The sequence below is a fragment of the Ips typographus genome, linkage group LG4 (genome assembly GCF_016097725.1).
Source record: "Ips typographus isolate SLU linkage group LG4, UJ_Ityp_2.0, whole genome shotgun sequence".
Classification (NCBI taxonomy): Eukaryota; Metazoa; Arthropoda; class Insecta; order Coleoptera; family Curculionidae; genus Ips; species Ips typographus.
The window spans coordinates 1753485-2177057 of NC_138425.1; the positions used below are offsets into that span (position 1 = coordinate 1753485).

The window sequence follows — 423573 nt, forward strand, 5'->3', positions numbered from 1 at the left end:
ATCGTCCGCGTTTAAATTCTCATAAATAACGCGCTAACAATCTACTAGTGACAGCTTGTTAAGTCCTAACCACAGGTTAGGTTATAATTAATGGCTTACGTCACGGCGTAATTGTTGACTCGTCGCTATTATACCCACCTTTAAACGTGTACGGCCATTTGTTAACGATATTGGGGTATTTCAGGTGTTTATGTTGGCATCCCTTTTTACATGCACCGAGACGTGTCCGGCATGCAAGCGCGAGTTCCATGGAAATTAAGGCCGAAATGGCTCTATATTCGTTCGACGGTAATTACTCGGCGCATTCCTTTCGCCACTTTGCCCGAAATTAATTGGTACTTGTCCCGCGACCCGATAACGATTTTTGCGAATTTATTAAACCTCAATTTTAATAATCGTTTCGCCGAATTGATTTAATTTCAACTCGCTTTGGACTTAACTGTGTTCAATCCATTGTCGTCAACCTCCACTTCATTGACTGTTCCATGAAATGTCAGGCAATAGTTTGACATTAAACATCCCAGTCAAACAATAGATGGCTTTGCATTTAAAGCTGTCACCCATAATTCGATCTAAATTAGGCTGAAAATTCGTAGAATTAATCTGAAGGGTGGCGCATCAGCCTTTTGAGTATAGAGCACCCGAATAATTGTCCACCGTTCAACCTTAATAGCGTTTTAAAAGTAGAACGACACCAAAACCATTTAGAAGCCGAAACCAGAACGGTCACGAACATGGGGATGCTGCACAAAAGGCGTAACAAAAGCGTTACGGGGCAACAATACCCCCGACGACCGGCAACCCTAAAGTCATTATTTCGACAAAAGAGTGTCAATGGCTGCATAAAAACCTCATTAAATCTGCCTCGATCCGTTATGGCTAAACAACACGCAATCCACTCTGACTGCTCCCGAGGGAAATACCACCACCAAATCATATTATATACACACACACACCGCATGATAACGCTATTATTTACCACTAGACGATTTTTCGGATGAATAATGACGTCTTGTCGAAAAAGAAATCTCTAGAACGCCAATACGAATTTGCAGGATTAGAACAGTACATTAATAGCTTCATGGAACTAAACGTCAGATGTGACGTTTCTCAGCCGACTTGATTCGTTTTATCACCGCCCTCTATTCTAGAAATGTCACTTTCGTTTTATACACAAACGTATGCAGATGCAGTAAGAAATATGTTTTTTTTTATTATTTCGTGTAGTTGATTGCAAGTTGTGAGTGAAAAATCAAAGAAAGGTTTATTCCTGATCCAGACATGTATAGATAGAGCTTTTTTGTACACAATCAAGTCCAGCCTAAACAAATTTGTGCTGGAAAGTACAACACACAGCAAACTAGTTTAAACACTGTTCAATGTAAGAAAATCTGTAAATCCTTGAAACTAGGTAAGCAAAATTGGTAAATGGTTCTTATGTTATTACAAGTACATTCATTCAAAATTATTTTTGTATTTTTAAACCGTAAAAATTCATCTAATCCTCAAAAAACTCAATTTACACAATACAAAATGTCACCACTATTCCCGCCATATTGGAATGTCTAGTATAGTAGGCGGTGGTTTTATCTAACCAAATGTCAAAAAATTTCGTAACCTAACCTAACCAAATGTCAAAAAATTCGTTCGTGCATGTATGCATTCAAATTCTACTTAAAATCCCATATTCTAGAGCAAAAGGCCAAGATAGGACTGTAAGCAGTTTAAAAATCAACGTTTTCTTGTGTCACGTGCATATTTAGCACAATAATTAGGTTCTTCTTCTTTTTCAGTTTTACGTCTTTGAAGAACTGCCCCAATTGAGTGGATGGAATTTACTATTCTGTGCACAGACAATTTAGACAAATGTTTAAGGAAAAATTTGGTTTCTTACTAAACAAGTTGATTCTAGGATAATTATTGTGTCTAAGGTAAGTAATAAGTAAGTTTGTATACGGATTAAATGATTCTAGAGGCACCTGTCATTCGTAATAAATCTTTGACAGGTTTGAAAGATATTTATAAAACCTCTGGCATCTTGAAAATAATTTTAGATGCTTCTGGTAACTTTATGTATGAGTTGTGTTAGTATACAGGTGTGGTAAATCCAAAACCGACCATAGGAAAACCGTGTAACTAACAGAGAAACGTAGATAATTGCATGCGTGGGACAAAGACAGAAAACGAAAAAAATACCAAGTAGGCCATATTTTCAGCGCGCTGTTGCCAAAATCCACCCCGTCGACAAAATTAATTTTTTGGCCTACTTGATATTTTTTTCGTTTTCTGTCTTTGTCCCGCGCATGTAATTATCTACGTTTCTCTGTCAGTTTCACGGTTTTCCTATGGTCGGTTTTGGATTTACCACACCTGTATAGTCCTCGCTAGACAACGCAAACTTATATTTGACGCGATGATCACGTGACTTTTATTGTGTACGATTAACGCACGTCATGTGATAACTGTCAGATTGGTGAAAAGAGGAATAACCGAAGTTATTATTTGGCTGCTAAAGGGCGGCAAAAGTAAAGTATATTCAAAATCAAACCATTTTAACAGCGTTTGCTTTAACACTTTATAACTCTGTTATTGGAAGACTTGCGTCCAAATAACATTGAAGATACAAGATAGTCCAAACTCTCAGCTTTCCAAAAGTATAGAGAAGACAGACTCACTGTTCAGCTGCTAGAGGGCGTCGAAATCTATTGTGACAGCCCTCTAAATTTTGTCAATTTTGGCAGCATGAGACTGTCAAATGTCAATTAAATGTCTTAAATTCAATTTATTCACTGCTGTATGACATTATGAAGTTCAGAGTGTGATTTCCTTTAAGGTGCATACTATTAAACATTCACAGTCTAAATTTAAACTTTTAAAATTACTGGTGGAGCATACGGATATGTTTTACAGATTTTGCGAGTAGAATAAGACAGTAAATTGACATTTGACAGTTCAAACTCATCGAGCTGAAAAAAATGGTCATCTTATTGGTTGAAATGTCACGTGCCTGTCAAATTTATTTTTACACTGAAAGAGCATAATAAAATAAAAAGCAATATTTTTAGAAATCTTGTGGTGACGAGCGTTTTTATCCTAAGACATCTTCAGGCCTACAACATGGTACTTGCATTGCATCAATGCAATATTTGCAGTTGTCACGTCATCTCAATATTTATTTGACTTCCGGTATATGAAGATGAAATTAATTAGACTGTTGTTAATAAACATTGTAAGTTTACCAACAAATGTAATACACTTTTCAGGATGTTCGTTATTGTAATTCCAAGAGCATGGCTACCTGCAACAGAAATGGGAATGAGGTTAAAGTGACACGTATAAAGATGGTATCGGACATTAAAAATGATGAATACCGAGAAGGATAAAATAATCGTGGCAAATTATAACTAATAAATTAGTGGTCAGGAGAAAGAGACAAACGAACAAGGCCTATTAAACAAGCTAACATCTTGATAAAGTCCATAGTTCCGTGGAAAGATGGACTGCGATGTACGGGCATAACATTAATTTTAACCCAACGGCCTGTCTCAAAAAGATATCAGATTACGTGGTTCTCCTAAGAAAAACTCACCATTTAAAGCTGAGCCGTTCGCGTGATTAACAGGTCACAAACCGACGGAATTTTGTCCCTCTCTCCACGATTTTTCCCTTTTTTTATTACGTGTTTTATTCCGGTTAATTTAAACCAGTTAAATTAATCGCTTATAATTGAGTCATCGGACTCTTAAAGATCGGAGAATTGTTTTAATGACTCCGCTCAAATTTGTTTTTTCGTTAATTAATTGGACAGGAAAGAGAGAAGACGAACCAACCGGTCTGGTTTTTGAGCTAGGAATGTGTCCGTTTACGACCTGTTAGGTACAACACGATTTAATGATAAGCAATCCATCCTGAATATGTGTAACTTTCAACTTACACACATTCGGACAATTAAATTGGGTTCCAGTTTATGTTATAGTAGGTGGTTCCATTTGCTAGACATTTAGGCACCAGTGGATTATAAGCTCTATAGAGTGTCATGTAGATTTATTGTTTTTTGCTCTTATTAGAGCTGTTTAAGTCCCTTATACGATTTTGTTAAATCAGCGACCAAGATGGAGGAAAAGTTTAGTTAATACGGCGCCACTTAATGTTAGCAATATAGACAATTTTAGCTACTCATCCATTTCCAGTCTCCCTAAATAAACCATTAACAAAACATATAAAATATTTATGGAGTATTTGGGGTAAACTAATGCGCCGCGTATTTTAGTGGATTCCAAGATAAACCACTTACGCCAGGCGATGAGAGTTTTATCGATTCCCAAATTTACACGGTTTTAAACGTGTGCACTCGTCCTCCACATCCATTATTATAATATCTGGATGATATTTTTGGAACACTTAAGCTGGTATTAGTTTTAGAGAGAAACTAAAATTTTGTGGGAAAAGCGTTAATTTTCTGCCTTACAGTTTAGTGTTGAATGATTATTTGAGTACTTAGGTATTTAGAGAAAAGACTTGTTCCCTCTACTGGACAGTTTGTCAAGTCTGGATAGCAAATCATTACAGTTTTCTACTTGTAGAAGTGAATTTGTCGGATAGGTCTTACGGTGGCGCCAGCAACCAGAAAACAGAGGTTTTTGAACTTTACTTACTAATTTAAGTAATTTACTAAAGTTTAAGTTTGTTTACGATCTAACAAATACACATGGGACGTAATAAAATAATAAATAAGGCTTATAAGCTGGAAGCACTGTTTCTTAACTTTAATACTTTCTACATGAACTATTCCTTCACCTATTGTCAAGAACTCTTGTTCTGATCTGAAAATTGAACTTTGCTTACTAATTTGTTTAATAAATCTTTTATACTAGATAAAGTTTAAGTTTGTTCACGATATAACAAATACATATTGCACGTAATAAAATAATAAATAAGACTTATGAGCTGGATGCACTGTTTCTTAACTTTAATACTTTCTACATGAACTATTCCTTCACCTATTGTCAAGAACTCTTGTCCTGACCTGAAAATTGAACTTTGCTTACTAATTTGATTAATAAATCTTTTATACTAGATAAAGTTTAAGTTTGTTCACGATATAACAAATACATATTGCACGTAATAAAATAATAAATAAGACTTATGAGCTGGATGCACTGTTTCTTAACTTTAATACTTTCTACATGAACTATTCCTTCACCTATTGTCAAGAACTCTTGTCCTGACCTGAAAATTGAACTTTGCTTACTAATTTGATTAATAAATCTTTTATACTAGATAAAGTTTAAGTTTGTTCACGATATAACAAATACACATTGCACGTAATAAAATAATAAATAAGGCTTATGAGCTGGAAGCACTGTTTCTTAACTTTAATACTTTCTTCATGAACTATTCCTTCACCTATTGTCAAGAACTCTTGTCCTGATCTGAAAATTGAACTTTGCTTACTAATTTGATTAATAAATCTTTTATACTAGATAAAGTTTAAGTTTGTTCACGATATAACAAATACACATGGGACGTAATAAAATAATAAATAAGGCTTATGAGCTGGAAGCACTGTTTCTTAACTTTAATACTTTCTACATGAACTATTCCTTCACCTATTGTCAAGAACTCTTGTCCTGATTTGAAAATTGAACTTTGCCTACTAATTTGATTAATAAATCTTTTATACCAGATAAAGTTTAAGTTTGTTCACGATAAATACACATGGGACGTAATAAAATAATAAATAAGGCTTATGAGCTGGAAGCACTGTTTCTTAACTTTAATACTTTCTACATGAACTATTCCTTCACCTATTGTCAAGAAATCTTGTCCTGATCTGAAAATTGAACTTTGCTTACTAATTTGATTAATAAATCTTTTATACCAGATAAAGTTTAAGTTTGTTCACGATAAATACACATGGGACGTAATAAAATAATAAATAAGGCTTATGAGCTGGAAGCACTGTTTCTTAACTTTAATACTTTCTACATGAACTATTCCTTCACCTATTGTCAAGAAATCTTGTCCTGATCTGAAAATTGAACTTTGCTTACTAATTTGATTAATAAATCTTTTATACCAGATAAAGTTTAAGTTTGTTCACGATAAATACACATGGGACGTAATAAAATAATAAATAAGGCTTATGAGCTGGAAGCACTGTTTCTTAACTTTAATACTTTCTACATGAACTATTCCTTCACCTATTGTCAAGAAATCTTGTCCTGATCTGAAAATTGAACTTTGCTTACTAATTTGATTAATAAATCTTTTATACTAGATAAAGTTTAAGTTTGTTCACGATATAACAAATACACATGGGACGTAATAAAATAATAAATAAGGCTTATGAGCTGGAAGCACTGTTTCTTAACTTTAATACTTTCTACATGAACTATTCCTTCACCTATTGTCAAGAACTCTTGTCCTGATTTGAAAATTGAACTTTGCCTACTAATTTGATTAATAAATCTTTTATACCAGATAAAGTTTAAGTTTGTTCACGATAAATACACATGGGACGTAATAAAATAATAAATAAGGCTTATGAGCTGGAAGCACTGTTTCTTAACTTTAATACTTTCTACATGAACTATTCCTTCACCTATTGTCAAGAACTCTTGTCCTGATTTGAAAATTGAACTTTGCCTACTAATTTGATTAATAAATCTTTTATACCAGATAAAGTTTAAGTTTGTTCACGATAAATACACATGGGACGTAATAAAATAATAAATAAGGCTTATGAGCTGGAAGCACTGTTTCTTAACTTTAATACTTTCTACATGAACTATTCCTTCACCTATTGTCAAGAAATCTTGTCCTGATCTGAAAATTGAACTTTGCTTACTAATTTGATTAATAAATCTTTTATACCAGATAAAGTTTAAGTTTGTTCACGATAAATACACATGGGACGTAATAAAATAATAAATAAGGCTTATGAGCTGGAAGCACTGTTTCTTAACTTTAATACTTTCTACATGAACTATTCCTTCACCTATTGTCAAGAAATCTTGTCCTGATCTGAAAATTGAACTTTGCTTACTAATTTGATTAATAAATCTTTTATACCAGATAAAGTTTAAGTTTGTTCACGATAAATACACATGGGACGTAATAAAATAATAAATAAGGCTTATGAGCTGGAAGCACTGTTTCTTAACTTTAATACTTTCTACATGAACTATTCCTTCACCTATTGTCAAGAAATCTTGTCCTGATCTGAAAATTGAACTTTGCTTACTAATTTGATTAATAAATCTTTTATACTAGATAAAGTTTAAGTTTGTTCACGATATAACAAATACACATGGGACGTAATAAAATAATAAATAAGACTTATGAGCTGAATGCACTGTTTCTTAACTTTAATACTTTCTACATGAACTATTCCTTCACCTATTGTCAAGAAATGATGCCCTGATCTGAAAATTGAACTTTGCTTAATAATTTGATTAATAAATCTTTTATACTAGATAAAGTTTAAGTTTGTTCACGAAATAACAAAAACACATGGGACGTAATAAAATAATAAATAAGGCTTATGAGCTGGAAGCACTGTTTCTTAACTTTAATACTTTCTACATGAACTATTCCTTCACCTATTGTCAAGAACTCTTGTCCTGATCTGAAAATTTTGATTTGGTCTTATATTAACAATTATTAGTTCAAGTTAGCTACACTTTTAAATATTAATTACGGGACATTATAATGTAGTCTTTAAACACTTTTTAGTGTAAAGCAAACCAATATTTTTCTGGTATCAAGACGTTCCGAAAAACTGGGGTAATCCTCTATTTTCGAGTTTCCAAGAAACTTGTAATTTTCTTTCAACCGCAACGCAAACACACCGAACGACGACGCAACTCAGTTTATGTAGTTTCCGCGGCTCGTCTGGACGATCCAAAACCCAAAGTTTTGATGCGTTCTAAAAATAAAAACTTTTTATCAAACATTATCAGCGAAGACTTAAATGGCTACGAACACGGTGCCGGAAACTCCCCAAATTAGTGAAGGTGGTAGTCGTAGGGTGGCTTTTGCCTATCAGCCCCATAGCAACACAACCGGACGCGCTTTGGACACTGCGTCTAGCCAGTCTAGTGCCCAATCGCAAAAGTACAACAGATATGGACGGAAAGCGTCCGTTTTTCTCATCGAACATTTGTCCGATGTTAAAGACGCCGGACTGGGAATCGGTGAGAAATGCAATTATTGGTGCTACAGCAAGATCAGACTTTTGAACAAAAAGTGGTTCACTCATTGCTTTCTGATTATTGTGATGATCCTATACACTGTCGGCGGTGCTGTGATATTTTTAACCGTCGAAGGTAAATATTTATATACACACACAGAGAGAGACACGCATTTCCGCAAAATTAACCCAGTTTTTATTTCATTTTTATTAACTGGAATAAACTAATAATAATAGAGTGTTTTTTTTGGCGTGTTATTGGAAATGACGTCACATCAACCCACACACGTCATTTTTCCAGTCGCCTTGGCAACCGCGGTTTAATTTAATATTAAAAAAATTGGTGTAAATACGTCCAGATTGTATATAAATTAAGAAAGACGGGTTAATTTTAGCATAAGCAATTTCAATGACTCGAGTTTGTCAGTGTGGGTAGGATATTCGAGGCAGGGTTTTTGAATGAATAATGGTTTTTGTCGGGCATTCCTAAACATGTCCCAGCAAGTGTGTTTTTGACTGCTGGGACACGCTCACAACCGCCAAAAATTAATGAAATCATCGCAGGAATATGCCACGGCCATTTCACTTTGAAAATATGTAAATTATGTACGACATTTTACCACACAAGTGCAAACCAGCGCAAATGGTGATTACGTCATCATGAACATGTTAACGTCATAATAGTTACGTTCATCGTCTCTATACGACTGTGACATCTAACTTAAGTTTCCATGAAGTAAATCACCTCACTATACGTAGTTTGTGATTGGTCAAGAAAAACCAGCACGCTGAAAGCTGCTTTGTTTGACCATTCACAAATTACCCACTGTTGCTTAAAGTCTATGAAGTAAAACATAAATCAAAATGGCTCGTTTTATGCACGTTTGTGTATAGTACTGACTAGATTTTAATTATCATTTTGTAGGTCAAAACGAGACCAAACTAATCGAAAAAGACATCGAACTGCAAGTAAAACAATTGCTCAACGAGCTTAGACAGAAATCCCTTAGCGTTCCCGACCAATTTTCGGAGAAGGAATGGTCTGGAGAAGCCGCACGTAGACTAGTTAAATTCGAGAAAATCATCACCAAAGCGTTCGAACAACATCCTCTGGTGGTGTCCCACACCAGCGGCCGTGTATGGACGATCTGGAATGCGGTTGTCTATTGTTCTACCCTGTATACCACTATAGGTTTGTGTGCTACTTACTTACAAAATCAAATCTGACTAAATATAATTTATCAAAGGTTATGGACACCTTTATCCAACCACATTCACTGGACGCGTCCTCACTATAGCCTATTCCATTATTGGCATTCCACTATTTTTGATCGCCTTGACCGACTTGGGAAAACTCTTCACCAAAGGCATCAAATTCTTCTGGTCCTACATTAGACGGTTCTACTACACTAGGAGTTGCCGGAGAATGCGTAGAACCAGCCACGTTAAGGTAAATCATCAGTTAACCGTTGCTCTATCTACAGTGTGGTCCAAATTGGGGATATCCGTTACGTTTTCCGGGAAATGGGGAAAACGTGAAACACTGCATTTTTAACTTTGCCTTATAGGTCCTTAACGATAAGATAAACATGTTTTTGAAAATGTTACCTTATTAGGGCACTTTTTGACGTAGAATACGATGGTATACAATTAGAAATTAATAGGTACATCATTGAAAAGGCCTTTTAAAGCGCTTTCCGAAAATTTAAAAATCTAAGATATAAGATTTTCCAAAGTAGTCATGCATAACTTCGAAACAAGTATAAATATTCTACGTCAAAAAGTGCCCCAATAAGGTAACATTTTCAAAAACATTTTTATCTGCGGCAAATGATAATCTAATTTGGCATTGATTTCCCTAAAACTTTTCCCATTTAACCACACACTGTATACTAATATTAACACTGGATTTTTGTAGGAAATTATTAAAGGCGCTCAAGTGATGTACGAATACGCGACCTTTCGAAGAATGTCAGTATGGGGCGATCAACCTCAAGAAGATCCAACTACCCCCAGGTCTACTGTGATCTCAGAGCCTCAAACACCTGCCATATCGTCGTTCGAAATAGACGACGAGTTCAACTTACCCATCACTTTGGCTCTTACCATTCTGGTGGCGTACATGCTAATAGGCGCTGCCGTCTTCATGGTGTGGGAAAGCTGGGAGTTTTTCCCCGCTTTTTACTTTGTCTTCGTATCCATGTCTACCATTGGGTTTGGTGATATTGTTCCTGAAAAACCCATCTACATGATCCTGTCTATTGTTTATTTATGTTTCGGGCTGGCGTTGATGACGATGTGTATCAACGTGGTGCAGGATAAGTTGAGTGATACTTTCACGCACGCCTCCACTAAAATTGGGGAAACCATTGGGATTGATGTGGATGATGACGAAAATGGGGATAGTAAAAAGGAAGGGGAAGATGGTAAAGAGGAAGACAAAGATGGGAGCTGTGATGACGAGAAGAATTTGGTTAATGGTGACGTAGAAGGGCATAGAATTCAGGTTGAGGAGTCGCCTTTTACATGGGCCACTGCCACGGTAGTTCGATGAAATACACTTTGTTTTTTAAAAGCTATTTTGTAATGTCTTGCTACTAGTAAATTTGATTTTTATGATTTTTTTATTAAAATTGTTTTTGTATATTGAACAGTTAAAGGGGGACTTTTTCGGGGGTAATATCCCTAGTGCATTTAATTTTTCCGGAAAAATTCGGAAAAACGAGTTTCTAAGTAATTTGTTAAAACAAAAAACAAATTACTTAGAAACGAGTATTCCAATTTTTCCACAGGAAAAATTAGATGCACGAGGGATATTTGGTAAGATTATTTCCTGAGTTAAATAAACATTTTATTTTAATTAAAACAATAAGAACAATAACTTTAAAGCTAGAAAGGGTAACACTATTCTTTATGTTGCTGTGAGGAGTGTGCAATTTTTTCGAATTTTTTTCCGGAAAAACTGCTGACAGCTAAGTTGACAGTTGTTAAGTGATTTTTCCACTTAAAATTTACATTTGTTATACTAATTCTTGACTGCGATTGGTCAAAATTGATAGGAAGGAAATAATCGTGTAAATCCGGACTCTGAACGACTTGTGATAATTTTTCATCTCCTGGATTCTATAAACAAAATAAAACTAAACAAACAATTTATATAGAAATTTATTGATGAGTTTAGATAAAAGACAATGACAAAAAAACGAAGGAACTACACAAAATAAATCAAAAGCGGGTTTCCTGATAGATTACGCGACGAGAGGAGAATTTATGACACGGAGGAGAGCAGCGACGCATTTATGGGTACTGGCTGATTACGAGGAATTTGCTTTTTCTGTGAAATGAACTAAAATATTAGCAAATTGACTGAGCCGTGTTAAAAGTGACAAACCTTCCGACGAAAAGGAAAGCAATCTCCGCTTTTGGCTTGCGGAGCCGGTTCGAGTATTAGATCAGGTGATCTGGTGTTGTTCGGTCCGAATACGTTCAGTTGACGATAACTGTCAGTTTCGATAATCTCTGTTTGCCATGGAATCGACACGCATCCCGTGTTGAACTTTGAGTAGAACGTGGCGTCACTCTCGTCAATGTTGACGCCTTTGACGGTGGAGAATTGTTCAATGTCAAGCACGTCTTTGGCGTAGACGGCATGAGGCTATGAGGTCATTAATTCGCAAACATTAAACTAGAAAATAAAAGAAAGTGGGACAAACTTACGTCTGGTATAAATGGTGGGTCTATGACTCCCGCCTCCAATCGTCTCCAATTGATCGACTGGAAAAAGGGGTGTTGTTTTACCAGACGGGCTCCGCACCGATCAGATTTACCACCGAGTCGATCTGTGGGGCTTTTCGCTAGCAATTGTTCACAAAACGACTTTGAGTCCTCCCCAAATTTAGATGAGTATCTGTGTATGCGCCACAAATTTTAGTAAGACAATCACAAAAGTGTTAAATAAAACTCAACTGACCTTACAGGTTCCGTTTTCACTCTCCGGTCCACTTCCTCTCTTTTAACTTTTTCTCTACGCGCCCTAAACGGCGCTTGTCCTTCAATCATTTCATACACTAAACACCCGAAACTAAACCAATCTGGACTGAAGCTGTAACGCTCATTATCGATCACTTCTGGGGCTGCCATAACAGAAAAAAGTCACATTTACCACTCACTAAAAATTCTAAAACGGCCCATACACTATACAATTAGTTGTACGACAAGTTGTACAACTCAGGTAGATTCGACCGTCGAAACGATAATTGTGTGTGATGCTGTCGTCCAACAAGTCGTACGACCCGGTAGTTTGACTGGAGAAAAATCGGACATAAAAAAAGAACTTAAAACTCTCGCAAATATGGAGACAAAAGCTTGGTTCACATGAATCCGGAACATTCTGTCCGTCTATCCGGACCGGATTGCATATTTTGATATTTTTCGCGCGTAAACGTCGTAATCATGACAGGGACAGAAAACAAAACAGAAACAGCAAATATGTCCGTGGATATGAACGAAAACGATTTTAACACTACGCTAATTGATTTTGTCCAAAGTTACCCCATTTTGTGGGATTCTAAGCACCCTCAACGCAACGATAATAATGCCTTGAAGAAGGCTTGGCTTCAGATTGCCAATCGAATGAAAACAATAGGTATTCGGTACAGTCAGAGAGAAAAGCGCTGTCAAAGTTTGAACTGCCAGAAACACAGTTTGAAAAGACAGTCAGCGACAAAATCGTCTGTTAAACTCACTTGGAGTGAGAAAATGACAGTTTTAAGCACATTTTTGGAATCCTCATTAAATTTCTTATCCAATAACCTAAAAAAAATCACAAAATTCGGTACAGTCAGGGAGAAAAGTGCTGCCAAAGTTTGAACTGGCAGAAACACAGTTTGAAAAGACAGTCAGCGACAAAATCGTCTGTTAAACTCACTTGGAGTGAGAAAATGACAGTTTTAAGCACATTTTTAGAATCCTCATTAAGTTTCCTATCTACTAACCTAAAAAAACACTAAAAAATCGAGTATAGTCAGTTAGAAAAACAGTGTCAAAGTTTGAACTGCCAGAAACACAGTTTGAAAGGACAGTCAGAGACAAAATCGCCTGTAAAACCCACTTGGAATGAGAAAATGACAGTTTTAAGCACATTTCTAGAATCCTCATTAAGTTTCCTATCTACTAACCTAAAAAAAACACTAAAAAATCGAGTATAGTCAGTTAGAAAAACAGTGTCAAAGTTTGAACTGCCAGAAACACAGTTTGAAAGGACAGTCAGAGACAAAATCGCCTGTAAAACCCACTTGGAATGAGAAAATGACAGTTTTAAGCACATTTTTGGAATCCTCGTTAAATTTACTATTCAGTTACTTGAAAAAACCGTATAAAATGTGGTACAGTCTGGGAGAAAAGCAGTGTCAAATTTTGAACTAAAAGAAACACAGTTCGGAAGGACAGTCAGGGACAAAATCGCTGGTAAAACCCACTTCTAGTGAGAAAATGTTTGATTTAAGTACATTTTTGGAATCCTCATTAAATTTCCTATTCAATAGCCAAAAAAAAACAAACAACATATCGGTACAGTCATGGTGAAAAATGGTGTCAAAGTTTGAATTGTTAGAAACACAGTTTGAAAGGACAGTCAAGGACAAAATCGCCTGTAAAACCCACTTGGAATGAGAAAATGACAGTTTTAAGCACATTTTTGGAATCCTCATTAAATTTCCTATCCACTAACCTAAAAAAACACTACCAAATTGAGTACAGTCAGAGAGAAAAAAAATGTCAAAATTTGAACTAACAGAAACATAGTTTGAAAGAACAGTCAAGGACAAAATCGCCTGTAAAACCCACTTGTAGTGTAAAAATTACAGTTTTAAGCACATTTTTGGAATCCTTAATAAATTTCCTATCCAATAGCCTAAAAGAATATCATTAAATTTGGTACAGTCAGGGAGAAAACTGCTGCCAAAGTTTGAAAACACAGTCAGCGACAAAATCGTCTGTTATACTCACTTGGAGTGAGAAAATGACAGTTTTAAGTACATTTTTGAAATCCTCATTAAATTTCCTATCTACTACTCTAAAAAAACACTACCAAATTGAGTACAGTCAGAGAGAAAAACAGTGTCAAAGTTTGAACTAACAGAAACACAGTTTGAAAGGACAGTCAAGGACAAAATCGCCTGTAAAACCCACTGTATTATTAACACTTATTCCGTCAACCATTCCTTTTATTTTAATTAAAAATTTATTGATCTCTATCGTGAACAGGTTTGTTTGTGGGATGTGAAATTCAATGAATATCCCAATAAACATAAACTTTTTCCTTTTTCCTAACTTTTCTTTCATTATGAACTAAAGCAACCACTATTGCTGCTGTAGTTGTTTTTGACAAACAAACGCAGCATGATGCTCTGTGTGCTACAGAAATTTAAAACGTACTATCGTACAACTAATTGTATAATGTATGGGCCGTTTAAAGCAAAAAAACTAGCAAATTACCCATGTAGCCAACAGTGCCTACTCTGCCACGAACTGAATCTCCTTCTGGCAAGACTATGGCCAGTCCTAGGTCAGATATGCGCACGTGACCGTGATCGTCTAGCAGTATGTTTTCGGGCTTACAGTCACGATATACTATACCCTAAGAAGCATATACAAATATTTTGGGTTTCAGTGTCAGTTGATTTAAATTACCACACTGTTGGTAGTTTGTGGTTAGTCAAGAAAAGCTGCTTTTTTTGATCAATCACAAACTACCCACTGTGAGCCTAGTTTATAAAAGAAATTTTAACTTTAGCTGTAACTTTAGCATTAGTAATAAATTTAGTATTAACCCTAAAAAAAAGGGTGTTTATAAAACCCTTAATTTAACCATACAGTTTTCTGAAAGGTAACCTAACTTTAATGTTATTTTTTTCAAGTTTTGCTGCCTAATGCCACATTACTGCACTAAATCAATAGCAAAAGGATATTCTTTGAATTTCGGTTTTAAAAATTTCATAAATAAAGCAAAAATTCAATCTTAAGAAGAAGTTTAAATGTTGGAGATTTAGAATTTTATGTAAAACCAAGGTCAGAAGTTACAGCTAAATTTACAGTTAAAGTTAAATTTTGTTTATGAACATCACAATTTAAAACCACTACTTCTATTCTTAATGCTAATACTAAAATTAACGCTAAAGTTAAATTTTGTTTTATAAACCAGGCTTAAGTTTTGATGTGCATTTTTTCCAAAAAGATAATCTTCCATTTATAAATGCTACACATGTAAACTAACCTGTTTGTGCAAATGTTCCAGTCCGCATACAACTTCAGCAGAATAGAATCTAGTCCGATTAATATCTAAGCCAGGATCGCCGCCCATATTATAGATGTGAAACTTCAAATCGCCACCGCTCATTATCGTCAACACCAGACAGAGAGCGTCCTTCGTTTCGTAGGCGTAAGTTAAATTGACAACGAATCGAGAATTGATTTTTTCGAGTATTTGCTTTTCAATCAGTACCATCGCCTCCCCTTTACGTTTCTTGATGCGTTTCTTTTCCAGTTTTTTGCACGCGTACATTTTACCGGTGGCGCGCACCTGACACGCGCACACTTCCCCAAAACCACCTTTGCCCAACACTCGGTACATTCGGAACGTTTTGTGCGTCACCGGTTGAGATTCGAGCCATTTCCATTGCAGGTAACGGTGAAAGTACATCGATTTGGTGAATTCCGTGAACGGTTCACCCGACAAATATGTGCGCACTGATTGGACGAAACTATAAAACAGATCTTTGTTGGGACTGTTGTCCAGTTGCTCGCCCTCAGTGAACAGTTGTTCAGTTTCCGGGACTAGAAGGGTTTTTCTGTGTTCGGAATTTTCTAAAAACTGCCCCCCCCCTTATTTGTTGACTACCTCCTATTCATTGTGGAGGAACATAACAAAATAAGTTATAAGGTCACATTTTTTAAATCAACCAATAACTGAACACTTAAAACATATTTTTGGAATAATAAATCACTACTCAACAACAAGTAAGTTTATCTAGAGCAGTAAAACAAGAAAAAGTCTTTGTACCCCAATGAGAATACTTTACTTAACTCTCATCTAGTAATAACACATATCTAACAATAAAAATGCAATTCCTGATTACAAAAGCTTGATGCAGTTCAAGGTGAAATGGTGTTGATAAGCTGTGTTGACTTCCTTTTTCTTGTTCCACTCATCTAATATGATTTTACAACTATTTGACCAATACCTGCTTGATAATTGTAATCAGTTCGTGGCGTTGATCATCTGTCTCCACCTCATACTGTTTTGCCACATCAAGCAGTAAAAAACATCTATGATACTCTGACCCTTTCAGATCGCACCACTCTCCAAATAACGCTTTTCCTATTGGTTGTTGTTCCACTACATACTCATACCTCACGTCTGTAAAGTCTCAGTCATTGAAAATAATAACACTGTTGTTGTTTGAGCCATTTACCTAGTTTGTTAATCAGGTCCAGACAATGAGATATATGGGGGAACTGAAGGATTTTCTTCCATTTTTTACTTTTGCCCTTATTATTATCAGATCCACCTACAAAAGGTTTTCAGCTTTAAATTAGTAAAAAGCCCCCACTGGTCAGAAAAAAATACTCAAAGAGCTGACCTACCTTCCCTAGCCTTCAAATAGACGGTGTTGGCGACAATGTTTTCCAGTTCCATGAGTTCCAGCTTGATTGAGGATTGAAGAACGATCACAGTTTCAGAATTGAGCCTTAAATCTGGTCATCGCGCCCGCATCCAGCTGAACATAATCTCGGACCGTGGACAATGCGAGATCGGTGTGTTTTGGTCGACCTCAATCGACTGGATGAATTTTGAGGCGCAAATAATGCAAACTCGGTCCCAATAGACATTGAGCTACGTCCTGTTGGTAAAAATTTCGAATCTCGAATTACGTGGGAGCCCTTAAAGTGCGTTAAAGAAACCAGTCGTGTTTGTAAATAAAAGCTCATTAAAGGCGTGACTACCAGTTCCAATGTTCCAAAACGGCATTAGCAACTTTACAAGGCCATTCGTAGTTTTAACATTTTTCAGGTTATGTTTACGACGACAGCTGACGTTGTTACCTAACCTGCTACATCGTACAACACGTGACTGACTTTGCAAAAGTTATACACGATCACATGACTAACAACCAATCTTGACGTCACTAGTGTGCCAACCTACATTACTGTCAAATAAAACCAAAACAAAAAAATTGGACCAAGCATATAATTATCATTCATCCATACAGTCTTGTAAAAAATATACACATCTAAAAAAAAACACACTAATAGAACCGTTTCCGGCTCCTTTCATTTTGTTTCTGATAAAACATAATGCCTATAACAACGCAAGCCACCAATACTATGCTACCAAACAGCATCAACAGGAAAATTTTAATTCCTGACAATGATGATGGTTTTGGATCTTCCACATGATCTCTAGGAGGTTCAAAATAAGTGGCTGAGGGTAAAATGTGTGATCTGTCTTCTTTAGAACGAGGCTAAAAACATAAAAATTTGCTCGAATTCTTAAATAAGTGTGAAAGACTCACATCATCTGGTAAATCCAATTCAAACAGTCTTACTGAAATGATATCATGATTGTCAGACAGGTCTCCTGTAGTGGCTGATGCTCCTAAATAGTAACCTGTGGGGAGTTGCACTCCTTGCACTTTAAAGCACTCTTTCCATGCTTTTTTGTTTTCAATATCAGTGGAAACTGCAAGATAACTTTATCACCAAACAAGCTCTCAGCATTGATTTTGTTAACATACCAGTTAAAACATCATTTTCATATCTAATAGCCACATGAGTATCATAGTTCAAATTCCTGAACTTGGCTTCACATCCTGCTAACTGAGTATGGGTACCATCTCTGTCATGATCATAGTGCATTGTCCCATTATTGATCATGGCAGAAATGTATGGATGTTGGTGCTAAATCCATTAATTAAACAGTTCAAACAAAAATGCTACTAAAAAAGCACTTACATTATGTGGCCCATTATGATTACTGTAAGTATCCAAAATAATGGCCAATCCTTTAAAAAAGTCTACACTACCAAATACTGGCCCATCCAGCAGTCGATCTTTGGTATACCAAATGGCCATGCCATCTCCAAACAAATCTCTACCTTTACCATGCACTTTAAACTGGATTTGTAACTCCCAGTTTCGACTGCTAACAGGAACTGAATTCCAAATGGCCCCTTGTTTGCTTTGCAGGTCTGGGGTCAGTCTCACATAGTTGGGAGTCACTATAGTACTTCCAGTGAAGTGCCAGTTAGGAATATCAATTCCAGAACCTGTATTGAAATCTCTAGTTAAAATTTTTAGCCTTTCGTATACATACCGTAGTAAGGTTTAACGAGCGTGTGTTCTCTTTTCAGAAAGTCTTGAGTGTTCCATTCTGCCTTGGTTAGTTTACTAGCAATGCAAATTATTAGAAGACTGAAAATTGATTGCAATGCTACATTGTCGGCCATTTTACTATAAAATAACTGAAATTTTCTGGTGAATCGTATTTTATACAGACTACAGAGAGTACTTTGCAGCACTTTATATTATAAATGTGTACTTTAGTTGGAAATGTAAAACTTGGCTCTTTTAGAGTTTTTGTGTCTTTAAAAACCTTGGATTGACACTGACGCACATTTTTTAAGTGACACGTAGACGTCATTGTTTTCATTACAAATGTCAAATGTGACAGACAGGAAAACCACACTTTTAAGGTTATCTTTTCGTCTTTTTAGTTAATACTCGAGTAAATTTGTTTTATGCTTATATTTATGTAAATAAGTATAAACGAAAAATGGCTAAGAATTTATAATTTTAAACGTTTACAAATAAAATCAGCTTAGGCCGGAATTACCCAGTTTCTTCTGTTCCAACTGTCGTAAAGTGCATTTATATTGTGTGTTGCTTGCCTGGTTGCCTACCCTTGTATTTTTTTTTGATTATTTTTTTTTAGCAGAAGGCAGAAACTTGTTTTTTTTTTCACTTTTTTTCACGAAAAACATGTTGAATTAAAAATGTTTGTTTGGTTAAGGAAGTTTCTGTAGAATAATAAGTACAAAAAACACAGTTTTCTCTGACTAGAAGTGTGTATTTAATTAATATGTACAACATTATTTAGCGCTAAAAAAGTCGATTGTCTTAAACCTTAAGAAGTATAAAATCTTTTAAATATTTATAGGATTCACAGGTTTACAAAAAAATCAGTTTAGGAAATTACTTAGTCCACATGATTGATGCTAGATGCTCTTGTTAGAGAAACAACCTGTAACGATAAACAAGAAAAACATTTAACGTAACAAGTTATATTGGGTGGACGTACTTTTGTTGCAAAAGTCGATAATCACAAAAAAGATTCTCGAGCGGCCGTTTCCGTTTCAGAAGCTTTGACTTCTTCGCCTTCAGCCTCGATATACTCAACGCCCTCCTCGTAGTCCAGGTGGTACCTGGTGGGGTGTTGCTCCGGGTCACCGTACTGGCTGTGGTAGAAGTCTTCTCGCATCATGTGATTCAGGCTACCGCACCGGAAGTACAGAATGGCTTTAAACGGTTTCCGGAAGTCGCGATTTAAAGTTGCGTAAATTATTGGGTTGAACAGACTGTTTGCGTATCCCAACCAAAGGAAAATACTACCTGCAATTTTGTTGTAATTATTAACAATGTTTGTTGCAATGATTTACCATTACCTAAAGTATCCAAAGCACTGGTTTGATCCAGAAAAGGCCTAATCAGCGCCAGCACAAAGAACGGTAACCAACAAAAGGTGAAGGCGCTCATAATGATGCCTAGTGTGGTGCTGGCTTTGCGTTCTTTAGCCAGCTGGAAGCGCAGCTTCTTCTGGTTGGAGGTGGTGGACGGTGAGGCCTTCACCACCGCCGACAGGATGCTGGACTTGGGGTTCTTCAGTTTTGACGTTTGTTTGGAAATCGAAGACAACATCGGACACTGCGACTCATTACTGTGTCGAGTTTTGAAGCATCGGCCCATCGACGGATCCAAACTACACTGTAACAGAATTGTTGTTTTGTTTATTCGATTTAACGAGTTGAAATTACGTTTGAAAATGCCCTTTTTCACGCTAACAAATTTTAAAATTCCGGTGATCGGATTTCACGGATGTAATTTGACTGACAAATTCAAGTAATTATTCCTCATAATTTTACAAACTATGACACACGTTTATTTTTCTTTTACCAAATTTAGATAAACTTTCTTTACATTGTGATTATCGGGTCCCACACGAACGTTTCCCAATTCATTTGGGTTTTGATTACCCCCCACTAAACGACGCCTGGCTAAACTTGCCTGCTAAAGTTGTTAACGACTCCGATCCGTTATAGGACTTCAAGTTATATGAGCAAATTCCGTACAGATATATGTAGATTCGGGGGAGCCTGTAATAAAACTTTCATTTCCCCTTTGCAGCGCCTTTAAAATAAAACCCGATTTAAATTCCGAAACTCGTTACCAGCCGAAAGTGGACCCGCTACCTTCGTATTTCAAGGCGACGAGGAAGCTATTACCATCAAAGGGTGGATTTGACGACCTGCATCTTGTAATTTTTGCCCCGCCGTCCTTATACATTTGATAGTTGCAAACGAAACAAGTCACAGTTTTGGGGAAAATCTTATTTTCCCCCGGTTAAACAACGAAACTAACTAATACGCTAAAAGCCTAAAGTTTAGAGCGAGTTGGTAATGAACTTAGCCGAAAATTATTTTGTGATAAAATTAACTAACGAAATTTCAGCGGTTTTATGTGTGGTATTTCCGAGTTTGCAAATTTTATTAAGGTTAATCCAACTAGAGATTTAAAGTTCACCGTCCAGAGATACATTTAAAATTAGAGTGGAATTATTGGATTTTGTTGCTCAATTTTGGTTATTTACTAAACCAAAAAACTCTGAAAAATTTAGTTAAAACAAAAAGAAACTATTTAACTAATTTCATTTGAAAGTAATGTATGTTCTAGCATTTCCAGAATGATTCTATAGGCTTTTAGCACTTATAAATACATTTCTGAAAGGTTTAGGATACTCCTAGAAGTATCTGGCAATTTTCAGCAGATATCAGTAGTATTTAAAGGCCTAAAATTATTTTGGAGGTTACTGGCAATTTTAAAACATTCTTGGATGGTTCAGACCTCTGGCAATTTTCAGAAAAGTTTAGTAGTATTTAGCATTTCCAGAATGATTCTAGTGGCTTTTGGCATCATCCTTTTCAGGTCTCAATAATATTTAGTGGCAACTGGTATTTAAAAAAATGTTTCTAGAGACTTCTGGCAGTTTTAAATAAATGTTGGAAGGTTTTGAAATCCATTTTGAAAAAATTTACATTTTTGTCTGCACTCTGGCAACCCTGTCAATTATTTTGCCATTCTACAAATATACACACGTCGAGGATTACTTCAGAATGTGTTTTCTTTTATTTTATCAATTTATTCTCTTGATGACAGACAGAAGTTTGTGATTGGTCAAGAAAAAGCAGCAAGCTGAAAGCTTGATGGTACTCGTTTTCGACTAATTCGGTGACGGGGAATCCATCCAAGCTGTCAGATTTGACGTATCTGTCATCCCGTTCGAGAAACTTTGAAAAATTCAGGTTATTGCAACAGCTACAGAAAAATAAACGTCACCACTGAATTCCCCATCCTCGAATTAGTAGAAAACCAGCCCAAACTCGATTTTCAAAATGGCGCTGATAGGCGCCATTTGCAATTTCCGCCATTTTGGTTTAAGATAGAGGGGTCGTGTTTGTACTCGTTTTCGACTAATTCGGGGACGGGGAAGCCATCCCCGCTGTCAGATTTGACGTATCTGTCATCCAGTTCGAGAAACTTTGAAAAATTCAGGTTGGTGCAACAGCTACAGAAAAATAAACATCACCACTGAATTCCCCATCCTCGAATTAGTAGAAAACCAGTCCAAACTCGATTTTCAAAATGGCGCTGACAGGCGCCATTTGCAATTTCCGCCATTTTGGTTTAAGATAGAGGGGTCGTGTTTGTACTCGTTTTCGACTAATTCGGGGACGGGGAAGCCATCCCCGCTGTCAGATTTGACGTATCTGTCATCCAGTTCGAGAAACTTTGAAAAATTCAGGTTGGTGCAACAGCTACAGGAAAATAAACGTTACCATTGAATTCTTCATCCTCGAATTAGTAGAAAACCAGCCCAAACTCGATTTTTGTGGAAAATTTCAAAATGACGTTAACAGGCGCCATTTGCAATTTCCGCCATTTTGGTTTAAAATAGAGGGGTCGTGTTTGTACTCGTTTTCGACTAATTCGGGGACGAGGAATCCATCCCCGCTCTCGGAATTGACGTATCTGTCATCCAATTCGAGAAATTAAAAAAAAAATCAGGTTTGTACAACAGCTACAGGAAAATAAACGTCACCACCGAATTCCCCATCCTCGAATTAGTAGAAAACCAGCCCAAACTCGATTTTTGTGGAAAATTTCAAAATGACGTTAACAGGCACCATTTGCAATTTCCGCCATTTCGGTTTAAAATGGAGGGGTCGTGTTTGTACTCGTTTTCGACTAATTCGGGGACGGGGCATTCATTCCCGCTGTCAGATTTGACGTATCTATCATCCAGTTCGAGAAACTTTAAAAAAATCAGGTTTGTGCAACAGCTACCGGAAAATAAACGTCACCACCGAATTCCCCATCCTCGAATTAGTAGAAAACCAGCCCAAACTCGATTTTTGTGGAAAATTTCAAAATGACGTTAACAGGCGCCATTTGCAATTTCCGCCATTTTGGTTTAAAATAGAGGGGTCGTGTTTGTACTCGTTTTCGACTAATTCGGGGACGAGGAATCCATCCCCGCTGTCAGATTTGACGTATCTATCATCCAGTTCGAGAAACTTTAAAAAAATCAGGTTTGTGCAACAGCTACCGGAAAATAAACGTCACCACCGAATTCCCCATCCTCGAATTAGTAGAAAACCAGCCCAAACTCGATTTTTGTGGAAAATTTCAAAATGACGTTAACAGGCACCATTTGCAATTTCCGCCATATCGGTTTAAAATAGAGGGGTCGTGATGGAACTCGTTTTCGACTAATTCGGGGACGGGGCATTCATTCCCGCCGTCAGATTTGACGTATCTATCATCCAGTTCGAGAAATTTTAAAAAAATCAGGTTTGTGCAACAGCTACCGGAAAATAAACGTCACCACCGAATTCCCCATCCTCGAATTAGTAGAAAACCAGCCCAAACTCGATTTTTGTGGAAAATTTCAAAATGACGTTAACAGGCGCCATTTGCAATTTCCGCCATTTTGGTTTAAAATAGAGGGGTCGTGTTTGTACTCGTTTTCGACTAATTCGGTGACGGGGAATCCATCCCCGCTGTCAGATTTGACGTATCTGTCATCCAGTTCGAGAAACAATCACTGTGTTGAGATTTACGCAAATAGATTAATACAAATAGTATTTAACTGCGTTCTCTGAGCTATTAAAATGAGCAATTATAGCAAATAACTCTGTGGGAGTAAAAAAAGTTTTAATACAGTTTCGCAATAAAGTTGATCCCTGAAACAATCGAAACATCTCAGGAACGGAAACAATTTCGAAAGTACGGATTTGTATAATCCCAAAAAGCGCTGGATATAGTACATAAAAGGGCAATAGCCCATTCGAATTAGAGCTGGAAATATAGTGCAAGTTTCCCATCAGTCGACAAGAACAATACGCGCCCAGTTCCTGGACTGGAAGTTTCTGGAAAAGTTGGCTTATATAGCTTATCCCACTCCATATACCTATAGGTAAGAGCGTATAGTAGAATAGATTTAGGGCGGATTATGAAGTTTTGCAAATTAATAGTTTTAGGAGTCGCACGTGGAAAGTTTTTATTGCCCTTCAGCTCCGACATGAGGATTTTATTATACCGGCGTTATTATGAAACTTTCAGGTATATTCTAGTTAACTAGTAGTCGTTTCATAAACGGAATTGAATTAACTTACACATGTAGAAGAAGTAATTAGCGAATATAAGTAGCGTCATTAAAGCCCAAAGGAAAAACGACGATAACGGGGCGACCGTCTGGAATTTGGAAACTTTCTTAGCCCTCACCTGCTGCTAATCCCAACTTTGCAGCGGAGCTGAATTTCTAAGCTTTAATTGAATTGGAAAAGACTAATGAAGTACGAAACTCAAACCGGATTCCGACTTGCTTGTAAAATTATTATGGGTGAACGGTCACGCTCCGTTTCATTCAGCGGCTCGATACCAATTAAGGGCGTGTTTTCCCAAATTGCCGAGGCAAAAAAGCCCTGGAAAGGGCGGCAATCCGTTCAGTAAGTCGTCGAAAAGCTCTCGCTACAAAAGATTCAATTATTTTCCCCCGCAGAATACTGGTGTTCCAACAAATGCACGCGAAACATTAAAATTGCGTTCGCATTTTCCGGGAAACGGTTCTCTTTATGCCGAACGTATTATTAAACCGAAGAGGAAATTTAATTTTGAATTCCGGTGGATCGACTCTGTAAAGGAAACAAGCAGTGCGAGTTGTTTTTCACAATATTGTGTCGATAATTCTTTAAAGATTTACCAAAAGAATAACTAACGTCTGCTAATAGAGTGTTCAACGATTTAAAATACTACAAACAAATATTTAACTGAGTATTCAAGTTGACGTTTTATGAAGCGTGCAGAACGAAATTAACGTCATAATGACGTAATTTAACGAAACAAAAATTTGAACAACTGTCAAATTACGTCATCGTGACGTTTTGCGCGCTTGATTAAGCGTCAAACAAACGCGTTTCAATTTGAAAACGCAGCGCCCTCTGAATCTTACCTAACCTAACCTAAGATTTTGTTGACATTTTAAAAATGGTAAATACGAGAATATACTGTATTGAATCCAATAGTAGTTTGTGGTAGATATTTTAGTAATTTGGTTAAATATTTGAAATGCGTAGAGTAAAGCCTCTAGAATCATTTTGGAAATGCTAGAGGCCTCTAAATACTACTGAAAACCTTCTGAAAATTGTCAGTGTCCTAAATCTTCCAAAAATGTATTTAAAACTGCCAGAAGCCTCTAGAGTAGTTTTGGAAATACTAGAAACCTCTAAATTGTACTGAAATCCCGCTAAAAGTTGTCAGAGGCTTTTACAAGTGTCCTAAATCTTCCAAAAATGCATTTAAAATTGCTAGAAGCCTCTAGAGTAGCTTTGGAAATACTAGAAACCTCTAAATTCTACTGAAATCCTGCTAAAAGTTGTCAGAGGCTTCTACAAGTGTCCTAAATCTTCCAAAAATGCATTTAAAATTGCTAGAAGCCTCTAGAGTAGTTTTGGAAATACTAGAAACCTTTAAATACTACTAAAATCTTGCTAAAAGTTGTTAGAGGCTTCCACAAGTGTCCTAAATCTTCCAAAAATGTATTTAAAATTGCCAGAAGCCTCTAGAGTAGCTTTGGAAATACTAGAAACCTCTAAATTCTACTGAAATCCTGCTAAAAGTTGTCAGAGGCTTATACAAGTGTCCTAAATCTTCCAAAAATGCATTTAAAATTGCTAGAAGCCTCTAGAGTAGTTTTGGAAATACTAAAAACCTTTAAATACTACTAAAATCTTGCTAAAAGTTGTTAGAGGCTTATACAAGTGTCCTAAATCTTCCAAAAATGCATTTAAAATTGCTAGAAGCCTCTAGAGTAGTTTTGGAAATACTAGAAACCTTTAAATACTACTAAAATCTTGCTAAAAGTTGTTAGAGGCTTCCACAAGTGTCCTAAATCTTCTAAAAATTTATTTAAAATTGCCAGAAGCCTCTAGAGTAGCTTTGGAAATACTAGAAACCTCTAAATTCTACTGAAATCCTGCTAAAAGTTGTCAGAGGCTTATACAAGTGTCCTAAATCTTCCAAAAATGCATTTAAAATTGCTAGAAGCCTCTAGAGTAGTTTTGGAAATACTAGAAACCTTTAAATACTACTAAAATCTTGCTAAAAGTTGTTAGAGGCTTCCACAAGTGTCCTAAATCTTCCAAAAATGTATTTAAAATTGCCAGAAGCCTCTAGAGTAGCTTTGGAAATACTAGAAACCTCTAAATTCTACTGAAATCCTGCTAAAAGTTGTCAGAGGCTTCTACAAGTGTCCTAAACCTCCTAAAAATGTATTTAAAATTGTCATAAGTTTCTAAAATAACTTTTGTAAATGTTAGAGGCCTCTAAATACTACTAAAACCATTCTGAAAGTTGTCAGAGGCTTCTACAAGTGTTCTAAACTTCCCAAAAATATATTTAAAATTGCCAGAAACCTCTAGAGTAGCTTTGGAAATACTAGAAACCTCTAAATACTACTAAAATCTTGCTAAAAGTTGTCAGGCTTCTACAAGTGTCCTAAATCTTCCAAAAATGTATTTAAAATTGGCATAAGTCTGTAAAATCACTTTTGAAAATGTTAGAGGCCTCTAAATACTACTGAAACCTTTCTGAAAGTTGTCAGAGTCTCCTACAAGTGTCCTAAATCTCTCAAAAATGTATTTAAAATTGTCATAAGTCTCTAAAATAACTTTTGTTGTCAGAGGTTTTTAGAAGAAGTTTGGGAATTTTAAAAACCTATAAATACTATTGAAATCTTGCTGAAAGTTGTCCTACGCTCCTACAAATGTTTTAAACCTTCCATAAATGTATTTAGAAGTGCCAGAAGCGTGGAAATGCTAGAGGTCCCTAGATATTTCTGAAAACCGTTATAAAGTTGTAAAAAGCTTCTAAATGTATCATAAACCTTCTAAAAATGTATTTAAAACTAGTAGTAGCCGATAGAATCATTCTAGAAAAGTTAGACTCTAAATAGTCCTAAAATCTCCTAAAAGTTGTCAGATACTTCTACAAGTGTCAAATCTAAAAATGTATTTAAAATTGACAGAAATCTCTAAAATAAGTTTGGAAATGCTAGAAGCCTTTAAAATTAGTGTAAAGTCTGAAAGTCGTCAGAAACTTCTACGAGTGTCATAAACCTTCTAAAAATGTATTTATTTCTAGATTTATTCTAGAAGTGTTAGAGACCTCTAAATAGTACTAAAACTTCCTGAAATTTTCCAGAGAATAACTTTGAAAATGCCAGAAGACTCTAAACACTACTGACAACCTCCAGAAAATTGCCAGAAGCCTCTACAAGTGATTTTTTCAAAAAATAGCGATAGTAATTAAGGTAAAGTTTACCAATTTATCAACTTGGATACAAATTGTGCCACTCTCTGACAACTGTCAATATTGTGTTATATTAGAATAAAAACGTGTGTCATATCTTACCAGATTATGAACATTTTCCATGATTTTGGCTTTTTATGTATTTCTTGGGATCAATATGGTTTCCGTGCCATTAATAATAAACCGGTCATGTTTTTTTATATCCCAAACTGGAAAAATATCCATAAGCCTATACACGGCGTAATAAAATGCACACGTTAAAAATTCAAATGCGCCAAGAGGTTATTCATGTAAAACCGGATATATTTTTTGGTTGGAGGGACGGTTTAGCGGCCGCCATAAATATTTCGAGAGGTTTTTTTTTGCGCATTTCACCAGGAAATTGATATTTTTGCATTCGAACAATCACACTGGTCGAACTTTGATTGCGTGCATTGTTCCTATATTAACGCAATTTGCCCGCTTTTTTTTTTCAGTTGATGACCGCAATCATAAAACAATATGTTGCACGATTTTACGTCAAAATTGTGTCGGTAAGAAGCTTTTATAAATACGTACGTTAAAGCGGCTTATAATAGTGCTTTTAATTCCGTACCGTAAATTGATATTTTTCTTTGAAACGGTTGAGGAATTCTGCTTCGTGGTTAAACACCCTAGTGCACTTAACAACGTTATAATTCCGGCTTTTCAAAATTGAAAAAGCTAACAAAGTCCGGTTTGTTTTTAATTAGTTGGCGGCAACAGAATTTTTCCTCGCAACCAAAAAATGTTTTATTTTCAACCACCCGGTTGGAAAGTACTTTCCACGAAGAGCACAATAATGACGTTGTCAAGATTGTATACAAATCACCAGTCGTTTATTATGGTTGAAGTCATAACTACTCGTACCTATACTACCTTATTATTAGAGACTATTAGCAATCAATATTTCAACTGAATGATTCATTAAAAGTTCGATGAAGTTTTGATAAATGGTTGAAAATAAAATAGTATACAAACCACGGTAGAAAGTTTAATTTCTGTTCAGAAATCAAACACTTTCCACCTGAGTATGTAATATACTAATTTCATTTTTGTCTTGCTTTACTTCATATCTCGTCGATTTGAAATAATTACCGTCATTACTTTGAAGGATTAATAGAGCCGCCCTCAAATTGAGTCTTATTTAATGCAATCTCGTTTTATGGGAAATATTTAATTAACTGGGTTCTAGATTGCGACGGGCGAGGGGAGATTTAATGGATGGGACCAATCTGGAAGCTTAGGTAGAGTCGAATTCAACCCCTTTAATGACTCAATTTTTTTTTTGTTTTTCGTCATTAACCCAGATTTAGATGGATGATCTTCAGTTTAATGAATAACAATTTAAAAGAAGGATTTTTCATTAAAAGTGGTGCATTTTTGATTGTCACAAGTGACAAACTTTGCCGCTTCAAAACTTGCTAGGGGACCGGTTTTAATGGGATTGAATAATCAAACCGGCCTGATGCCCTTATTTGTTTGCCGCAAACCCGGAGATTACAGTTCGCCATTATCCCAAAGGACGAAATTTTGCGGACGACACGTAGGCAGATTCAGGTAGACAGAATTTCATTTAACTTATGGCCGGGATCTTTTGAATTCCTGGATACTTAGTTGAATCGGCTAATTTTAAGGGAACGTTAGGGCCCGAGGAAGGTTTTGATGGGAAAAAGTTTAAAATTCTCAGCAATTCTGAAATGTCCAGTTGAAACCCGCTTTCTAGGATTGGCATTTTAATCAATTTCTAAAAAGCACAAACACACTTATAGTCTCGTTGCATATTTATGAGAGAAACTAGTATAAACAACAACAAAGTTTCTGATTGTGAATTATGGGGAAAAAAAACTAAAACAAGGGAAAAGAGAGTGAAAACGTGTTTAAATTTTGATGAGAAAGCAATTGATTGCCAAATAAGTATTGGTTAGTTTTACTATACATAGATTTCAGATATTATTGAGCCTCTAAATAAGCTGAAAACGAAAATTTTTAAACTAACTGCCAAAGCATCATTCTTTACACTTTTTACTTACCAATTGCCTAAAGATAATAGTGTAAACCTTCTAAAACTGTCAGAGGTATCTGCAAGTGTTTCAAAACCACCAGAAATATTTTAAAATAGCCAGATGCTCTAAAATACTAGAGCAAACCTCCTAAAAATCCCCTAAAACTACCAGAGAATCTCCTCAAGTGTCTCACAACTTCCAAGATTTTTTTTAAATAGCCAGTTGCCTAAAAATAATAGTGTAAACCTTCTAAAACTGTCAGAGGTATCTGCAAGTGTTTCAAAACCACCAGAAATATTTTAAAATAGCCAGATGCTCTAAAATACTAGAGCAAACCTCCTAAAAATCCCCTAAAACTACCAGAGAATCTCCTCAAGTGTCTCACAACTTCCGAGATTTTTTTTAAATAGCCAGTTGCCTAAAAATAATAGTGTAAACCTTCTAAAACTGTCAGAGGTATCTGCAAGTGTTTCAAAACCACCAAAAACATTTTAAAATAGCCAGATGTTCTAAAATACTAAAACGAACCTCTTAAAAATCCTCTAAAATTGCCAGAGGTTTCTTCAAAAATTCTCAAAACGTCTAATAATGTTTTGAAATAGCCAGATGCTCTAAAATACTAGAGCAAACCCTCTAAAACTGACAGAGGCCATTTCAAGTGTCTCAAAACCTTTAAGACCCTTTTACAATAGACAGATGCCTAAAAACACTAGTGGAAACCTCCTAAAAGCACTCTAAAACTGCCAAAGGTATTTGCAAGTGTCTCAAAACCTCTAAAAATGTTTTAAAACTGCCAGATGCTCTAAAATACCAGTGCAAACCTCCTAGAAACCCTCTTAAACTGCCAGAGATTCCTTCAGGTGTCTCAAAACTTCCAAAACTGTTTTAAAACGGCCAGATGCTCTAAAATACTAATGGAAACCTGACTTGACTAAAAACTGAGAGAAACAAAAAAAACTCTCGTTTGTGTTTTAATGAAAAAACTAAACATCTGGCAACGAGGCGCGTTAAACGTCAATGACGTGCATAGGCCGATATATTGCCTTCTACTATAGAATACTATACTTTTTAATACAAGACTGTCAACGTCAAACCGACAATCAAATGTTATAAAAGCCAAAAATGCACTGATGAAAGTATAAAATGCATTCAACCAAAGTCAAACTGATTTTGTTACTTTTTCAGCATGTTTCGTTGTTTTGTACTTTTATTGGATTGAATTTGACAGTTTCCAGGTTTAGGACAGAACTGTAACTGACATTCAAATGTCACAATTGTCAAAATTCTACTGATAACGCATAACATATCTTTGGTACTGTTTATATTGATTTTACTGGATTTTAAAAGTGTGTTGTGGTTTTACAGCTTTATAAACAGTATTTTGACGGTTGCCATATTATATACAATACAATCAAAGAGGGAAACAAAAATGGGGGACAGTATGGCGGCTGTAAACTGTCAGAAAATCAGTGACGTTAATCAATCTGCTGTTGCCCACTATTCACAAATCCACTCGTCAATAATAATTCAACTAATTTAAGTTTGCAAAAATTAATATTTAACGAACCGAAAAGCAAAACAAACAAAAACAACAAATCTTTGCCGTTTTTAGCTAACTTCACATACCACCAAATATAAACAAAACTGTTTTACGACTAACTTCGGAAGTTTCATTCAATTGCGCAGTAGGCGAATGTGGGGGACACAGATGGCGACTTCCGTCCCGGGTCTCTTAATGCACAAATAAGGTTTACTAACTATGAACTTTAAATTTGACAAATGAAGAAGCAAACATTCACAAACGTTACATTCAAAACATTTATGTTTCTACTAACTCTTACGTCACTCTATTTTATTTTGACTCATTACTCACGGGTAGATAATGGGTGTTATTATTTATTTGTATGTAAAGTACAAATAAGAAAATTCTGAGATATTTACCATTTAGCAAATTTAAAGCAAGACACAAAAATCAAGACAAAGTAGCCGTAAACACCTCATTTTCCATCATCCCACGTCTAAATTAAGCAAAGAAACAAACGGGATAAACAGAAGAAGATAAAAAAATAGGATAAGGGCGCTGTTGGCGCGTTCTTTTCGTGATGTCCGTTAATTAAAAACCAAATTGACTTTGTCAGTGGCTCTAATTCGCTCTCTAATAGTTCACCTAATGAGAAGCTAAATTGCCTTCGAGGCCCTAAATGAAAAAAGAAACATTCCGCATAACTCGATTCGCCCACTTTGTTTAAACAGAACACCACTCTTTTGTTGTTTCGTGATTGCTGGACTCCCCGGGGGGTTTCCATCTACTCAAAGTGAGAAAATTGCAATTTTTAAGTTGGTGTAAACAAGTAAAAACACTGATTGGAACTAATTCCTAGTTGCCGGAACGTGCTCGATGCCGGAGCTGGTAATAAGGAAAAATTGAAAACTTGAGAGAGTTGGATGGAAACTTTAGTTCGACAGTCAACATCACTTATCTATTAATGCAGCAGCACGTTTCCGCTCATCGGAAAAATTACCACTTAGTCGCAGAAAATCCTCATCAATTCGGATGCTCTTTCTTCTAAAACCCCTTCTTTTTCCCACCTCTACAACTACGGAATAGGAATTACGAGTGCTTTTAACGTGGCCACGAACAAATGGATGCCTAAATTAAAACTTTTTCGTTTCATTTGCGGTTTTATTTCTACTGAAGCGTAATTAAATATGAATGCAACCTTTTAAGTTACGGGAGGAGATTAATTTCGACTGTGAAATGCAATTTTGATGGTTTAAATTTTAATTTTACAGGAGGAAAAACACGTTTTTTCCTTCATGACGACTGGAAAAGCCTATACATTTGGTTTTCCTGTGTAGATGCAAAAACGCGTCTAATATCTTTCCATTCTTGAAATTTTTTTGAAAATGAAAAAGTGCTTTTATTGTGCTTATTTCATCTTATTTAGGGTGTTTTACTTGGATTCCTATCATTTTTACTAATCCGTCATTAGAAAGAGCTTGAAAAAATACCTTGAAATTTGCCTTTAAAATACCTCACAATACTTTTATTATTGCTCAAAAGGCCTCATAGTTACAATGCCTTAAAATTGCCTAAAGTGTCTCAAACTGCCTTGAAATACATCAAAATGTTTTTAAATTATTTAAACTGCCTCAGGATACCTTCAAATGTTTACACATTTGGGTCAAAATGTCATAAGGATTAATGATTCAAGAAAAATGACTTCCTCAGGTTACGTGACTGTTTCTCCAAATTTTTTTTAAAGGTCCAGTCACAGTTTTTAGGTTAGGTTAGGTGACAACGTAAAGATTTTACCAAAAAAGGTTTTACTTCTAACTGTCATAGTAAGCAAGTTAGCACGTGTCAAACAAAGACACTTACCATTTACGAGAAACAGTTGAAAAATTGGTAATTTAAATGTAGACAGTAGTAAAATTGTAAGAACTACGTCACGTGACTTGATAATTCAATTTTTGAACTTGCAACACTGTAAAAAGCCAGTGGCCATTGTCAAAAAAGTCACGTGAACTTCAAAACGCAATTTAAACTTTAAAAACTAAATTTAGACAGTTGGAAAAACTTAAATTGCAAAATACGCGTTAGGTGACGTTGAAAATGCAATTCTGCAGGTGTTTGCAACACTGTAAAGGCCAGTTGACACCTGCCAAAATTAGTCACGTGATCTTTAATATTTAAAAATTTGGTAAATTAAATTTAGACTATTTTAGACAGTTGAAAAAGCTGAAATTATAAGAGACACATCACGTGACTCTGATTATGCCATTTTAGAGCTTGCAACACTGGCCAAGCCAACTGACACCTGTCAAAAACAGTCACGTGACTTTAAAATATAATTTAAATGTTGATCATTTGGTAAATTAAATTTAGATAGTTACCAAAGCTGAAATTGGAAAATACACGTTACGTGACGTTAATAATACAATTTTGAGCTTGCAACACTGTAAAAGCCAGTTGACATTGTCAAAAACAGTCACGTGAACTTCAAAACGTAGTTTAAACTTTGAAAAATAGTAAATTAAATTTAGATAGTTGTAAAAACTTTAATTGCAAAATACACGTTACGTGACTTTGAAAATGCAATTCTGCAGGTTCTTGCAACACTGTAAAGGCCAGTTGACAAATGTCAAAATTAGTCACGTGACCTTTAAAATTTAAAAATTTGGTAAATTAAATTTAGACTATTTTAGACAGTTGTAAAAGCTGAAATTACAAGAGACACATCACGTGACTTTGGTTATGCCATTTTAGAGCTTGCAACACTGGCCAAGCCAACTGATACCTGTCAAAAACCGTCACGTGACTTTAAAATGTACTTTAAGTGTTGATCATTTGGTAAATTAAATTAAGACAGTTGTAAAAGCTGAAATTGTAAAATACACTTTACGTGACGTTAATAATATAATTTTGAGCTTGCAACGCTGTAAAGGCCAGTTGACATCTGTGAAAAACAGTCACGTGACCTTAAAAATGTAGTTTAAATGTTGAAAAATTGGTAAATTATTATAATAATTTGTAATGAATATTGTTTCAACTCAATATCATGTACCAAAGATTTTACCATAATAATTACGTGTACCTATGCTGTTCTGTTCAATTTTCAGTCAATTTTTGTTATATTAATACACTACATTTTGAAATATACAAACAATTCCTCAAAATACTCTCAAATGCCTTATAAATATCTCAAAATGCCTCCTAATGCCTTGTAATACCTCACAATACTTCGTAATAATGGAAAAGTGCCTCATAATACCAAATTACCTCGGCGATCTACCTCTCGTTAAAAAATCTTTTACATTTATTTAAAAAAAAAGACAGACAGTTTTATGAATGATAGAAAGAGATGGGTATATACTATGCTAACATTGTAAAACATTAAGGGTCGCTACTTTCACCTCTGGATAAACTTATACTTAAGGTAATTTCCTCTTTGAGAGAAATAGATAGTTTATCTTGCGTCACCTGACATTTCCCACTGTAAAACACTTTTGGAAATTTTTATATTGTTTACAAGTTTAGACATTTTTCTCTTTTATGGCAACGATTAGTACCGCAAAAATCGTGAACGCCCGCAGGGTCAAATATCGCGGAACAGTGGGAAGCAATGTCAATAATGATCGGGAAAGAAACCAATTTTTCTAGCGGATTGGACGATACGTCACTCCCAAAATGCGGGGACAGACCGATTGATATCAATTCGGAAAAATGGCGATTTCGGTCGGGCTCAAATTACCCGCCAATTAATCTAAAAGAGTAAACACTTATGGAGGGAGGAGGAAAGCTGCCATTTACGCGGCGTTATTGTCGATACTTTTTGTGCCGTTTGATTGGCGAACCGATCGGACTTTTTGTTGATCCTCTGATGTATCGGTCTCCACTCACGGCATTTAATCAAACGGGATTTTTTTTAATTAGTGAAATTCGCTTTAGATTTTCATTAACGTCACTCGAAAATTGGCACCAAATTGAAACCGGTTTTGTCAAAATTGGTAAAATGTATTTAATTAAAAACCAACTTGACAGAGCAACTAATTGTAAGTTAAAAACGTCAGTATGACACACGGTATGATATTACATAAAAGTCATTTGAAGTTGCATTGCATTGAACCTCCAGTCTTGTGAAACATAAGAAGAATATCCTAAAAATAACGTAAATACGTAAAAATACCTGTAAAATTATAGAACTCCTCTCCCTCATCACTCTGTTATAACGATTTTTTATTAATTCAAAAATATTTTGTTCAAACAAAACTTTTTCAAATTACTGACTTTGTATTTGCGTTTTATTTTCATAACTGTCAAAAAATGCTACGGAAAAGAAGCTTGAGCTGGATTACACCATTGCCATGAATTATTCACCCTAATTACTGAACACGGCACCCGTCAAAAGCAATAGCCCTACCGCACTTTGGATGCCATTTTTCGCCCTTATCTCAAAATCAATCCGACTTAAAAAGGTGGGGGACACAAAGGACAGCCGCAGGGCCGGAAATCAGGCCTTTGTAGGTAACACAATAACCAAAAAAAAATTGGGGTTTATTTAGTAAGTAATTTCTAAATAAGGCTTAACGAAAAGCTACTAAACTGACCTTATTGAGAAATAATCCATTAGCCCCAGCTTAATGGGGTTACATTCTTTTGCTCTGGCGTTATGATTTATTTAATAATATACTAGAAGACAAGGTGGACGGTCTCGTAAAATGATTTATACGACCCGAACTGGCTTGCCACGTCTAAGGACAATAAATTAATTTAACGGGTAATAATCTGAGTTTATCAGAGTAGTTTTACGGTCGGAGGGTAATAAAGCGTTCTCGCGAAAAATCCGGACCGATATAAAATTAGATGTTCCAAAGTAGCCGAATGCTACGTAGATTAAAGTACGTTTACGTCCTGGAATTTTATGGTTTGTTTTGTTCTTTTTATACAGGGTGGTCCACATTTGATAGCCAATCAAAAAATAAGTTGACTTGCATTATGTCATTTTTCTGAAAAACGTTTCCTAAGGAAGATACAGTCCTCCAAATTTCAATTTAAAAAATCGTTTTATAGTTTAAAACTGAACATCCAAGACTTGTGAAAGTCCAAATTTGTGCTGAATAGTCTAAAAACTTTTTTACTACTAGGAATGGTCTTATGATGCGCTTTCTCAGACTGCCATCCTGGTTGAGTGTCTGAAACTGGCATTCAAGAACTAAAAAAAGTCCGGAAATCAAGACAAAGATTGTATTTTGCATGAAACTCATTTTTTTCTACTAAAAATAGTGTAAAAGTTGACTTTTAATGCTAGAACGGACCTTACTAGGACTAAAGAGAGTCCAAAAGTATATTTTCAAGACTTTAATTGGTGTACAACTGAATTTTCTGGACTGGACAACAAGTCTAGAAGTAAATTAAATTTTCGGACTATTTTATTTCTAAAAATTAGTTCTCAAGACTATTATTGTAGCATTTGGTACCAACATTTTTTACTTTTATTACTGAAGAAACTTGACTTTTGGAAATAGTCTTAAACTCGATTTTTCAGTCTTAAAAAGCACTAAAAACAGTCTGAATTTATTAGAGATGCTACAATTTATTGCACCTATTAGTGTAGAAGTCAATTTAATAGTGAAGAAGCTTGAAATAACATTTCCAACACTATGGTCAGTGGACACACTGGCTTTTAGGCCTGATAAGTCAAAAACTTTGTAAAGGTAGTCTTGAAACTCGATTTGATGCACTGAAAACAGCCTTAAAACACCAAAAACAGTCTAGTTTATTAAGAAATACCCGAATTTTTAGCACTGAGGTGTCTAGAAGTCGATTTAATAGTGACAAAGCTTGGAATGCCATTTTAAGTCTATGAAGAATGTAAAAATCGTTTTTTAAGTTTGCTATGTCAATAACTTGGTGAAGATAGTCTTGAAACTCGATTTTCCAAGCTGAAAGCAGTTTTGAAGCACTAAAAATAGTCCAGAATTCGAAGAAAATGAAAAGCAAAGTAAAAAGCACGAAAAGTACGTTTTCAAGACAATTTTCATGAATCTAACGTTAATGTCCTGCATCTAAGACTATTTTCATGACTAAAATATTGATATTTGTCTTCAAATTATGAAAACTTACTTCAAATGCAAATTTTAAGCTTCTGATGTCACTTTTCATTAGTTACATTTTGGGGTTCAAGTCAATTTTTAAGGTTTAAATGTATGAATTTGTAGTGACAAATTCTTGAAAAAGTAGTTTTTATGTCTACAAGTCAATTTATAGTATTAAAGTCTCTCGATTTGCATGAAAACTGGTTACAAACACAATTTTTAAGCTTCTGAAATTTTTATCTTTTCTAATTCAATTTTCAAAACTAAAGTCTTTTAGTTTGTCTGGAAACTATAAAAACTTGCTAGAATAATATTTTTTAAACTTCTTAAGTGAATTTCCATGTTTCCAAGACAATTTTTAAGTTGGGTTGGGTTAGTTTTGGGTCTTTGACCGTAATAACGTGTAATAAAGTGCTTGTTCCAAATTTGGTCAATATTGCTCCAACGGTCTGACAGTTATGACAAAAAAAAACGATTTTTTTGAAGGACTGTAATTTCCTAAGCACTTTTCAGGAAAATGACAAATGAATGTCAACTTATTTTTTAATTATTGACATTGAAAACTGGACCACCCTGTATAATTATATATAAAAATACTTACCACAGTATTGGTGCTAGCCGAACTAGACCGATGATTCACTTTTGACGAATTAGCTGGTGATTGACTGGAAATCTTGTTTTGTGGCGGTCCCTCCCCATTCTTAACACTAATCTCTAAGTAACAGTGAGGCTCCAAATGGGTCTGAGCGCGTCTCTCCTCGTTCACTATTCGTCGAGCGGCCCTGAAGATTTTGTAGTAGACGACGATCATCACCACGAGCGGTATGTAGAAACTGCACATGGTCGCGTACACTTGATACCCGATATTCTGCGACACTAAACACACCTCGCCCAGTATTTCACCGTTTTCGTTCTGTCTGGTGTGTTCGTTGCCGATGATAAATAGGGGCGGCAACGAGATCATCGCCGCCAAACACCACGCTAACACTATCCACACGATCATTCGACGTGGAGTCCGTTTTACACCGTACTCTAGCGGTTTGGTGATGGCGTAGTACCGATCCACCGAGATCATGCACAGGTTCAAGATTGATGAGGTGCAACTCAGAACGTCCAAACTCACCTAAAAATCAGTTTAATTTTACTCAAATATACACAACAAAGTACCGATACTATCGCTGTATCAACGACATCTATCGGTTATACATTTAAGTATTGTCAAATAACAGTATATTATTCAATATGACTTTTTTTAAAACAAAGAGCCTTTTTTTAGCTTTTTTGACTGGTCGTGGATAAACTAATTTGAACTTTTTAGTTTGAGTTAAAATATTTTTAAAAAATAATAAGATAAATGTGTAAAATTTTGTACACTAATTTCTTGTAATACCCACTAACTTTTTTAATTAAAAAATGTAAAAACAAGAAAATATGCGTGCCACGAATTAACCGGAATGGAATACCCTGTATATTTTTCCATTTTTGTATCCTACGTCAAATTCTAGACATATTTCTTGTAGTAATGTCATATACTCTATCCGTTTCTGACATATTTACCATTTTATGTGAAATTTCATATTTTCGGTATACAAAACATTTTTAATTTACCTAATTATCAGGAAAAGTTTTTTCTTGGTTTGTTATGTTAGACAAGGTTTGTTTTAGGAATGGGTGCAGAAAAACGTCAAAATATATAATACAGTGTGGTCAAAAAATCAATTCTAAAAAAGTACAGAAAGTCTAAATTTTCAAGCGGAACACTTCTTATAATTCTGTCTGATTCTCTGTTCAAAATTAAAAAAGTGTGTATTACGCTACTTATTTAAAAACAATCACTTTTTAAATTGACACATTGAACCACCCTGTAACTGTCAAAATAACCGAATTAATGAAGGTTAAAGTAGCAGTTGTCCAATTTAGTCAAAACTGTCTTTATTGTCACACACAACACTTTGTATAGACTTTTATATGTCAATGGATAGAAAATAAAAAAAATGTTTTCCTTGACTGTTACCGTTCTAATATCTTTAAAGGATTTTTTTCTAAAATCGGGCAGATACGGCCCTGATATTTGGCACAAACCTAGCACAATGATTGTCAAATCTAGAGTAGTAGCAATCATCATTAAGGTCGATTTTCGCTTGCACTAACTGGCCAACATAACGCACAAAACCCATTAGGATAGTGGCGGTGTTTCAGGCAAATTTGACCCTTACGAAAATTGTCATTTGAAAAAACAGTTTTTTAATGAATTTCCAAGCTAGATCTAGTAAGTCACGTGACTGACGTGTTTTCCTAATTTTTTTTAGTCAAATTAGCCTTTAACCAGTCAGAAAATGTTTGTGGTGGTCACCCTGTGTATTTGTAGCACTGTGTATATGGTATATCCAAAACCGACCATAGGAAAACCGTGTAACTGACAGAGAAACGTAGATAATTGCAGGCGTGGGACAAAGACAGTACACGAAAAAAATACCAAGTAGGCTATATTTTCAGTACGCTGTTGCCAAAATCCAATACCGAGCAATTCTCTCTCGACAAAATTAATTTTGTTCGGTATTGGATTTTGGCAACAGCGCACTGAAAATATGGCCTACTTGGTATTTTTTTCGTTTACTGTCTTTGTCCCACGCATGCAATTATCTACGTTTCTCTGTCAGTTACACGGTTTTCCTATGGTCGGTTTTGGATTTACCACACCTGTATACTTTTATACTAGAAAGCCTAAAATGTCACTTCGTTTTATTCACAAACGTATGCAGATTTTTTTTATTATTTCGTGTAGTTGATTGCAAGTTGTGAGTGAAAAATCAAAAAAAAGGTTCATTCCTGATCCAGATATGTATGGATAGAGCTTTTTTATACAGAATCAAGTCCAGCCTAAACAAATTGGTTAGAACATTTGTTCTGGAAAGTACAACACACAGCAAACTAGTTGAAACACTGTTCAATGTAAGAAAATCTGTAAATCATTGAAACTAGGTAAGCAAAACTGGTAAATGGTTCTTATGTTATTACCAAGAACATTCATTTAAAATTATTTTTGTTGCCCTCTTAATGAAGGATGCTTTAAAATGTAACTCACATACCTGTGCATGTAACAAGTACTTAATAAGTTTACTGTACTAGAAAGTACTTGTACTTACCATTGAGTATAAGTAAAATCATTCCACTTCAAAGTGTTCAAGCACTGTTGAGTTAGATCCGATAAAAAACTGACACGGTTGGGCTTTTTCCTGAATTGCTGTTACAATGCGGCTTGAAAAACTTATGAACGGCAGCAAACAAAAATACCGTACGCAAATAACCTCAAGTTTTGATTTTAAACCGTAAAAATTCATCTAATCCTCAAAAAACTCAATTTCCACAATACAAACAAACGCAAACTGTCACCGCCATATTGGAATTTTTGACAAGCACCTTCTAGTATAGTAGGCGGTGCACAACGTCATTGAACTGTCAAACGTCAGTTCTGGTTGCCATTCTGTTAAGCGTGTGATTGGTCAATAAAACAGCTTTTAGCTTTATTTTGACCAATCACAAACTATCCTTTGTTCTGTGATTAACAGAGCACTGGAATGTAAACTTTTTCTGAATGAAAATCAGTAAACTGACTTCGCCCTGATTAATTATTATGAACAAAACTGGATATAAATGCGTGCGTGAACAGGTGTTAACGATTTCTGGCCGCAGCCGTTGCATTTAATATTCACTGGAACGCATTAATCTTTTGGGTGGGCATCCAGAATCTGGAACGCGGCCAGATGTTTTAATTCTGAAATGGTTGTTGTTGACTGGCCGTAATGAACGGGTGTTTATAATCGAAAATGTAGCGGTAAATTGCTTTATTGGCTGTTTTTTCCCCGGAAACTTTTCCTGGTCCAGCACTGATAATAACCGGGTCTACCGCCTGTAGTTCTTAAGGGACTCAATTATTTTTCCTTTAAGGACCCCCCGTTGCATTCAAAGTTCTGGCGGGCGGAAACAAAGTTATGTAATTTTCTCACCCATAAATTCTCTTTTCTTTCGCTTAAGTGTCCGCTTTTTCGTTGTTTTAGGGGTCTAATTAAATATGGCCGCCTTTTAACGACCTGCATTATGATATTTTAAATATAATTTACTCAAACTTAACAAACAATAGTCATAGCATTAGATATAATAGAATCAATTTTGTATAAGAAAACTTGTTACTCCAGGGACTGTCAGGAGAAAGAGGAGGGTTAGAATTTTTCCTGCAGGATGAAATCGAGCCCTTAATAAATAAATCTAATAAAAAAAAAAAACATTTCAAAGACCGTGCATTATTTGAGGGGGTGACTAAGTAGTTTCCCGTTGATGGATGACGGTGATGAAATTGTCGGATCATTTTTTAGCACTTTATCAATCCAGGCTGATGTCGTTGATGACACAATGCGCTTCAGGGAAGAAAGTACGTGAAAGGGTGTAATGTCTCGTGAATAAATATAATATGTCCTTTCTCCAGCCTGGAAAATCCATATTTAGGGAAAGGGCGACGAGCCAAAGTGGCCGCCGGTGTTTTTCTTTCATTTCCGAAACGGTCTTATCTTTGGTACGGGCCTAATGGAAAGGAAACAACTTTTCCGATTAATTAAGCTGATCAGGCTACGAACCGAATTTTTAGGTGCTTGTTTTAATTTAATTTTCCCGGCAATAACCAGCCTAGCAAACTAGTTAGAATTTACTCTTTTTTGAAAAATAAACCTTCAAGCTGCAGCAAGAAAATGATTTTTGAGTGCTTTTCTAAGTTTGTACCAGGTGATCCAATAGATTTTGACGTAGATTCCAAAAATCGAATAAAAAATTATCTTAGCTTTATTTTGTTATACCAATGTGTTTATACAGGGAGTTTCAAATAAGCGAGTTACGGACGATTTTCTGGAAAAGTGCACAAAAATTTCGCTCAAATTGGGAATTTCTGCTTTCGAGGAGGGTGGTCAAAGTAGGCTGCTAGAGCAAAAACAATTGAACTCGATACAAACATTTTACATCAAGTAGGCCTAGAATTTGACGTAGATTCCAAAAATCAAATAAAAAATTGTAAGTTTGTTGCTCAAATTTGGGACACTCTGTATACTGACAGATGAATTATTTAGGAATAAAATATATGCAATTTTTTTTTTATAAAGAAAACTAAACAAAAATTTATTGAATCACCTTGTAAACTACTCCATTGTATTGTCAATAACTCGGTTATTTTGACAATTATAGGGTGGTTCAATATACCAATTTGTAGCCGTTGAAATTCTCTTTAAACCACCCTGTATAGTGTTTTTACCTAAAACGTCGAATAAGTGAGTTATTTCCTGTTAAAACTGAGTTGTTTGATTTTGACAATTTTTACTGTGACAGCCCGTAACTCTGTTATTTTGACAGTTACAGTGTGGTTCAATATACCAATTTGTAGCCCTTGAAATTCTCTTTAGACCACCCTGTATAGGGTTTTTACCTAAAACGTCGAATAAGTGAGTTATTTCCTGTTAAAACTGAGTTGTTTGATTTTGACAGTTTTTACTGTGACAGCCCGTAACTCTGTTATTTTGACAGTTACAAGGTGGTTCAATATACCAATTTATAGCCCTTGAAACTGTCTTTTGATCACCCTGTATACCGTATATAGTAGAAATGTCACGCTACCGCCAATTATACCGGGAATGTGTTGTCCAGAAGGGATAAATTTATAAATAATATTTTTTTTAGATAAATCGGAAATGAAGAATTGCTGGAAAATGTTTTCAAGTTCTAAAAATGACCACCAGAGGCCGTAACTGCCATTTTAAATTTTTAAATTGCATTTTCTATAAATTTTGCACAATAAACTAGAGTTTTTTTTCCTCATTTTTAAAGCGAACCAAGTTATCTATCATTTTCGTAAAAAACAAGTTATTTCAAAAACAAAGATGGCGTGAGGTGTTCAATTGTTTTTGCAATAACCTGCTTTAACTTCTTAACAGTTTGACCAATTTTAACAAATTCGGTATTGTTGTGTTGATAAAAGAGCATTTCTTGGGCAATAAGAATCAACCAAAATATAGTTAATTTAGTTGAATTTTTCTTTGCCAGGGGGCTACTTTTGACACAATGATGAAATTCCAGAAAAATAAATAAAAAAAAAGCAAATGATATGGCTTTTTCTTTGTGAAAAAGTAAGCAAATAACATCCAAATAGGCCAGTGAAAACCGTTTTTCGAATTCTCGTTCCTAACCTGAAATATAGAGAAAATGAGATTATGAGATATGGTCGACGAACAGTCTTATTGGGTCACCCGGTACATTATAATGGTAAGTCCAGTTGTGCAGTATTTATGTAAATTACAGAACTGGAGCTTGTGATTGGTCAAGAAATAGCAACAAGCTGAAAGCTGCGGTATAATTTACATTAATACTGCACCTGTGAAATTACTATTTGTTGTTCATTTTTTACTTTTTAAACCAATTTTCATGTTTTGATCAATTTTCAAAATTTTGCTTAAAATTTAGTTTTTAAACCAATTATCATGATTTTGTTCATCTTTTAGTTTATAAACCAATTTTCATGATTTTGTTCATTTTTTAGTTTTTAAACCAATTTTCATGTTTTGATCAATTTTCATGATTTTGCTCATTTTTTAGTTTATAAACCAATTTTCATGATTTTGTTCATCTTTTAGTTTATAAACCAATTTTCATGATTTTGTTCATCTTTTAGTTTTTAAACCAATTTTCATGTTTTGATCAATTTTCATAATTTTGCTCATTTTTTAGTTTTTGAACCAATTTTCATGTCATCATCATCAAGAGAAGATAACTGACTGTGACGTCAAAAGTATGATTAACATTAAGTTAAAATACTTATTGTACTTGACATACATTGAGAGCCAATGTAATTGAGACATTTCCTAAACAAACGAAAACAGTTTTTTGTTCTTTTTAGGTTTCAAAACAAACTTATCTAGGCAAAGAATAGCTTCTAAAAACATTTAAAAAATTTAAATTTTTTCCAAGTTTTTTGGTTTTATTTCCTTTATAATTTACCAGAATTTTGATCTTATATAAACATAAACGCCCTTTTCAAATGCTCTCACAACATTGGCAAGTTTTTGTCAAAAAACAGGACTAATTAAAATATTCAGTCAAAAAAGCAGAGAGAGACGGGGTTTTTTCCAAATGCGAACAGAGGGATACGAATATATGGCTTGAGGCCCTAATTTAATCAGCCTGGATAAATCACCCTTCGCTTTCAATTTATCCTAACAGGAGGACAAAATATCCTGGAGACGTGATAACCTTCATTCTGATATTCTGTTGATGGTTTGGTAATGTCACATTAGTCGAGTATGTTCGTAGTTTGTGATTGGTCAAAAAGCAGTTTTCAGATGTGCATACTTTTCTTTAACTTTAATTTTTGAATTATGTTTTATCAAACATTGCCGAGAAAAACAATCGGTAATAGAATAACTTCGTTGAGAGCTTTCTCGTTCCAGAAACACGAATTTCTATAATTCTACGTTTTCCTTGAACGAGATTATTTGCAATCGTAAACAATATCGTATATAAAGAGAGACGAGGAGGAATATCAATTTTACGAACGGTAATAATGCCGTTTGTTTATAGACTATATCCGAGGCGAGCCCGAAGCTGGAAATGTCACTTTTTGCGGCAAAAGCAATCAGAAAAGTTATTCTATTCAAACAAGCATTTCTAATAACTGGTAAATAGCGTCCTTACGTGACATAAAGAAATGGAAATGGAGTCAAAGCGGCATTTTCTAACATGACAAGTTTAACTGTCTGGCAGCGAAAAATGAAATGGGCTTCTTGAAAAGGATTTTAATAATTGATGTACACATTTTATTAAAGTTTTGTACAAAAGAGAGTGGAAACGAATTAAAATCCCCATAGAACGGCCGAGAAATGTCGTTTTTCTTACCCAAACAAATAAAAGACGATATTTATCACATTCTCTCCCAAAAAAACTTCTATTCCGTCCAAATTGCCCGGGCGGCTTTGGCATAATAAATTTCCCCCTTTCGGTCCTCCATCCGCCTGTTTATTTCCCCCACCCAGATCCACTACATTTATTTGCTACCTGTTTTCAAAACCGGGAAGGTTTTTATAAAAAGGTATTATGACTGAACGGGGAGGGAATGAGATCAAAAGGAAGGTAATATTGATTGATGCTTCTTGGTGAAGGAAAAACGCGCATAAAAGCATTCGCACTTTGCGTAATTTTAATATTTTTCCTCTCATATCACTGTCAACGTAGACAATTTCTGTTGGTTTCCATCAGTTTGTTAAAGTTAATTGCTTTAGGTTGGTACAAACAAAATTACAGAACGGACAGAAATTAGTCTGGTCTAGATTGTCTACTACAATTCCAAAAGCCAACTGCTTGATATAATCGAAATAACGTTATTTCCCAATACTCTAAGTTTCACTGCTTCTATACTAATAACAATAATAAGATTATGTTAAACTTACCCAAAGGTTGCAGGCAATTTCGCCGAATATCCACTTGCCTTTGATTTCGTAAATTAGTGCCATCGGCATAACTAAAATCGCTACGCAGAGATCGCTGACAGCTAAACTAACCAAAAGATAGTTGCAGGGACGACGTAGTTTTCGCACCAGAAATATACAGACGCAAACTAAAATGTTTCCTGCAAAAAAATGATGATTTGAGAGCGCATTTTGACACCAAATTTGGTGTCCAAATGTCAAATTTTTGACATATCCTGTGATTATTTTAAATTGGACACCCTATGTATTTTACATTTTCAATCAAAATATCTACTTTTTCTGATTTCAAATATGCATTCAGGTAATGTTGGTTATTTTTCGAAAAATATAGGGGGTTTCAAATAATAGTTAAAATAAATGTAGTAATAGCTACATTTTGATTATGTTATTGTAGTTGTCAAACGTAACAAAGTTTTGTTTCCATGATGATATATATGAAATATATTTTTGTTTCCTAAATTTAGAGTAAAGGAGACTTAAATTGGTATGTTCTGAGGCAGGAAACATTAATAATAATCTGTCAGTTTTCATAAAAAAAACAATTAAAATCAATGTTTGGGAAAACCAGGATTAGAACACTTGTAAAGGATTCTGCCACTTTTTAGAAGGTTTTCAATAGCATTTAGAGGTGTATGGAACTTTCAATGTGGTCCTAGAGGTTTTTGGCAATTTGTATGTGGTTCTGGCCCTTTTAAGAAGGTTATTTAGTAACATTTAAAAGTCTATGAAGCTTTCCAAATGATTTTAGAGGCCTTTGGAAATTTAAAACAGTTATGGGAAAGTTTAAGACACTTCAAGAGAACTGTGGCACTTTTTAGGGTTGTCAGTAACATTTAGAGGTCTATGGAACTTTCAAAATAGCCCTAGAGGTTTTTGGCAATTTGTATGGAGTTCTGGCACTTTTAAGAAGGTCAGCCAGTAACATTTAAAAGTCTATGGAACTTTCAAAATGATCCTAGAGTCTTCTAGAAATTTAAAACAGTTATGGGGAAGTTTAAGACTCTTCAAGAGGACTCTGGCACTTCTTAGGATTGTCAGTAACATTTAGAGGTCTATGGAACTTTCAAAATGGTCCTAGAAGTTTTTGGAAATTTGTCTAGTATTCTGGCACTTTTAAGAAGATCAGTCAGTAACATTTAAAAGTCTATGGAACTTTCAAAATGATCCTAGAGACCTGTGGAAATTTAAAACAGTTATGGGGAAGTTTAAGACACTTCAAGAGGACTCTGGCACTTCTTAGGGTTATCAGTAACATTTAGAGATCTATGGAACTTTCAAAATGGTCCTAGAGGTTTTTGGCAATTTGTATGGGGTTCTGGCACTTTTAAGAAGGTCAGTCAGTAACATTTAAAAGTCTATGGAACTTTCAAAATGATCCTAGAGACCTGTGGAAATTTAAAACAGTTATGGGGAAGTTTAAGACATTTCAAGAGGACTCTGGCACTTCTTAGGGTTGTCAGTAAAATTTAGAGGTCTATGGAACTTTCAAAATGGTCCTAGAGGTTTTTGGCAATTTGTATGGAGTTCTGGCACTTTTAAGAAGGTCAAACAGTAACATTGAAAAGTCCATGGAACTTTCGAAATGATTTTAGAGACCTCTGGAAATTTAAAACAGTTATGGGGAAGTTTAAGACACTTCAAGAGGACTCTGGCACTTCTTAGGGTTGTCAGTAAAATTTAGAGGTCTATGGAACTTTCAAAATGGTCCTAGAGGTTTTTGGCAATTTGTATGGAGTTCTGGCACTTTTAAGAAGGTCAGTCAGTAACATTTAAAAGTGTATGGAACTTTCAAAATGGTTCTAGAGGTTTTTGGCAATTTGTATGGGATTCTGCCACCTTTAAGAAGGTCAATCAGTAACATTTAATAGTCTATGGAACTTTCGAAACGATTTTAGAAGCCTATGAAAATTTAAAACAGTTATGGGAAAGTATAAAACACTTCAAGAGGACTCTGGCACTTCTTAGGGTTGTCAGTAACATTTAGAGATCTATGGAACTTTCAAAATGGTCCTAGAGGTTTTTGGCAATTTGTATGGGGTTCTGGCACTTTTAAGAAGGTCAGTCAGTAACATTTAAAAGTCTATGGAACTTTCAAAATGATCCTAGAGACCTGTGGAAATTTAAAACAGTTATGGGGAAGTTTAAGACATTTCAAGAGGACTCTGGCACTTCTTAGGGTTGTCAGTAAAATTTAGAGGTCTATGGAACTTTCAAAATGGTCCTAGAGGTTTTTGGCAATTTGTATGGAGTTCTGGCACTTTTAAGAAGGTCAAACAGTAACATTGAAAAGTCCATGGAACTTTCGAAATGATTTTAGAGACCTCTGGAAATTTAAAACAGTTATGGGGAAGTTTAAGACACTTCAAGAGGACTCTGGCACTTCTTAGGGTTGTCAGTAAAATTTAGAGGTCTATGGAACTTTCAAAATGGTCCTAGAGGTTTTTGGCAATTTGTATGGAGTTCTGGCACTTTTAAGAAGGTCAGTCAGTAACATTTAAAAGTGTATGGAACTTTCAAAATGGTTCTAGAGGTTTTTGGCAATTTGTATGGGATTCTGCCACCTTTAAGAAGGTCAATCAGTAACATTTAATAGTCTATGGAACTTTCGAAACGATTTTAGAAGCCTATGAAAATTTAAAACAGTTATGGGAAAGTATAAAACACTTCAAGAGGACTCTGGCACTTCTTAGGGTTGTCAGTAACATTTAGAGATCTATGGAACTTTCAAAATGGTCCTAGAGGTTTTTGGCAATTTGTATGGGGTTCTGGCACTTTTAAGAAGGTCAGTCAGTAACATTTAAAAGTCTATGGAACTTTCAAAATGATCCTAGAGACCTGTGGAAATTTAAAACAGTTATGGGGAAGTTTAAGACATTTCAAGAGGACTCTGGCACTTCTTAGGGTTGTCAGTAAAATTTAGAGGTCTATGGAACTTTCAAAATGGTCCTAGAGGTTTTTGGCAATTTGTATGGAGTTCTGGCACTTTTAAGAAGGTCAAACAGTAACATTGAAAAGTCCATGGAACTTTCGAAATGATTTTAGAGACCTCTGGAAATTTAAAACAGTTATGGGGAAGTTTAAGACACTTCAAGAGGACTCTGGCACTTCTTAGGGTTGTCAGTAAAATTTAGAGGTCTATGGAACTTTCAAAATGGTCCTAGAGGTTTTTGGCAATTTGTATGGAGTTCTGGCACTTTTAAGAAGGTCAGTCAGTAACATTTAAAAGTGTATGGAACTTTCAAAATGGTCCTAGAGGTTTTTGGCAATTTGTATGGGATTCTGCCACCTTTAAGAAGGTCAATCAGTAACATTTAATAGTCTATGGAACTTTCGAAACGATTTTAGAAGCCTATGAAAATTTAAAACAGTTATGGGAAAGTATAAAACACTTCAAGAGGACTCTGGCACTTCTTAGGGTTGTCAGTAACATTTAGAGATCTATGGAACTTTCAAAATGGTCCTAGAGGTTTTTGGCAATTTGTATGGGGTTCTGGCACTTTTAAGAAGGTCAGTCAGTAACATTTAAAAGTCTATGGAACTTTCAAAATGATCCTAGAGACCTGTGGAAATTTAAAACAGTTATGGGGAAGTTTAAGACATTTCAAGAGGACTCTGGCACTTCTTAGGGTTGTCAGTAATATTTAGAGGTCTATGGAACTTTCAAAATAGTTCTAGAGGTTTTTGGAAATTTGTATGGGGTTTTGACACCTTTAAGAAGGTCAGTCAAGTCAGTAACATTTAAAAGTCTATGAAACTTTCAAAATGATCTTAAAAGCCTCTGAAAATTTATAACAATTATGGGAAAGCTTAAGACATTTCAAGAGGACTCTGGCACTTCTTAGGGTTGTCAGTAACATATAGATGTCTATGGAACTTTCAAAATGGTCCTAGAGGCTTCTGGTAATTTAAAACAGTTCTGGGAAAGTGAAACACACTTGTAGAGGATTCCGGCAGTTTTAAGAAGGTTCTCAGTGGCATTTAGAGGTCTAAGGATGTTTCAAAATGGTCCTGGGCTCGAATTCTTGAAAGCAGGGAACAGGGTTGATAGAATGTTACAGGAGAAGCTGACAATAGCGGATTCCTGTCACATTCTACAGGTCTTTCTGTTAAAGTTCAAGAATACGCACCCAGAAATCACTGAACAGAGCCCTATGGTCGGTTTTTCTTCTGGTAAAATTTGAGGTTAGTGAATAATGATTTCCAATAAATAAAACCTCACACCATAAAAAATATGTTACTTAATTTATTACTTCCTAAAAGTCTCAGGTGGTTTTCTCTTCACCAAGTGACAGCAAATTAAACTTTGGTTAGGCTACTTCAGACCGAAAAAAAAAAACAACAAAAATTGATGAGAAAAGTTTCGTTTAAGGGACACTTTTATCTAAATTGGTCCTTAATAGCGATAGAATTATGCAAATGTTCTTGGGAACTTGAATAAACGTCCAATGGGCAAGATCAACAATTTAAACTTTCCACGCGAGGTTTGTAATCGTAGTGACGGATAATTGGTCCGGTTAATTAACAATGGGGGCGTTAAAGAGAGGGAGTAATGTGTCGATGGAGGGCCAATTACTCATTCGCTTTAATTAAATCTAGGTGTGCGTATAAATCAATCAATTCGCTGATATTATCTGCTTGTGGAAAACCACTTTTTATTATACTTAACAGAAAATACTACATTTTCAACTGTTTATAAAATACAGTAAATATGACATTTTCGGAACAGCGCACGGAAATTTTTTCCCGATCCCTCTTTCCGTGCGCTTAATAATAAACATAGATATCCATGATACTAGATATCCTATGGCAACCCGAAGAAAAAAAAGAAACGAGTAATGTGTCTATAGCAACGATTTATTTATTAATGACAAATTTTATTTTCTGTCAGTGAAAATTAAGTATTTATGTATTTATTACATTTTGCAAACATGAATTCAGATTGTGAAGAAAATCGGGATATTCCCGAAAATATCTTACAACGAGCGGCAGAAGTGGCGGACTCAGAAACGAATCAAAATTGTGAGTGACGATATTCTTTTAGTATACCTATTTTTCTGAAAAAGCCAACACTATGAAATCCTCCACTTTATGGAGTCGATTCTCTATGTTAAAGAGTTGTTTGGCAATAAAAGAAAATACTCACCATCAATATCCAAAAACGATTGCTTTTTTGAAACGACAAGCTGTAGGATATATACCAAAGAAATCCCAGATTCTTACAGCAGAACAAGTAACCAAATTTTTATGTGAAGCTTCAGATGGAGAATATCTACTAGCAAAAGTAATTTTAGTGTTTGGCATCTTCGGTGCATGCCGCAGAGATGATTTAATACGTTTGAGTTTAGATGATGTGGAAGATAATGGGCGTTTCCTTGTCGTGTTCTTACGAGATGGAAAAACTCACAGGTCAAGAAGTTTTACCATTACCAATGAAAATTGCAAATTCGATCCCTGTACAATTTACCGTAAATACGCAGATCTCCGCCCTAAACATATGGAGAGTAGAAGATTATTTGTTGCATACCGAAACCAAAGATGTTACGCTCAACATGTTGGGTGCCATACTATCAGTGGTATTCCAAAACTTGTTGCAAAATACCTAAAACTAAAAAATCCCGAAGAATATACTGGACATGGGCTAAGGCGCTCTTCGGCAAAAGACACGGAGGATGGCTTTCTTCCAATGTAATAGAAGGATATATAGAAGAGTCCATACAAAGAAAAATTGAAGTATCACGGAAGTTGTTTAGCCCTTGTAACTTGGAAACTACAACATCTGACAGTCAATCAAGAGAACCAAAGCACACACGAACACTCCGCTTCAACATCTTTAGCAGAGTCTTTAGTTCAACAAAAAGAAATGCAAAAGGGATTGAGCTTCAACAATAATACGAATTGTACAATAAATATTACTATTAATAATAACGGTTCTGTCCAAAATTAATTTTCTTAGAATTACCTACTTGTATTTTTTTTGTTAATTTGAGTTGTATGTACTTACATTTTTACTGTTTTAAAAATAAAAATAAATATTCCCGATTTTCTTAATAATTTTTTGCGATATTTTTTGTTTATGTTGATTTCAGGTACCTAAGTATAATAAAAAATATTGTTCATTACTCGTCCAGAAATGGATTTTCCGTTCTTGCATGACTTCCCAAAAGGAAAAATCCTCATTTCTGTACTGGTAATGAAATATACTATTTCCTGACCGTTTAACTTACCTATAATCGTTGTAATAATGATGCCGCCCAAAATAAGACACATAGCAATACTTTCAGCCAAATTATATCCATAGGAATCGCTGTGATTGTATCCATAAGTGACTATAGTAGCGTTATAAGAAGAATCATTGGTAAGCAGTATGCGCGATACGTGGGTCTCCATACGCGGCTGCAATGCTCTCAGGTGCTCTTGCTGCTCGACATGTCGCTCTATCTCACACGCACTTAAGTGTCTTGATGATGATGATGGAAGGCGAAACGTTCGAATTTTCTTCTATTCCAAGGCCAGTCTAAAACATAAAATATTTAAGTGGTGAATAGTGTATCTACTATTATTTTCATTGGGCAATAAAAGTAAGTTAACGATAATCCGGATCGGACTTTATGTTTATTTGACTTTTGCCCTTTTCTCTGCTCGAGAGAGTTTGTTCCCTTAACAAAGTTAAACGTACGTGTCCGAGAAAACAATTCGGTTTGTTCCTTTCATAGACAGTTATGACGGAACGTAGCCCGAAGGAAACATTGTGATTTCAAACTGAAGTTTGAGGATGAAGGGGGTGGAAATTCCGTGCATAAAACCACATACCTGATTGAAATCTGAAAGCAAGTGAAAACACTCTAAACTTGACAAAAATCACACGTCTACTACCGGACTAATCAAAATGAATTCGATATCAACCAAATATTATTATCTGAATGTTTATTTATCGCAATGATTTTGCACCAAATCAACTTTAAATTAGTTTCCTGAATTCATTGAAGTGATGCTCGAGATAATGACAAATCTGTTGAAATTCCGATAAGAATGGGTTTTTTATTATTAATTTGGTAGTCGATGAGGCCAATTTATTGCTTTCGATCAATCAACCACCTTTCATTATCCTACAAATCATTTTTATTTCAATAAACTTTCACGGTAGCGATGGTGTCAAGTGTTGTAAGGTGTAGTACTCTAATAGATGATAAAACTTACCACAAACATGGATTCGAGTACTAGTCAATGCATGTAAATCGGGAAACAGCGGGAAATGTCGGGATTTGTACTTTATTTACAAAAAAGAAGGTTTTTTGATAATTTACAGGACTTTTTTTTGCAAAAATTGACAAATTTGCCGCGTATATGACGTAGACGACTTTCAGCAGTCTTATTGGTGATGGTTGACAGCATCTGATTTATAATCTCAAAGTCACGTCACGAGTAAAGTCCGCAGAGTGCAATGTTGCCAAATAACACGTTTTTATTTCACTGGATAAAAAGTAATTTGATGTCAATTTGACAAACTGTAAATGACAGATGTTTATAGAAATAAAGATCGTCTTTTATCGTTTCTAATTTGTCGAGATTGAAAAATGTACAAACTGGCAACATGATAGAAGTGGCTTTTCGCACCTAATTGGTTGAAAACCGTCTACGTCATATCTGGCGGGCGTTTTAAATGTTACTACGAAATTTGAATCTTTTTATGTTACACTTTGTATTTGAAAAAAATAACAAAATATTTTGTCCACGACCAACCAATAATGTACTAATATTCAGCTTGTTGACAGAAGCTAAATGAGGGTCATATAACGTCAGAGTGATTAATGAGGGGGATTAATGAATCATTATTGACAGGAACTCGCCATTGTCAGCTTCTTCTGTCACATTCTATCAGCACTTTTCTTGAGAATTCCGTTCCTTGCTTTTAACGTGTGTAGCTGACAGAGAAACGTAGGTAATTGCATGCGCGGGAGAAAGACAGAAAACAAAAAAAATATCAAGTAGGCCATATTTTCAGCGCCTTGTTGCCAAACGCCAAGTTATTTTGTCGACGGTATTTGAGTGACACTTGGCGTTTGGCAACGGCGCGCTGAAAATATGGCCTACTTGATATTTTTTTCGTTTTCTGTCTTAGTCCCGCGCATGCAATAATGTACGTTTCTCTGTCCGTTACGCGGTTTTCCTATGGTCGGTTTTGGATTTACCACACCTGTATATTCCATGATTTATATGTGAAACATTATTGGTGTAAGGAGGTCTTTAGTTCTGTCGTTTGTCAAGTTGACATTGACAACGTCAGTGCCATCGTGATCGTAGGCGGCGACGCTGGAGTGCGTTCAGAATTATATACATCAATGCTAAGGAGTACGTTAGACATTTAACTTCACTTGGCATTAGTGGTAATGGACAAAGTATAGTATTATCCTCGTTTTTTATGGCCATTAATCCCACGGGAGATTTGGTGGTGATGGCTATCATAAAAAGCTCGTTGAATAATATACTATTTTACGTCCGTCCGTCATTAAAAGTACCTAAAAAATCAAATTTATTTCAAAAATGGTACTAGTTAGCGTCATTTTGATACCGGATGTAAGATTCTCCTAAGTCATAATTACTCTATAACAAGAATTTCATTGAGATTACAACGTTTTTTTAAAAACTTTATAAGTTGCTGTGGAAAAGTGTCATTAGTTTGGATCTAAGTCCAATATTAACGCCACAAAAAAATAAAATGTAAAATAAAAAAAATCACAAACTGAAACTTTTGACAACGAGTCATAAAATAAATAATAAACATTTTATAGTGACAAAAACAATTGCATTGCTTAATTTGGAATTTTCCCGCTCTTAAAACCTTAATTTCAAAATTATCCTCATCGTTATTATCTTTCGGAGGTCAAAAGCCAAGCAAGTGCAGATCAAAGCAACTTTTCCACTATAAATTTTCCTAATAAGCCGACCGTGTTTACGGGCCACGGAATTTTTAGTATAAACAATTTAGACCTTGGAGCAATTATTTCGCTTTCTAATTATCCGATTTGGGCGTCTGGATTTATTTTAAATTTGGTTTTAAACCATTTAATTTACATTTTAACGCCTGTTAACGAAATATTGATTGCCGATCGATTTGATTTTGGAATTTCTAGTATAAAGTTTTGAGCAAATCCGCTAGAATTTAAGGAGTGATTTGCTGCTGGAAAAAGACACTGAAAGCTTTCTGGAAATGTAAAGAAACGACTTCTTCGCTTTCGCATTTAGTTTCATTTCCTCTGGAACTAGCTGAAAACTGGGAATGACATTCCTTTATTTTAATAGAGAAATATCGGAACGAGTGAAACAAATATAAATCGAAAGTGTAATTTCCTGGCTTTTGGTGGCAAACTCGGTGTTGGTAATTTACATAGATTACCTAGAAAGGTCAAGACCGATTAAGTTTGGTCATGAATATTCATTGGTTTTATATGAAACGGATCTATGCATACATTTCCCTCAATTCGCCAGCTCTAAAAAGTTTGAAACTTTCTGGATATGGTGTGAAAAACCTCTGGTTGCTTCAATTGTACGACATTTTTTAATTTGCTTGTGCAAACAGTCCCGATTTTCCCTGAATTTGAAAACTAGATAGTTTCGTTAAATATTAATTTAGCAATAAACTGGGTCCTCGAAGAGAATTGCCAACGCTGGATGGATTAAATCGGGAAAAGAAGTCTGAAGTATGCAGTCTTTTCTATTATTAAATTTGCACCCATTGTCCGCCATTGTTGGCAAAAAGTAAATAAAGAGAAATTTTTTATTTTTGATGTAAATTTTACAATATTTTAAGGAGTATTTCGATTTAACTGCGATACTACGTGTGAGACTAGATAATGTGTGTGTGTTTTGGTAGTCAGTTTTGAAAATGCCACCTTCTTAATACACTTTACAACTAGCAAGGGGCACAGTGAAACATTCTGAAGAAACTAGAGTAGGTGGAACAGAAAAGGATGCCTTTTCTGATAGAAAACACTGTCACCAGGAAGCAGCCCATATATTTACTTACTCCCAAGAAGAGTTTTTATAAGAAAACTACAAAAACCAAGTTTATTCAAGCCAGTGGTTCTCGAAGAAACATGGATATAGAGTAAAGGTGTATTTAGCAGAAGCTGACAAGGTGATTTACCTAATATTATAAAAAGGACTCTGGTAAAAGTATTAATGAGCTGCTAATACTAAATAGCTTATGTTTCAGGTAATTTTATTTGCCTAATCTGGAGTTTGCTTATCATGCTTTGAAAGGGTCCAAATTTAAAAAGTCCCATTATCAATTGCTCTAAAAGACTCTGAAGAAAAGGTGTTTGAAGCAATGGTTATTATGGTGTTGTCAAAATGCATATGCAGAGTATTGAAAAAACAAATTTCTAGTAAGTTTCAGGTAATATTAGAAAGATATAAGTTACTTAATATGTAAATTTGATCAAATGCCATTATTTTGCAGAATTAGCCCTTATAAATTTTGCCATATCTTCTCTGAATATAAGGCTAGAAACAGATGGTGCTGCTGTTAAATACTTTTACATCAGATAGTAGGTTAAATTACTATTTTTATTGTATCATTATGAAATATACAAATAAAATATTTAAAAAGTACACTGGAGTTTCATTTTTTATCTAAGAAGAAGTCTAGTTTGAACTGAAATTTAAAAAACATGTTAAATAAATCACACAACAAAACCAAAATGATATGTATTTAATGCTGAGTAAATTTACAAAAGGAAATAAATAAGCAATCTAAATCAAAAAACCAAGAAGCAAGTTCTTAAAAGACCAACAATTCTGTTATAAGTTAAAACACTGCTTTAGGATTTAATAGTCCCCAGGATACACACATTGCCTTTCCTTTCTTGCAAATTTTATGGAATAATTCTTGAAACGTTGGTATTGGGCTGTTAATGACTCGTTTGAATGCACCTATTTGTGATGTTCTTTCCAGATAATTTAAATTGAATGTGGTTGTTGTTCCCAAGCCAAAGTTTGATTGGAACTTTCCGCCTTTGTCTACCACCAAATGTTGCAAGTTTTCCAGTTTGGTGAAGAAAAATCTTAAATTCTACGAAGGTCTCGGAATAACAAAACTAATTAATAAACTTAGACAACCCTAAGCTAAGTTTTTATTTCTTCTATTTGTAGTTTTTGGTGTTTTTCAACTTTTTAAAATTCCTAACCGACTATCAGTTGGGACTATGCTCTATGTTGCCACATCTTCCCCGAGCAGATGTGAACCTGGTGTATTGTTGGTTGCAGTAATAAACGGACCGATGAATTATACAGATTTCGAAAAATCGTTGTTCGTTGTTAAAAGCAATAGATGGCGCTTGAATAATGTGCTTGTCTGGATATGACGTTTTCGACAGTTGACAGATCACATGACTACTTCATTAGAACTATTAGAAAACTTTCATACTTTATATACAGTGGATGAACTTTAGGCGGGCGGTAAATTACACACGAGTGAAGGCAAAATGCACACTTTAATCAATTTCCATGTGCAGAGCAAAGTTAAGGCTGTTTAAGTTGGAAAATTGACATTTTAGCGTTATCTTTACTTTCCTAGTTTCGGTAAAACTTTAAATCGAATATACGAGAACCGTCTAGGCAGTAGCGCTCTTTAAATTTTGCCGAAAGCTCCGTAAATATCCTACGAAACCGTATTAAAGACTTATTTCTTTAAAAGCCGGTTTTATTTAAACTTTTCAGTTGAGAGCGGTAACATGCAACTACTTTTTTATAGTAGAGCTAAAAAGAGTGACTTACCTTTGTCCCAAAAATCCGGCCGCATTCTGTGATTCCTCGTGCGTTCCGTCCCTAGTCCATGCCCTCCAGGAAAAGTCTGCCAACCTGCGAGAAAACAGCAAAAAACCTCGTTACGACAACAATGTGGCCGGGAAATTGAATGAAAATGAAATCTGGCACCGTTTGCACGTATACAAACCCTCCCTCCCCCTCAGGACGTTTACTAGTGCACGGATTAATAATAAAATCCATTTAGAAAAGTTCTATTATCGATCGTTTTACGCATTTAATTCCCTTTCGGTTTTTGCTGGTCAGGAAGCCAAAAATAACCTGAAATATTAATAGCCAGTTACACGAAAGTCTCACAAAAAGATTGAGTATTTAAAAATCCATCAGTTATGTTTACACAAGATGATTATTTCCATTCTGTTTTGCTATATTGGAACAAAAATGGGTGGCTTTGTAAGCCAGCTCAATTATTTTTTAGGCAACTCTAACTAACGCGAGGATTAGACACTCCATTATCGAAGCCATCCAGCTTGCTTCTGCGAATTCGGGCGGCCATTGTGTGATATACAGTAATTATGGAAATCCTACCGTGAATCAGCAGGCTTAGAATCCATTCATTATATTTTATAACTAAGTTAACCGAAATCCGAATAGAGCAGATGCACCAAACTACTCTAATAAAGCTCTAACAAATCCATCGTGCTGTTGTGTAGTTTCTAAGAAGATGAAAAGATTCAAATTTTAGTATATTGTAGAGAGGAGATTTTGTTTGAATAGGTAATGTATGTATGTCCATTTGTGAAAAATAAAATACCGTAAGTTTACTGAAAAAGTGTGAAAAAGTACTATTTGTAGTGAATTTAGAAGTATAAAGGGTGTCCCTGTAGCAGAAACGCCTTTATAGTCAAAAGTGATTTACCGCTACCGAGAAAAAAAAAACAAAGCAGAAATTAAACAAATTGCTTGAACCGTATGTGGCGCCCTCTACGATCAATATAAAAATCGTTGAGAAGATAATAGATAATTCCCCATCTCGGAAAACCCCCTGATTCCTATATTTTTTTTGGTTTGTTTTGGTATAAAAATTGATTTTTAAATTTTAACTTTGCCGCTCTGTAGCTCTGTAATTATCAACTTTTGCACTTGTAGAGGCCTCTGCCAATTTTAGAAGATTCTGGGAAGATTTAAGACACTTATAAAACCTCTGGCAATTTTAGAAAATTCTGGGAAGGTTTAAGACATGTTTAGAAGATTCTGGGGAGATTTAAGACACTTGTAGGGGCCTCTGGCAATTTTATAAGATTCTGGGAAGGTTTAAGACACTTTTAGAAGATTCTGAGAAGATTTAAGAGACTTGTGGGGGCCTCTGGCAATTTTATAAGATTCTGGGAAGGTTTAAGATACTTAAAGATGCCTCTGGTAATTTTCGAAAATTCTAGAAGGGTTAAGAAACTTTTAGAAGATTCTGGGGAGGTTTAATACACTTGTAGGACCTTCTGGCAATTTTATAAGATTCTGGGAAGGTTTAAGACACTTTTAGAAGAGTCTGGAAAGATTTAAGAGACTTGTAGGGGCCTCTGGCAATTTTAGAAACTTCTGGGAAGGTTTAAGACACTTTTAAAAGATTCTGGGAAAATTTAAGACACTTGTAGGGGGCCTCTGGCAATTTTAAAAACTTCTGGGAAGGTTTAAGACACTTTTAGAAGATTCTGGGAAGATTTAAGAGACTTGTAGGGGCCTCTGGCAATTTTATAAGATTCTGGGAAGGTTTAAGACACTTTTAGAAGATTCTGGGAAGATTTAAGAGACTTGTAGGGGCCTCTGGCAATTTTATAAGATTCTGGGAAGGTTTAAGACACTTTTAGAAGATTCTGGGAAGATTTAAGAGACTTGTAGGGGCCTCTGGCAATTTTATAAGATTCTGGAAAGGTTTAAGACACTTTTAGAAGATTCTGGGAAGATTTAAGATACTTATAGATGCCTCTGGAAATTTTAGAAAATTCTAGAAGGGTTAAAACACTTTTAGAAGATTCTCGGGAGATTTAAGAGACTTGTAGGGGCCTCTGGCAATTTTATAAGATTCTGGGAAGGTTTGAGACACTTTTAGAAGACTCTGGGAAGATTTAAGAGACTTGTAGGGGCCTCTGGCAATTTTATAAGATTCTGGAAAGGTTTAAGACACTTTTAGAAGATTCTGGGAAGATTTAAGATACTTATAGATGCCTCTGGAAATTTTAGAAAATTCTAGAAGGGTTAAAACACTTTTAGAAGATTCTCGGGAGATTTAAGACACTTGTAGGGGCCTCTGGCAATTTTATAAGATTCTGGGAAGGTTTAAGACACTTTTAGAAGATTCTGGGGAGATTTGAGACACTTGTAGACGGTCTCTGGCAATTTTATAAGATTCTGGGAAGGTTTAAGACACTTTTAGAAGATTCTGGGAAGATTTAAGAGACTTGTAGGGGCCTCTGGCAATTTTATAAGATTCTGGAAAGGTTTAAGACACTTTTAGAAGATTCTGGGAAGATTTAAGAGACTTGTGGGGGCCTCTGGCAATTTTATAAGATTCTGGGAAGCTTTGAGACACTTTTAGAAGACTCTGGGAAGATTTAAGAGACTTGTAGGGGCCTCTGGCAATTTTATAAGATTCTGGAAAGGTTTAAGACACTTTTAGAAGATTCTGGGAAGATTTAAGATACTTATAGATGCCTCTGGAAATTTTAGAAAATTCTAGAAGGGTTAAAACACTTTTAGAAGATTCTCGGGAGATTTAAGACACTTGTAGGGGCCTCTGGCAATTTTATAAGATTCTGGGAAGTTTTACGACACTTTTAGAAGATTCTGGGGAGATTTGAGACACTTGTAGACGGCCTCTGGCAATTTTATAAGATTCTGGGAAGGTTTATTAGATAATAATCTAAAAAATGCTATCAGTACGTTGTTTTCAACAGTTTTTTATACATAAAAAACTGAAAAGTAAATAATTTAATTAATGAATCCCTGGAAACAATCCTCTATATGTGTGATTTACTCTTTGTAATGAAAAATTCTATTTTAAACCCGTACTTTTAAACATTTCAACCACACGTGCATACAGGGGGTTGTCATTTTAAGCCCATTATTAAGATATCGTGTAAACCGGGCTGCGATAATTCCTATTAAAGCTTGGAGCAATTTCCAAGTCAAATTCCATTGTCATCGAACCTGATATTGGATGGATTTGAATTGGAAACTGAGTGTCTCTGGATGGGCAACAAGTTGGATAACTCGATACCTACCTCTTATGGAACCACACTGCAAACAATAACCGAGTTTTCGGTTACGGTGTGTGTGGTTTTTCGATTATAAAGTGTGTAATTTACATAAACTACCAGTAAGTTTACACTGTTATTGTCACAGCCAGGGACTGTGTGTACTATAATGAAGGCCATTACTATACAAGCCAGAAAGTTGTTATAATGTAATATTGGATAAAAAAATTACATAAAAAGTGGGTTGCAAGTAATTAATTGAGACTAAATTTATCGGAAGGAAATTCTGAAACAAATGGTTGAGATATTTTTTTCTGAAAAACACTGAGCTCTATGATAAGGGTCTTAACGATTCAACAAAAGACCTTCGTCTTGGGGCCTCATCCAAGCTTATCTTGGAAGCCTTAAGGCTGACTTGACCCGAATAGTTACGGACAGATTAAGCTGATTAACACGTTACCATCTCGTGAGTAACACAAAATTAGGAAACATATTAAGACTGGAAAGCGGGCAAAATTAGCAAACAGCGGAACCCCTTTTGAAAATAATTGGAGAAGGGAGAAAATAGCGTCGGGGCGGGTTTTCCAGTTACCTTTAAATCTCTATTTAACGGATCTCGGCACGATTCTCCGCGTATAAATATAGAAACCGGTTTTATTTCTGTCATCAGTCGAAATGGGCCGCGATTTCAGTATTATGGTATCCATCACATGCATTCCCCGCTAATCGTAACGAAACCCGGTTACGTGGTTACGGTTTGTTCTGGAATTATGAACGTCACACGCACATTACGCTGACGTTCATAACTTATCATAGTGTACACGTAGATTTACGTTAAGTAGCCTGGATTTATATTCTGCGGGGTTCTGGTATACATTATTTAATACGTCAGTCATTTTCGTCATTGTTTCGTTACATTTCCGTATCAAATCCGGATTTACTCCACGTCTTAGTCATAGTCGTAAGCATAAATTCAATTTTTGTTTACTTTTTCTACTCAAAGTGCAATTTTGACAAATTTTTATTTGCCTCAGAAGGGTTCCAATGCCCAAAAAGATATATTTATACCAAAGGAGTTCAAATTAGGTAAAATAAGCACTTTAAACTTGGAAAAATTTAATTTTTTGTCAAAATTTTCAAATTTGATTTTTGCCCAAAATGGTTCCAATGCACGTCAAAGGGCATATTTATATCTAAAAACTTTAAATTAGGTGAAATAAAAGTACAGAAAAAGCAGTTTAAAATTTTACATTTTTACAAAAAAAATAAACACTTTTTGAAATTAAATATCTCGGTAACATGAAGAGCTAGAGAGGCCACTTTTGGCTCATTTTGTAGTATTTTTTATCCTTTTTCTAATAGTGTTTCAGTGAAACCTCTAAAACTTCAAATAAAAAAGTTACAATCAAAAATTGAAAAAGCGCCATTTTTGCAAAAAGTGCAATTTTGGCAATTTTTTATTTTGCTCCAGAAGGGTTCCAATGCACAGCAATGGGCATATTAATACCAAAGGACCTTAAATTAGGTAAAATAAGTACAAAAAAGCACTTTAAAATTTTTCATTTTTCAAAAAAATTGAAAGAATGGGGGGGTGTTAGGGGTCTTTTTTTACTATTTTGTGTAATTCAATATCTCGGTAACATGAAGAGCTAGAGAGGCCAGTTTTGGCCCATTTTGTAGTATTTTTTATCCTCTTTCTAATGGCGTTTTAGTGAAAACTATAAGAGTTTAAATAAAAAAGTTACAATAATTCAAAAATTGAAAAAATGCCATTTTTGCAAAAAGTGCAATTTTGGCAATTTTTTATTTTGCTCCGGGAGGGTTCCAATGCACAGCAATGGGCATATTAATACCAAACGACCCTAAATTAGGTAAAATAAGTACAAAAAAGCACTTTAAAATTTTTCATTTTTAAAAAAAAATTAAAGGAAGGGGGTGTGTTAGGAGTCTTTTTTTACCACTTTTTGAAATTCAATATCTCGGTAACATGAAGAGCTAGAGAGGCCAGTTTTGGCTCATTTTGTAGTACTTTTTATCCTGTTTCTAATGGCGTTTTAGTGAAACCTCTAAAACTTCAAATCAAAAAGTTACAATCATTCAAAAATTAAAAAAACGCCATTTCTGCAAAAAGTGCATTTTTGGGAATTTTTTATTTTGCTCCAGGAGGGTTCCAATGCTTAGCAAAGGGCATATTTATACCAAAGGACCTCAAATTAGGTAAAATATGCACTTTAAACTTTTCAAAAATTGGAAAAATGTAATTTTTTGTCAAAATTTTCAAATTTGATTTTCGCCACAAAATGGTTCCATGTAGTAAGTACAGAAAAAGCAGTTTAAAATTTTTCATTTTTAAAAAAAATTCAAAGAATGTGGGGGGGGCATTACAGGTCTTTTTTTACTATTTTTTGTAATTCAATATCTCGGTAACAGGAGAAGCTAGACAGACCAGTTTTGGTTCATTTTGTAGTATTTTTTTATTCTCTTTCTAATGGAATTTCAGTGAAATCTCTAAGAGTTCAATTAAAAAAGTTACAATCATTCAAAAATTGAAAAAATGCCATTTTTGCAAAAAGTGCAATTTTGGCAATTTTTTGGTTTACTCTAGGAGGGTTCTAATGCACAGAAAACGACATATTTATACCAAAGGATCTTAAATTAGGTAAAACAAGTAGAAAAAAAGCACTAATCATTTTTCAAAAACATTTTAAAGATTTGAGGGGTATTAGGAGGAGTATTTTTTACTACTTTTTGAAATACAATATCTCGGTGACATGAAGAGCTAGAGAGGCCAGTTTTGGCTCATTTTGTAGTATTATTTATCCTTTTTCTAATAGTGTTTCAGTGAAACCTCTAAAATTTCAAATAAAAAAGTTACAATAATTCAAAAATTGAAGAAACACCATTTTGGCAAAAAGTGCAATTTTGGCAATTTTTTATTTTACTCCAGGCGCCGTTTGGCTTATTTTCTAGTATTTTTTATCCCTTTTCTAATGACGATTTAATGAAAATTAAAATAAAACAAAATACTCAAAAATTATATAAATGAAATTTTTCAATTTTCAAAAAGTTCAACGAAAGAGCGTAAAAACAGCTTACCCCAAACTAAAATTACATAACACTACATAACATACCATAACATAACAATAACGTAACATAACATAACATTAGGTTAGGTTAATATGAAAAACGTCGAATAAAACTTGAACGAGTTATAACAATTGGAGGGTAAATTGTAGAAGATTTAGCTTCTCTTAAATATCGTAATCGAGATTGTAAAACCTAAATTGGTTAAATTTGTAACAAATTTTAATGGTAAACAAGCGCGGTTCTGGCGGTATACACAAGCGAGACAAATGGGAAGATTAATAATGAGGACTTAGACATAATCCATCTTGTAGGTTTCAGTTTGCCTGGCTAAGGCGGTAATTAAACGAAGCGTAAATTTATACCAGGAACAAATAAATAATAATATCCAAACTATGCTCCACTTTCGGATGGAAACGACTGAGAAAGGCCATTAAGGTTGTTTGTCAGTAATTCGGTAAACATAACGCTAACGTTATGGAAATTTAAGTGTCATAAACACTCGCGGAGTAATGTTTTTATTAGAGCTTCGCTGCTTTTGGCGAATCTCTCACTTGGAAAGTAACTTTATTGGATTTCTTGATGGAGTAATAGACTAGCTAAATGATTGCCGGTGCTAATGACAACGTTTTCGTGATTAAGTTTCTGCGATTTTCCGCCAATTCGGCTGAAATGATCAAAGACTCTGTTCTAGATAAATAATTACGTTTCCAAGATTACACTCCCACTCAATTTGTTTACTTTATAACATCTTCAAAGGAATTAAATCGCTCTAAATAAGGTGTAAGTCAAACTTCTCGACAATTTTTCAACTGTTGAATTCCGCCAATTTAGTCAAGATAAATAATTACATTTCAAAATATGCTCTCTCAATCGGTTTGCTTATTTTTAAATCTTCGTCCAGGTAGAAATCCATAATATGTTCATAAACGCGGAACGCACGAGTTTTTCCCCCATTACGTCGGTTATTTTTAAAATTGTGATTGACGGGCGCGCATAAATATTATTCCTGGGATTTAGACGAATTTCCAGGAAATTGCGAACGTCTGTCCGGATTACATGGATTCCTGAGGGATTCCTTCAATTCTTGCAGTCTGCTTAAAACGGCCTCGATAGAATGGTTTCTTATCGATTTCGGTTGCGGCCAAGTGGAGATGAAGACCCAGATCCTAAATCCTCCAAGTAGTTTTAGTGAAATTTCAAAAAAAATTGATTCCTCTGTTAGTAAAATTACTGTTTAGATTATTCATTGCGTTTCTGTTACTCTACTACCTAGCATTGATTATCGTTTCGAATAATATTATTTCAAAGTACAAAATGAAATTCCAATCCTCATTTTGCAAACGACCAAATCGAACATATCCGATGCCGGTGGTCAGAGATAAACGTTTCCGAACATTAATCTTTACGGACAATTGGGAAAATTGTTTCATTATGCCCGATGCTGAAACTGTGGGATTATCGCGGTAATAACAGTTGTCTATTATCGTCGTTTTACTCGTGAGAGATAAATTACTCCATATTCCAACCGTCGTTAATGTTTGTTATTTGAGTTTACACCGATATGGATTTCCTATGTTTCACATCATTAGGGATTTAAAGCTTGACTTTGTGACACTATAGCAACAACCTTGAAGTTGTGTTTGTGTTTTTTCTAGTTAATTTAAGAAAGTAGTCCCTAAAAGCTAAAATTTTATTATTCATTCCCTTCGATCGAAAGGAGGAAGTTTTAACTTTGTTACAACTACAATAATTATTGTTAATTTGATTTGGACCACTTCCAATCAGCCGATAAAGGGTGTTTTGTGCCTAACAAATTAAAGTCTGTGTTTTTAAATTAATTAACTAAAAAGAGCCAAACAACTCATTGTATAATATTTGTTTGGTCAACCTGGTATATTTCCATTCTGCATACTTTCATATTAATTTTCTTAGCATTGAAATAAACTTTTAAAGTTGATTTGAAGAGTTAAGTTTGGTCCTTTAGGATGGAAAAGGTTGCTGAGTTGAAAAGTTGACAAGACTTTAATTTCACTTACAATTAATTAAAAACGGTTTATATTATGGCATGATATACCAAAAATAAAACAAATTTAAGATGTTGCAAGTTGCTCAGAGCAACCAAAAAATAACATGGTTGCCAAAGTGCAGAATAACTTTTCAAAAATTGCCAGAAAACCTTAAAAGAAGAAAATTTTCAAATTGGCAGACATCCCTAACTACGATACAGACACATTCAAAAAATGTCCTGTAAAATTATAAACAGAAACACAGTAAAGGTAGCAACCAATCATCCAAGATGTCCATGTAAACGTGACAACATTGCTCATTGCTACCAACCTTTCACGGAAATGATGCTGTTTTATTGACGTTTATATTGACCAAAGTGTCTTAAACCTTTTCAGAATCTTATATAATTGCCAGAGTTTCCTACAAGTGTATTAAATCTCCCCAGAATCTTCTAAAAGTGTCTTAAACCTTCCCAGAATATTTTAAAATTGCCAGAGGCCCCTACAAGTCTCTTAAATCTTCCCAGAATCTTCTAAAAGTGTCTTGTGACGTTGCTTTGTGATCTTGGTATCATTTTGATGGCAATAAATTTATTATTATTATTATTATTATTATTATTATTATTATTATTAATACTCTAACTTTAGTCAGTTATAATACAATGTCATGTTGTTTGTGGTGGTTTTTCCTTCAATATTTTAATTTTAACACAAAAATGTCAGTTTACATTAAATATAATGAGATGTTTGAAAAAATGTTTATCTAGTTTTCGTGTAACAATCAAGACAGTATTTATAACAAGAAATTAATTAATTTATGATAGTGTGAAGAGCACTTAATGGTGTTTTATGGTCGTTCTGGTCAATAATTATTATCTTGACCAAAATTTTTGTTTAGCACACGTACAACGTTGCCAATATTATCAAAATGTTTCTACTGATCTGTTTCTTGACTTCTGAATTACCTTATCTTTCTTGAAGCTCAAATTTTACGATGAAGTGGTTTTTCCAACCTGAAAAAAACACACAAACTGAAATATATACCAAAATTCAAGCACAATAAGTATGACGACATAAATTAAATAGTTGAAGCGACGTTGTCAGATTGTATACAGGGCTAGCTGCCCAAAACTGTTCATTAAAAGTTTATTAAAATCCGATATTAAAAAAATTTAAATTGTGGAATTAAAAGAAATTTGATGAGTTTTAGAAATATTTTCATCTTTCTGTCACTTCCGGTTTAACCGGAACTTGCTTAGTTTAATTGGAACACCCGGTATTTTTGAATATTCCTATCGATTTCAAATATTTTTCATGTTTTACAACCTCTATCTGTCTACAACAGTTTTCGAGATATTGACGTTTGAAAAATGATCACTTTCAAGTTTTCAAATGTGTCTAATAATAATCAAGTTGACATCTACTTGCGATTAAACTGGAAGTGTTTGTCACGTGACCGTTAAACTAAATAGTGTTCTACAATCACGTGACAACTGTCACTAACGTTAAAACTGCCAATCCATGCTCAAAAGTTGCAAAAATCAGGATTTAGAAACGTTTTTTTGCAGTATTTGATATAAAACGTGTTTCTGAGAATTATGACAGTTATTTTGACAATTATCACGTGACTTCTCGCTAAATAGTGTTCTACAATCACGTGACAACTGTCACTAACGTTAAAACTGTCAAGCCATGCTCAAAAGTTGCAAAAATCAGGATTTAGAAACGTTTTTTTGCAGTAATTGATATAAAACGTGTTTCTGACAGTAATTTTGAGAAATATCACGTGACGTCTAGCTAAATATTGTTCTACAATCACGTGACAAATGTCACTAACGTCAAAACTGTCAAATCATGCTCAAAAGTTGCAAAAATTAGGATTTAAAAACGTTTTTATGCAGTATTTGATATAAAACGTGTTTCTGAGAATTATGACAGTAATTTTGAAAAATATCACGTGACGTCTAGTTAAATATTGTTCTACAATCACGTGACAACTGTCACTAACGTTAAAACTGTCAAGCCATGCTCAAAAGTTGCAAAAATCAGGATTTAGAAACGTTTTATTGCAGAATTTGATATAAAACGTGTTTCTGAGAATTATGACAATTATTTTGACAATTATCACGTGACTTTTCGCTAAATAGTATTCTACAATCACGTGACAACTGTCACTAACGTCAAAACTGTCAAATCATGCTCAAAAGTTGCAAAAATCAGGATTTAAAAACGTTTTTATGCAGTATTTGATATAAAACGTGTTTCTGAGAATTATGACAGTTATTTTGACAATTATCACGTGACTTCTCGCTAAATAGTATTCTACAATCACGTGACAACTGTCACTAACGTTAAAACTGTCAAGCCATGCTCAAAAGTTGCAAAAATCAGGATTTAGAAACGTTTTCTTGCAGTATTTGATATAAAACGTGTTTCTGAGATTTATGAATATAATTTTGCCAATTTTCACGTGCTAAAACTTGAGAACAGTCACGTGACTATAAAAATGTAATTTTAAATTTGAAAACTATGACCTGAAGTGAAAATCCAACCAAAAATTCCCTGGACCGACCAAGTCAAGCTGAAACCTACCAAAGTACAAACTTTTTGGAAAACCTTGTTTATCAATCAGGAAATCATAGGAATTATAAACAAATGATGATTAAGAAGAGAGGGTGATCAAAGAGTAAACGAGAAGAAAATTCAAAAACCACAGTTTTAAAGATTACAGTAACCATTTTAAATGAAGAAAATCACAGAAGAAGACATAGCAAAAGAACTGATTGATCAAGCATTCTCAACAAGAAACACAAATGATTATTAATAATTAAACTAATTAATTAGAGAATTTTGTAATTTTTGCAATGTTTTCAGTAGTTTCAACGATGTAATTCAAACCAATTCGACTAGATTCAAACTATATGGCACCGGGCAGTAAAATGCGAAGAAAAATTGAGCAAACTGAAAAGTTTTTAAATTAGTATTTCAGCTTTTGCAGTTCACTTTAAATCTCTCTCATTAAGTAAAACTGGCTACTAAAAAAAACTGAAGCAAAAATTAACCAGAAGCCTGAATCGGTCGTGCCTTTTGAAGGTTCAAAATTCCGAAACCTTCTAATCGAAACTTATTAAATTTCTTCGATGTTAATTCATCACAATGCACGTAGCCTCTCGAAATAAACGAAAACCTTGAGATGGAACTAATTTAATTATTCTAGCAATGTTTTGTAACCGATTATAATATTTTTAGCCGAATATGGAATGCAGACATGTTTTGACGAGGACACTCTCTCAAAACGATCTATTAACTATATAATAATGTAATCATTCGCTAATGGGGTATTTATGTTTTATAGCGATTAGTTTTGCATAAACAACACTATAATTATTAATGTTATATGGGCTTGTTTCCGGCAAATAAACCATTTACAAGTAAAGGTAAAAGATCACAAATGTATGAATGAAATTGGTTTGATAGTACGTCATTAATTCTTTTTTTACTTAACTTTAATAGGATTTTCCTTTAATTGCTTTGATCCAAACTGGAAAACACCAAAACGATGTCAAACAGTAATTTTAACAAAGCTTCTTAGTTTACAGAATAGCTCTAAAACTGCTTTTGCATAATGCCCAAAACAACTTTCCAGGCACAAAATTTGAGTCCCCTTAATTTACAGAATTGGCTCGTTGTGAACTCGTGCAACTAAAACATAACCCGACCTTCTTTTTCCATTTTTCACTTCCTCTCGCAATATCATTCCGTTTCCTCTCGTCTGAATAGATTTCCTAAACAAATAACACAGACACGGCAATATCCGGAATGGCATTGTTTTCCAGTTGTTTGATTGCTTTTCCAACTTTTCAATTTCGGCCCGAACCGACATTTTTTTCACTCCTCCCTGGTTTGGATTACTGTTTCGCGATTAAAGCGATCTTTTACTTTTGCGGCCAAACTTTGATTCTTTTTTTTGATGATTGAAAACGCCCTTTTAAAACTTTTTGAAAGCGGATTAGCGAGAGCCATTTGTAACTTAAACACGCAGTTTGGAGTCATCTTAAAACTTTCATTTTTCGAGTGTGAGTCGAGTTTTAGTTGCTTGAATTTGACGATCTCAAAGGGAATTGAAAATGTGCTCAAAATGGGTAAACTAGCTGAATGTATTCAAACTAAAGTTATATTCCTTCTAAAGCACACTTAAAGGGATTATGCAGGTTTCGTACGATAAGTTAAAATGTCTTAAAGTGTGGAAATTACAAAATGCCAGAAAAGAGAAAACCATTAAAACTCATTGCCACAAACAGAAACAGAAAAAAATTGTGGCATATAACAGAACCGTAAAAAAATATCTAGTAAAGATTGACAGATATTCTAATTCTCATTATTTTACTAGATATTAGAAAATTTAAAGTTTAATAGCAAAAAAGGGTGGATGAAGCTGGTTTTTGGGAAAAGAATCGTAAAACAAACGGTTACACCAAGTCTAGGCAGTGTTGCCAAGTCAAAATATTTAATGGCGGTAAAATAATCAGTTAAAAAACGGTAGATTTTAATCGGTAGATCAAAAATTTTAATTGCTATAAAAACCGTACTTCAAATTTTTTTTTCATTTTTTCATTAACAATTGTTTTATTTAGTTTTGACATTAGTGATAGGTATCACGTGGTTTTAAAAGATAATTGAGCTAGGCAGTCACGTGACCATTGTCAAAAATCATAAATCTCAAAAACACGCTTTATATCGAGTACTGCAACAAAAAAGTTTCTAAACCCTGATTTCACGTGATTGTAAAACAATATTTAGCTAGACGGTCACGTGATAATTGTCAAAATAACTGTCATAACTCTCAGAAACACGTTTTATATCAAATACTGCAAGAAAACGTTTCTAAATTCTGACTTTTGCAACTTTTGAGCATGATTTGACAGTTTTGATGTTAGTGACATTTGTCACGTGATTGTAGAACACTATTTAGTTAAACGGTCACGTGACAATTGGCAAAATAACATTCATAAATCTCAGAAACACGTTTTATATCAAATACTGTAAGAAAACGTTTCTAAATCCTGACTTTTGCAACTTTTGAAAATGGTTTGACAGTTTTGACGTTAGTGACATTTGTCACGTGATTGTAGAACAATGTTTAGTTAGACGTCACGTAATATTTTTCAAAATAACGGTCATAATTCTCAGTAACACGTTTTATATCAAATACTGCAAAAAAACGTTTCTAAGTCCTGATTTTTGCAACTTTTGAGCATGATTTGACAGTTTTGACGTTAGTGCCATTTGTCACGTGATTGTAGAACACTATTTACTTAGACGGTCACGTGAAAATTGGCAAAATAACATTCATAAATCTCAGAAACACGTTTAATATCAAATACTGCAAGAAAACGTTTCTAAATCCTGACTTTTGCAACTTTTGAGCATGATTTGAGCGTTTTGACGTAAGTGCCATTTGTCACCTGATTGTAGAACAATATTTAGTTAGATGTCACGTGATATTTCTCAAAATAACTGTCATAATTCTCAGAAACACGTTTTATATCAAATACTGCAAAAAAACGTTTCTAAATCCTGACTTTTGCAACTTTTGAGCATGATTTGAGAGTTTTGGCGTTAATGACATTTGTCACGTGATTGTAGAACAATATTTAGCTAGACGTCACGTGATATTTCTCAAAATAACTGTCATAATTCTCAGAAACACGTTTTACTGCAAAAAAAGTTTCTAAATCCTGATTTTTGCAACTTTTGAGCGTAGTTTGACCTTTGTCGTTAATGACAGTTGTCACATGATTGTAGAACACTATTTAGCTAGAAGTCACGTGATAATTGTCAAAATAACTGTCGTAATTCACAGAAACACGTTTCATATATCAAATACTGCAAGAAAACGTTTCTAAATCTTGATTTTTGCAACTTTTGAGCATGAATTGACAGTTTTAACGTTAGTGACAGTTGTCACGTGATTGTAGAACACTATTTACTTAGACGGTCACGTGAAAATTGGCAAAATAACGTTCATAAATCTCAGAAACACGTTTAATATCAAATACTGCAAGAAAACGTTTCTAAATCCTGATTTTTGCAACTTTTAAGCATGGCTTGACAGTTTTAACGTTAGTGACAGTTGTCACGTGATTGTAGAACACTATTTAGTTAAACGGTCACGTGACAATTGGCAAAATAACATTCATAAATCTCAGAAACACGTTTTATATCAAATACTGCAAGAAAACGTTTATAAACCCAGATTTGTGCAACTTTTGAGCATGGTTTGACAGTTTTGACGTTAATGACAGTTGTCACGTCATTGCAGCAGACTATTTAGCTATGCTATGAAGTGACAATTCTCAAAATAACTGTTAAATCTCAGAAAATTGTCTTGTTTCGAAAACTGTGTTAAAATGTAATTCTTGCAAATTCTAGTAATCTTTGACAGTTGTGACTGTACACTTTGACAGTTGTGACAATAGTGATAGACGTCACGTGGTTTTAGAGAATAATTTGGAGTAAGAAAATGACTGTTTTAAACGCATTTTTAGAATCCTTATTAAATTTCTTATTCAATAAATTGAAAAAGTATATACTACTTATCTACTAGAAGCATAAAAGAATTTGCCATTTGTAGCAAATTGACGCTTTTTTTTTAGTTATATACCAGGTGATGATAGTATTTTAGATGTTTCTAGAAATAAAAACGTAGTGTAGACATAGACGTATGACTGTCGATCTAAAATGTCTCCAAGTGAAAAAACACCTTGTATACTTTTGTTGAAATCTTAAACACTAAGGCTCAGAAAAGTTGAACAACCAAATCTCTGTTATACCAGGTATCACAAATTAGTAATGATTTGATTTTTTTGACAAAATGACAAAAAAAAAACAATTTTTTTGGGGTTATTTAACTTAATGTATCTGTTAAAGTTTTATGTAACAAATTTATATTAAAAACGTCACTGCATTCTTTCAACTTTAACTTGTTTTAAGTGCTTTTTCCATTTTTCCTCATTCCCACGTCTATTGTGTGTTTAATTTCAAATTTGATTTATTCATGCCTAATTTTTATTCTCGCATTAAATAGTTAGTTTATCGGTTGCACCGACCAAACAATAGTGTCAAACTAATCCATTCAAATTCAAATCGGGCAAAATGCGCGCTGAATTTGCATTATCCCGTTAAAATTAGTTCTTTAGTCGCAAATAGGCTCATATTGTTTTTCTAAAAAAAAAAGGGGGTGGTTGATGCGTTTAACCCTTTTTGCGGGCGGATCATAATGAATCAACAGAATTTCCCCCCTTAATCTCACCTACGCGCCCTCCAAATTGCATTACCCATTCTCCCAACAGAGGAGGAGCGAGCCTTCCTCAGTATGCCGCGCTCCAGGTCCCGGGGGCCTCAAAATCTCGGCTGTCTTTCGTATTTGAAGGGGGGCGGGGGTTTTAGGGGCTGATCCGGCCTGACAAGACAACGCCGCCGAGGTGGTGGAATATTGATTTTAGCACGAGGCTGGAGGCCCTAATGGGCTTCTTTTGCCCGACTTATGGGCGAATTAATGGGCCGAGATGACTGTTCTCCCTTGTTATCATATTTTTAGTGTCTCCTTTTGTCCCACTCCAGTGAGGACAAATCACTGCGCCATTAAGCTTTTTGTGGTAATTGGGGCGCCCCCAATTATTTAGAGAAACATACACGTGCGCTAATTTTCTGGCCTTGTCCAATTAAATGTGATTTTTGAGTTGTTTTTGGATATTGGTTACGTCGAATGCGGGTATCAAAAATAAAATAAAATGCATTTCGTTTGCATGTTTTCAGTTTGGGGCACGTGGGTGTTTATTAACCGAAACAACACAGTTTCAAAGACGTTAGTGTTTTGAAAACTCTATCTATTTCATTCACGTGGTTATTTTAATATTATTTTTGTAATTCAGTAGCAACTGACAGGCTATAACAACAAACGACAAACAATTATTATCGATTATAAAAGTTATTGTGCCGTTTATAATTGGAAGCGAATCTGTGCGGAAATTGCCTAATCTAATTTTGCTAAACTGGAAGGGTAGAAGGGAGTAAAATCGAAGTTTAACCGACCGAAGGTGGCGAAGAAGAGTTGTTTTTCGAGTGGACGGACGAATCTAGTAATTAATCACAAGACCCGAACAGTCTGCCAAATAACAGTTTTGTCAGTGTTGAGGCCTTCAGGAACACGCACAAAATGTAAATTAGGTTGGTCACTTTTTTGGGGGTCAAATTTGTCCTCAACTCGCTCGGACCAATTCACAAAAGGAAAAATGTTTATTGGATGTGTTAGTGTTACTTATTGCGTGTTTGCACCTACGTCACTTGTATTTAGCAGAAACGAAGCGTTAATGTAGTGAAAATTGGATGTCATCCATCATATCAATCAATTAGTGTACTACACGAGTAGTTTTTGTACAGATTGAAATTTTGTACAAATCTGGTGGTTGAATCAGAGGCCACAATCTATTAATAAATAGTAAAATAACGGAATTAAAATTAAGGTCCTTTGATACAAATACTCTGCATTGGAATACTTATGGAGCAAAATAAAAATTTGCCAAATTTGCACTTTTGAGAAAGTTGTAAATTTTTAATTTGAATTTTAATCAATTTTGATGAATCGCCATTAGAAAAAGGATAAAAAATACTACAAAATGTGCCAAACCACGCCTTTCTAAAAAAAAATAATTTAAAATAAAAAATGTCCAAAATTGCACTTTTTGCAAAAATTGCATTTTTGCAATTTTTGAATGATTGTAACTTTTTTATTTGAACTCTTTAAGATTTCCCGAAAACATCATTAGAAAGAGGATAAAAAATACTACAAAATGAGCCAAAACTGGGCTTTCCAGCTCTTCACGTTACCGAGATATTGAATTTCAAAAAGTAGTAAAAAAAGACCCGTAATACCCCCCCATTCTTTAATTTTTTTTGAAAAATGAAAAATTTTAAAGTGCTTTTTTTGTACTTATTTCACCTAATTTAAGGTCCTTTGATATAAATATGTCCTTTGCTGTGCATTAGAACCCTTATAAAGAAAAATAAAAAATGTCCAAAATTGCACTTTTTGCAAAAATTGCATTTTTGCAATTTTTGAATGATTGTAACTTTTTTATTTGAACTCTTTAAGATTTCCCGAAAACATCATTAGAAAGAGGATAAAAAATACTACAAAATGAGCCAAAACTGGGCTTTCCAGCTCTTCACGTTACCGAGATATTGAATTTCAAAAAGTAGTAAAAAAAGACCCATAATACCCCCCCATTCTTTCAATTTTTTTGAAAAATTAAAAATTTTAAAGTGCTTTTATTGTACTTATTTCACCTAATTTAAGGTCCTTTGATATAAATATGTCCTTTGCTGTGCATTGGAACCTTCCTGAAGCAAAATAAAAAATGTCCAAAATTGCACTTTTTGCAAAAATTGCATTTTTGCTATTTTTGAATGATTGTAACTTTTTTATTTGAACTCTTTAAGATTTCCCGAAAACAGCATTAGAAAGAGGATAAAAAATACTACAAAATGAGCTAAAACTGGGCTTTCTAGCTCTTCACGTTACCGAGATATTGAATTTCAAAAAGTAGTAAGAAAAGACCCATAATACCCCCCATTCTTTCAATTTTTTTGAAAAATGAAAAATTTTAAAGTGCTTTTTTTGTACTTATTTCACTTAATTTAAGGTTCTTTGGTATAAATATGTTTTTTGCTGTGCATTAGAACCCTCCTGGAGCAATATAAAAAATTGCCAAAATTGCACTTTTTGCAGAAATTACATTTTTGCAATTTTTGAATGATTGTAACTTTTTTATTTGAACTCTTTAAGATTTCCCGAAAACAGCATTAGAAAGAGGATAAAAAATACTACAAAATGAGCTAAAACTGGGCTTTCTAGCTCTTCACGTTACCGAGATATTGAATTTCAAAAAGTAGTAAGAAAAGACCCATAATACCCCCCATTCTTTCAATTTTTTTGAAAAATGAAAAATTTTAAAGTGCTTTTATTGTACTTATTTCACCTAATTTAAGGTTCTTTGGTATAAATATGTTTTTTGCTGTGCATTAGAACCCTCCTGGAGCAATATAAAAAATTGCCAAAATTGCACTTTTTGCAGAAATTACATTTTTGCAATTTTTGAATGATTGTAACTTTTTTATTTGAACTCTTTAAGATTTCCCGAAAACAGCATTAGAAAGAGGATAAAAAATACTACAAAATGAGCTAAAACTGGGCTTTCTAGCTCTTCACGTTACCGAGATATTGAATTTCAAAAAGTAGTAAAAAAAGACCCATAATACCCCCCCATTCTTTCAATTTTTTTGAAAAATTAAAAATTTTAAAGTGCTTTTATTGTACTTATTTCACCTAATTTAAGGTCCTTTGATATAAATATGTCCTTTGCTGTGCATTGGAACCCTTATAAAGCAAAATAAAAAAATGTTCAAAATTGCACTTTTTGCAAAAATTGCATTTTTGCAATTTTTGAATGATTGTAACTTTTTTATTTGAACTCTTTAAGATTTCCCGAAAACATCATTAGAAAGAGGATAAAAAATACTACAAAATGAGCCAAAACTGGGGTTTCTAGCTCTTCACGTTACCGAGATATTGAATTTCAAAAAGTAGTAAAAAAAGACCCGTAATACCCCCCCATTCTTTCAATTTTTTTGAAAAATTAAAAATTTTAAAGTGCTTTTTTTGTACTTATTTCACCTAATTTAAGGTCCTTTGATATAAATATGTCCTTTGCTGTGCATTAGAACCCTTATAAAGCAAAACAAAAAATGTCCAAAATTGCACTTTTTGCAAAAATTGCATTTTTGCAATTTTTGAATGATTGTAACTTTTTTATTTAAACTCTTTAAGATTTCCCGAAAACATCATTAGAAAGAGGATAAAAAATACTACAAAATGAGCCAAAACTGGGCTTTCTAGCTCTTCACGTTACCGAGATATTGAATTTCAAAAAGTAGTAAGAAAAGACCCATAATACCCCCCCATTCTTTCAATTTTTTTGAAAAATGAAAAATTTTAAAGTGCTTTTTTTGTTCTTATTTCACCTAATTTAAGGTCCTTTGATATAAATATGTCCTTTGCTGTGCATTAGAACCCTTATAAAGCAAAATAAAAAATGTCCAAAATTGCACTTTTTGCAAAAATTGCATTTTTGCATAATTGTAACTTTTTTATTTGAACTCTTTAAGATTTCCCGAAAACATCATTAGAATGAGGATAAAAAATACTACAAAATGAGCCAAAACTGGGGTTTCTAGCTCTTCACGTTACCGAGATATTGAATTTCAAAAAGTAGTAAGAAAAGACCCATAATACCCCCCCATTCTTTCAATTTTTTTGAAAAATGAAAAATTTTAAAGTGCTTTTTTTGTACTTATTTCACCTAATTTAAGGTCCTTTGATATAAATATGTCCTTTGCTGTGCATTAGAACCCTTATAAAGCAAAATAAAAAATGTCCAAAATTGCACTTTTTGCAAAAATTGCATTTTTGCATAATTGTAACTTTTTTATTTGAACTCTTTAAGATTTCCCGAAAACATCATTAGAATGAGGATAAAAAATACTACAAAATGAGCCAAAACTGGGGTTTCTAGCTCTTCACGTTACCGAGATATTGAATTTCAAAAAGTAGTAAGAAAAGACCCATAATACCCCCCCATTCTTTCAATTTTTTTGAAAAATTAAAAATTTTAAAGTGCTTTTTTTGTACTTATTTCACCTAATTTAAGGTCCTTTGGTATAAATATGTCCTTTGCTGTGCATTGGAACCCTTATAAAGCAAAATAAAAAAATGTTCAAAATTGCACTTTTTGCAAAAATTGCATTTTTGCAATTTTTGAATGATTGTAACTTTTTTATTTGAACTCTTTAAGATTTCCCGAAAACATCATTAGAAAGAGGATAAAAAATACTACAAAATGAGCTAAAACTGGGGTTTCTAGCTCTTCACGTTACCGAGATATTGAATTTCAAAAAGTAGTAAAAAAAGACCCATAATACCCCCCCATTCTTTCAATTTTTTTGAAAAGTGAAAAATTTTAAAGTGCTTTTTTTGTACTTATTTCACCTAATTTAAGGTCCTTCGGTATAAATATGTCCTTTGCTGTGCATTGGAACCTTCCTGAAGCAAAATAAAAAATGTCCAAAATTGCACTTTTTGCAAAAATTGCATTTTTGCAATTTTTGAATGATTGTAACTTTTTTATTTGAACTCTTTAAGATTTCCCGAAAACATCATTAGAAAGAGGATAAAAAATACTACAAAATGAGCTAAAACTGGGCTTTCTAGCTCTTCACGTTACCGAGATATTGAATTTCAAAAAGTGGTAAAAAAAGACCCATAATACCCCCCCCTTCTTTCAATTTTTTTGAAAAATGAAAAATTTTAAAGTGCTTTTATTGTACTTATTTCACCTAATTTAAGGTCCTTTGATCTAAATATGTCCTTTGCTGTGCATTAGAACCCTTATAAAGCAAAATAAAAAATGTCCAAAATTGCACTTTTTGCAAGAATTGCATTTATGCTATTTTTGAATGATTGTAACTTTTTTATTTGAACTCTTTAAGATTTCCCGAAAACAGCATTAGAAAGAGGATAAAAAATACTACAAAATGAGCTAAAACTGGGGTTTCTAGCTCTTCACGTTACCGAGATATTGAATTTCAAAAAGTAGTAAGAAAAGATCCCTAATACCACCCCATTCTTTAAATTTTTTTGAAAAATGAAAAATTTTAAAGTGTCTTTTTTGTACTTATTTCACCTAATTTAAGGTCCTTTGGTATAAATATGTCCTTTGCTGTGCATTGGAACCCTTATAAAGCAAAATAAAAAAATGTTCAAAATTGCACTTTTTGCAAAAATTGCATTTTTGCAATTTTTGAATGATTGTAACTTTTTTATTTGAACTCTTTAAGATTTCCCGAAAACAGCATTAGAAAGAGGATAAAAAATACTACAAAATGAGCTAAAACTGGGCTTTCTAGCTCTTCACGTTACCGAGATATTGAATTTCAAAAAGTAGTAAAAAAAGACCCATAATACCCCCCCATTCTTTCAATTTTTTTGAAAAATTAAAAATTTTAAAGTGCTTTTATTGTACTTATTTCACCTAATTTAAGGTCCTTTGATATAAATATGTCCTTTGCTGTGCATTGGAACCTTCCTGAAGCAAAATAAAAAATGTCCAAAATTGCACTTTTTGCAAAAATTGCATTTTTGCTATTTTTGAATGATTGTAACTTTTTTATTTGAACTCTTTAAGATTTCCCGAAAACAGCATTAGAAAGAGGATAAAAAATACTACAAAATGAGCTAAAACTGGGCTTTCTAGCTCTTCACGTTACCGAGATATTGAATTTCAAAAAGTAGTAAGAAAAGATCCCTAATACCACCCCATTCTTTAAATTTTTTTGAAAAATGAAAAATTTTAAAGTGTCTTTTTTGTACTTATTTCACCTAATTTAAGGTCCTTTGGTATAAATATGTCCTTTGCTGTGCATTGGAACCCTTATAAAGCAAAATAAAAAAATGTTCAAAATTGCACTTTTTGCAAAAATTGCATTTTTGCAATTTTTGAATGATTGTAACTTTTTTATTTGAACTCTTTAAGATTTCCCGAAAACATCATTAGAAAGAGGATAAAAAATACTACAAAATGAGCCAAAACTGGGGTTTCTAGCTCTTCACGTTACCGAGATATTGAATTTCAAAAAGTAGTAAAAAAAGACCCGTAATACCCCCCCATTCTTTCAATTTTTTTGAAAAATTAAAAATTTTAAAGTGCTTTTTTTGTACTTATTTCACCTAATTTAAGGTCCTTTGATATAAATATGTCCTTTGCTGTGCATTAGAACCCTTATAAAGCAAAACAAAAAATGTCCAAAATTGCACTTTTTGCAAAAATTGCATTTTTGCAATTTTTGAATGATTGTAACTTTTTTATTTGAACTCTTTAAGATTTCCCGAAAACATCATTAGAAAGAGGATAAAAAATACTACAAAATGAGCCAAAACTGGGCTTTCTAGCTCTTCACGTTACCGAGATATTGAATTTCAAAAAGTAGTAAAAAAAGACCCATAATACCCCCCCATTCTTTCAATTTTTTTGAAAAATGAAAAATTTTAAAGTGCTTTTTTTGTACTTATTTCACCTAATTTAAGGTCCTTCGGTATAAATATGTCCTTTGCTGTGCATTGGAACCTTCCTGAAGCAAAATAAAAAATGTCCAAAATTGCACTTTTTGCAAAAATTGCATTTTTGCAATTTTTGAATGATTGTAACTTTTTTATTTGAACTCTTTAAGATTTCCCGAAAACATCATTAGAAAGAGGATAAAAAATACTACAAAATGAGCTAAAACTGGGCTTTCTAGCTCTTCACGTTACCGAGATATTGAATTTCAAAAAGTGGTAAAAAAAGACCCATAATACCCCCCCCATTCTTTCAATTTTTGTGAAAAATGAAAAATTTTAAAGTGCTTTTTTTGTACTTATTTCACTTAATTTAAGGTTCTTTGGTATAAATATGTTTTTTGCTGTGCATTGGAACCCTTATAGAGCAAAATTAAAATTTGCACTTTTTACCAGAAATGTAATATTTTCAATTTTTGAAAGGGTTTGAACCTTTTTTATTTAACTTCAATCAATTTTGCTAAATTGCCATTAGAAAAGGGGTTAAAAAATACTACAAAAATAGATTTCCCCCCTTTTACCGTCTTTCTGCTATGATAAAGCCCGCAACAAACGTCAAATTAGAGACTGCCTATAATGGGGCAAACACACAGAACGCCGGTATATTAGACAGACAGGAATCTGAACATGGGGGAGAGACAATAAACGAGAAGTCATAATAGTTCGCTCCTAGTTTCGAATTATTCAAGATAACTCGGGCTCCTAAAACTATAGCAACGATCAAATTTTCCATTATGAAAACGCCCCGAAGATGGCAAATAATGAAGAAGGTTCATTATTTCCCCCCATTCCCCTGCCAGTGTCTCTCAGTTTCATTCCAGCTTTTCAATAAATCACAATCGTTCTATTGTACGTGTGTGTATCTACGAAACGACCAACTTTACCGCCGACTGGGGGATGATGTTTAGTTTGAGTTACTCCAGCGTATATGAGTCTGGTTAATTATTTAAAGTTCCCTTTTAAGTGGGGTTATAAATTCAATTTACCCTTCAGTCCAACTGCCGAGTTTACAACTACAAAACTGTGCCAACAATGTTGCCTAATTTGCTTTGGGAAAGCGTTGAATTAACTAAATCAAACAAGGTCTATGTTGATAACAATGAAAACATTCTTATGTACAATCGGCAACACTGTCATTGTTGACAGTTGTCAGTCAGTAAGTTGAACAATGTTAATAAGGAGATGAAAAAAGTACAATGAAAAAAATGTTCTAACCGGCATTTTTTGGGGCGGATTTTGGTAAAAAGTCAGGTGTACCAGGAAATACATAAAAATGGAGAATACCGGAGGTGTACAAACAGTGCGATTGACTTCGGAAAACTGGATCACCTGGAAATTCCAAACTTTGATTATGTTTAAGTCAAAAGAGTTGTATGATAACTACCATGGGGTTTACTCCAAAGCCGAACACTCCAAATAATGGTGAGATAAAGGAGAGGATATTGACATACATTTTGTTCTGCAATACAGCTGCACAAATGTGGAAGAAACTAACCTCAGTTTTTGAACAAAAGTCCTTTAAAAATGGTGGGATAGCTGAAATTAAATCCAATTTAAAACAGCTAGGAGAGGAGATTAGTGAGAAAATGGTCGTAACAAAGATATTAATGGCTTTACCAGATACTTTAAAACACTTTGTGATTGCTTGGGAGTCTTCACCACTAGAACAACAAACTTTAAAAGAGCTGACTGCTCGTTTGTTGATTGAGGAGGAAAGATTGAAGCAATCTGATTAAGCAGTGGCTTTGGCAGCTGGAAAAAGTGAGACTCAAGCAGGAAATCAAAGAAAGCCCAAGTGTTACCTATGTGGAAAGCTAGGTCATGTAAAGAAACAGTGTTTTAAAAACCAGGATGGTAGGAATACTAAAAAGTGTCAATTTCATCCACAGAGGCAGAATCTTGTTGGTTAAGGAAACTTCGGTTTGTTTTCTGGAAATATTCTAGTCAGTATTATGGAAGACAATCAGTCAGCGATTAAAATAGTTAATAGTCCAGAAAACAATCGAAAAAATAAAAAGTTGTTTTATTAAAGAACAAATTAATAATAACGTTGTTAAAATTACATGTTAGAAGTGAGGAACAAATATGAGATATTTTTACCAAAGGGTTACCTAAGTTAAAATTTGAAAATTTTGTATCTCAGCTAAATTTGTATTCATCTGTTAAAAGGGATGTTTAAGAACATAAGAAGGTTTTTCATTGAAGGGGCGTGTTGATAACAATGAAAACATTCTTATGTACAATCGGCCTATTACCCCTCTCATTGCCTTTCATCAGTCTATATTTGTAATAGGTAACTTCTATCCATTTTATAAGCTTGACAAGCAAATTGTTAATAATTAAAAAAAAAACGTTTTGTTATATTTTAAGTATTCTTCGTTCTTATAAAAGGCATTTCCGCACTAAAAGGTTCAAATATTAATAAGTCGACGTAGCGAAGCTTTAAACACCGACTTGGAAGCGGGTAAAAGCAAATAAAACGGTTTACCGTTTTGTTTATTAACTGAACAAAAGTAATTATGATTTCGGAGGATGAGCAATCGGCGAACTTTGCTTTTAACCATCCAGCCCCCTTAACAAGATCAACATGAGGGCTGAAATGTTTTGCCGGGCCCTTGCATAATTTAAATTAAGGCATTAGCGACTTTAAATATTTATAAACCGCGAGAGTGATGGAACACTCTTGAATACTTATTTCTTTTATGGTTTTATTTTGTTCAGAAGTTTTCCCTGTCTTGTCCGTTACATTTGACATTTAAACTATGGTCCATTTATTTTCCCATTTGCCTTTCCTGTCTATTATATGCGTTCCGAGCAAGATGGAATTTTGACGTCAACGTCGGCAATGAATCAGGACGACAAGGCTCGGAAAATCGGCCGCCATTGTTGACAAAAAGTAAACAAAAGGAAATTTTTTATTTTTGATGTAAATTTTACAATATTTTAACGAGTATTTTGATTTAACTGCGATACTACGTGTGAGACTAGATAATGTGTGTGTGTTTCGGTAGTCAGTTTTGAAAATGCCACTTTACAACTATCAAGGGGCCCAGTGAAACATTCTGAAGGAACTAGAGTTTGTGGAACAGAAAAGGATGCCTTTTCTAATAGAAAACACTGTCACAATGAAACAGCCCATATATTTACTTACTCCCAAGAAGAGTTTTTACAAGAACACTACAAAAACCAAGTTTATTCAAGCCAGTGGTTCTCGAAGAAACATGGATATAGAGTAAAGGTGTATTTAGCAGAAGCTGACAAGGTGATTTACCTAATACTACTAAAAGGACTCTGGTAGAGGTATTAATGAGCTGCTAATACTAAATAGCTTATGTTTCAGGTACCTTTATTTGCCTAATCTGGAGTTTGCTTATCATGCTTTGAAAGGGTCCAAATTTAAAAAGTCCCATTATCAATTGCTCTAAAAGACTCTAAACAAAAGGTGTTTGAAGCTATGGTTATAATGGTGTTGTCAAAATCCATATGCAGAGTGTTGAAAAATCAAATTTCTAATAAGTTTCAGGTAATATTAGAAAAATACAAGTTACTTAATACAAAAATTTGATCATTTGCAGAATTAGCCCTAGAATCTTCTCTGACTATAAGGCTAGAAACAGATGGTGCTACTGTTAAATACTTTTCCATCAGATAGTAGGTTAAATTACTATTTTAATTGTATTATTTACACATTATGAAATATACAAATAAAATCTTTAAAAAGTACACTCAAGTTTCTTTTGTATCTAAGAAGTCTAGTTTTCTTCATAAAATTACCTGCTCTTACAATAAATTGAACTGAAATTGAAAAAACATGTTATAAATCACACAACAAAACCAAATTGATATGTATTTAATGCTGGGTAAATTTACAAAAACCAATAAATAAGCAATCTATATCACAAAACCAAGAAGCAAGTTCTTAAAACACCAACAATTCTGTTATAAGTAGAGTCCGGATTTCTAGAAATTTTGCTTTTTGTAAATAATAAAAGCAACCAACCTTTGATATCTAATGTGAACGATTTATACAAAAACGCGTCATTTGACATATTTTGTTGATGCTTTTTTCTTCGCTTTGTGCTTATTTTAGTTTTTTGTGCTTATTTACTGCTATTTTTGGGGCCTTCTGAACGGCAAAAACATGTTGCAAAATGTCTGTATCAATTTACAAATTTAAACTGACCAAAAAATTTCCAAACACCTACACCTGAAGAGGTCTAAAAAAATGTAAAAACATTCCAAAACACTATAAAACTTCTAAAATGCCTTGCAAAGCTTACAAAGCAGCCTAGAAGCTTCTAAAAGCTTTTAGAAAAGCTTCCGTATGCTTCTAAAGCAGTTAACAGCTTCCAAACGTTTCTAAAACCGTCTACAAGGTTTCAAATGTCTTAAAGGCAGTCCAGAAACTCTTTAAACTGTCCAAACACCTTCCAAATGCATCTAAAGTAGTCTAAAAACGTTTTAAAACACTACAGAAACTCCAAAATATGTCTAAAGCCTTTCAAATTAGTCTAGAAGCTTCCAAAAGCTTTTAGAACACTCTAAAGGCTTCCAAATAATCATTAACTAGTCTAGAAGTTCTCAAAAAATTTCAAGGTAGTCTAAAAGCTTCCGTATGCTTCTAAAGCAGTTTAAAAGCTTCCAAAATTTCAAATTCACATGTCTTAAAAGAAGTCCAGAACCATCAATGCTCCTAAAGTAATCTAAAAAGATTTCAAAACACTACAGAAAATCCAAAATGCTTCTAAAGCAGTCGGAAGCCTTTCAAAACAGTCTTGAAGCTTCCAAAAGCTTTTAAAACTCGCTAAAGGCTTCCAAATAATTTTCAACTAGTCTAGAAGCTCTCAAAAAATTTCAAGGCAATCTAAAAACTTCTAAAGCAGTTTCAAAGCTTTCAAATTCACATGTCTTAAAAGCAGTCCAGAATCTTCAATGCTCCTAAAGTATTGTTATTAAATAATTAAATTAATGTTGTATAATGCCATTGCGGTTCCACATTTGCAATTCTGCTCAACATTGCTGTTCAATTTACCCCAATGCAAGATAAATCAATTGGAAATAATCCAAAACAGAGCAATGAGACTGATTTTAAAATGTAATCATTATACTCCTGTGAAGTCTATGTTGAGTGTCCTAAATATGCTGTCTGTCAACCAAAGAATTATGTTTAGTGTTCATTTGTTTATTTTTAAATTAAAGAAACGTTTTTTGCCTGACTATATCTGCGATAAGTTAACAGTTTTTGAAGATGTACACAATTATGGTACAAGAAATCGTACAGATTTTATACTGACAAACAGATGTAACACGAATCAGTTGCTCAACTCTGTGCTGTATAAAGGCTTAATAGAATTTAATAAACTACCTGTGATTATTAAAACCTGCGATAATTTGACACAGTTCAGGAGGCTTTTAAAAAAATTTATTATAGATAGGTTGTAGAATTTGTTCATTATATTTAGTTTTAATTTGTGAGTGTGTGTTTTATTTTATTTTTACATTGCTTGTTTAGTTTTAGACATTAGTGTTCCCATTTAGATAAGACTCAAAACTTTTAGTTTATTCTTATAGTTAAGTGACCTTTTTATAACATGTATCTTTTGTAGCATTGATGCTAAATAAATACTTACTTACTTACTTACTAAAGTAGTCTAAAAAGATTCCAAAACACGACAGAAACTCCAAAATGCTTCTAAAGCAGTCGGAAATCTTTCAAAACAGTCTAGAACCCTTCAAAATCATTTAGAACAGTCTAAAAGATTTGAAACGCTTTTCAACTAGTCTAGAAGCTCCCAGAAGATATTAAAGCAGTTTAGAAGCTTCCAAAAAATTTTGTGAACCGTGTAAGAGATTCCGAATGCCTCTAAAGCATTCCAGAACCTTCAATATGCTGTTTAAACAGTCTAAAATCCCATCTCCCAAATGCTCTCAATTAGTTCAGAAAACATTTTGGAAAGTTTTCAAAACAGTCTAAAATCTTCCGTATGCTTCTAAAGCAATTTGAAATCTTCAAAAAAGTTGAACTCCAACAAATTTTGTATCTCTGAAAGAGTATTGCGCTTTTTTAAAGCTTTTACAAATTTTTATGCTTTTTTGACGAAAATAATTTTGCTTTTTAAGCGCTTTTTTTCACGATTTTAGTGCTTTTTAATCCGAACTCTAGTTATAAGTTAAAACACTGCTTTAGGATTTAATAGTCCCCAGGATACACACATTGCCTTTCCTTTCTTGCAAATTTTATGGAATAATTCTTGAAACGTTGGTATTGGACTGTTAATGACTCGTTTGAATGCACCTATTTGTGATGTTCTTTCCAGATAATTTAAATTGAATGTGGTTGTTGTTCCCAAGCCAAATTTTGATTGGAACTTTCCGCCTTTGTTTACCACCAAATGTTGCAAGTTTTCCAGTTTGGTGAAGAAAAATCTTAAATTTTACGAAGGTCTCGCAATAACAACACTAATAAACTTAAACAACCCTAAATTAAGTTTTTATTTCTTCTGTTTGTAGTTTTTGGTGTTTTTCAACTTTTTAAAATTCCTAACCGACTGTCAGTTGGGACTATGATTTATGTTATAGTTCTGGAGTTAGTTTTTTTGTGTTTAGATGCTTTCCTAGGCATATTTCTTTAAGTCCAACCTTGTGAAAACTAGGGAAGGAGACAGGATAGGACAGTCAATTATGAATATATTGTTCCTTTTCATTTACACATTAAAGTCACTTCTGTCCTTCTCATAGTTTCAGAGATATTGAATTTTTTATGTTTGTGTGCGTTTTTTACCATTTCTTTAAGTCCAGCCCTGTAGAAACTAGGGAAGGAGACAGGACAGGACTGTCCCTGTCGGATATATTATTCCTGACAGTTTTAGTAACAAATTACACTAAAATTCTGCCCTGTAGCTCTTATAGTTCTGGAGATATTGATTTTTTTTGTTTTTAGATGCTTTCTTGAGCATTTCTTTAAGTTCAACTTTGTGAAAACTAGGGAAAGAGACAGGGTAGGACTGGCAATTTTGGATATATTATTCATGGCTGTTTTAGTAACAATTCACACTAAAATTTTGCCCTATAACTCTTATAGTTCTCTATTTTTTTTTGTGTTTGGATGCTTTGTTGAGCAATTTCTTTAAGTCCAACCCTGCATGTGTTTCTTAGAGAAACCACTCTGTAAGTACTTTCTGTCCCAGGAAAAGTGGCAGTGACGACATTAAATGACGTCGTATTGAAATTCACTTATGTCTTAGATTAGTTTTCAAGATTTTCTTTGATATTTGGTGGTTGATGGCTTTTGGAGTGTTTTTTCTCTGATTATTCAAAAAGCTTCGTTTGTGTAGTACTTCTCTAATTCATTCCGTTAAAATCTATTGCCAATTGTAAATAAATCGCATATTCCTTAGCAAGAAATTATTTTAATAGAACATCCTTCTTCCATCTTGAACCTGGTGTATTGTTGGTTGCAGTAATAAACGGACCGATAAAATATACAGATTTCGAAAAAAAAAGCATTTACTGCATGCAAAACATGTGAGATTCTTAGAATGTTTTTTTTTTAAACAATAACGTTTTCTCATTTTCTTATTTATAATTGCTTAATGAAAGATATTGTGAGGTTTAAAGGAGGAATTTGTCAATACGGCAACATCCAAACATGTGATTAAAAAGATGGATAGCCTAGCTTAGCCTAGTTTAGCTAGCTAAAAAATACGAACCATACTTGAATTAATGGAGATTTACTTACCCAGAAAACCAAACATTGAGTGGTGGATCGATTGCGATGAGGGTGTACGTTGAACCCATCCCTTAACAATACAAATAGTTGTTCATTATCGAACGAGACCATACATTGAACCCTCGAAATCGGGGCCGGGAACGATTATTTATTTTAATGGAAGCGGAAATCAAAACAAAACACAATTAGCCGACGTTACCATTTAGTTTCATTGTTAATGGAGCCGAAAATCGAATCTGGAATATAGCAGCGTGATCGGGCAACTTTTCGCGGCTGTAATTAAGCTTTTCTGTTATACCATCCAAAAAGAAAATAAATTTCCATGTACGAGGAGAACAATGGAAATTGCAATCAATACCTGGAACCCGCCGGGTTTCATTAGCATACTGTATCACACCTCTAAAGTCATCATCGAGATTAAAAAAGGGTTTCAACCGCGCTAGAGCGGCAAAATTTGCGGTTTTTATCGGATTTTCTCTCACTAGTCTATTTTTCTGGCACTAAATTTACGCTACAATAGCTGAAAGTGCCATTTTACGCCTCTAGACCAACAGAGATTTAAAAATAAATTCACTAAGGGAATAAAACTTGGACCATTTGCAGTTTAAATGACAACGACGCCGGAGCATTCGATTCCGCCAGCCAATAAACGAATTAAAACTACTCGAATCGAAAATCGAACAGTCTAGTAATTGTTTATAATGAACTTATCTAAACGAGGCTCAAAAACTTTTTTGTTTGTCAGGCCAAAATCAATTACGGGGGGAAAATGTAATAAAATAAACCTGAAAATCAATTTGTGCGTTGTTTATATTTTGTAAATTACTTTGTTGCTGTTTGTTAATTATTGTTGTTAAAAAAAAGTGGAATTTCATTTTATTCACCGGACAAAGAGTTGTGAAAGCTACGATTATTTTTAAAATGGAGTTTTTATAGATGTTAGTAATAGACAAGTAATAATTATTGATTATTGATTAGGTATGGTTAATTTTTTTCCCGTGGCGGTTACGTCATCAAGTGCTCCGCCATATTGAAATTTACGCACGTCTTTTCTTATAAGCTAGGCTATCCATCTTTTTAATCATTCATTCATCAAATGCATTTCTTTAGAATTCTCTGACTGTTGATCATTTTTATTGGTGCTAGAATCTTCTGCATTTAGTGACTTTGAGGTTTTTTCTAAATTTAGTTGATTTTCTGTATTCACTTGAGGAAGTTACTCCTTTTAACTCTGCACCATTTTCAGGTTGCATTTCTTCAGTCTCTTGTGTTTGATTATTATCTTGCTGGTTGCTAGAAGCTTTTTCTGGTGAAACTAAAGCATCTTCCATATTTTGTTGATTTTCTACGTTGATACTTGATGAACTGTCTGGCTCTTGCAATTGAAGATGTTCTTGTGAAGAATTCACTTTCTTTAACTCTTCACTATTTTCAGATTGCATTTTGTCAGTCTTCTGTGTTTGGTTATCGTTTTCCCTGTTGCTAGAAGCTTTTTCTGGTGAAACTAAGGTATTTTCCATATTTTGTTGATTTTCTACGTTGATACTTGATGAACCGTCTGGATCTTGCAATTAAAGATGTTCTTGTGAAGAAGTCACTTTCTTTAACTCTTCACTATTTTCAGATTGCATTTTGTCAGTCTTCTGTGTTTGTTTATCATTTTCCTTGTTGCTAGAAGCTTTTTCTGGTGAAACTAAAGCATCTTCCATATTTTGTTGATTTTCTACGTTGATACTTGATGAACCGTCTGGTTCTTGTAATTGATGTGGGTTTTGTGAGGTAGTCACCATCCTTGACTCTACAGCATTTTCTGCTTCCATTTCTTCACACTTCTGTGAGTGATTATCATTTTTATTGCTGGTGGAATCTTCTTCAAGTGGCTCTAAGGTTTCTTTCATATTTTGTTGATTTTCCTTATTGGCATTCATTAATTGTTCAAGGTTTTGCGGTTGAAAAGGTTCTTGTGAAAAGGTCACTTCCAGTGACTCTGTGGTACTTTCCTTTTGCATTTCTTTAGATTGTCATCCTCAATTTCCTGTAAAGTATCCATTTCATTTGCTTCAGCGTTACTAGCTGTTATTTCAATGTTTCTTCCAAAACTTGAGGAGATTCTTGTAAAGGAGTTGCGTTTGGTAATTCATCATTATAGCAAAACCCATTAAGGCAGTGATTTATTTCAAGTAAGTTTGACTCATAGTGATATTTGTTGTTTTTGCTGTAATTAATGTTTTTTGCTAGAAAAAACAAAATAATTGCTGGATTTTTTTGACATTAAACTGCGATGTAAAACCTTCTTTAAATATGTACTTATAATGATTGTGATATAAATAATTATTTTGCGTTTATTAGTAATGAACTTGCCAAATACCAGTTGTACTAACAATAATAATGCAATTATATAAGTGAAATAAATTAAATTAAGGGTATACCTATATACCTGAAATATTAATGGAGCTTTTGGTAATAAAACAAATTCCGGCGGTCGTAAAACAAATATCAAAATGTATGTTGTGTTTAATGTAAGCTCGTTATATGCTAATTAACCGAACCTCGATAATTAATAATTCAGATATCAATTAAATTAGCGAATATACACTATATTGATAATAATTAGCTGGTTTCATACTTGTGTAAGCTTCGTATACACTGTGGATGTTTGACAACGTTGTACAAAGTAAAGCTAACATGTTAAGGTTGGTCAACAGCGTTTGTAGCTAAATGTCTGAGGGTAATAGAGGAACTGAATTTTGATTCTTTCACTAATAATCTCCGAAGGTACAAAATGATCCCTTCGAGGCAACACGATCCTAATAACGGCTTACCTGATTTATAGCGGAGGAAACCGTTTTACGAATCTCTGGCAATCGAGCACCGGACTTTTCTCTAAATTGTTCCGGATTATTCCGGCACGAAACCTAATATCGGGAAGAGCGTCTTAAAATTCAGAACAACGGGCACCGTTAAATCAGAGATCTGTTTCGGGATCGCTTATAAATCCGGGCAGAAAACTGAAACCATATTGATTCCGTAGGACGTGGGGGGGCGGTAAATTACACTTTCGCATCACAGAGTAGGTAAATCGCGTTTTTCGGACGTCCACGTTTGCGGTTTGTCTTCGGTTCTCCCACGGGATAGTTGCCGGGAGATGTCTGGAATAAACAATGCATGTAATGAGAGCCATTCTTTATAGTAGGACCAATCACAGGGGAATTTTTTTATTGAGAACAAACTTTGCAGGTTTTTTTATTATTATGTTTAATGCGTTTTCTGTTGTCTGATTTTTGCATTCCTGTTGAATAATCTCAATATGTGTTGTAACTGTTTTAAGTTCTACACAAAATATCAAAGCAAATTCAGAAACTTTCCAGGTAAAGTAAAAACATACACTCTCCAACTACACAAATTAAATAACTTTAAAAGCCATAAAACCACTTTGTTCCTAGTGTGGTTTTTCTGTACTTTATACATTAAACGAATAACTTCTAAGTGGATTTCTTTCCGATTATCGTTCTATTATAACGCGATAAACCGATAAAATCCATTTGTTCAATTTCGTACGGGATACTTGAAAATAAACCGAACTCTCTCTGGATGATCGTGGAGTTTTTATCCCGAATTCGGAGATCCGCTTAATTGGATTTAGTTTCAAAACTAGACCGCTTCCACTTTTGTTAGCCGTCAATCCGAAACCAATTTTCAATTCAGCTCCGTGTTTTTCAGCCTCGTTATTCGCGCCCCCGTTTAAAAGGCCGGGGCAAACGGGTTTTTTTTCCTCACTGTTTACCCTTTTCCCCCCACGTCCACTTCGGACCTTAAACGTGGTACAATCAACGCGAGCACGCGAAATTCTCATTAATTTCAATTTTAAAATTTCCATACGTACACACTCACCTCCCTCAACCCTCGAAAGTTGCAGTTGAAAATTATAAATGTGGATAAAGTGGAGGGAGAATAATTTTGACGCCTCCCACCCCCGTGCCATTCAAATTTCCGTTGCCGTAATTAATATTTTGATATTCTCGTGTGTCATTAATCAAAATGTAATATAAAAAGCTTTTCGCGGTTTTGTAGAATAATTGAAATAAATCTGTCGACGCCCTCAGGTTCTATTTTCCAACGGTAAATTTATTTTCCACAAACCCAAAATACACAAAGGAAAACATATTAAATAACTTAAAACATATTCCACTACGTATGAAAATATGTCGACGTATTTGGTAATAATCAAATAAAGAATTGGGTTATTGTTTTCCATCCTAGAATTATTATGTTAGTTGCTGCATTGACCAAAAGACAATAAACAGTAAACTTGAAATTTTCTTTAAAATGAGGTGCAAGTCAATATTTTGACAGAAAATTCAAAATGGCGGCCTGCGACGCCATTTTGTCTGTCATTTCTTGATACTACGTGAAATTTCCTTTAAAATGAGGTGCAAGTCAATATTTTGACATACAATTCAAAATGGCGGCCTGGAACTGCATTTTGTCTGTCATTTCTTGAAACTACGCAATATTTCCTTTAAAATAAGGTGCAAGTCAATATTTTGACAGAAAATTCAAAATGGCGGCCTGCGACGCCATTTTGTCTGTCATTTCTTGAGACTACGTGAAATTTCCTTTAAAATGAGGTGCAAGTCAATATTATGGCAGGAAATTCAAAATGGCGGCCTGGAACGCCATTTTGTTTGTCATTTCTTGAAACTACGCAATATTTCCTTTAAAATAAGGTGCAAGTCAATATTTCGATAGAAAATTCAAAATGGCGGCCCGGAACGCCATTTTGTCTGTCATTTCTTAAAACTACGTGAAATTTCCTTTAAAATGAGGTGCAAGTCAATATTTTGACAGAAAATTCAAAATGGCGGCCTGCGACGCCATTTTGTCTGTCATTTCTTGAGACTACGTGAAATTTCCTTTAAAATGAGGTGCAAGTCAATATTATGGCAGGAAATTCAAAATGGCGGCCTGGAACGCCATTTTGTTTGTCATTTCTTGAAACTACGCAATATTTCCTTTAAAATAAGGTGCAAGTCAATATTTCGATAGAAAATTCAAAATGGCGGCCCGGAACGCCATTTTGTCTGTCATTTCTTAAAACTACGTGAAATTTCCTTTAAAATGAGGTGCAAGTCAATATTTTGACAGAAAATTCAAAATGGCGGCCTGGTACGCTATTTTATCTGTCATTTCTTGAAACTACGCAATTTTCCCTTTAAAATAAGGTGCAAGTCAATATTTTGACAGAAAATTCAAAATGGCGGCCTGGAACTGTCAAAAAATACAACTTTTTTATTTGTCAAGTTACAGTTGACGTCTCGGTGTCATTTTATGTTAAAATTTCCCGGAAAACACGCTGGTGCAGTCGGTTTTTTGATATCTCAAAAACTAACAGAGCTAGACCATTTAGACCTAAAATTGAACATTTTTACCATTTCTTTGCCAGGAACTCGGCCGGATTAAGATTTACATGAAATCTGACTAAAAAAAATTTACAATATAATATGTGATAAAGGGTAAAGGAAATTTGACGCCCTCTAGCGGCCAAACCGTGTTATCAATCAACTCATGTGGGGATATTTTTAGAAAGCTTGAAATCTGCTCTATCATTTGTTTTCTATGACATTTTGACGTAGCTTGTCAAGTAAGGGTGTAATTTAGGGTCAAAGCAACGTGTGTCAAAAAATATGCTATTTTTACAAAAAGTGCAATTTTGGCAATTTTTGTTTCTGCTCCAGGAGCAAAAGCACTTTAATTTTTTTAATTTTTCAAAAAAAATTAAAGAATGGTGAAGAAGAAGAAGAATTAAATAACACTCACGGATTCACCGTGTATCTGTCGCATTCGTGTGTAAAATGCTTCTTTCAACACCTATCATGAATCAATTCTATAAACTTCTCACTTTTACTACTCTATAAAGGCGCGAAGAAATTATCACTTTTACAACTAGATCTTAAAAAAAAAACATTTTAAATATAAAACAATCTAAAGCTCGTCTGTCTTATTCCTAACTCTACTTTAAACTGTCGCAGATAAAATTATAACCGCCAGCGTTTCAAGACAGTTATCAGTTAGAGGGTTGGAAAGCAAAGAGGGGGGGTGAACTTTAAGCGTGAAACATAAAAAGAATCTTAACCGGTAATCCCTAGAGGAATAATCAGTCAGTCTATCAAATTTTATTCTTTGCTATAAATATTTTATAGATAAAATTTCGCAGGTTGCATTTTATTGATACTAAAAAAAGCCCTCCCCACTTTTCTGCTCCAAAAAGGAAATGGGAAAGAAACACAGTCATTTGTTAGGTTGATCGATATTGGGGAATAGGGAAAAAGATCCGAATGTGTTACAGGTCGACTTTTTAAAGGAGGAACGTGGAAAAAATTCGATACCCGATGCGAATTTGTTCGTGTACTTGCACCTGTTTTACTCTCTTTTTATTTTATTTGATTGAAATAGAGTGTAGTTCTATTCAGTTTGTATTAACGGTAAAGAATTCTGTTGAATGAGTTAAATGTAATTTTTTTAAAGCTAAAAATATTTATTTCACTTTTGGTTTACGCGATAATTATAGATGCCACGTGTTGGCAAACGAAATCGTGGCATTATTAATAACGTACCCACACCTGCCCAACAAAAAAATTTGTGTGTGTCAGGAATAAATATTTGAGAAAAAAAAACTATAAACGGCGTAAAAATGGAGCAATTTCCTATATGATTTTAGTTTAGTCACCTCCTGTTTATTCTATGTGATTGTATTACGTTTTTTTTTTCGAAAATGCTGAAATTTTATTACTTTTTTCTTAAAAAAATTAAAAAACCTTTTTTGGAAAAAAAACATATTTGGAAAGACTAGTCATTACACTCGTTCTTATTTTAATATTATAGTTTTTTTCAAAATTCAAAAAGTCATAAAAAATTAAATAATTATTTTTTCGATTTTTTTTAAATGATTTTTTTGTATTTGATTTCAACTAAATTAAGGTTTTTTGATACAAGCATTTTGCTGTGCATTGGAACCTTTCTGGAGCAAAATGAAAAATTGCAGTTTTGACAAAATGTGCATTTTTTCACTTTTTGAATGGTTGTAGCTTCTTATCAATCAATTCTTCCGCTCTTCATTTTTGTCGTTAATTTTTTGGCAACAAGCAATCATTTCAACAGATTATCCCGTCTTTTCGAATTTTGAGAGAACTTTTTCTTCTGTAAAATACGAGGGGTAGATCGCCGAGGTAATTTGGTATTATAAGGCACTTTTCCATTATTACGAAGCATTGTGAAGTATTACAAGGCATTTTGAGATATTAATAAGGCATATGAGGGTATTTTGAAGAATTGTCTGTATTTTTCAAAATGTACTGTATTAATATAACAAGATTGACTGAAAATTGAACAGAACAGCATAGGCACATGTAATTATTATGGTAAAATCTTTGTTACATGATATTGAATTGAAAACAATATTCATTACAAATTATTATAATAATTTACCAATTTTTCAACGTTTAAACTACATTTTTAAGGTCACGTGACTGTTTTTGACAGGTGTCAGTTGGCTTTGCCAGTGTTGCAAGCTCTAAAATTGCATAATCAAAGTCACGTGATGTGTTTCTTGCAATTTCAGCTTTTACAACTGTCTAAGAGTCTAAATTTAGTTTACCAAAATTTTTTATTTTAAACCACACTTCGAAGGTCACGTGACTAATTCTGACAGATGTCAACTGGCCTTTACAGTGTTGCAAGAACATGCAGAATTATTTAATTTATTTTGCAATTTAAGTCTCAACAACTGTTTAAATTTAATTTACCATTTTTCTGCGTTTTAAACCTCACGTGGCTGTTTTTGATAATGTCAACTGGCCTTTACAATGTTGCAAGCTCAAATATTAAATTATCAAGTCACGTGATCTAGTTCTTACAATTTTACTACTGTCTAAATTTAAATTACTAATTTTTCAACTGTTTTGTTTTTAAATGATGTGTCTTTATTTGACACGTGCTAACTTGGTTACTATGACAGTTAGAAGATTAGTGCAAACGTCAAAATATAACCCGTAATTTTAGGCAACCGTACAAAAAATATTTTTTATTTGTCAGAATTTGGAAAAACAGTCCACTGACCTTAGAAAATCAATTTTAAGCTTTCGGCACAAGGTCAAATCAAGTGTCAAATATTTGGTAAAACGTTTACGTTTCACCTAACCTAACCTAGAAACTGTCACGTGACCATAAAAAAAATAATTTCCAGGGTGTATTTCATCAAGATTTATCATTATCTCAATAACAGGGGACTTAGAACTAAATTTAAAAATACCACAACTGTGTAAACATTTGAAGGTATCCTGAGGCAGTTTAAATAATTTAAAGGCATTTTGAGACATTTCAGGCAGTTTTAAGGCATACTATGAGGCATTTTGAGCAATAATAAAAGTATTGTGAGGTATTTTAAAGAAATTTTAAGGTATTTTGTTGGGGTATATGTTTGGCTTTAAAATCCAGAGAGTATTTTTTGAGCATCTCTCTATAAAGGTCAAAATGATTCTAAAAGCTTTTGGCATTTCCAAAATGACTTTAGAAGCTTCTGACAATTAAAAAAAAAAATCAGGTTTAGGCCCATTTTTCATAAATTTTGTGTTGGTTTATGAATTTTGTCTGCATTTCCGAAAGAAAACCAACTGAATAAGCTAGACGAACATAAATTAATATAAAAAATGAATTGTTATGGAAGTACAAAAAACATACATTCTGGAAAAACTTAAGTCGTTCCGGCTGCTATAAACTTGGCGTTAAATTGCCGTTAGACAGGCAGAAAAGGAGCTCTCGCATAACGAGCTATTAGGGCAAACTGCCCATTAGGGAAGGTTAGACAAGAAGAAAAGCTTGTTTTGCCCACTAACCGCATTACCATACACCCACGCTTTCCGCTTTCCATCGTTTAGAAATTCCGTGAATGATTAAAATTCACTCCGGCCGAGCTTTGCGTTAAGTTTTTTTCCGGTCTAATTTAAATAGGTCAAAACGCAAAGCTTAAGCTCCAATTAATCGCGCTTTTGAAAAGGACATCAACGCTTGAAACTGCCGAAACCAATGACTTTGTGCCTTTGAGTTTCCGCTCGGCTTTTCAATTTCACTCGATACAGATTACTCAATTTCCAAACGCCGCAGAACCCACCAAAGCATACGGAAAAATGCGTTCGTATACAAAAGTAGAAATTTTATATTCCCGATCGATTTTAGTTGATGCATGGTAGGCAAAAATGCGACAATTACGCCCATGCCTAGCTACTAACAAATTCAACGATCGAAAACATCAACATTCTCTATTAATTCTCGACTGACTGACAGAAATTAAACGACGCATCATCATTTATGCCCGGAATTTCATTAATTCGTCTTCGGTTTTATGCAAATCCGCTTCGATCGCTGCTCGAATAGTTTAGTATTAAAAAATGCTTCCTCGTGTCTTTAAAACATGTTTATTATTGCATCGATGAAGTAACAACAACAATGTAACCGAAAAAGCGGTAATTGTTTGTTAATTTACCTAAGATACAAAGTCAACAAGCCGCCACGATGTGCAAACAAGCCCGACGCTAGATTAATGATCCGGTCGAAGAGTGTAAAAATGGGCTTGGAAAAATATTTTTTGTGTGTTTACTGTCACACAATTTATTGCGTTTTTGTTCACAATTTTAACACTAAATCAATGTCAGACAGATTTTTATCAGAAAATCCCATTTTTTTGCGGTCCAAAGTTGCAGCGCACGCAATTTCCCAAAAATAAAATCTCTGACCCACACAACCAAATAAACTTCCTCCAGGTTCCTGCATTTTGTTTCTTTATTTGTCGGCTCCTTGGGGACGCTGCATATTCCTATTTGCTGCCGCAAAACGCGAAATAAAAATAATCCACGTTGCGGATTCGATAAGATGGGATGATTAAATTTGTACGTTTGTCGGAACCGGCAACGCGTGCTGGGAAATCAGTTTAACTTGGAAAGTAAATTTTACTCTCAGTTTATTTATTTAAAAACAGAAAATTGTAACTCAGGGTGATACAGGTTTTAATTTGCTGCCCCGGCAAAAATAGAGGAACAATCAAAATTTAGACTTTTTAGAGTTTAACATCAATTTCCTCTTCAATCCTTCGCTCGATGTTTATCATCTTTTTTATGAATTGTAGCTTGATTCTTCATGAATACATCTCAGTCTTATTACGATTTTTAAATGGTTTGTCTTTATGTCATATACAGGGACGAAAAGGAATTGAGAAATTTTCTGTGCTCTTTGAGACACCCTGTGGAGAGAACAACTGAGAATTGAAAACAGTTTAAAACATCAAATGGGCCTGTCCCACAATTTTTTTTTTATTTCATAAATACAAAGACGGATTGAAAATATTATACCCGTATTTTTTTGTTTTCAAAAATATTAAGTCTAAATAGAAAAAAAATGATGATAAAAACTACATTAATCTCATGTTTTAAACGCCCGCCGCCCGTGACGTACTACACTATCAACCAATCAGCGACAAGAAGTGAAACAGTTGGCGTGCAACAACCAATAAAATCGCCCAGAATTACGTACGTCACATGCGCGCCAAAACAGATCTTTTAAATTTAATGGACAAATTCAAACTAATGTAGGAACATTTACGACCATAATTTTTTCTTCAAGAATATGAAAAATTAGTTTTTTGATCCTATTCTTTCGATTCCAGTCATTAAAACAAAAATTTATGATATGTGGGATAAGCCCATTGTAGCTTGATTCTTCATGAATACATCTGTCTTATTACGATTTTTAAATGGTTTGTCTTTATATCATATACAGGGACGAAATTTTCTGTGCTCTTTGAGACCCTGTGGAGAGAACAACTGAGAATTGAAAACAGTTTAAAACATCAAATTGTAGCGCGTTATTTTCTGAACATTTCCCTTTTTTACTCCCTCAGATAAAAAAATGTATCTATTTTTGTACATAAAGTTATGAGAAAGGTCAAAACAAAAACAAAATTGCTAGTGTTAAAAAGCAATACCAATAGCAATCCGTTCAAAAATGCTGTCTCGCTTTGGGAAATATCCTCTCTGAACAATGGATGATTCCCTTGAAACATCCGGAATACAACTCCGAATTTGAATATAACCCGATCCGTATTAGCTCGGTTGGTGGAGCACCGAGTGTAAAGAAATACACTTCGAAGGCGTAGACAAAGTAATCCAGAAAAGCTTTTCATTTAAACTGGCCTGACGTGGAGGAATAAAAGCTCGACGACGACGACGGCCGCGATATGAGAAATTCGGGGACCGAAATCCTGGGTGAGTCTGTTATCCCGGATCCCTTTGTAAATCTCTCCAAGATCCGAACAGGCGACGCCATATTGATGCTACGCTCGTGATAAATTACGCCTTTCAAAATCGACATGGTATCGGCAAATGGGCCCGAATCAAAACAACAAACCTTTCTATTGTAGTTCTTTTGTAGCCCATTTTCTTCCAATCTGACAGTTCGTATAACAATCAAACGTCGTTTATCAAAATTGCTTTCTGGGTATTACCTTCCTTCATCAATAATTATCTTTTGGGAAAATTGAAGTGAGAGAAGGAAAAACAAAGTGATTAACTGATCGGTTTATCTACTGAAATGTTGGGCAATTTATTTTCGTAAATCTTACCAAGCTTGGTTCCTTTAATGAAAATGATAATGCTAATGCTGTTCATTGTGATTCTGTGGAAAAGGAGGACATGTTTTTGGATATGATTTGCTGCAATGCAAGGAAAATAGGAATAATAAGAAAAAGTTGGTTTCAAAATGTACTTATTAATGGATGTGTTATACCGTGCAAGATAGATACAGTTACAGCTCCAAGTGTTAAATTAACCAATTACAATGGATCTCTTATAACTGAATTATATGGTGAAGTTAAAGTCAAATAAAGTGAAGTAAATGGAATCGAAGATGTAGAAACATTTCAAATTGTTCAGTTAAATACACCATGTATAATTGAATGTATAATTGAAAAAAGTCTTTGGAGCATCTGGTTATGAAGTACAAAGATACGTTTGGTGGAGAAATAAAAAACTTGAAGCATCGAATCAAAATAAGAAGAAATGCAGAACCTATAGCTGAAGCACCAAGAAAAATACCTGTTGGCGTCCAAGAAGGCTTAAAAATTGAACTGGAGAAAATGGAACGGTTGGGAGTGATTAGAAAAGTATCAGAACCAACTGAATGGATGAGTTCCTTAGTAATTGTGAAAAAACCAGATAACTCTTTACGTATTTTGCCTTGATCCACAAAATAATCCATTATTAGAGAGAGTTACCAACAATTGAAGAAGTAGTATCTAAAATGGGAAAACCCACTATATTCTCAACACTTGAAGAAAGTCAATTGTTGACAACTTTTAATGCAGGAAAATAAGGTAGATGATGTTACAAGAGACTTCCTTTTGGTATTTGTTCTGCTCCAGAAGTGTTTCAGAAAAGTATATGTTAAGGATCTTGTACATAACCTGACTCCTGCAAAAGTATTTGGACCATCTCATAGACTTAGAAGTTATAGGGTAAGATTAGCAAATGGAAATGAAGTTGAACGTAATCGCGTGCAATTATACCAAGCTTTCTCAAGAACTAGATTTTGATGTAAACCATGTTCCAGATAATCAACCAGATTTTGGACCTTCAACTGAAAATAATCCTACAACTTCAAGGTATGGACGGTTGATTAAAAAGCCGGAGTATCTTAAAGATTATGTTCCATAAAATAACTAATTGTATTATATTTTTATTTTTTATAGGAAAAGAGGGGTCAGTCAATAAAGTTGATAGTTGAAAGCACAACATTATTAATAGTATTTAGAACATCATTACACAAGATACTTTAATTTTAAAATTTTTATATTTTAAGTAAGATTTGGGTGTTTATATGCTGGTTTTTGCTATTTTGGTTAGGTTGGGCTGTTTTAGGCTATGACAGATAATCTAATTAATTTCAATTACGTAATTGCACTTTATTATAAAAACGGCGTTGTTCCAATTTTTTGTGCAGACAAAAAATGTCATTTTTCCAAATTTTGAGAGTTGTAGTTTTTTGAGAGTTCAATTTTTTAATAAGCCAATCACAAACTACACAAACAGTATTCTGTAATTTTTATTTTGTTTACTAGTTACAGCACTTTGGTAGCTTACATTACCGTCTAACTTGATTGATTTAAGTAGTAACAAATTTACAAAATTGAATTTTCTGCGAAAAACACGTTGGTGCGGTCGATATTAAAATCTTAAGACTTCCGTTGAATAATTTGCCGGCATTTTGATGATGTGATAATTAAGTAGAAATAAATTAAAGGACGCTTTAAGACTGTAATTAATATTAAGAATGGAAGAGAGGCGAGTAAACAATCCGGAAAGTTGCAGACGGGCAAATAATTCGAGTTTTAATTGACTTTATTAGATAGGCCGGAAAAGTTGGAAAATTGGTCATCAGAAGCCATTTGGTTGATTTTCGGTTTTAGAGGAAAAATTATCCGCACCAATATTTATTCCCAGTTTCATCTAGTTTTAGTTTAAACGCTTTCATTTCTGCATTTACAACCATACAAACACCAGTCCATTGTTGTATGGCACTTAAATATTCATGAGTTAGCCAGAGGAATATTTTACGAATAATTCTTACGCTAATAACAATTCCTTTTGTACTTTCGACCATACGACGACAATAATAACACAACCCGGCTATTTTTAGCCAAAATCGTTACAATATTAATATCTAGCTTACTAAACCTTTTTGTTGTTGCCTTTTTAATATCAAATCCTCGTCAGAGGTCCTTTTATCGATGCGAGAAAGGGCGAAACCGCTTCAAGTCTATTTTTAGTTAAAAAAACATTACGTGCCGAGGAAATGGCAATTTTTCCGCTTTTTTCCATCAATTAACGATCTGATTCGTAAATCATGAATGACCGCCCTTTATGAGAAAAAAAAAGGTTGTCGCTATAAAATGTCATTCAATTTAATTAATTCTTTCCTTGTTCCAAGTACAGAACAATATCATTTAAATAGAAGCAGACGTTTGATACATTGTCTCTTTTTTGTCTGTTATTCAGATTTTTTTTGAATTACAATTGCCAAGGACATTTTTGTATTGTTTAATTTTTATTGCAGTCATTTTGTTTTTTAATGGAAATGAATGGTGGTTTTTGTAGATTTTTGTGATTAAGTTATAAATCTCTTTGGTTTTCCGCCACTTATTATAACTTAAAAGTGATTTTCAAATTTAGTGCTGATATGATCTTTAAATTGAAAGTTAGTTTTTTGGAGTCACGTGATTGTTTTTCTGGTCACGTGACCGGTTTAAATTTAACCTACAAATTTTTAGTCAGGTGACCGTCATTAAATTGAAATGTACCAAAGCTAGGTATATTTTGAGACACTTTTCAATTTTTTTGAAAAATGAAGTGCTTTTTTGTTTCCTTTGAGATTTAAGGTCCTTTGGTATTAATATGCCCATTGCTGTCCATTGAAACCCTCCTGGAGCAAAATAAAAAATTGCCAAAATTGCATTTTTTGCAAAAATGGCGTTTTTAAAATTTTTGAATGATTGTAACTTTTTTATTTGATGTTTTAGAGGTTTCACTGGAACACTATTAGAAAGAGGATAAAAAATACTACAAAATGAGTCAAAACTGGCCTCTCTAGCCCTTCATGTTACCGAGATATTGAATTTCAAAAAGTGGTAAAAAAATACCCTTAACACCCACCCATTCTTTCAATTTTTTTGAAAAATGAAAAATTTTAAAATGCTTTTTTTGTACTTATTTTACCTAATTTAAGGTCCTTTGGTATTAATATGCCCATTGCTGTCCATTGGAACCCTCCTGGAGCAAAATAAAAAATTGCCAAAATTGCACTTTTTGCAAAAATGGCATTTTTTCAGTTTTTGAATTATTGTAACTTTTTTATTTAAACTCTTATAGTTTTCACTAAAACGCCATTAGAAAGAGAATAAAAAATTCTACAAAATGAGCCAAAACTGGCCTCTCTAGCCCTTCATGTTACCGAGATATTGAATTTCAAAAAGTGGTAAAAAAATACCCCTAACACCCCCCCATTCTTTCAATTTTTTTGAAAAATGAAAAATTTTAAAGTGCTTTTTTTGTACTTATTTTACCTAATTTAAGGCCCTTTGGTATTAATATGCCCATTACTGTGCATTAGAACCTTCCTGGAGCAAAATAAAAAATTGCCAAAATTGCACTTTTTGCAAAAATGGCATTTTTTCAATTTTTGAATTATTGTAACTTTTTTATTTAAACTCTTATAGTTTTCACTAAAACGCCATTAGAAAGAGGATAAAAAATTCTACAAAATGAGCCAAAATTGGCCTCTCTAGCCCTTCATGTTATCGAGATATTGAATTTCAAAAAGTGGTAAAAAAATACCCCTAACACCCCCCCATTCTTTCAATTTTTTTGAAAAATGAAAAATTTTAAAGTGCTTTTTTGTACTTATTTTACCTAATTTAAGGTCCTTTGGTATTAATATGCCCATTCCTGTGCATTGTAACCTTCCTGGAGCAAAATAAAAAATTGCTAAAATGGCACTTTTTGCAAAAATGGCGTTTTTTTCAATTTTTGAATGATTGTAACTTTTTTATTTGAAGTTTTAGAGGTTTCACTGGAGCACTATTAGGAAAAGGATAAAAAACACTACAAAATGTGCCAAAACTGACCTGTCTAGCCCTTCATGTTACCGAGATATTGAATTTCAAAAAGTGGTAAAAAAATACCCCTAACACCCCCCCATTCTTTCAATTTTTTTGAAAAATGAAAAATTTTTAAAGTGCTGTTTTTGTACTTATTTTACCTAATTTAAGGTCCTTTGGTATTAATATGCCCATTGCTGTCCATTGGACCCCTCCTGGAGCAAAATAAAAAATTGCCAAAATTGCACTTTTTGCAAAAATGGCATTTTTTCAATTTTTGAATTATTGTAACTTTTTTATTTAAACTCTTATAGTTTTCACTAAAACGCCATTAGAAAGAGGATAAAAAATTCTACAAAATGAGCCAAAACTGGCCTCTCTAGCCCTTCATGTTACCGAGATATTGAATTTCAAAAAGTGGTAAAAAAATACCCCTAACACCCCCCCATTCTTTCAATTTTTTTGAAAAATAAAAAATTTTAAAATGCTTTTTTTGTACTTATTTTACCTAATTTAAGGTCCTTTGGTATTAATATGCCCATTCATGTGCATTGTAACCTTCCTAGAGCAAAATAAAAAATTGCCAAAATGGCACTTTTTGCAAAAATGGCGTTTTTTTCAATTTTTGAATGATTGTAACTTTGTTATTTGAAGTTTTAGATGTTTCACTGAAACACTATTAGAAAAAGGATAAAAAACACTACAAAATGAGCCAAAACTGACCTCTAGCCCTTCATGTTACCGAGATATTGAATTTCAAAAAGTGGTAAAAAAAAATACCCCTAACACCTAAATTTGCACTTTTTGCAAAAATTTAAAATAACTGACTGACTTCAAATCTGACTGATTTCAAATTTGAACTTGTTGTTGGCTTTTCTTTGACCTGATTTGATTTTAATTAATTAATACACCACACAATGTTATTAGTGATGCGGTGTTAACGCAGTTACCGGATAAAAGAAGTCTCGAAAACGCCACAAAGGAATTTTATTCTTTTTCGGGCTGCGAGAATAATCCCGGTCGTGTTTTATCTACCAGGAATACTTTGAAAACACCGGATATTCTTATGGAAGCAAGCGTCGCTTCTTTATGTAAATGGCGAGTTCAAAGGAGAAGCCTGGCCGAAGATTGAGCTTTCACTCCTTTTAGAGCATTTTAAAAATTCCTATAAAGCGCGATGTTGGAAAAAAAATTAGAGTAAACCAAAATCAATAAAAGAGTCTTGACAAATTACGGAAATTGATATCTTTTATAATAACATACTTAAGTTTATAGTTTGGCGTCTTAGAAACGCCTAAACAACGCTAATTTATGAATTTATAAAAATAATTAGGACTCGTGTGAAATGATGCAAACATCGAGAATGGTTAACTGATTTATGATCTGAAATTGTTTACCCAGTCATTAGATATGGCTGTTTTACTTTCTTCAATCAATTTAACGTTCACAATTTATGGGATCATCTTCTAATATCCGCGTTATGAATGTCACAACATGTTGTGCTTAATAACCTTCGCATTATTGTCTTTTTGGTCGTAGTTTGTGATTAGCCCAAAAATGCTGTCCTAATCCATCCTAATTTGCAGCATAAATAAACAAATTTAGGACTTATTATATACAAAACAAAATATCGAAGTTAATCAATCAGCATTAGAAAGTTAACAAAAAGTTGGCTTTTTCCTGATCAATCGGGTGATTCGTCAACCTGTCCGATTCCAGTAAACAATAAACCTGGCCTATATTATAACCAAACTTCACCAAACTCCACTTTTTTTCGAGACATAACCAAAAAATCGATCCTCGGTTAATAAATATAAGAAAAAGTTTCTTTGGCAGTTTAAACGTTAAGAAGTAAATGAAAAATGTGCGAGTGGCGGAAAGTTGTTGTTTATTAAATTGCCTGTCGAACTTGTAAAATACGAGTGTCGTTCTGAAAAGTTGACGGGCTTTTTTTTCTTGGTGGGAGACCCTTATCAGTAAACCGGGATGGCATTTCCATGATTTTAAAAGTCAATGAGATTATTGGTCGCCCTTTACTGCGATAAGCACGGACCTTTGTCCAACCTTTTTTTTGTTCTGGAAAAATCGCTTAACTGGAAAAATATTGTTGAAATGCAACAGATCGGGTTTATGGGCGGGGGAATTTTCAAAAAGCACTAAAATTGATTTATGCTCGCTTTATGAAGTTTCGGAAATATTAACCTTTTTTATTGGCCGTTTGTACAGTTTGAAATTGCGGCATGTTCATCTAAATGCGATTTAATGAAATTTTAGAAACCACCATTTCCTCGAATTTTGTTTCAATAAACAGTGTTTGTTTAAGTATCAATAAACTGTCACTCGTGAGTGTAATAATTAATGAAGTAAGTGAAAATTCACTCACTGTAACAATTCTTAGCAACTGTAAGCCACTTGCAGAGGTTTCTGACGATTTTTAGAAAGTTCCTTAGAGGTTTATGGCGGATTGCACCGATGTATGTCAGGTTTAAGCAAAATTATGCTTTGACTGTAACAGGTCATGTGCAAAATGTCACAGTCAAATGAAAACTTAGCCTAGGGTGTCTTTAAATATGTCGGTGGAAATGGTCTTTAGAACCCTACTTGTATAGGACTTTGGAAATTTCAGCATGATTCTAGAGCTTTTCAGAAGCATTTAGAGGACACTGCCATCTTCTTAATGGATCTAGAAGCTTTAGACAATTTAAAACAATTATTGGAAAATGTAAAACACTTGTAAAGACTTCTGGCACTTTTTAGAAGGTTGTCAGTAGCACTTGGAAGTCCCTGGAAGGTTCAAAATGGTCCTAGAGGTGTCAGTTACTTTTTAGAAAGTTCCTAATAGCATTTAGAAGCTTATGGAGTTCTGGGAAAATTTAAGACAATTGTAGAGGACTTTGGCACTTTTTAGAAGGTTCTCAATAGTATTTTATGGAAATTTTATGGAAAGAGGAAATTTCAAGGTTTGTGGAAATTTCAAAATGGTCTTAGAGGCCTCTGGCAATTTAAAACACTTCTAGAAAAATTTAAGACAGTTATAGAGGACTCTGGAACTTTTTAGAAGGTTCTCAATAGTATTTAGAGGTTTGGGGAAATTTCAATATGGTCTTAGGGGCCTCTGGCAATTTAAAACACTTTTGGGAAAATTTAAGACAGTTATAGAGGACTCTGGAACTTTTAAGAAGGTTCTCAATAGTATTTAGAGGTTTGTGGAAATTTCAAAATGGTCTTAGAGGCCTCTGGCAATTTAAAACACTTGGACTGGAAAAATTGAAGGGAGTTATAGAGGACTCTGGAACATTTTAGAAGGTTCTCAATAGTATTTAGAGGTTTATGGAAATGTCAAAATGGTCCTAGAGGCCTCTGGCAATTTAAAACACTTTTGGGAAAATTTAAGACAGTTATAGAGGACTCTGGAACTTTTAAGAAGGTTCTCAATAGTATTTAGAGGGTTGTGGAATCTTCAAAATGGTCTTAGAGGCCTCTGGCAATTTAAAACACTTCTGAGAAAATTTAAGACAGTTATAGAGGACTCTGGAACTTTTTAGGAGATTCTCAATAGTATTTAGAGGTTTGTGGAAATTTCAAAATGGTCTTAGAGGCCTCTGGCAATTTAAAACACTTTTGGGAAAATTTGAGACAGATGTAGAGGATTTTGGCACTTTTTAGAACGTTCTCAATAGTATTTAGAGGTTTGGGGAAATTTCAAAATGGTCCTAGAGACCTCTGGCAATTTAAAACACTTTTGGGAAAATTTAAGACAGTTGTAGAGGATTTTGGAACTTTTTAGAAGGTTCTCAAAAGTATTTAGAGGTTTATGGAAATTTCAAAATGGTCTTAGAGGCTTCTAGCAATATAAAACACTTCTAGAAAAATTTAAGATAGTTATAGAGGACTCTGGAACTTTTTAGAAGGTTCTCAATAGTATTTACAGGTTTGTGGAAATTTCAAAATGGTCTTAGAGGCCTCTGGCAATTTAAAACACTTCTAGGAAAATTTAAGACAGTTTTAGAGGATTTTGGAACTTTTTAGAAGGTTCTATATAGTATTTAGAGGTTTGTGGAAATTTCAAAATGGTCCTAGAGGCCTCTGGCAATTTAAAACTCTTCTGGGAAAATTTAAGACAGTTGTAGAGGATTTTGGCACTTTTTAGAAGGTTCTCCATAGTATTTAGAGGTTTATGGAAATTTCAAAATGGTCCTAGAGGCCTCTGGCAATTTAAAACACTTCTGGGAAAATTTAAGACAGTTGTAGAGGATTTTGGCACTTTTTAGAAGGTTCTCAATAGTATTTAGAGGTTTGGGGAAATTTCAAAATGGTCCTAGAGGCCTCTGGCAATTTAAAACACTTCTAGGAAAATTTAAGACAGTTGTAGAGGATTTTGGTGCTTTCTAGAAGGTTCTCAATAGTATTTAGAGGTTTGTGGAAATTTCAAAATGGTCTTAGAGGCTTCTGGCAATTTAAAACACTTCTAGAAAAATTTAAGATAGTTATAGAGGACTCTGGAACTTTTTAGAAGGTTCTCAATAGTATTTAGAGGTTTGTGGAAATTTCAAAATGGTCCTAGAGGCCTCTGGCAATTTAAAACACTTCTAGGAAAATTTAGGACAGTTATAGAGGACTCTGGAACTTTTTAGAAGGTTCTCAATAGTATTTAGAGGTTTGGGGAAATTTCAAACTGGTCCTAGAGGCCTCTGGCAATTTAAAACACTTCTAGGAAAATTTAAGACAGTTATAGAGGATTTTGGCACTTTTTAGAAGGTTCTCAATAGTATTTAGAGGTTTATGGAAATTTCAAAATGCTCTTAGAGACCTCTGGCAATTTAAAACACTTCTGAGAAAATTTAAGACAGTTATAGAGGACTCTGGAACTTTTTAGAAGATTCTCAATAGTATTTAGAGGTTTGGGGAAATTTCAAAATGATCCTAGAGGCCTTGGGCAATTTAAAACAACTCTGGGAAAGTTTAAGACACTTGTAGAAGCTTCTGGCATTTTTTAGAACGTTGTTTAAAAAACCTTAATAAACTAACTATAGCTGGTAGATAAAAGGACGTAATACAACAATCAGAAATTACTGAACAGAAAGTAAAGCTTTAAAAAAAAAGAGACAGACAAAACATTTTTAAGCACCCTCACCTACAGGACCTTTATTTTACCGTAACACTTTTGGTTCCATTATCCCATTTAACATATTTAATTGATCTCTTCAAAACGCAATTTAATTAAACATTCGCCTATATGGAAATCAGGTTATTAAACGCGTTCCGAAAGCAAATCGAGGAGGGACAATTGAATTAATCAAAATAACAACTGGAGAGAGAGAGATGGAGAGGATTAACAATTTCAAATCAATTTGCTTTATCGGATATCGGCAAATTGCAGACGCACAGATAGTTGTGATAATCCGATGCGAATGTGACCATTCCCACCAATTAGCCGGGACCGGGCAAACAAGCACATTCTCGCGTTCAAATTTCAAATTAGAGACTGATTGTGACCAAATTTAGGAAAAAGCGAAAACTTTCTCTTCTTTTGGTGGCCAAGTTTTCCATCGTTTTCCATTAGGCGAAGTTTCGGATAATTTGTCAGGCCCGTTCGGTGTTATATATTTACCTATTCGGTTGCGAAGATCGATAATGGCCGAAGCTCTAATTTCCGAATAGAGCGAGAGTTATAGAGTGACGTGGATAAATCTTGTTATTGGTCTCCATTAGTTTCTAAACCGGTGTTGGTTTTAATTTGCGGAATCGCTTCTTTGTAGGCGGCAATACTTGATTGATTGCCTTGTTTAACCCTCCTAACGTTTTCAAACCTCACACATAAAGAGCTATTCAGTTTCCGCTAAACTCGGGAAATAGTTACTCCGACCCTAATTAAATCATGTGTTGAGTAATGATCGCTTGAAATTTGTCAAAGTTGTGAGTGGAATTAGTTATAATTGACAGTGCTAAATCAACGAAATGTACATACAATTGGCTCAATTATTGACCAAAACGTGCTCAAGACGCCTTAATCATCCAATCAATCTTTCCAAGTTGGTGGCGTCGAGTAGGCCGTCGTCGATATTACTTCCCCTCTCCCCTGTCAAGGACTCAACCCCCCAAATAACAACACTCCCTTTTCGTCCATCGAAAACCTTTTTACTTTTGCTTGTTTTCCGCTCTTTCCATCATCCTCCATTAACGGTAGCGGTAATTCGATAGAGTTCTGATTTTTCTTATGTTTACCCTTTGGGATGACGAATCGATTTCGCAAACTACCCGAAATCGTTTTATCATTTTCCTCTCGATTTCTGCGGTGCCTCTTCCACCCCGTCAAGGGCAAAAAAAAAGGAAAGTCGAGAATAAATGCATGTTTAAAAATTACTTTCGTAAAACCGTTTGTTTTTTGATTAACGACCGTTGCGTGATTGATGCTTATGCCCGTTTTATTTGATCGTTCAAAGGACGGTAAAAAAAGTCGGAAAGCTAACTGCGACTTGGGTCTTTGAAAAAACGCCACGTGGCTTTTCCAGAATATTTTATTACCGCAATATAATTTCCGTAATTTCCAAACAAATCAGACAATCGCTTGAATCACTAAAAACAAGAGATATCACTATAATTCTTGGAGACTTTAATGCGAAAGTCGGAAAAGGGAAGAGTGAAAGGTACATAGGTGAATATGGATTGGGGACAAGAAATGAAAGAGGCGATAGATTGGTACTATTCTGTCAGGAGGAGATGATAGTAACCAATACCTTGTACAAACTTCCAAGCCGACGTCTCTACACATGGAAGTCCCCGCAGGACAAGGAACAAAACACGATAAGAAATCAAATAGACTATATCTTGATAAGCGCAAGATGTAGAAACAATATTAAGGCAGTTAAGACTTACCCGGGTGCTGATGTCTCCTCGGACCATAATCCCCTAGTCGCTCGAATGCACGTTAAACTCAAAAGAATCATAAAGAAGAAAGAAACCCGGTTAAATATAGAACACTTAAAGAACCAGGAAATACGAAATGAGCTACAAACAAGAATAAACAAAAATCTGGAAACACTCGAAAGTAAGGAAGAATACCGGAACTGCAGAAACATAAATGAAAAATGGTGTAGACAATAGACATGTTAAAGAAAGAGAAGCCCGCAGGAAGGAAAGAATGTATAACTGGCGAAATCCTTGATCTCATGTATAAGAGGAGAAGCTATAAAGGAAAAAATGAACAACGATATAAAGAAACACAACGAATACTCCGCTCAAAAATCAGGAAAGCAAAAGAAGACTACTATAAACAAAAATGCGAAGAAATTGAGAAATTACAAGCCAAACATGATAGCTTCAACATACACAAAAAGATCAAAGAACTCGCCGGCACCAATAAACAAAAGCAACTCAATATATTATACAACAACAACGGAAAAATAGTCACAGAAACAGTACAAAAACTAGAAATATGGAAAGACTACATTACACAACTATTCGAAGATGAAGTGACATATGCACTGGAGATGCTGAAGAACGGAAAAGCTGCAGGTCCGGACCAACTGCCAGTGGAGATTCTTAAGCTGATAGAGGAAGACCGTATTCATATTTTGGTAGAATTAATCAATACCATATATAGACCAAGAATAATACCAAATGACTGGTTGCTGTCAACTTTTATAACTCTTCGAAAAAAGAAAAATGCCAAGCAGTGCTCTGACTACCGTACCATTAGCTTGATGGCTCACATATTGAAAGTCCTGCTGAAGGTGGTCCGTGGTAGAGTATTCAGGAAAATAGACATAGACATCGGCGATACACAATTTGGATTCCGTAAAGGCCTGGGAATAAGGGAAGCGCTAGTTTCACTCAATGTCCTGTCACATAGATGTCTAGATATAAATCAAGACATATATACATGCTTTATAGACTACAATAAAGCTTTCGATAAAGTAAGGCATGACTTGCTCATAGAAACATTAATAAAGAGAAGAATAGAGACATAAGAATAATATCAAACTTATACTATGGTCAAAAAGCAGTAGTACGAATAGAAGACATGACATCAGAAGAAATAGAAATACAGAGAGGTGTTCGTCAAGGGGGTATACTATCACCAATCCTCATTAATCTGTACTCGGAGGACATAATAAATAGGGCACTTGATGATCAGAACATAGGCATTAAGATCAACGGCATGACAATAAATAATCTGAGGTATGCTGACGATACAGTTATTCTGGCTGGAACATACGAAGATCTGCAGACGCTAATTAATAGAATGGTGACGGTAAGCGAAGAATATGGACTATCACTGAACATAAACAAAACAAAATATATGTTGATGACAAAAACAACTCAGGACATTCGTAGGATATACGTAAACAATCAACCTATTGAGAGAGTAAGAGAATACAAATACCTAGGCACGACCATTAATGTAAACAACGACAGCTCACAAGAAATACGAATCAGAATCGAACAGGCCAGAAGCACATTTATAAAAATGAAAAGGCTTTTCTGCTGTCGGGATCTAAACCTGGAACTGAAAATACGACTAATGAGATGCTATGTGCTGTCCGTACTGTATTATGGGATGGAAGCCTGGACGCTGAAGGTAACCGAAATGAGGAGACTGGAAGCGTTTGAGATGTGGGTATACCGAAGAATACTGAGGATTTCATGGGTAGACAGAATAACCAACGTGGAAGTGATTAACTGATTAACAATTAAGGTCAGAAAATTGCAATATATGGGACATGTCATGAGGGGGGAAAAGTATCGAATATTGCAACTTATTATGCAAGGAAAAATCGAGATCTGTGGTGAGAAGACGTAATTCATGGCTGAAGAACCTTAGAGAATGGTTTGGTTGCAATAACAACGAACTATTTAGAGCTGCGGTCACAAGAATAAGAATCGCCCTGATGATTGCCAACCTTCGAAACGGAGACGGCACCTGAAGAAGAAGATTGGTCAATCACCCACTGTACTGCCACACATGTGAACTTATTTTATTAGATATTGGGGTTATTTTGCCACCAAACCTAAAACCTGTGAAGATAACTCACATAAATTTTGTGTCCCAAAAATGAAACTCACTCTGAAATTCTTACATCAGTTTGCAATTATTCTCAATCATTCAATTTATTCTCCCATTACACTCATTTTTACAAGTTTTATAAAAAGTGGGCCTTAATAATGGTAATTTCTTTAATCATCTTTAATTCCTGACTTTGTCACCAAAAATAAAATTTACAATCTCATTATATGGTGCAATACCTTATCAGTTACACTATATCAGGCGGATATTTTGAACCCGAATCGAAATTTCTTGACAAAAAGCATTGAAGTGAATCTTGTCTGATTAATTCGATTGATCTTTGGTCGTTACCTAAGGTCAACAGTTAACCTCTAGGAAATTGGTGTGTGAGAATTAAAGGCCAAATTACTACGGGATGTTAGGTTTAATGACTAAAAAATGTAGTAGGTACCGGCCTGGTGACCCCGTTGTCGCTTATCTCATTGCTCGTTCAATGTCAAGTTAATATAATTCCTCTGCGTGTGGCACATTACAAACAAATTAAAAGTTGTAGAAGTTTACTCTATTAGAGCTAATTTAAGGTCCATTCACACTGTTCCAGTTCTATTTTTTTCCAGGAATAAATGGAATTGGATCACTCTGGACACGCTTGTTTGGTGTGTTTAAATGGCCATTTGGGAATATTACTGGAAAATTTTGACCGTTTCCTCTGTCATGGAATATGATGTATTATTTCTCGTTTACATTGATTTGTGGATGACGAATGATTTATGTGTAGCTGCCCACTATAGTATTTAGACATTCAGTTTTCATAATATATTTCTCGAAATAGTTTGATTAGTCTTAAATTCTTACCATACACGTTCAGTATGATCTCAAGGTCTGGACTGTACAGTCCTGGACTGAGTCTGTATCTAATTTTGTACTGTTTCTTTTATGTTATTAGATAGGAAATTTAATGAGGATTCCAAAAAAGTGCTTAAAACAGTCATTTTCCCACTTCAAGTGGGCTTTACAGGCGATTTTGTTTTTGACTTTCGAATTGTGTTTCTGGCACATCAAACTTTGACACCACTTTTCTCTCCGACTTTACATGATTTCGTTGTGGTTTTTATGTCGTTGGATAGGAAATTTAATGGGGATTCCAAAAATGTGCTTAAAACTGTAATTTTCCCAGTCCAAGTGGGTTTTATAAGCGATTTTGTTCTTGACTGTCCTTTCAAACTGTCTCTCTGACAGTTCAAACTTTGACACCACTTTTCTCCCTGACTGTACCAAATTTTAAAGTGTTTTTTGAGGTTATTGGATAGGAAATTTAATGAGGATTCCAAAAATGTGCTTAAAACTGTCATTTTCCTACTACAAGTGGGTTTTACAGGCGATTTTGTACTTGACTGTCCTTTCAAACTGTCTTTCTGGCAGTTCAAATTTTGACACCACTTTTCTCCCTGACTGTACCAAATTTTAAAGTGTTTTTTGAGGTTATTGGATAGGAAATTTAATGAGGATTCCCAAAATGTGCTTAAAACTGTCATTTTCCCACTACAAGTGGGTTTTACAGGCGATTTTGTACTTGACTGTCTTTCTGGCAGTTCAAATTTTGACGTCACTTTTCTCCCTGACTGTACTAAATTTTAAAGTGTTTTTTGAGGTTGTTGGATAGGAAATTTAGTGAAGATTCCAAAAATGTGCTTAAAACTGTCATTTTCCCATTCCAAGTGGGTTTTACAGGCGATTTTGTACTTGACTGTCCTTTCAAACTGTCTTTCTGGCAGTTCAAATTTTGACGTCACTTTTCTCCCTGACTGTACTAAATTTTAAAGTGTTTTTTGAGGTTGTTGGATAGGAAATTTAGTGAAGATTCCAAAAATGTGCTTAAAACTGTCATTTTCCGATTTCAAGTGGGTTTTACAGACGATTTTGTCCTTGACTGTCCTTTCAAACTGTGTTTCTGGCAATTCAAACTTTGACACCACTTTTCTCCCTGACTGTACCAAATTTTAAAGTGTTTTTTGAGGTTATTGGATAGGAAATTTAATGAGGATTCCAAAAATGTGCTTAAAACTGTCATTTTCCTACTACAAGTGGGTTTTACAGGCGATTTTGTACTTGACTGTCCTTTCAAACTGTCTTTCTGGCAGTTCAAATTTTGACACCACTTTTCTCCCTGACTGTACCAAATTTTAAATTTTTTTTTGAGGTTATTGGATAGGGAATTTAATGAAGATTCCAAAAATGTGCTTAAAACTGTCATTTTCCTACTACAAGTGGGTTTTACAGGCGATTTTGTACTTGACTGTCCTTTCAAACTGTCTTTCTGGCAGTTCAAATTTTGACGTCAGTTTTCTCCCTGACTGTACTAAATTTTAAAGTGTTTTTTGAGGTTGTTGGATAGGAAATTTAGTGAAGATTCCAAAAATGTGCTTAAAACTGTCATTTTCCGATTCCAAGTGGGTTTTACAGGCGATTTTGTCCTTGACTGTCCTTTCAAACTGTGTTTCTGGCAATTCAAACTTTGACACCACTTTTCTTCCTGACTGTACCAAATTTTAAAGTGTTTTTTGAGGTTATTGGATAGGGAATTTAATGAGGATTCCAAAAATGTGCTTAAAACTGTCATTTTCCTACTACAAGTGGGTTTTACAGGCGATTTTGTACTTGACTGTCCTTTCAAACTGTCTTTCTGGCAGTTCAAATTTTGACGTCACTTTTCTCCCTGACTGTACTAAATTTTAAAGTGTTTTTTGAGGTTATTGGATATGAAATTTAATGAGGATTCCAAAAATGTGCTTAAAACTGTCATTTTCGCACTCCAAGTAGGTTTTACAGGCAATTTTGTACTTGACTGTCCTATCAAACTGTCTTTCTGGCAGTTCAAATTTTGACGTCACTTTTCTCCCTGACTGTACCAAATTTTAAAGTGTTTTTTGAGGTTATTGGATAGGAAATTTAATGAGGATTCCAAAAATGTGCTTAAAACTGTCATTTTCCCACTCCAAGTGAGTTTTACAGGCGATTTTGTTCTTGACTGTCGAATTGTGTTTCTGTTTCGTGACACGTGAGTGTGGGGGGAAAACACGACTCCGGCCAAACTGCGCAGTTCTGGAAATGTGTATGGTAGGCCTTAAGATTTCAAAGATTAATTTTAAGATAAATTCTTAGATTACGACCTCTAACGACCTAGGGGACGGTTTAGGGCAAATTTTAAATTTAAAACGTCCGACCCTGGTCAGACACTGTTATGGTGTTGGGTGTTGCGCACCCGGAAAAGAATTGTTGTGGTGGTCTCTGATGATGACCTAAAAGGCCGAAACCGGTTCACAAAGGATCAAGAAACAATTTTCACGTAGTATACACTTTTTTCTGATCTAGAAACTCTGTTTCAAAAGAACGTTACTATATGTATAGCATTACTGTTACTATTTCCTTTCTGCTGATTGAGGAAACAAAAGGCACAGACGCAAACTCTCCCAAAGACCCGAAGCAAATCGACCTGCGGACATAAACCGGCTGGGCAAACATAATGAAATTTGATCGTTGATAGCTCGAATACTCGATACACACTGAATTCCCTTCGGTTAATGGAAACCATAATGGAAACAGTGGCCGAGCAAATTCCATTGCGTAAACGAAAACGCAACCGACCTGGAAGGGCCACAATGCATATACGACTTACGCCAATTTGTCACTCAATTTCGGCGGTTATTCCCGTCGAACGTAGGAAGCTGGAGGAGGAACGGGTTTTAGTTTAGTGAGCCATCACCGGGGGCAATTTAGAATAGTAATGTTAATTGGGGTTGCGTTATGAAAACTATTAAGAGTAAAGAGCAATTTTTCTAGAAAAAAAAAGAATGTCTGTTTTTTTGCCCTTAAGCCCTAAATATGTCTTAATCGATTTTTGTCGTAAATTAGCGTCTTACTTAAATGATAACAAAATAAGATAAATCCTACGTAACAACGCTAATAATAAACCGAGTCAATAAGGTACTGTGTACATTGGAGTAAATTTTCGATTCGATGACATTCTGATGTGTTCAAATTGTTTACATGATCAATTTACTAAGGATCTAATAACTGTAAAAACTTTAAAGGAATTTGATGATTATGGCTCTGATTCTTTTCTACAACAATTAAACGTTTCATTTACTTAAATGACAAATAAAGCTCCGGTTCAGAAAAAGAGTTGGCAAAAATCATAGGAAATTTAATGAGGATTCCAAAAATGTGCTTAAAACTGTCATTTTCCCACTCCAAGTGGATTTTACAGGCGATTTTGTACTTGACTGTCCTTTCAAACTGTGTTTCTGACAGTTCAAATTTTGACACCACTTTTCTACCAGACTGTACTTAATTTTCTAGTGTTTTTTGAGGTTATTGGATAGGAAATTTAATGAGGATTCCAAAAATGTGCTTAAAACTGTAATTTTCCCACTCCAAGTGGATTTTACAGGCGATTTTGTACTTGACTGTCCTTTCAAACTGTGTTTCTGTTAGTTCAAACTTTGACACCACTTTTCTACCAGACTGTACTTAATTTTCTAGTGTTTTTTGAGGTTATTGGATAGGAAATTTAATGAGGATTCCAAAAATGTGCTTAAAACTGTCACTTTCCCACTCCAAGTGGATTTTACAGGCAATTTTGTCCTTGACTGTCCTTTCAAACTGTCTTTCTGGCAGTTCAAATTTTGACACCACTTTTCTCCCTGACTGTACCAAATTTTAAAGTGTTTCTTGAGGTTATTGGATAGGAAATTTAATGAGGATTCCAAAAATGTGCTTAAAACTGTCATTTTCCCACTCCAAGTGGGTTTTACAGGCAATTTTGTCCTTGACTGTCCTTTCAAACTGTGTTTCTGGCAGTTCAAATTTTGACGTCACTTTTCTCCCTGACTGTACCAAATTTTCTAGTGTTTTTTGAGGTTATTGGATAGGAAATTAATGAGGATTCCAAAAATGTGCTTAAAACTGTCATTTTCCCACTCCAAGTGGGTTTTACAGGCGATTTTGTACTTGAGTCCTTTCAAACTGTGTTTCTGAGAGTTCAAATTTTGACACCACTTTTCTACCAGACTGTACTTAATTTTAAAGTGTTTCTTGAGGTTATTGGATAGGAAATTTAATGAGGATTCCAAAAATGTGCTTAAAACTGTCATTTTCCCACTCCAAGTGGGTTTTACAGGCAATTTTGTTCTTGACTGTTCTTTCAAACTGTGTTTCTGGCAGTTCAAATTTTGACGTCACTTTTCTCCCTGACTGTACCAAATTTTAAAGTGTTTTTTGAGGTTATTGGCTAGGAAATTTAATGAGGATTCCAAAAATGTGCTTAAAACTGTCATTTTCCCACTCCAAGTGGGTTTTACAAGCGATTTTGTTCTTGACTGTCCTTTCAAACTGTGTTTCTGACAGTTCAAATTTTGACACCACTTTTCTACCAGACTGTACTTAATTTTCTAGTGTTTTTTGAGGTTATTGGATAGGAAATTTAATGAGGATTCCAAAAATGTGCTTAAAACTGTCATTTTCCCACTCCAAGTGGGTTTTACAGGCGATTTTGTCCTTGACTGTCCTTTCAAACTGTGTTTCTGACAGTTCAAATTTTGACACCACTTTTCTACCAGACTGTACTTAATTTTAAAGTGTTTTTTGAGGTTATTGGATAGGAAATTTAGTGAAGATTCCAAAAATGTGCTTTAAACTGTCATTTTCCCACTCCAAGTGAGTTTTACAGGCGATTTTGTTCTTGACTGTCCTTTCAAACTGTTTTTCTGACAATTCAAATTTTGACACCACTTTTCTACCAGACTGTACTTAATTTTCTAGTGTTTTTTGAAGTTATTGGATAGGAAATTTAATGAGGATTCCAAAAATGTGCTTAAAACTGTCATTTTCCCACTCCAAGTGGATTTTACAGGCGATTTTGTACTTGACTGTCCTTTCAAACTGTCTTCCTTTCAGAAAAAGAGTTGGCAAAAATCATCACCCACTGTCTTTGACGTGGCCTAAATCTTTTCTCCCGCGAGGGAAATTGATTCTAAAACGCATTAAAATTCCCGTTTTATCTCTCGAACACCCGGAATTATCTCTTTATATCGAAAGACAATCCATCCTTTGACAAACCGGCACGTCTCGAACAGAACAGAGCATCTTCGGCGACAAAGTGCCCGATTTAATTAAGTTCTCGGCATCCTTAACCGAGTCGATTGTTAAGTTGGGAGATTCGACTTGAAACCGCTAGAATTCTATCAAACTTTTGGAAAACCTGTTCATGAGCAACATGATTTTCTGCCTGAAAACCACTACACCAGAATCGTTATCTTTTCCCCGTTTTTTCGCTTTCACACAAATACTTTAATTCAACGTCGAGAGCTTTTTAAGGGCGAAACCCTAAAAAGTCCTGCACGTTCAATTTGAAATTTTCGTCTTGAGACATCGCGCTTTTATATGGTATGCCAGTAAAGGCGTCTTTTATGGGACTCCCTTCCTAATATATTCTCGTCCAGTGAAAGGTGAGGGCGTATTAAGAAATGCTTCCCATAATATTTTACGATTTATCGTTGAGAGTGGCGTTACAAATTTTAGATCCCGAACGATGTTCCTGTTTAGCCTTTATAGACATTTTTAAAACGGGCATTTTACGATCCTTTTTAAGGAATAATTTCCAACTAACGTAAATGACATTGCTTGGCCTTAGCAATGAATATCCATAAAATGTTCAGCCTGATTTGCTAATAATAGACATCCTAATAGTAATATTGCATGTTACTATGAGAAAAAGTTTGATATGAAAATGTTGTGCTTGACAAAGGAATTAGTAAAATGGAGATTTTTTCTTTAGGAATGATTAGAAAAAAAACACCCAAATAGATGGGGTAGGTATAATCAAGAAAATTGACTTTTTCAGAATTAATTCATCATTATGTTATTCTAGGACTGAATACTCTGTATTTCATTATACAGAATGCCACAAATTCGTGTCTAAGTATAGGGATCACGAAAAGGGTAAGAAATTGCAGAATTTGGAGTTACATAACATTTAAATGATCATCATTTTAGCTTCGAAAGCTTATTAAAAACGAATTCACCCATTATCCAATAATCAATATAACAATAATATTCGAACCGCTACGATTTCGATTAGATTAACTATATTATGTAGGTACATGTATCATTTTAATTCAATTGTTTATTTATTATAAACATAATTATGCCATGAATAGTGAGGTCGTTTAACCAGTCAAAGACGTCATTATGGTGCGTTCAGTAAATATTTTTGGACAGGAATAATACCAAACTGTGCCGTTATTAGATTATTTGTTTAATAACAGCAAACGTTTGCACTAATAAGATTAAAAAATACACTGCAGTTAATTATTAACGTATAAACTGATAAATCTAATACCGTTATTCTTATTGATATGGATGAATGATAAAAATTTTAATATCGCCAATGTCGTCCCCAATTTCGTACAAAACACAATCGAACCGAAAAGCGAAAATAAAAGTCTTTTGGAATCGATATGGCTGGCTTTTCGACAGGTCCTGAGGGAATAACGAACTAATTTTAAATTAAACAAGAATAAGGGCGGTATAAGCCCTTTGGTGGATTTAGTTAAATCTTGTCTGATATTGGTATTGATTATACTTTGTACCAAATAAATGTAATTACGTGGTGGTGCTTCTAAGAAATTAAAATGAGAGCACTACCGTGTATCCGCTATTATAAAAAACACTGAATATCGATTTAGGTATGGGCAGTTGCAAAAACAAATTTTCCATTTAAATTGAATTAATATAATATTAATCAAACTGTAACTGACGTCTAATATAGCAGGAATATAATTTTTTAGCAACCACGTTGCTGATTTTTGGTTTTGGCTCCCTTCACAGCCATCATGTCTAAAACGACGTTTAAACCAGGACAAGAACCCTTTTCTACTTTTAATTGTCTTTTCGTATTAAATCTTTTACAGGCGGCCACGCCTCTAATTTAATTAGAGAGGATCTCTCTAGCCCAAGGCTATTTTTACACGGGAAAGGTGCGGGTTTTTCAATATAAAAATACCGATGGAAATTTTTACGGCCGATCTAAAAGAAATAAAGTGCCGGACGCGTCTTTATCGGTCTTGTTATTGAACGTTGAAAAATTGGACCGAAAATGCAAAAATACTTTTATTGGTTGACCGGTCCGGCATATCTGGATGAATATTCGAAATCGGTACAGTTTAATGTCCACAAAGATTCTTTCGAAGAATGGCAGAAAGTCATTTTAAAAAAGTTTCCGTAACTCTAACAGTTTCTGAGATATTCGACCTTTTTTTTGAAAATTGCAAAATTTGGAAAATTTTGTGATTTCAGGGACCGTAAAAAGCTCAAAATGTTCATCTTGAAGTGCACTTTCATGTCGTACTAATTGAAACACGATTGAACATATACAGAGAGTTCAAAAAAACAAAAAGGGGCACAGTTAACTTTGAAACTAACGCTTTACCAGTGGTGACCGCGTTTACCCGGTTCTAAGTAGTGTAAACGTAGTTCGCTGGGTGAAAGCCATTCTGAACATTTTTGGCCTCTTGCAAAATTCCTGTAACTCTACCCATTTCCGAGATACTCATCTTGTTTAATTATATTTCTTTCTTTAAACTCTAATCAAGGTAAGTCGCCGTTAGAAAAAGAATAAAAAAACTACAAAACGAGCCAAAACTCGCCTCTGTAGCTCCTCACGTTCCCGAGATATTAAATCTTATAAATTTTTTTAAATTTTTTTGAAAAATACAAAAATTTAAAGTGTTTTTTTTGTACTTATTTCACTTAATTTAAGGTCCTTTGGTATAAATATGTTTTTTGCTGTGCATTAGAACCCTCCTGGAACAAAATAAAAAATTGCCAAAATTGCACTTTTAGCAAAAACGACATTTTTTCAGTTTTGGAATAATTGTAACTTTTTTATTTAAACTCTTATAGTTTTTACTAAAACGCCATTAGAAAGAGGATAAAAAATACTACAAAATGAGCCAAAACTGGCCTCTCTAGCTTTTCATGTTACCGAGATATTGAATTTCAAAAAGTACCTAAAAAACCTCTCTAGTACCCCCCCATTCTTTCAATTTTTTTGAAAAGTGAAAAATTTTAAAGTGCTTTTTTTGTGCTTATTTCACCTAATTTAAGGTTCTTTTGTATAAATATGCCCTTTGCTGTGCATTAGAACCCTTATGGAGCAAAATAAAAATTTGCCAAAATTGCACTTTTGACAAAAATTGAATTTTTTGACTTTTTGAAAAATCGTAGCTCTTTTATTTAGACTCGTAGGAAATTCGTTCCTACGTCATTCGAAAAAGCGTAAAAAATACTACAAAATGAGTTTAAAATGGCCTCTCTAGCTCCTCATGTTCCCGAGATATTGAATTTCAAAAAGTACCTAAAAAACCTCTCTGGTACCCCCCCATTCTTTCAATTTTTGTGAAAAGTGAAAAATTTTAAAGTGCTTTTTTTGTGCTTATTTCACCTAATTTAAGGTTTTTTTGTATAAATATGCCCTTTGCTGTGCATTGGAACCCTTATGGAGCAAAAAAAAAAATTCAAAATTTTGACAAAAAATGGCATTTTTCGAATTTTTGAAAGGTTCAAAGTGGTTATTTTCCTTAATTTGAGGTCCTTTGGTATAAATATATCCTTTGCTGTGCATTAGAACCCTTATGGAGCAAAATAAAAATTTGCCAAAATTGCACTTTTGACAAAAATTGAATTTTTTGACTTTTTGAAAAATCGTAGCTCTTTTATTTAGATTCGCAGGAGATTCGTTCCTACGCCATTCGAAAAAGCATAAAAAATACTACAAAATGAGTTAAAAATGGCCTCTCTAGCTCCTCTTGTTCCCGAGATATTGAATTTCAAAAAGTACCTAAAAAACCTCTCTAGTACCCCCCCATTCTTTCAATTTTGTTGAAAAGTGAAAAATTTTAAAGTGCTTTTTTTGTGCTTATTTCACTTAATTTAAGGTTTTTTTGTATAACTATGCCCTTTGCTGTGCATTGGAACCGTTATAGAGCAAAATAAAAATTTCCCAAAAATGCCCTTTTTACCAAACCTGTCATTTTTTCAGTGTTTTCCCAAGAACTGAACGAGAAACAGTCTTCCTCTCATATTTATGTTCAGCAATGTACGTTATTTCCCGTTCGAGACGATTTATAGAGTTCCGGATACTTTTCTACGTTAAGCAGTTTCTTTTGAAGAAAGTTAGGCAGAAAGCCAAGCTAAAATCGGAAGTGGAGTTACGTTTTATCCTTTTTAAAAGGAAAACTGATGAAGTCAATTTTTAGGGATTTATAACGTAATTTGAATGAACACACTCTGCCACTTCATCGTAATGTAAGTTCGTTTGATTAATTTATTAGGAAATGACTATTGTATCTAAAAAATTACCACCAAAAAGAAGGTCAAAAGTGTAGGAGTGAATGTGGGTTACTTTTGCTCAATGCTAGAAATTGTTTATTCTTTACCTGGTTGTAATCTCCATGAATTTCTCGTTTTCCTTCTCCAGCTTTTTAAGCACATTTTTGTAGATGTGATCCACCAAGCAACAAAAAAGTGAGTTTTGGTACTCTTAGTGTAATGACTGAAAGTGACTTATGTAACAAGCTATTTTTCTATTTCTGGCAAAATAAAAAGACTTTTAGCAAAACACGTAGGCAATATAAAATTGGTACAACTTTCAACCCTCTCCCAGGACCGTATTCGAACCAACATCATCCAGTTTCCGGAACTCCCTCACCAACCCCTCAGGAACGGCTCCTGCATTATAAATGTGTAATGTCGGTTTACCTTTTCTATGATTTGTACGGTCGGAAAAGCGTGCACGACCAGTTTCTCGATACCGTTTACGAGCCGTGGAAATTCGAAAAGTTTTCTGAAAACGCCTCCCACTCGAGTTTATTGCGAAGCTGTTGCTCCAACATTTTTCTCCACCCCCTTTGCGCCCCCTCTATCTTTCCTTCAACCATTCGAATTGCTCGTCATGGAAAAAGTTTCGATGCCGGTAATTTATTTTTCAATTTCGAGTCATTATTGTTTGGTGATTAGTTTTCGACAAGCGCAATTTTCTAGTTTTACTTCAAACTGACTGAAATTTGTTGGTAAAAATGTTAGTAATTTAATTTAAAAAGACAATCATTTTAATGTGATTGCTAGCAAAAATAATGACGTTTAATTTTGTTTTGTTTAAAAGCACTATTAGTGTACATAACTTCTGAAAGAAATAGGAGACTTAATAAGTAGAATCCAAAATGGATAAGTTGATTGTTTTCATTGAGAAAACCTGATATCATGTGCTATTAAATCATATAAATCCAAATTGACAATAAGTCATAATCAGTTGGAAGTTACAGAAAATATACCTTTAGAAGCTAAGAAAGACAAAATTTTAGAAATTGAACGTTGTACCAACACCAATTGTAGAGGAAGTAGGAAACTTGAATGTCTCTAGATACCATTTCCAAAGTTGACAGCCAAACAATTGTCCAAGACAGTCTACTTCTAGAGAAGAGTGAACAAACAATAATTGAGCAAGAGTACTAGAAGAGAAACACCAAAACAAACAAAATACTATTAGAATAAACAAGCACTATCCAAGAAACTATTGAATCTTCAGATGTACGTACACACACTCTTGAGTGAAGAAACAAAACTGTCATTTCTGAAAATTTAGTTTATGAATTTACTGTCGAACACACTTTCTGATAGTGTTCAAAGAAACTGTGATCGAACAATTGATTTGCAAGAAGAAAAAGAAAGGTACAGACTTAAAAAGTGCAGTGTCTTCTTCAGCTGAATTGATTGTGAAAGAACTGGAGCATGCTAGGGCTGTAGTTACGGAAATTGCTGACCAAGAACATGAAGCTACGGAAGAAAGGTCTGATACTAGCCCAGAAACTCTTGAAGTTAACGTAGGACAAGGACAAGTAGATTATTATAGAAGAAAATGTCTTGCTAGACTCTGTCATAGAGCAAATTTCTTGTACTACTGAAGCACTTAATATGGTAAAGATAATCTGACGCCATCTTTAAAATGGTGTATAATGCAAGACAACAGATGAGTTGATTGTTTTCATTGAGGAAACCTGATATCATGTGCTATTAAATCAGTTTTCTCAACAAAATCACGGAAATCTCCAAATTGACAATAAGTCAAACATAATCAGTTGGAAGTTACAGAAAATATACCTTCAGAAGCTAAGAAAGACAAAATTTTAGAAATTGAACGTTGTACCAACACCAATTGTAGAGGAAGTAGAAAACTTGAATGTCTCTAGATACCATTTCCAAAGTTGACAGCCAAACAATTGTCCAAGACAGTCTACTTCTAGAGAAGAGAAGAACACCAAAACAAACTAAATACTATTGGAAAAAGCAAGCAATATCCAAGAAACTATTGAATCTTCAGATGTACGTACACACTGCCTTGAGTGAAGAAACAAATGTTAAAGCTATTCCGTCATTTCTGAAAATTTAGTTTATGAATTTACTGTCAAACACACTTTCTGATGGTATTCAAAGAAACTGCGATCGAACAATTGATTTGCAAGAAGAAAAAGAAAAGTGCAGTGTCTTCTTCAGCTGAATTGATTGTGAAAGAACTGGAGCATGCTAGTGCTGTAAGAGAAGAAGAACATGAAGCTACGGAAGAAAGGTCTGATACAATCGCAGAAACTCTTGAAGTTAACATTAAAGATAAGGACAAGTAGATTATTATGGAAGAAAATGTACCTGAATGGGCACCATTCTATTATATCCATTTTACCACTGAAGCACTTAATATGGTAAAGATAACCTGACGCCATCTTTAAAATGGTGTATAATGCAAGACTGTTTTAAGCTTGACAGATTTATTTAAAAAACTAGCATAATACAATGATGATTGAACAAGGATAAAAAATTGTTTGAGCAAGACAGTCTAAAAATAAAAAAATAATTTACTTTTTTCAACTTCAGCGTATACGACTATTAATTACAGTTATTATTGATTATACTGGTAAAATATCAATAGTTCATTTCAATGTTAGTGGTGAGGCATAAAGTTATTTTTAGGCGTTTTCAACCACTTTTTGCAATTTACATTTAACACCAAAGTAATAAACTTACGTTATTTTCGAATTTCACTGAACACTTCTTAATCCCTGCCACTCAGAATAAAAAAACTAAAATGCTGAAACTGGTCTTCTTTTGGAGCGCGCCAATGTTCAAACTGGAGGAGCGCTCCGAAACTTTGCTGCTTCAACTTTTTTTCAAATTTCAAGTCTTTTGTACTGGCCGGCGAAAAAATCAATGTGCCCGCAACTCGTTTTGCATAAAACCGAAAAAATTAATTTGTATTTGATTTTAAAAAGGTAGAAAAAATAATTTAAAAAATTTGCGATGATGAATTTTAGGTTTGATTTTTTGGTTAATTTGGTACGGAACTCGCGATGGAAAAAAATATGAGAAAAATTCGATAATTTTGTGTGTCAAAAACGATTGCGAGCGACGCGATATCCTCGCTAACCGAGCTTTGATCGTCAACTGCTTCGGAGTATAGCGAGTTACGAGACCCGCGCCTTGCGCACTCCGGAATCAAAATGTATGTGTATACACTTATTCGACATTACATAAAAGCAATAAGAGATGAAAATTCGGCCTAAAGAGGCCTAACAACACAGGGAAAACAAGTGAAATTTTTTTCTCTTGGGCACTATTAATCCGTTCAGGTTAACACAAAAGGTGGGAAGAACGTGGAGTTTTATTACTAGCAGTTTGACTTTAAGGGCACCTGCACGGAATTTTTAAGTGGACTAGTGTATATAATGGTTCCCTTTTCTATTCCGGAAGTTTGCAGAAAACGTACCTTATGCAATACGTGCACAGTAGACATAATTTTACTAAGATTTAGTACACGTGTGTGAAGGTAACTAGGTCAATTTTGCTTTTTATAACTGAGTCAACCAAAAAGTTTCACTATGTCAAATACATCACGTGAATTGAATATTATGTAGGAATATTGGACCAATTAACTGCTGTATTGGCGTTTCAAGATATGAGATACTCCCTCTGGTGATCAGTTTTGAAAACAGTTCTGGACATTCCAGCTGTCATTTCTCCGTTTATTTACATTGATTTTGGTTAGGAATTTAACACTGGTTTCGTTAGGCACTTCAATGAAATGTCAAAAACAGCTGATTGAAGCTTTTCGCCATTAAAACACACTTTCTTATGAATACTTAAATTTAGTGAGACTTGATATTTTATAAAATGCCTGCCAAATTCATAAAAAAGTGTGTTTTTATGGCTGTGTTTGCCCTTTCACAAGTTTCAATGAGCTGTATTTGACATTTCATTGGAGTGCCTAATAAAATTCACAATCCAGTGACAATCGACTACTAATTATCCACGAAATAAAGGAAAAACGTCATATAGCACTGATCTCTAAAATGACGTGAACAGCTGATTTGCTGGAGTGCCTAATAAATATGACAGTATCATATTATTTATAATATTAGGTTAGGAACCTGTAGTCCAATTTTAGTTTGACTGGCTCATCGATCTTAACTTGAAACGCCAATATGAGGTCTGTTTGCAGAGAAAATCTCCAACTAGTAATCAGAGAATTAGATCACGCCCTCTATACCAGAAAGTCTAAAATGTCACTTTTAATGGCGGCGTTATCGGTTTTCGTACACGCAGTAAAAAATATGTTTTTTTTTAAATTGTTTTGTATAGTTGATTGCAAGTTGTGAGTGAAAAACCAAAAAAGGGTTCATTCCTGATCCAAATATGGATAGATAGAGCTTTTTTATACACCATCAAGTCCAGCCTAAACAAATTGGTTAGAACATTTGTCCTGGAAAGTACAACACACAGCAAACTAGTTTAAACACTGTTCAACGTAAGAAAATCTGTAAATCCTTGAAACTGGGTAAGCAAAACTGGTAAATGGTTCTTATGTTATTACCAAGAACATTTATTCAAAATTATTTTTGTTGCTCTCACAATGTTTTTTGTAAAGAAAAAAACTGACACGGTTGGGCTTTTTCCTGAATTGCTGTTACAATGTGGCTTGAAACACCTACGAACAGGCAGCAAACAAAAATAATCAAATAACCTCAAGTTTTGATTTTAAACCGTAAAAAATCATCTAATCCTCAAAAAACTCAATTTCCACAATACAAACAAACGCAAACTGTCACCACTATTTCCGCCATATTGGAATTTTTGACAAGCACTTTCTAGGCTTTCTAGTATAGTAGGCGGTGATTAGATACATCCATTGGCCACAAGTCAGGAAACGTCATAGTCACGTGAGCATTCAACCAATGAAACTTGACATTTACTCTTTCTGAGTTGGAAACCAGTCAGGGATTGCCTCTGCGAACAGACCTATGATCAAAAACAAGTAAGTTTTATTTAGTTTTTTTGAAATAATTACATTTCCTGCATTCTATCGATTTACGACTTACATAAGAATACAGTAATACATATTCAATATTGTGTGTGTAGTAAACATACTAAATTACGTACAGTGACACTAGTAAAAAACAGTCACGTGACCAAAAAATCACTCACTACTATCGTTTAACAGCCAATAGAAAACGGTCCAACCAGTTTATCAGTTTTCAAAAGTGATTTTACTGTTTTTGGTCCGAACGAGTAAAAAAAAGACAACAACATTTGCTGGCTGCTGTCAAAAAATAACGAATTCAGTTTGCAAACCAAATCACACTTTTCACAAGTCACGTGATCATTTCCTCAATTTTTAACCGAAAATTCCAGTCAAATTTAATTCAAAAAGTAAATACATAATTTTGATACACTTTCAAGTTACTCAAAAAGCAATTTTTAAGGTCACGTGACTCTCTCAACTATTTTTAATTTAAATTTGATACCTACATCAAAGATTTTTTCAATTATTATTAAAAAAGCAATTTTCAAGATCAAGTTGTAATTTTAACCTTAAAAAAATGCAAATTTACTGAAAACCATAGTTTCGGATCAAAACAGTAAGTTGAGCAAATTTTAAAATAATAAAAACAACGTGTCAAGCTTAATAGGAGATTCAAATAGGAAACGCCTATAATTCGACAACTTGGAATGTTTTTCTGCCAATGAGAGATCACCTGGAGGAGAGAAGAAAAACCTTAAAAAAGTAGACTCTAAAAGTAGATCGTAGACGTTTTTTGTCTACCACAAACAATTTGATCTGCCCATATTAAGACCCCACAAAGACGTCTTTTTAAGTTTAATTTTAACCAGAAAAAAACCTAAAATGTGATAAAACCTACCAATACCTGTACCAATTTTACTCCTGCAGTTTCCGAGATATTGGTCAAAAATGCTTATTACCTATACTGTTAGTGAAAAGTTGATAATGATTGCAAACAACGGAAACGTTTTAAATATCTCACTAAGTGACATTTGTTCATTTTTGTTATCACATGACTAACAGTTTAAAACTGGTAATAATGTCACGTGAATTATGATCAATTTTATGGGTAGTTTGTGATTGGTAAAAAAAGCAGCTTTTCTTGAAACAACAACTGATTTAAAAGTTTAACTTCTGGCATAAGAAAGGGCAGTAAAAAGGGCTGTATCGATTGGCCCGTTTAGTAAAAGTGGCTTTATTAAATGCCCGGGACAATATGAGTGCATTCGGTATTCACACGCGATTCCAATCGGGCCAAACTGACTATTAATCAATTCTCCACGTTCTCCTTATTCTCCCCTTGTTTGGGTTTTGTTTTCAGAGAGGGTGAGCGGTATATCCTCTTGTTTAGAATACCACACTAAGTTATACTTGCCGATATTCTGCAAATATTTAGTAGCCCTTCTGACAAATTTGCCCGAACTTTCAGTGAACCCCTCAATTACTTCTACAACCACCAAATTCGGTTGTATACTAATAGGTAGTTTTGAATATACACGTTTCTAACTTTACAAATCTAAAGTAAATATTTGATGTTTTGGCAACACATTTGCTATGAAAATTATTCGGTCCTTTAGACGTCGCCAACCTATTTAATTAATTTCGCTTTTTCATTGAGTATTGAAAATCAGCTTTCCTATTTATATAAATAAGGATTACGCTTTGGGTTCTGCTTTCCTTTTCGGGTTTATGTTACGAGAAATTTGTATCCCGCCCCCTAAAAGCCCTGAGGATTAAGTTTTAGGGGCTTCTCGTTTCGTTCGCAGTTAATGACGGGGAGATAAGCTCAGCCTAAACGAGAGATGCGTTATTCTTTAGTAGTTTCGATTTTCACTAGAAACCATTACTTATCCACACCACCAGGTACCTATTTTAGTGTAAAACAAATTATTTTTGTCGTTCAATATCAAAAAAAACTTGTTTTAATCAAAACTACGTTACCATGAATATTCTTGGAGTTTACAACTTATTAAAAACGCTAATATTTGCAAATTTCTGTTTTAGCTTCAAAGTGTCATTATAATATACGATGCGCATTAATAAACTAGGTGCAAAATTAGATTTTGTTAAGGTTGGCGTTTTCTTAACGAGGTAAAAATATCACTTATAATAATTTTTCACTCCCCCGTGGTTAATTCTATCACTCCGGAACAGGGTGGTTTGATGGTGGGGGTTAATTTACTGCAGCATCAACGGAAAATTGCCAGCCCGTAATAAAGATTAATACGGAAAATTAAATTAAAAAAGATCCGGTGTCCTCCCCTAATAAAGTCAGTTATTCGGGGGAGATAAATTTGCTTAAATGTCACTGAAAAAGAAATATCAAAAAATTTTATTTGGACCTTTACGAGAGAGTCGCAATTGGTTTAGGTTATTAGACAAAGTGGTGTGATTTAATTTATTTTTATTTTGACAGCATGAGTAGCATTTGCCTAAATCTCAGTACATTGGTCAAAAAAAGCAGCTTTCAGCTTGCTGCTATTTTGACCAATCACAAACCGACTGTCTCTCTGACTTATGCAAAACTTGGCTTATGGCGACGTTTCCTAGAAGAAAGCAACATTTTCAATAATAAAACTTGGCGGGTCTTAAACATGCGAAATAATAAGCAACAGTACGGAGAGAAACGAGAACTTATTATCGCTTAGGGCACAATGAAAAGCGGCCGGAAACAAATTGGGCTTGTCAAAGATGCTTTTAGTGGTTCTTCACCGCGCAAAATGGGCCAGAACGACCTAAAAGGAAATAGCAAAGAATTATGAGCGCCCTCCGGTCGCCCAGTTTGCTTGTGTAAAATGCAAAACCTGAGAGAACAATCGCGTAAACGAGAGACGTTGAGAGAACAAAACACCTGTCGCAAATTTCAGTAAACTTTGTGAAAACCGGCCCTTAAACTTAGCCGGTGGGGGGCTAAATATTGACCGTTCCGGTTAAATAAAGTTAACTTTGCGCCTTCGTAAAGGCCAGATAAGGTGGGTCGGGACCCGTAAAGCTTCAATTCGTCTTCATCGGCCTATGCAAACAACTCGACGAGGGCTTTTCCAGATATCTACGTTTCGCATGTAAAGATATTATTATCTTTCAGGGCTTACGAATCCCTCCAGTTTGAAATTTAAAGGGCGAAATGTTCAAACGTACCTTTGAGGATTGCGTTTTCACAATTCATGATGTTATGACACACGTTGTTTTATAGTTTTACATAGTTACAACTTCTGCACAAACGACCCCCGATACTCTATTATGTATTATCAAATTAATTACTTCAATTAACTTTGGGAGTTTAGCGAAGGTGCTTGACGTGATTACGGTGGCTTAAGGTGAACGGGCAAACTTTCCTAAACTGAAGCTCAAAGATGACGTTTAACGTACACAGAAAGGGTAACCACACGCCAACTATTTTATTCCCTCTTTTTTCCACGAGCAAATTAAAACCTTAATAATTCATAGGCCGGTTGGTTTAGCTCAAAATAATAAAGTCGAATTTTAATTAGTCGGGGGGGCGAGCGTGCGAAAACCGAGAATTTATTAAATATAAAAAGTGCGAGCAAAGTGGAAATTTCACTCTGTCGGAAAATAAAACGTATGCATACGGGGAAATTCGTAATGGAAGTTTCGGAATTAAGTGGATGTGGTTTCAGGTTGTAAATTATTTACATATTTACAGTTACTACGCGTCTGCTTTAGGTTTGACGCTTATTGCCAACTAAGTAATACAAGTATATTTGGTTGCCTGCACAACAAAGTTAAATGGCGCTGACAGTTGTGACGCTCGTACGTTCATAGCCTACTTGATTTTGTTATATGTCAATTGTCGACAGACAATAAGGCACTCCAATAAAATGTCAAAAACAGCTGATTGAAACTTTTGGAAAGGCAAACACTGTCATTAAAACACATTTTCTTATGAATACTGTTTTAGCGATTTCCTAAAGACTATCAGTTGATATTTCATAAAATGCCTGCCAAATTCATAAGAAAGAGTGTTTTAATGGCGGTGTTTGCCCTTCCAAAACTTTCAATCAGCTGTTTTTGACATTTCATTGGAGTGCCTAATTCAATTTCAACGACAATCAAAGTGGCAATGCATTTTTTAGTTAAAATTTAAACTTTTACACTGCAACCAACTGTAAAATTCAGTTTTTGGATAGTTTTACCCAAGCAGTTGTTGCACAAAGCATAGCTAAGTCAAAAGAAATTCACCTGAACTACAGCTTAATCACATAAGCACCCCATCGTAATTTCAGAGGTTTTTGAGGATTGAATCGTCAAATTTCCATTCGCAACTGCCAACTTACTCTATAAAGACACTCTCCTGTACTAATTCAAGTTGTAAAACGCAGTTTTTGTTAAGAAAACTAGAAAAAACAGATATTTAAAACCCTATAACTCACTGACGTTTTGTTTCAGAACTGTCAACGTGCGTCTGTCATAGCCACAGCCTCCTAGTCGTATTGAGCTATGTAAATCACGTGACCATAAAAAAAAAGATAACTTGAGCTGTGGAAATGTGGTAGTGGGAAAAGTTTTAATGGTACACGTCACGTGATTTTTGGGAAAGCAATTTTAACCTAGCAACACTATAATGATGACCTGATCATAAAAAAGGTAATTTAAACTGTGAAAATTTGCAAAATAAAATTTTCAAAAGTGGCACATCCAGCGTTATGGTGCATATTTCACAGTGGTGTAATGGAACTAAGACAGTTTAAGTGTAAACAATTTGGAGAAGCCGTTAAAGCCCCCATTTTCGTTCTGGTCGATCATAATGTTTTCACCGTGGTGTGTAGAAATTTTCTGGATCCTTAACGTGGAAATCCGGGAGTAATATTTTGTTTTTATTTTGCGCCCCAGGGCTCTCATCGCGGCTCCGTTCATAAATAAGGATTTAACTTTCCGTTACATCGGATTGCCATTATTTCGTCCTTGAAAAGTAGAAAGAGGACTCCAAGTTTGTGGAGGTGGATTAATTTTAATACTGTTTATCCACGATCTGGCTTCCGGGCCTACTATATGTTATTAGAAAGTTAAATGAATTTTTTTAACGAGTTTTTGGCTCCCTCCTGCACTTTTTTTCGGTTTTTGGTTTTGAGTAGCTTCAGTGTAACTCTTTTGTTATGAAGTATTTGTAACTTTGATTTATCAACAAACAGTATTTGCCACTGCTCTACATCAAAAGTATGGTAAATGTACTACTCATATTAAATTCACACACACATGTTGCCGATTTTGCTTTTGTGCTCGACGTCGCCTTCAGCTTAAATAACTTTATCGTAGCGGATAATGGACGACATAGAGTGTCGCCATCCGACGATGCGTTTTCCCATTTCCGACAACTGAAGGAGTCTGGAAACGCCTAGGAAATGTAAACAGAAGTAAATCTGAATGCAGCGATGATGAGAATTACGGCGACGTTGCAAACATGAAATAATGCTGATGAAAAACACTGAAAACTGACAACATCGTTAACGTTCATCTGCGATAACCGCAAACTTTTGTCTTCTCATTACATAAAACAGCTTCCGAAACATGAGACGATATAATGCCGAGGCCGTAACAAAAAACGCAGAACAAAGTTTTCCCGGACTAAATTCGGGAGTGTACATTACCGGGCGGAAGTTGCAAAAGCATTCCGACAGAGTTAAGCCGGTTGTGCATTACTGCCCCGGCTCGTTTTTGTCCTCACCCCCCTTTAATACCTCCATGTTTATTTCACCCAGTTATATCAAGTTGAAGTTGGCAAAGTGGAGAAACTCTACCACCTTTGAAACACTACTAAAAAGTTGGTTTTACAGTGAGAGATTTGACTCGGACGGATTAAGATTTACATGAAATCTGATTAAAAAATATTTACAATATAATATGTGATATTATGGTAAAGGAAATTTGACGCCCTCTAGCGGCCAAACGGTGTTATCAATCAACTCATGTGGGGATATTTTTAGAAAGCTTGAAATCTGCTCTATCATTTGTTTTCTATGACATTTTGACGTAGCTTGTCAAGTAAGGGTGTAATTTAGGGTCAAAGCAACGTCAAAGCAAATTTTTTATTTTGCTCCAGGAGCAAAAGCACATTAATTTTTTTAATTTTTCAAAAAAAATTAAAGAATGGAGAAGATACGTGAAATTTCCTTTAAAATGAGGTGCACGCCATATTTTGTCTGTCCTTTCTTAAAACTACGTGAAATTTCCTTTAAAATGAGGTGCAAGTCCATATTTTGACAGAAAATTTACAATGGCGGCCTCGAACGCCATTTTGTCTGTCATTTCTTGAGACTACGTAAAATTTTTTTTAAAATGAGATGCAAGCCAATATTTTGACAGAAAATTCAAAATGGCGGCCTGGAACGCCATTTTGTCTGTCATTTCTTAAAACTACGTGAAATTTCCTTTAAAATGAGGTGCAAGTCAATATTTTGACAGAAAATTCAAAATGGCGGCCTGGAACTGTCAAAAAATACAACTTTTTTATTTGTCAAGTTACAGTTGACGTCTCGGTGTCATTTTATATTAAAATTTCCCGGAAAACACGCTGGTGCAGTCGATTTTTTGATATCTCAAAAACTAACAGAGTTAGACCATTTAGACCTAAAATTTAACATTTTTACCATTTCTTTGCCAGGATCTCGGCCGGATTAAGATTTACATGACATCTGACTAAAAAATATTTACAATATAATATGTGATATTATGGTCAAGGAAATTTGACGCCCTCTAGCGGCCAAACGGTGTTATCAATCAACTCATGTGGGGATATTTTTAGAAAGCTTGAAATCTGCTCTATCATTTGTTTTCTATGACATTTTGACGTAGCTTGTCAAGTAAGGGTGTAATTTAGGGTCAAAGCAACGCGTGTCAAAAAATATGCTATTTTTACAAAAAGTGCAATTTTGGCAATTTTTTATTTTGCTCCAGAAGCAAAAGCACTTGGGTGGACACTTGGTTGGGACATTTTTCAAAAAAAATTAAAGAATGGAAAAGATACGTACGTAGGCTTCTACCAGAGTGTCCTAAAGCTTGTAGAATTATTTTCGAAATGCCAGAGCATCTAAATATTACTGAAAACCTAGTAAAAGAGGTTCTAAAGCTTTCAAGATTTTTTTTAAATTGCTAAATGTCTCGAGAGTCATTTTGAATAGACCAGGAGCCTCGAAATTCCACTGAAAACACCCACAAATTTAACAAATGTCTTAGAAAATACCAAAAAACTCTCAAAACTAAGTTTGACAGAAGTTAGCACGTGTCAAATAAGACCCCTGTCACCTTAAAAGAAACTGAAGAAAAGTGACAGTTTGGGGATTTTTTGAAGTCGAGATGACAAATGTGGCAACCCTGCAACCAAACAATAAAAAAATGCTAACCTAACCTACCTGAGGGTTGAAGAAATCAAGCTTTTTTATGTATTTAATAATGTTTAATTTGAATTTTCTTGTTGGTACAAGTTATTAACTTTTAAGTAAAATTTATGAGCAAATAAAGTTTTGAAGATATTTTTTAACTCTTTCTTTAATATTGTATTTCGTCATGGATGATTAAATAGAATCTTTCCAGGTTTTGCCACAATCACATTATCGGATTGTTAGATAGGATCGAGCAACGTTAATTATTAAACTGAAAGGGCCAGAGAGGGGGAGGGAACCTGTTTGCCGACCTGAATGGTTGTTTCGGCCTTGCCATCCGTTTTTGTTCCAGTTTCCAGCCAGACTGGGGCAATCGTCAAACAATATATTTTCCGCATCTGTTCTGGCCGTGTACACCGCCCTTTATGTGTGGCCGACTCGACTCGGTTTTAGATTTATTGCTCCCCGAAACCAGAAAACGAGTCTCTGGCGTTCCACTATTATCTCGCTTTATTTTCTTTAAAGTTACCTTTTTGGCTCTTGTCCGAGAAAGTGGGACGGCTGAAAAGTACTGAAAATGCCACTGAAAATTTTGTGTCTCAAACTACACCATTTACACATGTAGTTTAGAAAGCGTCAGTTGAATTTTAGAAACCATAAGATGGATTTAAAAAATATCACTTGTATTTCAGAATTTTAATTTTAGAATAATAACTTTGATTTTCGAAATTGCAATTTGTATTTCAGATTAGTCACTTGTATTATAGAAAAAAGCAGTTGGATTTTAGACGTGGTCATTTGTAATTTGGAAAATTAAAGTTGAGGAAAAAAAGTCAATAGTTTAACGAATATTTTTAATAACATTGTGGTTTAAGCAGTTCAATGAAAAATCGATTTATCTCGAAAACCGTTTATTTTATCGAAATAAAGGAAGAGTACAATTTTTCGATAAAAATGTCAAGAGTATATACATTAATGGCGTTTGCAGCTGAAAATAATGGCAGCTGTCAAAGTTTAAGCAAATTGTGTCTTAGGTCCAGTTAGTTCCTGCCTTTCGAAGACGAGATACCTGGTTTTCATGTCAAATAGAAACTATCTTTCAATAAAACATTAAATCCAATAAACCTTACAATATACAAAGTGTTTCAAAAGTTACGGCCAAAAACGTTAATTGGAAGGCAGTTCTTTGAGGCTCGATATTTTCCTTGGGAATGACTTTAAAAAAAATTATATGAACAAATCGTATTATTTTGACCTCCCAGTATGCCCCCGAGAGATTGTCATATAGTTACGGGACACCCTGTATATTTTATTTAAATTAATACTCCCGATGGACGGGTTTTTTTGCTTAAAGTGATATTAAAAAAAAAAACAATGAACTAATAACCACATAGAAACACAAAAAAATCTGAAATTGAAATATCGCGTTCTAAAATACAAGTGACCTTTTCTGAAATACAACTTACGTTTTCTAAAATCAAATTTACGATAATGAAATACAAGTTATAGATTCTGAAATCCACCTTATATTTTTAAAATCCACGTGATATTTTCTAAACTACATGTGAAAATGGTGTAGTTGAGTCAAACAGGAACAAGTTAGACAAAAAATGACATGTTTCCAGTAATCATGAGTTATATTAATAAATGTAGCACAAATATACAGTTTTTGGAATGCTAAAAATATACACATGTATACAGTGTGTTAGAAAGCCCCATTAAGACTTGACTTGTAAAACGATGGTGTTTTTTCAATGGTTAGGACGCACTGAATTACTTACTATACTTATTTACTAGGTAAGCGTATGTAATTGTTGCTATTAAGAGTTCAAAGCATTATTTTGGGACAAAATCAAATCTGTCTGCCTTTTGAAACAATCATAAACAAAAATTCAGTTCTCCACTAAATCATCTTGTATAAAAATAATTTAAACGAGTATTTGACTTAACATTGGACGTCTTGAGACTTGGCGCTCATATCCGTATATTCTCCCGGTTCTCCCCGGACCGGTTTCGGTACTTTAACGGGCGTTACATAGCCGGGATGATAGTTTTCCCCAGGATCGGTCCATTTATCTTCTTTCGGGCAACGATTCGTGTATAAATTGTTTTCTTTTTCGTCCTGTGGCGTATCGCAGCAGCCTGAAGTTGAAACGTGATTTATAGCGCGACAATGTAAATTCGACTTTAATCACTAGTGCAAAAACAACGTAACAACTGACCTGGTTCCGTGTTAAAGTAGCTCTTATTGCCGACCGCGTTGTAAATTGTTAAATTCAGATAGTCAGTGTTGTCGGCCAGTAGGTTATCGAAACGTTGATACAACTCGTGGAAACTGGGACGTTGGTCTGGCTCTAAGTTCCAACACTTACTCATCAATGAATACCTAATAGAGTGATTGAGGTTGGGAGTTTAAATATTGTCTAAAATACGTACAAAACTGAAGTGCAATTGACGGGTCGTTCCATTCTGTACCCTTGTTTCAGTAAACTGTAGAGATTCTGGACCTCAATTCCTGGATAAGGACTTGCACCCAAAGTAACCAACTCCCAGATCAGAATTCCATAACTCCAAACGTCCGATTTGGTGGTGTAAACGTGATCAGCCAATGATTCGGGCGCCATCCATTTTACGGGCACTAGAGATGGTAAATTTGTTAGTATACCAAGTCTTGCTAATTTATACTGACATGTACAGGGACGGTTGAAAATAACCTTACCACGTCCTTTGCTTTTCTTAAAATAAGCATTATCCTCGTAGATATCTCTGGTCAAACCAAAATCCGATATTTTGCACACCTTATTCTCGTCCACTAAAATATTCCTAGCTGCTAAATCGCGGTGGACCAACTAGAAAAACTTGGTTAAATTGGTTAAATTGAAATAAAAAAACTAATTACCTTAATATCGCTTAAATATGACATGCCGCTAGCAATTTGCCGAGCAAAAGACATAACTTCTCTTGGTGTGACGTTGTAATCTAAACCGTTGCTGCCTTGACCTGATTCGTTGGCGGCCAACACGTGACGACTTCTTCTCAGGTAATTCCTATCACCCAATGATTAGTAAAAACAGGGTGGTCCAGTTTTAAATGTCAATAATTCACCATTAAAAAAATAAGTTAACATACATATTATGTCATTTTCCTGAAAAATGCTTCCTAAGAAAAATACAGTTCACAAATGTTCAATTTAAAAAATCAGTTTCTTGTCATAACTGTGAGACCGCTGGAGCAATTTTAATCAAATTTAGAACAAATACATATGAAATTAATATTTCCATTAATCGAAACTGTCCAGTGGTGCAAATACAAAAAGATGGTTTTCATTTTTCTGCCTTATATTCTATGTCACTGGATTTTTCAAAATTTTCCGTTTTTTTTACTATTTCAATTTGACAAAATAAGTATCTCTTACAACGAAGAACAAGAACTTGTTTACGAAAAAATTGAGTAAACAAAACTTTTTAAGTTTAAGGGTTTGCACGATTTTAATGGACTACCGACTCATATCAAAAATACTAAAAAACTTGACACTTTTAAAATATTAATGCGAAACTTTTTGAAGGTGGACTAAATTTGTGATATTTTTACAGCAATTATTGATAGAATTTGGGCAGTTTGTCTGGTTTTGTTGAGTTTTGTATTTTGTTAGGTCGTGACTTTGTTTAAATTTTAGATATTTAAGTGTTTAGTTTTAGCTTTTAATTGATTTTACACTGTACTTTTTTACATTTTTGCTTATTTATATATTTACTTATCTCTGTATTCCGTATAGCAATTTGCTAAATAAACGTATTATTATTATTTTCAAATTTTGTAGTCAATTTTTTAGATATTTAAGTGTTTACTTTTAGCTTTTAATTGATTTTACACTGTACTTTTTTACATTTTTACTTATTTACATATTTACTTATCTCTGTATTCCTTATAGCAAATTTGCTAAATAAACGTATTATTATTATTACGTTTAAAGACCCAAAACCAACCCAACCCAACATAAAAATTGTCTTGAAAACGGCGAAAATTGACTTAAGAAGCTTAAAAAATGTCTTTGTAGCCAGTTTTCACAGTTTCCAGACAAATTGAAAGACTTTAGTTTTGAAAATTGACTTAGAAACCAGTAAATTTACTTTGGAACTGTGAAAATTTACTTGAGAGGCTTAGAAACTATCTTTGTAGTCAGATAAGTTGAAAAACTTGTGAAAACTGACTGGTAGCCATGAAAAACTACTTTATCTAGAATTTTTTACAACAAATTCACACATTTCAACCTTGAAAATTGACTTGGACCAAAAAGTGACTCTGAACTAATGAAAAGTGACATCAAAAGCTTAAATTTTGCATTTGAAGTAAGTTTTCATAATTTAAAAATACATTTCAATATTTTAGTCTTGAAAATAGTCTTAATTACAGGATATTGATATTAGATTCATGAAAATTGACTTGAATACTAACTTTTCAGGTTTTTTTACTTTGCTTTTGGGAAATTGAGTTTTAGGCTTATCTTCACCAAGTTTTTGACAGAGCAGACTTAAAAAAACTATTTTTTACATTTTTCGTAGGCTTAATTATGCCATTTCATGCTATGTGAGTATTAATTTGACTTCTAGACGCTTCACTGTGCTTTAAGACTGAAAAATCGAATTTTAAACTATTTTTTATAGTAAAAGTTAAGTTTCAGACTCTTCATTGATGAAAGTAAACAATTTTGGCATTAAATGCTACGATATTAGTCTAAAACTTGAATTTTTAGCATAAAATTAGTCTGACTGTCTGACAGTTGTAGCAAAAAAAAGATAAATGACATAATGCGTGTCAACTTATTTTTTGATGGGGTGAATTATTGAAATTTAAAACTGGACCACCCTGTATAAGCACCTTAAGGAACCATAGGCAGCATATTCGATGATAAGCAAAAACGGTCCCTTATCACTATCTCCCAGATAACATTTATTGTCAACGGGACACACTCCAAGCAGCTTAATAACGTGGGGATGATTTACTCCTTTGAGCAGTTGGTACTCGGAGAACAGATCGTAAAAATCCTGTTTTCGAGCGTCCTCTTTAAGGGTTTTAACTGCCACTGTTGTGTAGCCTAAATTAAAACAGGTAGTGTAAATCTGGTTTAGCACAAGTGTTGGCTAAGTTACCCGGACGGTTAGCGATTCCGTAAGCCTGAGCTTTGTACACAATACCAAATTCACCTTCTCCCAATACTTTTTCGGTGATGATGCGACGTCGGGGAAACTTCCACTTAGGATCAACCTGGAATAGTGATTCATGTTATAAGTTTTGCAACATAGTCAGCTTTGAAAACTCTCCTCCCTGATCAATCTATTAATACAATGCTTAACAAATAAATCGGTACCTTTGTGGGATTTGTGGTGTTAGTCAAATTCATGTTAAAGTTCAAAACTAATGGTTCAGAGTTGCCATTTCGTTCCGTGTACTCTGAGAAAGGTTGTTCTGAACTTGGCATTCCGTCTCCGTACTTATCCTTAAATAACTTCTTCATTTTGAGACGGTACAGGAAAATTGACAGCGCTACTGCGAACAGCACCAAAGAGGCACCTCCCGTTGTTATCAGGATGCAGTTAGTGTCACAAATCGGTTTTTCTAGGACATTAAATCCAGTTTCAGCAACCGAAAGTTAGGGGGAAAAGTTCCAGCTTACTTTGATTAGTTTTGCTGTCGCTCACCAATTTGTCTTCAACGATTTTCAGCTGGGGGCCTAAAGTGCGGTTCTTTTTCGGTCTATTCTCGTCTAGAACACACGTGCAACCACCATCGTCACAGTACCCAATCCCATTACATTCGTCAATACCTCTACCAGTTTTTGGGTTAAGTTTGGCTGGTAACGACGTTTCTACAGTTTAGAATGTTTTTATCTTTACTAAACTAACTACAGTTTATACTCACTAGTATGGCAGTCTTGCGGACACAATCTACGTTCTGATAGCATTTCCAAAGAATCACAATATCCATCGGGACAGTATTTATTATCAGGAGAGCAAGTAGAGAACAAATGAGTAGTCACGTGATTACTTGGGCGCGCATCTCCCACCCACATGCAACGAAATGGATTGGAGGAATCTTTTCTAAAAATAGTTATCATATGTAAACACTGTGATTTGTTCAAGTTTGATGAATTAAGCCATATGATGCCATTTAGAAAGCCTGCTATATTATAATTGTCCTGTTAGTTAATTAAATTATTTCAGTAATAAGAACAAACATCAAATAATGGCTGTAGTAACTAGTATTAGTTGTATTAATTAGTTTAGAAAAAATAAAGTTGAAAAACCTATTTGTGAAACTTACAATGTAAACGAAAGTGTTTTACTGGTTGCCTATTTGGTTTGCTCTTTTTAATTTGAACCAATCTAGGGGCTCAATCGAACGTGTACTGCTGGTTGTCTAAGTTTGATCCTTAATTCAAGATCAAAAAACCACAAATTGCATAATCTGTGTAGTGCCGTACACAAAACTGCGCTAAGTAAGTTAGATTCTGTCTAGCCTGGTGAACGTAAATGCTATTTATTTGATGTGTTACATGCAAAATGTAATTTTGAATGAGTAGTGCAGAATCCAGATTAAAAACACATTTAGTATGCTGGTCAGTAACATATCAATTCAATCTTGTATGTGTGTTTGTATAACTATTGCAAACTTGTTTAAATACTGTGTGACTTGAGTCTTCAGTCAATTTTGCGACTCATACCGCAAATATTATGAACAAAAAACGAATAACTAAGAACTGGTACCTCAAATTATAACTGGTGGAACCTCCAGTACCCAAACCGCAAGCCGTTCTATTATTGCATTGTTTGGCTTTTTTAAAAGATGCGCAAGTCAACCAGTCGTTTTTCTCCTTGAATTCACCACAAGTTGGTGTGGGTTCAGGCACCACTCTAACGTCAACTTCTTCATAGCGGATTTCTTCGTTTTTGATCCAGCTGATGTTCAATCTGAAAAGCAATAGTATATTATGTTATTAGGCGTAGAAAGAGGCGATTATTGTGCTGAGCTAGGAATTGTCCGACCGAAGCGAAGCTGAGGTCGACAACTGAGCGAAGCACAATAATCGCTTTCTACGTCCGTGTAACGTATACTATTTTTTTTTTCAAGCGGTATACAGGGTACTATCACTCATTTCGGCGATTTAGGTCGCTTTACGGCTTCACTGAAACTTTATTTGACAATACAACAACGCAATTACTAGTATTAGTACAAGGTGTTTGAATTTTGATTAGTGTGCCATGGACATCACGATTTTTGACAGATGACACAGTGAAAGCGTAATAAGGTAAACAAAGGATGTGTATCGTTTTCTAGCCAGGTTAACCGATTAATTCGGACTGGTAAATATACATATATAACGGTTACTGAAAAAATATCATTCTCATAGAACAACGGAGATTTGAAGCCAGAAAACCAGAGCAAATGGCCGATAAAATTTTTGAAAGCCTATTTTCAAGAACCGCGTTCCGTGTAAATTCGGAGCGCGTAACCGTAATCGACAGATGACGCTAGACAGCCATGGTACGCCCTCTGTTAGACAACTTTGGAAATAGCTTCGTGTTGTTATCGTATTAGCCGTGTTGTGTCAATCAGTTTTTGTCTTTTTGTGTCAGTCCGTTTATTTATTGTTTATATTTTGAATTTGATCACAAATTTAGCCCTGACACCTTCAGGAAAACTGTATTTCAGAATAAGAACATGAAAGGATTGTATTGCAGAGCCAAGCCTGACAAGCCAATCAAAGCAAAGTAAGTGTTGCATTAATTTCATCTGCTTTTTTCTAAATGCAACGCTTTTAGTCTGGATCAAGTTCAGGACATTATTTTTTTACCTCCTAGGATATGCAATAGCCTTTCTACGCCCGCAGTACAGGCACACAATAGGCTTATTTTAGACCGCTTGAAAAAAAATATATTTTCTTGTGTCTGGGAGGAATAACTGTGTGTTACTTCGTTCTAACCTTAAATGTTCTGGAACTTTTGCTAAATCCTCTGAATCTGCTACATAGACAATTCCTTCGGAAGTGATTTTAAAAGGATTCACAGAGAATTTGAGAATATTTAATGTAAAATTGTTTGCTCCGGTCAATTTTTCAAAGGGTTGAGTCACTCTGGCATAGTGTGCTGCACTCCTAAAAATTGAATAAGTCAAAACCTTCACAGTACCACCCATTAGCACTTACCTAAATATGTGACTGTCGTTAAAAATCGTAGATCTTTTAAATCGTTTCGCCTCAACCGAAACACTGACATTAATGTAACCCTGTACAGTTTAAAAGAAAAACACATTAACAAAGTTTACAAACTAACTTAACTAAACTTACTGTATAGTTTCCATCAGCACAGTATAAATTTGTGTTTCTTAGACCGAGCAAAAACGTTAAAGGCCGTTTCAGGGTTTTACTTTGTCGGGCAATCAAAACTGAAATTGAAATTCTAGTAGGAAATTTAATCAAGTGCTTTTCCTCTTTACTCGCTATAAGTTAGGGTTTTTTATATTAATTAATTTTCCAAGAGGAAGCCTCATCTTAAACGTTTAGAGTACAAAAGTTCCCTAGATATGAGTTACTTACAGCAATGAATAACTGTCTTGTTCCTCCCGCTTCGCGGATCAACGTGATAGCTACAGTTGGGTTGTAGAAACCCAGAAATTTCCGGATTGTCAGTGAAAGCGTCATAGTTGTGATGCAAATCTACGCCTCCATCATCAAAAAACAACAAGTTTCTGATCCGATGACCCTAAAAATGTCCCAATATAGTCACAGAATTTCTGAGAAGTTACAAACCTTTTTGATGATTTGCTTTTGTAGTAAATGGTGCACGTTATAGTCTTGAGGCCTGGGGGCAGTACATTTCTCCAAGTGAAGATTGATTGTTTTGGAAAAGGTTAAAGCTGTTTGTGGTGTTGTTATGGAACAAGTGATATTGATTGGTAAAGTGGACGTTTCGTTGGTTGGGGGGGTTTCATCGGTGACTGTAATGGTCCACAAGTTGTGAGGGATACTTGGAGGATGTAATTCTATGGTGGTTTTATCTGAAAGTTACAAGTTTGGTGGAGTTAGGACTCACCCAACTTAAGTAAGCCTATTAACTAACTAATTAATTGATTATAATGTATCCATTGTTGTAATTGTAGTTAGGTAACATGAAATCGACAACGTTTTACTTTACAATAGAGTTAATTAAATGTTGTCGACATGTATAGCTAATGAACCCAGATATAATATACGATATTATATTAATTGTCATGAGCAGGCTTTACCTATTTTGGAAACAACATCAAATGAATTCATATGGTAAGTCCATATAGGTGCAGTGTAAATCTCTGAACAGTGGGTAGTTTGTGATTGGTCAAAAAAAAACAGCAAGCTGAAAGCTGTTGAGTCTAACAAACAAACTTCTAAATCTACTCTCTGTCCCAGAAGAAATGGCAGTGACGACATTAAATTTCATATTGTGTGATACAAACTTCAGACTTCTAACTTGAGGCTTTCCTGAGATATTCAAGAAAAACTAGAGTCAAATTTGACGACCTCTAGCGGCTTAACGGTACAACTTAGCCTAGTCCTGTCAACGTCACGTGATAGCCCTATTCATTAGTTTTCTTTTGCTATTTGGTGTGTCTATATTGAAGGTTTCAAATAAGCGAGTTATGGACAATTTTCTGGAAAAGTGCACGAAATTTTGACTCAAATTTGGGGTTATAAGGGCTACAATACTAATAGCGGCCATATTGGATTTTGGTCAATGGTAAATCAAATTTTTACTAATTTTAGTAGAATCTGACTGTCCTAACTAAACTATAGAAATTTTAACAGTTTTTAGGGCGTGGCACCCCTTTACCGTAGCTTTGGTAAATTTTGACCCCACATGACTAAGATACTAACTAAAAATAAAAACCAGTAAATTCAAATTACGTATGGAAAAGTTTGAGGAAACAAACGTTAGAAAATCAAAATTATTTGACAGTTTGTCACGTGACATTGGTTTGTTTTTTAAATATGTTGACCAGATGACAAATTGTCGAATTACAAAGTTGCAGAGAGAGTTAGTTTAGCTCTGTGCCAACTTTCACAAATAAATTTGTAAATAACATACGTCAATGACGTCAAATTTCCATCTCGCTCAGTTTACGTGTAATAGAAAAGGAACGACAACTATTACGTCACTGCCAATAGCCTTGGGACGGACTTTAGTTTGTTGCTGCTGCTTTTTACGACTTGAAACTCGAAATTTAGTTGCAATGTTGTCAAACTGACAAATTCTACTATTTTGGTTCGAAGAGTGTTTTTGCAATGTTGACAAACTAACAAATTCTACTAATTAAGATCAAAGAGTGTTTGCAATGTTGCCAAATTGACTAATTTTACTAATTTGATTTGAGAAGAGTATATGCAATGTTATCAAACTGACAAATTCTACAATTTTGGTTTGAAGAGTGTTTCCAATCTGTCCAAACTGACAAGTTCAACTAATTTCTTCGAAGTGTGTTTGCTTGCAATGTTGCCAAATTAACCAACTCTCCTAATTTAGATCGAAGACTGTTTGCAATGTTGCCTAACTGACAAAATTTGGTAATTTGGTTCAAAAGTATCCTTGCAATGTTATCAAACTAACAAATTCTACAATTTTGGTTCGAAGAGTGTTTGTAATGTAACCAAACTGACTAATTTCTTTGAAGAATGTTTGCAATGTTGCCAAACTGAAAAATTTTGTCTAAGTGGGAATTTACCTAAATTCCTACGAATTTAAGAAAAAAATTTTTTGTGGCCCTTCTAACTATTCAATAAAAAACTTACTTGTATTTAAATCATAGATGACACTTTTGATATTGCACTCCCTGAACAGTTCTTCAGCACCTAAAATTCCTTTAAACTCTCTCCCATCAACGTAAGCCATTGAAATAAAGGGTTTCTCTCCAAAACACGCTGTTTTCAGCTCAGAATCACCACATTGCGTCACTGGCAGTGTAGTAAACTGAAATGAATCCACTTTTTAGCGTTGAAAAAAGCAAACCGCTTGTAAATTAATGAATTTAAACTTCCCGGAACGTCCGCACCTGGACGCAAGTTTAAACTGACACCTACGTAATGGTTTAAGTTAACGAGAACGAAATGTTTCCAGTGAAAAACGCAAACTTAATCGTGTTTCTTCTTACCTGAAAAAAGTCCGGAGTGGATGTTCTTGTACTTGACACTAAAAACGGAAAAAGTCAATAAGTTGGTGATTCTCAAGTAATTTAAAAGTGTATGCAAAATTAGCGTAGTAGTCGAGTGATTTATGGTTAATATATGTTGGCCTAATGTCACGCACGGCATAAAAAAGTCTTATTCAAAATGTTTTTTGCGTAGGTATATGCAACGTGTAACTTTTGCTTCTTGTTAAGCCTCGCCCCAAAAAACAAATTAAATGGTATCCTTAAATATGACAAAACTAATCGAATACAGTTCCGAAATTAGCATGATCTGCACTAATTAATTTAACGAAATCAAAGAAATTAACGTAATTTTACTGCCAGGAATACCAACTAAATTGTTGCGTGTCATTTTGCGTCGCTCTATTTTTATATTTCCATTAAACCAGGCGGAATCTAGGACGAAATATTACGGGGTAGTTTTTTTGCTATATTACGACCTTCTGCGGGTTTATTTGCCCATATCAATCTTACGCTGAATAGATTATCTTAGGAGATCAATAACCGGATGTGGATTATTTGTACCAGACAGCGTAAAAATATGTTTGGTGGAAAAAAAAAGCCATTAAACGGCTAGTTACACTTCTCCCACCTCAATCAAAGGTAAAAGACGTCATTTTCGCGTTTTCGAACGATAAAAGCCTGTCTAGTTGGGCTTTAATGTTGATACTGTAGGGCGGTAAAGGAAACACTGGTTTATTATCATTGTCTCGAAACCATAGTTTGTTTACGAACATTCGATACCCCCCTTTGGTACATTTAATTAGGGCTTTGCCTTTAATTTCAGCCCATAACGGCCTTTAATAGCGTTTTTTTTTTTTATTTACCCTCGTGTTTTCTTACCTATTCTCCCAGAATTTTTCAGAACCTTCACACGTGATTATCTCGAAGGGTTTTGGATACAAAAAGGGTTGTTTTTAAATTTAATGAGCTGGCACGTTTGCTTAGCTGAAACAAATATTTAATGAACCCCTAATAGGGAGGGGTAGAATTGGTATTAATTTCTTAATTGGACCGATTACTTGCTAGTTAATATGCTAATGGGTTAGTTGATTAGAACAATTTGAATGAATTGTTCAGAATGTACAGAAAAGAGAGCAGCCCTCGTTTCTGAGCTACAGAGTGATTTTGAAAATACAACTTAGAATCTCTTGTATTTTCTTTATTATTAGCGACCCAGAAGAACTGCAAATGGTTTCCCAAGGAAATTTCCTGTCATATTGTCGTTATCAGCTGTTCCTTCTTCGAGCACGGGTTTGCTAAAACCGCATTGCTACTACCTGTAAATCGTCAAATTTGTGTACTTTCTGAAGCCCAGAAGTTCCAGCAAAGAAGGCGAAATTGGTAAATGGTTTTGCCAGTGAAGAGGAAGCAGAAGAGGAAGAGGATGATCCTGATTTTGAAGCAGATGAGGATGAAGAGAGTGGAGAGGAAGAGGCAGAGGAGGAGCAAGATAAAGAAGATGAAGATACAGATGATGACAATGAGGCAGTAGAAGAAGAGAGTGAAGCTAAAGCACCAGTAAAGCAGGAGAAGTCCAAAAAAGGCAAACAACCAAAAGAAGAACAGGAAGCTCCCAAATTCAAACCAGTATGTACCGGGTGTCTCAAATTCAGAAAAGAGAGCAGCCCTCGTTTCTGAGCTACAGAGTGATTTTGAAAATATAACTTTGAATCTCTGGTATTTTCTTTATTATTAGCGACCCAGAAAAACTACAAATGGTTTCCCAAGGAAATTTCCTGTCATATTGTCGTTATCAGCTGTGGAAGATACAACTGCTCCTTCTTCGGAGCACGAGTTTGCTAGAACCGCATTGCTCTACCTTTGCTACTACCTGTAAATCGTCAAATTTGTGACACCCTATACAGGTCATTAAAATCTAGAATAGAGGTTCCCAAAGTGGTCCAGGTGGACCCTCAAGGGTCCACGGGAGTCTCAAAGGGGTCTACGTTGACGTGGGGGTTCACAATTCGTAAGCGGGGGTCCACAAACATTTTTCTGTTTAACTGTTTACAATGTAATATGATAACCATAATAACAGTGTAATAATTACATTTATTAGTAAATACAACAAAAGAAAACATACATATATTTTCTTTTTTATTTAACACTCCGAAAGGTTACATTATTTATAAATGGGATTCTAAAAAGTGAAGTTGGATGGTATCATTTTTTTCAATGATCTACTTTACTTTCTCAACATCCATTCACAGCACAATCAATTAATTAATTAACCAATTAATTTTCACTATTTTTTTTCGAAAACTGCTAATCTTCAAATTTTTTTGTTGAGTTTTGAGATTATGGTATAAATGTAGCTTCAAGGGGTCTACCAAAATCAGCAAAATTTATAAAGTTGTCTATGAGACAAAAAAGTTTGGGAACCTCTGATCTAGAACTTTAGAAAGTTATATTAGATTTCCAAATTGTGGTTAATAAACAAATTCTTTATATTTTGGCAATAGTGACGTCAATCTTTACGTGTATCGCTGTATTTTCTTGATGTACAAAGAAATACAGAACTTTCACTCTCGATGAAGCGACAAAGCTTATTCCCTATAGTGATGGAGTAACAAAAAAATACATTTAAATTGAGTTCTCTTTTTGAAATTGATAAATAGGGCAAACACCTTCCTAATTGAACCCCCGTTACCCTATACAACAAAAAAGCACGGTAAAAATCAATTTTCAATTACTTTCCGTTTGCGCCGCACTAAACTCAACTTTTAATCAAAATGCATCAACCCCCTCGCTATAGTTAAAATATACGACCAAAATGTCAAGGTTCAAAGGGTCAGACGGATAAATATATACACAAAATACTTTCCCTCAGATCCTTAATATTATTTAGAGATAAAGGATTCGTCCCCCTTTAGTTGCAAAAATGGAATGGAAGGATGATTCAACTGATTTCCCTCCTCCCCCATCATCTTAGAGGAGACATTAGGAAATTCCCCGACTGACATAATAGAGTGTGAGGCGCTAGAAAAAGGGCATTAAGGAATCACCCTCATTTCCATAAGGGCCACCATTAAGGTTTTATTAAATTTATGTCACTAACCCTTATTATTGCAACTGATGGTTTTATTTATTGCTTACAATTTTTGTGTAGTTTCAGGCATTAAATCCTAGAAATTATCGTAACGCGTGGGATGTCGTAATTGCCTGGAATCTTCGAACTGGGTTTTTCCTGGAATATCCCAAAATTCCGGACACGTTACCGCTGTATGTGAAACCCGAAATCCAGTTTTGATCGAGTCTGGCCTGGAGCAACTATTCCAAATTTAATGGCAATAAAAACCAAAACTAGAATTCCATTTTAGGCAGTTTCCGGATTAATCCTCGTAATGGGTTTGTTTGTTCCTAAACAGCGCAAAATACATACAAAAGCCTCTTTGTTGACATTTCCATGGAGGGTGTTAAGCAAGCGACAAACTGACCTTGTTAACACGTGACTGCATTTGTTATGATTTCGCTGTATTCAACCCCAAAGTAAGAGAGAAAAACGGGGTATTTTCCTTTCGCAACCTGGCAATTTTCAATTTTAAACTGATACGCCCACACTATGAATTTCATTCATGAAAATCCAACCATGCGTGTGGCACACAACCCTATTCTAACCCAAAATAGGGTTTTGTTGGACAAGAGATTGATTATTAAATATGCAAATTAACGTGATTTCGTTCAATCATTATTTGAAACTAAAAATATCGTTAATTTAAACTAAATCACGCAACCATACACAATTAGTTTTTTTTTGTGAATGTTTGTAATAATGGTACAAAAATCATAAAAAACTGTATTCTGTATATTTTGCATAATAGTACTCAGATAAGTTTTCAACTTGCACTTTTTCAGTTTTTACAGTAATGATCCAATTAACCGCCATTAGAAAAAGGATAAAAGATACTACAAAATGAGCCAAAACTCGCCTGTCTAGCTCACCACGTTACCGAGATATTGAACCTTAAAAAGTACTTAAAAAAGATGCCTAATTCTTTCAATTTTTTTTGAAAAATGAAAAATTTTAAAATGTTTTATTTGTGTTTATTTCAGCTAATTTAAGGTTTTTAGTTATAAATATGCTCTTTGCTGTGCATTGGAACCCTTATAGAGCAAAATAAAAATTTGCCAAAATTGCACTTTTAGCAAAAACGTCATTTTTTCAGTTTTGGAATAATTGTAACTTTTTTATTTAAACTCTTATAGTTTTCACTAAAACGTCATTAGACAGAGGATGAAAAATACTACAAAATGAGCCAAAACTGGCCTCTCTAGCTCCTCATGTTACCGAGATATTGAATTTCAAAAAGTACCTAAAAAACCTCTCTAGTACCCCCCATTCTTTCAATTTTTTTGAAAAGTGAAAAATCTTAAAGTGCTTATTTCACTTAATTTAAGGTTTTTAGTTATAAATGTGCACTTTACTGTGCATTGGAACCCTTATGGAGCAAAAAAAAAATTGAAAATTTTGACAAAAAATGGCATTTTTCGAATTTTTGAAAGGTTCAAAGTGGTTATTTCCCTTAATTTGAGGTCCTTTGGTATAAATATATCCTTTGCTGTGCATTAGAACCCTTATGGAGCAAAATAAAAATTTGCCAAAATTGCACTTTTGACAAAAATTGAATTTTTTGACTTTTTGAAAAATCGTAGCTCTTTTATTTAGATTCGCAGGAGATTCGTTCCTACGCCATTCGAAAAAGCATAAAAAATACTACAAAATGAGTAAAAAATGGCCTCTCTAGCTCCTCATGTTCCCGAGATATTGAATTTCAAAAAGTACCTAAAAAACCTCTCTAGTACCCCCCCATTCTTTCAATTTTGTTGAAAAGTGAAAAATTTTAAAGTGCTTTTTTTGTGCTTATTTCACTTAATTTAAGTTTTTTTTGTATAAATATGCCCTTTGCTGTGCATTGGAACCCTTATGGAGCAAAAAAAAAAATTCAAAATTTTGACAAAAAATGGCATTTTTCGAATTTTTGAAAGGTTCAAAGTGGTTATTTTCCTTAATTTGAGGTCCTTTGGTATAAACATGCCCTTTGCTCTGCATTGGAACCCTTCTGAGACAAAATAAAACCAATTGATCAAAAATATAATTGTCAGAGTTTCATGCTTGCATACAATAATAATATGCATTTTCTAAAATCAGCTCTAATAACAACGAAAACGATCCAGTCTCAAATTTGTCAATAACTCCAAAAGAGCAATTCAAACAATCAGGTTATTGGATGAACATGGGAGAACGCTAATGAAATTATTCCCTTGAATTAAAATTGTCCTTGGTAAAGTACGAAATGAAATATCAATATTGTCACTCAAAATGCACACAGGAAAATTAGTGTGTAACATTCGTTTCTGAATTTGTTTACCTGTGCGTTTCAATCCAGTCTTAATTGCTTTGCTAACGGCGTTTAATGTAAGATTTAGTCGATTTATTGATTCCATTTGTTGTCGCAAAACCCGCAATAAAAACCTTTAAACAAACACCTGATAATTGGTACAAGAGTCGGTTTATCTGTCCTTTTATCATTGTTGTCTAATCGAATGCACGTTTCGTTGTACCAATTTCCGCAAACAACGTGGCGAATTATTGAAAACACTTTTGCAACTTGTTTGAGCGAATAAAATTGTTATTTTGTATTCCACAACGTCGGGCTCATTAATCATGCAAGTTTTTGCTTTAAATATTATCATTTGACGCGGATTAATGGTTTAGATTCAAAACAAACAAGTCTCTAAGAAATATTATTAGATCACTTAAAAAAAAGGGATGATTTAGGATTTAGGTAATGGTAGAACAGACTTTTTGTATTTCTTTGTTAAAGTAACAATAAGCTAAAAATTGCTTCTTAATTGTTTGTTAAATTATAGTTCCTAACCAACCTCTACTTTTACTTTTGTAATTTGTGATTGCAAATGGCCAAAAAAAAACGGACAGTATGTAAAAAAATAAATTGGTAAAATGAATTAACCTGTTGAAGCAAACAAACCTGGTTTGACCTAGAAAATAAATTTTTGATCAAAATAAACCAACAAGTGTTAAACCCTCAACAGTTTTCCCAGAATGAAAAATATTTGCATTTCAACACAACAAATACCACTTGTATGTCAATACGGAATATGTTTTTAATGTTAGTTTAATTACTCGTCACGTGTAAAACAACAGAATTTAAAAAAATGTGTACCATAACCTGTTGAATTATGAAAACAAATACTAGAAAAAATGAAACTTACCAAAAATAAAAAATAGCACTAAAACTAAGTTTAAGTTGAATGGACCAACTTTCCGCAACATGTTCGTCGGTGGTTGAGCGGAAACCGTGGAAAAGGGTTTTTTGCAATCGCGCAGCTAACGGCAAAATGAGCGTCGGTAAACGTCGCTGGTGCCCTTCGCCCTTCGAACGCCCGGCGCTCCTTCGTTTGCGTGCTGTGACGTTTTACCAAATATCCCTCGTGTTCTTTTATATGCGCAATATACGACCCGAGTAATTATATGAATTTTCAGTCGAAAGCAAACATATTCAATGCATTTTTAAACGCAATACTGCTAGAAAAGAAGGAGATCTAGAAACAATCCAAGTTAGCTTTTTTAGTGTCTAAGATTACTCACTTTACAATTTATTTAGAATAGATAGTATGCAACTTGATAAATCTTGTTTGCTAATTTAAATAAAAAACACTAGTTGATCTTTACTTTGAAGAGTAGCCAATTTTTGAAGTAGATTGCAGGTAAACAGTCTTTAGGTTAACTTACACCTAAGATAAATATAATTAAGTTAAGAGAGAAAACTTCAAAGGTAAATAAAAGATGTTCCTCATCGATTGGTGACTGAAGTTTATGTGTTTAAGGTTAGTTAAAGTCAATCAAACCAAAATTAAATCAAGTTATTGTTGCGAAGCGAACTTTTGATTATTAGTTAGGATTTCTTTAGTTATTTGTAGTTACCCCTGTATGTTACGTTGCTTTGTTTACGTTCTACATTCTTTTGTCTGTGTTCTAGAAAATCCTGGCTCCGTTGCTTATATAGAGAGAGATTTATGTTAATAGCTTAAAGAGTGTGAGAGAGAAAGTCAATTTCATGAATATTTGGGAACTTTCTAGAAACCATGGAAGCCTATATAAGCAGCTGAACCAGGCCTGGTTAGTTAGTTGTTGAGTTGATGGTTGTAGTGAAGTCGAAGTTGTCAGATAACGAGGTTAAGTGTCAGTGTCAGTTTATTGTTTGTAAACAATATACAGTGTTGTACAAGAAGTGTGTCATTAATGAGCACGACGGTATAGTCAAATTTTTACCCTTTGAGAATGACGTCAAGCAGGTGAAAAAACACGCATGTCTGGAATTAGATCACAAGTTTTAACCTACAAATGCTTTGAACAATTAGTGGGTTCAGAAGTGACTGATGATCAATTGGGACGACATCTGGAAACTGTTTCTTTTCGTACTCCAAAAAAAAGCAGCACATTTAGAACTAGCATTTGGGCTTGCTCATTGTAGCGCAACATTTTTATACCTTTGATATTTGTTTATATCAAAGTGACAGTAAATGTCAACGTTTTTAATTTGACAGGATGACAAAATTAATAACCTGCCTTTTTTGTTAAAATTGTTTATTTCACATGTTTGATATGCGAGAAATAAAGATGTAAAAAGATGACGTCATTCTCAAAAGGTAAAAATCCGACTATACATTATTATAATAAGTAAAAAAAAAAACAAAATGCTTAAAGCTACTTTTTCTGACCATTCACAAACTAGTATACTATAAGATTAGCTCCAAGATTGTCAAAATCAGTAAAGTAGAAAAATATTAACTGTTTGGGTGTACCATAGAATTTGTCTTCTAAAGCACAATTTCAATGGAAAATTTATTATTTTTTACATTTTCAGCTATCTGTATGATTGGTTTATAAAGTCCCAATCTCACAAATAATTGCAGTACTCTTTTCACAGAAAATCACGAAAGCAATGCAATTGGCTGAACTTTTACCAACAGATGTCGCTAAAAATTGGTGAATCACAATGCATCGCTGCCTGTAATCTGTACTCTCTAGGTTTCTCAAATCTACGAAAGAGGTCGCTACAACAGTATAGACTGTAATACCCATTCTTAATCGAGCTGACAGTTGAAACGTTGAAACAACTCAACACAGAGGGCGCAGGCAGTATTTTTCTAAACAATAGCCAAGTTTAGTGATTTCCCACTAGATCACTGCAGAGAGAGTGAAAATACTGAAAATTGAAGAATATCACGTGACTTTGTATTGTATAAATTCAATAAAATCGTATGACATGTGTACTTGTTTCCTTTTTTAACCAAATTACTACGAGTTCTGAAACAATAAAAATTCTTTCTGTTTTCTTAAAATAAAATTACAATTTAAGTAAAAGTAAAAACACAAAGTCGATATCCATAAAATTTATATTTATAATTTGTGTTTTTATTTTCACTTACACTCACTACTCAGCGTTGCCAAAGTTGCCAAATCACGTGACAACTGTCAATAACGTCAAAACTGTCAAACCATGCTCTAAAGTTGCAAAAATCAGGGTTTAGAAACGTTTTCTTGTAGTATTTGATGTAAAACGGGTTTCTGAAATTTATGACAGTTATTTTGACAATTGTCACGTGACCGTCTAGCTAAATAGTGTTCTATGATCACGTGACAACTGTTAAAACTGCAAAACTATGCTTTAAAGTTGTAAAAATCAGGGTCTAGAAACGTTTTCTTGTAGTATTTGATGTAAAACGTGTTTTTGGGATTTCTAACAGTTTTTTTGACAATTGTCACATGACCGTCTAGCTAAATAGTGTTCTACAATCACGTGACAACTGTCACTAACGTCAAAACTTCAAACCATGCTCTACAGTTGCAAAAATCAGGGTTTAGGAACGTTTTTCTTGAAGTTTTTGATATAAAACGTGTTTTTGAGATTTATAACAGTTATTTTGACAATTGTCACGTGACCATCTAGCTAAATAGTGTTATATGATCACGTGACAACTGTCACTAACGTCAAAACTGTCAAATTATGCTTTAAAGTTGCAAAAATCAGGGTTTATAAACGTTTTCTTCCAGTATTTGGTATAAAACGTGTTTCTGAGATTTATGGCAGTTATTTTAACCATTGTCACGTGGCCTTCTAGCTAAATAGTGTTCTACAATCATGTGACAATCGTTATTAACATCAAGGTATGCTTTAGTTCCAAAAATCAGAGTTTAGAAACGTTTCCTTTTAGCATTCGATATTAAGAGTGTTTTTGAGATTTATAATTTTGACCATGGTCACGTGACTGTTTGACTAAATTATCCTTTAAAACCACGTGATTTAACAATTATTATTAAAAAAAATGAAAAATCAGTATTTTTTAAGTACGGTTTTTATACTATTTCTAGCAAGAATCAATGATTAAAATTTTTGACAACTATTAAAAGACACCCTGTATAATAATGTAAAATTAATGAATTTGTTTTGATCTACCGTTTTTTGACTGATTTTTTTACTGTCATTAAATATTTTGACTTGGCAACATTGCCAATAATAACAAACCGAAACGGTGTGAGTGAACTCAGCAGGAGTAGGCGTTCAATAAAAAAACGTAAAAAATCGAGAAAATACGTTTGGCAACACTGTCACTACTCCACTGTGGGAATATGGACTACTTCTTTTCAATAAAATTACAATTCTTATAACGCTTTTACTAATAAAAGAAAATTATCAAGAAATAATGCAGAAACAATATTTCTTTAAACAAATACAGGGTATTGAAAATTAATTATATTTTTTTTAGAAAAAAAAATCATACGTCAATCAGTGGCCAATTCCTCGTTCAATTTTAAAGAAAAAAGTTTTTTTCAGTTTTTCTAGTACAATGAGCCTTTTAATGCTATGAAATGAAACAAACAATTGTAGTCGTTTGCTTATGAGGTATGGCATCTCTGCTTTGTAAATGTCATGTCAATTGCGGACTGACAGAGAAATGTCATTACTGTCATTACTGTTTTATGTTTTATGCATTTTCAATAATTATGAATAAATCCTTAAAATTACCCGTTAAATTTAAAATTATTGTTCGTTTTAAAGAAATTCATAAACGTTTATCACTCAGTATTTCTTTAACAAAGCATTTTTGACTTATGGTTTACACTGGCATTATTTTTCGATGTAGAATCAATAATTAAAACATCTCTCATCATTAAAAAACATCGGGCATAATATAGTCATTATTAGTGTAAACTCAAAGCATCGATTGTATTGCAAATGTCTATTTGCCTATAACCGATGCGTATAAGGGTACTTAAGTCTCTCATAATAGCTTTATATAAGTTTTACCTGTGGGAAATTTCAGTGAGAGTGGAAAAAAAAAAGAAATAATGCAAACTTTAGCCAGTCTTTGGTTTGACGGTCATCGACAAACAATTAATTATCCAGATGTGCGGCTCTCTGTCTTGGCGGGGTTTCGAGGCAGTGTTTAATCGTGAAGATGCATTAAAGGACTTTACAAACCGCACCTAGTTTTATGTTTAAACAGTGTTAGGATTATTGAAAATGCACTTAATTTACCTGTAGAGTATGTCAAAATTTTGATTATTGTTCTACCCTACTATTTAGGGTTTTTGTCAAGGATTGTAGGGTGGCAACAGAAGAAGTGGAGATTTGGTTCCCATCGTACTGCTGGTCCCTTCCCCAAACTATTTACTTTGCGCTCTTTTTTTGAACCCATTATTCCGATTCGGACTAACCAAACACAAGTGGTTCTTTTAATCGTTTTGTTTTTAAGTAAGGCAGCTCGCCGATGATGAGAGACCGCTCGCGGCATAAGTCATCCTGAGAGAGAACTGCAGGAGTCCCTCTACCTACACGAAAGCATTTTTTTCGACCGAGTTGTAAATAATGGTTTTGCTTCTTTTTGTCTGCATATTTTCGACATTGGCTCGTACCGGTCGCTTGTCAAAAAAAATAATAATGCCGCTGTCTATTTAATGTCTTGTTTTCTGCTATTGATGATGTTGTCAATTCCCCAAGCAAATTTTGGCCTAAAAAAAATGAAAGATGAATGAGTCACAAAGTGACTCAAAAGCAACAATAGAATCTGAGTACTTTAAGAGCTCATCTTCAAAAATAACTACATAGAGCACTTTTCCGTCCACCATGTATTAACAGCCTTTTTCAATGGACGATAACGAATAATCATTAATGCATGCTTTTTCAATTTACCATAGGCAACCAAATACGCTCATATCCCCATCCTTCTTTATTTGTATTAAACAGAGAGAAATAGACGCACATTATTTAGTTGACATCCACCATTAACGACAGAACTAACTGTCACTGTCACTCTCATTGTCAAGAGTGCCTATGATTTCGGTTAATATAAAATTAAAATAAAATTGAGATTATTAATCGCCAATTAATATAAGAGTTGGTTTGCTTGCAAAATTTGTAGCCTATAATAAACGAATAAAAACTAATTGTTACTATACAGGTGTGGTAAATCCAAAACCGACCATAAAAAAACCGACAGAGACCCATAGATGATTATTGCATGCGTGTGACAAAGACAGAACACTTTCAAAAATTTTAAGTAGGCCATAATTTTTCATCAGTATTGTCAAACTGACTGGATTATAATTATTTATATAACATCATTATTAAAACATTCTTAAATATTTCCATTTACTTATATAACATATTTAGTTCGGTTTCTGTGTAATTTGTTTTAAAACTTGAATAATAATAATTGTTTTTCGTTTACTATTCGATCTTACGAACTGCTATTGCGTTGCAACGCCTCTCTATTGTAGCAAACGTCAACTGTCAAATACAATTACCATCTAACCTCCAAATGAATCTGTTTGTTTAGTTTAGTTAGTCCGTGTTTAGTGTTTAGTCCTATACAGTGATAATTATAATAATAAGTAAGTATTATACCTCTATATTGCAAGATTTTGGCAAAACAACAAAAAATGATCCTTTTTAGGCCATAATAGTGATAAACCTAACATGTAGAGAGCACCAGAAAGCTCGCATCACATCCACATTGAGAGTTGCTGAGATGTTAGTTAAACTGAAAGGAAAGACCAAAAGTAATATCCTTTTAAAGGCAAACAACACCATAACTTATTGTGCCCAGGAAGCAAAGTGAGATTTAACAAACCCATAAAGGACTGCGCTGATGATAATAAGGTTGGTACTTAGTTGAATGTTTGAATAACAAGATATGGTAAACCAATGCTTGTGTGGTTGTTTTGCTAAAATCTTACTTAACATAAGGAGGATATTTTTGTATTAATACGCCTGTCACTTAATTGTTTTTGTTTACTTTGAATTTGAGTTGAGTAAATTAGGAATAATGCAACAACAAAATTAATTTTGAAAATATGGCCTACTTGATATTTTTTCCTTTTTCCGTCTCTGTCCCTTACACGGTTTTTCTATGGTTAGTTTTGATTTAGACATAGCAAACCAAAATCATAGGCACCCTTGACAATGACAGTGACAGCTGGTAATGGTGGATCTGAGTCTATTTCTCTCTATTTAATACAAGTAAAGAAGGATGTAACTATACTATGAGCCTACTTGGTAAGTTAGTGAAAAAATCAGAATTTTCTTTCTCTCTTAGTTAATTAACGTTTTTCGGAAAAACTAAAATGGATCCTCCCTCTGTTTCTTCATCATATCAACGAAACGTTCGATGATTTATTGTTTGTTTTAAAAAAGTGGCCGACAATCAAATCAATTAAGGCCTAAAAGCACTCTAAAAAAGACGACCGAAGGTACCCCAGAGACGATGTGTTTTAGCTTTATCACATGACTCGATAAAAAAGAGATATATTGATGAGTTTGTGTTCTCGTAGCCCGTGGTAATTATAAACATCTCCCTGGGCCCTGTGGGGAACCGACTAACAAGAAACTGCAACCAGTGGCGTTACTACTCGGTACCACTTCCAACCAGAAAATGATTATTGGGAGCTGTTTCTGTTGTGAAACGAAACTACAACGTACCATAAAGTAGAGAACGTTTAACATCTAGAAAATCAAGGTAAAGTACTCACAGGTAGGCTATACGTAAATGTGTCTGTACGGCACTGGTACCTAAAACTCTAAAACAACGCATCGCCCCAAGGGGTAACCTCGAAGCGGTGCACCGGTCTGGGCATGCCGAACTATGCTGGGGCTCCCTGTGAGCGCTTCTATAGACATTCAAGACTTCCAAACTATTCGCCAGTAAAGTTACATTTCAATGTCAGAAATTGCAAATGACCAACTACAGCAAAGTAATGGCGACTTAGTAAATTCAATTAATTTAAATCAATAGTAACTAATTAGTCAAAGCCTGCTGTACTTAAATAGTAGAGGCATACAGTTATAACAACTTCAAAATTATATCTACAGATCTCATGACTAGAGTAGAAAACTGCATTGATTTTCCAGTTAGCAAAATTACATCTCAATACATTCAAATGATGTGACAAAATGACGGATGTTTTGACACCAAGTTGGGAACTGTCAAATTATGCTTGTTACTTGCACTGCTTTATTTCCCGGTCAATATCTCGGTTATTTGTGATTTAAAAGAAATGGGTTAAGATAAAAAAAAACTAAAATTACGAGCTATATTTTGACGTATGAACAAACCTCATAGCTGTCCTCCACTTAGGAGCTGTCAAATTTTGACACCTTTCACCTTTGAAATTTCCCTTAATTTGAGGTCCTAGAGACAAAAATTGAATTTTCAGACTTTTTGAAAAATCGTAGCTCTTTTATTTAGATTCGCAGGAAATTCGTTCCAGCGCCATTCGAAAAAGCATAAAAAATACTACAAAATGAGTTAAAAATGGCCTCTCTAGCTCCTCCCGTTACCGAGATATTGAATTTCAAAAAGTACCTGAAAAACCTCTCTAATACCCCCCCATTCTTTCAATTTTTTTGAAAAGTGAAAAATTTTAAAGTGCTTTTTTTGTGCTTATTTCACTTAATTTAAGGTTTTTTTGTATAAATATGCCCTTTGCTGTGCATTGGAACCCTTATGGAGCAAAAAAAAAAATTGAAAATTTTGACAAAAAATGGCATTTTTCGAATTTCTGAAAGGTTCAAAGTGGTTATTTCCCTTAATTTGAGGTCCTTTGGTATAAATATATCCTTTGCTGTGCATTAGAACCCTTATGGAGCAAAATAAAAATTTGCCAAAATTGCACTTTTGACAAAAATTGAATTTTCAGACTTTTTGAAAAATCGTAGCTCTTTTATTTAGATTCGCAGGAAATTCGTTCCAACGTCATTCGAAAAAGCATAAAAAATACTACAAAATGAGTTAAAAATGGCCTCTCTAGCTCCTCCCGTTACCGAGATATTGAATTTCAAAAAGTACCTAAAAAACCTCTCTAATACCCCCCCATTCTTTCAATTTTTTTGAAAAGTGAAAAATTTTAAAGTGCTTTTTTTGTGCTTATTTCACTTAATTTAAGGTTTTTTTGTATAAATATGCCCTTTGCTGTGCATTGGAACCCTTATGGAGCAAAAAAAAAAATTGAAAATTTTGACAAAAAATGGCATTTTTCGAATTTCTGAAAGGTTCAAAGTGGTTATTTCCCTTAATTTGAGGTCCTTTGGTATAAATATATCCTTTGCTGTGTATTAGAACCCTTATGGAGCAAAATAAAAATTTGCCAAAATTGCACTTTTGACAAAAATTGAATTTTCAGACTTTTTGAAAAATCGTAGCTCTTTTATTTAGATTCGCAGGAAATTCGTTCCAGCGCCATTCGAAAAAGCATAAAAAATACTACAAAATGAGTTAAAAATGGCCTCTCTAGCTCCTCCCGTTACCGAGATATTGAATTTCAAAAAGTACCTGAAAAACCTCTCTAATACCCCCCCATTCTTTCAATTTTTTTGAAAAGTGAAAAATTTTAAAGTGCTTTTTTTGTGCTTATTTCACTTAATTTAAGGTTTTTTTGTATAAATATGCCCTTTGCTGTGCATTGGAACCCTTATGGAGCAAAAAAAAAAATTGAAAATTTTGACAAAAAATGGCATTTTTCGAATTTCTGAAAGGTTCAAAGTGGTTATTTCCCTTAATTTGAGGTCCTTACTTTTGACACCTTAACAACTAAGCAGCAGTTGATATCTACTCCCGGTTAAATCGTTGCACGCATATTTTCTTATTAAGAAAGAGTATTGTTAGGTTAAGTTAGTTATTGGGAGTTATTAGGAATTACTGGGCATTACAAGGAATTAATGGACATTATTGGTATATTAGTGTACAAAATTGTACTCAGCGGTTTACCCCTCGAGAAATCCTAAAACAATAATTATAATTAACAACCCTCTTGCATTTCTGAGCATTAACATAACCACACTAACGTCATATTGAAAGGTAAAAAACATTTATTCATTTGTTTATAAAATCGAAACAATTATGCAAATATAAAACAGCGGGACCACTCCAATCTAAATCACGTCGTAATTTATATTTATTAATGTAATTTAGTGAGTCGAAGTCGCATGCATAAGTGAACCCCCTGGACAGATTACGACCGAGCAGGTAACCAAAGTTATCAGCAGGAATATGCAAAATGACAGCCATACATTGTCTTTCCATTAAACGAGGTTCACCAGATATCAGGATTCGCATCCGGTTGATTCATTTTAGGTGCTTTAAATGTCGATTAAAATGAAAAAGTCGGTGGGCGAAACACAAATCGTCATCTGAGACTTGCTAAAATGGATTGTTGGACCGATCCGAAGACTTTCAGACCATCTAACCACCTAGGCCAACATCCATTAACAAATTTAAATAAAAACTACTTAGACAAAATAATTTATGTAAACTTAATTTGTATGAAATACGTGTTGTCGTTTGAGACCCATTAGTCCTGTTTGCCAAGAAATTAGACCTGATTCCAGGTTAGAAAGATCGACTTCTCTTAATGGATTTCTGCTGTATATTTATTGAAATGATTGCATAATGTATTTGAAATACAGGTAGTAAATTTACTTTTATCAGTCTATTAGTTTGTTTGGTAATAGTTTTGGTGAGTATGCTAAATTGAGTATTCATGGGCATTTAAAGCCTAATTAACACAGTTTGCTTCTTTATAGATTAGTAAACTTCAAGCAACCAAGCAATACTCATTGTCATCATTTAGGGCAATGTCTAGACTTACAAGCAAAAATGCGACATCTTAACAAAGCAATAATTTCCCAAAACTCTTAACACAATACCGCAGTCACCTTTTAGGTCATTTGTCTGTCTGGTGGTACTGGTACCGAAGTGTGGTAATAAGTCAAAAACTAGGCAAACAAGAGGCGCCAGTATATTGCCAAATGGACCAGTTTCAAACGACCCAACACAAGTGAACTCCCATCAAAATCAATTTAGGGGGTACTCACTACTCGGTTCAGCACATTGCCAACCGAGAACGTTGTCGAATTCAGTCAGCCGACAACGTTCGTACCGTAAAGTGGTACTGTGCTGCGCTATACCCGCGATGTAGTTTTGGTTCCGTAACGCAGGCGACGTGTTTAGAAATTTTAAACTTTTTAGTACTAGTTCGGGTGATCATAGTGATTTAGAAAGTACCTATACAAAACAGTAAAAATGGGAAAGTTTCTTATTCCAGGCGAAGAAGCCACATTGGTAGTTCTGGTCTTAACTGTGATAATTTCAAGCGTGCTAGCCCAAGAACAATCGGTCACTATAAACAAACCAAAAACACGACTAACAAATCCTTGGGAACCACCAAAACCTGGTAAGTTTATGTTTGTTTTGCTTGGTACCACCAGAACTAATTCAGATTAGTTCAGTAATTGATTGAATTTGAAAAATTAGGCAGATTATGATTTTGAAATGCATTTCCTGAATGCTTCAGGATTCTAAGTGACCTGGTTACTGGACTTTTCCTCTTCGTTTTCACCGTGGTTTTTCCCATGAGTAAACCATTCATTTTATTAATAGCCTCGTTGTTTCCATGTCACTATATATAAAATTTAAGATTCTTACAAGACTTTAAACGGGTTTTCCATTAGTATGCTTAGTGCTAAACTAGTGTTTTGTCATACTGCTTCAATAACATTTAGATAGAGCAGGATAGAAATACACTAGTTTTGCACTAAACGTTATTAGAATATGTAAACTGCCATCCTGGTTGAGTGTCTGAAACTGGCATTCAAGAACTAAAAAAAGTCCGGAAATCAAGACAAAGATTGTATTGTGCATTAAACTCATTTTTTAATACTAAAAATAATATAAAAATTGCCTTTTAATGCTAGAACTGACTTTACTAGGACTAAAGAGAGTCCAAAAGTATATTTTCAATACTTTAATTGGTGTACAACTCAATTTTCTGGACTGGACAACAAGTCTAGAAGTAAATTAAATTTTCGGACATTTTATTTCTAAAAATTAGTTCTCAAGACTATTTTGTAGCATTTGGTACTAAAATTTTTTACTTTTATTTTTTATAACTTGACTTTTGGAAATAGTCTTAAACTCGATTTTTCAGTCTTAAAAAGCACTAAAAACATACTGAATTTCTTAGAGATGCTACAATTTATACCACCCCTATGAGTGTAGAAGTCAATTTAATAGTGAAGAAGCTTGAAATAACATTTTCAAGACTATGGTCAGTGGACACACTGGCTTTTGGGCCTGATAAGTCAAAAACTTTGTACAGATAGTCTTGAAACTCGATTTGAGGCACTGAAAACAGCCTTAAAATACTAAAAACCGTCTAGTTTATTAAGAAATACCCGAATTTTTAGCACGGAGGTGTCTAGAAGTCGATTTAATAGTGACAAAGCTTAGAATGCTATTTTAAGTCTATGAAGAATGTAAAAATTGTTTTTTAAGTTTGCTATGTCAATAACTTGGTGAAGATAGTCTTGAAACTCGATTTTTCAAGCTGAAAGCAGTTTTGAAGCACTAAAAATAGTCCAGAATTCGAAGAAAATGAAAAGCAAAGTAAAAAGCACGAAAAGTTAGTTTTCAAGACAATTTTCATGAATCTCATTTCAATGTCCTGCATCTAAGACTATTTTCAAGACTAAAATATTGAAATTTGTCTTCAAATTATGAAAACTTACTTCAAATGCAAATTTTAAGCTTCTGATGTCACTTTTCATTAGTTCAGTCACATTTTGGGGTTCAAGTCAATTTTTAAGGTTTAAATGTATGAATTTGTAGTAACAAATTCTTGAAAAAGTAGTTTTTATGTCTACAACTCAATTTTTAGTATTAAAGTCTCTCGATTTGCATGAAAACTGGTTACAAACACAATTTTTAAGCTTCTAAAATGTTTATCTTTTCTAATTCAATTTTCAAAACTCAAAGTCTTTTAGTTTGTCTGAAAACTATGAAAACTGGCTACAATAATATTTTTTAAACTTCTTAAGTGAATTTTCCGTTTCCAAGACAATTTTTAAGTTGGGTTGGGTTAGTTTTGGGTCTTTGACCGTAATAACGTGTAATAAAGTGCTTGTTCCAAATTTGATCAATATTGCTCCAACGGTTTGACAGTTATGACAAAAAAAAACGATTTTTTAAACAGAAACTTGAAGGGCTGTATTTTCCTTAGGAAGCACTTTTCAGGAAAATGACATAATGAATGTCAACTTATTTTTTAATTGGCTATGGATTGGTGAATTATTGACATTTAAAACTGGACCACCCTGTATAGTTTTGTTCTGTTTTTACCATAAAAGATTGCATTTTGTATTACCCTCAAGGGGAATATCATAGCAGTGTTCGTAACTTATGATTGGTCAAAAAGAAGTAGCAAGCTTTTTGACCAATGACAAACTACTCACTGTGCTAAGATGTAAATTGGTAAAAATATCCAAAGGTCATGTGAAATTAGACAATTTTCCTAATAAAACAGTCACGTGACCAACTGACAGATCATTTCTGGTTTTTCTATTTGGAACATGAAGAGGTCATAACAGTCATATTGTCAAATGTACGAAAAGGATCTTGAAGCAAATCGGACGAGTAATTTTAGAAGCAAATCTGAAGTTAAAACGCGACGAAAAACAAATAATGGCCAGTTTTAGAGTAGTTGTAGTACAGGAAAGTTCTGGCTAAATGTGAAAATGTCACGTTACTTCCAAAATCGTTTGGCAATCATGTGACCCACTAACTGTTTCTGCAAGCCAAATTGAACTGTCAAATGTCCGAAAAAGGTCACGCAAACTTTAAAATAATTCAAAATAAAAAAACTCGTCAAAAACTTGAAATAATTGTCTTTAAAATTACAAATTTTAAAATGTTGACAATAGAGGTCACGTGACCATGAAAATTACCTTAAAAAAATAATGAAATTGTTTTAAAATAGTCAATTTTCCTATCAGAATAGTTATTAATTGAATTGAAATTGATCTGACAGCTACATTACAATGATTTCCTAAACAACTTTGTAACTTTTTAGTGAATTTTCTTGGTCAAATTGGTGAAACTATATTAAAAATACGAAAACTGACTTAAATCTATCAATTTCCATGTTAGAATTGTTGAAATTAAAGATAAAAACATGAAAATTAACTTAAACAAAATGACATGAATTGACAATACGCATACATTTTGTACGGGATGTTTTAGTAATCCATAAATCAAGATGGAATCAATTCTATTTTTGAGTGTTTAGATGTGAAAAATGATCATCAAGAACTTCCTGGGTTGGTTATGCTTAATCGTTTCTTGACCGCAGTAAAAATAATTAAACACAACTGTAGGTTAATTTTACAACGTCTCATCATGTCATAAAAGAATACCATGTAAACGCAGTAAATCAGAATAAAATTGTGCATAATTTCTTTGATCTCCCGCTTTACAATCCACTCGGTATGGCAATAATCTGCGTAAATCTTTTCTTTGAAGCCGCCTTAAACATCGCACCGTTATCTTGTTTTGTGACGCAATCCAGCTTAATACCCGTAGAAAGTTTTGTGGTTGGTACAATGGGAAAATTTGTCTAATAAGGTGAATGATATCAACTATAAAGTTGTCATCAACGGTGGTTTCCCGTGGGACTGGGGCTACCATTAGGTCTCAAATTACAATGCAATTTCGTGGTGCAGGACCATCACGTAAAAATTAAGTCCAGGATGAATAGTCCATCCGTTCTTGCGGGCGTACGTGCCCTATAATTTACCAGACCCAGACCCACTCGACTCGCTTATTATTTACCTGGCTGCGGTCAAACGCTGCCTGTCTCTTGCTTCGGGTAACTTGTTAAACGTAATTAGAGAAAACTTTTTTTTCTTCTCTATCAATCTCTTAAATTCTTTATATTGAGTCGTGTACAGTGGCGGATCAAAATGGAATATCTTCTCTGACACAAAGTGAAGGAAGATTACACTATCAGTGTGTAATTAAACAATAAATGTCTCACAAAGTGTGCCAAACAGATTATAGGTAAATCAGATTCAGTATAAGGACGATACGTATTGATAAATTGCCGGGATTTGCTGACGGTTCCACAGGGTTTATCTTATCAAAAAAGGCCGCCGGCATTAACTTACTTTCCGGTAGTATCGATAGACAGTCAATAAATGGATTGATATTTGGTAAATATATGGACTTATAAAGCAATTCGCGTTGGAAAGCTGCGCCACTGGTTTTAAACCGCTGCGCTCTGGTAATAATGGATGATTAGGGCTCTCGCGAGCCTAACTACATAGCGGCTCGCTTTTTTTAATGCATACTAAATATGACGGAAGACGAAGGAATCTTTTGCAAGAAATGTGGTTTAAGCTACTTAAGGATTTGCAGACCGGGTGGTCCAGTTTTAAACTGAAATTTTCAATTCTGTATACAGCGTGATTCCAAAGTTGGGGCTTTCCTTTCACCTGCGAATAGGGCTTCAAAAAATAAGGTTCGTTAAATATTTTTTTTTTCGAAATGTCAACAATAACGAAGATACAGGGTGTCAAAGTTTTACTGAAAAAACGAAAATAAAAAATAACTTAATTTTAACTAACTGACAGGTTATTTCCTATCAACATGCATTAACAATTTTTTTTTTATTTTCTAACTTTTTTAGTTTTTGAGATATTTTAATTCAAAAATTGTGTCACTTTTTGCGAGTTTGCAGCGTTGTTGCTAGGTTTGAAGCTTTGTGAAGCTGTAATTTGCACTCTAGTATAGACTTTTTATATATTATTAGAAAGAGGATGAAAAATGCTACAAAATGTCGGTTGAACGAATTTTCTAACTATTTGAGTTTTTGAGATATTTGAATCCCAAAATTTGGGTCACTTTTTGCGAGTTTGCAGCGTTGTTGCTAGGTTTGAAACCTTGTGACGCTGTAATTTGCTCTCCAATCTAGATTTTCTATATATCGTTGAAAAGATTATAAAAAATGCTATAAAGTGTCGATAGTATACACCCTGTATCTTCGTTATTGTTTGTGGAAAAAAAAACTTATTTTATTGAAGCCCTATTCGCAGGTGAAAGGAAAGCCCCAACTTTGGAATCACCCTGTATAGGTGGTTTTTATCATTCATTCAGTTGATGGACTATTGTTGAATTTAAAGTGTTGTCTCTGACCCATATTTTAACCATTCCCTTCAGTCCAACTATACCCTCTCTTCATATAACTTCTATGAGATTTTCCCATGAGAAGCTGAACTAGAATTTGTATTTACATAACTATCATTTTGATTCATTCCCTTGACTTCCTGATCTAACAATTTCCTTTTAACAAACTCTAATGTGAGTTTGTTTGGTTCCAAAGTTTCAAGGGCAGTAACAAGTGGATCATAATATATTTATGTCAACAAAAGGTGGCAAACAATGTCAGTTTCTTCTAATTTGGCACACACTGACTTCAATTCCTGAAACTTCACAAAATGAGTTTCCAACAATTCACGTTGAGAGAGTTTCATTGATAATAGCTTTTTCCTCAGGAATAATTGACTTGCAATTCCTTTGCGCTGAAACACAGCTTCCAAAGCCTTCCATAAGCAGTTTTTTTGGCATATTCCAAGTGGGAATTGGCAATGCACTGTGGCCTCTGACAGCCATTTTGTATTGCCAGAGGCCTCTGAAACCTTCTTAAGCTTACTATGAATTGTTTTTAACGTGCCAGAAGCTTCTAGCAGCCATTTTGTATTGCCAGAGGCCTCTGAAACCTTCTTAAGCTTACTATGAATTGTTTTTAACGTGCCAGAGGCCTCTGACAGCCATTTTGTATTGCCAGAGGCCTCTGAAACCTTCTTAAGCTTACTATGAATTGTTTTTAACGTGCCAGAAGCCTGTAGCAGCCATTTTGTATTGCCAGAGGCCTCTGAAACCTTCTTAAGCTTACTATGAATTGTTTTTAACGTGCCAGAAGCCTCTAGCAGCCATTTTGTATTGCCAGAGGCCTCTGAAACCTTCTTAAGCTTACTATGAATTGTTTTTAACGTGCCAGAAGCTTCTAGCAGCCATTTTGTATTGCCAGAGGCCTCTGAAACCTTCTTAAGCTTACTATGAATTGTTTTTAACGTGCCAGAGGCCTCTGACAGCCATTTTGTATTGCCAGAGGCCTCTGAAACCTTCTTAAGCTTACTATGAATTGTTTTTAACGTGCCAGAAGCCTGTAGCAGCCATTTTGTATTGCCAGAGGCCTCTGAAACCTTCTTAAGCTTACTATGAATTGTTTTTAACGTACCAGAAGCCTCTAGCAGCCATTTTGTATTGCCAGAGGCCTCTGAAACCTTCTTAAGCTTACTATGAATTGTTTTTAACGTGCCAGAAGCCTCTAGCAGCCATTTTGTATTGCCAGAGGCCTCTGAAACCTTCTTAAGCTTACTATGAATTGTTTTTAACGTACCAGAAGCCTCTAGCAGCCATTTTGTATTGCCAGAGGCCTCTGAAACCTTCTTAAGCTTACTATGAATTGTTTTTAACGTGCCAGAAGCCTCTAGCAGCCATTTTGTATTGCCAGAGGCCTGTGAAATCTTCTTAAGCTTACTATGAATTGTTTTTAACGTGCCAGAAGCCTCTAGCAGCCATTTTGTATTGCCAGAGGCCTCTGAAACCTTCTTAAGCTTACTATGAATTGTTTTTAACGTGCCAGAAGCCTCTAGCAGCCATTTTGTATTGCCAGAGGCCTCTGGCAGCCATTTTGTATTGCCAGAGGCCTCTGAAACCTTCTTAAGCTTACTATGAATTGTTTTTAACGTGCCAGAAGCTTCTAGCAGCCATTTTGTATTGCCAGAGGCCTCTGAAACCTTCTTAAGCTTACTATGAATTGTTTTTAACGTGCCAGAAGCCTCTAGCAGCCATTTTGTATTGCCAGAGGCCTCTGAAACCTTCTTAAGCTTACTATGAATTGTTTTTAACGTGCCAGAAGCCTCTAGCAGCCATTTTGTATTGCCAGAGGCCTCTGAAACCTTCTTAAGCTTACTATGAATTGTTTTTAACGTGCCAGAAGCTTCTAGCAGCCATTTTGTATTGCCAGAGGCCTCTGAAACCTTCTTAAGCTTACTATGAATTGTTTTTAACGTACCAAAAGCTTCTAGCAGCCATTTTGTATTGCCAGAGGCCTCTGAAACCTTCTTAAGCTTACTATGAATTGTTTTTAACGTGCCAGAAGCCTCTAGCAGCCATTTTGTATTGCTAGAGGCCTCTGAAACCTTCTTAAGCTTACTATGAATTGTTTTTAACGTGCCAGAAGCCTCTAGCAGCCATTTTGTATTGCCAGAGGCCTCTGAAACCTTCTTAAGCTTACTATGAATTGTTTTCAACGTGCCAGAAGCCTCTAGCAGCCATTTTGTATTGCCAGAGGCCTCTGAAACCTTCTTAAGCTTACTAAAACTGTTTTTAACGTGCCAGAGGCCTCTGGCAGCCATTTTGTATTGCCAGAGGCCTCTGAAACCTTCTTAAGCTTACTATGAATTGTTTTTAACGTGCCAGAAGCTTCTAGCAGCCATGCAATATGGCTTTGCACCTTCTTATCCTGTCTCTGGAATTCTTTGGATCCATTTCCTCATTTTCTATGCATTTCTTGACATAAAGGAAAACAGCAAATACTGCACAAATTGTATACCATCAATTTTCAAACTCAAACAGCTTCCTGAAAGTGTTTTTACCATTCTTGGTTGCCACCAAATTGGTAACTTAATCCGGCTCTGTCACTCAGGTAAAATGCAATAAGACAATCAGCCCTTTACTGTGGCCGCCGGCTTATCTGGTCAAATCGGCTTTGCGGCTATTTATTTCGAGAAGGTACTCTTTTTGTCTCACAATAGGGAAGCATTGGATGAGCGATGAGACAATCGAGAGACAGGTCGCATTCCTTGTCATTCGATGGTGGTCTAATTAATTACCTTCTTTTTGTCCTCCGTATGGTATTCAGAATGACTTCACTAACTCTTAGGAGTGCACTTCGATAAAGTGCAGTTAACTTACAGAGACCGTTTCCATATAATTAGTCAGGTGGTACCCACGGTCTTCTCATTTAAAACTAAAGCAGTCGAGCGCCATCTTAAAGTGCTTTAGCTTGTAAAAATGATACGGAGCTTTTACGTTATCTCTACCCGTCCGGATTGAGGTATCTTGGGTCAGAATACCTGGTGGAACGGATCAACTTGTGCACTTAGAGACTGATAGCTGTCCCTAAATTCCCAGACAAGGTTTTACTAGATAAGAAACGCAAAAGCAGAGTCGTAAATTCCAAAAAAAAAAAACTCTAAAACAAACAGGAAGCTTCTCTAGCTAAAACAACACCGTAGAGGCAAACAAAGAAGTCCACATTGTTCAAGCTCGAGCAGGTACAATAAAAATTGTCCTCAGTTATTGTTTGATAATGGGCTGCCGGCTCTAACCAAACTCCCAAAAAAAAATGCCTTGTCATAACTCGTAATTAACGAACTAAACAAATAACCGAAAGAGAGGACCCCGTGGGGCCTCTCTGGTCAGTATAACAAGGTTTCCGAGAATGCATACACCCATAACTCGATTAATTTTTTATTATTTATTTATTACTTTACGTCGTCGATTCTTATAATGATAAAAGGAGTGAATGTGATACTAAAAGTTTTATAGTAAGTCCTCATGTGCAGTCCTTCGTGGCTTGTGATTGGTCGAAAAAATTGCTATTTTAACCAATCACAAAACTTAGAAGCATTAAAGTATATGAGAATTCAAATTTAGGCAACCATTCATTTGCCTTACTGTACAACCAAATGACAGTGACATTTTTGACACCCGATGCATTTAACAGCATGCATTGGACGGTTTACAAACCATTTAGATTGTAGGCCAGAATGAGGATAATTTTACTAAAATCGTTTATTTTCCTTTTTGATCCACATTCCTACTTAAAACAAATCTCGACAAATAACATCACTTTTGACAGAAACGCGTGTACTGACAAGTGACGTGACAGCCGTCTGACAAGTACTAGAGCTGTTTTAATGCTTATAACTAGAGTCCGGATTTCTAGAAATTTGGCTTTTTGTAAATAATAAAAGCAACCAACCTTTGACATGTAATGTGAACGATTTATGCCAAAACGCGTCATTTGATAGATTTTGTTGATGCTTTTTTTGCTTTTTTCTTCGTTTTGTGCTTATTTTAGTTTTTTTTGCTTATTTACTGCTTTTTTTGTATGGTTTAACTAGTTTTTTACAAAACAAGCTTTTCAAGTTTTTAAAAATAAACTAAAGTAATAACTGCTTTGACAAAAAATTGCTATATTGAGATATTGAAGGATTCTGAAAAACAAAAACATATTGGAAAATGTATGTATCAATTTACAAATTTAAACTGACCAAAAAATTTCAAAACACTCTTCTAAGAAAATGTAAAAACATTCCAAAACACTATAAAACCTCTAAAATGCCTTGCAAAGCTTACAAAGCAGCCTAGAAGCTTCTAAAAGTTTTTAGAACAGTCTAAAAGCTGTTCTAAAAGCTTACGTATGTTTCTAAAGCAGTTTCCAAAAGTTTCTAAAACCGTCTACAAGGTTTCAAATGTCTTAAAGGCAATCCAGAACCTTCAAGGCTCTTTAAACTGCCCAAATGCTCCTAAAGTAGTCTAAAAAAGTTTTAAAACACTCCAGAAATTCCAAAATATGTGTAAAGCCTTCCAAAACAGTCTAGAAGCTTCCAAAAGCTTTTAGAACACTCTAAAGGCTTCCAAATAATCTTTAACTAGTCTAGAAGCTCTCAAAAAATTTCAAGGCAGTCTAAAAGCTTCCGTACGCTTTTAAAGCAGTTTCAAAGCTTTCAGAAGTTCAAATTCACATGTCTTAAAAGCAGTCCAGAATCTTCAATGCTTCTAAAGCAGTCGGAAGTCTTTCAAAACAGTCTAGAAGCTTCCAAAACCATTTAGAACAGTCTAAAAGATTCCAAACGCTTTTCAACTAGTCTAGAAGCTCCCAGAAGATACTAAAGCAGTTTAGAAGCTTTTAAAAAATTTTGTGAACCGTGTAAGAAATTCCCAATGCCTCTAAAGAATTCCAGAACCTTCAATATGCTGTTTAAACAGTCCAAAAACCTTCCAAATGCCCTCAAGTATTTTTCAAAACAGTCCAAAATCCTCCGTATGTTTCTAAAGCAATTTGAAATCTTCAAAAAATTTCTAGAAGTTGAACTCTAAAAAATGTTACATCTCTGAAAGAGTTTTGTGCTTTTTTATAGATTTTTATGCTTTAAAAAAATTTCCAAACACTCCTCTAAGAGAATGTAAAAACATTCCAAAACACTATAAAACTTGTAAAATGCCTTGCAAAGCTTACAAAGCAGCCTAGAAGCTTCTAAAAGCTTTTAGAACAGTCTAAAAGCTGTTCTAAAAGCTTCCGTATGCTTCTAAAGTAGTTTAAAAGCTTTCAAAAGTTGAAATTCACATGTCTTAAAAGCAGTTCAGAATCTTCAATGCTCCTAATGTAGTCTAAAAAGATTTCAAAACACTACAGAAACTCCAAAATGCTTCTAAAGCACTCGGAAGTCTTTCAAAACAGTCTAGAAGCTTCCAAAAGCATTTAGAACAGTCTAAAAGATTCCAAACGCTTTTCAACTAGTCTAGAAGCCCCCAGAAGGTACTAAAGCAGTTTAGAAGCTTTGAAATTTTGTGAACCGTGTAAGAGATTCCAAATGCCTCTAAAGAATTCCAGAACTTTCAATATGCTGTTTAAACAGTCCAAAAACCTTCCAAATGCCCTCAAGTAGTTCAAAAGAGTTTTGAAAGTTTTCAAAACAGTCTAAAATCTTCCGTATGCTTCTAAAGCAATTTGAAATCTTCAAAATGTTGCATGCATTTTTAATCCGGACTCTACTTATACCACATGTAAGACAGATCCCAAAATTGAACGTTTTCAGACACTTTTGAGCATGATTTGGACCTTTGTCAGCTAGCTTAAATAAGTTTAGACAAGTAACAACTTGTTCAGTGAAATTTGCCTCAAAAACTGTTCAGATATTTTTGAACTTTATTAGACAATTTCCAATACCACATTTCCCAAAAAGCTTTACACAATTTAAATACATTATTCAATTGTTCCTTGTTTTCGTTTTTTATGAAAAAAACCTGATATTTTTCAAAAAGTAATCAATAAAATACATATTTTTAAAATCTAAAAAAAGAAATTTTCGATTGATCAAATAAAATACAGGATGTTCCATAGTAATCAAAAGATGTGTCAAAAATTTGTGTTAGTTTTCACTGACAATTCTGGAAAAATACTGCAACTTTGCTAATTTAAACTATCTACTGTCAGATCTGTCAAACATCACCCTGTACCCGTGTGATGTCACATGGGTATTCTTAAATACTTGGCAATATTGTTTCTGATCAGTGGTATTTGATTAAAATTCATATTAGACCTACGTGCATGCATTCCGGCTGTCCCTTTCTACGTCACAAATGGTTGTCAAATGGTGAAAAAACGCATATTTTCTCAGTTATTATGTCGGTAATAAGCTGATCAAGACCACAAAGAAAAATAAAACGTTGTCTACCTCAAATAACTGTTATCTGTATTGGGTGTTTGTGATATCGATACGAGGTCACTTTCATATAAAGGTAAAAATCCCTCGAGGCCAATATACTAGCATCGCTCTGTATCTATTATAGGATACCAGTTCAGTTATACATTCTCCAAGTCCATCGCGTTATTAATTCCTCGAGCCGCATTCCGCGTAATTTTCCTGTGCGGAAATTATCTTGTCTTGTGTGTTATTAAACTGTAACGGTTGTTTTGTTTTTCTTATCTTGGAACGAATTAACTCGATATCCAGTTTTTATCTTGGTGCGTGATTGGCCGTAGCTCGCTCTCTTTTTCAGTTTTAACACACACAAAGTATAATAATAAGAACCTCATTACTTTGCCTCGAAGTAATTGCTTTTGGTTTGTTTTATTCATGACTTATGCAGTTTTAAATTAGATAGGTAAATTAAAAGACTAAACTTGATTAAAACAGTGCATCGAAGAAAAGTTCAAAGTAGTGTCACAGATAACACTTGGCGCCTGCAAAAAGTACGGTCTGAATATGATAATAAACATTAACAACGACAATTACCACTATTTTTGCTTAGTTAAATAACGATAACACCTAATGACGGTTTTAAGATAAGCTAATTACCGATGCCTCCCAACTGTTCAATGTTCAACGCAACTGTGTATTTAAATTGTAATTATAATTAATTTTTTTCAGTTACTGGAAAAATTGTCAATTTAATCGTGTCACAACTTGTTTTCTTTCAAGTAGAACGATAATCATAAACAAGTCATAACAAATCTCGACTCCGCTATAGTAATCGCAAAAGCGTTTTATCTTGAAAAAGAGTGAGTCAGACCAGCAATTGAAATAAATCCACACTAGTTTCGAGTTATTTTTAGCGCGGATAACATTTAAATCAAATTGTCTAATATCGGTTATTACACATTCTTGTTGAGAACTGAAATCTCATTAAGTCTCGCAGTTATGGGTGCGGTTTTTGGCTTCTTTCTGCGAAAACTGTGTCGACGATAAAATTATAACTATCCCAGTTTATTACGGCCAATTAAGAGGTAAAACCTAATAATAAATTGCCTTCAGTTGAATTTTTAGTCAAGTAGATACTTAATTGCTACTCACTTATCATTAAGATATGTGTTATACCTCAAACTGTACTTAGATTACGATTTGTTGCACAATCATCTTGCACAGTGCATTTGTAGGGTTGAAACCTTTTCTGTTTCTAATTATAGGAAGCTTTAACAGACGTTTTATTTAGCAGAGTTAATTTACCAATAATCCAGCAGTTAATTCAAACAAGACGCTAAAAAAGGAGTTTAAGACATTAAAGAGGTTGTCGTTAAAAATGTTAAAAACGGTAGATAGACCGGATACAATGCTGAGCCCCTTTTTGGCCCTTGAATACAGTCACTTCAAAACTAAACACAGGAACGAGCACTTTAGAAACAGACGTTCGGTTGGCGCCACTCGTTTCGTCTTTGTTTGGGGCCCCCATGAATTATCGGTGTTACGAGGGAGATTCCATAAATTTCATTTTTGATCATACATAATTTTCTTTCAAGTCTGTCACGCTATAGATTTGAAACAAGTCTACAGGGTGGTCCAGTTTTAAATTTCAATAATTCACCCCATCAAAAAATAATTTCCGTTTCTTGTCATAACTGTCAGTTGGAGCAATTTTGATCAAATTTGGATCAATTTGGTACTTATGCAATTAATACTCCTATGTGATGTTAATGACGTTTATCAAAACTGTCCAGTGGCGTAGATACAGAAAGGTCGTTTTCGGCCTTATTTCCTACATCACTGGATATTTTTCAAAAATTACAGTGTCTACTTCTGATTTGATACTTCGTTTACGAGATAATTGAGTTATTACGTTCAAAGACCCAAAATTGTATTGTAAACAGTGAAAATAGACTTTAGAGGCTTAAAAACTGTCTTTGTAACCAGTTTTCATAGTTTTCAGAAAAATTTAAGCAGTTTAGTCTTGTAAATTGACTTGGAAACGGTGAAAATAAACTTGCGAGGCTTAAAAAACTTGTATTTTTTGTGTCTTGTGTCTTTGTAATCTGTGGTTATAGTTTTCAGATAAGTTGAAGATCTTTAGTATTGAAAATGACTTATTGTACACAAAAAACTTGTAAATCTGAACCAACAAAAAATGACATCAGAAAATTTGAAGTAAGTTTTCATAATTTGAAAACACATTTCAATATGTTAGTATTGAAAATAGTTTTAAATGCAGGATTTGGCATTAGATTCATGAAAATTTACCTTGAAGACTAACTTTTCAAGCTTCTTTACTTTGCTTTTCATTTTCTTAGAACTCTGGACTATTTTTAGGGTTTTAAAACTGCTTTCAGCTTGGAAAATCCTATCTTCGCCAAGTTTTTGACATAGCAGACTTAAAAAAACAATTTTAACATTATCCACAAGTTTAAAAATGCCATGTCAAGGTTTGTCACTATTAAATTGACTTTTAGACACTTCAGTGTTAACAATTCGATCGTTTCTTAAAAACCTAGACTTTTTTAATGCTTTAAGACTGATTTTAACCTGAAAATAGAGTTTTAAGGCTTTTTTGGCCATAATTTGGGTATTTGGGCGGTTGCGGACCTGAAATTTTCACTGAATGTACTAAATTGAACCAAAAAATCAGCGCCGTACTGGAAAAATTTCAGAAAAAATCATGTTTTTTTTAAACTTGAAAACTAAACTGAAAATGACAGAAAACTCACTCAACTAACTTGAAACACAATTTGGGTAATTGGGCAGTTACGGACCTGAAATTTTCACTGAATTTACTAAATTGAACCTAAAAACCAGCGCCGTGCTAGAACATTTTCAGAAAAAATCCTGTTTTTTGTTAAACTTCGAAAACCAAACTGAAAATGACAGAAAACCTACTCAACTAACTTGAAACACAATTTGGGCCATAATTTGGGTAATTGGGCAGTTAGGGACCTGAATTTTTCACTGAATGTACTAAATTGAACCTAAAAACCAGCGCCGTACTGGAAAATTTTCAGAAAAAATCCTGTTTTTTTGTTAAACTTGGAAAACCAATCTGAAAATTATAGAAAACCTATTCAACTAACTTGAAACAGAATTTGGGCCATATTTGGGCGGTTGCGTACCTGAAATTTTCACTGAATATACTAAATTGAACCAAAAAATCAGCGCCATACTGGAAAAATTTCAGAAAAAGTCATGTTTTTTTTAAACTTGGAAAACCAAACTGAAAATGACAGAAAACCTACTCAACTAACTTGAAACACAATTTGGGTCATAACTTGGGTAATTGGGCAGTTGCGGACTTCCATTAGTCTTGAAAACGTCATTTCAAACTTCTTCACTATTAAATTGACTTCTACACTCATCGGTGTAACAAATTTCTAAGCAATTCCGACTGTTTTTAAGGTTTTAACACTGAAAAATCGAGTTTAAAACTATTTATATTAGTGAATATAGTGAAAGTTAAGTTTCAGACAGTTCAGTGATAAAAGTAAAAATGCTACGATATTAGTCTTAAACACTATTTTTTAGAATTATTGAAATAGTCCGAAAATTTAATTTTAACTGTTACCAGTGTTTAAATGAATTCTAGACTTGTTTTAATCCAGAAAGTTGAGTTGTACACCAATTAAAGTCCTTATCTTTAATAGTAAAGTCATTTGTACCCTTAAAATCAACTTTTAGTAGTAAAAAATTAATTTTATGCACAACAACAACGTTTTCCATGCTTGAAATCCAGTTTCAAACACTCAAAAAGCAAAAAATATATTTTTTAAACTGCAGTTCTGTGTCTTCCTTAGGAAGCGTTCTTCAGAAAAATGACATATATGTCATGTGAACTTATTTTGACCACAACAACTGGACCACTCTGTATTGTGAAAATTACTATTCTCTAAAAAACCGTTATGTACATAAAGAAACGGTTTTTGTAACCACTTTCAGTGCCACCCCGGTAGAATCGGCTCCCACTGAGAGCCCTTTTATCTCATTCTAACTTTACCTAAATGGTTCTATTCTGGGAACTTTGTCTACCAGTCATAGGAACGGCAAATTTTTTAATTGACACGGAGCCAGTCTGTTTATTTTTAAACTGACTTTTTGTCATTTGTCTCAAAAAAAAAAGGAATTCCTCAAACTCTAGGTGTCTCGTTATCCAATGAGCAAACAAACAAACACGTCTGGCTGGTATTTCTGAGAGCAAATATTTGCCGCGTATGAACGGTGACCAAAGTGCCTATCGATGGACGCAAATACCAATTTGATTTCTACCATAAATAAAGCAATTTCAAGTGGAATACCCACATTGTCGTGGTACCGGTCATAAAGTTGCTAATTGCGTCAATAACGATGCTGGCGCCGACTTTTGTCTATGCGAATAACCTTCGAACGCATTTTTTCACTAGTTGGTGCAGCTTGTCCCATTTACCTGGTATTTGAACATAAAGTCATGTCTACGGATTACTACGGGAATAGATAAGGAAAGCAATTTCTTTTGCTTGACTTGGTGTCAGCACCAGTGAGTTGTTTGTAATTTGGTGAAGAAAAACTTTGATCCACCATGATGTGTGTCAAGAAATTGAGATGATTGGCAAATGTCAATTTGGACAACATCATATCAAAAATAACAGAGCTATTGAGTAAAATTTGGTACAGTTTTGTGTTTATTGCACAAATATACATTTTTGGACGGATTTTATAGAGATCATCAAGATTTGTTACAGTTCGTTTATGACAAATAGCAAAATATTGTAAAATTTAAGCTGTACATGTAAATATTCAAACCTTGGCAGCATCAGTGGACGTTCCAATGCATACGGACAAGAATTATTATTGCTCAATCGTTAAAATTATTCGAAAGTTTCCCATTCGAAATTCCGTTCGTTTTATAACGTGAACATGATGTATGGGTAGTTTGAGATAATCACGCGAGGCGTCCTATTTTCATGTTCCCAAGATTATTTGAATATTTTCTTGTCGTTAATTTATATAGCCGCGACACCGATGAAAAATCGTAAACAATATAATTAAAGAAACCAGTGGTACTACGGCGGCGATTGTTTATGTAGGTCTTAATTTTTATAATTGTTCGAAGGCAATAAAATAAATGTTTATGGTTCTCTCCGATCGGCGATAAATCGCAACGATTGAGAACGTGTCACGGCTCTTTGTGCGCTATTTTATCAGTTAATTGTTTATGTCGCTAAAGTGGAACGTTTTAATTTTTTTCTGGTTTTAATAAAAGAACGTTCTAATTTTCAGATCATGTACGCTGCTTCTGTAACCTCCCCACATGCGTTTCCACCAGTTACATGTGCAAATCCAGTAGTGGCGGTTGCTATTCCGAAGTGGATTCCATGGAAGAACCTGGATACAGGGTAAATCATGGATGTATCGAATATCTTAATGAGTAAGTATAGTTTTTGGAAAATTTCCGATTTTTATTAATTAACATTATTGCGGCAACGTTGCGCAATTTAAAACGTACTTCCGAAGATATTCGAAAAAAACTGAAATTTTGATTTTTTGTTTTTACTTATTTCTAGCCTTATTGTCACTTTTTATCAGCTATACGATGACGGTTTCATATTTGCCGTCCGACGTTTCGTCTGTCGGCAGTCATCATCAGTTTCTTTTTTGTTATGGACGCCATATTGGATTTTTACACGACCAAATACAGCATTTGATTCTGAATGTATGAGAACTTATGATTTGCTTGATAAATGACAAATTAATTCAATAAAAACTAATTTTGCCTTCGCTGGCTTTGAATACCGTCAAAAATGCCCTAATTTTAAAGTCAATGACAAAATGGCGGCAGTTCCAACAAAACGGACATCAGATTCATGTTCTCCATGGCAAAATTAGTTAAAATGGCTGGCGACGGTCAGTATAATAGGCCAAGTAAACCCTTCATTTGAAGAAAATGTCGATGCATTTTTCCAAAAATGAATTGATTATTTGAAACATTCCGTAGACATATCATATGATCGTAGGTAGCTAACGAATGGAGCTATCACGTGACGTTGAGCGTGCACTGTTAAGTTGCCCCGTTTGGCCACTAGAGGGCGTCAAATTTGATTACCTCTTGGAGGTTACATACCGAGAAGAGGGATATGACGTAGTAAATGTGTGTTTCGTCCCAGGAGCTGCTTTTTGGACTCGTCCATTATACACACGTCAGTAGTCAGTATGCGACGTGGAACTTATACAGGGTGGTCCAGTTTTAAATGTCAATAATTCACCAATCCATAGCCAATTAAAAAATAAGTTGACATTCATTATGTCATTTTGCTGAAAAGTGCTTCTTAAGAAAAATACAGTCCTTCAAATTTCTGTTTAAAAAATCGTTTTTTTGTCTACTTTTTCAAGAATTTGTTACTACAAATTCATACATTTAAACCTTAAAAAGTGACTTGAACCCCAAAATGTGACTGAACTAATGAAAAGTGACATCAGAAGATTAAAATTTGCATTTGAAGTAAGTTTTCATAATTTGAAGACAAATTTCAATATTTTAGTCTTGAAAACAGTCTTAGAGGCAGGACATTGATATTAGATTCATGAAAATTGTCTTGAAAACTAACTTTTCGTGCTTTTTACTTTGCTTTTCATTTTCTTCGAATTCTGGACTAATTTTAGTGCTTTAAAACTGCTTTCAGCTTGGAAAATCGAGTTTCAAGACTATCTTTACCAAGTTATTGACATAGCAAACTTAAAAAACAATTTTTACATTCTTCATAGATTTAAAATGGCATTCGAAGCTTTGTCACTATTAAATCGACTTCTAGACACCTCAGTGCTAAAAATTCGGGTATTTCTTACTAAACTAGACTGTTTTTGGTGTTTTAAGGTTGTTTTCAGTGCCTCAAATCGAGTTTCAAGACTATCTTTACGAAGTTTTTGACTTATCAGGCCTAAAAACCAGTGTGTCCACTAACCATAGTCTTGAAAATGTTATTTCAAGCTTCTTCACTATTAAATTGACTTCTACACTCATAGGTGCAATAAATTGTAGCATCTCTCTAAGAAATTCAGACTGTTTTTAGTGCTTTTTAAGACTGAAAAATCGAGTTTAAGACTATTTCCAAAAGTCAAGTTTCTTCAGTAATAAAAGTAAAAAATTTTGGTACCAAATGCTACAATAATAGTCTTGAGAACTAATTTTTAGAAATAAAATGTCTGAAAATTTAATTTACTTCTAGACTTGTTGTCCAGTCCAGAAAATTGAGTTGTACACCAATTAAAGTCTTGAAAATATATTTTTGGACTCTCTTTAGTCCTAGTAAAGTCAGTTCTAGCATTAAAAAGCAATTTTTATATTATTTTTAGTATTAAAAAATGAGTTTCATGCACAATACAATCTTTGTCTTGATTTCCGGACTTTTTTTAGTTCTTGAATGCCAGTTTCAGACACTCAACCAGGATGGCAGTCTGAGAAAGCGAATCATAAGACCATTCCTAATAGGAAAAACAAGTTTTTAGACTATTCAGTAGAAATTTGGACTTTCACAAGTCTTGAATGTTTAATTTTAAACTAAAAAACGATTTTTTAAATTGAAATTTGGAGGACTGTATCTTCCTTAGGAAACGTTTTTCAGAAAAATGACATAATGCAAGTCAACTTATTTTTTGATTAGCTATCAAATCGTGAATTATTGACACTTAAAACTGGACCACCCTGTATAAGTACTTATCTACTGGATATTGGAAAATCAGAACTGTATTGCTGGTTGCATATTTGTGACAGACAGTAATTGCAAGGCATGTCGTCCACAACCTTTTTATGGACATTTTGCTAAATCTCTCGAAAATAGTTTGAGTGAGCAGTGTGAAATTTTTACTATGTATGCCCCTCAAAAAGACGCTTTTTTATTAAATATAACATTTTTCCATACAACTTAACGGTTGACCTTAAAAAATTAAAAAAAAAAAAACAGATTTTTTGACCTTTTTATAGGTACTCCATAATTTTTTTGGAAAATGTCTGAATTTTGAAAATCATCTTCAACTGCCTTTATTAGTTTATGATAATGGTAGATATGTGAGGTAAAGTGTCATTTGTCAAAAATCTTATTATTCTCGATTCGTGTTCTTAAAAACTAAAAAAAAGTCCTAAAAAATTTAATTGAAAGTAGTGCAGTCTAAATAATCGCGTTTGACAGATCCTGTCAAGTCATGTTCATAAAATTTCTTATAAATTCAACTTATTGAAGTAAAATTAGTTTTAATGAATTATTTCGTCATTTATGAAGCAAATCATAAGTTGTCATACACAACTGAAATCAGAACTAAACGTACTATTTTGACGTTGAAAAATTTAATATGTCGCCTATAAGAAAAAATAAAGTTGATGATGATTACCGACAGACGAAACGTCGGGTTTAACGAAACGGTTTTTGGTTTAACTTTAAATTGAGCAACTTTGCCCCAATTTCAACTTTCTCGTATCTCTTATACTTCCAAGATCCCAATGGTGAGGGTCGAATTTGAATTACCCTGGTATATTCCAATCAATCAACATTTTCAAACTTCAGAAGAGTTTAACATTTTTTAGATTTTCTGAACTATAATTTCCATACCATCATTGGCCCCAAATTGCTGTAGGCAAGTGAAAGTGAACTGGTTACAGGACTGTTCTAGCAAACAATTTTCCATCTAATTTCTGGTATTTTTCTTGTCGAAACAGTGACACATACACGGGCGTCAAACAAAATTTGTCGGGTAAAACTCCGACAAAACGCAGACAGTGGCGTTTGTCCGTACCCTATAGTTATTCGCTCATTTGCCATTGTTTATTGTATTTTGGCGCCAGTTTTTTTTCCACAGGCGCCACATCCTTTATTACTAACTCGGTCGTGCATATTAATAGAATGTTTTATTTACCAGAGCCGTAAAGTTGTTTCACTTGAACTTTTAAGCGCTCGAATTTATTGGCGAAAAGTAACGGAGCTTAAAAAACGTAATTAAAACGAGATTTTGCTTGATTTTTACTCAGCAGCACCAACTATCTGAACCCGTTGTTTTAAATGTTTAAATAACGATTTTATCCGCATTGTCCTTATATTAATAAACTTCATGCATCCGCCGGTTATGTGTTGGCCAACACGACAGAACTAACAGGTCAAGAATTTTAATAAGCAAAAGTACCTACCTGACTATTGACAGGTGAATGCGATAGACGAGCTAAAAAATAGCGGTATGCAATGTGCTGTTGATAAACTGATGATCGTCATTATATCGGGAATATTAATTGCTTCATTTTTAGACTGCCTTAAACTTAAATCCAAGGCTGACGGCCATTAGTTTATAATGCAATGTTAAAAGCTGTCCAGTTACTATTTTTGTTTAAACACACTCAAACTGTGCTCGATTAATTAACAGAACGCTAAACTTGTCTTCACTCACCAAAAACTCTATATTTTAGCCAACTGTTTGCAATTAATTAAGTTGGAAATTCAGTGGTTTCTCACTTTTCTAATAGTATTCATAGGAAACGATTTAGAAGATAAAATTAGGCCTAAATATGGACGATTTACAAGGCAAAGCAGTAATTTGAAATTTTCTTCCAAACTATTGGTACACACCCTGTATCTTGTACCGGGTGGCCAACTCAGAATGTGCATGAGGTATCTGAAAAACACGAACAAACGAAACTTTTTCCTGGCCTACTATACTGACCGTCATACGAGATTTAAACTTGTCAAGGTGGTCATTTTAAGTAATTCATGGAAAACACGAATTCAGTGCACGTTTTGCTGTATGGTCATTTTTGGCAGTTTTCAAGATATGGCACCCTTAAAAAATGACATTTTAACAAATGACACTTTACGTCACATTTCTGCCATTAACTAATCAAGGCAGTTAAGACGATTTTGAAAATTTTCTCTGGTAAAGTTTCCAAGGTCCCAATGGTGAGGGTTGGATAGGAATTGAAATTTATAGAAATTTTAAAAATCCAAACATTCTTTACGTCACTGGATATTTTTATAAGTACCTCCTATAAAATTCTGATTTGAAGCTTCGTTTACGAGATAATTGAGTTATTACGTTCAAAGACCCTAAATAAACCCAACTTAACTTAAAAATTGTCTTGAAAACAGTGAAAATTTACTTAAGAAGTATAAAAAATGTCTTTGTAGCCAATTTTCATAGTTTCCAGACAAATTGAAAGACTTTAGTTTTGAAAATTGACAGAAACCCAGTAAATTTACTTTGAAACGGTGAAAATTGACTTGAGAGGCTTAAAAATTGTCTTTTGACCAGTTTTTACAAATTGAAAGATTTTAGCCTTGGCAATTGACTTGGAAACTGTGAAAATTGTCTTGAAAGACTTAAAAACTGTCTTTGTAGTCAGTCGTTATAGTTTTCAGATAAGTTGAGAAACTTTAGTAGTAAAAATTAGGTTGTAGTGATGAAAAACTACTTTATCTACAATTTTTTACTACAAATTCACACATTTCAACCTTGAAAATGGACTTGGACACCAAAAAGTAACTCTAAACCAATGAAAAGTGACATCAAAAGCTTAAAATTTCTATTTGAAGTTTATGAAAGTTTTCATAATTTTAAAACACATTTCAATATTTTAGTCTTGAAAATAGTCTTAAATACAGGATATTGACATTACATTCAAAAAAATTGAATTGAAGACTAACTTTTTAGGTTTGTTTACTTTGCTTTTCATTTTCTTAGAACTCTGGACTATTTTTAGGGCTTTAAAACTGCTTTCAGCTAGGAAAATCGAGATTTAGGGTTATCTTCACCAAGTTTTTGACATAGGAGACTTAAAAAACTATTTTTACATTTTCCATACATGCCATTTCACGCTTTGTCAGTATTAAATTGACTTCTAGACGTTTCACTTTGCTTTAAGACTGAAAAATCGAATTTTAAACAATTTTTCCTAGTAAAAGTTAAGTTTCAGACTCTTCATTGATGAAAGTAAACAATTTTGCCACTAAATGCTACGATATTAGTCTTAAAGACCAGTCCAAAAATTCAGACTGTTACCGATGTTTAATTGAATAACAAAAAAGTCCAAAAATCCTGTTTTTTGACTATTTTTAGTGTCAAAAGTTAACTCGTAAACCTCACAGATGACCAAATTTGAATCCTTTTGAACCATTTTAAAGTAAAAAATACAACAACCCAAGTAGACATTTTTGTCAATTTTGAATAATATCCAGTGAGAGTAGAAAATAAAGACTATCCCCTATATCGACGCATTTAAACAATTTTGAAGGTCTTTCTTAGGAAGCGTCCACTTATTTTTTGATTGGCTGTCCATTGGGGAATTATTGACATTTAAAACTGGACCACCCTGTATTGTGGATTCTGGAGTAAAATTCAAAATTTAAATTAACCGAAACCGTTACGCGCTGAACCGGTACGATTTTTTACCTTAATACCTCGATAAGGAAGCTTTCCAACTTGCACAGAGAAGGCAATTATCGAAATCCTTTAAACGTGCCACGGCAAACGGCACTATTAATCAACTCGTGAGCGATTTAAGTAGATGCGGAATAAATTAATTTTATAAGTGCCGTAACTACCACAACAAAAAATCCTCTAAGTATAAAATATCTTCTTATTGCAGACCGGATTGCCTGCTCAACACGGAGGAAATCGTGCAGAAAAACGAAGAACCGAAACGGCTTTTGGTGTGTTGCACCAATGATCTGTGTAATCACATCGACAATCCTCTAACCAGGAAGTTGATCAACAAAAGTTTAGGTAAGTTGTGGCTTCTGATTACTAGCACCTAATTAGCTGGGTTTATACAGCGCACAATGCATAACATTGCACAAGAAATCACAAGTGTTTCTTTTTGGTGTGTATACAGTCGCACAACATATAATTTTTAACCAATGAAAAGAGCTTATTCTGTCACTTACCATTTGTCAATCATGTCAAGCACAGATAAGGAGGATAAGGCAAAAACGATGTGCTTGCTGTTGTAAAGTTGGAAAAGGGGAAAAAAAACATATTAGAATTCTCCATATTTAGAAAGCCAACACAAACCGACCATGCCATCCCTGATGATTCCAACCACCACTCACAACACAAGATGGCAGGGTTCAGGTGTTATTATTCCATGCTATTTCCTGCATAGAACAACCTTCTGATAAATAACTGAAAAACAGAACTGGCAATACTACACATTTTTATTTGGAATTGAGAATATACTTACTGCAGAGTGAGGGCAAACCGTTGTTTTGGGCTAATTGGATTTTTTGTCTTGTCTTTCTGCAGGAATGGCCCCACAAGAGCTAATAACTTCTGGAGTCATACGCGTATATTTGAAAAACTGCTCTGTATCGTGTTTTTCTGCAAACTGAACTATTTTTTCAAAAACACTATGTTCATTGCGTTTTCTATTCATAGGTCGCGTTTTAAACCTCCGTATTCTCCTTTTCTTCACATCTAAGCTTAATGCTGTAGCTGCAGCACCCATCAAGAGTAGAAGCCCCAATTGTTGCCAAGGTTCCATCTGCAATTGTTTAATAAATTCTTGATGTAAAGAGAAACTAATTAGCTCTAGATAATTTTTACCACTAAACTCTGTTTTTTCCGTAGACACTTCAACTGTTTTTATTGCACTAAATGACCAAAAAATCACAAATACAAAATCAACAACAAACCACAATTCTGGAACAATCCAAATCCACCATTCATAAACAAAACAATAACACAATACAATGACGGATGACGGACGGCGGATGTCAAAATATGACATTACAAAATTTTGCGCATGCGTACAGTTGTTTGCGCATAAGAATTGCATAGAAAGTTTAAAAATTATGAACTTTCTATGCGGTATTGTGCAAGTGTTGTGCGCTGTATAAACGACAGTAGGCATTACTGTAAAACCAACTTTCTATGTTATGCATTAAGTTATGTTATACAGCTTATAAAAGCATTGTAATCAAATTAATTTACAGAAGAGTCGGAGAAAAAAGTGCAACAACACCAACATCCAGAAATCTACCTGTACTCAGACTCGGAGGTGTGGTTTAGAGCAGCTACTATAGCAGTTCCTATTTGTGGTGCTGTGATTTTGTTTGTCCTGATTGCTTTGGCTGTGAAAATTCTGAAAAACGAGAACAGGAACTCGTTACATCACAAATTAGGGTAGGTTGCTGTTGCAAACCTTTAAAATGAAATGTATGACGTTAAACTAATTTTTAGGCCTGCAATGTACGTAGTTCCGGCTCATCATAAAGACGACAAATGGTCGTCCACCCCCTACAAACCGTGTACAGTCAAACTACCCTACTATCAGCCCCAAACCCATCCGAACGCGTTCAGATTGGTTCGTGAGGACCGACCTCAATTCAACATCCAACAGTTTCAAATGCCGCTGCTGGGTACCAGTTCGGAAACGGGTTCCCGGGTCGTAACCCCGGTACCACCTGTGGGGGTCAGCAAGAATGACACCAACGCAAAAATAAATCTGTTGCAGTGCGAATCTAATTCCTCCAAGTCGATTATTTTGGAATTGGGTAAAAGCACTCCCGATTATTCTTTAGGAGTGAATTTGAATAGTGAGGATAAATTTTGTAAGGACGATGAGAAAACTTTTCTTTCCTAAACTACGTGTGTAAACGACTGAGTTTAATGTTACGCTATAACTGACCAGCAAACCAAAAATCCTAACTTCACCGGTAAAATTTGATGAATCTCGGTATAGTTAACTGATTTAACGAGTAAGGAAATTGCAACCAGACGAAGACTGAACGCATATAATACTAAACGCCATTCCTTACTTAAGTTGTTAAATTACAACTAAAAAATATTTATCATTATCACCAACATGTGTTGTGCAAACTCGTGCAATAAAGGCGAATTAACATCAACGACGTATCTAATTTTTAAATAAAATTGTGATTTTTTACTAATAATATCGTTTAAATATTATTTAGACTTAATAAATATAACCCGTTCCTCAAATTTTTGTATATAAAGTAGCTAGTAAATTAGGTACTTAACTTTAAGGCAAATCGATAATTTATTGTACTATTTTCACAAAGTAGATATAGTGTACATATTGTATGTTATTACGCGATTTTGTAGACGCTTGTATAACAAAATGTTATTAGAAAATTAAATGATTTTTAAAAAATCTGGATTTCAGTTTTCTTTTATAAAGTATCACTCTATTATGTCATTTTCATGAAAAGTGCTTCTCCAGGAAAATACAGAATTAATACTCATAACGTGATGTTAATGACGTTTGTCGAAACTAAATTTTTCTGCCTTATTCTCCACGTCACTGGGTATTTTTTGAAAATTTCAGTTTTTTTTACTTTACTTGTTCAATTTGACAAAATAAGTATCTCTTATAAAATTCTGATTTGAAACTTTGTTTACGAGATAATTGAGTTATTACGTTCAAACACCCCAACTTAAAAATTGTCTTGAAAACGGTAAAAATTTACTTAAGAAGCTTAAAAAAGTCTTTGTAGCCAGTTTTCATAGTTTTCAGACAAATTGAAAAACTTTAGTTTTAAAAACTTATTAACCAGTAAATTTACTTTGAAACATTGAAAATTGACTTGAAAAGCTTTAAAATTGTTTTTATAATCAGTTTTCAGACAAATTAAAAGACTTTAGCCTTGACAGTTGACTTGGAAACTGTGAAAATTGACTTGAGAGACTTAAAAACTGTCTTTGTAGTCAGTACAGAAAAGTTAAAAAACTTTAGTAGTGAAAATTGAATTGTAGCCATGAAAAACTACTTTTGACTACAAATTCACACATTTTAACCTTGAAAATTGACTTGGACACCAAAAAGTGACTCTGAACCAATGAAAAGTGACATCAAAAACTTAAAATTTGCATTTGAAGTAAGTTTCCATAATTTGAAATACATTTCAATATTTTAGTCTTAAATACAGAATATTGACATTAGATTCATGAAAATTGACTTGAAGACTAACTTTTCAAGCTTCTTTACTTTGCTTTTCATTTTCTTACAACTCTGGACTATTTTTAGGGCTTTAAAACTGCTTTCAGCTTGGAAAATCGAGTTTTAGGGTTGTCTTCACCAAACTTTTGACATAGCAGACTTAAAAAACTATTTTTACATTTTCCATAGGCTTAGACATGCCATTTCACGCTTTGTCAGTATTAAATTGACTTCTAGACGCTTCACTGTGCTTTAAGATTGAAAAATCAAATGTTAAACTATTTTTTATAGTAAAAGTAAGTTTCAGATTGCGCATTGATGAAACTAAACAATTTTGGCATTAAATGCTACGATATTGGTCTTAAACCCTAATTTTTAGAATTAAATTAGTTGAACGTCAGTAAACATTAGTCCAAAAAGCCTGTTTTTTGACTATTTTCAGTGTCAAAAATTAACTCGTAAACCTCACAGATGACCAGATTTAGATTCTTTTGAACTACAGTGATCCTAGAAAAGTTGTAGCAAAAAACGATTTTTTAAACTGAACTTTGGAGGTCTGTGTCTTCCTTAGGAAGCGTTCTTCAGGAAAATGACAAAATGCATGTCAACTTATTTTTTGATTAAACACATTTAAAACTGGACTGGCGGATAAAATTCTGAAAAATCATCTCCATAACTGAATAACCCTTTTGAGAAAATGAAACAATAACATTTTTTTTGAATACATACACCACCTTCAGGAGTAGTAAAACAACAACATACTTTGCAAAATGCATTTAATTCATTTCAGACGCCATCTTTACAGTCGAAATAACGCACGTCTTCATCAATTGATTAAACAAACAAAAATTAATATGACTTGTACTATCACTGGTTCATCTCATCTTGTCAATATCACAATATTCAATTTAGATTCACTATGGATGGCAAAATATTGAACATTCTTAAATAATTAAACTACAAGTGTATAACACAAACTGATCGAGGATTGCTATCATGAATGTTATTTAGTAGCGCAAAATCAAACAGTACAGTAAATGACTGTTTTGTAAATGGAGCATTCAAACAGTGTTTACTCCTCTATGATCTTGATCAACATCATAGTAACCCAATATTTGCCATTAAAATGTAATTTAGGCAGAATTATAAAGGAATATTCTATGGGTTTATGAATAGTAACAATAATATTCCTTAGTATACTGGGTCAGAAAAGTACTAGAATATTACAAACACATGCATGATTGGTGGTTAAAATTGAAGAACAACGTACTTTTCTGACACAAATTTTAACAAATTGATTGATACCTAATTAATTTTTTGATCCGCTGAATTTTGACTCTAAAACTGGCAATTAATCAATAAATGTGGCCAATTGTTATAAAAAAATATCTGGCCACCATAACGCCCTGATACTACCTTAGCTAAAGGTTGCCCCGACTATCCCTTTTGTCCACTTTATCCAGTATGGAACTTGTATAGGCTTGATGAATTTGCTTGATAAAGTCCGAATTGTTTTTCAAAAGATAGATCAGCGCCTGCGCCAACTGTTTTTCCGTTAACATTTCGACCTCTTCCCCATCGTCGACGAGGCTTTTTCCTGGAGGAGACGATCGCTCCTGGACGGGATTTGGGGCGGTAAACATCATCGGAGTCATTAAAAGTGGTTTTTGCGAGTTTTCCAAAAACTGTTGAAACGGTGAAGTACCCAACACTTCGGCACTATCCTCCGCGGTCTGACTCAACAATGGTGGATTTTGCATTAGATACGCTAGAGGAGAAGCGCTAGTTTGTTTAGGAGGCGAAAACCGTGGACGATTTAAACCATTAGATTGATTCTGAAATCCCCCAATTCAGTTAACAATCCCACTCCAATAAACCTTAAACACGCTACCTCAAAACTTTCAAACCTCCGTACCGGGCAACTGGAACTGGCAAAACTAATAGGCACACTCCTGCGATCTCCCACACCAAACGGCTCACCTTTATAACTAACCGTTTCTTGGGGAGTCACCGATCGCTGTTGCTTCTCAATATGCTCAACACTATGAGCAGGATTGGACATCAATCGGTGCAAAACGTTCTCCCCAGTCGGTACCGGTTTCTGGGCCGCCGTTTTAGTACCAGCTTTTGCAAAAAAATCCATGACACTTTGGGAAGATATGTCTGGGGCGCGAGGAGTTGAAGAAGAAAACGCTGGCGGGACGCTTTCTGGCTTCTTTGGCGTTTGGTTAAAGTCGTTTTGTGCTTTTGACAGCATACTGAAGATGTCCACATTATTTTGCTGTAATTTTGTACCCATAAACAAATAATAAATTCATTAGGGGGTAATTATTCCAAGATTTCAAATGACTTTACAATCATCATCCCAAGGAAAATATAAATAAGGAAAAAACGTTAGGGGTGAAAGTCACAATGATGATACAAGTATTCTTTTGTGCTTTTCATGTTTCACATACTTTGTTATGATATGGTGGTATTTGTATTGTATTTTAAGCTTGCACTTCTTATTTAGGTTACATAACTAACACTATTCTACTTAGAAGGCATTAAACTCAAAGGTTAGCAAGTTTTAGGCCTTATTATTTACAATACCTCTTTGTTATCTTGAAAAACCAATCACCATATGTTTCTTGATAAATTCAGCATAAACATTAACTAAACAATCTAAAACCAAACTACTACATTTATTCTTACATTGAGGTACATAGTTAAGATGAAAAGACAAGAAATGATAGAAACAATATATTTTGTTTTAGTATTAATTCCTACTTACCACAACACCATTGTGTTGCCTGTTTAGTTGTCCCTCGTCAAATTTGTTGTCCATTAGAGATTCAAAAAGTGATGCCACACGCGTACACTCGTCCGTATTAAAGAACCAGATTCCAAATATCTTAGTTTTGCTTCGATACAGCAAAAATGGCAACTGGACCTGGTACTCAAAATCCTTAATTATAGGTTCAATAAAATTGTCTTTGTTTAATCTATTAAAAATCATAATGCTATGAAACGGTTCCCCATTTCTGCTGTATAGGAAAAGGGCCCCTTCTTTGTCAGCTTTCTCCCATACATTTTGGGTGATATTAAACTTGTACAATGCCACTTGGGTAGCAGTGGTCAAAATGCTTTTAACATATGGATCGACCCGTTTTATAGAGTTCAAACTAGCACGTAGTTCTAGAGAATCAGCCATAATTTTTTAATTCTAATATGTGAGTATATAACACCATAGACAAATAAATTATTTACATATAAATTAAAAATGTTCTTGTTGTATATAGGTTGGCTGCAGGTACAGTACTTTCTTGGTTTGATTATCTAGTAAAACAACAAGCACAACGTGTTATCTCTAAAATATAGACAAATAGGAGCACAACTCTACCATGGTATCTAACCAATAACCATTTTCAAAAAATTAGACATTCATTTTTGCCAACATGGAAGGAGAAACTAACCAAGAAAGTGAATTAAAAAAAAGTTTATCAGGATCCCGAATAAATGTAAATTATTAACACAATACACTTACCTATTCTCACCTAAATACCTTATCAAAGTAAATTTCTCACAGGCTAAAAGAATCTAAAAAAACTTTTTATTATGTTATGTTGTGAAGTTTAATTTGTTTTCAAAAGTCTTCATCAACAGTTGGCAATGATGAATTGTCTGTCAATTGTCATTTATTATAAAAATCATTACTAAATCTAGAGGCAGGTCACTTCAATGTCTTCAATTAAACACAATTCTTATTAATCATAAAAATATTCAAAATAAACAGTTATAATACAGTAATTAAGGAAAAAGCGTTTTTTTTAACCAACAAAACTTTCACCAACATGACAATTTTGACAGGACACTGGAGAAGAAAATAGGTCTCTACGTTAACCCAACTTTTTGAGAACTGTCAAAACAAAAAAGTAGGATGTCCACAATTTTTTGTTTTGGTTTGGACTAAAAAAAACCCAACAATTTATATAAAAACAAACATTAGAAACATGAAAGGAATAAAGAACAAGGAAATCAAACATTTATATTAAGGTAAGATTTAAAATACAATTTTCCTGAAGTGAACACCACTCTTCCCTTAAAACAAAAAAATAAAATAAACATTTTTAAGTTGAAAGTACACCCTTTCCAAATACACCTTCAGAAACCAATCTGTATTGCTTTTAATTAAAACTTTAGACTTAAATTGCATTATGTAACCTTTAACCAACTGCAGCATTTCTTTTCTTTCATTGGCCCAAAGATAGAGAATATTGATTTTCAAGAAAGTTTACCTAAAAATGTGCCCTTAATAATATGATGCAATTACTTTCAGAAATGGTAACTGAAATTTAAACTATGGCTGATTTGGATGAACCTATAAATGACCAGCATTTCTGCTTAAGATGGAACAATTTTCAAGCAAACCTCTCTAGTCAGTTTGATGCTTTGAGGTGCAATGAAGACTTCACTGATGTTACCATTGCTTGTGATGGTCAGAAACTTTTAGCTCATAAAGTTGTACTGTCAGCATGTAGTCCCTATTTTAAGGAACTGTTTAAGGTATGATGAGTGGTTTGGTTTTAATTTTGTGTACAGTAGTGTGGATTTGTGCTTTAGACGAATCCATGCTCACATCCTATAGTGTTTATGAGAGATGTAGAAGCACGTCATATCTTAGCTTTAATGGAATTTATGTATGTGGGAGAGGTCAATGTTTCTCAAGCCCATCTTTCAGCCTTTCTCAAAACTGCTGAATCTTTAAAGATTCGTGGACTGACTGATATTGCATCAGAGTCAGATCAAGTGGCTGAAGATGACAGTCTTTATATGAAACCACAAGCCTCTTTTAGGTTGAAAGGTTTTCTTTAATAGTGTGTGTGTTTCTTATTGTGGTTTTGTTGTAGAAACAATATATTAGTGAGTAAGAATAAACCAAAGAACATGCAAGTCACTCCCACTAGTACAGTGACTTCTAGTCAAGATGTGCCAATGGATGTTCAATCCAGTTTAAATGTGTCAAATTTATCTAGTCCTCCTGTTAAACGTTGTAAATCTGAGACTGAATTTAGGTTAGAATTTATGTTTGTCATCTTTGTAAGGCACTAATGTAACACTTGTGTGTTTAGGTTAAGAAAAGAAGACTCAATGACTGTAAATCCATTTGCATTGCAAGATCCAAGAAGTCCCATTGAGTTGACACCTAAAGTAGAGTTGCCTGATTATGTCAGTGATGATGAACATGATCAAGATGATATTTCTGGGAATTTTTATTCACTTAATGAAGGAAGTATGTGACTTTATTTTTGTCTCATTTATCTTAACAATTTGGTTGTAGGTGGTTTCGATCAAGCTCAAGACACAAATTTGAACAGCAAAGATTTAACTCCTCCAGGTGAGTGCTTAGACATAATTTCACTGTTTCTGTTTACTTTGCTTCACCTGCTTAAGAAAATCACCCACACCAAAAACGCTTTTGTCTAGTTGTCTTGCTTGCAACAATACTTTTGATTAATTCACTCCCTGTTTGTTGCAGGCAAGGACAACAGAAAATTGCATTCTCTGGACCCGAGGCCTTGCGCGGAATGCGGCAAAATTTACAGTAACTTGTCCAATTTACGGCAACACATGAAACTGATTCACTATCCCACTTTTGTCAGCTGCTCCTTTTGCAGTAAACAATTCAAAACCGATTTGTATTTGAGACGACACATTCAAAGCGCTCATAAAGATTACGAAATGTATATGGAGCACAGTTTTACGCCCGGTTTTAACTGTAAAAAATTTAATGAAAATATGAAATTTAAAAAGTCAATTCGAGATATTTAGCAGTCCTACCTGGAATAGTGTCTAAACTAAACTATTTTAGTGTTTTATGCTTTTTTTGTGATGTGAGTACATACAAATTGTTGACTGAATTTTCTGCCTGATGCATCATTTTGGTTTAAGGGATTTTGATTGAATTTCGCAACTAATTAGCTTATTGGCAATAAGAAAGTGGGGACGTATGTGTTAAAGAAAGGGGAAGAAAGCCAGCAAACTATTTTTACTGTACGTTTTCACAAACTGTCCTGTAATGTATATTGTGAGCAATATTATGGTTATAACTAGAGTCCGGATTAAAAAGCACTCAAATCGTGAAAAAAAGCGCTTAGAAAGCAAAATCATTTTTCTCAGAAAAGCATACAAATCTGTAGAAAAGCCCAAAACTCTTTCAGAAATGAAACATATTTTACTTGTTTTGAGTTCAACTCAAACTGCTTTAGAAGCATACGGGAGATTTTAGACTGTTTTGAAAGTATTCAAAAATACTACTACTTGAGGAGCATTTGGAAGGTTTTTGGACTGTTTAAAGAGCATATTGAAGGTTCTGGAATGCTTTAGAGGCTTAGAACTCTTACACGGTTCTAGGATTTTTTGGAAGCTTCTCTAGACTGTTTTGATATCTTCTGGTAGCTTCTAGACTAGTTGAAAAGCATTTGGAATCTTTTAGACTGTTCTAAATGCTTTTAGAAGCTTCTGGACTGTTTTGAAAGAATTTAGACTGCTTTAGAAGCATTTTGGACTGCCTTGAAATTTGTTGACAGCTTCTAGACTAGTTGAAGATTATTTGGAAAGCTTTAGACTGTTTGAGAAACATTTTGGAGTTTTGAAGGTTCTGGACTGCCTTTAAGGCATTTGAAACCTTGAAGACGGTTTTAGAAACTTTTGGAAGCTGTTAAACTGCTCTAGAAGCATACAGAAGCTTTTAGACTGTCTTGAAAGCTTTTAGAATGTTCTAAAAGCCTTTGGAAGCCTCTAGCCTGCTTTGTAAGCTTTTGCAAGGCGCTTTAGAGTTTCTATTGTGTTTTGGAATGTGTTTAGACTACTTGAGGAGCATTTGGAAATTTTTTGGTCAGTTTAAATGTGTAAATTGATACTTATACATTTTGCAGCATGTTTTTGTTGTTTAGAAGCCTTCAATATCTCAATATAGCAAAAGTCATGATTACCACTTAAAGCAGTTATTAGTTTAGTTTATTTTTAAAAACTTGGAAAGCTTGTGTTGTAAAAAAACTAGTTAAACCATACAAAAATAGTAGTAAATAAGCACAAAACGAAGAAAAAAGCAAAAAAAGCATCAACAAAATCTATCAAATGACGTGTTTTTGCATAAATTGTTCACATTAGATGTCAAAGTCAGTGGGTTGCTTTTATTATTTACAAAAAGCAAAATTTCTAGAAATCCGGACTCTAATTATAACTTAAAAATATGTTAGTTGTGCGTTGATAATCCAGAACAAGATTCTCCAAAACTGTCGGCGTTTTTAGGATATAGGATAGAGGAGGAAATCAAGAGGCGAGGGGGGCATAATTGGGGGGGATTTGACTCTGGTTGGCAATATATGTTATTTTGGACAAATTAATAGTTTTATTATTTTATTGTTAACAAATATACAGTGTTTTTCGTTTCTAACTGCTTTATTAATATTTTTTACATTTACCGTAAATTTTAGTTGTGTTTTAAATTAGATATGGGGAAGGGTTGTTAACCCTTGCTCTCTCTCTTTACAATGTGTTTTTTAATTAAGTTTTCAATATTTTACAGGGTGACTCAGGTATTTTTTTAAAAAAATATAGGCATGGGTCAAATAATTGTGCAACTTGTTAAACAACTAAGTAACTGGATTTTTTTCCTTTGAAATACCTGAGGAATCACCCTGTAAAGTACCGGACACTTATTAAAAAACAACCAGGTGTGTGAAAAGTCCGGCAACCCTGAATTATTTCAAAAAATATACAACTTATGGAAAAACTTCCTATATAAAAATTGACCCATTCTAAACGTTTTACCATCATGTGATAATCAGGAATATACAGGGTGAGCCGCAAGATTTTTTTTCTTATGGAATAATTATGTTTTAATGACATTTTCTGATTTACCCTTTCATAGACAGTTCAAGGGGCACATTTTCAGCATCAAATAAAAAAATTATATTTACTTGAAATTGTAGTTTTCTTTAATAATTAATAGCTGCCAAACTGTTCAAATTAACCATTCCACATGTTACATGAAATGTAATCAGAATAAGAAAATGTCATTGAAACATACATATTCCTTTGAACATGTGTAGAGCCTCATATATCACCTTCCAAGAAAGTATATAGCATCTTGTGATCATTTCAAGTAGTTTTTACCTCTTCATTAAATTTCAAAGTAATGAAAACTTCTCTTTTAGAGTTCTACGACTTGAATTAACACAAATTAAAACATTGAATAAAGAACTAATTGTAGTTTATTTGAATTTAAGGTTTTAGAATGAGACGTAGAAGAAACTCTAATCACTGGATGCCCTACAGTCCACACCAATCCAGTGCTGTAGCCAACACTGTTTACGATATTTCAAAGCGATTGTTCGATCAACCAGAACATAGAAATAAACTGGTAATTGACATTTATTTGTTTTGTGTTTTTTTTTTCTCAAAAAACGAATTGCAGGTCAAACTGGGTGAAGGTATTGAAATTTGCGAGGACCAGCTGCGCAGCATAAAGGGCACCGACTACAGAAAACTGACCAGAGGCTTGGCGACTATACTGTTTAGTCCTGCGGAATTAGCCACGTGCTCAGTTACTGGCCAAAGATGGAGCCGAGCAGGAAATGGCGAAAGGCCGGTGAAACCTGCCTTGGACCGGGCTAAAGTTCAAGCTATCATTTGTACGTATTAATTGTTGGCAGCAAATTATTTCAATTATTAGTTATGGGGTGTACACAGCTTATGTGGCAGAGCGATTTCCAATGGTAGAAATCAGTAGGATAAAACAGGTGCTGGCCTATAAGTGCAAAGAAAATTCTACAGCTCTCAAAATGAAAGCTATAAGATATTACAGTCCTAGGTGAATATAAGTAATAGTATACAGTTAATTTATTATAATAGTCTGTTTGAAGTTTTAGTGAGCTCCATGGAAACTAAAAATTGTCTTTCTAGTGAATAAACTGTGTGTCAAATTCAACAGTGATAGTTTTGAAGATGTTTATTACCTAATTATAAGTTTTTGGTAGTTAAGTACTTTATATATTGTAGTTGATGTATGTAAAATATGTATTTTGTTTATTATTATGTTTATAATATATGTATGTTTGAAATTTGGACAATATAAACAGATATTCAGGTGTTTTTTTGTTATTTAAACAAATTACAGTAATTTGCACTAGTGCCACTAGTTAATCATTTTCAACAGTTCTCACATTTTTTTACCAAAAGAAAAAAATTGGTCCCATAATACTAAAGTAAATTAAATTTGTCTTACCAGTGAATTACCCTTATACTAAAAATACGTTTTTTTCTGTAGTTGGGTAGTTCCCAAAGATGTTGTTTTCCACAGTACTGCCAATAACGATACATAACAGTGATGTCCCCTAGAAACGGTACCTAGGGGAGGAGCCAGTGGTTGTCACTGAACCAACAATTATACGCTATATAGTACAATCTATTTTCACTGTCTCGAGTGTTAATACTGTCAGTTAGTTTATTTAAAACATTTATTTTCAGTGGTTTAACAACTTTCTGTTATTTATTCAATGTTACAAACAATTTTTACGTTAAACATGTTGCTCAAAAATTTTAAATATTTTACTGTACTAATATTAGTACAAACAATTGGTACTTGGTACTTTAAACTGGAGCAGGTTATGTTATGATGACGAAGTATTTAAGTACCAATTTCGTAGCAGCTTTCATTGTTTTGTGCACGTTTTGTGTTCTCTGGCATGTGGTTTGGTGCACGTTATCAATTTTGGTTTGTCTCCGGGTTTGGCTTGCTTATTTTGTTCACTTTTTAGGATTGAACATATTGAGAAAAGTACTGTCGCGTTCTGTTTACACGAAATTCACCGCTTTTGAATGGACTTCCGGTAAGATCACTACATGTTTTAATTATTGTATTATTATTGATTCAATTTGATTATAACATGGCTGCCGCTGCTATTTAGTATAAAAATACACTATCAATTATTGCTGTTTCGGCAAGGTTTAAACACCATTTTATAGAAATGAGATGCCCCAGTCAGTTTCTTTGTCTAATTGGTGAGATTCAATAACTTTATCAGGTAAAGTTAATAAAATCCAGGAAAACAACAGTATAATGATCAAATTATAATCAAATATGCAGGCATAATGTATGTGAAACGAATTATAAACAATGATTGTTGTGTTACTTAACAGGACAATTTGGTATTTAAATTTTAGGGCTGCTCTTATTAAAACATTTTTGACATTTGATCAAAAGGGGGAACCACTTTATTTTTTCTAAAAATCACGTGATCGCATGATCACAAAATTATACAGAGGCCATGTGACCTTTGGATCATATCGCGTTTAGATCCGATAGAAAACGACTAATTACTAATTGTCATTGTTTGTTGTCACTATGACGTCTATTTTGAATTTAAAATTTCAATATCGTTACCAGTTATTTTGCGCTGTCCGAATTTATGACAAAAAGGTATCAAAGGTAAAGTTAAAGTTGCATATTTGTGTTGTTCCTGAGTTTTGTGAGTTAGTTAGTGTTCTAGAGCCAGATTGTGAACCAAGAGCAACTTCTAGCAGGTGTAAGTTTTTTAATCCCCACTTAAACTCATGGAAATATTTATCAAGTGCCTATTATTGTATTACTTTTATGCTGATAAATAACTTATTACCTATATCTATAAAATAGCAACACAAATAGCATGTTGTGCTGTTAAGTTACCTATAGTCTATAGTATTATTATATTTGCATTGGTAAAAGCAGATTTACCATTATAAATGTATGATTTACTAACTATTTACTATAGTACACACCTTTTTATTCAAAGTCTGATATTAAAAACTATAAAAACAATAAAACATTTTACGATTATTGTAGAGTTTCTGTTGTTGAATGTGAAAGCACACCAAATATCCAGCTTAGCAAAGCATATCTAGGGTGCCATGCAAAACGCCCTCTCGCGGATAAATTATCGTAATAGCTAAGTCCAATCTGTCAAAACGTGTATATATACAGGGTGTCCAGCGAGGTAAGGGACAAAATTTCACTGTCAGGTAAATTTGAGTCAAAAATATTCTATTAACATGGGTTGGCAAATGCTTCCTTACCGAGATATGATTTTTTTAAATTTAATAGTGTTATTGTGCCATAAAGTACAATGCTATAATAATAATTATCTCTAGTATATTAATCATATATGAAGAATTTAGTGTATGTAGACAAATCAGTCATCATCAATGTGAAGGTGGACACTTTGAACAATTATTGAAAAACTGTTTTTTTCACAGTAGTAGTAATGTTTTTGGAAGCATTTGCTGACCCATTTTTGACTCAAATTTACCTAAAGAACACATAGTGAAATTTTGTCCTTTACCTCACGGGACACCCTGTATCTATAGTTAATCTTTTTGTACAAAAATAAAGTGTTCTATCTATTAGAGACATTAAGATATCTACATTTATTTGATTAGTTTAATCATTTGATAACAATCACCTTTGTTTTTATCAACAGGTCAAACACAATAAGCAACTGCTGATAGAAGTAGCAGTTCAACGATCCATTTCTACTACAAAGTAAGTTTAGTATATTTATTTAACTTTCCTCCATAAAGTTATAATTTGGAGATCCTATAGAGGTACCATATGTAACTTACAGAGAGAAAAGTAAGTTAAGGGAGGCAAAGAAAGAAATGTTATTTCAATTCCCTTACATAGTTCCATTGTTGGTCTTTCTTGAATAAAAGACTGTAAAATACACTTGACTTTATAACCCAAAATAATTACTTAAAAATACCCTGACATACATATTTAGATACAGTGAGAGTGCTTGAAATTACAATGCATCTATAAATAAGTGCACCAACATTTTTTGCTATTGTAGTTAGTAACAATTTAATACTTTTACAGCAGGGATCGGTCATCAGCCATGGCTGAAGAGGTGTCGCAGAAAGTTAAGGGTTTATCCCTCCAAAATAAACAGGATATTAATATTCTCTTGCTAGGAGAAACAGGAGCCGGCAAATCCACGTTTATCAACTCCGTATTTAACTATTTGCAATTTGAAGAGTTTACCAAAGCTGAACACGAACATGTGAATGTAATGATACCCGTTAGTTTTATGATCGAAGATAAAAATGGTGTCGAGAAAAGTGTGAAAATGGGGCCTAAAAATGATGCTAACGAAACGTTGTCGGCTGGAGAGTCAGCTACCCAAGCCGTTAAAACGTACAGTTTTACGGTAAAAACCAAAGAAAATAAAGAAATAATGGTGAGGCTGATTGATACACCTGGTATGGGCGACACTCGAGGTGTTAATGCTGATGAAAAGAATTGTGAAAACATTCTGAGTTACATCAATCGCTTGCATCATTTGCATGCAATATGCTACCTAACAAAATCACAGCAATCTAGGAGTACTGTCTACTTCAACTACTGCGTGTCTCAAATTTTATCCAGACTAGAAAAGTCTGCTGGCAAAAATATAATATTTGTATTTACTCACTCGAAAGGTAAGTGCAACATTTATTACGGTTAAGTTGAAGTTACGCTATGCTATTCGTTTAGGTAGCAACTACAGGGCTGGTGACACTTTGCAATTGTTGAGGAAAATGACCGAAGAAATTCGACAAAATCCAGCTCATGCGGAAATACCTTTAGATCGAAATGCTTTTTGTTTCGACAACGAGGCTTTCAGAAGTTTGGTCGCTATAAAAACTGGAGTGAAACTCAGCGACAAAGATCGACAATGGAGCATTGAAAGTTGGAATCACTCGACGAAAGAGTGCTGGAAGTAATTTTTTATTCTACAAAGTAGTAGTTTGTAGTAACTAAAAATATTTCTTATTGTTATTAGAATGATTAAGTATATTTTGGAGTTGCCTCCCCACTTTGTGCATCATACGGCTGCGATCAACGAAGCCCGTAGAATCATACATCAATTGTCTAAGCCAATGGCTGACATTGCCCAACTGGTGAATGACAACATTACTATCTTGAAGAAACGCGAGTCCGAGTTAGATGTAGATAAGAACAGTTTGGTAGAGCTGAAGAAGAAACTGTTCATACCGATAATCGATTTGAAAGTTATAAAATTAACTCAGCCAGTTACGGTGTGCACTGATAACTCTTGCACAGACACATACACTGTAAGTATTTGTTTGGATTAGTACTAATTTTTTTTTGTTACATTTGTTTTATACTCGGTAGACTAAATGATAAGTATAGACAAACAGTGGCAAATTAATTTAAGTAAGCAGCGTGAGATGGCACCACTAAACGCATATTTGCGTAATTTTGTTTTGTTTCTACGCAAAAAATAACAGATTTTGTGTGTGTTTTCTTTAATTATTGTGTTTCGTTGTATTTTTAGTTTAGATATTTGTTATCAGTTCATATTTAATATTCATCAAGGCTTATTTAATACTTAATACATTATGAACTCCATGTTTAATCTTAAAACAGTCACGTGACCATTTGTAGCTTAAAATGAGTCGCGAGATTTAGAGTTTAAAACTAAAAAACGGTCACGTAATCTTTAAAATTAAATTTAGTTATTAAAAATAGTCACGTGACTTTTAAAAAAAAAATTGATTTAGGATCCGTTTTGTAGTCAAGTTAAAAAAGAGTCACGTTGACTAAAAAATTAAATTTGAGTATTGCAAATCGTCACGTGACCATTTGCACATTAAAAGGAGTCACGTAATTTAAAAAATCTCAGTTTAAACTCAAAAACAGTCACGTGACCCTTTAAACATTATTTCGCTATTTACAGTCACATGACCTTCAGAATTTCGGTTTGACATTAAAAAAGCGTCACGTGATTTTTAAAAATACATTTTATTTTTGAAAATCGTCACGTGACCATTTGCACATTAAAAGGAGTCACGTAAATTAAAAAATCTCAGTTTAAACTAAAAAACGGTCATGTGACCCTTTAAACATTATTTCGCTATTTACAGTCACGGATTTCGGTTTGACAAAAAAAGAGTCACGTGACTTAAAAAAAAAATTATTATTGTAAATTGTTACGGGACTTTATGAACTGTAAAAAAAGTCACGTGACCTTTAAAAATACATTTTATTTTTGAAAATCATCATGTGACCATTTGCACATTATAAGGAGTCAGGTGACTCTTCAAATAATAGTTTGACATCTAAAACAGTCACGTGACCTTTAGGATTTCGTTTTGACGTTAAAATAATTGAAAATTGTCACGTGGGTATTTGCACTGTAAAGAGGGTCACGTGTGTTAAAAATATCGGTTTAAACTGAGAAACGATTACGAGATCCTTCAAATGACATTTTGACATTTAAAACTGTCATGTGACATTATAAATTCCATTTTTAATCTTAAAAGAGTCACGTGACCTTTAGGGTCCGTTTTGAAGTTAAAAAAGAGTCACGTCGACTAAAAAATTAAATTTGAGTATTGAAAACCGTCACGTGACCATTTGCACATTAAAAGGAGTCACGTAATTTAAAAAATCTCAGTTTAAACTCAAAAACAGTCACGTGACCCTTTAAACATTATTTCGCTATTTACAGTCACGTGACAATCAGGATTTCGGTTTGACAATAAAAAAGAGTCACGTGACTTTTAAAAAAAAATGTATTATTGTAAATCGTTATGGGACTTTATGAACTGTAAAAAAAGTCACATGACCTTTAAAAATACATTTTATTTTTGAAAATCGTCACGTGACCATTTGCACATTATAAGGAGTCAGGTGACTCTTCAAATAATAGTTTGACATCTAAAACAGTCACGTGACCTTTAGGATTTCGTTTTGACGTTAAAGTAATTGAAAATTGTCACGTGGCCATTTGCACTGTAAAGAGGGTCACGTGTGTTAAAAATATCGCTTTAAACTGAAAAACGATTACGAGATCCCTCAAATGACATTTTGACATTTAAAACTGTCATATGACATTATAAAATCCATTTTTAATCTTAAAACAGCCACGTGACCTTTAGGATCCGTTTTGAAGTTAAAAAAGGGTCACGTCGACTAAAAAATTAAGTTTGAGTATTGAAAATCGTCACGTGACCATTTGCACATTAAAAGGAGTCACGTAATTTAAAAAATGTCAGTTCAAACGGAAAAACGGTCATGTGTCCCTTTAAACATTATTTCGCTATTTACAGTCACGGATTTCGGTTTGACATTAAAGAAGAGTCACGTGACTTTGTCAAATGACATTTTGACATTTAAAACTGTCATGTGACATAATAAATTGCATTTCTAATCTTAAAAGAGTCACGTGGCCTTCAGGATCTGTTATGACGTTAAAAAAGTCACGCGATTTGAAAAAAAATAGTCTAAACATAAAAACTGTCACGTGACGTTAAAAATGACATTTTAAATCTTACAAATAGATACGTGATTTAGTGCATCAGTTTAAAACGGTCACGTGACCTTCCTCCAGGATTCTGTTTTGACGTTAAAATAGAGTCCTGTTACTTAAAATAAATAGAATCTTTATTATCGATACCTCAAACCAGAAATTCTTATCTTGTTTAGTTTTCAAAATTCGAGTAATTTAACTCGAATTTATTTGAAAAAAATCAAGCTTTCTTACGAAGTTCAGATTAGATAGCAAAAGAAAGCGGATTATAGGAAATACTGCAAAAGTTGGCAACTATGCAATGACGAGCTGTATTAGCGCCATCTCTTAGAGTTTACCTACAAACTAGGAAGCCCTTGAAGTGTAAACGGCTTCCTTTTTCAGTGCCACTTTAAATTACATTGCGCTGGTTGTCTGTACTTATCATTTAGTCTATGACTGGTACTATCGATGTGACATCAACAGGTGGGCGAAGGAAAACAGACCAATCACTATAAAACGCGCTGTCATGATCCTTGCTACTTAAACAACGTTCCCAGGGAAATGATTGGCAGTCCAGAATTGATGAATTGCGCCTGCATAAATCGTGTGGATCAACTATGCACAAAATGTAGGCACAGTTACCGGGTACACATGCATGTCTACTATTTTACCGAAAAACAGCAAACCCAACGCGTTGACCCGTTTGTTATGGCATCCATCAATACTAAAGAATTGGTTATCGACAAAGTCAAGTCGGTGATTAAGGATGTTAAAGGGCGAAAAAATGCTTTGGAACAAGAGCTACGAATCATTATAGAGTGCAACGCAAAATTTGCACATTTTTTAGCCAACAATGCTATAGCACCGTACAGTGATCACTATGCTGAATATATAAATTATTTAATGGACAAGTAAGTTGTTTATAAGCACTAATTGTGATATGTTAGTCAAAACGTAGTTTCCCTGACAAAATAATTAATAATTTACAGAGAAAGATCTTTGGGATCAAACTGCGATCTGGGGACATTAACGAATTTGCAAAAACTTCTAATGGAGCATAAGGAAATGAAGAAGTCGTTTGCGGAAGCTGCATTACTAAGCAAAAGTGATGCTGTGACCCCTCAGGAGATCAGCAAGTCAATGAATACACTATTTAAGCTCAGCTTAAATGGCTCAAAAATTAGAGAACTGTTTGAGTCTCAGAAAAAATCGATTGCACAAGAATACGCTTATTCGGAGTATTCACATAACAAAGTGTTTAAGCAGTCTTTCGGTGAAGAGAATACAAAAAAGAAAGAAAAGAAACAGTTTGACAATAAGAGAGGTCAATCATCGGCAGCAAACCCAACTACCAAATTTCAACGTAAGCAAATGGCTCTAATGGTGGCTTTGAAACGTATGGAATGATTTGATTTTCAGCTGGTCGACCTAATCAACGTGGAAATTACCAGCAAAGAGACCGGGGACGATCAGCCGGTCCGCAGCATCGTAGTAGTCATTCTCCCCCGCCACCTTATCCCGAAACTAGCCCCTATCCGCCATCACTTATGAATCATCCTATTGCTGATCCGTACCTTGATGCCGCACCTGGTCGTCGTTCTTATCCTCCTCCTCCTGCAGCTCCTCATGCTTCAAGTAAGTTTTTTTTATTATATACAGGGTGTCCCACGACGAAAGACATCGATTGATATTGGAAAAAGTATAAATAGGAGAGTTTTGAAAATTTGGCAGGATATTTTCAAGATGGTTGCACTTCCGTTTATACTGAAAGTCAATCACAACTTTCTTATTTTAAATAGAACACCCTATATATTATTACATATTTAGATTCCTAACAAAATTCTGACCAACTTTTGTGTACAATGTCCTATGTCTATCTTTAGCTGTTTTTAAAATATATGAGGTTTTTCCAAAAAAGTGACAGTGGCAACGCTCAACATATTTTTGTACTCTGTCAAAACAGTATTTCATTTTGCAATGAAACTTTGGGTTATTGTAAATAAAGGATCGTTTTATTAAACTGAGGGTGCGTAATGACTCATTTGTATACAGGGTTGTGAAAAAAAATCATAAACTTGCCACTAAAAAAAATGAAAAATTTCAAGTTTTTTAAATAGAAACCCACATTTTTTATGACGTAATCATTTTGAGCATTAAAAATTACTATACGTTTCAATTTACTTGCCTATACCTAAATCCAACCCATTTCGTTTTATTTGAGAATAAACATTTTTTATTATTAAAACTCCAGATTTCTTGAAAATTTCTCTCTCTAATTGAACATTCCATTTTTAGTCAATTTGGCCTCGTCGCTCTAAATAATATTATTCAAAAACAATTCTTCTCCATAGTGACTGGTCAGCAAAAACTCACTAAAAACCACTCTCTTCGGAAAGTCAACCTCTTTTAAGTGTTGCACTAATTTAAATGAAAAAGGGTGAAATTTATGTTTCTTCCGGATCCTCTGAATTGACCTTTTGGATATGCCTGATTCTACGGAAACTTGTCTTATTGACGAAGTTGGATTTGCAACAAAATAGCCCAAAATTGCAATTTCTACATTTGTATTATTAAGGATCGGTTTTGTTTTAATAGCTTTCCCTTCACAGATCCCGTATTCTTAAAATTTTCAATTATTTGCTTGACAGCTTTTGGTGATGGCTTTCGTTTTTCTGGATAACGAGCGGCAAATACCTCACATGTTCTACTCACAACTTTATCACATTCTCCGTAAATAATAAACAGAATTAAGTAATCTTGGATTGAATAACGTATTTGCAGTTGTCAAAACACTTAAAACTAGTGTTATTAACATGCCCTGCTGGTCTCCAATATCACCGTGTGTCAAAAGCATAACTAACTAGAAGTCATTACGCACCCTCAGTTTAATAAAACGATCCTTTATTTTTGAGTTTTAAAAAATGAGAATTTTTGGATTTTCGAAGTTATTTCAAATCATATCTAAAAACAAAAAAATACTTTCTCATGACACCTTTTCGAGCTCTGCAAGATGGTGCTTATGAAAATTTATTACAACGTTTTGTTTCTTTGAAATCATCAACGTTTGTTTTTCAAATGGACCGAAAAAAAAGTACATACAGTATTAGATAGCCCTTTTAATAGCGAATTCAACGATGTATAAACCAGTATGATTTGAACCGGTTGTTGCATCAAAATAGTATGTTTCATTACCAATCCAGAAAAAAGGTTTTTCCCGTGGGTGCGTGATAGTTTCCCGTGGGAGGCGAAGCCGACAAGATAATTATTGTTTTTATAAAATTCATGCAGGTAGTTGTCGTATTATGACATTTTATGTAAAGCGCACTCGAAAAATGTCAATGTGTTTTAACCGATTTTAGCTGCAACCAGTAGCGTAAAATCAGCATATAAAATCATTCTATTCCATATCCAGGCGGCACTCCAAAAGAAAATCAAACGATAAACGTTCAAGTGACTATTCCGGCGACAGCTGCGAATGCCGGTGGACCGGCTGGTGGAATGCCTCCAAGAGATGCACCACCCCGAGATCCGTATTACCACAGAGACTATCCATACCCCGAACATCCAGATCCTTACTATCGTTATCCGAGGTAAGTTACACAATAAATTTACAGAAAAAATTAAGTTGATTTAAACACTATTTAGCATTAACTTGTGTAAATTTCTATCACACTGTGTGTGGTAATCAGAGCTCAGTAGGTAGTTTGTGAATGGTCAAAAAAATGAATTATAACTTGACCATCCTAATGTAATAAATAAATTCAAATCCGTTCAATTGATAATTTTAGAGATTACCCACCGCCGCCCCGTGATTATCCTCCAAGAGAGGGTTATTATTCCCCAGGATACGATTATCCGCGACGAGACGGTTACGGCTATCCTCCTAGAGAAGCGTATCCGCCTAGAGAAGCGTATCCGCCTAGAGAAGCGTATCCGCCTAGAGAAGCGTATCCGCCTAAAGAAGCGTATCCGCCTAGAGACGGATACCCAGAATACCCACCCAGAGACGCTTATCCGCCTAGAGATGTGTATCCACCAAGAGACGCTTACCCGCCAAGGGTTCCTTATCCACCCAGGGATCCACATTACGCTCCCCCGGCAAGAACTCCCCATGGACCACCCGATCCGCGGTAAGTTAAATGATTATACTTTGTCATGTTTAAATTCTCTTTGTTGAGTAATGTACCGGGTTTTTGATTGAATTTAGACCACCCCAATACAAGCTTTAGTTTTAGAGACAAATTCGAAAATGATACTGTTTTCGCGGAGTGAGTTTACCCGTGCGTCTACGTCATTTATAATCATATGAATCAAATCAAGTTTTCGTCAACAAACCTGTTGTGTTCATATTATAGAAAAGGGCGTGTATTCTCAGTCAGAAAGTAGAGATCTTTGGCTGCAAATTTGCACTAAAACAACCTTATACCAAAGCAAATCAAAAATATCTTGACCGAAATAACATTTTTTATTTATGAGAAGTCTCCGTTTGGATCATAGAATTCCGTCTAAATTTGAAACCTAATTTATTTACCAAAATTTGCAGAGATGTATCACCAATATGTAGTATTTTTTTAACTTTAAGCTCTTGATTTAGGTTCTGGATGGTTACATGTTTCTCTAAAATAAATACAACAAATTAAAAATTCAATAAGACATTCTGAGTGATGCTGTAGTATCTCATATCTCATTTTCAGGTTGCAATCCACTTATTTCATTTTAAATCCGCTGGAAAACATTTTAGACGCTTATTTTATTTTTTCTATGACTTTATTATTAATATGTTTGAAGAAATGTTTATGAAAAATTTATAATGCAACCCAAAAATCTCAGTCTCTGGAAACAATGAAATGTTAATAGATGTTTCTTACAAAAGTAGATATATTTTACTATTATTAACATACTATCGTTGTACATATCATATAATTTATTTCGAACATCCATTTAATGCTGTCAGATAAATCAATGGTCTTGGCCCGTCGATAACGTCTCGATTTAGGTTTTCTAGGTGAGGAAATCATAAAATTACTTGCTTTCTTTTTCCGAATCAAATAAGCAGTTTTGCGGGAAATTTTCAAAGCAGCTGCAACCTTCTAGTATCAAAAAAATACATCAGTAAGAATATGTAAGGTCTTAAAATTTCTTATTTTCTTCCTGAACAGATGATAAAGCTTCTAAAGGTCCTCCATTGGTTTTTTCCAATTCAAAATATTCACAAAGGTTAAGAATTAACTGCTGGGCTTGTCTGTGGAGAATTTTTCCAGGCAATTTCTAAAAAAATACTGTAATAGTAAGTAATTCCGAATTTAGGAAAAACCAAATGGCTAAATAAAAACCATAATAGACACTCCCACTTTTTTTCAAAACATGTTAGTAATTGTGCCAATTTTGGTTAAATCGTGACAGCCGACATAAAAAAAATATAAATATTAATAATAATATTATGAAAGTACTTACAGAATGTTAAAAGCGTAGAAACAATAGCTCTTAAATGAACTGTGGTGGTGTGGTAAATAGAAAACTTTATAAATGATTAACAACACAAAGAAACAGAAAACCATGAATAGTAAACAAATCAAATAAATTTCAATGGTTTTCAAACTGACAATGACTGAAATAGAAGCGCTAATCGGTAAATGTTTTTTGGATGTTTGCTCGACAACCGCCTATACAGTGCAGGTCAAAAGTTTAAATTTTCTCATTTTTGTTCGTGTTTTACGACGAAAGGGCTCAAGTTAGAGATCTAAAAAAAATATAGAGAACTAGTCCGTGATAGGTACTACAACTTTCATTATTACGATTTTTCAATCAAATCAACCGTACAGGCGCAAAAAAATCAAAACCGTTTTCCCATGTTAATCTCCTATGTCCAGGGTGCTCTTGGACACCTGGTATATACACAGGTGTGGTAAATCCAAAAGCGACCATAGGAAAACCGTGTAACGGACAGAGAAACGTAGGTACTTGCATGCGCGGGAGAAAGAGAGAAAACGAAAAAAATATCAAGTAGGCCATATTTTTAGCGCGCCGTTGCCAAACGCCGTAAGTAAGTTTGTAGAGGGTATTGAATACTTACGGCGTTTGGCAACAGCGCGCTAAAAATATGGCCTACTTGATATTTTTTCGTTTTCTGTCTTTCTCCCGCGCATGCAATTACCTACGTTTCTCTATATATATATCTATACAGGGTGTCTCAAAATTACGTGACCAAACATTTTTTAAATGCAATGCCATATTTTTTATTGCAAATTTGAATTTTACCATAAATTCTAGGCTTATTTTTGACTAATATCTTCTGTATCGATATTCAATTGTGTTTTGTCTATTAAGGTAAGTTTGGTTAGCTAAGTAATTTTCAGACACCCTGTATAGTTAAATTTTATCTAAAAATATCATATTCGTATTGCACGGTTTTTTTCTAAAATTATAAATAAAACTTATGGAATAGGTATCCTGCTGGAGGATCGCATTCCCATGCTCAAGGAGGTGATCGACAGGGTTATCAGAAACCCAAAACTAATTACCCGGGAAGTAACCAGTTCAGAGGTGAGCAACAGTGAATTTTTATTTAATCCTACTTTAGTCAACTTTAGAATATTTCTACTTTAATAAAAACTCGTTTTGTTGATCCACTAATTAAATTAAAATGTGTAGGCAAACATAACCGGGGTGGTATAAATCGCACATATCGGAGAAAGAACAATAATGGTAATAATCAATCCAATAGTGGAGACGACTCGGACACATCAGTGGCTTCTTCTGTAAACAAGAGGAAGTAATGTTTTTCAGTTTTTATATTTAGTCACAATTGGGTATAGAGCGAAAAGCTTTCTCCAAAAAAGCATCTAGATTAGTTTATAAACCTCAATCGTATTGGAGGCAAAGCAAAAGTACTGAATTTCAGGCATTTGCAACCGGAGATGATTTCGTTGACGGTATTTACCCTTTAGTGGTGAAATTTTCTGTAATTTTACCAGAAAAGGCAGAAATAAACTGCATGTTACAAATGTATTCATATATCTTTATGTAGATGGTGTTTTATTAAGTTCAGAATCATATTTCTTCACTGCAATCAGTATATGTATTTTGAAGTTTACACACTTCTTGATACTGCGTGATGTAAAGATTTTGAACGGTCATTAATGGACACAAGTCCGAGAGTTTTAAGTTTTATTAACTGGCCTTTGGTATCTAGATCTATGATCTAGAAACGGCAAATAGCTCTGTTTGAGAGATTAAAACAATATTTTTTGTGACAACATCTCTCAATACTGGACGGTCCTATAAATACAAAATGTCTTTATTATGAACTTTATTAGTCCTATATTATGATGATCAAGTTGGTTTCCCAACATTCAGAAAATTATGTTGGCACCACTTTGAGTTTTTAGATTTAAGGTTCAACTGTCGTTGCTATACCCGATTGTGCTTTGTATCATTGTTATACTAGTTAAGAATCTTAAGGGCCAGTAGGTACTGTCAGTTCAGAATACCTTGTTGCTGTTGTTTGGTGATGCAGCTCCCTTAGTTCTCTGTGACACAGCGTTGGCTGTCCCAGGAAGGTGTGACGAAGGCGAGAAAAGGTGGGGCAGTCACTAAGTACATGACCCTGTGTTTTTTCGTCTTTCAGAATACCTTATACCTCGGAATAAGATTTATTCTCAGTGTAGGTAGATCTGGGGTTTTTTTTGAGAACAATAGCGCTGATTGGCAGATAAGTCAGCTGTTGACACTATCCCTGGAGTAAATGTTAAAATTTCGAACTATTAGAATGCTGAATGTTTTAAGTCTCCTAGAAACAGTCCATTCTAGCTATCTCGTAATCTACGCGTTAAAAGAGAAATCTACAACTTTATTCGACGGATGAGTGTTATCTGTTGCTGAAAATAGTAAAAATACTGGCCCTTAATCCAAAATATATTCCCAACAGCCATTTTGGTGTTGAGTATTTATGTTGCATTTTCACATTATAATAATTGTTACTTATATAAAAATATATTTTAAACATGAACGTTTGTATTTTTCTTTGATGTAGTATTTTATTTTTGGTGGTGGGTATTTAAATTTACAAAAAAAACGAAAGTACTGCGGAATTTAACAAATCAATTCAGTGTCTCAAATTATGCTTTTAATTCTTGCACTTTCCAATTTTATACCTAACATTCAATAATATTACAGATCATCATCAATCTTTTAGTAAGTAGAATAGGGTGGTTCCCCATATTTGGAATACAAATCCTGGTAAAATTCCCAATCCTTCTGATGCGGATTTTGTCCCATTTTCAACGACGAATTGATGCTCAAATAAGTAACGTTTGCTGACCTAGTTCTAGGCGAATTTGGCCGCCACGAAACTCCTTCAAAGGGCACTGGAGTGGGATTCCCATACTTCATAAAATCGGTCCACAACTTTAGCAGTCTTTCTCTGGCGATTTTGTCTTCGTTGTTGGCGTTCGCTTTGTTTGCGAATATGTAGAAAATCTCTTCGTAATGGCCCACACCTGGAAACTAACCGAGTTAGTCTATTAAATTATCTACCTAAAAAACGAACCGTTGAAACTGCTTTCAAATTCCCCTAATGATCCTCTATATCCAAACTCGTAATAGAACACGTCGACGTACTTTGACATTTGGTTAACGGTTTCTCTTATGGGTCTATTAAATTGTTCGTAGCTAATAAACTGAAATTAAACAGTTTAAGATTTGGAATTGTTCTAGAGTAGCAGTGAAACCTCAATGATTTTTTCGCTTGGGTAAGTGACTATAGGCTCTTCACCAAATGCGTTCATTTTGACTTCGTTTCCAGCAAAGATTCTTTTAGTGGTGTTCCTAGTTAGATCGTATGGAGCCAATCTGGCAATGTTCATGTCGTATCGCGTGAATAATGGTTTCAGAATATCTAAATTTAACTAGTTACTACTCAAGAGGATGATAAACTAAAAACCAACCTATAAAAAGTCCCAAAAACGATTTAGCTTCATTGGAATTAAGTCCAACTATCACTGGCACTCTATTGAAATTTCCTGTCCTAAGCAGTTCGTGGCTTTTTCCAGTGAAAATTGCATCTTTATGTTCCGGCTCTATTACCGGTCCAATGGGCAAACCGTTAAAAATATTGTCCACCGCAATGGCCTTTTAGAGGAAAGTCATTTTAAGAGGAATTGTTGCACGTAGCAATAATGGCATTACCACATAGTAAACGTCATTTTCAGCTCGTTTCAGTCGCTGATAATCGATTTTCCTTAGTTCCTCCACCAGTTCGTGACTGTCTGTACTAAAAATTCCTAAGCGGATGCCTAAAGCGAACGCAAACTCTTTTGCCGTTCTAGTCAAAGACCACAAACATAAACTGGTGCCGCTTTGCATTATGGCAGAACTGTACAAACCTAATAAAAAACGAACCACAGTTTCAGATGTAACTATTTCAATTAATCTACCTGCACTTTTTGGTGATTGCATTATGTAGGAAACAGACGATGATCCTGCACTTTGTCCTACAATACTAATTTTATCAGGATTACCGCCGAAATTTCGTACGTTTCTCTTAATCCAGTGTAAAGCCATGATTTGATCTTTTAGGCCCCAGTTTCCAGGACAGTTCAAGTCACCAGTACTGAGAAAACCGAAGACGCCCAGTCTGTAGTTGATGGAAACAAAAACCACATCACGATCCAAAATAAAATCGGGAGCGTACGAGCTGTATTTGGCGTCTCCAATGGTGAAGCCACCTCCAAAAATCCACACCATAACCGGAAATTTTGCCGTGTTCTAAATTTACAATTATGTATTTTGTTTAATCCTATTGTCTTGAAAATAAGGATTTTTTTTCAAGAAAATAATTTTAAAAATCCTCGTTCTCTGACCACTCTCGCTCATGCTATTTGTTAAAACAAATTACTTGGAAACTTGTTTTTCCGAATTTTTCCGGAAAAATTAAATGCACTATGGATATTACCCCCGAAAATATTGCGTAGCTTCAAGAAATGACAGACAAAATGCAGTTCCAGGCCGCCATTTTGAATTTTCTGTCAAAATATTGACTTGCACCTTATTTTAAAGGAAATTTCACGTATCTTCTCCATTCTTAAATTTTTTTTGAAAAATTAAAAACATTCAAGTGCTTTTGCTCCTGAAGCAAAATAAAAAATTGCCAAAATTGCACTTTTTGTAAAAATAGCATATTTTTTGACACACGTTGCTTTGACCCTAAATTACACCCTTAACTCGACAAGCTACGTCAAAATGTCATAGAAAACAAATGATAGAGCAGATTTCAAGCTTTCTAAAAATATTCCCACATGAGTTGATTGATAACACCGTTTGGCCGCTAGAGGGCGTCAAATTTCCTTTACCATAAAATCACATATTATATTGTAAATATTTTTTAGTCAGATTTCATGTAAATCTTAATCCGGCCGAGTTCCTGGCAAAGAAATGGTAAAAAATGTTAAATTTTAGGTCTAAATGGTCTAACTCTGTTAGTTTTTGAGATATCAAATAACCGACTGCACCAGCGTGTTTTCCGGGAAATTTTAACACAAAATGACACCGAGATGTCAACTGAAACTTGACAAATAAAAAAGTTGTATTTTTTGACAGTTCCAGGCCGCCATTTTGAATTTTCTGTCAAAATATTGACTTGCATCTCATTTTAAAGAAAATTTTACGTAGTCTCAAGAAATGACAGACAAAATGGCGTTCGAGGCCGCCATTTTGAATTTTCTGTCAAAATATTGGCTTGCACCTCATTTTAAAGGAAATTTCATGTAGTTTCAAGAAATGACAGACAAAATGGCGTTCCAGACCGCCATTTATAATTTTCTGCCAAAATATTTACTTGCATCTTATTTTAAAGGAAAAATTGCGTAGTTTCAAGAAATGACAGATAAAATAGCTGGATGATAATAATCGTGACACTATCAAACTAATTTACTCACGTTAGTGGTGTAGACATTTAAATAAAGACAATCTTCAGAACCTGCTATAGTCAAACCTAAAACACCAGCAGTCTGTACGCATTGCTCTGCTTCATTAGTGGCATTGAGAACGCCCTTCCAAGGATCGTTTTTGACAGGCGATTTGAAACGTAATAGGCCTAAAGGTGGTTTAGCATACGGAATTCCTTTATAAGCGTAATAATCTAGTCCAGTACCCACTGATTTGTGCACAGTACCTTGCACAATTCCATCTTCAGTTTGGACTAAAGGACTCTTAAGAATGTTTTAGCTAGTCGTTTGGAAAAAAAAAAAGCTTAAAACTTACCAATTTTTGACACCAAACTATCTTTATTATAAATAATAAACCAGTAAAGGCAGTGGAATATGAAAAAAACATTTTACCGATTGAACTCTTTGTGTTTCACTGACTACTTATTACTACATTCATTATTTGTTAACTCAATCAGCATGCAATTTTTAATTATAATAAATCTAACCTTATGCATTATTACGCAAGTTTTGCAGAAAAAATATGAAAAAATCCTCTGAAGTATATAAATTAGTCAGTATAAAAGTGAAAGGGACGTGAAAAAATCAGTATTCTAGGTACATTACGTTGTATTAAACATTGTCTAATATTCCGGATTGTTATTATTGTTTGGTAGAACTATCGAAACATGATAGTAATATAGGTGTAGGTAGCCTTCAAGATCTGAAAATGTTTAAAGTTTACTAACCAGTAATCAAACCAGAAACTCAACCTGAATTATGGAGTAAGTGGACATCCCTCCAAAAGCTCCAATAATGTATTTTGAAGGTTTGGCCGCCCTAGTCATGATTCTAAGTAGTGCATATTTAATTTTAGGTGGTTGCTCATACCATTTGCTTTCCCAGACCGCCATTTTGACCTTCTCGCTCTAACTCAATGAATACTAAATATTGTTATTGAGTTAGTTTAACATTAATTACCTGCACTGAGACCTCGTTTGCAGTGTAATAGTATAAGAATAGTCTTAATAGCATTAATGCAAAAAAGATTAGCATAAAGATGATAGTTCCGACAGTCTATGGCAACAATAAAAACTAGACAAATTCCACAATTTAGACAAAAACAAGAGCTATTACCGGTGAGAACTGTAGCAATACAGTAGCAATTTGTAGGGAACTCTGCAAAAAGTCAAATAAGGCAAAAGTTCCCATGGATTTATTGTAAAAGTCCACGTACCTAAAAAAGTAAATGATCAAACTCTAAGTTTATAGATATTTAGACTTACTGTATGATATACTGATGTCTCTCAATAATGCTTCTTACCCCATCATCAATTGATTTATTTTCACTATCGTTGTAACTGTAATGCTGAACTTCCATGTTTTTGATAATAAATTGTAACTTTTTAAACTGGCCTATAGGGTAACTAAGTAAATTAAACATAAAAATGTCCATGTAACTCAGATACGAAGCTCCTATTATCGTATGGTATATTTGGATGCAGTAAGCTTGCTACAATAATATACTGAAATAACGAGTTGGGCAACATTGATGTTATCTACCCAGTAATACTCCTGTTTATCAAATGGGAACCATGCAGATATAATCAGATCCCTGCTAGGAGTCCCAGTAGAAGAAGTAGGAGTTTGAAGTAAAGCTGTAACAGATTTCTGACTAGCGGCTACCACGACGATAACTGCGTAAATGTAACTTAACTTCCTGACTACTTTCAAACATTTATCTTCCAGCAATTGCACCTAACAAATATTTAGTCAGTTTTATACTGCTAGAATATGAAACTTAATACGATCGAACCTTTTTGCAGTCAACGAATAATTGCTTCTTCTCCTCATCCATAACGTTTTGTATAAGGTTGATTAAATTGGAGCCTCTACGCAAAAAAAGAGCTCTCAATCCGGCAGAAGAAAACACTATAGTTATACTCAAATTGGAGCCCAGCTCATCTTTTGACGTCTCTTCATTCCTGAGCAGGATGATTAGCTCTACGTACATTGGCAGTAACAGGACGATAAAAGACAATAACACGATGTAAGAATACCAACGGTATATTTGTCGGCATGTGTTGTTGTCAGGAAACATAAATTGCCATGGATATAGTCCTACGATTGCACCAAATTTGGCAGTAACGTCAAAAAACTTTGTGTCAGGGTAAATCTATAACAATAACACTTTATCCATTACTGAGCCAACTCAACTGAAACCAAGTGTCTAATATTCTTTTGACCCTTACCTTCATATTTTGCTGTATCAAAGATGACACTGAAAATCCTTTGCAATCCCTTTTTATAACCTTCGTTACATATTAATTCATTCGCTATTGACACCAACTTCGTTAATTTCATCTGCAATTACATGTTATTATAGTTGATTTTTTTTATATAAATTATTTATTGTCCATAGAAACGGATTTATTGGTCAATGCAAAACCAATGGAAGTGCAGTTGGGTGGTGCTAAAGTTATATTGGTCAATGTGTGTGATTTAGCAGAGTTTGTATCAGTTTTGTTCTTAATTATTTATTGCTAGAGGCAATAACTTTTTTATGTTCACTGCAAAACTGATTTAAACAAATTAAGTGCACCAATTATCGTTATTATCCAACTCTAAATAATCTACAAGAATAATTTCCAGTACATTATTAATAACAAAAGTGTTCCTAAGATATTAATGCATGTGAATTATGTCGCGTATTTGTAGGTAGATTCACAACTGAAATAAATAAGTAATATTAGCTGTTAATACCTTACTGTCATTGCAACAAACCTACAGGATTCTTTGTGATTTTCTCAAATGACATCACAACCGTAACATCAGTGTCCTTTGGTGGTCAAAAATGCATTCTTTCCAGTCTTTTCATCAGCACATAAAAGGCAAAACCTATATTGGTTGTTTAACACTCCTTTCCTACGCCTAAAAAAACTAATATGGGATAGGTAAGATGAACAAACACTCTATAGGAAACATCCTAATTATATATTTATATTATAAACACATTCACACGTACATGAAACTGTTCTCGTTACGTAAACTACTTTTCGCACAGCCATTCTGATAAGTCGGAGTATTTAAGGGTGCGAAATATCAAACAGCTGTGGTTGACCATCAGAATAGTTTGGTGGCAATTTTAACTAAATTCAATGTAACATAGACAGCCTAACTATTTTTTCGGAAGAGAAATGATCACAATTGGGTAAATTTCGTTGCAATTTATACAATTCCTGGTTTGAGGTGTTGGGATAATTTTGATTTAGTCGTTTTAACACAGTCGTTTGTCAGCCGAAAAAAGACAAAATAAGTGTGTCGGAGGTACCTTTTATGTTTTTACTTTAAATATGAAGCACATTTTATACGTATACTAAGCCCAAAAGGCCCGTGTACATGGACCGTGTATTTCTTTATTAAAAAAGGGCTTATAAATTCTACTCTACACCACCTACTTGTTTAATAAAATCTGTACAGGAATAATAAAAACTGATTTGCGATTATTGTTTTGCCAGTTTCAAGTAACGAATCACATTTACAAATTAGGAGTGATGTAACCAAGTTTTAGTGTGAAGCAAACGAACAGACATGTACCTAAAAAAACGCCATATTTGATAAGGTAAAATTACAGATTTAAAAGTTACACTAATAATAATTATTAAAAAATAATAATCACTTAAAAAAGAAGCTCATCTCTAAAAGATACTAAACTCTAATTTTATTATGATACAGTTGTATAATATTATATTGATAAAAAAACACCGATTAGTCGGCTCGCACATATAAAATTGTCCAAAAGGGAAACGTAGATTACATAATATATAAAACATTTATAAAATGGGTGGGAAGGGGAGTATTAAAGACATTCTCAACTCATTTTTGCGCGGCGACTTGGACAATTTAATAACTGGTTTGTATATTATCATTATTGTAATAGTAAATATTTAACTCTAAGTGTTTAAAATTGAAATATGGCAGTTTAGTAATATGTATTAAAACGGTGGTTTATTGGTCGAAAGTCTCGTCCGCTACTGCCCGGGAATGGTTCTTCTTTTTGTTTTGCGTGTTCCAATTGTTGATGATGCTGGTGTTATTTTAACAGGTTATTCTTCGAGTTTTACAACCTGAAAAAATACTCAAATATAAGTACACAGTGTGATACAAATTTGACTTTTTGTCATCAAACTGAACATAATTAGAAAATGAAAACTTACTGCTGATTCAGCCAGTTTATCTCCACCTTCGGCCGCAATTTCGCACTCTTTTACTGCCTCTGATAGAACCTGAAATTTACTCCAATTAAAAACCTTAGTTAGTCCTCAACCCAAGTGCATATTAATTTACTATTTGCATTTAAAAATTTTTCCAAAATACCAAACTTGTACTGGCGCTAAATTAATGATCCATTCAGAATACATATTTTAATTACTAACACTGCAAATGTTCTGATCTGAATGCTAAAAATCACTATTTGCATTTCCGAGCTAGTGTCGTTTAACCTATATATTTACAAATAAAAATATATAAATAGGAGGATGCAAGGAACCAACTGATTATTAAAAAATTAAAAGGCCACAAACTGGAAAGGAAAACAACATACGAAACCAAGTTGATGCCAATAGAGGATATTAGTAAAAAACCATCAAAAAATTTGAAAAAAAACAGCACAAATGTTAGCACAAACACAATCCGCGGTCGCAAGTCAGGTTAGATATCGAAAAATCTTCTGCGGAGGAGGAGGAGGAGGTTTGTTATTTAAAAATCCGTCTAAAATGCAATCAATCAACTATATAGAACTCGAGCAAACTCAGTTTTTAGTGTCAGTTACCAAAACATACGCTAGGGTGATGCAAAAAGTGTTTGTTTTTGTATGATACAATTTAGAGCGGAAAGAAGTGATAGATTTTAGTGCAAAATAAATCTTTTCCTCATTTGGAGTGCTAAAAAGTTAGTAGAGCCAAAAATTATTTCCTCTATCACAGAATTGATTATATTAGGCTCATTACTGTATAACAATTGCAATAATTATTCTCGTCTGTTTATCTAGGAATAGTATCAACCTAAGTTTATAAGTAACTATGTAGTATGATACTGAAAAACAACTACCTAAACGGAAACTGTTCTAATGTGTAATTATTTTAAGATATAAAAACAACTCTGTGGTAATTTTGACTTTCACCCTCAGCCATTAAAGAGCGGACTGTCAAAAAATCATTAAATGAAATCCCACTAAAAAGAGCACTTTTGCCCACCCAGCAGCAGCCAAAAAAAAACTACTCAGCTTCCAGGCCTGCGCGACTAATCACCTGTTTCGTGGGTCCTGGCACCTCCGTTTCTAATACTGGTTCGTCCACGGGCGACGGAGAACTGTGTCCATTCATATTGCCATTCGTTAGGGAAACTTCTTCGGCAGGCTTCGGTGACGTAACGGGTTCCGAGGGCGCGATCGGTTCCGGTACGGAATCGACGGGAGGGAGGGACAGGGGCGCTAAACTTTCCGAGACTGGTTCGGGCAAACTGGGGAGGGACTCGGTGGAGATGTCGGGCAGGGAATCGGCCGGAGCCACGGGTTCCGAAACGTCTGAAGGCGGAGGAGAAATTTGCTCGGGAGCGGTTTCGGAAGTAGCTGCAGGAGTCGGGGGCGGAGTTGATGGTTCTACTAACGGTGGAGCAACCGGGGATTCTTCAATTTTAGTGGATTCAGGTACAGAAACTGGTTCTGCAGGTGGTTGAGATTCGTTCGTAGGAGCTTCGACTGGAGGTGGGGGTAATTCACTCACAGGTTCTACGGGCTCGATTTCAGATGGAGTAGGTTGTTCTACAATGGGAAGAGACTCAACAGGAGTTGGTTCTACTATTGGAGATACCTCAATAGGGGTTTCTTCAACTTCAGATGACTCAATAGGGATTGATTCTACTACTGGAGATACCTCAACAGGGGTTTGTTCAACTTGAGATGACTCAATAGGGATTGATTCTACTACTGGAGATACCTCAACAGGGGTTTGTTCAACTTGAGATGACTCAATAGGGATTGGTTCTACTGCAGTTGGTGCAATTGGACATGTTTCTACTGGAGTTGGTTCGACAGGTGCTAGTTCTACTAGGGATGGTTCAACTGATGGAGTCTGTTCAACAGACGGTATTTCTGTAGGAGTTGGTTCAACTGGGGGTGCCTCAACCGACGTTATTTCAACTGGAGCTGACTCAACAGGAGCTGGAGTTGGTTCAACTGGGAGAGGTATTACAGGTTCTTCAACTTTAGGAGGTTGTTCGATTTCTTGGGGGATCTGTCCCGAAATTAGAGCACTCTCCGCCTTGGTCGATTCGGCAAAAGCGGTGACGGGAGAGGGAGGATTGGAGGAGGGTAACGGCGGAGGCACTTCCTCGGTACGCACCTCTTTACTGGCCTCTTCAGCTTTAGCAGACTCAGCCGGTGCTGCTTCGGCGGTCACAGCCTCTTTTTGAGGTTCTACCTCTTTAACCTCCTCGACTTTTGGAGCGGGTTCAGCTGCTGGCTGTTCAGCCGGCTTTGTGGCTTCGGCTTCTTCTGGTTTGGCCGCTGGCTCGGGCTCACCATTCGTTACTACAGCCTCTGCGCTCTCAGTTGACTCTTCAGTCTTGACCGGAGATTCTGCAGCTGGGGTGGCTTCAGCGTTCTGAAAAAGTTACATAATTAACTCTATTTGCTAACAATGGTTTGGTTTTAGAAGAACAATTCGGTGTTTAATTGAGCGTCAATTGAATGGAGAAGGGAGTTCCAGAATCAAAGTACAATTAACTTTTAATACATTGATTTCACGCTCTGCTCGCTTAAACTACCTTTTATTTGATAACACAATTGAACAAACATTACAGTCGATTAAGAGTAAGCATTTTAATGGTAATGATAAAAACAAATCTTGACTTGACTAATGTATAGCATCTGTTTAATGAAACTCAATGTAACAGTTGTCTACCCACGTTATTTAGTTTAATAACTTAATCGTAAAAGTTCACAGACCTTTTAGGCTAATGATTGGAATATTTTTGGTAGTAAAATGCCAAAAATTCTTGTAATTCACCAGCCATAAGTAACATCTTCGTCTTTACTTCACCTTCACTTTATTTCAGTCTACCCCAACTCGTGCTATTTTCATACCATCTAAATATAAACATACAAAATGACCGTTTAGAGCTTCGGCCTAATCAACTAGACAACTGAAGCGTATATTCCAATTTAAGAATGGCGCATCAAAACGTAAATTATTGGCATTCGCTGCATTTTTTTAATAAGAAAAGTCCAGTTTTCTAACAATTATCGCCTCTAATTATCGGATGCATCAATTTGCATTAGTAGCCGATGAGTCACTCACTCATTAACCGGTACGCGAAATATACAGTATGGTTACAACTTGTCCGGCCGCGCTCTACTAGTTAGCAAGATCTAGTTCGCTCAAGCATACAAAACAGAGTGCAAAACAATATCTCGATTCAGTAACACAATAGTTAGTAGACGGACGCAACAGATTGATATCAGGACTGGTTCCTCAATCGTAGTAACTGAATACTTATTCTGGCATGCAAACTGATATTAGTAATATGAATGTGAGGAAAGTTATATTACATTCAAGAATGGTCAATTTCTACAATTCAATTCGTTTTGCATTACAACACTGAATTCCTAGGTAACTTAATCAGGTTTATGTCATTCAGTGGTATAATACGTCAAGTTAAAGCTAGACAACACTAAATGAGGCCAATGTACCCTGCGAAAACGTAGTAGCAATCTCAATCCGAAAGCATTTGCATAAAGAAGCTTGACTATCAGGGCTAGCGTCAGGCCTAACAAAACGAATGGGGCAACCGGCAACCAAGACGTGAGGCAACCCCAATGCCCTCGGCCTAATGCCGTCCACCAATCGAAATTGGCTGTTACCTGCGGCGCAGCCTCCATTGCGACGGACTAGTAACTTGGTTGACTTTTGTGCGTGAGGAGGGTTGCCTATTTAGATGCGACTGCGCGTCGAATCCCGAAAAACCTGCGTAGTGTTTAATGTTTGAAAAAGATTGTTGGTTTTGATGTGAATACTAAAAAATACACGAGTCTTTGAAAGTTTAAATTTGGTAAACCACAGAAATGAAAACCAAGTGTAGTTTAAAAAAAAAAAACAGAAATTTCTAATTTAAAATGGGACATACTGAGTATCATTTAGTGCAAAAAAATATTTTACAGATAAATACTAAAAAAATTGTAAAAGCAAAAAATAAACAAAAATTAACTTAAATTGAACAATTAAGACAACCTTGTCCAAAACCAACAATAACCTTTTCAAAATTTCTAAAAAATCACCGGGCACACTTTACCGACACGTTTTCACCGACTCGTTCAAACCAAAACGTTTCGAACTCAACTGATCCACCACCAGCGATGGGTACCACCAGTCTGATGTGAATTCTGTGTGAGTATGGCGACGCCGTGGGACTAAATGGGCGTCCCGGACACGTCCGGTATTTATAGACGATCTTGGGCTTGGTCCCGTTGTTGTCGGTACCGCCACCCCGTGCAAGTACGTTGGCTGAGCAGACTTTACATCTGTATTTTACACTTTAATAGATATTCGAGTCTGGTATGCGTCGTGCAGACGCATTTAGAGGATACGAGATGCGTTGTGCATTGTACGGGCGACGCAAATAAGTTTTTACAGACAGCAGTTTAGATAAACCATCAAGATTGTGGGACACTTTCGTTCAAACTGACTTTAGCCAAGTAATTTAAATAATTTCCTGCATAAATCACCCTGTAGCACTACTACTGCCGATTATGGTCCTAAACGTTAATGATTAATGCCTCTATCTAAGATGAGCAATTGAAGTGAAATTATAAAGTGAAAGATTGATTTATTTCAGTGCTCTTTAAAGGTACTTAGTCTTGAAAGCAGATTTATAAGTCACGCTATTTCCATTCATAAATATTTTTAAAGTCAAGAGTACTATTCAGTTCTGAGGAATTCATATCCTGATGGGTACTTATTAGTAGCTTTACTGACTTTAAGACTAGATTTTTACTAGATTTGCAACGAGATTCTTAAAATGATGATTCTTGACTATTTTGGATCGAAATGATTGATCCAATTGATTTACAATCCTTATCTAACTCATCGGTCATTGAATTTTCTGTTTTACTCATTAACGACGTTATCTTCATTTTATTCCACAAATAAAATCCTCAAGAATTGATTGTACAACATGAATATACCAATGTTTTCCTTTTTATCGATAATTATTGATTGTGCATTTATTTATTACAGAAAGAGTCAGCAAAATATGACCAGGACAAAAAGAATGAAAATCACATCATCAAATTTAGTACTGAGATGATAGCTGGACAAAAAATTTCGCCCAGAGAGAAAGCAAAAATTGAACTATGAGCAGAATTGTCAAAAAGGCTAAATCCAGCAAGTATAATGGATAGTTTACGATCTGAACTGTCCAAAGGAGATAAACCTATACAAAAACAAAATAATTTATATTCAAACAAATCTAGTAGAAATTATGTAAGCTTAATTTTGAAAGAGAAATAGAAATAGGTAAATGTTATAAGTGAGAAAGAAAAGGATGATTTATACCATATAGTATCCTAAGAGAAAATTGTCAAATGGGAATTTACTAAGATTTTGTGTATTTCGATCGTTTTGCATTGCAAGACTACAATCCCGGATAAAACGAATTTTACAAAAAATATTCGTATGATTTTTCATATTCCTTTAAAACAACGAAATGTTTCCTTAAATACAGGGTGGTCCAGTTTTAAGTGTAAATAATTCACCATTTGATAGCCAATCAAAAAATAAGTTGACTTGCATTACGTCATTTTTCTGAAAAACGTTTCCTAAGGAAGATACAGTCCTCCAAATTTCCATTTAAAAATCGTTTTATAGTTTAAAACTGAACATTCAAGACTTGTGAAAGTCCGAATTTGTACTCAATAGTCTAAAAACTTGCTTTTTACTACTAGGAATGGTCTTATGATTCGCTTTCTCAGACTGTCATCCTGGTTGAGTGTTTGAAACAGGCATTCAAGAACTAAAAAAAGTCCGGAAATCAAGACAAAGATTGTATTGTGCATGAGACTCATTTTTTACTACTAAAAATAATATAAAAGTTGACTTTTAATGCTAGAACTGACTTTACTAGGACTAAGGAGAGTCCAAAAGTATATTTTCAAGACTTTAATTGGTGTACCACTCAATTTTTTGGACTGGACAACAAGTCTAGAAGTAAATTAAATTTTCGGACATTTTATTTCTAAAAATTAGTTCTCAAGACTATTATTGTAGCATTTGGTACCAACATTTTTTACTTTTATTACTGAAGAAACTTGACTTTTGGAAATAGTCTTAAACTCGATTTTTCAGTCTTAAAAAGCACTAAAAACAGTCTGAATTTCTTAGAGGTGCTACAATTTATTGCACCTATGAGTGTAGAAGTCAATTTAATAGTGAAGAAGCTTGAAATAACGTTTTCAAGACTATGGTCAGTGGACAAACTGGCTTTTAGGCCTGATAAGTCAAAAACTTTGTAAACATAGTCTTGAAACTCGATTTGAGGCACTGAAAACAGCCTTAAAACATTAAAAACAGTCTAGTTTATTAAGAAATACCCGAATTTTTAGCACTGAGGTGTCTAAAAGTCGATTTAATTGTGACAAAGCTTGGAATGTCATTTTAAGTCTATGAAGAATGTAAAAATTGTTTTTTAAATTTGCTATGTCAATAACTTGGTGAAGATAGTCTTGAAACCCGATTTTCCAAGCTGAAAGCAGTTTTAAAGCACTAAAATTAGTCCAGAATTCGAAGAAAATGAAAAGCAAAGTAAAAAGCACGAAAAGTTAGTTTTCAAGACAATTTTCATGAATCTAATGTCAATGTCCTGCCTCTAAGACTATTTTCAAGACTAAAATATTGAAATTTGTCTTCAAATTATGAAAACTTACTTCAAATGCAAATTTTAAGCTTCTGATGTCACTTTTCATTAGTTCAGTTACATTTTGGGGTTCAAGTCAATTTTTAAGGTTTAAATGTATGAATTTGTAGTAACAAATTCTTGAAAAAGTAGTTTTTATGTCTACAAGTCAATTTTTAGTATTAAAGTCTCTCGATTTGCATAAAAACTGGTTACAAACACAATTTTTAAGCTTCTGAAATGTTTATCTTTTCTAATTCAATTTTCAAAACTAAAGTCTTTTAGTTTGTCTGGAAACTATGAAAACTGGCTACAGCAATATTTTTTAAACTTCTTAAGTGAATTTTCCGTTTCCAAGACAATTTTTAAGTTGGGTTGGGTTAGTTTTGGGTCTTTGACCGTAATAACGTGTAATAAAGTGCTTGTTCCAAATTTGATCAATATTGCTCCAACGGTTTGACAGTTATGACAAAAAAAACGATTGTTTAAACAGAAATTTGAAGGACTGTAATTTCCTTAGGAAGCACTTTTCAGGAAAATGACATAATGAATGTCAACTTGATTGGTGAATTATTGACATTTAAAACTGGACCACCCTGTATATCACCAAGACGTTGAAACATATCTGCTGTAAAAGAGTAAGTTATATTAATAAACCGTTTTAGATAACTGTCGTGTGTAGGTTTATCTGGATGGCCGGTTACATTCTTTTAATATAACCGGGTGGTCTGGTGGATTGATATTCAAGAGCACTCATGCAGAATCCTTCGAGCTCCTCGCATCTCCACTTATATTACGTATACATATCATGAGCATATAATGTTATGCTTGAGAAGGCATTTTTGTTATGTCGTCGTATCGATTTTCTCGTCTAAAATGAGACCGAAACGAAAACAAACCGTGTAGTTCATGTATTTACTTAATTACATACACTAAGATGGGTTACTTATTGCAGAGCCTGACAGTCCATTGACTTGAGATCGTGTACGAATTCCTAAAGAGAACGTCTTTCTTCACTGAATTAATGCATGATTACTGATTTGTTCTGTGAAGCTATCAAATGCTGTGTACGAATCATAAATACATCCGAAGGATTTCTTAGATATCGCAGAAATGATTTATACAATCATACATGCAGAATGAAAGATTAATATTTGTTGCTAATCATAAGAAGATAGCTTCTCTTAAAATTTACTTTTGCAGAGAGTTTGCTTAACTTGTTGTAATAATCTCCATAATATCCTCAAATAATTATCAACAAAAATACTGACTTTCTGTTGATTTAAAACACTATCAAAAAACGAATAAATTCAATATTTGAGCGATTGTAGTTTTATAGAGCAACATGTAGGCTGTCAGATATGAAAAGGTGCTAATTGCCCATAAACACAATTTTCACGTAGGATTGTCTGGTCGACTCATCGTAGGTGTTGAAATATTGCGGACGGTAAATATAGAATGTTATTTTCAACTTTTTTCCTTTTGCATGCATACGGGATGTCAAATAAGACGTATATTTGCCATTCCTCCACTCCAAGCAACAGAGGCGTATAGACAACAAATAAATAGATAACCAGAGTGTTCTAGTGAAAACATTCAAAGATTGTCTGCCGTAAGTCGTGTATTTCTTGCAGGCTTGCGAGTGCATTGCCCATGCAAGAAAAAAAAAATAGGCGGCACAGACGGCAATGAGTTTCAAAACGCCTTCGCATTTTGCTCCTCTACAGTGTCAACTTTAATGCACTTAATCCACGTGGGTGGTTGGCCTTAGATATGTTACCATAAAGTGACTTTGGCTCATTATCTAACTGAAATTTTCAACCATAACTGGTAAGTTGTGTCTATTTATGGCTGGTGCAGAAAACAACAAAAAAGAGCAGAGGCGCCGTAAACGTAGCGTACTACGCCAAGAGGAGCGCGTGGGACTCCGCCAGACCTGCCCTAACATCCGGCCAATTGCCTTAGGAACATTACGGAGGCGGCCAAACCACTTTTGCCGCCGTCAAATACGAACAAATAGCAGGATCGCAGAAACGCGCCTGTATTAACTCTGCCAGAGCAGCTTAGAAATAGTGACGCCACCTACAGGCAATTTTACATAACTAGAAGTTTCATCGTGCAACGAATAGATGGCGCCCGTAGTTCTACAATAAATTCTACAAAGTAAAGAAAGCATAGGGCAGCTAAACCCAGGGATGTAAAATTTACGGATAATTTTTCATGAAAAATTCAAAAATAATTAGTTTTTTACATTTTTGTACTATTTTATAACTTGAAGGTATTTAGACAGTTGAGGTTAATTTTGAAAATAAAAAATGTTCACTTGAAATTTCTTGACAATTCTAGTTTTTAATTTTTCAAAAGTCAAAAGGTGCGTGTTACTAAAAAAAGTGTATAGAAGGTCCGCTCAACGTCACGTGATAGCCCCATTCATTAGCTTTCTTTTGTTACACGGCGTATTTATACAGGGTGTTTCAAATAACCGAGTTATGGACGATTTTCTGGAAAAGTGCACCAAAATTTTGCTCAAATTGGAAATTTCTGCTTTCGACGAGGGTGGTCAAAGTAAGGCTGCTAGAGCAAAAACAATTGAATATCGATACAAATATTTTACATCAAGTAAGCCTAGAATTTAATGTAGATTCTGAAAAATCGAATAAAAAATTATTAGTTTGGTTGGTTGTTAAAATTTGGGACACCCTGTATAATAATGGATTATCTAGGAATAAAGTGTATGCAAATATTTACGAGATTCATATTTGTTTTTTTTTTTTTAAATAAAAATTAATCAAATTACAAGGATGTTAAAAATTCATTAAATCACCCTGTAAACTACTCCATTGTATTGTCAATAACTCGATTATTTTGACAATTATAGGGTGGTTCAATATACCAATTTGTAGCCCTTGAAATTCTCTTTTGACCAACCGCGAGTTATTTACTGTTAAAACTGAGTTATTTCTTGTAAAGTTTGATTTTGACAGCGCATAATTCTGTTATTTTGACAGTCACAGGGTGGTTTAATATTGCAATTTGTGGCCCTTGAAATTGTCTTTTGATCACCCTGTATACTATATATAGTAGAAATGTCACGGTACCGAAAAATTGAAGCTTATACCGGGAATGTGTTGTCCAGAAGGGAGAAGATACAGAACATCTCTTCAATTAAATCAGATTACTATACTTTTGCATAAATTGATAAATAATTCCTGGTAAAAATTTGGAAAATCTAAAAATTCAACAATAATTCGTTTTTTAATTAATTATACCAACCATTCAATAATTTGGATTGATATTGAATGGTTTAATGTACTTTTAATCATTAAATTTAGATGTCTGAAATTATCTCATTAGAATGCATGATAAGTTTGACAGTTGTGTTCCCTATCAAGGTAAATTTCCAAAAATGGAAATTTTCCGACCCGAAAATTACCGCTTTTACATCTCTGGCTAAACCTGAAAAATGTTGCATTTACTCCTCCTAATGTTAAAAATTAGAATAACCCAAACATAAAACTATATCAGAATCAGAATTATTGTTATAAATTGAAATTTGCTAGCAAAGAACTACTTCCTGATTATCCCTCCCTACTATTGTACACAAAACAAACTCAAATACCAGTGTTCTTCCCTAAAAATACGGATTTGACTCTTCCTTTTCGACACTGCACCTAACCGATAAAAGCATTCCACTACCTCAATCTAAAACATTTTCTCTTTGAGGGTTCATTATAGTCAATTACCGCTTTTGAGGCACAGCAACAACGTAAAAAGTTACTGGCGCAAACGGCTTAAGAGCCCTTTGAAAAGGTCTGGTTTGGTTTTGTTTGTATAGAAATTTTAGCCTTTTTGTTTCGACGTTCCGGTTACTTTGCCTCAATTACTTCGCAGTCGAAGTGGCTTTACCTCTATCGTGCGCTACTTTAAAGAAGCCCCATTTTTGTTTACCCCCTATGCAGGGGCTTCGTCTCGATTACTTTTACCTAGTTGCGGTGGATCTGTTTGTCTCTTACCTGAAACAAAATAACAGAATTAATCACAATGTTGACACGGCCATTCAATCACAATTACTACAACCCTCTTTGTTTCATTACAGGACTGGTTTATGTGCTAGATTCGACCCCATTTTGCTTGCTCAAACAAACATTGCGTTAAATTTTAACCACATTATTCAACTCAACCGTTCAATAAATTTAAAAAGTTTATTCTCAACTTTCAATACACTCCCTCAATATTTATGTCACAATCCAGCACCCTAAACCGATCCGAACATAAATCTTTGCAACGATCTAGCCCACTTTAAGTTTCCTTTATCGATACAGCTGACATTGTTAATTTTCGACCTTTTTTTCCTGGATGACACGTCACCTCCACTCGAGAAAATCCATTTTGGCTTTTTCACGCTCTTTTTATAATTTTCCGAATTCTCCAGGCAAAACCGCAAGATTGATGATCTGGAAAAATCGTTCCACTGCATTGTAACAAGAAACCATCTTCAGATCAGATTTGATATTACATTCGGAATTTCTTACATTACATTATACCAAATCGTTGATGCAGAATGTTTGCCTTCTGGTTAATCAACCTCCAGACATCCCAATCATCAATCCCGCGAGTCGAATTCAATAAATAATCGAATTACATTAGAAAAAGCCGATAAACCGAGAATGGCATTTTTTTTCGACCGGCTAATGGATTGACATCCGATTGTGCTACCAGTTTTTGTCGATGGACGTGTCGTCAGCAAGATCATTTAGCATGCGAATAAGCGTTCTTTGTTCAGATAAGTGAGAGCCCCTATTATGTATTATTGAAACGGATAAATAAAGAATTTAGTTCATTATATTGATAATGAGAACTTTTTCAAAGCTGAGGATTGTATTAAAAAGCTATGCAAATAATAATTATTGATTCTTGTTGACAAAATTAGGGTTGTCTACTAATTAATTTGATCCCTCTTTGGATAGTTTTCATAGACGGCTCATTAAGCTGCTTGCTTCCTAGAATTTGCTAAAATTAGTCGGAAAGCTCTTACATGAGAAACCTTAATTAAACTTCTATTGGGCTCAATTTGTCTGACACGGCAACAAGGGAACTTACTTAAAGAGGTTATCGGTGTTCATCCACGTTAGGGCGTGAATACACTTAATAGACCAGTGAGATATGGCAGATGCGGTGTATTTTTTAAGAAATATACGAGATGTTCAAACTAAACTGACAAGGTTTGCCCTCGCCACACCCAAACGTCACGGCGTTTCCTTTCTGTATTGAACTTAACCTTGGTTCGGAGCCTTAACACTGAAACTTTTAATATATTGAAAGTTTAAGCATGCTAAACTGTCGTTTTAAATAGCATTAACCTCTCGACGCTTACAACGTGCCGTTAATAAACAAAATGACATGTTTTTAATTCACAACTAGTGGTAAAGGTGATTACTTTGTATTCCAAAGATTCAGGAAACGTACCTTTATAGTGACAGCTGCCTGAGAATATAAATGAGATTTTCCCTACGAGCTAGAGAAAATGTTTAATCAAACCCTAAATTTCCGTAAACTTGCATTGGGGCTTAGAGCAGAACAGGGTAGTTTGCTTAAAGTATTCATTATCTTACATTAGGGTCAAACGGAAAAGTTGCGCGAACAAGAACTCGTGTAATGCATATTTTAATAATAACCAGAAACAAAGCGGTAGTTTCAGCAAAAGTTTAATCCCAGTATTTCTCGCTTAAAAAATAAGCCCAATGGAAAAAAGGAGAAAGCAAACATAACGGCAAGAATAGCTTGTCGGGAACCCATGATTTAGCGCCCTTAGATTGTTTTCTTTTTGGGGGTTATAGGAAAGATAAATGTTCGGCAGTAATTCCAAAGAATCGACAAAAAGTTTCACTTCACGGTTATATAGAAGCAGTTTGTTGTTTAGAGATTAATTATTACTTTATCTGAAACGTCACTTCTTGCAGCAAAGTATTTGAGAAAATCCATTAATTCTAAACTTTTCGTATAGAAATATTTAGTAGTTGCGCGGATCAAAATTTGTTTTTGTTTTTTGATAACAACAAAAATAATCAAAATTGTCTCTTTAATTACGTCGGGTAAAATAGGCCAAGTTGATTTTAATAGTCACTTAAGGCTAGCTAATTACAAACTCTGCATTTACAAAATTAGTCGTCTACGTTTTCCGTTACTCGGACTTTATCTAAAGAACTGTGGCGACAAGACAATTAAAAATTACAAACTTCTCGGACAAATTAATTTCGCCAACGATGCCCGAAAAGCGGTACAAATGAATCGTTTAGGAATGCGAAGGAAACGTCTTTCTCTAATTGAAACGCGAAGCACATTTCCATTTAATTAAACCGTTTCGTTTTCCGGAAAATTTTGTTTCGACCGGCATAGAAAGGAGATTGTTTTCGTTTCACGATAATGTAATAAGTAAGATTGAATTTTATTTAAATTAAAAACGGACTATGACAAAAAAAAAGGTCGGGGCGGGTAAATATTCCATCTATGAATAGCAACATGGGCCACCCCCATATTCGAACAATACACATCGTTGTTCCTATTGTCTAGAGAGAGAAAGACCGTAGAGAATTGCCACAATAAAAATTGGCAAACGTCATTAAAACGTGGGAGACGTTATTTACCATTAACGCCTAGTTTTACGATAATCAAATAAATTTTTGCTGAAACCCCTAATTAATTAGGGTGGGCTCGAATTTACCCAAGTGTGATAATCCTGAAATAAAAATATAATTTAGTATTCCAGACCAACGAAGTGGCACCACAAAAGCAGTATTTGTTTATCAGAATCAAGAAGATAGAAGATATGTTTTTTTATTTTAACTCATATGAGAGTTGTGAAAAATTTTATATTACATAACTTCATTCATTCTTGAAATATCAATTTTTCTATACAGGTGTGGTAAATCCAAAACCGACCATAGAAAAACCGTCTAACGGACAGAGAAACGTACATTATGCGCGGGACAAAGACAGAAAACGAAAAAAATATCAAGTAGGCCATATTTTCAGCGCGCTGTTGCCAAACGCCAAGTATCACCAATACTGTCAAATTTTGTCGACGGTATTGGCGTTTGGCAACAGCGCGCTGAAAATATGGCCTACTTGATATTTTTTTCGTTTTCTGTCTTTGTCCCGCGCATGCAATAATGTACGTTTATATAGTCAATTTTTTACCCTTTGAGAATGACGTCAAGCAGGTGAAAAAACACGCATGTCTGGAATTAGATCACAAATTTTAACCTACACATGCTTTGAAAAATGAATGATCATGAGCGTTTCAGTTGACATCTGGAAACTGTTTCTTTTCGTACTCGAAAAAAAGCAGCACATTTAGAATTAGCATTTGGGCCTTTGATATTCGTTTAAATCAAAGTGACAGTAAATGTCAACGTTTTCAATTTGACAGGACGACAAAATTAACGTGCCTTTTTTGCTAAAATTGTTTATTTCACATGTTTGATATGCGAGAAACAAAGATGTAAAACGATGACGTCATTCTCAAAAGGTAAAAATCCAACTATATATACTACGTACGTTTCTAATACTACTCTTTAGGATCTCCACAATTACAATGTACACACTGTAGTGAACCCTGACTCACCCTGTATGAAAGAATGACTATAAAGTCTAAGAATCGAAGCAAATAGAGCCGGTAAAGTATCATTGAATACATGGCACCACTCCAGGGTGTGTAAAATATGTCATGTGTCCGATGAGGGGGGCAGCTAGGGATTAGCAAGAGCGTGGGTATGGGGTATTATAAATTCTAATGTATTCGAGGACATATTCGATGCACGCACGCAGGGCAAACGAACGCTTAAATGATTAGGCTCCCGGCACATAAAACGCCCTTTTGACGACGACTTAAATGGATATTGGGTTATCCATCTCGGTTACCAGAGTTATACACAGAAACCCTCTTCAAACGGGAAAATAAAGGGTGGTAAATACCAAAAGTAGTTCCAAGTTGGTGTTGACAATTTCTGATAAAAAATGTACTAAAGACGACTAATTTGGACAAACCTACTTTTTTCGAGTTCCATTATAATCACGTTGCGGTCAACCTTCAAAGCTCATAAAAACAAATTTCACTCTTTTCTGATTAAATCAATGTCCAGTCACTGAAACTACTATTTTGCTAAAAAAAACTTTTGACCGCGTGTCCAAAGCAGTTTCCAATACGAAACGGTCATGCTAAGAGGCAATTTTCCCTATATGGAGACGATTTGCCTAGGCAGTTCCACATATGGTTTCTTATTAAAATCTGGCAGTGTAATTATTATTCACCTAATTTATGGTTCCTCTGCACATTTTAGTGCAGGGTTAATTAGGTATATAAGTCAACTTTATAGCCTGATTAGCATGCCGTTTAAACCTAAACCAGTCTGGTAAATTATATGAGATTTAAGAATAATTGTCGTTAGGCCCTTTATCGCGGTCATTAAAAAGAATATGTAGCAAGATTCAAGTTGACTGAAGCTAAAAAAATACTGGTAGTCTTAAAATTTACTGTATTCTTTCCACTCTCAATGCTTTAATAGATAGATTTAATTATCTATCTACATTTCACTATTGCAATCATTGAATTTAATCAGTTGCTGAAACCAGAAAGCAATCCCACTTAAATACATGTCTTCAATCGATTCCCAGTAATTAGTATTAAACACGTTGATTAACAAATGTCGCGTGCCGTAAACCATGTACAGCGGCGATCACAAACACCAATCAAAAATTGAACGGCTCGATTTAGTCTGGTGCCTCGCGTTTCCGGTAAAGTACGCTGCGGAATGTCAATAGTCACCTGGTGAACTTCCTGTGGCCAAATAAGCGCGGCATATTGGTTTCGATGACGCCGTTCCGCGAAGCACCACCGCTCATAATGGAAGGCTAATTGACGTCCAGGTCATCCGATGATGACGACCGTATTCACTGGACTTTTATAGCTTCATTTCTTACTTCCGTCAATCATACATTTTACGATTAAAATCACATCAACTAATTAACATGATTGAGTTTGGTTGTACAAACATTCAGTACTTGGGAATATAAACAATGCAATATGGAGAATAACAATGCACTATCTATCACAAACAGCTGTGTTATCGAAAGAGGCCGCGTCAATCATCATCAGTAACTGGCTGACGCTTTTCACCCTACACTACATTACCCCCATGTATGACATCTGGTGGCTGAGACAAATTTTAGTACATTTTAACAATTTTAAATACTTTATTGGTTTGTACAGGAAATGTCAAGTCAAAGTTGACTCACATTTCTAGGGTAGGACAAATATAGATGAATATTATCGTGTTTATTCGTACTGAAACTTCAAACAAGTGCAGCCAGTAAAACGTTAATGATTAAAATGTTTCTTAGAAATAACTCCAGTCACTTTCCTCAGGCTGACTTTTCCTCCGAGACATTAAATTAGTTTCGAACTCCAGATAAGAGGAAATCGAATTTGTTGATTTCAGGGAATTTTTATATTTCCGAATAAAGACCAGCGGAATTAGAACTTGAACTTGAGTAGGATTTAAATTCTTTTGGAATTCCTTAGAGTGGTTCGCATTTAATTTGCATTACATTTCAACGTTGTTAAACGGTTCGAGTGTAAATTAATTAAAACAAACAAAGGCAATCGCGATTCGTTAGTATTTTTTTTATTTCCTTTTTTGTGATAAAGTATCGAGCATTCGAGAGCGTACCATGTAAATGGAAATTGAAATACTGACCGCGCACCGTGTGTTTGATTATTTTAAAATGTTTAATCCAATAGATTGATTATGTCGTGTGGCAAATAGTCAAGCAGAGAGAGCTTAAACGTATTAAAATATTTATATTACTAACTTAACGCTAAGAGTTTAAAAATGCAATTAACCTGAATATTTTCAGCAGTTTAATTTCAAAGTCTTCCTACTCGAGAAGATTATTAAGATTCCCTAACGTGCTCTAAAAATCCCTATGCAAATTATCCTGCTTGTCACTAAAAATTGTACGTAACAGTCTTCCGGACAGATTCGGTGACAATTTAAATTCCTCTCCGCCAAGTTGGATTAGATTTTACCTGAAGGGCAGAGAAAATTTCGCTTACCCAATTTATTTTGGTCATTGTTGCGGGGTAATTTAATTGCCCACAGCAATTTGGACGACGAGACTGAGTATTCAAGTGGACGACCACCGTAATTCCCTTCGGTCGATAACCGTTTCCGGACGGAAAAGTGGTTACCCTTGTCAGGTTTTGTATAACAAAAAATACCGAAATAATAATCATAAACAACAATTTTAAAATAGAGCCTCGTCGGGATAAGGCAGCAGCACATCGAAGTTTCAGCGTACGCGGTTACCGTGGAAACCGTCGACAATATTCCGGGATCGATGCTCCCACGCCACGAGAAGTCCTGCAGGATACCCGGAAGTCGACAGGATAGCTGGATGGCTGCCACCCGGGCCTTTTGTTTGAATCAGCCACGTCACTTTAAATCGTCCGCATTTGGTTTCATATCTGACTGATTCGCGTCAAACCTGTTAAGACTTTAAACTGCACGCTGCAAGAGTAAATCGAGCGAGTTGCATTATAGTTCTCGGATAGAATTTTAACGCTAGAATTAACTGATTAAGCTCCTTCGCTTGGCGTTATAATTCCATTTAGTACGGTTTTAATGCCCCGCTAACGATGCGGGAATTGTCTGAGGCTGGCTTAGGACTAAAACACTCTAACATCTACAAAGATGTCATCCGTCATAATTAGACCTCTGGCAAGAATTTGTGACAAGAGAGGCAAATTGTAATCGTGGAGATAAACGCGTCATATCTGGAATTTGTTTAGTTTTCTGACTCAGCAATTAAGTCTTGTAGAAAATATTGTATTATTGTGTTAACTTAACCTGATCATGAAACAAGAAATTCAAAGAGGAATCAGACAAGGGTACGTTTGCAGACGATACAGCAATAATGGCAGAGAGTACAGAAGTCCTGCAAATCCTTTTAGATAGTATTAATAGAAATAACATAAAATGGAACTAACAATTAAAATCAGCAAATACACGGTAACTACAATTGACAACTTACATTGGAAGGTAAGGAGTTGAAGAGGGTTTTGATAAATAACTGGAAGCAACCAAAAATTCCCAATTGGAACAAGATGAAGAGATGTTACAACATTAAGGCATTTAAATGAAATGTGGCTCTACAGACGCATCATTTCTTGGACTGATAGAGTCACGAGTGAAGAAGTACTAGAAGAACAACACGGCAGAAACAATCGTTAAAATAAGAAAAAAACAACATATCTGGACAACATAATTTACAATAACAAATACTCTCTGTTTTACAAGTAATCATGCAGGGAGGAACCTTTATCAAGGAAGATGGCATAAAAAGAACCTTACCTTTTAAAATAAGCCTGTACAGGCTACTTTGAAAACTTTAGTCAAAACGTTCTAGATAAACTAATAATAAATCTAACTGAAACTAACCGGCACTGGGATAACCAAGAAGAACAAAACTAAAACATGCCGGATTAACATAAATTTTGCCACGGTAGAGTTAATAAATATCTCCCAAGTTACCGGTCTAAGCTAAACTTTTATTAGGCGATAATTTATCGGCACATTTAAATTTAATTACTTCGCAAGTTCGGACGCACAAAATACTTCACCCATTACTCATAAACGTTTTCACTTTAATGGGATAAGTTGGGAAAATACACTGGGAAAATATCCCTCACTAAACAAACTTCCCGGAATAAAAATTCTGTAATGGGTTGTCAATTAACAGTTTTAATTTTCCAAGCGTCATAGTCGCAAAGTCATTTAATTACCGACATGGGGTGGTTAAAATGCCTACGTCATTATGAAAAATTGCGGAAAAAGTAGACAACATTCTGCGATAAAAAAAGGCGCCTTGCTCCCCTAATTTATGGATTTATGAATCTATTTATTGACAAAGATCCCCCCCGAGATTGAACGCTCACTCGCACGCATTCTGTTGTCAAGATAAAACAAATTTCGATAAGAAGCAAGCGATAAGAAACTTTGCTTACCTCTTCGGACACTTCCTTTACTTCTCCATTTTTCTCGCTGTTGCTCTCCTTAGACGGCTTGGATTTATCCTTTTTCGAGAATGAAATCGACCTGCGGAAACAATTGCTTTAGTCGCACCAGAACAAAGCAAACAGCATTTAATCGACTCACCTAAACGACCATTTCTTCTTTTTCTCTTTTTTCTTTTTCTGTTCGGACGTTTCCTCGATTTTCTGGGTGGGTGCTTCCTTTTCTGGCGTTTTTTCTACGTCTCCGTTGACTTGTTCCGTTTCCGTCTTTGTGTTCTCATTGGACGGTTCTTCGGGCAGTCCGTTTTCTTTCACCTCTGTTATGGGAGATTCCACTTTTTCTTTTTCTTCCGTTTCATCTTTGGAAGTTTCTTCTTTATCCTAAAATTAGAATTATTTAAATCTTCGCACTCAGAAACACCGCGGAGAAAATGAAAAATACATCAAAGCGCATCGTTAATTAGGCAAGTAATCATCGGAAATGTTTGTTTGCGTTAGCACACCTTCCCAGCAATCGAGCTTAAAAGTGATTCATTGCAATTAGCATAGTGGATGAGCGTGTTAATGAACTTTGCCAATCAGCGGAACATGTTTTGCGGTTGTAAGTTGGACCTGTTTACAAAACATTCGGATTCCAGAAATGCAACAGTTCTTCATCGATTGTGTAAGGAAATCATATTCCAAACACGCACGAAAACTAGGTTGTGAGAAAATAAGCAAATCGTTTGTGTTTATACCATTTAACACAAATTCAGCAATATATTTTAGAGTTTAGGAAGAAGAATGTGACTTATAACCATAAATGCTGACACCATTTTGAATATGTTTATCTTGTTCAACATATTTACGATTTGACCAGGTTTTCTGTTCCATCTCGATAGGATCTATTGTTATGGAACAGTCAGAAATAATGACTTTTTAAATGTAACATTCCATATCGAGGCCACTGACTCGGTAGATCAGTATTTTTTGTTCGACCACGTTTTAAATCCACTACGGTCAAGCCGTAACAACAAATTATACTATGACCATTACTCACAACTCGAACTATCGCTCCGAGGGTTTTTTTAATTCAATGGTTATCTTTAATGATATACAGTCGCCTAAGTGACTAATCTCTTTGTTTTTCTATTTTTACTAAAGTACAATACTAGCAGCGTAGCATAATGTGCCCAATCGCCCTTGAACTCGGTTGATTTGATGACTTTCACCAGGAAACCAGTGAATCAATCTCTTATCTCCTGTACATATTGAAAGACACATCTAGTTACGAAAATAGCGGTATTGCAATGCACTGTTTTTCGAGAGGACAACTCATAGAGCAAACCAATTTATGAAGACAATTTTAAGCAACGATGCACAACAAGTCACGGTTACCTATTAACTTTTTATAACATTTCGTAAGCTGGAAGTCAATAACTTTTACACGGTGGTATGCGGGCTTGGAAGGTCTCTTTGTAAATCGAACACGTCAAAATTGAACATTTCCCCGACAAATTAATACTGCGGAGGGCCAATTATGTGCAAGGTAATTTATTTCAAGTTGTAGAATTAACGCGAATTGACTATGTGACAGTTTTAATTATCTCAATTTCCCAGTTGGTTAAATATGAAATGAGCGGGCAACTTAACGGCATCTGTTCTGATGTATGGTAAAGTACTAGTTTCTAGTCATTATTAAAGAATATTAAGTAGTAATAACGCTAGAGACTATATTATTCGAGGGGGTAAACCGCTGGGGCATTATGGTGTACAGACTTTAGGAATTATTAGGCATTACTAGAGGTACATTGGTATTTTGAAAACTATTAATAGAATAGGGAACGTCTAAATTATATTATAAATATTTCTTTACATCTACCATTCAAATTTAAACATAAAGTTTGGTAATTTGAATGAATTCCGTTGGAAGACAATGAAAAATTATGAATTTTGTAACTTTACTTTTAAAAATTTTCACGTTCTCTAGCGACAAAACCGTACCCCTAACCCATAAGCTTTTATACGTCAATAGAAAGCTTATTTCATTGGCTATACATTGACATATAAAAATTTATACAAAGTGTGGCAAATAAGCTAGTTATTGACGATTGAACGAAAGAATGCACGAAAAAATTGGTCAATTTTGACACCCTCTAGCGGCCGAACTGTCTAACCTATCCATTCGAATTGGGAGACTGTTAGAAAGCTCATTTCATTGGCTATTCATTGACGTATAAAACACTACTAAAAATGGTGGAAAAAAACGAGTTATTGAAGATTGAACAAAAGGATGCACGAAAAGTCTTAAAAAAAAAATAGTCAACTTTGACGCTCTCTAGCGGCCAACCTATCAACCCAAGTTGGGACGTGTTTAGAAAGGTCATTCCATTGGCTCTCCATTGACGTATAAAACTCTAGCCAAAATAGAGCAATTAAGCGGGTTTTTGAATATTAAACAAAAGGATACACCAAAAAAATTGGTCAAAGACTTTTCTACGTCAATATAAAGCTCATTTCATTGGCTGTCCATCGACATATAGAAGTATATACAAAGTGTTACAAATACGCGTGTTATTTACGGTTTACAGACAGGGTGCCCTAGAAACACTTTTTGACTGGTTAGGGCTAATCTGACCCTGGAAAATTAAGAAAACACGGTTACGTGAGCGACTAGGTCTACTACGTTGTAATGACATAGAAATTTCTTGAAAAAACGATTTTGCAAATGACAATTTTCGTAAGGGTCAATTTTGCCTGAAACACCACCACTCTTCCAATGGGTTTTGCGATATGTTCGCCACTTAGTGCAAGCGAAAATCGACTTTAATGATTTTATTTCTACAGTTTTGCTACGGTTCTAAATTAGACACTCGCTGTGCTAGGTTTGTGTCAAATATCAGGGCCGTACCAGATCGATTTAAAAAAAAAATCCCTCAAGGGAAGGTGGCTACAGTCCAGAAAAACGTTTAGTTAGCTTTGGAGCTCTCTGGAGGTCAAACGAAACACCCTATAAACACAAACTGCTATATTTTTGAAAAGCCCATTATATTTTCTATCCACTGACATATAAAAGTCTATACAAAGTGTTGCAAATAAACGAGTTGTTTGATAATAAAGACAGTTTTGACTGAATTTTACAGCTACTACTTTAACCTTCAATAATTTGATTATTTTGACAGTTACAGGGTGGTTCAATGTATCAATTTAAAGAATACATTTTTTAAATATAAGTGATCTAATACAAACTTACCTTAATTTTGAATCGAGAATCAGACAAAGTTATAAGAATAAGAAGTGTTTAATTTAGAAAACGTCTTTTTTGGAACTGACGTCTTGACCATCCTGTATAATATATTTTATCGTTTTTCTTCACCCACTCTTAGAACAAACCTTGTATGACACGACAAAAAATAAATTAAAATTATTGTTTTGGAGACTGAAAATATTAAATTTCACATAGAACGGTGTAAATATCTCAGAAACGGGTACAGGAAAGTGTATGACATTAATAAATTTGACGTAGAATCTAAAAATGCAGTAATATACAAGGTGTCCCATTTAAACTAAGCAGCAGTGGATATCTACTTCCGGTTAAATCGTTGCACGCATATTTTCTTATTTTTACTAGTTTTTTTTTAGATTCTCCAGTCGTGGTAATTCAGAAAATTAGTGGGTATTGTTAGGGTAGGTTAGTTATTGGGAGTTATTAGGAATTACTGGGCATTACAAGGAAATAGTGGACAAAATTGTACTCAGCGGTTTACCCCTCGATATTATTTTAGATTGTGATTCTAGGAGTTAAGATGATTTTGAGATTGACAGCTCTGACAAAACATTAAAAAATATTTGTAATTTTAATGGATTTTTTTGTTTTAAACTGTTTTTACAGGGTTTTAAACATGGCATGCAGGCAAAGACCACCGCAAGTCAAAAACCTAACACGCCTCTTCTGAAAACATGACGGATTTAATGGCCGCATACACTAAACGTAATTAATGTTTATGTATTGCTGGCAATTAAAATTACATCGTGTTTTCAAATTGATAGTGTCTGAACATAGCTTTTTAAATACCCTAATTCTAGTTTGAAATGTTTTATTAACATTCTCATGTTAACATGATAATCATCAGAAATTCTATTAAAATACGGTAGTCGGAGTTACTAAACTGGGCATAGCTTTAATTTGTCAAGCATAAAATACGACGGCCATAAAAACCAACTTCTCTCTCTCGTTCGGGTCGGTTCAATGCAATAAAGAATAAGCAACTAGCTCCAACTGCAACATTATAGAAACAAACAATTATTACGAGAAAAGGCTACTGACCCACAACATCTAATTTCGTACAACGAAAACAAATAATTGCGTTAATTAATTGGCGCGAACAAAATCGTGGGCCGCCTCGTTTCAAATACACCGTGAATAACGTAATTGTTGATTTGTAAACAATTTTACTTTTAGACGGTACTTCTAAGGAAATTAATCAGGTGCGGATGTGAGATATGGGAAAGTTTGGTTTTATGAGAGTTAGGGAGATAAGATCTTCTCCAGGAACGATGGTTTAGCAATGATTTAAGCTTGGTTCACATGAATCCGGAACATTCGCGGAATGCGGACAGCGGAAAATCGTTCAGCCAATCAGCGTTCTGTCCGTCTATCCGGACCGGATTGCATATTTTGATATTTTCCGCGCGTAAACGTCGTAATCGTGACATTCATGACAGGGACCGAAACCAAAACAGAAACAGCAAAGCAAATATGTCCGTGGAGATGAACGAAAACGATTTTAACACTATTTTGTCCAAAGTTACCCCATTTTGTGGGATTCTAAGCACCCTCAACACAAGGATAATAATGCCTTGAAGAAGGCTTGGTTTCAGATTGCCAATCGAATGAAAACAATAGGTATTCGGTACAGTCAGAGAGAAAAGCGCTGTCAAAGTTTGAACTGCCAGAAACACAGTTTGAAAAGACAGTCAGCGACAAAATCGTTTGTTAAACTCACTTGGAGTGAGAAAATGACAGTTTTATCCACATTTTTGGAATCCTCATTAAATTTCCTATCTACTAACCTAAAAAAACACTAAAAAAATCGAGTATAGTCAGTTAGAAAAACAGTGTCAAAGTTTGAACTGCCAGAAACACAGTTTGAAAGGACAGTCAGAGACAAAATCGCCTGTAAAACCCACTTGGAATGAGAAAATGACAGTTTTAAGCACATTTTTGGAATCCTCGTTAAATTTCCTATTCAGTCACTTGGAAAAACCGTATAAAATGTGGTACAGTCTGGGAGAAAAGCAGTGTCAAATTTTGAACTAAAAGAAACACAATTCGAAAGGACAGTCAGGTACATAATCGCTGGTAAAACCCACTTCTAGTCAGAAAATGTTTGATTTAAGTACATTTTTGGAATCCTCATTAAATTTCCTATTCAATAGCACAAACAACAAAAAACATATCGGTACAGTCATGGTGAAAAATGGTGTCAAAGTTTGAATTGTTAGAAACACAGTTTGAAAGGACAGTCAAGGACAAAATCGCCTGTAAAACCCATTTGTGGTGTGAAAATGACAGTTTTAAGCACATTTTTGGAATCCTCATTAAATTTCCTATCTACTAACCTAAAAAAACACAAAAAAATCGAGTATAGTCAGTTGCCTGGTATTATTGAGATTAGCTTATTTAGTTGGTTTTTCCAAATATTACTAAATCAATGAAATAAAAGACGGAGAGGACAGTAAAGCTTTCAACAAAGATGGGGGCTGTGAAGATTGGGACAGAAACCTGCCAATGTCACCTTCTTCAGTCACAGTCCATCAAAAGTCCTGCTCCTTGAGGTATCACTCTAGAAACTGCGCCTCTGGCATAAATACTTTGCCAGCTGCTAATGATCGTCACGTTTCCACAGCTGAGCCGAAATCTTTAATGGAAACTCGAGTGATGTTGCATCAGAGGATCGTCTTCTAACGATCTGCAGCCAACACAAAATCTGTTCCGTCCTAGCGTAATATCCTCGTAATACGACGACATTGTTGCCAAGCAAGATCGTTAATGTCATTACGGGACAGAGGCGAACCCCGTCCGACCAGACTGTCAAAATAAAAAGATTTTGCGAGCCGCGCCCATCTGCATGCATCTCTGGGTCTGGGTTTTATCGGCAGCCACATCGCATTTGATATTAGCAGATTCTCGCAAACTAGCCGTTATTAGCTCGGAAATTGTCTCCCAGTTATCCGGGTAATTCGTTCTGTGTCGCAATTTAGTGCACAAGCTGTGACATTTGTCTACGCAACTGTACGATTATTGTTGCCGGTATTGGAAATGCCGTCCACGTGGGCCGATTTTATCGCAGACGATGCCTTTTTTCTCCCCCTAGGTTAATCAAGAAATGTAGGGCCGTAAAACTGACGCGTAACGCGGTCATGAGGAGCCCCAAAAGTTTCAATATCCACAGGAAATAAGTTGGGAAAGGTCCCTTAGGGACCAGAAGTTTCTTTGGGGTCTGCAGAAAAAAAGTCTATTACGATCAGGGTTTTGAAAAAATTCATCTAAAGAGAAATCTACAAAACGAGTTTAAATTCATTACAAAATTACAATTAGTGCGACGTTGCCAAGCGAGAAAACTAACTTTTTTGCTATTTAAGCTAGAGCGTTCGACTCAACGTCATTTTATGCTAAAATTGTCTGGAAAACACGCTAGTGCAGTCGGTTTGACGATATCTCCAAAACTGACAGAGTTAACCACGTTTTTGCAAAAAACTCGAGCTGTGTGAGAGGTGCGTAAAATCTGACTGCGGATTTGGATTCAGCGACCCCAAATTAGTCGAAAACGAGTGGTCACTCAAGGGGTCCAAGTTAAAAAATAACAAAATTACAGTTTGTGCGATGTTGCCAAGCTAGAAACCTAACTTTTTTGCTATTTAAGCTAGAGCGTTCGTCTCAACGTCATTTTATGCTAAAATTGCCTGGAAAACATGCTAGTGCAGTCGGTTTGACGATATCTTCAAAACTGACAGAGTTAACCACGTTTTTGCAAAAAACTCGAGCTGTGTGAGAGGTGCGTGAAATCTGACTGAGGATTTCAATTCAGCGACCCCAAATTAGTCGAAAACGAGTGGTCACTCAAGGGGTCCAAGTCAAAAAATAACAAAATTACAGTTTGTGCGACGTTGCCAAGCGAGAAACCTAACTTGAATGAATTCAGGAAGTTCATCAATCAAACTCTCTTTAATAATACTGTATACACCTTGGTTCAACTTTCCAGGCTTTGTCACCCTCTCAGCACAATAAATTAGCCCCATTTGTTTCTCTTACACTGACAAGGGCCATCAACAATTCACTTTATATTAAAATGAAAATTCTAATGTTAATTAACGCCCTTCGAAAGTTTTAGCAAACGACTCGAGTTTTACAGCTCTAAAAAAGGGTGAGTAGTGCACACTTTCCAAGTTAATTAAGAGTTTTCAAGAAACTTCATACAAACAAATTTCAATTACTAGTTAAAAAACTGTTTTGACTAAAAAACAAATTAAACGTTTTCAAAATGGGCAATTCAAATCCCGTAATGATACGGTTGGATGGTACAACACGAGTAGGACCATAATACAAACACGTGAACAGAGGCGTAACTAAAGAATTTTAAAAACTTACGGCAAACTCAATTTCGCTGTGTAGGGTTCCGTTGGTGGTAACTTTCAAGTCGGGTTCGGCGATTTTCTCCAATTTTCCCTCCTCCCCTTCTTGGATCACTGCTCCATCCTCTCCAACTTTTTTGGGTGTCGTCGTGATGTCCACTGACCGTTTTGAATGTCGTGCGCCCATGATTTTTTTTTTGTACTTACTATTCGGTTGAATTACTCTATTCTATCTGGAACAGAAATAATGTTTAATAGTGGAAAATTATAAAAGTACAAAATGTATAATATTTGCGTAAATCACAGTATTAATCAAAATGTGACTAGGTCTTATTTACACTTTGTAAGTACCTGATATTAACGATAAATTTGTTAACTGGGACTCCCTGTAACCGTTAATATGCTGGGAATATAATCTAAAAAAGTTGCTGTAATATTAAAATGATATTGCATTGGAAATTAACGATGTTTAGCTTCGCAGTTACAATATTTAGACGATAAATATTTAGATTTTCTGAATCACGTCTTATCAAGTGTTATTGATTCGGTATGTGCGTTTTGCCAAGTGTCAATTTGCTTATCCAACTTAACAGCAAAGTCTCACAAGTCGGTATAAAAATATTGGGCGATAAATATTGAATGTTTTTTTGAGCGTGTGAAAATAAAGCTGATACTACATCTACATCTAGCAATCTGTAATGCTAGTTCACAAGTTTACAATAGAAGCAGCAGTGTTGGTCATTTCTTACCTGCCTCAATAGTTTTGTTAATTCATTCTTTCTGTTTGGAGATTTGAATCTAGGAATGTTTTCATCAATAATTCAAATTTTTGCTAATACTGACGTGTATATGTCATTCGTGACAAGAGTGGGTGTCACTATGGTCAGAGCTATCACACACGCAGACTGTTGAAAAAGCTATTTATAAAACACAATAAACGACTTCATTGTGGAAGGAAACAATCTTAATTTCTCTACTTAACAAAACCATTGTGATAACGGACGGTCTTTTATGCTGGTAACGTCTGTGGACTTATTTAGCCTTTGACCTCATTAAGTCGCCTTTTATTATCACGACATTCTTGTCTGTCCTTTTGATAAAAAAATTATATACGGGTCTTGCATATTGCATTCGAATTCTTTACTAGTTTCTGCTATGCATGACTAATTACGTGTTTTGTAGTTAAAATACTGTATTGATCCCTTCAAAATGATAAAACCACAGGTGTGCAAAGAAAAGCCCTGATGGTTTCAGCTTAAAGGATTTCGAATAAAAGCCCTTCTAAATTTACTCAAGACACCTTCTTAAATCAACAGCCAATAACGTTTCGTAACTTACCAGTAAAAAAGAAATCCAAATAAAATCAATCCAATCTCACAACCAAAATTAACAAACACAACCGACACAACTAATAAAACTAAAAAACGTTTGAAATTCGGCAATAGACTTTCGCACGGGTTCTGTACCGGTACGACCGTAACCGAAACTGAAACAAGGTGGTTCTCAGTGGTGGTTCGTGCGTTATTCTAAAAGCACTACAACTGTTTCGCTCGCACGAACGAAAAAAAGAGGAATACGTTCCTCAGTGGGCGACGTTGTCAGATTTAGGCACCCTCGTATCAGTACCGTACCACCACAAATACCGGGTACCGCCAGATTAAAGGAAAAAAAGAATTACGGACAGGTAAACTTACAGCAGATGCGTTGCTGGGAATACAATGCAAAACTAAAATTGAGATCGTACTGTTAAGCGACCTTGCCCCAAACCGTGTATACTTTTTACAGTTTTTTTTTTGTATTGCGGCCTTGTCGATAAACCTCAAGCTAGGCAAACAATTAAAATGGAATTATTGTAATTTTTTACCTTAAAGTGGATAACTATCATGCGGCACCAAAACTCGTGCTAACGTTATTATAGGATACTTGAAAGGTAGAAAGTACATACAAAATAAACGCCAAAGTGTGATATACCCAAAAGTTGAAAAGTGCCCCCTTTCGGAGCTAGTGGGCCCTATGTATATGCACCAAGAATAAAAAATTATCTTAATTAATAAACTAAAATAAAACTCATATGAAATTTGGCATGCTTGTTCATCATTTTGAAGTAATTATTTGGCGTTTTTTTTTCCAATTTTTTAAAATAATCTGGACAGGTACTATTTTTTTTCATTATGGATTAGCGTATAAAAAGTATCAGAAAAACTATACAAAATAAAAATAAATGTTCAAACAAACCTTTCTTAGAAAAAAGTATGGGCTATCGCATGTGCCCCATCAGAATGATCTAAAATTACAGTTTAAAGAAATTTAAAGCTGTCAAACTTTTTGAACCCAGATTATTTTAAAAAACTGAAAAAATTTCTAAATGATTACTTCAAAATGGTGAACACGCATGCCAAATTTAATTTCAAGAATTTTTTTTGTCTGGGAATAAAAAATAAAAAAATGGTTTTAGTGGCTCTAACGCTAGGGGGCACTTTTCGACTACAGTTTATATGACACTTTGGAGTTTATTTTTAATGTACTTTCCACTCTTGAATTATCGTACAATTAATTTGAACCACCCTGTATTTACATTTTTCTAGTTATTAACTTACAAAAAACCTTGTGGTCTATACAGCAAAAAAACTGTTGCATGTGGAAAACCATGTATTTGCTACAAACGCTCTAAAATTCTTAGGGTAATTTTTCACATCAATATTGTAAGCGCAGTGCAGTAAAGGTGCACCACTCTGGCAAATAATTCACAGGGTGAGCTCATTTTAGCTGTTCCACTGTTTCAGATAGGTATAAAATTACTGATTCAAAAGATAAATGGTTGTGTGCAGTTCTAAGCAAATTGTGGTGGTGAAAACTGTCTGAAAGGCAAGTTCCAGAAGTTATTTTTGCCTGCCAACAGAGTATCTTTAATAGATGTTTTTATCTGAGCTGATCCGGACCTGATCGGAGTGATCCGAGTCTACTGTCTTTTTCTGTGACACACACATGTTTTCCTTTGTTATCACGAGGGAAGGTGTCACTGAGATGGCACCACTTGCAATGTCAACCTGGTCAGCGGTATTGCCAAATGGCCTTTATTTGCACTATCAATTACTGAAAGCTATATTTCTGTCTCACTTGAATATACGTTGTTAAAGCGTAAAGAAATTGCATACTTTTTCGACTTGGTAATATGGAGGAAATTAATAACTTAACCTGAATTTTGTGTTTTTGCAAAAGATGTGTTTCCAGTTTTGTTTCTGTATTAGTTTTAAATTTAGTTATTAAACATAATTTTTCTTCACAATGCCGCGATGACATGCATTATTTATGGATTAGCCGAAAAAACATGCTATTCCCTATTATTAGGCAGCAAACAGAAATAACTTACGCAAATAACCTTAAGTTTTGATTTTAAACCGTAAAAGTTCATCTAATCCTCAAAAAACTCAATTTCCACAGTACAAACAAACGCAAACTGTCACCACTATTTCCGCCATATTGGAATTTTTGACAAGCTAGACTTTCTAATATAGTAGGCGGTGGATAATTACATTTTAAATTAGAGCGCAAAGAGTGACGTCACGCGGCCTTCTGCTCCCCAGCGCCATCTCACTAACACCTTCCCTAATGCGAGACAAAGAAGTGAAAAAAGAGAGAGATAGCACGTTTGGAATATCCGGACAAATTTTGTTGTCTCTGCTGCCAACTTAAAAAAAAATATGATTTTAATGACTTAAATAAGGATCATGAAACAGGAAGAAATGATTATACTCTGGAGTAGAGTATTCTTCTTTCTCTCTTCCACAAATGTTAATTTGGTACCCATGAATTGTTTTTCGATTTGGCAACAGCGCAGGCACCAGGGGCGGACGTGGTATTGAAAAGTTTACGATGTGACTAGTATACAGAGGAGGTGACGAATATAAAGGGGGAACGAACTGTGTCAGTAACGCTGCTGTTAGGTATAGGACACTTGTCCTCGTCAAGGTTATGGATGAGAGCCGTAAAATAAAATAGGAAATCGGGCTTAGAGGCCTACACCCGTTCTCGTCGTCTGCAGACTGTTACGAGGGCACGAAAAATTCCCCTGAGGAATTTTCAGAGGCGACACGAACGTAGATGAGATGTTAGAGCTGAAAAGTGGTTAGATCGCCTTTGAAATTGCATTATATAGCGTTTCAATTAAGATTTGATCGAAACATGGTGGCTGTGTTTGTTTCCATCATGAATGGGTTTAGACACGAGTCGCTTACAAGATTATTACCGCACCCAACATTGCTTGTACCCATAAAGCCTTCCAGGCATTAATTGTTATCTATGCTAGATCGTCAGCGGTCTGTTTTACTCGTTTCGTAACCCTAAAACTAATTAAAATTTTCACTCTACTGTAATAAGGGAAAGAGAGAAAAAACCTTGCATAAACCCTATTTTACAATAGTTAACAGGATATGGTAAACCGATTTAATGTAATCAAAAATATGTAAAGTTTGCATTAAATAAGTTCCAAATATAACTAACCTAACCTAACCACAACCATTAATTAAAACATCTTTATATTGGCTGATATCATTTCTTGACAATTAAACACCAAATTTGAATTCATCACATAATATTAAATTTACCAAAATAATGAAGCTTCATAAGAAAGAAATGCAGAAAACACACTTATTTTCTAGTATTAGGTAATTAAAATCAAGTCATGTAAATCACATAACAGTTTTATACAGGTGTGGTAAATCCAAAACCGACTATAGGAAAACCGTGTAACGGACAGAGAAACGTACATTATTGCATGCGCGGGACTAAGACAGAAAACGAAAAAAATATCAAGCAGGCCATATTTTTAGCGCGCTGTTGCTAAACGCCGTAAGTATTCAATACCCTCGACAAACTTACTTACGGCGTTTGGCAACAGCGCGCTGAAAATATGGCCTACTTGATATTTTTTTCGTTCTCTGTCTTAGTCCCGCGCATGCAATAATGTACGTTTCTCTGTCCGATACGCGGTTTTCCTATGGTCGCTTTTGGATTTACCACGCCTGTATACAAATTATCACACAGATTAATTGACACTATTTTGATCTTAGGTAGATTAGCAGGTGCGATTGCAAATGTACCAACATGGGAAGAACCCTAATCGTTTAAATTTAAATAAAATATAACAAGACAATTTATTTAAAAAAAAAAACTCACAATGTTAATATACTTGTGACAGAGAAGAACATCACTAGTCTATCGCTAAGGAAACGTAGATTACGTCAATCGAACCAGAACCAACCTAAAAATTCAAAAACAGTCGCCAGGCCACGCATAAACAAAATGTCACACTGGAATGTTGTTTATTATTATTTATCTCTGGTAATCTTTACTACGATCCCGGTTAATGTAAACTGTGGAACGTTTTGCGGAAGTCGAACCGACTTTTTGGAACCCAAAGGATTTATCGGCACCAGTTTGGAAATGAGCCCCACTGCTCTGACCAATTGCAGTTGGTCAATCGCGACACCCAGTGGCAGTGTTGTGTTTTTGCGGTTGGAATATTTGCAACTAGAATTACCGGATCAGGTAAGGGTACTACAAAACTAGGATAGCAAACAATGGCAAGCAGTTTCAGAAAAACTGCATCAACATTACCAGCCTGAATAACTCCATAATCTATTTAAAGTTATGTTCCAACGACGTAACTTTTAAAAGTTTAACAATCCCAACCAATAAACTACTGATTACAATGCAAGTGAAAACTGCTTCACATTTTGGAATAACCTACTTGTCTTACATAGTAAACTGTCCTTATGAGAAACTCCATTGTCGCAAACAAATATCAGATCCCAACGTGCATAAAACCACTTGTGTTGATGGTACCTTGAGCTGTGGAGAGTTCTGCAAGCAGGAACGTGTCATCTGCGACGACAATCGTTGCTATGACATTGACAAGCAACGTTGTGATGGTTAGTAAGTTTGAATTTTTTACTGATCCTAGAAACCATGTTTCTAGCAGCGTCATCCTTTCTCTCCTATCATTCAATCGGCTTATTAACAGCGAGAGAAACTTATCGGATTTAAACACGTTAAGCCTACACTGAAGCATAATAATTCACTCGAATATAGTGAAAGTCTAGTGTCAGTAATTATCAATTGTAATCCTGATGACTTTTTCAGGTGTTATCAATTGTTTAAGTGGCGAAGACGAGCTAGCGTGTCATCCAGACTGTCCCAATCAAATTCGTTGTCCGTATGAAACCAAATGCATAACACCGGAACAAATTTGCGACCAACATACCGACTGCAATAATGGCTTCGACGAATCCAACTGTCCCAATTCTTTTTGCCAGGATGACGATCCTAAATGTTTTAAAGACATTCGACCAAGCAAATCGAACAACAACCACGACCTAAGCTATTTCCTAACAATCACGTTTGGGATTATGACCCTGTTTTTTGTATACTTGCTGTGCAAATGCCTGGCAAGAAGACAAAGCGTAAGGGAAACCCTGGACAATCCGTTAGACGTGCCCTTACCTCCCTTCAGAGGTCCAGGTGAAGGGTCAACCTCAGTAGAGGAGGTCACCTATCAAGACGACGACTTTAGACCGGGCGGGGAGATTTACGAAAGCTTTGCGGCCAATTTGGAAAAGATAAAAAATAGACGCCGGGGCCGAACTGAGCAAGATGAAAACGAGATAATGTTGGTTAAGCCTCCCGAAGACCAGAACGCTCTTAACAAGTATTTCTCAGGCGTTGAGCCAGCCTTGGGCGAAGAAATGGCGGCTCTGGCAACGATAAAGATCACCAGAAATGGGTGTTACGGCTTACGGAAAGCTAGGAGCGAGGAAAAGCCAATGACGTAATAATTATTGGATTCAGAAACGCAACGACCTGTTAACTATTGTTTTTAGGAGATTGTTATTTATCGACATGAAAGACGATGAGTCTAGTGAAAGCGACAGTGAAACTGGAGACACCAAGACGTATCGACCAAAACACTCTAAAAGCGACACCGACTACGTACGAAAGCCAAATGTCAGGTTTAAAGCCCACTTATAAAGCTCAACTCTGATTAAGTCAAGAAGTACAAATAATAGTTAATTTGCATGTTTGTATAATAAGGTAAGCTGGAAAGTGTTTATTAAAAAAAAACTGATAATCTGGATTTATTTAGTGAAGGAATCACTAAGAAAGTCTGTCAAAAACTTTTTACCACCAAATGTTGGTTTATTGTGCGGTTGAAATACTTCTCATAAATGGTGGAACTTTAATTTAAGCTACCTTATGTATCTATTTGCGTAAATCTCAGTAAAATGAGTAGTTTGTGATTGATCAGAAAAAGCAGCAGCTAAAAGCACAAACTAGAAACAGTGCTGCGATTTACGCAAATGTACTGCACATTTCAACTGACAATCAGGTCCGGTATTCCTACTCCTAGCAAGACAAAGTTAAAATCAACATTTATAAACTAAATTTTTGTACGACTTCGCCGAGTATTGATTTTACACCGGCGTGGCAATGTGAATCATTGAAACTTCCCTTCCGAACACGTTCGCTACTTGCCCTTTGGACATTACCACACTCCCAGGTAAATTACTTTAAGGGCATGCAAATCAAGAGAGCAAAGTTTGTTAAATTTACGGTGTCTTGGTGAATTATTGCTAACCAGGAAGTGAAACCATTATATTGAAACTACCCGTGACTAACGAGGGTTACTTTTCTCTTTTTTTTAACTACTCAAAAAGTCAAGGGACACTGCTTATCTAGAATCAAAACTATTTTATCATCTAGACTGAGCCAGGGTTTCAAAAATTCTTTTTGTTTGCCCCAAAGATAGAAATGCATTTATTTAATCTGTACAAAGCGTTTCCGCTTCCTGTTATCGCACTAATGCATAATATTAGGCCTATTTCATTATTATCATTTTTAGGAAGTTGATGTTGCCTTTGATGATTTAGCTTTGTCTAGCTGTTGTTTAATAGAATTAATGTAAATCATTACCAATTAATTCACTAGCTAAAGTGTGATTCTACTACTGAATTTATTACTTCCTATTGTACTAGGTAACAGGTAACCAAAGTGTTATCATCATTAGGCGCCCAGTCATAAAAATATCTCCGTGTTTAACATACCTTTTTGGGTTTGACCTCAACCAACCTACTACAGAACATTAAGTTTATGAATCCTGTGACCAATCTGAAAGGAATTTAGTACACTAATTAAGTGCTTCACTTTCGTTACATAAGAAAATCATCAATCCAGTCCTGTATACCTAATTTAAAACAAATGGTTGTTCATATGTGAAACATGTGTTACAGCAGCACAGTTGGATGATTCTTAATAGTAGTAAAAACCACAACAAAATACATTAGCGCTGCTAAACGTAAACAGTTATAAAACCCAACTTCCAACTAAAACCGCAATCACTTAAGTACCCGTAAAAACAATGAGCATTATTATTTCTTCCAACTACCTCAGTTTCTACTAATCCACTTTGGTTGTATGTAAAATGGTTAAACATTACAGTGTTATTGTTGCTTAATCGTTCGCCAAGAATCGGTTATCTAAAGAATTCCACACTATCACTTTTGTTGATTGCTTGTTGGGGCTCAAAAGAAACAATAAAGGCTAATCTGCACAAATGAGAGTTCATTTAACAATTATTTATTATGTTATGCTTATCATTCGTTTTTCTGTCCAGTCCACATGAAATTGATAAATAAGCTAAACTGAAACGGTCTACGTTGTTTATCTGTGATGGATTAGTACTGAAATTACGATCAATTAAGTTATCCAATAACGCTATAACAGAAAATAATAGTATATTATGTTACTAGGAGTAGAAAGAGGCGATTTTTGTGACTGAAGATTGTCCGACCGAAGCACAATTATCGGATTCCCAACATACAGGGTGTTTCAGAGTTGTTGTGACAAAAGCCTAGGGGAGATTCTCCTGGCAAAAAGTTCAAGAGAACATATGTCCGCAAGTGCTTTGTTCTCGAGATACAGGGTGTTCATACACTGTTTTTTAAACTTAACACCCAGTATCTCAAATTCATAAATGGAGGCCAGGAGAATCTTCCTTAGGCTTTTGTCACAACAACTCTAAAACACTCTGTATCCAAAACTTTGACAGCTCCATTGTGACAACCACAACCTCATTTCCTTCGCCAAAATGTCCCAAAAACCCATTTATCATGCGTTAAAAATGACAATATCGACATTATTTACTAGTACAACAATATAACATAATGTAGTCTTTCTATACAGGTGTGGTAAATCCAAAACCGACCATAGGAAAACCGCGTAACGGACAGAGAAACGTACATTATTGCATGCGCGGGACTAAGACAGAAAACGAAAAAAATATCAAGTAGGCCATATTTTCAGCGCGCTATTGCCAAACGCCAAGTTATTTTGTCGACGGTATTTGAGTGATACTTGGCGTTTGGCAACAGCGCGCTGATAATATGGCCTACTTGATATTTTTTTCGTTTTCTGTCTTAGTCCCTCGCATGCAATAATGTACGTTTCTCTGTCCGTTACGCGGTTTTCCTATGGTCGGTTTTGGATTTACCACACCTGTATACGCCGGCAGTACACGTCAATAATAAGCATATTTTAGACCGCTTGAAAAAAATAAAATTCAGCTTGTAAGATATGCAATTCAAAAATGTCTTCTTCAAACTATTGAGGGAATAAAAAATCGCACTTTAATTTACCAACAACAAATTTTACGGTCCCTTTAGTTTCCCTTGTTCAAACAAGGTTTTAACTGACAGGAAGGGTGGAGCCTAATTGCTTTCTTTAGTAATAAGCCCCCAAGACGTACTGACTACTTTTTCCTTGTAATTGGAGACTAAAACGGGATATTCGGTTCGGTTAGATTAAGTAATTCAGTATCTTGAGCATTCAGAATTAGGAAGTTTAAATTGAGCAAAGAAATGCAGTAACGCAAGTTTGCGAGTGGCTGTCATAGCGAAAACCCGCGCACCTATCAACCTCTGATGAACATCTGCATTTTTATTTGGTATGGCAGTTAGGAAAAAATGTCCCAAGATACGTACTCCCTGCATTACATGATGCAGTATCAGTGTCAACGACCAATACAGTTCTGCACTTTAATTGCTCTACTACACAATTAAACCATTACAACTGGTTAATGTCAACTCGTAAATGTCAACGGAACATAAATCTAAACTAAAACGGTTAAGTTCCTTCCTATTCGCACTGTACTCAGGTAATTAAAACAAATTTTGCAATTTTTTTTGTTAAAAATGTCAAGGCTTACTAATTTCGGTAATGGACACTGAACATTATTGCACACAATGATTTGGATAAGTGCACATTTGCATGTAACCAGTTATTAAGTACAAGAATAATTTTTGAAGTAGTTAGCGGAGTGGTACCGATCAACCGTAGTACCGACCTCGTTTGCCTCGCTGCCATCGCACCGCGGGTTAGAACAGAACTATCAAGGTCGCATTTTTGTTTCTATTTTGGGCCTGGCCATCCACTTGAATAATGTCTGGTCTACGTCTGCCACGCTGAATACAAAGTGTTTTTGAATTGAAAACGAAGACGGTTTATTAGGTTACCAGCGGATCTAGATAGTCTCACGTTATGCAAGCTCGATTGGTTGGTTAATCGATAATCAATACACTTAAAATTTGCATAAATATAAAAATTTATAAAACACCACAACAAAACTAACCTAAAAAACAGACCGAGACTTACCTACTCTGGTGATAAGTCACGTGACTATATTAAATACACGTCAATGTAGGAAACACGTGATAACTGTCAGATCACTCTTAAAAACGATTCAGAACAGAGCAATCATCAATCAAAACAACAATCCAGCCTTCTTGATTCAATCACACATATTTAATGGCGGCTCCGAAAAATTGAGCTTATTTTGACAGCTGACAGGTATATTGATATTAGTATTTGCATCCTGCTCTATCAAATGTAATTAAGTGGTAGAACAATAATTACTATATAGGAATGGAAACGCCGTTATTAAAAAGCTGTCAAAATTTCTAACTCAAGTGCATTTATAAAGCAAAAAATGTACTGATAAATCGAAGTGACTCCCTATTTACACGCCACTGCCCAATATATGTGAAGAGAGAAGTAGCAGCTGCCGTCCCCCCGGCCTAGCAACCTTCAAAGGCCTTTTCTTGCTGGCCCGATCGCAATAAACGAATACCTAACCTATGTCTCCGTATACGGCCGTATTCTCAGCTTCAGCGAAGATCTTGGACAATATTTTAATCATTTCTGCGAACTCTCGCCCGACCGCAACAAATTCGCCGGCTCAATTGCCTTTTAAATTAATTGTCTTTGTTTGGGAAAGGTCTGCAAGGATACCGGGACAATGAACACTGCTCGTTCGTGAATCACACCCGGTCGACGATTGCTTTGTTTTTAAAACGGTAACAACAGAAAACCTGTCGAATTTCGGCGAGTGGCGGCAAAACGACGCAAAAAACACTACAAGATTCGAGTTTGACGTTGGGATAAACGTTTGGATCGTCCCCACCGACCGGCAAAAAGTTTTTTACTAATTTACCCGTAAACTACGTTAAATACGATCGTTTTTACTGCTCTATACGGACATTAATACAAATTAAAACCAAGTTTAAGTTACAAATAATTGAAAACTTACCCAGCAGATGAATAATCCGATGAAATGGACACAAAATTCCCCAATTTATTAATCCACTACGCGAATCGACACCCGACTTTCAACGGACCAAGTGGTGAACAACTGAACCGCGCAAAATCACGAATGACGCCGACATCAAGATGGCGCGCACTAGAGATGGGCTATAGCATCGATCAATTACATCCTAAACCAAAAATTAATTATGAGTTTAACTTTTGTTTTTCCAACTTTTTCAACTAATTTAAGGTCTTACTTAAGCTGAATTCTGTCAGAACCAAAACCCAATCAACATAATTTAACATTAAATCCGTTTAATTAAATGTAATGCACCATCGACTACTCTAAACATGTTTATTATCGTAAACAGTAAAAAACTGAAAGACAAATGTTATTGCATCAATTCTGATTATATTATATTCGATACTTACGCGAAACATAGCAATATTATATATAAACTCTGGTTTTAAAAACTACTAAATAGTAAATATTAACAAAAACGTTAAAATTTAGCATTGCCATCTGTTGGTAAATTCCGGTATTACAGAAACTAGAGATTTCTCATCTACTGGCCTAAAAGTTAAGCCTGCCAGGTACAGATGGCAGTGTTTGAAGCAAAGTATAATTATTTATTAATTCAAATTATTTTTATGATAAACTTCTTCAATTAAAATTTAATCATCATTAGAAATCCTGAAATTTTTAAACTGCTAATTTAAAAAAAAAAGTTTGTTAAAGAAACCCAAAAAAAGCTGTAACTCAATTTTTATCTAATTGATCTTAAAAGTTTCTTTCATTACTTGACTAGAAGAAAATGATTAAAAGAAAACGTGATGTAAAAATAATCAGAAATTCTCTTTGGATATTGGTGCTAATTGATCTATTTCTGTCCCTAAACAAAGTTTATAGGGGAATAACGCTGGCAAACCACCAGCGCGACTTCATTCGAAAAACAAACATCGTGAAAGAGACGTTTTCTGCAGAATTGAGCTGGTTATTTTCGTTTAATAAGATACACTTGTTGGCATCCGTCTTCACAACAAACAAGATAGAAGTGCGGTCCGAAAGTGGAAAATGTGAAAATGAAAATTGTATATCAGAATTTGATTGTTCTTTGCAGTTTTGCCGTTTACAACTATTTCTGTTTGGCCAAAGACAATGTTAAAATTGGTAAGTAATTCCAAATATTCATCGCGTCACGGTTTATTATAAGATTCAATTTGTTCAGCAAGCGTTGCACAATAACATTGTGTTTTTCAAAAGACTAAAATAACACTGGTAATTGTATTTTAGCGGTATTTGCTAATGAAGGCCAATCTAAACAAGAATTAAATAAATGGAGGCAAATTGGGGAGAAAATCCCAACTGAAGTCAACTTTGAGATTTCCGAGCCGATTGTAGTGCCTGGTTCCGACAGTTTTGCGATTACAAAAATTGGTTAAACATTTCTACCACAACTTAAACACTAACCATCTAAAAGATTTGAATTGTAGTTTGCAAAGCACTAGCTGGAAATGGTTACACAGCGGTGTTTGGTCCAACGCATCAAATTAGTTCAGAAGTAATAGGTTCAGTGTGTTCAAACCTTCAAATTCCCTATTTCAAAACTCATTGGACACCAATAAATGGAAAACAACATCCAGGAACGTTTAACTTATACCCAGACGCAAATTACTTCATTCAGGTAAATTCTGAAAAATAAGAAGAGTAAATAAAAAGTTTTAAACACTCATCAGGGTTTAGCCACAATCGTTAAAAGTCTGGATTGGGATAAATTTATTGTAATGTATGAAAACGAAGAAGGTCTGGCCAAACTGCAAGACGTACTGAAAATACAACTCTTCAAAGATATGAGTGACAAAAATAGCATCATCGTGAAACATTTGGGGTCCGGCCCAGATTACAGGTGTATGTTTGATTGGCTTTAATTTTAATTTTGACGCACATCATTTTACAGGCCTCTTTTAAAGGAAGTGTACTCTCTAACACCACGGAGAATAATACTTGATTGTGGCCTGGATAAAATCATCAATATATTGAAACAGGCCAAAGAAATCAAATTGTTAGACGATTTTTCTACTAGCATTTTCCTTACATCATTAGTAGAGTTTATTTCAAACATCTACACATGATTTTTATATTGATGATTTTTAGGATGCGCACACATTAGATTTTAATGGACTTGATAGGATAACAAATATTACAACCATTAGGCTCTTCGATCACAAAGAATTACGTAAAATACGGGTAAATAAGTAGTGTTAGTTAAGGAACAAATTAAAATCGAGTAAAACTTAAGGTGGAGAATGCTTTGAAGCAGGACGCTTTGCTTGTTATAGCCAAAGCAATTACAACGCTTAAAGAGGATCATCCATACATTGATCTGACCCCTCAAGCAAAATTTTGTAACCAATCTGAACCAAATCAAAATCAATTGCAATTAGTTAAAGAAATCGAAAAGGTTTCGTAATGCACTTTGTAATAAAATTATAAATTGGCAAACTTTTTTAGAGTGTTATTACTGACGGTCTGACCGGAGAATTTCAGCTGGAAAGTGGTAGAAGAGAAGTGTTCAACCTGGAGGTGGTTGAAATTAACAATCCGGAGAAGCCAATCGGACGTTGGAGTTCCGAAAACCCTGAACACATACAATTGACCCGAAACGCTACTCAACGCGAACAAGAATTACAAATTAGGTTGCAAAATTACAATTTTATAGTCAGTTCAAAGTTAGTTTACCACAGCACATTCTGAATTACAAATTGAATGACAATTTCTTATCAGGCTTGGAAAACCATATTTAATGAAATCAGGCATCGAAGGAGCAGTGGGAAACGCCAGATATAGAGGATTTTCAATGGATCTAATTACAGAAGTTGCAACTCTCATGAATATAACTTTCCAGTTCGTGTTGGCTTATAAGAATTTGCCCACAAGTATCGTTGATGACTTAGTAAATAGAGTGAGTAGGTGACTTTAATTTGCCTCTTATAATGAGAAATTCCTTTCAGCGTGCTGACTTAGGAATTTGCGACTTTACCATCACTCAGCAAAGAAGTGAGATGATTGATTTCAGTTTACCTTTCATGTCACTGGGTATGTAACCACCACAAACTGACGATTTATTTATTCATTCCCCAATATTGTAGGAATTAGTATACTCCACTCCGAAACTGAACAAGAAGAAATTGACAACATGTATGGTTTTATGAGACCTTTCTCCTGGACGGTGTGGAGTTACATAATTACCTTATATTTGATGGTATCTTTTGCAATTCTCCTCATTGCAAGGTAACTACTTTCATATCCTCACTAAAACATAAAGTATAAAAAATCCTTAAAGATTGGACCCAGACGACTGGGAAAATCCTCACCCTTGCAACTCACAGCCAGAGGAATTGGAAAACATTTGGGGGATAAAAAACTGTTTATGGCTAACACTAGGGTCGATTATGACCCAAGGTTGCGACATTTTACCAAAGTAAAACAGACAAAGCTTTAAAAATCACTATAGTTAATCGAAAACTTGTAGGGGAGTTTGTTCGAGAATCGCCACAGCAATGTGGTGGTTTTTCTCCTTGATTATGACAAGTACCTACACAGCTAACTTGGCTGCTTTTCTGACAATGTCCAAGAAAGACGAATCGATAAAAAGTGTGGAAGACCTGGCCAATCAGAATAAAATTAAATACGGTTAGTTCACCCACCATTTTCTTTTTTTTTCCCTCAATTTTAAACTTTTTTTAAAATAGGAGTGATGTCAAACGGTTCAACTCAGACTTTCTTTGAAAACTCCAACAACTCACTGTACCAAAAAATGTGGGCTACCATGAAAAACGAAAATCCTGGAGTATTTGAGGATAGTAACGATAAAGGAGTGGAAAGAGTGTTGAATACTAAAAAGGGACTGTATGCGTTTTTCATGGAGTCACCGCAAATTGAGTATGAATTGGAAAGACATTGCGGTTTAAAGAAAATCGGTCAATATTTGGACTCAAAAAGTTATGGAATTGGAATGCCTTTAGGGGCTGAGTACAGACATCAAATTAACGCTGCGGTATTGAAACTGCAGGAGAACGGTAAGTTAAACGAACTGAAAGAGAAATGGTGGAAACATGAGGACTTGGAAGAGAAACAATGCCGTCCAGTAAGTATTACATTTCACCTAATGTAGTGTTGACAAATTGATTATTTTCAACAGAAAGGAGTTGAGGCCAAAAAGGATGAATTAACTTTAGCTAATGTAGGTGGGGCGTTTATTGTTCTTGCAGCAGGTATTGGGGTTGCATTTGCTTTTGCATTTATTGAATTCCTTTGGAATGTTAAAACTATTTCTGTAGAAGAGCATGTGAGGATTATTAAATTAGAATCATTTATTAGCAAATACTCCAACATTTCCTTTTAGCTGACCTACTTTGAAGCACTGAAATGTGAAGTAAAATTTGCTTGCAACATAAAAGTTACTAAGAAGGCAGTTAAACATGTTATTTCTGAGCCATCATCTGAAGATGGAAGAAGTATGGCAAGAACTGTTCTGGCTGGAGCTGGATCTATTTTGAATATTAATGCTAGTGTTCTAAACAGGTTGGCTTATCAAGAACATTAAGAAATATATTGTCAAGTACAAACTCACTTGTATATCTAGATTAAACTATGTCCTACTAAAAAAGTGTTTTACTGATACCTAATCTGTTATGTGAACAAAAGTACAACATTCATTAGAAGACTAATTTTTTTTGTTGAATTTCTTTCATTCTCACACTGTACACTATCATTACAATAATTAATAGTAAAGCAACAAAATAAATTCTCATAAGCACATAGTTTAAAAAGAAAAGTTTAAGTATTAATACCATATTTGCTTTTCATTTTATCAATTTCCTCCTGCTTTTTGTCCAAATCAGTCTTCTTAAATGCTTTATTTGCTTGGTAATACAGCACTACTAGATACCGGTTGCACACATTAAAGCCTGACAAATGATCGCAAGCGTTTTTAGCATCAAATATATCCTCATAGACCACAAAGGCTGTACCCCTTGTTTCTGGAGTGTTGCCCACACGAATTTGCCTGATTGCTCCATATTTTCCAAATATGTCGTACATTTCTTCTCCCGTTATTTTATAGGGCAGATTACGGACGTACAATATCCTGTTGATTTCGGGTGGGAGTCGAACCTGTAGGAGTTTTGAGAAATGCATGGGTTTCACTTTAAAGTTCTAGACTTGTAACTTACATTTGTTTTTCTTTGCATAGCCAACGCCATGGTGAAAATTTGTTTTTACCAGAGTGGGAGTTAGCAAATTTATCTATAAACCAAGTTTAGGTTTTCACTTAAAACTGATTTTTAGCTAAAATTTGGGATTATAAACAACAAAAAGCTTCAAAACAAAAACATGTCCGCAGTCCGCACTGGCAATAATTTGACAGACAGCTGACAGCATTGACACGTGACGCTACTAGCTGGCCCTTAAGAATAAGAAGAAAAGAATGGATATGGGAATTTAAAATAAAAAATACAATTTTAAACTTTATTACAATAATTCATATATTACAGTTTTTACATAAAATACTTAAATAATAATTTCTGTGTCACCTAACTCTTCATCAGAAGGTAATACAATTTTCTCTGGTGGTATTAAGTTTTGATCAATTAATGGAAGGCCTGCTGCCTCTCTCCTTCTTAATTCTATAAGAGCCTCCCTTACAGACCAATCCCTTAAATTGAAATCAGGCAAGTAAGCCCATACGAAACCTAAAACACAGGGAGTTTACTTTGCTGTATTATAGTGGGTGCAAGAAAGGTTAAAATTAAGTGACCTCCTCACCTACAACAACCATGCATAAGGTAACTCCAGCAAACATTGAAGAGTGCATGGCCCTTCTGTCGTCCTCTTTATTATCAACCTCGAAACCATAAGACATCCAGTTTTTCTCTTCCGTTTTCGCGTTCACTGTTGTTTTGCAAACATCAGCAGCTATGGTGTCGTTGTTCTTTTTCGAAGTGGAAACCAACCGGGCCTGAAGCGATGGTAACACTCTTCGCAATATCAACCGATTGAGGGACGTCAGCTGGGCCATTTTCACACAAATCTAAAATATTCTATTTCTTATTATTGCTTAATTTTGGAAATGGAAATAAAGAAATTTGGATTATGTCATTCGGTCTCAGAATAGAACCTTAAATTCGACTTCTTCTCTTCCTTTACTGCAACTAACTAAACAAATCAGATTCAGAACAGTAATTTTTAGTATATCACGTGGTTAATGACTCCAATCTATTAACAGTGGTCACGTGACATATTCCATACTTTTCAAATTTAACCTCTTCATTGAAAGTTGAGGTTAATGTCATTGTAGTGTTTGTTGATTTGTACAGTTTCTCTGGTTGTGGGTTACCTTTTCAAGCACTTTTCAGTTTTGTTTTGCGTTTTTGTTTACGCACTGGAACATTCTAAGTGCTGCGTGCACGTTAGAACGAGTTTGAATGCTCAACTCAAACTAATTCGAACTGACAAAAGGTGCTTACTTAAGTTCTAATAAAACTTTAAAAACTAGTAAAAACATATTTTAGTTTTTAAACTTACATAAAAGCTGAAATGGCTGAAGGAGGACCACCAAACCCCCGCGGCCGTGGGGCTGCGCTCATGGCCATGCTCCAGAAGAAGAAAGAGGCTGCAGGTGTAGGAATTGCTTCTGAAGAACCCAGTCCTGAACCTCCAAAACCCAAGGTAATTTATATGTTAAAACTGTTTACATTGTAACAAAATGTTGCTTTATCAACAAGTTTGTTCCACTTTGTATGTAGTAATGGATATGTGCTAGTAATTTTTCAAGACATACCTATAAAGATTCTTGACTACATTTAAATAAGTTGGAAAAAAAATAAAAAAATATTATGAGGATTGAATCATATTTTGCAGCTGTTGCTTGAAATGTTTATTTTTATGAAATTGCACTCCCTGTATTAGGGTCGTGCCGCTAAATTAATGGAAATAATGAAGGCAAAGAAAGTGGGTGCTGCAGCTGGTGAATCACCACCAACTGCCAGTGCCAGTCCATCTCCACAACCAGCAGCAACTCCAATAGTACCAAGTCCCAGTCAAACTTCTTTGTCTTCAGTTCAGCAGATAACAGAAAAAATTGCTAAAGTAGAAATTTCTATACCTAGAGAACCATGTTTATATCAGGGTAAGTTAATCTATTACTTTCCAAATAAACTGCTAAATGCTAAAATCCAAGTTAGGGTTGTCAAAGAGGGAGTAAAGTACTGTAACTTGGATTGTCAATTTTTTAATTCAAGTTCTTAAAGTAGCATGTTTTTCCTAGAATGAACAAATGAAAAATAGTTTAAAATTGTACATTTTAGTGAATCATAACTTTTATATACAATGAGATGAAGCAAAACACCAAATTTGTATGCAGCAAGTGTTTGTTTTCAGTATTTCTTTCTACTTTAAGGTTCTAGTGGAAAACCATTAAATCTTTCTTCAAATTACATCCGATTAGATATTGAAAGAGGCAAAGGAGTCTTTGAATATGAAGTAAAGTTTAATCCGGAAATTGACGCAAAAAACAACAGGTTTAAATTGGTTAGTCAAGTGACTCAAAAATTAGGATGCGTAAAAGGTTTTGATGGAGGTAAACATGGTTTTAAACATTTAACTATGTACTGCAACTTTGTGCTCTACAGGAAACAAACTATATCTTCCAATCAAAATAACTGATATTCAGCAGCAGAAATTCTGTGAAACAATTCCGGGTGGAGACCAACAAGTAACAATTTCCATAATTTATAAGAAACAAATGTGTTTAGGTCATCCTGACTGTTTGCACCTGTACAATGTTTTATTCAAAAAGATTATGCGAGAATTGCTCTATATTCAAATGGGGCGAAACTATTTTAATCCCCAACACAAAAGTCTGATTCCACAACATAAGTTAGAGGTAACACATATTTTATCTGCAAAAAGTTTTGCCTGCAAAAAGTTTTGCCTGCAAAAAAATGGTTTTTAGGTATATCCAGGTTTTGCGGTGTCTGTTGATGAACGTGAAGGGGGTTTAATGATAAACTTGGATACACAACATCGTGTATTACGTACGCAAAACGCTTACGAACTGTTGAATGATTTGAAACATTCGGCAAATCCGAGAATGTTTAAAGAAACGGTACAGTCGAACATATTGGGTTCTTGCGTATTTACGCGATACAATAACAAAACCTACATTGTTGATGACATTTTATGGGACGTAACACCCAATAACACTTTTCCTACCAGAGATGGCCGGTATTGTAGTTGCACTGAAACTGACTGAACCTATTTTAGTTGTAATCATTTGCAGGGAAATCACTTTTATGGAGTATTACAAAACTCAGTATGATATTGACATTCGCGATCAACACCAGCCTATGCTGTTGCACAGGCAAAAAGTAAAAAAGTCGGGTAGTGCAGACACTGAAGACCGGCTCATATCCTTAGTTCCCGAACTATGCTATTTGACAGGTTTGACGGACACCATGAGAAATGATTTTAAGGTTGGTGCATTGTAAATGTCTGCAGGGTTAAATGTATTATAACATTTTACGCAGGTTATGAAAGATGTAGCCCAATATACTAGGGTTACTCCACAACAACGAATTTTAGCGTTAAGGAAATACATCGATAACGTTCGGAATTGTGAGAAAGCTCAGCAAGTAAGTGGTTGTTTTGTTGGAGACTGTAAGGGAATTTAAAAGGCAATGCAGTAAATTCATTGTACAGATATTGGCAGAATGGGGTTTATCCATACCTTCCAACACTAATTTGAATCTCACCGGTCGTCAACTGGAAACGGAGCAAATCATCTTTGGAAACAACATAGTCTCGTCAGCAGGCCGAATGGCAGATTGGAATCGGGATCTGGCTAATAACCCTGTATGTGAAAAACAATTTAATTTTACAACCCTAAAAATGTAGTAATTCTTTTCAGGTTACTTTACCAGTAGATTTGCGAAATTGGATTGTCTTTTACACTGAACAGGATAGTAGATATGCTCGCGAATTCAGTCAACACATGATGCGATTGGCAAGCGTTATGGGATGCGTTATCAGTCAGCCCATATTGGACAAATTACCAAACGATCACACCACGACCTACGTCAATTACGTAAAGAGTAAAATTAGCTCCAACGTGCAGGTAAAAGGATTTCTTTCAGTGATTTTAACGCAGCAACATAGCGAAAAGTTTAGGTGGCAGTTTTTATTTGCCCGACGATGCGTAGCGATCGTTACGCAGTCATAAAAAAGTTGTGCAGCGCGCAAATTCCTGTGGCGTCGCAAGTTATCAACGCCAAGACGCTTTCGAAGCCGGACAAGGTGCGATCAATTATTCTTAAAATTGCCCTGCAAATCAACTGTAAATTGGGCGGAAGCTTGTGGACCGTTAAATTTCCCTTTCAAGGTTGGATGATTTGCGGTGTGGATGTTTATCATGGATCGCCGCCCAATTCGGTGTGTGGCTTTGTTGCCAGTTTAAACGAAAGTATTTCCAGGTAAGATTTTATATGTCAATTCAAAGATGAGGCTCCTGGTATTTTGAAGCTGCTTCTGATACTTTTAAGCGACGTTTCAAAGGTTTCTGCCACTTTGAAGTGCTTTGCTTTGCTTATTCTGATTCTCAAGTGGCTTATACCTCTTTTCAGGGACATCTGCTACTTTCCAGTGGCTTATACCATTTTTAACTGGGTTCTGGCACTTTTAAGTGTCTTCTGGTAGTTGCAAGCGGCTTCTGACACTTTCAAATGGCTTCTGGCAATTTGAAATACTTTTTAGAGGTTTTTGGCTCTTTCCAGTGACATTTCAGATTTTTTTCGTATGTTTAAGTGAAGTTTCAAAGACTTCTGCCACTTTAAAATGCCTTGCTTTGCTTATAGCATTTTTAACTGGCTTCTCCCTTCACGTGGCTTCTGGCAATTTGAAGTAACATTTTAGAGGCTTCTGGCACTTTTAACTGTCTTCTGACACTTTCAAGTGGCTTCTGGCAATTTTAAATAACGTTTTAGAGGATTCAGGTACTTTAAACTGTCTTCTGACACTTTCAAGCCGCTTCTGGCTTTTTTAATTGTCTTCTGACATTCTCATTGGGTTCTATCACTTTCAAGTAATGCAAAATCTGAAATAACACTTTTCAGTGACGTTTCAGATTTTCCAAATACTTTTAAGTGACTTTTTAGGGGCTTCTGCTACCTTCAAGTGGCTTCTACCATTTTAATGGATTCTGGCAGTTGTAAGTGTCTTCGGGCAGTTTCAAGCGGCTTTTGACGTTATCAAGTGGCTTCTGGCCATTTGAAATGACGTTTTATAGGATTCTGGTACTTTTAATTGCCTTCTGGCACTTTCAAGTGGCTTCTACCACTTTTAAGTGCCTTCTTGTAGTTTCAAACGACTTCTCACACTGTTAAGTGGCTTCTGGCAATTTGAAAGGACATTTTAGAGATTTCTGGCACTTTGAACTGTCTTCTAACACTTTCAAGTGGTTTTTGGAAATTTGAAGTGATACTTTAGAGGCTTCCGGCAATTTCAAGCCGCTTCTGGCCCTTTTAACTGTCTTCTGACATTCTCAAGTGGGTTCTATCACTTTCAAGTAATACAAAATCTGAAATGGTACTTTTCAGTGACGTTTCAGATTTTGCAAATACTTTTAAGGGACTTTTTAGGGGCTTCTGCTACTTTCAAGTGGCTGCTACCACTTTTAAGTGCCTTCTTGTAGCTTTAAACGACTTCTCACACTGTTAAGTGGCTTCTGGCAATTTGAAAGGACATTTTAGAGATTTCTGGCACTTTTAACTGTCTTCTAACACTTTCAAGTGGTTTTTAGGAAATTTGAAGTGATATTTTAGAGGCTTCGTGCAATTTCAAGCCGCTTCTGGCCCTTTTCACTGTTTTCTGACATTCTCAAGATGGTTTTATCACTTTCAAGTAATACAATATCTAAAATGGTAGTTTTCAGTGACGTTTCAGATTTTGCAAATACTTTTAAGTGATCTTAGGGGCTTCTGCTACTTTTAAGTGTCCTCTTGTAGTTTCAAACGACTTCTCACACTGTTAAGTGGCTTCTGGCAATTTGAAAGGACATTTTAGAGACTTCTGACACTTTTAATTGTCTTCTATCACTTTCAAGTGGCTTCTACCACTTTTAAGTGCCTTCTTGTAGTTTCAAACGACTTCTCTCACTGTTAAGTGGCTTCTGGCAATTTGAAAGGACATTTTAGAGATTTTTGGAAATTTGAAGTGATATTTTAGAAGCTTCGTGCAATTTCAAGCCGCTTCTGGCCCTTTTCACTGTTTTCTGACATTCTCAAGTGGGTTCTATCACTTTCAAGTAATTCAATATCTAAAATGGTAGTTTTCAGTGATGTTTCAGATTTTGCAAATACTTTTAAGTGATCTTAGGGGCTTCTGCTACTTTTAAGTGACTTTAGGGGCTTCTGCTACTTTTAAGTGTCTTCTTGTAGTTTCAAACGACTTCTCACACCGCTAAGTGGCTTCTGGCAATTTGAAAGGACATTTTAGAGACTTCTGACACTTTTAAATTGTCTTCTACCATTTTCAAGTAAATTCTGGCACTTTTACAGTGACGTTTCAGATTTTGCAGGTACTTTCAAGTGAATTTTCAGAAGCTTATGATACTCTCAACTCTTAAGGTCTTAAGGCGCTACTTTAACAACATTACTGTTATGAAAGTAGCACAGAGTTAGTAATGTGCAACGTCTTGTGACATCTATATGTAACTTTGGAAGTAGGAATGTCAAATTGTTTTCAGATGGTATTCACTAGCCAACTTTCAAAGACAAGAACTTGGTGATTTTTACAAAATGGCCTTCACCAAGGCACTAGAACAGTACAAAAACGAATGCGGTCATTTCCCCACCAAAGTTATAATTATCCGAGACGGCGTCGGAGATGGACAACTGGAATACACCAAAAGACATGAAGTTTTCCAGTTTGAAGAAGTGCTTAAGTTGTTTGGCCTGGAGACAACGCTGTGCTTTATAGTAGTACAGAAGAGAATCAACACTAGAGTGTTCAGTATTAATCAGGGTCAGTGTTTTTGGTATTTGTCTGTACTCAATCTATTTTGTGGTTTATTTTAGGTAGTGCTGATAACCCTCCTCCCGGTACCATTTTGGATCATACAGTCACTCGTAGGTATTTGTATGATTTTTATCTTGTTCCTCAAAGTGTTCGTCAAGGCACCGTAAATCCTACACATTATATTGGTAAGTTATATTTAGGTATAAAAGGGAACTTTAATAATTTATTTACAGTGCTGCACGATACCTGCAAGCTAAAACCTGACCATGTACAAAGACTTTGTTATAAATTGTGTCATTTGTACTACAACTGGCCTGGTACCATAAGAGTACCAGCGCCATGCCAATACGCCCACAAATTGGCCGGCATGGTCGGGCAACACGTTAAAACGCTACCGGCCCCGGAATTGGCGGATAAACTGTGGTACCTATAAAACTCACCTTTTGGTTGTTTTCTTATTTCAATCCGGGATTAGCGATAATTTTTGTTTTGTATTCTTCCTTAGTTTTTAATTTTCTTTGACTGTTTTATCGTTTAAGTTTGTTGGTTACTATTAGGATAAGTATGGTAAGTTTGTTAGTTTCATTCCTGGGAATGATTTTCAGAAAGCAAAAAATATATGATAAGCATATTTGTTACCAAACATACGTACTGATTAGAATTGTTTTCTAAAACTGTCAAATGAGAGTAAATTTAAATTCAGAAGAATACAATCTCACCTTACTTTTAATTATCAAAAATTTGACAATGAGTTAACACTCATATTAATTTTTTATCAACTTAAAAAAAGTATTAATTTTGCGTGCGTGGCTCTCTTAATTGTGTTTGAATGAATCCTACTCACATAATATGTCTTGTTTACACAGTTTGTAGACTATTTCAACGTTTTATACAAGAAGTTACTACATATTTACGTTTTGTTAAATTAACGTCGTTATTTTTACTTAATATAACAATATTTTTATATTACAATGGCGTTTCTTTTTTTATCCACAACATTTTATCCTAAAATTAAAACAATATTTATTTTGTAGTTATTGACATTGCAGGCAGAGTTATGGAGTAGCAGGGAAGTTTCTACACTTGCTATGTAATGTCATAAGTTCTGGTTTACTTCACTTATACTCATACAACTGGGCACTAATAAGAACTATAGAAAAAATACAATAAATATTATATTCCTTTCATAAATTACATAATAATTTAACTTTCACAACCATAATGGTCAGGGTCAATATTTACAAAAAAAAATATTTCTAATTTTTATATCATAATTGACTTGTAGTTACAGAAAAAACACTTAAATAATTAAGACTCAAAGAAAAATGACTACACCTTCATTATTATATAAAAAATGCAACTGTTTTAAGTCAGTCATCAGTTCAGGAACTGAGGTCAGCTTCATACAAGTCAGGTCCAGTGAAAGGATGGGAATCTGTCCAATACCAACTTGGAGATTTGATTTCTTGTAGTCGAAAAATTTCTGGAGACACCTGACTTAGCTTAGTATAATAGGAACATTTTCTATTTTCATACCCTCCTAGAGGATAATCATACGGTGGGGCTAGAATGTCTAAAAATGCAGCTGGACCATCCAAACTTTCAATTTCATGGAGATTTTTGAAATCTGGGTCTAAAACACATGGTTTGCTATTTGTTCCTGCTATTGTGATTCCACTCAGTTCTGCAGTAACAATTCCATGTCTTTTAGGTCTAACTGGAACTGGTATTCCATTGTCTTGATAACTCTTCAGGTCAAACTCTTTGGTTTTGTCAGTGTTTATTGAGTAGCTCACAATCTTCACTTTGCCAGCTATCACCTTTATTAAACCGTACATACCAGGATGATTGTGGAGCGGCAACTTACCATTCGGTTTAAGGATAAAAATTCCCATTGTTATGTGATTATCTTCATAAATTTCTATGCAGCTCACTGGAGCTTTACCGGGCCGTTCCCAAAACTGTGGACTCATAAAGTCCGCAGGAAAGTATACGTGATCGGCCATGGTTTTATCCAGGAGCGATATTAAAGCTTCCAGATTAGCTGGGAAGGATTCTGGTTTCACTTTTTTGGTGGTGAACGTTACCAGTGCTTGTTTTAACACGCCTAGGATGTGCGCTGACTTGGACATTTTGAGGAAACGTTCGACTGGGTGGTGAAAATTTGTTATGTTAGAACCGTAAGAAAATACATTTTTCCAGGAAACAAATCTTAAAAAGTGGAAAGGTTTTGTTTGGAACCGAATGTTTGTTTTTGTATTGCCTGCTGATTGTCAGGTTTTTTTTATTTTGAATGACACTAGTGACAAGAAAAAATTGACATTATCCTATTTTCAATGGACACGTGATCATAAAGATCTCATCCAACATGGAGGAAAACGAGTATCAGGTAACAGGAATTTTATTTTTATTACTTTGTTTTCTGGTAATAATTTTTAAAGACAATAATAAGTTTTTTAATTTTTTAATGCTAACAAAAATAAATATTTTAATTCTATTAAATACATTTTTTGAACTCTTATTAAAAAAGTAATCGTATGATAATTAAAAAAAAACACTACGAAACAAAAAAAATCATTCAAATCATCAGGTTGCACTTTCTCAGTTCATTGACGTTCCTCCTCTAGTTTTTTGCATCAATTAGCTTCTTCAGGCTGGAATGCTGTTAATCAGTTCTGCGGTTTTTATAGGTATCATCCACCTCGTTATGACGTAAAAGAGGACCAACTTTCTGAGATGGGTTCAGGTTTTTTAATGGTTTGGACCCGCGAACTCTCGCACATGAATGATAAGGAGAATACCAATGAAAAAGGAAAAATTGCACTCTGACTCGTCCTCAGCGAACTTGTTTGCGTCGCATGTGCCATCAAGGTGAGTACGTTTTAGATGTTCAGCAAATACCGGTCAACTTGGTCAGAAGTGCTGCAAAAAGTCTCCATTTCGGTAACGACCTGCTAGCGCATAGCAGGGACGAAGCGCGCTTTTTCGGTTTTACTATAAATTATTTCATAAAGTATACAGGGAGGCGCAAAATTGAGGAGTTCCTGTTAGAATGAGTTTGAGTGTTTTTGGATTTTAGTGCAAAACCGATACCAACCTATCCAAAAAAAAAAACAGGTAATTTTTATTTTTTTAAATTTGTTGAAATAAGATAATTGGTGATATAACGAATTGTTGTTGACATTTTTCCTCGTTTTATTCATCAATTTATAAATGCAAAATGCAGTTCTTAAAGAGAATATAAATTCCTAGATTTAATGGTGATTGGTGACACTTGTTGTACGTGTTAAACGAATATAATATACACTGCGTGGGTAATTTGTTTAAACAAGATTCCACAATCTTTGCTACCAATAAATGCTAAATTATTTATAAGGGTTTAGCCTGGCGGAATATTGATTGCCTATTTTAGTTATAAAAGTTTCGTATTTTTTTCAGGTTTTAAATAATTTGAGTTGAAATTTCTATACTGCTGTAATTAAAATAAATACTTAAAAATAGATGTTCGATCAATTAAATGCTCTTAACAAAAACATATTATTTGATCATGTTGACAGAAAAAACTGTGTAACTACATGTAATTCCTTTTAAGTTTTGCAGTAAGCAGAAAAACTTAATCACGTTAACCATGGAGTAATTGGTCAAATTTGGTACTGTGTTGTGTTTACAATAATGAGACATGCATATTGTCAGCAAAAATCGATGGCAAATTGTGTGTAAACCGACCTACATTTTCTAGACAATTTGCTGTTTTGTTTTTACGTTTATATTAGTTATTTAGACAATTTTTTAAGCTTATTTCAACAAAGAATCAGTCAGGTCAAAGTTTGGAGTAGTTACAGTTTGTGATTGGTCAAGAAAAAGCAGCAAGCTGAAAGCTGCTTTTCTTGACCAATCACAAACTAGCTACGCAATGTGATGATTGTAAAGAATAGCCTCATCATGCTTGATTCGTTAAATTGTGTACTTTACCTGAATTATGTAAGTACTACGATTATGTATTTTCTCTTTACCAAATTCTAGGAAAACAACACAAAATTAATGGGTTCCTACAGCAAAACGAAGATCATAGATCACATTTAATGATCTTGACCCTCAGAATGACCGGTTATTTAATTACTACTACTCCATATAAGCCTATTTGACGTTTAACAGCATTAATAATCGCTTGTCATGACATAATAAGTAATTTTTAATTGGACGTGGGAAAATTACCCTTTACACACACGTCGATTCGTTTTGTCACCGTTTCCAATAATTAATAATAATATTTGAGAACCTTGAAGAGTTGTTTGGTACCACCAAAAAGGTCGACTTTTTCGGCTAAACTCACGTGTGTCTTTAATGTTTTCGTTACAAGGTTTTTTTCAGAAACAGAGAGGAAATGTCTTAATGTTAGGTACTATAAAGGTTCAAGGTGCAAGTGGATGTGAAACTATTATTTACAAGGAAATACATAAAATTGTAATGGTTTTTTTGTTAAGTTTTGTTAAAGACGAAACATTGCTAATAAGACAATCATTTAGTGAATTTCATCAACCTTGATCTACAAAGGCAGTGTGAGTGACGAGCTTAATGACGCAACACACTCAGATTAATATTGTATTACATAACATATGTAACTATTCTTCCAATAATACGTATGTAACGAGACGAAATGCTTGGATTGTTTTAGAAATCGGTTTTAGAGGAAGGTTTTGATGCAACTTTTCGCCACGCTTCAAAATTTCCCGTCTTAATAACGAAGCAATAATGACTAATTTTATTTTACCATTCACGATGTTAAAATAGGTGGAATTTCTTAATACGTGAAACGGCAAATATTAGTACAGAAAATGATTTGCATTATTTGGACATTCAACCAAGACTAATTTTAGATTTATGTAAAGCGTATAAGAAGATGATAAACCTGCACATGAGTGACATGTTGCAAACTAAGAATGATTTTTGGTTATTTCATGACTAAGAAGAACAACCAAAAGAATTATACACTCTGTCTGAAAAAAATTATATTGAAAAACTACTTTGTTCAAAAAGCCCAACTGTGTAAGTTATTGACCAATGAACGTTAAGAGATTGCCTTGTAAAAGGACAAAACAATAGTTTGTCCTTTTCTCACTTTGTGCATTGCTACCTAACAATAGCCTAATAATATCCACATTAAAATATCTAATTACTAGTACTAGAGTAGTATCTTTTTTGCAGGAAAATGACGGAAGGTCCTACAGATTTAGAGTTGCGCAGACGCAACTTTAAGTCGCAACAGTCAACGGTACAGACCCGCAGACAGCAGGCTGTATGTGTACGGAGGGCTTATAAACGATACGGATCTAAAAGTCATCCTAATGTCATTTTGGATGGACTCAATATGACCGTTCCTAAAGGATGCATGTAAGAACTTGTTAATTAAATTTGTTATATGAGGGTCATCTGACAGGTCACGTGACCAATATACAACATGTTAGTAATTGACAGAGTTTGCTCTAAACTGATGATCTTGAAATATTTTTTGTTTATTAGATATGGTTTATTGGGCGCCAGTGGATGCGGAAAAACGACTTTGCTCAATTGCATCGTAGGCCGAAAACGACTGAATTCGGGAGAAATTTGGGTTTTGGGGGGTAAACCCGGTTCGAGAGGCAGTGGCGTACCCGGACCTCGAATTGGTTATATGCCTCAGGTAAGTTCAGAGTTTGACGCTGTTAAGTTGTCCATCTGTAGAATGTGACAGGAACCCGCCATTGTTAGCTTCTTCTATCACATTCTATCAACACTTTTCTGAAGAATTTCCTTGCTTTCAAGAATTAGGGCCCTGAAATTAACACTTTTACCATGTTTCAAACACAAATTTAGTCAATTAATCAGTACGAAAGTCTGTTACATATAGTCACCTTGGCCGAAGATGACTTAGTCGGTAGAATGGGAACGAGGTTCCCCAAAAACCGTTCACGGCCACGGTGATTATGTAAATTTTGACCGTTAAAAACAACTATTTACCCCCGCAGGAAATCGCCCTGTACGGAGAATTTTCCATCAGGGAAACTTTGTCTTACTTTGGATGGATTTCGGGGATGACCACCGATCAAGTCGAGACCAAGCTGGAATTTCTGATTAATTTATTAATGTTGCCGGACGCTGACAGGTAAAAAGATCTATCAGTAAAGTGATTTTTGTTATTTTTATAAAAAAACAGGCAGGTAAAGTGTCTTAGTGGGGGCCAACAACGAAGAGTATCGTTGGCTGCCGCTTTAGTCCATGATCCAGAACTTTTAATTTTGGATGAGCCCACGGTTGGAGTCGATCCACTTTTGAGGGCAAACATCTGGAACCATTTGGTGGATATCACCAAACTTGGGAAAAAAACGGTTATTATCACCACTCATTATATCGATGAGACGAGACAAGCTCATTTGGTAAGTGAAACGATTTAGGAAAAACACTGCATATATTTACAATCAAACTTAAAACACTCTTTAAGATATTTCAACTTATTGACTTGTTTATCTCTCTGACTGTTAATTAACAAGTTTTTGTTAATATTTCGGTTGACAATGAAAAAATCATGCATTTTATGTGATCGCTAATGCTAAAAACTCAAGTTTTTTCTGACCCTGACACAAAAAATATTCGTTGTCTATATGAAAAACTTTTCCTAATTACCTCAAATTACAGTGTTCTAAGTAATGTTCTTTGTAAAGTTATTAGAACAAACTACCATTGGCTAATACAACTATCATTATCGTATCTATTAAACTATCAAGTAAGATCAATTACGTTAAAAATAGGATTCCTAATATGCAATTCTGTTGTACTAAAAAAAATAATCTAAAACAAAAGACTGATATTTTTTTTCTATAGATTGGTTTAATGCGTGGAGGTTATTTCCTGGCAGAGGAATCCCCTGAACAGCTGATAGTCCACTTTGGGGCCGAAAGTCTTGAAGATGTGTTCCTCAAACTAAGCGTGATACAAAACATGGGTAAAAGACGTCGTTCGAGCATTCTCCAGGGTGTCACCGATTCCATTCCTATACCATCCGGGACCGTTAATGACGCCGCCATTTTGGATGACGAAGTTGGAGAAATTAGTGGAGAGTTTGGTGACAACACCTCCATCACCAGCAGAACTGCCAGTATGACTGAATCGCTTACAAAAGTTTAGAGTTATTTAGTTGTTTTGTTAATGCAGGAAGAGTGTCCATCGCCCCGGATGCTTCTGTAGAAACTATCCCACCAGAACTGCCTCCTGAAGACGAGCCCGAGGTGAAATGGACTGAATACCTCAAGTTTGTAAAGTGGCACCACATGGCAGCGCTGATCTGGAAAAACTTCCTTTGGATGTGGAGGAACATTCCGGTGATGACGTTCATCATAGGTTTACCAGTCGGACAAACGATTTTGTTTTGTCTTTCTGTCGGTCATGATCCGAAAGATATCACCATCTCTGTCTACAACAAGGAAATTAACTACCCTATGGAACAATGCGAGTACAAGTCTGGTTGTAATGCTTCCTATTTGAGTTGTAATTACTTGGATTATGTTGTGCATAACTATTCGGTTATTGTGGTAAGTAATAATGGTGATTTTTGATTAAGAAAATTTAGTTACAATAAAGAGCTTTTTGTGGTAGGATTACTACGCAACGGAAGAAGAAGCCAGAGAAACTGTAGTAAAGGGAAAATCTTGGGCAATGCTGGTGATACCGCAAAATTTCTCTGATTCACTGCGTTCAAGAATAGAAAATGGAAAAGACACTCCAGAATGGGATGTGACCCACAGTGTCATTGACGTGTATGCTGACAAGTCCAGTAAGTTTCTTTCGTTCGTTTATATAAAATCTTCAACCAAATCTTCTGTCTAGACGAGAATATCGCCACTTTCCTTACAAGAGACTTGCTCTTTGGCATGGAAAACTACTCCAAAAACTTTCTGCAGGAATGCGATATCAACCCCAAAGCCTTTGGTAGACCAGTCAATGTAAGTTATTACCTTCTGAGTACCCAAAAAGATAAATGTAAAAAATCGTTTTCCAGTTTGGAGTACCAATTTACGGATACAACGAACCTGACTTTACTGACTTTGCCGCTCCTGGTGTTATTTTAACGTAAGTTAAGTTACGGTAACCTAGAACTTCTGTAAACAGAAAAATATTTCTTCAGGATCATCTTCTTCATGGCCGTAGCGTTGACATCGGGATCAATGTTGCTGGAACGTAACGAAGGGATTCTGGAACGGAGCTTAGTGAATGGAATCACTGGCACCGAGATTCTGTTGTCGCAAGTGATCACTCAATTCGTGGTGATGTTTGGTCAGACCACTATGGTGTTGTTTTGTGCGTTTGTTTGCTTCGGGCTTACTCAAGAAGGAAACTGGGTGTCGTTGTTTGTTTTGACCATATTGGCTGGAGTATGTGGAATGGGTTTTGGTAAGTTTTGTTGGTTGGGACTAGTTATAGTTAGTAAATCCTCACTCAAATTCGTTTTGGCCTTTATGGTGGTTTTCAATTTTTTGCTCTCTTAAATTGTTTTCAAAATTTTGGGTGGTTTGCGAGAAAATTTATCCAAATTTCAGTGGCCATATTATTTGCCACTTTATATTGTTACTATTACTAATGTTTCTCATCACAAACATTTTCTAGGTTTTGTGGTGGCGTGCTGTTGCGAAAACGAGCGATCTGCCACTTACATGGCCCTGGGCAGTTTTCTTCCCATAGTAATGTTGTGCGGTATTATTTGGCCAATCGAAGCAATGAGCCCTTATTTAAGATGGATGTCAGACTTTTTGCCCTTAACGCAAGCCACTGAAAGCTTAAGGTATCTTAAGCAATTGTTTAAATTGTTCCACTTTTGACATTTTTCATTTTTAGATGTATCATCGCTCGAGGATGGGGCCTCGACGTCACTGTAGTCTATACAGGATTCCTGTCCATCACTTTGTGGATACTGATTTTCCTAAGCATTAGCATTTTAGTACTTAAGTTCAAAAAAGGGTAAATGTTTGGGTCTTGTCTAGTTTTTTTTTTGTGATAATGTCTTGCCTTTTTTAGTTTGTTTGTTTGTGTGATTGCTTTTAGACTATTTATTAGTATAGTTAGTTGGTAATTGTGGTACTTAAAATAAATAACGTTGGTTCTATTTTTATTTATTACGTAAGTAATTCGAAAGAGATATCTAAACGTTTAGATGATCTGCTTTAATAAAGTCAGCTCCTCTTTCTCCTAGCATAGTTATGGCACTCATAGGATTTCCAGTGATTTGTGTAGGCATCACTCCAGCATCAATTACCCTTAAATTGCTCACTCCGTGTACTTTGAAATTAGGCTGAACTACTGAAGATGTCGTGTTCACACCCATGGCAGTAGTTCCTACTCCATGGAATCCCTAGAAAAACCATCAAGCTCCTTTAAAAGCAACATTAAAGCACTCTATACAAGCTCACACAAAATGCTATATGTTTTAAGCTGCATTTCCACCAATCTTCAGTTAACTGCTCATAGACATCGTCGCAATCTGGTTGGTCCAAAACAATTTGCGTGATGTTTAATCGTTGAAAACCTTCGGTATCTAGCACAGCTAAAATCGCCTTAATTCCTTTGTACATGGTGTCCACATCAAGATCATCAGCAAAGAAGTTTGTATCAATTAAAGGAAAGTCTCTGGGATCAGATGACTGTAAACTAACTTGTCCGACTGATTTGGGCTTTTGCAGTAAAACGTTAATGGCAAAATCGGTGGAAGAGTTCAACACTTCCAATGATTTTACGTATTTATCTGACAGACTAAATAATGGAATTACAATAAATTTGTTAATTGCTGAAAACACTAATTTTACCCTAAAGATTTGCCAGTATTTGGGGAAGCGTTCGGAGGACCAGATACTACAGCTTCAATTTCCGGTGTACCATCTGTACTGACGTTAACTGAGAAATAAGTGACAGTTTGGACACCAAAAGCAGCAGTGTAAGGTCGATGGTTGTCCCACCATAAAGCTAGATTTTCTTCTACTGTGTTGTCGTAAAAAGTTCCGTTGGTTCTACGTTACAAAATGATTAATGACAATTTTTGTACCGAAAAGAACCACATACCTAAAATATAAACCTTGATAAGCCACGTGTTCCAACAAATTTTTTCCAACTGGTAAGTCAGCAACAACCGGTATACCCAATTCTTCCAAATCCTCCCGAGGACCAATACCGGACAGCAATAACAATTGAGGAGAATTAACCACACCTCCAGAAACTATAACTTCTTTGTTAGCCGAAGCTACATATTTGGTACCGTTTTTCCAAAATTCGACTCCGCTTGCTGTACCGTTAACGATTATAATTCTAGTGGCTAAAGACTCTAAAGTTATATTCAAATTTGTACGGTTCCAAATCGGATGCAGAAACGAATGAGCAATATTCGCGTGGATGTTGTTGTCCAAGTAAAATTGGGAACGACCTATTATACTTTCATTAGCGTGGCCGTAGTCTCCTTCAGTTTTTCCTATTTCAATGAAGGCAGCTAATAACGCGTCCGTCTGTAAAATTCAAGTAAGCAACACCTCCAGAAAAAAGATTTTGATATGATTTAGTACCAAAATGGATGTGTCTTCAGGCTGTCCGGTTTTCTGTATTCCTTCAAACCCATGCAAAGCTGGATCCATGTCAAGGGTAAATGTGGCATTTTCGGATTTTTTAAAATACGGAAGGACGTCGTCGTAGGTCCAATTGGCAATACCCAGCTCTGCCCAGAGATCCAGATCTTTAGGGTTGAGCCTTACGTATAACCCTTCATTAATGGTACTGGTACCACCAAGAGCTTTACCCCTAGGGTATCTGCATTGCTGATTGATGGAACCTAAATTGTACAAATACAAAAAAGGCAAAAATTAAAAAAAAAAAATGTACCTAAACAGGCATTGCTCTGGACGGTGGTATTGTAACCCCAGTTCCATTCTGAGTTTATGCAAGCAGTTGCCAAACCAAGAACCTGGGTAATTGTTGGATCACTTTGACCTGCTTCAATCAGTAAAACTGTAAAATTCTCCACTTCTGAAAGCCGATTTGTTACAACTCCCCCAGCATTTCCAGATCCCACTATGATAAAGTCGAAACTACCAAAATCTGCAAAAAATGTGTGAACGGACCAACAAAAAAAAAACAAATTCACCAATCTTACCGACAGATTCAACGGTTGAATTTGGGTCTTGTGATCCAAAAAATGCGCTATTATTGGTAGGCCACACGTATGTGGAAGTGTAATTCAAAAATTCGGTCACTTCCTCGACTAACTCCTCTAAAGTTAATTGCTCACCATTTACCAAAAGGCTCGTAACCAACAATGCGGAGAATACCTTGATGATCATATTGATGTTCTTTATAGCTCTATACGGTTTTCACGCGAATACTGTCCGAAAAACTATTCAGAACCTTTTATACATATAGTGAATGATGGAATTTTTTTCCTAAATCCATATTAATCCTTTTTGTTAACTAAAACACTTATACATTTGAAATTGATGAACCACTATTATATCTTAGTGATTATTTACTTTTTCTACAATCATTGTCTAATATTGAAACAGTAAAGAAAGAAAAATACTTTTTATCATAGTAATTTAAAAATTGTTTTAATCTAGTAAGACTATACCTATACAAATATTTATTTATAATTTCTAGGTACATATTTCAAAAATGTTTCGTATTGCCCAATTTTCTTTAGATTGTCATTAGTTAAAATAAAAACCACGCTATTTATTTTATATTAAGCAAACACGAAAGTAACTTGTTTTTAAGACAAAACGCAAAATTATTTAAATAATAACGTCAAAATAAAAGTGATGCGCATCATATTAAAAATTGCGAAAAAAATATGTCTTTAGGGGTTAGGTATGAATGTCATGCAATATCAGTGTTTGACATTCTTTTAATTTTTGCGTTTTTATTTTAATATTTACTTTCCTGATAAACGCCCTCATTCCAACACAATTTCAATTAGATTTATAGACGTATCGTACAGATTATTATTATTACTAGTGTCAGAGCTAGTTTACTATTCTATGGCATAAGCTGATGCCGATCCAGTACTGCTAAAAATATTTCTTCAAGATCATCTTCTTCATGGCCGTAGCGTTGACATCGGGATCAATGTTGCTGGAACGTAACGAAGGGATTCTGGAACGGAGCTTAGTGAATGGAATCACTGGCACCGAGATTCTGTTGTCGCAAGTGATCACTCAATTCGTGGTGATGTTTGGTCAGACCACTATGGTGTTGTTTTGTGCGTTTGTTTGCTTCGGGCTTACTCAAGAAGGAAACTGGGTGTCGTTGTTTGTTTTGACCATATTGGCTGGAGTATGTGGAATGGGTTTTGGTAAGTTTTGTTGGTTGATGGACTAGTCAAAGTTAGTAAATCCTCACTCAAATTCGTTTTGGCCTTTATGGTGTTTTTCAATTTTTTGCTCTCTTAAATTGTTTTCAAAATTTTGGGTGGTTTGCGAGAAAATTTATCCAAATTTCAGTGGCCATATTATTTGCCACTTTATATTGTTACTGTTACTAATGTTTCTTATCCCAAACATTTTCTAGGTTTTGTGGTGGCGTGCTGTTGCGAAAACGAGCGATCTGCCACTTACATGGCCCTGGGCAGTTTTCTTCCCATAGTAATGTTGTGCGGTATTATTTGGCCAATCGAAGCAATGAGCCCTTATTTAAGATGGATGTCAGACTTTTTGCCCTTAACGCAAGCCACTGAAAGCTTAAGGTACCCTAAGCAATTGTTTAAATTGTTCCACTTTTGACATTTTTCATTTTTAGATGTATCATCGCTCGAGGATGGGGTCTCGACGTCACTGTAGTCTATACAGGATTCCTGTCCATCACTTTGTGGATACTGATTTTCCTAAGCATTAGCATTTTAGTACTTAAGTTCAAAAAAGGGTAAATGTTTGGGTCTTGTCTAGTTTTTTTTTGTGATAATGTCTTGCCTTTTTTAGTTTGTTTGTTTGTGTGATTGTTTTTAGACTATTTATTAGTATAAGTTAGTTGGTAATTGTGGTACTTAAAATAAATAACGTTGGTTCTATTTTTGTTTATTACGTAAGTAATTCGAAAGAGATATCTAAACGTTTAGATGATCTGCTTTAATAAAGTCAGCTCCTCTTTCTCCTAGCATAGTTATGGCACTCATAGGATTTCCAGTGATTTGTGTAGGCATCACTCCAGCATCAATTACCCTTAAATTGTTCACTCCGTGTACTTTGAAATTAGGCTGAACTACTGAAGATATCGTGTTCACACCCATGGCAGTAGTTCCTACTCCATGGAATCCCTAAAAAAACCATCAAGCTCCTTTAAAAGCCACATTAAAGCACCTTATACAAGCTCACACAAAATGCTGTATGTTTCAAGCTGCATTTCCACCAATCTTCAGTTAACTGCTCATAGACATCGTCGCAATCTGGTTGGTCCAAAACAATTTGGGTGATGTTTAATCGTTGAAAACCTTCGGTATCTAGCACAGCTAAAATCGCCTTAATTCCTTTGTACATGGTGTCCACATCAAGATCATCAGCAAAGAAGTTTGTATCAATTAAAGGAAAATCTCTGGGATCAGATGACTGTAAACTAACTTGTCCGACTGATTTGGGCTTTTGCAGTAAAACGTTAATGGCAAAATCGGTGGAAGAGTTCAACACTTCCAATGATTTTACGTATTTATCTAACAGACTAAATAATGGAATTACAATAAATTTGTTAATTGCTGAAAACACTAATTTTACCCTAAAGATTTGCCAGTATTTGGGGAAGCGTTCGGAGGACCAGATACTACAGCTTCAATTTCCGGTGTACCATCTGTACTGACGTTAACTGAGAAATAAGTGACAGTTTGGACACCAAAAGCAGCAGTGTAAGGTCGATGGTTGTCCCACCATAAAGCTAGATTTTCTTCTACTGTGTTGTCGTAAAAAGTTCCGTTGGTTCTACGTTACAAAATGATTAATGACAATTTTTGTACCGAAAAGAACCACATACCTAAAATATAAACCTTGATAAGCCACGTGTTCCAACAAATTTTTTCCAACTGGTAAGTCAGCAACAACCGGTATACCCAATTCTTCCAAATCCTCCCGAGGACCAATACCGGACAGCAATAACAATTGAGGAGAATTAACCACACCTCCAGAAACTATAACTTCTTTGTTAGCCGAAGCTACATATTTGGTACCGTTTTTCCAAAATTCGACTCCGCTTGCTGTACCGTTAACCATTATAATTCTAGTGGCTAAAGACTCTAAAGTTATATTCAAATTTGTACGGTTCCAAATCGGATGCAGAAACGAATGAGCAATATTCGCGTGGATGTTGTTGTCCAAGTAAAATTGGGATCGACCTATTATACTTTCATTAGCGTGGCCGTAGTCTCCTTCAGTTTTTCCTATTTCAATGAAGGCAGCTAATAACGCGTCCGTCTGTAAAATTCAAGTAAGCAACACAAGAAGATTTTGATATGATTTAGTACCAAAATGGGTGTGTCTTCAGGCTGTCCGGTTTTCTGTATTCCTTCAAACCCATGCAAAGCTGGATCCATGTCAAGGGTAAATGTGGCATTTTCGGATTTTTTAAAATACGGAAGGACGTCGTCGTAGGTCCAATTGGCAATACCCAGTTCTGCCCAGAGATCCAGATCTTTAGGGTTGAGCATTACGTATAACCCCATATTAATGGTACTGGTGCCACCAAGAGCTTTACCCCTAGGGTATCTGCATTGCTGATTGATGGAACCTAAATTTTCAAAGTACAAAAAAGTGAAAAATTAAAAAAAAAAAATGTACCTAAACAAGCATTGTTCTGGACGGTGGTATTGTAACCCCAGTTCCATTCTGAGTTTATGCAAGCAGTTGCCAAACCAAGAATCTGGGTAATTGTTGGATCACTTTGACCTGCTTCAATCAGTAAAACTGTAAAATTCTCCACTTCTGAAAGCCGATTTGTTACAACTCCCCCAGCATTTCCAGATCCCACTATGATAAAGTCGAAACTACCAAAATCTGCAAAAAATGTATGAACGGACCAAAAAAAAAACAAAATCACCAATCTTACCGACAGATTCAACGGTTGAATTTGGGTCTTGTGATCCAAAAAATGCGCTATTATTGGTAGGCCACACGTATGTGGAAGTGTAATTCAAAAATTCGGTCACTTCCTCAACTAACTCTTCGAAAGTTAATTGCTCACCACTTACCAAAACGCTCGTAACCAACAATGCGGAGAATACCTTGATGATCATAATGATGTTCTTTACAGCTCTATACGGTTTTCACGCGAATACTGTCCGAAAAACTATTCAGAACCTTTTATACATATACTGAATGATGACATTTTTGTTCTAAATCCATATTAATCCGTTTTGTTAACTAAAACACTTATACATTTGAAATTGATGAACCACTATTAAATCTTAGTGATTATTAACTTTTTATACAATCATTAATAATAATACTGAAACAGTAAATTAAAGAAAAATACTTTTTATCATAGTAATTTAAAAATTGTTTTAATCTAGTAAGACTATACCTAGACAATTATTTATTTATAATTTCTAGGTACATATTTCAAAAATGTTATTATTGCCCATTCTTTTTTAGATTGTCATTAGGCTGAAATCTTATTACTAGTGTCAGAGCTAGTTTACTATTCTATGGCATAAGCTGATGCCGATCCAGTACTGCGTAGTCATCTCATTGATCTGCAATGAAGAGTAACGGCCAGTTTTCTAGGTTTAGTTTTTAATTACGAGGGCCATAGAAAAACATGCAGTTATCCATGTTTTATAGATGCTGTTGGATATCAGACATAAAGAGGTCAGTAACTTCACGATGTCAGCTGTAAATTACGACATCGTGACCTCAAATTTGTTCTGTTTTGCTGTGACGAAAAACGGTTTTCAAGGGTAAGTTGATTTTTTTTAAATGTTTATGAATAGCGGAAAGTTTGAATGCATTTTGCAGGCGCAGTTTCTGACGTGGTGTGAATAATAATTGTGAATGAATAATACAAAGTAATCTATTGTTTACAATTGATTTTGATAGTAGGCTGATGAACAGACAAAAATGTGTTAAATATTTATCATTTTTGGAAAAAAAACCATACGCATTAATGTAAACATAGTAATAATCTAAAGACAAATGTTAACATCCTCTTTACAGAGTGTTTACGTGTGTCATTTGATCAGCAATTTTTTTAAGTATTTGAGAAATCAAAAATAGAATAAAACGAATAGTTTTATACATGTGTTTTGATGTACATAGTAGTTTTCTTTACATGAAATTTTTATATTTAATAAAATCATTCAATTTTATGGCGTTTTTGATTGGCAAGCTTAGTGTAGAAGTCGTGTATTGGTATCTTGCTCTAGTAACTGTCATTGAAACAGTACCGCCATACTCTAGTTTTGCACTGAAGATGTCAACCGAATACGCCATTAGAGAATCCAAAATTTGACGTTAAATGCAGCGCTCTCTACAGTCTTAGTTTTGTTGACATTCTGCTAGATGGCGCTCTTCTAAACCGAACTAACTTACTGGTGACAGTTTGCATTTGTTCCTATTGTGGAAATTAAGTTTTTTTAGATGAATTTTTACGGTTTAAAATCAAAACTTGAGGTTATTTGCGTAAGTTTTTTTTGTTTGCTGCCGTTCATAAGTTTTTCAAGCCGCATTGTAACAGCAATTCAGGAAAAAGCCCAACCGTGTCAGATTTTTACTTTACAAAAAACCGGATCTAACTCAACAGTGGTTGAACACTTTGAAGTGGAATGATTTTACTCCAACACTATACTCAATGGTAAGTACAAGTGCTTTCTAGAACAGTAAACTTATTAGGTACTTGTTACATGCACAGGTATGTGAGTTACATTTTAAAGCATCCTTCAATGTGAGAGCAATAAAAATAATTTTGAAAAAATGTTGTTGGTAACAACATAAGAACAATTTACCAGTTTTGCTTACCTAGTTTCAAGGATTTACAGATTTTCTTACATTGAACAGTGTTTAAACTAGTTTGCTGTGTGTTGTACTTTCCAGGACAAATGTTCTAACCAATTTGTTTAGGCTGGATTTGATTGTGTATAAAAAAGCTCTATCTATACATATCTGGATCAGGAATGAACCCTTTTTTGGTTTTTCACTCACAACTTGCAATCAACTACACGAAACAATAAAAAAAAACATATTCTTTACTGCATGTGCATACGTTTGTGTATAAAACGAACGCCGCCAATCCGCCATTAAAAGTGACATTTCAGGCTTTCTAGTATAGAGGGCGGTGCTTCTTCTAATCTTGTGTTTGTGGTAATTGAATTGTTGGTTATGTTTGGCCCTTTCGCCCTTTTTCGTGGTATTGATTTTTCAAGATTTTGCGACACTACTGCAGCAAAAATAGCAAGAGTCAGTGAAAATTGGCCTAAATAATGGTAAGATTGTAAACTAACTTAAATCCTACCCACAAACTCTTCAAGTGTCTGTCTTTCCTTTCAATATTTTTAGGCCGTTTTCAAAGTAGCCAAATGTCCTACTGATGATCTATCCCTTACGAACTGCGCTATCACCAACGATGCTGATTTTCCAGGTGCCAAGTAAGTAATCTAGGACAAACACCTCTCAACAGGTTCAGGAAAATTTCAATTTCAACTTTAATTACTCACTCTGTACCTGCTGTTACTCATATAAGCGAGGAATGTTATATTCTTGTACCTTGTAGGCACATTCGAATTAACACAGGGGCTGCATACTTTGTGTTTTCAATCAAGTCTCATGCCAGCATCCCAAGGTATCACATAGGGTTCAGTTTGCCTCAAAGAAAATGGGCAGTGCTCTCACTGAACCAGGAGATTAATGTTGATCCTTATACTCCTGATGATTATGTTTCTAGCATTACATTGGAAGTTGATTACATGCAGAAAAAAGTGTAAGTAAGGTCTACAACACTCTAATATATCACAAATTGTTGTTTGTGTTTAATTAAGGCCTGGTAATTTTATTTCAGAATAATTTTATTCCACAGTTTTTATAGAAATAGTGAAATCAGATGCTATTATTGGTTAAGACTGTTATTTCCATAGCAATTATACTAAGTTTTTTTGTGTATCTGTTCACATTATTTTTTTACTAAACTAAACTTACATCAAATTGGCTTATTACAAATAAAATAGACTAAACTTCTAGTACTTCTCAAGAACCATATGATACTGATGAAATGGCTAAAGAATTTGTATTGAGTTTCCCAAATCAGGTGTTTACAGTGGGACAGCAGCTTGCATTCTCCTTTAAAGACAAAAAATTGCTTTTAGTTGTGGTTAAAGAATTGCAAGGTACTCTAGATTGTTGACTGTTTAGAGAAAGGGTATAATAAACAAGAGTTTTAGCCGTCAACTCGACGACTTTTAAAGAGGGCCGCGAATCTAAGCCTCACAATGCCAAGCTGGGGCTTTTAACACCCAACACTACTGTTCAGTTTGAAAAGGCTGAAAATTCCTCCTTAAATCTTGTTGGAAAGTCTAAAGGGTGAGAGCTGGTGGTATAAATGAAGGATTGTGATAATTAGGGGTTTTGTAGTGTTCAAGTTCGACAGTCAATTATCAATCCTGACTGGGACTTTCAAAAAATGGGTATTGGAGGTTTAAGCAATGAGTTTAACGCCATATTTAGGCGAGCTTTTGCCTCTAGAGTTTTTCCACCTGAAATTATTGCCCAATTGGGTTGCAAACACGTTAAAGGTTGACGTTTACTTTCATTAGAGTTCCACCATAGTAAGAGGGTTAATTGTTTAAAGGTATCTTGTTGTATGGACCTCCTGGTACTGGAAAAACTTTAATGGCTAGACAGATCGGTAGAATGCTCAACGCCAGAGAGCCGAAAATCGTAAATGGTCCACAGATTTTAGATAAATATGTTGGTGAATCTGAAGCTAATGTTAGGAGGCTTTTTGCTGAGGCTGAGGAGGAAGAGAAGAGGGTTAGTTTTTGTTAATAATTACTGGAAATTGTGTGCTTAAATAGGGATTATAGGCGGGTCCTAACAGTGGTTTGCACATTATTATATTTGACGAAATCGACGCTATTTGTAAACAGAGAGGTTCAGTGGCTGGGAATACCGGAGTGCACGACACTGTGGTGAATCAGTTGTTGTCAAAAATTGATGGTGTTGAACAATTGAACAACATTTTAGTTATTGGTATTTTTGTATTTAGTTGGATGAATAGTTTAGGTTTATTAGTGTAAATGCAGGAATGACTAACCGGAAAGATATGATCGACGAAGCTCTTATGCGTCCAGGCAGATTGGAGGTTCAAGTAGAAATTAATTTACCCAATGAAGAGGGACGTTTACAGATTTTGGAAATCCACACTGCCCAAATGAGAGTACACAAGAAAATTAGTAATGACGTTGACTTAAAAGTAAGCCATTTCGGTAACTAGTTGAGCAGGTTTTACTTTGATAATTAAAAAGGAACTAGCGGCTTCGACTAAAAACTTTTCGGGAGCCGAGCTGGAAGGTTTAGTGCGCGCCGCCCAATCTACTGCAATGAATCGTTTGATTAAGGCGGCTAATAAAGTGGAAGTTGATCCGGAGGCTATGGAAAAATTCTTGGTTATGCACTCGGACTTTTTGCACGCTTTACAACACGACATTAAACCGGTATGTACGGTTCACAAGCCCCACTATCCAACCTGACTCTTGGTTTCAAAAGGCTTTTGGAACTCACGAAGAAATCCTGAACCAATGCTTAATGAGGGGAATTATTAATTGGGGAGCTCCAGTAACTCATATCTTGGAGGATGGTAACTTGTTGGCTCAACAGGCTAAAGCTTCAGACGGATCCGGTAAGTTACTTTCTTATACAAGGTGCGTCGTATTGTTATGATTTTTTTGGATTCTACATCAACATTAGCATTAGGTTAGGTTAGGTTGGGTTAACCAATCAAGTTTTATACGTCACTAGAAAGTTTATTTTATTGGCTATCCATTGAGAAATTAGTGGGCATTATTGACAATTAGGAGTCAAAATTTTACTTAGCAGTTTACTCCCAGGTTCAAGGGGTGGCAGTTGCCCCCACCCTAAATATCAAATGTAAAATGTAACTAGCCGCAAAGCGACCAAACCACCACACGACCATCACGATTTTACATTTGTGTACTTGCAAAGTTGCAAAATGCATCTGCATCATTATTACCACTTTTCTGTAAAAAAAGTACCACCAATTTATGGATACTAAGTTGCTTTTCAGTTGGTTCTTCTGAGTAGTATTGAGCAGCTGCATTTGAGATCCTGTTTCCTTAGCCTTCTGAATAACTGAAGACAAGAACTCATCAGGATTTGATTTTGGATTTACTTTTCCAGCTGAGGCACCAAAATCATCAAGTGTTACCATAAGTGTTATGAATTTAATGCTTGATCCAACAGAGGCCAATGTTGATTTTTTTCAGTAACATTTTACTTCTGTTGGTGATGGTTCTTCACTTCGTCTGTGCAGCTACAGTAGGAAAGCAATCATATGTTTACAGCCTTCTAATAAACAACACCATCACGATTTTGCGAGACAAGTTAGAGTAAGAAACACAAAACCATCAGAGTTTTTAAAGAAAATCTTCCAGTAATTCTGAAAGTCTTCAAACATCAAACATTATCTCAGGAAGCAAATAGTGCAACTCGGAAAAGTGCCTTCCAACTGCTCACGTTAAAAGGCGTCAAAATCACGTTAATTTTACCTTTAATTAAAAACCATCGTAAAAATTCGGAAAAAGTGACAGACAAATTATAAAGGAAGCTACTGCTGTTGCAGAGAAAGTCGGACTGGAGGAGAACATTACATCAATGCCGCATATTACAGGGAAACAACGTCATAGTAAACATCGTCAGAAGCAATCATCCAGCAGAAAGCCCTTCAGAATACTGGAAGAGGGTTTAGTAATACCATACTTGGATTCAATTATCACCTCCCTTGAAGTACGTTTTCCTGAAGAATTTTATTTAAACTCGGCGCAGATGCAAAAGATGACAACTGAAAATCTGAGAGTTTGATTTACGGAACATAAAGAATGAAATCGAACTTTGGCAGCAATTGTGGCACGATAGGCTTAATCTAACAAATCTTAGAGTTGTTAATATCCTAAAATAAACCAATTCCTTCTTTCCCGAAATGGAAAAAGCATTGAAAATGTTGATCGCTTTACCATGCACGACCTGTACAGTAGAGAGATCCTTTAGCAGCCTCAGAAGACTAAAAACATGGCTAAGAAGCACTCTCTCTGGCCATGATGAGTGTACACAGAGCTATAATAAATAAAAACCTAAATAATTTTAATGATAAAGTGGTTGAAAGTTTTGCAAAAAATCCCCGCAAGTTATGTTTTAATTAAATATTATTTTTGTTCAAATAAATAATTATTACTGTATTTAAAAGTTTGATTTAGTTATTTGTCGAGGGCTTGTGAAGTTTTATACATTGATATTAGAACCGTTCTTATTACAATCGTCATCGAGGCACTTCCAAAGTGTAACACTTCATGCTTTCGACTGTGTACATGATACAGTTTTGTATTGAACCTTTTAGGGATTGTATCAGTGCTTATTGAGGGTCCGCCAAACGCTGGAAAAACTGCGTTGGCCGCTCAAATAGCGAAAAACTCAGATTTTCCTTTCGTCAAAGTGTGCTCGCCTGAAGAAATGGTGGGTTTCACCGAAACCGCTAAATGTTTAAATATCCGTAAAGTGAGTTTCACCTGTCTTTACTAATAAGACATTCCTGACTACCTGAAACGTATTATTAGATATTCGATGATGCTTATCGGTCAACGTTGAGCTGCATTCTAGTCGACAACATCGAACGATTATTGGATTATGGTCCCATTGGGCCAAGATACTCCAATTTGACTTTGCAGGCTTTACTAGTGCTGTTGAAGAAAGAGCCTCCGCCAGGCAAGAAACTCTTAGTGATTTGCACTAGCAGCAGAAGGTTTAGCATTTCAAACAATACTGAAAGTCCATTAACAGTTTTTTTGTGACCAGGCAAGTGTTGGAAGACATGGAAATGTTATCAGCCTTTACTACCGTGCTTCATGTTCCCAACTTGTCCAAGACCGAACATTTGTTGAACGTTCTTGAAGCTTCTGAGGTGTTTTCACCCAGCGAGTTAAAGCAAATTACTCATCATGTGCATGGAAAACGGTCAGTAGTTAAATTCCGGTATTTGGGTGGTTTTGTTAATGTCTATTACATTTTTAGCATTTTTATTGGAATTAAAAAACTACTAGCGTTGATCGACATGTCCAAGCAAGTGGACGAACGACATCGTGTCATCAAGCTGATCACCAAATTGGAGGAGGACGGGGCTTTGGAGGATCCTGGCATGGCCTAGAATCGCCATCACGGACATAAATCCAAACTCGTCTATTTCTTAAAGGGTTGCTCTAGAAATATTTTTAGTCGTCAACTTAAATAGTCAATTTTACGTTTAAGGCTAAAAAGTAGAGCTCAATGATTTTTGTTCTGTTTTCAATCAGTCAGGCAATAAGAATTATTACTCGATATTGTAAAGTCTATATAAACTGTTGAAACATTCCAGAAATAAATATATTATACAAGTAGCTTGGTAGTGTAATGGTTAAATGTTATAAATATTGTATTTTAATTGTTCTGATGTCTTACGAGCATCTTGAAAGTCACTAATCGTTAATTGTTTATTACACTTTAATATTGCGCCATTATATTCAACAATAAGTCTATTTTTGAGAGACTTGCCAAGTTTTCTGTTTGAAAATGTGTGTCTAGAACTAAAAATGTCTCGTTGTAGTTTAAGTCAATTTAAAATTGAATATGTATTAGTATCGACACAAAGATTGGATCTTTAAAATTGGTAAACTAAATTAAGCATTTTAGATTCAATGTGGTTTGTCGACTGTTTATTTATTACCTTTTTCTGATGAAAAATAAACGTACTATAAATAATCTAATTGTTAATTCTCTTTTAGGTGTATTTTATTAATGGGTGTGCTTTGTTTAATATATTTTATTAAATTTCGTCTTATTATTAGTCAATTATTCAACGATTTAAACATTTTTTTATTCACTACATGTTCAAAAAATTTTTAAATCACTTGTTGAATAATATTTGTCTATTTAAAGATGTAAAAATAAACATCAATGTCACATCACCTACGGGGCGCGATGCAAATTTAATAAAATATTGTATTTTAAACACGTGACTTAACCGGTTTATTCACTCGAAGAAGTTTAAGTCACTTGCTGTATAAATCACTATTAAAAGTGTTTAATCCAAAGAAAATGGAGTTTTATTTAGTAAAAGCAATCACATAATGATTTAAATTACTAACTAACCAATCAGTAGTGATTCATAAACATGGGCATCAGTTATCATCAAAAGACGATTGTTATAATCGACGCATTGTTTTAATTTAATGGTTTTATACCGCTTACAAAAATTTGTCTAGAATAAGCTTGTTTTTGGTTGTCATTCTATACAGATATTGTTATTAAATTAATAATTGTTTAAAGACAATTATTTATAAACTTTTTCTACTTATCACTGTCTCAACCACGTCCGTCGACCGAAAAAGAGCGCACACAACGTCTCCCCGAAAATTTTCAGGGTCTCGTTTGAGATTGCGTGCGCGCGCATTTTATTTCGATACGCTTGTCGTTTGAATTCGCTCACCGGGGCTAATGATGTACTCGAAAATCTACTTGAATCGGTAGATTAAATTTTACGTAATTTATTATGCCAGATTTTGTTATAACCTTCTGTTCAGTGACTTTTGACTGTTGCATCACATCTCTGATCTCATTTCTCAGTTCATTATATTTTTGACAGTTCATTATATTTTTTGGTTATTTTGACGTTTTTATCAGATCAATTCAGTAAATAAACAGCGCAAGCGTCTTAAATAAAGTAGTTTTCTTTGAAAAAATACATTTTTTTCTTAGCACCAGTATTTATTAAGATATTGGAGCGAAAATTTGAAATTCAAAATTGAAAACAGTCACGTGATCTTCAGGACATTTTTTAACCTAAAATAGTCGATAAAACAATCACGTCGTCTTCAGGAGCCAATTGTTGTACAGGGTGGGCCAAATGTGTCAAAAAACCTAATGGCGTTAATATCTGTCACCGTTTGACAGATATAGGATGTTTCTCAGGTGCATTGTTTTTTATTTCTGAAAATAAAATACATTTCTAGAGCAACTTTTTGGGTAGAATCCAGTAGTGTAAATAGTTTTTCTTTTTTAAATGGAATACCCTGTATATTATTTCATTTTTAAAAAGATCTTAAAATTACCATTCTAAAGACATATAACACTTGATATTTGAAAGATTTTTTTGTGCTTATGTCAAAAACCGTGTCTGATGACCGTGAAACTATTTACACTACTGGATCTACGCAAAAAGTTGCTGTAGAAATGTATTTTTAAAAATAAAAAAATAAGCACCCGATGGAAGATTTGAAGAAAAGTACGAATTCCATTCCTTTGAAGAGAAGCACCCTGTATCTGTCAAACCATGACAGATATTAACCAACGGTTTTCGTCATTAAGTTTTGTATTAAATTCTCTCTATTAATAAGAGCACTTCCCATTTGGCCCACCCTGTACAGGTAACTTTTTAAATACCATTTTGACATTAAAGAATTAAATTAACTTGAAATGTAATTTTAATCTTAAAATGGGTCACGTGACCTCCAGAGGACTCTATTTGAATCTTAAAACAGTAATGTCACCTTAGAAATGTCGTTTTATCTTTAAAAACTGTCACGTGACCATGGTGGACTTTAAAAATGGTCACGTGCACATAAGTAATGTTATTATAATTTGGAATTGATGAGACACAGAGAAGGTATAACAAAACAGTCACGTGACTTTTTTTAGTATTCTGTTTCGACCTTAAAAAGTAGTCATATTAAACTTAAATTTCAACTTAGATTTCAAAATGGTATCGATGATGTTTTGTAGTGAGAACAGTGTTGGTCAGTTTTACCAGTGGCGTCAATACAACCATGTTACAAGAGAAACCTTTAACATGTAGTCGTTTGCTTATGAGGTATGGCAACACTGCTTTGTAAATGTCATGTCAATTGCGCGACTGACAGAGAAATGTCATTACTGTCATTGGGGGGGATATATTTTTGCTTTTAGAAAAATAACCACTTATGTTTTACGAGTTTTACTGTTTGATTTAATTTCAATAATTATGATTAAATCCAACTAAAATTAATTCATCTCGTTATTATTTCGGCCATCATCAAACAAAAGAAAATGGTGCGCCACTGCTTAATAAAAGGTTCGATTTTTTAGGACAGAACATAGGTGCGCAAAACTTTTAGGTAGATTTACGACGCATTTAAGGTAGAATTGTCGAAGCATTCGGTACGAGACCCTGATCCGTTGTCGCAACACGGAAAACCAAACCCGTCTGTGGCCGCTCCAAGAGCGTGTGTATGCCGACAAGTGCGTGAAAAAGCCGCTTAATTTTCCAGGTTTTTCGTTGGTTTTATGTGACGGACGAACGCAAAAAGTGCTTTAAATTGTCCGCAAAACTATTGTGAAGCGATATCAACCAAATTCGAGCGAATTCAACGGTTACTGGCACTTTTGAACAGGTAAAAAGCGAGACGCGATTTAGTTTGCATGCCTTGCTCTCTTCTGCGCGCCTCCGCCGTAAATTCGTCTTTCGTGTTTCGTTATTAAGGTTTGTTTTGTTGGCGGGCGAGCACGTTTTTTGTTGTCAAACTTTAAATTTTTGTCTAATTCCGGTTAGGCGATTGTTAACGTTTTCAGTTTTGTTAAAAGTCGGTGCGTGTCAGCCGTTTGGTCGGTGGGCGCATTCAATTTCGTTCCGAGTTGAAGTTTGATAAGATTAAAGTCGTGTAAAAAGCCAAGCGCGCAATGCGTTGTCAGCCGCCGTTACATATTATATAGAGATGCAAAATATCCGCAAACGCTTTATAACCTCTCTCTGTTGTACTTGCTGATGTAATTATTAATTGATTTGTTTTTCGCGTCAGGTGAAAACAGAGGGATGAATCACGTTCCAACTGCCCGTAATCGGGAGCGTATCCTGGAGGCAATTGACCAGCTGAGAAAAAGAAAAGCACGACCGGATGTGACGAGAATATGCAACTATTTATTTAGACGTTTTCACGTGAGCACCCTCGACGCTAAGGCCGATTTAGAGTGGTGCGTCACCAATAACATCGTACTCAAAGTGGAGTACAAAGGGAGCATCAGCTACAGGAACGCGGCCAAAAAATGGGCACAAATGCGTCACCGCGAAGCTCAAGGCTATAACTCAAACAACCCGAACGCTTTAAACAAATTGACCGTCAGCAAAAATTTTATGGAAATGCTAACGACCGTTTTCGGAGGATTGGTAATGGAGGAACCCGACTATCTGGAAGTCGGGGTACCGCCCAAAGAAATCATTGACAACATTTTGTCGAAAGACAGCGTCCGCTACACACGTAACTACATCGCAATCTTGCTCATCAAAGAAGTGGAGCGGGGCAATTTGATCAAACTGGAAAACGGCAACTTTCTTTTGGGGCCCTGCGCCGACGACAGACGCCCTGAATGGATGACGAAAGAGGCCGAACAAAAGTTCTTGCCCCAAGTGGCCAAACGGAATTACAGCACCTCGGAGAGCGTTCGCGCAGACGCCTCCGATCATGTGGGGGCCGCAATCAAACCGAAAAAACGGATGATAGCAAAGATGCAGCAGGCGCAAAGATTGCAAGAAAAATTGGGAAGACGAGACCAGGACTCGGGAGATGAAAAACCATCCGGATCACGTTCCGAAAATGGAAACGTACGACTAGGAGGCCGGCGAAAGGTCAGTATTATTTTTGTGGGGCCCTTTTTTTTTGTTATGACATTTCAACTTTGTTACCAAATCACAAAACACAACCGTCAAATGTCATACATCAGGCAGCTGATTGGTTACACTTTGCTAAACAAAGGAACAAACCTAGTTATGTCATCTGTCAAATTTTCTACTACATACAAGAGATTACAAGGACAAGTCTCTTGTTTTGTGTTATTTGTTTTTAATCATTATTCCAAGTTCCCAAAATGGCTAAATATAAAACCGTAAGTAGTAAATAATTTATCATTTACATTCTAAATTAATGATATCACAATATTGAGTTAAAAAAAGAGGAAAGTATTGAGTGTATTGTTGTGTGCAACCAACAAAAAATGGCTATAGCACAAGCTCTAATTCACTTATTTTGTTCTCAACAATTTATTCTTTATATACACTTAAATTATTCAGCTCAGTGTAGTTTTAAATAATATCTGAAGTAATAACTAGTACCTAACATTAATTAGGTTATTAGAGGACCTACACTATGAGGCAGCTGTAAAGAGAATAAATAGAAAGGAGTTAAAACACAAATTTTTGCAATATTCATATAATCACCATTTACTCTCATTTCATTAGACAAAGATCAAATATATAGTGTGTTTTATAACATTGTCATCATACTACTATAGCTATTGCCACTTTGATAGTTCAACTTTCAAACTTCAATGTGTTTATCGGATTTGTAAATACTAGAGCAGTTCTGTTACAAAATGCCATTCAGGTCTAGTGAAAATTAACAAAACCTCTAGTGCCAAGAACCTCAAAATGCTACTGACAACTTTCTAAAAATTGCCAGAAGCTTCTACACCTGTTTTAAGCTTTTCCAGGACTGTTTTAAATTGACAGAGGCCTCCAGGACTATTTTGAAAGTTCCATAAACTTTTTGATACTATTTAAAACCTTCTAAAAAGTGCCAGAAGCCTCTACAAGTGTCTTAACACTTTCAAGAATTGTTTTAAATTGTCAAAAGCTTCTAGATCCATTAAGAAAGTGTCGGTGGCCTCTAAATACTACTGACAACTTTCTAAAAAGTGCCAGAGGCCTCTAGAGTTGTGTTGAAATTTGACAAACAATACTGTAAACCTTCTAGAAAGTGCCCAGAGGCATCTATAAGGGTTCTAAACCTTGTATAAGAATTTTAAAATAACCAGATGCTTCTAGAGTCCAGTACAAGTGTTTTAAGGGCCATTTGACTGTGACATTTTGCACATTAGCCTGTCACAGTCAAAAACCTAGTGCTCCTAACAAACTTGGTTGGTCATATGCTATATAATTTGTAGCTTTTGCCTTAAGCTATATTTACATAAAACTATAATTATCACTTTTAATCACCGACATACGTTTTTTGACACTACAAGAAACCCCCTGAAAATAAGTAATTTATCTGTTATTTGAATTAGAATCTTTTTATAATCAAACAGTGGTCTTGGAAATCTAAATTCATTTCAAGACCCAATTTAGTTATCTCCCATTCTTGCTAAAGCACTACTGCAACTTAATAATAATTGTAATAACCTTATTACAAAAGGCGAAATTGAAGTCAAAGACATCTTAACCTAAAGATGATGATACATTTTGACAACTTAATGTGTGTAATACAAATATACAAGAACGTTTACTGCATACATGTCTAAATGTCATTCTATTTTAACAGAAAGCTAGAAAAGTGTTTGATCCATCCGACACGCACGTTCCTAAGAAACGGGGACGTCCAGCGGGTTCCACTAAAGCCAACGCTGAAAAACTTGCCTATTCGAAACGCGATGAAGATTATCGGCCAGACTCTCGAACCTCCACCAGCAGTCGGGATCACGGTGGAGTATGTTCAGTTTGTCATACTCAAAGCCGTCGAGGGCTCAACGATCGTATGGTGGCCTGCAGGGAATGCAGCAATAAAGGTTTTAATTACTTCCTTATCTATTATTGTCTTACTTAAAGTTTTGTTTATTGCAGCACACTATAGTTGCCTTAACGGAGACGATATGATGCTGAAAATGTACCCAGACAACACTTGGCAATGTCCGCATTGCAAGACTTGTGTTGTTTGTTACGAAACGTCGAATGCGGTAAGTGTTTGGGAGTTTTTTTCTAAAAATTGGTTAAAAATATTGATAATAATTTCAGGGTAATTTGATCGTGTGTTCAGTATGTGCGGATGGTTACCATGCTGCGTGTCACCAACCAAGAATCACCGAAAAAATTAAGAATGGACAAAGATGGTTGTGCGTCAATTGTGAAGTGACTCACGAAATGAAATTGAACGATATCCAGTCGAATATTGGAGAATCGATCAATCACAAAATTACGATCAACAATGATCAAGGTAAGTGAATGGATTGATTGAAAGTTTTGTGTTAGTTACAAAATAATTTTAGATAAAGAAGCTCCTTCTCAATCGAATTCGGTGTCTGGTGGGTCTAGTACGTATGATTCGCCACCTGTGAGTCCAACACCGGAATCAAGCCCTCCTAGAAAAGTAAATTCGGTGTCTCCTACCAGATCGGTAGTTAACTCGGACTCTAGAGACAGTGTCAATCATTCGGACCAGGATGATCCGGAAATAGATCCGAGCATTCCGGACGCCACTCATTGGACCCCCGATGAAGTCTACGACTACTTCAAACAGTATTTTCCAGAAGAAGCCAAAGTATTTAAAGAACAGGTACTGTCTTAACTATGACCCGTTTGTTAACCGGATAAATTTAATTTTGTTGTTTTTTCAGGAAATCGATGGACGTTCTTTGTTGCTTCTTAAAAGATTGGACGTGTTGACCAACTTGAATCTGAAATTAGGTCCGGCCTTGAAGATTTACCGACACGTCACAATGCTTCAGGTGCGCAGAGACGATCGTCGTCTTTATTGGTTGTAAATAGTCGCACGCAGACTGTTAAACTGCTTGTAAATAGTTTTAAGAACTTGTGAAATCCACTGATTTAAATAATGTATATTTTTGTTATAATTCTCGCATGCAATTTATATTATTGAAACTTAAAAATTGTTGTTTTATTATGATTACTTCCCTCATTGTACTAGCAGCCAATAAAATTCAATGAACCTTTCTAGTTCGACCAATGAGAGCCGTTATATACTGAATAAATCCCTAGTTGCTAAAATTTTACACTGAATAAACACCTCCTACCTTTTTCGAATACGTTTTTTTGAAGAACATTTGATATTAAACGAAACGGGATTTAGACACATATAAAATTTAAGCTATTTTCTTCAATATTAACAATTAATAAATCACTATAACGTAGTTTCCATTAAAAAATTACATAAATTAAAATATTATAACGTCTGATTGTCAATCTGAAATGTAAACAAAAATATACATGGCTGAACGAAAATCTGTCGTCTGCTGGGGTGAGTTCAATATTATCATTAATTTCATCACGTTTAGTTTAGTATTTGTGTTCTAACTAAGGTGTTTTCTTGTTAATAAACTAAAATGTGAGTTTTCAGGAAATAATCTTGACATATACATACCCCTCGGCGTTCACGTTTTATCACGTAAAATGTGCATTGGTAGGTTTTTTGCAAAATTTTTCTTTTAGGCAAATGGTTTCGACTAAATAGTTCTTTGGAAAAAATCCTTCGACCTGCGGTCTCAGGATTTTATCGTCGAATTATTTAGTCTCAATCATTTTCCAAGCAAAATTTTGCAAAAAATCCAGGAATAGTTTTCTTGACACATGGTGAATGCACTAAATACAAATTTCATATAGTCAAAATTTTACCCTTTGAGAATGACGTCAAGCAGGTGAAAAAACACGCATGTCTGGAATTAGATCACAAATTTTAACCTACAAATGCTTCGAAAAATGAGTGATCATGAGAGTTTCAGTTGACATCTGGAAACTGTTTCTTTTCGTACTCGAAAAAAAGCAGCACATTTAGAATTAGCATTTGGGCCTTCTCATTGTAGCGCAGCATTTTTATACCTTTGATATTCGTTTAAATCAAAGTGACAGTAAATGTCAACGTTTTTAATTTAACAGGACGACAAAATTAACAACGTGCCTTTTTTGCTAAAATTGTTTATTTCACATGTTTGATATGCGAGAAACAAAGATGTAAAAAGATGACGTCATTCTCAAAAGGATCCAAAAATCCAACTATATGTAGAAATTTCTGTATTGGTAATAAAACTATTCCAGGATATTGAACAAAACTGAAACTCTGCTAAATATAAAATATTGGCAGTCCAAAGAATTAGCAGAATAGCGTGTCCTACTGAATAAAGCAAAGGAAATAAAGAATCCACGTTCAATAAGAGTCGAAAAACATATCAATCATACTTATTTATTTATAATAAATTAAGAGTTGTTAATTCACTTAAAATAACAAAACTGAACAAACTTACTTATCTTAGTACCTGTAACCCTTGAAGTATCTATACGATTTATAAGCATCGTAAGCGTACAAAAGACCTAGTACCGATCCAGCCAGCTAAAATATAAAACAAATTATTACAATTGTCAGAGAAGAAAGCAAGAAACTTACATAAGCAGCGCTCATTGCGGGGTACACTTGATAATGTGGAGTGATCATGTAAACCGGCTCTAACACTATATTCACCACGTATCCCAAGTAGGAGCAACTACTCATGTAGGTTAAAGCAGCCAAAATATTAAATAAAACTTCCTAGAAAAACTGAATTAAATAAAAAGGCAATAAAAATTAACAAACTTACAAATAGTGAGGATTTGATAAGGTTTATAGATTTAGGCGAAAACAGGTAACAGACTAGAAGTAGAAAAGTGGTCAAAAAACACCAGGTCACGTTTGTAACAAAAGACTGGAATGAAACACCCATAGTGGAGGAATAATTGGCTCCATACTGTAAAGCCAGGCTTTGGCAGAAAAATCCGATTACCTAAAAGTCATATAACTTTGATTCTTGTTAAACAAACGAATATACTTACAATTTCAGCTAATTTTAATTTACCAGGTCCAGTTTTAAGAAATCCCAAGTGAATGCAGCTACAACAACGAAAACAACAACAACAACCCACTCCACCTTGTGATCTTGTTTGGTGTATAGGGACTGTTACCATTGCAGGACCTCTAGTTCGTATCATGTTTTATACAGTTGATTAATGAATCTTGTTCAGACCGGTTTAAAACCAAATGCACATTTTTTTCATGTGTGCAACTCATTGGGGCACGCGACTAAGACTGTGTCTCGTACAAAAATATAAACATCTTTGTCTGCCATATGGGATCAATGCTCAGCGAGGGTTTAGAAGCTATTTTTAGTACATTTTTTTGTTTAACGCAGTTTGAAAAACAAAACAAGGTATCTAGTCGAAAAATAACAAAAGTTTTAATAATATCTCTCTATAAGGCAATTTGCAAAACAAGTTGAATATGGTACACAAGACACATTTTAAAAGGCACAATGACAATATACATTTGAGTCTATTTATAGTACTGTTGTCTAAATATCAAACACGTTTGGCATGTTTTTAATACAATGTTTGCTACGAAATGACTTTTTTATAGTCAAGCATTAAAGCTGAACATATCATCTTAATGTATTTAATACAAGTTAGAAAAAAGTATGTATGGCAGCTGTTTTTTTCTAATTCTACGAACTTATTTCTAATAAAATTTTAAAATTTATAAAAAAGCATGATCACACAACATTATACACACACGATACAAAGAGTAAAGCACATCAAATAGTATATTTTAACAAAAATAGTTCTTTGTAAAATGTATAAAAATGGTGTAATTAATTTATTTGGCTTTCTATTTCTCTTATCTTCTTTGCTCAAAACTTGTCAGGTGTAAAAACATTGAATACACATTATGATTGCAAAATAGACAAAAAATAAAATGCTAATAATAAATAAAGACAAATTACAACATATAGAATACAGTGTTTGGGGTCCAGGACCGGACTTTTAGTGTTTATTATAAGGGATTTACGGTTGTTTTCTTAAGTGAACTTTCTGATGACATTTCTGTTGAAAAACTGGTGCGGTCCTGATTCGAGTCAGAAAGCAGGATCTTACAATCCTCGGTAGCTTCTTTGGGCAAAAATTGTGCTCAACAGGTATAATGCTGAGTTGACCAGTCCAATGATCTAGAAAAAGAGTTTTAGGAAATGATTATGACGTTTCTTAATACTACATAAAGTCACCATAAAGTTCAGGTTCGAAATTCTCCAGTACTTTTGTTTTTATAGGTAATACTTACCGCAGCAGCAAAATACGGTTCGTAATCATTTGAATAGGACCGTTTCTTGTGGTTCACTTCGACAATGAATGTTAAACTGGCGGCTAAGAGCAACAGGAAGGCAAATCCGTGGTAGATAACTTCCTAAAATTCATATGTAAACCACTTTTAGAGAGAAAATAGCAATAAAGAGACTTTTAGGATTTTTGTATTGGAATTTCAATACTTGAGATACATAAAAGTGTTTTAATTTGTAATTCAACATTTTAAATTTTAATTAGCACAACATAACAGAGCACGTGACTATAAACATGTCCGACCTGAAGGTCAGAAAAACTGACTAATTTTCCTCCAGCAAAATAATTTAAATTATATGATAATTTGCTATGCTCCATTGAAAATAAACATCTGTGACTGTATTTTACTAGCATTCATATTTAATGGATTTTCGAATGTTTATCGTCATGAAGAAGTTTCAAGCACTTACGTATATGGTTTTGGAAATGATTGAAGATGTGGAGATCGATATAAGACAGGATAACAAGAGCAAAAACGTCCCAACGAGAAAAGTGACCGCAATCAGTAGGAAGAATGTTTCTGGAGTTTGTGTGTAACTGCTGTATCTTTGATAGTAGTAGGACACCAGCCCTACGGTGACGATACCCAAAATCTGAAACCACAAATTATGTCAGTTTAATGCATTCAATAAAGGCGTTTTTCAGGTCATGGACTTTTAACAGTCAAGATGTCCGTGTATGGCTTTAATAATGCGAACAAGGTCTGTTTTCAGTGGCGCAAATTTTACCATTGACTAATATAATGAAAAAACTCACTTACCAACTCTAAAAATTTGAGTATACCCGGCCACGTTTTTAAATATCCGGTGTTGATGATAATGGCCGATGTAGTTGTGGTAGTGGTTGTCCTAGTTACTGTTACACTGTGAGACATTTTGGTCTGCAATAATAAAGTTATTTAATCATTTCTAACACTTTGCCTGGACAGATGGTTTAACCTGATGATTTGCGGGCCCGTACCCCATTAATTGGCGACTTTCATAACGCACGGTTTGGTTCATTTTCTGTGAGATACATTTTAATACACCCTGATTAGTATTTTTAGCAGTTTCTTATCTTTTTTTATCAAACTTATTTATGCTGATTAGAAGTGACAGTAATATACTCAAGCTAGTATTTCACTGCAATTGATAGTTTATATTTGCCTCAGAGTCAAAGTTGGTTACCTAAACAATTGATGAATTGCAGGAAGCTAAAATTAACAGAAATTACTATTTTTATCATTTAATTATTATTGTATTCATTCATCATCGCTTTAAAAAATTGGTGGAAAGTTTGCTGGTTTTGGGTAGAAACTTTGGTTTTGACCTACAAAGTAATTATTTTTATAATTACTATTCACATTTACATTAATATGTGCATGCAGTAATGCGATAAACATTTATCTGAAATCACACAAACGCATGAGCAACATCGTAAACACACGTTTTTCAATCTCGTATAAATAGACTGATGATTTCAGCAGTTTACTTCAGAGGCTTACCAAGGATGTATCAATTAATAAAGCGTGTAATTTTGTTGTAGAAGACATTACATTTTCGTAGTTTTTTATATTTTAGAATATTTAAGCTTAAACAGTTTGCATAATTTCTTACCAACAAACACCCACATTTAGAGGCTAAAAACAAAGCTTGATGATTCCATTATGTCATATACGTAAACTAGCTTAACATTTACTTGAAAGTTAATTAGCAGAAATGATAAAAATGAAGTGTATTATTGTGGTAATGGCTGAAAATAAATTATGGTGTCACAGTTGTGATGCTATAGAGTTATTTTCGTCACTAATAATCATCACAAAATGTGCATGTAAACCCAAACTTGTGATACCAAAATACTAAGAAGGGTGTATGATTTCTGGTTAATTTAATGGATTAAAGTTAAAGTGAAATTATTAGGCCAAGTTTTGCTAAAAAAAACCCAGACCTACTTACTTTTTTCAGTCGAACCACTATCAAAGTTACACCCGCGTCACGATACCGCGATGGTTTCCAAAAGAAAAGCGACCGTCCGAAAATAAACCGGCGGATTTCAAATGATTCAAGGCGCGGATCGTATCGATCGAACTTCCCAGACTTGTTTTTCCGCAGCAAATAAAATTACAAGCATACAAGCTCGAACAGTCTAGATTTTAAAAAAATACCAAACTGAATCACACTACAAAATGCTTACACGGTGACCTGGTGCCTTCCTAAGAACATAATCTGAGCGCTCACTCTTACCTGGGTGGATATTATTATGATTTTGATGACCGCGAAGGAAGGAGTGGGTGACCGACACTATATGGATGTTGAATACGATGTTTGTTCGAGTTGAAAGCTGCTTATACAGAAACCATACACTGGGATTCGGCCTATTTTTTACTTGTTAGTATTCGGAATTTTAATATTTCAGATTCGCCAGTATTAGACTAATTATTATTATTATTTTCTTGTACACAGTGCTCTGTTAAATCTAGACTTGAAAGTAGGTTTAACGAGGATTACTACAGCAATCATTCACCATGTAGCCAGAAAATTTATTTTTAAACCTTGTAATTGGACTGAGAAAGTATAATAGACAATTAATAAGCTACAAACCTTATTCGATTTGTCTGTAGCAAATCAAAACAAGACCCGCTTAAATATAGAAGCCAGATTTTCAAACTGAACTGACTATTTTTGTCAATTTGCGTCAGTTGATTTGAATGAAAACAATCGAGTGTCTATAGTAAAGCCGTTACGAAATCAATCACCCACCATCTGGATCCAAACTTGCACTGGAGAAATGGTGGCGTTTATGTGGTTAGCTTGATAATTTATAGTTTGTTAATGTGGTTTATGTAATAAATTTGCTATGAAAATAGGGTCTCCAGGACCATCAAGAATTATATGATAATTTGTATCAAAGTAAACTTTAAAAGGAAATGTGTATAAATTCGTCTTCAATACGGTTGTGTTAAATGGTAGTCTGGCTAGAAGGACAACAGATTTATTTGCAAAAATGTAGTCTTAAACAGGTTAAACTATTTAGGGACAGCAAGCCATACACATCAAATATAAAAGAAAATCAACATGGAATAGCCCAGGGCAGTATTCTGGGGCCACTACTCTTTGTAATTTACATGAACGATCTGGATTCTATAGCAAAAGAAAATGAAAAAATTGTCAACTTTGCAGATGACACAAATTTACTTGTAGGTCAAGAGGAAATCAGCACTTTAATTCAGTCTGGAAAAGATCTGTTTATTAGGACCTCTGAGTGGTTTAAAAAAAATAAATTAGCTTTAAATATGGAAAAAACAATGTGTGATTATTTTTTCAACAAAACAAGGTACATTTGAGAAACCTAATGAAATACACCTTCTCACTGACAGGAGCCAATTACTAGCCAAGAACACAAAATTTTTGGGAGTGCAGATTGATGAATTTCTAGATTGGTCTGATCACATAAATGTTCTGCTAGGCAGGTTAAACTCAATTTGCTATGGAATTCGAATTGTCTCCGGGTATCTGAACCTGGCGGCCCTTAAAATATTGTACTTTGCCAACTTTGAATCGATTATGAAGTATGCAATTATGTTTTGGGGTAGAAATACTTCAATACAGAATGTATTTGTAATTCAAAAAAGGGCAATTAGATTAATGTTCAAAATGAAATACAAAGATTCATGTAGATCCATCTTTAAAGTTTATGCAATTTATATATATGAGTGTCTCATCTTTCTTAAAAAGAACCAAAACCTATTTAACATCAAAGTCAATCATACATACAACACAAGACAAAAAGATGTAAACTGTCCAAAACATAGATTAACACTCACTGAGAAGAATGCAAAATATATGTGTATTCGCCTATTTAACAACCTACCAGACAGGCTGAAAACATTGATGGACAAAAGTTTCAAAAAAGAAGTAAAAAATTTACTAATTGAATTAGAACCCTACACTATAGAGGATTATTTTGTTAAATAAAGATTGCTTATTCTCTGAAATCTGTATTTAGGGAAAAATCGCTGAAAATGTATATAAGTATCTTTAAGTACTACATAGTTTATAGTTTACCATGACGCTATTTCCTTTGTATTAGTTGATAATGTACATTGTACTCTATCCTAATCACAATTCGAAATAAAGACTGTTATTATTATTATTATTATTATTATTATTACTTAAGTAACATGTATGGGGGTAGTGTTTACCACAAACCCTTCTCTGTCCAAGGATCTCCCCTCAATGGTTTCAACACATTCCTCTCTTCTTCATTATCAGTTCTTTTTAAATTTTAGGGCAATTAGAGCCAGCTCAATAATTTCAAGATACTCTTCCCTTCTTCTTTCTACTACACATTCTTCTACTGCTCTTCTTCACTGAAGAGGACTAAAAAAAATACCAATTCTTGCAGTTGATGATCGAAGATTGAAAGAAGAGGAATCAAGAGGAAGAAATGGCTGCAAAACATCCGACCGTGGACAGGGACACATGATATGCAGTTGGTGAACAGAAAAGCGATGGAAAATGTTATGGCAAACATCCATTATGCATTGAAAGAGAAAATCTTCTAACTCTTTTCTTGACAATTTGCTTTGCTTTGCTGTGCTGACGCACTGGCGAATGCATAATAGCTAGTTTGTAATGGGGAAACTCAATTTTTGAGCTTTTTAAGACAACTCTTATGGAACACTTTAGAATTAGGTGTTTTGCTTCCTTTATATGATCAGTTTAAACAAACAACGTGGTTAATAATTTTATCCTACACCTGAGTTATCTTTATATGATAGTGAAAAACATGCTTTAGACCTAGACCAGAAAAACGCCCATATAACTGTCAAAACAACGCTAGATGTAGCACGTCCTCGTTTCCTCTACGACAACCGGCTCCTGCTGCGATGCCGATACTTGGTGGCCTTCTCCGCAGCAGTCTCACCTTTTGCCAAGCCCGTGCAACAGGCGTCGGCACTTCCAATATACTCTCGCCCGCTCGTTCTTTAAACAGTTTTACGGCGCGCTAGTTCGGTTAAACGTAACAGGTGTTCTGTTGGTCAAATTGCAATTTTCCAGTTCGGAATCGTACGAAACGGAGCCTGATGATGACCGAAACCGTGGTTAACGTGCAGGAGGCTCCCAACAATAATGCCGCGCCGAATAAACCTCACGGGGGTAACGATCAGCCTTTGGCCTGGATTAAAATTAACGTGGATTATTTCAAAACCACACCTGGATTGTTGAAAATTGCAGAATTTGTAAGTTTTTCCACACTTTTGGCTGACTGAAAACTGTGATATGTGCGAGCGTGGGTTTGAAAATAGACTCACTAATTAGTGTGACCTTATTCTTATACTACTACACCTAACTACATTGGAACCGTGTTTACTCAAGTAAATAGATGCAATTTCAGTCGAGTGGTACCTACTAGAAACGGTAATTTTTAACTGGGCCGGCGTTATATGTAACGACGTCCATTTACTGTAAAAAAAAACTTGGTGCAATGGTTTAAATCAAACTGGTATAGAAATTAAATAATTTATTAAATACGCTATTGTTTGTCTTTAACGGCACCTGTTTGACGAATACAATAGGGAATTATTAGACCTTGTAGCGAACTTCATTGCCGTTTTGATGAATACGCAAGAAAATGGGTTTCTGGTTAACAACACGTATAGAAAGTTGATCTAAATGAGTGAAAATGTTAGGTCAATTCAATAAGATTTGCTTAAATCACAGCACTGGTCTGAGTTTGTGATTGGTCAAAGAAAGCAGCAAGCTGAAAGCTGCTTTTTTGACCAATCACAAACTACCCACTGTGCTCAGATCTGCGCAAATGTTTCACAAATGTACATATGACTGAGCATTTTGTGGGTGCATTCTAGAACAATTAATTTAAATTAGACTTGATGCAAATGATGACTAAAATTGGCATTCCCCCCATATCGGGTTCACTTCCTTCGGATGCAACCAAACCCTTTTGGCAAATACGGCAAATTATGTGTAAATGATACTTCCGATTGCTCCAAGTTGAGTGGCCTACAATTGACTGTAAAACCAGCGGCGTAACAACAGATTTTGATACTAATGTGATTAACTTATTAGTGCTAATAACAGTAAAAATCACTTATATGACAACGCAAACCCATTGAGGAAACTGACGTAACGCACAAATTATCCTTTTATGTTCACGATTCGCTTTAGCCCATACACCCACGGATGTTTCAATCTGAATAACATAAATAGCAATGCAGAAAAGTGGGTGTGAGACTGGCCTACGAATCGTTTCGTTATTGCCACCTTCAAAGTAGATTATACAAGAATATTTTCTCCAAAAGTCAGGCATGACCCATATATTTCTACAATTTGCCTGAAATCTGTTAGCAAGTATTTTTAAACCAGATATTTTTAATTTTACAAAATGTGGTTCCTAGCAGTAGTGGTTCTCATTAATCTGAAAATCGTGTGTGATTTTTTGTTGGATGGGCGCCCACATAGAAACCCAGCTGCTGACTTATATATTTTAACTTAAAATTTCTTTAATTTATCAGTCGTTGAATTAACGATGCAACCTCCAGTTAATGACATTTATCATCAATTTACTCAATTCGATCGAAGTTTCTTGGAAACCAAGTCGATTTCATATTTAATTCAATGATAGTCTTGGCGTAATAGTATCGTTCCAAATCGCAAAGACATTTAGGTCAAATATGTTTGCTATGGAAGTTACTAATGCAACTTACAAAAAAAATCAATTTGTTGATTTTCGTCCACGTTTTTATAAATAATTGTTATCTGATGGAAAGGAAAACGATAAATTTTATAAGTTTATTACCACTTGACTTGGATTATTTTATAACACGGAAATTCAGTCAGAAATTTGCATAATTACCCGACACGTTTGTTCATTCCGAAAGCGAAAAGGCTAATATTAGATGTGAACATGCAAATTATTATTAATCAAAATGTTCAAAACATGTTTAGTTTCCATTATTATGCCATCAAATTCCAGTGCCGTATCCTATCTAAAAATTTCATTTACAAATTTTCCATTGTACAAAAAATTGAAACAAAATTTGTCTCATCTGATTGTCAATATTATGATTACATAACATTCTTGTTTTCTATAATAGTGTTGTTGAGCCCAAACCGACACTATTATTCACCGTATAATGTCAAATGCGTTGCGTTAGTGGTAAAGACATTCTTGAATTCTACGCCTGGTATGTAAAAATAGGTAATTACGACACGTATATCGGTGAGAAAAGTAATGAAAGGTAAAATACTCGAGTAAATAACTTTGTCCTTATAACTTGTTAGGTTAAAATTTACGTATATTTATTGTTTCAGATAAAATTCTACACTACAGTTTCAGCTTTCTGAAAAGAAAAGCGTTAAAATAGATCAGTTGGCATGGGCGCAACGAATCGAGCCAAGTAGTAAAATAGTTGTCATTCTAAAACTCAAAATGTAAATAGATTAGGAAGTAATAAATAAACGCACTCGTTTTATCGGTTTTTAGTTAACTGGAACAAGGTTTCCCTAGAAAAACCACCAGAGATGCTCCAAAGAATAACACGACCTAAAATAAAAAACGAAATTTCTTTGTAAATGTTGCGTGACCAGATTTATAAACATCAGCTTCAAAAGTTCAGCGACTTTTACTACTAGTTACTGTTTGGGTACCTGCAGGTATTGGGTACCATACGCCGTATTTACTTTCGGTTTGTACCGTTAAAAGGTCTTAAATCATGTCGTTCAGCTATCAGTCTACTGTTACAGGTGAATTAGGACGTTTGCAAATAACCTAGTGAACTAGAAAACATATTTTTTTCGATTCGAAATTAACTTCCGGCCACTTTGCTTGTTGGCTTAAATTGTTTCGCTTTCCTATAGACGGGAAGCGTTTATGCACGCTTTTCACTTCTCATAATTGTCGAATAAGACAAAGTGACAGCAATCATTTTATTTTGTTGGTGTTTTAATGAGAATAACTTGATTACGTTTAAATAAGAAACTGATCAGGATAGTAAACGTTCAAAATGTGGAAAAATTGGTATATTACCAAAATTACAATTATTTGCATTTATCAGATAGTAGTTGGTCAAAAAAGCTTCTTTCAGCTTGCTATATTGTCTTGACCAATCACTAACTACGATAAGACTTTCAGAGATATTGCACCAAGTGACTTTGACGCTCTCTGACATCCAAACTGGCTGTATTTGTTGAAATTCTGCATTATTAAGGGCAGAAAGCACTTTTGATGTTATCATTGAATGATTAAAGCGTTTACACGTATTTGAGTTGTTGTTAAACAGTTTTTTTGGGTTTGCAAGCTTCTAAACTATACAAGACATTTGTCACGACATCACACCCAGTTTATGGGCAGCAGGAGAAGAAACCACTCTTTAATGGGCTTTTTTCAACGATACGGGCTACAGGGAGTCAAAATTCTGCTGTGATTTACGCAAATGTGGACTTATCTCTTAAATATGAGCTTTCTGTGTTATGTGGATTCTAATTAGTGATGTTTAACGATTTTCAGACCCACAAATTCTAAGTAAACCAATAAGCTGAATATGATATTCAGCCGATTTATATTTATCCCAATTATTTTAAAGTGTTTAAGTTATTGTTATTGCTGCTAATAGTTTAGTTTCTCCTCTCATCTTAAAAGTTCAACATTTTTACATTATTACAGTCAATATTATCGGAAACGTAAAATCAGTTTTTCCACCAGTAATTAACACCAAACATCTAAGCAACTGAGCTTCATATGATGAAATCAATATAAATAAGAAGCATTTTCATGTGTAAATTATTCAATGTATTTCTTCTGCAGGTTCTAGGAATCTTCTGTATGGCATTAGCTTCACCAGCATTCACAGGAGGTACACATTTCTTCTTGTTCGTAGCCACAGTCAGTTTTATAGGAACAATCATATGGATTTTCATTTACCTGCTGGGAATCAGGGAGGCTCTCACCTTTCCCATTAACTGGATATTAACAGTACCGTTATTATATAATTTGAAGTTGTGTTTCTTGTAATAATTTGTTTTTACAGGAACTAGTTAATACGGGTTTCTGCACAGTATTCTACATTATTGCATTTATTATTCAGTTGGTTGTCGCTGCAACGCTACATCCTGGATATTACAGGAAGGGGGCTCAAATAACGGCAGGGGTGAGTAATCATTGTTATATACTGAAATTAGTGGATTAGATGAATGGAGATAAGTGATGTAAGTGTCTAATTTGTTTAAATAATCACAATTCACAAATTGCTGCGACGTTTTGGATAACATTCTGTTTTAAACGTTATGTTTGAAGAAATTTGAACCAATATATAATCAGTCTCTATATATGATGCGGCAACGTTGCTTATGTAAATTCCCAAACATTCCAACAAGAGAAAGGAGTCGAATATTTTACAGAGAAAAAAATTGTGCCGTATGAATTTAAATATTGACACCGGACCGAACTCGCTAGACTACATGCGAGTAGGAGTTAACACTGAAACGTATAATGACAACGTTGTTAAACTCTTAGTTAGATCCATTTCTAAATAAAATTTAATTAAAAGCACCGAGAAGCTTGTTTATTAGACAAACTGTCCAGTTAACTTTGTTAACAGTTAGGTTTACGTTTAAGACCATATGACGCTTGCATCCAATGAGAAGATTATCTTAGAAATACTGCTTTTTGTGCTTATCTTGAAGATGTTATGTCAATATACCTATATTTATATTATTATACTGCAGAAACCACTCTGACCAGTATGATGATGTCCTTATGCATCAGTAATTTCAATTCCAATTTTTTTAACTAATAATAAATTGGAGCGTTATAAATTAGAATCATCTTTAGAAAAAAACATACAAAATACAATATTACTCACACATATTGCAAAATACATTAGAAAATATCTATTTAAGTACAAGATGCAACATAAACGTTTTATTCATTATCGACGCTCATAAACTAGTAATTTGCTATTTATAAACTTTATGGTTGTTATTGTCACTCTGGAGGACAGTTAGTGGTGTGTGGGTGTGTTAAAACAGCCAGAATTTCGTTTTTTACTCAAAGACATACAATTGCACAAATTTGCGTTCCTATTAATATTATCAGCACCTTATTAGCGCACATCTTAAAGTTGATGTCATAATGACTCACGTTAATATAGCCAGTATTTGTATTGATGACGTTTTTCAGGTTTTTGGCTTGTTCAACGCTTTAGTCTACGCCTTTGCCACTTACCTCTTATACGTTGAATGGAAAGGCAGCAGAACGAACCAGTAAATGGTGTTACGATTTGTTAAGTTCTATACTGAACTGCGGTTCGGATTGAAATACGCTCTAAACCATTTTTAAATAGCGTAGAAAGAAATCAATTGTGTCTTGTTGATAGGTTGAATGCGCATCCAAAGTATATTGTTTACTAATGAATATAGTAACTATTGTTATGTACGTTATTATTTCAACCGTCCACTTGCATGTTCTAATCTAATGATATTTCTTTTGAATCTAATTAGTTAATAATGTACCTGCGTGTGTTTAAAATAATTGTATTTGGTCACTGTACACACGTAATTGTGTCGTTATATGTATGCATTCAAACTGTTTTGTTAATTTATTGTATTTTTATGCATTTAAGTAGTAAGAACTTTCACAGTACTAAAACAAATTTTGAGTTTTTGATTAACTTCCTATCTTTGTGACGTATTACAAAAAAAAAGATACATTAAGTTACATTACAATGTACATACAGTAATACCCGATAAACGATCCAATAATAAAATTTCTATTCTCTAGTTTTGTATTTTCCACGAATTTTATTTGTCTAGTATAAGTAAGAAAATGTTTTTAATTTTTGTTTTAATTTAAAGTTTGTTATAATGTTAGATATCTTATAATTAATATAATTTTATTTTTTAAAGTACTATCCTGTATTTTACTGCTTTATGAACAACTTATTTGAGGATGCAATAATAACTCCAACTTGGCAATTATCAAGACAGATGTATTTTAATCTAAATCTATAAAGTACAAGTCAACTTACTTAAGTAGGCAGTGCCCTCCTACTAATTACATATCAATTAATTAGCTACCCTGTTTGGAGAATACTTTTTTTAAATTTTGTTTTGAATAATTGTGCGATTTTAACTTAACAAACTAGATGCATTAGCAATGATCATATGTAAGAATAATAATGTGTATATGAAGTAAATGATAATCATACAGGCGTAATATAATAACTTACATAAAATTAGTCAATGAAATCGTGTAAAAATGCTTCATCGTACCAAAAAATTACTTACTACTAAGCTCGATTAATAAGTTCATTTCTGAACTGTCCAAATATGTTCTTATCTAATAATTGTGTCCCTAATCTATCTTAAGGTTACAAGAAAAAACTTTTAAAGCACTGAACAGTAATCTGAACAAAACATTAGATTAGAGGTCAGTGTCGTACCAGGCCGCCACCTGGTTGTTGTCTTGCGGCGGGGTGGGCAACTGATGAGCGTCAAAATCAGGATCCGCCCCCACATCCATTCCATCTAGATCTAGAGGCGATCCGATTTCCATGCCTTGCATGTTTATGGGTATCTGCTGGTCATAGCCTAAGATGATCAAAACCACAAAATAAAATTATGCCATCAACCATAGTTTCATAACATTTAGTTATCAGTAGAGTCCGGATTAAAAAGCACTAAAACAAAATTATTTTCTTCAAAAAAGCATTAAAATCTGTAAAAAAGCACAGAACTCTTTCAAGAGATCTTTTTGAGTTCAACCTCAGGAAATTTTTTGAAGATTTCAAATTGCTTTAGAAGCATACGGAAGATTTTAGACTACTGAGAGCATTTGGAAGGTTTTTGAACTGTTTAAACAGCATATTGAAGGTTCTGGAATGCTTTAGAGGCACTTGGAATCTCTTACAAGGTTTACAACATTTTTTGGAAGCTTCTAAACTGCTTTAATATCTTCTGGGAGCTTCGAGACTAGCTGAAAAGCGTTTGGAATCTTTTAGACTGTTCTAAATGATTTTGAAAGCTTCTAGACTGTTTTGAAAGACTTCCGACTGCTTTACAAGCATTTTGGAGTTTCTGTAGTGTTTTGAAATATTTTTAGACTACTTTAGGAGCATTGATGGTTCTGGACTGCTTTTAAGACATGTAAATTTGAAGTTTTGGAAGCTTTTAAACTGCTTTAGAAGCATACGGAAGCTTTTAGACGGCCTTGAATTTTTTTGAGAGCTTCTAGACTAGTTAAAGATTATTTGGAAGCCTTTTGAGTGTTCTAAAAGCTTTTGGAGGCTTCTAGACTGTTTTGGAAGGCTTTAAACATATTTTGGAGTTTCTGTAGTGTTTTAAAACGTTTTTAGACTACTTTAGATGCATTTAAGGTGTTTGGGCAGTTTAAAGAGCCTTGAAGGTTCTGGACTGCCTTTAAAACATTTGAAAACTTGTGGACGGTTTTAGAAACTTTTGGAAGCTGTTAAACTGTTTTAGAAGCATATGAAAGTTTTTGAGAGTTTCTAGATAAACTGAAAAGTATTTGGAAGCTTTTGGAAGCTTCTAGACTGTTTTGGAAGGCTGTAGACATATTTTGGAGTTTCTGTAGTGTTTTAAAACCTGTTTAGACTACTTTAGAAGCATTTAGAAGGTGTTTGGGCAGTTTACGGAGCCTTGAAGGTTCTGGACTGCCTTTAAGACATTTGAAACCCTGTAGAGGGTTTTGGAAGCTTTTGAGAGTTTCTAGATAAATTGAAAAGCATTTGGAAGCTTCTAGACTGTTCTAAAAGCTTTTAGAAGCTTCTAGTCTGCTTTGTAAGCTGCTAGAGGTTTTATAGCATTTTGGAAGGTTTTTACATTTTTTTTAGACCTCTTCAGGGGTATTTGGACATTTTTTGGTCAATTTAAATTTGTAAATTGATACTTACACATTTTGCAACATGTTTTTGTCTTTCAGAAGCCTTCAATATCTGAATATAGCAAATTTTTGGCAAAAGCAGTTCTTGGTTTAGTTTATTTTTAAAAACTTGAAATGCTTGTTTTGTAAAAAACTAGTTGAACCATACAAAAATAGCAGTAAATAAGCATAAAACGAAGAAAAAAGCATCAACAAAATCTGTCAAATGGCGCGTTTTTGCATACATCGTTCCCATTACATGTCAAAGGTTGGTTGCTTTTATTATTTACAAAAAGCAAAATTTCTAGAAATCCGGACTCTAGTTATCAGTTTCATTCTTTATTTCCTCTTAAAGATATCGGCCGTTAATGCCTTTAATTTTGTCTGAAATAATAAATAACGTCACTCAAACTTATACTGGAAAACATTCAAATCTAACAGAAACAAAGAATGTAGAGCTAATACGTGCACGTGCTAATAAACCAATAAAAACTACTAAAATCATGGGTCTCTTTCTGTGTTAAGAACTAACTTCCACTAAATTGCATTTAAAATAATTAGAACAAGTCCAGACAATAAGTTTTTGAAAAACCTAAATATTAAATTTCCATCATCCTTCATGAGAAATTCATAAAAACTTGTTAGTAGGTTTTAGAATTACTGATTATTTTACCTTGTTGCTGATAAGGCCTACCAGCATGGCTACTGTGTACACTTGGTGGCCCTTGGGTATACATAGTATCATAGGCTTGTTCTGGACTCAAAATATCCTAAATTGGGTGAAACAAAAAAAAAAAACTAAACAAAAAAACCAAAAAATCTACCAAACAAGCACAAACAAATCTGTAAATTCTAGGTGGAGTATTGAAAGCAACAATGTGCATTAAATACCTGAAAATCGGTCCCCATTCCCAGGTCTGGGTTCCACAGGTTTTCTTCTCTGAACAATGAGCTGGAAAGCTCCATGGAGAGCCTTTTCTTATAGTCCTGAGGCTTATCCTCGGACATGCGGAACAACACCGCCGCAGCGTAAGTCGCTACTCCTGGAACAAACTCTAAATTGATGTAACAGAACTTTTATCAGCTTAAGTAATCAAAGTTTATACAAAAAAAAATTAAACCTAACTGGTAGTACTGACCCTCATTTCTAGAGTGCAAAAGCTCCGTTAAAGGCGCTGTGGCGCCTTCTTGCTCAATCAAGTCAGCGCCCTCCTTATCGGCGGCCAATTCGCAAAGCACCCCCGCAGCAACACGCTGTATATTTTCAATGTCATTGAAGAGTAATTGCACAAATACAGGAATGACTCCTTGTTGACGAATTTGCTCGCGGTTATAAAATTCTCTAGCCAATATGTGTAACGCTCCCACAGTGCCTGAAGCATAATTAATCATAGCATATTATTTAATTAAATTAAAACTGTATACCTTCAATGATTTCTTCCATTCGTACTCCATCCGCATATGTGCCTGTTTGTTGGCTGCCACCACTGGCTAAACTAGCACGCTAAAAATATGAGAAAAAGCATACAAAAATCAAAATAAACGCAAAATTACAACGTTACCCTTTGAGTGTCATTGTAAGCTCTTGTTAGCAGCTGCACTAAGTAGTTTATGGCACAAGACTCTCTTAATGGTGCAAAATTATCCGGGCACAATGCCAGGTTTCGAATTAGTCCAATTACGGCCTTCACTAAAGGCCAACGCGATGGAGGATTTAGTAGTCTCACAATAACAGGAATACCCCCTACGATCCTTTAAAAAAAATTTTCACTTTGTTAAAACCTGTACATATACCAGACAAAATTACGTCTCTAACCTAACTTGATTTTGTGCAAATTCAGATTTGTCATGTCTTGAAGTCAGGTGCCTCAAAGCGCAAACCGCGGGCTCGGTAATTTCTTCTCTATCGCCCGCATTCATAATTGTACGAACGAGGGCAGAAATACCGTCATACTGACAAACAGTCTCTTTGTTGAACTGATTGTTACAAGTCAAGTTTGATAAAATTCCTGCAATTCAACTCATTTATTACAACCATTAATTTTGCTAAAAGTTATAATCACCTGCGGCGCAAGTAACTACGTTTACATCAGAAGAAGCCAACACTTGCACTAAAGACGACAGTAATGAGTCCAAACCGTTAACTTTAGTGGCTGCGTCCGAAAGATTTCTCAAAGTCCAGAGACAATTTTGCACAAGACGCTGACTAGAATTGCCCAAGTGCATAGCTAAAGCTTGCATTCCTCCTGCTTCCACTATGGCTGGTTTATTGCTTGAACAAACTGACAAAACCTGAAATTGGAATTTCTCTGTAAAACCTAAACATAGGTCAAAATATGAGGTTTAATTAACATATCAGATAAAGCAAAGACAAAACCAGGGAATTTGTGATTGTTTCTTGTAATTTGCACCCTAAAGCCGTTTTAATTGGTCAGCGTCTTAAAATCTATTTTTAGTTTTTTTCAGATGCTTATAGATAATCGGTTAGCTTCCGTATTTGTAAAAAACTCAGTGCAGTCGGGTATTTACAGATTTGATTCCTATCAAATGAAAAAAAAATATGAATAACATTGTTCTATGTGTGTTAATATAATTCTTGGGAGTTCCTTTTCTTGGTTTCCCATTTTAAAGCCCTTTTTGAAATACATTTTCCAGTGAAAGCTTTCAGGAGAGGTTCTAGCCATCACTCAAGGAATAAAAGTTTCTTCTAAACATAAAAACTATCTTTACAGGCAAATGCAAAGAGGGGAAATAAACAGAACATACAGCAAGTATAACAATATCTTTAAAGAAGTGATACAGGAAGCTAAACGGCGATTTAATGCTGATATCTTAAAAAATTCTGAGAATTTGGGAAAACTATGTGGAGTCTTGTAAAAAAATGCAAATGGGGGAAATAAACAGAGAAACATACAGCAAGTATAACAATATCTTTAAAAAAGTGATACAGGAGGCTAAACGGCGATTTAATGCTGATATCTTAAACAATTCTGAGAATTTGGGGAAAACTATGTGGAGTCTTGTAAAAAAATATACAAACAATAAGACAGATCATTAGGAGTTAGATTACTTATTGACAGTGATACTTTTTCTTTATTTGTTTTATTAATTGATTTTTGTCCATGTTTAACAAAGACCTGGAGGATAACTTCACCAGATTAGTTTTTGAGTAGTTTCAACTGACTTGTATATACAGTAAATTAAAAAGACTACTAAAAGATTGTCATTATCTTAGAGGGTTAAACACACCCAAAATTGCTGAAACATCTTACTCAAATTGGCTTAACACAAACAACTTACCTTCAATACACGTGAAGTAGTCCACAACAGCTTCTCATAATTGTAAGACCGCATAATTCTGACTAATTCAATAGGTCCTTGAGAAGCCAGAATAATAAGTTTACTCTCCTGATTGCCGTAAGCCAAAATTTGCAAACAGTCTGTTACTATTGCCAAGAATTTAGTGTTGTTTCTCTGCAACAAAGCCACCATTTTCTGTAATCCACCAGCCAGTCTCACTGCCATTTTAGAACCATCTTGGTGCAATAGCAAATTGTGCAAAGTTGTAATGGCGTAAAACAGTACACTTTCCACAGGAGAGCTGAGCAATTTGACCAAAGCTGGAATGCCTCCACTCTTAAAAATGGCCAGGAGACCTTGCCTGTGGTGTGACAATTTGTGTAGGGTGCCAACAGCTCCTTTAGTAGTCTCCAAGTCATTAGAGTTTGAAATAGCCCTAACCAAAGCAGCAACCATTTGGGGACTGTTCATAATTGCATGCCTGGAGGCTTCTTTCTTGGACAGTTGATGCACCATCATAGCTGCTTGGGAGACCACAACTTGATCTTCATCATTCAACAGTTTAATCAGTTCAGGAATGGCCCTGGTGGCTAATTCAGCATCATCTTGATAGTTAATCAAGTTAACTACTGCATGCTTTAGCATTTGGCTGGGCTCAGCCAATCTTTGAACTGCAGTTTGATGTCCAGGATCAAACTGGGTTGAAGGAATTTCAATTCCTAAGGCAATTTAGATTTAGTGTAATGTACAGTCTGAAAGAGAAAATGTAAATACCTTCTTCAAGTGTTTCTGGGAACATGGCAGCCCTAACCCTGTGAGAACGACTCTGGTTAAGCTGATTGTTCATGTCATCAACTTGATCTTGTGTAAATCCTGGATAACCACCCTAAAGTAACACTTATACATTATTTTGTTGGTCCAGTCAATTGACCTACCTGGTCCAAATCAAAGAGATCCATGTCTTCTTCCTCCTTGCCACTCAAGGAGGGCACCTGGGTTTGGGCTCCAGAATGAATTCCAGAGTCTCCCATGTAGTTGCTTTGTTGCCAGTTCATGACAGTTTGGTCCTTTGGCATATCCCCTGGCCCTTGATAGGGCACTAACAATTTTATTATTATTATTGTATCAAGAGTTTAGTCAATATATAAAATTGCAAATAAAACCAGACAGTTAAGTAAGTAAAATTGTTGAATGTGCTCTTACAGGGGTTGTTTATGTGATATGCTTTGTTTTGTTTGGATACATAAACTTAAATAGCAAATTAAAGTAACTGTTTCATTTATTTTATGGTCTACTACACCAATACGTTGAAAAGCAAGGCAATTTGGACTAAGGTTCGCTAGGTACCAGTTTATTTTTTTATATGGGTGGCAAACCATATAAAACCACAATTTGGTCCTTTAAAAGTGATACATGTGAATTAGGTCTAGGTCTAATAGTCAGGGATAGACCAGAACATGCAGTAAATATCAAAATGTGTAGGGATGGAGTCTGATTAATAACTAACCAGGAATTTTGATACATTTTTTTTCAGTTAGGTTATGAATACCTTTCTAAATAAATAAGCCTTATTACTAAGACTGTATGTATTTTAAAATATATATAGGGAAAGGATTATTAAAAACTTACTTGGCCTGCTCTGGTAGCTCATGATGAACTCAAATGGGATTAGTCACACCTGAAAAGTAATGCAAGATTCTCAGAAAACCTGTGACAACACTTTAGAATTTCACTACAGACAACAGCACTTAAATACAAGTTTTTAACTATTTAAAGTAAACCATTTTATATACATTCTAAATATTTTCAAAATACTAACATCAATTCTACCAGATATTAGCGATCAAAGTTAGAAAAACAACAAACATGCACAGACGTATTAGAAAAACCGCATCCCACACACACAGAGATAGATAAACGTCCATTTTGACATCGTACACAAATCAATGTTGTTCGCCGTTTTCACTGAAATTTCGTGGGTTTCATGAAAACGGAAACCAACTTGTTTACACTAACTAGCAGAATCCTTAATTTTCTTTACCTGTTGACCTATGGATGTGTTATTTTTGTCCCTACACAATCACAAAATATGAATATTTGTTTGCAATTTGTCAATACCGTACCCGTCACTTTCCACCCTTTTTGGGTTTGCGATTGCGTCATCCTGTCAATGTCAAAAGTGACATTAGTGTTTCTGTCACTTTACAGATCCCGTTCGCTTTGACGCTCTAGAGAACTACCGGAGTGACAAGAGTAATTTCATAGAGGTAATTTTTAAGGGAAAAACAGGCGTGACATTTTCTAATTATAAAGAGAGATATATTTTAATTCTATAAAGTACATATACTCAAGTGAATTATTTCTCAAGGGCCGCTGCCCTCCTACTTCTTATAGAATAATTAATAATAGCTACCCTGTTTGGAAAACATTTGTTCTGATAAGAAAAAAAAAATATTTTGCATTAAACATTTTGATTTAAAACAATTACTTACTTTCAGTATAATTGAATAAAGTTGTATAAACTAAAATACATACAGTTAAAATAATTGGTCACATGGATACGAATATGTTAATTGACTTAAAAATTACCGAAAATTACTTACTACTAAGCTCGATTAAGCTCCTTGTTGAGCTTTATAAATATGTCCTTATTACTATAATAAAATTACCAGAAAAATCTAGTCTAATAGTTCTCCTATAAAAGTCAAAATAAATATATAAATGCGTAACAAAATATTGCAGCAAAACATACGTTTACCTTTCTGTAATCAGTGGTTTTCTCAATAATACTCCATCAAATTGATATTTTTAAAAATTTGTGCATGGTCAATAAAGTTGTGCTTACGCTCTAAACTGTAAATTATGTTACAAAAAATAACTTAAAAAACAACAATTTTGCTCAGACAAAAATCGCGTCTAAAACACAGTCGAGTACTATTCACGCTGTAAATTGAGTGAATAAACATTCTCCTTATAACATTAACATGAAATTAATGTAGGAAAAGGAAAACTAATCATGTTCAACTTAAAGATCAGTGTCGTACCAAGCCGCCACCTGATTGTTGTCCTGTGGAGGGGTGGGTAATTGGTCGATGGCATCGAAATTTAAGTCCGGGTCCGTCCCTGTCACGTCCATGCCATCTAGTGGCGATCCGATGTCCATTGCTTGCATGTTTAAGGGTATCTGGTCATAGCCTAGTTTGAAAAAAAAACCATTAATAATGCATACCAATTATGTAAACTATATTGATTCTATTAAAATAAAAATCAAACTAGGAAAAGTTTTCTATTTGGCCAAAAACTCCTTGTCAGAAATTAGTTACTTCAAATGTGTGTGCGAACACATTGTTAGTAGATTACGAGACATTTCAAGGTTATTGGACATTTTACCTTGTTGCTGATAAGGCCTGCCAGTGTGGCTGCTGTGTACACTTGGTGGCCCTTGAGCATACATATTATCATAGGCTTGATCAGGGCTCAAAATATCCTAAAATGGCCCAAAGAAAAACTATGCAAAAACAAAACAAAACACTACCAAACAAACAAAAAAACTCTAAGTAAACATGAAACAAAATTAAGGCTTTGTGGAGTGTGCCAAAAATACCTGAAAATCAGCGTTAATACCCAGATCTGGATTCCACATATTATCTTCGCGGAATAGGGAGCTTGAAAGCTCCAAAGAAAGTCTTTTCTTGTAGTCCTGAGGCTTATCCTCTGACATGCGGAACAACACCGCCGCAGCGTAAGTCGCTACTCCTGAAACAAACCCTAAATTGAACTAACAGAACTTTTATTAATAAAATCTATAAGTTGGAATCTAACTGACCCTCGTTTCTGGAGTGCAATAGCTCCGTTAAAGGCGCTGTGGCGCCCTCTTGCTCAATTAGGTCAGCGCCCTCTTTATCAGCGGCCAATTCGCAAAGCACCCCCGCAGCAACACGCTGTATATTTTCTATGTCATTGAAGAGTAGTTGCACAAATACAGGAATGACTCCTTGTTGACGAATTTGCTCGCGGTTATAGAATTCTCTAGCCAAGATGTGTAATGCTCCCACAGTCCCTGAAACATAATAATCATGCACATTACCAGATTTAATTGAACTAAAGTTGTATACCTTCAATGATCTCTTCCATTCGCACACCATCTGCGTATGTAGCTGCTTGTTGACTGGCGCCACTAGCCAAACTAGCACGCTAAAAAATGCAGCTTAAAAAAATTAACTAAATAGTAGACACAGATGTGATTTTTACCCTTTGAGTATCATTGTAAGCTCTGGTTAGCAGCTGCACCAAGTAGTTTATAGCGCAAGACTCTCTTAAAGGTGCAAAATTTTCCTGACAGAGTGCCAAGTTCCGAATTAGCCCAATTACGGCCTTCACCAATGGCCAACGAGATGGAGGATTCAATAGTCTCACAATGACAGGAATACCTCCAACAATCCTGACTTGATTTTGCGCAAATTCTGATTTGTCATGTCTTGAAGTCAAATGTCTCAAAGCGCAAACTGCCGGCTCCGTAATTTCTTCTCTATCGCCCGCATTCATAATCGTACGAACAAGGGCGGAAATGCCGTCGTACTGACAAACAGTCTCTTTGTTAAACTGATTGTTGCAAGTCAAGTTTGATAAAATTCCTAAAATTCGCATAATTTTCTCCTACCATCAAATTCAGAATGATAAAAATCCTAATCACCTGCGGCGCAAGTAACTACATTTACATCAGAAGAAGCCAACACTTGCACCAAAGAGGACAGTAATGAGTCTAAACCGTTAACTTTAGTGGCAGCGTCTGAAAGATTTCTCAAAGTCCAGAGACAATTTTGAACCAGACGCTGACTAGAATTGCCCAAGTGCATAGCTAAAGCTTGCATTCCTCCTGCTTCCACTATGGCTGGTTTATTGCTTGAGCAAACTGACAGAACCTAAGATCGTAGTTGGTTGTGAGGCAATTGAAATTAAAACAAGAGACAAAAAGTGTCACAATACTGATCATATCAAAAATCTTTTACTGTATACCAAATTTATGGTAATAAAATGTAGAGTAGATAGTTAAAATAATGGAGAATCTTACAATGCTATATTACAGGACAAATATTGAAGTTACCTACTAATTTTTTTTGAAAATGTTGGTAATACTATTTTAAGATATTATAGATTTCAAAGAAGCAACACAGGAACACAAAGAAGTACAGATGTTTGACTGTTGTCCTTCCAAATGTATAATAAATAATATCCTATATAGTAGATAGTGTAATATCCTTCCCTTTGACCTTCCAAATGTTAAGTGTAATAAACATTTATTGATCATTATCTTAAAAACAACAACATTTAGAGAGGAACTGATCAAAAGAAAAATTGTCTAGAGTAAGCAAAATAAAAAAAATAGCATCATATACTATGGTTATTGAACTAAAATCATTAAACAATAGCATGTATTGAAATTTAAGTTACTATTTATTACCTTAGTTGATGACAACAAACCTAAACCTTTAATGTCTTAAAATCAATGAAACTTACCTTCAATACTCTTGAAGTGGTCCACAAAAGTTTCTCATAGTTGTAAGATCTCATAATTCTGACTAACTCAATAGGTCCTTGAGAAGCCAGAATAATAAGTTTACTCTCCTGATTGCCGTAAGCCAAAATTTGCAAACAGTCTGTTACTATTGCCAAGAATTTAGTGTTGTTTCTCTGCAACAAAGCCACCATTTTCTGTAATCCACCAGCCAGTCTCACTGCCATTTTAGAACCATCTTGGTGCAATAGCAAATTGTGCAAAGTTGTAATGGCGTAAAACAGTACACTTTCCACAGGAGAGCTGAGCAATTTGACCAAAGCTGGAATGCCTCCACTCTTAAAAATGGCCAGGAGACCTTGCCTGTGGTGTGACAATTTGTGTAGGGTGCCAACAGCTCCTTTAGTAGTCTCCAAGTCATTAGAGTTTGAAATAGCCCTAACCAAAGCAGCAACCATTTGGGGACTGTTCATAATTGCATGCCTGGACGCTTCTTTCTTGGACAGTTGATGCACCATCATAGCTGCTTGGGAGACCACAACTTGATCTTCATCATTCAACAGTTTAATCAATTCAGGAATAGCCCTGGTGGCTAATTCAGCATCATCTTGATAGTTAATCAAGTTAACTACAGCATGCTTTAGCATTTGACTGGGCTCAGCTAACCTTTGCACTGCAGTTTGATGTCCAGTATCAAACTGAGTGGAAGGAATTTCAATTCCTAGCATGGGTTAAGGTTAATCAAGAATAAATATTCAGTTTACAGTATGGTACCTTCTTCTAGTGTTTCTGGAAACATGGCAGCTCTGACTCTGTGAGAACGACTTTGATTAAGCTGACTGTTCATGTCATCAACTTGATCTTGGGTAAATCCAGCATACCCACCCTAAACAAAACAACCTAATATTACACCTAGTTAAAAAAATATGAATGCATTATCCTCTAAATGTAAAACAGACCCCTAATATATTCAGAGACACAAAATAGTGATTAACTTACTTGATCCAAATCAAAAAGATCCATGTCTTCCTCTTCCTTACCACTCAAAGAAGGTACTTGAGTTTGGGCCCCAGAATGGATTCCAGAGTCCCCCATGTAGTTATTCTGCTGCCAGTTCATAACAGTTTGGTCTTTGGCCATGTCTCCAGCTCCTTGATAGGGCACTAATAATTTTATTTTAGTATAGCAAATTTGAAAAACATAAACACTTAAACAAAAAGAATATCATGCCCTCTGGCTGTATTTAATCAGTTCTCATTTTTAATTAATTATTCAAAAACTTACTTCCTCTGCTTTGGTAGCTCATGGCAGACGATTAAAGCTGAAAAGCAACAAAGTTCTTAGAAACAGGTAAAAACAACCTAATTATTACTAACATAACTATAAGAACATACAAACTGATTTGCTGTACACTTTATTATAAATATTTGCAAGACATTAACAATAGTTTGCTAGCACAGCTTCAAAAATCACAAATAAACAAAGAAATAAAAAAATCATCTAGGAATAGAAAAATAAAAAGGTCCATCTGCAGATCAAACATAAATCAATCTTGCACAGTTTCATTTCAATCTATTGTACCATTTTCCGCATACACACACATTTACACTAACTGCAGTAGCAAATTATGATGTTTATTTTACCTTTTCCTCCACAGATATGTAAATTCTTCTATTTTTAACACTAAAAATCAAATTAGTGTATAATTTTATAATAATTGTCAATACAAGACCCGCACCTCTGTTTACGATTATACGATTTGTCAGTGCGCTGTCAACTGTCTGAAAATCGTCAATCTGATTTTCTGCATTTTATGCAACCAGCAATACTAGAATTAAAAATGTCTCATTCTTTACGCAAATTAAATCAATTTATACGGCTTTACAATATGTATAATTCAAAGTTTGTTAAAGAAGATATAACTATAGAAAATGGGATTTTTACAAAGTAAAATTTACGACATCACTTTGTTGACTTTCTTTGGCTGGGAGCTCGATTTCTTTTTCGACATAAATTCTTCCATGGTGGGTACTCGTGGTGAATTCTTTTCCGAGACAAACTTGTTATCTTTAACTTTCCTCTCGACTTTCTCCGACAATTTCGGTTTATTTTTCTCGATCAACTGATTCCTACGGTATTGATCCAAATAGATTAAAAACTCCCTATAGGTGAAATAAGTTTTATCGGGGCCGTTCCAATTTCGCGCCGGCGGCTCTTGCAGTCCCAGAACGGTGTTCCAGTGTTGAAAATCCTCATTCTCCTGTCCGTACCAATATTTTATGATGACGTAGCTAGAATTTTTTAAATTGAAAACGCGAGGTAGAACGAGGAAATTTATCGTTTCGTACGCGAGTCCGTCATCAATCATCTTGCAGATTCGTAAATCTTTGGCCAGGTCCATAAAGTCTGGATTCTCGGGATTTCTTTTTATGTCCACTAGTTGCCAGGGGGCTATATTGCCAAATCGGACACATTCCAAAACGTCATACTTGTAAGCGTCACGATTCTGCCAATCGTGTTTTAACCAACGAACTGCTGACATAAAGATTTCCATTTCGCTATAACGAATCAAATTTTTTAATCAATTAGTTGTTTTAATTGTTACTAAAATACCAGTTAACGGCAATATAGTTGGATTTTAGGAATTGCTTTACGTCGTCCACGTCAAGTTCTAGCCAATCTTGAGAGCTGACCAGCATTAGGAAAAACAGCTGGATTCGAGGCAGCATCATCTCTTTAACATCGGATAAGTTTCGTTTTTTCGCATCCATGTAAAGTAAAAAGGCGGTGTCTTCGTTGAATACCTCAATGTTATCGATAAATGCCCAGCATTGCTCCACCAGGTCTAAATAGGAGAGAAAAATTTAATTTAACCGGGAGCACATAGGGACGATTATTCACGAGGCAAACACCTTTAATTTTCAAGTATTTGGCTGAGATGAAGATGTCGAGAACATTCTCTCGATTCAAGTGGATGTACGATGGCTCTCCGGTTATCATCCAGTCGTAGATTAAAGAGAAGGCAGTCACGCTGCATTTATCCTAAAAAAAGTCAACTTAATGGTGATTAACACCCTTTTTGAGAGAACTCACTGAAGGCAGTTCCACTTTTTTAACAGCTACATAAGCGTCGAATAGTTCTGAGTAACATTGTAAAACTATTAAGTGACAATTGAACTCTTCATTGTCTATGTACACTTTACAATCTGCGTTCCTGAAACATTATCGAATAAATAATCAAATTGCTAATTTGTGGCAAAACTTACGTATTATTAGTAATTCGATGATACAATTCCAAATATAAATTTTGTTTTTCCGGAAGTTTAATTTTGTCCCAAGATATTGGTTCAGTTCCGGTATAGCCCAATCGGCCTAAATTCAATTCCGGATCTAAAATTTCATTGGTCTGTTTACTCTCGTATTCCGAAGCTTCTTTTGTTGGACTTCTAACAGGGGAGTTGCCTATGAGAGAACCTAAAGAAGAAAAGCCTCCGGCCTGCCAAGTTGGTTTTTTAGTTAATTTTTAATTAACGGGAAACGCTCTAATGACCTGGCTCATTAAGGTTTCCATTGGAGAGTGTGGGGTTTTGCCTAAATCTGAAGAGTGGTCGTGATGAGCCATATCTGATGAAGGGTGGACACTCACGGGTTCTGCACTGATACTCACTTGAGTGTGTTTTGGATCAGCTACAAGAACGCTAAGTTTTTTTGATGAAAAAACTACCTAATTAGTAGATAAGGTATTAGTGAGTGTTGCATTTATTACAAATGTAGTACCTGAGATGATTCAACTTTAAGTTTACCGCTTGGTGTAGTTTTAAAAGGAAATTCTCCACTTGATTCAACTTTAGCCGGTTTCAAACTGTGAATTAACTTATACAGTAACTAGAAGAAGTGAATGAATTAACCTTACGAATGGAATCGGCTGAAATTATCACGAACATGCAGAAATTCGTCGATTTTTGGTTTAATCTTTTTTTTGGACGGGTATAGGAAGTCGTTCTCTTTGATCGGTTCAGGCTGTAAAAATTTCTTGTTGCCGTCTTTGGAATAGATTAACACAACCTCTTCAGAAGATAAGCCTCCTCGGTGCAATTTTCTAGGTTTGGGTCGAGTCTCATAACCTTGAGGGTTTCTTTGAGTATTTAGTTTCAAGTCACGACGTACTTCTTTGCTTTGATAATTCTGTAAAATTATCTGGATGAACTTCAGTACAAATTTTGTTTTGTTTTAAATTACTCGATAATTGTCGCCGGAACCTTTTTCAGTCGATCTGGGGGACTCGTTAATCTCCGATAAATTAAGCCTTAAAAAAAAGTCACTAAAACACCAAAAAATACACTGAATGACTCACCGTAAATTAACTAAATCTAAGTTTCCCAGTGATTGTTGTTCGCTATCTCGATGCCTAAAGTATCTCTTAAATTTCAAATATAAGGTTATTTAAATTAGTCAAGAAAACGGCGCAGTACTTCTCTGTCTGGATTGGGAAAACCTCTTCGCATGCTATGCCAAGTAGCAATAACGGAAATTTTTTCTCCTTAATGGAATGCGGATACTGGACTGGTGGGGTTGAAAAATAATTTGTAAAAAACTGACAACTGTTTGTCATAATCAGTTTGAAATTGATGGTTCAACTCAAAGTGGTGGAGCAATTGTTGCCTAAGTAATAAAATGAATAACGACCCATCATATTTACTTAAGTTATGAAAAGTAAAAAAACATAACAATGATTGTTATTATTAAAGTTTATGGGGTTGAGTTAAAAATGAAAAAGGATTAAATATAGCACCGGTCCTGTTATTAACCTACCTTCCTGTACACTTTGATGCCCTGTGTGGCGGGTCCATCCCGGATGAGTGGGTCGAGGTCAGGGCTGGTCTGAATCGATGGAGCCCCTTTTTGGATGCGCGCGACTGCCAATCGGACTACAACAAGCGAAACTTTGCCGTAGAAAAGTTTTAACAATATGTTAAATTTCTATAAAAGAATTTCAATTTTACTAACAGTGTTAAAAACTAAAATGTCGATGTGCAAGTGAGTTTACACTCTTTAGAACTTGTTTATCAGTTTAAAGCGGAAATACAATAACCAATAAAAGAGACAATAAAAGCGGGGGTGGAATTATTGATATTCAATTAATATGCATTCAGCTGTCCAATAGAATCCAAAATTAGCACTCTTTAATAGGTTACATGACGTATTTGTTTTGCTTTGTGGAGAGAGTGGAAAACTGTTTATCCTAGAAGCTTGCAGCAAAAAAAAATTACTAAAAAAGCCAAGAGGAATCTATAAAATATGTTTGTTAATCCAACGTTGCCACATCTACATGAAATCAGTGGCAACAATGGAATTTTGTTCAAGAACCCTAATAACTGATTTTTTTATTCTACTACTTGGTCTTGGGAGAGACAAAAATGACATAATGCATGTCAACTTAATTTTTGATTGAAATTTTTGAAGAAAAAAAAAACCCTGTATTATAGTTCGTAATAACATAACAATGAATATCTCTATAACATTATTAACACAATTAAAAACTAAATTAACTAAATAAACTTATTTAGAAAAAAAAGAAGTGAATTACTAACTAAATAACATACTGAGTTTTACACAAAGTTTTTGAAAATTTTTATTTTGTGGATTTGCGGAACTTTTCAATATAAGACTCTATACAATTTAAGTTGGTTTCGAAGGGCAGGTTAGGGACAAAATGGGATTTTGAAACAAATTTAACCAGTAAATTACTGGTAAATTGACACTGGTTTTTTCCCTGACTGTACCAAATTTTGTAGTGTTTTTTTATGTTATTGGATAGGAAATTTAATGAGGATTCAAATAATGTGCTTAATATAGTAATTTTCTCATCCCTGACTGTTTCTACCAACTGTGTTTTTGGCAGTTCAAACTTTGATCCCACTTTTCTCCCTAACTGTACTAAATTTAAAAGTGTTTTTTTAGGCTATCGAACAGGAAATTTAATGAGGATTATAAAAATGTGCTTAAAACAGTCATTTTCTCACTCCAAATGGGTTTTACAGTCCATTTTGTCCCTGACTGTTTCCACCAACTGTGTTTTTGGCAGTTCAAACTTTGATCCCACTTTTCTCCCTAACTGTACCAAATTTCAAAGTGTCTTTTTAGGCTATCGAACAGGAAATTTAATGAGGATTATAAAAATGTGCTTAAAACAGTCATTTTCTCACTCCAAATGGGTTTTACAGTCCATTTTGTCCCTGACTGTTTCCACCAACTGTGTTTTTGGCAGTTCAAACTTTGATCCCACTTTTCTCCCTAACTGTACTAAATTTCATAGTGTTTTTTTAGGCTATCGAACAGGAAATTTAATGAGGATTATAAAAATGTGCTTAAAACAGTCATTTTCTCACTCCAAATGGGTTTTACAGTCCATTTTGTCCCTGACTGTTTCTACCAACTGTGTTTTTGGCAGTTCAAACTTTGATCCCACATTTCTCCCTAACTGTACCAAATTTCAAAGTGTTTTTTTAGTTTATCGAATAGGAAATTTAATAAGAATGTTTCAAATAAGAGATTTACAGATGATTTTTCGACTCAAATTTGAGATTTTTTGGCTTACTATATTGCGGCCATATTTGGTTTTGCTCAAAGTGATTTTTTTTCCTAATTTTAAACTGGGGAACACAAATCTGATGATCATTTTGATCTAAATGGCACAGTTTGTTCCTGACTGTCCTTTCAAACTGTGTTCCTTGCAGTTCAAACTTTGACACCGCTTTTCTCCCTGACTGTACCAAATTTTGTAGTGTTTTTCAGGTTATCGGATAGGAAATTTAATGAGGATTCCAAAAATGTGCTTAAAACAATCATTTTCTTACTCAAAGTGAGTTTTACAAGCGATTTTGTCCCTGACCTTTAAACCGTGTGACTTGAGATATTGACATTTTCAATACTTGGAAGTCTGTAGCAGGCAAGATAGATACGAGATTGGTTAATAAGTCAAATGACATTTTATCACCGTTTTGACAATTATTTAAATCACGTGACACTTCATGTCATTTTGATAGTCTTATGCCTGTTTTTCCGACACTTTCAAGTCCATTTTACTAAACAATACCTAATTTTTACCTACAAATAAGTAATTTCAGCAGGGAATAAATCCAATATTTCTCATGAATCTTGTGTTTAAATTTCAATTTTTCTCTATTTCGGAATCGCGTTCCCGATGGAATTTCTGTTCTGGAACTCGTCTCGTTTGACGCATTCCCTAGTCCAAATGACGCAAATCGCCGGATTAAGGGTATATCCGGATTTCAACTTTCCGATGCTGGTTCCTGTCACGCCGTGTGGATTTAGCCCTGACGGATTTGAAACGGAAATGTAATTATCGATGTTTGGAATAGTCAATGCTCATAAGAGTGTGTTAACTCGACAAAACCACTCATACATGTTTCTGGATTTTTTTAGTAACATAAACCGTCATTCTTGTGGAAAAACTTCCATTACGTAAACATTCAATTTTGTCCTCTGCTGAACTTTGAGGATGAGTTAGCGAAACTATCGTAACGAGACCTTTGCCCTGCATATAATGGTAAATTTGTCGATCGAGCCCTAGTTAGGGACGCTGCTGCATTTTGAACTTGTGACCTTTTGCCATTTAACTCTATTTAGAGGGCCAGGTATTTTCAAAACTGTATATGTACGTAGTCATTCTGGAGGACATTTAACTGATAGAAGTAATTTTAATAGTTTAAACTTAAACAGTTTAGTATTACGGTGGTTCAGGTTACCAGAGGTTAAGCTCAGGTAATCAACATTTGACTACACTCCAAACATTTCGTTGTAGTGATATTAAGATAATTACAACTCGAGGAACTTCACTAATTTTCTGTTACGGTTGTAATTATCGTTCTTAAAGAACAAAACATTTAATTTTCCTTGTGTGTGTCTAATGATTATGTTGGAAAAGGTTTTCGACATGTATTCAGTCGCCTCCGTTTTTCGTCCTAGCGCACACACAAAATTCAATTTATATTCATAAAAATGCTCGTTCAGGGGCAGATCGAAATACGGCAAAACAAGTCGGCATCTTAAAGGAAGAACCGAAAAGGTTTTTATTCAGCAAATTACGAACAGATCCGGCAGTTTCCCTGGATGTGCGGGGCGCTATATCGATTGCTCCCGCTGCCACTGTGAACTTTGACATTTTAAAGCAGCGTTCTGACGTCAAACTGTGTCCCGTTTTCGGGATGCATCTCTCCCTACACTTTTGGCCTAGTGAACCCTCGAGGCCGAATTGGCCGTGAAAATGCTCCATCCACTTACCAATCTCCGGTTATGCACGTGATAATGGTCTCTAGGTTTACGGTTGGATTGCTTTTGTTCTAACCAGTTTCGCAATTTACCAATCTTGTTACAAAAAAGTCGCATGTCAAGTCACTATTTCAATTTTTTTTACCATCGTCGTGTCAAGAATATAATTTCCATACAAATTGCTTATTTGCAACTAGCAAAATGCAACTCTTCGAAAAACAAAACGAGTTTACATGAGAGGTTGATTATAACTTTGGTAATTAGGTTCTGGGTTTACTCAACAACCTTTTGAATTAAATAGTTACACTTTTGATTATCCACCATATCATAATATTTAAGATATAAAAAGCGTCTTAATTACACCCTTTTCCTTTTTACGTCAGGCAGGCCAAAAGCCATTTGACCCAGTTCAGAAGGAGCCTCTCGGGCATTATGAGCTGGAATGAGAAGGCATTTTTTTGCCCTCCCAAACTGTTATTAAAAAAAGGGCAAAGGTCTGTAAATATCTCCTTTGTGCTATTCGTTTCTACTACACCCTTTTTCCTTGTTTTAAACAAATGACAATAAATCGATGTTGTATCAACGGTGCCCATCAAAAAGTTTCACGTCTTCAGTTCCGGGAAAGTTTTTAAATAAAAGTGTTGTTAACCCCCCATAAGAGAAACGCAATACCCCAAAGTGCTCTCGACCATTTTCATATTTTCATTCGAAAACGTAAAGGATCCAACGACTCCTTGTTTCGTTGCATAAAATGTTTTTCGTGGCAACGTAATACAACTTTATGTAAAAATTACTTTGTTTCGAAGAAACTGTTTTAGCCCTACGTGATTTCTGGATATAATAGAAGAGCAATTTGCTTTGCAGACGACACTATGTCCTCATCAGTGTCCGTCGACCCTAAGCAGAAATAAAACTGTCTCCTCACAACGTAAACTACCAAACACAAACAGCATTTTCTTTTGGTCGGTCACTATAAAAGGGGTGATTCTATTAAGTTTAACTTTTTTTTTTGCAGGAAAATTGTCCCGATTAGGATTTCTTTGTCAGCAGACTTTAAGGATTATTACTCTGGGGGTTGTCCGGGATTTAATTTTAGGGATGAAACAGGTTAGTGTAGTCTCCATTGTTTCAGTTTGATTGTTTTACTGTAACCACTTGGATAGTGTGATTAGTATAGAATAGTCTTGCTTTATGCTTTATAACAGGACAGTATAGTATTTCTTTATAAGCTTTTTTATGCAGAATGGGATATGCCATCTTTGCTCTTCACAAATGTTGTTCTTTTATTGGTAAATTCCGCAAAAAAAAGTGAAGCAGAAAGGAACAAGGATGATAACCCGACGACATGTGTTTCTGCTTTTTGGCTTCATCAGGCATGAAAGGAGGTTCAAAAATCAACTGACATGGTGAAACGTATACGGGAATTCCCATATACCATCCTTTCATACAGATGGAGTTACATGCCTGATGAAGTCAAAATGTATTAGTTACCATCCTTGTTCCTTTCTGCTTTTTTTTTGCTGAATTTACCCAAAAAACACCTATTCGTTCCGAATATTGGCAATCATTCTGGATATGATGACTTTGATCACGGTTGCTTTATACAGGGTGGTCCAGTTTTAAGTGCCAATAATTAACCATTTGATAGCTAATCAAAAAATAAGTTGACTTGCATTATGTCATTTTTCTGAAAAACGTTTCCTAAGGAAGATACAGTCCTCCAAATTTCAATTTAAAAAATCGTTTTATAGTTTAAAACTGAACATCCAAGACTTGTGAAAGTCCGAATTTGTACTGAATAGCCTAAAAACTTGCTTTTTACTATTAGGAATGGTCTTATGATTCGCTTTCTCAGACTGCCATCCTGGTTGACTGTCTGAAACTGGCATTCAAGAACTAAAAAAAGTCCGGAAATCAAGACAAAGATTGTATTGTGCATGAAACTCATTTTTTACTACTATAATAGTATAAAAGTTGACTTTTAATGCTAGAACTGACTTTACTAGGACTAAAGAGAGTCCAAAAGTATGTTTTCAAGACTTTAATTGGTGTACAACTCAATTTTCTTCAACTTTCAACAAGTCAAGAAGTAAATTAAATTTTCGGACTATTTTATTTCTAAAAATTAGTTCTCAAGACTATTATTGTAGCATTTGGTACCAACATTTTTTACTTTTATTACTGAAGAAACTTGACTTTTGGAAATAGTCTTAAACTCGATTTTTCAGTCTTAAAAAGCACTAAAAACAGTCTGAATTTCTTAGAGGTGCTACAATTTATTGCACCTATGAGTGTAGAAGTCAATTTAATAGTGAAGAAGCTTGAAATAACATTTTCAAGACTATGGTCAGTGGACAAACTGGCTTTTAGGCCTGTTAAGTCAAAAACTTTGTAAAGATAGTCTTGAAACTCGATTTGAGGCACTGAAAACAGCCTTAAAACACTAAAAACAGTCTAGTTTATTAAGAAATACCCGAATTTTTAGCACTGAGGTGTCTAGAAGTCGCTTTAATAGTGACAAAGCTTGGAATGCTATTTTAAGTCTATGAAGAATGTAAAAATTGTTTTTTAAGTTTGCTATGTCAATAACTTGGTGAAGATAGTCTTGAAACTCGATTTTCCAAGCTGAAAGCAGTTTTGAAGCACTAAAAATAGTTCAGAATTCGAAGAAAATTAAAAGCAAAGTAAAAAGCACGAAAAGTTAGTTTTCAAGACAATTTTCATGAATCTAATGTCAATGTCCTGCATCTAAGACCATTTTCAAGACTAAAATATTGAAATTTGTCTTCAAATCATGAAAACTTACTTCAAATGCAAATTTTAAGCTTCTGATGTCACTTTTCATTAGTTCAGTCACATTTTGGGGTTCAAGTCAATTTTTAAGGTTTAAATGTATGAATTTGTAGTAACAAATTCTTGAAAAAGTAGTTTTTATGTCTACAAGTCAATTTTTAGTATTAAAGTCTCTCGATTTGCATGAAAACCGGTTACAAACACAATTTTTATCTTTTCTAATTCAATTTTCAAAACTAAAGTCTTTTTATTTGTCTGGAAACTATGAAAACTGGCTACAATAATATTTTTTAAACTTCTTAAGTGAATTTTCCGTTTCCAAGACAATTTTTAAGTTGGGTTGGGTTAGTTTTGGGTCTTTGACCGTAATAACGTGTAATAAAGTGCTTGTTCCAAATTTGATCAATATTGCTCCAACGGTCTGACAGTTAAGACAAAAAAACACGATTTTTTAAACAGAAATTTGAAAGATTGTATTTTCCTTAGGAAGCACTTTTCAGGAAAATGACATAACGAATGTCAATTTATTTTTTAATTGGCTATGGATTGGTGAATTATTGACATTTAAAACTGGACCACCCTGTATAGTTCAGTAGTACTTTTTGAGTAGTTCTTCCTGGTAGTCTTCTGCTATAAACTTTCCCTTAGAAAACGAACTTTAAAAAGTAATATTTGCTTTCGTTCCTTATAATATATTTGAACTACTCCAGCTTTCTTCTGTTCATTAAGTCCTTTATTCTCTCCATCACTGTCCTGTTAGTCTCAACATCCTCCTGTAAAGTGAGTGTTGTGTTGCTTCATTTAATGTCCATAACTCCCTCTCATAGAAAATAATTCAGAAAATGTAGCATCGGAGAAATCTGATTTTGCTGTCGATGTTGAGATTGTGACTTTTAAACAGTTTGGGTATTTGGTTGATAGCGGCCCTTGCATTCTCAATTCTACACCTAAGTGGTCTCAATTATCATTGATCATAGTTCCCATATATAGTCCCTGTCTTTTGGTATGTTGTTAATCGTTAAGCTGTATCTTCCATCAGTTTCTCTACTGATTACCCTGAATCTTCTTTTATTTTCTTTATTAGTTCTTGTAAAAGTCATTAATTTTGTCAGTGAAAACTACACCGGATGTTGTTCATTCATCATCAGTATTATCAAAGACCTCTTTGGCAACAAATTGTTCTGTTGGCCAGCAGTGGTTAATGGAAATGGGTGGTTTTACAGTTTCCAGATTTAAAAACAATTTTGAATATCAGAAGTAGTAGGCATTTCAAGAAAACTATTTGGAATGAGTAGCTTAGCTAAGAATGTGCGGTTGAAAGAATAATATTTGCGTTTTGTGGGCGGAATTTCCAATTTCAGCCCTCGCTAACTCGTCCATAAATATTGAGTTTAATGTTGTTAGACTGGTGTGCGTGTGTATATTATAAGTTGGAGCATAAATCGTTGGGAATATCCGCCTACATCAATCCGCTGGACCGAAAATTCCCGGCATCCAGCAGCGGCAGCCCTTCCCATGACTTGGAGGGCGGCTCGGCCATCCGATGACGCAACTGAGCGAAGACGGCCGATAAACAAACCGTTACCAAGGCAACGACGCCGTGACGTCATTTGGTGACGTCAAAACGTCGTGAGGCGATGCCGAGTTTATATATCGACGACGGGCGCCGGTTGCCGTCATTGTGCATCAGCGCTGAGCGCGACGCGAGCGTGTTACTCCGCCGAGTGATATCGAACAAACTAGTCCACATTTTTTATATTTTTCTACTTTTATATCGCTAATATTTATTATTGTCGTTGTATAGTTTGTTAATTTCGTGCTTGGGTCGCGAGAATACGCTCCGGTCGGTTTGCAGACGCTTTTGGTAAGTTCGCAGAGTTGGAGCGCCCCCTGCTGGTGGGGGGAAACCGTGGGTCCCCCTCTCTCATTGTCCCCGTTTTTGGATCGCTTATCATATGGTTTGGGTTGCCCGGTCCTCACAATCTAGGTTATCGGTTAATTGTAGAATCAACCTAGAGTTGGTTACATATAGTTACATGAACATTGAAGTTGACTTTTTTACTTACTCTTCAGTTTATATTAGCTCCCTGTTAATAAAAAATAAATCAAGTACTTATATTCAGTGATAGTGAGTGTCATTGACACTTTCCTTATAATTCCCCAAAGGCTTTAAGATCTTCAGTTGGCTTCTTCTTTTTGTTACCACCACAGCTTTATAGTCAATATAGGTTCTTCTAAAATCTAGAGTACACCTTTACCTTTCAAATGATTTAAAATCTAAAGGAAAGTCATTTTATTTGTCAAATTTGAAGCTATTTCCTCAAGTTAATTTAAATTCAAATATTTTAGAATTACTCCCTCTCTCCTACATGCTGGAAAACGCCATAAATCTGCTCCTACCTGTTATATACATAAACCATGTTTTATACACGTTTTTATTACATTTTAAATTGCAGACTGACCGAAAAACCCATTATATTTCCCAAAAAAAATTACGCATTTGCTTTTATCGCTTTTTATAAAACCAAACACCCTGTGCGGTTAATTAGTGTACTGGCGATAAGCAAACAGTTATTAGCCTTGGATGACGACCCTGGACATTTTTGGGGAATCAATTTGTAAAATACTGGTCACATTTTTCAAGTTTTATTGTAAAATTGTTACATGTGCAAAGGTCAATGTTGTCGTTCCATAAATTTTAATCGGATTTTTAATTTAAACAATATTTGCGTAAACATCCAAATTAACAATTATTTAATGATGTTGATGCTAACCACCTGCCTTTAATATAACCGTTGTTTGTAAACATTTACATATTTTAATTGTTCTTAACATGTCTATGAATCACAGCGAGTGTCATGCAAACGTTTCGGTTTGTCTGTCAGATTGTTTGTATATCTAATTTCAGTTTTGCTTCACTAACTCGTTTCAATGCTACAGTAGCATCAAAAAAACCTCTAGAGGGAAGACAAATTTTAAATAGCTTAACGAATTGTAAAGGAAAATTAATTGGACTACCAGCAAAACGCAATTAAGGGAAATCAGGAAGACTTGTGAGTTGTTTTACAGAAGAAAATATGAATTTTCTGCAAACATTTTCACCAAAAAAAAATATTTATTATTATATATACAGGGTGGTCCAGTTTTAAGTGTCAATAATTCACCATTTGATAGCTAATCAAAAAATAAAGTCAACTTATTGTCATTATGTCATTTTTCTGAAAAAGGTTTCCTAAGGAAGATACAGTCCTCCAAATTTCAATTTAAAAAATTGTTTTATAGTCGAAAACTGAACATTCAGACTTGTAAAAGTCCAAATTTGTACTGAATAGTCTAAAAACTTGCTTTTTACTATTAGGAATGGTCTTATGATTCGCTTTCTCAGACTGCCATCCTGGTCGAGTGTCTGAAACTGGATTTCAAGAACTAAAAACGTTGACTTTTAATGCTAGAACTGACTTTACTAGGACTAAAAAGAGTCCAAAAGTATATTTTCAAGACTTTAATTGCTGTACAACTCAATTTTCTGGACTGGACAACAAGTCTAGAAGTAAACTAAATTTTCGGACATTTTATTTCTAAAAATTAGTTCTCAAGACTATTATTGTAGTATTTGGTACCAACATTTTTTACTTTTATTACTGAAGAAACTTGACTTTTGGAAATAGTCTTAAACTCGATTTTTCAGTCTTAAAAAGAGTCTGAATTTCTTAGAGATGCTACAATTTATTGCACCTATGAGTGTAGAAGTCAATTTAATAGCGAAGAAGCTTGAAATAATATTTTCAAGACTATGGTGAGTGAACAAACTAGCTTTTAGGCCTGATAAGTCAAAAACTTTGTAAAGATAGTCTTGAAACTCGATTTGAGGCACTGAAAACAGCCTTAAAACACTAAAAACCGTCTAGTTTATTAAGAAATACTCGAATTTTTAGCACTGAGGTGTCTAGAAGTCGATTTAATAGTGACAAAGCTTGGAATGCCATTTTAAGTCTATGAAGAATGTAAAAATTGTTTTTTAAGTTTGCTATGTCAATAACTTGGTGAAGATAGTCTTGAAACTCGATTTTCCAAGCTGAAAGCAGTTTTGAAGCACTAAAAATAGTCCAGAATTCGAAGAAAATGAAAAGCAAAGTAAAAAGCACGAAAAGTTAGTTTTCAAGACAATTTTCATGAATCTAATGTCAATGTCCTGCCTCTAAGACTATTTTCAAGACTAAAATATTGAAATTTGTCTTCAAATTATGAAAACTTACTTCAAATGCAAATTTTAAGCTTCTGATGTCACTTTTCATTAGTTCAGTCACATTTTGGGGTTCAAGTCAATTTTTAAGGTTTAAATGTATGAATTTGTTGTAACAAATTCTTGAAAAAGTAGTTTTTATGTCTACAAGTCAATTTTCAGTATTAAAGTCTCTCGATTTGCATGAAAACTGGTTACAAACACAATTTTTAAGCTTCTAAAATTTTTATCTTTTCTAAGTCAATTTTCAAAACTAAAGTCTTTCAGTTTGTCTGGAAACTATGAAAACTGGCTACAATAATATTTTTTAAACTTCTTAAGTGAATTTTCCGTTTCCAATTTTTAAGTTGGGTTGGGTTAGTTTTGGGTCTTTGACCGTAATAACGTGTAATAAAGTGCTTGTTCCAAATTTGATCAATATTGCCCCAACGGTTTGACAGTTATGACAAAAAAACTGATTTTTTAAACAGAAATTTGAAGGACTGTATTTTCCTTAGAATACATTTTTCAGAAAAATGACATAATGCCTGTCAACTTATTTTTTAATTAGCAATGGATTGGTGAATTATTGACATTTAAAACTGGACCACCCTGTATATTATTTTTTTCGTTTGTTTTTGCCCTAAATTATGACCTCACTTAAACACATATTTGCAGGTGGTACACATTGAGAAGAAACGGGATTATTCCGCTATTTACCAGCGTCGTACTCGATTTATAATGTTGGAAAAGTTTAGATGGGCATTGTATGCAACGTGGGCGATTTGTAATTTAAATACAAAATTTAAATGATTCTTTAATTATTAAATTAATTCAATTTAACGAGTCATCTTAACCGTGAATCACCCTGAATATTTAAAACGCAAATTACTACAACTTGGTCGTTTATTGTTTTTTGACATTAATTTTGTCAATAAGGTACTCATAATTTTAATTTTGCACAACATGAAACATATTATTGTTAGTTATTGTGTATGTGTTTATCTATGGATTAACTAGATTTAACTAAAATTCCTCTTAGCGTCAAATTTGTAATCCTGTTGATTCCTTGAAAGTGTATCAGCATTCTCGTCCCAATTTTGTCTTGATTATAGTAACTGACTGGTTTTTATAAAACAAGTTAATTATACTGTACCAAATCAAATTTTAATGAGGGACCATTATTATTACGGTCAAAACGTAGTAAATCTTTTCGAAAGAAAGTTTGAATAGATTATATCTCATTAACAAAAGTAAACAAAGACAAATCCTTGATCGCATTTTAGATGCATCACAAAAATCTTCAAAGTGGAGCACAAACAACAAAGTCCTTGGCATATGAATTATTTATTGCATCGAATAAAGTTAAAAATCGCAAATTCTAAACCGACAACAACAAGTAAGGTGACATAATGGGTTATTACGTTTTGTTGTTCTAATAATATTTTATTAAGGATGTCCTCGTTGAAGTCAAGTTGACACGTTGTACAATTAACACAAAAATTGGTCTCGTCAACTTGAATTTGCATCATTTACCATGCTCTAATTAAATTAGTTGAATTAGTAATTGGTCCACAAGTAAACTACATCAATTGTCACGTTGCATAGGCGTCTCGTCTACGAAAGATTAAATGTATTATTTGTTTTTGTCTTAAACAAATACGCTTGCAAATCTCGGATAATGGGGAATTAGATTTTTAATCAGCTGATTTTAATTAAGCTACGTCATAGATTACGTATATGGTTCAAAGAAGTGACAAAACCTAGCGGAGAGTGTAATGAACCTTTTTGGAAGTAGAACTCGATATTTGTATAAAAAAAAGTCAATGAACGCGACTATGTATGGTAGGTAGTGCAAGATAGTAAAGTTTAGTAGGTTTATCGAACTGTGGGCCACTGGACTCAATTACTAAACAAGTATATCCAATTTCATAAACTCACGGTAGCTGTTTGCTTTGTTAGTTCTTTAGAAGATACTTCCATTACCGGAGCCAGTTTAATTTCAATTTTGTCTGAAGACTCTTTAATATCTGTAAGTGCTCCAGGGGAATTTTAGCCGGCAAGTTTAATGAAGATTAAACTATTTTACTTTTTAGAATCTTGTACAAAATGGTAGCTTTATTAAATCCTTGACTCAGGATGAAAATTAATTTTTCAGCAAGGTCAAAAAAAACTATTTTTGCTGTATCCAGCAATAAAAAAAAATGAACAGCTATTTTTAAGATGGTTCTAGGTTTCTTGACCTAGACTTCTGCCAAAAAACCTCAAATATTTTTAATAATTTATAACCACTTTTACAACATAATCTCCACTTTGTATTAGAAATAGCACAGCGTTGACCTAGAGAACACAGAAGGTATTACCCAGCCAGCCATTTATTGAATTTATGTTAATTGAATTAAAAATGTTACGCTCTCGTCAATGTCGTGACATTGGTCTAGAACAAACCTATTAAAGTGGAAAACTGCAATACGCAAATTGAGTTAATAACGGCTGATGCACTGGTGTTCTAGTATTACTTCCTGTTGTCCGATGTTGCTTTGAGGTAGGTCCAATTTTTGCTTATTTATCGTCCTGAATTAGTAAATCTGATTATTTCATATCAACAGAACTAAAATGCAAGAAATACAAAAACCTGATTTACAGAGTGAGTTAAATTGGTTATGCATGTAGGTAGATTTAGTTTATCTTCAAGAGGTCAATTAAATGGGGAGAGTTTTAGAGAATTTTACAAACAACTCATACTCGGTTTGCAAATTAGATTATTTTTTCCCGTTTTCTAAAATTCAGTTGTGCAACAATGCATTTTAAAAATTACCTTTTAGTTTACAAACCACGTCAGTGGTGAAGTTTGTAAAAGAAAGTGGAAAAAGCTATTTAAGGTGGCAGAAGCTGTTTGAACGTGGAAGAAGATGTCAGAAGCCATTTAGAGATGGTAGAAGCTATTTTAAGATGACAGAAACCCTTTGAAGATTTTTGAAAGTAGCAGGTGCTATTTTTAAGTGACCAAACCTATTTCAAGGTGACAGAAAGTGGTAGAAACCCTTTGAAGAGGGTAGAAGTTTCTTCTACAGAAGCTACTTGAAGGTGACCGAAGCTATTTTAAGATGGCGCGATGCGACAAAAGGCATTTGAGTAGAGAAGGTGGCAGTAACAACTCTAAGGTGGAAGAAGGTGTCAAAAGTCATTTAAAGGTGGCAGAAGAAGATTTAAAGATACTAGAAGCTATTTTAAGATGACAGAAACCCTTTGAAGATATTCGAAAGTAGCAGGTGCTATTTTTAAGTGACCAAACATATTTCAAGGTGACAGAAAGTGGTAGAAACCTTTTGAAGAGGGAAGAAGTTTCTGCTACAGAAGCTACATGAAGGTTTTCGAAGCTATTTTAAGATGGCGCAATGCGACAAAAGACATTTGAGTAGAGAAGGTGGCAGAAGCAACTCTAAGGTGGAAGAAGGTGTCAAAAGTCATTTAAAGATGGTAGAAGAAAATTTAAAGATGGTAGAAGCTATTTTAAGATGACAGAAACCCTTTGAAGATATTTGAAAGTAGCAGGTGCTATTTTTAAGTGACCAAACCTATTTCAAGGTGACAGAAAGTGGTAGAAACCCTTTGAAGAGAGTAGAAGTTTCTGCTACAGAAGCTACTTGAAGGTGACCGAAGCTATTTTAAGATGGCGCAATGCGACAAAAGACATTTGAGTAGAGAAGGTGGCAGAAGCAACTCTAAGGTGGAGGAAGGTGTCAAAAGTCATTTAAAGGTGGTAGAAGAAGATTTAAAGATACTAGAAGCTATTTTAAGATAACAGAAACCCTTTGAAGATATTTGAAAGTAGCAGATGCTATTTTTAAGTGATCCAACCATCAAGGTGACAGAAAGTGGTAGAAACCCTTTGAAGAGGGTAGAAATTCCTGCTACAGAAGCTACATGAAGGTTACTGAAGCTATTTTAAGATGGCGCAATGCGACAAAAGACATTTGAGTAGAGAAGGTGGCACTATAGCAACTTTAAGGTGGAAGGTGACAAAAGCCATTTGAAGTAGGCAGAAACTTAGAATTTCCTTTTCAACGTATTGATCGATACTATTGACACGTCTTTAAAATGAAAAAATTGTTTTTGAAAAGTTTTCTAATAGAAAACAACAAAACACTATTATTACATTATTAATTTCTACTAATTTATTATGATTAAATAAATTAACTTATAAAAAACCTCTCTTCTAAATTATGAAATCCTCTATTTAACCGACTCAATGTATCTTTAAAGAAAAACAAAATACGTAAATCAACAATATCGAAAGAATTATACTTTTTAATGGATATTGGAAAACAGTTTACTATATCTTGTCACTGTCATGTGTTTACCTTCACTTTATCCTTTCACCGTCTCCCATGCATAAACAATCGAAAAGACGTACGTGTGCTACCATCAAGAAAAATGCTAATCACCCCCTTTCAGCTTACGGTGGAGAAAACACGATTTTTATCCTCCATCCAAGCAAATTTCCTGCCCCATTGAACTCCGTAAGGCAATGGAAAGGAAGTTTCCTCGTAAAACACACCGAACTTTACGGAATTAGGGCTTGTGCATTTTATGGGACTGTTTACGTTTACCTACTTCCAGTTGATGTTGGCCGTGTCAACAACAGAAGTGTTCCGCAGTTTTGGTTTTTAACTTAAAATATCAGCCATTTTTCATTCATTTTCAGGCCTAAGTGAAGGCTGAATAAGAAGTTGAAGTATTAGATTTATGATTAAGACACTTTTTCCCTGATTTGCTTTTTGTCGTTTAAAAAGTGAGGGGATTCCGAAAAAAGGCCTTTCAGCAACTCAAATAACGATCCCCTTTCAAAAAGCCCGAATTGGACCTTATAAATAGAGTCAAGTGCTGCCTGAAACGGGGTCGTGGTGTCTTGAGGGTGGAAAATCGATAACATGACGCGTTTGCCAACGCCCGCAATGTGAAAATAACTGTAACCGTAGGAATTTTATTGGATTAAATGGAATTTAGGGGTGATGCGGGAACAATTTAATATAATATGATGTCAGGAAAAAAAACAGGAAGCGCCAGCCAGCCAGAAATAGAACTTCTGAAGGTTGATGGGAGGATTCCTCAATTGTGTTGTTGTACTATACTCGTGTTGATTTTATTAAGGACGGTTTGCACTAAAACATGTAAAGTGTGATTATCATAAATTTGTAATGCACGTGTTGTTTGTTTGCCAAATTACTTGGCACTCGTGTGCTATATAGCGTACTATTACCCCACTTATAATGGACCATCTTCAGCGTTTACAATAACAGAAAATCTCTTTTTCTAAATGCGATATTTTCAGGAAATGGCATTGTGACCTCGTTAATATTTCAGGCAAATGAGCTTTTAATGGGCGCTTTTATTTGATATTCGTCGACGATAATAGCTGCTTTTTGTCGCCGAATGAATGGTTGGAAAATTCTAGTAGAATTTCTGAATAAATTCCCTTCGATTGTTTTTTTTCGTAATTTTTGTTTGTTAGATGATTTTCTCAGTGTAAGTTACAAACAAGGTTGTTAGTTGCCATTGACACTGTTCATCTATTCAAATATCAGTAATAATCAACTTTTTCTTCATTTCTTCTGTTTCATGTTAGCTAATATTCTCATTTTATTCGTTAAAAACACGTGATAATAATTTGTAGACTTGTGATATGAAAAATATTTTTTTCGAATCCAATTAGTCTGTCAGAAATTTGATTTGGCATTCACTGTACTAAACATTTCAAGTGGAAATAGCCAATTCGGATAATCACCGTCCATAAATCTGGACAAATGAGTTGGACAGAACCGTTGCCAAAATCCACATAATACAAAAATAACAAACGATTTGCAATGCACGGGCGACAAATTCCACGATAAAAACTCATCCCGATTGTATTATTTTTACGTTCCACGAATAATCTCAAATTTTCCAGTTACGGTTGTGATTAGTTTCAGGTTGGTACTTAAACTAGATTGTTTTTTTTTTATTTTTTGATGGAATTGAAGGTCGATATTTAAACCAAAATATAAACAACATCTGCAGCTACATCTGTATAAAATAATTCCGCTACACGTGCCTTTTCATTGCCAAAGTGAATTGGCTTTATAAAGCGTGATAAACTTTCGATTATAATTATTGTTATCAATGTTCAGGAATTTTGAATAACTGACAAAAGCAATTAACAGAGGAAATGTTTGATTATTCACATTATTTTTCCATTTTTTTACTACTTAACTACCATATTACAAATATTTGCCAGCAACTATAAATTATTCAGAATACTAAGTTAGCTTGAGTTGTCTAATAATATTGCTACATTTTATGAGTTTCTTTCTGGTTGATGTTGAATACAATCCAACACATTTTGCCTGGTTGTCGTCGATGCCAAATTGTTGATTTATGCTCGAGCAACATAATTACTATTCTGTGGTGCATGTTGCTCTTTGGTAATAACTGAAAGGAAGAAATCAACGTTTAACTTAATCTTACCATAAATTTACAGTACCGAGAAATGTCGAGCCAAAATCACACAGATTTGTCGTGGTGGAAAACAGATGGTCAGGAATTTAAAGTCATGAATTATTATACACTTTAAACATGTCCAATTTTTCCCGAATCGGAGATTCAGTATGAATTGGTCAAAGATTTGGCAACTAAAGTAAAAACAATATGGTTTTTACGTGTCAATTAGTGGAAAAAAAGTTCCTTAATTTTCCAAACAATCCGGGTAAATGAGAACCAATGGCAAATAGTAAACAAACACTAAAGATTAAAATTAATCGATTGGAGAGGAAAATTCAAAATATTACTTTGTGGAAGATAAGCCTCTGTTGGTTGTGAAAAGTACATATTTACGAGATAAAGTTATTTGTAAACAAATGGCACCTGATTATGTCACTAATTGTAATGAATTAAGAAAATTGTTTTAGTAGAGTGAGAGTCATTGTTTGCAACATCGCACGTAGATATGAGTTATCAAAATTTCATCAAATTATTACTGGTAAGATTGCCGCAAAACTAGATTGTTTCACCAAAAAAGGGATAATTGGTTTCGACCATACCTGAGGAAAGATCTACTTGGCATAATATGGCTAACGTGTCATGCTTTAATCGGCCAGAAAATTCCTTTTTACATGGACTCCATTTCTTCATTGCTGTATAATTTATTGATTCGATATTATTTAATAATAGACACTTTCAATTTGGTTACATAGATACACACAGTTTTACTCGATTGTGCATTATGACAAAAAGTCTTAATTGTACATTATTTACTTACCATTATATTGTATTATCGACCCAGTTGGGCGTCTTTGTTGCTATTCATACCATTTGAATTTACGGTCAAGGTTAATTTATTCTTTACTTGGTTTAGCTTGACGTTATGTTAACGAGACGTTTCCTATCCAGAAAATTTCCTTGCAAAATAAATACCATCAGTCAAATAATTTCAAAAATTAAGGGTTTCTTACACTGTCGTCCATTGATGTAACAAGCATTTGACTTTGATTTGATGGTGGGCTTTGTGTTACGACCTTTTCGCGTGATTTCATGCTATCGTGCGACCTATATTTATGTGTACTAGTCCATTAAATGCTTTTTTTCCTAAACCAAAACAAAGTCAACTTTTGTGTGGTAGCATGTGCTCAATTACTTTCGCAGTAAACAACCTAAATAAGGTATAACATTGAGTTTTATACGAACAAATCACTACTAAAATGACTTGAGATTTCGAAGCATTTGTTCCTCTTAATAAATGAGAGTTTTTGGCTTGGTTTTTTTAGGTGCTTACTTATAGCTTTATTTACTAACATTGAGAGGTCGATCGATTTATTTTTGGCTCTTTGCAATGTTAAATTATTAGATAATGCATTGCGAATTCGGCCAATTACTTACAAATCGACAGATCGACTGAAACTATACTTCAACTATTTTGAGCTAGGTCAATGTTTATTTAAGATGTATAATATTGATTTAGAGTATTTAGACTAATTTTCGAATATGTTTTTTATCTAAAAAAAATCAGGATCTTCCAACAGCTTATGTTTCAGTAGATAAAGAACAAGTAGTCACATGACTGTTTTTGGCAGGTGACAATTGGCTTTTACAGTGTTGCAAGTTTAAAATTGTAATACCAAAGTTATACGTGACGTGTCTCTACCAATTTCAGATTTCACAACGGTTTACATTACACACATTACTACATTTTGAAAGTCACGTGACTGATTTTGACAGGTGTCAACTAGCTTTTACAGTGTTGCAAGCTCAGAATTGCATTATAACGTCACGTGACCTGGCTTTTACAATTTCAGTTTTCACAATTGTCTAAATTTGATTTACCAAATTTTTAACGTCTAAACTACATTTTGAAAGTCACGTGACTGATTTTGACAGGTGTCAACTAGCTTTTACAGTGTTGCCAGCTCAGAATTGCATTATAACGTCACGTGACCTGGCTCTTACAATTTCAGTTTTCACAACTGTCTAGATTTGATTTATTCAATTTTCAAAGTTTAAAATACATTTTGAAAGTCACGTGACTGATTTTAGCAAGTTTCAACTAGCTTTTACAGTGTTGCAAGCTCAGAATTGCATTATCAACGTCACGTGACCTGGCTCTTACCATCTCAGTTTTCACAACTGTCTAAATTTGATTTACTCAATTTTCAAAGTTTAAAATACATTTTGAAAGTCACGTGACTAATTTTAGCAAGTTTCAACTGGCTTTTACAGTGTTGCAAGCTCAGAGTTGCATTATCAACGTCACGTGACCTGACTTTTACAATCTCAGTTTTCACAACTGTCTAAATTTGATTTACTCAATTTTCAAAGTTTAAACTACATTTTGAAAGTCACGTGACTGATTTTGACAGGTGTCAACTAGCTTTTACAGTGTTGCAAGCTCAGAATTGCATTATAACGTCACGTGACCTGACTCTTACAATTTCAGCTTTCATAACTGTCTAAATTTGATTTAATCAATTTTCAAAGTTTAAAATACATTTTGAAAGTCACGTGACTGCGTTTAGCAAGTTTCAACTGACTTTTACAGTGTTGCAAGCTCAGAATTGCATTATCAACGTCACGTGACCTGGCTCTTACAATCTCAGTTTTCACAACTGTCTAAATTTGATTTACTCAATTTTCAAAGTTTACAATACATTTTGAAAGTCACGTGACTGATTTTAGCAAGTTTCAACTGGCTTTTACAGTGTTACAAGCTCAGAATTGCATTATCAACGTCACGTGACCTGGCTCTTACAATTTCAGCTTTCATAACTGTCTAAATTTGATTTAATCAATTTTCAAAGTTTAAAATACATTTTGAAAGTCACGTGACTGATTTTAGCAAGTTTCAACTGGCTTTTACAGTGTTGCAAGCTCAGAATTGCATTATCAACGTCACGTGACCTGCCTCCTACAATTTCAGTTTTCACAACTGTCTAGATTTGATTTACTCAATTTTCAAAGTTTAAAATACATTTTAAAGTCACGTGACATATTTTAGCAAGTTTCAACTGGCTTTTACAGTGTTGCAAGTTCAGAATTGCATTATCAACGTCACGTGACCTGACTCTTACAATTTCAGCTTTCACAACTGTCTAAATTTGATTTACTCAATTTTCAAAGTTTAAAATATATTTTAAAGTCACTTGACTGATTTTGACAGGTGTCAACTGGCTTTTACAGTGTTGCAAGCTCAGAATTGCATTATCAACGTCACGTGACCTGGCTCTTACAATCTCAGCTTTCACAACTGTCTAAATTTGATTTACTCAATTTTCAAAGTTTAAAATACGTTTTAAAAATCACGTGACTGATTTTGACAAATGTCAACTAGCGTTTACAGTGTTGCAAGCTCAGATTTGCTGACAAGCTGTTTTGTTGAAACAAGAAAAATAGAGAAAAAAACAAGATGTATACCTACGTGAATCAAAACAAAAACAGGTAAATACACCGTACTAGTTTTTTCCAGATTTTTTGATGTTCAAATGATAAACAATCCAGGGAAACGATTGTTCATATTTTCGGCTGAGTTTTGATAATTTTCCAAACTTTTTCTGGCACTTGTACAAGAAAAAGTCATCCTTTTACAAAATGATTTACATTAAGATTGCTTAATTTAAAAAATCTAAATTTTTGCATTTTTTGCAAAATCGTCTATTAATGTCGTGCTCAAGGTATCAATGACAAATTTCAGTTCAGTTTATTAAGACTAAATTATTTTTCAAAGTTTGCAAATTTATTGCAAGTATTTTGTCTGTAATACAAAATTTTAAACTAAGTTTATTAGTTAATACTAATAAAATATTTTCTTTTCCAGATCAGATATCCTGGAAATACAACAGAAACCTGAGCGAACTGAAAGGTAACCCATTTTATTGTCATAGTAAGTATTGCTCATAATTAATGTTACTTTGTTAAAAACTATAATTTTATAATATTTGCCTTCTTAACCTTGAACTTTAAACCTGTTTGTAATTACCTGCAATAAATAAACATCCTAAAAATGTACTTGGTGTCAACAATATATCCTGCAGGAAAAATTCGGGGTTACAAAACATAATATTTAATCACCTTGTTATTTATCGCGGAGAGACAAAAAAATCTCTGGATTTTACGTGCCTGGATCCACAAATCCAGGTTCCTTCGACGGCAAAACATGTTCCTTGCCAAAGTTTATTTATACTGGGATGAAAACGGGGGGTCGAATAGTTATGATTGTTATTGTTCCAAGTGTAGGCAGTAAAATCCTAAAGTTTGCAAAAAAGTGGGAACTACACAGTAAACGATACACCTGCAGACATTAGAATGTGACAAACAAATAATTTTAGACGCTGAATGCTTCGTAATAATAAAGCAGTCATCTGCGTGTAAAAATACACAAAAAATGCAATGACGTCAGTTGACAATCGACATATTATTTACGTGCCAAATATGACGACTTTTCGAATGACAAATTTAACTGGAGTGTTAACAAAAATAAATATCTCGAGCATTTTATCCCGTATTTTTAGCCTAACCTTTGTCCTTTCCTATTCTCCTACACAAACCGAAATCGCTTTTGTTTGTCTGGCTGTACCAAATTTAATTATCCGAAAACTTATGACTAACCGGAGGCGATAGAAATCCAGTCGAAAACAACAAAAATTCAACGTAAAAACTCCTGGCAAACATCCTCGAATAACCATTTAATGACCAGTCTAAAAGTGTACAATCCCGGCATGACGGTCTTGTTGAACTTATTTGATCATGACTATTCCCGTGACGTCATCAAACGGTTATTTTTGCTATGTCGGCCATCCCGTTATTAAGAGAATTAATGTTGCATATTGCAAAGTATTTTCGGATCGAAATCTTGCAATCTTTCTTTTCAGATATTTAGCAGCTGTACCACAAATTTAGAATCGTCACTGGATGAAACATTCAACAAAAATGCCTAATTTCGTTACCGGTTCGATGTAATAAGTGTTGGAAAAAAAGCAATAACGAGGCAAGGTAAAATTATTCATGGAAATGGGTTGAAGCCCCTATCAAAACATCGTTATTGGTTAAATTTAGGTTGCCCTTATAGCCTAAAAGGCCTTGAATGCTTTGAATTATTAAGCGGTTTTGCCCTGAAATGTTTTGCTGAGGTTAACAGGCCGAAATCTAGGTCTATGTGTAAATTACAACACCACAAAACTCGATTATTACTTATGGTGGTTAATTAAATGACTTTTTAAGTAGTAAACCTGTACCGTTAATTTCTAAAGCAAAATATTTGATAATTTTACTTGTTTAACAAAACAAAGGAATAGAAAAATAAGAATGTTAAAAAGTAAGTCACAAGATAAGCTTAACGGTTATTAAGTAAAAAACCTTTGTTCCTGGATAATTAATTTTCATTGAGGATGGCAAGAACTTAGTAATGATACTTTACCTCTAAATAATCAATGCCCTAACTGAATTCACCATGAGATAGTAAAACACTTAATCTATATTGCTGGTTACTGTAACAAAATGGACAAATATCCACTTCGATAATCGATTATATGGTTAGGATTGCGATTACAAGAGAAATTTCCTGCACGAGCGGATCCCTTCACATTTTCGAACCCAAACCAAGTTTCAGTAATAATTAGTTATATAACCAATTTGCCGCACCAGTTGTTAATTATTGTCGCAAGTAACCAACAAGATCGGTGGGCTTTTTGTTAATTTCTTTCTGAATCCAGTTTAAACAATTTTTGCGTTGGGCAACTGCCAATAGATTCACGATTTATGTTGAGTAAATAACTTAGGTTGCTGCCAAAAGTGTTTATAACTAAAAATTCTACAAGGGAAGAAATTAATGGAAACACTGACCATCTCATGGTAAAATTGATTTAGTAAAATGCATTCCGATGAACTTGAATCGCAAGGTTAAGAACGTGAAACCTTCGCGGATCGTAAAATATGGATTCACTATAGTTGAAACCAACGTGCACCTTGACCGGTATTCAGTAATTAATATTATGCGGTTTCTTATCGCAAAATTCAATTTTCTTCAGAAACTAATTAGTTGCACTACGTCTGCCAACATCTAAATGGACCAGAGCACTAAAACGTTGTTTTTCAAAAACGTGCCAAAAATTTAACATTAACAAATGATACTCTACAACTAGCGGCAATAATAATTAGCCTGAAAATTTTTGGCTGCATTAAGAGGACGCTGAAACTGCCCAGAACCAACGAATCCAGTTAAAAATACCGCAGAGCAATTTAAAAAAAAAATGAACGGAACTTACCTACGTAACATAAGGTTTATTAACTTTGAAACGGATTGCAACAATTAACCGATTTCAATTTGCCGTTGAAATTACGGGAATTGAAAGTAATTCGCTTTTTCCTTTTTATTATCGGTCCGTTAATCTGCATATAATTTTTTTAAGTGGAAGGACTCCGGTTGTTAGTACAATGTCAATTCAATAATTATCGGTTAAACACAAAAAAATAATAATTTTTGTTGATGGAAATAAGCGGTACAAGGCAATCTACCTGCAAACAATAGAATTTGTTGTTGAAGAGATTTTTCCGAAGGCGTAGAAAGGCCACAGACGTTATTTTTCTTAAATTTTGACTTCAAACTCTGAATTTAGTTAAATTCCGACTTCAAACTCTGAATTTAGTTAAATTCTGACTTTGAACTCGGAATTTAGTTAAATTCCGACTTTGAACTCAGAATTTACATTGTCACATTGCAAAAGCTCTTCAAACCAAATTAGACAAAATTTTTCAGTTTGGCAACATTGCAAACATTCTTCGAAGCAAATTAGTAAAATTTGTTAACTTTGGCAACATTGCTAACACACTTCAAAGAAATTAGTCGGACTTGTCAGTTTGGTTACATTACAAACACTCTTCGAACCAAAATTGTAGAATTTGTTAGTTTGATAACATTGCAAGGATACTTTTGAACCAAATTACCAAATTTTGTCAGTTAGGCAACATTTCAAACAGTCTTCGATCTAAATTAGGAGAGTTTGTTAATTTTGCAACATTGCAAGCAAACACACTTCAAAGAAATTAGTTGAAAATTGTAGAATTAGTCAGTTTGATAACATTGCATATACTCTTCAAACCAAATTAGTAAAATTAGTCAGTTTGGCAACATTGCAAACACTCTTTGATCTTAATTAGTAGATCTACAATAGTAGAATTTGTCAGTTTGACAACATTGCAACTAAATTCCGAGCTCGAAGTCGGAATTTAGTTAATTTCTGAGTTTGAAGTAAAAATTGAAGAAAAATAACATCTGTGGCCCTTCTACGTCTTCGTAGATTTTAGTACGTAGTTAGTAATGATGGAAGATGTCAGATGGCATTACATTTATAAGCTGAAGATTGTATTCCGAACTGCAATTGACAACTGTCCTTCCATCAAGCTGAAAGCTCCTTCTATCGTGAAATAGACGAAGTATTAGAGCCTCTCCTCAGACTTTGTGTTGCCAAATAATTTCAGGACATTTGGCAGAATTGGCAAGTTGAAACGAATCTGGTAAATTCAGTAGACAGAATCTTACTCTTTTGGTTTCCAGTTCCTCTGTCTTTCCAATGATGTAAATATTTTGTTCTGACACCTCTCTGTATTCTCTATTCTGCCATATTGCTATTCATATTCTTCTTTTGCAAAATTTGACATGTTCAAGCAAACCTAGTAAATCCGGCATCACAGTGTTTAGGTTAAACAGGGTTTGTCCAAATCTGTCGTTTAGTCGACAAAATTTTACTTCTTTCTCTATTCTGTCATATTCTTCTTTGTTTTATCAATTTGGAAATCTGCTCTTCTTTCCATTCTTGATTTTCTTGCAGAGCGTTTTTAAAAAATGTTTGCTATTAATTGTCATATTATATTTTATGCCAGAACCATATTTCTTTCAACAAAAAGCAGGTGAACATCATTTTTCGTATAGAGCAGCACAACATAAATGGTCAATACTAGTTCTATTTGGTTAAGACCATGTTCTTCCTCTTCTATTTTCTGTCTAACTAATCACCCTTCTCTAACAACTTCATAATTATAATCAAATAAAACAACTAAACGTTTTGCTATTAAAAAGAAAAAACATTGAAATGTTAACATGACGCAAAAAGGCTATAAAAGATTGACAATGTAATAAGATAATGATAGGAAGTGGTGTCGTTCCAGTTAAACAAATGAAAGCCAACTTAAAATGGTCTAATAAATTGTTTGAGGTACTATAGAGACGATCGTGCCGTAAATGTAGCTTAAAGTGTTTTATATCTCGCGATTATAAATCTTTCTGACGCTGCCATTTATGTACTGTTATCAGTTTTGCGTTATTACATGGCAGCATGGAAATGGCATCATAGAACTAGTCAGTTTTTCCACTATAACAGTGAAAAGTCACGTTGGGCGAATACTAATGAACGACACGTGCCAATTAGTGTTTATTGTCGTTTGAACCGGAATGAAGAAGTCTAGCAAGCATACGGTGGCGATTTATATTTGGAAGTTAATTACATGCCTCAATGACGACGTTGATAGAAAATTCAAAAACAACATTTTCCCGATTTTCTTTCCACGTTCCGTATTGCCGGCCTTGAGGCTTTCAAGGTATGACGTAAAGGCTAATTTCCCAAAATAAAAATCGATTCTTATGACTGCCGACGTATGTGTGTGCGTGAAAACGTTTGCTTTTACGTAAAAATTTCCCAATTTATTTTTGGTACCCAGCGGTCCGTCAAACCGATTTGAATGGAATTTTAGCTGTAGAGATGCAATGGGAGCGTGCCTGGTCACGTTCTAAACTTTAAAGGAAAACTACATTCGCATTTTTGTCGTAGATATAGAAAAGTGTTGTGTGACGGTTGGTTAGCGTATATTGGTTAAGTTATCACTTGATTGATAACTATAACCAGGTTTAAAATAATTTAACATACAATGGGTAATGACGATTTAGGTAAAGCGACGAAATTTAAACACTTATCGCAGTGTTTATGGTTGTTTTGCAATTTTAATGTGCCACATATACAGTGAGGTTCAAAAGGAAAAATACGGTATTATTTTAGTTTCAGCTGGAAACCAATTTTCCAGACGTTCCAAAAAAAATATAAATAACCCACCTACACAGCGGTGTATCCAGGAATAAACAGTAACGTAATGGATGTTATTGCGATTCTTAATAACGTCATTTTTTTGTATTCGAACTTGGGGAATTTTAACTTTGATGCTTGGTAAATTATGAATTAACGTGTTTTGTATATTTTATAAACAAGTTGAAAACTTTTTGTTTTAACCTCGCAGGATGTAAATTTAGACACATGTCACGTGACTGCTATATTGTTTTCTGCTGTCATGTAGCTTGAGGAACTCAGTCACTTGATTTAGTAGTAGAAACAAAAATGATTTCACTGTTTGATGTAAAATTAAAACTTGCCAAATTTCATATAATAAAATAAATTTTTGGGGCACAAATTTAGGGCCCATTAGCGCAGAGGGACATTTCCCAACACTGTGTTTTCCACCCTTTAAGTATCCCACGATCAATTTGGACCATCCTGTACAGGGTGGTCCAGTTTTAAATGCCAATAATTCACCATTCGATAGCCCATCAAAAAATAAGTTAACATACATTATGTCATTTTTTTGAAAAAGGCTTCCTAAGGAAAATACAGTTCTTCAAATTTCACTTTAAAAACTCGTTTTTTTTGTCATAACTGTATAAATTCTACAGACCGTTGGATCCAAATTTGGAACAAGCACTCTAGAAATTAATACTCATTTGAATGACGTTTGCCAAAATTCTCCAGAATCGTAGATACAGGAAGATGGTTTTCATGTTTTTGCCTTATTTTCTACGTCTTTGAATATTTTTCAAAAATTACAGTTTCTTTTAATTTTATTGTTCGCGATGAAAAATTAATTATCTCTTATACAATTCTAATTTGAAACTTCGTTTACGAGATAATTCAGTTATTACGTTCAAAGACCCAAAACTAACCCAACCCAACTTAAAAATTGTCTTGGAAACGAAAAATTGACTTAAGAAGCCTAAAAAATTTCATTGTAGCCAGTTTTCATAGTTTCCAAATAAACTGAAATTCTTTAGTTGTGAAAATTGATTTAGAAAAGATAACAATTGATTTCAGAAGTTTAAAAATGGTTTGTAACCAGTTTTAATACAAATCGAGAGACTTTACTATTAAAAATTGATTTTTCTAGAATTTTTGAGTACAAATTCATACATTTAAACCTTAAAAATTGACTTGAACACCAAAAAGTGACATCAAAAACGTAAAATTTCCATTTAAAGTAAGTTTTCATAATTTGAAAACAAATTTCAATATTTTAGTCTTGAAAATAGTCTTAGATACAGAACATTGACATTAGAATCACAAAAATTGTCTTGAAAACTATCTTTTCGTACTTTTTACTTTGCTTTTCATTTTCTTAGAATTCTGGACTATTTTTAGTGCTTCAGCTTGAAAAATTGAAGTTATTGACATAGCAAACTTAAAAAAACAATTTTTACATTCTCCATTGACTTAAAATGTCATTCTAAGCTTTTTTACTATTAAATCGACTTCTAGACACTGTTTTTAGTGCTTTAAGATGCTTCAAGACTATCTTTTGACTTATCAGGCCTAAAAGCCAGTTTGGACACTGTCCATAGTCTTGAAAATGTCATTTCAAGCTTAGCTTCTTTACTATTAAATTTCTACACTCATAGGTGCAATAAATTGTAGTATCTCAGACTGTTTTTAGTGCTTTTTAAGACTGAAAAATCGAGTTTAAGATTATTTCCACAAAGAAGTTTGAAAGAAATTGACTCTCTTTAGTCCTAGTAAAGTTAGTTCTAGCCTTAAAAATCAACTTTTAGTAGCAAAAAATGAGTTTCATGTATAATACAATCTTTGTCTTGATTTCCGGACTGTTTTTAGTTTTTACCAGGAAGGCAGTCTGAAAAAACTAATTATGAGACTATTCCTAGTAGTTAATAGCAAGTTTTTAGACTATTCAGTACAAATTTGGACTCTCACAAGTCTTGAATGTTCAGTTTTACACTATAAAACGATTTTTTAAATTGAAATTTGGTGGGCTGTATCTTAGGAAACGTTTTTCAAAAAAATTACATAATGCAAGTCAACTTATTTTTTGATTGGCTATCGAATGGTGAATTATTGACACTTAAAACTGGACCACCCTGTATATGACTATTTCGTATTGATATTCTTTGTCGAAAAATGTTAGTTATGTTATTTTACTTTTTAATAACATTCCAAAACGTCTAACACAATAATACTAAATTCTTCAAAAAGCGTTTAATAACCTTCCCAAGGATGAAAATTGGGTTTTATAATCATCTGAGTGTACTGTGTCAAACTGAGTATCTCTATAGGGATGATATGTTAGGTCAACAGCTTTTAAGTGTAGAAAAAAATTGTTTTGAAATGGATAATATCACAATTGAAAATGAAAGTAAAAAACTGAGTAAATATTCCTGTCTAATCAGGTTATTAAAGTGAACACTACACCTTGAAAACGTTCCCGGTCATTGTTATTGTAATTTGTCGTAAACAAAATAACTAAAATTATAACCGCAGCTGGAACAGCAACAACAATAAAATTCCACAAAAGCCAAATCAAACGTCGCTTTGTTCCAGATTGTAAAACCGATCCCCTCGCCCCCCCAGCTCGACGAAAGACAGCAATATACCAACAACGACCCCAAAAACATATAAATATGTCCAAAAACAATTCGGGCTGACGTTATTTGTCATTATAAAACGATTCGTTTGCCAGTAAACAGTCGGGTAAAAATTCATTCCATCACATAATTTGGCAAAGAGTTCGGATTCAGTGAATCATCATCATTTTGGCGGTCTTAAAATCAAACTTTCCGCCCGGGACGCGGTCAGAATCGTTTGGGAATCGGTGACTGTCGGGTCCAGACTGATTATTTTTTAGGGCTTTAGATTTTAGGAAGCGTTTTTCATTTTACTTTTTTTTCGACACCCGCCACTGTTGCACGGAGAGATAATACAGACTGTTAATAATAACAATTTTTCTTGATAAGTTATATTGTTGCACGAGACTTGGGAGAGTGAAAGTTTAAGGTGTTTGTGTTATTTGTTTTTCTTTTTGGCGATTGCTGTTTGTTGGTAAGTTTTAACTTGAAGCACTCTTTTTTTATTAAATAAGTTATTCAAGAAAACAATTTGTGCGGTTTTTTTCCTTAAATAATTTCACTTGCAAATAAGCTTTGGTGATGGGAAATACCTTAGGCTTGGGGGTATTGGTATTAAACTTTCCATGTTGACACACTGATAGTTTATTTTGTTTTGTTTTTTTTTCATTAATAATTTTCAAGAAATGTAAAATAAATATGCAATATTTATGCAACTGTGTCGTTAACTTAAGAATGTTTTGAAATTATTGTGAAAGCTTAATAACCTGAAGTTTCCCCAGAGACAAACTGGCATTTAAACAGAATAAAAGTTCTGCCCAAATGTCCCTAAATGTCCTACATACTTTTATAATTTGCAAAACACTGGATTTCATTAATTTCTCTGACTATATCTTATAAAACAATTTTTTGTTTAATTTCACTTGCTGACCTTGCTACAGCCTCTATTTTTGGATAGAGCAACCCTGTAAATTCCTACGCTAAAAGCAAAGCTTCACTATTTTTAGGATTCTAAAGCGTTTTTTGCGAATCGTTTTCGCAAATCCCGGTTTTTACCAGAAAAAATGCGGTAATGAGGAACGCACGCATGCCACAAAAAACCTTCGGTTTAACCGGATTCATTTAGATTTTGCGGTTATAGGAAAAAAACCCACTGAAGGTAAACAAGAAAACATTTTCCTCAATTTAGATTGAAAAAAATGCAGTCGTTGCTGTTTAATAAGGTTGAGATGGGATTGAGAGTAAAATTTACAGTTTTCTTCGATTAAAACACAGTTACTGAAAAACCCCAGGAAATTACCGTAAAACCTTCATTTTTTTCTCTGGTCATATGGTTAAATGAAGACGCTACGATTGTTTTTATTAGAAAACATTATGCAGGTTCGATATTTGAAAAGCAAATAATAGCCAGGAACCGCAAAGTAATCACCACATAATGCCGCTGACGTGAGTGCTTAACATTTCACGTGTTTTACGCTGAATTTAACCAGTTTTACACACCAATTGCGACTTTTGGTTAACACTGATGAAGCCTTAAATAAAATTCGCCTGCATAACATTATTAAAGTTTCTATTATGCTGTAAGCGTAGTAAACAATGAACTCTAATTAGTTTCATACATGTCATTGAAAGCGTTACAGTTGTTAGACTGAATTCAACAATTTTTTTATTTAAAAAATGTCAACTAGACCATCCAGCAATAAAAAAATCATTAATAACCATTGCTCGACAGTAGTACTATTTTCCACTTTGTACGTTAAGTTTTTCATAGGCGGAAATTTCAAATTAGGCAGAGTGCTACAAGGTTTCGAGGCCACTTTATAGGTAGTACTAGTAAATTTTTTTTAAATTGTACAAAAGTTTTACCTGAAACAAAAAGGAAATTATCACAAACACGTGAAAACGGATGTGGCGTGCTACTACGTCAGCGAACAATCAAACTGTGAGATAACGTTTGGAGCGCCATACACACGTAAATTTTTCGATAAATATGTATAAATTGCTATGTTCAAGGATCCGTGGATCTCAAATAAATTTCGTAACAGTTTCCAGTAACACGGTTATCATCGCCGCTGTAGTACTGTACAGTCGTACTTTTTCAGAATTAGTTCATTACTGAACGCGTTCGGTGTCGGTCGTTTTTCTATACTACTAGTCTACATTATAAAACTCGTATACAGCGTCGTACCGTTTATAATTTAACATTACATTATCGGCTGTGATACTCTGTGGAATAAAGTTTCCTATATTGTGATAACGTACATCGAAAAAGTCTGCCCTTTTAAAAGGTATTTTTTAGTGTTTTTAATATATCTGTATAGTCACATGCTCCCTTGAGGTCACGGGTTATACTCCCCCTCTAAACTTTACTTAAAGTCGGGCTTAAAATGGCGACCACCCTCGTGATATAAAACACCTGACCGGTCCTTTGAGACGTTTTTTTTCCAGCCTCCGGCAACTTCCTGGAGAGGTTGGGGCACAACCGGGAGTAGTCTTGCGTACACTAGTGCGATCAATAAACGACACGCAAAAGGATTTACAGTGGAAACTGGGTCACACCCAAATATCTCTCGGCTGACACACATTTTCCAACAATAGCTTTGGAGTAGACAGGGTGGCGCCGACGAGAGAATCTCGTTCCTTGGGGAAGGCCGCCCTTTTTGGCTTCCGATTCTCTTGGGTACGGGGAGCCTCTGTTTGCTTTGTTTGCCATTGGAAATTCTTAATTCAATTCGGTTTTATCTGGCAAAATGTGCGTTTGTGTATTATATTATGAATTTCAGTACTAAAATTATGATAATAATAAGTAGTTAAAGCTAACATAATTGCTTACAATTGTCTAGATGATACCAGAAGAAGTGATTATTGAAGCTAAATCTAGAAATAGTGACATGAAAGTAAAAGATAAACTAAATTCTCTACTTTTAAAGATCAAAAAGTTGACTTTACGAGGTGTTTCAGTAGTATTCCTCCTGCTCCCTTTGAAGTCCCTAAATTGAAAAATCAGTGACTGGTCAGATTCTGAAATATTAGTAAGGGATTTGTGCAGATTGTCTGATTGCCTTCCTCCACTCTGACTGGTCGATTTCCTTCTTTTCTCAGAAATGTCATGTAAGTCTCTGGTGGACTGACTTCTGAGACCTCTGGTCGTTTCCTTAATGTTGTTGTTTAAGATTCCTGGTCAGTGTCTCTGAAAAACCGGAGATTACTGACAGAACAAGACAGTTTTGATCTGGTTATTACCGTTTCATCCTCGGGCCTGGTGAGATTTCCATCTTTGTGGTGCTAATAATTGGTAATTAAGTGTGAGAGTGCTTTAAAAGTATTACAGTAAGTACCTTATTGTCAGATTTTCTTTTAGTCAGCCTGTCCAATGATTTGAACCGATTCGGACTTCTCTGGTACGTCTCGATATGGACTAGGGGTAGAGAGACGTCGCCTGTTTCGATAATCTGAAGGACTCTAGAATTTTCGGACATTTTTAAAATTTTTGGTATAGCGGTATTTTTAACACAGAACGTCAAAAGTAAAAATTACTTATTTTTAAGCTTCTTCACTCAAAACGAGCACATCTACGATTCATATTTGTTTATCAGCATTAATGGATAAACAAGTTGGGATTTGACCAAAATTCACTCTAAGTGGTTTTCTTCTTTAAATGCCTTTTCTGCAGAATAATACAAAAAAGTCATACTTCCCTACTTATAATCTAATTTGGATACAATAAAGACAACAAATTGTCAACCATTCTATTATCTTCTTCAGAGATCTCTCTTTCCAGTCGTTAGCTTCATGTTTGAAGCGTCGTGATCCTATGTTAGTCTCCTGTTGTGTTTTTAGCAGTTTTCCTCCATTCCTCTCTATCTGACGTGCTTCTAATGCTGTCCTGGAAAGATTTTCCTGTAAACTGCTTCACCTGGTTCAGCCATCGTTTTGGGAAACGTCCTCTAGGTCTGTTCCCTCTACCTTCCCTTGGACCATAAGCTTTTCGAGATTGTCATCTTTCCTCCTGCTGACATGTCCAAAATACTTAAGAATCAGTTGTTTGACAATCTGATGTTAAGTTCTTGGAGTATGGATACGTTAGCTCTGCGGTCTGTCCAGGGAATCCTCAGTAGTCTTCTCCAAACCCACATCTCAATGTCTGTAGTCTGTAGCTTTTAAGGTCCAGGATTCTGCTGCGTATAGCGCAATTGGAAAAACTAGGGTGTTTACTAATTTGCATTTTGTTGTGGTTGTTATATGCCGATTTTTCCAAATTTTGTTGAGTTTGGTCATGGTCGTTTTGGCAAGAGCTATCCTTCTTCTGATTTCTTGACTTGATCCGCCATTTCTGCTGATGTGGGCACCTAGATAAGTTATCATCATCAGAGATAGAAGGTTTAAAAACAAAACTTCCTAGAATTTTTAACTTCTAGGATCATTCTGAAAGTTCCATAGCTAAAAACTACTGAAATGCCTCAAAAAAAAGTACCAGTTCATAACTGTTTCAAATTGCCAGAAGTCTTTAGGATCATTTAGAAAGTTCCATCATAGACCACTTAAATATCACTGAAATTTTTCCTCTTAACTCTACTAAAGATAAGTTTGAAACTAAATATCATATTGTAACCATCTAAACAAGATCACAACTAGAATTGTTTACGGGATCTAAACAAGAAAACCGTTGAATATTTGATTTGTTTATATAATCCGGCCGCCGCTAAATTTAAATTTCAATGGAAAAGCGATTAAAAAGTTTACTTTCCACTTTTGTAAGTTGTTTTTCGACACCTGCACAGTTTCAGAAACTCCTGGAAGATTAATCACGAATTTCTATTCACCAAACTTCCTACGGGTTTCGGCTCGTTTATTGTTATAGTTGAATGATTCAGAGAGTTTTGCAAAAATCCTTTTTAATGGAAATTAACAGTTCAACTAGGGAATTACATGTCGAGTGATATACAATACGTGCTGCTGACGATCATACTGAAATCACTGCGTGTCCATGTGTAAACAATATCCATAGGCTGCGACAACTGATAAAATTATAATAAATAATCAAATAAAGTAAGAAAGTAAAGTACAAAGATTTACAGAAAGACAACAGCGTTAATTATCTGTATCAACCCAGAACATAAAACCATAATCAATATTTTGTTGTATGGTACACAATAATTAAAGCTGGAAGTACTCGAAGACTATGGCGTAAACGGAGTAATAAATATTTTGGCAATTTTAATATCCTGCTAGTGTTTGCTTTCTTTTATAATTGCGCACCCAAGATCAGGATGCTAATAATGACCAGTTAATTGAGAACTGTAACCAAAACCACGAGGGAACAATACGCTAGGAAGTAATTTGTAGCTGCTACAGTCAATCGTGTGTTTACATTGATAGTGGTCATCGAACCAATTAAGTTTATACAATGAAAAGTTTGTGCAACAACTTCCTGTTTTGGGTTTGTACAGACTATAACGTATTTTTTAGCAATTGTTGTGTGATAATGAAATTCCGTCCTTGAGTTGCCACTTAAAATACGTAAACAACCTCATCCAATTCGAAACTATTCTGGATTGTTATAGATTAATTCGCGGTCGTTCTTCAAATTGATGGGACAAACGTTTTTTGTGCAAAATATTCCGCTCAATAAATATACAGCAACAAGATCAGACTGTAATTAGAGATAACGTATCAAAAGCTATTGCGTATCACAGTCGAATTAATAAAATATTGTATGTATGACGTTCAGTCTCGGCTCACCATATCAAACTGACAGTCATTTCACCATATTTATTACAAATTACTAAGTACTTTTATCATTTAATTACAGATCCCATATACTTTGAAGCTTTGAAGGTAAGAAGATATCCTTCAGTTCGACTGCAAGAACACTCAAAATCTCGTCCCAGGAAACTTAATGTGTTGATCTAACTAATCGCTCCTTTGATTCGATTACAAACATCAAAGAAGCAGCAAACATGCATATAGAAGTACAAGTAGCTTTGAATTTCGTAATTTCGTACCTGTACAACAAACTTCCCAGAAGGCGTGTTAATATTTTCGGGGAGGAGTTGGAAAAAGCTTTAAAAGACAAATTTCAGGTAAGCACAATCAATTCGTCAACACAAACGGTGCCAAACTGCATCATCAACATTTTAGGGTCATTGGTATCCGGAAAAACCGTTCAAAGGTTCGGCGTTCAGGTGCTTAAAAACGGGCGATCCGATCGACAAAGTCCTGGAAAGGGCGGCCCGAGAGAGCGGCGTTCCCATCCAGGACATTTTGGAGAATCTCCCTCAGGAACTAGCAGTGTGGGTGGACCCGGGCGAAGTTAGTTACAGGATCGGTGAAAAAGGGGCTGTGAAAATTTTGTTTAGCGACAAGGCTGATCCACAAGACGACCATTGTGCTGACAGGTAGGTTTTTACCCCTTCCTTTTGTATCTCTAACCTTCTAAATTTTTGCCTAAGCACATCAAGAAAACATTAATCAAAGAAATTTGATAAGCGCTGACACGTTATCGTACATATGTTTTTGCAAGTGTAACTGAATGAAAAAGCAATTTAGAATAATTCAAGGTTAATATTTTTAGTGACGTTCAAACGGGTTTAATTTGTAACATTTCACAACAACGTTAATGCCAAATCTTTTAATGGTTTGGTTCTAATGAAGGCAATAGTTTTGTTTCAAGTAATTTCTGGTTCTTTTTGTAATAGTGATTTCGTTGGTTGACATCATAATTTAAAATAAATATGTGGAATGTTATTACTTTTGATAAGTCCACTCCTAAACAAAGAGTTTGTTGGTTGATAAGTAATCCCGGATTACAAATTCGAGTTTACGTTCAAAAATTTGTCAAAAATTTATAAAATGCTTGTATTAAAATTTGCTTTGAATAATATTAGGAAGCTACTTAGCTAGCTCACATAGAAATTTGACTTAGTTTATAATGCAGATTTTGTTGTAGGGAGGTGACCAAAACCTTCAATCCAGAGGCCCAATGCTTCAGGCCGATCGACTCTGTGAGTTGCAGCCTGAACAACCTCAGCCTGTCGCCCAGCAAGTCTTTGGGTCAGTTTGCTGGTGTGCCCAACGGTAACGGCAATCCCGCACCTGCTCAGATTCAAGTCCAGCAAGTTGTGCAGCAAACTGGCAATCAGGTCAGTAACAACTTAGCAATCACCAAAAAGGAAATACTTAATAATGTTATTGTTTAAGGTTGTGCCCAATAATCCTCACTTATCCTCGAACTCGTCGGCGCCGTCCCCCACGTCCATGGCTAACTCATTCAAGGGTTCCCCGTCACCGGTGCCCGCTTTTATCCCTCGCACCACGACGCCTCTGACCTTCACTACGGCCACATTCGCTCAGACCAAGTTTGGCAGCACCAAGCTAAAGACTAGCAGCAAACGGGCTAACAGGTAAGATTGGGAATGAACATTTGAAACGACCTATACGGTTTAAAAAAAGGGAATTTCCTTCCTCAAACAGGATGTCACCGACGGAATTCTCCAACTACATCAAACAGCGGGCCCTCCAACAGCAAATGCACCAGCAGCCTCCTCATCACTCTCCAGGTAGCCGCGCCTTGTCTCCCGACCCATCCGCCTACTATTTTCCACCGCACGGGCCCTTCCCACCTCAATTTCCACCTCGTTCGCTGTTCGAGTCTTCCAATCAGTTCTTGAGTCCTGAACTGTATCCAGCGAAGAACAACTTCAACTTTCCCTTTGACAACTCACCCTTCAGTCCATTTTATCCTGGCAACGGAGGCGTGAACGTGCCCCCCAACCCGTCCAATCCCGGACAGAACAAGGACGCTCTGGACAACTGGGCCTACACTTCCGGTCAGTACCAGCACCTTTTGGTGGCTAACTGAGGGTCCTCATAGGCGCCGTCACGGGGTAGAACATCAACCCCGAGCGATTCTATTGTCTCTTTCTTGTTGGCTGACGATGGGCCGACCGAGACGAAAAAAAGTCTTTCGTAATTCGATCATGGGTTAGTTGGTAACATAAGATGTAGTAACGTTGGTAGAATTTGGTTTACGTTTTGTTTTTATAATTAATTTTTTTGTGAAGGAGGTTGATTGCTTCTCATTTTCGTTTCTATGGTAAGTCAACATGTGCGGCTTTTGTCTCAATTTCAACACAGTGAGTGGTTTGTAATTGATCAAGATGCTGCACATGTGGACTTCTTTACTGTCGATTCTAAGGTCTGTTGCTTGGACACGTTCGGACGTCATATACCAAAGTCATTAATATAACTAACAAATGTACTGGCAGATTATTCTGTATTATACCCACACTTACCAAAATGTTATTACGACAAATTTAACAGATGCTTAAATCCATTGTAATAGTTTCCAAGGTACTAACAAAATAAGTTTCACTTGACACACTGTACAAGCTAGTTAATGTTAATAACTTTGGTTACTGTACTGTTTTGGGCAGTACCTCAAAAAATTCAACAAGAAAGTAAATAAGGTTATTGTCAATAGGGTTTCTCTAAATTTACTAAGCAACGTCCACAATTAAGTAGTATGTCATATTTGGTAAACAATTTTTGAGGTACAACCTCAAACAGTCAAATTGCTGCTTAAAACTCTGAAACTACATTTTCGATTTTAACGGTCGGGTAAAATTTTCATGTATTTTCTGAGATTTGATGAAAACGAGTAGAATTGCTGGCGATTCTGTCTTGTGTTTTACGAAGAAACCCCGCTTTGTTGTACACTTTTGTGTATTTTAAGTTGTCCCAGTTCCTATACAATTTATTTGCTTTTGGTAACAGAAAAAAAAAACACGACGGATTTGTAAATATATACGTAGTATATAAGTTTTGTTTAGAAGAAGTTCCAGTTCTCTTGGAACAGTGATCTCTCTAATATTAAAATAATTATTTGTAAATATTGTAGCTTATATTATTTATAAATAATGATAACTGATAACGTAATAAAATTAATATTTTTGTAGCGGAAATGTAGTGTTCTCCACAACAGTCAGTACCAACTGAGAGACATATATTTTTCTTAAAATTTCACTTATGAAAGTTTACACTTAACTGAGGTTTAATTCGTAGAACGACCGACGTCTGAGCGGTCGGACCGTTTGATTTTTGAAAAATAGGTTATTTTTTATACGAGAAGCAAACTGAGTCTAGAACATCACAAAGAGCTTTTATATCTCGAGAAAAGACAGTAGAATCGCGCCAAAACGTTAGTAATAATCCACATTAAAACTATTTACCCTTCGTAGTAAGGACGAGATCCCCAGCTTCATACTTTTTAAATTTTTATAAAACTAGTAGTCGATAAAAGTAATATAGATTTATAGATGTTTCTTACTTTATATATGGTGTTTACAGTATTCAAGTAGTCCTAGAGTGTTTCCTAAATTTTTTATATTGTATGTATTTTTTATTTTTGTATGAGAAGCTCAAGCAAACGTCTAGTCCCATTAGAAACTCCGTGTTAACCCCAAAAATTAGAGGGTTTGCATATCATCACCTAAAAGTCCGTCGGTCTTTTTTTATTATTTGTTCCATCCAACTGAATTTAAAGCAATCACAAAGAGAAAATTAAAGAAAGACACGATGGTTAAAAGATGCTATAGAGAAAGCCAGGTTCATGCATTCCTATTTTTCGATTGAATCAGCGCAATAAGATGATCTGTTTTAAGATTATGATATTCTGGTATTTTTTTTCATATTTGCCCAACATATTGCTATGAACGTGGCTTTTTAACTCAGTATTGCATGTTAGTCGTAGCCCGCAGTTGTTGGGATCTAGATATGCTTAATTTCTGAACTTGAGAGATATGCGCTATTTTTTACTGCTTGCTTTTTTGTTACTTTTTCACTGAACGTTTATTTTTTACTTGTAATTGTTGACTTTAATATATAATATATATTTTGTTATGAACTTTTCTTTTTAATTTTGATTTTTGCTTTACTATGTTTTGTCTGCGTACCTGATGCCGGTGTTGTTCGTAGGTAGGTAGTTAGAGGAATACTTAAAAGGAGAACGTGAAAAGAGATTACTGAGTGTTTTTCAACACACCAGATTAGGAAGGTAACTCAACGAAAAATCAAAATATGATACTACTGCTAAAACGCTTAAACTTTCCATATACTCGAGCATTAGCAACTCCACCAAAAAACCTTCACGTACAAAGTTGGTTATTAAAACTAGGATTAATATGCATATCCATTCTAGAGAAATTAAATAAAATTATCTATGTAGATCAATTTCGAGTTAGTTTTAGTGTAGGAGTTATATTTTTATAGGTGTAGGTATACGGCAAATGAGTATTATTTTTTCATCTAACTAGTACAAACTGAAAAACCCTTAAAATATTGTTTTTTTTATTATTAATAAATCGATTAGAAAGTTGGTTTATTTAACTATAATTACACTTTATTAACTATGTTGAATACTTTCGGCAATATAATAATTATTGTCAAACTAACAAAACTACGCTTATATGGTGGACCTGGTAGTGCTGTATATGGAAAACCGACTAACGTGTGTACCGATAGGGGTGTGTGTAACACTATCGAACTTATTGTGATGGCTATTATGCTTTACCACTTAGGAAAAGGGGGTGGCTAATTAGAATATTCTACAGGATTCGGTGTTCGTTAGGTAAATTTACTTCTTTTTTAAACTGGTTGGCTGATTTTACTCAACTCATCATCTGCATGAGAGTATTATAATTGTCAGTCAGACCTGATTATATTAGTTTTGTCACCGATTCCGATTAATAATTTAAAATGTATTTTATAAAAATGACGTGGTGAAAGTTATGCCTCTAAATCAGACGCAGGCTACCAAATGTACATGAACCTTTAGTAAATTTACATAGATTATTTTATATACTTGCTTCGTGTATTTTGCATTTAACCCTGAAAGATGTACATACAATATCCATTAAACCTTTGTAGTCCGTAGTTTATAAAATTGGTGTATCTTATTGTGTTTAGTCAGATAATGTGAATTTTATAGCAAATTTTTTACCGCCAAGATCTTTCTCGTACTAATTATGACTATAGGATTAGACAAAAGTTCAAGCGGTTATAAAAACAAACTTTTTTAAAAATAAATGTTTACCGCTTGCAAAACTTAAATATAAATAGAGGGAACTAATGCCCGAAGGAATGTGATGGCTCTTTTATACTGTCGTAGGAAACTAGGGAATAGAAAACTACTCATCTGATTATCTGTGCAGAATGGGGACACTTTTGATACCTTGACTGAACTTGATTCTTAAACAATTTTCCCGCTTTTGATGTATAAATGTAATCGCAATTATCAACCAAAGCAATACGAAGGAGATTTTTATACGTATACTTTACACATTATACTACTAAGACTAATGTGGTGCGCAGTAAAGCTCTCAACAAAGTGGGGCATTTATATATTTGCTGGTTTATCTCACTGTTATGCCTGCGTATGACTCGCCCAATGGAAAATGGTTTAAGGATAAGTCAAACATGACCGTTTAGGCCTATTTATATTAAGTATATATGTCATTACTATCTGTGTTAGTTTGTTAATAAAACATCTTTATAAAAGTAAATAATATTCATATTTGTGATTAAGTGGTAGTTAAACTTACTAAGTAATATTTATTATTCATTAAAATATCTATAGTGAGAACGGATTTTCCATCCCGTTATAAAATAAGTAAGATATGTGTATATTTATAGTCTATAATTTTTCATATTGTTGTACGATTTTTAAGTTTATATTAAAATGTTTGTGCATTAATAATTTTGCGTTTTTATTTCACCTAATTTAAGGTTCGTTGGTATACTCGTAAAAAACCAAAATAAAAACAAAAATAAATTCTAAAGTAATCATTTATTGGCATAAATATCACCGCTAAAATACGCTAAACAATGAATAGAAAAAAATACAATTACCATACCAATTTACCTGGAAACTATAAATAAAAACACTATAAGCAACTTAATTTGACAAATACAAACGATGATAGTCATTAGCACCAAAAGCGCAATTACACTTCGGACATTTCCTCTGTCTAGTCTCGTAACGCGTCTTAAGACAATCGTAACAGAAAACGTGGAAACATTTGGATAGTACCGCGTCCTTTCTTTTCACTTTGCATGAAGGACAAGTCAATGTTTCCTTGTACTCTCTGATCTCCTCCATCATAACCTCGTCCAATGTGGTACCGGCCAATTCCATTTTCTTCATTCGTTCCGCTTTGCGTTTCAGCTGAGCTATTTCCTCTTGCAGTCGCTTTGTTTTGTAGGCTTCCGCTTCCAAAGAGGAGGTCTTTTCTGCTACCACTTGTTGAGCCTCTTTCATTTGAGAGTGGTATTTTTCTGATTTTAAAATAAGACTTTATTAGTAAAAATTGGTCCAAAGGAAAAATTTGCAAAAACAGGACAAGTCAGTCAACATTGACAAGGAAGAATCATCAAGAAGCCTCAACGATTAAATAAGTACGTAATGTTGTCATACAGCGAAGCTATAAATGGGGTTGAAAAGCACAAATGGGGTGAAGCAATAAATGAAGAGAAGGAGTCATTAGAGAAAAATCAAACTTGGATGTATGTGAACAGAGAGGCGGCTAAAAGTAAGAAGATTTTAAGTAGTAAATGGGTTTTTCGAATTAAAGAAAATAATAAATATAAAGCTAGACTAGTAATTAGGGGCAATTTGAGCAAGAACAGGGAATAGATTATACGGAAACGTTTAGTCCAGTCATAAGTACAGCTCCGTTAAGAATTTTGATTGCTTTAGCTGCTAAAAATAGTTTAATAATCAGGAAATTCGATGTCAAAACGGCCTTTTTGTATAGCGAATTAAAAGATGAAATTTTTATGGAAATTCCAGAGGGTTATTCGAAAGTAAATTGTGAAAATAAAATCTGTTTGTTAAAAAAAGCATTGTATGGGCTTAAACAAAGTCGAATGAGGTGGAATGAACATTTTACTTTTGTTTTAAAATCAATTGGTTTGATACACCTTAAAAGTGAACAACGTATATTCAAAAATAAATTTTCAAAAATTAACAACTAATTTTGAGATAGTGTCCTGTAAAAATCCAACTTCCTTTTTAGGTATTGAGACTTGCAAAGGCAAAGGTTCTATTAAACTTTCTCAACGTAAGTACATATCAGAAATCTTGGATGATTTTGGTTTGGAAAACATGAAACCAGTTAGTACTCCTATGATTTATAATCCAAGCACTGATGATACTTGTTTGAACAGAGTTTTTCCTTACAGAGAATTAGTAGGTACATTACTATATGTTTCAAATAAAACTAGGCCAGACATATCTTACGCGGTAGGATATTGTAGTAGGAAATTAGATAAACCCTCAGAACGTGACGTAGGAAATATTAAAAGAATTTTGCGTTATTTAGTTTCAACAATCAATTTGGGCATTCAATATACAAGTCATAGTGAGGATTTAAATTTGTTAGCTTATAGTGACTCAGATTTTGCAGGAGATATATACTCAAGGAAAAGCACTACAGGGTATATCATAAAATTTTGTGGTGGTCCTGTGGCATGGTGTTCTAAACGCCAACCTATAGTATCACTTTCCAGTACTGAAGCAGAGTATATAGCTGCTGCAGAATGTATTAAAGAAGCTTTGTTTTTAAAGTCAGTTATAGATGAGCTTTTGGGAGTAAATATAAATCTACATGTTGATAATCAAAGTGCTATTACTATAATTAAAAATGGACAGTTTAACAAACGCAGCAAGCACATTGATGTCCGGTATCATTTTATTAATGAGAAGGTATCTGAAGGTATTGTTAAATTGTTTTATTGTCCGAGTAGTGAGCAGCTTGCAGATAGTTTAACCAAACCTTTAGATAAAATGAAATTTCAAAATTTTAAATGTAATACGATGTTGGATTAGTTGTACTTGTAATAGATAATAAGTATTCTTATTTAAGATTAGGAGAGGGTGTTAGAATTTGTTATAACTAATCTTAAATAAGACGAGTTAAAATTATGTCTAGTTTGTAAAAAGGTAAAATTTTTCGGGCTGTCTAATTTAATTTTCTTATCATAAAATAAAACGTTCAAAGTTATTACTCTGTTGCTGATTACAACCCAACATACACTATTTATATCTGACAAAATAATGAGTGTCATCAGCATATATGAAGGTTTTACCCGAGTTTTACTAGAAGTACTATGGTTAGGCAAGGTAACACAAATCAATGATCTAGAATTAAACTAGAGACTTAAAAAAATGTCAATACTCACCTAAATGGAGTTTAAGGTCAGCAGCTGACTGAGCCGATTCTATGGCTTTTCTTTTGTGCATTTCCATGGCTTGCTGTCGAAGCTGCAACTCCTTCTCCACTGTAGCTAAAGTGTTCTGAAGAATCCTTTCTTTTTCCTCCAGTTTTCTTACTACCAAGTTGGCCGCGTCCACTTGCGTAGTCAACGTCCCCACCTAAATTGACACCGTATTGTAAGTGTTCTAAACTGTAACTAAACTCACTTGTTCCTTCAAAACATCCTTTTCTTCCCGAGCTAACTTATGCAACTGATTCGACTTGATCCTTTCGGACATTAACTTGAAATTGGCATCATCCTTTTCTCTCAGTTGCTGTATCAGTCTAGAGTTTTGCTCCTAACCAACAACGAAATTATACGCAAATCCTAAGCAATTTTTCGGTAAATATTACTTGCATGTCCTCAAAAGCTTGTCCAGTAACTTCCATTTCGTTTAGCAGCGCTTCTTCCTCGTGCGAGCCAACAAAAGGCCGCATCGGATGTACGACACCACCAGGCCAATTCCCATCTGTTGGCTTTTGAAGTGCAACCTGTTTTTGCAACTCATATTTTTGTTCTTCCAGCTGTTTAATTTTCTTTAAAGCCTCATCTTCTGCCAGCTTACGTTTATCGTCGCGCTTATTATCCTTGAAGTTTGACTTTACAAGTAGGTAGACTAGTTACTTTATTTTAAAACCAGTTTCACCTGCATTTTTTTCATTTGTTGTCGCATTTCTTCCAAGTCAGTTCTAAGTTTCTTTTCAGCCGCCATTAGCTGCACTTTGTCTCTCTGTTCTTTGCTGACGCCTTTGTACATGTCGAGCAGTAGTTTCATTTCTTTTTGCTCATTTAAAGCCTTTCTACACAACAAACAAAATACTATAAAAGTTAATCAGTGATTAATCATAGGTTATATATCCCGAGACGTTCAAGTTTTATCGGGTAAACTGTGCATAGGTGATTTTTTGCAAAATTTTGCTTGGAAAATGATTGAGACTAAATAATTCGACTGCCTAAAAGAAAAATTTTGCAAAAAACCTACCAATGCACATTTTACGTGATAAAACGTGAACGCCGAGGGGTATATGTCAATATTATTTCCTGAAAACTCACATTTTAGTTTATTAACAAGAAAACACCTTAGTTAGAACACAAATACTAAACTAAACGTGATGAAATTAATGATAATATTGAACTCACCCCAGCAGACGACAGATTTTCGTTCAGCCATGTATATTTTTGTTTACATTTCAGATTGACAATCAGACGTCATAATATTTTAATTTATGTAATTTTTTAATGGAAATACGTTATAGTGATTTATTAATTGTTAATATTGAAGAAAATAGCTTAAATTTTATATGTGTCTAAATCCCGTTTCGTTTAATATCAAATGTTCTTCAAAAAAACGTATTCGAAAAAGGTACGAGGTGTTTATTCAGTGTAAAATTTTAGCAACTAGGGATTTATTCAGTATATAACGGCTCTCATTGGTCGAACTGGAAAGGTTCATTGAATTTTATTGGCTGCTAGTACAATGAGGGAAATAATCGGGGGTAATATCCCTAGTGCATTTAATTTGTCCGGAAAAACGAGTTTCTAAGTAATTTTGTAAAAGTAACTTAGAAACGAGTATTCCAATTTTTCCACAGGAAAAATTAGATGCAGGAGGGATATTTGGTCGAGATTATTTCCTGAGTTAAATAAACATTTTATTTTAATTAAAATAATAAGAACAATAACTTTCAAGCTAGAAAGGGTAACACTATTCTTTATGTTGCTGTGAGGAGTGTGAAATTTTTTCGAATTTTTTTCCGGAAAAACTGCTGACAGCTAAGTTGACAGTTGTCAAGTGATTTCTCCACTTAAAATTTACATTTGTTATACTAATTCTTGATAGCGATTGGTCAAAATTGATAGGAAGGAAATAATCGCGGTAATATTTACTTTAATTGGTTCTTTAGATCCCGTACGAGTTCGCTTTCCGCAATTTTAGCTTCTTTAACACGTTGCGCCTCACGTTCCTTTTCCGTTTTAATCTGTTGTTCCTTTTTGATAACATTCTTTTCTTGTTTGACATCCTTTTTTTCCCCGGTAGTTTGGGCATCCTTATTTTCTCCACTTTCTTGTGTTTGCTGTAATTATAATTTATAAAATACATGAAGTTAAGTTGGAGTAGGATTACCTCTGTATCTTCACTTTCTTTTTTGATGTCTGAACTAGTGGCTTCTTCTTTTATTTGTGCACCACCTAAAAATCAGAATCAGTTATTATTTGCTGGTTCAAATCTGGTCAACCTATTGATCCTTATCTAAAACTTAGGTGAAGAAAAAAATTACAATAAATACCTCTCTTTGAATCCCTTTTTACAGAGCCAACTACATGAAGAAATCATATCAATACACCACAGTTAAAACATTTGACACTGTAATTTTATTACTATACAAACACAGAAAACCAACTACCAACCTTCTTCTTTTACATCATGCTCCTCTTGCACTTCCTCCTTTTTGATACCTTCTTTGCTATCAGCTTCTCTTAGTGAACCCTGTTTCTGGGCTAATTTATTATGTAATTCCTCAATTTCTTTGCGCAGCTTCGGTATTTCCGCATTCGCGTCCTTGTACTTCCGCTTGTAGCGGTGCACTTCGCCTTTCAACTGTTGAGTGTTGTTCTGCAATGACGTTATTAAGTGACGCATTTCCCGATTTATAGGTCCGGTTTGCTCGTTTGCCGCCAAGTTTTGCTCAAACTCTATCCGCAACATTTCGTACTCTTTTCTTAGTTGAGCTAGGAAATCCTCCAGTTGCATCACCTCTTGGCGCAGCTTCTTTTGGGCGATTAATTCTTCGCTCTACAAAGTTGCTTAACTACTAAAACCTTCAAAAAACATGAACATATAAAATACCTCCATCATTTCAATGTTTCTCAAGTGGGCATTTTTGCTAGTTTGCAACTGTTGACGAGCTTCATCTAATTGAGTTTTTAATTGCATGGATTCATTATACAAGACAGAGAATTGGGATTGTAGACATTTATACTCAGTAGTCTCTACTATTACACTTTCAGGCAGTTGTCTGATCTAAAATTGTTTCCAATAGACAAATAAATCATTACAAGTTCACACAAACTTACATCCATTTTCAATTTTTCCACCTCCTTTAGTGTCTCTCTATGAGTTTGATGGAGTTTATCCAGTTCCTGTAACCTGTTATTTGCCAGTTCTTTATATTCTTCCACTTCTTTAGTCAAATCTTCCAGCTTAGCCTAAAATACCTGGTAAAGCTCCATACTACTCCACAACTTTAGTACAACTGTACCTGAGATACATTACTTTGCACCACTGGTTTAGCCTGAGCACCACCTTTATCAGGATCGCCATGAGCTTGATGATAAGCTTTAATTTTCTCCACCGCTTCCGCCAAATGCGTCTCCAGCTTATCATTCCTGTATCTCACCTTTTCCAACTCATACTGCAGATCATCAATTTGATTTTTCAACTCTGCAATTTCAGTCTCCTTGGCTGTAAGTGAATCTTGCAATTCAGCCACTTTTAAGCTGTTTGTGTGGTATTTTTCGTGCAGAGTCGTGTGTAACGCTTGCAAGTTGCGATTTTCTGCCTGGAGTTGGACATTAGTTTGACGGATAACTTCGTCAACTAACGGAGCATCTTCTGCAGTTAAAAATAAACAATGAGCAACAATAAAAAGTAGATTTAAATATTGACTGTAACATACGTCCTTCCAACTCTCCTTTCAAAGCTAAAGTGATTTTTTCATTTCTCTGCATCAACCGATCGAAAGCTTGAATCACTTTAGCCACAGCCCGACGAGATACTTGAACTCTATTAGCCAACTTATCATTTAACTCATCCTTATCCCAAGTGGATAGTTGCATTAAAAATGAAGTTGTAGCTTCATTTTCATCTAGAAAACCAGTCTCAAGTCAATAAAAGTGTCTTTTGAAACCTAAAGTTCAACAAACTTTTGTTTTCGGATTCGTCAGCTGTTTCAGCGTCAAACCTTTGCAAGAGGATTCTAATATCCTCATTGAGTTGATTCCAGTATCTGTTAACCACATTGAGCATTGCATCATCTTGAGTTTGACGTTTTTCCAACTGTTCTATTCTTTGCCTTAATTCTTGTTCAGTTCGGCATCTTTGTTCTATTCTCTATTTAAATTTAAAACCAGCTATATAAGTTTGAGACAAGAATAATACTTGAACAGGAAACATTATTAATAACCCATTTTTTGATAAATATTTATTTTTCTTAAATTTTCTAGACCTTGTAGGTGGTAAAAACAATTATCTGTCTGTGACTGAATGAATGAATGGATATATGGTTTCTTAGCACTAATGATACTACTTTTTTGTGAGAACATCATGCACTACTTGACCAAAACTCTTCAGACTTGCGTAATAAATAGTTGAAAAATTATTTTTCCCTCCATTTACCTGAGCCAGTTTCTTGTTTTGGAACTGCAAAACCTTAATGTCCATTTCTTCGAGTGTGGACACTGGTCCAATTAAATGGGGTTCAAAATGTATTTTCTTAATGGGAGGGGGTCCGGATGAGGAAGCAGCATCTTCGGCGTGCCGCTTCGACATATTTTTGGCTCAATTTTCTCTAGAAATTTTCAATAAAAATATTAAACCTCTTTAAAGCTTCAGCTGGGGAACAGAAAACTTGCTAGTGCGCTTACGTTTTACTTAAAACTAAGTAAATTAAGTATGGTTTTATATAGGAATAATTACTGCTTACCTGTACGATGTTTTTAACTGGTTTTTAAGACAAAAATTGAACAAATTAATTAGTTATAGAAAAAACACAACAATAATTACAATCTACAACAAGAACGAAGTTTAGGTTAACTCGGTTGTCACTGTCAAGTGTCAGAATTATCAATTTTTCTGTTTCCTGTAGTGATTTCGATCCAAACGCGTCCTGATCTAGAGGTCACGTGACTTTTGTATAATTTTGTAATTATGGTGTCACGTGATTTATTAATCGTGTAACGCGTTTGGTTCAGTAATTATGGACGATTATGGTTTAGGGTTGAATTAAAGCGTCTATAGAGATGAGAAAAATAATACTGAGCTGAATTATTGAACATTTAATGTTTATTAAAAAATTGATGACGAGCTAGAAGCAGATAAGGGTTTTCGAAAAAGATAATTTTTTAATGTGCTTTGTTTTATTTACTTAAGAATTTTGTCTATATTCTATCAACTAATTCTAGAAGAATTGAATAATACAAAACATAGACTATTGGTTATTTTTATTTAAGAATTTCTGCTTATCATTTCATGTCCTAATTTTGCTATTGTAAACTGCTTTTTATGATAACGGTATCACTAGAAATTGTAGTTATTCACAATATCCTAGTATAGTCATGAGTCACGAGTAGAAATTATAGAAATATTGCCACATAGTGCTATAAACCAAGATCACAGGAGTGCATTAATAATTTGCCATACCACACGGTCATATACACATTTTTGATATGTCTCACATTGCTTTGCACTGTACTTGTGCTGTGTTTTACCACACTAGTGCAGTAAATTGCACATTACGTAACCGTAACAGGTCTGGAGAGAAGATCTGAACCAATTAGATAGGTAATTATCTGATTTATGAAAGAGTGTTTGCCATCACTTTGTTTTGCATTTGCTTTAATAAATCTGGCACGAAGCTGATGTATCTGGAGGATGTTTCTGATTCCAAAAGGAACCAGAGCCGAAATAAACTAAATCGAGCAGCATTCCGGCTTTGTTCATGCTCACCAAGTGGTTATTCGAGCTCGTATCGTAATATCTAGCTTTGGCCGACCGCAGCGGCATCGACTCCCTTCCAATCCAAATCAAAGCTCTCCAATCAGTTCATATCCAAAAGACTGAGACGGTGAACGTATTTTGGTGTGAATTGTTATTAATTTTTATTCTCGATGATGTTGATGATCAGTGTCCGGCTTTGGTACTGGACTAAGAATATCGTTTGCTGATATCTTGAACACACACCAGACGACGGCATATAGCGTACCCAACATCGTCGGATAAAAGCTGTTGAGCCCGTGAGTCGAACAGTTTGCTTGCCGTCATCGGTGGTGATTGAACGTGGAGCTTCGCTATATAATGCTGAAGCGGGTATTTCTACTGTTGTAATATCAAGATTGTATCATTTATTCATCGCGAAAACGGTGCACCGAAATGATGGAAACGCCGTCGTCGTCGACGGCAAGGCCAATGGATCTGAACGCCATTTGCCGGCTCTGCCTTACGGATAGAAAGGACACGTTATTGTCCGTGTTTGACGAAACTCTGGCCCCAAATCGGTTACCTCAAAAGATAGAGTTGCTGCTTCAGTTGCAGGTGAGTCTAACGTTCCATTAGCATCACGTCCTGATTCGTAACAAGCAGCGTTAATTGATATAATAGCATAAATGCATTTCCATCCGATAAGTTGTGAAACGCTGTGCACGTTCAATAAGGTCGAATCAGTCGGGCGAAAGCTAAGGAATTTCGACCTTATGTGCGCCATCAGTGTGTGTCGATTCGTGGGCCAGGCCAAGCCAGCCGATGCTGCTGCCGAACGCCACAAACAAGTGACTACTAGATAATGGCCGACGAGTCATTGCTACGAATTCACTTTAATCTTGGGTCGATTCTTTTCTATTTATTCTACTTGGAATTTCAATGACATCTTCATATTTTACGGACGAAATTTTCAGCAAATACTCATGGACTAGACGATCCATCTTTGACTTTCACTTTTCTTCTCTGTACTCGTCACATCTGGCCAGTCATTGATGACTTGATGATTGTTCATGATAAATAATACCTGCAAAGCGCAATCACCGAATATTTATGGTTCATTCATATTTATTATTGAGACAATAAAAGGGATTTGGAACACTGCATAGACAATCATACTCAACTTATCAAACCCAGAAAATGATAAAACAGCTTCTGTTTTTTGTCTTCTAATTCAAGAACAAGAAGATATATTTTCAACTTGTTAATAATATTGCAAAAAAATATGGGACAGTTCTCTGAAGATTGGTTTTGTAAGACTTCCTTTTAGCGCAAAGGAGAAAAAAAAATGTTTATGGTGATCTGCTATTTTGGCCATATTTCAGCCCTTTATCGCAAATTAGTTTCTTCCCTTGTTATTCCAATCAAAATTAAAGATGCAACAAGCTGTTAAATTAACTTTAATTAGCATCGCTTTTATTAGCAAGTTGAGTGCAAAACTAACGTGGGTATCCTGTTGTATCAAATCTTCACCAAACAGTACGGCAATATACCTACTACTATATTTAGTTTTTATTCAAATAATATCAGCAGGCTTGAAGCTTGAAGGTGTTGTTATAATAAGTAAAATGCTTTGACATAAACAAAGATTACATAATCTAGTGTTAGTTTGTTTTAAGGAATGCAAATTAGGTTTAACTGTAATGTTTTCAATCCTGAATTGCACCAGAATATTTTTAATTGCACAGTTCTGAAGATGATTCAATATCTGCCTTTTTTGGCTTAATTCCAACTTCTACCCATAGCAACTATTGTTCTTTATTTGTAACGTTGTACTTAACGGTTTGAAGATTGCTAAACTAGCCATTTGACTGGGTTAGTCATGTTTCAAGATGATGATACTCTATATTTCTGTAATATATGTAAATAATTATTTAAATATTATAGGTTCTGGCACCAAACTTGAATGAAAGATTGATTTATTGTTTGTGTGTTATGCTTTATCATACTGTTAAGCCATATACCGAGTGGTCTCGTTAAAATCGACATAAATTACGATCACAATTTTTGAGATAATTTTCTGTTTAATCTAAGTATCATAAAGGCCTCACATTTACTCTGCTTGACCCAGAATCACCAAACATGATTTAATACAGTAGACAACCAAAGTACAGTTATATCAGAAAGTTTAAAACCTTTATCAACTACCTGGTTTCAGTAAGTTGCTGTATTGTTATCTGTACGTACAATTTATTGGGCGTATCCTGTTGCTACAAAAAAACGTTCATGTAATGATATAGCAATCAGCTAAAATTCTTTATTATTAAGTGTTCATTGCATTAATTTACAATGAAGCAGCTTTAGAGGAACGAGATTATTCTTTATTGCTTTTTTAGTTAGTAGATAATAGCCAAAAGCCATTTTATTATAGAAACTCTGAATTTTTGGTTCATTATCTCGAGTTGAGTTGAAATGAAGTCAAGAAAACCGGTAAAGGCTGTTTGCCGGCATGCCTTCAAAAAGAATCCCTCAAATCCTTGTTTGATAAAATTCTCAGTTCTAGTCGTCTTCTTCAGAAGATTGAAATGTTGCTTCAACTCCAGGTAAGCTGACCATCAGTTGGTCTAAAAATTTCGAACAGAATTATTCCTCTTTGATTATACACTAAAAGTCTTGTAAAAACGGGCTGGATTGTCGCCTTTACGAACCTCAGTTTATACGGAATCGTTGTGTTGTAAGCGATTGGGAGAATGGCTGACCACGCAACCTTCAAATAAAACAAATTCTTTTTCAACGTTGTGAAGCTGTTTGAATTATTCAATTTGCATCTAGGAAACTGAGTTGGTTTTGCTACAATATCGAATAGATTTTTATTTCACTTTGTGGTTTTTCATGTTTTTGGATATTTGATTATTCTAGAGAACCTTGAACAACTGTGTCATCTGTATAATCTAAAAGACAATTTTCTGAGGTTTGTCAGATTGAACTTTCTGACTCACAAGTGTGTACTTGTTACGGTCTGTAGCTGCCTCTATAATCAATTTATTTTATTTAATTCTTGCCATAACTTCATTTTTTAGTTTCTTTTTTAGAACAAAAATACTTGCAGTATCATTTGTAAATTTCAAAAACTGTGAAGAATGATTTGAATGCCAATTCTGGCTTGAACCAGAAAATGTATTAAAATTAATATAAACTACCTTAATATACGAATTCTGGCCCAGTAAAAATAGTATCTAAATTTTTTCAAAAAGTTTAATGTTGTTTGTAAATAGTGTAATTTAATGTCAATCTAGAGTTGAACTGTAAGATGATTCCAGTTTATACTCTAGATTAAAGTTAAACTGAACTTATAACTGACCTTTAGTAGTTTGGTAAAAGTCATTCTATTAGCACAAACTAATAAAATTATATTACTATTTGTTGTTGCTTTCTGGACGTGGTTTGATTAAACCAGAAATTAGTTCCATAAATACCTTTTGTATCTTTTATATTAGGAAATACACTCCTCATAGTGTGTTACTTTATTTCAGGTCAGCAAACGAGACAAAATGACTACAATGGTATGCAACTCTTGCATTATCAGGCTAGACACGTGGTTCTCATACAAAAAACAGTGCCACAGAAACCAAACTAAACTCTTGGAATGGTTGGATATATCCAAAATCACCACTCCACCAGAAGCAGGTGAAAGTGTAAGTAGTTTCACATTCTTTTGAAGTGCTGCTAATTATAAACCATTTTATATTATTTTCCAGGGTGTAAACATTAAGCAAGAACCACTAGACAACAGTCATCCAGAAGGAATTTTACCTGTAAAAGTCGAAATTACTTACAACGAGGATGAACATTTTAATGGGGACATGGAATTGGACAATACGCGTAATTTAAGCTACGAACAAGACGATATGGACTTGGAGACTATGGAAACTGAAGGTAAAAACTGTTTTCCATGTAGCATTTTGGATTCTATTATATATTTTTTTAAAGATGAGCGGACATGTCCGGATTGCGGCCGGGTATTCCTTAGTTCCCAAAACATGCGCCGCCATCAAAACATGTTCCACATTAAAAAAGAGCGCAGATATCAAATGGCTGAACTTCCACGTTTAGAAACTTTACCCGCTAAAATGGAGGTATCCAATACGACAAACGACAACACCTCACCCATTAGACAAGAACCGGAAGATACACCAGATAATAATACTCCTACTGACGATGTCAAAAATGAAAACACTAAAAATGACACCAAAAGTGAAGCTAAACCTACCATTGAAAAGATTGAAGCGGACGAGAAGAAAATTCAGTTTGCTGCCGGGCTTAAATTAATCCAGAAAGATCCCTCATCCATAGATCCACTCTCCAAAATAGAGTTAAGCTACATTGAAAAATGTAAAGCTATGGTATCCATGTTTCACACTTTGCATTGTGCTTGTCATAATGTTCATCATAAGACATTACGCCATTTGTTGTCTCATTTACGCGAAACTAGGATCTGGTTTCCATTGTTTACTTGCTACAATTGTATGATCTCTCTAACTGATAGATCTACATTCACCAAACACTACACTCGTTGTTCAAGACCAAAACTCGAGAAACTGATTAAACTATCCAATGTCCGGAAACGCAGTGATGTCAAGTCACGCCTGTATCAAAACTTCAAGTGTAACAAATGCAAGTTTTTGTTCAGTTTTCACGAAGACTTTTGCAAGCACATAGATGACGATCACGCCGATGATTCTCCGCCATTTTACTGTTCCTGTCGTTACATTTTTGATTCTGTGGAAGAATACAAAACGCATTGCTATTCCTCTTGCATGCTGTCCTATTATTGCGACATTTGTTTCATCACCACCAACACGGTTGAGGAGTTTGTCAAGCATTGTCAAGAGTTGCACGACACTTCTGAAGGTTTTTTGCTGCTCCAAGATCATCAATATGTTCCCAGAACTTCACCGATTAAGCACAAAGAAGCCGACGACGAAGCTAACGTAGTCGAAGGCAAACGTGAACGCCGCAAATCGGCCAAAGAGCCTATCATGATTCAAATTTACGACAAAGAAATTCCTCCTGACCTGAAGGACATTCCAACTAGTCTGGTAAAAAAAATTGTGAACCTGGATTCGATGCGTACTGCTTCCGGTGGTTATACTAAAGCTGCAACGTGTTGCCCAATGTGCAAAAAACAATACTCTAATGTGAATAACATGATTCGTCATTACCGGAGCCATATTGAACGTGGAGAAGTAGAAATACCGAGATCAGAAGAAGAAAATGAAGACTTGTACACTTGTCCAGATTGTGGTGGAGTTTATCCAGTTTCCAAATGGAAACAACATGTTCAAGAGAAACATGCCATGTTACAATGCAACGAATGTGACAAAGAATTTCAGTTCAAGAGCGAATTAGACCAGCACAGAAGCGTACACTTAAATCTGAAAGTGTACAGAGATTCTAAGACGCAAGCGTACAAATCTGCTATGGTCAGCCCTACTGCAGAATTAAACGGTAGTTCAGACGATGTGATGCCATTATGTGATTTATGTGATACCATGTTCCTGACTAAAGAAGAACTGGACGTTCACAAAGTTCAGCAGCACCCCACTGAAAAGGAAGAAAAACAAATAGCGAAGTGGATGTCGAAGAGGAAGAGGGGAACGACTCTGACTATGTCCCGACTCCAGTCAATGACAAGCCGTTCTGTGAAAAATGCGGTAGTTACTTTGCCAGCCAAAAGACTTTGAGAGAACACACTTTAAATAAACACGGCCAGGAATATTTAAAAGAACCACTCAAGTATCCAAGAAAGTGTGACAAATGTGATAAAGTGTGTGGAACGGGAGCTGCTTATAACGGTCATCTCCAATGGCATATCAGACAGAACATGTCGGAAGAAGAAAAAGCTAAAAGTGAATATCCCAAAAAGTGCGAATATTGCGATAAAATGTGTTCGACACCTGCTGGCTTGTATTTGCACACTCAAATGCACGAACGCGTTACTTTAGGTGAGCTGAAGAAAAAGAAACACGATGATCCTAAAGTAGAAAGAAGTGAAACTCCCCCTCTAGATAATGAAGATGAAGAATCCTATCACACTTGCAATCGATGTTTCAAAGTATTTGGAACCAAGGGTAAATTGAAGGAACATTTGAAGTCGCATGGAATAGTCAGCAAGTCAGGAAATAGCAAAAGGAACAGAAAAGTGTTGTGCAACTTGTGTCACATGGCTTTTGACAGCCAAGCAGCATTAACAAAACATAAAGCCCAAGAACATAACAGCAAACAGAATGACGATGATGATGATGATGAGGATATGGAGGATGACGACTCGCGGCAAAGCGACTCCAGTCAGCAATCCTCTGTTATCTACGGATGTGACATTTGTGATTCTACATTTGCAACCAAAGAAAAGCTTAGACATCACAAAGAGAAATCTCACCAAATAAAAATAAAAAGAACCGAAAATATGTACTGTAAATATTGCAAAATCGCTTTTAAAACTACTAGTGAATTTGTCAAACACATGCACGTGGAACATGGCGAAAGCGCCAAACCAAAGACAGTCAAAACCAAAGCAGTAGACCCAAAACCACACAAGTGCACTATTTGCAAAAAAGCCTTTTCCTCGACAGGGGCGTTAAACACTCACTTTGGATGGCATAAACGTTTAGGAAACCCAGCTGAAAACACCCCACAAGGAGACTTAGAAGCCAGGGCAACCAAAAAATTTAAGGTTTTGAAAAAAGTGGCCGAAGCTGATCAAATTCCAAAAATAGAACCCGATCCGATACCGGAATTCCAATGCACTACTTGTTTCATGGAGTTACCCAATAACACGGCTTTGCAAATCCACATTTTGGAAAAGCATCGAAACCTGGACGCTTTGATGCTGATCCCACGTTGCGACACGTGCAATCAGGACTTTGAATCTCAAGAAGAATACGAAAAACACAAACGGTTTCACGCATTTCTGGAACGACAAATCAAGCAAGAAACTGAAGAGATTCAAACTCCAGTCATTCAGAGCGTGCACAGTGTGGCGGAAAGTTCCAAAATTAGATTTCACTGCAATTGGTGTAGCTCCAGTTTCAGTAGACAGGACACGTTAAACACCCACATCAGAACGCATCATAAAGAACACGTAAAAACGGAATTCGAGTGTCACCACTGTAATCGAGTGTTTGACAAACAAAACTCCTTGACGGTGCATTTGAAAGTTCATCAAAAACAAACCAAAAGCACTTCAGTTTCAACATCATCTTCCTCTAATGGCGGAAGTAGCAGTAGTATGCCAGTCAACAGTGGTAGCAAAATTTACATTTGCTCTTTGTGCAATATGGGATTTAATTATCCCAAGGATTTGAGAGTGCATACTATTAATGCGCATCCATTTTAAATTAACCCTGTCCATATGTTTTCTTGTGTTACATAACGTTGATCGTACAATTCAACACTAAAATTATATTGTTCAGTTTCTTTGCTGTACATATGTTGTAAACTATTAGTATTATATGTATTTTTTGATTATTGTCGACTTATTTATGTAACTTACAAGACACTCTGACACAAAATATAAGCTTGGTGAACTTTCCTCTTGTCTTTGTCAGACATTATTATCGATTTGGATAACTTACATAAGTGATCATAAAGAAAGACCCTACAATAAAATTTAAATAAAATTTATTCACATAAAAATGCATCAGTTTGCATTTAAAAGACACGTTATAGCTATATGTAAAAGCACCAATAAATGATTTACTATGATACACAAAAAGTAATTGCGGATACATTTTTACAACTGAAATGGCAACAAAACAAACTTCAAAATCAGTTTATGCTTAAACTATACGCACTCAAAGTGAAGGAATCACCACAGTATCATGTGAAATAAATTGAAGCAATACAAGAAGGACTAACAGAAAGCAATTCAAAAGAAAATTATTTTAGGACGCCCTGTATTTTTGTACACAGTTTTTTTTTGCAATAAATTTTCCTACAATACCGTGTATACTGTAACTTCCACTATATCAAAGGCATTTACACACTTAATTGGACGTAACAAATGGCTCAAAATTCAGACTTTAAAGGGTATAATTGATTATTCTACGTAACTACTAATTCGCGACCAAATTGACCTACAACAGTTATAAGTATTTTGATCCTAGATGTGGGTTCATTTAACAAAGTATATTTACACAGTTAGTCAGTCGCGATTCTTTGAAAAAAAACACATTTTAGCTGAAACAGATGTAATGTACGAAAGTTTCCAAATTTACTGTTTTATCATGCTCAGCAATATTTGAGAATATACAATTTAGTTCTTCAATATTGCTTATAATGATAATTCAAAGAATGGTGACTGTTTGATTTTGTCTGTAATTATATGGCCGTTTTTTAAGCAGTTGTATTAATGGCTGGTGCACTTTCCAAATTTGTGACACCCTGTATCAGTCCAGCGTTGGCATTACAGTCCGCGGGGGTTACGATTGGCATTGAAGATGCACTTTGGAAACTCACTTCCTCCAGTTCCCTCTGCAGTTTTGATAACGGTGGACATTGTTGAACTACCGGCTGGATGCTGTGAAGCACCTGGAATTTTTTCTTTAATAGTAAGGAAATTGTGAACAAAATGGTAAAAGTACCTCCAGAGCGTTATCAATGGCGTCGTACTGCCTTTTAGCTTCTTTAACGGCTTCTTTTAAGCTTTCAGTCAATACTTGTTTACCGTCTAGGAACTCTTGATTAAGTTCAGTCAAACGTTTTTCTTTTTCAGCCAGTCGAGTTTTTAAGTCAGGAACCTGTTAAATGATTTAACAATTAACTTATTTTCTACAGGATAATATTTAAAAATATTGTTTTCTCACTTCATTTCCATATACTGCAATTCTAGCCACATTTTCAGGTGAAGGAACCTCTCCCGTTTCTTTAAACTTTTCCAACTCTCGTTCCACCTCCTCATCCCTGACCCGCATTTCTAATTCGGCTTTAGCTAAGGCCGTTGATAGATCACAGACATCTTGGTTCAGTTTCTGGTCGAATAATGTATAAACCATCAGTGAATCAAGTTACCAGAAACTTACCTCAATCTGTTCTCTTTGTTTATTCACTTCAGTCTTTACGCCGTCCAGTTCGTTGTTCTTTTTGCTCAACTGATTCATCAGTTCTCTCACTTCGCTTTTCAGTCTAGCTCCCAAAGTTTCCCAGTCTTTCAGCTGTTTGACCACCAGCTTGTTGGTTTCTTTCTGTTTGTCAACTTGCTCGGTCAAGCTGTCTCTTTGATCTGCAACAAACACTTAATATAGCAGGATATGCTAGTGAATATAAGTGACTTACCTTGTAGCTCGCTCATACAGTCTTCATTCTCAATCTGAATGATGCGTATCACTTTCAGTAACCTTGTCGTAACATTATCAACCTCGATAACTTGGTCCACAAGTGATACTGGAGGGAAAATTTCACCTTAAATATGTTACAAATAAACCCACGGTTTTTGTGTGTTTTTAGACTCATACTCATCGAAAACACATCACTAGTAAATGATGCATTAAGACTGGTGGGTTCCGAATACTGTCTATTGAAGAAATAGTTTGAAACATCTTTGAGACTTTCACTGTGCGTCAGTCTGGAACTTAACATGCTGCCATGTCCAGATGAAATCATGTTGTGCGAGTAACCTGAATATATTTTTATAAGCCTTGGTAAAGACTAGGTGTAATTGCTACTACCATCAGGAATAACAACGTCCTCTAGAACGTGTTCCATCATCAAGCAAGGCTCCGTTTCAGAGTCGAGCATTTCATTAGAACTGCTTTGATCACACAAGCTGATGTCTCTTTTCTTACTGACATCCTTACCGGATGCGGCGTTTTTGATAGCATTTATCACAGCGGATACGAAAGACGAACCTGTAGAAACCTCAAAATAAAACCTCAAAAAACAGTTATTTCGAAATTTGTGTAAACCTTTTCCATTTGGAGACTGTTTCTGTTCAGTACTGAACTGCCTAGACTTTTCCGGAGTGGACTCAACACTACTGCTACTCTGATTGTAGGCCTCGTTATGGAAAATTACATCTTCCAGTTCCTGCTCCGAAATATTGTAAGCCATTATCAGTTCTTCGGATAGAGCGCTAAGTCTTTCGATCAAGGAAGCCAAAGCCACTGAAGCCCCAGATACCATACTGCCCTGATGGACCAGCAGTTCACGGCTTTTGGCTTCCAAGTTTGAAAGTCGAGCGTGTAGACCTAAATTTTCTAGACGACGTTGTTCGCACAACCTGGAAAGCTGCTTGCACTCTTCATGTCTTTCGTTCAGTTCTTTATCCTTTATTTCAATGATTTTCTGGAAAAAATATACACATTGAGCTATAATGACCTAAATGACTAATTTAGTCATTACCTGAGTTTTGCTAATCTCGCTTTCAGCATCCCTAAGTGCATCAGAAAGCGTCGTCTTCTCAGCTTGCATGAATTCCTGCAGTTCCATACTTTCAGCCTCCAAGTCCTGATGCTGCTGAAGCAGCGTTTTTTGAGCCGCCAGACTTTTTTCTGTGTTAAACAAAAATTCAGTTTACGTTGCAATTTAACAAACTCTTTTACCTAAATCTAACTGGAAAGAACGACAGTAATTGTTCAGTTTAGCAATTTCCTCTTCTTGTTGTATTATCACTTGGCTGACATTGTGGAACTGGGTTTCTAAGACTAGTAAACTGTCACCTGAAGAACTGCTGACTCCTGAAATTATTAAGTTACATAAACGCTAACTTCTTTCTATAGTAAGTTATTTACCTTGACATCCGTTATTTTCAACCTCACCTAAAATAGCTAAAACCCTTTGCGAGTTATTGTGCAACTCCTCCCTCAGACCGTCTTTCTCCAAGCGTTCCGCTTTCAGTTTTTCTTCAGTCTCCTTAAGTTTTTCAGTCTGTTCTTTATGCTCTTCAGTCAAGTTATCAAATTTTACCGTGAGGTTTTTCAGCTGTTCTTTGAGTTTTTCGACTTCTTTGGCGCGCATGTCCACCTGCACTTCTTTAGAGCATTTTTCCTGTTCTTCTGGACTTTTGGGTGCAAACAGCGCTCCAGCTAGAGCTTGTTCAATATCACACATGGTTAAAGCAGTTTGGACGTTCATTTCGTGGTAAATCTTAATTTTCGGTTTGGTTTTTGGAAGATACAGTGAACTGAACAATTTGGATGGCGGGAGTTCCTTGTTTGAGCTTTTTTTGACGTTTATTGTCTGCGTTGTACTTTTAGCAGTTGAATCAGTTGGTTTATCTTTTTCTTTTCTTCTTCTTGGTAGGGTGGCATATTTTTCAATCGTTTTACTATCTAATTGGCTGAGTCTAGGTTTTGGGTCCTTAAAAGATCGGATCATTGAAGGTGATGGTCGTGTGGTGGGTGATCGTCCGTCGTCACTAGGTGTCCCTTGAGTAGACTGCCTCGAGGTGTTGGTGGTGGTGGGCCTACTTGAAGAAGGTCTTTTTGCGTGAGCTTTTGCCAAATCCAAGTTACTTGGTACGGGAGGTTTGGTTCTGCAAGCGGAGTTGGTTCTAGGTGTCCCAGCCAGTTTAGTTTGCAATCTATCAACAGATTTCAATCTAGTCGAAGCAGTGGATTTGGTGTTGGTTGGTGTGATTGGAGGCTTGCTCCTTGTTTTGTCTTTACTTAAACTCGAAGGAGAGTCTTTCTTTCTATCTGCCGTTTTTTTCACACCACCAACTGCACCTCTTCTGCATCTACTCTGGGAGCCACTCAATGAAGAACTTTCACTACCATTCTCACTGGTTACATCCCCGTTCCTCAAAGTGTAATCTTCCAAAAGGGTAGAGTTCTTGCGCACCAGAATATTATAAGCCTCTTCGTAATTGGAACAGTAACTAATCGAAGAATCGCAAGATCGAGCGCAAACATTATCACAGTCCTGATGAGAAGCTCCACTGTTGGAGCTTAAAGCTCTGTGAAAATCTACGATATCAACCACTTCCACGCCACTATCACTACCTTCACAGAAACACTTTTTAGGGTCACCATCTGCAGGTCTTTCTATTACCGTAACGTTGGTTGTATTGTTGAGGAAACCGTGGATTGCAGACTCGGTTTCGGAAGGTTCTTCCACGGGGGTTGTGGTTTCCTGGGGATCTTCGCCGGTCATTATTGGTGATGGGGTTGTTGTAGATTCCGGTTCCATGCTTTGACTCGATTTAATAGGAATTCATTCTGAAATCAATATTGTAAATGTTACCATGATTATCAGAGAAAGTGTTGAGAGGCATCTTGGTACTTGTTAAACGATTTTATAATGATAAGGCAGTAAAAGGTCGAATTATTGTTGAATATTGAATGGGGGGAAAGGATGGTATAACGGAATGACGTAAATAGAGCGTGCAAAGTGGTCCCAAGCACACCAAAAATCGTTTTTCTAAGCATGCAAATATATCTTCACGTCTTTCCATTAGAAGACTCGTTTAATTTACAGGTTGTTTTGTGATGTGGGTTAAGGTCGTTGTGATTTGCTGCCACCGCACAAACAATATAATTTATTGGTCGATAAAGCAATAAACCGCAAGGAACAAACCTTTTGAACGGACACTTCCTTAAGACGGATGCCTTTCTACGTATTCGATGTAATTACAACGGTTCAAGATCAAGTTCAACAATGAGAATCGATAAAACGCTTTACAAAGATTGACATCAAGGTGGAGACTAGATTAGAAAGAGTTATTACGGCCTTAAATGGCCATCTTAGCGGAATTGTGAACGATCAGGAAGCTGCAACTTAACAGGCCTTTTGTTGAAACGAAGGAGGCGTTTTGGAAATTTTTTATTGATCAAACAATATAATTACAATGGGTGCTTTATCAACTTCTGGATCTTCCACCTGAACAACAACAGCATATTACTAAAAGGGTTACCCCTACAGTTGCTGGAAAAAATAATTTGAATTAGAGGATAATAAGTGTTTTTTTTTTTTGGTTTTACCAGCTAGGACTGTGGTAAGGGGTAACTCTTGGTTGAATTCAATTTTAACAGTTTGGTCTTTATCATTTTTATAAGAACTCATGACTGACAGAAATTTTAGCTTATCAAAGTGACAAAACTAGTGTCAAATATGCCAATAAAGTTTGTTCCCACAAGAAGTGTACTTAATACTTATCATGCAGTCTATTTATACCAACTCAAACCACATAAATGATGTATGGTTCAACAGACCATCAGCAATTTGAAATCCACACCCAACCAGTCGTTTATTTTGTTTTGTTTGCCATGTGGCATCCTCTTGTATATGTGATGTTAGTGCTACCGTATACATTTATAGGTCTGCTCCGTTTATATTCATTTGATAGATGGATTAGGCAATTTTTAAAGGTTGTTGTGAAAAAGTCTGCTATGTTCCAAATATACTCGCTCGTTAATTAACTTCTGTTCGACCCAGAGCCGGTTTAATTTAGAGTGGGTGATAATTAATTTAGAGCTACATGTCCGAACCACCTAGAGTTGGAATAAAGTTTCGTTCACTTTTTATCCACAAAATTGAGTTGTTATATGAAGATGATGTTACGCATACACTGAATGACTTGTATTCAAGTTTTTATAATCTTTAATCGGGAATGATAGGCGACATCCGGTGCTGGTGTTTATATGTACGCAGATAAAACTATTAAGCTAAACAAATGAGTGTATGGAAATTTAAAACTGTTCTTGCCTAACTATATTTACATGCAGTAAAAACTATACATACAAATTTACCAGGTCATTAGCATGTTGTTAAACACTTTATCATACAACTCGCTTTTGTATTCACGTTTAACCTGGAAAATCCTCAAGACGTACTGATAAAGCTTTACAGTCATACACACATAATCAATCATTTAAGATAAGCAGATTAGCACCATGTAAAGAAATTTTCATGTGGAACTATTTCTGGCTTAAAACCCAGTGTGTGTACTTGGTTATTTTTAATGCTTCAGGGCAGTCTTGGACATCTTGCTAAAGATTGTAATACAGAACTGGATAAATATTTATATGGATTCTGGAAATTGCATGACGATTTGTGACTTTTAAATGCATTTCAGAACGGAAGTTGAGTAAACTGTTGTAGTAGTGATTGATTGAAAACAAACAAAATTGCATTTGTACTGAATCCTCCAAAAAAAGCAGCTTTCAGTTTGCTAGTTTTTCTTGACCACACAAATGCTGCACAATAAGACTAAAAAAAACAACATTCTAGTTTTAGAAACAAAATATTTTTGTGAATCACGTCACTGACCTACGGAACTATAAATTTTGTAACAACTGCCACCGTTTATATTTTAAAATAGCCCCCAGGCGAGTTTTTGCAGCACAAATATGCCCTGGAATTCGTTGGCAACAAAGAGGAATGGCCTATCTTTGCACCTGCAACGAAAATAAACCAAGAAGTTGAGCAGCCTTCACACAACCTAAAAGTCATCAGCCGCAATAATTTTGGTGTTGTTATACGTTTTGGTCGATCCTGTTTATAAATAGGACGGCCATAAGGCTTCGCTGGTGGTTCCCATTAGTTTTAATCAAATTGGTGTAAACTGTATAGTAATTTGTTAGTTTATTTTTTTAGTTATCCAGGTCAAAGCAACTTTACCAGCCAGTTTGTCGTTTAATATGTATTATACATTTTCATTAGTTTTAATTAAAATATACTATTTAGATGTGAATGTATAATGCATTTAAGTTGTGCAATCTGTTATATTTCACTAACTATGGAAATCTTAGTAATTAAAGCAATTATGTGGACTTAATATATTGTTTTAAATAGCTCTATAGAAACAAAATAACGTTACATAATGATAAGTTGTAACTAATAAATGGTCCTGCCCGCAGACCCAGCCTATTCCCCTTGGACATTAATTTCCATTAAATTGTTGATACAGGCAACAGGATAAGTATAGAGAAGCTGGTTAAGAGGTTTATTTACAGATTGTAGACAATTACAGCTTAAAGTCACTGGCTGCGGTTATAATAAATTAAATTTCATGCATACTTGACTACCACACAAAGTTACAGTTTTGTACTTTCTTTTCTATTTATTAGCCGTAAAAATGCGCCAAAGTAAATTATTTAATAACTGCTCACGCCAAGTTGTAATAATTCTCTGTTACGGTTTCATAAGGCTGGCTTTCGGTCGTTTTCTTTTTAGTTTTCAAGTTTCCATTGTTTGCAAAAAGTCCCACCGCAATTTGGTATTCTCATCTACTGTGTGATATTCTTCTCGATTGAATGTCGAAATAGATGAAATCTAGCATTGATCTCCTTCGTGGTTTTTAGGTTACAATTAATATGCCAAGAAAATGATTTAAATCTGCAACTTAATGCAAATAATTGTAATAAATTAATATTCAGATGCACGATTTATTTAATTGTAACGATAAGTGAGAGTACTTTCTGAATTACTATTATGCACCTATTGTTGGAATCATTTTTTCTCTCAACCATTCTCTTGTTTAAATATATTATTGAAATTTATTTATATAAAACCAGTCATTTACTGGAACTAGGAAATGGGTGTGTGTGTCGCTTTTTTTAACAAACATTTAGAAAGCTTTATATTATAGGAAATTTTTGCATCAAAAATTGTTCTCAAATATTAAAGCGTCAAGAATGCACTCTCTATCCCAGGAGAAGTGGCAGTGACGTCATATTGACATTTACTTCTGTCTTAGATTAGTTCTTAAGATTTGCTATTTTATTTTTTTTTTTTTTCATACCAACGAGGTGCGTTTGTAGTAACAATTTAAGACCTCTAACTAAGACGTTCTTGAGATATTGAAGAAAAACAACAAAAAACTAGAGTCGTCACGTGATTCATTGCTGTCTTTTGTCACATACAGAATGTTTCAAATAAGAGAGTTACAGATGTATAAAAACAGTCATTTTCTCACTCCAAATGGGTTTTACAGTCCATTTTGTCCCTGACTGTTTCTACCAACTGTGTTTTTGGCAGTTCAAACTTTGATCTCACTTTTCTCCCTAACTGTACCAAATTTCAAAGTGTTTTTTTAGACTATCGAACAGGAAATTTAATGAGGATTATAAAAATGTGTTTAAAACAGTCATTTTCTCACTCCAAATAGGTTTTACAGTCCATTTTGTCCCTGACTGTTTCTACCAACTGTGTTTTTGGCAGTTCAAACTTTGATCCCACTTTTCTCCCTAACTGTACGAAATTTCAAAGTGTTTTTTTAAGCTATCGAACAGGAAATTTAATGAGAATTATAAAAATGTGCTTAAAACAGTCATTTTCTCACTGCAAATGGGTTTTACAGTCCATTTTGTCCCTGACTGTTTCTAACAACTGTGTTTTTGGCAGTTCAAACTTTGATCCCACTTTTCTCCCTAACTGTACCAAATTTTAAAGTGTTTTTTTAGGCTATCGAACAGGAAATTTAATGAGGATTATAAAAATGTGTTTAAAACAGTCATTTTGTCACTCCAAATAGGTTTTACAGTCCATTTTGTCCCTGACTGTTTCTACCAACTGTGTTTTTGGCAGTTCAAACTTTGATCCCACTTTTCTCCCTAACTGTACGAAATTTCAAAGTGTTTTTTTAAGCTATCGAACAGGAAATTTAATGAGGATTATAAAAATGTGTTTAAAACAGTAATTTTCTCACTCCAAATGGGTTTTACAGTCCATTTTGTCCCTGACTGTTTCTACCAACTGTGTTTTTGGCAGTTCAAACTTTGATCCCACTTTTCTCCCTAACTGTACCAAAATCGAATAGGAAATTTAATAAGAATGTTTCAAATAAGAGAGTTAAGATGATTTTTTGACTCAAATTTGAGATTTTTTGGCTTACTATATTGCGGCCATATTTGGTTTTGCTCAAAGTGATTTTTTTTCCTAATTTTAAACTGGGGAACACAAATCTGATGATCATTTTGATCTAAATGGCACAGTTTCGGAGATTTTAGTAGAACATATGTCAATAATGTGAAACTTCCATTTTGAATTTTGAAACGGACCTTACACGGTCGTATAAATGAACACTTAAGTGTTGTAATATTTCTTTCAAGTCCAGTAGAAATCAACTAGATGATCCAATTATAAACATCGAATATGCTCGTGGAAGAAAATTTTATCATTGTGTGTATGGTACACACTGAATATTCAAATAGACAATGCAAGCCTAAAATAAAACGCTCATAATCTATTCTTAATATAATAGGATCGAGGCGATCATTGACACTCCTATAGCAAATATTGAACTTTACGACTCTTCCTAGTTGTCACTCGCGGAAGTTAATGCTTTTTGGTATTCAATCGATGCGTTTAATAGTTAATCACAGTCAATAAACATTCGAACAATGCTAAAAAAAAGTTGCTGAAGCATTTAGGCACTACACCTGTTCTTGTTCCACTTTAGGGCGTGACCCTATTGAAATTCCGGTCAGGGCAAACAACAAATTTGAAACTTCCTATACATAGAATGCTCGAGATGGTGTAGATTGGTTGTATCAGGTTGAGGCAATATCATTGATATTTCACTTGTGGTATTTAAACTTATGAAAAAGGTCAGTTATTTCGTTTTCGCTTTGTAAAAGTATTATGTAAGTTGGTAAATAAGCCTGAACAATAATACCACAAAGTTATTTTTAATTCTCTTGCTATGTATACGGCCATCAGGGTCTTAATCTAATGCTTTAGATTCTCCGACAAATATATGCCGTCCTCTGTTTACACAAAAAATAAGTGATTGCAAATGCCAGTTAGCAAATAATTGAACTAAAACCGCTTGACAAGAATCCAATCATGTTTTTTTGTACTTTTTGTACGAATTCGGTACCAAAGTACACCATCTGTCCCATGCAAGGTTACCGGTTAGTTTTTCTTAATAATTGCAGCCGGCAGACTGGTATGAATCACGCATTAAACCATTAAATCGGCATTATTATGCTCGTTTGCTAGTGGCATTGACCACTTGGCTGCCATATTTGAAATCAAAATGGAAGCGATCTTGGCGAGATGTTATTATTTTGGAAGTAAATAGTTGTTGGCGGCGAGAAAGTTTTTTAAACACTTTTATCACCGCCAAGGTATCCCAGCTATCTGAGGTCAGATTGGCAATAATGCTTTTTCAAGATTATCGGTTTAACTTGCAGTATCACACATTTCCGTATTCTAAGAACATGGCTTGTGAAAGCTTCCTTCAGTAATCATTAGAACCACGTAAGCCAAAGCCAGAAAATAGAGTAAATAGATTTACAAAAGCGTTTCATCGGGTGAACCAGGATTTGTATTGGAGATTCCTAAATGTGTCATTCGCTATGGATTTATATAATACTTATTGTTATACATGAAACGCAGTGGATCCTGATAATCAAGTATTGTTCAACTTCATTGATTTCTCTCAATATAATTCTTAGAAAAAAATGAATTATCCGGTTGGTAAACGGAAAACGGTGTAACATCAATAACTTTTTTAATAAACTAGCGCGAAATCTGAGACATAATCAGTTATTAAAACGTTTGGTCAGTAGAAAACAGTTATTGAAATATTGCAGTTTACCAAAAAATTTTGCTATACAAAAGTGTCTAACTGATGATATGCATCGTTATGATCTGTTCTAGATTAGACCCGAGAGAAAGGGGTTTTAACATTTTTTCTCAATTATCGCAATATAATGTAAAATAGGCGTTTAACTGGCGGAAAAGAGATATAATAGAACAGTCGCATTAAATAAAAATTAAAGTAATAACGCTAATTTCCTTGATCAGAAAAATATGCGCTTTAAAATTGCAGACATGCAATGGCCATTTTTACCATCCGCGGTTTAACTGTACACACATGCGTATATAAATAAATAATTATACGGTTTTTCAAGAATGTGAATGAAGGAATTTTCCAGTGCTACTACATGATAGCTGTGATTAGTACAGAAAAAATGGCGGAAGAAGGACCGTTTAAATTTCAATCTTATTTTTGTTGCATATAAATGTAACATTAAAAATATTTTAGTATCGACCTGTACTGTCAATAAAATCACATCAGAGTAACACCTGAAATGAAATGAATACACAATGTTTTAAGAACATTCCTTAGAGCAGAATCCACTTGTTTTGTACTAACTGCCATTGAAAAACGATAAAGTTTTAGCAAAAGACCACAAAAGACTACTGGTGGTTTATCAAGTTGTCGATAGTGAATAAACATTTAAGTTTGACACTTTTTAAGTCACGTGACATTCCGGTTAAAGAGTGTCATCTGGATTGATTATATTATTATACCTTGAGATAGTTCATTTATAACATTCAGATATTATGTTGTAAATAACCAACCACAGTTTGACGATTTTCCAATCCAAAATGACGTGATACTATAATATGTATTCTTTTATAAAATATCAGCATTTTGGTTTACTTATCTTTTTATACTAACCACACATTATGTGTAATATTTGTGGGAGTACTTATTCATGATAATTGTGTATTAATCACCACTAATTTCGATTTTATGAAAATTATCTTTTTTGCAATTTTACCAGAATTTTCGTACCACTGCTTAGCTTTAAGTTTTGGTGATCAGTCTTAGATACATTTCCATTTCCATGATCAAAACTAGTCCTTTATTTTTTTTTTCTGTACAAATTCAGTCCCTCTCATATTTATTCTGTAGCCGGAAATTCAAATAAACCATGCGGGACTATTCTCTAAGGGTTTATAGGTAAAGGAGGGGTCCTACAGGGCTGTTTTTAAACATGTGCCAGTAATAACATATGCGAATTTCACAGAGTTGAACGAATTGTGGTTTTTAATTAAACTTAAATGTTTGTTTTTATTGTTAGTTTGCCAACTACCAAGGTCGATTAGATTGCACCTTTTTTTCCTTGATTCGCTCAATTTAAAGACCATCGTCGCGGTGGGTTCATTCAATCAAAAAACCGTCTTGTTGACAACAAACAGTATAGGGTTTGGTTGAAAACGACAAAAAACCCAATTACCAAAGACCCAGTTCTGCTGTAACTTTCCTTTCTATATGATTTTATTGTTGGGCTTGGGGTACCATCAGCTGGTACTGAACGACCTTTCAAGGTAGGCCGCTTGGCCTTACTGGACCCAGTTAACTAAACCAGTATAATTGCTCAAATATAGGATTTAAGTGTTTATGTAACTTTTATCTGACACATCTTAAAAAACAGAATTATGATCTAACAATAGTAGATAATACTTTTCATTTTGATAATAGCTCTTGAATCCTTTAAGCTGTTTTTTGAAAACTTACCGTAAATAACATTCACCAACCGTCTAGGGGCTGTGTAATACACAATCAATGCCAGAAAACCACCCTTTTGGCTGCACCACTGAAAATAAGGGTCCGGTCACATTTCACTAACACACATCAGTCGATAGGGTCGAACTATACAAGTATAATTATCAGTTGAATTTAAAAAATGATAAAACTCAATACAACAGATAAAAACTAGCGGCGGGAACGATAAAAATGTTTAAAATGCTCGTTGGTTTCGAGAGACAGCGCGAGCGATTATGTTTTGTTGCTCGCTTGAAGAAGGAACAAAAAATAAACGAAACGTCGCGCCGGACCGTTGTCAAGCGTATCGAACCAAGCCAGACTGCGCGCCTCACTGGGAAAAATCGAATTTTGCCTTTGGTGCAGTGGTGGTACTGAAGGATTCAATGCATTTTGTAGTATCAACTAACCAAAACATAACAACGAATTTTAAAATAAAAATTTGTTTAGTAAAATATGTATAAAAATGCAACACCCTTCTTGGGGCGACTATGGCGTAGGGAGCTTGCGTGGAAGTATAGGATCGATTTTGATACAACCTGTATAATCAGAGAGGACCTAAAATCATCCTACCCTACAGTCAGCTGATTCTTATGTATTCTCAACTTTAGTGACCGTTATTTTAAATAGGACCTTGATAGGGTGAGTTCAAATTAATCAAATTAGTGAAAAAGATATATATTTTAAATTTTTTGTGTGTTTTCTAAATTTTCTTATTGGCTCTTTTACTCGACCCATCTCTACTAATTATCATAAATTGTCCCATCACTAATTCAACTTGCTGGGAAGCACGCTCATTTTTGGTCTCCTTCTAATTCATGCAACAGAGAGAGAAAACTAAACTTGTCATTAACGCGTCACTGTCTACTGTCATTTTTCAATTAAATAATGCAAATGGCTGCCTCAGCTGCTTGTCAAATTAAAGTTGTTGCTGTTGCTTGTTGCATTTCCTTTTTTTTTTGTTTAGTATTTTAAATGATATTTAATGTTATTTCGTTTTAATCATGACCGACAAGCAGGACGATGAAGTGTTCTTGGTATCCTCAGACACGGAAAGCGATTGGGGCGACGAGAATCACATTTTTTACGACGAAGAGTCCCTGGCTAAGAATGAGGTGAAAAACACCCTTAGCAACTTTGACAGGTAAATTAACCGGTTGATTAATTTATTTACGATTCAATTTTTGGTTAAAACTTGCATGTTTCCCTAGAATTTTCGGCTTGGGCAGAATTATTGATTTCTAACCTAAATGAAGCTTATTTCCATAATGATTAAAGTACCCGCATTTTAACCCCCCACATGTTATTCTACCCTGTCTTTTCATTTTACCAATCATTGCATTCTCAGCTATAAGTTTCATCACTTTGATGGATGTTTAACAAGTCTGGTGAATTAAAGTAAACATTCAATCATTAAGGTGATAACTAAAGGCTCCATGGAGTCAGCAGAGCAAATATGACGTCATGACGACGTAATTTTACCCCCAACTTATTTGATCAACTGTCAAATTACGTCATCGTGACGTCACCATGGATCCTGAACTCAAATCAAATAACATAATTTTACTTTATTTTACAGAGATAATGGAGAGTTATCCAAGGTATACCAAGAACGTTTTGTACCTCGTCTTAAGGACAGAAGTCACAACTTTTTACGGTGGCTAATTGACACAGATCTAATCTGCTCTAGCATAATTTGCCCCAATGCTAAAAATGATCCCAAATGTAATGTAGAGATGGAAATTGTGTTGGCCTTAAGCTTATGTGATTTATATCAATTAAGGTAAAGGATTTTATTGTGCACACTGTTGTTCAGTTATATTAATGATATTTTAGATGTAAGAATTGTAATAAGAAAGAATCAATCAGGAAATCCTCAATATTTTATGGTCTCAAATGCAACTTGAGAAGTGTGATTAGAATCTTATATGGCTGGGTTAAAGGAGTAGATTTGGAACTTATGGCTAATATGTTAGGTAAGATTTGACAGTACTGTGTGTGAGTGAGCAAGTAATAATTGATTTAATGACAATTGCTATCATAAAGGATCCAAGGTAACTCCTTTCAAACTTTCTTGATTTTTTTTGCATTGCCTACTTTATTTTGCGCTTCTTTTTTTAATTTGCCTTTTGTTGTTATAATAATTCCACAGGTTTAGACAGGAAAGTTATTGGAACAATCTATAACAGGGCTGCTAATGTAGCCAAAGGTTGTATGTATCTTTGTCCAGGCTTTGCTGAAGTTGGTGGAGAGGATATTGTTGTCTTGGTGGATATTTATCCATTCCTTATGCAAAGTACTAAGTCTTTGATGAAATCTTGCACCCCAATTCTGTGTATATCTGAAATAGAGGTAGGTTTGATGTTTCACTTTTTGTACAGCGACCTTACAGACATCAAAATTTAATTGAAGAGTCTGCCTCAAAAGTATTGGCTTGAACCTCTACAAAGCTGGGACACAAGTAACCCGACAGAGATGAAAAAAATTAGGCAAAAAGTTTTAGACTCTATTTTGAGAGTGGTTAAAATGGATTCTGTTCTAGTACTCCCTAAAAAATCGGTTATGTCGTTTGATGACTGCATGGATGTTTTATTTGAACATTACATATCTGTTAAATATATGGATGACTTGTACAACAAGATAATTTTATCGTCGGAAGAGCGTCCACTAAAGGAAATTCTGAATACTATTTGGGAAATACCTCTGACCATATGTGAACAGGCTCAGTACTTTAATCCCGATTATATTGGCCAGTTTTTAGTTAAACACGTTTGGAATGAGATGACTGAAAAAGACAGTTTTATTATGTTGATAAGTTTTATTGTGTATGAAACAAGAAAGGGAAAAATTGAGACTTATTTAGATGATGTTGATTAGAGGTTGTAAGATTGATTTTGTTAGCTGTTTAAATGAAAGTTTTAGTTTGTAGTACAAACTAAGTTTTCTGCATTTATTAACCTGTTTTAACTTAATTGTTTGAGACACACATTAAGAGGCTTTCATATGTTTGTTTTTGACTCAAGGATTTAATGATAGAAAAAGAAGGATTATGTTTTGGACCACAAACTCTCTGATTGCTAGTTTGGAAGTGGTGATTTGATATTTTTTCTTTAAGCAATAATAATTTACACATATTAGTGAGTGAAAGTTTTCAATTTGATGGTTGAGTTATGTTTCCTATTGTCTAGTAAGTAAGGTTGTTAGTTAAAGAATGTAATAGCTTTTAATTATTCAAATCTCACTCTTAGAGTATCATTAAATTTTTATTTACAAAATATGAGTGTAATAATCCTGTTATCTGTTTCCTAATGTTAGTTTATAGTGTTGTAACATGTAAATGTGATAAAAGACTAAACTATTTTCTCTAAGGTCATAAAATCCAAGTTAAGAGAGGAACATTAGTATTGCCCATAAGAATTACTATTAACAACAGATATTTTAATACAAATTAATTTGAAGAATTATATGGAATTGCAGGATTATTAATATTCGGCGTCATAGTTTCAATCTGTCTAACAGTAATGCACCAGTCCCAAATACGCATTTTACACCTTCTTTGACTGCATTATACAAAATTAATAAGGATTATAATTTAGTTTAAACAGGCTGTAGAACACATATCTTTGAGGCTGTTGTAGACAACCAACAATACACAAACCTGGCAATTACAAACTTTGAAGGCCAGCTGCTTTCAAGCTTTATTGATTCTCCCCGGCCCTTCTTTTGCCGACAGCTGAATGTGTATAAAATAATTTTTTGTAGACTACTAAATTTGATGATCCAATACCCCTTTCACAACCAAGAAACTATAAAAGGGTAAGTCACTCCCAATACTTTTTTTATAATGCTAAGGCTTGACATATCAATTACCAATAATGTTTAATATCCTTTTAAAGTCCATTAGAGAATTTTTAAAGAACTGTTTCATTTCGTTTGAATCAAGTCCGGCACAAATCTCATCACACTTTCTTTGCTGGTACAGTCGAATAAAATTGAAACAGTTTTTTAAGGTAGCCCCGATATACAGTATATTGACGCTCACTCTAGTCTCATCCAAATGAGTGATAAACGGAATCACACTGGTTAATAACTTGTGGGGTCCGTGTCGGCACTTTATAATGGCAATTCGGGTCAACTCATTGCAGTACTTTGCAACAAAACCTGGACGAATTGCAGCTGAACCAAAGTCTCCATGTAGTTTTTGAACTAAAATCTGTAGCGTTCTGTACAGCACGGTTTCGTGCAGTTTTAAGGGCTGCACTTCTGCGGTGCTGTTGGTGGATCGTGGTTCCGGATTTATTTCCAACACTATATACCTAAAAAATTCAGTAAAAAATCGTATTTTTATGTGAAAGTTAAAGATTATTGGTGAAATACCTGTTTTTAAGTCTGACCATTTTTGTATACTTTGTATAATATCTATATTTGAATTTTCTATAACAGCAACAAGTAGTAATTAAATAACAAATACAAAAACTAACTTAACCTCACTTTTCTTATCGTTAAGCTGTCATCTGGGGTGCGCTACCTCTGGCTCAGTATTATAAGACCAATTAATTCTTATTTTTGCTATAATCAATTAGTGTTTTGTTTATAATGTCTACTATGGTTTGCAAAGTTGTACTGGATATTTTTTATTTATTGTAACTCCTAATTTAATGCATTTAAATCGCTTATTTAATATTTTTTACAGGCATTTAACAGTCAGGGGTTAGTGAGGTCACGTGACATTACATTTCATATGACTAATACGATCACGTGATTAGTGATAACTTGTTTTCTGCCTGCAAAATGCATTTAAATAACAATAACCATCTTTTTTGGAGGACGTTCTGTGTTAAAACTTAAAACCACAGTGACGCAATTCCGAAAATACAGCTTTTGCTTTATTATCTAAAATGCAACAAAAATGAAATAATTTACTTTCTACAATTATTTATTGCCTTGACCTTCGTTATGGGGTTATTATGGGTTTATTTATATTGTTTTTAATCTTCCGCTCCCGTAGTAAAATTACAAGCAATTTTATAGTAATTTCAATACAGACAGAACAGAATCTAAAACTTTCGATTGAATTAGCAAAACGTAACAAAAAAGCTGATATTTGTATAGAAAGTAAGTTAGTACGCCTCTGACTTGTTGATGGTTCATTAAAAATGTAAATGTTGTAATTCAATGCCGCAACAAACAGCGTCACCAGTACCCAGTTTTTGCAATGTGAATGTTTTGGAAACTTTATATCAGTGACACTGTTAATCCCAGTTGATTTATGATCAGTTACATTCTAACTAGAATCCTTTAAACCTTTATTTGAACTAAGTTTTGCTTATTTTGGCGAATTTTATAGGAATGGTGGAGATAAAAAGTTTTGGTAGGTGATTCAGTACTGCTTGCATTTATTGAAAGCTTTATAGTTTCGGGAAACGTTTGTTGGTTGCAGGTGACCACGATTCTCCTAAAATGGCAACGAATTGCAATTCGGAGTCGCAACTTAATGTTAAGATAGAGGAATGGTTGAAATGGGATAAGAACCCGGAAACAGCGGCCGCTATCCGGAAGTTGGTGGAGGAGAATAATTTAGATGAGTTATCAAAAAAATTGCTTCACCGATTGTCTTTTGGTAAGTTTTCACATTCTTCTGCTTCTTGTACTTCAATTGAATTTTATTAAGGTACTGCCGGTTTAAGAGGTAAAATGGCTGCCGGTTATTCTTGTATGAATGATTTGGTAATAATTCAAACTGGACAAGGATTTTTGAAATATTTGGAAAAAGATAGGGCGGATCCTTTAAAGAAAAACGGGATTGTGGTTGGCTACGATGGGCGCCATAACAGTAAACGGTATTTTTCGCATTTTTTTTTTGAGTAGTTTATGAGAAAACCAATTTTTAGATGGGCCGAATTGACAGCCACTATTTTTGTCAACGCTGGATACACGGTACGACTATTCAGTGACGTCAATCCGACTCCTTTTATACCGTACGCGGTCAAAAAGTACGGATGCGCCAGTGGCGTTATGGTGACCGCATCCCACAATCCGAAAGACGATAACGGGTATAAAGTGTACGACTGGAATTCCGCCCAAATAATTCCTCCAGTTGACAAGAGAATTCAAAATTCTATTCTGGAAAATTTACTGCCCCTGGATTCTTCATGGAACACTGACGTTTTGCGGAACAGTCCTTTGCTTCTCGATCCATACGACGAGTGTTTGCAAAGCTATTTGCAGGAAGTTATCGTTGAAGAAATACACCCGGATGACATTAAAACTAACAAGAAAGTAAATTTACCCTTTGTTTATACTGCCATGCATGGAGTCGGGTATAAAAGTGTACAAAGTGTGGTTGATTTGGTAGGGGCTACCATATATCCAGTTCCTGAACAGAAAGATCCAGATCCGGATTTTCCAACTGTCAAGTGAGTTTTGACTGGTTTATATTGTGATAGTATAATTGAGGATTGCAGATTTCCTAACCCTGAAGAAGGTAAAAGCAGCCTGGATTTGTCTATTAAGTTCGCCAATGAGAAAGGATCCAGTGTGATATTAGCTAATGATCCGGATGCAGATAGGTTTGCCATGGCTGAGAAGAATAACAGGTGGTGGTTTTTCTTTCTTTTAAAGTTTAAAATTAATAACAGTAACAAAAGCTTATTTATTTAAGATCTGGTGAATGGAAAATTTTTAATGGAAACGAATTGGGTGCATTATTCGGTTGGTGGCTGTTGCGGTGTCATAAAAAGAAAAATCCCAACTTTCCGTTGGATAAAGTGTATATGATTTCCAGCACTGTCAGTTCCATGATTTTAAAAACGATGGCAAGCACTGAAGGTTTCAATTTCGTCGATACCCTGACTGGTTTTAAATGGATCGGTTTGTCGTATACTTTGATATTGCCTACGTATTTTTACATTGACAGTTTACAGGCAATAAAACTTTGGAGTTGGAGAGAGAAGGCTATAAAGTGATATTTTGTTTCGAGGAGGCGATAGGTTACATGTGTAACAGTAAAGTGGTTGATAAAGATGGAGTGTCCGCTTTAGCCAATTTTACTTGTTTGGCTAATTACGTTTACGGGAATGGTATGCAATTATGCGATCAACTGGATCAAATCTACGACAAGTATGGTTTACACGTTAGCTTGAATTCGTATTATTTTTGTTACGAACCACCGAAAATTGAACGGATTTTTGACAGGATACGTAACTTTCCTGGGACAAAAAGTGTATGTCACACGATCTGAAATTCTTAACCGTCATTTATAATGACTTTTTTGCAGTATCCTACAGGGATTTTAGGAGACAAATATAAAATTATCTCAATTAGAGATTTAACAACCGGTTACGACAATTCTCAGCCAGGCAATAGAGCCATTTTACCAGTATCTTGTAGCTCACAAATGATTACTTTCGTATTTAACAATGGTCTCTATATTACGCTGAGAACCAGTGGTACTGAACCAAAAATCAAATATTACAGTGAACTGTGCATGAGTCCTGATGTTAAGTAAGTTTTTAATTACTTATTGAGTGTTGAGTGCATTTTATTGCTCTTTTAGAGACAAATCGGTGGTTGAAGCTACACTTAGAGAAATGGTGACCGCAATTTGTAATGACTTTTTCGAACCCACTAAAAATGGTCTTGTACCACAAAGTGGTTAACTTTTTGATTAGCTACAGATTGTCTTCTTAGTATAAATTTGATCTGACTTTAATTTCATTCCTTTAACTTATTTATTGTTGCACCAGCACTGTACAAATAAACTTTATGTTGTATTAAGAATTTTATTAAGGTGATTTCTCGAAATCAGGATTAATAGTACGAAATGTGGGTTTTAAAATTACTTTATTATTATAATAACAACACATGTATAGTAACATATATATTTGGTGGACAAATAATTATTCTTAGTAATGAATAAGTTTCTGCTTAATTTTATATTTACACCAGTACACAACAGGATAATTTAAACAGCAAATACAGCCAGAAACAATAGTAGGTTTTTAACGGTAAAATAGATGGAACAATTAATAAGGACTTATCAGCTTTAATGTTAGTAGTGTAATTTATTCAAGATATTTAGAGAAAACTCTTTTTTGTTTACAACTTTTGTTGGTAGAGCGGACATTTATTACAATCCGGTAGAAGTTAGCTAATCGAATCCTTTTCATTAAATTTTTGCACATCCCCGTTTTAACGGTTTTAGACACCAACCACATATAGAAACAAAATACAGCTTTGATATTATCTACATTTTGCAATTTTCCACCTTTCCCAGAAAATAAAACCAGTAACAACTCTAATAATATCACCTAAAACCTCTAGTTTGGAATAATCACAGACCTAAAAATTGCTCTAATACCATTAACACAAAAGTGACAGTTCATACGGCAACCGCCGAAGAATAATTAAAACAAATTAACAATAATTAAAGGCGACAGTGAACTCAAACCAGGACATCCTACTCAGGGTCGTACGTTCAAGTGTATGTTTTCTTTTAATAGCACATTATGTACAAACTGAATAAATTTATTTACAGTATACATTATTAATTTAAATAACGGAAAATTATAATTTATTGTTATTATTATTGAGGTCGGTATACGTACCTTTTCTATACAAATGTGTTTAGCCTCTAGATATATACAGAGATCACAATCGAACATTACGTACAAACGGTTTACCTTATTAATGGCTTAGATTCTATGCGTTTATGATGAGTTAGAACATTAATACGTTACCGCTAAAGCCTTAAAAGGTTTACAGAAACAGTTACGGTGGTACAAATTTTCCCATCATTTTGATCGAGAACGTTTTATGGTGAAAACTTTCTCCATCAACAACAGATATTTTGGCCTAAAATTGGACAACAAACGTTCAACACACAGGGTAGGGTGAGATCTAAATAGGCGTGGGCAAAACAGTAAAATCTTGCAGGGCGCACTTGACCGTTTCGTAAATGGGACGATTCTCGTCGGTTCCGTAACCCTCGGGGGTGCACAACGTCTGCAATTTGCTCAGATACGAGTCGAAATTCTCTTGGCCGATTTTTTCCTGGGGATTTCCACCACCAGGTAGTCTCACGTGCTCGAGCAGCGTGATCACGTTGTTCCTCAAGCTCTCGTAATACTCGTTGAGGTTTGAGCTGCGCTGCGTTAGCGCCTGCGTTTCCTGGTGGCAAAGGGTTTTATTTTGTAGTCCTATCGGGTTCTTTTTTTAGGTAAGTACCGCTGGGACACGAAACGCTAAGTTAGTTTGCTCAAAGACTATTAAAAAGATAAGACTCTTCCTTCCGTGAATAATTTTAAAAGTGGGCTCTGCCTTTTGTCTTATCTTTTTAAATAGTTGAGCGGGTTAGGAACTGGACTACTTGCCAGCTCGTGTTTGTATGGAACTAGATTAACCACTCTCGAGGACTATTTGAAAGACTGTATTCAAAAGTAAAACAAACCACTAATTTACCTTTTCTCCATGCGTTAAGTGGCTTTCCATTGCGTTTATATCGGATTTAAGTTTGAGCATTTGCGATTCGACTCTGGCGTTTTCCCGTTGAAGTTCCGAGATTTCGGCCTCCAACGTCATCAGGTCTTCGCTCCCGTTTCCACTTTGCTCCATTCCTGACGAAATAGGCTATAAGTACCGGCCGTCCAAATAAGAGGGGTCCTCCACAGAGTCCCATAAATTGAGAATGCTAGAAGCTTTAAACAAAAACGGGTTTTGAAAAATATGGCCAAAAATATCGCATATACGATTATTAATACATTTTCAGGTCGCCACAACGTAACCGAAATCTTTGGCAACACTGTTTCGAGTCAAATAGCAAATCAAAAATTAATATTGTCAAGAAAATCAACTACTTCAATTGGGGTAGTTTTCACCAAAACTGCAGTGTTGTCTTGAGCTTCGGACGTTGCTGGAAACATTATTGCAGAGACAATTTTCTTGGCCATTATTTAGTCACACTTCTAGCTTCTCGGTTTATAGAGATTCTTATTTGGACACCCGGTAACATAAATAGTACAATCACCTATGAAGTCTGACTAATCAAAATTGAAAAATCTGTATTTCTTGCAAATTTTGACTCTTTTATACATATTTTGATTGTTGTAGAGAGTAATTAATAACTTATTCTTAAAATTACCTGAATATCCCTTAGCATAAAACGGCATATCTTCCGGGTATTTGCTGCTCTTCTTGACCGTTTGCCCAGCCACCGGGCAACCGCTAAGGGACCGATGCGTTAAAAAAGAACCGTTAATGTGACCAGTTCCGTCGCACCCGGGGGTGGGACAGTTCACCCCTTCGAATTTCATGGCGGTAGCCGCCGCCACCGCTGCCTTGTGCTGCTCCACCGTGCCGCCACTTTCCAGAACGCGCATTTTGTTCCTGTTGGCGATCGGACAACCCGAAGCGCTAAAAATGTGTTTTCATTTCAATATATTTACTCAATTAAGGGAAAAATTACATCAATTACTGCTTCAGCTATAGTTGTTTCTTAGATGATTATTTCCCTCATTGTACTAGCAGCCAATAAAATTCAATGAACCTTTCTAGTTCGACCAATGAGAGCCGTTATATACTGAATAAATCCCTAGTTGCTAAAATTTTACACTGATTATTTCCTTCCTATCAATTTAGACCAATCGCTATCAAGAATTAGTATGACAAATGTAAATTTTAAGTGGAAAAATCACTTAACAACTGTCAACTTAGCTGTCAGCAGTTTTTCCGGAAAAAAATTCGAAAAAATTGCACACTCCTCACAGCAACATAAAGAATAGTGTTACCCTTTCTAGCTTGAAAGTTATTGTTCTTATTAATTATTGTTCTTATTGTTTTAATTAAAATATAATGTTTATTTAATTGAGGAAATAATCTTACTAAATATCCCTCATGTATCTAATTTTGCCTGTGGAAAAATTGGAATACTCGTTTCTAAGTTACTTTTACAAAATTACTTAGAAACTCGTTTTTCCGAATTTTTCCGGAAAAATTAAATGCACTAGGGATATTACCCCCGAATAAACACCTCCTACCTTTTTCGAATACGTTTTTTTGAAGAACATTTGATATTAAACGAAACCGGATTTGGACACATATAAAATTTAAGCTAGTTTCTTCAATATTAACAATTAATAAGCCACTATAACGTAGTTTCCATTAAAAAATTACATAAATTAAATTATTATGACGTCTGATTGTCAATCTGAAATGTAAACAAAAATGTACATGGCTGAACGAAAATCTGTCGTCTGCTGGGGTGAGTTCAATATTATCATTAATTTCATCACGTTTAGTTTAGTATTTGTGTTCTAACTAAGGTGTTTTCTTGTTAATAAACTAAAATGTGAGTTTTCAGGAAATAATCTTGACATATACCCCTCGGCGTTCACGTTTTATCACGTAAAATGTGCATTGGTAGGTTTTTTGCAAAATTTTTCTTTTAGGCAAATGGTTTCGACTAAATAATTCTTTGGAAAAAATCCTTCGACTTGCGGTCTCAGGATTTTATCGTCGAATTATTTAGTCTCAATCATTTTCCAAGCAAAATTTTGCAAAAAATCACCTATGCACAGTTTACCCGATAAAACTTGAACGTCTCGGGATATAACCTATGAATATTTTCTTTCAAGATGAGAACAAACGACAAAAATACACATTTACACTTTGTCTTACATATACGTTACCTTCTATGTGAAAGAAATTTGCCAGTTGCATGTCCAGATCCATCACAACCCGGAATTGGACATCTGAGAGCGTGTAAATTTCGAACCAAATTTCAAAATGAACATTTTGATTTACCCACCCAAAAATTACTACTTTAGCAGCTATTAAACAGAACATTTTTATGATTGTTCAATAGCAGCAAAACATAGCAAATTCACTAAAGATGTGCCCGAAAACTAGATTATTGTGTAAATAATCACCTTAGAGGTTCAGAGTCCTGGCCATCTCGCGGTTTGCTCTTTGGTTTGTTGGCTCGCGGACATCCGGACAAACTGCGATGGGACGAATAGTTTCCGGTCACGTGGCCGGAACCGTCGCATCCTGGGGTGGGACACTTTAGTTCTTGCGAGTGGGGCTGCACTTGTGTCCTGTCGCTTCTAAGACAACCAGAAAGACTGTAAAGAAATTGCGTTGAAATGTCCCTTATGGATGAGACAAAGTGAAGGAAAATTAAGGCCCAGAGTTGTTAAAGGTAACTATTTCTGATACGTCAAAAGTACATACCCATTTGTGGTACCATTTGAAATAAACTGCAAATATTTTTCGTTGAATTGCTCGTTTTCACTCATTCTAACTTGACGTTTTACCTTTAAACAATAACACTGGTACCAGTTAAGTTCAAGGATAGTACGAAACGTTTTTGATTAATTTGTCGTAAACACCAGTCGGTAACGAGTAGAACGTGCACTGAAAACCAGCGCACTGCTGGTTCATATTGGAACAGTTTTAGACACCCATACAAACTTGTGTAGGTATATTTAGACTGGTAATTTACGGCCGAGTATAAAATGCAGGAAGTGGTACTGTAAGTAGGTTTACGTGGTTTTAAAGCGAGCAAAACAGTAAACATTCAGGTTTTAATCAAAGATGGTACATTTGCTTGCTTCACTTATCATTTTGTATAAATATTTTAGTTTGCCCTGATATCGGCAAAATACAAACAAACTAGACCACCCACGAGAAAATTGATATTTCTGGTACGTGCTGAGTTTATTACAGATGATTTCCTTCCCTATCAATTTTAACCAATCGCTATCAAGAATTAGTATAACAAATGTAAATTTTAAGTGGAAAAATCACCAAACAACTGTAAACTTAGCTGTCAGCAGTTTTTCCGGAAAAAAATTCGAAAAAATTGCACACTCCGCACAGCAACATAAAGAATAGTGTTACCCTTTCTAGCTTGAAAGTTGCTGTTCTTATTGTTTTAATTAAAATAAAATGTTTATTTAACTCAGGAAATAATCTTACCAAATATCCCTCGTCCATCTAATTTTTCCTCTGGAAAAATTGGAATACTCGTTTCTAAGTAATTTGTTTTAACAAATAGCATGAGCGAGAGTGGTTTTAAAAATCCTCGTTTTCAACTCGGACAACAAACAGAAACTCGTTTTTCCGAAAAAATTAAATGCACTAGGGATATTACCCCCGAATATTATTTGATCAAAATTGTTACGGAAATACTGATTAGACTAAAATTCACTCACCCATCTTTACTAGAAGACTTGTCGTGCTGAGGTAAACTGTGCTGCGGTGGTGGCATTGAATAGCAAGCACCAGGTGAATACCCTCCAGGTGGAACTGGGTACCCGGTGGTAACGGGTCCTGGATATCCACCAGGTCCGCACGGATACCCCGGCGGTGTAGGATATGGAGCTGAGTAAGGATTAGAAGCGTATTCCGCCGGTACTGTCGTCATTCCGTAACCTGGGTGCGGACTCATCGATCCATATGCTGATTTGTCAAAATTAGTATCTGGCCTAAGAACTAGTAGTTAGTTGTTACCTGCAGGGTCTCGGTTGTAAGCGTCCATGTAATGAGAGCCACCACTGTCTGGCGTTGATTCTCGACTGTAGCCCGAACCTGGAGCTGGTGCCAGAACACCTGGAGGTGCGCCACTAGCTCCGAATGGTCTTACGCTGTTTTATTTAATTTTTAACACAAATAACAATTTTGTTATTAACAAACTGACCTATGTGACAGTCGACTGACACTCAGATCCAGTGTTTGCCCTTGAGGACTGGGCACTTGAGGGCTGGCAGATAAATGAGGACTGGCCGCCGCCTGAGGGCTGCCTGCCACTCTTTGTCCGCCGTAATGGGGCGAACCGTAGGTCACCTAATTTCATTAAAAAGGATCACATAGTAATGGATGTAAACGTGGTCAAGATCGGTGAATAAATAAAGAGTTGCGGATAAGTGAGCACGCTATGCTAATGCAAAGCTCCAACAGGTGGCTTCGGTTGCCGCTATAGAACAAGGGAATTTAAATAATTTATTAATGTAGAATGATTCATCGAAATGAATACAAATCCCACGGATATAAATTTGTTTCATAGCGGAACAACAGTTTCATAGGATTGAACCTACCTGAGGACTAGTTGTAGTGACACTGGACGTGCTCAAATCAATAACGGAACCTCCGGGGGACGTGTGAGGTCCTGTACCCTTCATTTGCACGGCTTGGGCGCTAGTCACGCATTTTACCGACAAATTAATGGCAGAAAATCCGACTGGTAAAGGTGCGCCACTGGCAGCGTCGTATTGGTACATTGCCCTAAAAAAAAATTTCAATATCACCTCAGGAAAACAATAACTTTCGATGGTAAAACATTCAAAACTGACCTGGGATACAAAGGGCCACTAGGTTGTTCCTGGTCTTCCTGCTTCATCATAGACTGGGCGTTTGCTACTGCTAATTGGTGCTGTTGTGCCGCCGCTGCTTCTTGTTGGTACCTAAACTCTACATTCCATTACCTGTACTGGTTCTTCAACACGATATTACCTATGCTCCTGAGAATCCTCCATGTAACCGTAAATACCCTGTGGAGGAACCCTTGGAGGCCCTAGAGGTTGCTGGAGAGAAACGCATTGTCCAGAATCGTACCTACAAAACACCCCTATCAGTACATTTTTATAATTAACAACTAAAGGGACCCAACCGTTCAAATCCATTGCTACCAGGATCATAAGGTCTCTGACTTGCTGCGTTCACCAAAGACGAGTCGTAGGACCTATTTACCAACTCATTGGAGTAGGTAACAACAGGTCGAGCTATAGTAGTAACAGGTTCATTCATTTCCTGATAAGCCCTTTCTCTGTGGTACATTTCTTCTTGTGAAATCGGGGAGTGGTGGTATGGGGATCTATTTTTTAATAACGGTAATTTGGACATATTTTCTTAAAATTTCTTGTTACCTGTGAGGCATCTGATGTTCCATGTTATAGCCTGGATGTGGCAAATGGTGCAGCTGATGAGACACTCTGGAATTCATTGCCTCCATGCTGGATATAGAGGAGGAATTTGAGTCTTGATTCATGTAAGGCTCGTAGGCCGAGCGTAGATTAGCTGGAGGGGATCTGCATGAGGGCGCTGTGGTCATTTCAGTTTTTGGGATCAACAATTGTTCCGTATTGGAGCCTCCTTAATTTTTAGTTTGTATTAAAGTTTAGTTGGCTTGGGTGTGAAAACTCACCAGAAGGTATGTTGCAACCAACGCTGGTGGGGGGTAACTCACTTTTAGGAGCTTTTAAAGCATCGGGTTTTACCAAACTCCCTTTAGTTGAATAGTATTGCTCGTAACCTCCTCCAAGTTTGTCGTCACCGCTTGAGGTTGGAGGCAATGGGGTAGTAGAGTAAGAGATGTAATTTGTTTTAACGTCATCATTAGGGCTGGGAGTTTTTTTGCCTCCCTCGTACGAGGATGACGATGAAGTGTAATCACTTTGGCATGCTGCTAGTAAAATAGCTTAGTAAGATTTATGAAAAGAGTAAAGCACTTTAAATACATCATCTACTCCCACTGGCCCAGGTGAAACTTACCAAAAGCTCCCAAAGATAATCCGGAACTCTTAAGTTTAGAGTGAATGTTGTTTTGATATTTATGCTCACGGGCGGCCTGTTTATTAGCCGCCGCCACCGGACAACCGGAAAGGCTCCGGTGCGAGTTCCGGTTCGAACTCACATGACCTCTTCCGTTACATCCCGGAGTGGGACACTTCAGGATGGTTTCGTGCATGGCCAGAACTAGATCGACGCAAAAGAATCAGTGTGTGGATAGCCCGATTTAAATCAAACAAACCGAACAAAATACCAAAAAAAGGGTAGAGAGATGAACTGAAACAAAAACATCCACACACACACTGTATCTGGTACCATCTGGCACTGGAAAGATTCTTTTGCGTGGTTTCTAGTAAGTGGGAGGATTGAGTCAATGTGCTTAAAACAAAAGGAGAAGCAATGCTGATATGCTACATGATAATTTGGAAAAATGCTCTCTACCCCACAAAATTATTGATGATGATAAGCAAATGATGAAACTAAGAAGCAATAAGCTAGGGAGGAGGTTTAGGATGTCTAAATTTCTTCTAAAACTAAACTAAAATGGGTACGCAATATTCACTTACTTTCTGGTGTTACTTTGTCCTTACGGGGACATCCAGAAAGACTGATTATACAGACAATTATTATTAATTTATGATAACAACTACAATGTTATTTTTAATAATACCTTCTGTGGTGGGAGTACAGTCCGGTCACGTGACCTTGACCAGTGCAACCTGGGGTAGGACATTTGCCTCCTTCTGAAAAACACAATAAAAATAGTATTTATAAGAATATTAAAATTAAGCCACAAATCGACAATTTTGCACATTTGTTGAAATTACAAAGGAACAAAGCTTGGGATTTTAATTAGGAGTTTTAAAATTCACAAAAAAACATACAAAAATGACACATAACAAAGTTGTCTTTGACACTGCAGCATCCAGATTTTCTTCCACTTTAATAAAAGTTATTAGGGCCACATGTATCCCAACTTGTTTACCACGAAAACGGAAGGGGGGGAGGTTACAAAAATAAGCAAAAAGGAGGAAAGGCAGAAACGAGCTAGTTTTTTTTTGGTCGAAAGTCTGGCGTGGCAAATTAAAAGAACGAACACACATAAAAGTTATGCGCCGAGCTCTAAGGGCGGCTCCGCCCCACGGTCGATTAGCCTATCGTGGGGCCCGGGTGGAGACTCACGAGAAAAATCTTTTTTGGAAAAAAAGAAACCGCAACCGTGAATGGCGAATGGTGCGGGTGCGCGTGGATCGGACATCGCACCTGCGGACTAGCGTCACGACGCCCGTAACCGACGAAGACGACGTCGACGTTGGCGAGAACCTGCAGAGATGCGGTCCTACGTGGAAGGGCCACGCTGTTCAAGCGAATTTTTTCACGTTTTCTTATTCCAACTTTCACATTTCACATATGTATTACTCTAAACATTTAAAGGAATGAATGAGGGTGAATTGAAATATGTTAATAAATGAACCAAGAAAAAATTACAAGAAAACTTGTGGTGATGTGAAAAAAAGCCATACAGGAAAAACAAAAAAAAGCTAAACAATGCAAACCAAAAAAACTAACTAGAAAACAAAAATTCATATTACTTGTAAACCAAAAATATTCAAAATAGAACTAAAACGATGAAAATAAAGGCTGCATTATTTTTTCTGAACTAACAGAACTATTTGAAAAAACTAGATCGTAACTGAATATTTAATATTCTACAATGATCACTATGAAAGCATTTTCGAGTAATTTCCATAATTCCATCAATGGTAATCAGAAGCTCGCTAAATCCGTGTCACACACGTTGCGTCCCAAATTAGCATTCATAGCCAGATACATTAAAGGGCGATTAGGGTAAGAAAAAGGGTTGTAACTAACGTCTTGCGGGGTGGCATTCAAAAAGCCAGTTTTCACGCCAGTCACGTTTCTACGTTGACAGACCCCGACTTCTTATTATAACTCCCAACCTAGTTTACATATGCGAATTTTCAGTTTGGTTGTTTCAGGTGAATCCACTGAGTTTTGCCAGAGGTTGTTTGGCATAAAGTAATGGAGGAACAACAGTCGGGAGCTTTAATTTCAGAAAACCACAAATCATTCCGAGGTGCGCGGCCAATAATTCTAAATATTATGGCCCGGCGAGGGTGCATGAATTTAAACCCCTTACTGCTAATAATACTAAAATTAAACTTCCTCCCTTCACTTCTTCTTCAAGTCAAACATCCCGTTTGCTACGTCCGCTATCAATTCCCCTCGTTTCGAAAAGTTAATAGTGTTTTACCTTTTCGGTATTTTCGATAAGGAGTTACATCTTATACTAAGCAAAAGTACGGTTTCGTTATCATAAAATTTAACCGTGTTAAATTAAGAACTGCTAATGTTTTCAATTATTAAAGAAACATAGTTGTCTGTTTTAAATGAATAGAAAAACAATGCTTTAATTTTGTCTTACTCTCAGAATGTGTTATTTTTAGTTAATCTAGCTCAGTAGAGTTTTGAAGTGTCATTGAGACGTATACATTAAAATATTTTCAATTTGTTCACTGTTTTTGGCAAAGTACTTAAAGTTGCTTTTAAGTAAACTATTACAGCGATTGAGGATAGGAATTTTTTAATTTCCTTCTTGAATTTACAATTTTTCCAGAAAGAACCGTGATAAGTGAAGCTTGAAATGGTATAAGTTATTAACAAGCGTTTCTTATAAGATTTACATATTTTAGATTAACCTCCCCTAAACTTTAAACATAACACACAAAAACCTTATGTAAACGTTGTTTAGAATAATTTTTCTTCACAATGCACGAATATTCAGCCTGATTACATTTCATTAGCAACGTCTATATACGGAAAACGAAATATATGTCGCTCGGATGCATGCCTTCCCCACCAAAACATACCCACTAAGCACACGGAGGTAATAAATATAATTTTCCACTATGAAGGAGCAGCGAACTATAATTACGTAATGAGGGAAGCTCCCGTCATTCCCTTTCATCGGGAAGGAATGAAGGGCGTCGCGCCACTTGGCACTAACGTCCTTAACTTTAACGTCTCATTTTAATCATTAATAGAAATGATTGATCAAACTAACGTGCACAAGACTCACCCCTTCCTATGCTGTTTGGAGACAGACTTCCCCCGGGTGCAGTCACGGTGACTTTGTCTCCCGAGCTATCCGCCGAGGATGATTCTCTCGAGGAGGCGTCCTGCATAGAAGTCCGCGATCTTATGTTAGCAGGTTGCAGGATAGTGTACTGCTTGTTTGCGGCTTCAGGAGACTTGGCGGCTACTTCTTCCACCGGTTTGAGTATGTTTTTGGGTTTGTCCTCTGAAGAAGCTGCCTGGTCCATGCCGGGATATCCCACAAAAGTGGCTTCGGCAGGGAATGGACCTGGAGGACGACATAAACTGTCACCACCTTTAGAAGTTGTACGCGCCTCTTGGCACGGACCTAAAGTGCCTAAATTTTTGTTACTCGGTTGAGGAGGTCGAAAAGCTGACGTGGTAGAAAAGGGAGAAGTCTGGAGTCGTCCCGAATGTCTGGAGAAAGGCGCGAATCCTGGACCGTCTCGTTTCCTATCAACGAATGAACTGTCAGTCTCATCGGTGCTAGCTTCATTTTTTTCTGATGCAGCTTCAGACATGTCAATTTCCAACTCGTTGGACGAGTCATCGGCCATTTCATTAAAATCTGGCGGACGATAATCGCTGCTGCCGCCACATTTTCCTTCTTCAATCACCTCCTGTTTAATTCTTACAACTTTACTTTTGAAAGTATCAGTTTTGTCATCCTCTCGCAGCGTGATAACATCTTTCAAGGAACACTGGTTGTCGGTGCTTGAATTCGACGCTGACGAAGGTGACATCTTGACTGCTGACTTTTTCTCATCGAACAGGTTTTCGAAAGCTGGAGAATCTTCATTTTGAGCGCCGTAAGTTCTGGCTCCAGGCCAACTACCTAAATTTTTTAAAGCAGCCTCGGTTTCCCTTATCAAAGTCTCATCCGCTGTCCCTTGTCCCGTTGGACTTGAAGATAATCTTTGGCTCTTCTTCACGGGGCTACTGGAAGGATTCGGAGGCAGTACTCGCTTCTTCTGGGGCAGCACCAGAGACTTTGCTTCTTCCGCCGCCTTTTTGCGTCGCTTGTCTTCAAGTGTTTCCAATTTCGTAAACGTTTTGGCAACTGTTGCCATACTACTATGGCTTGTCTCTGATTTGCGTTTCTTTAAGTGTTGAAACCCGAAGGGACGATTTGATCTGGAATAAAAGACGGCATTGAAATAGTAAAATATCGTTTCGACGATCGACAACAAAATAAATTTAACTGCGCCCTGATTGGGCCATTAAGTTACACGGGTTTTATTGCCGGCACGAAGTGATTTTCTTCGCTCGTCATTTATACATTTAAGGTAATTTCTAAGCGATTTAGATCCAATCTAGTGCCGTGAAAGTATTATTAAAATAAAACTAGTCAGGGTAAATCGTTCAAGAAAACAAAACGATAACAAAATTCGTTTTAAATTGAAATATTCCACAAGCTTTTTATATCTATTCAGAAAATCTAATTCTTTAGTTTTAGGTCATAAAGGGGGTATTCTTAGTTGTTGAACACACACAAGTATGGCTCTATTTTTTGCAATAGAGCCATACTGGCTCTAGTTTTTGCAATATTTTAATATGCACTTAATTGGATTCATGTTAATAATCTACACTGGAGAGGCATTTAATAAAGGACCTGGTTGATTACCAGCTTATCAGGTGGTGTCTATCTAGTCATTAAGGGCTCTGCCCTGTGGATTTGCCGAAAGATAATTTTAGGGCCACGGGACCAACGAGGGCAGAAAGGCATTTGTAACGACCGTGGCCGATCAATTCTGTTTCGGGTTTGAATTTGTATTATCAGCATTGGAGCTTGTTGTACAAACCGTAATTCATTAGTCGGACAAGGATTCATTACTGCAACTTGATTACCGCTAAGTTATATTAGTTTTTCAGTTTAGTCAATTAAATTGTAAAAACCCTAACCTGGTATTAACTAAAACTTTAGGATCGATAAAAGAAAAACCTGAGAAACACAGATACATCCCTAATAAGTTTCTTTTCGATCCCCTTTAAAAGCACGCATGCAGTAGGGCAAGGGTGCGTTTTTACGTTTCCAGCCCTTAAAGGGAGACCTAACGTTTCAGGGCCTGATATTAATATTTTCCCTTTAAGTGGGACAGAAGTCGAGGGACGGGAAAATTTGAAGGGAGAAATCGCATTGTTTTGGGTTAATTAGTCTCGAATATCGACTGATATTAGACCAAGGGCGGAGAGGAGGGTTTAAAATGCATGGCACAACACTAGTGCAAAGGAGAGTGCCCGATCTGACCGAAGTAATCGGCAGGGCTGATTATACTCTATTTACTAGCTACTAGCAGTAATTTCTGAAAATCCCCGAGCTCCTGTTAAATACAGATAGCTAAAGTAAGGACCATCCAGCGGGATAAACTGGTTAATCCTGGAAGGCACTTTAAGGCGGGTTTTGAGTTTGGAAGACGGTAACTTTGGATTGAAAGTCGGTCCGGATTTGGGGAGGATCATTACGAGGAAGGGCTTTTCTAATTTGCTCTAAATAAAAAGTACTCAAAGTTGTGGCTCTAAACGCGCAGGTGTTTGGTTGTTTAATTGCGTTATCGATAAAACATCTAATTTTGTCATCACTTTATGGGGCCCCTTTTTAGGGTTCGTCACACGAATATATCTCACACATTTTCTGCACTGTAATGGCATTTTTAGGGTTCGTTTACCCACACACCAGTTTCAAACAAAAGTTTTTCTGTTTAAACATCACAGAGAATATTGATAAGAGGCTTCTTAACTTGCTGGTTATTGACAGTACCTATGGTAAGTCATGGGCGGTTTTCACGTAAATTTCAGCACGGTGTACACGTAATACCACACTTTTAGACAACTGTCAATAAAGCTTTTGTTTTTACAGTAGATGTCATATAATAATATCACTGTAAGTTTCTAGCTTAAATCTACGGGGCAGATAAGGTGACTAAATGTAATTTGTCTTATTATTAGTTAGAATTGCACAATTACTTTAAACAATATTAAAACTTTATGACACTTGGATGCAAATTAATATGTTTTATCACTTTTTCCTAGTGTCTTAAAATCACTAATGTAAAAACAGTTCAGTTTTGGAATAATTGTAACTTTTTTATTTAAACTCTTATAGTTTTCACTAAAACGCTATTAGAAAGAGGATAAAAAACACTACAAAATGAGCCAAAATTGGCCTCTCTAGCTCTTCATGTTATCGAGATATTGAATTTCAAAAAGCGGTTAAAAATACCCCTAATCCCCCCCTTTGTTTCAATTTTTGTGAAAAATGAAAAATTTTAAAGTGCTTTTTTTGTACTTATTTCACTTAATTTAAGGTCCTTTGGTATAAATATGTTTTTTGCTGTGCATTAGAACCCTCCTGGAGCAAAATAAAAAATTGCCAAAATTGCACTTTTTGGTAAATACCACTGTCTCCATTGTTTTTGATGTTTTGTTTAACATTTTTTACTAGATTACCAAAATTTAAGAAATAAATGAAACTTCTACGATAACTGTCTGTGAAACTAAGTTTCTCCGAAGTTTTCCAAGACAAAATGCTCTTTATTCTGCTTTTGGGGAAAGTTTCCATTTTATAACATTGCAAAAGTGTGTTATGTATTATTTAATGCAATATTTTGTTAGTCTTTTACAAAAAGTCATCCATGTTAGGTGTGATTATTTTTTCAGAATTTAGTATGTTTCCTCTCACACAACCTTATTTTGATCTAAGTCCTGTTTGTTTATACTTTTTTATATTTATTTTTTATTTTCATACTAGTTTGTTGAACAAAGCAGGATTTGAGTATAATCTAGTTTAGAAAGAAAAAAAAATACCTTGTGGCATCACAAACAGATTCAATCATTTTCACAGGCAAACTCTGTCACAACCCCACCAATCCATAGCGTAACCACAACGACCAGTGCCACCGACATCGACCGCCAAAGTTTCCCAACAAAATTCAGACCGAAAAACTTTTCGCGTAAGTTTCGCACCAGTGGAAAACTGCACCTGGAAACTGCACGTGCCACGTTTCCGTGTGGCGGGTCGAAGCTGAACTGAGGGAAACTCGAGTAGCGAAACTCTTGTCGGACACACGGGATTTTAAAAGCGCGCGCAAGATGCAACCCTCTCTACTTACATAGTCTTTCCGCCCTGTTATATCTGCCCACCCTAATGTATGAGGACCGGTCGGCCTTTTTCTCTCGTGTATACTCCATGTGCTTGTATGTACACCAGTTTTTATTTTTTTTAAATCAGAAAATTTTGATAGTAAAAAAATGTGTATCATACACCTCAAAATTATGAAATGTTTGTTAAAGCAGAAATTGTGTTTCCACCCTGTTATATCTGTCCACCCCAATGTATGAGTACTAGTCAGCTTTTTTCTCTTGTGTATACCCCATGTGTGTGTATGTACAACAGTTTTTTTAAATCAAAAAAAATTTGATACAATAAGAAAATGTGTATCATATGCCCTTAAATTATGAAATGTTTGTTAAAGAAGAAATTGTTTTTCTCTATGAAATCCAATCCACAGGTGGTATTTGAAATTTTAACTGTTTGTGAATAAATAATAACGTTACTTGATGCACAAGTAATTTATATTCTTCATCAATAATTAACTACGTTTACCCTGTTATCAGTTTTTATTACATTAGGTACTTTCATTTTGAATCATACTGACTTCGTTCGTATTAAAAATCACTACAAAGATGTAAACAGTGTGAACCGAGTGCAATGCACGCACATAAAATATTTAACGATCATCATTACAAAACTTTTTTCATTACCGAACTATCTGAAATTCTTTTTAAAATACCTTTTTTAAAGTCAGTCTCGTTTCATCCACCCCCAACCCGTTTTACTTTTACATTAAGCGCCCCGTCCAAAATAGTTTTTTTTTTGTGCCGGGATACTTTTTAAAAAGTTCGCCTACATCACATAGTTAACGGAGCGTTCCGGTGCAATTTCAAAAAATATTTTATTAAAAAAAATCCTTTGGGAAAATACTTTCTAATGAAGATGGTTCGTATTTAATATTCTAATATTCGTTCGACAACTGTCGACGGTAGATGGAGCTACAAGTTTCCTTCCTCCATTTCAACCGGGAGTTTTGAAAGAAACTTCCTCTCCCTGCCCATCACCATCGATTTTCCGAAAAGTTAGGTCGAAACGTAAACACCATCGATTTCGCAAAATTCATGCCGAGCTCCATAAAAAAGTTCACTTTAATTTCAAACTGGCGCTAACTTAGTCCGAAACTTTGCCGACACAAATTACACTTACGTTCTTTGTACTTTCTCTTTCTGACTTGTGTGAACTAGTTAGCCGAAGTTGGTGGGGTAGGTCGAATTTTGGTCGCCCAACTGATTTGAATTAGCGAAACTTCTTTGTGTTCAACTTTTTGTATTATACTACACGGGGCCTCCGAAACTTCTGGACCGACGGAGGAGATTACTTCTGTCAAACCGGGAAAGTTCGTAGACTTTGGGGGAATTAAAAAATTTTTGAAAAGTTGTTAGCCAGAGTGTCTCGTTTGTTCCCGTTTTCTTTGCCCCAACTGTGCTTTCAAAACTTTCGAGTTCCTTAACCTTGGCTTGGAAAAGTTTACTTTAATGGTAACTCTTGCTCTTTTACCACTAAATTAATAGCATTATAGTTATAATTTGAATAGTTTTAATATTCTACATACATGACAAGTAGTAGTAAATAAATTGACTTATTATACCAGTTCTAATTAACATTATATTTAATTCAGTTTTAATAAGATTTTTCAAAGCTAAAAATTGACCATTTTACGACTAAAATTAACGGGTAAAAAAGGTGGCATCAAATAAAAAAAAATGACGTTCTAAACGGTTCTTAATTAGGAAACTAAATCCGACCCTCTTTAAAAAAGATTAAACCGTGTGTTTGTGAATGCCGTTTGAGTGACGTGGGCTCTCCCTCTTTTGAGGGAGACTTGAAAAAGTGGCCGCGTTAACCCCAAACATTTCATTTTTATACCTTAAATATTATGACGTCAAATATTCGTTATTTAATTTGTTCCGATCCGGGGGTATTATTTGCGTTAATCCCGCCGAAACCAAGCGGCATTTTATCGAATTAATTTCTGTATCGAATTTTCAATTCGCCTGGCTCTTTAGTTGATTGTTTGGATCAGAGTGGATAATTGAGTTTACGGGAAAAGTGTAGGAAAAACACACTAATTTAACTAATTTCAAATTTTTCTCCACTTAGTGGAAAAACAACTTTTACGGCGACGTGTCAATAACTTGAAAAACGACCGGTCCCCATTAGACTGAGAGGGCAAAAAGTGACAAAATCGCCCTGCACTTTCCAAACGGCATAACGAAGTCAATCGCTTTGCTAATTAATTTCCCTCTTTATTAATTTGCCAGTGGCAGATCGTCGACGTTTTTATTGCCCTCTATAATTTTTAATGAAAATTTAATCAAGATTTTGCACTGTTGACATGTTAGTCCGGGAACCAATGTTGCTAACACTTACTA

The 423573-nt window shown here is 34.9% G+C and overlaps 38 protein-coding genes and 9 long non-coding RNA genes across 97 annotated transcripts; 21 read left to right on the forward strand and 26 right to left on the reverse strand.

Moving 5' to 3' along the window:
- Positions 1–1577: 1577 nt before the first annotated feature.
- On the forward strand, positions 1578–3675 carry LOC145728760 (uncharacterized). 2 transcript variants are annotated; one of them, XR_014178159.1, is made up of 4 exons: positions 1578–1715; positions 1794–1931; positions 3066–3186; positions 3264–3675. It is a non-coding gene; the product is annotated as an uncharacterized LOC145728760 (long non-coding RNA). The 2 variants fall into 2 exon arrangements; XR_014178158.1 differs by lacking the exon at positions 3264–3675 and having other exon boundaries at positions 3066–3256.
- A 3809-nt stretch (positions 3676–7484) lies between these two features.
- LOC145728761 (uncharacterized) lies at positions 7485–8145 on the reverse strand. The gene is made up of 2 exons (XR_014178160.1): positions 7988–8145; positions 7485–7930 (listed from the first exon to the last, which is right to left on the reverse strand). It is a non-coding gene; the product is annotated as an uncharacterized LOC145728761 (long non-coding RNA).
- On the forward strand, positions 7924–10827 carry LOC145728758 (TWiK family of potassium channels protein 7-like). The gene is made up of 4 exons (XM_081979236.1): positions 7924–8330; positions 9120–9386; positions 9442–9644; positions 10113–10827. The coding sequence occupies exons 1-4, from the start codon at positions 7976–7978 to the stop codon at positions 10746–10748; spliced, it is 1461 nt and encodes a 486-aa protein (XP_081835362.1). The 5' UTR covers positions 7924–7975; the 3' UTR covers positions 10749–10827.
- A 516-nt stretch (positions 10828–11343) lies between these two features.
- Positions 11344–17310, reverse strand: Gprk2 (G protein-coupled receptor kinase 2). The gene is made up of 10 exons (XM_081979230.1): positions 17198–17310; positions 16838–17134; positions 16666–16761; positions 16435–16610; positions 15468–16064; positions 14690–14831; positions 12165–12327; positions 11912–12101; positions 11586–11849; positions 11344–11528 (listed from the first exon to the last, which is right to left on the reverse strand). Exons 2-10 carry the CDS (start codon positions 16887–16889, stop codon positions 11463–11465), a joined length of 1746 nt encoding a protein of 581 aa, XP_081835356.1. The 5' UTR covers positions 16890–17134; positions 17198–17310; the 3' UTR covers positions 11344–11462.
- A 117-nt stretch (positions 17311–17427) lies between these two features.
- LOC145728759 (vesicular integral-membrane protein VIP36) lies at positions 17428–18878 on the reverse strand. Its single transcript, XM_081979237.1, has 5 exons — positions 18567–18878; positions 18206–18519; positions 17989–18151; positions 17767–17933; positions 17428–17715 (listed from the first exon to the last, which is right to left on the reverse strand). The coding sequence occupies exons 1-5, from the start codon at positions 18697–18699 to the stop codon at positions 17500–17502; spliced, it is 993 nt and encodes a 330-aa protein (XP_081835363.1). The 5' UTR covers positions 18700–18878; the 3' UTR covers positions 17428–17499.
- A 420-nt stretch (positions 18879–19298) lies between these two features.
- On the reverse strand, positions 19299–125851 carry 5-HT7 (5-hydroxytryptamine receptor 7). 5 transcript variants are annotated; one of them, XM_081979231.1, is made up of 9 exons: positions 125438–125851; positions 66606–66653; positions 57309–57392; positions 51758–52047; positions 45495–45673; positions 37619–38140; positions 19915–20233; positions 19551–19861; positions 19299–19493 (listed from the first exon to the last, which is right to left on the reverse strand). In XM_081979231.1, the coding sequence occupies exons 4-8, from the start codon at positions 51918–51920 to the stop codon at positions 19572–19574; spliced, it is 1473 nt and encodes a 490-aa protein (XP_081835357.1). In that variant the 5' UTR covers positions 51921–52047; positions 57309–57392; positions 66606–66653; positions 125438–125851; the 3' UTR covers positions 19299–19493; positions 19551–19571. The 5 variants fall into 5 exon arrangements, with proteins under 5 accessions (XP_081835357.1, XP_081835358.1, XP_081835360.1 ...); XM_081979232.1 differs by lacking the exon at positions 66606–66653; XM_081979234.1 differs by lacking the exons at positions 66606–66653; positions 125438–125851 and adding an exon at positions 90422–90440.
- Positions 55295–56100, forward strand: LOC145728591 (uncharacterized). The gene is made up of 3 exons (XR_014178130.1): positions 55295–55668; positions 55747–55929; positions 55993–56100. It is a non-coding gene; the product is annotated as an uncharacterized LOC145728591 (long non-coding RNA).
- LOC145728325 (uncharacterized) lies at positions 82923–83549 on the forward strand. Its single transcript, XR_014178051.1, has 3 exons — positions 82923–83132; positions 83211–83393; positions 83446–83549. It is a non-coding gene; the product is annotated as an uncharacterized LOC145728325 (long non-coding RNA).
- A 10852-nt stretch (positions 125852–136703) lies between the features above and the next one.
- Positions 136704–186965, reverse strand: Ret (protein kinase receptor Ret oncogene). 7 transcript variants are annotated; one of them, XM_081979295.1, is made up of 23 exons: positions 186820–186965; positions 186666–186757; positions 186458–186606; positions 186293–186399; positions 186162–186218; positions 146264–146301; positions 145905–146082; positions 143892–144139; positions 143679–143844; positions 143430–143527; positions 143289–143368; positions 143067–143237; positions 141850–142053; positions 141005–141183; positions 140760–140951; positions 140454–140701; positions 140236–140350; positions 139964–140180; positions 137985–138132; positions 137805–137934; positions 137522–137723; positions 137308–137471; positions 136704–137227 (listed from the first exon to the last, which is right to left on the reverse strand). In XM_081979295.1, exons 7-23 carry the CDS (start codon positions 146002–146004, stop codon positions 137031–137033), a joined length of 2859 nt encoding a protein of 952 aa, XP_081835421.1. In that variant the 5' UTR covers positions 146005–146082; positions 146264–146301; positions 186162–186218; positions 186293–186399; positions 186458–186606; positions 186666–186757; positions 186820–186965; the 3' UTR covers positions 136704–137030. The 7 variants fall into 7 exon arrangements, with proteins under 7 accessions (XP_081835421.1, XP_081835420.1, XP_081835416.1 ...); XM_081979294.1 differs by having other exon boundaries at positions 186162–186214; positions 186458–186757; XM_081979290.1 differs by having other exon boundaries at positions 186458–186757.
- On the forward strand, positions 148604–150287 carry LOC145728788 (uncharacterized). The gene is made up of 2 exons (XR_014178168.1): positions 148604–149335; positions 149412–150287. It is a non-coding gene; the product is annotated as an uncharacterized LOC145728788 (long non-coding RNA).
- On the forward strand, positions 158102–188393 carry LOC145728787 (BMP and activin membrane-bound inhibitor homolog). Of its 3 annotated transcripts, XM_081979299.1 has the most exons (7): positions 158102–158222; positions 158285–158490; positions 159162–159346; positions 179527–179674; positions 185864–186000; positions 187209–187398; positions 187456–188393. In XM_081979299.1, exons 4-7 carry the CDS (start codon positions 179577–179579, stop codon positions 187856–187858), a joined length of 828 nt encoding a protein of 275 aa, XP_081835425.1. In that variant the 5' UTR covers positions 158102–158222; positions 158285–158490; positions 159162–159346; positions 179527–179576; the 3' UTR covers positions 187859–188393. The 3 variants fall into 3 exon arrangements, with proteins under 3 accessions (XP_081835425.1, XP_081835424.1, XP_081835422.1); XM_081979298.1 differs by lacking the exon at positions 159162–159346; XM_081979296.1 differs by lacking the exons at positions 158102–158222; positions 158285–158490; positions 159162–159346 and adding an exon at positions 162722–163058.
- Positions 188394–189934: 1541 nt separating this feature from the next.
- DCP1 (decapping mRNA 1) lies at positions 189935–192603 on the reverse strand. The gene is made up of 3 exons (XM_081977163.1): positions 191949–192603; positions 191067–191456; positions 189935–191010 (listed from the first exon to the last, which is right to left on the reverse strand). Exons 1-3 carry the CDS (start codon positions 192366–192368, stop codon positions 190597–190599), a joined length of 1224 nt encoding a protein of 407 aa, XP_081833289.1. The 5' UTR covers positions 192369–192603; the 3' UTR covers positions 189935–190596.
- Positions 192604–192880: 277 nt separating this feature from the next.
- Positions 192881–198312, forward strand: LOC145727545 (uncharacterized). The gene is made up of 10 exons (XM_081977161.1): positions 192881–193210; positions 193494–193720; positions 193778–194010; positions 194065–194229; positions 194287–194447; positions 194496–194552; positions 197449–197582; positions 197637–197853; positions 197912–198032; positions 198074–198312. Exons 2-10 carry the CDS (start codon positions 193517–193519, stop codon positions 198129–198131), a joined length of 1350 nt encoding a protein of 449 aa, XP_081833287.1. The 5' UTR covers positions 192881–193210; positions 193494–193516; the 3' UTR covers positions 198132–198312.
- A 545-nt stretch (positions 198313–198857) lies between these two features.
- LOC145727969 (uncharacterized) lies at positions 198858–212500 on the forward strand. Of its 2 annotated transcripts, none has more exons than XM_081977852.1 (12): positions 198858–199050; positions 200677–200738; positions 201072–201673; positions 201729–201954; positions 202018–202309; positions 204976–205403; positions 205482–205855; positions 205912–206127; positions 207905–208082; positions 208281–208622; positions 210938–211035; positions 211144–212500. In XM_081977852.1, exons 3-12 carry the CDS (start codon positions 201091–201093, stop codon positions 211266–211268), a joined length of 2862 nt encoding a protein of 953 aa, XP_081833978.1. In that variant the 5' UTR covers positions 198858–199050; positions 200677–200738; positions 201072–201090; the 3' UTR covers positions 211269–212500. The 2 variants fall into 2 exon arrangements, with proteins under 2 accessions (XP_081833978.1, XP_081833979.1); XM_081977853.1 differs by lacking the exon at positions 198858–199050 and adding an exon at positions 199660–199746.
- LOC145727984 (uncharacterized) lies at positions 209676–210085 on the reverse strand. The gene is made up of 2 exons (XR_014177978.1): positions 209947–210085; positions 209676–209760 (listed from the first exon to the last, which is right to left on the reverse strand). It is a non-coding gene; the product is annotated as an uncharacterized LOC145727984 (long non-coding RNA).
- LOC145727973 (venom carboxylesterase-6-like) lies at positions 212190–217817 on the reverse strand. Its single transcript, XM_081977859.1, has 11 exons — positions 217667–217817; positions 217231–217590; positions 216978–217172; positions 216701–216927; positions 216552–216651; positions 213927–214257; positions 213679–213875; positions 213438–213621; positions 213222–213388; positions 213041–213170; positions 212190–212990 (listed from the first exon to the last, which is right to left on the reverse strand). Exons 1-11 carry the CDS (start codon positions 217670–217672, stop codon positions 212683–212685), a joined length of 2205 nt encoding a protein of 734 aa, XP_081833985.1. The 5' UTR covers positions 217673–217817; the 3' UTR covers positions 212190–212682.
- Positions 215748–216539, reverse strand: LOC145727982 (odorant receptor 10-like). The gene is made up of 3 exons (XM_081977877.1): positions 216396–216539; positions 216188–216343; positions 215748–216138 (listed from the first exon to the last, which is right to left on the reverse strand). The coding sequence occupies exons 1-3, from the start codon at positions 216468–216470 to the stop codon at positions 216094–216096; spliced, it is 276 nt and encodes a 91-aa protein (XP_081834003.1). The 5' UTR covers positions 216471–216539; the 3' UTR covers positions 215748–216093.
- A 572-nt stretch (positions 217818–218389) lies between the features above and the next one.
- Positions 218390–257844, reverse strand: Akap200 (A kinase anchor protein 200). Of its 8 annotated transcripts, none has more exons than XM_081977867.1 (8): positions 257687–257844; positions 246065–246281; positions 238577–238815; positions 238426–238516; positions 221348–222076; positions 220724–221284; positions 219632–219700; positions 218390–219541 (listed from the first exon to the last, which is right to left on the reverse strand). In XM_081977867.1, the coding sequence occupies exons 2-8, from the start codon at positions 246233–246235 to the stop codon at positions 219521–219523; spliced, it is 1881 nt and encodes a 626-aa protein (XP_081833993.1). In that variant the 5' UTR covers positions 246236–246281; positions 257687–257844; the 3' UTR covers positions 218390–219520. The 8 variants fall into 8 exon arrangements, with proteins under 8 accessions (XP_081833993.1, XP_081833994.1, XP_081833992.1 ...); XM_081977868.1 differs by having other exon boundaries at positions 221411–222076; positions 257687–257843; XM_081977866.1 differs by having other exon boundaries at positions 220724–221347; positions 221411–222076; positions 257687–257843.
- On the forward strand, positions 227610–228690 carry LOC145727983 (uncharacterized). Its single transcript, XR_014177977.1, has 2 exons — positions 227610–228191; positions 228242–228690. It is a non-coding gene; the product is annotated as an uncharacterized LOC145727983 (long non-coding RNA).
- On the forward strand, positions 251140–253283 carry LOC145727977 (uncharacterized). Of its 2 annotated transcripts, none has more exons than XM_081977871.1 (4): positions 251140–251595; positions 251645–251978; positions 252190–252874; positions 252927–253283. In XM_081977871.1, exons 1-4 carry the CDS (start codon positions 251350–251352, stop codon positions 253072–253074), a joined length of 1413 nt encoding a protein of 470 aa, XP_081833997.1. In that variant the 5' UTR covers positions 251140–251349; the 3' UTR covers positions 253075–253283. The 2 variants fall into 2 exon arrangements, with proteins under 2 accessions (XP_081833997.1, XP_081833996.1); XM_081977870.1 differs by having other exon boundaries at positions 251145–251595; positions 251639–251978.
- An 862-nt stretch (positions 257845–258706) lies between the features above and the next one.
- On the forward strand, positions 258707–270727 carry LOC145727752 (uncharacterized). The gene is given in 28 exon segments (XM_081977569.1): positions 258707–258853; positions 258977–259120; positions 259177–259367; positions 259420–259589; positions 259641–259785; positions 259838–259930; positions 259983–260144; positions 260195–260412; positions 260468–260645; positions 260695–260779; positions 260833–260974; positions 261027–261164; positions 261216–261376; positions 261436–262031; positions 262089–262288; positions 264265–264412; positions 264653–264872; positions 265143–265322; positions 265375–265628; positions 265698–265969; positions 266025–266217; positions 266272–266376; positions 266444–266596; positions 266652–266858; positions 266912–267213; positions 269484–269761; positions 269815–269940; positions 269989–270727. Coding segments are annotated over 28 exon segments (5349 nt in total). The 5' UTR covers positions 258707–258765; the 3' UTR covers positions 270189–270727.
- Sf3b6 (splicing factor 3b subunit 6) lies at positions 262274–263086 on the reverse strand. Its single transcript, XM_081977876.1, has 2 exons — positions 262918–263086; positions 262274–262858 (listed from the first exon to the last, which is right to left on the reverse strand). Exons 1-2 carry the CDS (start codon positions 262945–262947, stop codon positions 262523–262525), a joined length of 366 nt encoding a protein of 121 aa, XP_081834002.1. The 5' UTR covers positions 262948–263086; the 3' UTR covers positions 262274–262522.
- NP15.6 (NADH dehydrogenase [ubiquinone] 1 beta subcomplex subunit NP15.6) lies at positions 263204–263868 on the reverse strand. The gene is made up of 2 exons (XM_081977875.1): positions 263510–263868; positions 263204–263436 (listed from the first exon to the last, which is right to left on the reverse strand). Exons 1-2 carry the CDS (start codon positions 263760–263762, stop codon positions 263255–263257), a joined length of 435 nt encoding a protein of 144 aa, XP_081834001.1. The 5' UTR covers positions 263763–263868; the 3' UTR covers positions 263204–263254.
- Positions 270728–270917: 190 nt separating the features above from the next.
- LOC145727978 (2-aminoethanethiol dioxygenase) lies at positions 270918–272048 on the reverse strand. The gene has a single exon (XM_081977873.1). It carries the CDS (start codon positions 271885–271887, stop codon positions 271138–271140), a length of 750 nt encoding a protein of 249 aa, XP_081833999.1. The 5' UTR covers positions 271888–272048; the 3' UTR covers positions 270918–271137.
- A 422-nt stretch (positions 272049–272470) lies between these two features.
- On the forward strand, positions 272471–278888 carry osy (ABC transporter oskyddad). 4 transcript variants are annotated; one of them, XM_081977854.1, is made up of 13 exons: positions 272471–272626; positions 274961–275146; positions 275276–275435; positions 275761–275897; positions 275949–276168; positions 276614–276887; positions 276944–277320; positions 277385–277562; positions 277616–277731; positions 277788–277858; positions 277914–278179; positions 278393–278567; positions 278621–278888. In XM_081977854.1, exons 1-13 carry the CDS (start codon positions 272541–272543, stop codon positions 278745–278747), a joined length of 2373 nt encoding a protein of 790 aa, XP_081833980.1. In that variant the 5' UTR covers positions 272471–272540; the 3' UTR covers positions 278748–278888. The 4 variants fall into 4 exon arrangements, with proteins under 4 accessions (XP_081833980.1, XP_081833983.1, XP_081833982.1 ...); XM_081977857.1 differs by lacking the exon at positions 272471–272626 and adding an exon at positions 272641–272872 and having other exon boundaries at positions 274942–275146; XM_081977856.1 differs by lacking the exon at positions 272471–272626 and adding an exon at positions 272641–272872 and having other exon boundaries at positions 274947–275146.
- On the reverse strand, positions 278880–281103 carry LOC145727753 (glucose dehydrogenase [FAD, quinone]-like). Its single transcript, XM_081977570.1, has 7 exons — positions 280917–281103; positions 280646–280861; positions 280333–280595; positions 279839–280275; positions 279586–279786; positions 279193–279532; positions 278880–279134 (listed from the first exon to the last, which is right to left on the reverse strand). The coding sequence occupies exons 1-7, from the start codon at positions 281101–281103 to the stop codon at positions 278925–278927; spliced, it is 1854 nt and encodes a 617-aa protein (XP_081833696.1). The 3' UTR covers positions 278880–278924.
- A 629-nt stretch (positions 281104–281732) lies between these two features.
- LOC145727979 (ABC transporter G family member 20-like) lies at positions 281733–282821 on the forward strand. The gene is made up of 3 exons (XM_081977874.1): positions 281733–282110; positions 282326–282500; positions 282554–282821. The coding sequence occupies exons 1-3, from the start codon at positions 281858–281860 to the stop codon at positions 282678–282680; spliced, it is 555 nt and encodes a 184-aa protein (XP_081834000.1). The 5' UTR covers positions 281733–281857; the 3' UTR covers positions 282681–282821.
- On the reverse strand, positions 282813–285167 carry LOC145727976 (glucose dehydrogenase [FAD, quinone]-like). Its single transcript, XM_081977869.1, has 7 exons — positions 284840–285167; positions 284572–284787; positions 284259–284521; positions 283772–284208; positions 283519–283719; positions 283126–283465; positions 282813–283067 (listed from the first exon to the last, which is right to left on the reverse strand). The coding sequence occupies exons 1-7, from the start codon at positions 285024–285026 to the stop codon at positions 282858–282860; spliced, it is 1854 nt and encodes a 617-aa protein (XP_081833995.1). The 5' UTR covers positions 285027–285167; the 3' UTR covers positions 282813–282857.
- Positions 285168–287043: 1876 nt separating this feature from the next.
- LOC145727972 (vesicle-fusing ATPase 1-like) lies at positions 287044–292815 on the forward strand. The gene is made up of 15 exons (XM_081977858.1): positions 287044–287210; positions 287284–287372; positions 287498–287704; positions 287962–288107; positions 288162–288300; positions 288352–288512; positions 288569–288750; positions 288804–288969; positions 289023–289192; positions 289245–289433; positions 289486–289618; positions 291350–291507; positions 291567–291751; positions 291805–291963; positions 292021–292815. The coding sequence occupies exons 1-15, from the start codon at positions 287208–287210 to the stop codon at positions 292151–292153; spliced, it is 2220 nt and encodes a 739-aa protein (XP_081833984.1). The 5' UTR covers positions 287044–287207; the 3' UTR covers positions 292154–292815.
- A 2374-nt stretch (positions 292816–295189) lies between these two features.
- Lint-O (L(3)mbt interactor in ovarian somatic cells) lies at positions 295190–299667 on the forward strand. Its single transcript, XM_081977776.1, has 7 exons — positions 295190–295409; positions 295815–296638; positions 298326–298569; positions 298625–298737; positions 298796–298994; positions 299047–299333; positions 299395–299667. Exons 2-7 carry the CDS (start codon positions 295829–295831, stop codon positions 299539–299541), a joined length of 1800 nt encoding a protein of 599 aa, XP_081833902.1. The 5' UTR covers positions 295190–295409; positions 295815–295828; the 3' UTR covers positions 299542–299667.
- A 1293-nt stretch (positions 299668–300960) lies between these two features.
- sing (MARVEL domain-containing protein sing) lies at positions 300961–301834 on the reverse strand. Its single transcript, XM_081978438.1, has 4 exons — positions 301598–301834; positions 301366–301548; positions 301176–301316; positions 300961–301121 (listed from the first exon to the last, which is right to left on the reverse strand). Exons 1-4 carry the CDS (start codon positions 301751–301753, stop codon positions 301041–301043), a joined length of 561 nt encoding a protein of 186 aa, XP_081834564.1. The 5' UTR covers positions 301754–301834; the 3' UTR covers positions 300961–301040.
- A 142-nt stretch (positions 301835–301976) lies between these two features.
- Positions 301977–313296, reverse strand: LOC145728305 (uncharacterized). 3 transcript variants are annotated; one of them, XM_081978434.1, is made up of 6 exons: positions 304867–305201; positions 303871–303936; positions 303693–303812; positions 303343–303525; positions 302877–302999; positions 301977–302763 (listed from the first exon to the last, which is right to left on the reverse strand). In XM_081978434.1, the coding sequence occupies exons 2-6, from the start codon at positions 303931–303933 to the stop codon at positions 302689–302691; spliced, it is 564 nt and encodes a 187-aa protein (XP_081834560.1). In that variant the 5' UTR covers positions 303934–303936; positions 304867–305201; the 3' UTR covers positions 301977–302688. The 3 variants fall into 3 exon arrangements, with proteins under 3 accessions (XP_081834560.1, XP_081834563.1, XP_081834561.1); XM_081978437.1 differs by lacking the exons at positions 303871–303936; positions 304867–305201 and adding an exon at positions 313157–313296; XM_081978435.1 differs by lacking the exon at positions 303871–303936 and having other exon boundaries at positions 304867–305195.
- Positions 307792–313839, forward strand: LOC145728308 (CKLF-like MARVEL transmembrane domain-containing protein 4). Its single transcript, XM_081978439.1, has 4 exons — positions 307792–308153; positions 311738–311905; positions 311961–312080; positions 313112–313839. The coding sequence occupies exons 1-4, from the start codon at positions 307998–308000 to the stop codon at positions 313196–313198; spliced, it is 531 nt and encodes a 176-aa protein (XP_081834565.1). The 5' UTR covers positions 307792–307997; the 3' UTR covers positions 313199–313839.
- On the forward strand, positions 308347–310411 carry LOC145728311 (uncharacterized). Its single transcript, XR_014178040.1, has 2 exons — positions 308347–310172; positions 310246–310411. It is a non-coding gene; the product is annotated as an uncharacterized LOC145728311 (long non-coding RNA).
- A 59-nt stretch (positions 313840–313898) lies between the features above and the next one.
- Positions 313899–321293, reverse strand: LOC145728300 (armadillo segment polarity protein-like). 4 transcript variants are annotated; one of them, XM_081978419.1, is made up of 13 exons: positions 321153–321292; positions 320741–320789; positions 320047–320210; positions 319886–319997; positions 319112–319830; positions 317875–318103; positions 317628–317820; positions 317374–317563; positions 317237–317315; positions 316951–317184; positions 316703–316866; positions 316485–316581; positions 313899–314520 (listed from the first exon to the last, which is right to left on the reverse strand). In XM_081978419.1, exons 2-13 carry the CDS (start codon positions 320760–320762, stop codon positions 314354–314356), a joined length of 2370 nt encoding a protein of 789 aa, XP_081834545.1. In that variant the 5' UTR covers positions 320763–320789; positions 321153–321292; the 3' UTR covers positions 313899–314353. The 4 variants fall into 4 exon arrangements, with proteins under 4 accessions (XP_081834545.1, XP_081834547.1, XP_081834546.1 ...); XM_081978421.1 differs by having other exon boundaries at positions 316703–316854; positions 321153–321291; XM_081978420.1 differs by lacking the exon at positions 321153–321292 and adding an exon at positions 320931–321070.
- A 115-nt stretch (positions 321294–321408) lies between these two features.
- On the reverse strand, positions 321409–326397 carry LOC145728302 (armadillo segment polarity protein-like). Of its 4 annotated transcripts, none has more exons than XM_081978423.1 (12): positions 326270–326397; positions 325911–325947; positions 325626–325789; positions 325401–325512; positions 324629–325347; positions 323805–324033; positions 323363–323745; positions 323227–323305; positions 322938–323171; positions 322716–322867; positions 322502–322598; positions 321409–322306 (listed from the first exon to the last, which is right to left on the reverse strand). In XM_081978423.1, the coding sequence occupies exons 2-12, from the start codon at positions 325930–325932 to the stop codon at positions 322137–322139; spliced, it is 2361 nt and encodes a 786-aa protein (XP_081834549.1). In that variant the 5' UTR covers positions 325933–325947; positions 326270–326397; the 3' UTR covers positions 321409–322136. The 4 variants fall into 4 exon arrangements, with proteins under 4 accessions (XP_081834549.1, XP_081834550.1, XP_081834552.1 ...); XM_081978424.1 differs by lacking the exon at positions 326270–326397 and adding an exon at positions 326003–326197; XM_081978426.1 differs by lacking the exon at positions 323805–324033 and having other exon boundaries at positions 323363–323689.
- A 99-nt stretch (positions 326398–326496) lies between these two features.
- LOC145728303 (uncharacterized) lies at positions 326497–329259 on the reverse strand. The gene is made up of 12 exons (XM_081978428.1): positions 329099–329259; positions 328981–329045; positions 328866–328932; positions 328540–328811; positions 328404–328488; positions 328177–328350; positions 327893–328122; positions 327720–327840; positions 327539–327668; positions 327240–327471; positions 326975–327184; positions 326497–326917 (listed from the first exon to the last, which is right to left on the reverse strand). Exons 1-12 carry the CDS (start codon positions 329129–329131, stop codon positions 326581–326583), a joined length of 1956 nt encoding a protein of 651 aa, XP_081834554.1. The 5' UTR covers positions 329132–329259; the 3' UTR covers positions 326497–326580.
- LOC145728309 (uncharacterized) lies at positions 329152–337321 on the reverse strand. The gene is made up of 3 exons (XM_081978440.1): positions 337175–337321; positions 329439–329554; positions 329152–329288 (listed from the first exon to the last, which is right to left on the reverse strand). The coding sequence occupies exons 1-3, from the start codon at positions 337319–337321 to the stop codon at positions 329168–329170; spliced, it is 384 nt and encodes a 127-aa protein (XP_081834566.1). The 3' UTR covers positions 329152–329167.
- Positions 337322–337432: 111 nt separating this feature from the next.
- LOC145728304 (uncharacterized) lies at positions 337433–368027 on the forward strand. Of its 5 annotated transcripts, none has more exons than XM_081978432.1 (7): positions 337433–337575; positions 350276–350341; positions 363936–364206; positions 364265–364521; positions 365073–365265; positions 365324–365526; positions 365576–368027. In XM_081978432.1, the coding sequence occupies exons 3-7, from the start codon at positions 364084–364086 to the stop codon at positions 365982–365984; spliced, it is 1185 nt and encodes a 394-aa protein (XP_081834558.1). In that variant the 5' UTR covers positions 337433–337575; positions 350276–350341; positions 363936–364083; the 3' UTR covers positions 365985–368027. The 5 variants fall into 5 exon arrangements, with proteins under 5 accessions (XP_081834558.1, XP_081834557.1, XP_081834555.1 ...); XM_081978431.1 differs by having other exon boundaries at positions 350276–350320; XM_081978429.1 differs by lacking the exons at positions 337433–337575; positions 350276–350341 and adding an exon at positions 358217–358598.
- On the reverse strand, positions 346130–347554 carry LOC145728310 (uncharacterized). Its single transcript, XR_014178039.1, has 3 exons — positions 347424–347554; positions 347231–347369; positions 346130–346404 (listed from the first exon to the last, which is right to left on the reverse strand). It is a non-coding gene; the product is annotated as an uncharacterized LOC145728310 (long non-coding RNA).
- A 1924-nt stretch (positions 368028–369951) lies between the features above and the next one.
- On the reverse strand, positions 369952–377279 carry Bre1 (E3 ubiquitin-protein ligase Bre1). 4 transcript variants are annotated; one of them, XM_081978416.1, is made up of 16 exons: positions 377140–377279; positions 376833–377004; positions 376361–376547; positions 376114–376302; positions 375697–376049; positions 375512–375643; positions 375285–375458; positions 374846–375230; positions 374725–374754; positions 374562–374626; positions 374324–374511; positions 373083–373236; positions 372790–373023; positions 372603–372734; positions 372362–372554; positions 369952–370456 (listed from the first exon to the last, which is right to left on the reverse strand). In XM_081978416.1, exons 2-16 carry the CDS (start codon positions 376983–376985, stop codon positions 370077–370079), a joined length of 2949 nt encoding a protein of 982 aa, XP_081834542.1. In that variant the 5' UTR covers positions 376986–377004; positions 377140–377279; the 3' UTR covers positions 369952–370076. The 4 variants fall into 4 exon arrangements, with proteins under 4 accessions (XP_081834542.1, XP_081834541.1, XP_081834544.1 ...); XM_081978415.1 differs by having other exon boundaries at positions 372790–373035; XM_081978418.1 differs by lacking the exon at positions 374725–374754.
- Positions 377280–377848: 569 nt separating this feature from the next.
- Positions 377849–385653, forward strand: LOC145728390 (uncharacterized). The gene is given in 5 exon segments (XM_081978587.1): positions 377849–378746; positions 381662–381823; positions 381887–382064; positions 382119–383750; positions 383753–385653. Coding segments are annotated over 5 exon segments (3906 nt in total). The 5' UTR covers positions 377849–378584; the 3' UTR covers positions 385525–385653.
- Positions 385654–385791: 138 nt separating this feature from the next.
- corn (microtubule-binding protein cornetto) lies at positions 385792–398741 on the reverse strand. Of its 3 annotated transcripts, none has more exons than XM_081978592.1 (12): positions 398383–398741; positions 388916–390343; positions 388727–388861; positions 388527–388675; positions 388091–388469; positions 387854–388033; positions 387641–387802; positions 387462–387587; positions 387209–387408; positions 386993–387157; positions 386771–386926; positions 385792–386717 (listed from the first exon to the last, which is right to left on the reverse strand). In XM_081978592.1, the coding sequence occupies exons 2-12, from the start codon at positions 390312–390314 to the stop codon at positions 386523–386525; spliced, it is 3246 nt and encodes a 1081-aa protein (XP_081834718.1). In that variant the 5' UTR covers positions 390315–390343; positions 398383–398741; the 3' UTR covers positions 385792–386522. The 3 variants fall into 3 exon arrangements, with proteins under 3 accessions (XP_081834718.1, XP_081834720.1, XP_081834719.1); XM_081978594.1 differs by lacking the exon at positions 398383–398741 and adding an exon at positions 391874–391943; XM_081978593.1 differs by lacking the exon at positions 398383–398741 and adding an exon at positions 391866–391939.
- A 553-nt stretch (positions 398742–399294) lies between these two features.
- On the forward strand, positions 399295–401684 carry LOC145728403 (uncharacterized). The gene is made up of 5 exons (XM_081978624.1): positions 399295–399553; positions 399989–400192; positions 400246–400385; positions 400562–400761; positions 400822–401684. The coding sequence occupies exons 1-5, from the start codon at positions 399414–399416 to the stop codon at positions 401284–401286; spliced, it is 1149 nt and encodes a 382-aa protein (XP_081834750.1). The 5' UTR covers positions 399295–399413; the 3' UTR covers positions 401287–401684.
- Positions 401654–402916, reverse strand: Pop5 (POP5 ribonuclease P/MRP subunit). Its single transcript, XM_081978625.1, has 2 exons — positions 402787–402916; positions 401654–402725 (listed from the first exon to the last, which is right to left on the reverse strand). The coding sequence occupies exons 1-2, from the start codon at positions 402804–402806 to the stop codon at positions 402272–402274; spliced, it is 474 nt and encodes a 157-aa protein (XP_081834751.1). The 5' UTR covers positions 402807–402916; the 3' UTR covers positions 401654–402271.
- On the forward strand, positions 401831–406188 carry LOC145728397 (phosphopentomutase-like). Of its 2 annotated transcripts, none has more exons than XM_081978613.1 (9): positions 401831–402225; positions 403850–404029; positions 404081–404249; positions 404301–404825; positions 404874–405005; positions 405071–405279; positions 405333–405631; positions 405686–405912; positions 405965–406188. In XM_081978613.1, exons 2-9 carry the CDS (start codon positions 403870–403872, stop codon positions 406065–406067), a joined length of 1824 nt encoding a protein of 607 aa, XP_081834739.1. In that variant the 5' UTR covers positions 401831–402225; positions 403850–403869; the 3' UTR covers positions 406068–406188. The 2 variants fall into 2 exon arrangements, with proteins under 2 accessions (XP_081834739.1, XP_081834738.1); XM_081978612.1 differs by lacking the exon at positions 401831–402225 and adding an exon at positions 403587–403780.
- A 46-nt stretch (positions 406189–406234) lies between these two features.
- Positions 406235–421396, reverse strand: LOC145728388 (uncharacterized). 8 transcript variants are annotated; one of them, XM_081978581.1, is made up of 20 exons: positions 420895–421246; positions 417419–418224; positions 417074–417358; positions 414644–414716; positions 414540–414580; positions 413956–414159; positions 413609–413866; positions 413331–413556; positions 413075–413278; positions 412918–413019; positions 412758–412868; positions 412503–412689; positions 412106–412251; positions 411919–412052; positions 411621–411867; positions 410334–410528; positions 410094–410156; positions 408548–408819; positions 407869–408023; positions 406235–407577 (listed from the first exon to the last, which is right to left on the reverse strand). In XM_081978581.1, the coding sequence occupies exons 1-20, from the start codon at positions 420921–420923 to the stop codon at positions 407308–407310; spliced, it is 4008 nt and encodes a 1335-aa protein (XP_081834707.1). In that variant the 5' UTR covers positions 420924–421246; the 3' UTR covers positions 406235–407307. The 8 variants fall into 8 exon arrangements, with proteins under 8 accessions (XP_081834707.1, XP_081834706.1, XP_081834705.1 ...); XM_081978580.1 differs by having other exon boundaries at positions 410334–410510; positions 417074–418224; positions 420895–421249; XM_081978579.1 differs by having other exon boundaries at positions 417074–418224; positions 420895–421248.
- Between the last annotated feature and the right edge of the window lie 2177 nt (positions 421397–423573).

Excerpts from the sequence above, each read along its gene's own strand:
- Bre1 (XM_081978415.1), bottom strand. The coding sequence starts at position 376,985 with ATGTCGAAGCGGCACGCCGAAGATGCTGCTTCCTCATCCGGACCCCCT. Across the intron at positions 373,036-373,082 it reads AACAAATGAAAAAAATGCAG|TCAAACTTCAAGGATAATAA; the intron begins GTGAAACTGGTT and ends CTACTTGTAAAG. Across the intron at positions 372,555-372,602 it reads AGGATGTTTTGAAGGAACAA|GTGGGGACGTTGACTACGCA; the intron begins GTGAGTTTAGTT and ends GTGTCAATTTAG.
- DCP1 (XM_081977163.1), bottom strand. The coding sequence starts at position 192,368 with ATGGCTGATTCTCTAGAACTACGTGCTAGTTTGAACTCTATAAAACGG. Across the intron at positions 191,457-191,948 it reads GGCAACACAATGGTGTTGTG|CAAAATAATGTGGACATCTT; the intron begins GTAAGTAGGAAT and ends ACAAAATTACAG. Across the intron at positions 191,011-191,066 it reads GGAGGTTTGAAAGTTTTGAG|AATCAATCTAATGGTTTAAA; the intron begins GTAGCGTGTTTA and ends GGGGGATTTCAG.
- LOC145728388 (XM_081978579.1), bottom strand. The coding sequence starts at position 420,923 with ATGATTGAATCTGTTTGTGATGCCACAAG. Across the intron at positions 414,581-414,643 it reads CTGTACTCCCACCACAGAAG|TCTTTCTGGATGTCCCCGTA; the intron begins GTATTATTAAAA and ends CTGTATAATCAG. Across the intron at positions 412,252-412,502 it reads TCACTACAACTAGTCCTCAG|GTGACCTACGGTTCGCCCCA; the intron begins GTAGGTTCAATC and ends TAATGAAATTAG.
- LOC145727978 (XM_081977873.1), bottom strand. The coding sequence starts at position 271,887 with ATGTCCAAGTCAGCGCACATCCTAGGCGTGTTAAAACAAGCACTGGTA.
- LOC145727973 (XM_081977859.1), bottom strand. Across the intron at positions 214,258-216,551 it reads TATTGCTACAGTTCTCACCG|AACACGGCAAAATTTCCGGT; the intron begins GTAATAGCTCTT and ends TTGTAAATTTAG. Across the intron at positions 213,622-213,678 it reads AAAATGACGTTTACTATGTG|GCCATTGCGGTGGACAATAT; the intron begins GTAATGCCATTA and ends TTCCTCTAAAAG.
- Gprk2 (XM_081979230.1), bottom strand. The coding sequence starts at position 16,889 with ATGGAACTGGAAAACATTGTCGCCAACACCGTCTATTTGAAGGCTAGG. Across the intron at positions 16,762-16,837 it reads CTATTTGAAGGCTAGGGAAG|GTGGATCTGATAATAATAAG; the intron begins GTAGGTCAGCTC and ends AACCTTTTGTAG. Across the intron at positions 11,529-11,585 it reads GCTTTCCTTTTCGTCGGAAG|AAAAAGCAAATTCCTCGTAA; the intron begins GTTTGTCACTTT and ends TTCATTTCACAG.
- LOC145727982 (XM_081977877.1), bottom strand. The coding sequence starts at position 216,470 with ATGCTAATCTTTTTTGCATTAATGCTATTAAGACTATTCTTATACTAT. Across the intron at positions 216,344-216,395 it reads CAAACGAGGTCTCAGTGCAG|AGCGAGAAGGTCAAAATGGC; the intron begins GTAATTAATGTT and ends TCATTGAGTTAG. Across the intron at positions 216,139-216,187 it reads CCACTTACTCCATAATTCAG|ATCTTGAAGGCTACCTACAC; the intron begins GTTGAGTTTCTG and ends AAACATTTTCAG.
- LOC145728759 (XM_081979237.1), bottom strand. The coding sequence starts at position 18,699 with ATGGCCGACAATGTAGCATTGCAATCAATTTTCAGTCTTCTAATAATT. Across the intron at positions 18,520-18,566 it reads GCTCGTTAAACCTTACTACG|GTTCTGGAATTGATATTCCT; the intron begins GTATGTATACGA and ends ATTTCAATACAG. Across the intron at positions 17,716-17,766 it reads AATTGGATTTACCAGATGAT|CCTCGTTCTAAAGAAGACAG; the intron begins GTGAGTCTTTCA and ends TTATGTTTTTAG.
- corn (XM_081978592.1), bottom strand. The coding sequence starts at position 390,314 with ATGGAACCGGAATCTACAACAACCCCATCACCAATAATGACCGGCGAA. Across the intron at positions 388,862-388,915 it reads TGAAAATAACGGATGTCAAG|GAGTCAGCAGTTCTTCAGGT; the intron begins GTAAATAACTTA and ends TAATAATTTCAG. Across the intron at positions 388,470-388,526 it reads GCGAGATTAGCAAAACTCAG|AAAATCATTGAAATAAAGGA; the intron begins GTAATGACTAAA and ends TATTTTTTCCAG.
- LOC145728302 (XM_081978423.1), bottom strand. The coding sequence starts at position 325,932 with ATGAGCTACCAAAGCAGAGGAA. Across the intron at positions 325,348-325,400 it reads TCCAGAAACACTAGAAGAAG|GAATTGAAATTCCTTCCACT; the intron begins GTACCATACTGT and ends AACCCATGCTAG. Across the intron at positions 324,034-324,628 it reads CCACTTCAAGAGTATTGAAG|GTTCTGTCAGTTTGCTCAAG; the intron begins GTAAGTTTCATT and ends CTACGATCTTAG.
- NP15.6 (XM_081977875.1), bottom strand. The coding sequence starts at position 263,762 with ATGGCCCAGCTGACGTCCCTCAATCGGTTGATATTGCGAAGAGTGTTA. Across the intron at positions 263,437-263,509 it reads CTTATGCATGGTTGTTGTAG|GTTTCGTATGGGCTTACTTG; the intron begins GTGAGGAGGTCA and ends CCTGTGTTTTAG.
- Lint-O (XM_081977776.1), top strand. The coding sequence starts at position 295,829 with ATGAATCACGTTCCAACTGCCCGTAATCGGGAGCGTATCCTGGAGGCA. Across the intron at positions 296,639-298,325 it reads GACTAGGAGGCCGGCGAAAG|AAAGCTAGAAAAGTGTTTGA; the intron begins GTCAGTATTATT and ends CTATTTTAACAG. Across the intron at positions 299,334-299,394 it reads CCAAAGTATTTAAAGAACAG|GAAATCGATGGACGTTCTTT; the intron begins GTACTGTCTTAA and ends TTGTTTTTTCAG.
- LOC145728787 (XM_081979296.1), top strand. The coding sequence starts at position 162,908 with ATGGGAAAGTTTCTTATTCCAGGCGAAGAAGCCACATTGGTAGTTCTG. Across the intron at positions 163,059-179,526 it reads TTGGGAACCACCAAAACCTG|ATCATGTACGCTGCTTCTGT; the intron begins GTAAGTTTATGT and ends TCTAATTTTCAG. Across the intron at positions 179,675-185,863 it reads TGTATCGAATATCTTAATGA|ACCGGATTGCCTGCTCAACA; the intron begins GTAAGTATAGTT and ends TTCTTATTGCAG.
- osy (XM_081977854.1), top strand. The coding sequence starts at position 272,541 with ATGATAAGGAGAATACCAATGAAAAAGGAAAAATTGCACTCTGACTCG. Across the intron at positions 275,436-275,760 it reads GAATTGGTTATATGCCTCAG|GAAATCGCCCTGTACGGAGA; the intron begins GTAAGTTCAGAG and ends TTACCCCCGCAG. Across the intron at positions 277,732-277,787 it reads CCTTTGGTAGACCAGTCAAT|TTTGGAGTACCAATTTACGG; the intron begins GTAAGTTATTAC and ends ATCGTTTTCCAG.
- LOC145727753 (XM_081977570.1), bottom strand. The coding sequence starts at position 281,103 with ATGATCATCAAGGTATTCTCCGCATTGTTGGTTACGAGCCTTTTGGTA. Across the intron at positions 279,787-279,838 it reads TATCAAGGTTTATATTTTAG|AACCAACGGAACTTTTTACG; the intron begins GTATGTGGTTCT and ends TTTGTAACGTAG. Across the intron at positions 279,533-279,585 it reads AATACTGGCAAATCTTTAGG|TCTGTCAGATAAATACGTAA; the intron begins GTAAAATTAGTG and ends TCCATTATTTAG.
- LOC145728305 (XM_081978434.1), bottom strand. The coding sequence starts at position 303,933 with ATGAACCAAACCGTGCGTTATGAAAGTCGCCAATTAATGGGGTACGGG. Across the intron at positions 303,813-303,870 it reads ACGGGCCCGCAAATCATCAG|ACCAAAATGTCTCACAGTGT; the intron begins GTTAAACCATCT and ends TTATTATTGCAG. Across the intron at positions 302,764-302,876 it reads AACCGTATTTTGCTGCTGCG|ATCATTGGACTGGTCAACTC; the intron begins GTAAGTATTACC and ends CTCTTTTTCTAG.
- LOC145727976 (XM_081977869.1), bottom strand. The coding sequence starts at position 285,026 with ATGATCATCAAGGTATTCTCCGCATTGTTGGTTACGAGCGTTTTGGTA. Across the intron at positions 284,788-284,839 it reads TTCAACCGTTGAATCTGTCG|ATTTTGGTAGTTTCGACTTT; the intron begins GTAAGATTGGTG and ends CATTTTTTGCAG. Across the intron at positions 284,209-284,258 it reads CTGAAGACACACCCATTTTG|ACGGACGCGTTATTAGCTGC; the intron begins GTACTAAATCAT and ends TGAATTTTACAG.
- Sf3b6 (XM_081977876.1), bottom strand. The coding sequence starts at position 262,947 with ATGGCGTTGGCTATGCAAAGAAAAACAAAT. Across the intron at positions 262,859-262,917 it reads CTATGCAAAGAAAAACAAAT|GTTCGACTCCCACCCGAAAT; the intron begins GTAAGTTACAAG and ends AAACTCCTACAG.
- Pop5 (XM_081978625.1), bottom strand. The coding sequence starts at position 402,806 with ATGGTCAGACTTAAAAACAG. Across the intron at positions 402,726-402,786 it reads ATGGTCAGACTTAAAAACAG|GTATATAGTGTTGGAAATAA; the intron begins GTATTTCACCAA and ends TGAATTTTTTAG.
- LOC145727545 (XM_081977161.1), top strand. The coding sequence starts at position 193,517 with ATGGCTGATTTGGATGAACCTATAAATGACCAGCATTTCTGCTTAAGA. Across the intron at positions 197,583-197,636 it reads CAGAACATAGAAATAAACTG|GTCAAACTGGGTGAAGGTAT; the intron begins GTAATTGACATT and ends AACGAATTGCAG. Across the intron at positions 198,033-198,073 it reads ATAAGATATTACAGTCCTAG|TCTGTTTGAAGTTTTAGTGA; the intron begins GTGAATATAAGT and ends TTATTATAATAG.
- LOC145728403 (XM_081978624.1), top strand. The coding sequence starts at position 399,414 with ATGACCGACAAGCAGGACGATGAAGTGTTCTTGGTATCCTCAGACACG. Across the intron at positions 400,193-400,245 it reads TGTGATTTATATCAATTAAG|ATGTAAGAATTGTAATAAGA; the intron begins GTAAAGGATTTT and ends ATGATATTTTAG. Across the intron at positions 400,762-400,821 it reads TGTGTATATCTGAAATAGAG|AGTCTGCCTCAAAAGTATTG; the intron begins GTAGGTTTGATG and ends ATTTAATTGAAG.
- Ret (XM_081979289.1), bottom strand. The coding sequence starts at position 152,597 with ATGTTGCGGAAAGTTGGTCCATTCAACTTAAACTTAGTTTTAGTGCTA. Across the intron at positions 143,369-143,429 it reads GTGCTGATGGAAACTATACA|GGTTACATTAATGTCAGTGT; the intron begins GTAAGTTTAGTT and ends TAAACTGTACAG. Across the intron at positions 140,181-140,235 it reads CGGAATCGCTAACCGTCCGG|GCTACACAACAGTGGCAGTT; the intron begins GTAACTTAGCCA and ends GTTTTAATTTAG.
- 5-HT7 (XM_081979235.1), bottom strand. The coding sequence starts at position 51,920 with ATGGAGACCCACGTATCGCGCATACTGCTTACCAATGATTCTTCTTAT. Across the intron at positions 38,141-45,494 it reads AAATTGCCTGCAACCTTTGG|GTGAGTTTGGACGTTCTGAG; the intron begins GTAAGTTTAACA and ends ACTGATTTTTAG. Across the intron at positions 19,862-19,914 it reads CAGTGCTTTGGATACTTTAG|GTAGTATTTTCCTTTGGTTG; the intron begins GTAATGGTAAAT and ends ACAAAATTGCAG.
- LOC145727979 (XM_081977874.1), top strand. The coding sequence starts at position 281,858 with ATGGCCGTAGCGTTGACATCGGGATCAATGTTGCTGGAACGTAACGAA. Across the intron at positions 282,111-282,325 it reads AGTATGTGGAATGGGTTTTG|GTTTTGTGGTGGCGTGCTGT; the intron begins GTAAGTTTTGTT and ends AACATTTTCTAG. Across the intron at positions 282,501-282,553 it reads CAAGCCACTGAAAGCTTAAG|ATGTATCATCGCTCGAGGAT; the intron begins GTACCCTAAGCA and ends TTTCATTTTTAG.
- LOC145728303 (XM_081978428.1), bottom strand. The coding sequence starts at position 329,131 with ATGCGAAGAGGTTTTCCCAATCCAGACAGAGAA. Across the intron at positions 328,489-328,539 it reads AATTTCAGCCGATTCCATTC|TTTGAAACCGGCTAAAGTTG; the intron begins GTAAGGTTAATT and ends GTTAATTCACAG. Across the intron at positions 328,351-328,403 it reads TTAAAGTTGAATCATCTCAG|GTAGTTTTTTCATCAAAAAA; the intron begins GTACTACATTTG and ends TCTACTAATTAG.
- sing (XM_081978438.1), bottom strand. The coding sequence starts at position 301,753 with ATGATACGAACTAGAGGTCCTGCAATGGTAACAGTCCCTATACACCAA. Across the intron at positions 301,549-301,597 it reads AATTAAAATTAGCTGAAATT|GTAATCGGATTTTTCTGCCA; the intron begins GTAAGTATATTC and ends TATGACTTTTAG. Across the intron at positions 301,317-301,365 it reads TTATCAAATCCTCACTATTT|GAAGTTTTATTTAATATTTT; the intron begins GTAAGTTTGTTA and ends CAGTTTTTCTAG.
- LOC145728304 (XM_081978432.1), top strand. The coding sequence starts at position 364,084 with ATGCATATAGAAGTACAAGTAGCTTTGAATTTCGTAATTTCGTACCTG. Across the intron at positions 365,266-365,323 it reads TGCAGCAAACTGGCAATCAG|GTTGTGCCCAATAATCCTCA; the intron begins GTCAGTAACAAC and ends TTATTGTTTAAG. Across the intron at positions 365,527-365,575 it reads AGCAGCAAACGGGCTAACAG|GGAATTTCCTTCCTCAAACA; the intron begins GTAAGATTGGGA and ends GTTTAAAAAAAG.
- LOC145728758 (XM_081979236.1), top strand. The coding sequence starts at position 7,976 with ATGGCTACGAACACGGTGCCGGAAACTCCCCAAATTAGTGAAGGTGGT. Across the intron at positions 8,331-9,119 it reads GATATTTTTAACCGTCGAAG|GTCAAAACGAGACCAAACTA; the intron begins GTAAATATTTAT and ends ATCATTTTGTAG. Across the intron at positions 9,387-9,441 it reads TACCCTGTATACCACTATAG|GTTATGGACACCTTTATCCA; the intron begins GTTTGTGTGCTA and ends AATTTATCAAAG.
- LOC145727969 (XM_081977852.1), top strand. The coding sequence starts at position 201,091 with ATGGCTGAAGAGGTGTCGCAGAAAGTTAAGGGTTTATCCCTCCAAAAT. Across the intron at positions 208,083-208,280 it reads CCTTACTATCGTTATCCGAG|AGATTACCCACCGCCGCCCC; the intron begins GTAAGTTACACA and ends TGATAATTTTAG. Across the intron at positions 208,623-210,937 it reads CATGGACCACCCGATCCGCG|GTATCCTGCTGGAGGATCGC; the intron begins GTAAGTTAAATG and ends CTTATGGAATAG.
- LOC145727977 (XM_081977870.1), top strand. The coding sequence starts at position 251,350 with ATGTCACACTGGAATGTTGTTTATTATTATTTATCTCTGGTAATCTTT. Across the intron at positions 251,979-252,189 it reads TGACAAGCAACGTTGTGATG|GTGTTATCAATTGTTTAAGT; the intron begins GTTAGTAAGTTT and ends TGACTTTTTCAG. Across the intron at positions 252,875-252,926 it reads AGCGAGGAAAAGCCAATGAC|GAGATTGTTATTTATCGACA; the intron begins GTAATAATTATT and ends TATTGTTTTTAG.
- LOC145728309 (XM_081978440.1), bottom strand. The coding sequence starts at position 337,321 with ATGACGTCACGGCGTCGTTGCCTTGGTAACGGTTTGTTTATCGGCCGT. Across the intron at positions 329,555-337,174 it reads TTTCGGTCCAGCGGATTGAT|TCCGATTGGCAGTCGCGCGC; the intron begins GTAGGCGGATAT and ends CGCTTGTTGTAG. Across the intron at positions 329,289-329,438 it reads GCATCAAAGTGTACAGGAAG|GCAACAATTGCTCCACCACT; the intron begins GTAGGTTAATAA and ends TTTATTACTTAG.
- LOC145728308 (XM_081978439.1), top strand. The coding sequence starts at position 307,998 with ATGATGACCGAAACCGTGGTTAACGTGCAGGAGGCTCCCAACAATAAT. Across the intron at positions 308,154-311,737 it reads TGTTGAAAATTGCAGAATTT|GTTCTAGGAATCTTCTGTAT; the intron begins GTAAGTTTTTCC and ends TTTCTTCTGCAG. Across the intron at positions 312,081-313,111 it reads GGGCTCAAATAACGGCAGGG|GTTTTTGGCTTGTTCAACGC; the intron begins GTGAGTAATCAT and ends GACGTTTTTCAG.
- LOC145728397 (XM_081978612.1), top strand. The coding sequence starts at position 403,759 with ATGGTGGAGATAAAAAGTTTTG. Across the intron at positions 404,030-404,080 it reads GCTTCACCGATTGTCTTTTG|GTACTGCCGGTTTAAGAGGT; the intron begins GTAAGTTTTCAC and ends AATTTTATTAAG. Across the intron at positions 405,913-405,964 it reads TGCATGAGTCCTGATGTTAA|AGACAAATCGGTGGTTGAAG; the intron begins GTAAGTTTTTAA and ends TTGCTCTTTTAG.
- LOC145727972 (XM_081977858.1), top strand. Across the intron at positions 288,513-288,568 it reads GGGTTGCAAACACGTTAAAG|GTATCTTGTTGTATGGACCT; the intron begins GTTGACGTTTAC and ends AATTGTTTAAAG. Across the intron at positions 289,193-289,244 it reads GTAATGACGTTGACTTAAAA|GAACTAGCGGCTTCGACTAA; the intron begins GTAAGCCATTTC and ends ATAATTAAAAAG.
- LOC145728300 (XM_081978419.1), bottom strand. The coding sequence starts at position 320,762 with ATGAGCTACCAGAGCAGGCCAA. Across the intron at positions 319,831-319,885 it reads CCCAGAAACACTTGAAGAAG|GAATTGAAATTCCTTCAACC; the intron begins GTATTTACATTT and ends AAATTGCCTTAG. Across the intron at positions 317,316-317,373 it reads CTTACAATGACACTCAAAGG|CGTGCTAGTTTAGCCAGTGG; the intron begins GTAACGTTGTAA and ends TCATATTTTTAG.
- Akap200 (XM_081977860.1), bottom strand. The coding sequence starts at position 246,235 with ATGGGCGCACGACATTCAAAACGGTCAGTGGACATCACGACGACACCC. Across the intron at positions 238,816-246,064 it reads ACAGCGAAATTGAGTTTGCC|GATAAAGAAGAAACTTCCAA; the intron begins GTAAGTTTTTAA and ends TTCTAATTTTAG. Across the intron at positions 219,542-219,631 it reads ATAAACTGGCTGAATCAGCA|GTTGTAAAACTCGAAGAATA; the intron begins GTAAGTTTTCAT and ends GTATTTTTTCAG.